This window comes from Neoarius graeffei, chromosome 27, assembly GCF_027579695.1.
Source record: "Neoarius graeffei isolate fNeoGra1 chromosome 27, fNeoGra1.pri, whole genome shotgun sequence".
Lineage (NCBI taxonomy): Eukaryota > Metazoa > Chordata > Actinopteri > Siluriformes > Ariidae > Neoarius > Neoarius graeffei.
Window position 1 is genome coordinate 10,085,253 of NC_083595.1, and position 576,716 is coordinate 10,661,968.

Here is a 576,716-nt window from a genome sequence, read left to right on the forward strand (position 1 = left end):
TCTTCTCTCAGAGAGAAACTTCCAGAACCAATTGTGACAGCAGCACAATGCATCAAATCATGCAGAAACAAATCAGGAGCTTCAGTTAATGTTCACAATGTTCAAACAGAATGGGGAAAATTGTGATCTCAGAGTGTGACTTTCACTGTGACATGGGTGTTGGTTTGAGCCAGATGGACTGGTTTGAGTATTTCAGAAACTGATAATCTTCTGGGGAGGTGGCACGGTGGTGTAGTGGTTAGCGCTGTCGCCTCACAGCAAGAAGGTCCGGGTTCGAGCCCCGTGGCCGGCAAGGGCCTTTCTGTGCGGAGTTTGCATGTTCTCCTCATGTCCGTGTGGGTTTCCTCCGGGTGCTCCGGTTTCCCCCACAGTCCAAAGACATGCAGGTTAGGTTAACTGGTGACTCTAAATTGACCGTAGGTGTGAATGTGAGTGTGAATGGTTGTCTGTGTTTATGTGTCCGCCCTGTGATGACCTGGCGGCTTGTCCAGGGTGTACCCCGCCTTTCGCCCGTAGTCAGCTGGGATAGGCTCCAGCTTGCCTGCGACCCTGTAGAACAGGATAAAGCGGCTAGAGATAATGAGATGAGATGAGATGATCTTCTGGGGTTTTCACACACAACAGTCTCTAGAGTTTACACAGAATGGTGCGAAAAACAAAAAATCAAATGAGGGGCGGCACAGTGGTGTAGTGGTTAGCACTGTCACCTCACAGCAAGAAGGTCCTGGGTTCGAGCCCAGCGGCCAACGAGGGCTTTTCTGTGTGGAGTTTGCATGTTCTCCCCGTGTCTGCGTGGGTTTCCTCCGGGTGCTCCGGTTTCCCCCACAGTCCAAAGGCATGCAGGTTAGGCTAATTGGTGGCTCTAAATTGACCATAGGTGTGAGTGTGAATGGTTGTTTGTCTCTATGTATCAGCCCTGCGATGACCTGGCAACTTGTCCAGGGCGTACCCCGCCTCTCACCTGTAGTCAGCTGGGATGGGCTCCAGCTTGCCTACAACCCTGTAGGACAGGATAAGCAGCTACAGATAATGGATGGATAATCAAATGAGTGGGTGACAGTTCTGTGGGTGGAAACAAATGCCTTGTTGATGAGAAGTCAGAGGAAAATGGCCAGATTGGTTTGAGCTGCCAGGAAGGATATAGTAACTCATATAATCACTCTTTACAACCATGGTAAGTAGAAAAGCATCTTAGCATGGAACAGCAGAAGACCACATTGGATTCCACTCCTGCAAAGAACAGGAATCTTAGACTCAAGAACAGGTTCCTATTAAAGTGGCCAATGAATGCAAGTGTAAAGGTGTATGTAGAAACAGCGCTCTGAGGTCATATAATGCAGAATAAAATGATTGAGCTGAATGTTTGTTTCTGCATGGATAAAACATCTGTAAGTTATTCTAGACAGGCACTTTCCTTGATGGGCCACTGTAGATCCTGCGGGAGGAGCTTCATGGACATGGACGGGAACCTAATACCTCATGTTGCTAGTTTCTTCATCTCAGGTCTGCCCTTTTTCCCTAAAAAGGAACTCAGAGGGTGTACATAGTTTGAAAAGAGTGGACAGAGTCAATTCGGGGTCAGTATTTTCATTGCAATTGAAATTCACCTTACAAGCAACAGAGTGCACCTTTAACCTGGTGCCTTCAGATAAACGAGATTGCAAATAATATCCATAAAACAAAGCAGACTACTTTTTAAGAGATTAATCTCAGACCAAACACGCTGTTTAGGAAAATTATTCAAGCAGTTTCTCGAACCGAATTGCTATATGTTGTAATTTATGACATTTAGTGTCAAACTATGTATGAATTTTTATGTTGGTAACAAGATATACCAAAAACATGATATTTACATTCTGATTATTTCATATCGTGTGAGACATGACAGGCCTCTCAGTGGGAGGGCGGGAGGCCGCTAAATCAAAGGAATGAGCGCTTATGAATCTGTTTATGAATTTATTCATGCATGACTGGAAGCAGTGTGTAACACAGGGGAGACACAGAAAGCAAATCGCCTTCATTATGGCTGTGGCAAAAATAGCCAGAGACCAAAGGATCATGGGAGTTGGACTCCCTTGAGATTTGACACTGCCAAAAAGAATGAAGCACAGAACACAACCGCAACAAGCACAACTGTGGGAAAGGACACACACACACACACACACACACACACACACACACGAGACTAACACTAGCCAAACATGCCAAGCTCCTTTGGGGTTTGTGCCAAAACTGAAATTTTTTGCTCTCCTTCCCATCATGCTGAGCATGAGAATATCATACTGCACTCATTTACTCGCTCACTCATTCATTCTTCGACAATGTCCACTCATTTGCTCAATTACTCTCACTCGTACTCACTTTTTCACCAACACACACTCAATCCTTCGCGCTTATACATGTGCTCACTGGCTCATTCACCCTCTTACACACACACATACTATATATATATATATATATATATATATATATATATATATATATATATATATATATATATTTACTCTCACACAAGATCTCTTGGGGTTTTCACACACAAAAGTCTCTAGGGTTTACACAGATTGGTGCGAAATACAAAAAACATCAGTGAGCAAGCGGCAGTTCTCTCTTACTCTTAGTAAATAACCACTCTTTATAACTACGCTGAGCTGAAAAGCATCTCAGAATGTACAACATGTAAACACTTGGGTTGGGTTGGGTTGGGTTGGGATGGGATGGGATGGGATGGGATGGGGTGCAATAGCAGGAGACAACGTTGGGTTCTTCTCCTATCAGCCAAGAACAAGAATCTGGATAATGAGCAGGTGTACAGGTGTTCCTATTAAAGTGTCCATGAGCGTATACTTTTGTTCACTCATTCAGTCTTCCAGACATATATTTATATATATATTCACTCATTCACTCACAAAATCATGAACTATTTCGCTGTTTCTCAATATCTACACACCCACCCACACCCACGCACAGAACAACAGTAACATCCAAATATGGCCATGTTTAATGAAGCATACAGCTTCACGGTGGTTTATTTGGGTCTTCGCCAAATAACTCATCCATTACCAGCAGTTTTGCTCTGTGTTAGCTCAGAAAGAGATTTAGGATACAACTCGGAGGATAGAGTCATAAAACACCTGTCTCACTTTCCGTGTTTCAGTTTATGCCTAGCTATTGTGTTGAGGAAAAATGAGGAAGTTGTAAGGCAGTACTCAGAGTATGTGCATCTGAAAATTTCGCTCCTAATCGTTTTCCATGTGGGATGTTTAGTTCCTGTGTGATGTATTATGGGAATAGTGAGCAGTGAGATCCTGACTGAAAAAAAAGAGCTACTTAATCCAAATCACAAGCTGTTTCATGCTGGCCAAGTGCGACTCTGGGGCAAGTTCCTGTTGTCTGGGAAGAAATGATGGCCAACACCTGTCACAAGACTTCCATGTGTCATAAGTTCCTCACAAAAAACATGCAAGAAAAGTTGGCCACTTAAGAGTACCTCTTTTCCTCATACCTTATAACCATAAACTGAACAATTACACCATCAAGCAGTGATCTGTGGGGTCCAAGCACCTTTCACAAATAGCAACCCCAACGACTTATTCTTGCCAAGTGACACAGAATACTTCTGAGATGGTTCATGAACATCCTGTTCAAGTTTCTTGGCTCGGTGTTAACCCTGCAAAATGCCTGTTGAAAGCTGATTGGCTGATGGTGGCCATGTCTTTACAGTAACCCAGTTATCATTAGAAATCTACAGACTTGAATGAGCAATGATACAGTACACCAAATTGCAGCTTGATCAGACTTACAGCGAGTTGAAACTAAACCCACAGACGAGAGTTTTTGCACACAGCTTCACAATCTTGTTTTGAACATACCTTTCGAGTCAAATTAATCAAAGTCCACCCCACAAGAGGCGATTGGCATACAGCAACCATACTGTTTCCAGATCTCAAAATGTTTTGATAATTATTGAGGTTATGACTCTGTTGAGTAGTACGTCACAGAATTTGTGAAGATATGCCAAAAATGCTCTGACTAGTTTGCAAAAGTAGGTTTCACACATTATGCAAATTAGCTCAAAAGTGAGTGGAGCTATCTCGTCCAAAAATATCACAAAATTTGTTTGCAATAAGCCAGAAACAAGTATGTCTCTTCGACAGATCTTGAAATATGGGTTAAAATGTGAAATGCTTAAAGATGATTGAATTGCAGATATTATAACGTTTGAAAGATTACAAAAGCGCACTAATATTTCTGCTGTTTGTTAAAGCTTAGTGAGTTAACATCATTATTTGAAATCCACACCTAACTGTGGACAGATTATGCCTCAGGCAGTGTGCATGTCAAGCACTGATGGGAAAATCACTGCATTTAACATGGGACGTTTCTTCATTGAGAACTACAAATGACTTTTTGGGACCAAGCCAGGATTTCTGGCAAAAAGCACAGTGCTACTGCTTCAGAAGCCAAAACCTACACACACACACACACATACACACACACACACACACACACACACACACACATTCCCTTTGTGGCCTCATGGGGACGGATGCTCCCAGTCTATGTCATTTCAGTGGAAATTCCCAAATTTTGATTATTTGGATGCAGCCTGAGGCCTTGTTTAGATAGAGACCTTTCTCATCACTACTGAGTACTGTACATTTCTTGGTGTGTGTATGTGTGTGTGATGGTGGTCGTCTGGAAGCCTGCGGGCTCTGATATACTTATGAGACCCTGTGATGTGTGTATACATGTGCGTGAGAGACATTTGAAGCTGAGACCACACGCAAACAGAGACACAGAGAAAAAGACAAGTGTGTTAGGGAGGAGGATAAGAGTGTGGTAGTGTGTGTGTGTGTGCGCGCTCTTAGGTCACGGGGCCATCCCAGCTCATCTTCAAAGCACCAGATAAGCATTTTTTATCCATCTTTTCCATCCTAGACAATAATTACAACCAGAAAAGTGGATATTAGAGCTTTAAAACTGCTTTCTTGGCCACAGACCAAAAGCCATTATGCTTTATAGCTGGAGAATTTGGACACTGGCCATCCAAATCCTTATCCTGGATTATATTCCAACAAGGTTATATATGGCACGGTTTATTCATAGGTCCAGTGTATGTCTCTCTGTGTGTGTGTGTGTGTGTGTGTGTGTGTGTGTGTGTGTGTGTATGGGGGGGAGAGATCAGGATATATCCTATTACAGATGATACAGCTGTAGTGTCAGAGTGGATCCGTGGTCTGTTGACTTCAGGTTCAGCTTTCCCATGTCTTTAATGAGCTATAACTCACAGACACACACATGCTTTGCATTTTTATGCGTAGAGTCATTAAATCTTATTTAGATATACATTCTCACACTCATTTCTGGTGGACAGTCACTGACCCATCTCATGAACTTTTGCTTTAAGCTGTATTGGGATTTCAGTTTGGCCAAAAATTTTCCCCCTTCATCTGAAACCCAGCCCAACAGCCCATAAGTGTTTAGTGCACGAAAGCAACAAGGTTAAAAAGTAATACAAGCTTAGAGCTACCAATTTAGCATCGCACAAAGCCTCGCATGGCTAAATCATCACACAGTTGCCTCAAACTGTGTTAAGTTGTCGAGTATCGCAAATAGATATGTTTAGGTCGTTTCTGACACTTTATACTACAGCAATGTTAAACCTGACCCGAGCAGTTACAATGAAGGAGGTGTGGTTTGGTCCTAGTGAAAAAACATGGCTTCTGTGCCTGTCAGTCCCAGTGTGGAAGGCGTGGCCTCTGTGCCTGTCAGTTACAATGAAGATGGCATGGCTTCTGTGCCTGTCAGTTACAATGAAGGAGGCATGGCCTCTGTGTTTGTCAGTTACAATGAAGGAGGCGTGGCCTCTGTGCCTGTCAGTTGCGATGGAGGTGTGGCCTCTGTGCCTGTCAGTTGCGATGAAGAAGGTGTGCCCTCTGTGCTTGTCAGTCCCAGTGTACAAGGTGTTGCCTCTGAGCCTGTCAGTTACAATGAAGAAGGTGTGGCCTCTGTGCCTGTCAGTTACAATGAAAGAGGCATGGCCTCTGTGTCTGTCAGTCCCAATGTAGAAGGTGTTGCCTCTGAGCCTGTCAATTACAATGAAGGAGGTGTGGACTCTGTGCCTGTGAATTACAATGAAGGTGTGGCCTCTGTGCCTGTCAGTTACAATAAAGAAGGTGTGGCCTCTATGCCTGTCAGTTACAATGAAAGAGGCGTGACCTCTGTGCCTGTGAGTTACAATGAAGGTGTGGCCTCTGTGCCTGTTAATTACTATGAAAGAGGTGTGGCCTCTGTGCCTCTCAGTTACAATAAAGAAGGCACGGCCTCTGTGCCTGTCAGTTACAGTGAAGGTGTGGCCTCTGTGCCTGTCAGTTGCGATGAAGGCATGGCCTCTGTGCCTGTCAGTTACAATGAAGGGGTGGCCTCTGTGCCTGTCACTTACAATGAAGGAGGCATGGCCTCTGTGCCTGTCAGTCCCAGTGTAGAAGGTGTTGCCTCTGTGCCTGTCAGTTACAATAAAGAAGGCATGGCCTCTGTGCCTGTCAGTTACAATGAAGGTCTGGCCTCTGTGCCTGTCAATTACAATGAAAGAGGTGTGGCCTCTGTGCCTCTCAGTTACAATAAAGAAGGCATGGCCTCTGTGCCTGTCAGTTATAATGAAGGTGTGGCCTCTGTGCCTGTCAATTACAATGAAGGAGGCATGGTTGTCAGTTACAATAAAGAAGGCACGGCCTCTGTGCCTGTCAGTTACAATAAACACGTGGCCTCTGTGCCTGTCAGTTACAATGAAGGGGTGGCCTCTGTGCCTGTCACTTACAATGAAGGAGGCATGGCCTCTGTGCCTGTCAGTCCCAGTGTAGAAGGTGTTGCCTCTGTGCCTGTCAGTTACAATAAAGAAGGCATGGCCTCTGTGCCTGTCAGTTACAATAAAGAAGGTATGGCCTTTGTGCCTGTCAGTTACAATGAAGGTCTGGCCTCTGTGCCTGTCAATTACAATGAAAGAGGTGTGGCCTCTGTGCCTCTCAGTTACAATAAAGAAGGCATGGCCTCTGTCCCTGTCAGTTATAATGAAGGTGTGGCCTCTGTGCCTGTCAATTACAATGAAAGAGGCATGGCCTCTGTGCCTGTCAATTACAATGAAGGAGGCATGGTTGTCAGTTACAATAAAGAAGGCACGGCCTCTGTGCCTGTCAGTTACAATAAACATGTGGCCTCTGTGCCTGTCAGTTGTGATGAAGGAGGTGTGGCCTCTGTACTTGTCAGTTACAATAAAGAAGGCACGGCCTCTGTGCCTGTCAGTTACAATGAAGGTATGGCCTCTGTGTCTAACAGTTACAATGAAGGTGTAGCCTCTGAGCCTGTCAGTTACACTGAAAGAGGCGTGGCTTCTGTACCTTAGTCCCAATGAAAAAACATGGCTTCTGTGCCCGTTAGTTACACTGAAGGAGGCATGGCCTCTGTGCCTATCAGTTACAATGAAGCAGACATGGCCTCTGTTCCTGAGGCTTTTTTTTTTTACATACCATTTGTTTGAGAACTGGAGCTAATCTCATCTCATTATCTCTAGCCGCTTTATCCTGTTCTACAGGGTCGCAGGCAAGCTGGAGCCTATCCCAGCTGACTACGGGCAAAAGGCGGGGTACACCCTGGACAAGTCGCCAGGTCATCACAGGGCTGACACATAGACACAGACAACCATTCACACTCACACCTACGGTCAATTTAGAGTCACTAGTTAACCTAACCTGCATGTCTTTGGACTGTGGGGGAAACCGGAGCACCCGGAGGAAACCCACGCGGACACGGGGAGAACATGCAAACTCTGCACAGAAAGGCCCTCGCCGGCCACGGGGCTCGAACCCGGACCTTCTTGCTGTGAGGCGACAGTGCTAACCACTACACCACCGTGCCGCCCAGAACTGGAGCTCTACAGCCCAAATTACTCAGAAACATGTAGTGTGTGAAAAATCTGTGTGTATCCAGTTTACTCTCATGTGTCTTTGTCACACAGAAATGCTTTGCCAGTGGAGTGCAGCGATATGGAGAACAGTGTATTCCATGGTATCACTTTACCAAGTCTAAACTCCCGACAGAGAAGGAGAGTGGGAATGGATGAGGAAGAGACGCCAAAGAGACGATGGGAGAGAGAAAAAGAGAGATGGGCATGCCCTTTTGACCTCTTCCACAGTCAGAGCAGAGATACACGTTTATCATTCTGCGGTGGGTGATTCAGGCCCCTGTTCGAAGTTTAACCAACACTACAAAACAAAATATATTTAATTTGTTCTCCTACCAGTCTCGAGCTATGTTAGCCACAACAATTAGCCAAACTTTCTCTCTCTATCACACACACACACACACACACACACACACCTTGAGAAAAGCAACTCAGTTTGAATTGTCATTGTACACAATGCTCTGTCAGCCTTTTGTTAGCCTCTAGGTTGTTTGCTAATGTCTGGGCAAACAGCCCATCAGTTTGTCAGCTTACTGCTATGCTAACAAAGTTCAGGGTGTAGCTGTGCTAACATGTGAAGTCACTGCAAGTGTCCCAGTGTTCCAGTAAATCGAGACTACTCCCTTTCACAGTGCAAATAATGTATATTTGGAACTACGCTATCAATATAACTTTGCTATATTTGGAATTAGCAGTTGAGAGTGCTATCACTTTGATTTTACTTTAATAAAATACTGTGAGTACTGACAGGAACATTTCGATACGATTTGTTATTGTACACCAGTCTTTGGTAAGCTATCGGATTGTTTGCTCAGGTCTGGGTAAATAGTCAATCAGGTAGCCGTTAGCATGATATGCTGGCAAAGGTGAGTATGTTGTTTGCTGCCGTGATTTTTGAGTGTTTGAGCACTTCAGTAAAATTCACTTTTTTTTTGCTAGCGTTTTGTAGACTTGTGGAATGTTGAGACAAAAAACATCAAGCCTCCTGCTCCTTAAAAACTACATAAGTCCTTAATGCTAAGTTAAAAAAACAACAACAAAAAACGTGATTCATATTTTCACAAGGGTGGTGTAGTGGTTAGCGCTGTCGCCTCACAGCAAGAAGGTCCGGGTTCGAGCCCTGTGGTCGGCGAGGGCCTTTCTGTGTGGAGTTTGCATGTTCTCCCCGTGTCCGCGTGGGTTTCCTCCGGGTGCTCCGGTTTCCCCCACAGTCCAAAGACATGCAGGTTAGGTTAACTGGTGACTCTAAATTGACCGTAGGTGTGAATGTGAGTGTGAATGGTTGTCTGTGTCTATGTGTCAGCCCTGTGATGACCTGGCGACTTGTCCAGGGTGTACCCCGCCTTTCGCCCGTAGTCAGCTGGGATAGGCTCCAGCTTGCCTGCGACCCTGTAAGGCGGCTAGAGATAATGAGATGAGATGAGATATTTTCACAACAAAAACATATGAAAAGTAATTCATCTCCAGCATTAATTTGATGATTTTAGCCATCAGAAAAATATTCTTCCTATTTTTAAAGTCTAAAATACATACAAAATACAGATTTTACAGCTAACACACAAATATGTATGTGTAAAATACTGTAAAATGTGTAAAATACTGTAGCAGCTGTTGGCTAACAGTTAAGAATGAGCTAGCAACTAGCATGTTAGTAGCTAGTTTCTCCATGTCCTTTTTGGGACTGAGGGAAATTTTTTTCCAGTATTACTGAATAATTCAGAGAAAATCCATCACTTTTTGGGTCATTTTCTAATGTCTTTGACAAAAAAAAAAAAAAGAAAAGGAAAAAAAAGCAACTAGCCACATTGCTAACATCTCATCTCATCTCATTATCTCTAGCCGCTTTATCCTTCTACAGGGTCGCAGGCAAGCTGGAGCCTATCCCAGCTGACTACGGGCGAAAGGCGGGGTACACCCTGGACAAGTCGCCAGGTCATCACAGAGCTGACACATAGACACAGACAACCATTCACACTCACATTCACACCTACGGTCAATTTAGAGTCACCAGTTAACCTAACCTGCATGTCTTTGGACTGTGGGGGAAACCGGAGCACCCGGAGGAAACCCACGCGGACACGGGGAGAACATGCAAACTCCGCACAGAAAGGCCCTTGCCGGCCCCGGGGCTCGAACCCAGGACCTTCTTGCTGTGAGGCGACAGCGCTAACCACTACACCACCGTGCCGCCCCCATTGCTAACATTTTACATGCAAATGTAAGTTAGCACTAGTTCATTTCTTAGATTTTAGGTCCATTTCTAAACTAAATGTTATACTTTTGGACGATGCAGTCAAACCTGCAGTCCAGCACATGTACCAGATGAAGACGAAGGACAAAACAACAGTAAATTTAGAAATAGCATATATGCTATGGCACATTCCAAATATAGCATCGAAGCGTAGACCCAGAGTCAGCAGGTGTCTCACACACTTATCTCATCAATCTCACAGAGAAAAACAAACAGATAAAGAATGGTGGTGCTTTCCTGCCCCTCCATCTGTTCTCTAAAGGTTAAGACAAAAGACCCCTCCAATCTTCATCTCTTTATCTCCACTGTTCCATCACAGCGTCGAAATTTGGAGCGAAGCCATTAGGAAGAGTCATAGTAGCAACCATGTTACAACACTGACATTTGAAGCTTTAAGGGTGCAAGTTGGAGAGCGAGAAACATGGGATGTGAGAAAGAGGGATTAGTGTTTTCTGTGGTATTGTCTGCTGTACGACAGAGCAGATGTGTGGAGAATGGCTGACACTGCTAAGTCTGACGGAAGTGTGTGTGTGTGTGTGTGTGTGTGTGTGTGTGTGTGTGTGTGTGTGTCTACACCCAGGTGCCAGATGTGACAGGAAGTGGAAACACTCACTCAAGCTATATTTAGATTCTGTAGACTCGACTAAGCAGTGTCATGGGGCATCATAATGGCATTCCTGTGTGTGCATGTGTGTGTACTATATGTTAGTACATTGAGTCCAAATAACTAGAACGAGCTCACTGGGATTTCCTATTTCTATCCTTCGTGTTGTTTTTGTGCCATGTATGACTCGTGTGTTGCATATTAACACATTTTTGTGTGAGTCAGAATTTTGTTCTATGACACACAGCTAGTCAAATTAAACTGACTGTCTAGCCAGTGTTAACTACACAGGTGACATTGTGGTCCTTTTTTTAAAACAAGGCGTGGTCAAAAATAATAAACCAAGGCAGTGAGTAAATTCTATTTCGACACCCCAAAGAAAAGTAACTTGAGCTCATGACTTACTGTACTGTCGGAACATCATACTTACACACAACATGTGGCCTTCGGTTAATATTTTAACAGCTTAAAGTCCATTCGCTTTGACAATTCGCTTAAGGTGACGAGGGCTAATGGTACACTTCAGTATGTCTCGATGAATCATTCAAAGATTCAAACAACACATGCAATAGTTTTAGTATTATTAAACCCGCACTTGGTTCATATATTTCAATTCTTGTACCACTTTTCCACCAACAGGGAACTGGCGCCGTTCTGGTTCATGCATCAAATTATGAACCGTTTGGAGCATTTCGCCCAAAAATTAATTGGTTCATAACCTGAAAACTTGGTACCCAGCTGAAACCAAAACATACCTGGTTTTTCCAGTGCAAACTGTGATGACATCAGTGGGTGTGTTATTAGTTTGGAGAGGAAGCAAAGGAGAACACAACAGAAAAGGAAACATATTCAGAAAAAATTTTATTGATATCTGCAATAACAGAACAAAAGCGAAAAAAAAAATCAATGCGCTCTGCCATCTTGTTCCGACTGTTTACTCCTGTTGTGAATTGTGTAACGCCCTCCGTTCATGACGTATCCTTGATTACAACAGATCCACTCGAAACTGGTGAAAACATGGGCTGGTTCACTACCTGGCACCAAAATTCAAAGAATGGAACTGGTTCAAGAACCCATTCCCTGTTGGTTGAAAAGGGGCATCAGTGGGGAAAATGTGTTAGCTGGTGTTCTTTTCAAATCCTGCCACCTGCTGCACTACACACAATGACCAAAGATGTGGTCAAGTTGTTGGCAGAAGCTATTTTTTCCTAGGCATATTTAAAGCTTGAACAAATGAAAGATGTTATTTTCAGAATCGGGAATACGAACGAACAGTGACGAAACTGGGCAACTATGATGAAACTGGGCAACTATGATGAAACTGGGCAACCATGTCAATGTGGCTTTTCTTCATCCCTCATTCCTGTCTGAATGAAAGTAAGAACCTCCAGCAACTTTTACACAGCAGTATCCTACCAATCAGAGGGGATTCTGGGGTCTACAGGATCCTCAAGATTATGGTTTCATTGGATTATGCTTTAATATTATTTTAACACGGTGGCACGGTGGTGTAGTGGTTAGCGCTGTCACCTCACAGCAAGAAGGTCCTGGGTTCGAGCCCCGGGGCCGGCGAGGGCCTTTCTGTGTGGGGTTTGCATGTTCTCCCTGTGTCCGCGTGGGTTTCCTCCGGGTGCTCCGGTTTCCCCCACAGTCCAAAGACATCTAAGCCCATGTTTACATTAGACCGTATCAGCGGATCATCAGATTAATGTTTTTAAAACGATTAGTGTGCACACAGCAACACCAATACACGATTTGCGTGCACGTAGCAACGCCAATACACAGATACGCTTGGCTCCGCAGGCATCCTGCGCTCCAAATCACTCCGCCCTGAACAGCGAGTGCCCTCTGGAGGGTGCGCACTCTGGCCCTGCGCAGCTCACACAGCGCGCGAGTGAAGTGCACAAGCCACGATTCGGGACTGAGCCGCTGTGTGTGTGATCCCAGCGCATATCACTTACTACTTGCAAGTGGAAGGATGGCAAGCCTAAAGACAATCATAACTACACAATGGGCAGTATTTGCATCAGTATTTTCATACTTTTATACTCTTTAATGAAAAGTGATACAAGGCGGAAGTCCGCGCCGTTTTTCAGCAGTCACGTCACAGGACCAACGCCAGCGAATCAGGAAGGTGGATGTCACAGTGACGTTGTCCAATGAGACGCCAGCTAGAGCTCAGCACAGCGTATCCGCATATTCTCAATGTTTACACAGCACCGGACCAGACACGATCTGGATTGAATACGTGGACGCTGGCGGATTCCCGTTTCCCGGCGTTTCCAGGCGGTTTAATGTAAACGGACAGTGCATCCGCGAAGAAAACGAGACAGATACGGTCTAATGTAAACGTAGCCTAGATTGACCGTAGGTGTGAATGTGAGTGTGAATGGTTGTCTGTGTCTATGTGTCAGCCCTGTGATGACCTGGCGACTTGTGCAGGGTGTACGCCGCCTTTCGCCCGTAGTCAGCTGGGATAGGCTCCAGCTTGCCTGCGACCCTGTAGAAGGATAAAGCGGCTAGAGATAATGAGATGAGATTATTTTAACACCATCATTTGGGCTACAACTCAACACCTTTCATCAAAGCTTGGCTTTTATACTGTGTGTCTACTTTAAAAGACCAAGCCAACAAGAATTAATCTGCTTTAAAGGAGTAGAAAACTTAATTCATTAGTTTGGGTTTGCAGAAAGATTATGTACTTATAAACACTCTCAGGAAGTGAAGTTGTCCAAATGTGTCAAATATACAGTGGTGCTTGAAAATTTGTGAACCCTTTAGAATTTTCTATATTTCTGCATAAATATAACCTAAAACATCATCAGATTTTCACACAAGTCCTAAGAGTAGATAAGGAGAACCCAGTTAAACAAATTAGACAAAAACATTACATTTTGGTCATTTACTTATTGAAGAAAATTATCCAATATTACATATCTGTGAGTGGCAAAAGTATGTGAACCTCTAGGATTAGCAGTTACTTTGAAGGTGAAATTAGAGTCAGGTGTTTTCAATCAATGGGATGACAATCAGGTGTGAGTGGGCACCCTGTTTTATTTAAAGAACAGGAATCTATCAAAGTCTGATCTTCACAACACAAGTTTGTGGAAGTGTATCATGGAACGAACAAAGGAGATTTCTGAGGACCTCAAAAAAAGAGAGTTGTTGATGCTCATCAGGCTGGAAAAGGTTACAAAACCATCTCTAAAGAGTTTGGACTCCACCAATCCACAGTCAGACAGATTAGTGTACAAATGGAGGAAATTCAAGACCATTGTTACCCTCCCCAGGAGTGGTCAACCAACAAAGATCACTCCAAGAGCAAGGCGTGTAATAGTCGGCGAGGTCACAAAGGACCCCAGGGTAACTTCTAAGCAACCGAAGGCCTCTCTCACATTGGCTAATGTTAATGTTCATGAGTCCACAATCAGGAGAACACTGAATAACAATGGTGTACATGGCAGGGTTGCAAGGAGAAAGCCACTGCTCTCCAAAAAGAACATTGCTGCTCGTCTGCAGTTTGCTAAAGATCACGTGGACAAGCCAGAAGGCTATTGGAAAAATGTTTTGTGGATGGATGAGACCAAAATAGAACTTTTTGGCTTAAATGAGAAGCGTTATGTTTGGAGTAAGGAAAACACTGCATTCCAGCATAAGAACCTTATCCCATCTGCGAAACATCGTGGTGGTAGTATCATGGTTTGGGCCTGTTTTGCTACATCTGGGCCAAGACGGTTTGGCATCATTGATGGAACAATGAACTCTGAATTATACCAGCGAATTCTAAAGGAAAATGTCAGGACATCTGTCCATGAACTAAATCTCAAGAGAAGGTGGGTCATGCAGCAAGACAACGACCCTAAGCACACAAGTCATTCTACCAAAGAATGGTTAAAGAAGAATAAAGTTAATGTTTTGGAATGGCCAAGTCAAAGTCTTGACCTTAATCCAATCGAAATGTTGTGGATGGACCTGAAGTGAGCAGTTCATGTGAGGAAACCCACCAACATCCCAGAGTTGAAGCTGTTCTGTATGGAGGAATGGGCTAAAATTCCTCCAAGCCGGTGTGCAGGACTGATCAACCGGAAACGTTTAGTTGCAGTTATTGCTGCACAAAGGGGTCACACCAGATACTGAAAGCAAAGGTTCACATACTTTTGCCACTCATAGATATGTAATATTGGATCATTTTCCTCAATAAATAAATGACCAAGTATAATATTTTTGTCTCGTTTGTTTAACTGGGTTCTCTTTATCTACTTTTAGGACTTGTGTGAAAATCTGATGATGTTTTAGGTCATATTTATGCAAAAATATAGAAAATTCTAAAGGGTTCACAAACTTTCAAGCACCACTGTAGCATAATTTCAAATAATAATCATAAGCATTTTTGGCAGTGTAATGTCACTGGAATCCATTCAAAAAAAGAAGGCTCTGGATTATTCTTTTGTTAAAGGCTCACAGTGACATCACACTGCCAAATACACATCATTATTATTCGAAATTATGCTACATTTGACACTTATTAACAAAGTCTCTTCATGAATGTTTATAAGTACATAATCTTTCTGCAAACTTAAATGTATGAATTAAGTTTTCTTTTCCTTTAAATATGTTTTAATCTTAATCTAGTCCATTTAATAAAGTGCCAAAGTTTAAACTTTATAATATGCAGTTGCCTTACTTTTCTTTTCAGTGTATCTTAGTTATACATATATTATGGTAATTGCATCAGAAACATTCTAAATCATTACCGTTATAGTAATACAGCAACTTATTTTAAGGTGGCAGTTCTTAGTTCAGATCCCTTTGTGATCAACAGGAGGTCATGATGATCGATTCTCTTCATTGGATTGCATAAGATGGAGCAAACCACTGTTCATATTTTCATGCACATTTTTGTTACAACACTACTTGATCATAGATAATTAAGGGATCCCTGTAGATTTTCAATCGATCATATACCTAAGTAATCTATAACAAAACAGTTTAACTTGCATGTTGAACTTTAGGGTGAAATTTACCATAGGTCAGAAATCATTGAAACACTGGTAAAATCTATCCTATAATCATGTATCTAAAACCTCTCAGAGACCCTGGAAATGCACCTGTGATCATCTATTTTCAAAAAATTTTCTGGGGGGGCATGCCCCCCCCAGGACACCCCTAGTTTCACTTTGCGCCGTTGGCACTCAATTGTCTTTGTATTATCATGCCAGAATTTAGGGCTTTAATTTTTTTTCTGGGGAAAACATTCATTATATATATATATATATATAAAACTTATACACATGGAATTTTTCTTGTTACCTTGAATTCAGATGCATACATATCTTACATTTCACACTACATTACAAGATGAATAATCCAATTCCCCAGAGCAACGTAAACATTTAGACACCCTACAAAAGTAGTGAAGTAAGGAGGTTGATTTGGGACACGCCCCAATGCCTTAAAACCCAAAATTCTTCTTTGGTTAGTAAAAGGAGAGATTAGAGTAATTAGCAAAGCACTGTTGAACAGGAGCATTGTCATGTCACTTAGCTGCAGGGTCTCACATCTAGAGAGAGAGAGTACAAGAGAAAGAGAGAGAATGTCTTAGCTGGGGGTTAAATGAGGTCATTATTACTTGAGCCAAACCTTTAAGGATGATGGGCGGGGGGTGGAACTGCATTGTTCCTGAGTGAGTGTGAGGTGTGAGGCATGTATGATGTCATGTATTTAGATCTTTGTGGGGACCAAGGTCACAAATACCTGGCAATTTTGATCATGTGAGAATATTTGGCTGGTCCCCACAAGGAAACTACTGCTTCTTCTTCTTTTTTTTTTAACAAAAGCTAAAAGAACCAAAAGGTTAAGGTTAGGGTTAAATGTTGTACAGTATTAATTATCTGCAGGAATAATTATTTCAATGGAACGTACTCACAAGCACAGAAAGATAAACGTGTGTGTGTGTGTGTGTGCGCGTGTGTGATTCCTCACAAGCACAGTGCAATGACATCATTCCCAGTGTGTTGAAAACCCCTCATTACTCACTCCATTAATGGCAGTTTAAATCTTCGACAGCAGTGGCACACACAAACACACATTCACAATGACCTCCTGACCCTCCCCAAACACACACACACATACTTACACACTCACTCACTCACACACACGCAAACACACCTGCACAGGTGGAAAGAACACACTCGTTTGAAGTGCACTTCAGTGGAAACTCCCTGCTGCGATAATGGATCAAAAGCCACTCTGTACACCTTAAAGCTGTAGAAAAGTCAAACACACACATACACACACACCTAATAACTGTTGTATATAGTCTGTTTTGTAAGCAGCATTTTGTGAACCTCAGATTCCTTTTGAAACATGACAGTGTGTGATTGAGTAATGTGTGTGTGGGTATACGTGCAATGGGGCAATTGCGTGTGAGAGTGAGAAAAGTGTGTTAGCATGATAGTATGAGAGGAATAAATGGGATATGATTGCAGATGAGGGTTCTTCTTGTTCTCTCTCTCTCTCTCTCTCTCTCTCTCTCTCTCTGTGCACATGCAGGTGGATGTGGGTGCTGGCAAGCACAGCAGGAACACTGCCAAATTAAGTGGAAAAAGCTTGCAGCGGCTTTTCAATCGACTGGAAAATAGTTGTCCCCTGCACCCACACTGACACGCGCACACACACACACACACACACACACACACACACACACACACACACACACACAGAAGTATAATTGTTGTGTTTTTTGACATTGCCAATGTCAAACCCATCTTAACATAAGCTTATCTTAAAATAAAGTGGTATCAGGGATGAAGTGTGCGAGCATAAGCCAGTTTTTTGTTCTTTGTGGGGAGCAAATGTCCTCATAATGAAAGAAATACACAAACACTGCATTATTTTTTGGTGTTATTGTTGAAAAGTGAACAGACAAGGGCCCGGTTTCCTAAAAGCTTTGTAAAGTTAAGGTCCTATTAACTGAGAGAGAGAAATCTACGTCAAGCTCAGTTTAACATTTAAAGATGATTTACTGACCTTTTTGGTGACACACACACACACTATTTTATATATATATATATATATATATATATATACACACTACTGTTCAAAAGTTTGGGGTCACCCAGACAATTTTGCGTTTTCCATGAAAAGTCACACTTTTATTTACCACCATAAGTTGTAAAATGAATAGAAAATATAGTCAAGACATTTTTCCGGCCATTTTGAGCATTTAATCGACCCCACAAATGTGATGCTCCAGAAACTCAATCTGCTCAAAGGAAGGTCAGTTTTATAGCTTCTCTAAAGAGCTAAACTGTTTTCAGCTGTGCTAACATGATTGTACAAGGGTGTAACGGTTCTAATGAAGGGCGGAGCACAGAGGACGGCAGGACGGAGATCAGGTTCGTAAACTGGGGGTTTTATTGCCACACTTTTCAGTGAACAACTTGTAACTAACACAGACAGACACACATAACCGGCGTCTGGTTCGGGGATGATCTCCTCTGCTCTCGCTCTCCCTCCTTAAGTAGGGCGTGGTCACTGGGAAGACACACAAACACAGGTTAATTGACATCAGGTGTAGTGATTCTGCCACTTACCTTCCCTGACTCCGCCCTCCTGTCACAGACCGGCGCTTGACCATGCCCCTGCTGCCACAAAGGGTTTTCTAATCATCCATTAGCCTTCTGAGGCAATGAGCAAACACATTGTACCATTAGAACACTGGAGTGATACAGTAGTTGCTGGAAATGGGCCTCTATGTAGATATTAAGTGGACCTATGTAGGACCTATGTAGATATTGCACCAAAAACCAGACATTTGCAGCTAGAATAGTAATTTACCACATTAGCAATGTATAGAGTGTATTTCTGATTAGTTTAAAGTGATCTTCATTGAAAAGAACAGTGCTTTTCTTTCAAAAATAAGGAAATTTCAAAGTGACCCCAAACTTTTGAATGGTAGTATATATATATATATATATATATATATATATATATATATATATATATATATATCCATCATCTGTAATCATTTATCCTGTACAGGGTCACAGACAAGCTGGAGCCTATCCCAGCTGACTATGGGTGAGACGCAGGGTACACCCTGCACAAGTCACCAGATCATCACAAGGCTGACGCATACAGACAAACAACCATTCACACTCACACCTACAGTCAATTTAGAGCCACCAATTAGCCTAACCTGCATATCTTTGGGGGAAACCAGAGCACCCAGAGGAAAGACATGGGGAGAACATGCAAATTCCACACAGAAAGGCCCTCGTCAGCCGCTGGGCTCGAACCCAGGACCTTCTTGCTGTGAGGTGACAGTGCTAACCACTACACCATCGTGCACCGCCCTTATATATATATATATATATATATATATATATATATATATATATAAATCGTCTCGTCTTCATCCGCTTATCCGGGGCCGGGTCACGGAGGCAGCATTTGAGCATGGAAGCCCAAACTTCCCTCTCTCCAGACACCTTGGCCAGCTCCTTGGGAAGAACACTGAGGCGTTCCCAGGCCAGCCAAGAGACATAGTCCCTCCAGCGTGTCCTGGGTCTTGCCCGGGGCCTCCTCCCGGGGGGACATGCCTGGAACACCTCCCCAGGGAGGCGTCCAGGAGGCATCCGAAAGAGATGCCCAAGTCACCTCAGCTGATTCCTCTCGATGTGGAGGAGCAGCGGCTCTACTCCGAGCTCCTCCCGAGTGACTGTGCTTCTCACCCCATCTCTAAGGGAGCGCCCAGCCACCCTGCGAAGGAAATTCATTTCGGCTGCTTGTATCTGCGATCTTGTTCTTTCGGTCATTACCCAAAGCTCATGACCATAGGTGAGAGTCGGAACGTAGATCGACTGGTAAATCGAGCGTTTCGCCTTTTGGCTCAGCTCCTTCTTCACCACGATGGACCGGTAAAGCGACCGCGTCACTATGGAGGCTGCACCGATCCGCCTGTCGATCTCATGCTCTATCCTTCCCTCACCCGTGAACAAGATTCCAAGATACTTAAACTCCTCCACTTGAGGCAGGACTTCTCCACCAACCTGGAGATGGTAAGCCACCCTTTTCCGGTCGAGAACCATGGCCTCAGACTTGGAGGTGCTGATTCTCATCCCAGCCGTTTCACACTCGACTGCAAACCACCCCAGTGCATGCTGAAGGTCCTGGTTTGAAGAAGCCAACAGGACAACATCATCCGCAAAAAGCTGAGATGAAATCCTGTGGTTCCTAAACAGGATTCCTTCTGGCCTCTGGCTGTGCCTAGAAATTCTGTCCATAAAAATTATGAACAGAACCGGTGACAAACGGCAGCCCTGCCGGAGTCCAACATGCACTGGGAACAGGTCTGACTTACTGCTGGCAATGCGAACGAGACTCCTGCTCCATTCGTACAGGGACTGGACAGCCCTTAGCCAAGAGCCCCGAACCCCATACTCCCGAAGCACCCCCCACAGAATACTACAAGGGACACGGTCGAATGCCTTCTCCAGATCCACAAAGCACATGTGGACTGGTTGGGCAAACTCCCATGAACCCTCGAGCACCCTATGAAGGGTATAGAGCTGGTCCAGTGTTCCATGACCAGGACAAAAACCGCACTGTTCCTCCTGGATCCGAGGTTCGACTATTGGCCGAATTCTCCTCTCCAGTACCCTGGAGTAAACCTTCCCGAGGAGGCTGAGAAGTGTGATTCCCCTATAATTGGAGCACACTCTCTGGTCCCCTTTCTTAAAAACAGGGACCACCACCCTGGTCTGCCACTCCAGAGGCACTGTCCCTGACCGCCACACGATGCTGCAGAGGCGTGTCAGCCAAGACAGCCCCACAACATCCAGAGACTTGAGATACTCAGGGCGGATCTCATCCACCCCCGGTGCCTTGCCACAGAGGAGCTTGCAAACCACCTCAGTGACTTTGGCTTGGGTAATGGACGAGTCCACCTCTGAGTCATCAGCCTCCGCTTCCTCAGTGGAAGACGTGATGGTGGGATTGAGGATATATATATATATATATATATATATATATATATATATATATGCAAGGATCTCATCTCATTTCATCTCATTATCTCTAGCCGCTTTATCCTTCTACAGGGTCGCAGGCAAGCTGGAGCCTATCCCAACTGACTACGGGCGAAAGGCGGGGTACACCCTGGACAAGTCGCCAGGTCATCACAGGGCTAACACATATGGCCCTTTTCCACTACCCTTTTTCAGCTCACTTCAGCTCGCGTTTCGACTACCAAAAAACAGCACGACTCGGCTCGCTTCAGCCCTGCTTAGCCCCTAAAACTCGCACCGTTTTGGAGTGGGGCTGAAGCGAGCCAAAGCGAGCCGAGTGAGGCTGGGGTCGTGAGCAGACACTCCCCTGTGCACTGATTGGTGAGGAGGAGTGTCCTCACATGCCCACACATGCCCCGCGAGCACGCTGGGATCTGTAAACACCGTAAACCCGGAAGAATTACGAATTACGAGAATTTCTGAAGCCTTATGCACCTCGCCTTATCTATACACTCTTGCCAGTATCTGTTGGCGTTGTCGGTAACAACAAGCCACAGAACCAAGACCAGCAACACTAACGACTCCATGTCCTCCATGTTTATTGTTTACTATCCGGGTAGTGAGACTACCGCTTAAAAGCTCACTGATGTCACTGTTTGCGCTGCTTAACGACATCACGTGACGTCCACCCACTTTCGCTAACTCCACCCAATGTGTCCACCCACTTCCAGCCAGCACGGTTCAGCGCGGTTGTAATCGAAATGCAACCCCAACAGCCCTGCTCAGCTCGGCACGGCTCAGCCACGTTTGTAGTGGAAAAGCGGCAATAGACACAGACAACCATTCACACTCACATTCACACCTACAGTCAATTTAGAGTCACCAGTTAACCTAACCTGCATGTCTTTGGACTGTGGGGGAAACCGGAGCACCCGGAGGAAACCCACGCGGACAACATGCAAACTCCGCACAGAAAGGCCCTCGCCGGCCCCGGGGCTCGAACCCAGGACCTTCTTGCTGTGAGGCGACAGCGCTAACCACTACACCACCGTGCCGCCCTATGCAAGGATCTTGTAGTATAAAAATATTATATGACTTTAAAAATCTTCCTCTATTTCTCCCTTCTTGATGATGATCCATGAAGGCATTGTTTCACATTTCCTCTTCATATGTCTCTGAAGGTTTAGCACCTACGGTTCATTTCCTCTTCATGTTATGGCTGAGTAGTGAGCACCAAGGTCTCTTGCACACACACTCACTCACACTCACACACATGCACAGCGCTGCATAGTAATACAATGTGTATGAAAAACGTGTGTATGTCTCATTGTGCTGCACCTGCACTAGTATTCACTCGTTATGGGAATTCTGGCTCTTCTCAGTGAATCACATCGTTTGACTTAGCTAAACAACAAGAGCCGACTTCCAAATGACTCACTGTCGTTTTTAAAAAATAACCCAGACAAAATGTTTTGACTTTTTTTTTCAAATCAGAGATTGTTCATTTTTTCATTCATTCATCTTCCGTAACCACTTTATTCTCAGGATCGTTGTGGATCCAAAGCCCATCCTGGGAACGTTGGATGCCAAACAGGACTACATGCCAGATGTAACACTAGTTCATCGTAAAGGCACAATGTACTCACTGACTCACTCGCTCATACTGGCATGTTTTTGAGAGGTTAGAAGAAACCGGAGAACCTGGAGGAAACCCACTCGCCTTGCACAGAGTGTAACCCGAGATCAGGATGGTTCCGGGGACCCTGGAGCTGTGATTGTTTCATAAAACCCTATTTTAACCTTCTATTTGACAAACATAGCAAAATACACAAAAAAAGCAAAGACATTGCTTACACCTATTTTTTAAAAAAAGACAAACTGTCTTGTATATGTGAGTCGGTTCTTAACGTTCACCTAAAAGATCTGATTCAAAGAGTCGACTCGCAAAAGAACATTATTATTATTATTATTATTATTATTATTATTATTATTATTATTTCCTGTATATGTAAGCAATTTCTCCTGTATAATTTGATCTGATTAACCTGGCGTTTGTTGCAGACTGAAGTAGTGTGTGTAGTCGAGTGTATTAGGGAAGAATGGGGCTTAAATTTGCGAGTCGGTTCCAGCGTTCACCGCAAGGAGCCGATTCAAAGAACCGACTCGTTCGCGAGTGATACGTCATAATACAGTAATTAGATTTCTTTCTTTCAACAAAACCCTATTCAGGTGTTAATTTGTGTGCAAGTATTGGTGTAGATGTTGTATTTCATCGCTTTATATCAGTGACAAAACTCATAGTTGGTGTTGTCCAGTGTTACTTTTCAGAAATATGGCTAAATTTTCTCTGCACAAGTTTGCTAGCTATGTTAGCATGTCAGGTCAGGATAATTTCATCTCATCTCATCTCATCTCATTATCTCTAGCCGCTTTATCCTGTTCTACAGGGTCGCAGGCAAGCTGGAGCCTATCCCAGCTGACTACGGGCGAAAGGCGGGGTACACCCTGGACAAGTCGCCAGGTCATCACAGGGCTGACACATAGACACAGACAACCATTCACACTCACATTCACACCTACGGTCAATTTAGAGTCACCAGTTAACCTAACCTACATGTCTTTGGACTGTGGGGGAAACCGGAGCACCCGGAGGAAACCCACGCGGACACGTGGAGAACATGCAAACTCCGCACAGAAAGGCCCTCGCTGGCCACGAGGCTCGAACCCGGACCTTCTTGCTGTGAGGCGACAGCGCTAACCACTACACCACCGTGCCGTGTCAGGATAATTTATTAAGTTAATTAAAGCAGTAAAGACGTTTGGTGTAGAGTTTTTCAACGTTTTTTTAAAAGTTTTTATTTTAATGGGGGAAAATCATAAGAAATATCAGCTAACTTAAGCTAGCCAGCTAGCTCGTTGCCTAGCTAACTTTCATGAGCTAATTGAGGCGAGTTAATCAACAAAGTTCAGTGGAGTAATTGACAGGGTGACCAGACGTCCCGGTTTTACCGGGACAGTCCCGATTTGGGGTTGTGTGTCCCGAGTCCCGACAAAAGTCTGTCGGGACACGGATATGTCCCGGTTTTCACCACTCGCAACGTTTGCGACTGAGCAGCATGGGAATCATTAGTGGAGAAATGTCTGCATTTACTATTTTGATGAATTGACAGGAATCGTAAACTTTCCTGGTTACTGCCCCCTGGCCCTATGGCATGGGTGTTTATTTAGCCACATTATTCCAGACAACAGAACGTGTTGTCATGCAACAATAAAATAAACATTAACTGGCGCAAATGTTCTGTGTCTAGCAGCTAGCAGCAGTAATGCCGCAGCAATTATGCCGAAAAGAAAATGTACCTTTTCCAAAGATTTACAGGGCATCTACCCCTTCCTCCGAGAGGTGCAGAACAATGCGCACGAAGCCTACTGCACACACTGTAAGTGTTCCTTCTCCGTAGCCCACGGTGGTAACACCGATATACAGGATCACATTAAAACTCTTCTTGTAAATATACGTAGGCTAATGCATTTTGTTTAGGGTGGGTGGATTGACAGTCGCCTTAGCTTTGTTCCTGTGTTTTGTTCTTGTACTGAGTTGGGTAGCCTATGTTGCAAATGATGTGCGCTCCTGTGGGGGCTTTCCTCAGGCTGTCGCCCCTCTCCTCCTTTATTGCTGTTTTGTTTGAGTATATATTCTCAAATCACTTGTCTCTTTTTTGTTTCTGTTTAACATACCATTCTGACAGTTTGGCCATATTGCTGTGCTGAACAGCTTGTTGCACCTTCCATTAAAGTGTTCACTTTTGTACACATCTTCTTGCTTTATTCATTCAGTTGTGGGGAATGGTTAGTAAGGTTGATTCTGACCTAGGCTATGTTGAGGTCACATATCTACTTTTTAAGTTCATGCTATAGTGCATACAATTTTAGAGATATAGCCTACATGTGCATATGCATTCTTCTTGGTGTTCTCACAAACAGGTGGAATAAATCAGTTTAAATTTGGCCTATGGACATAGCCTGGCCTATTCTCAGCCATTACAAAATCTGTTGTCTGACCATAATTTAACTGATCTGTATACCACTATGCTACTAGATAACAAAATGCCTGTTTGTTTTATTTCATGTGAGATGTTGATAAATGTGAGCTTCAACAAAATGATAAGAGCACCTCTCTGAGTGTCACGTTTATGTAAAAAAAAGGTGTGCGTGCACAAGCATGGTCGCACGCAAAAGTGTCCCAGTTTCAGACTAGGGAAATCTGGTCACCCTAGTAATTGAGACAATTAATTTTTTTTTACAAAACACACAAACTAGTAGCGAAGTCTACCTAGATTAAGGCTGTATGGTTTTATTTTATTTAACTTTGAAAAAAAAATAATATTATAGCATAATTAAATTAGCCATTTTTATTCTGCACACATTAGCTAATTAAGTTAGCTTGTTAGGATATTTAGCCAAAGAAAGCAGGAAAGTCGTCTGTTATTAAACTATTATTAAAGAAAAATAATAATAATTGAAGAGCATTTGACAAATTATCTAGTTCATGAAGTTGTTCAGCAAATTATGATGAACCAAAAGTAAGGCGACTGGGTCAAATTGGGGGAAGAGAAAGGAAAAAAACAGCCAAAATGGATTTATATACACACTGACATTGACATAACCACTCTGTACAATTGTGGTGAGCAGAAAAGCAGCTCAGAATGCACAAAATGTTGAACCTTGCGGCAGATGGGCCACTCCAGTGAAAGACCACGTTACGTATCATTTCTGTCAGCCAAGAACAGAAAGCTGAGGCTGAACTGGGCACATACTCACCAAAACTGGACAGTTGAAGACTGAAAAAAAAAAAACGTAGCCACGTCTTGATTAATCTAGATTTCTGTCCAGGACCTACCCACAGATGGTAGGGTCAGAATGTGGTGCCAACAGTGTGAATCCATGGACTAAACATGCCTTATGTCAACAGTCCAGCCTGGTGGAGGTGATGTAATGGTGTGGGGAATGTTAAATGTTTCTTGGCACACTATGGGTTTGTTAATATCAATCAATTGTTGTTTGAGTGCCACAGCCTTTGAGTATTTTTGCTGGCCATGTGCATTCCTTCATGGCCACAATGTACAAAGTCGTCTCAAACTGGTTTCATGAACATGATGAGTTCACTGTTCTTCCATGGCTTTCCCAGTCACGAGCTCTGACTGGGATCATGTCAACATGGACTGGACTCACAAAGGAACGTTTCCAACATCTTATGGAGTCCATGCCATGAAGAATCGAGGCTGTTTTGAGAGCAAACGGAGGGCTTACACTGTATAAGTACAGTGTTCTTAGTAAAGTCATCAGTGAGTACGTGTACTCATAAAATTACAAGACGGGGTTTGTTAAGTCATTAAACTCAAATATTTTCTCGCTTGGCATTTTTTCATAGCTTACATTAGCTAGTTGCAAGGTTTGGATTAGGTCTGTTCAGCAACTCTTACACTTGCAGCATTTTCCAAACAGAAGACCACAATAGATCCCCCCATGACAGGAATATTTTCCTGTAACAGCATGCCATTTTTTATTATTATTAGTTAAAGAACAGCAAATGTAAAACAATGTTTTATCTGTTTAAAGTTGTGGAATGCCTGCAAAACAAGTTAGTTCCTATTATCGCCTATTACAGCAGCTGTGAAAGTTCACAAGACATAGTCGCACTTTCAGTCATGTGCGCACGGTCACCTAGCTAGAGCTGTAATATGTGTATCTGTATTAGCAGTAACACAAACCACATTAATCTGGAATTATTTCGAAGTTAAACTCAGACTAAAAGCTCCACAATGTACCAACCTTGGAGGAAACGTTTGTGCCAAATTGATTTTGATTAAATCTCTCCCTCTACTGGTCATCTCAGGAAACTACACCATGAAACCATGGGGTTTTGTCCATACCAGGCCATTATTTGTCACACGAACACTCAAGCACAGACTTCAGCGTACGATGAAATTTAACCCTTCTGAAGCAGTGAACACTCACATGCACACACAAGTGAGCAATGAGCACACACATACCCAGAGCAGTGGGCAGCTATGCGACAGCGCCCGGGGAGCAGTTGTGGGTTAGATGCCTTGCTCAAGGGCACTTCAGCCCAACCTCAGGCCATGGCTGCCCCATGTTAACCTAACCGCATGTCTTTGGACTGTCGGGGAAAACCGGAGCACCCGAAGGAAACCCACGCAGATATAGGGAGAACATGCAAACTTCACACAGAAAGGCCCCCGTTGGCCACTGGGCTCGAACCTAGAACCTTCTTGCTGTGAGGCGATGGTACCCATGGCATACCGTCAGCTTCACAATTCTTGTGATATTAATTTAACTTGTATAGCATGACATGAGGTAGTTTACTGTGATGAGCTGTTAAATTTTACATTAATGGGATAAGTCTAGTGTCAGGACTTTAACAGAGGTAAAAATGTAGCTTTAAAACTAGACAGCATTTCAATTTCATAAAATCGGTGAAATTTAGTTCCCTCTGAAATTTGGTCAGTGTGATATCTGTTTATTTCTGCAATAGCTCACAAAAACAGGCCATTCTGTGGCTGCAAAGTTATTTAATTTGAGGGGATTCCCAAGCAAATAATGTACATGAAATCGCTCGCTTTGTGCAGTCAAGCAGACAGAGGAAGTCTGTGTGCGCATGCACAGGTTTACTTTCTTCTTCTTTTGGGTTTTACGGCAGCTGGCATCCATAATGTTGCATTACTGCCATCTGCAGGTTTACCCTTGACCGTGCACTGACAGTTCCATCATTCTGTCACTAAATGAACAGCTGATCACACCGAGGTGTTCACTAATGCCGCTTTTCCACTACCAACGCGGCTGAGTTGGGCTGAGCCGTGCCGTGCTGAGTTGGGCTGAGTCGGGCTGAGCGGGGCTGTTGGAGTTGCATTTTGACTACAACCACGCTGAACCGTGCTGGCTGGAAGTGAGTGGACACATTGGGTGGAGTTAGCGAAAGTGGGTGGACATCACGTGATGTCGTTAGGTGGCGCAAACAGTGACAGCAGTGACCTTTTAAGCGGTAGTCTCATGACCCGGATAGTAAACAATAAACATGGAGGACATGGAGTCGTTAGTGTTGCTGGTCTTGGTGCTGTGGCTTGTTGTCACCGACAACGCCAACAGATACTGGCAAGAGTGTATAGATGAGGCGAGGCGCATAAGGCTTCAGAAATTCTCGTAATTCGTAATTCTTCTTCTTCCGGGTTTACGGTGTTTACAGATCCCAGTGTGCTCGCGGGGCGTGTGTGGGCATGTGAGGATACTCCTCCTCACCAATCAGTGCACAGGGGAGTGTCTCCTCACGCCCCTAGCCCCACTTGGCTCGGTTTGGCTCGCTTCAGCCCCACTCCAAAACCGTGCGAGTTTTGGGTGCTGAGCAGGGCTGAAGCAAGCTGAGTCGTGCTGCTCTGAGGTAGTCGAAACGAGAGCCGTGTCGGGCTGAAGTGAGCTGAAAAAGGGTAGTGGAAAAGGGTCATAACTGCCGATATTTATTAGTTTGGTCCTCCGTTTCCTTCGCAAATAACATCTTTTCTTCTCACTTTCCGTTACTGTAGTCAGACTTTCACGTTTCGTTCGCACACTCATGTCCTCCATTTTTCTTTCCTGTTTCAAATTTGTATCCCACAATGCCTTGCGCGAATGGGGAAAGCCCACCATGTGATGCATGACGTAGTATCTTGAATTGGGTCATGGTGAAGCAGGAAAAAACAGCGGAGAATTTAGGGCCATGTGGCCCTAAATTCATTAATTGTTCTATTTAAAAAAAAACTAACAGAATTGGAAGTCTGTGATTCAACTTCAGTAGCTTTCGGTCCACTAAACAAAAATAATTGGGTGTCAGGGAAAATTCTTTTTATGACCTAAACTTGAAAAATCTGAAAGGCAGTCTCGCTTTAAGTAACCACGTTTCTTGGTAACATGACAAGCTACAAGCTGTTAATAACTTCATGTGAAAATGATGGAATGGCTGTTTCTAGCTGTGATAACAGGAGTTGAGAAATTGTGAATGATTTATAACATTAAATGGAACTATAAATGGATTCAAATGTATGACATGGTACTTGTTATTTGTTCACAGATTCATGTCATACAAGAGGAATAAAACACTTCAGGACATGCTGTTAGATAGAAATCAACATTGTGCTAGGAGTAACTCTATATCATCACACCATCCCACCGTTGATTATATTCCTTGAATCCATGGACCGACCCTGCCTTGTGTCAACAGTCCAGCCTGGCGGAGGTGGTGTAATGCTGTGGGGAAAGTTACAAAGTTGTTATTCCGAAGCATTCCATTTGACCTTTGACACACTACAGTCAAAAAACAAACTCAATTTCATTACAAATTATAGTCATTTTGGGTGGATTTAGCTTAGGTGTTTTGCTTTGACATTATTTTTAAACCTGTTTTCATTCTAAATGCTTGTGTGTCATGCATTCAACATTATAGATCAAGATCACATGACCATTGTCTCTGCCGGATCTTCTTCTTCTCTCTCTTTTTTTTAATCATTAAAGATGGCAAACAGTTCACAAGCTAAATATTAATAGCCTGCTCGATTGTAGTGACATCGGAGATTAAATAATTCTAGCTGGATTGTGGGACTCAAAGTTTCAAATCAGCTCTTGTGGAAATGCGATGCCTTACTAAAAAAGTTCCTGTGTTAGAAACATTCCTTCTCTTGACCCGAGACAAGTCAGGCAGCGGATCCAAGATGGCTGTTCATCACAAATAGATCAAGGGAAGACACAGAGTCTGGGTTGTGTTCTCAATGGACCTGGCTAATGTCAACACACTGTCCATGAGTACACAGCGCACCCTCACTAATCTTTAACGTGTTTAAAGAGCAGAATAGAGAGTGACACAGGAGAGTGGCTTTGATTTCAAGTCAGAAAGAACAGGCAGATAAAGATCACTGTTCATGTAAAGCTTTATTTAGATGTGTGAGCCTTGTGTATTGGAAACGTTTGACTATGATACAGGATTTGGATGGAAAAAATAGACACTTAAAAATTGCACCAGTGCTTTATGATATACAGCATATTTGTGATTGTGTGCATATGTGAAGGGAGTGAATACAGATAAGTGTGTGTGTGGGGGGGTGTTCTCAGGTCTGGCAGCCCTTGTCCCTCAATTCTGATGTAAACTTCTCCAGCTCTGTGCATTGGTCTCGTGCTGCAGCGTTACACTCAGCTGATGACGGCCAGCGCTCCACCCACGTACCCTTCCCCAGAATGTATGTGTAGCTGGAGGTAAGAGAGAGAAATGAGCTTCAGCCAAATGTGTGCTAAATACCACAAAATTCAGAAAGCATACAGCTTTTCAATTCAGCAATTCAGCTAAATACCACAAAATTTAGAAAGCACGACTGATTAACATACATTTCAAATGGATTTGTATTAGGGATGTTAACCGATGACCGTTTGACCGATGGTTGACCGAATCAACGTCAACCGGTTAATTTTTTTTTTGGTTGTCGGTTAAAAAAAAATCAATCGTATTGAAGCTGCCGATTTTGGAGCGGAGAACCTGGAATTCTGTGTTGTAAACGCTTGGGGCATGCCATGCGGTGTAAGGACGACAGCTGACAAATCAGAAACACTCATTCAGTCATGTCCCGCCCTCCCGTCCCAGTTGAAGACAGCTGCCACTCGGCGAAAGAAAAGTCTCAGTGTTGGATTACATTTTACTACGATGTTAACCAGGTACGTAACATCAAGGAAATTCTTGACTATCAAAGAAACAAGAACACAGCGCATGAATGAAGTCGATGATTGATTAGTCTGGTGAATATTAATGTCAACATAATAATAATAATAATAATAATAATTAAAGCCGCAAGCGGCCTTGACGGGCCCTCGCGCCAGCGGCCAGGGGGGGCGGGGGCATGCGTCCCCGCGAAATACCGTAAAGAGTCTGCTTGCCAAGTTTGACCAATCAGAAGCTGCAATATCATTTGTGCCATAACCAGCACCCCCAGGGGTGAAAGTGCACAAAATTTGGCGGATATGTCAGGAGAGCTATGAAGAGTTTGCGTATGAAGTTTGATGACAATTGAGTAAATAGAAGATGAGAGATAGATTTTTGAAGAATAAATTTTTTGGTTTTTCCCATGTCAGAAGGTGGCGCTATGCTGTACATGAGCGATTATGAGTTGGAGAAATAAGTGTCTACAACAGCAACGCACTATCACAAGGTAGTGGTGTGAAGGAAAAGCATTATGGAGTTATTTACCAAAAACCCGTTTTGGAGAAATTGCGTCGGCCAAAAACAGCGCCCCCCATGGACGAAAATTCCCAAAATGTGGTATACATGACATGGGCGGTAGTAAGAGGGTGGCCGTGAAGTTTGACCAAATTTGAGGAAAGATTGGATTGTTTGCCCAAAAATAGCGCCCCCAGTGGCGAAATATCACAGAAAATGGGGAACATGTCAGAAGCCCAATGAGGGATTTGCGTGTGAAGTATGAGCAGTTTTGAGCAATTAGAAGATTTGTTATGAATTTTTAAGCATGTAAAATTTTGCATTAAAAATTGATTGACGTATAACTTCTGAGCGGTTTAAGCTACGTGAAACTTATTTAGTAACTTTTGTCAGCCATGTCTGTAGAAGATGTGTATCAATTTTGGTGACATTCCTATGAACAGTCTAGGAGGAGTTGCGCCGTCTTCGTGGCCATGCATTTCGCACAAAAGTGAAATTACCTCACTTCCTGTTGGGCGTGGCTAATGCATTGGCATTACATTTTTGTCCGGCTTAGTGAGATACATATGCGTACCAAATGGCATGCCACTCCTACAAACTACATGGCAACCAGGCACCTTAAAGCGGGAGGCCAAAATCACAACGAGGTAGGGGGCGCTATAGAGGCCCTGAGGCCCGGCTGGACCTGGGCTTTTGGTTCTCAGTAGCGGTGGCAGTCTAAGAAAAAGGAGCCAAATTTCGTGCGTTGTCGACCATGGCAAGCGCCCCAATAAGGGTCTTGAAAAGAGTTTGCTTGCCAAGTTTGACAAATCAGAAGCTGCAATATCATTTCCGCCATAACCAGCACCCCCAGGGGCGAAAGTGCACAAAATTTGGCGGACATGTCAGGTGAGCTATGAAGAGTTTGCGTATGAAGTTTGATGACAATTGAGTAAATAGAAGATGAGATATAGATTTTTGAAAAATAAATTTTTTGGTTTTTCCCATGTCAGAAGGTGGCGCTATGCTGTACATGAGCGATTATGAGTTGGAAAAATAAGTGTCCACAACAGGAACGCACTATCACAAGGTAGTGGTGTGAAGGAAAAGCATTATGGAATTATTTACCAAAAACCCGTTTTGGAGCAATTGCGTCGGCCAAAAACAGCGCCCCCCATGGACGAAAATTCCCAAAATGCGGTATACATGACATGGGAGGTAGTAAGAGGGTGGCCGTGAAGTTTGACCAAATTTGAGGAAAGATTGGAATTTTTGCCCAAAAATAGCGCCCCCAGTGGCGAAATATCACAGAAATTGGGTAACATGTCAGAAGCCCAATGAGTGATTTGCGTGTGAAGTATGAGCAGTTTTGAGCAATTAGAAGATTTGTTATGAATTTTTTAGCATGTAAAATTTTGAAGTGAAAATTGATTGACGTATAACTTCTGAACGTTTTATCCTACGTGAAACGTATTTAGTAACTTTTGTCAGCCATGTCTGTAGATGATGTGTATCAATTTTGGTGACATTCCCATGAACGGTCTAGGAGGAGTTGCGCCGTCTTCGTGGCCATGCATTTCGCACAAAAGTAAAATTACCTCACTTCCTGTTGGGCGTGGCTATGCATTCATAGAACTTTTTTTGTTCGTCTCAGTAAGATACATATGTGAACCAAATTTCGTTCCTCTACGACAAACTATATGGCAACCAGGAGCCTTCGAAAAAAGGCAAAATTTTCAAGGCGTTAGGGGGCGCTATAGAGGCCCAGAGCCCCGCCCAGATCTGGGGTTTTGGATCTGAGTAGCGTAGGGGATGCCGATAAAATGATCCAAAATATGCGCGTTTTCGTCCACAGATTGGGTAACATGTCAGAAGCCCAATGAGTGATTTGCGTGTGAAGTATGAGCAGTTTTGAGCAATTAGAAGATTTGTTATGAATTTTTTAGCATGTAAAATTTTGAAGTGAAAATTGATTGACGTATAACTTCTGAACGTTTTATCCTACGTGAAACGTATTTAGTAACTTTTGTCAGCCATGTCTGTAGATGATGTGTATCAATTTTGGTGACATTCCCATGAACGGTCTAGGAGGAGTTGCGCCGTCTTCGTGGCCATGCATTTCGCACAAAAGTAAAATTACCTCACTTCCTGTTGGGCGTGGCTATGCATTCATAGAACTTTTTTTGTTCGTCTCAGTAAGATACATATGTGAACCAAATTTCGTTCCTCTACGACAAACTATATGGCAACCAGGAGCCTTCGAAAAAAGGCAAAATTTTCAAGGCGTTAGGGGGCGCTATAGAGGCCCAGAGCCCCGCCCAGATCTGGGGTTTTGGATCTGAGTAGCGTAGGGGATGCCGATAAAATGATCCAAAATATGCGCGTTTTCGTCCACAGGAAGTGCCCCAAAAAAGGCCGAACAGCGACCGCGACTAAGGAATAATAATAATAATAATAATAATAATAAGAATAATAATAATTAAAGCCGCAAGCGGCCTTGACGGGCCCTCGCGCCAGCGGCCAGTGGGGGCGGGGGCATGCGTCCCCGCGAAATACCGTAAAGAGTCTGCTTGCCAAGTTTGACCAATCAGAAGCTGCAATATCATTTGTGCCATAACCAGCACCCCCAGGGGTGAAAGTGCACAAAATTTGGCGGATATGTCAGGAGAGCTATGAAGAGTTTGCGTATGAAGTTTGATGACAATTGAGTAAATAGAAGATGAGAGATAGATTTTTGAAGAATAAATTTTTTGGTTTTTCCCATGTCAGAAGGTGGCGCTATGCTGTACATGAGCGATTATGAGTTGGAGAAATAAGTGTCTACAACAGCAACGCACTATCACAAGGTAGTGGTGTGAAGGAAAAGCATTATGGAATTATTTACCAAAAACCCGTTTTGGAGAAATTGCGTCGGCCAAAAACAGCGCCCCCCATGGACGAAAATTCCCAAAATGTGGTATACATGACATGGGAGGTAGTAAGAGGGTGGCCGTGAAGTTTGACCAAATTTGAGGAAAGATTGGATTGTTTGCCCAAAAATAGCGCCCCCAGTGGCGAAATATCACAGAAAATGGGGAACATGTCAGAAGCCCAATGAGGGATTTGCGTGTGAAGTATGAGCAGTTTTGAGCAATTAGAAGATTTGTTATGAATTTTTAAGCATGTAAAATTTTGCATTAAAAATTGATTGACGTATAACTTCTGAGCGGTTCAAGCTACGTGAAACTTATTTAGTAACTTTTGTCAGCCATGTCTGTAGAAGATGTGTATCAATTTTGGTGACATTCCTATGAACAGTCTAGGAGGAGTTGCGCCGTCTTCGTGGCCATGCATTTCGCACAAAAGTGAAATTACCTCACTTCCTGTTGGGCGTGGCTAATGCATTGGCATTACATTTTTGTCCGGCTTAGTGAGATACATATGCGTACCAAATGGCACGCCACTCCTACAAACTACATGGCAACCAGGCACCTTAAAGCGGGAGGCCAAAATCACAACGAGTTAGGGGGCGCTATAGAGGCCCTGAGGCCCGGCTGGATCTGGGCTTTTGGTTCTCAGTAGCGGTGGCAGTCTAAGAAAAAGGAGCCAAATTTCGTGCGTTGTCGACCATGGCAAGCGCCCCAACAAGGGTCTTGAAAAGAGTTTGCTTGCCAAGTTTGACAAATCAGAAGCTGCAATATCATTTCCGCCATAACCAGCACCCCCAGGGGCGAAAGTGCACAAAATTTGGCGGACATGTCAGGTGAGCTATGAAGAGTTTGCGTATGAAGTTTGATGACAATTGAGTAAATAGAAGATGAGATATAGATTTTTGAAGAATAAATTTTTTGGTTTTTCCCATGTCAGAAGGTGGCGCTATGCTGTACATGAGCGATTATGAGTTGGAAAAATAAGTGTCCACAACAGGAACGCACTATCACAAGGTAGTGGTGTGAAGGAAAAGCATTATGGAATTATTTACCAAAAACCCGTTTTGGAGCAATTGCGTCGGCCAAAAACAGCGCCCCCCATGGACGAAAATTCCCAAAATGCGGTGTACATGACATGGGAGGTAGTAAGAGGGTGGCCGTGAAGTTTGACCAAATTTGAGGAAAGATTGGAATTTTTGCCCAAAAATAGCGCCCCCAGTGGCGAAATATCACAGAAATTGGGTAACATGTCAGAAGCCCAATGAGTTATTTGCGTGTGAAGTATGAGCAGTTTTGAGCAATTAGAAGATTTGTTATGAATTTTTTAGCATGTAAAATTTTGAAGTGAAAATTGATTGACGTATAACTTCTGAACGTTTTATCCTACGTGAAACGTATTTAGTAACTTTTGTCAGCCATGTCTGTAGATGATGTGTATCAATTTTGGTGACATTCCCATGAACGGTCTAGGAGGAGTTGCGCCGTCTTCGTGGCCATGCATTTCGCACAAAAGTAAAATTACCTCACTTCCTGTTGGGCGTGGCTATGCATTCATAGAACGGTTTTTGTTCGTCTCAGTAAGATACATATGTGAACCAAATTTCGTTCCTCTACGACAAACTATATGGCAACCAGGAGCCTTCGAAAAAAGGCAAAATTTTCAAGGCGTTAGGGGGCGCTATAGAGGCCCAGAGCCCCGCCCAGATCTGGGGTTTTGGATCTGAGTAGCGTAGGGGATGCCGATAAAATGATCCAAAATATGCGCGTTTTCGTCCACAGGAAGTGCCCCAAAAAAGGCCGAACAGCGACCGCGACTAAGGAATAATAATAATAAGAATAATAATAATAATAATAATAATAATAATAATAAAAAACCGAACAAGATCAATAGGGCCTTCGCCCTATAGGGCTCGGGCCCTAATAATAATAATAATAATAATAAAAAACCGAACAAGATCAATAGGGCCTTCGCCCTATAGGGCTCGGGCCCTAATAATACACAAGATCTGAACTAAAACCTGGTTACTCACTGATGTTACTTAGCATCAGACAGTTGCTATATTAGCTTAGCGGCTAAGCTCCAGCTATCCCATTCCCAATGGCTGTGCACAATTAGCAGCCATGTAACCATAATATCAGCAGCTGGAAAACAATTGCAATATGAGGTCTCTGTGGCTCACTTCGAAGAAAAGTGCCTAGTCCGTAGCAGTATGCAATATCAACACACAGCCTGCTGCAGTTAACTGTAAACACCAGGGGCCGTATCGCTAAAACATCCTATCTTCAATGAAAAGTTAAGATGGGACAAGTGTATGATAGGATTGTTTTCAATAGGCTACTCAATGCAAGCACCTGTAGTGACTGAGCTAAAGCTTGCCGCTTAGAAAATGACGGCAATTTATTGAGAACATGTTCACACTGATATTTTTAATGCCAAGTTGCAACTTAACAAAAGTGCGTGCCCCTTGCTGACATGGCCGCAGACAGACCCGGGTGGAGAAGGACAAGGAGGAGGGGTCGAGGGGGGATTTCACGCTTCTCACGATGTCTCTAAGCTGGAGCCATTTGTCCACCGCTCCAATACAAACCCCTCGACATCAGTGCCGCGTTTGACTAAATGTTTCGCGCTGTAGAAAAGGTAATGTGAGTGGAGGGCAGCGACTGGGACTGAAGGTGCGGATGCTCACGGTTAGATTTAGAATAGATTCTAATAATTCCAGTTCTAGAATTTTAACTCATAGGTTAACCGACTTTAACCAGCTAATGAGGCTCGGTGGTCGGTCAAGATTTTTTTTAGTTTTCGCCATCCCTAATTTGTATGCATGTTTTTTTGTTTTTTTGGTGTGTGTGTGGGGGGGGTAAATCAGCAGGATCACCTATTTAAGATGTGAAAGTCAGAAAGGACAGTGTTTCATCTTTGTTGTTAAAAAAAGACACAAACAACAACAACAACAAAAAGAGCAATCCTGTATGGACTTTATAGATGCATTGTAGCCAAAGTGCCCCCTCTGCTGGACATCTGATTGCACAAATACCCACAAGAGCAATCCGAGCAGCCAGAAAGTGTGTTTGGAAAGTGCTGACTTTCGCTACGTTCACACTGCAAGGCTTAATGCTCAATTCCGATTTTTTTGTGAAATCCGATTTTTTTGTGAGGTCGTTCACATTAACAAATATATGCGACTTGTATGTGATCCTCAGTATGAATGAAAAGCGATCTAAAAGTGTTCTGCATGCGCATTGCAGGATACGACGACGTCACACGCAGTGAGCACGGCCAGTGTTTACGGAAGTAAAACCGCCCGGTTGCAGCATGACCCATCCAATCTAGCTTGAATAGCTGTATCCCCCCAAATGGAAATCAGCTCCCTAACCTCTGCGTCCTTCCATTGAGAAGATTCAGAACCTTCACAGCCCGAAGCGTCCCTCACATTGATGTCATGCGCAGGGGCGCAGATACGTTTTTTGAACTGGGGGGGACAAAAAACTGGGGGGGGGACAAAGCTGCCAGCAAACCAACCCCGATATGCCTGTCAAACTTGTTGTGGGTTACCATAGCAACCAAGCTCGAGCTCGCAACCTGTGCAGTCTGCGCAGCTCAACCAACCGAATATCAGTCTTTCTTTTGTTTTATGCGAGTTGTTGCAACTATGTATACACTGCTGTGCACCTCAATAAACCGAATGGTAATTAGTCTTTTGATTTTTCCGTGAGGTTTGCCTTATGCAAAGAATGACAGCATAGACGTTTTTTCCTTCCTATAAGTGGGGGGGACCGAGCGAGGTGAATTTAAATCTGGGTGGGACGAATCCCACCCGTCCCCCCCTCTATCTGCGCCCGTGATTATGCGCCATGTTGTTGTAACTTTTTTTGAGAGACCCGCCGCCTACTTCAGCGCAGAATAGTGACGTTTGTGGCTTGTTGATGGCGTGTAAGTCGGATGAATGCGACCTGGCGGTTCAGACTGGAGTCGCATATGAAAAGATCGGATAGGAATCGGAATTAGGACCACATATCCAAACGGCCTGGGTCGGATTTGAAAAAATCGGATCTGTGTCGTTCATATTGTCAATAAAAGATCGGATACAGGTCACATATGGGCGAAAAGATCGGATTTGAGTCACTTCAGCCTGCAGTGTGAACGTAGCCTTCGAGGAGTTTACAAGAAAGAATGTAGTAGCACAGAGATGGGAAGGTTTCTGAAAGACATATCGCTGAATGTGAGTGTATAATATTAGGTAGAAGACCCCATACACTTGTCTACTCAGATTATAGTTGCCAACTCTATACATTAGATTCATGAAAGCTATATATTAAGCAAACTAACACTTATGCCCAAATCTTGTCCCAAACTCACATGAAAACCCCACCTAAAGACCATGTTAAAGACTGTTTTTCCCTTCTGCACCTTCCTAACACCATTTTGTGTCATCTTTTTGTTATTGACTCCTCAGTTCCCCCCAGTATTTGTAATGCTGGGTTAACGCATACAGGACATTGTCAGATCTGTTTTCTGTCTCAGTAAGGTACAAGGAGGTGCTGAGTGCTGTGAACAGCTTCCGCTGAGAGCACCAGACCCAGTCCTGTGTATATCTTTGTTTTTATGAAGATACAGAGGGTTGTGTTTCGTGTTACCCATTCTTGTCACTGCCTGCTTGCCAAACGTCAGAGGATGGCCCGATGATGAGGTAGTCCTGTCCTTTAAGTAGATTAAGCCCCACCCTACAGCCAGCGTGAGAGAGAAACACTCGAGTGTCCTTTTCTTTGAGACCAACCTCAGAGCCTGTGCGCGCACACACACACCATTTAAGGTAACAGACAGAATGCGACACAGTGTTACAAACAGTATCTTGAAGTCTTCAGGCTTAAGGGAAAAAACAAATTGCACACCTTCTTTTATGACCTTCAGAATCTCCAGCTCATATCTGTCATACTGGCTCAGACTGACACTCAACACTCTGGCCTTGTACGCTGGAAAGCAGATCATGCACATGAGCAACAATGGCTGCTAATTTCAGAGGAACTCAGTGAGCATAACAGTAATCTGTAATGGTTACCATGGTGGATTCCACTGCACGCAGCCTTCAACCTCGCTGTGTTTGTCTGAGCAGCTGTCTTCAGAATGCAGCAGTCACCTGCACAATTGGTTGAATTGGTCACAACATAAGTGTGATGTTTCATTACTTTTTTTTTTTAACCTGTCCTTGTCAGCTTGCCCTCACAACTTGATCCCATGACCCCAAGTCACCAAGTTGCTTTACAACCCCAATTCCAAAAAAGTTGGGATGCTGTGTAAAACATAAATAGAAATGGAATGGGAAGATTTGCAAATCATGGAAACCCTATATTTCATTGAAAATAGTACAAAGACAACATATCAAATGTTGAAACAGAAATTTTATTGTTTTTTGAAAAACATCTGCTCATTTTGAATTTGATGTCAGCAACACGTTTCAGAAAAGATGGGACAGGGGCAACAAAAGACTGAAAAAGTTGTGTAATGCTAAAAAAAACCAAAAAACTAATTAGGTTAATTGGCAACAGGTCAGTAACATGATTGGGTATAAAAAAAGAGCATCCCAGACATAGACATATAAACATAGACGCCGCCCTCTGCGTAGAATCATACGTCATCCTCGCCGCCATATTGGATGTGGCAAAGTGGAGATTCTTCAACCGTCTCTGGTATAGACCCCTTCGCATGTTTGTAAACAAACCGACCGTTGCCAGGATGCGCGCGCAGCCTGGACCCAGAAACAATGGCGCTGCCCATAGACCGGCATTATGAGCTGTCAGATTATGCAAAACAATTGTCGTTACAAGATCGAGAATGCTACATAAATAAGTTAACTCTAACAAGTGGACATCGCCTACCGGATCCGTATTTAATTAAAGAGTGGACGGACGATGTTAGTAAGTTCCCTGGTATACAATGGCCAGATATATACTCGTACCTTATTGACAAGACTTCAGTGTGCAGGAGGTAATGGCATGAAAGGAATGATAGTGTAAAGAGTGCAGCTAAGAGAAATCAGAGCTGCGTAAAAAGCGAGAGGCAGAGAGCAGAAATGAAACTGAACGGGGCGGGAGCTAGGCTAGAGCAGTCAACGCAAGTTGGCATTTAGAGTGAGGGCACACAATTTTACCTTTCCATCCTTGCTTTAAAATTGTGATTTTCAGCATACACAAATAATGATGGCATAAAATCTGGACTGCTTGAGTCAAGCGAGACCTCTCCTACAAACAAAATTGCATGCAAAGCTAAGTTAACATGCTAACAATATTCATTACATTGTGTAACTATGACCCAGCTAATCAGACAAACGTTACCAAAGTATTTTGCTACATCAATAAACGAAGACTAGAAAGAATAAAAAAGAAAGATTTAATAAATAGCCTGATCTTACCTGTGATGAAGTGGGCGCTGCAAACCCGCGCATTTTTGATGGTGCTTTCATCCCAGTCTACATGTTTGATGGCTTGTAGCCATAGACGGCGGCGATTTTTTTGGAATGGGTGAGATCCTGCTGGAATTCTGAACATTTTAACCCCATCACTGCTACGATTCTGACACCCGACAACACAACAACTAGGCATCGCTGAGTCTTTTTTGGGTCCAGGCTGCGCGCGCAATTTCCGTTTACGTATGAATGACGTTTACTGCGAAGGGGTCTATAGCGTCTAGACAGTAGCCGAGAATAAAGATGCCTCATTCATGTGCTGCGTTTAACTGTACCAACAGGTTTACTGTCCAAACGAGATCACATGGGATTACCTTTCACAGGTGAGACTGGAAAAATACTTTTCATTGTATTTGGTCATTAAAACGTAATTTTATGAACAGATTTTTCTGACTTTGTGGCTAATATGAAGTCTTGCGCATAATAGCTGCTCGGCGAAACCTGTCTCGAAACAACGAAGTATTTCCTTCGTAACTACGCTGACTGTTGTTAGTTGCTTAGCTAACTTTTCACATACTATGTAGGTTTCCCAAAAATAAAGACATGAAAAAGCAGTGGGAGACAGCTGTGTGATGGGAAGGGTTTTCTGCTACTCCGTCATCCATGCTCTGCAGTGAACACTTCAGAACGGAGGATTTGGACAGAACAGGTCAGACAGTCAGGATCAGAGAGGGATCGCAGACTATTTATAACCATCACATTAAAAGTTATATGTGTTGTTTTGATGCCTGTTTGTTTCCCACATATATACGTGTGTGTCTTAATGGGTGAATAAAAGGTATTGAGTTATATATTATTGTAGAAAGGGGCTTTATGAAGTTCAGTCCATTTACTTGCATTGGTTTACGGGGAAGATTTGCCACATCCAATATGGCAGACACTCTGACGTATCCCAGCAACGGGCCACCCAGCTCAATGCGGCGTCTATGTTTATATGTCTATGATCCCAGAGAAGTGGAGTCTCTCAGAAGTAAAGAGGGGGAGGGGTTCACCGCTCTGTAAAAGACTACGTGGGCAAACAGTGCAACAGTCGAAGAATAACGTTCCTCAATGTGAAATTGCAAATAATTTGGGGATCACATCATCAATGGTACATATCATTAAAAGATTCAGAGAATCTGGAGCAATCTCTGTATGCAAGAGACAAGGCTGAAAACTGAAATTGGATGCCTGTGATCTTCAGGCCCTCAGGTGGCACTGCATTAAAATCAGACACGTGTCTGTAGTGAAAATCACTGTATGGGCTCAGGAACACTTCAGAAAACCATCATCTATGAAAACAGTTTATTACTGCATCCACAAATGCAAGTTAAAACCATATTGTAGCAATTCCTGATGTGGGTGGAGCACAGAAGCACGGTAGGCGAGAGTTGACAGTCACACAAAAACTCTTTATTCCACTTATTTTAGCTTTTCAGCATTCTTTCACTCCCTCACTCACTCAACACGTACACATGTGTAGGTTGAATTGGGATTAATTAAATTATAAATTATGTGATAATTGATAATTAAATTAATCAATTTATAAATAAAGATCAGTCTCATAAAATCTTAAATTATTAATCTTAATACTCACCGTGAATGGTTACACTCAAGATTAATGGTAGCTCTGTATTAGATGGGAAACCCAGTTGTATACAAAAGCTAAATTCTGAAGGAAAAAGGAGTTCTAAATAGTTGACCTTGTGAATAAACAACAGGAACAAGTAAAATGCAATTCAATTTTATTAGCTTTTATTTGTCTACTACTCACTAATAATAATAAACTCAAAATACATTCAATGTCAGCAAAGGTAATAACAAGACAAAACAATGGAACAATTACACCTGGACTATAAATTTGAGGGAAAGAGAGAGAGAAAGAGATAGAAGGAAAAAAAAAAAAGAAAAGAATCCCTTGTGTGTGCGTGTGTGTGAGGCTAGGGCAAGCCGATGCGTGTGTGTGTGTGTGTGTGTGTGTGACCTAGCTTGTCGTTAGCTAAAACAAAGGAATGTTAGCTAAAACAAAGGAATGTTAGCTAAATAGAACAAAGGATTAGCTCTGTGGCTAATGTGTGCTTTGTGTAGGTATCTGTGGGCAGATGCTAATGCTAGCCACTCTGGCAATGCTTAAACAAAATGGCGGTCAGTGCCTAGGTGTCGTATCACAGGTAACTCAATGAGGAAGGTATCAAAATGGCGTCGGAAAAATGGCGCCTGCAGGCCTAGTCGAGAACACAAGCCTACCAGCTAGCAATAAGTTGCTAAGGAGAATCTGACCACGCTACAGCTGGATCCAAACACTGCACTTAACAACAATTTCCAACAGACTATCTAGGCAAAGAACTCAACGCGAGAGAGAGAGAAAGAGTGTGAGAGAGTGTGTATATGTGTTGGATGGAGAGAACTAGGCCTTGTAGCGGTCTAGCCTCGGAGCTTAAAATAACAAACTTGTCGCTGCGCTGCTAATCAGATAGGGAAGCTAGCAATGGAGTTAAGGAAAGATATCATGCAAGATACCCTGTCTAACAAGTTCAAAGAAAAAAAACAGAACAGAACCAAAACAAACAATAAAAACAAACAAAAACAATAAAAACAAACAAACAAACAATAAAAACAAACAAACACCTTCCGTGTCTGAGCGGGTATGCTAAATAGCTCAAAGCTTAAACATGACCCTAACAACCATCTGAATAAGCTACAAATTAAAAATTTGCCCAAGTGCCTACTCAATGCGATGGAAGTTCTTTCTCCGATGTCCGCGCTGAGGGTCGCAGTCCGAGGAGAGGAGGTTAGCGGCGCGTTGCGTCCAACCGCGGCTAACGAAGCAGGGAGATGAAGGCCTAGCTGGCCCACAGTGCTTCAGGAGAAACCTCCGGTGATGCGTCGACGAGAAAAAGGCTGAGAGGAGCGAAGCTGTCCGCAAATGCCTCTTAGCGTGGAAAACTACTTAACTGTAGTTAAACTTTGCAAAGGTTTAGAATCGAAACCACTATATCGCTGAAACTTAGCGGGTCGTTCAAAAGTTCGGCCGAAACTAATTTGAACAGGCTGTTCTCAGACAATAGCGGTTAGTCTCAACACTGTAGGCGAGCGTGCCTACAGTCCGTCCGACCACTCCAGTAGTCAGAACATGAGAGAGCGAATCGAGGCGCTCTCGATACAGTTAAAGCAGTTCCACTTCACGTCACATCCGGGTGGAGCGCGCAAGGAAATTGTGGGATCGTTATAGGGGGCGCTGGCGAGTTACCAACATTCCCCCCTTGGCCATAGGCGCTGAAAGGAGTGATACCCTATGGGCACATGGTGTTTAGTCTGCGACCCACGGTCCCTAGTAATCCACAATGAGGTAGTTCCAAGGGTCCTTTCTGTGAAAAGTCTTTCAGACACAGTTCAACAGTTCAATTCATTTCATACAGTCCATAAGATGCATAGGCACTTGGGCATGAAAGCATAGGCACTTGGACATGAAAACAATTACACTATGGCTACTTAACTACCTTCTACATACAATATTTCACACAGCAAACAAAAATAATCAAAACTCCATAAAGGAAAATGGAAAAGAGGGGTTAGTTAGCGTGTTAGCAAGCCTACTCTTCAAGAAAGTTAGTGGAGGCCTTAGGCCTGATGGAGAATCGGACAATGCCACGATCTAATTTCTCAGGTGCGTAGATCGTTTTGTCCAGTTTGCGGTGTAGTGTCAGTATGTACCTGTGTAGAGTGATGGCTATGAAGACTGTGATAACCCAACCGCTAGCTAGAAATCCCAGCGCAATTCGGCTTATTAAAGATCCTTGATCGGACGAAGGGTTTGCGCGGTTATTCAAGAAAGTGGTAGCGATGCCAGTGGGCTTAAGATCGAATTGCACGGTTTTGGTCCCTTCCAGCAGTAGTTGTGCTTGGAGGGTGGAGTTTATCTCAAGTTCGTGACCTGGGAAGGCATCGGGCATTTCTATCTCGGTCTCATACTGGTCAGCGCTAAGGTGATGGAGGGTGATGTCACCCACGTGAACAGTGGCTCCTAGTGGGACACTTAGGAGAGAGGTTTCGTTAGGGATCTTCATTCTAGTGGCAGTGTTATGTTGATCATATGATACCAGAATCTCAGTTTGGGGAGTGTTGATTAGCCACCGATTACCAGCTCTTTCTACTCTAGTTCCTATTCCTTCATCTTTAATAGACAATTTGCCTGCACACTTCTGCTCGGGGACTTTTGTCAATCCACAGAGACGGTCTGTGGTGTCTCGGATAAAGGGATTGCTGGGGCAGACCCAGTGGATATCTTTGGTAGAGATGCACATGTCTAAGTTAGGGACGAGGTAGATAGAGGGGTTGTCATCGTGATAGGCTATGGTGGGAGGTGTCTGCAAACGTACGTGTACGTCGTTGTTCCAGAAACCTACATTAAGGACAGATTTGATTCTGTATATGTTTTGCCGTTCAATAACGGGGAGATTGAGGATGAAGCCTATTTCTAGGTTTTGAGGGTTCACAAAAATGGGGATAGCACTGCCAAGACTATAAGCCAGATGAATCTGTGATGAGTAAACGTTAGTCGTGGTAGTAGATCGGAGTATGCTGTCAACCATGCTGAGGGGTATCAAATATGGTGGGATTTTACCTCCACTCAGGGTGCTGAGAGAGCTACTTACTTCTCTCATCAGGTCCTGCATTAGGTCTCGGATTACTCGGACGTACTTGACTTCGCTTCTCATGATTGTCGCTAGCCTGTCTACGGCATGTACTGTGTTCTTGATTAATGTAGAATGCATGTTAACGGTTAGTATGGTTCCCTGCAGGGTTTTGCCTAGGCCCTGCAGCTCCTCCTGTTGAGTTAGTAGTCTACCCTGGATTTCTGGCATTTCTTCCTTAAGAATGTTCATTTCTCGTTTGACCGCGGTTAGGCTAACGGTGTTAACGGCAGAGAGGCCCATTGAGAACAGAGAGCCAATGGCGGATGCAGCAGTAAGTAGTCCTCCGAGGAACCGTTTAGGGCGTGTTTTGCCGCTGAGTTCCTCCTCAGTGACTATGAACTTCTGTAACTGTTCGAGCATGTGAACTGTGGTACGCTTGGCGTGTTCGATGTTGGACCCAATCTCGGAGTCAGGCCCGGTTTCGAGGTTTGTTTGTGTGGGCGATCTAAAATGCTTACGGTACACGTCCCAAGGATCGAGGCGGGTGTACACGCGCTGGGTATGGACGCGGCAATTGGTGAGGAGCAGTCCTGGGGCATCTTGGAGAACAATGCCACTCGGCGGACCTGGTTCCACTATGTTACCGGCCAATGTGGTCTGCAGGACTAGGAAGATGCCGAGGATCCAGAGAGGGGCCATTCTGCAACATACAGGAGTTTGTTATTCCGATTTGAGTGGTAACGAGGGTGGTTACTTATAGATGCACGCTTATGGATTGAGAGGCATGCAACTAAGTTGGGCAGGCTATAACTTATTGTTTGTCCACCCCCCTATGGAGTGTGGACTGCTCAAAAAGCTTTATTTGGTTGCTATGGACCCATCTATACGAAGGCGCCTGGCTGGGCTTCGAAGTTTTGATGCGGTAGGCGACGGGGGACAGTTTACCGACGATTTCGAAAGGGCCGGACCAACGGGGTAAGAATTTTCTGGCTACTCCTACCGGTTTGGTGAAATTGAAGTATAGGACTCTGTCGCCTACTTCGTACTCACGGTGTGTCGCCTTTCTGTCGTAGTAAGCTTTCTGTCCTTTTGCACTCTTTTCGAGGTGTTCCTGGGCCCACGCAAATGTGGCCTGCAAGTGGCGTTGCAAGTCGGTGACGTACTGGTGTGCGGTGTACGCAGTGGCAACGCTTAGGTCCTCTGGTCGGTAGAGGAGGTGTAAGGGAAGAACCATTTCACGGCCAGTCATCATTTCGAACGGGGTGACTCCGGTGGTGCGGTGAGGAGTGGACCGAATGGCCATCAGCACCAGAGGGAGTTTGATGTCCCAATCTTTGCCATGGTGACTCACATACTTGCGAAGCATGCTCACGATGGTTTGGTTGGCGCGTTCGACCTGACCGGAAGACTGAGGATGATACGCGATGTGGAATTTTGCCTCGACTCCGAGCATCTCCCACAACACTCTCATGACCTCTGCGGTGAAATGAGTACCTCGGTCGGAATCAATGGATAGGGGCAAGCCCCAACGGCTGAACACATGGTTCATAAGAAGGAGAGCGGTGGTCTCTGCGGTTTCGTTTGGGGCGGGCAAGCATTCCACCCACTTCGTGAACGCGCAAGTGACGGTCAGGAGGTACTTATTACCTCGAGCTGATTTCGGCACCGGTCCGACCCAGTCTATCTGGAGATTAGACCAGGGGAATGAGATGCCTTTGCTTTGCAGTGGGGCGCGGTTCAACGGTTGGGCTGGTCGGAATTGGCAGCAAATCAAGCACCCTTTAACATACTCGGTAACGTCCTGAATCATGAAGGGCCAATAGACAATCTGTTGGAGTGTCTGGTAGGTCGCCTGAGCGTTCCTATGGCCCCCGCACGGGCTGTCGTGAGCGTACTGCAACATGACCCCCCTATGATCTGTGGGCACGACCCACCGGGGAGGTCCCTGGTTGCGTGGTGTGTACACCAGGAGTCCTTTCTCGAGTTTTAAGCCGTTTTTGAGATTGTGAAGGTGATTTAAGTCTCGGGACTGTTGCAACTCTTGTGGGGAAATTGGGGACGCCACGGGGTCCGCCAGGAACTTACGGATTTGGTGGATCACGGGGTCCCTTTCCTGCATAGACACCAGGTCGGCATCCTGGGGCAGTCGGCCGAGTTGCACTGTTCCTGCTTGGGGTACTGCGTCAGTTTGACCTGCTCTAGCCTGTCGGCGAGTAATCGCGGTTACGTCATGGCGTGGCGTCTCGGGAAGCCATGGCGGCTGGAATTCCCAAAGGGGGCCGTCTACGGCTCCCGCTTTGGCGAGGCCATCTGCCTCATCGTTACCGACTTTGTCAGGTCCTGGGACTTGAGAATGTCCCTTCACCTTCTTCCAATAGACGCACATTCCCTGTTCGGTTACGAGTCGATCGCATGCTAGGAAGAGTTCGGAGTGTTTCACTTCCTTGCCCCTTGCATTTTTCATGTCCTGCACCTTCCACGAGGGAAAGTGTGAGACGAAGCTATGCCTGGCATAATTTGAATCAGAGCAGAGGACTAACCGCTTGATGTTCTCACGGGCAGCTTGTTGCAGGACGATGAGCACGGCTGCTACCTCCGCATATTGGCTAGTCTTAGCCCCAAGTCGGTGTTGGTATTTCCCTTGTATAGGGCCGTTCGCCCATACGATACCGACACCGGCTTGGACTTTGCGTTCATGATGGAATGAGCATCCATCTATGTAAGCGGTGGGGAGGTCTTTGCAGACGTTCTCGTCATAGTAGTGGTGGTCGGAGGGGAGAGCAGGTACGGTTGTTAGTTCGGTTTGATCCGGACTATTCTCGCAGTCGCAATGCTGGCATTCCGCCAGGCCTCGGCCAAGCGCCATCTTGTGGTTCTGGGCGTACTTCACCTCGACGTCGTAGCCCTGTAGTGCCATCATCCAAGCTGCGATGCGACTGTTCGAAACTCTTCCCTCTCTCAGCCTCTGGCTGTTCAAGAACGAGACCGGTTGATGATTGGTCTCTATCACCGCCTTCTGGCCACCAATGTAACTGCGAAAGTGTTCAACGGCCCAGACCGTGGCCAGCAGGGCTTTTTCGCAGTCTGAAAATTTAAACTCCACAGCACTGAGGGGCCGACTGGCGTATGCTACGACACGGCGATCTTTGTCATGCTGCTGTGACAGTGCAGCGCTCAGGCAGTGGGTGGAGAAACTAGCCTCCAAGAAGAACGGTTTGTCTTTGTCGGGATACGCGAGGCAGGGAGCGGAGCAGAGCTTCTGCTTCATGCTCTTGAACGCGAGTTCTTGAGGGTCACTCCACTGGAAGGGTTTATCCTTCCGGAGGAGCTCGGTGAGCGGTCGTGCTATGTCCGCGTAGTCCTCAATGAACTGTCGGGAGTAGTTGCAGACCCCTAAGAAGCTCCTGAGTTCGGGTACGTTGGATGGGGCTTTGATGTCTTGGATAGCCCGCACCCTCCCTGACTGGGGTTCAATGCCATCTGGCCCGACGCACAGTCCAACGTATTCAACTTTGGTGCGACACCACTGCCCTTTGGTGACAGAGAGCTTCGCTCCTGCTCTGGACAGCTGAGACAGAACATGGCGTATCTCTTCGAGGTGTGCATCAAAAGTCTGTGACCTAATGAGGATGTCATCGACATAGATCAAGTTGCCACGAGCTGCGGCATCGCTCATTGCCTTATGCAAGAAGATGTTGAATTCAGCGGGGGAGTTCGCGTAGCCGAACGGACATCGGTTGAAAGTTAGCTGGCGGTTCCCAAAGGAAAAGGCCAGCTTGTGCTGGTCAGCTGGATCCACGCGCATGGTCCAGAATCCACTCGCCACGTCGGCGGTGGAGAAGAACTTTGCACCCTTCACCTTGGCAAGTTCTTGATCCAGATGGATCATGGGCCATCTTGACAAGGGCACTTGCTTGTTCAGCTGCCTATAGTCAATGGTGAGACGCCACTTGCCGTTCGGTTTCAGCACTGGCCATAAGGGGGAGTTGTAAGTCGAGTTACACTCACGAATGATCTGCTTTTCCAGCAGAGTGTCCAGTGTTTCTTGTATTGAGTCGTATGCGGCTAACGGGATTTTGTATTGCCGCACGAACGTCGGTGGAGCGTTCGGATCTGTTGGGATTCGGACGGTGTGGATGTCCGTGACTCCGCAGTCATTGGAATCTCGCGCCCAGATCGCCTTGAAGTCGTAGAACAGTTCACGGAGCTGTCGTCTCTGGGTGTCCGTGGTCAGGCTGTCAGCTTTCACCAGCTGTTGTTGAACTTCTCGTTCGAAGCCTGGGTACGGTTCACCTAGAGCTGAATCGACGACCTCAGTTGCAGGGGTGTCGTTGCTCGATTGCGTGGCAAGAGCGTACACCAGCATGTGTTTCGGGGTGTCAGTTCTGGTCATGACTATGCGCTCGTCGCGAAGCATGTCGTGAGGTTCGACGTGGATCATGTGGAAAGGAAGAGTGATCCAGGGAGGTTCCACTGGATCGGAATGAGTGTCCGGCGTTGGCAGCTCACCGATGACTGGAATGGTGAGTTCAAAGTCATGGAATGCCTGGTCTATCAGAAGGCCTAAAGGCCGACGGGCGGGGATCGTGATGGCGTCCCGCGTGGAGTTTTGAACCAGGAGGTAAGCGGAACGATGACTCACTTCAAGCAGCGGAGTCCCACACACGGCTAAATCGAGCTCCATGAAGAATCTGAGAGGCTGGAAGAACGCCTGGGGGCTACGAAACTGTTGGTCTTTCATGATGACCAGCTTAAGAGGGGAACCAGCAGTCCTAGCGGGAATGACAATGTCAAATTCGCTAGTGACATGGCAGGCTTGGGGAATCGTTTGTCCTGACCGCATTTGTTCCGGGTCAGCTTGGAACGGGTGCTTAGCAGCGTCGGCTTGGGTCCAGATGACCCGGTTGACTAGGTCCAGTTGGGCTCCCAGTCTGACCAAGATGTCTGCCCCAATGACCAGTGGGTCAGGAAGTCCGGGGACGACACTCAAGAAATGAAGGAATTCTCTCTGACCGATGGCGAGCGACACGGCGCAGACGCCTGTGGCTTTGATGGGGCTCTGGGGTTGTTCGGCTGACAGTAGCCGGTGGCTCTTCTGCACAAAGACAGCGGAAGGAGTGCTCTGACGCACTATGTCGAACCACGTTTGGCTGATGGCTGACTTCTCTGACCAAAGCGCTAACCTGACGGCAGGTGCCGTGACGCCGTTGACAGCAATGTTGCCAGATATCCAGGGGTAGTACCTGGTTGGGGCAGATTCGCCAAGAAAGCAAAGGAAAGACGGGTGGCCATCAAGCGCGTTGCGGTTGAGAGGAGTGTCGGTTGAGTTTGGTGCGTCTTGACTCGGCTCAGGGTGGAGCGGAGTGGTCTCGAGGTTCTCGGGGACCTGCCCTGACTCAGCTATCGGTGGAGTAGCCTCCACCCTAACTTCATCGCAACAGGCTCGATCGTGACGACGAGGATCTGGGGTCTGTGGGGACGCGACCTGGGCCCACAGTTGCCCACGACGACAGTCAATGAGGGGCGCTAGCCTATCTAGTAGGTCTTGGCCAATGAGGAACGGTTCTACACCAACAGAGCAGATGTAAGTGGGGTGAGTGATGGACATGCCCTGGAAGGTGAGTTCTAACCATGCAATGGTTGTTACTGGGGCTTGATTCTGGGTGAAGCTAACCAAGTTGACGTCACAACGTTCAGTTCTGATGGGTCTACCTTGCGCGCGCCGCGCATCAGAAACCTCTGCGAAGACTTTGGAACACATCAGGGTGATTTCTGACCCGGTATCTAAGACAGCTTGGAGGGAAACGTTGCCTTCTACCACAACTGGGGTATAGATACGCTTGGCGTTGCCTTTCCTAACCAAATCTCCAAGAAACTGCGTCAGGGGTGCATCCTGCGGGTCAGGCTTCACTAACGGAGGGGGTGGTTTCAACTCATCGCTGCCTATTGGGCAGGGATCCTTTCCCCACCCCACGAGGTAGACACGCGGTGGTGGTGGGGATGGGTCCCGGCCTAGTCATGCTGACGGTTCGTCCCTGTCCTTGCTCGGCTTACCCTTCCTGTTCTTATTGCTCAGCAGTTGTTTAACTCGTGCTAATTCGGTCCTCAGTTCTGCCATCCCAAGCAGCTCTTGGTTGGCTTGTTTAATCCGTGCTAATTCAGCCCTCAGTTCTGCCATCCCAAGTGGCTCTTGGTTGGCTTGTTTAGCGGTAGCTAGCTTAGGGCTCCGCTCCCTTCGAGAGGAGTTGCGATGGGGCCTTGACTGTCCGCTATTCTGAGATTTAGGGCCGTGACTGCCAGGTTTGCGGTTACCTTGTCCTTTGGCGTTGGAGCCCTGTTCCCCCTTGGCTCCAGCTTGTCGAACTTTCCAGTTACCTTTGGGTTGACTCGACGTCTGGTGGCCGGGGTTTGGGTTCGCCCAAGGGGGCCCGCGGTTTGGGGCTTCACCCCCTTCTAGGCCTAAGGACTGATCTTCCTGCTCATATAGGCTGAGGACTCTGGGATCGTCCTCGTGGCGGTCTGTGGGTCGGACGAACGTCTCCCACGTTAGTTGTGCGGTGCGACGCATTTCTCTCATAGTATGGGGGCGCTGGCGACACGCGAGTGTTACTTGGTTACGGATGCACGGGTGAAGGTTATGGAGGAAGAGAGACTTGAAGTTGCGATCTTCCTCTAGCCCGGGCTCGCTTCTGCCCTGAAAGTACGCTGCGCGGAGCCGACGGTAGTACTCGCGAGGGTGTTCGCTTCGTTTCTGTCTGATCAGAATAGCACCCATCGTCGCAGCAGTCTCGTCCTCGTACAACGAGTATTCCTCTTTCAAGTACTTACGTATTTTCTTGTAGTTGTCGAGGACTGACTGCGGTAGGGTCTCAACGAATGCTCGTACGCCGCTACCTAAAGTTTTCCAGACTAGTCTGGCCTTTTCATGCGACGTAGCCTCTGGCAGGTCCAGGAGGCTACGCTCGATTTCCCGGAAATAATCATTAACGCTTCGGTGTCTATGATTTTCCGGCTCAAAACGCTCTATGTCTTTCGCAAGGACGTCGATTTGGCGGATCCTAGTTTTGCGTTCTGCGACGAGGCGTTTTGATTTTGACCCGTAGGGGTCCTCGCTGTCTTCGCTATTTGAGCTGCTCTCATATCGCCTATGTCTGCGTTTCGGCTTGTAGGCGGCCTCTCCGTCAGAGGAGTCTGAGGGTACGTAGCGCGGCGTTTTCTGCGGGCTAGAGGCTGCAGCGATATTGAAGCGTGAGGGGGTGTAGTGGGGAGTAAAGTAAAAACTCCCAGCGCCACGAGGTGGCGATCGCGCGACTTTCACGCGAGTTGAGCTTGAGTGCGGTGTCTGATCTACCGTTCTAAGCTCAGGTTCTTCCTCCTCCAGAGCGGAACTCTGTTCTTGGGAGGGTTTGGCCGATCCCTCATCTGAGCGACGTGCTTGCGTCACTTCTTCTCTGAGGTATTCTATTTCGCGCTTTAGTTCATCTTGTGTGGCTCTCAGGCCCACGAGGCTACTCTCCGCGCTTTCTGCTCTCCTTTGAGCTTCGGCCAGTTGTCGTTTTAGTGTTCTTTTCTCTTGTTCGAGGGTCATACACACATGTTCCATTTCCTTATAGTAGATCATGAACAATTTGGGTAGCCCTTCTGGAAGAGTCATAGTACGCTCCTTAAGTTCCCTAACGGCTATGTGTATTTCATCAAAGCGAGCCTTTTGGTCCAGATCACAGAAGTAATTTCTCCTATCCTCCGGGACTTGGCCTAAATCGCCTACAACGTCGAAGAGAGAGAGGAGGGGCCCTTCTGACTCCCTTGATGGGGAACGCGACATTTTGTTCGAAATGTATTAATTAACTTAAAGGAAATTAATACTAGGGGTTGATTAGGTTAGAATTTAATTTAATCCAAGTTGCTAAATAATTGATGTGGTTTCTTAGCTACTTTGTTTTCACTAATGTTTCACTTGTATTAATTAGCTCAATTAATAATTAGTTAACAATAATGATTATTATTATTAATAATATTAATTAAGTACTTGGATTAGATATTACTCTAATGTACTAATCAATTAAACCAGTTTATCAGCTAACTGTGGTTGGCAGCTGAATTTCAGTTCTGTGATTAACACACTGTTAATGATTCACCATTAAAGTCATCTGTGTTATACCTTGGCAGTTGATTTTGGGTATACAGCAGTTTACAAGTTATTGTTGAGAAATTCACAAGGTCATTAAACTATGCCTCACACGGGGCACCACTTTAATGTAGGTTGAATTGGGATTAATTAAATTATAAATTATGTGATAATTGATAATTAAATTAATCAATTTATAAATAAAGATCAGTCTCATAAAATCTTAAATTATTAATCTTAATACTCACCGTGAATGGTTACACTCAAGATTAATGGTAGCTCTGTATTAGATGGGAAACCCAGTTGTATACAAAAGCTAAATTCTGAAGGAAAAAGGAGTTCTAAATAGTTGACCTTGTGAATAAACAACAGGAACAAGTAAAATGCAATTCAATTTTATTAGCTTTTATTTGTCTACTACTCACTAATAATAATAAACTCAAAATACATTCAATGTCAGCAAAGGTAATAACAAGACAAAACAATGGAACAATTACACCTGGACTATAAATTTGAGGGAAAGAGAGAGAGAAAGAGATAGAAGGAAAAAAAAAAAAGAAAAGAATCCCTTGTGTGTGCGTGTGTGTGAGGCTAGGGCAAGCCGATGCGTGTGTGTGTGTGTGTGTGTGTGTGTGTGTGTGTGACCTAGCTTGTCGTTAGCTAAAACAAAGGAATGTTAGCTAAAACAAAGGAATGTTAGCTAAATAGAACAAAGGATTAGCTCTGTGGCTAATGTGTGCTTTGTGTAGGTATCTGTGGGCAGATGCTAATGCTAGCCACTCTGGCAATGCTTAAACAAAATGGCGGTCAGTGCCTAGGTGTCGTATCACAGGTAACTCAATGAGGAAGGTATCAAAATGGCGTCGGAAAAATGGCGCCTGCAGGCCTAGTCGAGAACACAAGCCTACCAGCTAGCAATAAGTTGCTAAGGAGAATCTGACCACGCTACAGCTGGATCCAAACACTGCACTTAACAACAATTTCCAACAGACTATCTAGGCAAAGAACTCAACGCGAGAGAGAGAGAGAGAGAAAGAGTGTGAGAGAGTGTGTATATGTGTTGGATGGAGAGAACTAGGCCTTGTAGCGGTCTAGCCTCGGAGCTTAAAATAACAAACTTGTCGCTGCGCTGCTAATCAGATAGGGAAGCTAGCAATGGAGTTAAGGAAAGATATCATGCAAGATACCCTGTCTAACAAGTTCAAAGAAAAAAAACAGAACAGAACCAAAACAAACAATAAAAACAAACAAAAACAATAAAAACAAACAAACAAACAATAAAAACAAACAAACACCTTCCGTGTCTGAGCGGGTATGCTAAATAGCTCAAAGCTTAAACATGACCCTAACAACCATCTGAATAAGCTACAAATTAAAAATTTGCCCAAGTGCCTACTCAATGCGATGGAAGTTCTTTCTCCGATGTCCGCGCTGAGGGTCGCAGTCCGAGGAGAGGAGGTTAGCGGCGCGTTGCGTCCAACCGCGGCTAACGAAGCAGGGAGATGAAGGCCTAGCTGGCCCACAGTGCTTCAGGAGAAACCTCCGGTGATGCGTCGACGAGAAAAAGGCTGAGAGGAGCGAAGCTGTCCGCAAATGCCTCTTAGCGTGGAAAACTACTTAACTGTAGTTAAACTTTGCAAAGGTTTAGAATCGAAACCACTATATCGCTGAAACTTAGCGGGTCGTTCAAAAGTTCGGCCGAAACTAATTTGAACAGGCTGTTCTCAGACAATAGCGGTTAGTCTCAACACTGTAGGCGAGCGTGCCTACAGTCCGTCCGACCACTCCAGTAGTCAGAACATGAGAGAGCGAATCGAGGCGCTCTCGATACAGTTAAAGCAGTTCCACTTCACGTCACATCCGGGTGGAGCGCGCAAGGAAATTGTGGGATCGTTATAGGGGGCGCTGGCGAGTTACCAACACATGCGTTGTGGTCAGGAGAGAGCCCCTTTTCTCTGCTGTCCCCCTCCTTTTATGCTCCGTCCCTGTAACAAACACACACACTCCTCTCCTCTCTCTCTCTCTCTCTCCCCCCTTCTGTTCCTCGCCCTCGCCCCATTCCCCCACCGCAGAGGCGGGGTCCGGCTCCACCCCAGCCGGCCCGTCACACCTGCGGTGTCCTTCCGTTTCCTACTTCCATGTCTGTATCTTTACCCCCTCAGGTGAGTGATCTCCGGAACACCGGTGCAAAGATGCTGGCGCTGCGGGGAACCGGGGCACCTCCAGCATCAGTGCTCGGCGATGGAGGTGGGCGCGGTGGTCCGGATCCCCGACGCGCCAGAGACCACCCTCGATCGGGCCGGAGCGTATCGCATACCGGTGAGTATCCAAGGGGATACGTATCAGGCTTTGGTGGACTCCGGCTGTAATCAGACCTCAATCCACCAAAGCCTAGTGCAAGACGAGGCATTGGGAAGAGCACAGTTGGTGAAGGTGTTGTGTGTGCACGGGGATGTTCACAACTACCCTTTAGTGTCGGTCCTAAGGGATGGGTGAACGCCATTCCGAAGGGCGGGGAGATGGCCTCCGTCGCCCCCAGCCGATCGAAAGGGCGCAGTCACTGGGGAAGACACACAAACACAGGTTAATCCCCATCAGGTGCAATGATTCCACCACTTACCTTCCCTGACTCCACCCTCCATTCACAGACCGACGCTTGGCCACGCCCCCACTGCCACAGTCTCATTTCCACATTGATTGTACAGGATCCCTCAGGATTCTTGACTTGTCAATTGCAAGCAAAAGCAAAAATGTTTACCTCCAATCTTCTCCTTTTTGCTTGAGCGTTGCTGGTTCGGCTCTGTGACAGCTTCTCCAGTCAACGCCACACCGGGATCTTCCCGTGACCTACTAGTGCAGGACCCACTATGTGGGAAATATTCCTTCAGCTTTTTAAACCCTGGCCAATCAGTACCCAAAATCAATGAGTGGGTGAGACGAGGACTAACCGCCACCTTTACTCTATGCATTTGGCCCCGGAATAGAATACAGACAGACACTAAAGGATAATTGTGAACATCCCCATGCACACACAACACTTTCAATGCTTGTACTCTCCCCAATGCCTCACCTTGCACCAGGCGTTGGTGAATTGAGGTCTGATTACAACCGGAATCCACCAAAGCGTGATATGTATTCCCTTGAACACTTACCGGTGTTCTGTAAAGTTATCCTACCTCTTGGATTTGCCCTACCAAGCCTCCTGCGCATGCGCAGAACACATGACGTCATATCTTGGAATTGAGACCGAGTTTTGTCCTACTGCTGGGCTGATAGAAAATCGGTGAGTATTTCACCATTTGCCGATTTTTATGTTTTGTGCGTATTGGTCGAGTCTTTGGCCGAGTCAAATAAAACGGTCTGTATGAGAACTTGCTAATTCTGTCACGCAGTGGGCACTGTGCAGTCAAAGTTATGACGGGGCATCGTTTCGTTTGTTTATAAATACTGTATTTTATACGTTTCTGAATTGCAAATATGCCTACATTGTAATTATTGAATATAGCTTATTTGGTTGAGTAAATCAAACAATTTGAATGTAATATTAAAAATATTGTTAATTTTCCTGACATGCAGCACGGCTCGGCAGACGAGTCTGTTGAATTTTCCTACCCTCCTGGATTTCGCGCATGCGCAGGAGGTTTGGTAGGACAAATCCAAGAGGTAGGATAACTTTACAGAACACCGGTATGCGATACATTCTGGCCCAATCGGGGGCAGTTTCTGGTGTGTCAAGGATCCGGATCACAGCTCCCACCTCCCTTGCAGAGCTCTGACTCTGGAGCTGCTCCGACTCCCCACCGAGCCGGCACACCGGCCCAGGCTTTCCCTCTGCACTGGCGTTATGGGTGTCACTCACCTGAAGAGGAGACAACACAGAGACGGAAGAGGAAGATGGGAGGACACCATGGGTGCGACGGGCCGGCTGGGGAGGAGCCGGCCGCTGCCTCTGCAGCAGGGGAACAGGATAGGGAGGAGAATGAGAGACGGGGGGGAAGAGAGAGAGAGAAGAGAAGTGAGGGGAGATGCCTCATCTGCCTGCTGTCAGAGCCGCCTCCAGATGGTCCTCTGCCAGCTCGATGGCTCATTCCAGTGACACCGGATGATGACACTGGACCCATTCCGCTGTTCCTTACAGAAGTCAAGAGATAAACTGTTCCAGTGCCACCAGATCAATGATCTCGTTGGCATTGCGGTCTTCCACCCTCAGCCACCGCCGGCAGGCGTCTCGGAGTTGCTGGCTGAATGCAAACAGCCGGCCGACCTCCTCCAATGCCAGCATCCGGAAGTGCTGGCAATATTGTTGCGGGGAGCGACTGACCCGCTGCAGGATGGCTTTCCTCAGGTCAGCATACACCAGTCAGCTGTCAGCGCTGCGATCTGCGCCTCGCCAGTCAGGAGCGGGAGGAGGTGCGCCGCGCGCTGCTCCAGCAGCCACCCCCACGCCTCGGGTGCTTGCTCAAAGAGGGCGAGAAACGCTTCTGGATCGTCCTGCGGGCCCATCTTCGTAAGGGTGCCGGCTGCGGTGATGGTCGATGCCCCTGCTGATGCGAGCAGATGCTGGAACGCCTGGCAATCTTCCTGCTGGGCTAGCATCAAGGCTTCGAAGCATTGCTCTTATTCCTTTCGGAGGGCAATCAGCGCTTGATGCTGGTTCTGCTGGGCAGTAGCGAGGGCAAGGATGAGCTCTTCGAATGGGGAGGACTCCATGGGGTGGTTCCCTTCTGTGCGCTCCGGGTCACGGCACCACTGTAGCAATTCCTGATGTGGGTGGAGCACAGAAGCATGGCAGGCGAGAGTTGACGGTCACACACAAACTCTTTATTCCACTTATTTTAGCCTTTCAGCGTTCTTTCACTCACTCACTCACCCACTCTACACGCACACATGCGTTGTGGTCAGGAGAGAGACCCTTTTCTCTGTTCTCCCCCTCCTTTTATGCTCCATCCCTGTAACAAACACACACCCACCCACACACATTAATTGACAGCAGGTGGAATGACTTAGCCACTTACGGTACCTTCCCCGCCCCTGCCCTCCATTCACAGACTGCTGCTTGGCCACGCCCCTGCTGCCACACATATATAAACAATATCCAGAAACACTGCCACCTTCTCTGGGCCCGAGCTTGTTTATGATAGACTGAGGCGGAGTGGAAATTTGTCCTGAGGTCTGACGAATCAAAAGTAGAAATTCTTTTTAGAAATCATGGACACCACGTCCTCCAGGCTAAAGAGGAGAGGGACCATCCAGCTTGTTATCAGTGCACAGTTCAAAAGCCAGCATCTGTGATGGTATGAGGGGACATTAGTGCACATGACATGGGTAGCTTGTACATCTGGGAAGGCAACATTAATGCTGAATGATATATACACATTTCAGAGCAATATGCTGCCATCTGGACAAAATTTTTTTCAGGGAAGGCCTTCTTTCTTTCAGCAGGACAGTGTCAAACCACTTTCTGGACATATTAAAACTGCATGGCTCTGTAGTAAAAGAGTCTTGATGCTAAACTGGCCTGCCTGCAGTCCAGACCTGTCCCCCATTTAAAACTTTTGGTGCATTATGAAGCACAAAATATGACAAAGGACACCCCGAACTGTTGAGCAACTGAAATTGTATATCAGGCAAGAATGGGACAACATTTCTCTTTCAAAACTACAGCAGTTGGTCTCATCAGTTCCCAAACATTTACAGAGCGTTGTTAAAAGTAGAGGTGATGCAACACAGTGGTAAATACGCCCTGTCCCAAGTTTTTTGAAACGTGTAAACAATAAAATTTCTCAGTTTCAACATCTGATATGTTGTCTTTGTACTATTTTCAATTAAATATAGGATTTCAATGATTTGCAAATTATCACATTCTGTTTTTATTTACAGTTTACACAGCGTCCCAACTTTTTTGGAATTGGGATTGTACTTCACATTTGCATAAAAAAAACCCCACCTTCACTCAACATTAGTGCCTACAGTCAGAAAAAAAAAATCTCCAGCTGTGTGTGTGTGTGTGTGTGTGTGTGTGTGTGTGTGTGTGTGTGTGTGTGTGTGTGTGTGTATTTTACCCTGTGTACAGCGGCAAATGTTGCCTTTGCAGATCTGACTGAGCTGCTCTTTGTCGTCTGATGGAGTGTAAAACCTGCTGCAGCGTTTATCTAAAAACATACGCACTCACAATTGACTCCATTTTTCATCATTTACCAGAATGACATTGATGTATATTATACTAAACCATGATTTGATATACACTACATTTATTTAACCAGAAAAGGCAGACAACAGAAGGATGTCGTGTGTACCTGTGTTGTAATACTGGTACACAGTAACTGTAGACGGTTGCAGGAGGCCCACTTTAAACTTTTGGTTCAGCCTGAATGAGATGATGTCTGCCTCTTTGTTGGATACCTGAACACACATAACATGTGCACATAGTACGTTAATAATACAGTATTGTACTTAAAGGAGACGAGTCTCAGCAGTCCTCCATGTTACCTTGAACAGATGAATGATGAGAGATCCTCGATCACTCAGATTATCTACAACTTGGAAATTGTTGATATATCGATCCACAGAGTTGGTCAGCTGTAGATCAAAGACCACAAAACAAGTTGACTTGAGTAGCAGCAGATTGAGATTTTAATTAAAGAGATAAGCACATTTCCACTGACAGCAGTTAAAAGAAGAAATGAAGATCCCATTCTGCATCTCTGAAAAACCTTCTGGATCTGACTACATGATAAAAACTACTGAAGCATTTCTGAGATCTTTCTGTTATCTGGCCAGTTCTAGGACTGTCATTGTGACAAAATGTAATGGGGGGGAGGTGGTTTCTCACCAGCTCAAGATCCGAGGTTTCTGGTTCAAAGCCTGTCGGCAAACTGATGTCAAGAACGGCCATGCGCACTTGATGCTGTGCCAGAGCTCTGATGGGACCAAAAGTTCATGCTAACATGAATACTGCAGTGCTCTTATGATTCATTTACACATTAATGGCTTACCTCACATTGATGATCAGCTTATACACCTTCTCTACATCTGCTGGAGGTTTCTCTGTGACACATTTGAGAGCAGTGAGCATAAACAGTTTACCTCAAATCTACAGTGGTCTCCAGCCTTTATCCTGAAGACCGACAGTGTTCATGAACGCCTATTCTGGAGAACTGAATTCAGGTGTTAGACTGGTTGGGAGAACCAGTCCTTCTCCTGGAGATCTGAAGTAATCAAGAAGTCTATACTAGCCATAAAACCTATAACGGACTTTTCACCATCCCTTGGGAGAGCGCCAGTGGTCAACATCCTTCTTCTGGAGATCTACCAAGGTCACCAACCCCTTCCTAGATATGTGCCATGGTTACAGCTCTTGCTTCAGGAACCCTTCTGATGGAAGTATTGCATAGTCCTGAGCCCTTATGGGAATATGCACTAGTTATGCACCTTTGAGACCTGCCATGGTCACCAACCATTTTCAGAAAACTATTATGCTGACACAACCTTTGTCAAAGAGAGCTACTTGGATGATTCTTCTCCTGGAGATCTAAAATGTGTCTTATGGTTCAACTTTCCTACAAAGTTTAGTTCCAACTCTAAGGTGCAAACTACCTTCTACAATCCTGATCCTGCCTTCAGATATTTTTTGAATTGCCCTCCTCCATTGAATGATGGATGGTAAATTGTTCACAGTTGGCTCACACTGCTTGGAATCAACATGACTAAACCTATCCAACATAATTAACATTGACCACAAGATGCAGTAGTGGGCTGGATGTAGAAATTGAGTGGAAGGATAATAGAATAAAGATATACCGTTGCTTTCCTTAATGTTCACATTCAAATCGAAGCCATTACAGGAGCTTTTCTCATGCTCATCAGGTAACTCATTGTAAACTGTTACCACCTGCAGAAGAAGGAGAGACAGAAAGATAAACTTCAAACCTGCCCTAATGCAGCTGAGAACTGGGGTTTTGGGACGCAGGAATCTTGGGTGTGTTTTTGCAGTTTATACCTCCAGGATTCCTTGGCCATTTCCTGAGGCAAGCACTGTAAAGTCCTGATCCAGAGGGACCTGTGTAACAGTATCAAGTGTGACAATGAGTGAGAGGCTTGCTGTATCCTTTATACACACAGACTTGTAGAAAGTGTAGAAGAGTTTCAGGTTCAGATACAAACTAAAAGCTCTTTGAATGCACAAGTTTGACCATATAAACAGGTAAACAGCTGCGAGTTCAGAGGAGGTCCCCATTAGGGTCCAACCAATCAAGGATTTCTGACAGCAATACTATTTATGATTAAAAAAAAGGTTTGCGATTTCCAATAACTGATATCAGCCGATACCTACCTCTCGAAAAAAAAAATTCATTCAAAGAGAAATGTATTAAAATATTATGAATCTCATCTCATCTCATTATCTCTAGCCACTTTATCCTTCTACAGGGTCGCAGGCAAGCTGGAGCCTATCCCAGCTGACTACGGGTGAAAGGCGGGGTACACCCTGGACAAGTCGCCAGGTCATCACAGGGCTGACACATAGACACAGACAACCATTCACACTCACATTCACACCTACGCTCAATTTAGAGTCACCAGTTAACCTAACCTGCATGTCTTTGGACTGTGGGGGAAACCGGAGCACCCGGAGGAAACCCACGCGGACACGGGGAGAACATGCAAACTCCACACAGAAAGGCCCTCACCGGCCCCGGGGCTCGAACCCAGGACCTTCTTGCTGTGAGGCGACAGCGCTAACCACTACACCACCATGCCGCCCAATATTATGAATAGTACAAAAATACTTTAGTGTACATGGGGGGAAAAATTAACTCTGCACACAACAGAATTACTTAAATTAGACCTATATACATAACTATTCTCACATACTTAAATACTTTTAATGGCAATGCCCTAACAAAATAAAATGATTAAAACAATGAAATGCAAAAATACTCTAGATATTCTTATTGAACAAACTCCACCAGAGAGAGAGCATGTGAGTGTGATATAGCTGGCAGAGTTTACAAGATATGGACACACGGACATGCTGTGGAGCTTGGATTTGACGGAGCGAAAGCTGCTAGTCCGGGACAGAGACATTTCTGTTGAGTTTTTGAAAATACGCTGAAAAGCGCAGACTGAATAAAACCCCGCATGCCTCCCGAGTCTGCCTCCACACCCTCAAACACTGGGGTCTACAATGCTTACGTAGGCTCGCTAATAAATGTCACTGTTGAACTTTGGTTTTCCAAGATCAACTTGCATCTTCGTTTGATTGCAGCTAACTCAGCATGCTACTTCAAATGATGCCTAGCTTGCTCTCTCAGTTGTTGAATTTGTGCTGGAGGACTTGTATTGTGCTAAGGGCAGAATATCTGCACATGTGAACTCATAATTTCCTCATGAACATTTTCTATTGTGCCATAAATATGACAAATCTGATGTCATAGGATGCCATGTAGCTTCCTAACTTCCCAAAGTCTTTAGTACACATATGCAAGTAATGTGTTTGCTTTATACACTTTTTGTGCTTATCTTATATAACTTGTCACCTTTATCAATAAATAAAACAGCATTTACCTTCACTTGAGGCTCACAAACATGCTGGTGGATGTGGTGTGTTTCTGCTCACTGCTCATCAAAGCCGTGCATAGTGAATTTTCCAGCAATTGACCTTATCGGCCCTTGCTCAACCTCATTTCGGCCGAAACTGATAAGGTTATTAAGCACCAATATCGGCCAATCTTATCGTTATTTTGATGTATTGGTCAGGCGCTAGTTGTCATAATAGAAGGTGCTGACTATGAGTTATTGAATTAAGAGCTAGCAGCTAGTTAGCAGGAAACGAGAATTAGATAAAGAACAGGCAGTGAAAAGGACAGTGAAAGATGATTAATGAGCAAACAGGAAAGGCAAATGAAGTGTGACTGACCCGACTGGAACGTGCCACATGGGCTAGTTGAGGGGTGAAGGCCCAGCGTATATCTGAGCGACCAGGAACACTGAGGTCTACCCGCAGGCTCATGTCAGACGGAGGGGGTTTCTTCACCAGGTACTCCGACAGAGCCTGCAGGACCACCATGGTGGACTAAGAGAGAAAGACAGGGATTCAGCATCTTGTACAGGATAACACAGGCATCCATACACGGTCAAAACTAGTTTGTGAAACATTTGCTTAAAATTGGACACATGGAATAAAATCAGGAGGAGGATGTGGAGCATCATTATGCTACGAGGCTTGGTTTATTTATAGCACTCCAACATCATAGCGGTATGTAGTGCTTATATCAAATTATAATTATGTAATAAACATCTAACAAAATTTTAAAAAAATGTTTGAGGGACATTGTCATCCTATTTTTCTTACAAGTTTAGCCACTAGCTGCTTCCGAATACACATACGTCCATACTATTAGTACGCAAAAAGCAGTATGTTGTGTTCTTGATTACTCAGTAGGCATTTAGTCAAATGGTAACCGGATGATCTACTACATACATAGCATGCAAATCTTATATAACTACGCTACACTATAATATGCCATAATTGAACCGGAGCCTCTTAATAACTGAAGAAGAATTCCTCCAAGGAAAAGAGAAAGAAGCTGGTTGTCCAGAGCGAAGTATTTCTGTCAGTTTTTATGACAAACATAAACAAAAAATAAACATGACTTTTCTGGAGTACTGGTTCTCAAATTTGTGACTTTTTTTCTTGCAAATTTTTTCTTGCTGACTTTACAATCTCAGAGAATATCTGTGTTTTTTCTCGTAAATTTATGGCTTTAATCTTGGAAACCTGGGCCCTGTACTACAAACGGAGGTCAACCTACCCAGAAGTAACCCAGGGTTCCCCCGCTAAACCGGGGTTGACAAAACCTGGTTATCTTGTTTGGGGTTAAATGGTACTACGACGCCAGTTATGAAGTTGATTTGTTGAACCTGTGTTAACCTAATCAGGGTTAATGCGCGTTCACGTTAAAGGGGAGGTTATCAGCGCAAATCACCACTGTTCACAATGGCACGGTCGCCGTACTTCACGGAGGAAGAATGCGCTGTCATAATGCAAAGCTACGAGGAGTTCAAAACAACATTAAGAGCAAAATCTAACACAGCGGCTGCCAATAAGGAGCGGCAAGCATGTTGGCAATGAATTGCCGATCGGGTAAATGCGCAAGTACATTCTCCCTTCTACATGTTCCAGAACAGAAGTATAGGATGAGAGAAAGCTTCATGATCAATCACAAGTCACAGAAAATGGTCCTTCGACGTGGCCCCAGTCATATATAGCTTGTTTAATGTCCGAAAAATCCTGAATAAAATTTGGTATGGTAAATTCATGGAGTAGCCTACTTAAGCTGATATGTGCACAGAGTCACATGAATTAGGATGACTGACTGTTCAGTCCCTTTGACTAAGTTGGTGTATGTCCTGTGAACATTTCAGAGGCAACAGCAGTGCCAAACGCACCTGGCAACAGGTGAAAATGAAATATAAAAACATCATTCATAATGGTGTGTGTGTGTGCACGTGTGCAAGCAAGCATTCATTTGCCTTTTATTTATTCAAGTTTTATCTGTTTGCCTAATAGTTCAAATTGTTTTGTATATAGTTTATAATGTTGATGTGTGATATTAATGATAATATTGTGGGAAAACTACTTTGCACGGACGTTCATTTAATTTATTCTATCGTCATTTTGTTTTGTTTCCCCTCCTAGAACTGCCACCTTATTGTGGTGGAGGGGTTTGTGTGCTTGAATGATCCTAGGAGCTATGTTGTCGGGGGCATTATGCCCCTGTTAGGGTTTCCCAAGGCAGACAGGTCCTAGGTGACAGGCCAGACCAAGAGCAGTTCACCAAAAAAAAAAAAACCCTATGGAGAAAAAATCCAGGACCGTGACGTCGCCCGGTAGGACGCAGCCGGGGCCCCACCCTGGAGCCAGGCCCGGGGTTGGGGCTCGTATGCGAGCGCTTGGTGGCCGGGCCTTTGCCCATGGGGCCCGGCCGGGCTTAGCCCGAAGAGGTGACGTGGGCCCGACCTCCTGTGGGTTCACCACCCACAGAGGTAGCAGTAGGGGTTTGGTACAGTGTGGATTGGGTGGCAGTCGAAGGCAGGGGCCTCGATGACCTGATCCCCGGACACAGCGGCTGGTTGTTGGGACATGGAATGTCACTTCGCTGGGGGGGAAGGAGCCTGAGCTTGTGCGGGAGGTTGAGAGGTACCGGCTAGAGATAGTCGGGCTCACCTCCACGCACAGCTTGGGCTCTGGAACCCAGCTCCTCGAGAGGGGCTGGACTTTCCACTTCTCTGGAGTCGCCCGTGGTGAGCGGCAGCGGGCTGGTGTGGGCTTGCTTATAGCTCCCCAGCTCAGCCGCCATGTGTTGGAGTTTACCCCAGTGAACGAGAGGGTCGCCTCTCTGCGCCTTCGGATTGGGGAGAGGGCTCTTGCTGTTGTTTGTGCCTACGGGCCAAATAGCAGTATAGAGTATCCGGCCTTCTTGGAGTCCCTGGGAGAGGTACTGAGGGGTGCTCAGACTGGGGACTCCATTGTGCTACTGGGGGACTTCAATGCTCACGTGGGCGATGACAGTGACACCTGGAGGGGCGTGGTTGGGAGGAACGGCCTCCCCGATCTGAACCCGAGTGGTGTTTTGTTATTGGACTTCTGTGCTAGTCACGGTTTGTCCATAACGAACACCATGTTCGAGCATAGGGGTGTCCATAAGTGCACGTGGCACCAGGACACCTTAGGTCGGAGGTCAATGATCGACTTTGTAGTCGTGTCATCTGATCTCCGACCCTATGTCTTGGACACTCGGGTGAAGAGAGGGGCTGAGTTGTCAACTGATCACCACCTGGTGGTGAGTTGGATCCGCTGGCAGAGGAGGAAGCTGGACAGACCTGGCAGGCCCAAACGTATGGTGAGGGTCTGCTGGGAACGCCTGGCCGAGCACTCTGTTGGGGAGGTCTTTAACTCCCACCTCCGGGAGAACTTTTCCCAGCTTCCGAGGGAGGCGGGGGACATTGAGTCTGAGTGGACCATGTTCTCTACCTCCATTGTGGACGCAGCTGTTCGGAGCTGTGGCCGCAAGGTCTCCGGTGCCTCTCGTGGCGGCAATCCCCGAACCCGGTGGTGGACACCGGAAGTAAGGGATGCCGTCAAGCTGAAGAAGGAGTCCTATCGGGCCATGTTGACCTCCGGGACTCCTGAGGCAGCCGATGGGTATCGGCAGGCCAGGCGTGCTGCAGCTCGGGCAGTTGCGGAGGCAAAAACTCGGAACTGGGAGGAGTTCGGGGAGGCCATGGAGAAGGACTATCGGTCGGCCTCGAAGAAATTCTGGCAAACCGTCCGGCGCCTCAGGAGGGGGAAGCAGTACTCTGCCAACACTGTTTACAGTGCGGGTGGGGAGCTGTTGACCTCGACTGGGGACATTGTCGGGCGGTGGAAGGAATACTTTGAGGATCTCCTCAATCCCACCGTCATGTCTTCCACTGAGGAGACTGAGGCTGATGACTCAGAGGTGGACTCGTCCATTACCCAAGCCGAAGTCACTGAGGTGGTTTGCAAGCTCCTCGGTGGCAAGGCACCGGGGGTGGATGAGATCCGCCCTGAGTATCTCAAGTCTCTGGATGTTGTGGGGCTGTCTTGGTTGACACGCCTCTGCAACATCACGTGGCGGTCGGGGACAGTGCCTCTGGAGTGGCAGACTGGGGTGGTGGTCCCTCTTTTTAAAAAAGGGGACCGGAGAGTGTGCTCCAATTACAGGGGAATCACACTTCTCAGCCTCCCAGGGAAAGTTTACTCCAGGGTACTGGAGAGGAGAATTCGACCAATAGTCGAACCTCGGATCCAGGAGGAACAATGCGGTTTTCGTCCTGGTCGTGGAACACTGGACCAGCTCTATACCCTTCATAGGGTGCTCGAGGGTTCATGGGAGTTTGCCCAACCAGTCCACATGTGCTTTGTGGATCTGGAGAAGGCATTCGACCGTGTCCCCCGTGGTATTCTGTGGGGGGTGCTTCGGGAGTATGGGGTTCGGGGCTCTTTGCTAAGGGCTGTCCGGTCCCTGTATGAACGGAGCAGGAGTCTGGTTCGCATTGCCGGCAGTAAGTCAGACCTGTTCCCAGTGCATGTTGGACTCCGGCAGGGCTGCCCTTTGTCACCGGTTCTGTTCATAATTTTTATGGACAGAATTTCTAGGCGCAGCCAGGGGCCGGAAGGAATCCTGTTTGGGAACCACAGGATTTCATCTCTGCTTTTTGCGGATGATGTTGTCCTGTTGGCTTCTTCAAACCAGGACCTTCAGCATGCACTGGGGCGGTTTGCAGTCGAGTGTGAAGCGGCTGGGATGAGAATCAGCACCTCCAAGTCCGAGGCCATGGTTCTCGACCGGAAAAGGGTGGCTTGCCCTCTCCAGGTTGGTGGAGAAGTCCTGCCTCAAGTGGAGGAGTTTAAGTATCTCGGGATCTTGTTCACGAGTGAGGGAAGGATGGAGCGTGAGATCGACAGGCGGATCGGTGCAGCCTCCGCAGTGATGCGATCGCTTTACCGGTCTGTCGTGGTGAAGAAGGAGCTGAGCCAAAAGGCGAAGCTCTCAATTTACCGGTCGATCTACGTTCCGACTCTCACCTATGGTCATGAGCTTTGGGTAATGACAGAAAGAACAAGATCGCGGATACAAGCGGCTGAAATGAGTTTCCTTCGCAGGGTGGCTGGGCGCTCCCTTAGAGATAGGGTGAGAAGCACAGTCACTCGGGAGGAGCTCGGAGTAGAGCCGCTGCTCCTCCACATCGAGAGGAACCAGCTGAGGTGGCTCGGGCATCTTTTTCGGATGCCTCCTGGATGCCTCCCTGGGGAGGTGTTCCAGGCATGTCCCCCCGGGAGGAGGCCCCGGGGAAGACCCAGGACACGCTGGAGGGACTATGTCTCTCGGCTGGCCTGGGAACGCCTCGGTGTTCTTCCCGAGGAGCTGGCCGAGGTGTCTGGGGAAAGGGAAGTTTGGGCTTCCATGCTTAGACTGCTGCCTCCGCGACCCGGTCCTGGATAAGCAGAAGAAGACGAGACGAGACGAGTCATTTTGTTTGTTCTATTTTTGTGTATTTTATTTATTTATCTGTTTGTCTAGTTGTATCTATTTTTCTAATAATAATATATTTTTTGCATTAATAGTTTGTTTTTTCCTATTAAAATAATCTTGTGTTCTTGTTATAACTATCTATTTATCTGACTGTTTAGTTGTATCTATTTTTGTTACAATTTCAATATTTTTAATATAGAAAGTTTGTTTTTTTCTATTAAAATGTTCTTGTGTGATAACTAGTTCTTGTGTTATATTTATTGTAGTTGTATCTATTTTGTATCTCAGACTTAAATATTTTTGTAAAACAAGTGTTTTTCTATAAAATATTCTTGCGTTCTTGATAACCATGTTCTTGAGTGGGTTCTTTTTTTTTTTTTTTACAGAAAAGCCGTTCTGCATGGACATTCATTGAAGCCCTCATTGTTTTTTAATGGTTATTTATGAGCGTTTAAGGGTTACAATAATGTAAGTCTAGGTTGCTTTATATAAAAGGTATGTCCAGAAATATTGATGTCACTGTCTAAGCAGAGGGATCTGGCTTCTTTAGACGCTGTCTTCTTTAAACTGAATAAATATTTAAAAAGAGCCAAATGAGCCAGTCTTTTGAACGGCTCTTTTCAAAGAATGGATCACAAAGATGCGGATCCCATCAAAGAGCCATAAATCCCATCTCTAATCTGCGCTCCAATATCGCACGGGTCATCCAGGTACGCTGGCATTGTCTCTAGAGGAAATGTCGGTGGAGAGGTGGTGTTTAAAAAGGGTGTGGTTAATCGGAAACCTCGGGTTAACCAAGAACATAACCTGAGACGAGCAGGTTTGAGATGCAGCGTAAATTGCCATGGCAGCATACCTCGGTTTGAACATAGCCAACTTTCGTAGTATGGGTTAATCGGGAAGTTACGCTGCACGTGATCAAGTTACTCTCGAAGTTACCCTGGTAAGCCAGAAAACCCGCTTCGTAGTACAGGGCCCTGGAGTTTTTCCTTCATAATATTACTATTAATCCGCCCCACCCTAACACACATACCACCTCCTTAATGAATACTTTAAAAAAAAAAACTACAATGGCCTGAATACGCCATCACAGTTAAAGAACATGTCGTGGCAAAGAAATGTCCAAGATAATTACAAAAGTTAATTATATCCAGTACCTGTGTGGATCCGTATCCTCCTCCAACCCGTCGCTGCTGATTGAGCCACTTGAACGGAGCGGCCGCCTCCTTGACATGGCCACCTTTAAGCAGGGCAAGCAGTGCATAACCTGTTGCCTCCAGCGTGAAGAAGGAATTGTGTGCATCTGGCCAGTGTGTGTGGTCTGAAATCAAAAGACAAAGAAAGATCAACGTCTTGAAAAACATGATCATAATGTGTAATAAATCTTATGAGATTTTATCTCAGTCAAGGAAAGTGATTTGGCAGTTGGGCACACTGATCCAAGCACTGAAAGATCATCTGTTTGCAAATCTTCATTCTTGCTCACAGGGTTCTTTCTGTCCCCTCTCATACCTCCAAACACTATTTATGCATTTCGGACTTTCATTATGTGGTCATCACCGCCTTACTTACCTTTATGCATGTCAGATTACTGTTAATGCTACAACATAATTGAGAAAGGTGTGGCCGAGAGTACCTGGTGATGCCGATTTCAGCAACACGCTCTTTGAGCAGCCCTGATCGCTCACAGCCAGGGCATAACACGCAATTGCGACGGAGTATGGCCTGCGCAACCGTTGGTATTGTTGCCTTAAATATTGTCCTGCTCTTCTGAACCTCAGCTGTACAAGAAGAGAAAGAATCCAAAAGCTTGAGTTATTAAAGGAAAACAGAATGAAGGCAGCATTAGAGATTGTTAACAAGTGAGTGTGTTTTCCCAAAATGAAGACAATGAAATAAATACATAAGGAATTCAGTGTGTGTGTGTGTGCACATTACGTTGGTGTTTATTTCTGGATCACTGCATGTAACGGCACTCTGAGCTTCAGCCAATGCAATCAGTACAAATGCAGTCAGAGTTTCCCTGGATTCAGCACCTTGAAGACCTCCCTACACACACACACACACACACACACACACACACACACACACACACACACAGCGTCTCAGGAGAAGTCAAGTCACCTGACTACTAATCCATCCACAGATCCAACTATACTAGCTCTTCTCACACACTGCACAGGATTTTCCCATGTGACTAACTCATTAAGCAACTTGTCCAAGTCTTCATCGTGTCTGTTTTCTCACCGTCATGGAGGTGGTATAGACCGGGTTGTCCTCCTTGAACGCTCCAGATGAGAACTGCTTGTGCTTGAGCAGGTAGAGCAGCGGGCCGCATATGTGCTGATCATCCACAGTGATGAACTGATAAGCCATGGAGAACACCTTCACCACAAACGCTGTGATCCTATGACAGAGAGAGGAGGAAGATTACTTTAAGGGGGTATAGCTCGACTGACAAGACGAAATATATCACACGCCTCATAGAAATTGTGTGAATACCAGGTGCTGGTTCCTTCATTGCGATACGGTGGATACGAGCCATCCGTTTTGCGATAATGAAGTTGGTTCTCATAGCCTAAGACAGAAGCACAGAGACAGAATTCATCAAATCAACATAATATACACTACCGTTCAAAAGTTTGGGGTCACCCAGACAATTTTGTGTTTTCCATGAAAAGTCACACTTTTATTTACCACCATAAGTTGTAAAATGAATAGAAAATATAGTCAAGACATTTTTCTGGCCATTTTGAGCATTTAATCGACCCCACAAATGTGATGCTCCAGAAACTCAATCTGCTCAAAGGAAGGTCAGTTTTATAGCTTCTCTAAAGAGCTCAACTGTTTTCAGCTGTGCTAACATGATTGTACAAGGGTTTTCTAATCATCCATTAGCCTTCTGAGGCAATGAGCAAACACATTGTACCATTAGAACACTGGAGTGAGAGTTGCTGGAAATGGGCCTCTATACACCTATGGAGATATTGCACCAAAAACCAGACATTTGCAGCTAGAATAGTCATTTACCACATTAGCAATGTATAGAGTGGATTTCTGATTAGTTTAAAGTGACCTTCATTGAAAAGAACAGTGCTTTTCTTTCAAAAATAATAAAATTTCAAAGTGACCCCAAACTTTTGAACGGTAGTGTATATAGTGTGTTGTTTTGCCTGGATTTTACCTGTAATTGAAAGAGCAATGAAATGATATAAAATGCAATACACAAACACTTGATTATTAAAGGATTAACAGTGACTGCAGAAGAAACAATGAGCCAGTTGTGTTTGATTTTTAAAAAGAAACTTGCGTGTGTGTGAGTAAGAGAGAGAGAGAGAAACCTTTCCTACAAAGTGAGTAATTTCGTTTCATTTCTTAAACAGCCAGCAAGAACTGAACACTTTCTATCGCTAGCATTTAAATGATCCTTCTTATAAATCAAGCATTAAAGGTAGATTGACTTTCAAATTTTTCAGGTTCAGGTCATAGAAAGAATTTTCCCCGACACCCAGTTATTTTTGTTTAGTGGACTGAAAGCTGCTGAATTTGAATCACAGACATATATGTTATTTACCAGCTGGGAAGTCCGTATTGTGAAATACCGTGACCGAGGTCTTGAAAGTACTGAGTGAGGCCCAGAGTCAGTATTCAAGGTCGAGGACACGGTATTTCACCATACGGACTGAACTCATCTCATCTCATTATCTCTAGCCGCTTTATCCTTCTACAGGGTCGCAGGCAAGCTGGAGCCTATCCCAGCTGACTACGGGCGAAAGGCGGGGTACACCCTGGACAAGTCGCCAGGTCATCACAGGGCTGACACATAGACACAGACAACCATTCACACTCACATTCACACCTACGGTCAATTTAGAGTCACCAGTTAACCTAACCTGCATGTCTTTGGACTGTGGGGGAAACCGGAGCACCCGGAGGAAACCTACGCGGACACGGGGAAAACATGCAAACTCCGCACAGAAAGGCCCTCGCCGGCCACGGGGCTCGAACCCGGACCTTCTTGCTGTGAGGCGACAGCGCTAACCACTACACCACCGTGCCACCCCTACGGACTGAACTTAAGCTGGTAAATAATATATTTATTTTTTTCTTTACCAAATTCTAACAGAAAACGAGAGCACCCGAAAGGGAAAACCGAGCCGAGGCGAGCCACCATTTTGAATCCTCATTTACGGCTGTAATGCAAATTGCTTCCTCCTCAGTATACAAGTGCACTTCCATGGCAGGAAAAAAAACTACATTTTGCCGCCGATGTAGTCCCCTATTTATACAAAATTGAGTCATTCAGGATTCAGCCATGTTTTTGCTCGGCGTTAGCAAGTTACAGGTTTTTAGCTTTCTCCTGAAACGTTTTCTTTTATTTCTCCTTCCTCAGGGTAGTAAAACTCGCTTTCGCTGTGAACACTGTCGTTATCACTATCCATGATGTAAAATTAATGCTATTATGCTGAGAAATGCTGGCAAAAATTTATAAGATTTTTGATAAAAATCTTATAAATAAATCTTATAAAAAATATAAATGTTGACAAAAATTGCTACTATGTTTGTTGTTGTTGTGAACGAGCGAGTCGCCAGAGATCCGTAACCGGAGTCCGTAACTGGGGTCCGTGCTGTAGAATACGGACCCGCTCGCCAGCCAATCAGAGCGCAGGATTTGATGAAAACCGCACCGCGAAAAAAATCATTCCAATTATTATTGTTTTGGTTTTTTTAAATAGAACAATTAATGAATTTAGGGCCATGTGGTCCTAAATTCTCCACTATTATTTCTTGCTTCACTGTGACGCAAGACAAGAGACCACGTCATGCATCACATGGTAGGTTTTGTGGGATACAATTTTGAAACCAGAAAGAAAAATGGAGGATACCAATGAAACGTGGAAGACTCACTACAGTAACAGAAAGCGAGAAGAAAAACCGTTATGTTGTGAAGGAAAGGAAACGCAGGACCAAGCTAATAAATCAGTGAGCACCTCAGTGTGATCAGCTGTTCGTTTAGTGACAGAATGATGTAACTGTCAGTGCACGGTCAAGGTAAACCTGTACATGGCAGTAATGCAACACTGGATGCCAGCTGCCGTAAAACCCAAGAGAAGACAATACCAAAATGTAAACCTGTACATGTGCACACGGACTTCCTCTGTCTGCTTGACTGCGCAAAACGAGTGATTTCATGCATATTATTTGCTCAGGAATCCCCTCAAATTAAATAACTTCCCAGCCACAGAATGGCCTGTTTTTTTGTGGGTTTTTTTTAGATATTACAGAAATAAACGTATATCACAATGACCAAATTTCAGAGGGAACTAAATTTCACCGGTTTTATGAAATCGAAAGGCAGTCTACTTTTAAGCTCCAGCTCATATGGAGCAAGAGTTATACTGACCCCTCAGTAAGTTGTGAATTAGCTCAGGGTCTTTGCTGGGTTTGACTTCATCTTACCTTTCTTGATGTAGGAGATGGCCTCTTGTCTGCGCTGCAAACCAACACTGTCCCACTGTGAGCTGCTGTCCAGATAGTGAGTGGCGATGAGCGGTAGTGTGATGCTAGCCAGGTTCTGCTCCACACAGCCTCCAGGCATCCGGATCAGCGCCGCCAGCGAGTCTTTATTGATGGAGTTATCAATGCTGTCAGCCAGCAAGCTACCTAAACATACATGGAAATGAAGTATTCAGTAAAATAAGTCAAGCTGGGAAGTAAGTAATGAGTATGCGGATTAAAATTTTACCTCTGACGTTGACAAATGTTTCTGGATGTGAGTTGGGAACCACTGAACTCAGTTTAACTTTATCCACCCGAATCAGCTGATTTCCTTCTAAAGACCAAACACACACAAAACTAAACTATATGTGGGTCATTCTAGAATTCGGGGTACATTTCGCATCTCTGAGATAAACCTTTTGTTAGTTTTCATAAAAGAAATCTTTATTGAGTCTGTTTTGAACAATAATGCAAATTATGATAAACTTTCACCTAGCAATACTTGATGTACATTTTAGACCCAATTTATCCATTAACTAAATTACTCCCACCCCACCCTGCCACATTATTGGCTGTCTTCGATTCCTGATTCATCCATTCAACGTGAATAAAGATGAAGTGATTCAGTCTAGGCGGCACAGTGGTGTAGTGGTTAGCGCTGTCACCTCACAGCAAGAAGGTCCGGGTTCGAGCCCCGTGGCCAGCGAGGGCCTTTCTGTGCGGAGTTTCCATGTTGTCTGCGTGGGTTTCCTCTGGGTGCTCCGGTTTCCCCCACAGTCCAAAGACATGCAGGTTAGGTTAACTGGTGACTCTAAATTGACCGTAGGTGTGAATGTGACTGTGAATGGTTGTCTGTGTCTATGTGTCAGCCCTGTGATGACCTGGTGACTTGTCCAGGGTGTACCCCGCCTTTCACCCGTAGTCAGCTGGGATAGGCTCCAGCTTGCCTGCGACCCTGTAGAACAGGATAAAGCGGCTCGAGATAATGAGATGAGATGATTCAGTCTAACAATCAGTTTTTTGGGGCTTTTTCTATTAACTGTTATAAAATCAATTGCGGGTGGTGTAGTGGTTAGCGCTGTCGCCTCACAGCAAGAAGGTCCTGGGTTCGAGCCCCGGGGCCGGCGAGGGCCTTTCTGTGTGGAGTTTGCATGTTCTCCCCGTGTCCGCATGGGTTTCCTCCAGGTGCTCCGGTTTCCCCCACAGTCCAAAGACATGCAGGTTAGGTTAACTGGTGACTCTAAATTGACCGTAGGTGTGAATGTGAGTGTGAATGGTTGTCTGTGTCTATGTGTCAGCCCTGTGATGACCTGGCGACTTGTCCAGGGTGTACCCCCCCTTTCGCCCATAGTCAGCTGGGATAGGCTCCAGCTTGCCTGCGGCCCTGTAGAACAGGATAAAGCGGCTAGAGATAATGAGATGAGATGAAAATCAATTGCCCAGAAAGTCTATTTTCTGTATGATGTGAAATTTCAGTCATTAAAAAAAATATACTTTTTATTCATCCCAGTGTTCTTGTCGACTCTGTTAACTCTGTTATAAAACTGCATAAAATCCACAAAGACTTTTAATAATACGCATGACGCCTGCACCGAGAGATGTCACTTCCTCAGATGGGAAACTTCAGAAAGGCAGCGAGGTATGTTCTGTTTCTTCTGTCATTAATTTGAACAAAATATTGAGGATACACCAACAGTCGATTAATTATTTGTCAAATCTGTTATTGTGATATTGGAGTGAATCTCTCACTCATTTTTACAAAACCATAATATGATTAAAATTCTGTTTTTATCCATGCCATGTGGTAGTTAGTTTGAGGTTAGCATGTGGAGTTAAGGCACACAATAGTGGAAAATTTCAATTCTGTTATCATCAATTCTGTTAATGGACTGACCAGTTTAATGATAACAGAGTTGATGATGACTAACAGAGTCAACACTTGAAATGTACCAACAATTATAGAATGGGTCAGATATATGGGCTTTATTTTTCAAACTGGACTGTTAATATGAAATTTGGTATTGATGAAAATCCTGATTCGTGATCATCATGGTTTAGCACACTTTGCAATTAGGGGGCACTCTTTAACCATTTTGAAGCTCTCTGTGAGCTTTGCCCTTTCTAGAGTTTTGTGGCCATGGCTAAATATCGACTAGCTCTCCTGTGAAATGCCTGAAATATACAGCAAACGGACATTTATAACATGCATACGGTATGTGAGTACAAAGAAAACTTGGGTAAGTTTGGCAGGAATTTCAGCTCAGTTTGGTCTTCAAACACATTCTCACACAATTTTATTAAGAGATTGATAAATGAGGCTTAATGAGTCCACATTAATTCGAACGACTCATTAAATTAAGACAACAGGAAGTGGTCTCACCACTGTCTCCTTTCTCAGCAGGATTCAACACAAAACTCCTCACATCCAGCTTCTGAATGCCCTCCACCTGCAGCCACACACCAAGCACAGTTTTGTGCATTTTAACAACCCACACATAATATTGACTACAAATCAATGCCATTTCTCAAATACAGACTAACTTGAGTAATAAAATTCCCAAATCAAGCTTTACCACCACACGGAGGTTTTTGCGGATCGCGTCCTGTCCAATGAAGCTCCGTGACACAGCAGTGACCTGCAGGTGGAGATCTCCTGCTTGGAGTGGGATGATAGTGTAGGGGATGAGGATGGAGGAACGAGCTCGCACCAACACCTCCTGCTTATGATCCTCAGTAAATGCCACACTGCACACATCCACTGTCTTTGCCAGGACCACCAGCACCTGCATGCATACACATACATAAACAACGTTAATGTTCAAAACACCTGTGTAAAGATGAAGTTTGGTGGCACAAAAGCTAAGTGTACAGTATGAATGAATCTGAGTGGAGATGATACTCCTCGAATGATGGAGAGGTCTGTACTGGAATGTCCTCTGTGTACAAATAGAGTTAGTGTGAATATAATCTGTAACCCTCAGTGGGATCTGAGTACAGAAATCAACCATGTTGAATAAAGAGATGTGAGGACACGTGACGAAGTGACCTTAATGTTCTCGTTCATGTAGTTGTGCAGCACGGCCTTGACTTCCACATGCTCGTTTCTGGCTGCGGTGCGAGGAAGACGAAGGTCAATAAAGAAACGCTTCCAGGCTCGGATGTTGAACGGCTCGGCGACACAGAAACCTGCAGCAGCGCAAAACCGGATTTCAAAATGGAAATGCAATAGCCGAATGAATGTTCATTACAGATGGAAGGAGATCATATTTGTTGGCCACATCAAGTTAAGTTTTGTGCTGTGCCTCCTAATGTACATACATCTGGCCCTTTACTGCTAATACAAAAAAGTCAGACCACTAGATGAACAATGCAAGAGAGCCTGACATGTACAGGACAGAGAAAGAGAGATGCAGATGGAAATGGAGTCCAAGAAAATGACCTGTCTTGGATGACGCACTAACACCCAGAATCCCCCACTGAGTGATACTATCAGGGAGAACAGACTCCACCGGCAAAACAGCCAACCTGAAAAAAGACAAGCATGTTTGAATATTTAAGTAGTGTTTCTGTACAACCAGTGTTCTCTACCTGACCAGAAATGAAAAAAAAAAAAAAAATCCAAATAAATATTATTATAATAACTATTGTAGATATGTATTTCCTGAAGGAGATGTACAGTGCTTGAAAAGAGCTGAAAAAGGCTGAAAGAAACAGAAAATTAAAAAAAAGGTTAAAAAAGAGCAGCTGCGACCCTGTAGAACAGGATAAGCGGCTACAGATAATGGATGGATGGATGGATGGATGGATGGATGGATGGATAAAAAGAGCAGTGCCATGGTGTTCCGGGTCACTGCTAGGGTTTGAAGCAAATAGAGGTCATGGGGTATTTATTTCAAATTAACAAGCAGGGTGAAACTAATATTTGGGTTTAAAGCAATTCGGGCTCAAAAAAAAAAAAAAGAATAAATAGCATTGCTGTGGTATTCCAGGTCATTACTGAAATTAGTAGTCATTGTTGTCTTTGTATTTGGGCTTAGCACAATTAGACGTCATGGGGTATTTACTGATGGATGATGGGGAAATTAGCAGGCAGGATGATACGAATATTTGTGTCTAAGGCAATTAGAACTCACTGGGTATTGGGGGGGGCAGCTGGAAGTCATGGTGACATGTTTAGGACAATTAGCAGCTTTAAAAAGGTAAAAATAAAGAACATTTTAAAAAGGTTTTAGATATACATATATTTAAAAAAAAGAACAGCGCCATGATGTTCCAGGTCACTACTAGGGTTTGAGTGAATAAAAGGTCATGGGGGAATTTATTTTTGTGTTGGGGAAATTAACAGGTTGGTGATATTGATATTTGGGTCTAAGGCAATTTGAGGTCATGGAGTATGTATGTACAGTATGTATGTACAGTATGTATGTACAGTATGTATGTATGTATGTATGTATGTATCTATCTATCTATCTATCTATCTATCTATCTATCTATCTATCTATCTATCTATCTATCTAATTTATTTAGGGGTAATTAGCAGTCAGGGGGCATTTATAATTGGGATTTGATACAATTAAAGGTCAGGAATGACCTGTAAGTGGTCTGGGCTGGATTCATCACAGAAAATTAAAGTATTAATCCCTCTGTGGCTCAGAGGGAAAAAAAAATGTGTATATATTTAATTTTAAGATTAAATAATTTCAAAGAAATAAAAATAAATCTTTGTAACACAAGATTTGGGTGTTGAGTCTGACCCGTCTGCCTTGGGTTCTTCAGGAAGTTTGACATCAGTCCACAGCCAGGATTCCAGAAACTTGGTGCGAACATAAATGTCATCCAGCTCATAATCTTCATCATTGTACTCCTCCTCCCCCTCCTCTATTTCGACTCTTGATGATGTGACGAAACGCCCGAAATTGACGGAAGGAATATAAGCTTTAACAGGTGTATGCAGACGAGGGCCCCGACTCCAAATCTCATCATCTGAAAGATTATAAACGCAACCAAATCCAGTTCAGAATCACAGACAACTGGATGAACAGTGCTCTGGTGTAATTCACTATATTATACACCTCAAGACTTTCTCAACACGATGGTTCACAAATGTAAATACAACTATAAACAAATAAAGACTGCACTGTTTGGTTTAAAATTGTGGTATCTGAAGGAATAAAACATTTCATGGGGTGCTGTTCAAGTTATGTGCTCATGTCTGTCAGGTTATATGCTGTTTGCTGTCTTGAGAAAATTTGAAAATGAAAGCAGATTACTCAGTCTCCCTCGAGCCACTGCATCTATGGGAGAAAACAGTATCCCGCTTTCAAAGAACATGGTTGGCACTGGCATGAAGGTGGTCATTGGCATGGTAGTTGGCACTGGCGTAGTTGTCTCTGGCGTGGTTGGTGGTGGTGGTGTGATAACGCCCAGCTCTTCGCCCCTGTACTTTGAGCAGCACTCGAGAAAAGCCAGTACACAGCTCCAGCTCTCAGTGATGTAAAGAGCACGACGGCGGCATGAATACGGCATGGGAATCTCTCTCAAGCCATCAGAGCAGCAGCGCTGGAGAAACTTGTCAGAATAGTTTTTCTCTAATCAAACACACACACACAAACACAGAAATAAGTCAACATTATTTGGTTAATTATTGTCATCCTCAGTCTTTACTTCATCATCATAGTGTAAACTCCATGTTCTCAGTGCTTGCTTGACTCCTGTTATTTCTTTACATCAAATTTCTTCTTTGAAGGGTTAGGCTACTTTTAGAGCAAGGCTTGAAGTTTCAGTAGTGATTGATTGATACACTAGCCTTGGGATATGATAAAAGCCATTACTTACTAAGCTCATCTCTGAGACGCAGTTGTTCAGCAGAACGCTTCGTCCTGGACTTCCAGTGACATGGTTTGCCTAATCAGAAAACATACAAAACACAAGAGTCTTTAATCCACTCATATAAATCATCAGTGATCGCTAGTGGTACCTGATTGGGTCAGTATTTTAACATTATCTGCTTAATTATTTAATTAGCAAAAGATTCATGCAAATAGATAAAACCATAAGATTTACCAGGAGAAAAAATTTTAAACAAAAATACCATAATTGGGCTAATGCTTTGCTGTAGAAGTCACAGCACCAGCCAGAGGACGGGGGAAAAGATCTTGCCCTTCAAAACCTGGGCAGTAGTTATCAACTGCAAAAAAAAATAAAAAATACAACCCAGATTCCAAAAAAGTTGGGACAAAGTACAAATTGTAAATAAAAACGGAATGCAATGATGTGGAAGTTTCAAAATTCCATATTTTATTCAGAATAGAACATAGATGACATATCAAATGTTTAAACTGAGGAAATGTATCATTTACAGAGAAAAATTATGTGATTTTAAATTTCATGACAACAACACATCTCAAAAAAGTTGGGACAAGGCCATGATTACCACTGTGAGACATCCCCTTTTCTCTTTACAACAGTCTGTAAACGTCTGGGTACTGAGGAGACAAGTTGCTCAAGTTTAGGGATAGGAATGTTCACCCATTCTTGTCTAATGTAGGATTCTAGTTGCTCAACTGTCTTAGGTCCTTTTTGTCGTATCGTCCGTTTTATGATGCGTCAAATGTTTCCTATGAGTGAAAGATCTGGACTGCAGGCTGGCCAGTTCAGTACCCGGACCCTTCTTCTACACAGCCATGATGCTGTAATTGATGCAGTATGTGGTTTGGCATTGTCATGTTGGAAAATGCAAGGTCTTCCCTGAAAGAGACGTTGTCTGGATGGGAGCATATGCTGCTCTAGAACCTGGATATACCTTTCAGCATTGATGGTGTCTTTCCAGATGTGTAAGCTGCCCATGCCACACGCACTAATGCAACCCCATACCATCAGAGATGCAGGCTTCTGAACTGAGCGCCAATAACAACTTGGGTCGTCCTTCTCCTCTTTAGTCCGAATGACACGGTGTCCCTGATTTCCATAAAGAACTTCAAATTTTGATTTGGCTGACCACAGAACAGTTTTCCACTTTGCCACAGTCCATTTTAAATGAGCCTTGGCCCAGAGAAGACTTCTGCGCTTCTGGATCATGTTTAGATACGGCTTCTTCTTTGAACTATAGAGTTTTAGCTGGCAACGGCGGATGGCACGGTGAATTGTGTTCACAGATAATGTTCTCTGGAAATATTCCTGAGCCCATTTTGTGATTTCCAATACAGAAGCATGCCTGTATGTGATGCAGTGCCGTCTAAGGGCCCGAAGATCACGGGCACCCAGTATGGTTTTCCGGCCTTGACCCTTACGCACAGAGATTCTTCCAGATTCTCTGAATCTTTTGATGATAATATGCACTGTAGATGATGATTTGTTCAAACTCTTTGCAATTTTACACTGTCGAACTCCTTTCTGATATTGCTCCACTATTTGTCGGCGCAGAATTAGGGGGATTGGTGATCCTCTTCCCATCTTTACTTCTGAGAGCTGCTGCCACTCCAAGATGCTCTTTTTATACCCAGTCATGTTAATGACCTATTGCCAATTGACCTAATGAGTTGCAATTTGGTCCTCCAGCTGTTCCTTTTTTGTACCTTTAACTTTTCCAGCCTCTTATTGCCCCTGTCCCAACTTTTTTGAGATGTGTTGCTGTCATGAAATTTCAAATGAGCCAATATTTGGCATGAAATTTCAAAATGTCTCACTTTCAACATTTGATATGTTGTCTATGTTCTATTGTGAATATAATATCAGTTTTTGAGATTTGTAAATTATTGCATTCCGTTTTTATTTACAATTTGTACTTTGTCCCAACTTTTTTGGAATTGGGGTTGTAATAATAATTTACCTTGTCTTTCATTGCTTGCTACACCGAAGCTGGACTGAAAATTCAGGCCTGCATCCAGGAATACACCCATGCTGTTCTTGCCTCCACCTGGAGAGCAGCCCAAATCACCCTGTCCGAGTGTGTCCCAAATCTGGAGGGACGCAAGTGGATGAGTTGGAGACTCATGATCGAGTGATTTCAACAGCATGTCAAATGAATATACTTGTGACATCACCTTCTTCTGCGTCAGGCGGTTCTTACTCAACAGGAAAATGGCATTGTCAACGGCAACCAGGCTGACCTTTGCCCCGGGGTCACCTCGAACTTGAAAGTTAAAGCTGTCAGCTGGTGAATACGAGTCCGTCACTTCACCCCTCAGTGGTTCAACCTTGAGCTACAACATTCATCACGTTAACAAGCTGTCCATTAATCCAGTTAAAGAGCAAACATCAAATACAAACTGACTCACTGATCCCACACAACCGCTCTCCACGTCCACTGAAACAGAATCAGCCACCACCTCCACTCTAGAGAGCCACGGCAACACGTAGTACGCCACGAAGCGGAACGCAGGCAGCATCTCTGAAGTCACCAGCAGGGGAACGTTTGTCACTTCTTGCCCTACGATGCTAGCCCTGCCAGCGCGGATTATTCTCCCCTTATTCAACACCTAGAGTGCACAGGGAACAGTGAGCGAGGAAATGAAATTTATTGATTATAAATAATTTATTGATTCAATTGACAATGTGTGTGACTTACAATGTAGGAAACATGCTGGAGGTGGGTTCTTTCTTTCGCTGAGAAGGTACTCAGGTGCAGTTTGATGTTTAAAGTCTGTCCGACTTTCGCTGTTTTCCTGTCTAGTATGATGTAAAGCTGATTCAGCCGTGCAAAATCAAAAGGTAAGTATGGCTCCACGAACCAATCAGCCTTTGTCTGCTGTTCCTGCTTCAAATTTGGGATGACCGTCTCTGCCTGAGAAGACCATTTACAAAATACAGTTGCGTCTGGCTCAAAGGTAAGTCTGTCTCGACTATTGGTTCTGTTTTATATGATGATATTCAGCACACATAAGATTGTTTAATATGTACTAGCTTAGTGGTTAAGGTTCTTTACAAATTGTTGATTTTAAAATTCCTAATTCATGTTCAAGGATTCCCAGAGAACAACTTCTCAGCTCTTAACTGTCAGCTCTTTGGACTGAATTCTTCCTTTGTAGAGTTAATATAAAAACACAGAACTTCTGTACCATTTGAGAGGAAGTTGGAAAGGTAGATACAAATTAACAAGAGGTAGTAAATTGTTGATTCATTGCCCATAAGTACAGCTCTGGGAGTCGTGTCGGCCGTCATGTGTATGATCAAAGAGTGTATGATTTTTATAAATGGATTTAAAACTTGCATAATTGTTGATATGGTAAAGTTCTGTGTGTGGAGATGTTTATTTCACATTTATGGAAGGAGTCCCCAGTGTCAGGTCTTTGTAACTCTCAAAGCTAAATCTGTAACTAATCTGACACGGGAAGCAGGGCTTTTGAATTTGTCTGAAGCATGACAAATTAGAATTCTGATTCAAATTTGTTGGATAAATACTGGAAATTTTTTTTAAATCTTCTTGTATATAATAATATGGCCAGTCAAATCATAACCATGAACATGGCACGACAGAAGAGATGACGATAAATTGAAAATTGTGTTTGGACCCCTAAAACAATAGGCGTTTGTAAATCTGAAAGTAGAATGTCACTGTATTGGCTGTCCTGCTCACTCCATACACACCAGGACAGGAGGATCATGACATGGACTTCTAAAGCCATTGGGGTCTATACATATCACTGATATTGGTATGAATTGAGATAAAATACAATTACTGCAAATTCAAAAGTGACTGGGTCAGGGATATTCTGAAAATATAATGTGTGTGTGTGTGTGTGTGTGTTTGACTCACTGTTAACGTTATAGGTCTGCTGCCAGAAGGCATGTTAAGAGACACTTTGATGGTGCCACTGTGTGCTGTGATTGGAGTGGACAGTAAGGTGATTTTAACAGGAATGTTTGGAGCTGGGGAGCCATCATGGTGGCTAACCGTAACCTGAATCCCAAAATGCAAACATTTCAGTGAATTCGTAACACAAATCTAATTCACTGTTTATTTAGTACTATTTATGTACATTACCGTCAATTCAAATGGTAAACCCGATTTAAAAAACCTTGGTGTATCCTTGATGGCAAGCACATATGGTGCTTGGACGATTTTGATGCCCGTCTTCTCTGCATCCACTAGGTCACTTCCTGTGGATGACAATGCATCAACATACCGTAACAACATAAGTGCAATGCCAACCGAACCAACATAAAAGAAGTCAAGTGTATTAATATCGGGCTAATAGAGAATTTTAAACAAGAAAACAGCCACAAGATTAACAGTGAATGTAGACAGATTTACACTGGCCAGTCACAAATGCTCAAGCTTCAAAGCTACAAAAGACAGAAATAGAAACTGGATTTCTCTGGATACCAAATCTGTCTGAAATTTCACCCAAGAGCTTGATAGCTATTCTGTGAAGCCTAAAGCTACAGTTAAGGACCTTTGAGTAATTCTAGACGTTGCTTTGTTAACCATTTCATTTCAACGTTAAAATCGTAATCAGGATAGCGATCTGCAACAAAGATGTCCTACCTGAGCTGGTCAATACAGAAGCTTTGATATATATGGACGAGCCCACGATGCTGTTGATATCAGGGTATGCATTTTTAAGCTCGGCTATGGTCAGTGTAGCGATCCCACCATCCAGCTACAACCAGCCAAGAGTAGAAGTGTTAGATAGACAGTGAAGGCCTGGATCCTTTATCAAAAACAGTTTTGAGTGCAACATCTTTGGAAAATTGAATTCAATTACACAAAATTCCCGTTGTTTGAGAATCTTCTTGTATATTTTGTTGTAAAATCTGTCTAAAATTGTTCCGAAATTGTATTTCATTCAAGACAAAAAGCACCGTACTCTCTTATCACTCTAAAATAATGTCATCTTTTAATGACTAACACCTGATATTCATGCATTCAATCATTTTCAGCCAGAATTATATCATGGTCTCATTAGGGTTTGACAGATTGATTGATTGATTGATTCCGAACAGTAAAGAAGATATAAAAACAAAAAAAAACAACAAAAAATAAAAAATACAATCATCAAAACATTGTCATAAACAAACAGAATAGCGTAGCCACAAGGCAATAACATAATAATGTTCGGAAAGGATAATATCGACCAAATCAAATCATATATACAAATACTTATGTTATGCATACAATACATATATACAGTACATACATATACACATACCTATAACTATACACATCCATAAGTACACAGACACCCATATCATAATTATGCATATTATGCTTATATATTATATACAATTACACACACACACACACACACACACACACACACACACACACAAATACTCACTTTTTATATAATACATCCATATGTACCCATACCCACATATATACACTTATATTATCAATAGCATGTTATTGTAATTCCTCCTCCCTATACCTCATAAAGATCTGTTCCTTATACCTTTTTTTGAACTGGTTTATAGGTGTACATTTCATGAGCTCCACATTCAAACTGTTCCATAGCTTTACTCCACAAATAGAAATACTGAACATTTTTAACGTTGTCCTAGCACTGCGAATTTTAAATTTCAATTTCCCCCTAAAATTATAGCCCCCCTCTCTATCCGGGAACATTATTTGGATATTCCTTGGTACTTTATAATTCCTTACTTTGTACATTCCTAAGGCAGTTTTATATTCTATAATATCCCTGAATTTTAAACATTTTGAATTTAAGAATACTGAATTAGTATGATCTCGGTAACCAGCACTATGAATTATTCTTATAGCTCTTTTTTGAAGTATAGTTATTGCATGAAGTAAACATTTATACGTATTTCCCCACACCACTGAACAGTAATTTAAGTACGGTAAAACCAGGGAACAGTAAAGAATGCGGAGTGAATTATAGTCCAGGACGTGCTTAGCTTTACTCAACACAGATATGCTTCTTGATAGTTTCATTAGTATGTATTTTATATGTGATTTCCAATTAATTCTATCATCTATTATTACCTCAAGAAATTTATTATTAGAAACTCTTTCAATATCACCACCATCTACCTGTACATTTATTCTCATCTCATCTCATTATCTCTAGCCGCTTTATCCTTCTACAGGGTCGCAGGCAAGCTGGAGCCTATCCCAGCTGACTATGGGCGAAAGGCGGGGTACACCCTGGACAAGTCGCCAGGTCATCACAGGGCTGACACATAGACACAGACAACCATTCATACTCACATTCACACCTACGGTCAATTTAGAGTCACCAGTTAACCTAACCTGCATGTCTTTGGACTGTGGGGGAAACCGGAGCACCCGGAGGAAACCCACGCAGACATGGGGAGAACATGCAAACTCCACACAGAAAGGCCCTCGCCGGCCCCGGGGCTCGAACCCGGACCTTCTTGCTGTGAGGCGACAGCGCTAACCACTACACCACCATGCCGCCCCTGTACATTTATTGCCCTATTTATTTTATAATTATTAAATAACATGATTTTTGTTTTAGACAGATTTTATGATAATTTATTTCGATCAAACCAACTTTTTAACTGGTACAATTCTGAAGAGATTATGTTTTCTAACTCATGTAAATTTGTTCCAGAACAAAACATATTTGTGTCATCTGCAAATAATACCATCTTAAATATCTTTGATACATTGCACATATCATTTATATAAAGAATAAACAGTTTAGGACCCAATACTGACCCCTGAGTGACCCCAAAATCAATATTCAAACGAGTTGAGACAGAGTCACCCAACTTCACAAATTGTGTCCTGTTGCTCAAATAACTTTTTATCCAATTTAATACAACTCCCCTTATCCCATATTGTTCCATTCCATCTTATTAATTAATATATCATGATTAATAGTATCAAAAGCTTTTTGAAGATCAATAAATATCTCAGCGACATATTTCTTATCATCTATAGTTACTGATTTATTCAATTGATTCCATTAGTGCCATCTCTGTTGATCTATTTGCTCTAAATCCATATTGACCATCACTGAGTAGTTTCAGCATGGGAGTGCTGAACACGTGGCAGGAACACTTGCTTTTAACTCCTATGTCCATGGTATTTTATGTCCCCTTCATTGTGCCATACACAGGATCTTTATATTTCACTCACATTTGTTACTTGTTTCATGGACGGGAGTCGCACTTTGTCTCCATTTCTCTCTACTCCGAATACCACATATGCGACACCTTCCACTTTCTCACCGTACAAATATCTGAGAAAAGATTATACAGTGCAGTGATATTATTGACAGAGTAACACTGAATGAACCTGCTGTAATCTGTGTGTATATGGTAACTAAGCAACATTAGATCCAACTGATAGACACAATCACTGTCAGTAATAAAGAGTAAGATGTCACTGACCTGGCATACACTTCCACTTTCAACTCCTGATCTTCCAAACTGAAGTAGGTCTTTTTTGGGATTAGCGTGACATTGAATGCTGGTAGCACTAGAATTGATAATAAAATACACTAAGAATGCTGGTTCAATACACAAACTCCTGAAATACATTACTTTGAACAAGTATGAAGGCTTGAAATGGACTCAACTGAGATTATCAGTCACAAATCTACCCAAAATTAGCTTGTAATATTAAAGTGTTCAACAATTTAGCTCTCCTGAGTTTTCCAGGATGTATAAGACCTTTCCTGGGCTAGCAATCAGACAATGTCCTCCTATGATAGTTTGGGGTGCTCTCATCATTAGATGCCTGTGAGCATTGACAGTCATGGTAGAAGCTGAAGTTGTAGCATGGGCTTGAACATCATCATCATGTTTTCAAGTTGCTAGATAATACCAGTGTGTCACAAATACTTCTGGGATTTTCTCTTTGGGTTTACTCTCATAGATCCATTGCATTCTGTGAAACCAGGGGCGCCACTAAGTGGTACTGCAGACGGTCTTCACCAAGTCTTTATCCAAAATCTGAGCAGCCCCATTTTCCAGAGTAACTAAAATTTAAGTCTTCAAAGCGTCAGCAGAGCCTATACTCCTATACAGCTTGGAATCTTGGTTGTTGACCAAAACCAAGGAAAAGTAGGGTAGAAGTACCAAGGAAGATTTTACTTCTACCCATATGCTGCATAGAATCCTAAATGTGTCATGGCACAATCATTGGTCAAATGACTGACTGTATGGAAATCTACCCCAACTTTCATGTGTGATAAGGAAGAGGAGTCTAGCACTGTGTAGCCACGTGATGCGGCATGATCAACCCACTGCCAGAGTTCTACTCTGAGAGGCCAAGGTGAAACGGAAGGTTGGTTGGCTGGCTGGCCAGCCTCACACGACCCTCAGACCTGTCCTTGAAAGGGACACCGGCCTACCAGGAGATCACCTTAAGACAGCCATGCTTGACTGGTAGGTCTGGCAGAAGGTATCAAATCAAGTCACCAGCCTCCTGGACGACAAGTGAATAAGTGTTCACCTCCATTGCTGTGAAACCCCTAAATTATTTCTGATACAACCAGATAGCATCACAAGACAAGACAAATCATTAGTTGAATGGAGTCCACCTGTGTACAATTAAAGTGTCACATGATCTCAAGAGAAACACGCTTATTGCTGGAATCCATCAGAGTTTGTTTGTATACCCCAACAAACAGCATCATGGGAACCTGAGACAATGTTCTGGCATCAATCAAGGTTTGGTGGTTAAAAATATAATCGCAAAATTACCAAACATCCAGTGGAGCACTGGTAAATCCATTATTAAAAATGGCAAAGTGGAGATTAGTCAGAGAAGCGACCAAGAGGATAGAGAACATGGTCTGTCATGGCTTTGTCTTGATAGCTCCTTGGTCTCAGTTGAGTGCATTTGTTTTTGGCTACTGGAGCTTCGGATAACTTCTAGAGCAGGCCAAGTTTTCTGCGTTTTGCCAATTGCTTTTTGAGATTGGAATACTGTGGGTTTTTCTGCTGCTTGTACCTGTTGAATAGTCTGCTTATCTGCTGCTTGTTAGGTGCATGCTACTCCTTGTGTTTACATCTGTTTTGCTAATAGACGGGATTTGCCCATCAGTCTTGACTGTGTGAGCAATGAGCTGTTTTTTATTTGCTAATTAGCTGGGCTTTTAGTGTGGTTTCAAGCGCTCCTTCCCAAAATCTCTCCCCCTCTCCTACATCTCTCCTAACCTGTTCAACATGTCTCGACACCATACCGATTTTTTTTCTCTCATCCACAAGAGGCACTTCCATCATTATGGCCCCTTGCAAGGATGATGCTTCTCCAACCTCATCTAACCTTCAGCTACAGTACTTCCACTGACACCTTCTGGATCACTGCTGGACTATGGAACTGCCAGTCTGTCACACAGAAGACTGACTTTATTTCTGCCCATGCCTCCCTTCTGTCCCTCTACATCCTTGCATGGACAGAGACCTGGATTTCACCTGACAACACAACACCTGCAGCCCTCTCCACCTCCTTCTCCTTTTCTCATACTCCTCACCCATCTGGTCATGGTGGTGGCAGCACTGATTTGTTGATTTCTCAGTCGTGGAAGTTCTCACCTCTTCCACTCTCCCATCTCTTCCTTTGAATTTCAGTCCATTTCAGTCTCTTCTCCTGTTAACCTTTTTGTCATTGTTGTTTATCACCCTCCTGGCCCCGTGGGATGTTTCTTTGATGAACTGGACATCCTACTCAGCTCCTTCCCAGAAGATGGCATCCCACTGATGATCCTGGGAGACTTCAGCCTCCACTTACAAGCCTCCCACTCTGCTGCCTTCCTTCCTCTACTCCACTCCTTTGATCTTTCCCTGCTGAACTCTCCTCCAACCCATAAAGCTGGCAACTTTCTAGACCTGGTCTTCCTCAGAAACTGTTCTGCCTCAGATCCCACAGTTACCCCTCTTCATATATCTGACCATCACTTCATTTCATTCTTCCTCCCTCTTCCTCTCCACCCATCATCCCCCTCCTACCCCCAACTGTTACAGTCCATCAACACCTCCGCTCCCTCTCTCCCTCCTTTCTTGCCTCCTCTGTCACTGCCTCCCTTCCCCCACTTGAGTCCTTTGCCAGTCTCCCTGCTGAATCTGTTGCATCCTCCTTGCTCTCCTCATCACTGGACACATTATCTCCTCTTGTCTCCAAACCAGAAAGATCTTCCCCTCCTAGTCCCTGTATGTTCAGAACACTTTACTTCTACAGAATCAATCTACATGCAGCAGAGAGGAAGTGGAGAAAATCCAGGGTCCCTGCCAACCTGTCCCACTACCAGTCCCTTCTTGCTGAATTCACAGCCTCACTCAAATCAGCCAAGATCAAGTTTTATTACTCCAAAATTCATACCTCCATCTCCAACCCTCATCAACTGTTTTCTGTTTTCTCTCCTCAACTCTCCACCAGCTGCACCTCAGTCCTCCATTACTGCAGAGGACTTTGCGGTCTTTTTTGAGAAGATCATAGCAACCAACAACTCATTCACCATGCCTGCCCCACTCTCCCTGTCTCTTCCCCCTTGCTCTCTGCTTTTTCCCCTCTTTCCACTTCAGATGTCTCCCAGCTCCTGCTCTCTCACCATCAGACCACCTCAACCCTTGACCATATCCCCTCATCTCTCCTCCAGACCATCACCCCTGACATCCTCCCATTTATCATCTCCCTCATCAACTCCTCCTTGTCCTCCAGATACTTTCCCTCCAGCTTCAAATGGGCCCAAATCACCACTCTGCTGAAAAACCCCACCTTAGACCCCTCTGTCATCCAGAATTACCGCTCCATTTCTCTTCATCCCTTCCTGTGAAAGATGCTTGAACATCCTGTTGTGAACTAACTCTCCTCCTTTCTCTCATGGGACAACCTCCTGGATCCTCACCAGTCTGGCTTTCAAGCCGGACACTCAACCGAGACTGTGATTCTCTCTGTCAGTGAGGCACTTCATGCAGCATGTGCTGGCTCCCTCTCATCAGTCCTAATTCTCCTTGATCTTTCTGCTGCATTTGACACTGGTGATCACTCCATTCTCCTGTCATTGTCATGCTCCGCCCCAGACATCCACTCCGGAGATTACGGATCTCTCATGCCAGCACCGATCCGGACCCGGGACAGGAATTCCTTCTCCCCTGAACTCACTTCCTGGTTTTCACTGCTACTTATTTAAAGGCCATTCTCAGACTCTGTTTTTGCCAGAACATCTCATTTGCTTCTCTAGCCATTTCTGTGCCTCTCTTGCTCCTCATGGTTTTTCTCTCTAGCGATTTTCTCTTGTCCATGGTTTTTGCACTAGCGTTTTTCTGGTTCTTGTTTTTTTGCACTAAAGGTTATTTCTGGTTAATGGTTTCTTGCACTAAGGGTCTTTTCTTGTTTATGGTTTTTTGCGCTAGAGTTTTTGTCTTTGCCTATCTCGTGTTTTTGTCAAGTTGTTTGTTCTCATTTTGCCCGGACTATTTTTGCTATTTGTTTTTCATCCTGTTTTTTTTTTTATCTTTTGCCACACCCTTTCTTTCCTGTATTAAATCATCTTATTTACTGGATTACTGTCTGTGTTCTGTTTTTGGATCCTAACTTCACCATACCTCCACCAGCCCTAACAGTACATTCTGGCCAACATGGATTCAGCGGAACTCACCCATCTGAGAACGGCCATCCAGCAGCAAGGGACTCTCCTTGGAACACACCAACAAGACCTACAACAAATTACCCAGAACCTCACCACCCTGTCCAATGCACTCAACCTTCTCATCATGCAGATGTAGTGCTGTCAAGCTATGCCTACCCCTGTCTCCTACTTCAGCTCCTGCCACTGCCTTTCTCCATGAACCGAGACTTCCAGCACCTCAGCCCTACAATGGAGAACCAGGTACTTCCAGATCGGTTTTGTCTCAATGTTCATTGATCCTAGAATCGCAACCTCTGGCCTTCCCCACAAAACGCTCCTGGGTAGCATATACAATAACGCTCCTCACCGGCAAGGCCAGAGAGTGGGGAACCTCTGGGATGCCAATGCACCCTTTTGTTCCAGTTTCAAGGATTTCTCTGAGGAGATGAGGCAAACTTTTGACCGTTCTCTGTCTGGCCAGGAGGCAGCCAGAGAGCTCATGGAGCTGCGGCGGGGTCCCGGTCTACCTCGGATTACGCCATCGATTTCCGGATGTTGGCGGCTTCATGCGGTTGGAACGAGAACGCCCAGATTGACGCATTCCCGCACGGCTTGTCTGACGCCATCAAGGACAAGTTGGTATCGCGGGAACTGCCATCAGACCTCTCCAGCCTCATGGACCTCGCCAACTGCGTCGATGCTCAGATCCAGCAATGGAGGAGAGAGAAGAACCACCCCAGATTCACCTCCTCTCCACCTCTCACCGCATCCGTCGAACCCATGCAGGTAGACCAGGTTTGGGTGTCAGCGGAGGAACGACATCGCCGGCAGAGCATGGGGGCCTGCTTCTACTGCGGTCAGCTGGGACACATCTGCCGAGCCTACCTGCTAAAAGGACGAGCCCACCAGTGAATCAAGGGGCCCTGGTGGGCAACGCTCAGAACCAGTCCCCCGCTAATCATCCGTTACTTCCTGTCATCATTATCCATGACAACCAGCATCACCACCTCCAGGCCCTCGTCGACTCAGGGGTCGAGTGGTTTTTTTTTTTTTTTTAGATTATGTATTTTTATATTTATTTTTAATACCAAGGATGGCGCCTAACATGGGACTTGTTTCCCGTTCACACCAGTCTGTTTGGTTAAACTTTGTTTTTTTGTTTGTTTTTTGTTTTGTTTTGTATTTAATGTAATTTGTGTATTTAAGTTGCCCAATAAAGCTGTTAAAGTAAAGTAAAGGACAGGAAACTGATCTGCTCCGCCAGTGCCAAGCGTCTGGGAATCCCGCTACTTGCTCTTGACATCCCTCTCACAGTCCTGACACTTAATGGCACTGACTTGACCAGCATCACCCACCTTACTGCCCCGCTCACCCTAAGGACTTCCGGTAACCACTCAGAAACCATCCAGCTTCACGTCATGAACAACCCCCACGTACCCATCATCCTAGGATTACCATGGTTAATGCAACCCCCACCATAACTGGGCTGACAACACCATTCTAGGCTGGAGCCAGTCCTGCCTAGCTTCCTGTCTGAACTCCGCTGTGCCTCCTGCCAAACCACCACAGCCTTCAGCCAGTGAGTTCCCCAACCTCTCTCATGTGCCTTTGGAATATCTGGATCTCAAAGTTATTTTCAGCAAGACCTGAGCAGTGTCCCTCCTTCCTCACAGACCATATGACTGTGGAATCGACCTCCTACCCAGGACAGTGCCACCCAAAGGACGACTCTACTTTCTCTCTCTTCTGTCGAAAGGCAAGCCATGGAGAAGTACATCTCCGAATCTTTGGCAGCTGGGATCATCCATCCTTCCTCTTCCCCAGCAGGGGCAGGATTCCTCTTCGTGGAAAAGGACAAGTCGCTCCGCCCCTGCATTGACTATCAGGGTCTCAACGCCATCACAGTCAAGAACCACTACCCATTACCACTCATGACCACGGCCTTTGAACTACTCCAGGAAGCCAAGGTATTCACCAAGCTAGATCTACGCAATGCATACCATCTCATCAGGATCAGGGAAGGGGACGAGTGGAAGACGGCTTTTAACACCATCATTGGTCACTATGAGTACCTCGTGGTCCCTTTTGGCCTGACCAATGCGCCCGCAGTCTTCCAGGCACTCGTTAACGACATCTTAAGGGACTTCCTAAACATCTTCATTTTCGTGTACCTGGATGACATCCTGATCTTCTCCTGATCTCTGAAGGAACATCGGGGTCATGTCCAACAGCTTCTCCAGTGCCTGCTAGAGAACAAGTTGTTCGTCAAGGCGGAAAAGAGCTAATTTCACCAGAGCTCTGTCTCATTTCTGGGGTTCATCATCTCCCTGGCAAGGATCCAGATGGACCCCCTCAAGCTCGAGGCAGTTGCCCCATCTTTGAGACAAGATCTCCAGCGCTTCCTAGGATTCGCTAACTTCTACAGGCGCTTCATTCGCAATTTCAGCATGGTGGCTGGACCTCTCTCAGCCCTGACCTCGACCAAGACCCAATTCAAGTGAGGGGAGGAAGCAGAGAAAGCCTTTTCCACGCTCAAGCACAGGTTTACCACAGCACCCATTCTCACCATACCTGATCCTACCAAGCAGTTTATTGTTGAGGTCGATGCTTCCAAGTCAGGGGTCGGAGCTATACTATCCCAGAGGGCCAGTGACGACAAGGTCCACCCATGCTCCTTCTTCTCCTGCTGGCTATCCCCAGCCGAACGGAATTACAACGTCGGCGACCGAGAGCTACTGGCTGTTAAACTAGCCTTGGAGGAGTGGAGGCACTGGCTTGAGGGGTCGGAGCTCTCCTTCCTAGTCTGGACCGACCATAAGAATCTGGAGTATCTCAAGTCTGCCAAACACCTTAATTCCCATCAAGAAGGTCTCTCTTCTTCTCCCAGTTCAACTTCACGCTCCCCTACCACCCAGGCTCCAAGAACGGCAAACCCAACACCCTGTCCAGGATGTTTTCTTCCCACCAAGAGGAGTCTAAGCCACCCAAGACTATTGGCCCTTTTCCACTACCCTTTTTCAGCTCACTTCAGCTCGCTTCAGCTCACTTCAGCCCGACACGGCTCGTGTTTCGACTACCTTAGAGCAGCACGACTCAGCTCGCTTCAGCCCTGCTTAGCACCCAAAACTCGCACGGTTTTGGAGTAGGGCTGAAGCGAGCCAAACCAAGCCGAGTGGGGCTAGGGGCGTGAGGAGACACTCCCCTGTGTACTGATTGGTGAGGAGGAGTGTCCTCACATGCCCACACACGCCCCGCGAGCACGCTGGGATCTGTAAACACCGTAAACCCGGAAGAAGAAGAATTACGAATTACGAGAATTTCTGAAGCCTTATGCACCTCACTTCATCTATACGCTCTTGCCAGTATCTGTTGGCGTTGTCGGCGACAACAAGCCACAGCACCAAGACCAGCAACACTAATGACTCCATGTTTATTGTTTACTATCCGGGTCGTGAGACTACCGCTTAAAAGATCACTGATGTCACTGTTTGCGCCGCCTAACGACATTACGTGACGTCCACCCACTTTCGCTAACTCCACCCAATGTGTCCACCCACTTCCAGCCAGCACGGTTCAGCGCGGTTGTAGTCGAAATGCAACTCCAACAGCCCCACTCAGCTTGACTCAGCCCAACTCAGCACGGCACGGCTCAGCCCAACTCAGCCGCATTGGTAGTGGAAAAGCGGCATATCCTTCCTCCACACTGCCTGGTGGGAGCTGCCATTCTAGAGGTTGAGACGCTTGTGCAGAAGGCCCTGGAGCAGGACCCCAGTGAAGGTAACCCCAACAACATTCCTCCTAACCATCTGTTTGTTTCCTGTCCTGTGTGAACCCAGGTGCTGCAGTGAGGTCATGGCTCCAAGCTGGCCTATCATCTGGGAGTCACCTGAACCCTGACACTCATCCAGCAGTGCTTTTGGTGGCTATCCATCAAGGAGGATGTCCAGGAGTTCGTGGCAGCCTGCGACACATGCCCCCGGAACAAGACAACCAATCGACCCCCTGCCGGCTTGCTAAGACCCCTCCCAATTCCACATCAACCTTGGTCTCACATTGCCCTGGACTTCGTCACAGGACTCCCCAACTCGGGTGGCAACACATGCATCCTCACCGTCACTGACCGTTTCTCCAAGACCGTCCATTTCATTCCTCTGCCCAAGCTCCCCTCAGCCAAAGAAACCGCAGAATTACTCATCCACCATGTCTTCTGCCTACATGGACTACCCACCGACCTCGTTTCTGACTGGGGCCCTCAGTTCACTGCACAGTTCTGGAGGGCCTTCTGCAAACTCATCGGGGCCACCTGTAGTCTCACCTCAGGCTTCTACCCACAAACCAACGGCCAGGCAGAACGGGTGAACTAGGCTTTAGAGGTTGCACTCGGTTGCATGGCGTCCAGGGATGCCAGTTCTTGGAGTAAGTACCTACCCTGGATCGAGTACGCTCATAACACTCTTCCTTCATCTGCCACAGGTCTCTCACCCTTCCAGTGCTCCCTAGGTTACCAACCACCATTCTTCCCCAACCAAGAGGAGGAGGTCGCCGTACCCTCAGCCCAGACCTTCATACGCCGCTGCAGGAGGATGTAGGCATTGGCCCAGAGAAAACTTATTCGCTCCGCCCTTGCATCCAAGAGGCAGGCCGACAAACACCGCTCTAAGGCACCCACTTACCGGGTGGGGCAACGAGTCATGATCTCCACATGCCATCTGCCACTCAGAACCATCTCCCGCAAGCTGTCTCCCAGGTACCTAGGACCCTTCCTCATCAAAAAGGTAATCAAGCCATGTTCTGTCAGACTGGCACTACCACTCACCATGTGACGCATCCACCCCATGTTCCACGTGTCACAGCTTAAATCTCTGGTCTCTAGTTCTTTGCTTTAGTACTATTACTCCTAATAAAAATAATAAATTGATGGGATAATACAGATTGGATTTTAAAAGCATATTTTTAAACAAAACTATCAAATGTATGCACCATTTTTGTCTGGCATTAAAAAGTCTTGAATATTTCAGTTTATGAAAAAAAAAACACCTCACAAGCCCAGACAATGTTAAACAAATATAAATACATACCATACTTTTTCACCTCAAAATCAGCACTAAATGTATTCTCTTTCCAGTGGTCAAATTTGGCAACAACCTTCCACTTGCCCTCTCTGTAAAAATAGTAAAAGTATAAGGGTGAGTAATTGGAAATCCTAAAAAGAAAAAAAAAAAAAAAACATGGATATCTAACAACTGCATACATACTTGACGATCTCTGAAAGTCCGTAAAAGTTGGAGTGAACGCCGTTTTGTGCTTTGCTCCTCGGGGTGGTATAGACTGTAATTCCATCAGGATTCTGAAACAATGACGATTAGTGACACCAAATTATGGCTTCAAAACACTAACATACAAGATTTAAATACTATATTTTAAAAACATAAGGAACTCTACCCCCAAATTAATTCATTCTTGGAAAGCACTATCTGCCCTCTTCCACATACATGAGCTTTCAGATGCCCATGATTGGTTAATGTCACTGTGATTGACAGTGCAGCGAGTATGACGCCCCTCCCACCCAGGGAACAGCCACATTTGCTCTCTTGACTCCCAGCTGTGGATGGCTGTGGCATCTTCAATATTTGAACTCACGATCTTTACCACTTGGGAACTTTTCTGTCTGGCAACTTGTTTCTGTTAGACACTTAGTGTAATGGTATTATTTCTTGCAAAAACCTTTTGTTGCATATGTTAACCTTCTGGCAGAAAAGCTGATGATTGATACATGCATTTTAATTCCAATGTCCAAATTATATACACCCTCTGGTGTGTGTGAGCATTTTGTGTGTACATGAGCTGGAAAACTATGATGTTTCATTTTGCTGTTGGCCAAGTATGCTCTGATTGTGAGCCAAGTAAATAAAATGTTCAAGTTCAAAGCTCACTCTGGGTCTGCTGTGACAAAATCGATAGACCAGGGCATGGATTTCTCCACGACTATGCAATAAGCAAAATTTTTCAGAAAATGTGTGGTACGTCCCGATCAAATATTGTCTATAATTAAACTAACATTAAAAAAGGTTGCCCCCCCCCTTGGTCCTGTTACACACAAACTCTGCAAAACAACCTTACTGTCAGTAACAGTGCTGAAAACCTGAGCTCAGAGCAACCTCCAAACATGGCCGCTCCAGACTACAACTCCCAAGCGCCACAGTGCCCCTCATCTCCAGAATACTAACGAGTGCACCTGTCTCTAATTATTAATCAGTAGTCACTCCCTTATAAGTGCTGCAGTCACAAACACACATTGCGAAGTATCGTTCTGTCTCTCCGTACCTGATCATACAAAGCCTTCTGATTTCCTGACTGACTGCTTGTGCTTAGACTCTGTTTGTTTTATTTCCTGACTCCGTTTCCTCGCCTGCTCTCTGATATCCCGCTAGTTGATCAAACGACCTTTGCACGTCCCTGATTATGACTTCAGCTTACCGAGTTGGATTTGTTGACAGTTTGCCACACATGCTTTTCCCTACGCTTGCATCTAAGTGCCTGCACCATGACACTTACTAAGTATCTAATCACACACTTCAAACGGTGTAGATTTTCACAAATAAACATACTTGTAACATTAAGCCCTTTCTGTTGATTGAATATAAGAAAAAATTTTTTGGATTTTTGTGGAAACGAGTACAACAGCACAACCAACACTCACAAGAAAAATGAGCCCCAGAATGGTATGAAGAAGCATCGCAGGGGCTGATTTCTTTCTAGCCCAGACTGTAGACTCATGCAGCCCATGACTGACAATCATGTCATGTGATTATACAGAGTGAAAAGCTTACTAGATTTAATCTGCATTTTTCAGACACATCCTCAGCACAACATCAGCAGTGAATGAAAAGACGCTTGTGAAATGTGTTCAGAATATGAGAAAGGTGGATTATATTTTTCAATCATGCTTCCCCTTCCCAAAATGCCTTTGGACAAGAAACTAAAAGTAGATAGACTAAGCACCAATGTTACAGGTTTCAATGAAAATTTTTCTGTTTAACATGTTTGGAATTTGAAGGAAACACAACAGGAACCCAGACTCATCGTTTCATTGTCAAGCTATAGATAAATATTCAGTTTTAGAAGAAGAGCTGAACAGGCTTTACCTGGATTTCAACGGAAATGGTGCCATTGAAAGCCTGAAAGTCTGTGTTGGAAATAAAAGCTCGGCACCGCACTGTACAAGAGGGGGAGAAAAAGACAGTATCCACAATTCAACAACAGTGTTGTGTGTTAATATCATAAAATAAAAGTAATGAAGCTCAACCAGGTGGAATGTCCTTCCTCTTTCTGGCTCAGAAGCATTTCCGCTTGACATGACATTTTGGAAATGAGTGAACATGAAAACATGAGTGAAAGTCTGAGACAAGGTTTAACCGTGTGACAGTTGTTACCTGTGTCTCCTGGGTTATAGACGGGCTTGTCAGTCTGGATGAAGATATAACCAGACAGAAAGGACACTTTACTGACATGGTTAATCTCCTGGAAGTGTCCGAATTGGGCGGCTAGCTGGATATACTTGGTCCCTTTCTCTTCTGGTTGCAGGAGGTGTGGATTAATCTGTGTAGAAGGTTTGGCTTCATCAGTTAAAACTGTTAAAATATATTTAACAGGTCTGATCTAAAATCTCAGAAATCTCTATTACTGAAACTTGCCAGTAATAACAGCTGTGTAAAGTTCAAATCCCAGACAGACACTGGGGGGGAACAATCCAGGTGGGATAAGATTTATGAAAATGGGTTTGTTAAGCTGGAGGATGTGTGGCGTAATACGTTTTGTGCAGACTTATTGGCTTTTGTACTTGAATATATCTCAGTCTTGGGCATTGCTGTTGCTAAATATGGTCTTATTCTTGAAGTTAAACTAAAGGCTTGGCCTCAAAAAGGATTTGATTGGTTCTCAGTCTTGATCTTGATTCCTGGTCTTGGAATTGACAATGGGGGTCTTGACTCCAGCCGCAATAGTAAGTAAGATCAATTTGCATGAGATAAGTGATCTCTGTGTAAAGATAGGTGGCCATGTCTTCATGATGTATGGATGCTTGTCAGATTAAAAAATTCAATGAGTACTACATACACATCATTTAAACTCAAACTGACTGTTCTGACCTGGATTCTGGCCTGTGGCCAAGCAAGTTGTACTTAATCAACAGTCGATCACATGGAACAAACATGGAACAAATTTAATTTACCTCAATATCTTGGAGGAAGCTGTAGTTATTATCTGAGTTGAGAGTGATGGTTCCGTGCCACAGCTGCCTTGCCTTGCTTGGGAAATCGTATACTGAGAGAGAAACAGTGACAGGCTCAGAAAGTCCAAATGCCTCCAGCAGAATGTTTTCTTTACTTTCCACTCTCAGGACTGCTGGAGTCACCAGCACAAACCTACAGAACAAAAGCAGACACAGTACTCTCTCTCAGTTTCCCTCAACATCTTGTTCATGACCAGTTCTGTTTGGCCTTGTGCTAGCTTAAATCTTCCACAACACAATAGTAATTTCAGCTAAAAGTGAATATCTAGAGTTCTGCAATAAAAATATAATTCAAGAACGAGAAGCTGATGAGACAGCGACTGTCAGGAACTAACTCATTTCCCAGCTGTCCCTCAGCATTAAATGGATCTATAAATGAATAAAAATGTATGATTACTTTTTTTACATTTTGAAATCCAACCCAGATTTTTGAGTATGAGTGAGAGAGAGAGAGAGAGAGAGAGAGATCATTTCCTCACTTTGGTGCCAGGTCGAAGTTCGGCTCCTTTCTGCAAACACAGAGAATACACTCTCACTGTCAAACAATTGTACTGAATATAAAACCAAAGCAATTATATCCTTGATGTAATTACAAATTATGACAATGTCCTTCTGATGCAGTTTGCTAATTAGTAGAGCAAACACTTTTTGAGAAACTGGTAGCTCACGGTACGTATAAATCATACAAAAAAGGATGATCGTATCGATCAAGGAAAACAATCAGTGTTAATTTCCACGTTTTCTATTCATTCTGAATAGCAGCACACACATTTAATAAACTCTGACACATACCTCCAACGATTAAGCCAGGGCCTGGAAGAGAATTATACAGGCAAAGATCAAGCATGAATGAATGAGTAAAACAAATTGGTGAAAACACACACACAGTGCCTTATCTTACACTAATACACACTTGTAGTGTAGACATTTGTGGCCAACAGTACAGTCTAATCCAACCTTGTGCTTAATGTCCAGTTTAATGTATAAAAGCTGGAATGTTTTGGCAGAGAAAAAACAAAATAAAATAACTTACCGTCTGTAGCTTCTACCGGTATCTTCAAAAATTTGAGCATTTAATTTGTTACACATAGACAAAATGCATAACAGCAGCGTTAAAGACCGCATCCTGACAGATGATCTGCTCCACAAAGTAGAACTACAAAGCTAATGGCAAATATGTTCTCTTCCCTTTTAGCCGGCCCACTATTTCACAATTTTCAATCGATTATAGATGCCAGGAAATGTTACGACAAGTCCGTGCAGCCTGGAAAAATACTTCCCATGGTGAAATTTGGACATTTCCAATGATGTATTCTGACTTTCCTAAACTGACATTGATGTCCTATTTGCACATCTCTTCATGACAAATACAATTCCAACATTTTCAATTGTGGTTACTCCCAAAAGTGAAAAAAAAAAAAACAACTTTCAATTCCACTGAAAGATGCCTCATCCACCTGATTATCAGGATCATCCACACCCGGCTGTGTCTCAGCACCTGAGGTAAAAGTCAACATTCATATAGGTAATCGTATGGGGTCGAGTAAAATTAAGGATTAATTTCACGAGTGATTTCGAAGTTTTGCGACTCGGGCAATTTCAAAACTTCGAAATCACGAGTGAAATTGATCCTTAATTTTACGAGGAACCATATGATTACTTGTTTATAATACATAGGGCCAAATTACTTAATTCTGACACGACACGAGGACCGCATTTCCACAGAATATCTTCTTGTTTCATCAGGCTTTTGGACTTGTTTGGCTTTTTACCCATTCCAACGAACTAGCCAATAGCATTTCAAAAATACTGCCCCATGTTAAGGAAAAAAGCCCTCCTTGATTGACCAATCAGAATTGAGTAACTTGGCCCTATGTATTATAACTGAACCAATCAGGGCGCAAGACTATCTTGCACATTTGAATCAGTTTCTAAAGCGTCTTTCATCTCTCTCAGGATCCCTCGTAATCGAGTAGGCTTGTCTAATCAAGTTCACTTATGCACCCGCTGGTGGCTTACAAGCCCTATTCTGGAGGCGCACATTTTGCCGCATGTGGAGCAGGTGTTAAGAGCAGACTGTGGCCGACAAGGGGCACGTTCATCATGCTCTTTGCGGCGCTGGTGCTTTGCTTCCACCTTGCGACGGCGCTCCTGCTCAAAGAGCGCCACGCCCTCCGTAACTGAGGCTCGCCAACCATCTCTGTTGCGTGCCAGGTCTTCCCAGGCCGGCAGACTGATGTTACACACCTTGATTTGCTTTGAGATTGTCCTTGAAACGCTTTTGTTGTCACCCTTGTGATCTAGTGCCTGATCTCAGCTCCCCATAGAAAATCTGTTTTGGGAGGTGTGAGTCGTCTAGTCTGACCACATGCCCAGTCCAATGTAGTTGATTTTTCATTATTAAGGCCTCAATGCTGGTACAGTGCGCTTCATCAAGAATGCTGTTATTGGTCCGTCGATCCTGCCAGGTCACACCCAGGATTCGGCGCAGACAGCGCTGATGATATTTTTCGAGGCAGTTGAGGTGTCTCCTATAGGTTGTCCAAGACTCCGAGCTGTATAAACGGGAGGGTAGCACAACAGCCTTGTAAACAAGGCATTTAGTGTCTTTCTTTAGCTCCCTCTCTTCAAACACTCTCTCACGCAGCCTACCGAAGGCATAGCTTGCGGCTCTTAGATGGTGTGTGATTTCAGCATCGATGTCAGCTTTTGTTGATAGAACACTACCTAGGTAGGAGAAGCTCTGAACGTTCTTGAGCATGGACCCGCTGATACTCAGGAAAGAGGGTTTGGACGGCTGACCAGGAGCAGGTTGGTAAAGGACCTCCATCTTCACGTTTACAGAGAGGCCGAGGCTCTCATACGCGTGCGTGAAAGCACCCAGAATGGCTTGGAGTTGACCTTCTGATGTGGTGCAAACGCAATTATCATCTGCGCACTGTAGCTCTATGAGTGAGGTTATAGCAGTCTTAGTTCTTGCCTTCAGCCTTCGAAGATTAAACAGCCCCCCGTCCATTCTATAGACGACCTCTACATCAGCCTCTCTCAACTGAGGTGCCGTCTGGCTTTGTTAGGGGTGCTGTCAAAAAATTATATATTCTAACATTGAAATAAATAAAAGGAATTAAAATTCCAAAAAATGATAGTTACACTAATGCAGATCATTGCCGCCTCATGCATCATCAAAATTTGTCTCACGGCCCCCTTTCCCATGTCACAACGTCACTGCTGGGGTCAGCGTGACTGTGTATATTTTATATGGGGGTGCCTTGAGAATTTGCATACTTCTGAAGGGTGCCATGACTGAAAAAAGGTTGAGAAATGCTGCTCTACGCCATCGGGCAGTCGGTCTTGTATTAGATGGAAAATGGCTGATATGAAGATGGAGAAAAGAGTAGGTGGGATTACGCAGCCTTGTTGTACGCCAGTTCGTACTTCGAAGGCCTCACTGTCACCTTGGCTGCTGAGAACTCTGGCGGACATGCCATCATGAAGGAGTCTAAGGATAGTGATGAACTTTTCAGGGCAGCCATATTTAGCCAGAATTCGCCACAGAGCTACTTGGTTGATGGAGTCAAATGCCTTTGTCAGATCTATAAAGGCCATATAAAGTGATTGACGCTGCTCCCGACATTTCTCTTGCAACTGCTGGGTAGTGAAGATCATGTCTGTTGTTCCTCTCTAAGGATGGAATCCACATTGAGACTCTGGTAGAAAGCCTTCAGCATGAGGGATTAGACGATTGGCGAGGATTCTGGTGATAATCTTTCCAGCAATGGCAAGGAGGGAAATGCCACGGTAGTTCCCACAGTTGGATTTATCTCCTTTCTTGAAAATCTTAACTATGTCTGCGTCCTGAAGGTCTGATGTTATTTCCTCCATCTGCCAGATAAGAAGAATGAGTTGGTGAAGACGCTGAGCAAGTTCATTGCCTCCGTGCTTAAAAATCTCTGCAGGTATGCCATCAACACCCGGGGCCTTGCCGTTTTTCATTTGACTGATCGACGATTTTATCTCACCCAGACTGGGTTCTGCCCCTAGCTCAGCATTCATTGGCGACTGCGGGATCTTATCAAAGACGGATTCGTCCACTGAGGAGTCACGGTTCAGAAGATCCTGGAAGTGATGTTTCCAGCGCTGATAGATGCTCTCTGTATCTTCCAAAAGGCTTCCATATTTGTCTTTACTGGGCATCTCGTCACATGTGCTAGGTCCAAAAATGGTTCTGGTAGCACTGAAAAAGCCACGAGTATCCCCTCTGTCGGCAAGATCTTGAAGCTGCTTTGCCTTGGCGGCCCACCACTGATCTTTCATATGGCGAATCCGCCTTTGGACCTCAGCCCATATGTTGTGATAGGCAATGCGTTTAGCTTCATTAGTAGGATCATTTTGCCAGGTGCAAAAGGCCTTCCTCTTCCCGGATATAAGTTCTTCAATAGCGTGATCGTTTTCGTCAAACCAGTCCAGACGTTTCCTAGTTCTGTAGCCGATAGAGGCTTCACTGCTTGACAGAATGACTGCTTTCAAAGTCTCCCAGTATTCCTCACCACTATCGCCATGGACGGACGAGAGGGACTGGTTTAGAGCAAGCTGCAGTTTTTCACACAGCACAGGGTCTTTTAACCTTTCAACATCCAGTCGCCTTTTCAGTTGTTTTGCTGTATGCCGTCTCCTTCGGTGAAGCTTTAGAACGATGATTGAGCATACAAGTTGGTGGTTAGTCCAGCAGTTGTCTGCACTAATGATTGATTTGGTGACTTTGACATCTTTCAGATCGAGTGCTCAAACAATGACAGTCAATCAGATGCCAGTGCATGGATCTTGAGTGTTGCCAAGTAGTTTTAAATTTGTTCTTTTGGCAGAACAGGGTATTGGTGATTACAAGCTGGTGTTCCGCACACAGGGTGAGCAAGAGAACTCCATTAGAGTTGCATTTCCCCACTCCTTCCTTGCCAATTATCCCTTTCCAGAGTTCACATTTGAATCAGTTTCTAAAGCGTCTTTCATCATCACACAGTGACACAACACGAGGATTTTGGACAGGATTTTAACATCTTTCAGGATTGATCCCGGATATTTCTCTTGTCTCGGATGCCGATCCAATGCTGCCTGCATTACTTTAAGAGAGTCTGGTTCGTTGTTTTCCCCATTTTCTTTCCTTACTTCTGCAAACTGCGATAGCACCTTGTCTAACTCACAGCATTCATACCGTATGCCACTAGAGTGTCATTTATTTGTCTTTCTGTGGCCCATTTCTTAAACACGGAAAGCCAAAAATTTATACTTTTTTAATATTTTCATTTTCACTTGCAGTTTTCAATTGGTTTATCATTTCTTCGTCAAATATAGCAAAACGCGGCATTGCTGAGTCAGCAGAGTTAGCCATTTTGTTGACAAAATTTGCTAATATTTGTAACGATAACCAAGCAACAAACTAGCCAGTAGCATTTCAGAAACATGGCCCTGTATTAAGGAAAAAAGCCCTCCTTGATTGGTCAGTCAGAATTGAGTAATTTGGCCCCATGTATTATAAGCAAATAAACACAAGCTCGAATGATCTCCATTCCCGCTATAGTTGGAGGAGAAATAATTACCGATTAATTCAGAGAAAGTCTTGCTGGATTAAAAATAGGGATTTTAAACATTATTGTGCTTAGTTTACTGCTACTGCTGCATTTGTTAAACTAACTCATGACACAACATCTTTACATGCAGACACCAAGACACGAAGCAGTCTAAATAAAAACAACAAGAAAAATTCTTTCATAGACTCAGTGTTGGCCTGTCCATGCAGTTTTAATACTGGGGCTGCTTATACTGTATGCTCTATGGCTTTTTAATACATTTGAGCCTTAATTACTTTCTCCTGATACAGACGGTCCAACATGGACAGCATAAAGAGAAAGATTTGCACTTCCTGTAAATGGTACGTGCCTGAAATAAATACCTTCCCACAGTGAAATGTCCCCAAACCAAAAAATAAATGCCTCGCTCACTGCTGAATTCCCCCTGATCCAGAATAAATAAATCCCATCTCATTATATCTTCAATTAAATACAAATTAAATCAATGAATATGCCTTGGTGTTTCTCAGTATAGCTGTAATGAAATCTTTCAGTGTGATTTTTTTTTTTCCAATTTAATCCGAATTTAAAATCTGAGAGTTGTTTTCTTTTTTCTTTTTTTTCTGAGAGGAAAGAAGGTGGTGTTTGCGCTTCTCTGATGGTCCCAAGGTCAGAAAACACGCATACTTTAAGATCTCTGTAAACACAGATAACAGATCTTAAACATGGGAATTAGTGATTTGTGATTGGTCAGGCATTTAAACAGAGGAGTTTTCATTACCCAAGTTGTCCCACAACACTCTTGTAGTCTTTGCCATCTCTTCTAGAAAACTTAGAAAACTTCACGACTCAGCAGCAAAGGCTGGTTCGGTTGAAAATCAGACATTATTAGACATAAACAACAAGGGATTCTGACACAGTTGAAATGAAAACGTACTTTCATCACAGTTGTACTGAAGCACTTTTCCAAAATGAAGCAAAACCCACTCTTCACCACAGCAATGGTCATCAATCCAAGTAAACAAATGCAGCTAGGTAATGCACTTCATTTAAAATTAACTAGCTAACATTATAAACAAAGATTCTAGTAGCTTAAGAGCATGAACATTGCATGTGTATGGTTTCCATGGCCACTATTTAACCAGAGTAATATAAATAGAACTAAATAAAATGTTCTGTGATGAATATTAAGTAGGTCACTCATTTCAGTTTTGTTTATGGCTGCATCCCCAAAGATGAATGTTTCCACCAAACTCTGGGAGATTTATGCCCTTTATTTTAACTGTTTCTTGTTAATAATTAAACAACTGTTTAGTCCAATGTAATACTATGACGAAAGAAGAAAGACTTCAGAAGTGATACAGGTTTAGCTTTTATTTTTTGATAAGCAGGTAAGGTGTTAATTTGTTCTCTAATTTGGTGGCGAGGTAGTGAATGGTGGATGACAATCAGCCAGTTTATCCTTGTGAAATTTATCATCATTACCCAGGTATTTTAGTGAAAAGATAAGACAGTTATTGGCTGAGCAGTTGTATTTCCGGATTTTTTTTTTTTTATTTTAACCCCAGTCATTTTGGACAAGAGCAAGTCAATCAAGGCTTCTGCTCACACTAGGTGGTCTCATCTCTCATCTCATTATCTCTAGCTGCTACAGGGTCACAGGCAAGCTGGAGCCTATACCAGCTGACTACGGGTGAAAGGCAGGGTACACCCTGGACAAGTCGCCAGGTCATCACAGGGCTACACTAGGTGGTGTGTATTTCGTTCACTTTAAACTGTTACCTGTTAAGTGCCATTTGGAACAGTCAGTTCTTGAAGTTGATGTGTTGGAAGCAGGAAAAATGGGCAAGTGTAAGGATCTGAGCAACTTTGACAAGGGCCTAATTGTGATGGCTAGATGACTGGGTTTGAACATCTTCAAAATGGCACATCTTGCGGGGTGTTCCCAATATGCAGTGGTTAGTACCTACCAAAAGTGGTCCAAGGAAGGACAAACCCTGAACCGGTGACAGGGTCATGGGCAGTTAAGGCTCAGGGATCTGCATGGGGCATGAAAGCTAGCCCATATGGTCCAGTTCCACATAAGAGCTACTGTAGCACAAACTGCTGAAAAAGTTACTGCTAACACCTTTCTGTTTTTGCCAGCATTAACTTTTTCAGCAGGTTGTGCTACAATAGCTCTTCTGTGGCAGTTTTTGTTTGCTGTGTGTTGCTAGGAGTGAACATGTTGTACTGAGTTTTATGCTGAAGATGTGCTTATGATCACACAGTCTCACACCTTAGATGTTGGTATCAGAGCATTGGATCATTACTTGATACCATTATCTGGATCTCATCTCATTATCTCTAGCTGCTTTATCCTGTTCTACAGGGTCGCAGGCAAGCTGGAGCCTATCCCAGCTGACTATGGGCGAAAGGCGGGGTACACCCTGGACAAGTCGCCAGGTCATCACAGGGCTGACACATAGACACAGACAACCATTCACACTCACATTCACACCTACGGTCAATTTAGAGTCACCAGTTAACCTAACCTGCATGTCTTTGGACTGTGGGGGAAACCGGAGCACCCGGAGGAAACCCACGCGGACACGGGGAGAACATGCAAACTCCACACAGAAAGGCCCTCGCCGGCCACGGGGCTCGAACCCGGACCTTCTTGCTGTAAGGCGACAGTGCTAACCACTACACCACTGTGCTGCCATTATCTGGATCTATGTAACCTAATCATTATATCAACATTCTAGCATTTTATCCTTGTTAGATACGTCTGCACTCAGGTCAGTTTTGCAGCTGCTGCATGTAGAAAGCAAATGAAGGTCTAATTAAGTGGAGCTGCACCATTGCTCTCGCTAATAGAAACATTCCACTCAAATCCGTTACAGGAGCTATTCTCGTGTACATCAGGCAACTCATTGTACACTGTTACCACCTGCAGAAGGAGACAAAGAAAGAAATATCAAACAAAGCTAATAATTGGGTTTTATATGTGATGTACAACATACCTCCAGTATCCCTTGACCACTTCCTGAGGCCACCACTGTGAAGTTTTTTTTTAAAGATTTTTTTGGGGGCTTTTTTTCACCTTTATTGGATAGGACAGTGTAGAGACAGGACAGGAAACAAGCAGGAGAGAGACGGGGAGGGATCGGGAAACGACCTCGGGTCGGAATCGAACCCGGGCCCTCGGATTTATGGTATGACGCCTTAGCCACCTGAGCCACGACGCCCCCAACCATTGTGAAGTTTTGATCAATAGGCACCTGTTTGGGGGGGGATTATGAGACGTATACAAACTCGCTTTACCTGCAGACTGCCAAATTCATAAAGGACAAATGGTTCAGGAAGAACACGTTCAGCTGAAAGCTATTCGGTTTACTGAAAAACATTACAGCTCTTAGAAAGAATTTTGAAAGAGGTCAGCAAAGATTTTCCATTCCTCCTAGCTACAACCCCAATTCCAAAAAAGTTGGGACACTGTGTAAACTGTAAATAAAAACAGAATGCGATAATCTGCAAATCATGGAAACCCTATATTTCATTGAAAAGACAACATGTTAAAACTGAGAATTTTTTTTTTTTGAAAAATATATGCTCATTTTGAATTTGATGTCAGCAACATGTTTCAGAAAAGTTAGGACAGGGGCATGTTTACTACTGTGTTGCATCGCCTCTACTTTTAACAACACTCTGTAAACGTTTGGGAACTGAGAAGACCAGTTGCTGTAGTTCTGAAAGAGAAATGTTGTCCCATTCTTGCCTGATATACAATTTCAGCTGCTCAACAGTTTGGGGTCTCCTTTGTCGTATTTTGCGCTTCATAATGCGCCAAAAGTTTTAAATGGGAGACAGGTCTGGACTGCAGGCAGGACAGTTTAGCACCTGGACTCTTTTACTACGGAACTATGCAGCTTTAATATGTCCTGAAAATGGTTTGGCATTGTCTTGCTGAAAACAGGAAGGCCTTCCCTGAAAAAGATTTTGTCTGGATGGCAGCATATTGCTCTGAAACATGTATATATCATTCAGCATTAATGTTGCCTTCCCAGATGTACAAGCTACCCATGTCATGTGCACTAATGCCCTCTCATATCATCACAGATGCTGGCTTTTGAACTATGCACTGATAACAAGCCAGATGGTCCTTCTCCTCTTTAGCCTGGAGGACGTGGTGTCCATGATTAAGAATTTCGACTTTTGATTCATCAGACCCTGGGACAATTTTCCACTTCACCTCAGTCCATCATAAAAGAGCTCAGGCCCAGAGAAGGTGGTGGTGTTTCTGGATATTGTTTATATCTGGTTTTAACTTGTATTTGTGGATGCAGTAATTAACTGTTTTCACAGATGATGGTTTTCTGAAGTGTTACTGAGCCCATACAGTGATTTCCACAACAAACACATGTCTGCTTTTAATGTAGTGTCACCTGAGGGCCTGAAGGTCACAGGCATCCAATGTCAGTTTTCAGTCTTGTCTCTTGCATACAGAGATTTCTCCAGATTCTCTGAATCTTTTAATGATATTATGTACCATAGATGATGTGATCCCCAAATTCTTTGCAATTTCACATTGAGGACCGTTATTCTTAAATTGTTGTACTGTTTGCTCTGTCTTTCACAGAGTGGTGAACCCCGCCCCCTCTTTACTTCTGAGAGACTCCGCCTCTCTGGGATGCTCTTTTTTTATACCCAATCATATTACTTACTTGTTGACAATTAACCAAATTAGTTTTTTTTAACATTACACTACTTTTTAAGTCTTTCATTGCCCCTGTCCCAATTTATCTGAAATGTATTGCTGACATCAAATTCAAAATGAGCATAATTTTTTCAAAAAACAATAAAATTGCTCAGTTTCAGCATTTGATATGTTGTCTTTGTACTATTTCCAATTAAATATAGGGTTTCCATGATTTGCAAATCTTCACATCCTGTTTTTATTTACAGTTTACACAGCATCCCAACTTTTTTGGAATTGGGGTTGTATTTCATTAGCAGATTGTGAGTTATCATAATAATAAAAAGTAACATTAAAATTAAAATCAGTTAACCTCTGTATTTCTGAGACAGAAGAAGGCAGAGGAAAAACAATGAAACACTGACCTTAGAAGAACGTTCCACATAAGCTAGTTTTCTGGTGAAGGCCCAGTAAGTATCTGAGTGACTGGGAACGCTGAGCGCCACCTTCAGGTTCATGTCCACTGGAGGGGGTTTCTTTACCAGGTACTTTGACAGAGTCTGCAGTACCATCATGGTGAACTAAGAGAGAAGGAAGGAAACATATTGCAAGGTTCTCGTCTTTCCATGAAAAGGATCCTACCACCACCACGTTTCACTACATGTGACCACTTCTACAGATCAAAGTTTCTGGAGCAAAGAAAAAAAACTAGCTGCTGGAAAACTCATGAGAATCAGTCAGTCAGGTCAGGTAGGTACCTAGGTAGTGTTCTTGCTGTATGTGCACAGCTAATTCTATATTTTAATTAAAAAAAAGTACTTAATTCAGATGTCACAACAAAATTCATTAGTAACCGATGCCTGTATGGATCCGTATCCTACCCCGATCCGTCACTGCTGATTGAGCCACTTGAATGGAACGGCCGCCTCCTGAACATGGCCACCTTTAAGCAGGGCGAGCAGTGTGTAACCTGTTGCCTCCAGTGTGATGAATGGGTTGTCTGCGTCCAGCCAGTGTGTGTGGTCTGAAATCAAAGGGGAGACAAAGAAAATGTTCAGATAAAGCTCGTTATGTGTGATGGACAAAACATCTGTATGTAACCAGGCATGGCTGAGAATACTTGGTGATGCCGATTTCAGCAGCACACTCTTCGAGCAGCCCTGATTACTCACAGCCAGAGCATAACACACAGCCGCGACAGAGTACGGCCTGCGTAATTGTTGGTACCGTGCTTTCAGATAGATCTCTGCTCTTTTGAAACTCAGCTGCAAAGAACAGTTCTACATGCACTACCAAGAACATCAGTTATGAGAGCAGAACAGAATGAAAGCAGTGTTTATATTATTATGATTTGGAAGCATTAAGGGGTGCCGGGTGTGTGGGCCTGTTTTTGTATCTTGATTGGAGAATGAATAGCTCCATAAAGATAGGAATATCTGACAGTTTTGTCCTTTTGGGGACAGTGACAAAGAAAGCTTTTTTTAAAAAAAAATACTGCAGCTTTTATTTGAAAACCTAAAAGGTTTCCTTTCGGTGACTGAGGATAAGGTTATAGCATTAATTAGCAATACTGATGTCAATGTAATGTGTTTACAAGGATAGTAAGACATGTGCGTGCGTGTGTGTGTGTGTGTGTGTGTGTGTGTGTGTGTGTGTGTGTGTGTGTGTGTCCTACTGAATGGTCCACTTCTTGACTAATGCAAGTAATGACACTCTGAGCTTCAGCCAATGCTATCAGGACAAACACAGTTAGTTTCCTTGGATTCAGTACCCTGAAGACCTCCCTACACACACACACACACACACACACACACACAAGCCATACGTGTTTCTTTCTATTAATTCAACACCTACCTCCACTTCGAATCCTGTAAATTCATCAGTCACATACATTTTGGCACCTGTCTCTACACTTATAATTAAAGCCTGCCTTCATTTAATCTAATATCCCAAATCAATCCATAATTTAAATTCATTCAAACAAAAACACTGAATGCTGATAGTGTGTCGCAATAATTTGATAAGTGCATTGAAGATAACATCGACATACTTGTTTGACATGTAGTCGTTAGACAGCTAAAGATATGGAACTCAAATATACTTCAAAGAATTTCTGTTCATAATGGAATTGTCTCGGAGCGATATAACAACATGTGCAACAGGTACTGTGAATTGCGCATACACTCTGACATTCAAAAGTGTGGCACACTGACACTGTCGCATGTGAGAGCACTTCAGTTCTGCGAGCACTGTGCACCAAGACATGAGCTTTGGGTATGCAGGTCAAACATTAATAACTAGAGTCAGAATTAGTCAACTTGTCTATGGCTTCATGATGTCTGTTGTCTCACCGTCATGGAGGTGGTATAGACCAGGTTGTCCTCCTTGAACGCTCCAGATGAGAGCTGCTTGTGGTTGAGCAGGTAGAGCAGCAGGCCGCATATGTGCCGATCATCCACAGTGATGAACGGATAAGCCATGGAGAAAACCTTCACCAGAAATGCTGTGATCCTACAACAGAGAGAGGAGGAAGATTACTTTAAGGAAGTATAGATCGACTGACAAGACCAAATATATTACACGCCTTGTAGAAATTGTGTAAATAAAAGGTTCTGGTTCCTTCATTGAGATATGGTGGATACAAGCCGTCTGTTTTGCGATAATGAAGCTGGTTCTCATAGCCTGAGACAGAAGCACAGGTACAGTGGTGCTTGAAAGTTTGTGAACCCTTTAGAATTTTCTATATTTCTGCATAAATATGACCGAAAACATCAACAGATTTTCACACAAGTCCTAAAAGTAGATAAGGAGAACCCAGTTAAACAAATGAGACAAAAATATTATACTTGGTCATTTATTTATTGAGGAAAATGATCCAATATTACATATCTGTGAGTGGCAAAAGTATGTGAACTTCTAGGATTAGCAGTTAATTTGAAGGTGAAATTAGAGTCAGCTGTTTTCAATCAATGGGATGACAATCAGGTGTGAGTGGGCACCCTGTTTTATTTAAAGAACAGGGATCTATCAAAGTCTGATCTTCACAACACGTTTGTGGAAGTGTATCATGACACAAACAAAGGAGATTTCTGAGGGCCTCAGAAAAAGTGTTGTTGATGCTCATCAGGCTGGAAAAGGTTACAAAACCATCTCTAAAGAGTTTGGACTCCACCAATTCACAGTCAGACAGATTGTGGACAAATGGAGGAAATTCAAGACCATTGTTACCCTCCCCAGGAGTGGTCAACCAACAAAGATCACTCCAAGAGCAAGGTGTGTAATAGTCGGCGAGGTCACAAACGACCCCAGGGTAACTTCTAAGCAACTGAAGGCCTCTCTCACATTGGTTAATATTAATGTTCATGAGTCCACCATCAGGAGAACACTGAACAACAATGGTGTGCATGGCAGGGTTGCAAGGAGAAAGCCACTGCTCTCCAAAAAGAACATTGCTGCTCGTCTGCAGTTTGCTAAAGATCACGTGGACAAGCCAGAAGACTATTGGAAAAATGTTTTGTGGACGGATGAGACCAAAATAGAACTTTTTGGTTTAAATGAGAAGCGTTATGTTTGGAGAAAGGAAAACACTGCATTCCAGCATAAGAACCTTATCCCATCTGTGAAATATGGTGGTGGTAGTATCATGGTTTGGGCCTGTTTTGCTGCATCTGGGCCAGGATGGCTTGCCATCATTGATGGAACAATGAACTCTGAATTATACCAGCGAATTCTAAAGGAAAATGTCAGGACATCTGTCCATGAATTGAATCTCAAGAGAAGGTGGGTCACACAGCAAGACAATGACCCTAAGCACACAAGTTGTTCTACCAAAGAATGGTTAAAGAAGAATAAAGTTAATGTTTTGGAATGGCCAAGTCAAAGTCTTGACCTTAATCCAATCGAAATGTTGTGGAAGGACCTGAAGCGAGCAGTTCATGTGAGGAAACCCACCAACATCCCAGAGTTGAAGCTGTTCTGTATGGAGGAATGGGCTAAAATTCCTCCAAGCCGGTGTGCAGGACTGACCAACAGTTACCGGAAATGTTTAGTTGCAGTTATTGCTGCCTCACCAACACGTGGAGTTTTTTACGGATTGCATCCCATCCAGAAAAGCTTCGCGACAAGGCAGTGACCTACAGGGGGAGCTCTCCTGCTGGGAGCAAGATTACAGTGTAGGGCTTGGGTGGCCAACCCGCAGCTCGCGAGCCACATGCGACTCTTTGCCCGGTGTCATGCGGCTCTTACGTTCATATCGAAGTTTGTGTTTGTGTTTTTTTTTTTATGTGCGTGTGTGCTTTGCTTGAGTTCAGTATGGTATTTTCGTCAAATGCATCTTCGCTTTGCTTGGGTATATTACGGTATTTTCAGGTCATGTCAAATGCGCATGTGCGTGAGATAATCGCTAAGTTTTTGGGCAAGGTGTATCTTGTGTCAAGTAGCCTCTCAAAATGGCAATGAAAAAATGCACAGCAAAACGAAAATATGAAGACGAACATAGGACATTTTTAACAGAGTGGGAGAGTTTATACTTTTTTGTTGAACGTAATGGCAAGCCATTCTGCCTTATATGTCAGTCGTCATTAGCTCATTTCAAAGCTTCCAGTCTTCAGCGCCACTTCAGCTCACTTCATGCTAACGTTGACCAGGAATTTCCAAAAGGGACTGAACTTCACAAGAACAAGTTGGCCACTTTAAAGAGTCAGGCAGAAAAACAGGTACAGATTTTCCAAAAATTTACGAAGCACTCAGAGACAGTAACGCTTGCATTGTATCAACTGGCTTGGAACATTGCACGGGCTAAAAAGCCATACAACGAAGGGGAGTTTGTTAAGAAATGCCTCAGTGACGCTGTTGAAATCTTGTCTCCTGAAAATGACAAACTAAAATGCATGGTATCAGACATCCAACTGTCCCGCCACACTGTTGAACACAGGATATCAGACATTAACACAGCTATTGAATCACAGTTGCACTCCAACCTTCAAGCCTGTGCATATTTTAGTGTCGCTTTGGATGAGAGTTGTGACATAGAAGACAAGCCTCAATTAGCAATATTCGCACGCTGTGTCAAACGATTGTGTGATCAAAGAAGAACTCCTTGATATTGTGCCATTGAAAGACAGAACCCGTGGTATAGATGTGAAAGAAACAATGATGTCTGCATTTGAAAAGGCAAATTTGCCCATACGTAAACTAACTGCGATAGCCACGGATGGAGCGCCAGCCATGATCGGATCCATGAACGGGCTTGTCGGGCTGTGCAAAGCTGACGAAACATTTCCCGAGTTTTGGAATTTCCACTGCATCATCCACAGGGAGCAACTCGTGTCTAAATCATTGAATTTAGACAACGTCATGAAACCTGTGATGGAAATCGTCAACTACATCCGCACACATGCTCTTAACCACAGGCAATTCAAGAATCTCATCGCTGAGCTTGACCAAGGGCTTCCAGGTGATCTGCCACTGCACTGCACTGTGAGGTGGCTGTCAAAAGGCAAGGTACTCTCTCGCTTCTTTGAACTTTTGGATGCCGTGAAACTGTTCATGGAAGAGAAGGACAAGGACTATCCGGAGCTCTCGGACCTCAAGTGGATTATGGATCTGGCCTTTTTGGTCGACATGTTGTGCCACTTGGACAGACTGAACCTTACCCTGCAGGGTAAATTAAAAGTGCTGCCTGACCTGGTGCAAAGTGTGTTTGCGTTTGTCAACAAACTGAAGCTGTTCAAGGTGCACAATCAAAAGGGAGATTTAACGCATTTTCCCACTCTGCTAAAAGCCAGCGGGCAAGTCACCACCGCCTCCCTGAATAAGCAAGGAGCCAGATATGCAACACTAATTGAAAACCTGCACGAAAGCTTTGTAACCCGGTTCCGTGATATACAACTGAAAAGGGCACAGATTACGTTCCTCGTCGACCCATTCAATGTGGAGACGGACTGTTTGAAAGCCCCGCTAGTCACAGATGAGGCTGCGGCTGAGTTGGAGATGATCGATCTTCATGAGGAAGACCAACTGAAACCTGTTTTGAGGGAAGGCACCACTGAGTTTTGGAAAAGTGTGCCATTGGAAAAATACCCGAATGTGAAACGGGCTGCGCTTAAGATACTGTCAATGTTTGGGCCAACATACATCTGCGAGTCTGTGTTCTCTACCATGAAACACGTGAAGTCAAAGCATCGTTCTGTTCTGACTGACACCCATGTGAAAGAACTGCTTCGAGTGGCAACGACGGAATACAAGGCAGATTTGAAGAGGATTGTTCAAGGCAAGGAATGTCAGAAGTCCCACTAAGCAGCATGCATAGTAAGTGCACACAATATTGATTGCTGTAAATGACTGGCCTGTGGTATTAGTACTGACTGAAGGAGTAAATTTCTCTCATGTTGGCCTGTGACATTTACTATTAATCTGGCTGAATCACTGGCGGCTCGTTAATAGGGGCGATTTGGGCGACGCACTCCCAAACAGGGAGGGAGATTTTTTTTTTCTTTTTTTATCTACTCCTACTACCAACAGTAATGTCATTGTCCAATCAGGTTAAAGTCACGCCTGGTGTAGCCACGCCCTTTTGGGGCGATTTCTGTCAGGTTCAGATTTGCCCCAAAATCTCCCATTGACACTAATGGTACGTACTTTTTTTTCGAAAATCATGCTCCCAATGCATTTTCTATTAGGTTTTATGTGCTCACACAAGCAGCGTGCTTACGTCATACGCCTGTTGCGCCGCGCAAGTGTTGCCAGATTGGTTTTAAGTGCATTTTGGTGGGTTTTGAACATAATTTTGGGCTGGAAAATGCAACTTGCACGGGAAATGTGTGAACATTCTATGAAGATGGCGGCGAGTGTTGAGTGCAACAATACGATAGCGTCTCTGAAAGAAGTTCTCTTTAGTCGTCGTACCAATGAGGAGAAAACGCAATCAAACAGCGAGGGCCTCCTAGACCGAATTTAAACATCAAGCAAGTGTCTACGAAGGGGGAGAAGACCTACTCAAGAGGTTTTAACAAGAACTGGTGCCACCGGAGAACTTGGCTAGCTGGCTGTGATGTAGTCAGTGCTCTTTTTTGCTACCCTTGCGTTCTCTTCCACCCTGGAAGTAGCACAGCAGACGGTACAGTGATATCTGATATTTGAATTTACTAGGCAAAAGTTGTTTTTGTGTGTGTGTGTTTTACCAATGGCAGTTTAACATTGCCATGCTTGGAATATTTCAGTAGCCTCAAGTTCTCTCTGACTTGGTGTAAATTAAGCATATTTTCAGTTTTTATATATTGTACAGTATGTTTGTTCATTGGAGCCAGCAGCACCTTACCTTTTTTCCAACTTGTTAAGCCAAGTTGCACTGACTACAAAACCTTGTGTAACCTTGTGTGTATATAGCTAAATAACTAAAGCCTTTTGTGTTCATTGACATGCTTGTAATACTTTAAATTTTCTCTTAAGGCATGGCTTTCTGGAGGAATTCTTGGGGGAAAAAACTGCAGAATTTATTTAGAATTATTTGTTGTTAAAATGGTGCAATTCCATATTAAAAAAAACACATAAGCTGCACATGTTTGTTTGATGGTTATGCTTTTCTTCATCTTTTTCAAAACTTAAATAAACACTTGTTTTGGATTTATGTCCTGCCACTTTAATTGCATTCTTTAGAATTGAAGAAATTAGAATATGTTTTATAATTAAGAATTTGTGTCTACTTATTATAGAATACTGGAATAATATGAGAAAATAAATGAGTAATGTAATATTAATTGATTGTGATGCCAAATGTTTTGCTTTGAAGGCTTCACAATGAATTTTCCTTAGTTTTAGCCTGGCAAGCCAGATTAAATGTGAATATTTGCCACTCGTAGGCAAAAATATTTTTGGCCGCTAGGCGGGTGGGTCTAGTTTACTAGGCTACCTTAGTTTGCCACCTTTAACTTGTTTAGTGTTGCCACCTAGTGGAAAGAAGAGATATTGTCTATATTGATATCTGAATTTACCAGGCAAAAACAAGTTCAGCCAATTGATTTGCTACCTAGGTCAATTTACTTCAGTCCTGTGGACATTTACGGTCCATGTAGACATAACGGGGGAAAATTGCCCCCCCTGAAAAAAAATTCAGGAGCCGCCACTGGGCTGAACAGAGGTGTGTCTGTGAGGGAGAGAGAGAGCGAGGGGGGGGGGGGGGGGGGGGGCATTGTTCATGTGCGGTCATGTGTATGGTGTGGCTTTTTTTTGGTAATGCCATGAGTCCCACTAAGCAGCATGCATAGTAAGTGCACACAATGTTCATTGTTAAAAATGACTGGCCTCAGCCTGTGGTCTTAGTACTGTAGGAGTAAATATGTTGGTGTGTGACATTTACTATTAATCTGGCTGAGCAGAGGTGTGTGTGTGTGTGTGTGTGTGTGTGTGTGTGTGTGTGTGTGTGTGTGTGTGTGTGTGTGTGAGAGAGAGAGAGAGAGAGAGAGAGAGAGAGAGAGAGAGAGAGGAAGGGATGGGTGATGTTCGTGTGCCCATGTGTATGATGTGGCTCTTTGCGGTAACACAGTAAAAAATGTGGCTCTTGGTCTCCAACTGGTTGGCCACCCCTGGTGTAGGGGATGAGCACGGAGGAATGAGCTTGCACCAACACCTCCTGCTTATGAGCCTCAGTAAATGCCACACTGCACACATCCACTGTCTTTGCCAGGACCACCAGCACCCACACACACGATGACCAGTGTTAAATATGTGGTCGCTTTTTCCATATCATAATATGAATAATATTTCTGATAATATAATAAACCATGGTAAACACACTGCACACTGAAGTTACCTTCAGGTCTTTACTCAAGTAGTTGTGCAGCACAGCCTTGACCTCAACCTGTTTGTTTCTGGCTGCGGCGCGAGGAAGACATAGGTTGATGAAAAATGGCTTCCATGCTCGGATGTTGAATGGCTCAGCAACACAGAAACCTTCAGAAGTGCAAACCTCAATTTTAACATCAAACCACTGCTGCTAAATGATGCGTGAAATATAAAAAGATGCAAAAAACAGGAACATATAGAAAAACTTAACAGAGACAGACTGGAAGAGATGGAGGAATTGATTTGAAAATGATTACCTGTACTAGATGATGCACTAATGCCCAAAATCCTCCACTGAGTGATGCTGTCGGGGAGAACAGACTCCACTGGTGCAACAGCCAATCTGAAAAGGTAAATATGGTGCACTCCTATGCAGGGTATTTACATGCTTTTATATAAAATTTTAAATATTGGCAATACAGTAAATAAGTTAAATATCTTAGTTAAATACATTAGTAAAAAGAATAAAAGGTGCTCATTTGATCTTGATAATCTTGTTGCTTGTGCTTTTTTGTCCACTTATGATCATGATTATATACCAAAACTAGCAGCAATTTTTACATGACTTAACCCATTAGAATTAAATGAGATGATAAACGTTTACAGCAAAGAACTAAATGTACAGTGTGTATCAACGGTTCTACAACTACATGGAATGTTGCTGTCAGAGCTAGGTCTTTGCTGCATCAAGTTCCTTCTCTGGTTATTCTTGTCAATCTGAGTGACTAAGGTGGCCCTGATGGTATATTTTATGTGATATCGTTATCCCCTGCCTGTCTTTAGTAGACTTAAGGAAAAATAAATACAAGAAAATGTTCTCTTTAAACGAGGAGAGAGAAACAGTGATTTAAGGGCATATACAATTATTAAAAGTACGATATTCAAAAAAAGATCACACTTACCCATCTAGCCCTGGTGCTCCAGGAAGTTGGACATCTGTCCATAGCCAGGACTCAAAGAACTGGTGCATACATAAATGCACATAAATGTTGTCTAGCTTGTACCAAGTCCAGTTCCAGGAACAGCACCAAGTCCAGCACCAAGAGCAAGTGTGGGAACACCACCGACAGCACCAACACCACTGACGGCACCAGGACAAAAACGAATATCAGGAGGGCCAGCCACACCAAAAGCAGGAATAGGTCCAGGTCTCACTGGAACAACATGAAAATTGAAAGGAAGGATGCCAGGCATGACACCAGTGGCTGAAAGATTAGAAAAGCTGTTGATTAACAAGTGACCAAACTTCTTAAAAACTGGGAGTGTGTCCTGATAAGATGGTTCATCATGATAATGTAAAATGGTTATAACATCAATAACTGAAATAGTTACTCTGTTAAAATTGATGCTATCTTGAAATAGACAACAAAATTACAAAGTGATTTGTTACTCACATCATGCCATAATGTAGCACCATTTTTTAAATCTCATTTTCTCCTAATTTGGTCATTTGTCAGTTCTACCCACTTTCCAGTTCTCCCCTCACATGACAGCGACCAGTCAGGGAGGATGAAGGCTAGCAAGTGATTCCTGCCAGACATATGAAGTTAGCTACCATATCCTTTTGAACTGCTGCTCATGCTGTGTCATAGGGCAGGTAGCCTTACACTCAAAGGAAAGCGCTATCTATCCTCTTCCACATACATGACCTTGCAGATGCACATGATTGGCTGTTGCTTTGATTCACAGGGTGGATTCTTACCCTGAAGTAGATTATTTCCTCCAGATTTTAACAATTTGTTCAACAAATTAACAATTTGCAGATTGTTGCAGTTATTCAAATTGTCCCCTTGACAAATGAATGAATACTCGTCTCGTCTCGTCTCGTCTTCTTCCGCTTTATCCGGGACCGGGTCGCGGAGGCAGCAGTCTAAGCAGGGAAGCCCAAACTTCCCTTTCCCCAGACACCTCGGCCAGCTCCTCGGGAAGAACACCGAGGCGTTCCCAGGCCAGCCGAGAGACATAGTCCCTCCAGCGTGTCCTGGGTCTTCCCCGGGGCCTCCTCCCGGGGGGACATGCCTGGAACACCTCCCCAGGGAGGCGTCCAGGAGGCATCCGAAAAAGATGCCCGAGCCACCTCAGCTGATTCCTCTCGATGTGGAGCAGCAGCGGCTCTACTCCGAGCTCCTCCCGAGTGACTGTGCTTCTCACCCTATCTCTAAGGGAGCGCCCAGCCACCCTGCGAAGGAAACTCATTTCGGCCGCTTGTATCCGCGATCTTGTCCTTTCGGTCATTACCCAAAGCTCATGACCATAGGTCATGATGTTGTCCTGTTGGCTTCTTCAAACCAGGACCTTCAGCATGCACTGGGGCGGTTTGCAGTCGAGTGTGAAGCGGCTGGGATGAGAATCAGCACCTCCAAGTCCGAGGCCATGGAACAAGATCCCGAGATACTTAAACTCCTCCACTTGAGGCAGAACTTCTCCACCAACCTGGAGAGGGCAAGCCACCCTTTTCCGGTCGAGAACCATGGCCTCGGACTTGGAGGTGCTGATTCTCATCCCAGCCGCTTCACACTCGACTGCAAACCGCCCCAGTGCATGCTGAAGGTCCTGGTTTGAAGAAGCCAACAGGACAACATCATCCGCAAAAAGCAGAGATGAAATCCTGTGGTTCCCAAACAGGATTCCTTCTGGCCCCTGGCTGCGCCTAGAAATTCTGTCCATAAAAATTATGAACAGAACCGGTGACAAAGGGCAGCCCTGCCGGAGTCCAACATGCACTGGGAACAGGTCTGACTTACTGCCGGCAATGCGAACCAGACTCCTGCTCCGTTCGTACAGGGACCGGACAGCCCTTAGCAAAGAGCCCCGAACCCCATACTCCCGAAGCACCCCCCACAGAATACTACGGGGGACACGGTCGAATGCCTTCTCCAGATCCACAAAGCACATGTGGACTGGTTGGGCAAACTCCCATGAACCCTCGAGCACCCTATGAAGGGTATAGAGCTGGTCCAGTGTTCCGCGACCAGGACGAAAACCGCATTGTTCCTCCTGGATCCGAGGTTTGACTATTGGTCGAATTCTCCTCTCCAGTACCCTGGAGTAAACCTTCCCTGGGAGGCTGAGAAGTGTGATTCCCCTATAATTGGGGCACACTCTCCGGTCCCCTTTCTTAAAAAGAGGGACCACCACCCCAGTCTGCCACTCCAGAGGCACTGTCCCTGACCGCCACGCGATGTTGCAGAGGCGTGTCAACCAAGACAGCCCCACAACATCCAGAGACTTGAGATACTCAGGGCGGATCTCATCCACCCCCGGTGCCTTGCCACCGAGGAGCTTGCAAACCACCTCAGTGACTTCGGCTTGGGTAATGGACGAGTCCACCTCTGAGTCATCAGCCTCAGTCTCCTCAGTGGAAGACATGACGGTGGGATTGAGGAGATCCTCAAAGTATTCCTTCCACCGCCCGACAATGTCCCCAGTCGAGGTCAACAGCTCCCCACCCGCACTGTAAACAGTGTTGGCAGAGTACTGCTTCCCCCCCCTGAGGCGCCGGACGGTTTGCCAGAATTTCTTCGAGGCCGACCGATAGTCCTTCTCCATGGCCTCCCCGAACTCCTCCCAGTTCCGAGTTTTTGCCTCCGCAACTGCCCGAGCTGCAGCACGCCTGGCCTGCCGATACCCGTCAGCTGCCTCGGGAGTCCTGGAGGTTAACATGGCCCGATAGGACTCCTTCTTCAGCTTGACGGCATCCCTTACTTCTGGTGTCCACCACCGGGTTCGGGGATTGCCGCCACGACAGGCACCGGAGACCTTGCGGCCACAGCTCTGAACAGCTGCGTCCACAATGGAGGTAGAGAACATGGTCCACTCAGACTCAATGTCCCCCGCCTCCCTCGGAAGCTGGGAAAAGCTCTCCCGGAGGTGGGAGTTGAAGACCTCCCCGACAGAGTGCTCGGCCAGACGTTCCCAGCAGACCCTCACCATACGTTTGGGCCTGCCAGGTCTGTCCAGCTTCCTCCTCCGCCAGCGGATCCAACTCACCACCAGGTGGTGATCAGTTGACAGCTCAGCCCCTCTCTTCACCCGAGTGTCCAAGACATAGGGCCGGAGATCAGATGAAACGACTACAAAGTCGATCATCGACCTCCGACCTAAGGTGTCCTGGTGCCACGTGCACTTATGGACACCCCTATGCTCGAACATGGTGTTCGTTATGGACAAACCGTGACTAGCACAGAAGTCCAATAACAAAACACCACTCGGGTTCAGATCGGGGAGGCCGTTCCTCCCAACCACGCCCCTCCAGGTGTCACTGTCATCTCCCACGTGAGCATTGAAGTCCCCCAGTAACACAATGGAGTCCCCAGTCTGAGCACTCCTCAGTACCTCTCCCAGGGACTCCAAGAAGGCCGGATACTCTATACTGCTATTTGGGCCATAGGCACAAACAACAGCAAGAGCCCTCTCCCCAATCCGAAGGCGCAGCGAGGCGACCCTCTCGTTCACTGGGGTAAACTCCAACACATGGCGGCTGAGCTGGGGAGCTATAAGCAAGCCCACACCAGCCCGCCGCCGCTCACCACGGGCGACTCCAGAGAAGTGGAGAGTCCAGCCCCTCTCGAGGAGCTGGGTTCCAGAGCCCAAGCTGTGCGTGGAGGTGAGCCCGACTATCTCTAGCCGGTACCTCTCAACCTCCCGCACAAGCTCAGGCTCTTTCCCCCCCAGCGAAGTGACATTCCATGTCCCAACAGCCAGCCGCTGTGTCCGGGGATCAGGTCGTCGAGGCCCCTGCCTTCGACTGCCACCCAATCCACATTGCACCAGTCCCCTACTGCTACCTCTGTGGGTGGTGAACCCACAGGAGGTCGGGCCCACGTCAGCTCTTCGGGCTGAGCCCGGCCGGGCCCCATGGGCAAAGGCCCGGCCACCAAGCGCTCGCATACGAGCCCCAACCCCGGGCCTGGCTCCAGGGTGGGGCCCCGGCTGCGTCATCCCGGGCGACGTCACGGTCCTCGGATTTCTCTCCATAGGGGTTTTGGTGAACTGCTCTTAGTCTGGCCTGTCACCTAGGACCTGTCTGCCTTGGGAAACCCTGACAGGGGCATAATGCCCCCGACAACATAGCTCCTAGGATCATTCAAGCACACAAACCCCTCCACCACAATAAGGTGGCAGTTCAAGGAGGGGATGAATGAATACATTAATATCAAACCTATGATTTGAATTACAGCTGAAACTGTAGCTGAAGAATGTAATAGAACATTCTTATAGACCAATCAGATTAGAGAATTTAACAATGCTCTGGGATTAAAGACAACTTAAAATGAAATTTGAAACTGTGAAGATGGGAACTAATACCATAAGCATGTGTAGCAATGTTGTATTGAGGTTGGCTAGGATCCAATGTGGGCAAGGGCTCGGGAGTGGTGGGTGATGGTGGTGTGATGATGCCCAGCTCTTCACCCCTGTACTGGGTGCAACACTGCAGAAAAGCCATCACGCAGCTCCATTCCTCAGCAATGGAAAGAGCACGACGGCAGCATCAGTAAAGCATGGGAATCTCCCTCATGCCATCAGAGCAGTAGCGCTGTAGAATAAGATTTCTCTGATCAGACACACACAAAAACACAGACACACAAAGTCCATCACCACTGTGTAGGGCCACAAACCTTCCTGAAATGAGTAGTATTGATTTTAGAGAAGAAAACAAAACAAAAACACACTCACCAAGCTGGTCTCAGAGATGAAGTTTTTCAATAGAGTGCCTACTCCTGAGCTTCCAGTAACATGGTAGGATGAATCAAAGGTACATTTTATTTGAATCCATCTAACACTCCTGTAACAAATCTGTAATTGAGATCAATTATGAACTGGAATGATGTAGCTTCATCAGTGCTATTTTTCCACCAAGCAATGCAACAGCACTGATAAACATCTCATCTCATCATCTCTAGCTGCTTTATCCTGTTCTACAGGGTCGCAGGCAAGCTGGAGCCTATCCCAGCTGACTACGGGTGAAAGGCGGGGTACACCCTGGACAAGTCGCCAGGTCATCACAGGGCTGACACATAAACACAGACAACCATTCACATTCACACCTACAGCCAATTTAGAGTCACCAATTAACCTAACCTGCATGTCTTTGGACTGTGGAGGAAACCGGAGCACCCGGAGGAAACCCACGCAGACATGGGGAGAACATGCAAACTCCACACAGAAAGGCCCTCGACGGCCACGGGGCTCGAACCCGGACCTTCTTGCTGTGAGGCGACAGTGCTAACCACTACACCACTGTGCCACCACTGATAAACATTTCTTTAATTTTTCAATCCATCAAGTGCGTGACTGTTGTTTGGAAATATACAGAGCAATTTTGTAAATCAAAGAATCTCTTTCCATAATTGAGAACAAACTACACCAGAGCTGGAGAAGCCTGCTTGGTCAGTGTATCGGCATAAAATTTAGTATATTCCAGGTCTGTAAGAAAGCATGCTATTTTCCAAAGAGGTAATGTTCACAAGTAATTTAACATTTCCTCATTTGGTTTATAAGGTACATCAATTTATCCCATCACTGACACTAACAGAATGCAAGTTTCCAGATGGAGATGGGATGTTTCACACCAAGTTAACTGTAGTGTGCCTGACTGTTACCTCCCTAACAAATGCTAACAGGCGTCGCAGTACCTGCCATATGTGGGAAACATGGTAAGTCATCCACCACATGCATTACAACATACAACTTTGATTCCAAAGAAAAGTTGGGATGCTGTGAAAATGTAAAAAAAAAAAAAAAAAAAACCTGAATGCAAGGAGTTGAAAATCCTTTTTGACCTATATTCAACTGAATACAATACAAATATACACTCATTCTGAATTTGATGCCTGCAAAACATTCCAAAAAAGTTGGAACAGCAGCAACAAAAGACTGGGAAAATTGTGGAATGCTCAAAAAACACTTGTTTGGAACATTCTACAGGTAAACAACTTAATTGCTAATTAGAAAGGCTCAGTCATTCACAAGCAAGGATGGGTAAGTAGTCCAACAGTTTCAGAACAGTGTTTCTCAATGTACAGTTGCAAGGAATTTAGGAATTTCACTATTAACAATCCATAATATCATCAAAAGGCTCAGAGTCTCCAAAGAAATCTCTGCACATAAGGAGCAAAGCTGAAAACCAATGCCTGTGACCTCTGATCCCTCAGGTGGCACCGCATTAAATACCTACATGATTGTATAAAGGACATTACAACATGGACTTGGAAACACTTCAGAAAACCATAGCTGGTAAACCTAGTTCACCACTGCATCTACAGGTACCATGCAATGTGAAAACCATATAGTATATCAACAACATCCAGAAACACCGCCAAATCTTCTGGGCCTGAGCACATCTGAGATGGACCGACACAAAGTGGAAAAGTGTGCTGTGGTCTGATGAGTCCACATTTTGAATTGTTTTTTGCAAATCATGGATGTCATGTACTCCAGGCTAAAGAGGAAACGGACCATCCAGATTGTTGCCAGTACAAAGTTCAAGACAGCATTTGTGATGTGTTAATGCCCATGGTATGGGTAACTTGCACATCTGTGAATACTCCATTCATGCTGAAAAGTACAGTACACTGAAAAAAATGTTTTGTTGAACCAACTTAAAAAAATTACTCTAATTTGTTACATCTAAATTTATTGGTTTTAGGACGGGAAGGAGCAGTAGCCTAGCCTAGCCTAACAATAAGCAATACCGGACAATGTGCAATATAATGTGCAATATAAAGTGCAATATCTCTCCTGCCGCTGCCCCCCCCCTCCTTTTTTTTATTATTTTTCCTCCTCCCCCTCTCCCCTTCCTCTCTTCCCTATATCTTATTCTTTTTATATTTGTATATGTAAATACTTAATTTATTTTAATTTATCTAGAAGTTTTCCTCTATTTCTTTTCTCTGTTTATCTGTAATGATGCTGCTGGAATCTTAATTTCCCTGAGGGAACCCTCCCAAAAGATCAATAAAGTTTTATCTAATCTAATCTAATCTAATCTAATCTAATCTAATCTAATCTAATCTAATCTAATCTAATCTAATCTAGTATAATTTTTACTTTGGAGGAAACTTATTAAAATACTCTAATTTTGTTACAAGTGTTTTATTAACTTTTCCAAGTTAAACTTCTGATTCAGTACAAACTAAAATTTTTACTTAAACCTAATCAATATTTTATTTGATCATAAGCCAGGGGCGGCACGGTGGTGTAGTGGTTAGCACTGTCGCCTCACAGCAAGAGGGTCCTGGGTTCGAGCCCGGGGCCGGCGAGGGCCCTCCTGTGCGGAGTTTGCATGTTCTCCCCGTGTCCGCGTGGGTTTCCTCCGGGTGCTCCGGTTTCCCCCACAGTCCAAAGACATGCAGGTTAGGTTAACTGGTGACTCTAAATTGACCGTAGGTGTGAATGTGAGTGTGAATGGTTGTCTGTGTCTATGTGTCAGCCCTGTGATGACCTGGCGACTTGTCCAGGGTGTACCCCGCCTTTCGCCCGTAGTCAGCTGGGATAGGCTCCAGCTTGCCTGCGACCCTGTAGAAGGATAAAGCGGCTAGAGATAATGAGATGAGATGAGATGAGATCATAAGCCAAAACATTACTTAATATAATAGTATTTTTTGCATTTTTATAACTTAAATTTTTTACCTACAACATAAGCTAGATGTACTTTAATACAATAGTAGAATTTTCACTTAGGATAAAACTAAAAAACATTTTGCTACGGTCCATGTTGTTTACTTTGAAGTAAAGACAGGAATATTCTTTTCAAAAAGACCTTTTATTGTGATGTCCTTTCAAAATATGCATCATCTTTTATGTATGTTAACAAACCTGTATTTATTGCAATCAGTAAAGCAGTGAGTTTTACACATCAGTAGGGAAAAAAATATTATGGTCTTTTCCATGTTGTTTTTTTCTTAATCTATTTTTACCTGGGCCTTATTTTCCCGGGGTTTTGGGTGTAAATAGGGTGACTGACAGGGACAAGAATCTTTTCAGTCAGTCCACTATTGAGGAGGAATGGTACCTGGCAACCACTGAACAACTGCTGCAGTGTAATCAAATGGGGCAGTTGTGCACGTCAAAGTATGTCCATTAAAGTATTTGTTTGTTTTTGACACTGCAGGTTCAGATTGTTATTATCGGTGCCTGACAACATAGGATTCCTACAGATATACATTTTGTTAAAGAGTAAGATCCATTTTGTTTAACCAGAAATAACCGTTATATTGCTGTGTTCAAAGTCATCAGACCCCACTGACAAAAACAGTAGTTTTAGAAGAACAGAACAGAACACAGGAGCGCTTAGTCTACAGCTGCCTTGACTGGTTAATTCGTGTTACCATGTGACTTTCAGTGGTTGTAGATCAGAGCTGTGATATAAATAAAAGTACTACACAATAACACAAACTGCACTGATCAAGGCAGCAGTAGACCAACAACTCCTGTGTTCTGTGAGGTAAAATTGCACACACTGATATAACCGCTGTTTCTGGTTAAACAATGATCTCACTTTTCTATCTATAAGATCTTAATATTCTACTATAGTACTATTCTAATACAATAGTAAAGTCTATCTCCATAGAATTCCTATCCATAAGGTTGTGGATAGTGGACCAATTGAAAAGATTTTTGTCCAATCAATCATTTACCCCCAAAAAACATAGTTACCCTTTAACCACATAACTCTTAACACTTAAAACTTGTTTGTAAATTTCTTCTTTAAAACTTGAAACATGTAATCTCATCTCATCATCTCTAGCCGCTTTATCCTGTTCTACAGGGTTGCAGGCAAGCTGGAGCCTATCCCAGCTGACTACGGGTGAAAGGTGGGGTACACCCTGGACAAGTCGCCAGGTCATCACAGGGCTGACACATAGACACAGACAACCATTCACACTCACATTCACACCTACGGTCAATTTAGAGTCACCAGTTAACCTAACCTGCATGTCTTTGGACTGTGGGGGAAACTGGAGCACCCGGAGGAAACCCACACGGACACGGGGAGAACATGCAAACTCCGCACAGAAAGGCCCTCGCCGGCCACGGGGCTCGAACCCGGACCTTCTTGCTGTGAGGCAACGGTGCTAACCACTACACCACCGTGCCACCCGAAACATGTAATAGCCATTAAAATGTATAAAAACACTGCCATTGTACATCTCTTGAGCTCTGTTTCTGCTTGAGCCCTCTGAACAACCTGATAAAGGACAAGCCATTTATTAGAGAGTCATTTTGATGAAACCAGTGTCTGATGTAACAATATAAAAAATTATCCAATATAAAAAGTGATCAGCACAAACAATTCTCCCAATTACATATGCATAAAAACCTTAAAATTAGTGTTATAATGATGTCAAAATATTATGACTTACAAAGTCCAGCAGATATCTCCTCAGAGGATTTTCTAAATATTTATCATAACATTTGACTTTATCGCAAGTAAAATATTGATACAAGTACTGATAATAGCTATCATGTATCCTATATAACTACAACCCCGATTCCAAAAAAGTTGGGACAAAGAACAAATTGTAAATAAAAACAGAATGCTATGATGTGGAAGTTTCAAAATTCCATATTTTATTCAGAATAGAACATAGATGACATATCAAATGTTTAAACTGAGAAAATGTATCATTTAAAGAGAAAAATTAGGTGATTTTAAATTTCATGACAACAACACATCTCAAAAAAGTTGGGACAAGGCCATGTTTCCCACTGTGAGACATCCCCTTTTCTCTTTACAACAGTCTGCAAACGTCTGGGGACTGAGGAGACAAGTTGCTCAAGTTTAGGGATAGGAATGTTAACCCATTCTTGTCTAATGTAGGATTCTAGTTGCTCAACTGTCTTAGGTCTTTTTTATCATATCTTCCGTTTTATGATGCTCCAAATGTTTTCTATGGGTGAAAGATCTGGACTGCAGGCTGGCCAGTTCAGTACCCGGACCCTTCTTCTACGCAGCCATGATGCTGTAATTGATGCAGTATGTGGTTTGGCATTGTCATGTTGGAAAATACAAGGTCTTCCCTGAAAGAGACGTCGTCTGGATGGGAGCATATGTTGCTCTAGAACCTGGATATACCTTTCAGCATTGATGGTGTCTTTCCAGATGTGTAAGCTGCCCATGCCACACGCACTAATGCAACCCCATACCATCAGAGATGCAGGCTTCTGAACTGAGCGCTGATAACAACTTGGGTCGTCCTTCTCCTCTTTATTCTGAATGACACGGTGTCCCTGATTTCCATAAAGAACTTCAAATTTTGATTCGTCTGACCACAGAACAGTTTTCCACTTTGCCACAGTCCATTTTAAATGAGCCTTGGCCCAGAGAAGACGTCTGCGCTTCTGGATCATGTTTAGATACGGCTTCTTCTTTGAACTATAGAGTTTTAGCTGGCAACGGCGGATGGCACGGTGAATTGTGTTCACAGATAATGTTCTCTGGAAATATTCCTGAGCCCATTTTGTGATTTCCAATACAGAAGCATGCCTGTATGTGATGCAGTGCCGTCTAAGGGCCCGAAGATCACGGGCACCCAGTATGGTTTTCCGGCCTTGACCCTTATGCACAGAGATTCTTCCAGATTCTCTGAATCTTTTGATGATATTATGCACTGTAGATGATGATATGTTCAAACTCTTTGCAATTTTACACTGTCGAACTCCTTTCTGATATTGCTCCACTATTTGTCGGTGCAGAATTAGGGGGATTGGTGATCCTCTTCCCATCTTTACTTCTGAGAGCCGCTGACACTCCAAGATGCTCTTTTTATACCCAGTCATGTTAATGACTTATTGCCAATTGATCTAATGAGTTGCAATTTGGTCCTCCAGCTGTTCCTTTTTTGTACCTTTAACTTTTCCAGCCGGGGCGGCACGGTGGTGTAGTGGTTAGCGCTGTCGCCTCACAGCAAGAAGGTCCTGGGTTCGAGCCCCAGGGCCGGCGAGGGCCTTTCTGTGTGGAGTTTGCATGTTCTCCCCGTGTCCGCGTGGGTTTCCTCCGGGTGCTCCGGTTTCCCCCACAGTCCAAAGACATGCAGGTTAGGTTAACTGGTGACTCTAAATTGACCGTAGGTGTGAATGTGAGTGTGAATGGTTGTCTGTGTCTATGTGTCAGCCCTGTGATGACCTGGCGACTTGTCCAGGGTGTACCCCGCCTTTCGCCCGTAGTCAGCTGGGATAGGCTCCAGCTTGCCTGCGACCCTGTAGAAGGATAAAGCGGCTAGAGATAATGAGATGAGATGAACTTTTCCAGCCTCTTATTGCCCCTGTCCCAACTTTTTTGAGATGTGTTGCTGTCATGAAATTTCAAATGAGCCAATATTTGGCATGAAATTTCAAAATGTCTCACTTTCGACATTTGATATGTTGTCTATGTTCTATTGTGAATACAATATCAGTTTTTGAGATTTGTAAATTATTGCATTCCGTTTTTATTTACAATTTGTACTTTGTCCCAACTTTTTTGGAATCGGGGTTGTATATGATTGTGTGACTTCAGTGTTTTAAAGGGTTAGTTTGGATCTAAACTAAGTCACAAACAAACTAACCGATCAGGCAGTAGTAGATCAGCAACTCCCGTGACAAATACTGTAGGTACTATTTGTACGTATTAGTCATTTAGACACCAAAAAATATTTTAAAAATAGGGCTTAAGTTTAAAAATACCAGATTAAGAGATTAATGCAAAACTACTTACCAGATACTCCTTGATGAGTTTGTCCACATCTTCCCCAAGGTACACAATAAGACACTTCAGCAGACACTATCTCTAAGTTCATGTCAAGGGTCTAGGTAGAGTGCAAACACACATAAAAAAATTGTGCTGTTCAGTTTTGCAACTTGACTGAAGATGCAAACACTACACAATGCACAAATGGGCAGTGAGCATGGAAGTTACACTAACTAATTTACAAATGGTATGAGGAAACTTGTTAAAAGGCCTGTCAAACTCAAAACATAAGCGTAGTACATAGTTTGAGTTTGAAATCTAACTCCATAATCAAATGCGTTTACAAAATTAACATTGAACAACTCCTATTTACAATGTGACTATTTATATGAAATAAGGCGAACTATGATCTAGCAGTGTTTCCATTTTATTTTCACTACATCTTCCAGCAGCATGCCACCACTGCAAAGTGAAGCAGAGTGAAGGAGAATAGATTGGAGGAGTGGAGGCTTTAAGTAAAGTGAAGGAGTCCTTAGTGCTGAAAAAAATCCTAGAGGAAACACTGTGTATTGAGCAAGTACATACTTGATCCAGAACTTTGAGTATATTCTGGGTCTTCTCTCTAATAGCTCCTCCCTTGTTTCTGATGATCTTGATCAGCTTGCTGTGGTGCTTATCCAAGGACGCCAGGAATCGTGGTTGAAGTGGAACAGTTGTGATTCTCATAAATTCAGCATTGATCTTTAAAAAAAACAAATTAGACCAATTACAATTATATTGGTATTACAATATAATAATATTATTACACTGCAAATGTTCAACAAGATCTTATTTTTGACTTAAAGGGCCAAAACATGCATTTTGCAGGTCTCTTATGATAACAGATAACATTCACTTTACAGGCCAGCAATGACCTATTGCCATTGATTAAAAAAGGTTACTTACTTCATCCACTGTGAACAGTGCAGGCCATCTCTCTTTTAACTCTTCCACTCCTGATTCCTTTTCCACAATTTCTTGTCTTTGCAGTGAAAGTCTTGTCCATTTTGGCCTTTATCACTGCACAATTGTTTCGCTTCTTCACTTCACTTAGAAGTAACTGTCTCTCATTTGCTAGTTGGTCTGCGGTCTCTCCTATTGGAATGTCAGGTATATAGTTGGCCTCTCCTCTCTTAGGTCTCTTTACTTTTTTTGCTGGCAATGCATCCTCTGGAGATTTGCATTTGAGTGAATTTGCAAGTAATTCAGAACACCCGATGCCCTTTAGCTGAGTTCGGTAGTTGCCCATTTTTGTCTTCAGCCTCTGCTTCCACCCATAGCAACCATTGTAAGAAGTAGGTTCAGAGAGGCATGGATGCTTCTTGGTAAGTGCTTCGGCAACATCACCGAAGTCAGCATCTGTTGGGTAAGCCTTGTACTTGAATATCTCTTCAGCTACACTCAAAAAAAATAACTTGCTCAGTGAACATAATAAAATTATGGAAAGTATTTCCACCCAAGTAAAACGCATTAACTTAGCCAGAAACAATTTTGTTGAGTGACCTAAATGTCAACCGTTACATGTTAGACTTAGGTTCATGTAACAGACACCTATGTTGGTTTTTTTGAGTGTACCTTTTCCATAATATCTGACTTTGTTTTTGAACTCAGAAGTCTGTAGTCTTGTGATTAAAGGTTAAGGGGACATTATTAGAAAATAGGGTGCATTGTCTGAGAATTCAAAAGACCTTAATTGGTAAAAAATAAGCAAGTTCAAACCTTGTCATGCTTGACCTATATGCAGCATTTCCCTTTTCTAGCTGCAGTTCAGTGGAAAATGTTGGTATCAGAAACTCTCTTGGCCACATCTGAGTTCTTGTAGAGATGGAGCTGGAGGGTTGGGACAGGAGCTCCGTGTCATCTGAGTGGGTAGATGCGGACTCACCCCAGACAGTGAGATTAGGTACCTGGCTGCAATCATCAGTTATTGGGATGACCTTGACAGTTGCCAAATCCTCAAGTTCTGCAGTAGATGTCAAGTTCACTAGTGGATCTCCAAAGTCTCTGTCTTGGTACTGCAATCTTAACATCCCGTTTAATCCACACACTTTCCTGACTTCATCCATAAGCTCCTCCATTGTCTCTGGAATTCCATCATGCAGAATTAGCTTCCTGGTGTCATCAGGATTCAGAATAACTCACAGCTTAGCTGGCCTTTTCCCTGCCATGTCAGCCCATCCAAAAGAATCTAGTAAAAACAAGAATAAAAACTGTAATGTTAGTTGTAGTACAAAATTGGCAATAACTTACATCTAATCTATATCCATATATTAATTGATTCACATTCATGTAGTCTTGTGATTAAAGGTTAAGGGGACATTATTAGAAAATAGGGTGCATTGTCTGAGAATTCAAAAGACCTTAATTAGTAAAAAATAAGCAAGTTCAAATAATTGTAATTTTTTCAGACACACGCCCATACGTATACAACCTTATGCATGTGTAATGGACAGTACCTATGTCCGCTAGTAAAGGAAAGTAATGCCTTCTAGAGGGTTGAAAGGAAACAGATTTAAGTCCGTGACCCCCCAAGCCTACTAACTCGAACCTAGTTTACTAACCACAAAAGGGTATATTATAAAGGCTTTAGTGATTTTAAATTAAATGTTTCAGTGATAACCTAAAGGATAGTGAACAAAATTCAGTGTCTGTATATGTGAGAGACTTACCCTGCACGGCCCCAAACCACAATGCCCTGGCAGTATCGGATGACACACCCCCTACTCCAGAGAAGTTATACACACACAATAATTACACCACTTGGGCAATACTGAGATTCAAAATGGATATTTAATAAGCAGAACTGTCTAATTAAGGTAGAGAAAGAGAGAGATAGAAAAAAATTTTAGAAAACAATATAATAAACTCCCCTTTATCTGTTTGAATTTACTTTGTACTCACTGTTAACCCTAACCTGAGCGCTCAGTTATAACTAACATTATCTATCTAAATATTCAACCATTAAGTTTAGTACAAAATGCATACAAAACTCAAAGGAAACTTACACAAGGAAGTTAGGAAGCTATAATGACAAACTTAAAGGACATGGGACATGGATTTTTTTCTGGGTATAATTATGTATAAAGGACATAAGAAATGCCATCTAAATCACTGCAGGGCGTCAAAAATGTGAAAATCATCACATTATTCAACTTTTTTATACATCAGCGTAAAACAATGATTCGTTAATTAGCTAGGTGGTCACGTGACCCGTGACATCACAAAAACTTTCCAAGGAGCCAGCGCTTGGGAATCTAATGTAAACAGGTTACCGAAATGGACACCATCGACAGTGACATTCCCGATGTTTCACAGAGATGTGAAGTTAGACCCTATCAATTCGAACCGATAGCTGGAAATTCACATGAACATGGATCTTGTCTTTATTCTGACGGGTCAGATGATTCTGAGAGTGAGAGTTCATTCAATCCCCATGAAACTGAAAGCGGTCGGCTCGATAACACTTCCTGGTAAGTTAAAAACAATTCTGCTCAAAGGCTAATGATCTGTTGAAAGAAGTATTATTTTTGTATCATACATTGAAAGTTCATCATAGATCTAGCTAAAGTCCGTTGCAAGCTAGTTTTTTTTTTGCTGATATTTTTCGAGATTGATTGAGATACAATGCTTCCAGAGTCCGAGATGAAAACATTCAAAATGGCGAAACGCCATCACACAGCCAACAACACTATGCCATTTGGCGAAAGAGATGAAAATTAAGAAAAGTTAAAAAACTTACCAACATAACTTAAAGGAACAGTCCACCGTACTTCCATAATGAAATATGCTCTTATCTGAATTGACACGAGCTGCTCCGTACCTCTCCGAGCTTTGCACGACCTCCCAGTCAGTCAGATGCACTGTCACTCCTGTTAGCAATGTAGCTAGGCTCAGCATGGCCAATGGTATTTTTTGGGGCTGTAGTTAGATGCGACCAAACTCTTCCGCGTTTTTCCTGTTTACATAGGTTTATATGACCAGTGACATGAAACAAGTTCAGTTACACAAATTGAAACGTAGCGATTTTCTATGCTATGGAAAGTCCGTACTATAATGACAGGCGTACTAACACCTTCTGCACGCTTCGACAGCGCATTGATACGGAGCTCAGTATCAATATACTACGTTTATTGAATCAAATCCGTATAAAATACGGACATTCCGTATAGGTTGGCATGTATGCTGTATGCCCCTGCTTGATCAGGAGAAGCCTGTAGTGCATCAGAAACATGAATCAGTAGCCCTGCCTCCTTGCAGAAGCACTGATTCTCCGCCTTCCCTCCATGCCTACAGACCTGCCAGACCTGTCTGAAAGACACACAGAGACACAAGATAACAGGCAGCCAGTAATTAGACACAGGTGCACCTCATCACATGTTACCTGCTGGTTCAACCTGCCTCCTCACCGTTCACAGCCAACATTCAACCACACCCCCACTGCCACAGTATTGAATTTCATTTTTGCTTTGAGAAGGCCACTCCTACCAATTCTCTTTCATGGTGTCTAACACGCCAAGGGGTTTGTGCACATACAGCAATTCAAATAGGGAAAACCTGGTGGAGGATTGCATGACCTTATGCACTGCAAACAACAGAGGATCTAGCCACCTATCCCATTTTTTAGTGTCCCTGTTGAAGAACTAACAAATCATGTTTTTGTTTGGTTAAATCGTTTGATCAGTCCATCCATTTGCGGATGATAAACACTCGCATGAATCGATTTAATGCCCCATAATTCATACAATTCGCATAGTGTGTGTGACATAAATGTAGTACCTTGATCAGTCAGGATTTCTTTTGGAATCCTGACTCAAGAGATAATGCGGAAGAGCACCTCCACAACAATGTGTGCTGAAATATTATGAAGAGGCCATGGCTTCCAGGTATCACATTGCATAATTCACTATGACTAACACAAAGCACCCTGTGATAACCTGGCAACTTGTCCAGGGTGTACTCCGCCTTTCACCCATAGTCAGCTGGGATAGGCTCCAGCTTGCCTGCGACCCTGTAGAACAGGATAAAGCGGCTAGAGATAATGACATGAGAGATGAGATGAGACTAACACAAAGTGATACCTGCATGTAGATCTAATGGCCTGACAAGCTCCATACCAAGTCTTTCAAAGGGGATCTCAATTAATGGTAATGGGTGCAATGCCGCTTTTGGTGTGGCTGCTGGATTCACCAGCTGGCATTTGTGACATGCTGCACTCCACCTGTGGACATTGGTGCAAATCCCTGGCCAATAGAAATGAGCCATGAGAGTATTTACTGTTTTATCCTAACCCAAGTGCCCAGCCATAGGATTATGATGAGCTGCATGGAGTAAAAGTTCCCTATGGCTCTTCAGGACCAACAACTGTGTCATCTTTTCTTTAGTTTGAGTGTCCTGTGTCACTTGGTATAGCCTATCCTTAATAATACAAAATATGGAAAGGAAAGCACACCATTAGTTTGGAGGGGTTGGCCATCAATTACTTTCACTTGGTCAAAAGTGTGCCACAGAGACTCATCACGCATCTGTTCCAATGGGAAATCCCCTAATGGATTCTCCAGAGAGAGAAGAGGGCCCTCCCCACTCTCTGTGTCATCATGATGTGGAGCTGACACGGACCGCCCTGGAACTGCCTCCCCAGCTAACATTGTGGTGGGATTCCCCAGTGATGTAATACTGCAGGACCCACCCACTACTAACTGTTTCATTCATGTTTTTAAACCCCAGCAAATCTGTTCCCAGGATAAGTGGATGGGTGAGGCTTGGACTATGCCGCCTCCACACTATGCTTTTCTCCCCAGAATTGAAAAGTGACAGGCATTAGCAGATATTTGTAGATGTCACCATGTACACATTTGACCTGTGCATTTCCCAGTGCCCCAAACTGAATCAAGCTTTGATGCATGGAGGTCTGATTACAACCAGAATCCACCAAAGCCTGATGTGTACCCCCTTGAATACTCATAGAGACTCTGTATGTTCCTGTTCGATCAGGAGAAGCCTGCAGTGCATCAGGAATGCGAATCAGTAGCCCCACCTCCTTGCAAAAGTGCAAGAGATGAAGAGAAGCTGTGGGAGCACCTGCTCCTGGAAACACCATCAGGTGGTCCTGAGCCAACTGGACCGCCTCCTCCCACGACGCCACTTGGTGACACCAGATCCATGTTGATGTCTCGCTCAGCCATTGGGCAACGAACTGCTCTTGTGTCACTCAATTGATGATGGTCTAGATATTGCACTCGCCTGCTAGTAGCCACTGTCGGCAGGTGCCCTGGAGCTGTTGCACGAATGCAAACGGCCAGCCAACTTCACCGTATGCCAGCGAGCAGAAGCAAAGAATCCTTGGGTCGGAAACGGAGCCAACATTAAACTCCAAAAATTCGCTAAAATTTATTTCAGACTGGGCTTTGAAAGCTTCATTTCGCAGTAAAGAAGAATTGAAGTGCCACCTAGGGGTTTTAGTGGGAGATGGACAAACCGTGACTGAACAGAATATTGGTTTGTGATCAGACCAGGTAACTGGAATATAATGCACATATTGAATATTTTGAAATAGATCTTTTGAGTAAAAGATAAAATCTAGCCTCGAAAAGGATTTATGTCTCCCTGAATAAAATGAAAAGTCTTTTAAAGAAGGGTTTAACATGCGCCAAATGTCGACCATGCCTGTGTCGGTTGCCCACTGGCGCAACGCTTCAGACGCAAAATGTTGGTCCCTAGTCTCAGTGCCACCTGTTCTGTCCATGCTGCTGTTTCCACACTGCATTGAAGTCTGCTCCTACAACTAGATGAAATCCTGTGAGATCAAGCAAAGATTTGGTTAATAGTTTAAACTGCTTATTTCATGTTTACCTGCTATACCTCAAGTGCCCTTGACTGTTTGGTTATTTGAACCAATTTATGTGTGTGTGTGTGTGTGTGTGTGTGTGTATACACTACCATTCAAAAGTTTGGGGTCACTTTGAAATTTCCTTATTTTTTAAAGAAAAGCACTGTTCTTTTCAATGAAGATCACTTTAAACTAATCAGAAATACACTCTATACATTGCTAATGTGGTAAATGACTATTCTAGCTGCAAATGTCTGGTTTTTGGTGCAATATCTCCATAGGTGTATAGAGGCCCATTTCCAGCAACTCTCACTCCAGTGTTCTAATGGTACAATGTGTTTGCTCATTGCCTCAGAAGGCTAATGGATGATTAGAAAACCCTTGTACAATCATGTTAGCACAGCTGAAAACAGTTGAGCTCTTTAGAGAAGCTATAAAACTGACCTTCCTTTGAGCAGATTGAGTTTCTGGAGCATCACATTTGTGGGGTCGATTAAATGCTCAAAATGGCCAGAAAAATGTCTTGACTATATTTTCTATTCATTTTACAACTTATGGTGGTAAATAAAAGTGTGACTTTTCATGGAAAACACAAAATTGTCTGGGTGACCCCAAACTTTTGAACGGTAGTGTATATGTATGTATATATGAGTGTTTAGTCTACGTCTAGTTCATATCTAGAGTGTTTATACTGTTTATATTGTCTGAGTGTTTAGTCTATGTCTTGTTCTTATCTAGTGTTTATACTGTTTATTTATACTGTTTATATTGTTTGTCTGAGTGTTTAGTCTATGTCTAGTTCCTATCTAGAGTGTTTATACTGTTTATATTGTTTTCTCATCTCATCATCTCTAGCCGCTTTATCCTTCTACAGGGTCGCAGGCAAGCTGGAGCCTATCCCAGCTGACTACGGGCGAAAGGTGGGGTACACCCTGGACAAGTCGCCACGTCATCACAGGGCTGAACACGTAGACACAGACAACCATTCACACTCACATTCACACCTACGGTCAATTTAGAGTCACCAGTTAACCTAACCTGCATGTCTTTGGACTGTGGGGGAAACCGGAGCACCCGGAGGAAACCCACGCGGACACGGGGAGAACATGCAAACTCCACACAGAAAGGCCCTTGCCGGCCCTGGGGCTCGAACCCAGGACCTTCTTGCTGTGAGGCGACAGCGCTAACCACTACACCTATATTGTTTTTTTTTTTAATTATTCTATTTTTATTTATTGCATTGCCTGTTTGCACCGTGGGTCAGAGAGGACTGATCTGTGCTGTATGTCGAGCATGTATAGCATATTTGACAATAAACTTGACTTGACTTAAAAAATGTGGTATCAAACACATTAGGAGCATAGGCAGAAATAAGTGCAATGTTTATCCCATCCATGCGAATCTTGGCAATAGCTATCCGACCTGCATTATCCGCCCAAGTGTCAATCAGATCAAATTTTAGTTTGCATTTACACAGTACCATTACCCCTTTACACTTAGAAGCAGCAGACGAAGTTGCAATAATAGGGTGATAAAACTTGTTGGCTAAACGACCCACATCTTTGTGCAATAAATGTGATTCCTGAATCATAGCAAAATCTATATTTTTCTTGCAGAGGAATTCTAGAACAGTGGTTCTTTTGTGTGGAATGTTAAGCCCCCTGGCATTAACTGAAATTAAATTGAGAGTTGTCATATGTTAGAAAAAATCGTAGAATAAAAAGTAGAGTTGCCCCAACAACAGTCTGGATCCAAAAAAGAAAAACACCCCAAAGCAAGAAAAAATAAAACACATTGAAAATACCCAAAAGGACAAAAAAAGGCAAGGAAGGTGAGAAAACAGCAACCTGTCAAACCTTCCTGATAAATCCACAACTGGATTACTAACTTAAGAAACTCAGAGTGTCCGGCCACTCTGGTGTGGCAGAGACACCACCAATCATCGAAAGGCGAAATAGCAGCAGTGTGAATATTTTCTTCAACATTAACATCCCCTTTATAGCAGCATGGTACCCGATTAACTGTCCATGGCACCTCTGGACACGCCACCCACCCCACACACCCACCCAACAAATAACACATGACTTGCAACCTGGGCAAAAATAATAATGCCTACCTGTTAAACGTGCACGCATGGTCTACAAGTTATAAAAAAAAGCATGAGCCTATAATAACAACAATAGAGACAATAACAATTCTCAGAGAAAAGAAAAAGAAGTGAAATCTGGTAGAATAAAATGTCAAAGTAAGAAATAGGCGAAACAACAGGTGAACTGAGAAACCTTTGTGACTTATTTTATTGGAAAATCACATTGTGTGAAAGGTTGATGTGGTTCTCTCTATTTAACCATACCGCAGGGAGCTAAATATCATCAATTCATAAAAAAACATTTTATGGTCTACATAGACCAGAGCTGCTTTACCTTATATCTAAACCCAATTAACTCTCATCTCATCTCATTATCTCTAGCCGCTTTATCCTTCTACAGGGTCGCAGGCAAGCTGGAGCCTATCCCAGCTGACTATGGGCGAAAGGCGGGGTACACCCTGGACAAGTCGCCAGGTCATCACAGGGCTGACACATAGACACAGACAACCATTCACACTCACACCTACGGTCAATTTAGAGTCACCAGTTAACCTAACCTGCATGTCTTTGGACTGTGGGGGAAACCGGAGCACCCGGAGGAAACCCACGCAGACACGGGGAGAACATGCAAACTCCACACAGAAAGGCCCTCACCGGCCCCGGGGCTCGAACCCAGGACCTTCTTGCTGTGAGGCGACAGCGCTAACCACTACACCTATATTGTTTTTTTTTAAATTATTCTATTTTTATTTATTGCATTGCCTGATTGCACCGTGGGTCAGAGAGGACTGATCTGTGCTGTATGTCGAGCATGTATAGCATATTTGACAATAAACGTGACTTAAAAAATGTGGTATCAAACACATTAGGAGCATAGGCAGAAATAAGTGCAATGTTTATCCCATCCATGCGAATCTTGGCAATAGCTATCCGACCTGCATTATCCGCCCAAGTGTCAATCAGATCAAATTTTAGTTTGCATTTACACAGTACCATTACCCCTTTACACTTAGAAGCAGCAGACGAAGTTGCAATAATAGGGTGATAAAACTTGTTAGCTAAACGACCCACATCTCTGTGCAATAAATGTGATTCCTGAATCATAGCAAAATCTATATTTTTCTTGCAGAGGAATTCTAGAACAGTGGTTCTTTTGTGTGGAATGTTAAGCCCCCTGGCATTAACTGAAATTAAATTGAGAGTTGTCATATGTTAGAAAAAAATCGTAGAATAAAAAGTAGAGTTGCCCCAACAACAGTCTGGATTCAAAAAATTAAAACACCCCAAAACAAGAAAAAATAAAACACATTGAAAATACCCAAAAGGACAAAAAAGGCAAGGAAGGTGAGAAAACAGCAACCTGTCAAACCTTCCTGATAAATCCACAACTGGATTACTAACTTAAGAAACTCAGAGTGTCCGGCCACTCTGGTGTGGCAGAGACACCACCAATCATCGAAAGGTGAAATAGCAGCAGTGTGAGCATTTTCTTCAACATTAACATCTCCTTTATAGCAGCATGGTACCCGATTAACTGTCCATGGCACCTCTGGACACGCCACCCACCCCACACACCCACCCAACAAATAACACATGACTTGCAACCTGGGCAAAAATAATAATGCCTACCTGTTAAACGTGCACGCATGGTCTACAAGTTATAAAAAAGCATGAGCCTATAATAACAACAATAGAGACAATAACAATTCTCAGAGAAAAGAAAAAGAAGTGAAATCTGGTAGAATAAAATGTCAAAGTAAGAAATAGGCGAAACAACAGGTGAACTGAGAAACCTTTGTGACTTATTTTATTGGAAAATCACATTGTGTGAAAGGTTGATGTGGTTCTCTCTATTTAACCATACCGCAGGGAGCTAAATATCATCAATTCATAAAAAAACATTTTATGGTCTACATAGACCAGAGCTGCTTTACCTTATATCTAAACCCAATTAACTCTCTAAAGCACAAATTAAATCTCCAAGCTACGATGACGAGCCCACTCAGGTTATCCATCTTGTTGTTTTTTTTTTTGCAGACAGATCCAAGGTTCAGCATCTCTGTGTAAACATCGAGAAAACATTTACTGGAAGATCTCAAAAAAAAAAGCTATTTATTTATTACTCCACTCCCTTATATAACAATTGAGAGATTGGGCATGTTTCATCACCTTACGTCAATTCACACAAGAAGTTTCTCCAGATATGAATAAGTATAATGTATATTTTACACAATGAAGGGTGCTAATGAATGTCCAACAGACTGCACAATAGTTATGCATCATGTAAAGGTGGGCGATGCGAATTTTAATGATGACAAACTTTCCGAGACCACCATGAGGATCCAATTTGTATTATTCTGACCAAGCCTGCATTATCAGCATTTCCCAAAAGTTTATAATTTATTTATTTTTTATGAGATGGTCTACGGTGTGTACAACTTCGATTTCAGTCTTCACTAATCTGAATCTGAGTCACTGTAGTCTGGTACTAGTGACGATGCAGAGCAGGTCTGAGTGCTACTGTGTCCTTCTGTCTCACAATGCACCTCTGGAAATGGCTTTCCAGCCCTCTCCTCTGTGCTTGGTCTACATGTCTCATGTCTGTCCTCTAAGCACTGTATAGAGGACGAATCAGTGTTTTTTGAGTCCAAAGTGGCAATGTTTGGGCATGAAACAGACTCCTGGGTGGAACATGCTGTCAGGCTGGCATCATCAATAATGGCACCACCACCACCACCGTCTGACCTCCTGCGGACAAGGGAACTGCCTGGAGTGGTTTTCAGAGCTTTGGCAGCAGTGGCGCCTCTGCCCTTCTGGCCCAGTTTGTTCAGGAGTCTTCCCACAGCACTACCTGTTGGAGTGGAGGAAGATGGAGAAAACCAGGAGCGAGAGGAGATCTGCTGCCTCTTTGTATGCTGTCTGTCCTCATATGCTGTAGCACAAAAAAAATAATAATAATAAAAAAGGATTAAATAAGAGAGAGAATGACTCACAATGGTTTATAATCACTGAGCATTCATCATCGACATTTGGTCACCGTTTCCTCTTGGTGGAATCACATGACTGAATCAAAAAGTATATAAAGTGCTGAAGCTAGGCATGAATAAGCTCTCAGACTTTAAATGGTGAATGTTTCTTTAACAAACTTTGATAAAGGTTTAATAGTTATCAATCAATTCATCATGACATCAATCGTCTCTTACAGTCAGGGCTCTGGAAGGTGAGTAGCGAAGCGAGCTTTTTGTCCTCGTTCTTTTCTGGCACCAAAGGTATAGACAGACACATCCTCTTCCTCACGGTGTTGTCTTTCTCCTCCTCTTCACGTTTGGCCTTCTTCTCTTCCTACATGACAAACATATGCATGAGAATACATGTGATCATGTTGAAGCTTCTGTGAGTGAGATCTACTCCGGCATGAACGTACCCTAAACTTCTTGCGAAGGCAGCAGTGGAGATCAAAGTCGTCTTTCCATCTAGCCTGGCGCTGTTGAATCTCAGTAAGAGATGGAATGGCAGCACGCAGCTTCTCTCGGTCTTTCCCGCCGTGCTCCAGCTTGTACATGGGATCAGTCTCGAGCTTTTCCTTCTCACTGTGTTCTAAGAGACAGACACACAGAACAGGGGTGTAGGAAACAACCAACTATCACTACAGCAGCGTTAGAAACATCAGGGTGTGTGTGCGCGCACTGTACCAGTGGTGAGTATTTGTTCATTTTCAGTCATGTTCCATCTCTCCTCTTTGCGACTTGCGCCGCTCACGATGACGTAATCGCATGTGGCTGGATCTGTCTGCATCTCAATGTAGTTCACACACAGGTGGCACTTCATTCGGAACCTAGAGTTCAGTAAAAACAGTAGAACGTTGAGAATGTTAAACAAGAGTGCTCTGAGAGCACAATATCCCCCGCTGGAAACTATGCCATAACTCTGGTGAAATGCGACTGAATTGAACGAAATTGCAAGATGCATATTACTGACATACAACAAAGAATCCTGTCAAGTTTCGTGAAATTCCTCCAATAACTGTGAGAGGAGTTGATTTCAGAAGGTGAGTACCCTTCCTGGGACGGATGGCCAGACATCGCTACGAGATAATCCCTCTTTAGGCCTTTCAGCCAGTGGGGGATAAAAATTGTGAGGGAAGTTGATTTCAGAAAGCAAGCACACCTTGATGAACTTGCCAAAGTACAAGTTTGTTAATAATCAAGGGCATAACTCTGGGAAAATCTGCCCAAATTAAACAATTTCAATATGCGTATAACTGTCATATAACAAAGCCTTTTGCCAAATTTGGTGAAATTCTTCCACAAATTGTGAGAGAAGTTGATTTCAGAAGAACATACACCCTTATGAAATTGTCAAAGTACAAGTTATTTAATCAAGGGTCAAAACTCTGGGAAAATTTTCACAAACGAAATTAAATCGCAATATGCGTATTACCGTCATATAACAAGGCCTTTTGCCAAGGTTCGACAAATTCATCCAAAAATTGAGAGAGGAGTTGATGTCAGAATGCGAGCACACCTTCATGAAATTGTGAAAGTACAAGGTTGTTAATCGAGGACTGGAACTCTGGTAAAATGTGACCAAATTGAACAAAATAACAATATGCGTACTACCGACATATAATGATGCCTTTTGCCAAGTTCTGTGAAATTCCTCCAAAAATTGTGAGAGGAGTTGATTTCAGAAGGAAAACACACTCTCATGAAATTGTCAAAGTATAATTTTGTTAATCAAAGGCTAAAACTCTGATAAAATGTGACCAAATTTAATGAAATTGCAATATATGCGTGCTACCAATATATAACAAAGAATCCTGCCATGTTTTGTGAAATTCCTCCAAAAATTGTGAGGAGTTGATTTCAGAAGGTGAGCACCCTTCCGAGGACGGACAGATGGAAATCGCCATGACATAATCCCCCTTCAGGCCTTTCAGCCAGCGGGGGATAAAAATTATTTTGGGTATATACATAATCTTCCAAGCCCAGCTGGTAGACTCTCTACCCAATCACAGGCAGCTGTGAGATCATGTATGTGGAAGAGGGTAGAGCGTGCACTTAATCTGAAAAGATGTCGTGGGTAGCTGTGGTATCATAACAGAGAGCTGGTGGGTGGGTGGGTGGAAATCAGCCAAGACAAAATCAGAAAGAAAATGGAGGAAGGGGGGAAAAATTAATTGAACAGAACTCAACAAACAAAACCGCAGCAGTGAACGATCAGGCTTTAAAATAAATAACGCAAACAAACAAAATCCCTCTACATTATGATACAAGACTATCACCATCCATGATCTGATATTTTTAGGTCTGATTATCAGAAAAAGCATTCAGAAAAATAGTAACGCCTTATTTTTATTAAAACTAATGGTGTTGAATAATAGATTCTTGTTACGGTGTGCATCAGTCATTTAGACTGAGAGTCAGTCCAATCCCAAATGAATTTATATACGATGTCAAAGGCATCCAAGTTACCTGTATATCGGCGTAGTGTAGTAATTGCCCACTTTCTTCTTTTCTGCATTGTATCGAACCCCTAAAAAGTAAAGCAACAGCCTGAGGTTAAAAACAGATGTACAGGTTCTGCATGCGAGAATGAGGTTCTATCAACGGGAAGTCGGAAACTGTTGTGTTTTTAATGTTAATACTTTTTTAAAAAGGAATATTTGGATCAAAAAAAAAAAAAAAAATCCCACAATTTATGTCTTACCCCAGCATGAACTGCAATTTCAGTGATAGCACCAAGCGAGTGCACGACAAGTGACATCTGAAATTAAATTAGTTACGATGTGTCTCAGTGACAAATCCAAACGTGCATGATCGCGCACATGGGCCAACATTTCTTCAGTTCCCCATTCGGAACTTCAGCACTTTTCGCTAGCTCCCTTTAACTCAAAAACATCAGGAAAACTTATTATAACTCCTCTTATCCTCTCAAATCGACCTCTCATTAAATGTGTAGAGACATTATGAAGAAATAATCTGCTAACAAACAACCAGTTTTCACATTAGGGATGTTAACCAATGACCGTTTGACCGATGGTTGACCGAATCAACGTCAACCGGTTAATTTTTTTTTTGGTTGTCGGTTAAAAAAAAAAAATCAATCGTTTTGAAGCTGCCGATTTTGGAGCGGAGAACCTGGAATTCTGTGTTGTAAACGCTTGGGGCATGCCATGCGGTGTAAGAACGATAGCTGACGAATCAGAAACACCCATTCAGTCATGTCCCGCCCTCCCGCCCCAGTTGAAGACAGCTGCCACTCGGCGAAAGAAAAGTCTCAGTGTTGGATTACATTTTACTACGATGTTAACCAGGTACGTAACATCAAGGAAATTCTTGACTATCAAAGAAACAAGAACACGGCGCATGAATGAAGTCGATGGTTGATTAGTCTGGTGAATATTAAATGTCAACGTAATAATAATAATAATAATAATACACAAGATCTGAACTAAAACCTGGTTACTCACTGATGTTACTTAGCGTCAGACAGTTGCTATATTAGCTTAGCAGCTAATCAGCTCAGCTCCAGCTATCCCATTCCCAATGGCTGTGCACAATTAGCAGCCATGTAACCGTAATATCAGTAGCTGGAAAACAACTGCAGTATGAGGTCTCTGTGGCTCACTTCGAAGAAAAGTACCTAGTCCGTAGCAGTATGCTTCAGAGCAACTTCAATACCATGCAGTAACGGCGTTATAACAATTGTAGCTAATTAATTAGATTACCCGGCGTTATAACAGCCTTTATTTTAACGCCGTTATTCCCATCACTGAACGTTATGTACTTCTTCTAGCACTTGACTTTATTTTCAACGCCATCATGGCCAACTGAAACTGTCTCTAAGCTGGAGCCATTTGTCCACTGCTCCAATACAAACCCCTCGACATCAGTGCCGCGTTTGACTAAATGTTTCGCGCTGTAGAAAAGGTAATGTGAGTGGAGGGCAGCGACTGGGACTGAATGTGCGGATGCTCGCGGTTAGATTTAGAATAGATTCTAATAATTCCAATTCTAGAATTTTAAACTCCTAGGTTAACCGACTTTAACCGGCTAATGAGGCTCGGTGGTCGGTCAAGATTTTTTTTTAGTTTTCGCCATCCCTATTTCACACTGATTAGTGCATCATTTAATTTCTCTCTTAACAGTAGGCTATAGAGGACTTTCACTGACGTCACAGATTCTTGTTTTTCACACAGCATCCACCATATTGCTGGACAAAGACAGTTAATAATGAAAATCAAGATAACTGCAGTCAATTCAATCGCTCTGAAACAATTTAAAATTTATTTTATACCAGCAGATCACGTTACATCCAAAAGCTGAAACATGCAGGCATCACAGATCCATATAATTTACCCACAAATGTATTTAGTATTTATTCTGCACACCTCTCTCTTTCTGTGTGTGTGCATGCGCGATGGGTTAAATGCAGAGGAGGAATTTTGCTGTGCTTGAGTTTACATGTGACAAAAATAAAGGCTGCTTCTTAAATTTACCCACCAATGTATTTATTCCACTTGAAGTGTACGGCAAACCAGCTACCTGATTCGGAACACAACCACACCCTGAACTACTTAGTATTTAGGACTTCTAAATACACCAGAGATGCCAAAGGCTTAGAAAAGTACAGATGCCTGCCGATATTTCGAGGCAGGTTTCGTGCATGCCAGAATGTTATGGGAAATTCCCAATAAGGAAAAATACCTTATTATGACAAAGGTAAGCTCAAACAAGGACCATGATAGTAACAGTAATGAACAACCCAGAGCCGAGATCAAGCGTTTAGCCTCGTCTACATTATCAGTACATAAACATGCTGCTAGTCTCACCAAGCATTAGGTCTAATCAAATGTATTCTACCAAATCATGACGTACATCTGGGTTAACATGAGATGCGTACGCACCACTGCGGATCAGTGCACATATCCGAAAGCTGTGGGAAGGACGCATGGTTTTTGGAAGCCAAGTTAAAGCGTTTACAACTGCAGGTGGTAAGTTTCTTTTCTTTTTTTTACCTGAAACTTTAATACCGGCAAGCCTATTGGCATTATTTGCCGACAACCAGAGATGCGACGCGTTACACTCAGGTCAAACAAGCAAATTTTTAGTGTTTGAAGGTTTTCGCTTTAAAGCCAGCCACAAGATTGCAAGACGTGTCCTGAATCTTCGTACAAGAGGCATAACGCGTTTATACCGCACAAGTTTCAGATTTTTGGTCCGATTGTTAGTATTCGCAACGAGTTTGTGAAATACCAGAGTTTATTTCAACTCTTGAACGAACGTGGTGTGACAAGTCCGACATTTTGAATATTTTTTAAATATTCAAGATTACCTTAAAGGAACTTTCTCTGAAACTAGTTATGTCGATTGCCTTAACTACAGTACAAAGCTGTCAGACGTTGACATTCGTGGACATTTCAGAGGAGTATATGCAAAAGAATGCAGACTGTTATAGTTTTGCTTTAACATATGTTAAACAGGATCGTCCCAGCAAGGTGTGTGGAGTTGTTCGGCTTTATAAATATAGTGAAAAGGAACTGTGCGTCTATGAGACTACTGCACACTACACTGAAACCATGAAAACACTCAGGAATTCTTCAAAACTGGTGGTCTCTTACATGAAACCACACAATGAAGTGTCTGCAAGTACAACCCCGATTCCAAAAAAGTTGGGACAAAGTACAAATCGTAAATAAAATGGAATGCAATAATTTACAAATCTCAAAAACTGATATTGTATTCACAATAGAACATAGACAACATATCAAATGTCGAAAGTGAGACATTTTGAAATTTCATGACAGCAACACATATCAAAAAAGTTGGGACAGGGGCAATAAGAGGCTGGAAAAGTTAAAGGTACAAAAAAGGAACAGCTGGAGGACCAAATTGCAACTCATTAGGTCAATTGGCAATAGGTCATTAACATGACTGGGTATAAAAAGAGCATCTTGGAGTGGCAGCGGCTCTCAGAAGTAAAGATGGGAAGAGGATCACCAATCCCCCTAATTCTGCGCCAACAAATAGTGGAGCAATATCAGAAAGGAGTTTGACAGTGTAAAATTGCAAAGAGTTTGAACATATCATCATCTACAGTGCATAATATCATCAAAAGATTCAGAGAATCTGGAAGAATCTCTGTGCGTAAGGGTCAAGGCCGGAAAACCATACTGGGTGCCCGTGATCTTCGGGCCCTTAGACGGCACTGCATCACATACAGGCATGCTTCTGTATTGGAAATCACAAAATGGGCTCAGGAATATTTCCAGAGAACATTATCTGTGAACACAATTCACCGCGCCATCCACCGTTGCCAGCTAAAACTCTATAGTTCAAAGAAGAAGCCGTATCTAAACATGATCCAGAAGCGCAGATGTCTTCTCTGGGCCAAGGCTCATTTAAAATGGACTGTGGCAAAGTGGAAAACTGTTCTGTGGTCAGACAAATCAAAATTTGAAGTTCTTTATGGAAATCAGGGACGCCGTGTCATTCGGACTAAAGAGGAGAAGGACGACCCAAGTTGTTATCAGCGCTCAGTTCAGAAGCCTGCAGCTCTGATGGTATGGGGTTGCATTAGTGCGTGTGGCGTGGGCAGCTTACACATCTGGAAAGACACCATCAATGCTGAAAGGTATATCCAGGTTCTAGAGCAACATATGCTCCCATCCAGACGACGTCTCTTTCAGGGAAGACCTTGCATTTTCCAACATGACAATGCCAAACCACATACTGCATTAATTACAGCATCATGGCTGCGTAGAAGAAGGGTCCGGGTACTGAACTGGGCAGCCTGCAGTCTAGATCTTTCACCCACAGAAAACATTTGGCGCATCATAAAACGGAAGATATGACAAAAAAGACCTAAGACAGTTGAGCAACTAGAATCCTACATTAGACAAGAATGGGTTAACATTCCTATCCCTAAACTTGAGCAACTTGTCTCCTCAGTCCCCAGACGTTTACAGACTGTTGTAAAGAGAAAAGGGGATGTCTCACAGTGGTAAACATGGCCTTGTCCCAACTTTTTTGAGCTGTGTTGTTGTCATGAAATTTAAAAATCACCTAATTTTTCTCTTTAAATGATACATTTTCTCAGTTTAAACATTTGATATGTCATCTATGTTCTATTCTGAATAAAATATGGAATTTTGAAACTTCCACATCATTGCATTCTGTTTTTATTTACAATCTGTACTTTGTCCCAACTTTTTTGGAATCGGGGTTGTACCATTGGACGTTGGATTAAAGCAGGACTATCCCAGTCTGGGATTGATACGTCTGTGTGTACAGCCCATAGTACTAGAAGTGCATCAACTAGCAAAGCGTTATTGTCAATGTCCACGGACATTTTACTTAAGACGGCTGGTTGGGCTGAAGTATCCATGTTACGCAAGTTCTATAAGAAGCCAGTAGCAATTATGGATCAACTGAGCAAAGCTGTACTTGAATAAACAGAAGTGTGAGAATAAATATTGTTTGGCACTATATCTGATGTCATGGTGACATTTTGCGCTCACAGCTTTGAAATCTCACATTAACCCGGATGTACGCTACCGTTCAAAAGTTTGGGGTCACTTTGAAATTTCCTTATTTTTGAAAGAAAAGCGCTGTTCTTTTCAATGAAGATCACTTTAAACTAATCAGAAATACACTCTATACATTGCTAATGTGGTAAGACTATGTTCAGACTGCATCCTGAAACGACCCATATCCGATTTTTTTGCCCATATGCGACCTGTATCCGATTTGTTATTGATAATCTGAACGACACAGATCCGATTTTTTCACATGCGACCCAGGCCGCTTGGGTATGTGGTCCTAATTCCGATGCATATCCGTTATTTTCACATGCGACTGCAGTCTGACCGGACAGGTCGCATTCATGCGACCTACACGTCATCAACAAGAGACAAACGTCACTATTCTGCGTTGGCTAATCCCGCCTCTTTGGTGGAAAACAACAACATTTGTACAGTTTTCAGAATTTAAATAGACTTTTATAGAATTGATCAAGCTAATGGTGGATTTGGTAGGGACCTGGATGTTAAACCATCCTGTATTACAAGATTATAAGATTGTTCTGGAAATTTCCAGGAATTTGACACCTTCGGTCTCATTAGTCTGCTGCCCACATTAATCAAATTATTGTGTGAGTTCCGCTGCCACCACAAAAAACACATCGCCAGGTCTCGCCTCATCTCCATGCTTTACTTGCAAACTTGAAGAGTGCGCTTTTTTTTTGTTAACGTATTACGTAGATGTGCTTATTACGTGTCAATTTGCGCATGCGGGACACTTTTGGGTTGTTTTCCGTTCCTATTGGAGATCGCATACAAGTCTCATATAATTGGTAATGTGAACGCCCTAACAAAAAAATCGGATTTCACAACAAATTGGATATGGGTCGTTTCAGGTTGCAGTCTGAACGTAGTGTAACGTAGACTATTCTAGCTGCAAATGTCTGGTTTTTGGTGCAATATCTCCATAGGTGTATAGAGGCCCATTTCCAGCAACTCTCACTCCAGTGTTCTAATGGTACAATGTGTTTGCTCATTGCCTCAGAAGGCTAATGGATGATTAGAAAACCCTTGTACAATCATGTTAGCACAGCTGAAAACAGTTGAGCTCTTTAGAGAAGCTATAAAACTGACCTTCCTTTGAGCAGATTGAGTTTCTGGAGCATCACATTTGTGGGGTCGAGTAAATGCTCAAAATGGCCAGAAAAATGTCTTGACTATATTTTCTATTCATTTTACAACTTATGGTGGTAAATAAAAGTGTGACTTTTCATGGAAAAAACAAAATTGTCTGGGTGACCCCAAACTTTTGAACGGTAGTGTACGTAATGATTTGGTAGAATTGAAAATTAAATGAGGCTTACCTGGTAAGTTGAAGTTTGATGGTAATTCTGACAAATCATTAGTAGTACAGAAGGGTTAACATGCCCTTATCCTCACTTACCTTTACCCACCCTGATGATCATCCAGGTTTCTCAGAGTGACCACAAAATGGCTTTGAATACTGATCCGTGGTGGTGCATGTGCATCTCATGTTAACCCTTCTGTACTACTAATGATTTGACAGAATTACCATCAAACTTCAACTTACCAGGTAAGCCTCGTTTAAGTTTCAATTCTATCCACATTCACCGGATATGAGCAATCACGTGCTCCGATTGGCTACTCTACTACCAGGCTATCAGCTCATATTCTGCGAGTAGAAATAAACAAAACGGCGGAGCATGTTGCTGAACCAACCGAGGACGAAATAAAAACTCGACTCGGAAACAGAACCACAAAAAAAATACAAAAAAGCATGCAACAAAATATGAAATAAAAGTGCTTGATGGTAAGAATGCATCTTTTTTTTATTTTTCAAGAATTATTATTGTAGCATTTTTCACAAATTGCTGTCATTTCGCTGGTTTGTTTTAATACATTCTTCATTTTTAAGCATTAAAATTAGTTGAATTTCTTGAGACTGGTTCAAAAGCTCAAAGAAGCTTGAAAATTACATCACTGATATGTCCAAGGAGGAATTAAGTAAATGTCTAAAGCTATTCTATACCTTGGCATGACAGCAAGATGGCATTTTCTATTTATTAAAAAAAAAAACCCACACAACACTCAAGTCAATTCATGCAGCCATCGCTAGATTTTTAAGAAATCCGCCTGAGCAGAAATGATTTTGTTGGACGTTTTATAAAGTTTTTATTAATCACATTTGCAAAAAATAAAAATGCTCTGTTTCTCAAAAAGTGAATGTGGATAGAATAAAACAGTTATTCCACCTAATCTCGTCGAGAAATTCTGTGTAATCCAACCTGCTATGATTCTCGCAGTTTGAGGTGAGCACATGATGTTTTTGAGCAAAAATATGTCACGGCTGAAGGGAAAGCAATCTACGCTGAATTTTTACGGTTTGAACTTTAACCGTAACATTCAATACTGACATTCTCCTCGAAAAGGCACAGCTGTCTTGTTGGGATACTCGTGTAGTCCTTAAATAATATTGGCTGGATTTGAGGGGCATATCAGATATATTCCATTCAGCGAGCATGATACTAAAGGAGTCAAAGATGAGTTCAATATCATGTTAGCTGAATGGAATATATCTGATATACCATGAAGAAAAGCCATTATTGTTATTATTATTATTTATACACATTCGATTGAACCATTTCGCTAGCACAGAAGTTTTATATCTAATACGCATCTTATGGTATTTTCAGTTCACTGCAACAGTTTACTGCAGGCACCGCTGGCGAACAAAGAAATATTTCTATGCATACACAGCAGAAAACTCTCTCACTGAGTATTCACATCAGCGCCGACGTGTGACATGTTTTGACAACCATGCGATATCGTAAACCGTATTGCACGCTCATTCTCCATTGGGTACAGTAATAATAATAAGTTCAATTTATATAGCGTCTTTCACAACCCCAAGGACGCTTTACACAGGCATAATACACGTAGGATAAGCAATATGCTAACAATACTGCACGCTATCAAACCCACTAGAAGACGGTTTTATTCCATTAAAAAAAAGCATCCTGTATGGATAAGAGATTGTGTGTTCAAGCATACTTGGGGTTCGAGAGGAAGCTGTTTCACTTACAAACCTCAGGAAACTTACCCATGCCTATGTGATTCTTGCAGCCATCACACCAGATATTGTAGGGCATCTCAAACCTGCCACACACACATTAGCATATCGGTTTCTCTTTTATTGAGCAGCATTTTGACTTCAAGTGTGAGTAAAAAAAAAAAACAACAGCTAGAACACTGACAACCACTGTTTCAGCTCCACTCAATACAGTGGGTGATACAATCTTTCTCTAAAGGCTGAGTGCAAACATTGAAAAAGAGAGAGTTACCTGATAATGAGGATGCCCTGTGAGAGCTTCCTGGCTCTCTCACGCAGTGGATGAGTTTTCCAGTAGCCATTGATGGAGCGATGCTGCAGACCAAGAGAGACATGGGGGCAAGGTTTCAGCACGTGCGACAGTTTGACATCACAAATTTGTTTTCCTTACAAATGGTACTGAGAAACATGTCATTTAATACCAGCACATGCAACAAAATATACAATTTGTCACCCACTTAAGTATTTCCATTTGGGGTGGAATACTACTGGTCGGGTAGGTTGCTCATCCAGATTTTAAAACATTAGGTGGATTGAATGTGCTGAGCCACTGAGGTGCACAAGTCAGTGCATTCTTAGTGCCGGTCCCAAGCCCAGATAAATGAGGAGGGTTGCGATAGGAAGGGCATTCGGCGTAAAATTCATGCCAAATCAACTATGTGGATGATGAAGAGGACTTTCATACCAGATTGGTCAAGGCCCGGGTCATCAACAACCACTACTGGAACGGTTTCCCAGCAGGGTACCAGTAGAAACTAGGCTACTGGTGGGAAAAGGGAGGAGAAGGAGAGGTGGAAGGCAAATTCGGAAGAAATGTGAGAAGAGAAAAGGCAGGAGGACTGGAATTGAAAGTTGGAACTTGAAATGTTGGCACTATGACTGGTAATGATGGAGAGGAGAAAGATTGACATCCTGTGTGTACAAGAAACAAAGTGGAAGGGAAGTAAGGCCAAGAACATCTGAGGTGGTTTCAAGCTTTTCTATCATGGTGTGGATGGGAAGAGAAATGGTGTAGGGGGTAATCCTGAATGAAGAGCATGTTAAGAGTGTGTCGGAGGTGAAGAGAGTGAGTGACAGAGTGAGGAGTGTGAAGCTGGAAATCGAAGGGGGGGGGGGGGGGGGGTGATGAACACTGTCAGCACACATGCCCCTCAAGTGGGGTGCGAGATGGAGGAGAAAGAAGAATTCTGGAGTGAGTTGGATGAAGGGGTTGAAAGTGTACCAAAAAAAAAAAGGAAAGAGTGGTAAGTGAAGCAGACCTAAATGGGCCTGTTGGAGAAGGGAACAGAAGTGATGAGGGGTGATGGGTAGGTATGGAGTGAAGCAAAGAAATGTGGAAGGGCAGATGGTGGTGGATTTCACAAAGAGGACAGAAATGGCTGTGGTGAATACATACTTTAAGAAGAAGGAAGAGCATAAAGTAATGCAAGAGTGGAGGAAGGTGTTCTCAGGTGGACTATATTTTATGTCAGAGATGCAAGCTGAAGGAGATTGGAGACTGCAAAGTGATAGCAGGTGAGAGTGTAGCTAAGCAGCAGCAGATGGTGGTTGGGAGGATGACCTTAGAAGTTTATAAAAAAGGGAAGAAAGAGAAAGCTAAACCAAACAATCTTCCACCATCTGATTTTAAGTCAGAATTTAGGGATATGGTAAGAGACATTGGGTGAAGAGGCATTAGATGATTGGGCAACTATGGCAGGAGTGGTGAAGGAGACCGCTTGGAAGGTACTGGGAGTGACATCAGAACAAAGAAGAAGACAAGGAGACTTGGTGGTGGTATGAGGAAGTCCAGGAGAGTATAAAGAGGAAAAAGTTGGCAAAGAAAAAAATGGGATATAAAGAGAGATGAAGAGAGCAGACAAGAATAAAAGGAGATGTGAGGGAGGGCAAAAAGAGCAGTGGCAAATGTGAAGAAAAAGGTGCATGATGAACGATATGAAAGGTTAGAAACTGAGGATGGAGAAAATGACCTGTACTAATGAGCAAGATGAGATCAAGCTGGGAAGGATGTGCAGCAGGTTAGGCTGATAAAGGATGCAGATGGAAATGTGCAGACAAGTGAAGAGTGTGTGCTGAGAAGGTGGATGGAGTATACCAGATGATATGCCAGTGGAGGCATGGAGATGCAACGGAGAGATGGCAGTTGACTTTTTGACTAGATTGTTTAACAAGATCTTGGAAAGTGAGAGGATGCTGGAGTAGAAGAGTAGTAGTACACTGGGACCAATATTCAAGAACAAGGACGATGTTCAGTGCTGCAGTAACTATAGAGGTATAAAGTTGACCAGCCACAGCATGAAGTTATGGGAAAGAGTAGTGGAAGCTCAGCTAAGAGGAGAGGTGGAGATACATGAGGAGCCATATGGTTTCATGCCAGGAAAGAGTCCTACAGATGCAATATTTAATTTGAGAATATTGATGGAAAAGTATAGAGAAGGTCAAAAGGAGCTGCACTGTGCGTTTGTGAACATAGAGAAGGCATATTACAGGGCGCCGAGAGAGGAGTGGTGGTGAAGTATGTGAGATTGGTGCAGGATATGTCAGAGGACAGTATGACAGCAGTGAGATGTGCAGTGGGAAGGACCGAGGCATTTAAAGTGGATGTTGGATTGCACCAGGGCTCGGCTCTAAGCCCTCTGCTGTTTGCAACGATCATGGACAGGTTGACAGACGACATCAGGCAAGAGGCCCCATGGACAATCATGTCTACAGATGATCTTGTGATCTGTAGTGAGAACAGGGAGCAAGTGGAAGAAAACTTGGAGATATGGAGGTACGCACTACAGAGAAGGGGAATGAAAGTCAGGAGGCGCGAGATGGAGGATGTGTGTGTGAATGAGGGTGAGGACAGTGGAATGGTACAGCTGCAAGGAATAGAAGCGGTCAAAGCAGATGAGTTCAAATACCTGCAGTCAACTGTACAAAGTAATGGCAAGTGTGGAAGAGAAGTGAAGGAGAGTGCAAGCAGGTTGGAATAGATGGAGGAGAGTGTCCAGAGTGATTTGGGACAGAAGGGTACCAGCAAGAGTGAAAGGGAAAGTGTACAAGACGGTACTAAGAGCAGTCGTATGGTTTGGAAACAGTGGTACTGACAAAAAGACGGGACGCTGAACTGGAGGTAGCAGAGTTGAAGATGTTGAGATTCTCATTGGGAGTGACAAAGGTGGACAAGATGAGAATATTTGAGGGACTGCACATGTAGGACAACTTGGAGAAAAAAGTGAGAGAGGCGAGATTGAGATGGTTGGGCCACGTACAGAGGAGAGATCCAGGGTATATTGGGAAAAGAATGCTGGAGATAGAGTTGCCAGGTAGAAGGAAAAGAGGAAGACCAAAGATGAGATGTATGGATGTGGTGAAGGAGGACATGAGGACGGTTGGTGCTACAGAACAAGACACGGAGGACAGGAGGAGATGGAGGGTACAGCCCTGCACTCCCGCGGGAGTCCCGCGGGACCCGCCGCAAAGCAGTGCGGCGCGGGACAAATTTTGAAAGCTCATTGCGGGCGCGGGTGGGAGCGAGAGTGCACATATGCAGGCGCGGGCGGGAGCGGTGATAAGCTGCAGTCCCGCTAACTAAAAACGTGTTTTAAACAGGTTACACAGTGACGGCAGGCTTGACTCAATGCTATCCCAGAAATCCTTCCTGTAATATGCAAATTTGGCTGTCCAATCAGAGGCGGCCAAATTTGCATATTACAGGAAGGATTTCTGGGATAGCAGTGAGTCAAGCCTACCGTCACTGTGTAACCTGTCTCTCTGATTAGAGTTGTAGACTAACTCAAGTAGTAAATCACTTCATGGTTCTCTTGCTAGCTCTGCTTTGCAATAAAAAAAAAATAAAAAATACACATTGGTACAAAGCAAGGCCATTCACTTTTTTATGCTGATCAGAGAATTACAATGGTTTCTCATGTGACAAAAATGTGCGATTTGCGATTAAATATTTTAATCGCTTGACAGCACTAATTATTATTATTAGAGACACTACATGCTGAATTCAGAAACAAGGTAAATAATAAACGTGAACGTGAGCTGTAGATATTTATTCTCAAATCCACTCAAAGTAGGGGGCGGGGCACCATCACGCTGTGTCAAGACAAGAACTTTCCTGAGAAATAACGCGAGCGTCTGCATCATGCAGGATTTGCGGGCGGGAGCGGGACAAAATATGGCAGGCGCGGGCGGGAGCGGGACTGAAAATCATAATTCTTTGTGGGCGCAGGCGGGAGCGGGACTGAAAAATCAATTCTTTGCGGGCGCGGGCGGGACTGCACAATGCGGGCGCGACTGAAAAATCCGACCCGCGCAGACCTCTAATGGAGGGACATTATCCGCTGTGGCGACCCCTAACAGGAACAGCCGAAAGAAGAAGAAGGTGGACTGGTTGTGTTAAACTGCCCCCGAGGTGTGGATGAGTGTACGCGTGCACATGATGTCCTGTTGTCTTATCCAGGGTGTATCCAAGGCAGTGTCTTGATCCACTGGAATCCCGACCAGGATAAACCGAGTGCTAAAGATGAACAAACGAACACAAGGAAAATCCCACTCACCTTAGCAGGGTCAAAATCAGGAGGGTAATATTTGTTCACTCCTTTTCTCTCTCCCTAAAGAAGACACCAGTATTCAGTACAAACAAACAAAAAGCAAAATGTTAACATTATATCACACATTGTACTTTGAGTGCTAGAGTGTCCAAAGTCACCAACCATGATGGCAGCTCAGTGTCAGTCAACTCAGTCCAGAAGACCTGAGCTAGAGAGACAGAAAGAAAAGAGATCTGATCAGGAATATACCCTAATGAAGCGCTTCACACGTCCTCGTTATTTGCCGAGTAAATGCTTAAACGTCATTATTCCCCATTAGTGACTAAATACTTTTAGCAAAATTTTCGGCTGAAAGATCTTTATCACGCGCGAACCAAATACAAAAGTTAGCATTAGCTACATGCTAGCATCAATATTTTTGCTTTTCCTGTCAGCACTTCCACAAATCCCGCCTCCTCTGCTACGATTGGTTAAGAGTAACCACACCAAGTGTGCTATCCAATCAGCGGCCTCTTTCACGGGTCCAGTATCTCATCATGACGCAGTAAACAGAAAGACTCATATAGTAGCAAGCAAGTTAACAACTTATATTGTACCGTCGGCTTAAATGTTATTCCAATGCAACTTTGGTGTCCGTTTGTGTTTCATTTGAAAAGCCACAGTTTAAAAAGCAATATTTACCACGTCTAGAATGCTGAAGCTACTCACTATCGTTAGCCAAACAGCTAGAAGCGACAGGCTTCTTCTTCTTCTTCAAATTAAGGAAGTTGCCATCAAGCGTTATGGCTCATTTGCGCCACCTACTGGACTGGAGTGTGCTGTCCAGCTGTCAAGATTTGTCCGGGCGGGTCTCCAGTTTTTCATTCTGTATCCCTTAAAAATTAAACACTGCTGTGCCAGTCCCTAAAGATTCAATACCCATTTCTCACAAACTATATTTCAATCAATCATTCAATCTCTCTCTCTCAGTGGTTGCAGTCTTCAGCAACACCTTACTTCAATACACTTCACGCCACATCCACCTCATCTCATCTCATTATCTCTAGCAGCTTTATCCTGTTCTACAGGGTCGCAGGCAAGCTGGAGCCTATCCCAGCTGACTACGGGCGAAAGGCGGGGTACACCCTGGACAAGTCGCCAGGTCATCGCAGGGCTGACACATAGACACAGACAACCATTCACACTCACATTCACACCTACGGTCAATTTAGAGTCACCAGTTAACCTAACCTGCATGTCTTTGGACTGTGGGGGAAACCGGAGCACCCGGAGGAAACCCACGCGGACACTGGGAAAACATGCAAACTCCGCACAGAAAGGCCCTCGCCGGCCACGGGGCTCGAACCCGGACCTTCTTACTGTGAGGCGACAGCGCTGACCACTACACCACCGTGCCGCCCTTTCACCAAATTATAACTTAGAATTTTACACCTACATCATAGCAGTGGTTTTTAAAACAGGGGAAGCCCATTTTACGCATTCATCGTAAAACCTGTAGGCCGGATATCAAAGCATAGAAAGGTGTGCCCCATTAGCATAGTGAACTAGACAACCCTACCTAGTGGCAGAAAGTATTTTTGCTTGTACATTTCATGTTATAGTCTGGCTTGCCAGGCTAGTGCCTCATATCCTTAATCAAAAATATCAAACATCCAAAAATCACTGGCTATTCAACAAAGAGCCTTGAACATCATACCCTGATATGCAACACAGAGTCTTTAACACAACACCCAGCTGTGCAACACATCCTTGAACATCTTCTGCAATACAGTCTGGAAATTCATAACCAGGTAGGCTATGCAACACACAGAACCTTGAATATTATACCCAGGTATAACCTATAACACAGAGCCCACCATTCTCTTAACATTACTGAATATACACACTTCAGATTCATGAACATTATATGATGCACACTATTTATACACAAATTCTGCCCTCCGCTCCTTTTCCAGAAAATGGTCTGTGACCCTGTCATACTAGCTGGTTGTGCTTTCCAGAGACTTCACCAATTTCTGTTAGCAGCTAGCACTGCAGATCCCAATAAGGCTCAAGCTAGCCTACAACCAGATTGAACTACAAATGAAATAAACGAGTGAATTCACGAATGATCAAACTGATAGAATGGATGAAAGTTAACGGAGCACAACGAGTAATATTTACATTTATTTACAGAGTAATGTACAGAGACATCAATGAGAAGAAACGTTTATATGAAAAGAAAGTCGGACAGCACTTTGGCACACGACTACACTTTCTCGACATCCGCTAAGGACTGACTGATCATACTTCCGTGTTCCTCGCCGACGCGGAAGTACAGAGCCCGCCCTCCTCATGTCTTTCAAACACTACCTCCAATAATCCTTCATCAGCCCGGCTTCTTGTCCCTCCCACTGTCTCGTTTAGTCCCAGAGAAGCCCGGCTTCCCTGGAAGTGACGATTTTGTTGATTTTAACCAATAACAACTAGCCGAAATTGGCTGTTCAGAGCCCTCTCATAGACTGCAACGGATACCTGGCTGCCAGTCCATAGAGCCCATTAAAATAAGAAAGGTTACAGCCAGTTTTGCCAGATTGGGCGGTTTTAAGTGCATTTTGGCGGGTTTTGAACATATTTTGGCTGGAAAACGTCAGCAGTATCTGGCAACGCTGGTTACAGCCTGGCAGCAAAGGTGATTGTCATAGCGAACTGCAAGTTCATCAGACATCACTCAAATAAGTTACAGGATAGTTATGAATGTAAATACAATCTTGGGCATATATTATGTTATGCAAGTTATTGTTTTAATGAGAATTCAACGTCATAGATGCCGCAGTTTGGGGAGAGAATTTTAGGGGAAGCTCGGCTTCCCTTGTTGTCTCTGAGAAATCGCCCCTGCATCATAGTACAGGTTTCCCCTATGTTTCCCCCAAGGGCCAAATTATGCATGCCAAGCCAAGGCCCGAATGTCCAGGGTTAGAACACTGAAACACCCATCAACACTGAAAAATAAATATCCTGGCATGCACACATCTTTTTTTTTTTTTTTATATCTGACTAAAAAAAATTACTGCACCTCTAATAGCAAAAAAAAACAATGACTAACAACAGCACTACAGTAAGTGGCACACAACAGGAAAGGACTGAGTATCCTGAGCAAAGATATCTGTGTCAACTTTTCAACAAAGCCCTGACACACTGTTTGTCTGAATACGAACAGTGACATTAGTGCTGAGTGTTAAACAGTGCAAACATCTGCAACATGTCCAAACAGCTTTCTACATCGACAGCAGCATCTCTAGAATCACATCACATTCATAAGAAGAGTCAGGTCAGACTGGAGGATATAATTACACACACACACACACTGAGAAAGAGAGAGAGATTCAGTTTGCCACTTTTAAAATTTGAGAGTAAATACCATAATAACACCAAAATGTAATTATTGATTTGACACTTTTAAAACATTTGCTGACCAAATGATTCAAGCTATATTATTTGTTTTTCTTTTGATAAACAATATAATTTGCTTTTACACAGACTGCTATGGTCTCAGTGCATATCAAGCATGTCTGTTTATCATTGGCGTGGTCTGGTCAAATAAAATAGATCTGAACTGGAGGGTTTCCAGGCCAACTTTGCGCTTTTTCTTGCAGGCCGTGTTGTTCTTGGTTTAGGACAGTGAATGATTATCTGCTACTTACTGGTAATAACAAGTGGATTTAGCCAGGTATTTGAGGACCATAGAAAGTGTGCACGTCTTCTTATTTCTACGTCTGCTTTACGACGTAGGTCAGAGGTTAAGTACATGGTGTGGAATGAGGTCAAAATATAATAGAGTAGTGCACACTTTAGTTCACATCTTGCATACTTTATTTAATGTGTTATGATGGGTGGATTAGTGCCAATGCGACGATTTACACTTTCACTGTCAATAAAACTCCTCAGTAATTCTGCTGAACAACCAAGTGAACAATGCTGCTATATAGAGAGTAAAAAGAGCTTGTATATCCAAATCAAAAATTGATTACTTTGTATTTTGGGAGGAGGATTTCTTGAAGTATATGGTAGTATATGGTTAGCCATGCTATATGATCACATGAAATGGACCTGTTGCAGAAATACAGTGTCTGTAACAGCACATACAAAGGGGACCCAGGTAGCAAACTGAGGTTGGCCCAACGTCAGCCATTCTGGTGGGCCAATGTTGGGCGTCAATGTCATTTTGACCATTGGACAAACTTTGGGCCACCAGATTTTAGCCACCTTTAAATCCACCTTGACACTGTTGAGCCAAGATTGGGTACCAGGGTTGGCCCCGCATAACCCCTTTGGACACAAGGAAAAATGCTATGGAACTTCATGCCATGGAACTTCATGTGTACAGTTATATACATTATGTCCGAAGGGGATACTTTTGTCCGTAGGCCACCAGGGCTGGCAGACTTTCAGTCACCTTTAAATCCACCTTGCCAATGTTTTGCCCAATGTTAGCAGGGGATGAAATGTGCTCCTTTGACAAGGTTGGGCAGGATTGCGATAGAAACTTGCTTCTTTGCAAACTTTATGCCAGTGTTAGTTCACCATTGGCAGGGTTGTTATTAAAATTGCTCCTTTGCCAACAGTGGCTCAATGCAAGCAGCTTAAGTGTCTGTGGATGTTACACTTTAGACATCTGATCAAACTTATGTTCTGCTGGTGCTGGATTAGGCTTGGAACCAGCTGATTGTTGCACCAGCAGAACATAAGTTTGATTGTTCAATGATAATCATAACTAGGGCAGGAAAAACAGAAAAAATGTGCAGGACAGGGGGTACTCCAGGTTCAGGGTTACATACATGTCAACCTTTGGTTAATCAAACCTGTATAACCAACCTCCAAAATCCATATTTCCCTTATAAAATCCGTATAAGATGCAAATTAAAATAATTTACCTAAAATTTGAATGATAATTAACAATGATATATCCAAGTTACTTTTTATTCAATATTAATAACAATAAACCTTCAGAATGAATACAAAGCTCCAATGTTCGACAAAAACACAAAGTGTCACTCTAATGTTCTGAATTGTACTCCATGACAGCTTTTTTTTTAGCAGTCTGCACCAATACTCACTAGGCTGCATGTCACAGCAAGTGTCTGTGTTGATCTTGCCGGAGTGCCCATTCAGAATCTTTTCAGTCGCAATTGAAAGTCGCTCAGGTGGAAATACACGTTTCAAACAAAACGTTACTTCCCAGTTGGCGGGATTCTCGCAATGTGGTGTGCGCATGATCAAAAGTGGAACGAAGTCTCGCTACCACAAGATAACGCGCGATTTCATAAGACTCTTTACTGGCTGTTTGTGCTTTCTGTGGTGTACAGTACGTTTGTAAATGTTATGCGCTCTTTTATCATCGTGGGAATTGATTATAGCTCTAAATAAATATTGAAGTTTTTTTAAAGAATCCATATAACTTTATTTGTACGCCTGTATACTACGTTTATTGAATCAAATCCATATAAAATACAGACATTCCGTATAGGTTGACATGTATGGGGTTAGGAACCTGAACTAAGCTCCTGCTGCTGCCTCAGGGGATTTAGTGGATACACTGGATATTCTCCACTATACTTCCAAAAATGGTTACATAGCCAGTGACTCAGCTCTTTAGACAGTGAGGAAGTTCATTCCACCACCTGAGTGCTGGACAGACAACTCTTGATGTACACTTACCAATCCTTAATAGGAATGCATGATAAGATAAGATAAGATAAGATAAGATAAGATAAGATAAGATAAGATAAGATAAGATAAGATAAGATAAGATAAGATAAGATGAACTTTATTCATCCCTCTGTGGGGAAATTTACATGTTCCAGTAGCTCACAGACAGAAAGAGTCAAGAATGGACAGTAACAAAAAAATAGAGTGCAATAAAAGTATAAAAATAATAAAATAAATAAAAAAGTAAAAACACGGGCCATGTCTGTAATGTACACAACAAAATAAGAATGGAAGTTAAGTAGCAATATTGCACTAATAAAATACTGGCAACTGAAATAGAAATAGAAATATTGCACCAGGTAGTGAATGTTATTGCACAGCATAACATAACTAACGAGAATGGAATATGTATTAAAAAATGACAAAAAAAAACACAGGCTGTGGGCATAATTGTACACAACAATTATGAGAATGATACATGATAAGAAAATACTTGTAAATGAAAAGGATATTGTACCAAATCGTAATATTGCTGCACAGCATAAGTAGATAATTCAGATTCAGAAAACTTTATTTGTCCCATCAATGGGCAATTTAGTTTGTCAGTCCTAGTCTCCATCAATCAACAAAACAATAAATAGCATAAATAAAAAGTAAAAAAATAAGAATACAATAAATAGGAAGAAAGTAAGACATACATCCAATACACACACATTCAACCAAACATCACAACCTGTCCTGTCAGTGCTGAACAACCCTTAGTGGAACCAGTCCTCACTGGTGTGCTCTCTGGTGTACTCTACAGCTACCATTTTATTTAATAATCTAATGCACGGGCGATTGCTCTAAGACAACGAGGGAGGCTCAGCCTCCTCTAAAAATGATGAACATCGAATCATAGAAATATATGTGCTCAACCCAACTACAGTGCGAAATCATTCCGCTGTAACTTTCCCCAGTTCACCTAATGTGTGCGTGAGTTTCTCCCCCTCGTGACAGCGTGATGCAGCCCAGCCTCAGTGCACTTCAATGGCATTGTGAGCTCTGCGCTTTCAATCTCAAAATGCAAGACAGTTATTAGACAAATACTGTGAAAATGCCCGCCCACGGACTCCCACGGACTCCCAGCCTCCGTGGACTTCAATGGCATTTGGGAGCTATGCACTTTTCAATCTCAAAATGCAAGACGGTTATTGGACAAATACTGCGAAAATGCCCACCTACAGACTCCGAGCCTCACATGGGAGGGACGTGGCAGTTTCCGCAAGGAGACTGGTGATTGGTGAAAGCGGCCGGATATTTTCTTTGATTGACAGCTCGTTTCAAGTATAGACAGGCAGCGGTGAATCTCAGTTCAGTCCCATGCGGATTCGCAAGTGCTGTGGTGTATTGTAAGAGATCAGCTTACATTTCGATTTCATTCATTACATACGGTTTCTACCAGCTTTTTTAGTTTGTATATATTTTCATTGTAAATAAAGTGTAAATATAGTGTTGTCAAGTTTGCTATCTTAGTTCCAGAAATGTCGTTTATTTGAGTGACTGAACTTGAACTTGAGGGGGCTAGTCAGCTAGCAAGAAAGCTGCGCACGGAGGCCAAGCATTGCTGATTTAATTTTGGCGAAGCCATTTGCCAGTCTTCCTTTCGAGGAAAAAATTTAAATTAAAGAGCAGGGTAGACCAACGCCTCAAACTGACTTGGTGAAAAAGGTAGGGAATAATACTCGTTCCTTTCAGCTCTCCTGGTACGAGAAAGTGAATTGGCTAACAGCAAGTGACCCACATCAACAACAGTAAATAGGCTACTTTAGTAATATGTCATGGATGGACCAAAAATATAGAATCTATTTAAAATGTTTATGCTGAGTATATTATATTGGAATATATATATTTTTCTGGATATGAATTAAACACAGCTACAATTTGGAAAACATTTTTAAACAAAAACACAGCCGAGAACATTTCACACTACAGACCTGGATTAAAAGTGAAGGGTTATCAAAATTGTCAAAACATTTCTCAGTCAAAATAAGTAAAATATAGGGAAAGTGTCATTGAATGCTGAGGTTCCTGACAAAGAGCTGCTTTCAATAATGATCACTTTTTAAACAACATGCCACAATTTTAAAATATAAAATGTTAAAATATACCCCCCCCCCCAACACCACCATCATGTATATTGGACAGTAGGCTATTGGGCCAAAAGAACCTGTTATTTCATAGTTTGTGACCCTGCCAACAATCAGCCAGATCAGAGGCAAGAGTATGGGCAAAACTGATGTTTTTTCTTTTTTCTTGTAAAATCTGGAAATATCATAACCCACCAGCCTCCCCTGTTTGAAAGACTACCAGCCGCCACTGATCTAATGGTTGCAGGGATAAAGGAGTTAGAGTACCTCTTTGTTTTTGTCATGACAGAATAATAGCGCCTCCCTGAGGGCATTAAGGAAAACTCTCCACCTAAGACATGATCAGGCTGACTGATAATACTTCTGGCTTTATGGACCACCTGTTTATTAAACAGACCACTCAGACTGTTTAGTTGGATTCCAGTAATCTTTGAGCAAGTGTTAACAATGCTACTGAGACTGTTCTTGTCTTTGACTGATAGACTGTTGAACCAACATAAAAAAGAAAAAGTTAATAGACTTTCAATAAAAGACTGATAAAAGTTACGCAAAATAGTTTTAGAAACACTGAAAGAGTTTAGCATTCTCAGTAGGTGAATTCTCTGTTGTCCCTTTTTAACAATTGTCTCTGTGTTTATGTGAAATTTCAGCTCACTGTCAAATATTGTACCTAGGTATTTGTATGTGTCGACGATTTCCACATCCTCCCCATGTATGACACTGGCCTTTGGCTCTGCCTTAGCCCTCCTAAAATCTATTATGAGCTCTTTTGTTTTATCAACATTTAGATTTAAAAAAAGTTGTTGTCGCACCACTCCACAAATGATGTTAATGCTAGCCCATGACTGGAATGCGGACCTTGGAACAATGATAGCAGCGCAGTGTCATCTGAAAACTTAACCAAGTAGCTTCCTTGTTGGAAAGACCTGCAGCTGTCTGTATACAAAATAAATTACAAAGGAGAGAGTACACATCCTTGCGGCGAGCCAGTATTTGAAGTAATAGCTTGGGACAGGTGACCATTTACTAAGACTCTCTGTGTTCTATCTGTTAAAAAATTTAAAAGCAGCAACAGTAGTTGATTTGGTAATTGGAAAACATGAGCTACAGTGGTGCTTGAAAGTTTGTGAACCCTTTAGAATTTTCTATATTTCTGCATAAATATGACCGAAAACATCATCAGATTTTCACACAAGTCCTAAAAGTAGATCAAGAGAACCCAGTTAAACAAATGAGACAAAAATATTATACTTGGTCATTTATTTATTGAGGAAAATGATCCAATATTACATATCTGTGAGTGGCAAAAGTATGTGAGCCTCTAGGATTAGCAGTTAATTTGAAGGTGAAATTAGAGTCAGGTGTTTTCAAATCAATGGGATGACAATCAGGTGTGAGTGGGCACCCTGTTTTATTTAAAGAACAGGGATTTATCAAAGTCTGATCTTCACAACACGTTTGTGGAAGTGTATCATGGAACGAACAAAGGAGATTTCTGAGGACCTCAGAAAAAGTGTTGTTGATGCTCTTCAGGCTGGAAAAGGTTACAAAACCATCTCTTAAGAGTTTGGACTCCACCAATCCACAGTCAGACAGATTGTGTACAAATGGAGGAAATTCAAGACCATTGTTACCCTCCCCAGGAGTGGTCAACCAATAAAGATCACTCCAAGAGCAAGGCGTGTAATAGTTGGCGAGGTCACAAAGGACCCCAGGGTAACTTCTAAGCAACTGAAGGCCTCTCTCATATTGGTTAATGTTAATGTTCATGAGTCCACCATCAGGAGAACACTGAACAACAATGGTGTGCATGGTAGGGTTGCAAGGAGAAAGCCATTGCTCTCCAAAAAGAACACTGCTGCTCATCTGCAGTTTGCTAAAGATCATGTGGACAAGCCAGAAGGCTATTGGAAAAATGTTTTGTGGATGGATGAGACCAAAATAGAACTTTTTGGTTTAAATGAGAAGCGTTATGTTTGGAGAAAGGAAAACACTGCATTCCAGCATAAGAACCTTATCCCATCTGTGAAACATGGTGGTGGTAGTATCATGGTTTGGGCCTGTTTTGATGCATCTGGGCCAGGACGGCTTGCCATCATTGATGGAACAATGAATTCTGAATTATACCAGTGAATTCTAAAGGAAAATGTCAGGACATCTGTCCATGAACTGAATCTCAAGAGAACGTGGGTCATGCAGCAAGACAACGACCCTAAGCACACAAGTCGTTCTACCAAAGAATGGTTAAAGAAGAATAAAGTTAATGTTTTGGAATGGCCAAGTCAAAGTCCTGACCTTAATCCGATCGAAATGTTGTGGAAGGACCTGAAGCGAGCAGTTCATGTGAGGAAACCCACCAGCATCCCAGAGTTGAAGCTGTTCTGTATGGAGGAATTGGCTAAAATTCCTCCCAGCCGGTGTGCAGGACTGATCAACAGTTACTGGAAACATTTAGTTTCAGTTATTGCTGCACAAGGGGGTCACACCAGATACTGAAAGCAAAGGTTCACATACTTTTGCCATTCACAGATATGTAATATTGGATCATTTTCCTCAATAAAAAAAATGGCCAAGTATAATATTTTTGTCTCATTTGTTTAACTGGGTTCTCTTTATCTACTTTTAGGACTTGTGTGAAAATCTGATGATGTTTTAGGTCATATTTATGCAGAAATATAGAAAATTCTAAAGGGTTCACAAACTTTCAAGCACCACTGTAGTCTTTCAATCAAGATATGCGGCTGCATTTTATTAAAAGCAGAAGAAAAATCTGCAAATAAAAGTCTAACATGGGAGCCAGGCTTCTCCAGGTGTTTATGTATTGTATCTAAAATAAAAAGTTTCGCATCATCTACACTTCAACCAGTTTGATAAGCAAACTGTAATGGATCCAGCTTATCAGTGACCAAAGACATAATTTCAGCCTTAAGGATTTTTTCAAAATTCTTCATCACTAGAGATGTAAGAGCTACCGGTCTAAAATCTTTTAGCTCCTTGGGTTTATTTAATTTAGCTAATGGTATTATGGTGGAGCTCTTCCATATTTGGGGAACCTGGCCTTGTTTTGCACACATATTGAAGAGGGAGGTGAATACTCCACTTAGCTGGTCTGCACAATAGCGTAGTGTGCGGCCACAAACAGCATCAGGTCCAGCGGCTTTCCTAATATTGACCTTCTTAAACAGAGATGTTACTTGCTCCTGAGATATCATTAGGTCATTATTAGGAATCAGAGTGTTTCTCCACATAGAAATATTGTCAAGAAAGTCAGAGGACTCAAAACGTGAATAAAATACATTGAAAGCATTTGGAAGATCACATGACTCAACACCATTAACAGTAATAGGCATTCTACATTCAGTATGTTGATTTAAAGATGCCATTGACTTTATTCCTCGCCAGGCTGCTCTAAAATCCCCTTCACTGTATTGTTCTTCCACTTTCCTTCTATATTTCATTTTAGCCTTCCTAATCTCATTTTTTACTTCTTTGGACACAGCTTTAATCTCCCAAATGTCCCCAGTGTAAAAAGTCCTCTTTTTCTTGTTAATCACAGACTTAAGTTCCTTCGTCACCCATGGTTTATTGTTCGGAAAAGTGACAATCTTCTTAGTTAGGATGACCATGTCCACACAGAATGTGATGTATGATGATATAGTGTCTGCTAGTTCATAAATGTTCTCAGACCCCTCCTGAAAGCACTCCCAGTCAGTACACTCGAAATGGCGATGAGATGCGAATAAAGTGACAAAAAGGTGATAGTGACATTGAGAAACAGTGCTTCATTACGCCAGGCTGTCATTGAAAAGTCTGGCAACAGTTGAGATGAAAGACCTGCGGTAGCGTTCCTTCTTGCATCGTGGGTGCAGCAGTCTACTGCTGAAGGAGCTGCTCAGAGCGCCAATAGTTTCATGTAGGGGGTGAGAGGTGTTGTCCATGATTGATATTAGCTTAGTTAACATCCTCCTCTCACACACCTCCTCAATGGATTTCAGAGGGCAGTCCAGGACAGAGCTGGTCCTTTTCACCAGCTTGTTAAGCCTTTTTCTGTCCCTCTCAGTGCTTCCACATCCCCAACAAACCACGGCAAAGAAGATAGCAGATGCTACCGCATAATGCGTAAAATCATTCACATGCAGATCAAGAGTTTCAGTTCATATTTACATCAAACATCAGAATGGGGAAAATATGATCTCAGCGACTTTGGCCATGGCACAGTTGTTGATTCAAGATGGGCGAGTTTGAGTATTTCAGAAACTGCTGATTTTCTAGATTTTTCACACACAAGAGTCTCTGGGGTTTATACAGAATGGTGCGAGTAAAACAAAACAAAAACATCCAGTGAGCAGCAGATCTATAAATAGAAATGCCTTGTCCATGAGACAGGTCAGAAGAGAATGGCCAGTTTGGTTCAAGCCAAGAAGAAGGCTAAAGTAACTCAAAGAGCCACTCTTTACAACCATGCTGATCAGAAAAGCATCTCAGAATGAACAGTCCTTTAAACCCTGTAGTGTATGGGCTACAGCTGCAGAAAACCACACCAGCTTCCCTTCCTGTCAGCTAAGAATCACCTGTATGGCTATATTACAAATATTTATCTACTTCGTTCAGTCTACTTTGGACATCTGTACCTTTTTCATTCATTCTTCGATCTTAATCGTGTTATCTTAATCAAAATAGTGTGCTATAAAATTGTCCTCCCATATGTAGTAGGATGACACTTAATTTGGGCAAACAGGGGGATGTAGCACAAGTTCATTCATCAGCACAGTCTCCTTTAAGAGCGCAGGTGTTGGAGGTTGTTTGATTGCTTGTAGCTCCCGGAGTCGGCAGACGGGCAAACTGGTTTTTGTTTCTCTGCATGTCGACTGTTGAGATTGCACCAGGAGTTCATTAAGACCTTCAGACATGTAAAATGGAGCTATGCTGATAAGATTAAAAACAGCCTTTCAGCAAACGATCCGACGTCGGTGTGGAGAGGCCTGCAGAACATTACTGACTATAGGAGACCATCCCCCAACACTGCAGTGAACCATCAACTGGCTGACAAGCTGAATGTGTTTTACTGCAGATTCGACACATTCACACCTCTCCCCCCTTCAGTCATTAAAGACCCATTTAGTCCATTTAGACCCTGCCATTCTGCCACCTCCCGCCTCTGACCCCCCACCAGCACTCAAGATCTGTGAAGAGGATGTCTGTCAGCTTTTCCACAGATAGAAGATCAGGAAGGCACCTGGCTCAGATGGTGTGTCACCCTCTTGTTTGAAGGTCTGTGCTGACCAGCTGGCTCCCATCTTCACCCAGATCTTTAATAGATCCCTGGAGCTATGTGAAGTCCTGTCATGCTTCAAACACTCCACAATAATCCTGGTTCCTAAGAAAACCAATATCATAGGACTGAATGACTACAGGCCTGTTGCCCTCACATCTGTAGTCATGAAGTCCTTTGAGAGACTGGTGTTGTCATACCTGAAGGACATCACAGACCCCCTGCTGGACCCCCTGCAGTTTGCCTACCGGGCAAACAGGTCAGTGGATGATGCAATAAATATGGGTCTACACTACATCCTGCAACACCTTGACACTGCAGGGACGTATGCCAGGATCCTATTCATGAACTTCAGTTCGGCATTCAACACCATTGTTCCAGACATCCTCCACACCAAGCTCACCCAGCTCACTGTGCCCTCCTCCACCTGTCAGTGGATTACAAACTTCCTGACTGACAGGAAGCAGCAGGTGAGGATGGGGAGCATCATATCCCGCACTCGGACTATCAGCACTGGCACCCCCCAAGGGTGTGTGCTCTCCCCACTGCTCTTCTCCCTTTATACCAGTGACTGCACCTCAAGAGACCCATCTGTTAAACTCCTGAAATTTGCGGACGATACGATGGTCATCGGCCTCATCCGAGATGGTGATGAGTCTGCATACAGACGGGAGGTTGAACGGCTGGTCTGTTGGTGTGGTCAGAACAATCTGGAGCTGAACATGCTCAAAACTGTGGAGATGACAGTGGACTTTAGGAGGAGTCCCCCCACTCTGCTGCCCATCTTCCATCACCAACAACATTGTGACTGCTGTTGAAAGCTTCAGGTTTTTGGGTTCCACAATCTCTCGAGACTTGAAGTGGGAGACCAACACAGTCACTATCATCAAAAAGGCTCAGCAGAGGTTGTACTTTCTGCGCCAGCTCAGGAAGCTCAATCTGCCTAAGGAGCTGCTGACACAATTCTACTCTGCCATCATTCAGTCTGTTCTTTGCTCTTCCATCACTGTTTGGTTTGGATCGGTCACCAAACAGGAGAAGAACAGACTGCAATGGACAATAAGGTCTGCAGAGAAAATTATTGGTGTCAACCTGCCTTCCATCCAAGACCTGTACCTGTCCAGAGTCAGGAAACGGGCAGGTAACATCTCTGCGAACCCATCACACCCTGGTCACAAACTGTTTAAACTTCTCCCCTCAGGGAAGCGATATAGATCACTGTATGCAAAAGCAACCAGACACAAGTGTAGGTATCATACCGCCATCTTGTGTCAGAACTACAATTCCCAGTCCACTTCCGTGTGACCTACGTCACGCGTGGGCGGGATCATCTACGTCATCATACAAGGAAACATAAAACAATGGGACAACGCTTCCATCTTTGCTCTCTCACGTCTGGCTTCCGATGGATCTGGATGTATAAAGAGGCGCGCTCTCCACCCCAAAAAGATGTCTTCTTTCTTGCAAGATCCATCACTCAGCGCGATTTTCCTTCTTACCCTTGGCAAAGGTAAACTCTAGAGTCGCGCGAGCTTTAAACTCAACCTGAGTTACAACCGGTTTACTTGCATTAGAAGTGACGTCACGACTGCAGCCCAGGCAGTTAAAAGTTAAGAAGCGATTGAATCCTTTTTAACTCAAAGCGCTGTGCATCTTATTCTGATCAGAGACTTTTCCTCACGAACGCTGAGGTTCGGACCAAGAACCCTCTGCTTTCCACGGGAACCACCCAAGTGCTCCGTTCGACCCGAAAGTTTCTCCGCCTCCATCACGAGCGGCTCACGTGCTCCCACGGCGAGGCCCGAGACTACACCGGCGAATAGTTCTTCATATCTTGCTAAAGGCAGGATTAAGTAAGATTTTGGCATTTGGGCATAATTAGGATAGTCTTAGGAATTTGCTTTTATTTGAAATAGTGTGAATTTAAACCCAGGTTTATTGTTACACTGTTGAACACGCAGCGTGTTGATTTATTTTGGTTCTATGTTCTCTCAATTGTTTAATAGATAGGCTGCGCATGCTTCTCTCTTTTATTCTTTACTACTAACATATAGTTCTCATTATTATACATCTTGATGTCATTAAGATTTCAGTGGATTCAGTATGGTTATGAGCTAGTGGGTTAGCTACAGCTTCGCTTTTGTCTGCTTAGCAACACAAAGCTAATCAAGGCCTACCATGTGCTCAGCAAGCCATCAGGCCTAACAAACACACTTTAGCTAGGCTATAGGGCCTTTCACAAACACATACTAGCAACACAAGGCTAATCTAGGCCTCCACCACGTGTAGTTAGCTACACGAGGCTAAACACAGAGCTAATCCTTTGTTCTGTTTAGATAACATTCTTTTGTTTAGCTACCAACAAGCTAGGCCTCCACCACGTGTAGTTAGCTACACGAGGCTAAACACATGGTCAAGTCCTTCACACTCCCTCTCTCTCTCTCTCTCACACACACACACACACACACACACCTCACTGCTTGTATATATTGATTTATCTTTTTATCTTTGTATAATAAATTCATTTATTAAACAAACTGTGTTTATTTGTGTGAACAACAATATCTGAAGTCCCCAATTTTCTCAAAGAATTCAAAAAGGGTGCAAATGTTATATAATATGGTAAGTGATCTTAATAATTTGGAAATGTACCATAATTTAGCTGTTTGGTAATTTATTATTAAGCACCAGGATTAATGGTATGATTCACTAAATGATTCCCTAAATGATTCATTGAACGATTCCCTAAATGATTCATTGAACAATTCCCTAAACGATTCACTAAATGATTCATTGAACGATTCACTGAACGATTCACTTCAAATGAGAGTGATTCTATGGTATGATTCAATTCAAACGAGTCAAATTAAATGATTCAATGGGATTGATTCATTTTAATTATTGACCTTCAAAATTTAATGAGACTGATTTAACGAGATTGATCACTTAATATCAATAATTAACTGATTGCACCCACACAAGAATAGTTTCTTCCCTCAGGCTGTCTGTGATGAACAGCTAAAATCCGGATTCATATATCCGTAATATCACTTGCAAAATATCTGCACACTCATACTGTCATTCTGTGCTCACTGTTACTTATATTATATTTATACTTATTTATATTTACTATTTCATCTTTGCACTATGCACCATATTAAACCAAAAGGGAAAATCCTTTCTGTGATGAACAGCTAAAATCCAGATTCATATATCAATAATATCACTTGTAAAATATCTGCACACTCATACCATCATTCTGTGCACACTGTATACTTTATTTATCTATTTCATACTTGACTTACCTGGATTAGTTTGCACTATGCACCTACTGCACCTTTTGTTTGTTTGCTTTGTGTATACGCTTTTTATCTGTTTTTGTACTATGAGAGCTAAGTGAAACCGGAGTCAGATTCCTCGTGTGTGTCCACATACCTGGCAATAAAAGTGTTTCTGTTTCTGATTTCTGTTTCTGATGTAAAATGGGCCTATGGTTTGTTGAGAAAGTTCGTTAAGGGCTTCTGACATGAAAAGTGGACTGGTGATTTGTGCAGCCTGTAACACGCTCGTATGTGAGGCAGGTGAGTGTATTTGGAGATAATTTAGGGTGAATCGGGTGTAATGAATGTGCTAATGTTAAGCCATTATTTGATGTGGTATAGGTCGAGATGCAGTGGATGGCTGTAATGTTTCCTGAATTGTAAGTTCAAAAATGCATTGTCTCAAGTTTGCCATTCAGACATTTTGTTTTGCCACTATGGGTAGGTAATTGGTCCGTCAATATTATAGGGTGTAATTCTAATTTTTGCCTGCAGAACCTTGTTGGCTGCTGCTTTGCTGCTGTGCTTCGTTGGCTGTTGCGACCATCTTGCTGGGTTGCTTCACTGCTAGCTGCTTGCTTCTAGCTCTTAACTCCTTTTTTTGGCTAACACTGTTTTTTAACCATGCTACATCTGCACCACTGCGTGACACTTTCCCTGTGTGTTGTTTGTTGTTCATGTGTGTTGGCGGAGTGTATGTCACGTTTGTGTGAGTTGAATGGTGTCTAGTGGGTGTGTATGAATGGCATGCTACCAATTGTTTTCATGTTTTGTTGTTTAATTTTTTTTGAAAGACATGCAGTTAGGTTAACATGGGGTGGCCTTGGGCTGAAGTGTCCTTGAGCAAGGTACTTAACCCCTAACTGCTCCTTGGGCGCTGTAGTATTGCTGCCCACTGCTCTGGGAGTGTGTGCGTGTGTTCACTGCTTCAGATGGGTTAAATGCACAGGATAAATTTCACTGTGCTTGAGTGTGCATGTGACAAATAAAGGTTTCTTCTTCTTCTTCTTCTTAGTTTTCTATTAATTTTAGATTACTTTTTATCTCGTCTCGTCTTCTTCCGCTTATCCGGGGCCGGGTCGCAGAGGCAGCAGTCTGAGCATGGAAGCCCAAACTTCCCTTTCCCACCCAAACTCCACCACCCCAGTCTGCCACTCCAGAGGCACTGTCCCCGACCGCCACGCGATGTTGCAGAGGCGTGTCAGCCAAGACAGACCCACAACATCCAGAGATTTGAGATACTCGGGGCGGATCTCATCCACCCCTGGTGCCTTGCCACCGAGGAGCTTGCTAACCACCTCAGTGACTTCGGCTTGGGTAATGGACGAGTCCACCTCTGAGTCATCAGCCTCCATTTCCTCAATGGAAGATGTGACGGTGGGATTGACCATCCGGCACCTCAGGAGGGGGAAGCAGTACTCTGCCAACACTGTTTACAGTGCGGGTGGGGAGCTGTTGACCTCGACTGGGGACATTGTCGGGCGGTGGAAGGAATACTTCGAGGATCTCCTTAATCCCACCGTCACGTCTTACTTTTTATTAACCTTCTAATAGCACTATAGACTCTCTGTATTGGTTTGGGGCAGAGGCAAATGCATGGGGTTTACTTTGTGCTCTTATCTTTTTCTTTTGGTTGTGTTTCTGTTCAGGTTTGCTTTGAGTGTTGCATTTGATTTGATTTATGTTATGTTTGTGTGGTACCACAATGAACTGAAAGTAGTTTGTTTATGATTGGGATGTCATGATCCAGTCCGGAACTTCCAGATCCTGATCTGTGCCTTTGCGCTCTGCTCTGCATTTCCCCCCATTCTCCCTGCGCTGCGTTAACACACTTGCTACATGTTTGTCATTAGCCACTCTATATAAACACACTGAGGAGATTCACCCAGCACAGATAAATACTTGCCATAAGTTTTGTCTAGCTTACGTTCACGTTCATGCTCACACGCTGTTCCTCAATTTTGTTTATGTTTTTTGGATTATGACTTTGCCTGCCATTTTTGGGACCTCTCGCTATGACTTTGGCTCAGGGCTTTGTTAACATTTTGGATTACGAGTTTGCCTGCTGTTTTTGGGACCTGTTGCTGTGACTTTGGCTCAGGACTTTATTTACGTTTTGGATTACAACTTTGCCTGCCATTTTCTGGATTTGTTGCCGTCTTCCTGGATTTCACTAAGTGGGTTTTGGACTCTGCTGCTGCACCTGTCACCTGCCTGCCCTCCTCATGAACCAACTCCTCAGGTATGCTTCTGCTCATTTCCTGTAGTTGCACATTGGGTCCTATCAGTTTTCATGGCCTTTGGGTTGTGACAGAATTTATCTGCCACACCATGGACCCAGCAGACTAGGAGGCACTCAGATCAGTGTTGGCTAAGCAGGGCTCTGTTCTGGGATCTCATCAACAAGAGATCATAGCTGTCTTCCATCACCGATACCCTACAAAGACTCTCCTCACAGATGGAGAGCCTCCAGGCTTCAATTGTGGGCTGAGCAGCATCAGCTCTAACTAGTCAACCCGTTGCTTCGATCTTACACACACACCCCTCCCATGAACCTCAACTACTCACTCCATAGCTGTACGATGGTGCCCCCGGAACATGCCGTTCATTCCTCTCGCAGTGCTCCTTGGCCATGGAACTTCAGGTATCTGCTTTCCCATCTGAGAGCTCCCAAGTAGCTTATGTCATCATGTTGTTAACAAGAAAGGCACGGGAGTGGGGAACAGCTGTCTGGGATGCCAGGGCACCCTGCTGCTCGAGTTTCAAGGAGTTCTCAGAAGGTTTTTTTCTGCAGAAAGTTTTTGACCATTCCCCAAGGGCAAGGAGGCAGCAAGACAGCTGATGGGGCTGAAGCAAGGTGCCCGCTCTGTTCATGATTATGCCATCGAGTTCCAGACTCTTGCAACAGCAGTTGACTGGAGCACCAGCGCCTTGTACGATGCCTTCTTTCATGGACTAAATCATGCCATCATGGATGAGATTGTGCCTCATGATCTTCCTGACACCCTGGATGGCTTGGTTGACCTGGCCAGTTGGGTGGACGTGTGTCTTCTGCTGTGCAACCAGAGAAGGACCAGAAATGGAGCCAAAGGACTGAACCCGGTACCGTCACCCCTCCATCAGAAGGTGCAGCCCTGGTAAAGTTGGAGCCCATGCAATTAGGCAGAAACCGGGTAACTCCCGAGGAAAGAAAACACCATCGAGAAACTAATTCCTGTTTTTATTGTGGACAGTCTGGACATTTAATTTCCCACTGCCCAATAAAAGGTTCTGCCCACCAGTAGATGTGGCGAAATGGGTGGGCATGTCTACACACACTTCCCCTGCTGTTAGGTCAATACTGACTGTTGAGATTTCATTCCAGAACAAGGTCTGGTCTGTTCAAGGCCTCATTAATTCCGGTGCAGACCAGAGCTTTATCAAGACTTCCTGAGTGGAAGAAATGGGCATCCCTTTGCATCAGTTAGATTGCCCCCTCGTCACCTAAACTCTGAATGGGGCTGAACTCAGCCCCATTTTCTGTGTCTCTGACCCTGTTACTTTGAAGGTTTCTGGTAATCAAGTTAAATCAATTTTTTTCTATGCCATGAATGACTCCATAGAGTTTATTGGCCTGGATCTTCCCTGGTTACACCTCCACAACCTCCACATTAACTGGAGCGATGGGACCATTCTCTCTTGGAGTACTCATTGCCTGGCCTCCTGCCTATCATCTGCTCAGATCCCTCTGGCCCCTCTTGTCACCAGTCCTGACAAGACTCTTGATCTTTTGAATGTGCCTCCTGAATACCTGGATCTTCACGTGGTGTTCATTAAGGCTCATGCCACCTCCCTTCCTCCATACCAACCCTACGATTATGCCATAGAACTGTTACCTGGAACCACACCTCCCAGGGGTTGTATCTACCCTCTTTCCCCCTTGGAGCGGGAGGCCATGGACAAATACATCTTGGAGTCTCTAGTGGCTGGCATCATTCTCCCATCATCCTCTCCAGCTGGAGCAGGGTTCTTCTTTGTTGAAAAGAAAGACAAGTCTCTCAGGCCTGCATTGACTATCAGGGACTTAATGCTATCACTGTCAGGAACCACTATCCCCTACCACTCATGTCCACTGTCTTCAAATTACTTCAGGGGGCTGAGTTTTTCAGCAAGCTAGACCTCCACAACGCTTACCACCTGGTACAAATAAGAGAAGGAGATGAATGGAAGGGCGGCACGGTGGTGTAGTGGTTAGCGCTGTCGCCTCACAGCAAGAAGGTCCTGGGTTCGAGCCCCGGGGCCGGCGAGGGCCTTTCTGTGTGGAGTTTGCATGTTCTCCCCGTGTCCGCGTGGGTTTCCTCCGGGTGCTCCGGTTTCCCCCACAGTCCAAAGACATGCAGGTTAGGTTAAGTGGTGACTCTAAATTGACCGTAGGTGTGAATGTGAGTGTGAATGGTTGTCTGTGTCTATGTGTCAGCCCTGTGATGACCTGGCGACTTGTCCAGGGTGTACCCCGCCTTTCGCCCGTAGTCAGCTGGGATAGGCTCCAGCTTGCCTGCGACCCTGTAGAAGGATAAAGCGGCTAGAGATAATGAGATGAGATGAGATGAATGGAAGATGGTGTTGAACATGCCTGTGGGCCACTACGAATATCTGGTTCTTCCCTTTGGGCTCACTAACACCCCCGCTGTCTTTCAAGCCCTGATCAATGATGTCTTGTGAGATTTCATTAATCAGTTCAATTTGTTTACCTTGATGATATCCTCATCTCCCCACATTGGAGATCCATCGGTCCCACGTCAGACAGGTCCTGCAATGACTTTTAGAGAACCAATTCTTCGCCAAAGCAGAAAAGTGCGAGTTTCACAAGCAGCTTTGTGATTTCCCCTGGGGTGGTCCAAATGGACCCCGACAAGGTCAAGGCAGTCCTCAAATGGCCTGTTCCCTCTTCCCATAAAGAACTGCAGCGCTTTTGGGGATTTGCTTTTATCAAAGGTTCATCAAAAACTATAGTACCATTGCAGCTCCTCGACCAAACTCACATCCTCCAAGCACCCCTTCTCTTGGACCAACCATGCTGAGAAAGCTTTCTCTTCTCTTAAGAGCAGATTCACCACAGTGCCAGTTCTTATCATCCCAGACCCTGCCATTCAGTTCATTCTCAAAATGGATGCACCTGACACTGGTGTTGGGGCTGTTCTGTCCCAGAGGTCAGCCAGGGATAACAAGGTACACCCCTGTGCATTCTTTTCTCATCGCATGACCCCAGCCGAATGCAACTATGGCATTGGGGATCACGAATTGCTAGCTATCAAGCTGGCCTTAGAAGAATGGAGACATTGGTTGGAGGGGACTGAAATTCCATTTATCATTTGGACAGACCATAAAAATCACGAGTACTTCAGGACTGCCAAACATCTCAATGCACACCAAGCCAGATGGGCACTGTTTTTCTCCTGCTTCAACTTTGTGCACTCCTTTAGACCTGGCTCTAAGAACATCAAGCCAAATGTTCTTTCCAGGCAGTTTTCTCTGGACTCTCAGCAAGACACCACTGAGCCCATCCTCCCTGTCCATTGTCTCATGGCTGCTGCCTGAATTGACATAAAAACTACTGTCCAAAATGCCCTGTCCAGTGATCCAGGAGTAGGCAATGGTCCACCCAACTGTCTGTATGTGCCCCCTTGCATGTGCTCCCAAGTACTCTGGTGGGGGCACAGCTCCCTCCTAGCCTGTCACCCTGGGGCAGCCCGGACCTTTGCCATCCTCAGGCAATGCTTCTGGTGGTCGACCATGCGGTGAGACGTTAGGACCTTTGTGGCAGCCTGTGACATCTGCTCCAGGAACAAGACTAGCAAAACCTACTGCCGGACTATTAAGACTCCTACCTGTACCGTGCTGTCCTTGGTCCCACATTGTGGTGGATTTCGTCACTGACCTCCCCAGCTCCAAGGGCATTACTGGCATCATGATGATCATCAATCACTTCTCTAAGGTGGCTTACTTCGTTCCCCTCCCTAAGCTGCCTTCAGCTAAAGAGATGGCAGAACTGTTTATCTACCATGTGTTTCAGATTCATGGTCTGCCTACAGACATTGTGTCCAACAGAGGCCCCCAGGTCTCCGCTCATTTCTGGAAAGAGTTCTGCAAGCTCACTGGGACCACTCCCAGCCTCTCCTCTGGTTACCACCCCCAGATTAATAGGCAGACAGAGCACATCAATCAGAAGCTGGAGGTTGCTTCATGGTGCCTAACATCTGGTGATTCATCTTCCTGGAGCCAGGCGCTCCCTTGGATTGAATACACCCACAACAGCCTTCCCTCATCATCCATTGGGCTGATGCCCTTCCAGTGTTGCCTCAGTTACCAGCCCCCACTTTTCCCTGAACAGGAGGAGGAGGCATCTGTTCCTTCAACCCAAGCCTTTATCAAATGCTGCCGCAGAGTTTGGGCATGTGCCAGATGTCACCTATTGCACGCCAGTCACGTATACAAAAGCATGGCAGATTGACATCACAGGCCGGCTTCTGTCTATCACCCAGGACAAAAGGTCATGCTGTCCACAGCCAATCTCCCTCTCAGGGTCCCCTCATGCAATCTGGCCCCCAGATTTGTTGGCCCCTTCCCCATTTCTAAGGTCATTAACCCCACAACTGTTACAACCCCGATTCCAAAAAAGTTGGGACAAAGTACAAATTGTAAATAAAAACGGAATGCAATGATGTGGAAGTTTCAAAATTCCATATTTTATTCAGAATAGAACATAGATGACATATCAAATGTTTAAACTGAGAAAATGTATCATTTAAAGAGAAAAATTAGGTGATTTTAAATTTCATGGCAACAACACATCTCAAAAAAGTTGGGACAAGGCCATGTTTACCACTGTGAGACATCCCCTTTTCTCTTTACAACAGTCTGTAAACGTCTGGGGACTGAGGAGACAAGCTGCTCAAGTTTAGGGATAGGAATGTTAACTCATTCTTGTCTAATGTAGGCAGGGACGTGCACAGGATTATAGAGGGGCAGAGGCTCAAAGTCAGAAAAAGGGCAGCAAGTGCATGATTTTTTTTTCCCGGTCCTTTCCAAAATATGGAAATGTAGAATTAAAATTAACGTACTAATAGGAAGGTAAACGACGATATATGATACTTGCATGTACACCAAAGCACGGCCGAGGCAATCGATTGTGAACAGTAACAGGTCAGGTCACGTCAGTTAACAAGCAGATTATTAAACTACAGAGACTTAAATTACTCGCACAAATGTCAGTAGCCCTACAAATGCCCAAATGTCATGTACATACAGTTTGAAAGGGCTAACTGTTAGACCATAACTCACATGTTCAAGATGCCTCACTGTCACGTCTCCTCTGTTATCATTGTGGCAGCGCAGCGGCTTCTTCCCTCTCACTCACATCCGCGCGCCCCCTCTCTCTGGCCACACTCGAATGGAGCAGCAATGGACAGAGAAGTGGCAGGCTCAACGCACACAATGACCCCATATTACAAGAAAATTGGTAGATTGCCGTGGAGTTTTTGTACCGCCGTTGTTTTAAACTTTTAACAGGACTGTATTATTTATTATTAGGATTATTATTATTATTATTATTTTAAAAGGGCAACATTTAATTCGAGGCAAAAAGGGCAGGGGCTCAAGCACCCCTAAAGCCCTATGTGTGCACATGCCTGAATGTAGGATTCTAGTTGCTCAACTGTCTTAGGTCTTTTTTGTCGTATCTTCCGTTTTATGATGTGCCAAATGTTTTCTATGGGTGAAAGATCTGGACTGCAGGCTGGCCAGTTCAGTACCCGGACCCTTCTTCTACGCAGCCATGATGCTGTAATTGATGCAGTATGTGGTTTGGCATTGTCATGTTGGAAAATGTAAGGTCTTCCCTGAAAGAGACGTCGTCTGGATGGGAACATATGTTGCTCTAGAACCTGGATATACCTTTCAGCATTGATGGTGTCTTTCCAGATGTGTAAGCTGCCCATGCCACATGCACTAATGCAACCCCATACCATCAGAGCTGCAGGCTTCTGAACTGAGCGCTGATAACAACTTGGGTCGTCCTTCTCCTCTTTAGTCCGAATGACACGGCGTCCCTGATTTCCATAAAGAACTTCAAATTTTGATTTGTCTGACCACAGAACAGTTTTCCACTTTGCCACAGTCCATTTTAAATGAGCCCTGGCCCAGAGAAGACATCTGCGCTTCTGGATCATGTTTAGATACGGCTTCTTCTTTGAACTATAGAGTTTTAGCTGGCAACGGCGGATGGCACGGTGAATTGTGTTCATAGATAATGTTCTCTGGAAATATTCCGAGCCCATTTTGTGATTTCCAATACAGAAGCATGCCTGTATGTGATGCAGTGCCATCTAAGGGCCCAAAGATCACGGGCACCCAGTATGGTTTTCCGGCCTTGACCCTAACGCACAGAGATTCTTCCAGATTCTCTGAATCTTTTGATGATATTATGCACTGTAGATGATGATATGTTCAAACTCTTTGCAATTTTACACTGTCGAACTCCTTTCTGATATTGCTCCACTATTTGTTGGTGCAGAATTAGGGGGATTGGTGATCCTCTTCCCATCTTTACTTCTGAGAGCCGCTGCCACTCCAAGATGCTCTTTTTATACCCAGTCATGTTAATGGCCTATTGCCAATTGACCTAATGAGTTGCAATTTGGTCCTCCAGCTGTTCCTTTTTTGTACCTTTAACTTTTCCAGCCTCTTATTGCCCCTGTCCCAACTTTTTTGAGATGTGTTGCTGTCATGAAATTTCAAATGAGCCAATATTTGGCATGAAATTTCAAAATGTCTCACTTTCGACATTTGATATGTTGTCTATGTTCTATTGTGAATGCAATATCAGTTTTTGAGATTTGTAAATTATTGCATTCTGTTTTTATTTACAATTTGTACTTTGTTCCAACTTTTTTGGAATCGGGGCTGTAGATTGGCATTGCCCAGGTCCATGTGGCAGCTCCACCCATCTTTACATATCTCCGAACTGAGACTCCTGGACTCCAGCCCTTTCTCCCCCCTTCCAAGACCCCTCACCCTCCCAGGATCGTTGATGGAGGGGAGGCCTACACAGTCAGGAAACTACAAAAGGTCCGTCAAAGAGGTCAGGGAGTACAGTATCTGGTCGACTGGGAGGGCTATGGCCCAGAGGAGAGATGTCGGGTGCCGGTGCATTTCATCCTCGACCCTGTGCTCATCAGGCTACCATAAGAACCCAGGAGCCCTGTCTGGGATGCCCTGAGGCGTCCATGGGGGGGGGTTACTGTCACGATCCAGACCGGAACTTCCAGATCCTGATCTGTGCCTTTGCGCGCCATTCTGCATTTTTCCCCATTCTCCCTGCACTGTGTTAGCACACCTGCAACATGTTTGTCATCAGCCACTCTATATAAACACACCAAGGAGATTCACCCACTTACTCGCCGTAAGTTTTGTCTAGCTCACGTTCACATTCCAGCTCACACTCTGTTCCTCGACTTTACATTTTTTGGATTACAATTTTGCTTGCCATTTTTGGGACCTCTTGCTGTGACTTTGACTTGGAACTTTATTAACATTTTGGATTACGAGTTTGCCTGCCGTTTTTGGGACCTGTCACTGTGACTTTGGCTCAGCACTTTGTTAGCAATTTGGATTACAACTTTGCCTGCCATTTTTGGGATTTGCCGCTGTCTTCCTGGATTTCACTAAGTGGGTTTTGGACTGTGCTGCTGCGCCTGTCACCTGCCTGCCCTCCTCATGAACCAACTCCTCAGGTACATTTCTGCTCATTTCCTGTAGTTGCACATTGGGTCTTATCTGTTTCCATGGCCTTTGGGTCATGACATGGGAAAATTTGTTTGTTTTTTTCTTTTCTGGTGGGATGAAAACTGTGTTGAGGCCATTGTTGTGCTGTCGCTTCTCAAGACCTACAGTGTCTTGCAAAAGTATTTATCCCCCTTTGTGTTTGTCCTGTTTTGTTGCATTTGTGGAATTAAAGTGGATTTTTGTGGGGTGAGCATCATTTGGTTTACGCAACATGCCTACAGCTTTAAAGGTAAAAATTGTTGTTTTAGTGTGACACAACCAATAATTAAGATGAAAAAAAACAGAAATCTGGAGTATGCATAGGTATTTCCCCCAGTCAATACTTTGTAGAGCCACCTTTTGCTGTAATTACAGCTGCTAGTCTCTTGGGGTATGTCTCTATTAGCTTAGCATATCTAGCCACTGGGATTTTTGCCCATTTCTCAAGGCAAAACTGTTCCAACTCCTTCAAGTTAGATGGACTGCATTGGTGTACAGCAATCTTCAAGTTATGCCACAGATTCTCAATTGAATTGAGGTCTGGGCTTTGATTAGGCCATTCCAAGACATGTAAATGTTTCCATTTAAACCATGCCAGTGTAGCTTTAGCAGTATGTTTAGGATCATTGTCCTGTTAGAACGTGAACCTTTGTCGCAGTCTCAAACCTCTGGCCGACTCAAACAGGTTTTCCTCCAGAATTGCCCTGTATTTAGTGCCATCCATCTTTCCTTCAGTCCTGACCAGCTTTCCTGTCCCTGAAGATGAAAAATATCCCCACAGCATGATGCTGCCACCACCATGCTTCACTGTAGGAATGGTGTTCTCAGAGTGTTGAGTTTGTGCCACACGTGGCATTTCCCATGAAGACCAAAAAGATCAATTTTAGTCTCATCTGACCAGATAATCTTCTTCCATGTGTTTGGGGAGTCTGCCACATGCTGTTGGGCAAACTCCAAACGTGTTTTCTGGCCAGTCTTCCATAAAGCCCCACTTTGTGGAGTGTATGGCTTAATGTGGTCCTTTGGACAGATACTCCCATCTCCGCTGTGGTTCTTTGCAGCTCCTTCAGTGTTATCTTTGGTGTCTTTGTTGTGTCTTTGATTAATGCCCTTCTTGCCTGGTCTGTGAGTTTTGGTGGGCGGCCTTCTCATCAGGTTTGTGATGGTGACATATTCTTTCCATTTTGCTATAATGGATTTAATGGTGCTCCCTCGGATATTCAAAGTTTGGGATATTTTTTATAACCCAACCCTGATCAATACTTCTTCAAAACTTTGTCTCTGACCTGTTAGGAGTGCTTCTTGGTTTTCATGTTGCTTGCTGTTACAGGTCATATGACACTTTGATTGCACACAGGTGGATCTTAATCAATTAATTATGTGACTTAGGAAGTGAATTGGTTGGACCAGCTCTTATTTAGGGGCTTCATATGCAGGGGGGTGAATACCTATGCATGCTCCAGATTTCTGTTTTTTTTTTCATCTTAATTATTATTTGTGTCACAATAAAACAACAATTTACACCTTTAAAGTTATAGGCATGTTCAAATCAATCAAACGGCACTACTGTAACTCTCCAAAAATACAGTTTAATTCCATCTTGTAATGCAACAAAACAGGACAAACACAAAGAGGGATGAATACTTTTGCAAGACACTGTATTTGTTAACACCATCATACTGGAGTCTTTGTGATCTCTTAAGGGTGGCACGGTGGTGTAATGGTTAGCACGATCACCTCACAGCAAGAAGGTTCTGGGTTCGAGCCCAGTGGCTCACGGCAGCCATGAGAAAGACACCTAACCCCCAACTGCTCCCTGGGTGTTGTAGCATAGCTGTCCACTGCTGTGTGTGTGTGCGCGCACGTGCGCTCATTGCTCACTTGTGTGTATGCGCACATGTGTGTGTTCACTGCTTCAGATGGGTTAAATGCAGAAGAGACATTTCACTGTGCTTGAGTGTGCATGTGACAAAGGCTTCTTCTTGTTTTTACCTTTCATGACTACAGTGAACTCAATAAATTATATGCACTTGAGGAAGCTTGCATCTTTGTCTCATTCATTTGATTGAATGGCCTGAATTGGGGTGACAATTCATAGCATGGTTTGAAGTGGGGTTATTCTGAGTTTTTGGTAGGTCTAACCATTGATGGTGGTAGCTAACCACTGGGTCCTGCCACACATCAACGCTGATGTGGCAGTTCTGCACCAGGGGAACCCCTCTAGAAAACAAGATCAGAGCTTGGTATGCAGGTTAGACATAAAATCATCAATCATTCTTCTTCTGGCACATCTCCACTTACAGCAGGTGTGCCATGTCCAACAATTGCAAAGCAAATATATTCCCATTTTCTTTCTGTCCAGCAGTTGGTGATGAAAAGGGTCTGGAATTTATCTCTTGAGATCATGCCAGGTGATCAGACTGAGCCTTTTTCCTTGTTTTACCATGATACACAGGACAGGGAGCATTCCAATACATTCTTTTTTGGTGTACTTTCATATATGGCAGGCTTTAATCCTTTTCTTTATTAGAGATGTTTTTACAGCGTACGTCAGTTCACATCACCAGTCATCTTCCTTCAAAATACAATGGCTTCATTTAGTCAAATGTTATTCTGTGCAAAGTAACCATACTGCAAAAACTCCTGAAATAGACAGGAATGTCATATCATCCAATTTATGCAGTTGGCATGTATTTGCCCAATACAGACATTATGTGATGTTTAGCTTAGTTTTTGCCTGTGCATTGCACAACCTTCTCTGCCTAGATAAACCCTACTAATACAGTAGTTCTCAGAGTTTTTATTTATTTTTGCTACAGTGGTAGAAATAACAATGGACGATATCAAACTTTGCCTATTTTAAAATGAACAAATTAAAGAAAACTCAAGATATCCTACAGTGCCCTCCACAATTACTGGCACCCCTTGTAAAGATTAGTTAAAAAGCATTAGGGGAAAAAAATCCACCTTTTGGTGAAGTCGCTTCGTCTCCTACTGAAAAAACGAGAATCCAACCTTTAATTGAAATAAACTTATTCAGAGAAAAACAAATCCCTTATCAAAAAATAATTATTCTCACCAAAAACATCTGCCACTATTATTAGCACCCCTGCATTTAATACTTTGTACAACCTCCCTTTGCCAGTAAAACAGCACCAAGTCTTCTTCTATAACATTTTATAAGGTTGGAGATACAGAGCACGGCATCTGAGACCATTCCTCTTCACACAATCTCTCCAGATCATCCAGGGTCCTCGGCCCTCTCTTGTGTTTTCTCCTCTTCAGCTCACCCCACCAGGTTTCACTGGAGTTCAGGAAAGGGGACTGAAATGACCATGGCAGAAGCTTGATTCTGTGCTCAGTTAACCATTTTTGTGTTAATTTGGACATATGCTTCAGATCATTGTCCTGCTGGAAGATCCAATGATGACCCAGTTTTAGTTTCCTGGCAAAGGCAGCCAGATTTTGATTTAAAATGTCCTGGTATTTCATGGAGTCCATGATGCCATGGACCCTAACAAGGTTTCCAGGGCCTTTGGAGAAAAAACAGCTTCAAAACATCACAGAACTTCCACCATATTTTACAGTTGCGATCAGGTTCTTTTCATTACAGCTATCCTTTTTACACCAAACCAACCTTGAGTGTTTATTGCCAAAAAGCTCCATTTTTGTTATATCAGGCCATAGAACACAGTTCCAGTCAAAGTTGTTGTAGCATTTCGCAAACTTCAGATGCTTACATTTGTAGTTAACTGAGAGAAAAGGCTTTTTTTCTGACACCTTCCAAATAATCTGATGGTATGGAGGTGGCGTCTGATGGTGGTTTTGGAGACTTGGAAAGCACAATATTTTTTTTCCTTGTAATTCACCAACATTGATCCTTTTTTGCCTCTCTTACCCTCCTTCTCACTGTATGTGGGGGCAAAATAAACTTTTGTCCTCTTCTAGGCAAGTTTGTAATGGTTCCAGTTGGTGTCCACTTTTTTATTATTGCTCTAACAGTAGAAATGGATGGTTTCAGGGAAATAATTATTTTTTTTATAAATATTCTCTGACTTATGAAGGTTAACACACTTCTCCCTCATTTGGTTTGTGTGTTCTTTTATCTTTCCCACATTGATGGATGACTAAGGGAATTTGGCCTCTGTGTGACCTTATATTTGTCCCCCAGTTAATCAGGAAGTCATGGATTACAACTTGAAAGTTCCTACACACTCCAATCAACTCAAATGTACTATTTAAATGGGAAAAATGCTTCAGTTGCATTGCGGTCACTATAATTTCAAGGGGTGCCAATAATAGTGATGTGTTTTTGTTGAAAATAATTGTCTTGGTGAGGGATTTGTTTTTCTCTGAATAAACTTATTTTAATTAAAGGCTGGATTTTTCTCTTTTTTCAGTGTGAGATGAAGCGACTTCACCAAATGGTGGACTTTTTCTAAATCTTTTTACTCATCTTTACCAGGGGGAAGCAATAATTATGGAGGGCACCATATATGTAAAATGTGGAAGACAAAGGAGTCAGTGAAAACTGATAGAGCACTGGTAAAGTGTAGTTATGAAGTAATGTAATGACTGAAAATGGACTGAAATGGTTCTCTGAGAGTTCCTCAGTATAGTTCTGAGAGTTTTGACATGACCATTTGTGCACAAACGTTGCCACAAGGTTGTAGGTTCAAACCTCGGAACATGAATTAAATCAGATTTATAAACTTGCGGAAAATGCACAATATGCAATGCAGGATTATGGGATTTAAAGATGTTGCAGAAATAAAGTAATAAAAGAGGAGAAACCGTAGTTTTGCTAAAGCTGAGCTCCTGCAATGCGAACTATCAGACAAATCTGAGCCTGGAATCGAGAACCAGTCTCACCCTCTTCCAAAAGTCCATTCGAGCCACTGTAGACAAGTGATGCTGGATGGAGTGATGGAACGGAGAGACAGAGGAGGGAGTTGGTGGAGGAGGCCCGGCCGCTGTTCGCCGCCTCAGGTTTGCTGGGTCAAATTTACAGCGTAAACAGCAGGCGCACAGCGAGCTTCAGATTCCGAACTAATTCCCCAAAAATGCTTCACATTACGGCCCCAGCATTCCTGCCCAAAGCAGACAAACCCTATATGGACCAAAGAAGAGACCTGCGCCTTCTTGAATCAACCAGCCACCACTTCAGCACTGCATCTATACACATATACCCTTTACAAAGGGTACACAAAGGAAATGCATGTTGACTCACAAATTCTTTTGCTGTCTTTTTGAAAATTCAGTGGACATTTGTAAAATGTTTGGATGGAATTTTTTAAATCCCGCTACTGCATGCAAATTTAATTGTTTGTCAAAGAGGTTCTTCAAGCATTCTTAATAGACACAATTAAAAGAGAGCACTCGGCACAATGCAGGAATAGATCCTAGATGGGACAGCCATCGATAAAAGGGCATCATGCACACAACCTGGCAACTTGGGGCAAGCTGCCGTCGCCAAGCCACCTACTGGCATGGGTTTGGGAGGTGGGAGGAAACTCACACAAAGACTTGGACAGTAACTTGAGCACAGGATTGAACCAATGACCCTGGAGCTGTGTGGAAGTGACCTGCTGCCCCACAGATTTGTAAATGTGATAAAACCAAATGCAATGCAGGACATAGTTATGGGAGTTAAAGACCTTTGGGACAGAGTTCAAAGGATATTTTAGCTTCAAATAGATTCCATTAGAGGTCCTGTATGTTTGGAGTCCTGCACAGTTTGGTGATTTCTTACAACGACACTAATCTGGTCATTAACTGATGAGCTGAACCGAATATGTTCAAGCAGTCATATACTTCCAGACCAATTCCACTGTCTATCGTGAATAGTTTAATAACACTAAGAAGGTCCAAAGACCTATGGCTGACAATCACCAGCTGTGGTACAAGATAAATTAAAGACATCGGGACTTTTTTTTTAAACAGCTTCAGGGTGGGAACAATAACTGTCCGTGTTGGGCTGCATCGCACCACCACCGTTTTGTCAGCTATCTTCCTTTAACAGCACAGCGTGTTTTCTTCCTTGCATAATCCAGTTACGTCTTTAGATTGTGGCACACTCATCTAGAAGACCAAAGCAATGTAGAGATTGATGTTTTCATGTTTTTCATTTGATTCCATTGCAAAAGGATGCATAATTAGTCACCAAGGCTTTGATGATGAACAGAGCTTATTAGGAAAATCAGGAAACATCTTCACAGACTCCAGCTCTGGAAAAATGTTTTCCCTTTACAACATTAAGAGGTATGAATACATGAAAGTGTCCATGTTCCGGTACATGCTTGGCTTTCCCCATACAGAACAGAGAAAGACAAAAGGCCAGACAGATGGACAGCTAACACAAGGAAAGAGAGGTGGAATAGCCATTCATCTTTTCTAAATCTTTCCCTGGAGAGGGGGAGATGAAGGGGAAGAAAACATTCCTTCCGTGAGTTCCCGCAAGAAGCAAAGCCATGAGGAGGAGTACAGTGGAAGATACAGCAAGCCTTTTGGCATACCCTTATACAGACGCTGTGGAATCTTGGCCTGTCTCAGTGCAGAATGGCAGGAATCCCATATTAGTGTCATACAATGAAAAAAATAGCTCACCCTCACACTATAAAACATGCAGTTAACAGAAAAGAGAGGAGTGGACTTAATATACAGCAGTGCGATGAAGAAAAACTAGATTCCTTTCACTTTGTCGACACGCACACCAAAAGATCCTTGGCCCCCTGAGTTTTCCAAAAGTTAATTGATTGGTTTTTAATGTTTGGATTGAACTAAGCCAGATTTCATGATTTAATCAAATACAGAAGCGAAAATCCAATTGGGCAATTGGTGTCAAAGTTTTCCACACACTGTCAAAAAGGAACATTCTCTCTCCCCAAATGTTCTTCTCTGATTTACTATTTCCATCAGGTCATCAAAGATAAGACCTGTTGGAAGACATATGGCTGGAGGAGATGAAAACAGACCTATGTGCATTAGGTATGTATGTAAACCCCGTCTTTAGTTCAGTTCAATTAACCAAGTCAGACAAGACGGGTGACACTGGGGTCATGCTGCCACCTCACTCTGGGAAATGTATTTATCCTAAAAAATTTGTGACTTGGATTGTTAGACACACAGTTGAAACTTCCAACAGGTTCTGCCCTACTTGATACACTATATGGCCAAAAGAATGTGGGCCCATGACCATCACACCTACATATGCTTTTTGAACATCCCATTCCAGATTGAGTCCCCCACTTTGTTATTATAATAACCTCCACTCTTGTGGGAAGGCTTTCCACTAGATTTCGGGGCATGGCTATGGGGATTTGTGGTCATTCAGCCAGAAGAGCATTCATGAGGTCAGGCACTGATGTTGGGTGAGGAGGTCTGGTGTGCATTCTGTGTTCTAATTCATCCCAAAGGTGTTCAGTGGGGTTGAGGTCAGGACTCTGTGCAAAACGATTGAGTTCTTCCAGTCCAACCTTAGCATATGTCTTCATGAAGCATGCTTTGTGCACAGGGGCATCATCATGCTGGAACAGGTTTGAGCTTTTTAGTTTCAGTGAAAGGAAAATGTAATGCTACAGCATGCAAAGACATTCTAGACAATTGTGTACTTTGTGGCCACATTTTAGGAATGTAAACCATATACACGTAGGTGTGATGGTCAGGTGACTCAGAACTTTTGGCCAAACAGTGTAGGACCATTTCTAAGTTCCCTGTACTGCATCAGTGCTTTTGTGACAGTCCCTGAGGCTTCAAAGGCCTGTCATAGTTTCTTAAAAATCCCAATCTCTTTGTCACATACAACCCCGATTCCAAAAAAGTTGGGACAAAGTACAAATTGTAAATAAAAACGGAATGCAATGATGTGGAAGTTTCAAAATTCCATATTTTATTCAGAATAGAACATAGATGACATATCAACTGTTTAAACTGAGGAAATGTATCATTTAAAGAGAAAAATTAGGTGATTTTAAATTTCATGACAACAACACATCTCAAAAAAGTTGGGACAAGGCCATGTTTACCACTGTGAGACATCCCCTTTTCTCTTTACAACAGTCTGTAAACGTCTGGGGACTGAGGAGACAAGTTGCTCAAGTTTAGGGATAGGAATGTTAACCCATTCTTGTCTAATGTAGGATTCTAGTTGCTCAACTGTCTTAGGTCTTTTTTGTCGTATCTTCCATTTTATGATGCACCAAATGTTTTCTATGGGTGAAAGATCCAAACTGCAGGCTGGCCATTTCAGTACCTGGAACGTTCTTCTACGCAGCCATGATGCTGTAATTGATGCAGTATGTGGTTTGGCATTGTCATGTTGGAAAATGCAAGGTCTTCCCTGAAAGAGACGTCGTCTGGATGGGAGCATATGTTGCTCTAGAACCTGGATATACCTTTCAGCATTGATGGTGTCTTTCCAGATGTGTAAGCTGCCCATGCAACATGCACTAATGCAACCCCATACCATCAGAGATGCAGGCTTCTGAACTGAGCACTGATAACAACTTGGGTCATCCTTCTCCTCTTTAGTCCGAATGACACGGCGTCCCTGATTTCCATAAAGAACTTCAAATTTTGATTCGTCTGACCACAGAACAGTTTTCCACTTTGCCACAGTCCATTTTAAATGAGCCTTGGCCCAGAGAAGATGTCTGCGCTTCTGGATCATCTTTAGATACAGCTTCTTCTTTGAACTATAGAGTTTTAGCTGGCAATGGTGGATGGCGCGGTGAATTGTGTTCACAGATAATGTTCTCTGGAAATATTCCTGAGCCCATTTTGTGATTTCCAATACAGAAGCATGCCTGTATGTGACGCAGTGCCGTCTAAGGGCCCGAAGATCACGGGCACCCAGTATGGTTTTCCGGCCTTGACCCTTACGCGCAGAGATTCTTCCAGATTCTCTGAATCTTTTGATGAAGTTATGCACTGTAGATGATGATATGTTCAAACTCTTTGCAATTTTACACTGTTGAACTCATCTCATTATCTCTAGCTGCTTTATCCTTCTACAGGGTCGCAGGCAAGCTGGAGCCTATCCCAGCTGACTACGGGCGAAAGGCGGGGTACACCCTGGACAAGTCGCCAGGTCATCACAGGGCTGACACATAGACACAGACAACCATTCACACCTACGGTCAATTTAGAGCCACCAGTTAACCTAACCTGCATGTCTTTGGACTGTGGGGGAAACCGGAGCACCCAGAGGAAACCCACGCGGACACGGGGAGAACATGCAAACTCCGCACAGAAAGGCCCTCGCCGGCCACGGGGCTCGAACCCGGACCTTCTTGCTGTGAGGCGACAGCGCTAACCACTACACCACCGTGCCACCCCCACTGTTGAACTCCTTTCTGATATTGCTCCACTATTTGTCGGCGCAGAATTAGGGGGATTGGTGATCCTCTTCCCATCTTTACTTCTGAGAGCCGCTGCCACTCCAAGATGCTCTTTTTATACCCAGTCATATTAATGACCTATTGCCAACTGACCTAATGAGTTGCAATTTGGTCCTCCAGCTGTTCCTTTTTTGTACCTTTAACTTTTCCAGCCTCTTATTGCCCCTGTCCCAACTTTTTTGAGATGTGTTGCTGTCATGAAATTTCAAATGAGCCAATATTTGGCATGAAATTTCAAAATGTCTCACTTTCGACATCTGATATGTTGTCTATGTTCTATTGTGAATACAATATCAGTTTTTGAGATTTGTAAATTATTGCATTCCGTTTTTATTTACAATTTGTACTTTGTCCCAACTTTTTTGGAATCGGGGTTGTACAATCAGAGTCACTGTAATAGAGTAGTAGCGGTGTTTTGGGCAATGGTATAGGTTACACAATTATTCCTTGCTGTGAGATGACCTCTTTGCAAGTAAATGGTTCAAGAATTGCTTTAATGCATAGTGCCAAGCCTGGACACTTTATGAAAGAGTGCCAAACTATATGGAATCATGTTGGAAGGCATTTTGAAGAATCAGCAAAATTTAAAATGTAACATTTGGAAGAAACCCAACACTCCTCATCAACCTGATAACACTATCCATGCAGTGAAGCATGGGGGTGGAATCACATCATACTGAGAGTACAATCTTGTGTAGCTCTATGGCATACAGGATAACAAAAGTTAAAGGGAGTGAATACATACGCAAGACACCAAAGGGCGTGAACAGGGACTCATTCTCTTTTATGTGAATGTATCTTTGCGGAAATTTGATCACAGTGCTTTGTGATACTGACATGACTTTATGGAATGGTGCCGTATTAAAAACCCTCTGAGCTTTCTGGAGCATCCCACAGCTAAAAATGTCTTGTCATTAACACCTGCTTCAGCAATGCAACACATATAGCTTCAACAGTTGAATCCACTTATAAGGGATGTCTCCAGATGGTTTTGGACATTAATAAGCAGATCGTTTTTTCTTCTAATGGAAAAGAATTTCATGTTCAAAACTTCAACAATTAGTGTCTTCAGTTCCCAAACACTTACTGAGTATTGTTAAAAGAAAAGGTGATTGAACACAGTGTAAAACATGCCCCTGACCCTCCTTTTTGGAACGTGTTGCAGGCATCAATTTCAGGATGAGTGTATTATATTTACAGAAAATACAATAAAGTTGATCAGTTTGAACATGAAATATCTGGTCTTCATCATGTATTGAATTGAATATAGGTTAAAAAGGATTTGCAAATCATTACATTCTGTTTTTATTTATGTTTTACACATTGTCCCAAATTCATTTGGAATTAGGCTTGTAAAACACTAACTTCTTCAGAACACAGACTGTGTGTTAGCTGCTGTGTCGTGCCGTAGTCCAGACAAGGCGCAGCAGGCAGGTGAACTGTGAGCTCGCTCTGGGCCAACATCAGGACAACAGCAGTGGAAAGTAATTCTGACTCTAATCCAGTGGATGATGGATGGCTTTCCATGGGGTTGTGTTCTGCGTGAAAGTTCCTTTAAAGCTCAGGTTTTATCATGTAAGAAAACCCTTAGCCTATAAAATAATAATCCATACTAACATGTTAGGCAAACATATTTAAAGCAATTACTAATTATTTCCCACCACAAATTTGCTCTTTATACTGTAAAATAAAGAATTTACTGTTAGCACGTAACACTTCCTGGTCTACGGTGCAGTGGAACAATCTGTTTCGATCGAAACGTGTGACTGAAACACAACACACGAAAATGGACAAATTTAAATCCTAATGTTGCTAGTTTGCTGTTTTCACAACAAAATAAAAACACAGATGGACAAGATGCACATTCATGTGAAAACAACAAACTAGTGGCATCGCTACAGCAAGTGTCGGCCTTCATTATTTCAATGTTCCTACTGTTAGTGCGAATGCAAAACAAAAAAAAAGCCCTTGACGGTATGTAGCTCTCAGGGGAGCTCCCCAGGGGATAGTTCCTCTCATTAATTCCCTCAAAATGTTTGGTCCGAAAGTGCCTATGGTTCCTCTTGTGCTGGGAGAGTACCTACCCTGAAGTAGGAGCTAAAAATTCCCTCAAAACAGCGTTTGAATATCCTGAAATGTGGACACACAAAAAGGGTGAACTTCCTCCAACAGTTCTAAGAACTATTAAAAGTACTCTGGTTTGAAAGAGCCAATGACCCTAACCCATAACTACGTCATCGCTTGTTTAACACAATGCATTATGGGCGATACCCGGGGTCAGCTCCGCCGTATTGTTTACTTTCGCCTTTGTTAAACACTGCATTGTTCTGTCTAACTGTTTTTAACCGTGCCTAAAGTGAATTGTTGTGTGCCTTACTGTGTCTCCACAACAAAGAGAACACCTAATTTGAGCTTTTATCAGCAGCCAGTCAAGAAGAAAGAAATGGATAAGATTAATCTGCAACGAAAACCTTCGAACTGAATCGAATGGACAAGCGTTTGTAGCTTACATTTCTCTGGTGGGAAAAAGATGGACTTAAACTGTGACTCAGCAATATTTCCATTGTCTGCGGAACGGCCTTCGGTTATAGAAGATCATGAACAATCAACACTGTTCATCGTCTGAAACTAGCAATATTCCAAATCCTGTAAAACAAAGAAGCATTCTTCGGCCTTTGCCTCTCGACGTGCCAAAGCACTCGGCAGCCGAACGAGCCTGTCAGACTGATAAAACTCCCAAACCACGAAGGGTTCTCTTTCAGGTATGTATAATGTTCAGTGTACCTCACTAGCAGCATTTATTGAAGAAAATGCATTTATACTGAACATGACACAGCAGATCAGCAGGTTTCCAAAGTTTTTTTTTCTGTAATGTTTCCTGATATCAAGTTTTATTTAACTAATCACTCATTTATCACTCAGACCGTTATTCGCCCACGAATCCCCCACGAGAGCGTTGCTCCGCGCCAATTCCCGATATTCAGATAGAATCGTTTTCTCTATAAAGTTAATCTGGTGCAATATACGTCCTCAGAAATAAGACATTCTGAGATTTGATGTTGTTGTTGTACAGTGTGATAGACTCGGTCTAGACTCTTACCTTATCACCAAGCTTGATTTAGGTTCAGATTTTCCTGCTGTAAACCCTCAACATGTTATCCACCTCTTTAAATCACCAATTTCATCGTCTTCCATCACAGAGCATGGCAAAATCGCTCCTCTCACAAAGCTCTCACGTAAAATTAATCTGACATCCGTTATATAGCTCAACTACCAACCCCAGCTATCCCCTACAATGCATTGCGGTAAACAAGTGATGACATAGTTATGCTTGGGGGCAATTGTGGACTTCAGGAGATCCACGAAAACCACCCAACCCCCTCTCCACATAAATGGTGAGGAGGTAGAGACTTCAACCTCAAATGACCTCAAATTTCTGAAAGTCCAAATATGAAAGGAGCTGTCATAGTCCCTTATCACTTCCCACAAGGTGAAGAAATCTCAGAGCCTTTTCTTCCTCAAGAAACCCAAACAGGCCAAACTATTGAACTTGTACCAGACCATGACAGAGAGCATCCCGTGCCATGATGTGGTATAGACCCTTTTCACGTGACGTCACGACAAACGCGGCCGCCATTTTGGACATGAACTACCAGTAGTCTACCACAGCCAACAACGAGGAACGACGACGAAGCATCGAAAGGAATATAGCCATCAAAGAAAGTTTTTACTTTCAGCAAGACTTCCATCATGCCATTATATTGTTGTGCACCTGGATGTAGTAACCATCAACACACAAGGCAAGATTTATCATTTTATCGGATCCCAACAGATGCTGACCGACGGAGAAGATGGATGGTCTCTAAAATATTGGCAAAATGATGTTTATTGACATAGCAATCGTGTGTAACGGGAAGCATTTGCAAATCCAAAGTGTTGTGTTTACATCAAAGATAAAATAAACCGATATGACAATGACTGCTGCTGCCAGGTTGGGGACACAAACTAGTAGAAAGGAAGTGTGCCAACAGACTTCCTTTGTGGTCGATTCTGCTTTAAGGTAAGATGCATTTAATTATTCATCTGCTGTGGGTTTGGAATCGGTAGCCTGACCGATTCGTTCATGTTTGTGGTGCCATTTGTTTGTTGACGCGTGTTGAAATGGAAGATTGGTTGTTGACATGATTTCCAGTGATGCTTTGGTGCTGCTGTGGATCAGATGTGTTGAATAGCCTGACTGTTTTTTTTTTCTTGCGTGTGGTATCATTGTTGACGCGAGGTTGTTTTTTGAACATGCCAATGCGGACACAATTTCCCCTGATGAGTTATGACTTCAGACGCGATGCGTGTGTGGAGGTGTGGAGTCCGCGTGATGTGTGCATAAGATAGGCTTCTCATGTGTTTGGAGATCCACGCTCTGAGACAAGCGCAAGTGCAACCCCCCCCCCCCCCCCCCCCCCCCCCCCAAGGGAAAAAAAGGGACCCCCCCCCCGAAAATATCGGCATAGTTCGAACACTGGGTTGGAGAAAGTAATGGCAAATAGTGAGTGCACAAACCATAGAAGGTAAACTGTACACAGCGCCAGGGCAGTGTGATGGTATGTCTACTTTTAGATTGTGTTAGCTTATCAATGAACACACTCGTCACTCGACGAGTTTCACGTCTTTACGACGGATACTTAAATGTGTGTTAGGTATTATTGTTGCAGTCTAAGCAGTCATTGTAGCAGCTAGATGAGCGAGAACCGAAAGGGTCTGTGCCATAAACCGTTATTTCTTCATGTCCAAAATGGCGGTCGCGTTTACAAAGGTCACGTGAGTGAAAAGGGTCTATACCGGCTGAAAAGCTGAGAACCAAAAAGATCTGGCATGAGGATCACAGGAACTGAGCTCCCAAGTCTGGACACTGTATATACTAGCTGTCTACACAAGAAGGCAAGCAACATGAGCAAGGACCCAACAAACCCAGGACACAGACTGTTTGTTCTCCTGCTGTCAAGGAAGAGATACAGAGCCATAAAAGCCCACATCACCAGACTGAAGAACAGCTTCTATCTGTGCTGTAGCTTCCATCACTCCCCTTCCTCCCACACCTGTTGAGAACAGAGAACTGCAAGTCTACCTCAATGCTGCTAATTCACTCCGACACTTGACCTAATTTTTGCACATTATATCTGCAATATAGACATACCACATCACATTGTATGAATGTAACGAAGTAATTTGTGATTTTAATTCACTGTGCAATCCCAGTTTACTGTACATATTTACTTTTCTACAGTATGATCTCTTCTTGCTATATATATTATTTTATGTTGTTTTGACATGCTGTGGTGCAAATGAGCGACGCCAACGAGAAATTCGTTGTATGTCTCAACTCTATCTTATCGAGGCAGACTCTAGGCTGTGGCATATTTTCTGTGAAGGAAGATGATCTTCTATGACTTGTCACAAGAAAGTGACAACCTTATATGTGGACACCATCCCTCTCCTTACCAAAACAGAGTCCAGATTAATTCTGAGAAGGTCTGAGATAAAGCTCAGAAGTCACCATGTTTCCTTGGTGGAACCTAATTCTGTTGCATGTGTATCACTGTTGGCCCTTTAAAATAAGTAACTGCCACATAAAGAAATGCAAATACCGGAGGAAGATGCCAAAGCCTTTTTTGATGTTAATAAAATATTGGGGCCCCTAGAAATGACCACCAGTCTTGTAGTTAGTCCAGAACTCCTCAGGTCAAAACAAGCGTTTATTCTGTGTACCAGTGAACAAAGATTGGTAAGTGCCTGAGGTCAGCAGGTCAACACTCTCGAGTTATCACAGGAGGATAAGAACACAAAGAACGGCCATCTCCACACTTTTTCAGCGTCTTCCCCTGAGCATAACCTTATAAAGCGCAAGGAACATATGACCGTGCTGCAATCCTTCTGCCAGTCAGACACATTCCACGATTCCTTCAGCATTAGTCTCCTCCAAGCTACCTTAGGAATGTTGCAAGTAGGGGGAAAAGGCACATTTCTGATAAAATCCCTAAATTTATGTTCGGATTTCAGAAGTCAGTCATCGTTCTCGGAAATTTTCCAGGAAGATATCTAGCCGTGATCTGCTGTGTTCTTTTTTAATTATTATCCTTCGGTCTGGCTCGTCTTCGTGGATTTAACCCACTTCCTCGTCCTCAATCTTTGATCCAACCGGTCACGTGTGCTCGATTGAGCACTGGTCCAGAATATGAACCGTCCCGGTCAGATCAAGCCCTGGACTGTGATTGGCTGACGGATTAAGATGGCAGACACCTTGCCCTGCTCTTCTACGAACAGCTTTAAATGATTTAGCTTCAAAATGCTTTAAATGATTTATTCTCGCCTCCCATGTGCTCGGGGCATCGGAAAACACCTGCGAATCGATATTTATGCCATTTCAGTATATATTTTTTTCTGAGATCAGCTTTGTCCTGAGCACAGGTGAGAAGGGGCGTGGCTAAGCCAAGCCCCCATCTTCCTGAGACAAGCATATATGAAGCAGGCTCTGGTACACATCAGCATCGTCCACTTTTTCGCCTTGATTGCGACGCAGGGAAGAGATACAGAGGACGAGAGAGAAACAGAAAAGAGAAAAAGAAAGATGTGTTCTCTTCTGAAGCTCACCATGCTGCTGTTCTGCGTTCAAATCGGAGAGGGACACTGGCTGCACACGCTACTGGGTAAGCCTTATAAAAAGGTCATGACCTTACAGAGAAGGCAGCAGAGTGAAATTTAGTTATTTTTACAATTTAGTAGAATATTTTAATGTATTCTAATGAAACTGCATTTTAACTTTGCATTGTGTATACTTTGTGTTCTACATCTGTACTCATTTTATTTCTATAAATTATTCCACTTTTTTCTATTTTGCTATTTTTTTATTTTAAACCTTAATGTTTTTACACTGATACAATGAAACTTTATTTTCAGCCATGTTCATACACTTTTTTTTTTTTTGCCTTGTTTTTAGGTATTTAGACTGCATACACCTAAATAGTATCCAACACACGTTAGTCATTGTTTTGTCACTTTAAAAAAAAAATAATTGAGCAGGCGACATGGTGGTGTAGTGGTTACCACGGTCACCTCACAGCAAGAAGGCTCTGGGTTCGAACCCAGCGGCCGGCAAGGGCCTTTCTGTGTGGAGTTTGCATGTGCTCCCCATGTCTGCGTGGGTTTCCTCGAGGTGCTCCGGTTTCTCCCACAGTCCAAAGACATGCAGTTAGGTTAACGTGGGGCGGCCTTGAGCTGAGGTGCCCTTGAACAAGATACCTAACCCCTGACTGCTCCCCAGGCGCTCTAATGTGGCTGCCCACTGCTCTGGGTGTGTGTGTGCGTGCGCGTGTGTTCACTGCTTCAGATGGGTTAAATGCAGAGGATGAATTTCACTGTGCTTGAAGTGTGCATGTGACAAATAAAGGTTTAAATAATAAAAAAAAGCAGTATTGTCACAGGATCAGATCTTAGATTATCTCTGGACTGAGAAACCTCTGTGTTTTCATATCAGATATCCAAGAACAAACCACATCCTCTGAATCGGGCCTCTCAGATGAGACGAGGAGTGAAGGAAGAGAAGATGACCAAGAGGAGCAGGACGGATCAGGGGGACACTGGGGAGGAAGTGTGCTGCGTTCACGCCGTAGTGCAGAGGGCCCATGTGGACTGCACTCGATTCTGTTGCAGGTTCGAGAGACATCACATATCAGATCACATGTCGATTGAAAAATGTTTTACAAAGTTTACCAGAAACCACAGTCCTTTAAAAAAATAAAAATCACAGGTACAGGTATTACAGGTTAAAAAAATTTCACAATATCCCTGTTCCACAGTATTTATAATTAAAAACACACAAGCTAAAGGTAACAAAGGAGAAATTTATTACAAACCTTTGTACAGAACTCTCATATCATTGTTTATGTAACAAAATAGTAAATTCCCCTAATTATTGTTCCGGTACATACGATAACGTTAGGAACACACTCGGATCAGCAGCAGATGAAAATACACTTTAATTTGTATACTGGAAAAATCAGCAGTGAGGCATCTGTCCAATCATACACCGTGACTGTGACATACTAACAGCATTAATACAGATGTTAACAATTCCCTGAATCTGCATGTTCGTGTTGCAGGTGAGAGACCTTGGCCTTGGCTATGACTCGGATGAAATGGTGCTGTTTAAGTACTGCAGTGGTGTGTGTCCGCGTGTGCTCTCCAACCATGAGCTGACCCTCACCAATCTGCGCTTGAGCGGCGCTCTGCCCCCCACCGAGACCTGGCACCACACGCCATGCTGCCGCCCAACACACCACGAGGACATGGCCTTCCTCGACAATGCCCACCGCTGGCACAAGGTCGAGAAGCTCTCCGCCTCTGCCTGCTCCTGCGTCGACTGAAAAAAAAAACGAAACAATATGGATATTTATATTTGGTGGGGAAGGGAAAAATTTTTTTGCTCAGGCTGTAAATAAAATTTGTGTTTGGGAACAGCAAGTAACATAACGCTGAGCGCCTTTCCAAACCTGCTGCGTATCAAATGTGCCTCTTGCTTTCTCTTGATACTGACGTGGCTTCTTTCGCTAGTGATGCTGAAAACTTCGGCTTGAGTTTTGAGAGGGCGGTGAGACACAGCTGAGGGATTGCATGGTCCAAACAGTTATCGGTTGAAAGCAAACTAATAATATATTTATGTACTGTAAATTATTTATTTATTTTTTTTATATTTATTGTGAGTCTCTGATGTTCCTCTGTGCTGTGTACATAGTGTGTACAGTTCCAATAAAGATTTTACATTTGTCTTTATTACCCACATGAAAACCATTATTGTTTTGGACGTTTAATGAAAAATTATAAAAGCCATTTTCAAAATATAGTACTTCAATACAATTATCAATTTCCAAAAATCATTTGCTTCCTGTGTTCCTCACGCCGAGTGTTAACGAACAGAGGCTAAAACCAAAACAGCTCGTGTTTGCAGTAATAATTTTATCTCAGGTGAGATTCAAAAGCTCTCAATAATATCATGGAAGAATTTTATTTTGTGCTGCTAGAATTTTGCAATAAAATGAGCGTTCTCTTGTCGTGGTTCACTCGGTCGTTGCTATAATTTTAACACGTGCATTACCATTTCGCTTCTAGGAACACCAGCAAAATTATACGATAGAAACAATCCAGACTGGGCACCCACTCAGAACATGGGCTATGTTTTGTCTGAGGTCAGACTTGATTCTTCGGCAGCCAAACCAGATAGAACGCGATATCTGGGTACTCGATGATCGGTAGAAGCGTCTTATCTTCAGAAGAGTCTGACTTTTTAAAAATAATATGGGTCAAAACCACACATATCCATCTTCTCTTTGTATCGAATCTTCGCTCAACCGTTCAAATCGTGGTAATACTGAGAAAATTCAGCATTGCTTACAGACACGCTTTCAGCGGCTGCCATCCTAGTTGCTTTGTATATCCACCATCATGGCCGACGCTCATGATGTAGCACATTTTGATCACGTGGTTGCAAGTCATCTATAGAGACAAGCCCAGTCACATAACATGGCAGTTTACTTAAAAATACTATGGTGTTAATGCAGTATTCCTTTGTGGTACTTTACAGTACTGAAAAGGTTTTAAAGTAATACTGACAACTAAATAATTTCATTCTTCTCTATGACTCCATGAAAATAAAGCAATCTGGCAGACAGATGGCGCACTCTATTGTACACATACAGTGCCTTGAAAAAGTATTCATACCCCTTGAACTTTTTCACATTTTCCACTTTACAACCACGAACTTAAAAGTTTTTTATTGAGATTTTATGTGATAGACCAACACAGAGTAGCACATAATTGTGAAGTGAAACGAAAATGATAAATGGTCTTCAAAATTTTAAACAAATAAATGTGGTGTACATTAGTATTCAGCCCCCCTGCGTCAATACTTTGTAGAGCCACCTTTTGCTGCAATTACAGCTGCAAGTCTTTTGTGGTATGTCTCTACCAGCTTTGCACATCTAAACACTGAAATTTTTGCCCATTCTTCTTTGCAAAATAGCTCAAGCTCAGCCAGATTGGATGGAGAGCGTCTGTGAACAGCAACTTTCAAGTCTTGCCACAGATGCTCAATGGGATTTAGGTCTGGACTTTGACTGGGCCATTCTAACACATGAATATTCTTTGATCTAAACCATTCCATTGTAGCTCTGGCTGTATGTTTAGGGTCATTGTCTTGCTGGAAGGTGAATCTCCTTCCCAGTCTCAAGTCTTTTGCAGCCTCCAACAGGTTTTCTTCCAGGATTGCCCTGTATTTAGCTCCATCCATCTTCCCATCAACTCTGACCAGCTTCCCTGTCCCTGCTGAAGAAAAGCATCCCCATAGCATGATGCTGCCACCACCATGTTTCACAGTGGGGATGGTGTGTGCAGGGTGATGAGCAGTGTTAGTTTTCCGCCACACATAGCGCTTTGCATTTAGGCCAAAAAGTTCAACTTTGGTCTCATCTGACCAAAGCACCTTCTTCCACATGTTTGCTGTGTCCCCTACATGGCTTCTGGCAAACTGCAAACGGGACTTCTTATGCCTGTCTTTCAACAATGGGTTTCTTTTTGCCACTCTTCCAAAAAGGCCAGATTTGTGGAGTGTACGACTTATAGTTGTCCTGTGCACAGATTCTCCCACCTGAGCTGTGGATTTCTGCAGCTCCTCCAGAGTGATCATGGGCCTCTTGGCTGCTTCTCTGACCAGTGCTCTCCTTGCTCGCTCTGTCAGTTTAGGTGGACAGCCATGTCTTGGTAGGTTTGCAGTTGTGCCATACTTTTTCCGTTTTTGAATGATGGATTGAACAGTGCTTCTTGAGATGTTCAGAGCTTGGGATATTTTTTTATAACCTAACCCTGCTTTAAACTTCTCCAGAACTTTATCCCTGACCTGTCTGGTGAGTTCTTTGGTCTTCATGATGCTGTTTGTTCTTCAGTGTTCTCTAACAAACCACTGAGGCCTTCACAGAACAAGTGTATTTATGCTGAGAGTAAATTACAAACAGTAGGACTCCATTAACTAATTAGATGACTTCTGAAGGCAATTGATTGCACTGGATTCTATTTAGAGGTATCAGAGTACAGGGGGCTGAATACTAATGCACATCACACTTTTCAGATTTTTATTTGTTTAAAATTTTGAAGACCATTTATCATTTTCATTTCACTTCACAATTATGTGCTACTCTGTGTTGGTCTATCACATAAAATCTCAATAAAAAACTTTTAAGTTCGTGGTTGTAAGGTGGAAAAATGTGAAAAAGTTCAAGGGGTATGAATACTTTTTCAGGGCACTGTACTCCATTACTCCAGGCTAGTGTTGAAAGTGCTTGAAAACAATGACACAAACAGGCTTGACCAGTGGGCAGGTACTCTTGGGTAGCTGGGAAAATATTTTATTTTAGCCTTCAGGTGATAAAATAAGTACAGTAGATCTACACTAGCACTGTTCTGGTACACTGGCTGCAGTCTAGTGATTACTTTCCACCACAGTTGTCTCCACTAAGCGACATCTCTCTGTGCCACACTGTGTTTTTGGGAGGTCGACATTCTCCCTCTCCGCCTCTTCCCCAACTAACTCCTCTTCATCCAAAATCACTCACTACTCACTATATAGTGGACGATACAGGGTTAGTCAAAATTATGTTAACACTTAATTCAAAAAACATACATCATATGTACAAGATGATTTACAGGAAGGTCTCAACCTGTTCGCCATATAGTGTTCAACACACAAAAACCAGCGAGCAACAGTACCATTTAATCTGTCACCCATGGCGTACGTCTATCTGCAGGAGAAAAAATAATCCATTAGTGTTAGTCAAAATTATGTTAACCCTGTATAGTGAGTTCACCATTTTGTAGTGCTGTCTGAATGTATAGTGAGAATTATTATGAAAGAGAGGAGCACCCGGTGCAACGAGAGAATATTTAATTGAAAATGGTAAGAGAATAGAAAATAAGCTAAAACAGAATGAGACATGGGCGGCACGGTGGTGTAGTGGTTAGCGCTGTCGCCTCACAGCAAGAAGGTCCGGGTTCGAGCCCCATGGCCAGCGAGGGCCTTTCTGTGCGGAGTTTGCATGTTCTCCCCGTGTCCACGTGGGTTTCCTCCGGGTGCTCCGGTTTCCCCCACAGTCCAAAGACATGCAGGTTAGGTTAACTGGTGACTCTAAATTGACCGTAGGTGTGAATGTGAGTGTGAATGGTTGTCTGTGTCTATGTGTCAGCCCTGTGATGACCTGGTGACTTGTCCAGGGTGTACCCCGCCTTTCACCCATAGTCAGCTGGGATAGGCGCCAGCTTGCCTGCGACCCTGTAGAACAGGATAAAGCGGCTAGAGATAATGAGATGAGATGAGAATAAGACATAAAATACAAGAATAAAACTTACAGTGCAGAGCGAGGAATTAAACACCACAAACTTGAGTTAATAAAAGGCAGCAGAAAAGAAAGTGTTCAACCTTGATTTAAAAGAACTGAAAAGATACAGCAAAGTCCTTTGTATTTATTAATGTGGGAAATACACTCAGTATAACATGCACCACAAAAACACATGCATGTATTTATTATTTTGAAAACCCACCAGCCGACTAATCTGACACATTTTAAGTGTGCGTCAGTAATGACGTAAATAACAGCGCAGCAAAGTAGTGTCTGAAAGTGTTATTTTTTTCCATTTTACCAATGAACTCACTATATAGTCCTCTATATAGAATTCCCTAGATAGTGAGTAGAGAGGAGTGAATGAGAATGATTTCGGACACAGCTCATAACTCACAGCTCATGTTCTATCATGAAAACGTGTTCTGTCAGCACGCCTTCCAGGCAGGAGTTCACTGATCTACTAGTGCATCTCAAAAAATTAGAATACCATGAAAAAGTTCCTTTTTTTACATAATTTAATTCAAAAAGCTAAACTTTCATATATTCTATATTCATTACATGTAAAGTGAAATATTTAAAGCCTTTTTTTGTTTTAATTTTGATGATTATGGCTTATAGCTCATGAAAATCAGAAATCCAGTATCTCAAATTATTAGAATATTCCCTAAGATCAATCAAAAAAAGGATTTACAATACAGAAATGTCCAACTTCTGAAAAGTATATTCATTTATACACTCAGTACTTGGTTGGGGCTCCTTTACCATGAATTACTGTATCAATGCGGTGTGGCATGGAGGTGATCAGTCTGTGGCACTGCTGAGGTGTTACTGAAGCCCAGGTTGCTTTGATAGTGGCCTTCAGCATATCTGTATTTTTGGGTCGGGTGTTTCTCATCTTCCTCTTGACAATACCCCATAGATTCTCTCTGGGGTTCAGGTCAGGCAAGTTGGCTGGCCAATCAAACACAGTAATATCATGGTCAGCAAACCATTTGGTAGTAGTTTTGGCACTGTGGGTAGGTGCTAAGTCCTGCTGGAAAAGGAAATCAGCATCTCCAAAAAGCTCGTCAGCAGATGGAAGCATGAAGTGCTCTAAAATCTCCTGGTAGATGGCTGTGTTGACTTTAGACTTGATAAAATACAGTGGACCAACACCAGCAGATGACATGGCACCCCAAATCATCACAGACTGTGGAAACTTCACACTAGGCTTCAAACACCTTGGATTCTGTGCCTCTCCACTCTTCCTCCAGACTCTAGAACCGTCATTTCCAAATTAAATGCAAAATGTACTTTCATCTGAAAAGAGGACTTTGGACCACTGAGCAACAGTCCATTTCTTTCTCTCCTTAGCCCAGATTAGACACTTTTGACATTGTCTCTGGCTCAGAAGTAGCTTGATATTAGGAATGCGAAAGTTGTATCCCCTTTCTTGAAGATGTCTGTTCGTGATGGGTCTTGATACACTGACACCAGCCTCAGTCCACTCCTTGTGAAGCTCTCCCAAGTTCTTGAATCAACTTTTCTTGACAATCCTCTCAAGACTGCGGCCATCCCTGTTGCTTGTGCACCTTTTCCAGCCACCCTTTTCAGCAATGACCTTTTGTGGCTTACCCTCCTTGTGAAGGGCATCAGTGATCATCTTCTGGACAACAGTCAAGTCATCAGTCTTCCCCATGATTGTGTGTACTGAACTAGACTGAGAGATACACTGTGTTCATACTGTTTTACTCAAACTCGAAATGAAATATTCTAATATTTTGAGATGGGTTTTTTTTTTATGTTTTTGTATTGTATGCCATAATGATTAAAATAGAAAAATGCTTGAAACATTTTAGTTTATGTGTAATGAGTCTATAATATATAACATTTTCACTTTCTTAAATAACTGATGGAAATATTGAACTTTTTCCACAATATTCTAATTTTTTGAGATGCACTAGTACATCGTTTCCGGTTTGTGCCATTTATTTCAGGCATTGCTTCGTGACGGGAGGTTTAAAAGGTTTCATTTTGTTGAATTTTCATCTCCACATCTTGTGATTACATCAAAAATGGAAAGTTTGCGTTAAAATCTATAAAATGACACTGAGGAGACCCGTTTGTGTCAGTATCACTTTAATAAATAAATTTTGTAAAACAAGCTAAACATGAAACAAGTCAGGTTTATTAAATGATCTCTGTACATATAAATGTTGAAGAACAAAAGGCACTAAAATTTTAAAACTCCGATGTTCTGGTGAAATAAGTCCAGGCCACGTGAAGGTTCTCACTGTGCCTTACTCAGCCGTGTCCATTTCATCTGGCTCCACCCCCCAGATCTGGACATGCCCCTCCATGGCTGTCAGTAAGCAAGGCTCTGTGGGGTGAAAGGAAAGCGACTGGACAACAGCTTTCCCAACAGGCAGCTTCAGTGTTAACGACCCCTAATGAAGAGACACAAAACACACTGATTAATCCATGGAGGGGGTGCCGAGGTATTGTGTGTGTATTGCTGGGTTTCAGTCGCGTGACTTTTCTTAGTGGAAAGTTTTACCGGAAGTGAAATAGCTGGTGGTCTAAACGGCTGCCGTAGTGCAAACAACTAGTGATAACTTAGAGTATGCTCGTAATCTAGAAGCCACTGCTGGCTTTAGATACAGTATATTCAGAAGATTGCTATGTGCAATGGAATTGACCCCTACAGTCTGGGAAAGAAGGATTTATCATACGATCTCAAAAACTACCTTTCAGTCGAGTTCCCCGACATCTCGAACTATCTGGTGTTGCAGACGTCCTTCTACACCGCAAAACAGATGAAAGCGTGGAAGAGTATGGATGCTTGTGACTGGGTAAAGGACCTCGGTATCAAGTTGCTGCCAAATAAATCCTGTATTGTTTTTGCCCGTGTAAGTATTGGGTTTTTTTTTTGTTTGTTTTTAAGCTTTTTGTTTGCGTCTTTACAACGACGCGCTGCAAGTTGAAGTGAAAAACAGTTGGCTTGATTCTCACTTGTGTTGGTTCTTATCTCTCAGGTAAATCATTCACAAAGATCATCAGAAACCCCTTTAAAGACCTGGATCTTAGTTAAACAAGACGGAGAAGTGATCACGGCGCATTGTAACTCACGGTAAGAATTCTGTCGTGACCTTCATGCATATGGACTTTGTAAAGAGTAAAGAAAGAAACAGCTGGAGACTTTAGCACGTCGTGACTAAAAAAAAAAAAAAAAAGTACCGTAGAATAACAACATATAACAAGAAAAGTACTTGGAAAACACCAACAACATAGCTGAGAGGGAAATACAAAACCTTTCATGAAGTGATCACTGCAAACTCAAGCATGCTTAGACTCGGCTCCCTTCGATTTCAGTCAGAGGTTCAAAAGCCGCCTTTCGTGAAATCCTGTGTTCGTTCACCCTTTATTAGTTCATGGGGAACCCTGAAGAAACTTATCAGTTTCACGGTTTGATTGACTCGAACAACCTAAAACGACGCAAGTGTAAGGCATTTTTCATGCGAGCAATGCACCTTCTCCGTACAAACGGTTTGTCAACTGACCACCAGCTAAAGTTTTGAATAACTAATGACGCAGCTGTGACGTCACGTGAAACCCAGCAATTCTGGGGGTTTAATGTCCCTCACACACCTCCACCAGGTCCCAGCAGTACACGTTACCATCCTCAGAGCAGCACAGGATGTGAGTGTCTTTCTCAGACAGGCAGCAGTCCAGCTTGTAGTCTTTATTCTGGTGTCCTGTGTATCTGTGCGCAAATACAACACACATCAAGCTTCTTGAAGAATCCCAGGAACACGACTGTCCCCGATACACTCATAGAAGAGTAATGCATAGTAAGTGCACTCAGGACATAATAAAAGTGACCAGTGACTATAGATGCATAATGAATACCTAATAAACTAGATTTTTTTTTCCTCAGTGATGCTGTGCACACGAGTGTGTGCGCTTTTATGACTCACTCTCCAAGCAGCTCTCCTGTGTTCTTGTCTAACAGACGCACACAGGCATCCAGACTGGAGCTCAAGGTGCACTGACCATCCTGACTGAAACACACACACGTGATCGGACCTGCAATTCGCACACACACACACACCAACAAGTCAAAGACCGTCCTTGATACACTTGTGTTCAAAATAATAGCAGTCCAACACGACTAACCAGATCAATCACTGTTTTTGGTGGAAATTACAGTGGTGCTTGAAAGTTTGTGAACCCTTTAGAATTTTCTATATTTCTGCATAAATATGACCTAAAACATCATCAGATTTCACACAAGTCCTAAAAGTAGATAAAGAGAACCCAGTTAAACAAATGAGACAAAAATATTATACTTGGTCATTTATTTATTGAGGAAAATGATCCGATATTACATATCTGTGAGTGGCAAAAGTATGTGAACCTCTAGGATTAGCAGTTAATTTGAAGGTGAAATTAGAGTCAGGTGTTTTCAATCAATGGGATGACAATCAGGTGTGAGTGAGCACCCTGTTTTATTTAAAGAACAGGGATCTATCAAAGTCTGATCTTCACAACACATGTTTGTGGAAGTGTATCATGGCATGAACAAAGGAGATTTCTGAGGACCTCAGAAAAAGCATTGTTGATGCTCATCAGGCTGGAAAAGGTTACAAAACCATCTCTAAAGAGTTTGGACTCCACCAATCCACAGTCAGACAGATTGTGTACAAATGGAGGAAATTCAAGTCCATTGTTACCCTCCCCAGGAGTGGTCGACCAACAAAGATCACTCCAAGAGCAAGGCATATAATAGTCGGCGAGGTCACAAAGGACCCCGGGGTAACTTCTAAGCAACTGAAGGCCTCTCTCACATTGACTAATGTTCATGTTCATGAGTCCACCACCAGGAGAACACTGAACAACAATGGTGTGCATGACAGAGTTGCAAGGAGAAAGCCACTGCTCTCCAAAAAGAACATTGCTGCTCATCTGCAGTTTGCTAAAGAGCACGTGGACAAGCCAGAAGGCTATTGGAACAATGTTTTGTGGACAGAGGAGACCAAAATAGAACTTTTGGTTTAAATGAGAAGCATTATGTTTGGAGAAAGGAAAACACTGTATTCCAGCATAAGAACCTTATCCCATCTGTGAAACATGGTGGTGGTAGTATCATGGTTTGAGCGTGTTTTGCTGCATCTGGGCCAGGACGGCTTGCCATCATTGATGGAACAATGAACTCTGAATTATACCAGCGAATTCTAAAGGAAAATGTCAGGACATCTGTCCATGAACTGAATCTCAAGAGAAGGTGGGCCATGCAGCAAGACAACGACCCTAAGCACACAAGTTGTTCTACCAAAGAATGGTTAAAGAAGAATAAAGTTAATGTTTTGGAATGGCCAAGTCGAAGTCCTGACCTTAATCCAATGGAAATGTTGTGGAAGGACCTGAAGCGATCAGTTCATATGAGGAAACCCACCAACATCCCAGAGTTGAAGCTGTTCTGTACGGAGGAATGGGCTAAAATTCCTCCAAGCCAGTGTGCAGGACTGATCAACAGTTACCACAAACGTTTAGTTGCAGTTATTGCTGCACAAGGGGGTCACACCAGATACTGAAAGCAAAGGTTCACATACTTTTGCCACTCACAGATATGTAATATCGGATCATTTTCCTCAATAAATAAATGACCAAGTATAATATTTTTCTCTCATTTGTTTAACTGGGTTCTCTTTATCTACTTTTAGGACTTGTGTGAAAATCTGATGATGTTTTAGGTCATATTTATGCAGAAATATAGAAAATTCTAAAGGGTTCACAAACTTTCAAGCACCACTGTATATTACTACATGGCAAATAATTTACCAGTAGGTGTAGTAGAGTCATAGAAAACCAACAGACCCAACATTCATGATATGCATGCTTCTGAGTCTGTGTAATCGAATAATTACGTGAAAGGGACGTGTTCAAAATAATAGCAGTGTGGAGTTTAATTAGTGAGATCATTCATTCTGTGCAAAAACAGAGGTCAGTCAGGTGGCCCTAATTTAAGGATGAAGCCAGCACATGTTGTACATCCATTTCTCTCTGAAAACCTGAGAAACATGGGTCGTTCCAGACATTGTTCAGAAGAACAGCGTGCTTTGATTAAAACGTTGATTGGAGAGGTAAAACGTATACTGTAAAGAAGTGCAGAAAATGATGGGCTGCTCAGCTAAAATGATCTCCAGTGCTTTAAAATGGACAGCAAAGCTAGAGAGACGTGGAAGAAAACAGAAGACTACCATTCGAATGAATCAAAGAATAGCCAGAATGGCAAAGACTCAGCCAATGATCAGCTCCAGGGTGATCAAAGACGGTCTGAAGTTACCTGCGAGTACTGTGACAATTAGAAGACGCCTGTGCGAAGCTAATCTATCGGCAAGAAGCTCCCGCAAAGTTCCACTGTTAAAAAAAAAGACGTGCTGAAGAGGATACAGTTTGCCAAAGAACACATCGACTGGCCTAAAGAGAAATGGAAAAACATTTTGTGGACTGATGAAAGTAAAATTGTTCTTTTTGGGTCCAAGAGCCGCAGACAGTTTTTCAGACGACCCCCAAACACTGAATTCAAGCCACAGTACACTCTGAAGACAGTGAAGCATGGTGGTGCAAGCATCATGATATGGGGATGTTTCTCTTACTGTGGTGTCGGGCCCATTTATCGCATACCAGGGATCATGGATCAGTTTGCATATATCAAAATACTTGAAGAGGTCATGTTGCCTTATGCTGAAGAGGAAATGCCCTTGAAATGGGTGTTTCAACAAGACAACGACCCCAAACACACCAGTAAGCGAGCAGCATCAGGGTTCAAGACCAACAAAATGAAAGCTATGGAGTGGCCATAGTGCTTTAAAATGGACAGCAAAGCCAGAGAGACGTGGAAGAAAACAGAAGACTACCATTCGAATGGATCGAAGAATAGCCAGAATGGCAAAGACTCAGCCAATGATCAGCTCCAGGGTGATCAAAGACGGTCTGAAGTTACCTGCGAGTACTGTGACAATTAGAAGACGCCTGTGCGAAGCTAATCTATCGGCAAGAAGCTCCCGCAAAGTTCCACTGTTAAAAAAAAAGACGTGCTGAAGAGGATACAATTTGCCAAAGAACACATCGACTGGCCTAAAGAGAAATGGAAAAACATTTTGTGGACTGATGAAAGTAAAATTGTTCTTTTTGGGTCCAAGAGCCGCAGACAGTTTTTCAGACAACCCCCAAACACTGAATTCAAACCACAGTACACTCTGAAGACAGTGAAGCATGGTGGTGCAAGCATCATGATATGGGGATGTTTCTCTTACTATGATGTTGGGCCCATTTATCACATACCAGGGATCATGGATCAGTTTGCATATATCAAAATACTTGAAGAGGTCATGTTGCCTTATGCTGAAGAGGAAATGCCCTTGAAATGGGTGTTTCAACAAGACAACGACCCCAAACACACCAGTAAGCGAGCAGCATCAGGGTTCAAGACCAACAAAATGAAAGTTATGGAGTGGCCAGCCCAATCCCCGGACCTTAATCCGATAGAAAACTTGTGGGGTGACATCAAAAATGCTGTTTCTGAGGCAAAACCAAGAAATGCAGAGGAACTGTGGAATGTTGTCAAATCATCCTGGGCTGGAATACCTGTTCACAGGTGCCAGAAGTTCTCAAAAACCGTGGTTATACAACTAAATATTAGTTTAGTGATTCACAGGAATACTAAATCCTTAAGATTTTTTCAGTTTATACAGTAAATATTTGGAGTTTGTAATGACACTGCTATTTTTTTGAACAGCCCAATGTTCGTTTTTCTTCATTTTCTGTAAAGTAATTAAAATATTAATACATTTTTCTTCATGTTTTGATGTAGAATATAATGTGCAGTGTTCCCAATGCATGGAAATAAAAACTATTATAAGGATTTTGAGCTTTACTCACGTTTTTAAACACACTGCTATTATTTTGAACACAACTGTACCTTCCCAAACCTGCCAAATAGTTTCAACACTCACTGCCAAGGTAGTCCGCGTGCAGTTGGCCCATCCGCAGATCGTAGCGCCTCACCTGGCCGTCCACAGAACTGACATGCACAGGGCAATACATTTTCATAAGTTTAACACACCTACGCAACTGTCAATCATTCATTCAAGATTCACGTATCGACTGGATCATCTGCCATTTTTGCAGCGAGGGGAAAAATAAAGACGACTGTTTGTTCAGCATACTCCGATGTCTACACAGAGTGCCTGCTGTACGTTACTATAGAAACGATGAGTCCATTAGCAATAAGTTTGGTCCTTACCCAGTCAGCACCTCGTGTTGAAGCACTTTCAGGCTGCTGATGCCATCTCGCGCTTCATCCAGAGTCTGAATCGGCTCCATCTTTCTGGACCGAGTGTCCCAGCAGCGCACTGTGCCATCTATAGAGCCTGAAATGTACAGAGTCTCGTTTAATATTAACCATGAGGCGATTAGAACAGGATACACTGGCTGAACACTCCAGCTTCATGAACTCACCTGAGAGCATTACAGTGGCCTCGTCATTGAATCTCACGCAGTTCACCCTCTACACAAAAGACACATCCAGAGAACAGAAGTAAGGAATTGAATACGATTCAGTGTAGCAGTTTACAGATTTGGATGTAGCCACAGCCACAATGCTGTTTTAAAAAAACGAGGCCAAGCTCATACCCCTGCGTGGCCGCGAAGTTTGCGGGTCACCTGCCCAGTCGCCACGTCCCACAGGATCACCGTCTTGTCTGCGCTGCATGAACACAGCTGGCTGTTATCATAAGAGCTGTGAAGATATATAAAAAAAAAATCATTTTTGACATAAAAGAACAAATGAAACCTTTAGAAGCTACCCCACTGAATAACTGTAACCTCCAGCGTGCTGTCTCGTCACGCGTTTGTGGCCGATGTGAGATGTGAAGCTCTCACCCATCCGCGTCCAGCACCTCATAGCCATGTCCGCTGTATGTCTTGAGCAAGACCCCTTGGCTCACGCTCCACAGCTTCAGGCTTTTATCACCGCCACACGTCATCAAGTAGTTCCCATCAGCTGGAAAACATTTTGCACCTTTTATTTGGACATGGAGTATTGAAAGACTCACAGCTTATTACTGATGACTGAACTCTACCAGAATGTTCAGGACTCCTTTCACATTTGCAGTCAAATGGACAATTGAGTTGATTTTTTTTTTTAACCAAACGCTTCCTTATTTAGATGATTACTCTGTTCCACATCATTGGACATTTTTATTTATGAGCTCATAGTTTATTGTACTTTTTCTGGTGAAATTTCAAGCCCACAATCATCATGATTTTTATTTTTTTTTTAAACTTCACTGATTTTCCCGAAGTTTATCCTTAATGCTATTTTTTTTTAAAGTTGTTAAATGGATGGTAATAAAGAATAAAACATTTTGATAACAGATTTTCTAAATTTTTATACTTTGGTAACAAAAGATCACCTTGTCTCAGACTTTTAATTAATTAATAAACAAACAGTGCATTTTGCATTTCAAAATGCACTATTTGTTTATTAATGCGTTACATACACATTAAAAAAAAAAAACCACACACACACACACACGTGTTCTCCCCAGAGCGCTTTTGCGTGTCGGGGCCAACACGCTTTAATTTCATGCCAACGCTTTTTTTTTTTTTTTTAGATCCGACACTCACTGAAAAGTGCCATGTGTAGGGGCGCCACATTGTTCATAATTCACAGCCAGCTATTAGGTGTTCAATTGAAATGATTGTTTCTGTCACGTCCTGCATTACCTGTTGAGTCGTTGTTTTGCTCTTTACTGTGTCGCGTCTAGATTTGATATAAAAAAATTGACTTGCAGTAAGTTTTGAGTGGATTAAAGTTTTCCCCGAGTTCGGGCTTTTAAACCTATCCGCTGTGTCTGTGTCTCCCCACTGTGTCAACACCTTTACACCTGCCAACTCTCACGATTCTGTCGTGAGACTCACGATTTTTTGCACTGAATCACGCTCCCGCTATCAAATTCTCATGATTTTTCAGAAAAAAAGAGTGTATTTTTATATGTTTATTTATACATACATACACACTGTATATTTTCATAGAAAACTAAGCATCATCAATGCACCAGTGCATGCAATGTCTGCTATGTACACGATATCGTGTTTCCAGAAGAAAGCCCTTTTGAAAAAGAGCATTCAGGATTGGTTAACTGCAGGAAGTCAACCAATGAAATCGCGTCTTACTTTGTCTTCATCATTTCCACGTTACCGCCAGGAAAGATGCACCTGGTGAAAATGAGTGACAGAGATTCTGGATCAGAGGGCCCTCCAAGTTCTAAAAACCAGAAAATTTCCAAGTGTCAAGGTGCCGCTAAGCATGATCTCATCTCATCTCATTATCTCTAGCCGCTTTATCCTTCTACAGGGTCGCAGGCAAGCTGGAGCCTATCCCAGCTGACTACGGGCGAAAGGCGGGGTACACCCTGGACAAGTCGCCAGGTCATCACAGGGCTGACACATAGACACAGACAACCATTCACACTCACATTCACACCTACGCTCAATTTAGAGTCACCAGTTAACCTAACCTGCATGTCTTTGGACTGTGGGGGAAACCGGAGCACCCGGAGGAAACCCACGCGGACACGGGGAGAACATGCAAACTCCACACAGAAAGGCCCTCGCCGGCCCCGGGGCTCGAACCCAGGACCTTCTTGCTGTGAGGCGACAGCGCTAACCACTACACCACCGTGCCGCCCGCTAAGCATGATATGAAGTTTAATTCCAACCGGACCAAAAGCTATCCATTCATTATTGTCGATTCAGCGAGCAAGTACCATTAACGATGCACTGTTTGCAACAGAAGTATCAGCTGTAAACAGTACCCAATACGCACACTACGCACGTTGCGTAGGGCCCCGCAAACTCATAGAGGCCCCGTGGGGGGAAAAAAAAAAACATGACGATGTGACCGTCCGTCGCGCTGCTCGCACATGTCAGATTCCCAGTGCATGTGCATCAACCTAGCAAGATGAAGCGGGGTTATCCCTCGGGGAGTGAAAAAAGGAAAAAGAAACTGCATGAAAATGAACAGCGGGAAAAGCAGTCAGGTAACTCTCCTCTCCGGGTGGGAGGGACGGGGCTAGTCGGTGTTTGACCTACATAACGGGGCGGTGAGCCCTGGGTGAACCCCGGATGGTCTCCGTGTGCGTCTTGCTGGCTTCTACAATTTAAGTGTTAGGCCTATATCAATCGTTCTGAGTGTAGTTACAACTGCACTTGTACAAAATGGAAAGTAATGGATAAATATTTACTAAGATTGAATTTTGTTTGCTTGGATAGCCCACAGGCAAATATAGATGCAGATATATTAGTGAATAAATAAAACTCGTGAAATATTATGACAATGGTGCTAAATAGGCTAAATAATAATCTAAATCACCTACATTTTAAGTAGAATATCCTGGGATGTAGTGGTGCGTAAACGCACATAAACGCCGTTTACCCACCTCCAGATTTTAGGAAATAGCGTTTATGAACCTCTAAATATAGTTTACGCACGTCCAAGCATAGTTTACCCACCTCTAAATACAGTTTACGCACGTATGTCTCTTGTTTTATACAGATATTAAAACAGCTTTTCCGTTATTTTTCAATTGCCTACACCTAGTAGATCCTGCACAAGTTCTTGTGGGTTATATCAACACTGCGTAGCCTACGCGTAGTAATTGTCTGTCTACCGCTCGCCCTCTTGCGGGAGCCAGCAGACTGCGAGATTCATTAGTCACTGATTACGTGTGTGAAGAAATGGTGAAGAAATGGATATTAGGCGATTTCTGAAGCGTCGGAGCATCACCCTTCCAGCTGATACCAGCAAAACGTCTCGACACAGTGAGTCCAAAAAGAATCCTGAACTTCACGTTTTTAGGATAAACTCCCCATCGTTTTGGTTTGTGAACCATGCCACTAACTAACGTTAGGTTGTTAACTTGTGCCAATAAATTAGCCTACCTTTCTGGCAGACAAATGACGTTGTTAGTGCAGTCTAAAGTTTTTGGTAATTATTATATCAACATAAATTCAGTATTTGTAGCGCATTGTAAGACAAATAGTTGTCATTTCATGTTAATCTCGAAGTCATGATGACAGCATGCTAGCTTCATGTCACGGACATAATATAGAGAACTTAGCCTAAAGTAACGTTAGGCAAGTCACTCCTCCCCGCCCTTCTCGGTGTGTGGGTGTGTGTGTTTATTTTTTAAAGAAGACTATAGCATTCAGATTGGGCAGAAATACTTGTCCACATGATTGGTGTACTTAGCCGTTTTAATTTAATTTTACAGATAGTGGTGGAGAGACAGACAGTGTTGCGGGGCCAGGAGAAACAGCAGGAGGAGAGAGTGAGAGGAGGAAAATAGGGCAAAGAGAGGATGAAACAGGATCAACTACAAGAGGAGGAAAATAGGGCAAAGAGAGGATGAAACAGGATCAACTACAAGAGGAGAAAAGGGAGGAAAAGAGAGAAGGCAAATGGATGGAGAATCAGATAGGCCTTTAAGAGAAACTTTGATAGAGGAAACTGAGGGAGAAACAGAGTGAGGAGAAAATGAGGGAAGAAAAACAGAAATAGACGGAACAGAAGGAAGAGAAAATGAGGGAGGAGAATCAGACAGAGAAGATGCAGAGACAGACGAAATGGAGGCAGAGGAAACTGAGACAGTATCAGAAAGCATCAGATGGCATCCACACATCTGGACTGAAAGTATGTGTAATTTGCCATTCTTACACACAGTCTTTATTTTTCTCTCTTTATTGATTATTTAGATTTCATAAACACCACTCTACTTGGTGTCACACACACACACACACACACACACACACACACACACACAAATGCTTGGACTCACTCACACATGCACACAAGTAAACACACATGCACATTCACACTCACACACACACACAAACACTTTCATACACACACATACAAAAGTTAACATTCTTCTAGTGCAAGGTCTACTGCTGTGATATATCTGTCAGCTTATGGATTTCATATGGCCTACTGTTGGTATGTGTAATTTGCCATTCTTTTACACTGACATTATATTTCTCTTTATTAAGATTTAATAAACCTCAAACATACTTATTGTGTATCTTGTTTTATGAATGATATAGAGTAGAGACCTCAGGGAACCCTTGTCACACACATACATACATGCACTCACACACACAAGTACACACACATGCACATTCACAAACACTCTGTCATATACACACACACACACACACATGCACTGTCATGCGCACACACACACACACTCCTATGTGTCAGAAAAGTTGTTTCATACAATACGCATCGTAGCATCCTTGCGTCATGCTTGCGTCGACTATGAATTGGCCCTTACAACGTCGTGGTCCCCCGATCCCAAAATTTATAGTTTACCCACCTCTTTTTTTACCACTACACCCCTGACAATATCTGAAGGTAAAACAAGTGCAGCCAATTTGATGGAGCTGAATTAATAGTAGCCTTATCTATATTTTACAGGTGCTATGCTTAAGTTTCTAACAAGCAGCGCAGAGTCCAGCCAGTCAGCCAGTGGAGGGACAGAACCAGATAGGACAGGCACAGATGAGCCACCTTCAACCAGCACAGATGAGTCATATGCAGCTGCCTCAGCCAGTACAAGCAGCAGCACAGGTCCAGTACAGCCACAGGGGAAGAACAGGCTGCCTCGGTCACGATTCACACAACCACGTGTGCACAGCAAGCATCAGAAGCTAGCTCAGACCCTAAAGCAACAGTCTCTGCTCCACCAAATGATCCAGCAGACTGGCCCCCAGTCTTAACGGACTGTATGCGGACTGAGTTAGTGCGCAGAGGTCCATTCAAGCCAGGAGTAGATTTTTCTTACCCCAAAGACAAGTCCAGACGAGGGTTCCATCCAGGATTATTACAGAGACAGCTGTCAAATGGTGAAATTTATTTATTTCTGTATAATTTATAAATTTATTTCTGTGTTTATCTGGAGTTAGGCCATTATTAAAAAATGTTCTGTTTCCGGTCCACCGGCCGGGTGAGTGCCGTTTGTGCGGTTGAATTTTTTTTTTTAACGCCGGTTTTTCGACATTTTTTTCGGGTTCGTAAATCTAAAATCGAACTTGACATTTCCGCATTCCCAGGGCTTTCCACTAAGGCTCATACTAGCCAGCCATGACAAATAGGTAGCTGGGGGGGGGGGGGGGGGGGGGGGAGTAAACACAAAATAAACTCCTGTGCACGCAGTTCCAAGGATTAAATGTATTTTCCACAGACCATTTATTTATTCACTTTACTCAAATACAAAGTAAAATGGCAGTAAATCTTCTTTCTTTTCTTGCGTATTGCATCATGAGGCGTTCCTGGCTTGTAAATCTCTTATTTTCGGTGCATGACACATTCACGCAGCTGAGCATGCTATGAATTAACAACGACAACGGTCTGCAGTGGGGCTACACAATTACACACTCAGCCAACATTTCTCCATTTGTGTATGAAAATACAGTGGTGCTTGAAAGTTTGTGAACCCTTTAGAATTTTCTATTTTTCTGCATAAATATGACCTAAAACATCATCAGATTTTCACACAAGTCCTAAAAGTAGATCAAGAGAACCCAATTAAACAAATGAGACAAAATATTATACTTGGTTATTTATGTATTGAGGAAAATGATCCAATATTACATATCTGTGAGTGGCAAAAGTATGTGAACCTCTAGGATTAGCAGTTAATTTGAAGGTGAAATTAGAATCAGGTGTTTTCAATCAATGGGATGACAATCAGGTGTGAGTGGGCACCCTGTTTTATTGAAAGAACAGGGATCTATCAAAGTCTGATCTTCACAACACATGTTTGTGGAAGTGTATCATGGCACGAACAAAGGAGATTTCTGAGGACCTCAGAAAAAGCGTTGTTGATGCTCATCAGGCTAGAAAAGGTTACAAAACCATCTCTAAAGAGTTTGGACTCCACCAATCCACAGTCAGACAGATTGTGTACAAATGGAGGAAATTCAAGACCATTGTTACCCTCCCCAGGAGTGGTCCACCAACAAAGATCACTCCAAGAGCAAGGCGTGTAATAGTCGGCGAGGTCACAAAGGACCCCAGGGTAACTTCTAAGCAACTGAAGGCCTCTCTCACATTGGCTAATGTTACTGTTCATGAGCCTACCATCAGGAGAACACTGAACAACAATGGTGTGCATGGCAGGGTTGCAAGGAGAAAGCCACTGCTGTCCAAAAAGAACATTGCTGCTCGTCTGCAGTTTGCTAAAGATCACGTGGACAAGCCAGAAGGCTATTGGAAAAATGTTTTGTGGATGGATGAGACTAAAATAGAATTTTTGGTTTAAATGAGAAGCGTGATGTTTGGAGAAAGGAAAACACTGCATTCCAGCATAAGAACCTTATCCCATCTGTGAAACATGGTGGTGGTAGTATCATGGTTTGGGCCTGTTTTGCTGCATCTGGGCCAGGACGGCTTGCCATCATTGATGGAACAATGAATTCTGAATTATACCAGCAAATTCTAAAGGAAAATGTCAGGACATCTGTCCATGAACTGAATCTCAAGAGAAGGTGGGTCATGCAGCAAGACAACGACCCTAAGCACACAAGTCGTTCTACCAAAGAATGGTTAAAGAAGAATAAAGTTAATGTTTTGGAATGGCCAAGTCAAAGTCCTGACCTTAATCCAATGGAAATGTTGTGGAAGGACCTGAAGCGAGCAGTTCATGTGAGGAAACCCACCAACATCCCAGAGTTGAAGCTGTTCTGTATGGAGGAATGGGCTAAAATTCCTCCAAGCCGGTGTGCAGGACTGATCAACAGTTACCGCAAATGTTTAGTTGCAGTTATTGCTGCACAAGGGGGTCACACCAGATACTGAAAGCAAAGGTTCACATACTTTTGCCACTCACAGATATGTAATATTGGATCATTTTCCACAATAAATAAATGACTAAGTATCATATTTTTGTCTCATTTGTTTAACTGGGTTCTCTTTATCTACTTTTAGGACTTGTGTGAAAATCTGATGTTGTTTTAGGTCATATTTATGCAGAAATATAGAAAATTCTAAAGGGTTCACAAACTTTCAAGCACCACTGTACACTCCAACCACTCAGTTTGGGTTCATTTACAACCAACGGTGTCTTTTGATGGCAGCACGTAATTGAATGAGAGAAGACGGGTTTACCGGAGACAAAATAAGCGTCATCTCTGCTTCTGTTCCCTCCGACACACTACTGCCTCCGCCGAGTGCGTGCACACTCTGAACTGAATCAGCTCTGCGCATGCGCCGTGCGGCACAAAAAAATGGCAGCCACCATGAAGGAAGGAGATCCGGAGTTTTCAAACATTTGCTTAAGTGTGAAATCGCAAAATGGTATTCTAGCGAATAACAAAATAGTAAAGATTCAGAAAAACAAATCATTCACTGATCATTTTAATAGTGTAATTTCATCCGAACTCGGCCTAACGCTCGATTTAGAACTACAAAAAGTCCGTGTGTCGGACATTTTAAGTACCTTTGTAAAAGTTTTGCAAATGTTGCAGTCAGCATTTAAAATGCTAACTTAAAGTTTTCGTACAAGTTTCAGTTGATTAAACTGTCATATTTTATTAAATGTGTCTGCTTTTTTAATAAAAAAGTACTGAAAGAAAAAGCAAACACAGCATTGCGATGAGTGGAAGCACTGGGTGTCAGGTGCGACTGTTGAACATTTTGGGGTTCAGTTAAGAGGGCTCCATGGAGGTCTGAACCGGCTCTGGCTGTAAACACCAAGGCTTTCAAGATGTTGAACTTTACATGCAAAGAAAGTCTCACTTCTTTTTTCATTCTGGGGTTGCCAGCTATTTTCAACCATGCTAACAGTAAAAAGTGATAGTGTCGGTACCACCATAAAATGCTCCTAAAAGTCACCAGATGCCACCAAATGGGCTCCCTTTTTTTAATCCTGAGGAGAACACACACACACACACACCTTGGAATCATGGCTCCATGTTATTTTTAACCAAATACGAAGGTTTCAAAAAACATTTTTTTGATTTCTATTAGTGCTGTCAAAAATGTCGCGTTATTAACGCGTTAACTTGACTCAATTTTAACGGCGATAATTTTTTTAATCGCAAGATTAATGCTCTGTGACATGTAGGTTTTTCATAAGCTTTTGAAACTGCCAGGAAATTGGAACAGAGACTTTGCTTAGAAAAACGATAGCAGCTAGACTGTAATGCCACGCCCCGCACAGCCAGAGTCCTCTGCCCTCCTTCCCCCCCCCCAAAGAATCAGCGCGGGCAGGGCACGCTAGTAGAGATGGGATTTATGGCTCTTTGATGGGATCCGCATCTTTGTGATCCGTTCTTTGAAAAGAGCCGTTCAAAAGACTCTCATTTGGCTCTTTTTAAATATTTATTCAGTTTTAAGAAGACAGCGTCTAAAGAAGCCAGATCCCTCTGAACTGTAAACTCAATGCTATCCCAGAAATCCTTCCTGTAATATGCAAATTTGGCCACCTCTGATTGGACAGCACGATGCATCAACAGGCAGAAAGTGTAAAAGTACAAAATGTGTTAAGTGAGCTGAAACAGTAAAGATCAGATTCAATGCAATATTTATCAACGAACAACAAAGTTAATATAATAGTGTACTTTATATTATAATCAAGCACGTCAAGCCTACCGGCACTGTGTAACCTGTCTCTCTGATTAGAGCTGTAGACTAACTCAAGCAGTAGATCACTTCACTCATGGTTCTTTTGCTAGCCCCGCCCCGGTGCTCGGCTTAGGTTTCACTTTGCAGTGGCTGTGTCAAGACGTGTTATGCTTTGCAATAAAAAAAAAAACATTGGTACAAAGCAAGCCCATTCACATTTTTATGCTGATAAGAGAATTACAATGGTTTTTCATGTGACAAAAATGTGCAATTAAATTGCGATTAATCGCGAGTTAACTATGACAGTCGTGACATTAATCGCGATTAAATATTTTAATCGCTTGACAGCACTAATTTCTATATTCTGATTATTCTCCCAAACTTCAATAATAATACATTTGCAATTACATATTAAACACTATTAACAACGCACAATTTACAAATCAACGAAATAACCATAAAATGAAAAGTTCCTTAGGATCAAAATCATACATTATATTTCATGGGGGAAAAAAAACCCAAGCACGTTTAATAGTAATGTGAGAATTTTTTTTTTACAAAATGTAAATAAGGCCTCTATTATAATTTATGTTTTATTTGCGTTTTTAAATATATTTATTTACCGTTAAAGCGCACAGCTCTGACAGCGCCCTGTTGACAGTCCACAGTCCGGAGAAGGTGCTGCGGGAGCCGGCCATGCTGCTGCCGGGGCTCGGGGAACGCCATCGCTCTCTCAGCCTCTCTGGGCTTTAGCTTCGCGCTAAACTACACGTAAACTCACACGGGGTTCATTCAAAACAGCCTTTTCCCCCCGTAACGCTGCTTACTTTTTTTTGTGTTAATATAAAAAAGCGGCACTTTCCACACCAACACAAAAACTTAAAAAAAAAAAAAATCAAGAGCTAACAAACGCTTTAAAACGCTCTGGCAGTACAGTCAGCTTCTCCCGCCGGGTTTTTTAGCTTATGGTTACGTCCGAAATCAATTAATACCCGACTACGTAGCATGCCTAAATACCACAAGAGCTTTGATGCACTTAGTGCACTACTTAGTACAAAATAATGCAGTTTCACACACAGCCTCTAATTCCTCTGTTACTTTCTCTGAGTAAAATCAACTTTATGAACTTCAGCGCCCCTACTGACTTGGAGTATATAGAAAATAATGCACGCCTCTCTCAAAACCCAAGGTCGCTTCACAATAATAGGCAGAAAAAATGTTTTGTTTTGTTTTTTATTTTAAAGTCACAGTTTGCAGCCATTTTAAGGAAACATGTTCGGCTTCTTTAGGAGCCGCAGAACGCTTAACTTCTACACGTGTGGGAACAAATTAGCAACAAATTTACTTAACGCTAATAAAAGCTTCCTTAAAAATGGCTTGACAAAAATGTACAATTTCAATAAAAATCTCTCCCCATCTGTTATTACATCCAAAAGAACTACAAGCCTCTGATATTGTTCTTTTAGATGTAACTTCTACAAGTTCATCTGTAGATATTTACTGAATTGGGCTTACAAACCCTCCCGTACACTTCTACCAGTCACCTGCGAACGCAAAGCTTACCAGGCAACATGGCCACTTAAGCACATTCGCAGTTGCAATGACTTAACATGAAAGCAACCATGATGTTGAGACCTTTTCGTTATGTTCACTTCTGCTTGCTTTGTTAAACAATCTGACATTTACCAAGGCAATCAGGGAAAAATCTTCAAGGGATGCATGAAAATTCTGAAGATGCACTTTCGTGAATAAAAAAAACAAACCAAACTATCTCTCTCTATATATATTTAATATATATATATATATATATATATATATATATATATATATATATATATATATATATATATATATATATATATGATCCCTGGTTACTATACGTCATCGTTTTTGAAAACACCATCACAAGTATATCTTGGCTTAATTTACTGCGTATATGCTTTTGAAATCAAGAAGCATTTGATCAGAATGGTTACTTCAGACACAATTACATCTACATTATAATTTAATTATAAATCATCCCTGTAGTGCCAAATTCTCATCTCATTATCTCTAGCCGCTTTTATCCTTCTACAGGGTCGCAGGCAAGCTGGAGCCTATCCCAGCTGACTATGGGCGAAAGGCGGGGTACACCCTGGACAAGTCGCCAGGTCATCACAGGGCTGACACATAGACACAGACAACCATTCACACCTACGGTCAATTTAGAGTCACCAGTTAACCTAACCTGCATGTCTTTGGACTGTGGGGGAAACCGGAGCACCCGGAGGAAACCCACGCGGACACGGGGAGAACATGCAAACTCCACACAGAAAGGCCCTCGCCAGCCCCGGGGCTCGAACCCAGGACCTTCTTGCTGTGAGGCGACAGCGCTAACCACTACACCACCGTGCCACCCTAGTGCCAAATTTGAGAACCAAAATTTGGACCCAAAAAAAAAAACCAACTTGAGCAAAATCTTGTCATTTTTACTGTAAAACTTCACAGTATTACAAATAACAGACAAAATACATACAGGTGTAGTTTAACAGCCAAATCAAACAGATTTTAAATAAAAAAAAAACCACACACACACACACACACACACACATCACAAAATCTATAGGAACCATTCCATTTTGAAGTTATTTCCCTTAAAACATTCAAATGACTCTTGGCTGAAATTATAAAGTGAATTCTGGCAATGCTGTATCAAGATAAAGGCACCCAATTGCTTTTGCAAAGCATCCTTTCCATTCATAATGTGAACAAGATGGCAGTGATTTTACCCCATAAAGGGAATAGATTTAAAAAAAAAAAAATCCTGATTATTTTTTCTTCTTGCATTTGCTGGGTTTAGGGAAGAGTGCCGGGTTGATCTGATCAACACTCAGTCCTCTGACGGAGTAGAGGCGAGCAGCTCGCTCTTGCAGTGTCCCTCCACACTTCAACCCTCGCTTCGTCAGCTCAGCCTTCAGCCGCTCCAGACCCAGAGCCTCCAGCTCCTCCACACTGCTCACAGACAGCAGGTCGAATGCAGTGTCCGCTTCCTGATAGAGCAAGAGAGATATGGTACAGAACCAGAACATTAAGGACTTAGTTGCTCGACCGGCTTGCCATCAAAATAACCATGACTACCAAAATGAACAGAACTGAAATGCGACAACCAACCTCCACGACAAATTGTTTACAACCGGGGGGGAATATTACAAGATCCACCCAAAACAATCAAAACTGAGTTCACATGAGATACAATTCTAGTCAGAAGAAAATTTCAGTTGACCTAATTACTAAATTTGTTGGCGAAAATGACAATACAATGACCAACTTTTGTGCAGAAAAGTCTAGCTCTTTCAAATAAAGCAATCAGAACTGAAATCCACTGAGAATTGAGGGAGGAGATAATGATTTAACTGATAATAAAACAAAGTTGCGAACAAATTGTTGATTTTCTTGTTGGAAACAAACCACCAAGTTTTGTTCCTCATGGGAAGATGTAACCAAACCAACCATCGATCAGAGCCGGAATCGGAGGAGAAATGAGAGATTTAAAAAAAAAAAGCTTGGAAAATTTAACTTGGCTTTATGACTAACCCGTTAGCAAAAAAATCTGACAAAACAACGACCAAGTTTTGTGTGGCAGAGTGATGAGTTCTTTCAAACAAAAACTCGGAACAGAAATCTGTGGAGGAGAACATACGATTTACCGTATTTTCTGGACTATAAGCCGCTACTTTTTTCCTAGGTTTTGAACCATGCGGCTTATACAAAAGATGTGGCTTCTGTGGATTTTTCTTCCACCGCTAGGGGCGCTCTAACCGGAAGTAGAATCAAAAATAAAGAGACGAAAAATCAATGCAAAGAAGAATTAGCAGATCTTTAGCAGATAGAACACGCACGACAAATTACTAACTGGTAATTATTTTCAAATCCAGCGAAGATGATTAAAGTGACTTGTGGTTTCAAACACAGGAGAAATGAAGGTAAATAAATACCGGTTATTTTCTCTTGGTTCTGTTCCGTTTTAATCAGCAAAGTTGCTGCCGTGTTAAAAGGCACTGTTCGGAAAGAATCTGTTCAGGTACATACATGTACATTTACAGTACAAAATCGTTCTGTACATGCAGTAAATATCTAATTTTTCAACATAGATATCTGCGGCTTATAGCCCGGTGCGGCTTGTATATCTTTTTTTTATTATTTTTTTTTTAAAATAGAGCGGATGCGGCTTATATACAGGTGCGCTCTATAGTCCAGAAAATACGGTAACTAAATTGTGGACGACAGATGCCTTACTATGGCAATAGCTCATGAGCTTTATGGCCAGATGAACAAATGTCCTGGAGTGACATGTGACCTTTTTTTGCCTGTGAAGAAAAAAAAACTGCAAAAGCACGTGCGCAAAAAAAAAAAAAAAAAAACACACACACACCATACTCCTCACCTCTGGCTGTGTCTCTGTGCAATCTTTCACCTCGACAGTTCCTTCCTTCTCAGTTTCCTGTTGATCGCTGACATTTTGCTTGTTCTCTTCCTTTTCATTGGGCTCCAAGCGTCCATGTTCCTCTGTCTCTTCTACTTCCTCCTGGCTGGGAGACGGGGAGCAGGGCACTGACCCGGCACTGAAACTGCTGCTTTGGTCCCGAGACTCCGCTTTCTCCTGCTCTCTAGTTGCTGTCGTTGGTACTGTGGTTGACTGAGAGCTGCATGAAGGACCAGCGCCTGAAGAGGAGGAGGAGGAGGAGGAAGCTTCAGCTTCGCTCTCATCACTATCTTCATCCGAACCAAGCTGCTCTCTTAATTTCTCGATGCCGAGCCTGGGGAAATCAGATGTGTCAATGTGTTAAAGTGCCTCAGATACAACCCCTCCCCCACCATATTCTTATTCAGGGTGTTGAAATGACCATCTGTAACAGCATGCACCCGAGTGGAACATCATAACTTGTGTTAAATTTCATCATCATCTTTCAGACTGCTGGATTTCTCACCATAAGTGTTTCTTTTTTGAAGGGGCGTTTCCATATTCCGTAGCTGGACGTTTACGGTGCGGCTTTTCATCTGCCTGAACCTTGCTGGCCTGGAGGCCTGAAAGGAGGGAAGGGAAAGGAGGAAGAGAAAAAAAAAACTGCTTCAATTCTGACCAAAGAAAAAGGCTTAAGATGAGCATAAACCAAAACCTTGTTAACCAGAATAAAAATAAGTGAAACAGCAATTCTGTAAAAACACAAACACACCTTGACGCACAGCCGCCTCCATCATCTTGGACCTCTCCTCACACTCCTGCTCATATTCAGCGAAATTTAACTCGTGTTTGGGCTCGGCCAGTTTCCTCCGAATCCGCTCTAAGCGTCGCTGCTCCTTGTCCGCATCACGGTCGGCCTGCTTCTTCAGCCACTCCGCCATTCTGCACGCACACAAACGTTGCATTGTTACTCTCACATCAACAATTTATAGTGCACCCTTTCCCACTCAGTTCCAACAAGACATGCAGCACTCCGTGTCTGAACTCGAGGAGACTGTGGCTGAGCCTTACTCTTTTTCATGATTGACATCTCGGAGTCTCCGCCCACTCAGATCTCTGCAGGCTTCTCGATTGGTGGTTTTCTCAATCTGTGCACCAAGAGCTCGCAGCATGGAACCAAAACCTGTCATGCAAACATTAACCATGGTTAGAAAATGAGAAGAAAGATACATTGTTCATTCAGAGAATCCAGAAAGCAAATGGAGTGTAGTTCAGAAATAATTGAGATTTTGATTGAACTGGAATTTTCAGAGTCAACATCAGTTGAACCAAAAAAAAAAAAAAAATTACACCAACCTCCTTTGCCACCACATAAGCGAGGCTCGAGGCGATAAACCGCTCCAGCTTGCAGTCTCTCGTCACCGCCTGATATTCGGCCATTCTTCTTCACGTAGAAATCCACACACGAGATGCCCTAAATAGTAAAGTTGATTATGGAAAGAAAACATGCTGTTATAAGAAAATAATTAACAGAACGGTGTGATGCGAACCCACACAAAGCACAACTACTATTCTCAACATAATAGTTGACCATTTTCCAATTTACAGATCAAGAAGTGTTTTATTCCCCGTTTTACTTATGTTTCGTTCCTAATTTTTCAACAACCAACTTGAATTTTTTCACTCTGCATTAATGTTTTTGGTTTTCCTTCTCAAGGTTCCCACTGGTGCTCATCATTGACGAAAGTAATCCATCAGGCCAAAAAAAAAAAAAAGTGTTTTTTTCGGTTACCCGACCGACCCTAATCTGTACTGCCCGACCCTAAACTTTTTTTTCGTTTTTTTTCCCCCCAGTCGCGACTTTTACATATAACCCAACCGCGTGAACCGGAAGTTTTTGTCACTCACTGGGAAAATCAGGGCTTTCCACAAGCGCCGGCTGCCGGCCATACAGCCGACTACATAATTAAGTCCAGCCCGCTACTTTAATGACTTATTTTTGTAGCCCACAGGCTCTAAATATTAATTTTCGATTTTAATAAAATTAAATGTTTATCTAACGGACTGACAATGTCAAACTGAGCCGCACTCTTAAGTTGTGATTCGCGCTGTTTGTACCGATAATAACCACAAATTCCCCGCCGACTTCGTTGATCAGAGGAGAGTAACTCATCCGCGACCCCGACATGCAGTGTGCGTGGGCACTCGGCGGAGGCAGTAGTGTGTCGGAGGGAACAGAAGCAGAGATAGACAAAATAAGTGTTTTCACCTAGAGACATGATTCAAACTTTAAAACGGAGACAAAATTCTCCTGTGTGGATCTGGCATTCAACTTTTTTGCTAGGTTCTATACTTTTTGATCAGTCACAGATCACACACCATGAGCAAATCTGGAGAAATTCAGGCTTTATAATGGGTGTCTATTGCGTTACACACCAGTGGCACTCAGGAGTTTAGAGTGTAGGCAGCTTGAAAAAAAAAAAAAAGCTCTAACTTTCTCATTTAAACTGTTTTCTCAGCCACAATTTTCACTCTACACACACAATTTTCTCAAAAGTTGTAGTCACACATTGTGTGAATCAAGACAAGTGTCTCCCTGAGTGATAGGATTTGCAGTTTTTGAATGAGAAGCCTGAAAGTAAGGAGAGGACAGCCGCGCTCTCCTATAGACTCTCAAACGTGGCAGCGCTTTTACTGCAAAATCAGAAAAGTCACTTGTTTTTAACTCGCTCTAGTGTCCACATTTTTTACACTAGGGACAAAAATTACATTAATGTGTTCATGGGAGCCTTGTAGCACTCAATGTGAAAGAATTTTGTGAATAGCTCTTTTCGTTTCCATGTAAATCGGCGTTGTTCGAGGAGAGGGAACTCTGAGAAAAAGCGCTCTTTGCTTGTTATATTGTGTCTTTTCCCTGCACCGTTACCAAGGCGACAAGCTCCACTCAGGAGGCAGAGAGGGGCGGGGCTGCTCTCTCTCTCTCTCTCTCATGGTGTATTGAGCTGTTATATTTAAAGAAAAATTCATGTTAAAAGGTATCTCATGCTGCATCAGATTCATCAGAAGGTGGTAACTCCGGTGACCTGCAAAGAAATTCATTATATTTTGTGAAATTATTCCTGTCTAAATATAGGTTATGGCAGCCATCTTGAAAAAAAAAATTCAAAAAAAAAAAAAAGCCTGCCTACCGACCCTAGCTTTGAAATCTATGTAACCGGAAACACACTTTTTTTTTTTGGCCTCAGTGACAGAGAAAATTAGTAGCAGTTATCACAGTGAAATGTATTCATCATAAAAATCATCTTTTCTACAAATCCCTCCGCACCAGTGTAGAAACAGTGGGAAGCCAGAGTGTAAACAATGAGCACATGCTTGTGACCACCACTCACCATGCAGTATTTGCACAGTGGACAATATTACACTATTACTTAGACTACGTTCAGACTGCACCCTGAAACGACCCATATCCGATTTTTTTGCCCATATGTGACCTGTATCCGATTTGTTATTGACAATTGGAACGACACAGATCTGATTTTTTCACATGCGACGCAGGCCGCTTGGATATGTGGTCCTAATTCCGATGCATATCCGTTATTTTCACATGCGACTGCAGTCTGACCGGACAGGTCGCATTCATGCGACCTACACGTCATCAACAAGAGACAAACGTCACTATTCTGCGTTGGCTAATACCGCCTCTTTGGTGGAAAACAACATTTGTACAGTTTTCAGAATTTAAAAAGACTTTTATAGAATTGATCAAGCTAATGGTGGATTTGGTAGGGACCTGGATGTTAAATCATCCTGTATTACAAAATAAGATTGTTCTGGAAATTTCCAGTAATTTGACACCTTCGGTCTCATTAGTCTGCTGCCCACATTAATCAGATTATTGTGCGAGTTCCGCCGCCGCCACAAAAACCACATCGCCAGGTCTCGCCTCATCTCCATGCTTTACTTGCAAACTTGAAGAGTGCGCTTTTTTTGTTTACGTATTACGTAGATGTGCTTATTACGTGTCAATTTGCGCATGCGGGACACTTGAGTCGTTTTCCGTTCATATTGGAGATCGCATACAAGTCTCATAATTGGTAATGTGAACGGCCTAACAAAAAAAAAATCGGATTTCACAACAAATCGGATATGGGTCGTTTCAGGTTGCAGTCTGAACGTAGTGTTAGTGGTTACAATGTCTCACACACACGGTTTACAGTTATTCATTCCTTTTTCATACACCACTTCAATTTCTCATGCCATCAGACTCCTCAACTCCGACTGATTCTCACAGACCACTCACGCTGCAGTCTCTGCACAGTGAACAGAAATGCACTATTGCCTTACAATGTTTACAAAGTCTCTCACATGCACAAAGCTTACATTCATTTATTTACTTCCATATACTACAGCAATATGCACAACTCTGCACCTTTTGCTGCTTGTGTCGTTTATTGTCCGTTATTGTCTATTGCGTCATTTCAGGGCTTTCCACAAGCGCCGGCTGCCGGCCATACAGCCGACTACACAATTAAGTCCAGCCGGCTACTTTAATGACTTATTTTTGTAGCCCACAGGTTCTAAATATTAATTTTCGATTTTAATAAAATTAAATGTTTATCTAATGGACTGACAATGTCAAACTGAACCGCACTCATTTCGCGCCGTTTGTACCGATAACCACAAATTCCCCGCCGACTTCGTTGATCAAGGGAGAGTAACTCATCCACGGCCCCGACATGCGGTGTGTGCGCGCACTCGGCGGAGGCAGTAGTGTGTCGGGGCCGTCGGAGGGAACAGAAGCAGAGATAACGCTTATTTTGTCTCCGGTAAACCAGTCTTCTCTCGTTCAATTACGTGCTGGCATCAAAAGACACCGTTGGTTGTAAACAAAACCAAACTGAGTCGTTGGAGTGTATTTTCATACACAAATGGAGAAATGTTTGCTGAGTGTTTAATTGTGTAGCCGCCACTGCAGACCACTGTTGTTAATTCATAGCATGCTCAGCTGCGTGAATGTGTCATGCACCGAAAATAAGAGATTTACAAGCCAGGAACGCCTCATGATGCAATACGCAAGAAAAGAAAGAAGATTTACTGCCATTTTACTTTGTATTTGAGTAAAGTGAATAAATAAATGGTCTGTGGAAAATCCATTTAACCCTGGGAACTGCGTGCACAGGAGTTTGTGTGTTTACTCCCCCCCCCGGCTGGCTACTTATTTGTCATGGCTGGCTAGTATGAGCCTTAGTGGAAAGCCCTGGTCATTTACTGTCTGCAGTGTTGCACTGTATGTTATATGTAGACTTGTTGTCCTATGATGTGCAATGTAGCACCACGGTCCTGGAGAAACGTAGGTTTCGTTTTATCTGTGTACCCTACCAACTGTATATGGTTGAAAACGACATAAGAGCTTGACCAATTTAAACTCCCACCCTCGTACATGGACTGTACGGGGGCAAGTGAAAAAAGTTCTAAGACAGATGTTATAATTTCAAAAGGAATTCTCTGATAGAAACACCACTTGCAGAAGTGTTTAGACTTAGAGGATATGTAGCTTTGTTATTGTCAAAGATTTTTTTCCAATCTGTCTTAGAACTTTTTGATTTACCCTCATATCAGTCCAGTGGCATGTGGGAAGAAATTGTTACAGAGCCTGGCTGTGAAGGCCCGAATCTTTCGGTACCTTCTTCCAGATGGCAGGAGGATGAAGAGATTTTGTGAGGGGTGTGTGGAGCCAGCCACAATGCTGATAGCTTTCCAGATGCAGTGCGTGTTGTAAAATGTCCATGACGGAGGGAAGAGAGACTCTTCTCAGCTGTCCTCAGTATCCACGATATGGTCTTGAGAGCCAAGATGGTGCAATTCCCAAACCAGACTGTGATGCAGCTGCTCAGAAGTCCCTTTGTAGAACATAGTGAGGATGGGTGATGGGTTTTCCTCAGCCTTCGTAAGAAGCAGAGATGCTGCTGGGCTTTCTTGGCTATGCAGCTGGTGTTGAGGGATCAGGTGAGGTTCTCTGCCAGATGAACAAGAAATGTGGTGCTCTTGACATTCTCCATGAGTGAGCCATTGCTGTACAGTGGAGCATGGTCACTCAGTGTTGTTCTTAAGTCAACAACCAGCTCTTGTTTGGTCCACGTTCAGATAGGTTGTTGACTGCACCAGTCCAACAGTCGTTGCACCTCCTCTCTGTATGCCGACTCATCGTTCTTACTGATGAGACCCACCAGTTATCAGCAAACTTGATATGATTTGAACTGTGAATTGTTGTACAGTCACAAGTCAGCAGAGTGAACAGCAGTGGACTGAGCACACAGCCCTGGAAGGCCCCAGAGTTCAGTATGGTGGTGCTGGAAGTTCTGCTCCCAATCCAGACTGACTGAGGTCTCTCAGTCAGGAAGTCCAGGATCCAGTTGCAGAGGGAGGTGTTCAGGCCCAGCTGCTGAGGAATGATTGTGTTGAATGCTGAAGTCTATGAACAGCATCCTTTTTGTCCAGGTAACTAAGGTGGGGTTTACATTAGACCGTATCAGCGGATCATCAGATTAACGGTTTTTAAAACGATTAGTGTGCACACAGCAACGCCAATACACAATTCGCGTGCACACAGCAACACCAATACACGGATATGCTCGGCTCCGCAGGCATCTTGCGCTCCAAATCACTCCGCCCTGAACAGCGAGTGCGCACTCCGGCCCTGCGCAGCTCAGAGAGCGCGCGAGTATAGCGCACGAGCAGTGATTTGGGACTGAGCCGCTGTGTGTGTGATCTCAGTGCATGTCGGGCATGCGCGTCACTTACCACTTGCAAGTGGAAGGATGGCAAGCCTAAAGACAATCATAACTACACAATGGGCAGTATTTGCATCAGTATTTGCAGTATTTTCATACTTTTATACTCTTTAATGAAAGGTGATACAAGGCGGAAGTCCGCGCCGTTTTTCAGCAGTCGCGTCACATGACCAACGCCAGCAAATCAGGAAGGTGGATGTCACAGTGACGTCGTCCAATGACGACGCCAGCTAGAGCTCAGCACAGCGTATCCGCGCATTCTCAATGTTTACACAGCACCGGACCAGACACGATTTGGATTGAATACGTGGACCCTGGCGGATTCCCGTTTCCCGGCGTTTCCAGGCATTTTAATGTAAACGGACAGTGCATCCGCGAAGAAAACGAGACAGATACGGTCTAATGTAAACTTGGCCTAAGGGCCAGATGGTGGCTATGGCGTCATCTGTTGACCAGTTACAGTGATATGCGAACTGCAGGGGGTCTAGCGAGAGAGGCAGCAGGGTCTTTATGCACCTCATGACGAGCCTCTCGAAGCACTTCATAATGATGGTTGGGAGTGCAATGGGATGGTAGTCATTGAGACAGGACACTGAAGACTTCAGAATAGGGACAGCAGTAGTAGCCTCGAAGCACTTTGGAACTATGGCATTGTTCAGGGAGATGATGTCTGTGAGAACATCTGCCAGCTGGTCAACACATCCTCTGAGCATTTTATCAGGGATGTTGTCTGGTCCAGCAGACTTCCATGGGTTGACATTGCATAGCGTTTCTTACATCGGCTGTGGTCAGACAGCACCTGGTCGTTGGGAGAAGGGACGGTCTTCCTCATTGCCACATCATTCTGCGCCTCAAATTGTGCATAGAAGCTGTTCAGTGCATCTGGAAGAGAGGCATCATTGTCACAGGTAGGTGGCGTTATCCTGTAGCTCGTGATGGCCTGGATGCCCTGTCACACATGCAGTCTTGCTGCCGCCCTGGAAGTTGCTGTGGATTCTCTGGGTGGGTGCGTGCTTTGCTGCTCTGGTGGCCCAAGACGATTTGGTCCTCGCTACTCTTTGGACCACCCCGTCACCTGCTCTGAAGGCAGCATCTCAGATAGTCAGTAATGCACGTACCTCTGCAGTAATCCACAGCTTCTGGTTGGGGCGAGTGGTGATCTTAGAGACAGTAACATCAATGCGCTTGATGTAGCTAGTCACTGATGCTGTGTACTACTCCGAGTTGGTACAGGTCACCATTGGTTACAGCCTCCCTGAACATGTCCCAGTCAGGTCTCTCAAAACAGTCCTGGAGAGCAGAGATGGCTCCTTCTGGTCAGATTTTCACCTGTCTTCGAACTGGTCTGGAGCATCTGACAGTCAGTATGCTGGAATTAGCATAACAGATGTAGTTTGAGTAACAGAGGTACTCAACGGGAATGTTTCTGTAAACAAGATGTCTGAAGGTTCTTGGCCATCCAGGTCATAGTAAACCGTAGGTGCTAAAGAAGGCAACTGGATGAGAGGTGAAACGTCTTCAAGAATTTCAAGCAAGTCCAGTTGCCTTCTTTAGCACTTACTGTAAACAAGATCCAATGTGTTCACCCCTCTCGTTGTAAAGTCCACATACTAATGGAACTTAGGGAGCACTGACCAGAGATTCACATGGTTGAAATCTCCAGCGACAATAAACACAGTCCATCTGGATGTACATTCTGCAGTTCACTGGTAGCACAGTACAATACACAGAGCTCTTCCTTGGCATTAGCACCGGGGGGGAATGGAAACGGAAACTCCGGTTATGAATGCAGAAATGAATTCCCGTGGTAAATAAACTCTCTCTATCCAAGTCACAAACTCCACTAGTGATGAACAATAACTAGATCTTTTGGCTGCTCCCAATTAGGGGTCGCCACAGCGGATCTTTCGTCTCCACTGCTCCCTGTCTTCTGCAGTCTTCTCTACCACTTTCATGTCCTCTCTCACCACATCCATGTATCTCCTCTTTGGCCTTCCTCATTTTCGTTTGCCTGGCAGCTCCATCCTCAACATTCTCCTTCCCACATGCTCTGCATCTCTTCTCAGGATGTGCCCAGACCATCTCAGTCTCATCTCTCTTAGCTTCATTCCCAAGCTCTCCACGTGCTGTCCCTCTGATGTGCTCGTTCCTTATCCTGTCCAACCTCCCATTGCAAACCTTAACATCCTCAACTCCGCCACCAACACTGGGGGTTAGGGTGCCACTCAAAAATGAAGTTTCTAATTTTCATTGTCCCACCCCTAAATGTGTTCATAATGTGAAAAGAAAAAAATGTGACAAAGTGTGGATGTATTATAATAATAATAATAATAATAATAATAATAATAATATTTACTGGTAGTTCAACAGTTCCGAAGGTATACAATATGTGTAATTTTCCGAAAAATTCTGATATGTTAAATTTAACATAAAAACAGAATACTGCAGAAATCATGAAAATCAAACAGTTACTAGCAGTTACTTCAAAAGTCAACAAATGATTTCTGAACACAAACAGATTAACAGAAACAGTGACCAAAATGTCACAATGTAAATTAGTTGTCCGCAATTTAGTTGTCAACAGCAGCTGCAGTGAGTGCAGTCAAGGTGGATTTGTTACTGTTTGGAAAGTCATGGCGGTGTTTCTCCACGACTTGCAACAAGAACTGTTTTTGTTCTTCTTGATTGGTCAGGACTCCATTGGACGCCTGAATCAAGGCCACCCCTCGCTCAGCTGCATCGTTGATGACTTTCAGACTTCTCACTTTCTGTTGGCCAACAACGTAATCATCGTCACTGCTCCATGTATCTGGACTGCTCATGAGGAATTTCTGTGGCATGTTAAAGGCTGTGAAAAGCTGCTTGGTGTGTTGTGATACAAAGTCAAACAACTGCTTCTGAGGTACTGTGGGGTTGAAGGCGATGCGTCGAGGATGATATGTTGTTTTCTTGTCAAGGGCTTTCACCATGGCGGACTTCACCTCAGCTGACACTGCAGAGTCAAAGAATGCTAAACCGACCAGGATTTCACTTAAGTATTACCACAAGTGTCCAGAGAATGATTTTATTGCAGCTTTAGCAACAGCTTCATGTTGTTTCTTGTAGCTCTCCAGTTCACACAGCAACTGCAAATCATTCTGCGGAGCAGATGATGCACATGCGCATGTGAACCAGGCTTTTAGGTAGACCTTTATCACAAACGTGTTGAATAAGAGTGTTAATACACGCATGCAACAGCTACTGAATAGTTACTCTATGAAGACATTTCAGCCCATCGAGCTACCAAAAAATATGCATACATTTATATGAAACTTGGAGTAATTACTATGCTTCATAAAGGGAAGCAAATGAGAGGGTGGGACCTGGAAAACATTGAAAAAAATTTTTTTGGCCATTAGACTCAGTGGCACCCTACTGGGGGTGCATAAGCCTACTCCTGGTGCCGGTCCCAAGCCCGGATAAATTGGAGAGGGTTGGGAAGGGCATCCGGCGTAAAACTGTGCCAAATCTAACATGATGAACAATAACTAGATACTAGCATCAAATTCCTGCACCACTGTGTGTTGATGCAAATACACAAGCCACCTCAGCGAGTCTTACCGCACAGAGCTGCATTTCTGTCAGCTCGGAATGAAGCGAGCCCGTCCAGCTGAATGGCAGGGTCCGGAACTCGGTCGGTGAGCCATGTCTCCGTGAAAACAAGGACACAGCAGTCTCTAAACTCACGTTTGATAGCCCGTTGGAGTCGAATATAGTCTAGTTTATTTTCCAGGAAGCAGGCATTTGAGAGTAGAATGGATGGGAGAGCCGGTCGGCTAGGGTCAGTTGTTAGCCTGACACCCCCACGCTTGCCGCCTCCTCTCACACCGCCTCCGATGAGTCCTCCCTGTGTCACCGACTTCAGGCGAGGCCGAGGACTGGAGGCCTGTTCCTCGCAGCAGGCCGAGGTCACGTAGTTTCTCCAGCAGATAATCTTTTATGATATTTTCTACATGGTATCGGTATTGAAGGAGTGTCTGGCAATGGTAGGCACGAACACCAGTTGATCCGATGTCCATTTGGTGTTCAGGGTCGAGCAAAAGAACAAAACGACCAAAAAAAGGCACTATTTTGGATGCGGAGAAGCCTCTACGCAGTGCCGTATTAAGCCAATGCGGTGCCCCTGGGCACTATATCTCAAGTGCCCCCACCACCCTGCGTGCAAGCGTTCAGTAACCTCCTGCACACACTCACAAACCTTGCCCTTTGCTGTCAAAAATAGTAGCATATACATAAACAATAGTACACATAAACAAGGTCATTCTTCCTCATTGAAAATTTATTAAGTAGGCTACATCAGCCCATCAAATTCACTGAAACCAACCAACGATATGCATGCATGTCTTATTCAAAAATGAGCAGCATATATTTGTATGTCTCAGTAAAAACCTTCAAAGCATCCATACTCTATTCTATCCATATTAAAATGTCTCAATTCAAAATGTGTATCAATTCAAACAGCATCAGCAATTTAAACAGCATCCATCTATATACAATACAGCATATTCAAATGTGTCAATTCAAAATGTGCATCAATTAAAATAGCATCGATCTAGGCAACATATTCAAATGTCTCAATTCGACATACAAATTCAAATAACATCCAGTGCTAGCAGGGCCATCTCCCTCACTAGCATCGCTGATTTCACTAGCTTCGGCTTCAGCGCTGGTAGTGACAGTAGTTGTCGATGTTTTTATAAAAAAACGATTTAACACTGGAACATTTTTAATTGCAGCTACACGCCTGGAGTCTCTTTTTTCTCTTCGCACAACCACTCAATTGATGTCTGTCCATTCTTCATTTCTACCGCGGTTTTTAAAAAATTGATGCATTTCACCGTAGGTGGACTGGCTCAACTGACAGGTTGAGGAAAGGGGGGTTAATGGTCACATAGGCCACTCTTGCTCAGAATTATGATTATTGTTCTTATGAAATCAGTGTTCATAATGAATTATATATGACTATTTAACAATGTCAAGTGTATAACCATTTTAAGTATACAAACATTCACGAAAAATATTTTTCAAGTTTCTGTCATGTGGTGCCCCCCCCCACTGGCTGTGAGTGGTTCGTGCCCCTGGGCACTGTGCCGCAGGCCCATATTACTGCCGCGCCGCCATCTTGGACCAAATAGGAGTTGTACTAGCTTGGTTGGTATAAACCTGTATTAAGTCCACTTTTGATAAGTCAGTAACGAAGGAAAAAAAAATAAAGAAAACGTAAAGAATACGCCTTTTGTTCCATTTTTCCAAGGAAAAAAAAAGTGGATTTTTTTTCCAGAACCCAGCGGGAACCCTACCTTCTCATACAATATTGTCTCAGACTTACCCAACTTTTTTTTTTTACGTTATATCTCTCCTTTGTATATATCTAAAAATACCTGTACTTTACTGTTAACGCCATTTCTGTAACTTACATAATCGGTTGTATCATGTTAGCTAATACACACATACCAGTCAGTTAGCACGCTCATTACTAAATAAAATAAACCCTATTAAACGTACCTCTCCGGGGTTGAGCAGACCTATCAAGTCACTAACAGTCGACTCGTGTGGAACGGCAACGTTAATAAATCTTAAAAACGGAGAAACGACGAAAATCTCCATCTCAAATACGTCTCCTGTTTCAACACCGTCGCGTTTTAATGTCGTCAGGCACACTGCAGACGAGAAATGACCGCGCATGCGCACTACACGTAGACGGGTTGCTTCTTCTTCTTCTTTCGGTTTTATGGCGGTTGGCAACTAGCTTCAATAGTGCATTACCGCCACCAGCTGGACTGGGGTGTGATACTTGAGTTTAATAAAAAAAAAAAAAACTAAATTCTTTTAATTAAACCTCATCTCATCTCATCTCATTATCTCTAGCCGCTTTATCCTTCTACAGGGTCGCAGGCAAGCTGGAGCCTATCCCAGCTGACTATGGGCGAAAGGCAGGGTACACCCTGGACAAGTCGCCAGGTCATCACAGGGCTGACACACAGACACAGACAACCACTCACACTCACATTCACACCTACGGTCAATTTAGAGTCACCAGTTAACCTAACCTGCATGTCTTTGGACTGTGGAGGAAACCGGAGCACCCGGAGGAAACCCACGCGGACACGGGGAGAACATGCAAACTCCGCACAGAAAGGCCCTCGTTGGCCACGGGGCTCGAACCCAGGACCTTCTTGCTGTGAGGCGACAGCGCTAACCACTACACCACCGTGCCGCCCTTAATTAAACCTGTGTTCCTTAAGAAACTAAATACATATTTGAAGCAGATTTCACCTGTACTTCTTTGCAGAATGTCCTCCAAGTTTAACACTAATTGTTTCCCTCGCAACTGTAAAATTAATCTTTATCTTTCTTCCTGATATTTAGGACATTGCAAAATAACATGCTCTGTAGACTCTGGGCTGCCACAGAAATCACATTTTCCATCTGCATGCTTTTTTATCATCACCAAAGAACTATTTAATCTTGTGTTAGACGGGTTGCTTGATGGGTCTATTATTATTATTAGGGCCCGAGCACCGGTCGGTGTGAATACCCTATTATTTTTCAAAGGATTTTTTTTTTCTGTCGCGCTTGGCTTTTTTTTTTTTGAGGCATTTCCCATGCACGAAAACCCATGAGATTTGATAAACACATCAGTCATTGTAACCGCTTCTCAGCCACAGGCGTTTGGCCCCGGGCATGGCCCAGGGACTTCATAGCGCCCCCTATGCATTAGCCACGCCCAACAGGGCGTGAGGTAATTGGGCTTATATGCGTTTGGACACATGGTCATTTTTAACGTAATCCTCCTAGACGGTTCATCAGATTCATGTCAAACTTGGCAAACATGATGCCAAGATATTGCTGATGTTGAATTGCGAAGGGATTTTTGATATGTTGTAATATGTTGAAATGGCAATATTATGAATTTTAATACTCGCCACATAAACAGGAAATGTGTCATGAAGTCATAATACGTTTAATGATTTGGCTGAAACCTTTCAGGTTATTAGATAATGTGATTATTATGACATCTAGACACCCAATATGCCTGTCTGCTATAGCGCCACCAGCTGGCCAAGGAAAGAATAGGGTTTTGAATATGTGTGTTTTGACACATGATGAATTTTAACATACTCCTCCTAGACAGTTCATAAGATTCATGTGAAATTCCTTATACGTGATGCCAAGATGTCGCTGATATTAAATTGCGAAGGGATTTTTGATATCTTGTAATATGATTCTGATTCCGATACTCTTTAGCCGTTGTGGCATTTTTATTAACAATCACGATCTTACACTTTCTCTAGTCGCGGTGGGGAGAACTCCGAACTCTTTTCATCTTTTTACAAACATAACACGCCTGGGCATGTCCGAAATAAAATGTGGTGTTACAACACGAGTTTCAGACTTGTGACTTGTAACCCACTGTGGTGAAAACAGAACAATACAGTACACCTCATTAAACTGCATTACAATCACATATAACTTTACAAAATATTGGATATCGTGAGTCTGATGATATAACATATACAATTCTGTGCACACTCATACACACACAGTCATATGCATATTTATGCATACACATACGCTCTCTCACAAGTATGCACTCACATGCACACGCAACATCTATGAGCACACTCTCTTTCACACACACACTCTCTCTCTCTCTCTCTCTCTCTCTCCCTTTGACAAACACACACACACACACACACACAATAATACTGACCTGCCATCATTGTGCATTTTGTTGCAGACATATGAAAACTCTGCATGTATACACACACACACACACACACACACACACACACTGCAGACACAGGAAAGCTAAGATGACTTAAGATTACAGCGTGAGATAGAGATAAGGAGGAGACACATGTATAGTTTTGTACATATATAAATGTACATTTTCACACCACAGAAACACACACACACACACGCACACACCATCTTTGTCTGTCTATCTCTCATCCGTCAAGCAATCATGGCATTTGCAACATGCACATCACCTTTGAACATTTGATGAATATATGAAATGTGACTGTTTTGTTGGGTGCTGGGATGTCCTGGGTTGCAGAACCACACGTGCGAGGGCCCGTCAAGGCCGCTAGTGGCTTTAATTATTATTATTACTGAAAACCAAGAACATACAAACATGGCACTTGTTTCACACAGAAGGCAAGAATACAGAGGTTGAGTGAGGAAAGGAAAAAGAAAAAATGGGTAAACAGTACAGGAGCTTAGCTTAAATAAAAAAAAAAAGCCAGATAGTAAAGAGAATAAACGAAGGGCTCTGTTATCTTTTAAATATTGTAGAGATTTGTGCAAGATCTTAAATTCCTTCAGCCGATGAACCATACACAGAACAGTTTTAAAGTATCTACATTTGTGAATGAAACATTTCCCGAATAAAATTAAAATATTGAAAATAAAAGTCAAATTCTCTCCATAGCAGAAGCCAAAATTAATTTATTTCCAAGTTAAATGGGGTGTGTCAATCTTCTTGGACTGAGCCAGCTCCACAACTCATTCCAAAAGGACTGCACTGGTTCACAACGGGAAAACAAATGTTCCAAATTTTCTATCTCATTTTCACGAAATACACAATTGTTTGCTTCAACATTAAATTTCAATCTTAAAAACTCGTTTGTTGGGTAATACTCATTTGGTATTTTAAAATGGACCTCTTTGATTTTAGGAGGGAGAGGTAAAGATAACACTTTCTTCTTATCTTAACCTCCTCACCCTCAAACTCCTTCAGAATATAATTCCTTTTAATAGCATTGGGGAAAAATTCCTTTAACAAAATAATAGTTCTATTTGTACAAATATCATCAAACAGGTCGATTCCTGCTATGTGGAGCTGCCTCAGCTCAGGTGATTTCTCAGAATACAAAATATCGTCTTTCACCATTGCTTTTAAAGGGGCTGGATGGCTCTAAGCATATTATTGTAACTCTTAGCAGTGCAGCCAAGTTTAAATTTATTTGAGAACTCCATGTGCTGTAATATATTTCCATTCTCATCCATGAAATGGGCTATGGCCCAAACCCCTTTGGATCTCCATTCATCAAGATACACACATTTTTTTTTTTTTTACAAAGTCTAACGTATCGGTTGCGTCATAAGCACTCTGCTCTACGGCAGCGAGTCCTGGACCACTTATGCACGGCACGAAAAGAAATTTCATGTTTTTCACATGAGATGTCTGCGTAGGCTTCTCGGCATCACTTGGAAAGACAAAGTAACCAACAACGAAATGCTAGCTAAAGCAGACATACCGAGCATGTACACCTTGCTTCGCAAGTGACGTCTTCGCTGGTTGGGCCACATTCACAGGATGGACGACGGGCGAATCCCCAAAGACCTGTTATATGGGGAATTGTCAAGTGGTAAGCGCAAGGCAGGCCGGCCCTTCCTTCGCTTCTTAGACGTCTGCAAACGCGACATGAAGGCGTGTGGCATCGACACCAACAACTGGGAGACCCGTGCGACAGACAGGTCAGTCTGGAGGTCTCTGGTGCGCCACGGATTGACCGAAAGTGAGGGGAACGTGAGAGCCAAGGCAGAGGAACAACGCCAAAGAAGAAAGGACAGGCAATTCCAACAGCAGCCCATCAACAATGCAACATTCATATGTCCTCGCTGCAATCGACAGTGCCGATCAAGGATCAGCCTCTACAGCCACAGTAGAGGTTGTACCTCCAAAGCGCAACCCCATAGTCATCACTGACTGATGGATGCCAACAACAACAATGTATCGGTTATTCCACACAGGTGTATTGCGTGATGTGAAATTATGTTTGTAAATTAACTTCTAGTATAGCAGGAAATATGATGGAAAGCATAAAGTTTGACTGGTAATGAATTACATTCAGAATCACAACATAACAAAACATCTATTCCACCCATTCTTTCAAAAAGAACATTGGGAACCATAAACCAGAAAGAGTGTCTGTTATTAATAAAGGATTTTACCCGTTTCAGTTTCAGGACACCATTCATAACATCAAAATCAAATGCATTTGCACCTCCCTCTTCATAGTTTTTAACCATATCACTTATTTCTCCATATGAACTTAAAAGTAATATTGTTAATAGCGTTAATAATTTTTTGTGAAATGGATAAGGAGAAGGCGGGGTAGATTAGTCTAGAGTCTAGACTTTGAAAGGATTTTGTTATCCAAGATGGATAGTCTGTCTAGACTCTCGACAGACTATCCATCTTGGATAACAAAATCCTTTCAAAGATGGTGATATCCCTCTGCAGCCATCTATTAAGAATTAACTTGCACTTGTCTCAATTATTTCCAATATTCTTATTTTCTGTTATCGTTCTATCTTTGGAAATAACTATTCCTAAATATTTCACTTCATTTTTAATCACTATATTACATATCAACTGCAGGGGGTACTCATGCAGTGGAATTATTTCACATTTATTTAAATTTAACTGTAAGCCTGATGCTTTGGAGAACTGACTGATACTTTGTAAGGCTAAAGGAAATTGATGTTCGTCTTTTAAAAACAAAATTGTGTCATCAACTAGCTGACTTACTATTATTTGTTTATCCATCACTTTTAAACCCTCAGTAGAGCTATTTTTATGTAAATAGCCAACAGCTCCCATTATGAACAAAAGTGGTGAGCAATTACATCCCCGACATATTCCTGTTAATTTCAAATCTTGAGCAAGTGCCATGTCTGAAAGAAACAGAGCTATTGATTCCACTGTACAAACATCCTCACAGCATTTATAAACTTCTCTCCAAACCCAAAGCATTTCAACGTTTTCAGTATGAAATTATGTTCGACAGAATCAAAAGCTTTGTAAAAATCTAAAAAATAAAATCTACCTGCTCTCGCGAATTACATCACTATAGTTAAGAAGATCTAATCCAAGCCTAATATTATTACTGACTGACCTTCCCTTCAAAAACACTGACTGAATCTTCTTCACTCTTGCCGCAACAGCCCCTGACAGTATCTTGTAATCTGTGTTTAATAAAGTTATTGGTCTTAAATTCTCTATGAGTCTTTTATCTTTACCAGACTTTGGGGTGAGGGTAATTAACCCTTGTTTCATGCTTGACATCAGTTCTTTCCCCCCTATGCATTCTCTTACGGCTCTAAACAATAAGCATCTTAGATCTTTCCAAAAGAACTGATAAAAATTAGCAGTGAGCCTGTCCGTTCCTGGAGATTCATTTGCAGCCATCTTCATGATAACTACATCCTTTAACATCTGCAGGAAACTCTTGTGGATGTTCTATCAGTCCGTGGTCGCCAGTGTCCTGTTTTACACCGTGGTGTGCTGCGGGGGCAGCACATCCAAGAAGGACACATCCAGGCTGGACAAACTGATCGGGCGGGCCGGCTCTGTGGTCGGCATGAAGCTGAACTCTCTGGTGACGGTGGCAGAGAAGAGAACGATGGATAAATTACTGAACATCATGGGCGATGCCAGTCACCCTCTGCACACCGTCATCAGCAACCAGAGGAGCCTGTTCAGTGACAGAATGCTCCTTCCCAAGTGCAGGACTAACAGACTTAAAAACTCCCTCACGCCATCAGACTGTACAACTCCTCTCTGGGGGGAGGAGGGGTAACAGGAGGACAGAGGACGGGAAGGAGCAGCAGTAGCCTAGCCTGACAAAAAGCAACACTGGACAATGTGCAATATAAACGTGCAATACCTCTCCTGCTGGACTCCCCCCCCCCCCCATCTTATTCTTCTTTATATCTTATTTTTTTTAATATTTGTATATGTAAATACTTAATTTAATTTATCTAGAAGTTTTTCTCTATTTTCTATTCTCTGTTTATCCTGTAATGATGCTGCTGGAATTTTAATTTCCCTGAGGGAAATTAAAGGGATCAATAAAGTTCTATCTAATCTAATCTAATCTAATCTAATCTAATCTAATCTAATCTAATCTAATCTAATCTAATCTAATTCCTCAATTTTAATTTCTGCCTCACACACATGGGATAACACTCCACATTTTATCCAAGAAAATATCCGCTTCTCCTGAGGAATAATCCGAGGAGTACAATGTGAACACTTCTTTTTCAATACTCCTTACATCTTTAGATTCAACCCCATTTATCATAAGACTTGTGATTGAGTTCCTCTGCTGTCTGTCTTTCTCCAAGTTACTGAAATATGAGGAATTCTTTTCTCCTGCCTCAATCCATTTCGCTCGTGATCTTATAAAAACATCTTGGGCTCTCTCAAGGTACAGACCGTCTAAAGCCTCACTCACAACCCGCCGTAAGTGTTTTGGACATGCACGGGTCACAGGGTTTGGTAGCTTGCAGCCGTGCCACAAGTTTGGGGGAGGAGTTCGGGGCAAAGTACTTATCAAGTACAGGTTGCACACCTGACTTCCTCGAGGTGTGGGGAAAAACTGTGCCATTAGCCCGTGGAAAGCATATGTCTGACACACGTGATCAGTGCGTGTTCAGTGAGTGTGGAGTGTGCATGACTTGCATTTTACCAGTTTCCTGCGCTATGAGTATGGGCCGCACTTGTGAAGTATGTGTGACGCATGTGATTAGCACGTTACAATCACTCATAACTTGTGTGTGATGCAAGCCAGGAGTGGGTATAAAACCAGCGTGTCTGCAGCATTCTGCATCTGTCTAACGACTGAAGAACACTGGATATTTTGTGGGAAAATTTTTCAGTTTAAAGTTTAGAAAATGGGACCCAAGAAGAAGCGAGCAAAAGTGAAGTAACCCAACCTGAAACAGCAGAGGAGGAGGAGGAGGAGGAGGAAGAATTTGATGATGATGGTAGCATCATCATCAGGCAAGCCCTGCACGGACAGGGAGGAGTATGCCTTCAAGCCGGCAGAAGGCACAGCACCCCGCCAGAGGGATTTTCACAGGTGCTTTAAACATTCATTTCAGTATCGATGTGCTTATGTAATTAATATTATATATGCTGATTTTCATGTATGTTTCGGCTAACGACACCCAGAAGTGAGGACATTGCAATCCCATCATTGCTGTCAGGCCATTGTGCCATGCTCAGTGATGAAGACAAGGACATCCCGACACGCCGTCCCACCACTCAGCAGGAATAGGAGCAGGACAGCAGCTCGGAGTCAGAGTGTGTTTCAGTGCCCAAGCTGTTGGGCTATTTAGTTGGGATTTTTTTTACAATATAATAAAATGCGTTATTCCCTTATACTCATGTTTTATTATTTGATGTTTGCATGGTAAATTAACATATACTCAAATAAAAACAGCAAATAAGGTGGTTTTTGGTGGCACAGTGGTGTAGTGGTTAGCGCTGTCGCCTCACAGCAAGAAGGTCCGGGTTCGAGCCCCGTGGCCGGCGAGGGCCTTTCTGTGTGGAGTTTGCATGTTCTCCCTGTGTCCGCGTGGGTTTCCTCCGGGTGCTCCGGTTTCCCCCACAGTCCAAAGACATGCAGGTTAGGTTAACTGGTGACTCTAAATTGACCGTAGGTGTGAATGTGAGTGTGAATGGTTGTCTGTGTCTATGTGTCAGCCCTGTGATGACCTGGCGATTTGTCCAGGGTGTACCCCGCCTTTCGCCCATAGTCAGCTGGGATAGGCTCCAGCTTGCCTGCGACCCTGTAGAACAGGATAAAGCAGCTAGAGATAATGAGATGAGATGAGGTGGTCTTTTTCCCTTCTGCAATCCTTGGTTCCTCCCCAATATATATACCCAGAGTCTTGGCCCTCAGGTCGCGTGCACTGCGTGCATGCCACACATAGGGGTAGAAAGTGAGATGTACTTCTGTCTTGCGGGCTGCACAAATAGCAAGTGTGGAATATTTGTGTAGTACTTCTGAGGCACGTCACTCGTACAATGACCGTGCGTCACTCATGCGTCGCAAAAAGCCCCTACTAGCCGTGCTGCTGACTTGGTTCAAGTGTACAAAAGGAGTACGGGTCCAGTACATAGTGTATGCGTTCTTGATTTGTCGCAAGACCTGTAGAATTTGCATGTGCAGGACCAAAAGTCTCCACGGGCAGTCTGCGACCTTCTACGGCGCTGAACACACACAAGTGCCGCGCAAGTCTCATGCACGGTTTTGCCAAATTTTTTACCATAGACCACCCGTAGCAGCCCGTACAACGGATTGTGAGTGAGGCTTTACAAAGATGACAATTACAAACAGACACTGCTTTATCATAACTGTGAAAGTTGAACACCAAATCAGTTCAAAACAAAACGATGATTTTTACCATGTATTCATTTCCTGGGTTCCAGAAAATGGCCGGAACAGCTGCTGCTCTTCTTCATGCTCTATGCACTGACTGACTGGTCGATAGGTTCGGGATGAAGCTTGCTCACTTGCTCTAGATTCCATGAGATTGTATGTAATCTGCGGGCATCAGGGAGCCGCTATCAATATGCAGGAGACTCCCGGAACTTCTAGGAGACTTGGGATCATATTCCCTGCTCTCACTCCTGTTACTTCCATCGTCCTCCATCACATCTTCTCTATCTACAAGGACAGATCCCTCTACAAGCATGAATCATATGATTGATATTTGTCTCTTACCCTAATTATAGCCAAACATACAATAAAACACACTACATGATGTTAGTGTTGCGAAACACTTTGTCAGAATTGCTAAAAATGGTTTGCTTTCATTTTGAGCTGTACCGTATAAGCTCACCTTGTCTCAAGTCCAGAGTATAATCGGAGGATGATGAGGGGTCTGCTGCTGCTCCACTCTCTGTGAGAGTTTCTGAAACTGAGGGCCATGTGTTTCACAAGTCAAGTTTTGCTCCCAAGTAAATCTCATCTCATCTCATCTCATCTCATCTCATCTCATCTCATCTCATCTCATCTCATCTCATTATCTCTAGCCGCTTTATCCTTCTACAGGGTCGCAGGCAAGCTGGAGCCTATCCCAGCCGACTATGGGCGAAAGGCGGGGTACACCCTGGACAAGTCCCTAAGTAAATCTGATATCTATTATGTTATGTGACGTAGGCTACCTATGACATTTTTTAAGCCCATTATTATTAATCATATTATAGAATAAGGGGCGGCATGGTGGTGTAGTGGTTAGCACGGCCGCCTCACAGCAAGAAGGTCCTGGGTTCGAGCCCAGCGGCCGACGAGGGCCTTTCTGTATGGAGTTTGCATGTTCTCCCCGTGTCCATGTGGGTTTCCTCCGGGTGCTCCGGTTTCCCCCACAGTCCAAAGACATGCAGGTTAGGTTAACTGGTGACTCTAAATTGACCGTAGGTGTGAATGTGAGTGTGAATGGTTGTCTGTGTCTATGTGTCAGTCCTGTGATGACCTGGCGACTTGTCCAGGGTGTACCCCGCCTTTCACCCGTAGTCAGCTGGGATAGGCTCCAGCTTGCCTGCGACCCTGTAGGACAGGATAAAGCGGCTAGAGATAATGGATGGATGGATGTTTCAAATTAGTAATGTTACAATGGTGTGGTGTATGCAAATAACAGTTTATCTAGTCTTGACCTCAGATTACAGATGTAACCAAGGAATCATGTGAAAGTGTCTCAGGTTGTTTTTACCTCGCAGAAGTATTCAAGCAGTTTAGAACTATGGGATTTCATGTCTCATCTGTTTTCACGTGTGCTCACTTTTCGTTGGAAAGAAGTTTGTCAACAGTTGTTTTCCCTCATTTTGCTTTCTCTCTCTTTCCTGATACCCTGATTTAGTCTTCTTGGAGAAAGACACATTACATTAACAGCACTAGGCAACAATTTGTGCTCCAGCAGCAATGATGCTCAACAAAATGTGTTTAGTTATGAATCCTGGTGCAGGTGGAATGGACTAAACCAGGGCTTTTCAAAGTGTGGGGCGCCAGAGCTCTTCAGGGTGGGCGCAACATGAGAAAAAATAAACCAGAATAAGTTACTATTGCGGACATTTAGCAAACTTCAGCTAGCCTTTACCAGAGACAAAATGGATAGATTTTTAGTACCTAAAGCTACAGTGAGTGAGGAGACAGAGTCTGGGCCAAGCAAAAAACCAGACCCTCCAGGATTTCGCGATGTTGAGATTTGCAACGTCAACGCAAATTCAACCAATCCCCGCGAATTCAGGGTGGTGTTGCAATTATATCCAATCACCGCAACTTTCCCGCAAATTTGACCAATCGTTGGTGTCGTCTTGAGGTGACGTCGACAAACTACCTTCCGCCTTACTTCCGTGTATACGTTCAAGAGAAGCAGCATGTGTGCAGTGTTGCCAGATTGGGCGGTTTCAAGTGCATTTTGGCGGGTTTTGAACATATTTTGGTTGGGAAAACGTCAGCAGTATCTGGCAACACTGCATGTGCGAGTCAGTGTTTATATAGGCTTAAATTCTGTTACTGAAAGTGTGTTATGTTTACAGTGAAGGACTGTGTGCACTTTACATTATTTTTTTACTTAATACAAGAAATTAATGGATGCCAACATTTTTGCCAAAATGGTATTTTATTTTCCATTGTTTAGGCAGCTTCAGCATCATACTGTGAGATTCTGTTCAAATTGTTTTTTTTTTTGTTCTATGAAGCCTGAGCCATATTTTATTAGTTTATAATTATTGTTTAATTTAGTCTTCAGGAGAGACTGCCTGCACACAGTACTAGTATTAATAGTTTTTTTTTCTTACATGAAAGCTGAGGCATTTATATTATATTTTAAGGTAACTTCATGTTGTGCTGTGAGGTTCTATGCACTTTAACTTTTGAACCAACAGGTGCATTTGGATAAGTAAAGCCTATTTTTCTGCATTTTTGTAGTCCTGGTAATCTTTTATATTGGTAAAGATGTTTATAGGACCATTTCTTAGTGTCTTTGTTTTTTTAATCAATAGTTTTTCAGTAATAACTTTAATATTTAACATATCACTCAATTTTAATCACAAAAAGAGAAAATCGCAACAATTTCTCACAACTTTCACTTCCTCCCACAATGTAATCGCAACAAAAACCTAAAAAACACCGCAACTTTCATTGCAATTTTTTGGAAACCCCCCTGCAACATCAGACATTTTAGCCTGCAACAATCACAAAAAAGGCCTGCGGAATCCTCGGGGACTGAAAAAAGAAGGAAGTATGACCACGATTATTTAAAGTTTGGATTTTCATGGACTGGATCTGAAGATGCTCCACTGCCACAGTGTGTTGTCTGCCAAGAGGTGCTAGCTAACGATGCTATGAGATGTTTAAAATGTGTAAAAAAAAAAAAAAAAGATGTTTTAAAAAGCACAGATGTTTAAAATGTGTAAAAGAAAAAAATTAAAATGTGTACAACAACCATTTTTTTAAAAAATACGAATGGAACATTAAGTATAAACCCCTGGACTAAACCATTTTGTGCTCAGTAGCCTCATACAGTCTTCACTATTTTTAGGAGATAAAATTCAGTCAGTCATTCATTCAACCAATTTATTCAGACAGTACACTAAATTTACATTGAGTCTGACATTCATTAAACTAAAATATTCAAACAAAAGAAAATATAGTTGCAGACTTTTCAAGGGCCCTAGGAAGTCCAATTCCAAAAAAATTGGGACACTGTAAAACTTCAATAAAAACAGAATGTGAAGATTTGCAAATCATGGAGACCCTATATTTCATTGAAAATAGTACAAAGACAACATAGATGTTGAAACAGATTTAAAAAAAAAAAAAATATATATATATATATATATATATATATATATATATATATATATATATATATGCTCATTTGAATTTGATGTCAGAAACACGTTTCAAAAAAGTTGGGACGGGGCAACAAAAGACTGAAAAAGTTGTGCAATGCTGAAAAAAACTCTAATTTAGTTAATTGCCAACAGGTCAGTAACATGATTGAGTATAAAAAGAGCATCCCAGAGAGTCTGAGTCTCTCAAAATTAAAGATGGGCAGAGGTTCACCACTCTGTGAATGACCGAGTGGGCAAACAATACAACAATTTAAGAATAACATTCCTCAATGTAAAATTGCAGGGAGGAGATGCTGTGTGCAGTCGAGTGACATCAGACAAAGTAAAGACAGAGGTAGGTTTGCCCTCCTCTTTCACTGTCCTACAAAGTCTTGCACAACTTTCAGTGAATCCTGGCTCACTGTCAGCGCAGTGCATCAGTCACACGATACACTGTGCTGAACAAATCTGAACAAGTACTGTAATTCCATGTTGTTATGCTACCCACGGTGATGAGATCATCAAAACATTATTCCCAGTTGCTCCCACGTTTTCCCCTTAATTGATTTAACGGTCATCTTGCTGAAATGTTTACAATCCATTCCAAGTTTAACAATCTTGTAATCGGAAATACGAGATAAATTTGATGTAAAATTTTTTGGACGTAAAAATTCTTTTTTTTTTAAAGCAAGATATAAAAAGGGCAAGGATAAATTCTCTGAGAAGTCATGCGGTAGAAACTTTTATGCTGAAAATGGGACCTGTCTTCTTCTGGGTGACACCGGACAGCATGATTATAAATCATTACTCGTCTACATTTGTGCTAAAGGATGTTCAAGATGAGCAGATTGTGAAGTCGTGAGCTGAGCAAAGGACAGTCTTTATCATTACAGCAACAGGCGAGAATATCCAAGTATGCTACATATTATACATGAGCATAAACTCTTTGGGAAATGCAAATATGTAGGATGTCCATCTACAGCAGGGGTCATCAAACTACGGCCCGCGGGCCAACTCCGGCCCGCCACCCCCCTTTGACCGGCCCCCCAGCCCCTCTGCCCCCCACCACTTGAACCGGCCCTATGAGGCAATCCCCAAAAGTGGTCATGGCCTATTTTTTTAAATTGCTTTTTGGCAAATAATAACATGTCTGCATCTTGTATTTTGTTGATTTTATTAATTAAAATTAATATTTAGTTATAAAATGAACTATTCATATTTTCCGAATTTTCGCCATATGCTCGCGATCAAGCAGTGACAGGCAGCGCATGCGCAGAGAACTGTCAGTGTTCAGGACAGCAAAATGGCTAGCGGTCAACGAAAAGTTGACAGAGAGTGCAGAGTTTTTAAAGAACAGTGGACCACCGATTATTTTTCGTTCAGTGTAAGGACCGTGCAGTTTGTCTTGTATGTAAAGAAAGTGTGTCGGTTTTCAAAGAATATAATCTGTGCCTTCACTACGAAACCCGCCACAAAGAGTATGCTAGTTTGCGAGGGTAAACAAGAGAAGACAGGATTTGGAGGATGAAATGCGGACTGGCTGCACAACAGAATGCATTCCTTCGCCAAACCCAGATCAACCAGGCTGCTGTCCGAGCTAGCTATAAGGTAGCTCACCTACTAGCTACCCATAGAAAGCTGTTTACTGATGGGGACTTTGTTAAAGTATGCATGCTTGCTGTGGCCGAGGAGGCGTGTCCCGACAAGGAGGATGTGCTCAATGCAGTGAGTCTCTCTGCACCTACTATGACCAGGCGAACCGAAGATTTGGGGGACAACGTGTATGACCAGCTGAATGAGAAAGCATCAGAATTCAAGCTTTTTGCTTTGGCCATGGATGAGAGCAATGACGTGCAGGACACAGCACAACTGCTGTGATCTATTGATCATATTATTATAATTTCACTGTTTTTTTTAAATGTATTTATTTTATAGGCCTATTTATTTGACCTTTATTAAGTGCTGCACACAATTATTATTAATATTATTAATAATATCAACAGGCCTACCTATAATTTTCCACTCACCTTTGCCAGTGTCAATCACCTCAACTAGGCAGATGTTTCTTACCTTGACAGCTTTGTTATTTTTATTAGAAAATAAATAAATGGAATACCTGTGGTATTTCAAATTAAAACAAAGTGTGAAGACTCGATTACTACTTTTGCAAACCACTAGTAAAGATAAACAAATATGTGCCAGGAATCAAGTGTGGATATAGTAGTGTGGATATAGTAGTGGGGATGGCCGTGCCAGGCTAGTAATCTCTACTACACAATGAGGCCTGCTGGGGGTCATATTTGTCTGGGTCATACAATTCTATGTTATATAGCTGACCCGACCCCGGCCCCCCATCACAGTCAGGAACGACAATGTGGCCCCCAGAGAAAAAAGTTTGGTGACCCCTGATCTACAGCAATAAAATATCAGAAAACTAGAAAAGCACTCTGAGAGCGCAGACCTCCGCCAAGAATCCTTTAAAAAATTCCGGGATCCAGACGGTGATCCGGATCACCGCCAAAATTTAATGGATTGTTACTTGTGCCCAGTCACACCTCTGGAAAAATTTCAGAGCAATCCGTTCATAACTTTTTCCGTAATGTTGCTAACAGACAAACCAACCAACAAACCAACGCTACTGAAAACATGACCTTCTTGGCGGAGGTAACAAAAAATAGTGCAGAAGCTTGAAGCAGAATGTACAATCACCTTTTATTAAAAAAAAAATATATATTCAGTACTAAGAATTGGGACCGGAACACAGATCTTGCATGCGAATACTCGATGCAAATTGTTTTGGAAGAAGAACCTTGTTCAGGGTCTGTTTACACAGAAGGCCAATTTGATTTCTTTATTCAGTTGAGCGACCAAATACGTTGCTTGCGTAAAGTGGTGAGGAAAAGTTGGCTATTTCAAGGAAAATGTTTTTGAACCAATGAACAATAAAACAAGACATTGTTTCAAGTGAAAACCAGTAGAATAAAATATTGAAGTAAGAACTAGGTGAAACAACAGGTGACCTGAGAAACCTTTGTGACTTTATGTTTTATGATATATCAACATTAGTTCATAAAAACCATGGATGTGTAATCTCTATAGAGACCCGACCTCCTTTGCCCTATATCTAAACCCAACTGACTCTCTGAAGCATAAATTAAATCTCCAAGCTACGATGATGAGCCCACTTGGGTCATCTACTGGTATCTTTTTTTTTTTTGCGGACAGATCCAAGGTTCAGCATCTCTGTGTAAACACAGAGAAAACGTTTACTGGAAGATCTCGAAAAACACTGCTATTGATTTATTACTCCACTCTAACAGTAACAATTGAGAGATTGGGCATGTTTCATCGTCTTACATCAATTCACACGAGAAGTTTCTCCAGATATGAATAATTACACTACCGTTCAAAAGTTTGGGATCACCCAGACAATTTTGTGTTTTCCATGAAAAGTCACACTTTTATTTACCACCATAAGTTGTAAAATGAATAGAAAATATAGTCAAGACATTTTTCTGGCCATTTTGAGCATTTAATCGACCCCACAAATGTGATGCTCCAGAAACTCAATCTGCTCAAAGGAAGGTCAGTTTTATAATAATAATACTTTCGTTTTATATAGCGCCTTTCAAAACACCCAAGGTCGCTTAGGGCCCTGTCACACTATAGCGTTTTGTTCGACGTTTGGTTGCGTTTTTAAAAATTTGAGAAACGCCGGGGAACGTCGACGTTCTTCAAATTAAGTTTCTAGGTCAACGATGTTGTAACGTTCTTGTAACGCTTGGGTAACGCTCAGCCAACGTTCCCTCAGTGTCAGGCGACGTTTGTGGTCCAAAATAGCAGCAAAACCTAGCGTTCTCATAGCGTCCACAGCGCTTTGATAGCGTTATCATAGCATTTGGGTAGCGTCTGCCTTGCGTCCAGGTAATGTTCTGGACGTTACACAGACGCTGGAAAAATTCAGAACGCTGACAGACGTTAGAAAGATGTTGAAAGAGCGTTACATGAGCGTTAAGAACGCTCGGCGAACGCTGACGAACGCTGAAAAACGTTGGCGACACGCTGGACAGACGTTCGATGGACGTTACACAGGCGTTAGGCAAGCGTTACCCAAGCGCTAGGCACGCGCTGGACACTCGACCCTGATGGGCCGGCGTCCGCCTAGCGTCCAGGGAACGTCCTGACTTTCGAGTAACGTTCGAGTAACGCCCGCAAACTTTCGTGTAACGTTCCTCTAACGTGTAAGTAGCGTTTTGATAGAACGTCCTGAATTTTTGTGCACACCCAAAACTATTTTTCACCCTCAGCGTTCGCCGACGTCCCTCGACGTTCCCCAACGTTTGCCGACGCTCGTCTAACTTTCTTGTAACTTTTTTCTAACGTTCTCGACGTTCCTCTGCGTTTCGCAACACGTTACTCGAACACTGGTGAGAACGTCGTAGTGTGACAGGGCCCTTAACAAGGTATCTGTGTAGGTGTGTGTAGGTGCGTATGTAGGTGTATGTGCTTGTGGAAACTAGCAGCCAAAGGCCTCCAAGAAAAGATGTGTTTTGAGATGTTGCTTAAACACTGCCAGTGAAGGGGCATGCTGAATGGTGTTGGGTAGTTTGTTCCACAGAAATGGAGCAGCTACATGAAATGCTCTGTCACTGGTGGCCTTAAGTCTGGAACGAGGAATGACCAGCTGGCCCTTGGATGAGGACCGCAGGGATCTTGAGGGAGTATAGGGGTGGAGGAGCTCAGAGAGGTAATGGGGGGCCAGGCCATGAAGGGACTTGAAAGTGAGGAGGAGGACTTTGTAGATGATGCGAGATTTGATGGGGAGCCAGTGAAGCTGTTTGAGAATGGGGGTGATGTGCTGCCAGGGCCTAGTACCTGTAAGGATCCTGGCAGCAGAGTTCTGGACATATTGCAGTCTGTCTATGGCCTTGTTGGGTAGACCAAGCAGAATAGCATTGCAATAGTCTAGACGGGAGGAGATAAAGGCATGAGTGAGAGTTTCTGTAACTGTGTTTGAAAGTAAGGGCCTGAGTCTGGAGATGTTTCGGAGATGGAAGAAAGCAGATTTACTGACTTTTTTGATATGAGACTGGAATGATGTTATAGCTTCTCTAAACAGCTAAACTGTTTTCAGCTGTGCTAACATGATTGTACAAGGGTTTTCTAATCATCCATTAGCCTTCTGAGGCAATGAGCAAACACATTGTACCATTAGAACACTGGAGTGAGAGTTGCTGGAAATGGGCCTCTATACACCTATGGAGATATTGCACCAAAAACCAGACATTTAGTAGAATTTAGCTAGAATAGTCATTTACCACATTAGCAATGTATAGAGTGTATTTCTGATTAGTTTAAAGTGATCTTCATTGAAAAGACCAGTGCTTTTCTTTCAAAAATAAGGACATTTCAAAGTGACCCCAAACTTTTGAACGGTAGCGTAAGTGTAATGTATATTTTAAACAATGAAGGGTGCTAATAATTGTCCAACAGACTGTACAACAGTTATGTAGCATCTAAAGGTAGGTGATGTGAATTTTAATGACGAACTTTCCGAGACCACCATGAGGATCCAATTTGTATATCATTCTGACCAAGCCTGGTCAGAATGATATACAAATGATTCAGGGTTTCCCAAAACGTTATGATTTATTTCTTTTTGATCAGCTGGCCTACGATGTGTACAACTTCAATTTCAGTCTTCACTGAGCCAAATCGGAGTCTGAGTCACTGTAATCTGGCACTAGTGACGATGCAGAGCAGGTCTGAGTGCTACTGTGTCCTTCTGTCTCACAATGCACCTCTGGAAATGACTTTCCAGCCCTCTCCTCTGTGCTTGGTCTACATGTCTCACGTCTGTCCTCTAAGCACTGTATAGAGGACGAATCAGTGATTTTTGAGTCCGAAGTGGCAATGTTTGGGCATGAAACAGACTCCTGGGTGGAACATGCTGTCAGGCTGGCATCATCAACAATGGCACAACCGTCTGACCTCTTGCGGACAAGGGAACTGCCTGGAGTGGTTTTCAGAGCTTTGGCAGCAGTGGCGCCTCTGCCCTTCTGGCCCAGTTTGTTGAGGAGTCTTCCCACAGCAGTCCTTGTTGGAGTGGAGGAAGATGGAGAAAACCAGGAGCAAGAGGAGATCTGCTGCCTCTTTGCACGCTGTCCATCCTCGTATGCTGTAGCACAAAAAAAAATTAAAATAAAAGAAAAGAAAGAGAATGACTCACAATGGTTTATAATCACTGAGCATTCATCATTGATATTTGGTCACTGTTTCCTCTTGGTGGAATCACATGACTGAATCAAAAAGTGCTGAAGCTAGGCATGAATAAGTTCTCAGACTTTAAGTGGCAAATGTTTCTTTAACAAACTGTGATAAAGGTTTAATAGTTATCAATCAATTCATCATGACATCAATCGTTTCTTACAGTCAGGGCTCTGGAAGGTGAGTAGCGAAGCGAGCTTTTTGTCCTCGTTCTTTTCAGGCACCAAAGGTATAGACAGACACATCCTCTTCCTCACGGTGTTGTCTTTCTCCTCCTCTTCACATTTGACCATCTTCTCTTCCTACATGACAAACATATGCATGAGAATACATGTGATCATGTGAAGCTTCTGCAAGTGAGATCTACTCTGGCATTAACGTACCCTAAACTTCTTGCGAAGGCAGCAGTGGAGATCAAAGTCGTCTTTCCATCTAGCCTGGCGCTGTTGAATCTCAGTAAGAGATGGAATGGCAGCACGCAGCTTCTCTCTGTCTTTCCCACCGTGCTCCAGCTTGTACATGGGATCAGTCTCGAGCTTTTCCTTCTCACTGTGTTCTAAGAGACAGACACACAGAACAGGGGTGTAGGAAACAACCAACTATCACTACAGCAGCGTTAGAAACATCAGGGTGTGTGTGCGCGCACTGTACCAGTGGTGAGTATTTGTTCATTTTCAGTCATGTTCCATCTCTCCTCTTTGCGACTTGCGCCGCTCACGATGACGTAATCGCATGTGGCTGGATCTGTCTGTATCTCAATGTAGTTCACACACAGGTGGCACTTCATTCGGAACCTAGAGTTCAGTAAAAACAGTAGAACGTTGAGAATGTTAAACAAGAGTGCTCTGAGAGCACAATATCCCCCGCTGGAAACTATGCCATAACTCTGGTGAAATGCGACTGAATTGAACGAAATTGCAAGATGCATATTACTGACATACAACAAAGAATCCTGTCAAGTTTCGTGAAATTCCTCCAATAACTGTGAGAGGAGTTGATTTCAGAAGGTGAGTACCCTTCCTGGGACGGATGGCCAGACATCGCCATGAGATAATCCCTCTTTAGGCCTTTCAGCCAGCGGGGGATAAAAATTGTGAGGGAAGTTGATTTCAGAAAGCAAGCACACCTTGATGAACTTGCCAAAGTACAAGTTTGTTAATAATCAAGGGCATAACTCTGGGAAAATCTGCCCAAATTAAACGAAATTTCAATATGCGTATAACTGTCATATACAGCCCCGATTCCAAAAAAGTTGGGACAAAGTACAAATTGTAAATAAAAATGGAATGCAATGATGTGGAAGTTTCAAAATTCCATATTTTATTCAGAATAGAACATAGATGACATATCAAATGTTTAAACTGAGAAAATGTATCATTTAAAGAGAAAAATTAGGTGATTTTAAATTTCATGACAACAACACATCTCAAAAAAGTTGGGACAAGGCCATGTTTCCCACTGTGAGACATCCCCTTTTCTCTTTACAACAGTCTGTAAACGTCTGGGGACTGAGGAGACAAGTTGCTCAAGTTTAGGGATAGGAATGTTCACCCATTCTTGTCTAATGTAGGATTCTAGTTGCTCAACTGTCTTAGGTCTTTTTTGTCGTATCTTCTGTTTTATGATGCACCAAATGTTTTCTATGGGTGAAACATCTGGACTGCAGGCTGGCCAGTTCAGTACCCGGACCCTTCTTCTACGCAGCCATGATGCTGTAATTGATGCAGTATGTGGTTTGGCATTGTCATGTTGGAAAATGCAAGGTCTTCCCTGAAAGAGACGTCGTCTGGATGGGAGCATATGTTGCTCTAGAACCTGGATATACCTTTCAGCACTGATGGTGTCTTTCCAGATGTGTAAGCTGCCCATGCCACACGCACTAATGCAACCCCATACCATCAGAGATGCAGGCTTCTGAACTGAGCGCTGATAACAACTTGGGTCGTCCTTCTCCTCTTTAGTCCGAATGACACGGCGTCCCTGATTTCCATAAAGAACTTCAAATTTTGATTCGTCTGACCACAGAACAGTTTTCCACTTTGCCACAGTCCATTTTAAATGAGCCTTGGCCCAGAGAAGACGTCTGCGCTTCTGGATCATGTTTAGATACGGCTTCTTCTTTGAACTATAGAGTTTTAGCTGGCAACGGCGGATGGCACGGTGAATTGTGTTCACAGATAATGTTCTCTGGAAATGTTCCTGAGCCCATTTTGTGATTTCCAATACAGAAGCATGCCTGTATGTGATGCAGTGGCGTCTAAGGGTCCGAAGATCACGGCACCCAGTATGGTTTTCCAGCCTTGACCCGTACGCACAGAGATTCTTCCAGATTCTCTAAATCTTTTGATGATATTATGCACTGTAGATGATGATATGTTCAAACTCTTTGCAATTTTACACTGTCGAACTCCTTTCTGATATTGCTCCACTATTTGTCGGCGCAGAATTAGGGGGATTGGTGATCCTCTTCCCATCTTTACTTCTGAGAGCCGCTGCCACTTCAAGATGCTCTTTTTATACCCAGTCATGTTAATGACCTATTGCCAATTGACCTAATGAGTTGCAATTTGGTCCTCCAGCTCTTCCTTTTTTGTACCTTTAACTTTTCCAGCCTCTTATTGCCCCGTCCCAACTTTTTTGAGATGTGTTGCTGTCATGACATTTCAAATGAGCCAATATTTGGCATAAAATTTCAAAATGTCTCACTTTCGACATTTGATATGTTGTCTATGTTCTACTGTGAATACAATATCAGTTTTTGAGATTTGTAAATTATTGCATTCCGTTTTTATTTACAATTTGTACTTTGTCCCAACTTTTTTGGAATCGGGGTTGTAACAAAGCCTTTTGCCAAATTTGGTGAAATTCTTCCACAAATTGTGAGAGAAGTTGATTTCAGAAGAACATACACCCTCATGAAATTGTCAAAGTACAAGTTATTGAATCAAGAGTCAAAACTCTGGGAAAATTTTCACAAACGAAATTAAATCGCAATATGCGTATTACCGTCATATAACAAGGCCTTTTGCCAAGCTTCGACAAATTCATCCAAAAATTGTGAGAGGAGTTGATGTCAGAATGCGAGCACACCTCCAGGAAATTGTGAAAGTACAAGGTTGTTAATCGAGGGCTGTAACTCTGGTAAAATGTGACCAAATTGAACAAAATAACAATATACGTACTACCGACATACCTGTATAACGATGCCTTTTGCCAAGTTCTGTGAAATTCCTCCAAAAATTGTGAGAGGAATTGATTTCAGAAGGAAAACACACTCTCATGAAATTGTCAAAGTATAATTTTGTTAATCAAGGGCTAAAACTCTGATAAAATGTGACCAAATTTAACGAAATTGCAATATGCATGCTACCAATATATAACAAAGAATCCTGCCATGTTTCGTGAAATTCCTCCAAAAATTGTGAGGAGTTGATTTCAGAAGGTGAGCACCCTTCCCAGGACGGACAGATGGAAATCGCCACGACATAATCCCCCTTCAGGCCTTTCAGCCAGCGGGGGATAAAAATTATTTTGGGTATATACATAATCTTCCAAGCCCAGCTGGTAGACTCTCTACCCAATCACAGGCAGCTGTGAGATCATGTATGTGGAAGAGGGTAGAGCGTGCACTTAATCTGAAAAGATGTCGTGGGTAGCTGTGGTATCATAACAGAGAGCTGGTTGGTGGGTGGAAATCAGCCAAGACAAAATCAGAAAGAAAATGGAGGAAGGGGGGAAATTAACTGAACAGAACTCAACATAGCCAAAACTGTCGCAGTGAATGATTTGGTTAAAAAAAAAAATCTACATTATGATACAAGACTATCACTATCCATATGATATGATATTTTGGTCTGATTATCATAAATGTATTCAGAAAAATAGTAACACCTTATTTTTGTTAAACTAATGGTGTTGAATAATACTAGAATTATAGATTCGTGTTACGGTGTGCATCAGTCGTTTAGACTGAGAGTCAGTCCAATCCCAAATGAATTTATATACGATGGCAAAGGCATCCAAGTTACCTGTATATCGGCGTAGTGTAGTAATTGCCCACTTTCTTCTTTTCTGCATTGTATCGAACCCCTAAAAAGTAAAGCAACAGTCTGAGGTTAAAAACAGATGTACAGGTTCTGCATGCGAGAATGAGGTTCTATCAACGGGAAGTCGGAAACTGTTGTGTTTTTAATGTTAGTAAATTACTTTTTTAAAGGAATATTTGGATCAAAATAAAATCCCACAATTTACGTCTTACCCCTGCATGAGCTATGATTTCAGTGATAGCACCAAGCGAGTGCACGACAATCGACATCTGAAATTAAATTAGTTACGATGCAACTCAAAGTGACGACAAACCCAAATGTGAACGGTAATGCAAGTGGTCCGACGTTTCTTCAGTTCCCCATTCGCAACGTCAGCACCTTCAGTTAGTTCCCTTTAACTCAAAAACATCAGGAAAACTTACTATAACTGTCAATTTATCCTCTCAAATTGACCTCTCCTTAAATGTGTTACGAAGAAATAATCTGCTAACAAACAAGCAGTTTTCACACTGACTAGCGCATCATTAACGGTAGGCTATAGAGGACTTTCACTAACGTCACAGATTTTTGTTTTTCATCCAGCATCCGCCATATTGCCTGGTAAACAAATTAACAGCTGCGACAGTTAATAATAAAAATTGAGAACTGCAGTCAGTACAATCTCTCTGAAACGATTAAAAATTTATTTTACCAGCAGATCACGTTACATCTAAAAGCTGAAACATGCAGGCATCACAGAGCCAGATCATTTACCCACAAATGTATTTATTTATAATTTATTCTGCACACTTCTCTCTCTCTCTGTATGCGTGTGTTAAATGCAGAGAAGGAATTTCACTGTGCTTGAGTTACATGTGACAAAAATAAAGGCTGCTGCTTAATTTACCCACAAGTGTATTTATTGCACTTGAAAAGTGTTCAGGAAACCAGCTACCAGATTTGGGACATAACGATGTCCTGAACTATTTAGTTAGTTAGTAAGTAAGTAAGTAAGTAAGTAATGCCGCTTTTCCACTACCAACGCGGCTGAGTTGGGCTGAGCCGTGCTGAGTTGGGCTGAGTCGAGCTGAGCGGGGCTGTTGGAGTTGCATTTTGACTACAACCGCGCTGAACCGTGCTGGCTGGAAGTGGGTGGACACATCGGGTGGAGTTAGTGAAAGTGGGTGGACGTCACGTGATGTCGTTAGGCGGCGCAAACAGTGACATCAGTGACCTTTTAAGCGGTAGTCTCACGACCCGGATAGTAAACAATAAACATGGAGGACATGGAGTCGTTAGTGTTGCTGGTCTTGGTGCTGTGGCTTGTTGTCACCGACAACGCCAACAGATACTGGCAAGAGCGTATAGATGAGGCGAGGCACATGAGGCTTCAGAAATTCTCGTAATTCTTCTTCTTCCGGGTTTATGGTGTTTACAGATCCCAGCGTGCTCGCGGGGCATGTGTGGGCGTGTGAGGGCACTCCTCCTCACCAATCAGTGCACAGGGGAGTGTCTGCTCACGCCCCCAGCCTCACTCGGCTCGGTTTGGCTCGCTTCAGCCCCACTCCAAAACCGTGCAAGTTTTGGGTGCTGAGTAGGGCTGAAGCGAGCTGAGTCATGCTGCTCTGAGGTAGTCGAAACGCGAGCCGTGTCGGGCTGAAGTGAGCTGAAAAGGGCAACAAGAAAGAAAGAAAGAAAGAAAGAAAGAAAGAAAGAAAGAAAGAAAGAAAGAAAGAAAAGCACAACTTTATTCATCACACACTTGTGAAATTTCCTCTCTGCATTTAACCCATCTGAAGCAGTGAACACACACATGCACACAAGTGAGCAATGAGCACACACACACACATACCCAGAGCAGTGGGCAGCCATGCTAACACCGCCCGGGGAGCAGTTGGGAGTTCGGTGCCTCACTCAAGGGCACCTCAGCCCAAGGCCGTCCCGTATTAACCTAACCGCATGTCTTTGGACTGTAGGGGAAACCGGAGCACCCGGAGGAAACCCACGCAGACACAGGGAGAACATGCAAACTCCACACAAAAAGGCCCTCGCCAGCTGCTGGGTTCGAACCCAGGACCTTCTTGCTGTGAGGCGACCGTGCTAACCACTACACCGTGCCGAATATTTAGTATTCGGACTTCTAACTACACCGGAGATGCTAAAGGCAGGCAAAAGTACAGATGCCTCCCAATATGCCGAAATGTGATGAGAAATTCTCATTCTCATTATCTCTAGCCGCTTTATCCTTCTACAGGGTCGCAGGCAAGCTGGAGCCTATCCCAGCTGACTACGGGCGAAAGGCGGGGTACACCCTGGACAAGTCGCCAGGTCATCACAGGGCTGACACATAGACACAGACAACCATTCACACTCACATTCACACCTACGCTCAATTTAGAGTCACCAGTTAACCTAACCTGCATGTCTTTGGACTGTGGGGGAAACCGGAGCACCCGGAGGAAACCCACGCAGACACGGGGAGAACATGAAAACTCCACACAGAAAAGCCCTCGCCGGTCACGGGGCTCGAACCCGGACCCTCTTGCTGTGAGGCGACAGCGCTAACCACTACACCACCGTGCCGCCCTGATGAGAAATTTCTGAGAAAAATATTTTATGATGACAAAGGTAAGCTCGAAAACAAAACCCCCAAAAAGTACAAAAAAAACCAAAACAACAAAACATGGAATAAAATTATTTGATGGTAAGAAGGATTTTTTTTTCATTTTTCAAGAATCATCATCATCATCATCATCATCGCATTTTTCACAAACTGCTTCTGTCATTTTGCTGGTTTGTTTACATTCTTCATCTTACAGCATTAAAATTTGTTGAATTTTTTTCGACTGATTCAAAAGCTCAAAGCAGCTTTAAAATTACATCACTGAAATGTCCAAGGAAGAATTAAATAAATGTCTAAATCTATCCTATACCTCGGCACAACAGCAAGACGGCAGTTTCTACAAAAAACAAAACAAAAGTCATGCAGCCATCGATAGGTTTTTAAGAAGTCTGCCTCAGCGGAAATTATTTTGTTGGACATTTTGTATAAAGTTTTTATTCATCGAATTTGCAAAAAAATAATAATACTCCGTTTCACAAAATCCAGTCAATGTAGATAGAATAAAACAATTATTTCACTCGCTGTACATGGCTAATAGCCAACTCAGTGCTATGCGCTTCATCAGCTATCAGCTCGTGTACGACTCGATTTCATGGAATAATTGTTAAATAGCACGTCCAAAGCCCGTATCCATGTCAACATTTTAACGTTGCACAGAGCTTTCACATTAACCTGATATAAAATGTTCTCCACACACGGGGATGTTTTTATTCCTGTTTAACCGCAGCTTGCTATTTTTCTCGTCTTTCGGGGTTCTTCGGGAAGCGGTGAAAAGTTAAACCAGTTTTACCTCCATGTCTGTTATTACATCCAAAAGCACTACATGTCTCTGACGTTATTTTAGATGTAACTTCTGCAAGTTTTTCTGCAGATGTTTACTGAACTGGGCTTACAATCCTTTGCGGACACTTGTGCCAGTCGCTGGCAAAACACAAAGCTCATCAGGCAACATGGCCGCGTAAACAAATCCGCAGTTGCAATGATGTCACATGAAAGTCCTCATACATTTTGACTCCTATACCCAAAAAGCAATAACCTGAAGCCACACCCTCATCTGCATCTATTTGCACCAACCCATTTGCTGAAGAATCTGTCCCTGTTACAGAGTTGTACAGTTTGAGAAATCCTGTGCAATCTAATATGCTATGATTCTTGCAGTTTGAGGTGAGCATGTGATGATTTTCGCTCACAATCATCAAGAATATGTCGCGGCTGAAGGGAAAGCAATCTACGCTGAATTTTTACGTTTTGAACTTTAACCTTAACATTTAATACTGACATTCTCCTCGAAAAGGCAAAGTTGTCTTCTTGGGATACTCGTGTAGTCCTTAAATAATATTGGCTGGCTTTGAGGGGCATATCAGATATATTCCATTCAGCGAGCATGATACTAAAGGAGTCAAAGACGAGTTCAATATCATGTTAGCTGAATGGAATATACAGTATCTGATATACCATGAAAAAAGCTAATATATTATTATAATAATATAATTGCTTTTTTCATGGTATATCAGATATACCATGAAAAAAGCAATTATTATTATAATTATTTAAAAAAACCTTATTCATACACATTCAATTGAACCATTTCGCTAGCGCAGAAGTTTTATGTGTAATACGTATCTTATAGCATTTTCAATTCACTGCAACAGTTTACTGCAGGCACCGCCGGCAATAAAGAAATGTTTCTGTACATACACAGCAGAAAACTCTCTCACTGAGTATTCACATCAGCTCCGACGTGTGACATGTCTTGACAACCATGCAATATCGTAAACCGTATTGCACGCTCATTCTCTATTAGGTACAGTGGTGTAATACACGTAGGATAAGCAATATGCTAACAATACTGCACGCTATCAAACCCACTAGAAGGGAATAGAAGACGTTTTTATTCCATCAAAAAAGTGTCCTGTATGGATAATAAGAAATTGTGTGTTCAAGCATACTTGGGGTTCGAGAGGAAGTTCAAAAGAGCTGTTTCACTTACAAACCTCAGGAAACTTACCCATGCCTATGTGATTCTTGCAGCCATCACACCAGATATTGTAGGGCATCTCAAACCTGCCACACACACATTAGCATATCGGTTTCTCTTTTATTGAGCAGCATTTTGACTTCAAGTGTGAGTAAAAAAAAAAAACCAGCTAGAATACCAACAACCACTGTTTCAGCTCCACTCAATACAGTGGGTGATACATGGATCTCTAAAGGCTGAGTGCAAACATTGAGAGAGAGAGAGAGAGAGAGAGAGAGAGAGAGAGAGAGAGAGAGAGAGAGAGAGAGAGAGTTACCTGATAATGAGGATGCCCTGTGAGAGCTTCCTGGCTCTCTCACGCAGTGGATGAGTTTTCCAGTAGCCATTGATGGAGCGATGCTGCAGACCAAGAGAGACATGGGGGCAAGGTTTCAGCACGTGCGACAGTTTGACATCACAAATTTGTTTTCCTTACAAATGGTACTGAGAAACATGTCATTTAATACAAGCACATGCAACAAGATATACAATTTGTCACCCACTTAAGTATTTCCATTTGGGGTGGAACACTACTGGTCGGGTAGGTTGCTCATCCAGATTTTAAAACATTAGGTGGATTGAATGTGCTGAGCCACTGAGGTGCACAAGTCAGTGCATTCTTAGTGCCGGTCCCAAGCCCATATAAATGAGGAGGGTTGCATCAGGAAGGGCATTCGGCGTAAAATTCATGCCAAATCAACTACGGTATGTGGATGATGAAGAGGACTTTCATACCAGATTGGTTGAGGCCCAGTTCATCAATAACCACCACTGGAACGGCTTCCCAGCAGGGTACCAGTGGTAACTATGCCACTGGTGGGAAAAGGAGGAGAAGGAGAGGTGGAAGATGAATTCAGAAGAAATGTGAGAAGAGAAAAGGCAGGACGACTGGAATTGAAAGTTGGAACTTGAAATGTTGGCACGATGACTGGTAATGATGGAGAGGAGAAAGACTGACATCCTTTGTGTACAAGAAACAAAGTGGAAGGCAAGTAAGGCCAAGAACATCTGAGGTGGTTTCAAGCTTATCTATCATGGTGTGGATGGGAAGAGAAATGGTGTAGGGGGTAATCCTGAATGAAGAGCATGTTAAGAGTGTGTTGGAGGTAAAGAGAGTGAGTGACAGAGTGAGGAGTGTGAAGCTGGAAATCGAAGGGTGGGTGGGTGGTGATGAACATTGTTAGCGCACATGCCCCTCAAGTGGGGTGCGAGATGGAGGAGAAAGAAGAATTCTGGAGTGAGTTGGATGAAGTGTTTGAAAGTGTACCAAAAAAGGAAAGAGTGGTAACTGAAGCAGACCTAAATGGGCCTGTTGGAGAAGGGAACAGAAGTGATGAGGGGGTGATGGGTAGGTATGGAGTGAAGCAGAGAAACGTGAAAGGGCAAATGGTGGTGGATTTCGCAAAGAGGACAGAAATGGCTGTGGTGAATACATACTTTAAGAAGAAAGAACAGCATAAAGTAACACAAGAGTGGAGGAAGGTGTTCTCAGGTGGACTATACAGTGGTGCTTGAAAGTCTGTGAACCCTTTAGAATTTTCTATATTTCTGCATAAATATGACCTAAAACATCATCAGATTTTCGCACAAGTCCAAAAAGTAGATAAAGAGAACCCAGTTAAACAAATGAAACAAAAATATTATACTTGGTCATTTATTTATTGAGGAAAATGATCCAATATTACATATCTGTGAGTGGCAAAAGTATGTGAACCTCTAGAATTAGCAGTTAATTTGAAGGTGAAATTAGAGTCAGGTGTTTTCAATCAGTGGGATGACAATCAGGTGTGAGTGGGCACCCTGTTTTATTTAAAGAACAGGGATCTATCAAAGTCTGATCTTCACAACACATGTTTGTGGAAGTGTATCATGGCACGAACAAAGGAGATTTCTGAGGACCTCAGAAAAAGCGTTGTTGATGCTCATCAGGCTGGAAAAGGTTACAAAATAATCTCTAAAGAGTTTGGACTCCACCAATCCACAGTCAGACAGATTGTGTACAAATGGAGGAAATTCAAGACCATTGTTACCCTCCCCAGGAGTGGTCGACCAACAAAGATCACTCCAAGAACAAGGCGTGTAATAGTTGGCGAGGCCACAAAGGACCCCAGGGTAACTTCTAAGCAACTGAAGGCCTCTCTCACATTGGTTAATATTAATGTTCATGAGTCCACCATCAGGAGAACACTGAATAACAATGGTGTGCATGGCAAGGTTGCAAGGAGAAAGCCACTGCTCCCCAAAAAGAACATTGCTGCTCATCTGCAGTTTGCCAAAGATCATGTGGACAAGCCAGAAGGCAATTGGAAAAATGTTTTGTGGACAGGTGAGACCAAAATAGAACTTTTTGGTTTAAATGAGAAGCGTTATGTTTGGAGAAAGGAAAACACCGCATTCCAGCATAAGACCCTTATCCCATCTGTGAAACATGGTGGTGGTAATATCATGGTTTGGGCCTGTTTTGCTGCATCTGGGCCAGGACGGCTTGCCATCATTGATGGAACAATAAATTCTGAATTATACCAGCGAATTCTAAAGGAAAATGTCAGGACATCTGTCCATGAACTGAATCTCAAGAGAAGGTGGGTCATGCAGCAAGACAACGACCCTAAGTGCACAAGTCATTCTACCAAAGAATGGCTAAAGAAGAGTAAAGTTAATGTTTTGGAATGGCCAAGTCAAAGTCCTGACCTTAATCCAATCGAAATGTTGTGGAAGGACCTGAAGCGAGCAGTTCATGTGAGGAAACCCACCAATATCCCAGAGTTGAAGCTGTTCTGTACGGAGGAATGGGCTAAAATTCCTCCAAGCCGGTGTGCAGGACTGATCAACAGTTACCAGAAACGTTTATTTGCAGTTATTGCTGCACAAGGGGGTCACACCAGATACTGAAAGCAAAGGTTCACATACTTTTGCCACTCACAGATATGTAATATTGGATAATTTTCCTCAATAAATAAATGAGCAAGTATAATATTTTTGTCTCATTTGTTTAACTGGGTTTTCTGTATCTACTTTTAGGACTTGTGTGAAAATCTGATGTAGAAAATTCTAAAGGGTTCACAAACTTTCAATCACCACTGTATTTTATGTCAGAGATGCAAGCTGAAGGAGATTGGAGACTGCAAAGTAATAGCAGGGGAGAGTGTAGCTAAGCAACATCTCTGCTGGTGGTTGGGAAGATGACCTAAGAGGTTAAAAAAAAGAGGAAGAAAGAGAAAGCTAAACCAAAAATCAGATGGTGGAAGTTGAAGGAGGAAGATTGTAAGTCAGAATTTAGGGATATGGTAAGACAGACATTGGGTGAAGAGGCATTAGATGATTGGACAACTATGGCAGGAGTGGTGAAGGAGACAGCTTGGAAGGTACTGGGAGTGACACCAGAACAAAGAAAGGAAGACAAGGAGACTTGGTGGTGGAATGAGGAAGTCCAGGAGAGTATAAGGAGGAAAAAGTTGGCAAAGCAAAACTGGGATAAAAAGAGAGATGAAGAGAGCAGACAAGAATAAAAGGAGATGTGAGGGGGGGGGCAAAAAGAGCAGTGGCAAATGTGAAGGAAAAGGTGCATGATGAACGATATGAAAGGTTAGAAACTGAGGATGGAGAAAATGACCTGTACTAATGAGCAAGATAAGATCAAGCTGGGAAGGATGTGCAGCAGGTTAGGCTGATAAAGAATGCAGATGGAAATGTGCTGACAAGTGAAGAGTGTGTGCTGAGAAGGTGGATGGAGTATACCAGATGATATACCAGTGGAGGCATGGAGATGCAACAGAGAGATGGCAATTGACTTTTTGACTAGATTGTTTAACAAGATCTTGGAAAGTGAGAGGATGCTGGAGGAGTAGAGAAGTAGTATACTGGTACCAATATTCAAGAACAAGGACGATGTCCAGTGCTGCATTAACTATAGAGATATAAAGTTGACCAGCCACAGCATGAAGTTATGGGAAAGAGTATTGGAAGCTCAACTAAGAGGAGAGGTGGAGATATGTGATCAGCCATATGGTTTCATGCCAGGAAAGAGTTCTACAGACGCAATATTTAATTTGAGAATATTGATGGAAAAGTACCTAGAAGGTCAAAAGGAGCTGCACTGTTTGTTTGTGAATGTAGAGGACAGCATGACAGCAGTGAGATGTGCAGTGGGAAGGACCGAGGCATTTAAAGCGGATGTTGGATTGCACCAGGGCTCGGCTGTAAGCCCTCTTCTGTTTGCAACGATCATGGACAGGTTGACAGACGACATCAGGCAAGAGGCCCCATGGACAATGATGTCTGCAGATGATCTTGTGATCTGTAATGAGAACAGGGAGCAAGTGGAGGAAAACTTGGAGATATGGAGGTACGCACTAGAGAGAAGGGGAACGAAAGTCAGGAGGGAAACAGAGTATGTGTGTGAATGAGGGTGAGGACAGTGGAATGGTACAGCTGCAAGGAATAGAAGTGGTCAAAGCAGATGAGTTCAAATACCTGGGGTCAACTGTACAAAGTAATGGCGAGTGTGGAAGAGAAGTGAAGGAGAGTGCAAGCAGGTTGGAATAGATGGAGGAGAGTGTCCAGAGTGATTTGGGACAGAAGGGTACCAGCAAGAGTGAAAGGGAAAATGTACAAGACGGTACTAAGAGCAGTCGTATGGTTTGGAAACAGTGGTACTGACAAAAAGACGGGACGCTGAACTGGAGGTAGCAGAGTTGAAGATGTTGAGATTCTCATTGGGAGTGACAAAGGTGGACAAGATGAGAACATTAGAGGGACTGCACATGTAGGACGACTTGGAGACAAAGTGAGAGAGGCAAGATTGAGATGGTTGGGCCACGTACAGAGGAAAGATCCAGGGTATATTGGGAAAAGAATGCTGGAGATAGAGTTGCCAGGTAGAAGGAAAAGAGGAAGACCAAAGATGAGATATATTGATGTGGTGAAGGAGGACATGAGGATGGTTGGTGCTACAGAAAAAGACACGGAGGACAGGAGGAGATGGAGGGACGTTATCCGCTGTGGTGACCCCTAACAGGAACAGCCGAAAGAAGAAGAAGGTGGATTGGTTGTGCTAAACTGCTCCCGCCGAGGTGTGGAAGAGTGTGCGCGTGCGCATGATGTCCTGTTGTCTGATCCACTGGGATCCCGACCAGGATAAACCGAGTGCTAAAGATGAACAAACGAACACAAGGAAAATCCCACTCACCTTAGCAGGGTCAAAATCAGGAGGGTAATATTTGTTCACTCCTTTTCTCTCTCCCTAAAGAAGACACCAGTATTCAGTACAAACAAACAAAAAGCAAAATGTTAACATTATATCACACATTGTACTTTGAGTGCTAGAGTGTCCAAAGTCACCAACCATGATGGCAGCTCAGTGTCAGTCAACTCAGTCCAGAAGACCTGAGCTAGAGAGACAGAAAGAAAAGAGATCTGATCAGGAATATACCCTAATGAAGCGCTTCACACGTCCTCGTTATTTATTGAGAAAATCTTTAAATATCATTATTCCAGATTCGTGACTAGATACCTTGATCAAAATTTATTTCACGGCCTCTTTCACGAAACCAGTATCCAATCTTGACACAGTGAACAGAACAGTTCATCGGAACTGGAATCGGAATCGAGTTTATTGCCAAGTTCGTTCTCATACACAAGGAATTTGCTTCGGTGATTGGTGCTTGAACAGTTAAAATACATGCCCTCGGTATTTGCTGAGTAAATCTTTAAACGTCATTATTCCCCATTCGGGACTAAACATTTCATACATGTCACCCCCTACGGATTTCCCGTATTCCCTACGGACTTTGGCATTTTAAAAATGGTACGGGCGTAGTGGTATTCAACTACGGATTTTTCTACATTTTCACCTTAAAATTATTTTGATTTATTACCATCAAAAAATCGTCATGAAATACGAAAATGCATGGGAGCCGCCATTTTCTACATTTAGAATTACTCAACCGGTACTTCCGCTAGTACCAACAACACTGCAAAAAATGATTTCTTGTTGAGAGAAAATATCTTTAATATGGGTGAATTTATCTATTATTTCTTGTTAGAAGTTTACTAGAACTCAAATGTAAGATTATTTAGCTTACTTTGAGACACTTTTACTAATTTCAAGCCTTAAATTTTCTTATTCCATTGGCAGATAATTTTGCTCATTTTAAGCATTCAATTCTAGAAAGAAGCAAAATTATCTGCCAATAGAATAAGAAAATTTAAGGCTTGAAATTAGTAAAAGTGTCTCAAAGTAAGCTAAATAATCTTATATTTGAGTTCTAGTAAACTTCTAATAAGAAATAATAGATAAATTCACCCATATTAAAGATATTTTCTCTCAACAAGAAATCATTTTTTGCAGTGAAGCCATTCCAAATGTCTGAGCATGCGCAATTGTGATTTTCCTGCACACCGAGCGGGAAATAACAACACATGTATAGAATCGATTTTGTGCCAAAATGTTCATACAATACTTTTGAAATATCAAACAAAAACGATAAATTAAAAAAAAAAGTCATTTTTTTTTTAGACTGGCAAACAAATTATTCGTGTAATCGTGCAAAATATCAGTCTATTACTCTTCAGAAACCTTTTATTTTTGTTCCGCGTCTTTCTCAGTTTTGTTTGACGTAATTTATTTTGGTTGCGATTCCAGCTTTCTCGTTTGCGCTCGCTGACTTTTTGCTCGCAGTTTTGGCACAAACTTCACGTGTGGGTGGGCTGTCCAGGAATGCATTCCCATTGTCTAACTTGTGTTTGACTGACAGCTACACTCAGCCATTCCCCCGGAGGCAGTTGCGGCCATAGACATAAACAGACGCCGCATTCTGCGTAGAATCATACGTCATCCTCGCCGCCATATTGGATGTGGCAAAGTGAAGATTCTTCAACCAGTCCGTCTCTGGTATCGTAGACAGTAGCCGAGAATAAAGATGCCTCATTCATGTGCTGCGTTTAACTGTACCAACAGGTTTACCGTCCAAACGAGATCACATGGGATTACCTTTCACAGCTGAGACTGGAAAAATACTTTTCATTGTATTTGGTCATTATAACGTAATTTTACGAACAGATTTTTCTGACTTTGTGGCTAATATGAAGGATTTTGACAGAACAGGTCAGACAGTGAGGATCAGAGAGGGAGCTGTTCCTTCAGTCTCCCAGCTCATCTCCACCGGGTAGTTATAAGCAGTGAGAATTAGAGAATACAGTGCCACACTATGATGAACGTTTTTGAACGTATGATGAATGTTTTTAACCTTTCTGAATGTGAAGGAATCAGTGATGTATTTTGTTTTGGTATGACGTTAGAACCTGGCCGAACTCAGTTTGGCGGTCATTCAGCTCACTTTATTCAACGAGAGTAGGTCTGTGTGGTGACTCAATAAATAAAACAGTAAATTTTTATTTTCATTCACTATTTCCAGTTTTTCCACTATTTCCATCATTTATCATATTCAGTCTTGTAGGTTGGTTATTTTGGCCTCAGGTTTTGGTAGCTTGCTGCGGTATGCTGACTGATTAGCTTACCTGAGCTATTTATCACTAGTTTGCAGTGTACAGGGTATTTCGCACACTATTTATAACCATCACATTAAAAGTTGTGTTGTTTTGATGCCTGTTTTGTTTCCCAAATATATACGTGTGTCTTAATGGGTGAATAAAAGGCATCGAGTTAAATATTATTGTAGAAAGGGGCTTTATGAAGTTCAGTCCATTTACTTGCATTGGTTTACGGGGAAGATTTGCCACATCAGATATGGCGGACACTCTGACTTATCCCAGCAATGGGCCACCAGCTCAATGCGGCGTCTATGTTTATATGTCTATGGTTGCGGCCATTCCCTACTCGGATTCTGGCGGACTGTTTGACGAGTCACCGATCCATTAACGGTAAACAAGGATCGAGTGGACTTCAGTGGCGACTATGATATTAAATTAATTCAACAAAGTGTAAGTACGGGACAAATGTGCTGTATGTGTTGCAGTAGTACACATTATGCAGGTGTTTCGTGGCAAGTCAAATGTTAGCCTTAGCTCCACTACCCAATATAATAGCTGTCTTGCTAACGTTAAACACGCCTGCATAATGTGTACTACTGCAACACATTTGTCCCGTACTTACACTTTGTTGAATTAATTCAATATCATAGTCGCCACTGAAGTCCACTCGATCCTTGTTTACCGTCAATGGATCGGTCACTCGTCAAACAGTCCGCCAGAATCCGAGTAGGAAATGGCCGCAACAGCTTCCGGGGGAATCGCTGAGCGTAGCTGTCAGTCAAACACAAGTTAGCCAATGGGAATGCATTCCTGGACAGCCCACCCACACGTGAAGTTTGTGCCAAAACTGCAAGCAAAAAGTCAGGGAGCGCAAACGAGAAAGCTGGAATCGCAACCAAAATAAATTACGGCAAACAAAACTGAGAAAGACGCGGAACAAAAATAAAAGGTTTCTGAAGAGTAATAGACTGATATTTTGCACGAGTACACGAATAATTTGTTTGCCAGTCTAAAAAAAATTGACTTTTTTATTTTGATTTATCGTTTTTGTTTGATATTTCAAAATTATTGTATTAATATTTTGGCACAAAATTGATTCCATACACATGTAGTGTAACAATAGACAGGTCAAGACGTCGGCACCACCAAAGAAAAAACTCAAAACATCTAAAACTGGAGGTTGCTTTCTTCCCGAATGGACAGAAACATTCAATGGAATAATTATCGCTTCCAAAATGGGTGCTGAGTATGTCAACTGCACAATTTGTTGTCGAGACGTGAAAGTGTTTGCCTCTGGAATTCTCAAATGCATGTGAAGAATGGAAACCAGAAAAAGAGACAGCCGTCAATTAATTTCTTCACGCAAAAGCCAACAAAGGTTGTACAGAAATAAACCAGTGCATATATTAGGTAAGATCTGGTATTTTTATTATGCATGAAATATTACTATGGATTTGGTATGGAAATTATGGATTTCTTTACCAGGGAGTACAGGTGAGCGCCCTGAGGGGTTGACATGTATGCCTTTTTATCAAAAATTTCTGCTGAAAGATATTTATCATGTGCGGACCAAATTCTGCACATACATAAATTAGCATACAACATGCTAGCGTTAATGCGTTGCATTTCCTGTCAGCATTTCGACAAACCCAGCCTCCTCTGCTACGATTGGTTAAGCGTAACCAAACTAAGTATGCTATCCAATCAGCAGCCTCTTCTATGGGTCCAGTAACCAATCATGACGCAATAAACAAAGACCCTTAACTCATAGTAGCAAGCAAGTTAAACAGCTTATGTTGTACCGTTGACTTAAATATTATTCCAATATAATTTTTGGTGTCCGTTTGTGTTTCATTTGAAAAGCAATATTGACCACATCTAAAATCCTGACGCTTAGTCAGTATCGTTAGCCAAACAACTAGAAGCGATCTTCAAATTAATGAAGCTGGTGTCAAACGTTATAGCTTGTTTGCGCCACCTACTGGACTGGAGTGTGCAGTACAGCAGTCAAGGTTTGTGGTTTTTAGTATGCGGTCACGCGTCGTCCGTCCACAATTTACAAAAATTGCTTCTCCTCTTACAGGATTGATCAAACTCACAATGTTCCCCAGGTGGGTGTGCGTAAAAGTTGTCAAGTCGGTGGCACTACCTGTCATTAAACATTTTATGGGCGTTTGAAAATGGTGGGTGACTCGTCACACCAAACGCTACTGTTCGTAAACTGCTATGACATGTTCACCCAGAAGACTCTAAAGACATGTTGCAACAAGAATTGTTCACCAGGTGGCACCACCTGCTATGGATGCGGCCCCACAGGGGTCATATGCAATTTCACAAAAATCGCTACTCCTACAGGACTGATCGGATTTCAAACTCATACACAATAACAGTGGCTGGTATGAGCTCCAACCTCCATCCATCCATTATCTGTAGACGTTTATCCTGTCCTACAGGGTCACAGGAAAGCTGGAGCCTATCCCAGCTGACGACAGGCGAAAGGCAGGGTACACCCTGGACAAGTCGCCAGGTCATCGCAGGGCTAACACATGGACACCAGACAACCATTCACACTCACATTCACACCTACGGTCAATTTAGAGCCACCAATTAGCCTAACCTGCATGCCTTGGGAAACCAGAGCACCCGGAGGAAACCCGCACAGGGAGAGCGTGCAAACTCCACACAGAAAGGCCCTTGCCGGCTGCTGGGCTCGAACCCAGGACCTTCTTGATGTGAGGCGACAGTGCTAACCACTGTGCCACCCCGAGCTCCAACCTCATTGAGGCTATTTTTCCAGTTTCCCATTCTGTATCCCTTAAAAGTTAAACACTGCTGTGCCTATCTCTAAAGATTCAATATCCATTTCTCACAAACTATATTTTAATCAATCAATCAATCAATATATCTCTCTCTCTCTCTCTCTCTCTCTCTCTCTCTCTCTCTCTCAGTGGTTGTAGTCTTCAGAAACAACTGAGTTCAATACACTTCACATATCCACGTTTTCACCAAGTTATAACTTTGAACTTTACACCTACACCCTAGTACAGGTTTCCCCCAAGGGCCAAATTATGCATGTCAAGCCAAGGGCCAGAACGTCCAGGGTCAAAACACTGACACACCCATCAACACTGAAAAATAAACATCCTGGCATGCACACACTTTTTTTTTTTTATATCTGACTCATATATAATATGAGAGAGAGATAAAAAAAAACAATGACAGCACTAGTGGTACACAGCAGGAAAGGACTGAGTATCCTGAGCAAAGGTATGTGTGTCAACTTTTCGACAATGCCCTGACACACTGCATGTCTGAATACCAACAGTGACATTAGTGCTGACTGTTAAACAGTGCGCACATCTGCAGCATGTCCAAACAGCTTTCTGTATCGATGGCAGCATCTCTACAATCACATTCACAAGAAGAGTCAAGAGAGACTGTGAGCAAAGCGTCAGGTCAGACTGCAGGACATAATTACTTACACACACACAGAGTTTAAGTCTGTCACTTTTAAAATTTGAGGTTAAATACCACAATAACACGTCGTTGTCATCAGGTTCCATCCTCAGGTCGAGGGTTGGATGCAATAGTTCTCCAGCCACTTCTGTTGTCCTGAGCCATTTGCACTGCTTTGGTGTAACTGAGGCCTGTCCACCTACAGATGTTGGATGTCCATAAAATTATTGGCCTTGCTCTTTTCCATTAATTTTTCCCTATAAATGTGTGCAATGAAAAATATTGTGGTAGATAATATGCCCAAAATACTTGAGTTTCTTAACCTTCATCCTACCAAGTGGGGTCCATCTGGACCCCGCACCTATATGTTTGTTTGCCATTTTAAAAATATGTGACATACTGCCTCACCGTTTTATGAATTTGTCGGAATTTATGTCTTAATTAAAACACTAAAGCACCGGAAGATCAGCTTTTTGCATTGTGAAGGTATAATTAATTTGTTACTGGGGTCCAACCGGACCCCAGAGTAAAGTTTATCTGTCTTTCATTTTATAATTGAATAGCACACTGAAAGTTAACTTCTTTTATTTCTTTTATGTTCCATAATGAAACTACCAAGGCATTCCTTCTTGGGGTCCGTGTGGACCCCACTGCTGCAATAAGCACAGGCTGTAAAACAAAAGCCCTAAATTATTTTACAATTACTTTTTTGTTTTAAATTCTGTAAGAAAAGACCTAAGTTGTAATCCAGAATGTTTTACAGCTGCATGAGCTGCAAAAATCATGTATATAATGCCAATTTTTTTTGTGGCGCTATAATTTGCTACATGTATGCTAGTTATTGCAATATTATTGCAATGTTATTGCATTTATAATACATCACTGATATTCAGCCATAGTGGATTTTGTTCTTCAATAAAGTTATGTCTGTTTGCTGCATTGAATTGGTTCTTACTACATTGATTTCAAGGTATTCCCTCCTGGGGTCCATACGGACCCCGCCTGGTAGTTTGTGTATGTAAAATTGGCTGGTAGGATGAAGGTTAAGTGTGTTCTTTACGCCTTGGGCCCTTTAGTGTATTGCTGTTATTAATACAAGATGTTCTGAACAAAACTTATCTGGTGATTTTGTCTTTATAAGCTTTAATTTTAAAGAAAAGTATTGGGGTCCAAACGGACCCCACATGGTAAGATTAAGGTGTAAAATAGCATGGTAGGATGAGGGTTAATATATATATAATGTTCATGAGATGTTCTTCGATGTTAATCCTCTCTAATACCTCCTTGTTGGTGATTTTTGCTGTCCAGGATATTTGTAACATTCTCCGATATGCCCACATTTCAAATGCAGCCAGGCGTTTGCTCATTACAGGAGTGATTGTCCAGGTTTCAGACCCATATCTCAGAGTTGACCAAACATCACACTGGAGAATTCACTTTCTTGTGGTCAGTGATATTTTGTGAGATTGTAATATCTTTTGCATTTCAGAGAAGGATATTTTAGCAATCGCAATTCTCCTCTTGATCTCATCACATCTGCCATCATGTGTTATCTTGTGTCCTAGGTAGATGAAGTATCTCACTTGTTCAATCAGTGTACCATCTATGGTGATGTTGATATTTGGTTTTTCAGTTCTTTTGCTTTTTACCATAGCTTTTGTTTTCTTAGCATTCATCTTCATATTGAAGAGTTTCCCAACTTCATTCATGTGGTCAACCAATGCCTGTAAATCTTCCAGCTAGCAGTACAGTGTCATCTGCATAGTGAAGATTGTTGATCTGAATGCCTCCCATGTTCACTCCTTTGTCATTTCTGATGGATCTGAAGATACATTCTGTATAAAGGTTGAAAAGGCATGGTGAAAGCACACATCCCTGGCGGACTCCTCTTTTGATTTCTTTCTTGTCAGAGATGCTTTGATCGAGTTGAACTGCTGCTCTCTACATCCAGTAGAGGTTCAGTATAAGCCTGAGGTCTTTATCATCCACTCCAATGTCTTCCAAGCATTTAATCATTCTTTCATGGTTGACTGTCAAATGCTTTTTCATAATCAATGAAGCTTTCATACACATGCTTATCTATTTCAATGTATCTCTCACAAATCATCTGCATGTTGAAAATACCTTCTCAAGTTCCCTTTCCAGCCATGAAACCACTTTGCATCTCACTAATTTCCTTCTCAGTTTTCTTCCTGTTTCTCATAAGTATTACCCTTAAGGTCATTTTCAGTAGATGGCTCATCAGACTCAGAGTCCTGTATTCAGTGCACATTGCTGCCTTTGGTTTCTTGGGAAGTCTTACAGTGGTGCTTGAAAGTTTGTGGACGCTTGAGAACTTTCTGTATTTCTGCATAAATATGACCTAAAACATCATCAGATTTTCACACAAGTCCAAAAAGTAGATAAAGAGAACCCAGTTAAACAAATGAGACAAAAATATTATACAACCCCGATTCCAAAAAAGTTGGGACAAAGTACAAATTGTAAATAAAAACCGAATGCAATGATGTGGAAGTTTCAAAATTCCATATTTTATTCAGAATAGAACATAGATGACATATCAAATGTTTAAACTGAGAAAATGTATCATTTAAAGAGAATAATTAGGTGATTTTAAATTTCATGACAACAACACATCTCAAAGTTGGGACAAGGCCATGTTTCCCACTGTGAGACATCCCCTTTTCTCTTTACAACAGTCTGTAAACGTCTGGGGACTGAGGAGACAAGTTGCTCAAGTTTAGGGATAGGAATGTTAACCCATTCTTGTCTAATCTAGGATTCTAGTTGCTCAACTGTCTTAGGCCTTTTTTTGTCATATCTTCCGTTTTATGATGCGCCAAATGTTTTCTATGGGTGAAAGATCTGGACTGCAGGCTGGCCAGTTCAGTACCTGGACCCTTCTTCTACGCAGCCATGATGCTGTAATTGATGCAGTATGTGGTTTGGCATTGTCATGTTGGAAAATGCAAGGTCTTCCCTGAAAGAGACGTCGTCTGGATAGGAGCATATGTTGCTCTAGAACCTGGATATACCTTTCAGCATTGATGGTGTCTTTCCAGATGTGTAAGCTGCCCATGCCACACGCACTAATGCAACCCCATACCATCAAAGATGCAGGCTTCTGAACTGAGCGCTGATAACAACTTGGGTCGTCCTTCTCCTCTTTAGTCCGAATGACATGGCGTCCCTGATTTCCATAAAGAACTTCAAATTTTGATTCGTCTGACCACAGAACAGTTTTCCACTTTGCCAGAGTCCATTTTAAATGAGCCTTGGCCCAGAGAAGATGGCTGCACTTCTGGATCATGTTTAGATATGGCTTCTTCTTTGAACTATAGAGTTTTAGCTGGCAACGGCGGATGGCACGGTGAATTGTGTTCACAGATAATGTTCTCTGGAAATGTTCCTGAGCCCATTTTGTGATTTCCAATACAGAAGCATGCCTGTATGTGATGCAGTGCCGTCTAAGGGCCTGAAGATCACGGGCACCCAGTATGGTTTTCCGGCCTTGACCCTTATGCACAGAGATTCTTCCAGATTCTCTGAATCTTTTGATGATATTATGCACTGATGATGATGATATGTTCAAACTCTTTGCAGTTTTACACTGTCGAGCTCCTTTCTGATATTGCTCCACTATTTGTCGGCACAGAATTAGGGGGATTGGTGATCCTCTTCCCATCTTTACTTCTGAGAGCCGCTGACACTCCAAGATGCTCTTTTTATACCCAGTCATGTTAATGACCTATTGCCAATTGACCTAATGAGTTGCAATTTGGTCCTCCAGCTGTTCCTTTTTTGTACCTTTAACTTTTCCAGCCTCTTATTGCCCCTGTCCCAACTTTTTTGAGATGTGTTGCTGTCATGAAATTTCAAATGAGCCAATATTTGGCATGAAATTTCAAAATGTCTCACTTTCGACATTTGATATGTTGTCTATGTTCTATTGTGAATACAATATCAGTTTTTGAGATTTGTAAATTATTGCATTCCGTTTTTATTTATAATTTGTACTTTGTCCCAACTTTTTTGGAATTGGGGTTGTACTTGGTCCTGTCCTGGCCCAGATGCAGCAAAACTGGCCCAAACCATGATACTACCACCACCATGTTTCACAGATGGGATAAGGTTCTTATGCTGGAATGCAGTGTTTTCCTTTCTCCAAACATAACGCTTCTCATTTAAACCAAAAAGTTCTATTTTGGTCTCATCTGTCCACAAAACATTTTTCCAATAGCCTTCTGGCTTGTCCACATGATCTTTAGCAAACTGCAGACGAGCAGCAATGTTCTTTTTGGAGAGCAGTGGCTTTCTCCTTGCAACCCTGCCATGCACACCATTGTTGTTCAGTGTTCTCCTGATGGTGGACTCATGAACATTAACATCAGCCAATGTGACAGAGGCCTTCAGTTGCTTAGAAGTTGCCCTGGGGTCGTTTGTGACCTCGCAGACTATTACATGTCTTGCTCTTGGAGTGATCTTTGTTGGTTGACCACTCCTAGGGAGGGTAACAATGGTCTTGAATTTCCTCCATTTGTACACAATCTGTCTGACTGTAGATTGGTGGAGTCCAAGCTCTTTAGAGATGGTTTTGTAACCTTTTCCAGCCTAATGAGCATCAACAACGCTTTTTCTGAGGTCCTCAGAAATCTTCTTTGCTCATGCCATGATACACTTCCACAAACATGTGTTGTGAAGATCAGACTTTGATAGATCCCTGTTCTTTAAGGCCAAGTTTACATTAGACCGTATCTGTCTCATTTTCTTCGCGGATGCACTGTCCGTTTACATTAAACCGCCTGGAAACGCCGGGAAACGGGAATCCGCCAGGGTCCACGTATTCAATCCAGATCGTGTCAGCTCCGGTGCTGTGTAAACATTGAGAATACGCGGATACGCTGTGCTGAGCTCTAGCTGGCGTCGTCATTGGACAATGTCACTGTGACATCCACCTTCCTGATTCGCTGGCGTTGGTCATGTGACGCGACTGCTGAAAAACGGCGCGGACTTCCGCCTTGTATCACCTTTCATTAAAGAGTATAAAAGTATGAAAATACTGCAAATACTGCCCATTGTGTAGTTATGATTGTCTTTAGGCTTGCCATCCTTCCACTTGCAAGTGGTAAGTGATATGCGCTGGGATCACACACACAGCGGCTCAGTCCCGAATCACTGATTGTGCACTACACTCGCGCGCTCTGTGAGCTGCGCAGGGCTGGAGTGCGCACCCTCCAGAGGGCACTCGCTGTTCAGGGCGGAGTGATTTGGAGCGCAGGATGCCTGCGGAGCCGAGCATATCCGTGTATTGGTGTTGCTGTGCGCAGGCGAATCGTGTATTGGTGTTGCTGTGTGCACACTAATCGTTTTAAAAACGTTAATCTGATGATCCGCTGATACGGTCTAATGTAAACCCCACCTAAATAAAACAGGGTGCCCACTCACACCTGATTGTCATCCCATTGATTGAAAACACCTGACTCTAATTTCACCTTCAAATTAACTGCTAATCCTAGAGGTTCACATACTTTTGCCACTCACAGATATGTAATATTGGATCATTTTCCTCAATAAATAAATGACCAAGTATAATATTTTTGTCTCATTTGTTTAACTGGGTTCTCTTTATCTACTTTTAGGACTTGTGTGAAAATCTGATGTTGTTTTAGGTTATATTTATGCAGAAATATAGAAAATTCTAAAGGGTTCACAAACTTTCAAGCACCACTGTATAAATATTGACTCATTCATGTCAGCTGGTATGAACCCTGTCTTGTCGATCTTATTCACTAGACTATGGACAATCTTTACTCCATTTTCATCTAATGGTTTTAACATCTGAGTTGTGAATTTGTCACTACCTGGTGCCTTTATAATCTTCAGCTCTTTGATGGCTTTCTCTACCTCAGACAGCAGAATATCCTCACCTTCATCTCCTTTTATTGTTGGTTGATTTCCCCTCTTGCCATCACACAGTTCCTTCACATATTGCCCCCATCTGGCTTTGATTTCATTCACCTCAAAAAGCATTCGACCATCCTTATCTTTTATGCAGTCGGTTCCTTTTTGTTGTCTCTTCATGCCAGTTGTTTCCTTCACCTTCTTGTGCAGTTTTCTAGATTGGTGAGTTGCATCAAGGAATTCAATTATACTGCATTCTTAACTCCACCATTCATCTTTAGCTTTGTTACAGGTCTTATCAACTTCACACAATAACACACCAAAACATACACTACCGTTCAAAAGTTTGGGGTCACTTTGAAATGTCCTTATTTTTGAAAGAAAAGCACTGTTCTTTTCAATGAAGATCACTTTAAACTAATCAGAAATCCACTCTATACATTGCTAATGTGGTAAATGACTATTCTAGCTGCAAATGTCTGGTTTTTGGTGCAATATCTCCATAGGTGTATAGAGGCCCATTTCCAGCAACTCTCACTCCAGTGTTCTAATGGTACAATGTGTTTGCTCATTGCCTCAGAAGGCTAATGGATGATTAGAAAACCCTTGTACAATCATGTTAGCACAGCTGAAAACAGTTGAGCTCTTTAGAGAAGCTATAAAACTGACCTTCCTTTGAGCAGATTGAGTTTCTGGAGCATCACATTTGTGGGGTCGATTAAATGCTCAAAATGGCCAGAAAAATGTCTTGACTATATTTTCTGTTCATTTTACAACTTATGGTGGTAAATAAAAGTGACTTTTCATGGAAAACACAAAATTGTCTGGGTGACCCCAAACTTTTGAATGGTAGTGTAATTATTAATTTCACACTTTTAAAACATTTGCTTACCAAATGATTTAAGCTATAAATACCAAAATGTATTATTTGTTTTTCTTTTGGCAAACAGTGTAATTTGCTTTTAAACAGATCACTACAGTCTCGATGCATATCAAGCATGTCTGTTTATCATTGGCATGGCAATAAAACAAAACTGATCAGTCCGGGACGGCACAGTGGTGTAGTGGTTAGCGCTGTTGCCTCACAGCAAGAAGGTCCGGGTTCGAGCCCCGTGGCCGGCGAGGGTCTTTCTGTGCGGAGTTTGCACGTTCTCCCCGTGTCCGCGTGGGTTTCTTCCGGGTGCTCCGGTTTCCCCCACAGTCCAAAGACATGCAGGTTAGGTTAACTGGTGAACCTAAATTGACCGTAGGTGTGAATGGTTGTCTGTGTCTATGTGTCAGCCCTGTGATGACCTGGCGACTTGTCCAGGGTGTACCCCGCCTTTCGCCCGTAGTCGGCTGGGATAGGCTCCAGCTTGCCTGCGACCCTGTAGAACAGGATAAAGCGGCTAGAGATAATGAGATGATCAGTCCAGTTAGATCTGAAAGTTTCCTGAAAATTTCATGAAGCTTGATCCAGCCGTTTTCCTGTAATACCGTTTACAAAAAAACAAAGAAACATGACCAAAAAAAAAAATACTTCGCCCCCTGGTGGACTCCGTCCTGGGGCAAGGTAATAAATGTTGGTGTAAACGACTCACACAGCAACAGCAATAAACGTGCTGTAAATCTGCTCAAATAATCAGCTCTAAAATTCCACCTTGGGCGGCACGGCGGTGTAGTGTCGCCTCACAGCAAGAAGGTCCTGGGTTCGAGACAGTGGCTGACGAGGGCCTTTCTGTGTGGAGTTTGCATGTTCTCCCCGTGTCTGCATGGGTTTCCTCCGGGTGCTCCGGTTTCCTCCACGGTCTAAAGACATGCAGGTTAGGTTAATTGGTGGTTCTAAATTGACCGTAGGTGTGAATGTGAATGTTTGTGTCTATGTGTCAGCTCTGCGATGACCTGCTGACTTATCCAGGTTGATTGATTGATTGATTGATTGATTGATTGATTGATTGATTCCGAACAGTAAAGAAGATATAAAAACAAACAAACAACAAAAAATAAAAAATGCAATCATCAAAGCATCATCATAAACAAACAGAATAGCGTAGCCACAAGGCAATAACGTAATAATGTTCGGAAAGGATTAGGAAGAAGTAAATAACTTATCCTAACCCTCTATACCACCGTTAATCAAACGTCACTTTCCACCATAATAAACTGTATATACAAAAGAAAGCAAAATCAACAACAACAAAAAAAAAAACATACCAACATACCAAGACATACCAACATGGTATAATATCGACCAAAATCAAATCATATATACAAATACTTGTTATGCATATATACACACATACAATACATATATACAGTACATACATATACACCTACCTATAACTATACACATCCATAGATACACAGACACCCATATCCATATGTACCCATACCCACATATATATACACTTTTATATTATCGATAGCATGTTATTGTAATTCCTCCTCCCTATACCTCATAAAGATTTGTTCCTTATACCTTTTTTTGAACTGGTTTATAGTTGTATATTTCATGAGCTCCACATTCAAACTATTCCATAGCTTTACTCCACAAATAGAAATACTGAACATTTTTAACATCCTAGCACTGGGAATTTTAAATTTCAATTTCCCCCTAAAATTATAGCCCCCCTCTCTATCCGGGAACATTATTTGGATATTCCTTGGTACTTTAATTCATTACTTTGTACATTACTAAGGCAGTTTTATATTCTATAATATCCCTGAATTTTAAACATTTTGAATTTAAAGGAACAGTCCACCGTACTTCCATAATGAAATATGCTCTTATCTGAATTGAGACGAGCTGCTCCGTACCTCTCCGAGCTTTGTGCGACCTCCCAGTCAGTCAGACGCGCTGTCACTCCTGTTAGCAATGTAGCTAGGCTCAGCATGGCCAATGGTATTTTTTGGGGCTGTAGTTAGATGCGACCAAACACTTCCACGTTTTTCCTGATTACATAGGCAACATGATGCAAGAGAATTTTGTGTTGAGATGGTCAACACCAAAAGGTAAGTTGGCTGAACTCAAATTTAAACTCAGAAATCCTTGTTAGGTCAACAGCAATTGAGACAGGTTGAGTAAACTAGAATTTTCTAGGCAACATGATGCAAGAGAATTTTGAGTTGAGATGGTCAACAACAAATAGTACGTTGGTTGAACTCAAATTTCAACTCAGAAATCCTTGTTGACTTAAGAAGGATTTTCGTGTTTAAATTTGAGTTCAACCAACTTACCTTTTGTTGTTGACCATCTCAACACAAAATTCTCTTGCATCATGTTGCCTAGAAAATTTAAGTTGAGATGGTCACTTTTTTTTTTACAGTGTAGAACTTTTTTTCCAATAGGCCTTGGGTACTAAAGTTCTACAGGATTTCCATTAAGTTTTCTATAGGATTCCTTTAGAACTTGTTCTATAGGAATTCTATAGAATATTTTGACCAGTGACATGAAACAAGTTCAGTTACACAAATTGAAACGTGGCGATTTTCTATGCTATGGAAAGTCCGCACTATAATGACAGGCGTACTAACACCTTCTGCGCGCTTCGACAGCGCATTGATGTCTGAGCTCCGTATCAATGCGCTGCCGAAGCACGCAGAAGGTGTTAGTACGCCTGTCATTATAGTGCGGACTTTCCATAGCATAGAAAATCACCACGTTTCAATTTGTGTAACTGAACTTGTTTCATGTCACTGGTCATATAAACCTATGTAAACACGAAAAACGCGGAAGAGTTTGGTCGCATCTAACTACAGCCCCAAAAAATACCATTGGCCATGCTGAGCCTAGCTACATTGCTAACAGGAGTGACAGCGCGTCTGACTGCATCTGACTGACTGGGAGGTCGCGCAAAGCTCAGAGAGGTACGGAGCAGCTCGTCTCAATTCAGATAAGAGCATATTTCATTATGGAAGTACGGTGGACTGTTCCTTTAAGAATAGTGAATTAGTATGATCTCGGTAACCAGCACTATGAATTATTCTTATAGCTCTTTTTTGAAGTATAGTTATTGCATGAAGTGAACATTTATACGTATTTCCCCACACCACTGAGCAGTAATTTAAGTACGGTAAAACCAGGGAACAGTAAAGAATGCGGAGTGAATTATAGTTCAGGACATGCTTAGCTTTACTCAACACAGATACACTGTAAAAAATTTTACGGGCGGGTGTTGATTTGTTGATTGAACATAGATTTTACATATCATTTGACTCAGAAATGTAATTTTCACTTACAACCAACTAAACCAGGTCGGCCTAATACACTTTCTCTCATTGTGATATCATGTTGAGCTATCAAGAATTTTAACATCCAAATATCAAAGATATCCTTGTTGATAGAACTAGCTGCAACCTGTTGCAACGCTGCATGTTGGTATCCTTGTTGGTAGAACCAATGACGCATATATACATGCGCTGTATCACTGTAAAAAAAAAAGTGACCATCTCAACTTAAATTTTCTAGGCAACATGATGCAAGAGAATTTTGTGTTGAGATGGTCAACACCAAAAGGTAAGTTGGCTGAACTCAAATTTAAACTCAGAAATCCTTGTTAGGTCAACAGCAATTGAGACAGGTTGAGTAAACTAGAATTTTCTAGGCAACATGATGCAAGAGAATTTTGAGTTGAGATGGTCAACAACAAATAGTACGTTGGTTGAACTCAAATTTCAACTCAGAAATCCTTGTTGACTTAAGAAGGATTTTCGTGTTTAAATTTGAGTTCAACCAACTTACCTTTTGTTGTTGACCATCTCAACACAAAATTCTCTTGCATCATGTTGCCTAGAAAATTTAAGTTGAGATGGTCACTTTTTTTTTTACAGTGTAGAACTTTTTTTCCAATAGGCCTTGGGTACTAAAGTTCTACAGGATTTCCATTAAGTTTTCTATAGGATTCCTTTAGAACTTGTTCTATAGGAATTCTATAGAATATTTTTAGCAGGGACAACATACAAAGATGGTCAACAGTTGTGAGCTTAACACTTTGTGGCAACAGTTTGGAGAAGAACCACATATGGCTGTGATGGTCAGGTGTCCACATACTTTTGGTCATATTGTGTACATATAATCTGGTTGAACTAGACAGATAATAATAATAATAATAATAATAATATGATTACCCGAGGCGGCACGGTGGTGTAGTGGTTAGCGCTGTCGCCTCACAGCAAGAAGGTCCGGGTTCGAGCCCCGTGGACGGCGAGGGCCTTTCTGTGCGGAGTTTGCATGTTCTCCCCGTGTCCGTGTGGGTTTCCTCCAGGTGCTCCGGTTTCCCCCACAGTCCAAAGACATGCAGGTTAGGTTAACTGGTGACTCTAAGTTGACCGTAGGTGTGAATGTGATTGACCGTAGGTGTGAATGTGAGTGTGAATGGTTGTCTGTGTCTATGTGCACTGTAAAAAAAAAAGTGACCATCTCAACTTAAATTTTCTAGGCAACATGATGCAAGAGAATTTTGTGTTGAGATGGTCAACAACAAAAGGTAAGTTGGTTGAACTCAAATTTAAACACGAAAATCCTTCTTAAGTCAACAAGGATTTCTGAGTTGAAATTTGAGTTCAACCAACGTACTATTTGTTGTTGACCATCTCAACTCAAAATTCTCTTGCATCATGTTGCCTAGAAAATTCTAGTTTACTCAACCTGTCTCAATTGCTGTTGACCTAACAAGGATTTCTGAGTTTAAATTTGAGTTCAGCCAACTTACCTTTTGGTGTTGACCATCTCAACACAAAATTCTCTTGCATCATGTTACCTAGAAAATTTAAGTTGAGATGGTCACTTTTTTTTTTACAGTGTATGCTTCTTGATAGTTTCATTAGTATGTATTTTATATCTCATCTCATCTCATTATCTCTAGCCGCTTTATCCTTCTACAGGGTCGCAGGCAAGCTGGAGCCTATCCCAGCTGACTACGGGCGAAAGGCGGGGTACACCCTGAACAAGTCGCCAGGTCATCACAGGGCTGACACATAGACACAGACAACCATTCACACCTACGGTCAATTTAGAGTCACCAGTTAACCTAACCTGCATGTCTTTGGACTGTGGGGGAAACCGGAGCACCCGGAGGAAACCCACGCGGACACGGGGAGAACATGCAAACTCCACACAGAAAGGCCCTCGCCGGCCCCGGGGCTCGAACCCAGGACCTTCTTGCTGTGAGGCGACAGCGCTAACCACTACACCACCGTGCCGCCTTGTATTTTATATGTGATTTCCAATTAATTATATCATCTATTATTACCCTAAGAAATTTATTATTAGAAACTCTTTCAATACACCATCTATCTGTACATTTATTGCCCTATTTATTTTATAATTATTAAATAACATGATTTTTGTTTTAGACAGATTTTATGATTTATTTCGATCAAACCAACTTTTTAACCTGCACAATTCTGAAGAGATTGTTTTCTAACCCATGTAAATTTGTTCCAGAACAAAACATTTGTGTCATCTGCAAATAATACCATCTTAAATATCTTTGATACATTGCACATATCATTTATATAAAGAATAAACAGTTTAGGACCCAATACTGACCCCTGAGAGACCCCAAAATCAATATTCAAATGAGTTGAGACAGAGTCACCCAACTTCACAAATTGTGTCCTGTTGCTCAAATAACTTTTTATCCAATTTAATACAACTCCCCTTATCCCATATTGTTCCATCTTATTAATTAATATATCATGATTAATAGTATCAAAAGCTTTTTGAAGATCAATAAATATCCCAGTGAAATATTTCTTATCTATAGAGTTACTGATTTCTTCAATTGATTCCATTAGTGCCATCTCTGTTGATCTATTTGCTCTAAATCCATATTGACTATCACTGAGTAGTTTGTATTTTTTAATGAATTTATCTAATCTGTTATTGAATAGTTTTTCAAGAATTTTGGAGAATTGAGGAAGTAAAGAAACAGGTCTATAGTTTGTGAAGTTGTGTTTGTCCCTGGATTTATACAATGGAATTACTTTTGCTATTTTCATATTGCTTGGAAATGTCTCATCTCATCTCATTATCTCTAGCCGCTTTATCCTTCTACAGGGTCGCAGGCAAGCTGGAGCCTATCCCAGCTGACTACGGGCGAAAGGCGGGGTACACCCTGGACAAGTCGCCAGGTCATCACAGGGCTGACACATAGACACAGACAACCATTCACACTCACATTCACACCTACGGTCAATTTAGAGTCACCAGTTAACCTAACCTGCATGTCTTTGGACTGTGGGGGAAACCGGAGCACCCGGAGGAAACCCACGCGGACACGGGGAGAACATGCAAACTCCGCACAGAAAGGCCCTCGCCGGCCACGGGGCTCGAACCCAGGACCTTCTTGCTGTGAGGCGACAGCGCTAACCACTACACCACCGTGCCGCCTGCTTGGAAATGTACCGGTTTGAAATGAAAAGTTACAGATGTATGTTAATGGTTTAGAAATCCCCCCCAATAATAGTTTTCACTAGTTTCATATCAATATCATTACAATCTGTGGATATTTTATTACTACATTTATTAACTATATCAATAATTTCCTTCTCATCTACTGGTGTAAGAAACATAGAACAAGAATTCCTCTTTATAATATTATCTATACAATCATCATTTGTTACCGGATCAGAAATATTTTGATCTAATCTTGGTGCAACATTAACAAAAAAATTATTAAAACTATTAGCAACTACGTCCATGTTATAATTTTCAGTACCTTTGTCATTAAAGTATTTAGGGTAATGTATTTGTCCAGAACCATCTTTAATAATACTATTTAATATATTCCATATTCCTTTAATATTATTTTTATTATAGATTAATTTACCATCATAATCCTTCCTACATCTCCTTATGATACTCGTTAACTTGTTTTTATATTTTTTATATTTATTTTGTTGTACCCCGCCTTTTGCCCGTAGTCAGCTGGGATAGGCTCCAGCTTGCCTGCGACCCTGTAGAACAGGATAAAGCGGCTAGAGATAATGAGATGAGATAATAATCCTTCCTACATCTCCTTATGATACTCGTTAACTTGTTTTTATATTTTTTATATTTATTTTGTTGTACCCCACCTTTCGCCCATAGTCAGCTGGGATAGGCTCCAGCTTGCCAGTGGCTCTGTACAGAATAAGTGGCTATAAATAATGGATGAATGGATATTCTAGGTCATCAAAGGCTATGAAATAAGATTAGTGACATGCACTTAGGCATGGTGTGAGATTTGTTCACTCTTAATGCAGCTGTGTAGTGTATGGAATGCAATGCAAATCATGTAGTTTTAGATGGCGAAGCTCTGTATGTTGCATAGTTGATAACGTACGAAGGTTTCTGAGGTGGGTCTAGTTAGCATTGAAGTGGTTAAGGCAGCCAGACCTGTGCTGACAGTTTTCTCAGCATTTTCATGGACGTCACCATTTTCTTGATGCAGCTCGGTTCAGGAAACTCAGCTGCACATGGTCAGGTACAGCCACTGTGACCGAGACAGACAAACATTTTTAATAATAATTAAAAAAAATACTATAGTGGCATATACACATACACAGTGTCCATCAAGCAAAACTTTCTCTACATTCTCACACTTTCTCGAGAAAAGTACTCTATTCCTCAAACACGATCACGCAATCTGGACCCACCTCAGAGATGTTCAGCTCAATGACCCTGGAGCCGTCCTTATCCATCTCCTTAAAGACTCCTGTTTGGACAGAGATATAGTAGTACATTAACTGCAAAATATTTAAAAAAAACAGATTATGTATTTGTAAGGAGGTGTTTATTACACATTTATGGACGGAGTCTCCAGTGTCAGCACTTTGAAACAGTAAGTTTAAGTTTTAGGGGCAGAGGTATTTGCATTTTGTGGTTTCTTAGCACCATAGTGTAAATTTTCTTTATTTCTTACACAGGAAGGTAAAAGTGAACGACTTCTGTATCAGAGTTGCTACTATAACTAGTTTGTTTTTGAGACGTGAAGTTGATTATTTTCCTCAAACAGCATGCCGGACCATCATTTTACATCGATCCTTCCATAGATCATAAAATAATGCCAATCACCATCACTGAAATGCTTCTAGTCAGTGATCGATGGAGTAAAACAGGGCTGAGAAACTGAACGTACAAATTCACCCATACTAATAAACCTAATAACCTGGCAACTCGATGCCGATGTTTTCAAAATCACACTACTATACTACAACCCCAATTCCAAAAAAGTTGGGATGCTGTGTAAACTGTAAATAAAAACAGAATGTGATAATCTGCAAATCACAGAAACCCTATATTTAATTTAAAATTGAAAATAGTACAAAGAAAACATAGCAAATGCTGAAACTGAGAAATTTTTTTTTTTGAAATTTTTTTGTAATTTTTTGTAATATACACCTTTCACTACAACCCAGACACATCATCAGTGATGTAACCTGGGGCCATTGGGTGTTTCGGGTCTTTCAACATCATCCACCCTCGCCCAGGTGACCCAGCCAGGGGTGATCATTTCCCGGACTTGTATCTGGGTAGCTTGTGTAGTCCATGGATCACCCTGTTTGATCTACAGCCATCTGGATGCTTTCTCCACAGTATCTGTGATGTTCTTGATGGGTTTCTTGTTATGCAGTCCTCTGATCCCCAACAGCTTCAGGGCTCTGGAGAGTGACTGGCCGGTGAATCCACAGCAGCTGACCTCAGTGGGGTAGCAGTAGGTTCTCCATCCCTTGTTCCGGCATTTGGCTGCAAGCTCCTGGTATTTGGCCCTCTTCCTCTCAAAGGCCTCTACCATCTGATCTTTCCAGGGCACAGTCAGTTCTAGCAGGACCACCTGCTTTGATGCTTCAGACATAAGAACAATGTCCGGCCTGAGTGTGGTCACAGCAATCGTGTCGGAAAACTTGAGGTGTCTCCCCAGGTCGACCTTAAGTTGCCAGTCTGTCGCCAAGAGCTCCCCTGCTGGATTCTTGTGCTGTTGGGGCTTCTCTCTGGCCTTGACAAAGGCAATACCATACTTGGCTGGTTCTTGATGTCTGCTCGAAGAGATCCCTGTGCTGATGGTCTCTGCTATTGCCCTCAACACCTGGTCATGCCACCAGTGATAACGGCCCTCTCCCAGGGCTTTTGGGCAACTGCTGAGTATGTGCTCCAAAGATCCCCTTCCATGGCATAGCGGGCATGCTGGGTTTTCTGCCAGGTCTCAGGAAAGGAAGTTGGTTGGGCTGGAGAGGGCATCATAGACCACTGCAAGCCAAGTCCCCAGCTCTCAGCCAGTTTCTTGAAGAGCTGCTGTATCCCTCAGTGTACTGTTCAAGGTCTTTCCTAGACTCTTAACTGGTTTCTTGAGGATTGATGGAATCTGGACTCCTCCTAGGTAAAACCGGAACTTGTCTGTTACCTTCCCCTTCTTCACCACTAAGGATCAGGACTTGGCTGGCTTGAAATCCATCTGGGCCCAGCTGATGAGGTGTTCAAGGCCTGGAAGGATCCATCTGCAGCTCGGAACTGATGTTGTGGTCACCCTCGGGTCATCCATAAATGCTCTAATGGGGGGCTGCCACACACCTGACTTGGTGAGTGGACCTCTGCACTCCACCTCTGCTGACTTGACAAGCATGTTCATGGCCAAGGAAAACAAGATCACTGAGATAGTGCACCCAGTGATAATACCCTTTCTCCAGCTGATGAAATGCAGATGTTACTGTTCCAGAGGTGACTTTCAAACGGAAACAGCTGTAATAGTCCAGAATGAGGTCTCTGATCTTGTCTGGAACATGGTGTCACACAAGCGAGGTCTCCACCAGCTTGTGTGGGATTGACCCATAGGCATTGGCAAGGTTGAGCCACAGAATTGCCAGGTCACTGTTGCCTTCTCAAGCCTCTTGGATGAGCTGAGTGACTACTCCTGTGTGCTCGAGTTCTCCTCCTTTGGGATCCAGATGCCCTCTGCATGCCTCCACTGCTGTGCCACTTTTCCCATCCTCCAAATGACCTTGATGATTTTCCATAGCCGCTGCAGGAGTCTGGGGCACCTCTTATAGACAGCATATGGTACTTCACTTGGATCTGGAGCTGAGTTAGTCCTAGCTGCTTTGAAAACCTCCTCAACTTCTCTCAGGGTTGGCTCTTTAAAGGAGATACGCAGAGCCTTTATTTTTAAATAAATTTCTGAGTGGATAGTATCTCCATCCTTGACTCTTGTATGCTGCATAAATGGGAATAAAAATTATATATATATATATATATATATATATATATATATATATATATATATATATATATATATATTTTTTTTTTTTTTGAGAGTTAAAATCGACCACAAAATTGGCATTCGAGCTGCTGCGCTGAGCCAGCCATGCCTGAGTGCGTGACATCACAGCAGGAACCGGTTTTAAGGCCGAGGCCTTTTACAGCTATAGACCAAAGTCATATAAATAAAAATTTATGGTGAAAGTAAGAAATACCATTACCAACTTGCTCAACTTGGACTGATTTGACTTCATTGATTGTGGGTTGACTCTCATTAAAACAGGATAGGTGTTATAACTTATGCAATATACATGTACATGCATGCATTTTCACTGATAAAATGTAAAAGGCTAATTAAATAATCAGATGAACTGAGACAATCACATTCTGGAGCAAATTAAATAATCTTATACCGGTAACTTAAACTCCTCCTAGAACTGCCACCTTATTGTGGTGGAGGGGTTTATGTGCTTGAATGATCCTAGGAGCTATGTTGTCGGGGGCATTACGCCCCTGTTAGGGTCTTCCAAGGCAGACAGGTCCTAGGTGACAGGCCAGACCAAGAGCAGTTCACCAAAACCCCTTATGGATAACACTCAATCAAGGACCGTGATGTCGCCCAGTATGGCGCAGCCGGGGCCCCACCCTGGAGCCAGGCCTGGGGTTGGGGCTTGTATCTGAGTGCTTGGTGGCCGGGCCTTTGCCCACGGGGCCCGGCCGGGCTCAGCCCGCAGCGGTGATGTGGGCCCGACCTCCTGTGGGTTCACCACCTACAGAGGTAGCCGTAGGGGGCCGGTGCAGTGTGGATTGGGCGGCAGTCGAAGGCAGGGGCCTCGACGACCTGATCCCCGAAGACAGCGGCTAGCTGTTGGGACATGGAATGTCACTTCGCTGGGGGGTAAAGAGCCTGAGCTTGTGCGGGAGGTTGAGAGGTACCGGCTAGAGATAATCGGGCTCACCTCCATGCACAGCTTGGGCTCCGGAACCCAGCTCCTCGAGAGGGGCTGGACTCTCCACTTCTCTGGAGTCGCCCATGGTGAGCGGCGGCGGGCTGGTGTGGGCTTGCTTATAGCTCCCCAGCTCAGCCGCCATGTGTTGGAGTTTACCCCAGTGAACGAGAGGGTCACCTCTCTGCGCCTTCGGATCGGAGAGAGGGCTCTTGCTGTTGTTTGTGCCTATGGGCCAAATAGCAGTATAGAGTATTCGGCTTTCTTGGAGTCCCTGGGAGAGGTACTGAGAGGTGCTCAGACTGGGGACTCCATTGTTCTACTGGGGGACTTCAACGCTCACGTGGGCGACGACAGTGACACCTGGAGGGGAGTGATTGGGAGGAACGGCCTCCCCAATCTGAACCCGAGTGGTGTTTTGTTATTGGACTTCTGTGCTAGTCACGGTTTGTCCATAACGAACACCATGTTCGAGCATAGGGGTGTCCATAAGTGCACGTGGCACCAGGACACCTTAGGTCGGAGGTTGATGATTGACTTTGTTGTCGTTTCATCGGACCTCCGGCCCTATGTCTTGGACACTCGGGTGAAGAGAGGGGCTGAGCTGTCAACTGATCACCACCTGGTGGTGAGTTGGATCCGCTGGTGGAGGATGAAGCTGGACAGACCTGGCAGGCCCAAACGTATGGTGAGGGTCTGCTGGGAACGTCTGGCCGAGCACTCTGTTGGGGAGGTCTTTAACTTCCACCTCCGGGAGAGCTTCTCCCAGCTTCCGAGGGAGGCGGGGGACATTGAGTCTGAGTGGATCATGTTCTCTGCCTCCATTGTCGACGCGGCTGTTCGGAGCTGTGGCCGCAAGGTCTCCGGTGCCTGTCGTGGCGGCAATCCCCGAACCCGGTGGTGGACACCGGAAGTAAGGGATGCCGTCAAACTGAAGGAGTCCTATCGGGCCATGTTGGCCTCCGGGACTCCTGAGGCAGCTGACGGGCATCGGCAGGCCAGGCGTGCCACAGCTCGGGCAGTTGCGGAGACAAAAACTCGGAACTGGGAGGAGTTTGGTGAGGCCATGGAGGAGGACTATCGGTCGGCCTCAAAGAAATTCTGGCAAACCGCCCGGCGCCTCAGGAGGGGGAAGCAGTACTCTGCCAACACTGTTTACAGTGCGGGTGGAGAGCTGTTGACCTCGACTGGGGACATTGTCGGGCGGTGGAAGGAATACTCCGAGGTAGCCTGGGCCCGCCCATCCTAAGTGTGATGCAACACGGGGGGCTGTTGCGAACTTAGTCTGGCAAGGCAAGCTATCTCCAGCTCTTCCAAGCTCCCAAAAAATTGGGAGCCAATCAACTTTGAGCATCTCCAACGGCCCTGGGTAGAGGCGTGTTCAAGGCAGTGACGTAGTAGAACTGCAACCGGAAGCCATAGATTGTTTACAGAATCTATGCCGGAAGCGCTTCATTCACTAGAAACATTACGAACATGGAGCAGCGGCAAGCCTTTGACACAGCGGTAGATGCTGTATTGAAAGCATTCAACGGGAAGTTCTCATTGAAAACGGAGCAAAGAGCAGCCCTGGAGGTATTTATTGAAAGGAAGGACGTTTTCGCCTTGCTCCCGACCGGCTTCGGTAAGAGTTTAATCTACCAGGTAGCCCCGCTGGTAGCCAAATCAATGGGGCTCAGTGAGAATCCTATCATTGTGGTTGTCTCACCTTTGATCGCACTATTATCATCCTCTTCCTCTTCAGCTCCTCCTTCTTCTTCTTCCTGTTACTCAGGCAGTTTCCGTCGCGTCACATACGTCAGAGGAAAGAGTGATGTGATTGGTTTAAGCTTCGTCACAGCCTTTTCTGGCTTTGACCAGTAGCAAACTGAGGCATTTCAGGGAGGCGGGTCAACCACGCACTTTGGGAAACGGTTGGGCTTAATATCTATGCCAGACCAATGCTTGCAGAGCTTTGAAGTTGCGTTAGCCAGACTAACTTCGAGGAGCTCCTCAATCCCACTGTCATGTCTTCCATTGAGGAAGCGGAGGCTGATGACTCAGAGGTGGACTCGTCCATTACCCAAGCCGAAGTCACTGAGGTGGTTTGCAAGCTCCTCGATAGCAAGGCACTGGGGGTGGATGAGATCTGCCCTGAGTATCTCAAGTCTCTGGATGTTGTGGGGCTGTCTTGGCTGACACGCCTCTGCAACATCGCGTGGTGGTCGGGGACAGTGCCTCTGGAGTGGCAGACTGGGGTGGTGGTCCCTCTTTTTAAGAAAGGGGACCGGAGAGTGTGCTCAAATTATAGGGGAATCACACGTCTCAGCCTCCCCGGGAAGGTTTACTCCAGGGTACTGGAGAGGAGAATTCGGCCAATAGTCGAACCTTGGTTCCAGGAGGAACAATGCGGTTTTCGTCCAGGTCGCGAAACACTGGACCAGCTCTATACCCTTCATAGGGTGCTCGAGGGTTCATGGGAGTTTGCCCAACCAGTCCACATGTGCTTTGTGGATCTGGAGAAGGCATTCGACCATGTCCCTCGTGGTATCCTGTGGGGGGTGTTTCGAGAGTATGGGGTTCGGAGCTCTTTGCTAAGGGCTGTCCGGTCCCTGTACGAATGGAGCAGGAGTCTGGTTCGCATTGCCGGCAGTAAGTCAGACCTGTTCCCAGTGCATGTTGGACTCCGGCAGGGCTGCCCTTTGTCACCGGTTCTGTTCATAATCTTTATGGACAGAATTTCTAGGCGTAGCCAGGGGCCGGAAGGAATCCTGTTTGGGAACCACAGGATTTCATCTCTGCTTTTTGCAGATGATGTTGTCCTGTTGGCTTCTTCAAACCAGGACCTTCAGCATGCACTGGGGCAGTTTGCAGTCGAGTGTGAAGCGGCTGGGATGAGAATCAGCACCTCCAAGTCCGAGGCCATGGTTCTCGACCGGAAAAGGGTGGCTTGCCCTCTCCATGTTGGTGGAGAAGTCCTCCCTCAAGTGGAGGAGTTTAAGTATCTCGGGATCTTGTTCACGACTGAAGGAAGGATAGAACGTGAGATTGACAGGCAGATCAGTGCAGCCTCCGCAGTGATGCAGTCGCTTTACTGGTCCATCGTGGTGAAGGAGCTGAGCCAAAAGGCGAAGCTCTCGATTTTACCGGTCGATCTACGTTCCGACTCTCACCTATGGTCATGAGCTTTGGGTAATGACCAAAAGAACAAGATCGCGGATACAAGCAGCCGAAATGAGTTTCCTTCGCAGGGTGGCTGGGCGCTCCCTTAGAGATGGGGTGAGAAGCACAGTCACTCGGGAGGAGCTCGGAGTAGAGCTGCTGCTCCTCCACATCGAGAGGAATCAGCTGAGGTGGCTCGGGCATCTCTTTCAGATGCCTCCTGGATGCCTCTCTGGGGAGGTATTCCAGGCATGTCCCCCCGGGAGGAGGCCCCGGGGAAGACCCAGGACATGCTGGAGGGACTATGTCTCTCGGCTGGCCTGGGAACGCCTCGGTGTTCTTCCCGAGGAGCTGGCTGAGGTTTCTGGGGAAAGGGAAGTTTGGGCTTCCATGCTCAGACTGCTGCCTCCGCGACCCGGCCCCGGATAAGTGGATGAAGACGAGACGAGACATAAATGTCGTCTTGGATATGAATGTCTTGGCAATATTTGGGCTTTCAGTAATTACTTTGAACTGTTCTTTTTCTGTGGCAGAATGTACAGCATACAGCTTTAATTTAAAAAAAACACTCAAATTTGGTGCACAAGTTTTAATTTTTTTGGGTTTTCTGAAATCAACATAGGGTCAAAATTATACATACAGGGTCAAAAATATATATACAGTACACCTTATATTTGGGTAAAATGTCTCTTTGCAAGATTCACCTTGACCAAACATTTTTATTTACCATGAAAAAACTTCTGGCAGAATTCTAGTTGGATATTTCACGACTCTTCATGGTAGCATTGGTAGAGTTCAATTAAACTTTTTTTTTTCTTGGCATGGACTCGACTCATAAGCACGGTCCATATATTTTCAATAGGGTTGAAGTCAGGACTTGTTTTAAGCTTAATGTTGGCCTGCTTTATCCTCCACAACCAGCTCTGATGCGTGTTTGGGTTCATTGTCCTGTTGTAACTCCCAAGTCCCAAATCATGTTCACGTTTCTGATGGTTTATGCTGAAGAATTCTGAGGTAGTCGTCCTTCTTCATCATTCCATCCACTCCTGTGCAATTAACCAGTTCCACTGGCAGCAAAACAGCCCCAGAGCATGATGATCCTACCACCACTACCAGTTGGTACAGTGTCCCTCTGTACATGGTGGACATTGTGGCCAAACAAGTCAATCTTTCCTCCAGAAGACTTTTTTCTTTGTCTGTGTGATCTGTTTCAGACTTTAGTTAAGCTTGAAGGTGTCAATTTTGGAGCAGGGGGTTATTTCTTGGATAGCAGCCTCTTAGTCCATGATGATGTAAAACTCACTGAACTGTGGACAGTGATCCATCAGCTTCCAGTTCATGGCAGGGCTGTGCCATGGTGGTTTCCAGGTTGTTCCTGACCATCCAAACCAATTTCCTTTTAGTTGAGGGTGACGGTTTGGGTTTTCTTGAAGCAAAGTGGCTTGGCAAAGTGACTACACCTCAGAATAACTTGCATACAATTGTTTGAACTGATCTTGGAATTTGCAGTTGTTTAGAAATGGCTCCAAGAGACATTCCGAAGTTGTGTACATCTGCGATCCTCTTTCTCAGATCTGCACTGAGCTCCTTGGACTTTCCCATTGTATTGTGTGTTCAGATGCAGACTTACCATTAGGCAAACCAAGGCGGTTGCCTAGGGCCCCCAAAATTTGGGGGCCCCTAACAGTCAGCCCCGTCACGGTAAACACCAAACAATATATATGTAATCTTAATTTGTCTCTGCTATTAAGTAGTCAATGATATAAATGGAAAAACACACCAAAATAGCATCAGAATATCAAATTCATGTGTATATAGTATTTGTCCCAGCGCACGCACACACACACCCTGGTTGTTTTACATTGGACTAGTCCATGATCTGACGACGTAGACAGGTGCACGACGGAAATTCAAACCAAAGCAGAGGGAACTGTAAACAAAATGAAGCGCAGTTATGAGCGTGGTTGCGCTAAATGAAAAAAAGGGCACAAAGCAAAAAGAATGCAGCTGCACTTCTGAAACTAACTACATTTTTCAAATTACATTTTTATGTATAATCTGGAATATCAAGAGTAGTAGCTGAAGTAGCCTGTTTATTTATTTATTCAAATCAATCTATTATAGCTGTCAGTCAAATATGCAACCTTTTCCAAGAAGCAACTTTAAAGCAATCTTTTTATTGTTGCAAGTTGGAGCATAAGTGGATATTGATTAAAATTGTGACTGAGGGGGAAAAAGGTATCAGTCATAGCTTGACGGTTTTAGTTGCAGCGGCATCGTGGCAGCAGTTGACTTTCTACCACTTTTACACTCTCTCTTTTCTGGAGACCAGAAAGACAATAACAATAGGATTATATAGATGATGAAGGCCAGGAGAAGTACATGGAGAAGAGACAAGCAAAAAAGGCACAAAGGAGAGAGGGAGACCTGAAACATAAAGGCAAAACAGACACACAGATGAAGAAAAACAGGGGTACAGACAAAGAAATGGAAGACAGGGACAAAGAGAAGGTATTCATTTTAACAATACATTTTGGGTATTTATTTCTACTGTTCCATGATTGATTTGCTGTTGTCTTGTGTCACAGTAGTGAAAGATAATAAGAGACAAGACGGATGGACAACACCAACTTCTGCCAGTGAGCCCTTGCTGAACAAGGTATGTGATTTGACAAAGGATTACTTGTGTTCATAGATCATATCATCAAAGAAAAAAGTGTATCGAGTTGTTTTGTTACAATGCTGTGTTGTTTATTGTAGTTTGGGCTCCATACCTCTGCACACCACCTTTCTATGAAGACTTTGGAGAAGCCAGCAACAAGTAGGACTTTCTTTCTCATATGATTATGATGAACAATGGACATTTGGAGATTAAGAACTTTTCAGTAATGTACTGGCTGCAACCTTTAAAAACTCATACCTCTCTCTTTCTCTACCCCCCCCCCCCCCCCCCCCCCCCGCACACACGCAAACACTCTCACTCACTCACTCACTCACACACACACACACACACCCCATTATGGAATGGTGATGGAATACATGAACAATGGAATTTTGAAGATTAAGGACATTTCAATAATGTACTGGCTGCATCCTTTACAAACTCACAATCCCTCTGTATCTGTCTCTCAACCACTGTATTAAAAGTTAAGTTAAAGTCCTTCCCGCGCCTACAGTACCTGGTATTCCTAGGCAGTCTCCCACTCAAGTACTAACCAGGCCCAACTCTGATGGTGACACATCGGGCGGCGCCGATCGCCATTTCCATAGCCCTCGGCCTCTCGCCTATTACATAGCTAGGTTTACAGTGGGGGGCTAGTCCTCTGGTAACCACGAGAGTTTAACTCCCCATGCACATCTGTATTGCAGCGTGCCTTACCAGATGATAGTAGGTACCATTTTTATAATGGTCTTTGGTATGACCCGACCGTGAATAGAACTCACGATCTCTCGATCGAGAGGTGGACACGCTACCACTAGGCCACAACCACTGTATTGCCTGTCACTAAATGACTCACTCACTCCCTCCCTCACTCACTCACTCTCTCTCTCTCTCACTCACACACACACACACACACACACACACACACACACACACAAACACTCTCTCTCTCTCTCTCTCTCTCTCTCTCGTACATTTATCTTGGCATCAGTCTTATCCCATTGAAATGTAGAGGTTTTGATAGAGTAATATCCATTTGTGTTGTAGTTCTGATAGCAGTAAGATCATTTTGTATCTCTGGTAATGTGTATCTGGTAATATGTATCCATTTGTGTTCTACTTCTGATAAGAATAAGATAATTTTATATATTGGTAATATGTATCTGTGGAGTAAAAATAATAATTGGATTTCAGATATCCTTGTTTTATTAAAATATGGAGATTGACTCTTAAAATTGGCTATCTCTCTCTACTGTCTCTCTTCTTCTGTTGTTTGCCTTGTCGCTCTCTGTCTTTCTGGTTTGATCTGAGCAATAAACACTGTCAGAATTTTGGCAAATGCTGGAGTAATCTCAAACCTGTTTCACTGTGGAGCTTATTTGGGGCACATTGTTAGTGGCAGTTTGCTATCTTTTTTTTTTTTCTGAATTTACAGCAAGGAGATATGGCATGTGCCAAGTAGGGATGACCATTATTCTGTATGTGTGTTTCAAGACTGACTTTTGAGGGCCCCATGTCTGTATTTCGCCTAGGGCCCCAAAATGGCTAGAACCGCCCCGTGTGTGTTAGTCAGTTCAATGAGTGCTGTAAACAAACCGTTTTTATGAAGGCACAGAGAAGCTACCAGCTGTAGTCAATCATGATCACTAACAGGAAGTTAAGAGACCTCAGCCTTGGCAAGATAAAAGACATTTTGGAAGTTTCAGCACCTCTGAATTAATAATCTAAGTGAGCGTATGTAAATGTTTGACCCTGTATCTATAATTTTGACCCTGTGTTGATTTCAGAAAACCCAAAGAAAATTAAAACTTGTGCACCAAATTCTAGTGTTTCTTTTTTTTATTAAAGATGTATGCTGTACATTCTGCCACAGAAAAAGAACAGTTCAAAGAAATTACTGAAAGCCCAAATATTGTCATGACCTTCAAATCCAAGATGACATTCATGTCATTGTATGTAAACTTTTGACCACAACTGTATAATTTTAGTTGCTCAACAGTTCGGGGTCTCCTTTGTTGTATTTTGTGCTTCATAATGTGTCAAATATTTTAAATGGGAGACAGGTTTGGACTGCAGGTGGGACAGTTTAGCACTCTGACTCTTTTACTACTGAGCCATGCAGTTTTAATATGTGCTGAAAGTGGTTTGGCATTGCCTTGCTGAAAGAAGGAAGGCCTTCCCTGAAAAAGATTTTGTCTGGATGGCAGCATATTACTCTGAAACGTGTATATATCATTCAGCATTAATGATGCATTCCCAGATGTACAAGCTACCTATGTCATGTGCACTAATGCACCCTTGTACCATCACAGATGCTGGCTTTTGAACTGTGCACTGATAACAATCCGGATGGTCCCTCTCCTCTTTAGCTTGGAGGATGTGGTGTTCATGATTTCTAAAAAGAATTTCTACTTTTGATTCATCAGACCTCAGAACAATTTTCCACTTCACCTCAGTCCACCGTAAAACAGCTTGGGCCCAGAGAAGGTGGTGGTGTTTCTGGATATTGTTTATATCTGGTTTTAACTTGCATTTGTGGATGCAGCAATGAACTGTTTTCACATACGATGGTTTGCTGAAGTGTTCCTGAGCCCATGCAGTAATTTCCATGACAGACACATGTCTGCTTTTAATGCAGTGTCACCTGAGGGCCTGAAAATCAGACATCCAGTGTCAGTTTTCAGCCTTGTTGTCAGTAACAGTGCTGAAAACCTAAGTTTGGAGCAGCCTCCAAACGTGGCCACTCCAGACTACAACTCCCAAGAGCCACAGCGCCCCTCATCTCCGGAATACTAACTAGGGCACCAGTTTCTAATTAGTTAAGCACCACTTCCCTATAAGCTCATCAGTCACAAGCACACCTCGCAAAGCATCGTTCTGCGTCTCCGTACTTGATCATACCAAGCCTTCTGATTTCCTGACTGACTTCTAGTGCTTAGACTTTTGTTTACTTTTGTTTCCCTAATTTGTTGATCACCCAAATCTTGCATGTCCCTGACTATGACTTCTGCCTGCCGATTTGGATTTGTTTACAGTTTGCGATGCACCCACTTTCCTCTGCACTTGCATCAGTAAGGGCCTGCACCCTGACAGGATACTTTGCCCTCGATGGATGCAGCAGAGGAAGTGAAGCAAACTGCGCTCATTGCACAGGGGTGGCTGTTTGGATTGCATCAGCAGATGATCAGCAATATCAGCACCTGAATGTCACAACTCACTGTTGTTGCATCGCAGGCCATCCTGACACGCCCCTCATCTTCTGCCAGTGCTGCCCCCATGATTCCACGGCCCAAAAAGTATTCAGGGGAAGTGTTTGACTGCAAGGGATTTCTTCTCCAATGCTCCCTGTACTTCTCCGCTCTCATGGGAATAACTGAAGATCAGAAAATCGTCCAATTCCTCAATCTCCTCACAAGCCAAGCTTTGCAGTGGTCTAGTGTTGTTTGGGAACGTGATGGTGAACACACCACCTCCTATGGCAGATTAATTGAACTGTTTAAGCAAGTTTTTGATCATCAACCTGAGGGAATCAAGGTCAGCGAAATTTACTGACCATCAAACGGGGAGACAGGAGAGTAGCGGAGTACGCATTGGAATTTCGTATGTTAGCCGCTGGCAGCGGCTGGAACGAGCCTGCACTTAAAGCCACTTTCTGTCAAGGCCTGTGCCCAGAAATACTCACTGAACTGGCATGCACCAATGAACATCTCTCATTAGGCTCCCTAATCGACCTCACTATTCATTTAGACCACCTTCTGAGGAGCAGACTCTCATTGAAGCCTTCCCCAATGCCCTCTACTACAACAGCTTCCCCAAATTTTTCGGGGAATTGTTTCGCACACTCTTCTCCAATGCTCCGAAAGAGACAGAAGGCGCCATGAGGGGTGTGTTTTCTACTGTGGTGAATCTGGCCATCTAATATCCCAGTGCTCAGTTTGTCCACCTAACCCAAGGAGAGAAAGTCGGACCCATTCAGAAACCAGTCCATCAAATTCAGTGAGTCATGAAATGGTGATCAAATCACACTCACTTAAGATGCCTGTTCTGTTAAGACTGCCAGACTCAACCCATGTTCTCTCTGCCTTAGTAGACTCTGGGGCAGAGGGGAACTTAAGCAGTAGCATGATCATCCAGAAGTACCACATACCCACAGAAGAACTTCAGCGACCAATTAAGATCAAAGACATAGACAGGGGTCCTATTGGTGACAAGCTGGTAGCCACATGCACATCACCCTTTGAAATTCAGGTGGGAGCACTTCATTCAGAACACATTACCCTGTTAGTCACCCATACCACCAATCATGATCTCATCTTGGGGTTCCTGTGGCTTCAGATACATGACCCTCTTATCTCATGGCAGAATAGAGAGATACTTCAATGGTCTCAATCATGTTTCCAGAACTGCCTGAAACTTTCACAGATCTCAGTATCCTCCACCTCAGTGGAGAGTCTGTTGCCCGACTCCTTAGACTACATTCCTTTATGTTATCTCAACTTCAAGGAAGTGTTTAGTAAAGGGAAAGTGAGTGGCTTGCCTCCTCACTGAACCTACGATTACACCATCGACCTACTTCCAGGAACAACTACTCCTCACAGCTGCATTTACCCTTTGTCCATCACTGAGCAAGCAGCCATGGAGAAGTATGTTCAGGAAGCTTTGAAACAGGGTTACATTAGACCTTCGAGATCCCTAGCGTCAGCTGGCTTCTTTTTTGTGGAGAAAAGGCCCCATGCATTGATTTATAGAAGGTTGAACCAAATCATGGTAAAATATCCCTATCCACTTCTTTTGGTGCCATCTGCATTAGAGCAGCTCAGAACAGCAATAATTTTCTCTAAGCTTAAGCTACGAAGTGCATATAACCTGGTCAGGATTCGAAAAGGCGATGAATGAAAGACTGCATTTAGTACCACATCTGGGCATGTTAAATATTTAGTCATGCCATACGGCCTTTCTTGCACTTCAAGTGTATTCCAGTTCCTCATAAGTTACATACTCAGGGACATACTGGGGAAGTTCGTAATTGATGACATCCTGATCTATTACCCTGATGAAGCTTCCCATCACAACCATGTAAGGTCAGTACTAATCTAATTATTGGAGAATCACTTGTATGTCAAGGCTGAGAAATACGAGTTCCATGTTAACCAGATTTCCTTCTTAGGCTATATCATTAGCACAGAGGGTGTAAGAATGGACCAGAGTAAAGTCTCAGCAGTCACATCCTGGCCCACTCCAACCTCCATGAAGGAGCTACAATGCTCCCTGGGGTTTGCAATTTTTTTTATTGTTGCTTCATTCATAGGTTCAGCTCAATCACTGCTCCTCTCACCACCTTGCTTAAGAAGGGACTGTGCCATCTCCAATGGAACACAGCAGCCGAGGAGACCTTCAGTCGGCTCCCATCCTTCAGCATCCAGACCCTATGAAACCATTAGAGTACAAAAACAGTAGAGGTCGATGCTTCAGAGACAGGAGTGGGAGGAGTCCATTCACAGAGGTTAGGGGAGAAACCTAAATTGCACCTAATAGCCTTTTATTCTAAGAAGCTTACCCTTACTGAGCAAAATTATGACATTGGCAATAGAGAACTCCTGGCCATCAAGCTGGCATTAGATGAGTGGAGACACTGGTTAGAGGGCACCACACACCCATTCATTTTACTCACGGACCATAAGAACCTAGAGTACCTGAAGACTGCAAAACACCTGAACCCCCGCCAAGCCAGATGGGCTTTCACACATTTTAGATTTACGAGCTCCTACCATCCTGGCTGTAGGAACACCAAAGCTGATGCACTTTCCAGAATTCACACCACTTCAAACCATCCTTCTGAACCCACTCCCATCTTGCCCTCTGAGTGTTTTGCTCACCAGGCAACATGAACAAATCCACAGTTGCAATGTTGTCACGTGAAAGCGACCATGACATTGTGTACTTTTCATTCTTTTCACTTTGTTGAACAACATAATCTGACAGATTTGCCAAAGGCAAGCAGGAAAAATTCTTCAAGGAGGAACACTGTGCCCTGGGATGCATTAAAATTCTGAACATGCATGTTTGTGCATAAAGTTGCATGATTTCTGCATTAACGTGGTCCTTGGTTACCATATACCAGCTTTGCAAAACACCCAGACAACTATATTTAGAATTCATTTACTGAGTATATACTTTTGAATCAAGTGTATGATGGTTTTAGGATACACTTAAGCAGACTGGTTACTTCAGAGGTATGTAACATCTACATTATAATTTAATTATATATTATCCCTGTAGTGCCAAATTTGGACAATATATAAAAAGACACTTGAGAGAAGAGCAAAATCTTGTAATTTATTTTTTTTTTAACCGTAAAACTTTTCATTGTATGACAAATTACAGACAAAATACATACTAGTGCAGATTAATAGCCAAATCAAATAGACATTAAAATACAACACAAAATGAATAAAATCCATAGGAACCATTCCATTTTAAATTATTTCACTGAAACATTCAAATGACTCTTGCATGAAATTATAAAGTGAATTCTGACAATGCTGTATTGGCATAAAGGCACCTAATTGCATTATCAAACTGAAAGCATCCTTTCCATTTGTAACGTGAACAAGATGGCAGTGACTTTACGTTTTACCCCATAAAAAAGGGAATAAAAAAAAAATCTGTGCATCTTGGTGTTTTTCTTTCCTCTTGCGTTTGCAGGGTTTGGGTAAGAGCTTCGGGTTGATCTGATCAGTGCTCAGTCCTCTGACGGAGTAGAGGTTAGCAGCTCGCTCTTGCAGCGTCCCTCCACACTTCAACCCTTGCTTCATCAGCTAGGCCTTCAGCCGCATCAGACCCAGAGCCTCCAGCTCCTCCACACTGCTCACAGACAGCAGGTCGAATGCAGCATCCGCTTTCTGATAGAGGGAGAAAGAATTACAGTATACAACGAGTCCTGGAGTTAAATGTGACCTTTTTTTTGCCTGTGAAGAAAAAAAACGCAAAAAAACACACAAACTCCTCACCTCTGGCTGAACTGGCTGTGTGTTGGTGCAATCTTTCACCTCGACAGTTACTTCCTTCTCAGCTTCCTGTTGATTGCTGATGTTTTGCTTGTTCTCTTCTTTATCATTGAGCTCCAAGTGTCCATATTCCTCTGTCTCTTCTACTTCCTCCTGGCTGGGAGACGGGGAGCAGGGCACTGAAACTGCTGCTTTGGTCCTGAGACTCCGCTTTCTCCTGCTCTCTAGTTGCTGTTGTTGGTACTGCAGTTGACTGAGAGCTGCATGAAGGACCAGCGCCTGAAGAGGAGGAGGAAGCTTCACCTTCGCTCTCATCACTATCTTCACCCGAACCAAGCTGCTCTCTTAATTTCTCCAGGCCGTACCTGGGAAAATCAGATGTGGCAATGTGGCAAAGTGTCTGAGATACAGCTCCCCCACCCCCCACGTTCTTATATTCTTATTCGGGGTGTTTAAATGGCTCTCTGTCTAACAGCATGCACCCAAGTGGAATGTTCTATGTTAAATTTCCTCATCTTTCAAACTGCTGGATTTCTCACCAAAAGTATCTTCCATAGATTGCAGGTGGACATTTAAGCTGTTGCTTCCTTTCTGCCTCAGCCTGCAGGCCTGAAAGGAGGGGAAAAATGTATTTGCTTCAATTCTGACCAAAAAAAAAAAAAAGGGCTCAATTAAGATGAACCGGGGGGGGACAAAACCCCCGCTCAACCTTTACACACAGCCGTCTCCATCCTTTTGGACCTCTCCTCACACTCCCGCTCATATTCAGCGAAATCGAACTCGTGTTTGGGCTCGGCCAGTTGCTTCCGAATCCGCTTCAAACGTCGCTGCCCCTTCTCTGCTTTACGGTCGGCCTGCTTCTTCAGCCACTCCGCCATTCTGCACGCACACAAACATTGCATTGTTACTCTCACATCAACAATTTATAGTGCACCCTTTCCCACTCAGTTCCAACATGACATGCAGCACTCGGCGTTTGAACTCGAGGAGACTGTGGCTGACCCTTACTCTTTTTCACAATTGACATCTCAGAGTCTCCGCCCACTCAGATCTCTGCAGGATTCTTGACTGGTGGTTTTCTTAAAGGTCTGAACATGACTATGCAATTTCTTAAATAAACTATACAACATGGCAAACATGTTAGATTTCTGTTATAATTACGTGAAAAGAAGCTGTTGTTACGCGAATATCCAACTTTTAATTGCACAGCGCAAGAAAACTGGGTCCGTGGCTTGTGGCCATGTTGTGACGTCAGCGGAAGAACACGCTGCGGTTCACTGGCTGTTCTACTCAATGGAAATGGCGCATGAAAACGCCGGTGAACTCTCTAGTGCTAGCTCTTCCTCTTTTGGGAGTCTAGAATTGATCTCTTCCGAATAGAATCTATGATAGCCTACCCTCTTTACCCTTTGCCTCTCGTTGCCAGGCAGCAGTTACATGAAAGCCGCAAGCTTTCACAAGCAAATACATGACTGATATCACGCCGACTTTATGATTACATTTATGATTATCATGTAGAACCTATAGCTCTACGTACCTTTATCTTATGTCGTTTCACAACACATGTTCTGACAGGAGGACTGTCTTTGGATCCGGCATAGCTACTAGTAGACCCCCTCCGGAATACTGGCAGTGTTGCCAGATTGGGAGGTTTCCCGCCCAGTTGGGCAGTTTCAAGTGCATTTTGGTGGGTTTTGAACATATTTTGGGCTGTAAAACTTCAGCAGTATCTGGCAACAGATACTGCTGACATTTTCCAGCCCAAAATATGTTCAAAACCCACCAAAATGCACTAAGAACCGCCCAACTGGGCAGGAAACCTCCCAATCTGGCAACACTGTGTAGGCACTGCTGATGGTAGTAACACGTTTGTGCTGAACTGAACACCCAAGAGATTCTTTTAAGCTGGGAAGGGTGTCAAAACAATCCAAATCGAAGTGTTCAGAGCACAGGACGGATGTTGGTGAGGGCTCCCACTTGTCACGAGTGCGCCTGACTTGCTTCACCCACTTCGCATGCAGCTCGGGATCTCTGGGAAACTTGAATAAACTTACCCCGTCCTTGTGGGTTTTGGAGGAAAAGCCGGCAACACAACGCGAAGGCATTAATATATATATATATATATATATAAAATGTATAATAAAAATACTAATAATGATAAACTGAACACCTGCCGCATCAACAACAAACTGGTAAGTTAGGAGGAAGGTTCTTTCGCTGACATCATATAGCTCCTCCTCCTCTTTCGTCTCCTGGGTGCTGCAGCCCCATCAAATTTGCCCAAATAGCCGCGTTTATCATAACTTGTAAAATAGGCGCCTTCGTGAATTAATATATGGATCATTGGGAATTACTTTTTATGTTATAAAACATCGCCAAAGATGTCAAAAACGTGTCATCAGCACTTTAATCCGAGCACCAACATTTCACAGCATGGAACCAAAACCTGTCATACAAACAAACATGGTTAGAAAATGAGAAGATGGTTAGCACCGTTCATTCAGAGAATCCAGAAAGCAACTGGAGTGTAGTTCAGAAATATTTGAGATTTTGATTGAACTGGGATTTTCAGTCAACAACATCAATTGAGCAAATAAATAACCAACCAACCTCCTTTGCCACCACATAAGCGAGGCTCGAGGCGATAAACTGCTCCAGCTTGCAGTCTCTCGTCACCACCTGATATTCGGCCATTCTTCTTCACATAGAAATCCACGCAAGAGATGCCCTAAATAGTAAAGTTGATTATGGAAAGAATAAAACATGCTGTTATAAGAAAACAATTAACAGAGTGGCATGATGTGAACCCACACAAAGCACTATTAATATTCTCAGCATAACAGTTAATGATTTTCCAATTAACAGAAAATGAAGTGTTTTATTCCCTTAGCAGGGCCTTGCCCAGGGAAAAAAATAAAATATCAGAGCGGTGCTACTGACTCAGAGCCCAGCCCAGAAGGCCCCAAAGGCTGCTGGGGGGTCCAGGGTCCTGCTCCCCCAGAAAATTTTGAATTTAGAGACTTCAAATGGTGCATTCTGGTGGCATCTAGGGCTGATTTAGGCACAATTCAACATGATTAAATTTGCTGTTTGCAATTTGCTGTCAAATATGCAAGGGGCAAAATTAAACTTGAAATGAAAAACACTGGAAACAGTCAAGTGAGAGAAATATTTAAAATAATATTGGCTGGCTTTTTTTCGTGGTCTATCAGATATATTCCATTCGGCTAGCATGATATTGAACTCATCTTCGACTTGTTCAGTATCATGCTAGGCCAATGTGAGCTTACCCACGACTTGGTGCTGTTTGTGCGGCAATCCAGTTAGCTTCCAGCCGGCGTGGCAGTAGCGTTACAAAGGCCAACGCGAGCTTGCCCCCGACTCGGTGCTGTTGACATGGCAACCCAGGTAGCTTCCAGCTGGCGTAGCAGTAGCGTTAGCGAAGGCCAACGCAAGCTTACCCACGACTTGGTGCTATTAGAGCCTTAGTCCAGTTACATTCTAACTGATGTAGTGTTAGTGAAGGCCAGTGCTCGCACAGGCCAATGCTAGCGCAGTCAAGACAAATATCATTTTCCCTGTATAATTTACTTGATTACTATTAAAATCAACATCGACAATTACACACACTGGAGCGACCTGGCAGCCAAAATTCTCTCAAAATCTTCCGCTTTTAACGAAGCAAACCTCGCGGCCATGTTTGTTTACAAACTGTCACAGTCACGCTCTAGCGCGGACGTTTTACATCTCCAATGTGTTTATTTTCCAGTTTTTCGATGTCTGTTTTTCTCTTCTAAACGTGTGTGAAGAATATAGAATGAAGTTTTGGGAGCCTTTCGGGTGTTCAGCACGTCTTTAATGTCAGTTTATTTATTTAGTGCTTAAACCTAGCACCGGATTAGCCTCATCATCTCTCTCTCCTAACTGACAAAGAAATGATTGTGTGCAGCTGAAAAGTTGTCCTTGGGTCTTCACAAGAGCTCTGATGCGTGATGTGTTTTCTTGACAACGTGCAATATCATAACAATATTGCATGCTCATTCTCCATTGGGGAGTGTGGCGTAATACATGGAGGATAAGCGATGCGATATCATCGTGTGCCATCAATAAACCCACTAGAAGGGAATAGAATACATGTTTTTATCTCATGGAAGAAGTGGCCCGTATGTATAATAATTAATTTTGTCACACAACAAAAAATGCATAATACTGAACAATACAGTAGCTGGAATTAGAATATTACCAATACGGCTGTTAACTACAGATCTGCAATAGAACAGGCAAATCACACACGAAAGCCTGCAGTACAGTGGTGCCATGATCAGAATCGAGGTCAAATCAGGCAACAGCGCCATCTAGCGACCATCGCCCAAATTTTATATGTAATAGAGACGCCTAGCTGTCTCTGTACAAATGAGTTGTGCCAGTTTGGTTGGTATAAATGTGTAAGTCCACTTTGATAAGCAAGTTTAAAAAAAAAAAAAAGTTAAGAATACTCATCTGACTTGTTTTTTCAAGAAAAAAAGTGGAGAATATTTTTCAGAAACCACCGGGAATCCTGTCTTCTCATACAACACTAATGTCTCAGACTTGCCCAACTTTTTTTTTTTACGTTATATATACACACCTCCTTTTGTGTATATATTTAAAAAACAACAACCCTGTACTAGTTGACCTCACTGTCAACGCAATTTCTGAAACCTTTCTCTTCAGTTCTATCATGTTAGCTAATGTCTACATACAGTGGTGCTTGAAAGTTTGTGGTGCTTTAGAATTTTCTATATTTCTGCACAAATATGACCTAAAACATCATCAGATTTTCACACAAGTCCTAAAAGTAGATAAAGAGAACCCAGTTAAAGAAATGAGACAAAAATAGGAAATTCAAGACCATTGTTATCCTCCCCAGGAATGGTCAACCAACAAAGATCATTCCAAGAGCAAGGTGTGTAATAGTTGGCGAGGTCACAAAGGACCCCAGGGTAACTTCTAAGCAACTGAAGGCCTCTCTCACATTGGCTGATGTTAATGTTCATGAGTCCACCATCAGGAGAACACTGAACAACAATGGTGTGCATGGTAGGATTGCAAGGAGAAAGCCACTGCTGTCTAAAAAGAACATTGCTGCTCATCTGCAGTTTGCTAAAGATCACGTGGACAAGCCAGAAGGCTATTGGGAAAATGTTTTGTGGACGGATGAGACCAAAATAGAACTTTTTGGTTTAAATGAGAAGCGTTATGTTTGGAGAAAGGAAAACACTGCATTCCAGCATAAGAACCTTATCCCATCTGTGAAACATGGTGGTGGTAGTATCATAGTTTGGGCCTGTTTTGCTGCATCTGGTCCAGGATGGATTGCCGTCATTGATAGAACAATGAATTCTGAATTACACTAACGAATTCTAAAGGAAAATGTCAGGACATCTGTCCATGAACTGAATCTCAAGAGAAGGTGGGTCATGCAGCAAGACAACGACCCTAAGCACACAAGTCATTCTACCAAAGAATGGTTAAAGAAGTTAATGTTTTGGAATGGCCAAGTCAAAGTCCTGACCTTAATCCAATCGAAATGTTGTGGAAGGACCTGAAGCGAGCAGTTCATGTGAGGAAACCCACCAACATCCCAGAGTTGAAGCTGTTCTGTACGGAGGAACGGGCTAAAATTCCTCCAAGCCGGTGTGCAGGACTGATCAACAGTTTCAGGAAATGTTGAGTTGCAGTTATTGCTGCACAAGGGGGTCACACCAGATACTGAAAGCAAAGGTTCACATACTTTTGCCACTCACAGATATGTAATATTGGATCATTTTCCTCAATAAATAAATGACCCAGTATAATATTTTTGTTTCATTTGCTTAACTGGGTTCTCTTTATCTACTTTTAGGACTTGTGTGAAAATCTGATGATGTTTTAGGTCATATTTATGCAGAAATATAGAACACTCTAAAGGGTTCACAAACTTTCAAGCACCACTGTACCAGTCAGCTCGTGCACTGATTACTAAATAAAATAAACCCTATTAAACATACCTCTTCAGGGTTGAGCAGCCCTATCAAGTCGCTAACAATCGACTCGTGTGGAACAGCAAAGTTAATAAAACTTAAAAACGGAGAAACGACAAAAACCTCCATCTCTACTGAGTCTTCTACTCGTATTTTGATTCGAACACCGTCGCGTTTTAATGTCGTCATGCATCTCGCGAAAGAGAAATGTCCGCGCATGCGCGCTAGACGTAGCTCGTGTGCGCCATTTGAAGTTTTCTTTTTCTTGTTCTTTCATTCTGCCGTGTTTTTATCTCCAGAGATTAAAAAAAATTGCACGGCTACCTTGTTGGTTTCCCTCTCTTTCCTTCGTAACTTTATTTACAGTTGTCGACTATTATAGCCCTTTTAAACAGCACTTCAACAAATTTTATTCGATATACAGTATTTTACATTAACTCAATTTTTATCTTGCTTAACTTTTATTTGCCTTGAAATGTGCTATATAAATGCCTCTTGCCTAATTAACACAGATGAATTTAAATGCGTTCGATTTACATGGATATTTATTTGCTGTATTTTATTAGTTTCCAGTCTTGAATCACTCAATATTAATAAATGGGTTGATAACAATGTAATGTATTTTTGTAATATTTCGAAATCATTTTAACAGCTTTTTAATTTTTGGGTTTTTTATTTCTTGTGTTGGCCATTTTTCTCTCCATACTTTATTACTAATTTTCAAATAATAAAACGGGCAATATCTCTTTTACATAAACTCAGCAAATTCTAAGCAGCATATGTTGTAATAATAATAATAATAATAATAATAATAATATACAAGTTAAATTCCAGTAACTTGGTACTCTTTCATTCTTGTGAAGAACTTAAAGAAATCTTGCAAATCATTCTTAAATGCGCCAAAACTTGGAGCAACCTTAAAAAATTTATACATTTGTGTATATAAAAATTTGCCCATAATGTATTATTACACAATGCTTTACTGTTTGTTTAAAAAAAAAAAAAAAGTACCGCAAATATACGTCACTACGGAAGCCGAGCCACACCATACTTCGTTCGATGAAAACGCGTTGTTAAACTTTTGTTAAAAAGAAATTTGAACCCCTTATTTTACAACCAAGCAGTTTTTGTTTATATATTCATAAACGGGAGTTTGTTTTTATCTCAACAGCTGAACTACAAAATCTCCACGCGTTCCTCACACTGACATGCTCAGGCTAGAGCCCAAACCGCGTTTTCGGCTAACTGCGCTACATAGTGCATAAGCTAACGGTGTTTCCACCCTATGTAGGGGACTAGATGTCGAATATTTTGCGGTTTGAGAGTGGTTCCGTTCCAAAATGGCGTCTCTGTACAAGGTTGTAAGCAGCGCGAGATGCAGAGGAACGTGTTTATTAACAAAAGCTGAGGTTTTCCCAGGGAGCAGATTTTGCAGCAGTGGTGATGGAGGGATTTCTGCAGGAGGAGGAGAAGAGAAACAGAAAAGTGGCTTTGCTGCTGCTTATGAGCTTCACTCTGAGCTAAAACAGCAGCAGGACAGCACCAAGGTCTGACCAGCAATCTGATAGTGTAAACATGTTATAAAGTCACTTTTACTATAGTGAGGTGTTTTATTCCTCTTATACCACAGAAACTTGCTTTTAATTACGTTTTGAATGTAATAAACCTGTCTTATTTTTTAAAAATCCAGTTAGTTGTATTTAAATCCTGTTTTCACTTGCCCTTTAGCAGCTCTGAAGTCATCTCTTCACCACCCTCTTTTTCATAATAATAATAAAAGTTGATGGAGCGACTGTTTATGGGCACATAACAGAACTTGTTTTGTAGATGTTAAATGTAACTATAAATGGATAGTGTTCAAATGTGGTATTGCTTAGTTTGTAAACTTGTAATTATTAGTAAGCTCCTCCCAGATTCAGCTAGCTGTGGCTAGTATTTTGTTATTCTCAAGTTTTACTGTCAACATTTGTTTTCTGTCATTTTTTTCCCCCTCTCAGAGCCACAAGGTGCACAAGAGCTCCTCTGACCACACCCAGACCTTTGCGTCACTGTTGCATCACTCGCCATTGATCCAGATGGGTCCGGCTAAGGACAAAATAGTCATCGGGAAAGTTTTCCACGTGGTTCAGGACGACCTGTACATTGATTTTGGTGGCAAGTTCCACTGCGTGTGCAAGCAACCCAAGACGGACGGTGATAAATATCGGCGTGGGAGCCTTGTCCGGCTCAGGCTGGAGGACCTCGAGCTGACCTCGCGCTTCCTTGGTGCAACCACTGACTCTACGCTGCTCGAGGCTGACGCTACCCTCCTTGGACTGCTCGAAGGGAAAGAGGCCAAAGAGAAGGAGTAACTACAGTATTATATGAGACTGTTAAATGTTTGCTGCTGTTCTGTGAACAGAGATCAATAAATTGTCTGAATTTTTCAAGTCTGATGGAATGATTTGGGGAAAGTTTATTAAGTTTATATTGTTCTAATACGTTATTGTTGCTGTAGCAACAACTTGCACAGCAGATATATTTAACAGAATGCCTTTGTCACTGCACAAATGTACAACGAAATTTAGTTCGTCATAGGAGAGCAAAGCCGCTACATACGTGTGCGCCGCCACTCTTGGGCACTTCAGCCCAAGGCCATCCCATAAACCTAACTGCATGTCTTTGGACTGGGGGAAACCGGAGCACCCGGAGGAAACCCACACAGACATGGGAGAACATGCAACCTCAACACAGAAAGGACCCTGTTGGCCACTGGGCTCGAACCCAGAACCTTCTTGCTGTGAGGCGACACACCACCGTACTACCATTATGTCACTCTGAGGCAGTAGCCACAAAAATGAAGTGTAATCCAAAAATGAACAATTTAAAAGTCACAGAAGTAAAATATACCAAATGTCTGTACTTGATATTCTACTCTTACAGTTTTCAAAACTGAAACCTCCGAACTGAGGCTGACATACACATGCTGTTGCTATGACCGAAACTCTTATTTCCCAGAAATGGCCCGGTGCTGGAGCTCAGTGCAACGCACTTTCCTCCTGTAACAGTGGTCTCAAAGTTTAGGGGAATAAAAGGGTACGAGGCAGAGAATAGGAGGGTACAATTAAAAAGGCTGAAGCCCTTCACTGTGAACCGTGGATGAGAAAAATGAAACTGTGTCTCGGATAAACCCAGTTTTCCAAGTCTTTTGGGGAGGAGTTTCCAATTTGTCAACAGCAAAATAGTCCATTTCTATTTGAGCTATTGAACAGACTGGGGGCTCGGTCCAGTTTTCCTGAGGCCTTTTTTTTTTTTTTTTATAAAGGAAGATTGGCATAGATAGATAGATGGGCAAGGTTATATCTAACTACAAGAAATATATCCTCACCCACACCCCACACGTCCGCAACCGGGGTCCATACCGTAGGATACAGACCCGCTCGCCAGCCAATCAGAGCGCAGGATTTGGACCGCGAAAAAAATCATTTTATTTTACCGACCCCTGTATTACTGACACTGTCCGATGTGCTCGGGGACGGTCGGGGCTCTGAGTGCGCCTCCCCTGAACCTGTTTCGACCCTTAAATCATCTTCAGCATTTGAAGAAGCGCGCTCAAAGAATAAATAAATCCCCAGTTTAGTCTCCGCCACTGTCTGGGTCACGCAGGGATGATTACGTCACCACGCCAGGCTGATTAAGACGCACTGTGATTGGTCAAAAGTTTGGCGCTCGTGTGGTCATTACTTGTCGTCGATTTTTATTGGTCACAAGCACGCGCTCATTGTTTACATTCTGGCTTCCCAAATTCTCTTCACTGGGGTTGGATTTCGGTAAACGCAGGGATTTCTATAAAAGATGATTTATGAGAATCACACACATTCGTCACCGTGACGACTGCTAGTAATTTTCTCTTCGTCACTGACGGATTATATTCGTCAGTGACGGATTATATTCGTCAGTGACAAGTGTGACGAGCGCCAGCAGGAACCCTGGCCATTATAGCGGAGCTCGGCCTGCGCGAGCGGAGCCCCATAGGAATAGAGTGTAGATACATTTTTCCTCATGTTACTACTGTTTCTCTTTTCTTTTGTCCCTGTCTTCCTGTCCTGTTCCCCCTCTGTAAGGACAGGTTGATGGTCAATTTCACTGGTAACAGTGAAAATAAAGGGTTCATTCATTCATAAAGAAACCCATTAATTTGTTTTCTGATGGTTTCGGTCATATACGTGCCTCCACCATACCAGTGTTAGTAATTGCCAGTCATACACACCGCCTAGTGGCCAGTGTTAGTAATTGCCAGTCATACACACCGCCTAGTGGCCAGTGTTAGTAATTGCCAGTCATACACACCGCCTAGTGGCCAGTGTTAGTAATTGCCAGTCATACACACCGCCTAGTGGCCAGTGTTAGTAATTACCAGTCACACACACCGCCTAGTGGCCAGTGTTAGTAATTGCCAGTCATACACCGCCTCGTGGCCAGTGTTAGTAATTGCCAGTCATACACCGCCTCGTGGCCAGTGTTAGTAATTGCCAGTCATACACACCGCCTAGTGGCCAGTGTTAGTAATTGCCAGTCATACACACCGCCTAGTGGCCAGTGTTAGTAATTGCCAGTCAGACACACCACCTTGTGGCCAGTGTTAGTAATTGCCAGGCACACACACCGCCTAGTGGCCAGTGTTAGTAATTGCCAGTCATACACCGCCTCGTGGCCAGTGTTAGTAATTGCCAGTCACACACCGCCTAGTGGCCAGTGTTAGTAATTGCCAGTCACACACACCGCCTAGTGGCCAGTGTTAGCCGGTAAAGAAATAAAAGAGGCTGGCTATAAGAAAATTCTTCAACCCAGAAACAGATGGGAGCTCCACTTTTAGGCAGTGCCTAAATCTATACATTTTAGTTGAATGGTGGAGGTTCTATTTGAGACCAATGCCCATCTATTCTGAAAGTTTCAGATGATTGGTGCAGCTGTTTTCCCGTAACGTTGCTAACAAAAAAAAGGAAAAACAAAACCCCGACCGAAAACAATACCAATAAAAAAATAAACAAAATGAAATAATAATAAAAAAAAGTGTCACATGTCCCGTCATTCTTTAACTAAATATTAAGTGTTGACAAACTGCTGTGGTCCAAGATGAAGAAAACATTTCAGAAATAAAACAGGTGGCAATTTTGGAATTGACAGACATTTGCTCTTAATTTACACTCACTGGCCACTTTATTAGGTACACCCATCCACCTGCTGTTTGATGCAGTTCTCTCGTCAGCCAATCCCTTGACAGCAGCACAAGGCATAAAATCATGCAGATACAAATCAAGAGCTTCAGTTAATGTTTACTTCAAACATCAGAATGGGAAGAATTGTGATCTTAAAGTGTGACCTTCACTGTGGCATGGGTGTCGGTTTGAGCCAGATGGACTGGTCATCTGAGTATTTCAGAAACTGCTTTTCTCCTGGGGTTTTCACACACGATAGTCTCGAGAGTTTACACAGAATGGTGCAAAAAACAAAAACTGAGTGAGCGACAGTTCTGTGGGTAGAAACAAATGGCTTGTTGATGAGACAGCCAGATTGGTTCGAGCTGCCAGGAAGGATATAGCAACTTAGAATCACTCTTTACAACTGTGGTGAGCAGAAAAGCATCTCAGCATGCAACAGCAGAACACCACATCGGGTTCCACTCCTGCAGCCAAGAACACGGATCTTGGAATCAACAGCAAGTTTCTAATAATGTGGTCAGTGAGCGTATTTCAGCAGGTCATTTTGAATTTTGTTTCTTTATAAGCACATACGTGATGCATATAAGCTGCTGTGCTAAAATAAAGAGAAAACACACTTTTTCCCTCCTAATGACTTTATTGTTAAGCAGCAGTTTGAGAAAACAACCTACAATGAAATAATACTATAAAATAATCTTCATTAAGGCTAAATTGACAGAGTGGAAAGCAGAGATTGATGTGGTTTTTGCATTGCATATGTGGTCAGGTACAAAGGTGCCAATGTCAAGTTTTATCATCGAACAAAGGATTATTCCTGGTTTCCGATATTATATTTTCAGAAAATTTAAAGGAGATTACTTCTTTTAGCTGCAGCACAAACTTTAAACAGAGCTCACGTTTCTTTCCTTCTGAGTTTGGATAAATGAAAACTTTGATAACACTGATATCATCATGCATGCTGGACATTATGATGCACCGTCTAACCAGTTACTGGGACACGCTGACTTGTATACTGGATTATTTCATAGATATGTAGTGGTCTACTTTTAACAAAATTCAAAGTTCCACAACTCCAAATAAGAGGAAATATATTCCAAGTCATCAAAGGCCGTGAAATAAGATTAGTGACATGCACTTGGGCACAGTGCGAGATTTGTTCACTCTTAATATGCATGCAGCTGTGTAGTGTATGGAGTGCAACGCAAATCATGTAGTTTTAGGTGGCGAAGCTCTGTATGTTGCATAGTTGATAACGTAATAAGGTTTCTGAGGTGGGTCTAGTTAGCATTGAAGTGGTTAAGGCAGCCAGAACTGTGCTGACTGTTTTCTCGGCATCTTCGTGGACGTCCCAATTTTCTCGACGCAGCTCGGTTCAGGAAACTCAGCCGCACGTGGTCAGGTACAGCCACTGTGACCGAGACAGACAAGCATTTTTAATTTAAAACAAACAAACTCTATAGTGTCATATACACACAGTGTCCATCAAGCAAAACTTTCTCGAGAAAAGTAGTCCATTCCTCAAAACACGATCACACAATCTAAACCCACCTCGGAGATGTTCAGCTCAGCAACTCCAGAGCCGTCCTTATCCAGCTCCTTAAAGACTCCTGTTTGGACAGAGATATAGTAGTATACTATTGGCAAAATATAAATAAATAACCAGATTATATATCTGTAAGGAGGTGTTTATTAAACTTTCCATAAAACGTTTAAGTTTTAGTGGCAGAGGTCTTTGCATCTGCGGTTTCACAGCACCAAAAGTGTACATTTTCTCTATTTCTTTCACAGCAAGTTAAAGTGAACGACTTCTATATCAGAGTTGCTACTAGAACTAGTTTGTTTCTGAGATGTGAAGTTGATCATTTTCCTCTAACAGCATACCGGATCATCATTTTACCTCGATCTTTCCATAGATCATAAAATAATGCCAGTCACAATCACTGATGCGCTTCTAGTCAGTGGTTGATTGAGTAAAACAGGGCTGAAAAAACTGAACCTACAAATTTCACCCATACAAATAAACCTAATAGCCTGCCACCTTGATGCCAATGTTTTCAAAATCACACTACTATACTACAACCCCAATTCCAGAAAACTGTCAGTAAAAACAATGTGAAGATTTGCAAAATCATGGAAACCTGATTTTTCATTGAAAACAGTACAAAGACAACCTATCAAATGTTAAAACTGAGAAATTTTATTGGTTTTTGAAAAATATATGCTCATTTTGAATTTGATGTCAGTAATACATTTCAAACAAGAGTGCTCGGAGAGCACAATATCCCCCCCTTGGAATCTATGCCATAACTCTGGTAAAATGCAACTGAATTGAATGAAATTGCAATATGTGTATTACTGACAATAACAAAGAATCCTGTCAAGTTTCATGAAATTCCTCCAAAAATTGAGAGAGGAGTTGATTTCAGAAGGTGAGTACCCTTCCTGGGACAGATGGACGGGCATCGCCACGACATAATCCCCCTTTGCGCCTTTCGGCCAGCGGGGGACAAAAACTGTGAGGGAAGTTGATTTCAGAAAGCAAGCACATCTTGATGAAACTGCCAAAGTACAAGTTTGTTAATAATCAAGGGCATAACTCTGGGGAAAATAAACAAAATTTCAATTTGCGTATAACTGTCATATAACAAAGCTTTTTGCCAAGTTTCGTGAAATTCCTCCACAAATTGAGAGAGGAGTTGATTTTATAAGGATATCACACTCATGAAATTGTAAAAAAGTATAATTTTGTTAATTAAGGACTCTGGTAAAATGTGACCGAATTTAACAAAATTACAATATGCGTAGTACCGACAAAGAATCCTGTCAAGTTTCATGAAATTCCTCCAAAAATTGTGAGGGGAGTTGATTTCAGAAGGTGAGCACACTTCCTGGGACAGATGGACATCACCACAACATAATCCTCCTTCTGGCCAGCGGGGAATAAAAATAAAAAAAAGTTGGGACAGGGGCGTGTTTACCACCATGTTGCTTCACCTCTACTTTTAACACCACTGTAAATGTCTGGGAACTGATGAGACCAATTGCTGTAGTTTTGAAGGAGAAATGCTGCCCCATTCTTGCCCAATATACACTTTCAGTTGCTCAACAGTTCAGGGTCTCCTTTGTCATATTTTACGCTTCATAATACACCAAATGTTTTAAATGAGAGACAGGTCTGGACTGCAAGCAGGCCAGTTTAGCACCTGGACTCGTTTACTATGGAGCCAGGCAGTTTTAATACATGCAGAAAGCGGTCTGGCATTGCCTTGCTGAAAGAAGGAAGGCCTTCCCTGGAAAAGATTTTGTCTGGATGGCAGTATATTGCTCTGAAACTTGTATATATATATCATTCAGCATTAATGATGCCTTCCCAGATGTACAAGCTACCCATGTCATGTGCACTAATGCACCCTCGTACCATCACAGATGCTGCTTTTGAACTGTGCACTGATAACAAGCCAGATGGTCTCCTCTCCTCTTTAGCCTGGAGGACATGGTGTCCATGATTTCTAAAAAGAATTTCTACTTTTGATTCGTCAGACCGTGGGACAGTTTTCCACTTGGCCTCAAGTCCATCGTAAAAGAGCTCAGGCCCAGAGAAGGTGGCGGGGTTTCTGGATATTGTTTATATCTAGTTTTAACTTGCATTTGTAGATGCGGTATTGAACTGTTTTCACAGATGATGGTTTTCTGAAGTGTTCCTGAGCCCATGCAGTGATTTCCACTACAGACACATGTCTGCTTTTAATACAGTGTCTCCTGAGGGCCTGAAGATCACAGGCACCCGATGTCAGTGTTCAGCCTTGTCTCTTGCATACAGAGATTTCTCCAGATTCTCTGAATCTTTTAATATTATGTACCACAGATGATGGGATTCCCAAATTCTTTGCAATTTTACATTGAGGACCGTCATTCTTAAATTGTTGCAGTGTTTGCCCATGCAGTCTTTCACAGAGTCTTTCACAGTAAGATGCTGACTTCTTCTGCTCCTCGGACTTGCCTGATCCATCCTGATGCCCTACGTCTGGCTGGAGTCTCATCACACTGCCCAGTGGAGGATGGCCTCATATGGACAGTCGAAAATCGCACTTGGAAGATGCTCTGGACACTTACAGTAATGCATTTATGTCTGAGGACTACAGCTGACTTGCTAACTTTAAGACTGCAGCTGTCATGAACAGTTTTGCACTCAAGTTTCCAGCAACGAACAGTTTATAACTTCAACAAAACAGACTTCATGTTAAAACTATAATGAATTTCCTGGTTTCGCAGTTATACTTTGTGACGAAATAGGACACAGTTACAGAAGTGACTTCTTTATAATCATGCTATCTGTCATCACCCAAATGAGGATGGGTTCCCTTTTGAGTCTGGTTCCTCTCGAGGTTTTTTTTCCTTGTGTTGTCTGAGGGAGTTTTTCCTTGCCACCGTCGCCACAGGCTTGCTCATTGGGAAAAATTCAGGGATAAAATTAGCTCTTGTTTAAAGTCTTTAACTTTCTGTCAAGCTGCTTTGCGACAATGTCTGCTGTTAAAAGCGCTATACAAATAAACTTGACTTGACAGAGCGGTGAACCCCTCTCCATCTTTACTTCTGAGAGACTCCACCTCTCTGGGATGCTCTTTTTATACCCAATCATGTTCCTGACCTGTTGCCAATTAACCTAATTAGTTCCCCCAGTCTTTTGTTGCCCCGTCCCAACTTTTCTGAAACGTGTTGCTGACATCAAATTCAAAATGAGCAAATTAAAAACACAATAAAAATTTCTCAGTTAACACGTTTAATATGCTGTCTTTGTACTATTTTCAATGAAAAATCCGGTTACCATGATTTGCAAATCTTCCCATTCTGTTTCTATTTATGTTTCACACGGCGTCCCAAGTTTTTTGGAATTGGGGTTGTAAATGATGAGAGCAGCTACTTACTAAACATGGCCTCTAGTTTGACGAGGCAACAGATGAAGTTATCAAAGTCGATCATGTCTTGGTCAGCGTAACGCGCCACCAGCACCTGGTTCAGCTTGTTGTTGAGCTTAAAACCTGGAATCAGAGAAAACAGAATGGTTTGAAAGCAACGATGACTGACAGCGGAGTCATGATAAACTAAAAACAAAACGTGCTTTTAAGAAACGGGCAACGCGTGTCATATTACATATTCGGGACATACGAATTCTTAACACGCGCTCGTATGGACGGGGTATCGGCTCAGCTGAAACTGAGCATTCGCAGCAAGGAAGCTCATGTCCATCAACATTGAGGGAGGGAAGGGGGATACACACATTTACAGCAACACCTGGGAGCTTTTTCCTCTCTTTCACACAGCGCTGGTCAAGGATATGACTTCAAATGTTATTCAGCTTTGGCATGCAGGACTGGTCAGAAATAGTTCAGGAATGGGCAGGAGTGGATTTTTTTTTTCATAAAGGCCCACACACACACACACACCTCTCCCTCAACCAGGGGTTTTCAAAGTGTGGGAGAGTCAGCCCCCCCTCAGAGAGCAAATAAATAACAGCACCCTCCTTACAATTTTTGTTGTTGCTATACTTAATGTTCCATTCGTATTTAAAAAAATGGTTGTTGTACACATTTTTATTTTTTCTTTTACACGTTTTAAACATCTGTGCTTTTTAAAACCTTTTTTTTTTTACACATTTTAAACATCTGTGCTTTTTTAAAAACCTCTTTTACACATTTTAAACATCTGTGCTTTTTAAAACCTTTTTTTACACATTTTAAACATCTGTGCTTTTTTAAAAACCTCTTACACATTTTAAACATCTGTGCTTTTTAAAACCTCTTTTTTACACATTTTAAACATCTGTGCTTTTTTAAAAACCTCTTTTACACATTTTAAACATCTGCTTTTTAAAACCTCTTTTTTACACATTTTAAACATCTGTGCTTTTTAAAACCTCTTTTTTACACATTTTAAACATCTGTGCTTTTTAAAACCTTTTTTTTTACACATTTTAAACATCTGTGCTTTTTTAAAAACCTCTTTTACACATTTTCAACATCTGTGCTTTTTAAAACCTCTTTTTTTTTTTCAAAACCACATTTTAAAACATCTGTGCTTTTTTAAAACATTTTTTACACATTTTAAACATCTCATAGCATCGTTAGCTAGCACCTCTTGGCAGACAACACACTGTGGCAGTGGAGCATCTTCAGATCCAGTCCATGAAGATCCAAACTTTAAATAAACGTGGTCATACTTCCTTCTTTTTTTTGCTTGGCCCAGACTCTGTCTCCTCACTCACTGTAGCTTTAGGTACTAAGGCCAAGTTTACATTAGACCGTATCTGTCTCGTTTTCTTCGCGGATGCACTGTCCGTTTACATTAAACCGCCTGGAAACGGGAATCCGCCAGGGTCCATGTATTCAATCTAGATCGTGTCAGCTCCGGTGCTGTGTAAACATTGAGATACGCGGATACGCTGTGCTGAGCTCTAGCTGCCGTTGTCATTGGACAACATCACTGTGACATCCACCTTCCTGATTCGCTGGCATTGGTCATGTGACGCGACTGCTGAAAAATGGCGCGGACTTCCGCCTTGTATCACCTTTCATTAAAGAGTATAAAAGTATGAAAATACTGCAAATACTGATGCAAATACTGCCCATTGTGTAGTTATGATTGTCTTTAGGCTTGCCATCCTTCCACTTGCAAGTGGTAAGTGATATGCGCTGGGATCTCACACACAGCAGCTCAGTCCCGAAAACACTGCTTGTGCACTTCACTCGCGCGCTCTGTGAGCTGCGCAGGGCCGGAGTGCGCACCCTCCAGAGGGCACTCGCTGTTCACGGCGGAGTGATTTGGAGCGCAGGATGCCTGCGGAGCCGAGCGTATCCGTGTATTGGTGTTGCTGTGTGCACACTAATCGTTTTAAAAACGTTAATCTGATGATCCGCTGATACGGTCTAATGTAAACATGGGCTAAAAATCGATCCATTTTGTTTCTGGTAAAGGCTAGCTGAAGTTCGCTAAATGTCTGCAATAGTAGCTTATTCTGTATGTAGTGGAAGTTCATTATGTCTAACTATTAAAGCTATTTTAAGTTCGTTTCTTAAGACAAGGATTTTTTAAGATGTTACCTTGTTGACAGTTTCGGCGAGAATCTTCCGCCTTCTTCAAAACAGTCACCAGATGTCGAGTGGTGACGTGCCTTATCAGCTGATGTTACGCTACGGAGGCGTGACCGTCCCGCCCAATTTGACAGGTAGTTCACGCCTCCGTAGCGTAACATCAGCTGATAAGGCACGTCACCACTCGACATCTAATTTAAACTCCATAGACAATACAGGTAAAATCAAATTCACACACGAAGAGGAAATGGACAAGACAACAGCTTTTTTGGACCTAAAAATACACCACATAGAAGAAGGTAACATTAGAATTACAATATACAGAAAACCTACACACACTGACCAATATCTTCTCTGGACATCTGAACATCCCATCGCACACAAAATGTCAGTAATCAGAACACTTAACGACCGAACACAGAACATCACGGAGGAGAAAGACAGACAGGAGGAGGAACAACACATCCAACAGGCATTAAAAAACTGCCAATATCCATGTGGGCAATCCGAAAAGGGAAACTACAGACACAAACAAAGGAAAAAAACAAACAAACAAACAAGAAAAAACACCGAAAAAACAAACCGGGGCTTTGTCACACTACCATACATAAAAGGAGTTACAGAACGCATCCAACGATCCATGAGGAAATACCATATCAACACCCCGGTCAAACCATACAAGAACCTCCGACAGCTGCTAGTTCACCCCAAAGACAAAATACAACTGGACAATAAATGCAACGTCATCTATGAAATCCCTTGCCGGTCATGCAATAAAGTCTATATTGGTGAAACGGGCAGATGCTTCCATACTCGTAGGAAAGAACACCAAATAGAATGTGAAAAAGAAACAACAAAAAGACTCACAAGATCCGAAAAAGAAAACGCAAACCAAGAAAACTTAAAATCAGCCATTTCAGACCACTGCAAACGGCATAATCATATAATGAATTGGGAAGAGGCCAGAGTCATTCGCGCTGAAGAGAATAAATACCAGCGTTGGATTTTAGAGGCAGTGGAGATACGCAAGCGGGCGCAGAGGACGATGAACCGGGATGAGGGAGCGTACGCGCTGTCACACACCAGGAGCGCCGTCCTGGGGGAGCGACCTGACAGCAGGAGGCATGAACTACCTGTCAAATTGGGCGGGACGTTCACGCCTCCGTAGCGTAACATCAGCTGATAAGGCACGTCACCACTTGACATCTGGTGACTGTTTTGAAGAAGGCGGAAGATTCTCGCCGAAACTGTCAACAAGGGAACATCTTAAAAAATCCTTGTCTTAAGAAACGAACTTAAAATAGCTATAGTAGCTTATTCTGGTTTATTTTTCCTCACGTTGCGCCCCCCCCCCTGAAGAATTATGGCGCCCCCTAGGGGAGGCGCGCCCCACACTTTGAAAAGCCCTGCCCTAGACCATACAAGTCTGTATAAAAACAAACAAACAATCTTATAATAGACTTTTTGCGAAAGGAAAACGCTTAACACTGATCTCAACAATACATTTCATGATACTGTCCCAAAGACTACCTATAAAAGTCTCTAAGGATTTGCAGACTTAAAATCAGGAAACAATATGAGCTCAGTGGCTCCTTTTCAACCATTTCAAAAGCAATAATAATACTTGTATGCCTTACCAACAGACTCCAAGGCCAACCGCATCTCATACGAGCTCATGGTTCCCGATTTGTCCAGGTCAAATTCCCGGAAAACGCCCTGCAGAGATGGTGGAGAGAAAGAAAAACACGGTCTCACGCTTCTGCGTTAAAAAGCTTAAGCTTTTTAACAAAAAGACCTCAAAGTATAGACATCCTTCTGTCTCACCAGCCACTTCCTGATCTTATTCCACAGGATCTGGAACTCCACAATTCCCAGACGAGCACTTCCGTCTTTCTGAGTCACCTCAGTCAAGGTACTGCGTCTTTATTTTAATGCAGTCAGAGCACCAGTTCACATTCACATCAAAACACCAGAATCAGGGTAGAAGTGAACTTTCAGCATGCTGGCTTTCCGAAGCTACAGAGGGCACAGGTTCAGCGTCTACTTTTGTCCCACTATAGACCCTTTTCAGTCACGTGACCTTTGTAAACGCGACCGCCATTTTGGACATGTAGTGGACTTCGGCTCGAATCAGTTTGAATGCGAGGAAGGCGACAAACGAAAAACATAAAAGAAAAAGGAGCGAGATGCAGAAAACATCTTCACTATCCAGCAACGTAGGGCATTTACAGGGCGAGCAGAGGGAGAGGTATTTGCAAAAATTGAGGTTAGCAGGCTTAGAGAACGACGTTTACCTGCTTCCACCAGGATTGTTCACTGACGTACGGAAGTACACGAAGCCCTCGTCTTTACCTGACTTCGGCCCACATGATCTGTATACCTATGTCGTTAAAAACCCATTGCCATACACATACATGCCAACGTCCGAGGTTCCGGAGCGCGCTCCGGCTTGCTCCAGGAGTGCTCCGGCCGGGGTTCCGGAGCGCGCTCCGGCTTGCTCCCCCTCAAATTAAGCAGCGTGCTCCGGCTTGCTCCGGAGCAAGCCGGAGCGCGCTGCTTAATTTGAGGGGAACCTTGGCCAGAGCACTCCGGGAGCAAGCTGGAGCGCACTGCTTAATTTGAGGGGAACCTTGGCCGGAGCACTCCGGGAGCAAGCCGGAGCGCACTGCTTAATTTGAGGGGAACCTCGGCCGGAGCACTCCAGGAGCAAGCCGGCGCGCGCTGCTTAATTTGAGGGGGAGCAAGCCGGAGCGCGCTCCGGAACCTCGGACGTTGGCTCCGGCAACTATTTACACTGGATCCGGTGTAAATAGCTGCCGGATCATAATTACAGTAAACTAGTGAATACAGTAAAGGAAAAACTTGAGACTGAAAGGTTTTAACAGTCATCCAAATGACTGAACGTAAACATTGCTACAGTAACATACCAGCTACTTGTTGACATTAGCTAGTCAATAGCTACTACAGAAGAACAAAGAGGTTACAATGGGTTATTTTAACCTATTTGGTTACACACTCGCCGCCACAGAATGTTAACAGCAATGTAATGCCTTTTCTGGCTAGTTTTATTCGTCTTACCTCCAACAAAGTGGTCACTACACAAGCGTTGGTATGCCGAGGGCTGCCAATCTTTCCTGTTAATGGCCGCTATCCATCTTCTCCGTCGGGATCCGATAAAATGATAAACCTTGCCTTGTTTGCTGATGGTTACTACATGCAGGTGCACAACAATATAGTGGCATGATGGAAGTCTTGCTGAAAGTAAAAACTTTCTTTGCTGCCGTTCCTCAATGTTGGCTGTGGTAAACTACTGGTAGTACACGTCCAAAATGACGGCCGCATTTGTCGTGACGTCACGTGAAAAGGGTCCATAGATGACTTGCAACCATGTGATCAAAATGTGCTACGTCATGAGCGGCTGCCATGATGGTGGATATACAAAGCAACTAGGATGGCAGTCGCTGAAAGCGTGTCTGTAAACAATGCTGAATTTTCTCAGTATTACCACAATTTGAACGCTTGAGCAAAGATTCGATACAAAGAGAAAATAGATGCGGTGGTTTTGACCCATATTATTTAAAAAAAAAAGTCAGACTTTTTTAGAGATAAGACGCTTCTACTGACCATTGATTACCCAGATATCGCGTTCTATCTAGTTTGGCTGCCGAAGACTGGATTGTTTCTATCGTATAATTTTGCTGGCGCACCAAGAAGCGAAATGGTAATACACGTGTTAAAATTATAATGACCGAGTGAACCACGACAAGAGAACGCTCATTTTGTAGCAAAATCCTAGCAACACGAATTCTAAAAAATCGGAACGTGCCATAGTCACAAGTACTGTTGTGATCACAACCATATACAGCACAAAGATATGGCAGAGCTAAAAGAACGCTTAAAGCAGTGGAAAAACAGAGAGAGAGAGAGAGAGAGAGAGAGAGAGAGGCGCACGCGTGACTACGTTTTGTAAGGAATGTCGCTTGACGCCGCATTTGTATCTCCACCAACATGGCTGACATCCGGGTTTCTATTTTGCGTTGATGTCACTTGCAAGTCAAGGATAGCCTCGGATTCCTTTTTTGCTGATGAGAGTGGAATTCAACGTGACGATCTGCTCTTGTGGTCTAAGCATTGTGTATCCTGAGATGCTTTTCAGCTCACCACAGTTGTAAAGAGTAGTTATTTGAGTTACACGTGTCAGTGTCAACAATAAAAACATGACGCAACAGTGATGTACACTTAAAGGGGAACTGAAGTCATTTTTAAATTAGCTTTATTTCTTAATTAACGTGTTCTTCAATTACGTTTTCGGTTTTAGTAACCTTATATCGTAACTCATATTGGCAACTAATTGCAATTAAATATTATACTTATCGACCTATTCGGTTTTTAGCCATGTTGAATTTAGTCCGTTGGGTCCACGGCAGGCGTCGCTTATCCGCGCGATCTTCACAAGACTTGTGCGAGACTTCAAAACGTGAAGTGTCAGCCAGGTGTCAGCGCCACCATTTTGAAAACTGTTTTCCAAACGAAACATGGCACAAAAACGAGTTTAAAATGACGATTACTGCCTACTTTTTTCAAACTTTCCTGATTGCTATCAAAACAAACAAAACTTCCGGCTTGATTACATCAGCGTTCGAAAGAGGGTGTGCGCGTCTTTTGACAACCCCTGTCCGAAATCGCTCCCTACTCACTATATAGGGCACTATATAGTGAGGACGCCATTTTGTAGTGCTGTCCGAAACCTTAGTGAGGATTATTTACACCCTATATAGTGCACTCAAAGTATCCCACAATGCATCACGAAAAAAAGTGTACAACCGATGGTCACTAATCAAAGAAATACATCCCATCATGCATTGCGGTCGCGCTGAAAGAAATCAAATTAAAAGCCTCAAATTTGATTTAACAAAAGGCAGCGGCAAAGAAGAAAGGATTCAGCCTTGATTAAAAACAAAACAAAACTGAAAGATGCAGGTACTTTGTATTGATTAATGTGGGAAATGTGCTCGGTATAATATGGATTTATCACTAAAATACATACATGTATTTATTATTTTGAAACCCACCAGCCGACTGATCTGGCACGTTTTAATTGTGCGACAGTAATGACGTAAATACCAGTGCGACGGACTAGTGTCCGAAAGGGTTTTTTCATTTTACCAATGAGCTCACTATATAGTCCTCTATATAGTAATTCCCTATATAGGCAGTAAGGAGTAGTGAACGAGTGAGCGATTTCAGACACAGGGAACGTTGGCAGATGTCGGTCACTTTGATTTCCGCTGTACGTTTTACTTCCGTCCTACGATGCCTCGCGCAGATCTCAATGAATCTCGTTTACGGCCATTGCTTTGACATATGGACTGATGTATTACTTAGCATATTTCAAAACACTCATAACTTGCTATAGCAGTGACGAAATAGCGATCAAAAATGCATTCCGATATTTAATAAAATGAGAAATAGAATTTTGATAAAAATTTGCCTTCAGTTCTCCTTTAACCTACGTGGAAAAAAAAAAAACTTGCATTCAGCCTGGAATTTCTGACATCACGGCATCGTGAAGCGAAGGCTCCGTGTGTGCATGTATATATACACACACGATCAGTGATTTTGTAGGTTTTTCAATGGAAGAATGCAAATAATTACAGAGTAAGTGGAAGTTTTAAGGTTTATAAAAATATGCTGAAGATCAGATCCCCTATTTTCAAACACAGTACTCTGATCAAGTTTATTAATAAGTGAGTGTTGGATACATCCATGAGAGCCACCATCGACCTGCACGCCTCCATACTGAACCCGTCCGTCTTTAGGTCCCGATCTGTTGGGGGGAGCACAACACCTCCACATGTTAACACTCATTCTCTCCCTCACACACACACGCCTACAAATAGCATTAATGCAAGCTTACGTTTGGACACTACTCTGTTCAGGATGGTCCTCAGCTCATGGACTGAGATCTCCATATCCTACACACACAGAGAGAGAGAAAGAAAATGTGTGTTCCATAACTGCGATAACACACTAAGCCTGGGGTTAAACTCATCTGTGTACATTTTGTCCATCTGGATAAATAACAGCGATATCGATTCAAGAGTTCGGACGTTTTGGTTGCACCAAATCTCTCACACACACCTACCTCACCAGCAAGCTGAGCAAACAGGTTCTGGAATGAGGAATCAATATCTTCACCAGAGATCTCTTCCTAAACGTAAAACACACACAAATGTTAGTTTATATCTTCATGTTTTTTATTTTTAGTAGCCATATTCATTCGGCTAATTCTGTATGATGGGGTAAATGATTAGTCATGTTCACAAGAATCCTGAAATTAGTGTCAATTCACGAGATCTATTGCATCACGGCCTTTACCTCTTCATCCGGCGTGAACGACACCTCATCATCCATCTCTCTAAAAGAGAGAAATATCAGACAGACCAGTGAGACATGTAACGACAATTATTATATACTCGTAAAAGTGCTAATACTTTTATCATGTTGCTCTTTTCCAATTATTTCTCTCCTGTATAGTCAGAGAAATTAAATTTAACTGCATTTACATTCATTATGAATAATTAAATGTTTCTGGGAAAAAAAATAAACACAAAAGTATGGCCAATGATTCCTGATTGAGAAAGCATATATAGATTTCAAATGAAAAAATAGGTCACTAAACAAACAAACGTCACTCACTCGGTCTCAGACTGTTTCTCGGTAAACACGCGGAGGACAAAGTCGGCTTCTTTCCCGGGTTCGAACGTCGAGGGCACGACGAGGTACTCACCCGGAGGCAGCCGGAGTCGCGTGCTCACCTCCCGCAGGTTGATGAAGGTCTCAGAGCGAGCACAGGAAGAGTTGCGGAGGAAGAACTCCTTCTTCAAATGAACGCTCTGGGAACCTCGGAACTAAGGAAAAAAAAATTAATAATAAATCAAAATCATTCATTCACATGGTGGGCAGTTTTACTTGAGCTAGCTACAGAGGTGCCACCCTAGCACAACAAACAGTGGACGAGCAGTGAGGTGGACAATCAGTCTGGTGAAATTGCTACTTAATAACGAGCAGCGCCTCCATTTTTCTATCGATCAAACAGATCGCAGTCCCGCCCACTTTTTTTTTTCTTCTACAAAATTATTTTTTTCATTTGCATTTGTCCACTGCCTTCTATGAAAAATCAATAAAGTGTAATATTCAGGTGGGTCCCATACTGTTGCACTAAAGAGTCAAAAATCCTAAATGCTGGCACCTTAATAAATATCAACAGTACTTTCAGCTTTGAAGAAAACACCACTTGAAAATGCCTTCATAAACCGCTCTGGTATTGAAGTGCGAATGAACTAACAAGCTCCATACGCTGACCCAGGACCATAATGAAACCAATGACCCCAACCCATAATTATGTCATCGCTTGTTTACCGCAATGCATTATGGGCGATACCTGGGGTCAGCTCTGCTGTACTGTTTACTTTGGCCTTTGTTAAACACTGCATTGTTCTGTCTAACCGGTTTTAACCATGCCGCCTGAAGTGAACTGCTGTGTGTCTTACAACAAAGAGAACACCTAATTTGAGCTTTTATCAGCTGCCAGTCGAGAAGAAAGAAATGGATAAGTTTAATCTGCAATGAAAACCTTCGAACGGAATATAAATGGACAAGTGTTTGTAGCTTATGGTTCTCCGGTGGGAAAAAGACGGACTTAAACTGACTCAGCAATATTTCCATGGTCTGCGGAACGACCTTTGGTTATAAAAGATTATAACAATCGACACGGTTCATTGTCAAACTAGCAATATTCCAAAGCCTGTAAAACAAAGACGCATTCTTTGGCTTTTGCCTCTTGATGTACTCGGCAGCCGAACGAGCCTGTCGGACCAATAAAACTCCCAAACCATGAAGGGTTCTCTTTCAGGTCTGTATAATGTTCAGTGTACCTCACTAGCAGCATTTATTAAAGAAAACACATTTATACTTTTCCAAAAGATTTTTTTTTCCTGTAATGTTTCCTGATATCAAGTTTTATTTAACTAATCACTCGTTTATAAATGTTTTGATAAGACATTCAGAGATTTGATGTTGTCGTACAGTGTGGTAGACTCGGTCTAGACTCTTACCTTCTCACCAAGCTTGATTTGGATTCAGATTTTCCTGCTGTAAACCCTCGACATGTTATCCACCTCTTGAAATCACCAATTTCATTGTCTTCCATGACAGAGCACAGCATAAAATTAATCTGACATCCGCTATATTGCACGGCTCCCGACCCCGGCTATTCCCCATTAACGCACTGCGATAATCAAATGATGACGTAGTTATGCTTGGGGGCCATTTACATCAAATTCGCATTTCGTGTTGTCGTGTGTGTTCCAACCAAATGTACTTGGAATCCAATACAGCAGAGTTGTTTACCTCATCTGGGACCTGCAAAAGGAAGAAAAAAAACCCCAACATCATTACAATTTCATCGTCCTTACAAACGGCAATATCCAAGCGATATACAACCCCGATTCCAAAAAAGTTGGGACAAAGTACAAATTGTAAATAAAAACGGAATGTAATAATTTACAAATCTCAAAAACTGATATTGTATTCACAATAGAACATAGACAACATTTCAAATGTCGAAAGTGAGACATTTTGAAATTTCATGCCAAATATTGGCTCATTTGAAATTTCATGACAGCAACACATCTCAAAAAAGTTGGGACAGGGGCAATAAGAGACTGGAAAAGTTAAAGGTACAAAAAAGGAACAGCTGGAGGACCAAATTGCAACTCGTTAGGTCAATTGGCAATAGGTCATTAACATGACTGGGTATAAAAAGAGCATCTTGGAGTGGCAGCGGCTCTCAGAAGTAAAGATGGGAAGAGGATCACCAATCCCCCTAATTCTGCGCCGACAAATAGTGGAGCAATATCAGAAAGGAGTTCGACAGTGTAAAATTACAAAGAGTTTGAACATATCATCATCTACAGTGCATAATATCATCAAAAGATTGAGAGAATCTGGAAGAATCTCTGTGCGTAAGGGTCAAGGCCGGAAAACCATACTGGGTGCCCGTGATCTTCGGGCCCTTAGACGGCACTGCATCACATACAGGCATGCTTCTGTATTGGAAATCACAAAATGGGCTCAGGAATATTTCCAGAGAACATTATCTGTGAACACAATTCACTGTGCCATCTGCCGTTGCCAGCTAAAACGAGGGTTATGTATATAACCGCGGTTCTATGAGTTTCGGATGACCGCCAGAGGCGGTGCTTTCAGCACATGGATATCCATCACACGAACGTGCAGGTCGAGTAATAGTAACAACAAAGTCACGTGTGACCTGGGTGACGTCACCCCGTGACCCCGGCATAAAAGACCGGTAAACCCAGGAAGTGACCTCTTGGCAAATCTTCTCGTGTACACTCCGAGTGACTGCCAAGCTCTGGCGGTCATCCGAAACTCATAGAACCGCGGTTATATACATAACCCTCGTTCTATTTCGTTTCTACTGACCGCCAGAGGCGGTGCTTTCAGCACATGGATGACTAATACCAACCAGGTCATGAGGAGTGCCTACCCGTACCCAGTGCTGCTGCGACGGGCCTGGAATGACAGCCGTCGCCACAGGATTATGTGGGACGACATTAAGACGGTAAAACCTGGTGAAGGTGCAGCTGGAAGCCCAGGAGGCTGCGCTGCATATGTCTGAAAGGGGCACGCCCTTCAGTGATGCCCATGAGGCTACCACGCCCCGTGCAGAGTGCGCCCTGGCAGCCGGAGGAATCGGGAAGCCACTGTGCCTGTAGGCATGTAATATGGCCTCGACTATCCACTTGGATAGCCTCTGCTTAGAGAGCGCCAGACCCCTCGACGGTCCTGTGTGGCACAGAAACAGGGCGTCACTCCTACGGAAGCCCTCTGTACGCGACACGTACACCCTGAGGGCGCGAACTGGGCACAAAAGTTCCGACCTCTCACCATGGCCCGCCTCGAACGCCGCAAGGCTAAGGGGCTGGTTGACGAAGGTAGCAGAGAGGGTCTTTGGGAGGAAAGAGGGGTTAGGCCACAGGGTGACCCCACTGTCGCCGGAGTGCCACTGCAGGCACTCCCCACTGACTGACAGCGCGTGTAGTTCCCCGACGCGCCTCGTCGATGTAATAGCCAGAAGAAAAGCAGTCTTCAGGGAGAGCCATGAAATGTCTGCCGTGAGCAGGGGCTCAGAACGGTGCGTCGCAGAGAGCCTGCAGCACCAATGAAGGTCCCATGTGGGTACCCGGCTCCGTCGGGGGGGGGTCTCAACCGGAGAGCACCCTTCAAGAAACGTGCCACCAAGGCGTGGGACCCCACGGTCCTTCCCCCAACTCTGGCATGCTGAGCAGAGATGGCAGCTGCATAGACCTTGATGGTGGCAGGGGTAAGACCCTTATCAAAAGCAGAGACTGGCGGAACAGTCAAATGGTCGGCAGGGGGCAGCATGTAGGCTCCTCCCCCCGAGTTAAGCACCAGTTGGAGAAAAGCCTCCATCTGTTGGCATAGAGGGCATTGGTGGGGGGTGCCCGAGAGCTTGCAATGGTATTGACCACTGCCGGCTCACAAGGACCTCGCAGGGGGTCCGGCCCTTCAGCGGCCATACCCAGAGCTGCAGACGGGCTGGATCCGGGTGCCAGATCTGCCCTCCCAGCTGTGATAGCAGGTCAGTCCTCACTGGCAGGCACCAGGGGTCGCCGTTCAGAAGTTGCAGCAACTTGGGAACCACACTCTGCCCGGCCACCGGGGGGGCGACAAGCAGCAGCCCGTGGTGGTCCATCGCAACCCTGTGTAGGGTTGGCATGATCAGCAGCAGAGGGGGGGAGGCATACAGCAGTTGCCTCGGCCAAGCATGCGCCAGCGCATCCTGGCCCAGGGGACTGGGCCGTGGAGGCTGAACCACAGAGGGCAGTGTGTCGACTCCCGGCAGGCAAAGAGGTCCACCTCTGCCCTGCCAAAATGTTCCCAGATGGCGAGAACCACCGCTGGGTTGAGTCTCCATTCCCCGGGATCGGGGTCCTGGCGGGACAGCAGATCTGCTGCCCTGTTGGCAGTGCCTGGCAAGTACATGGCACGCAGGCTCAAGAGATGTCGATGGGCCCACCGCAGAAGTTGGCCAGCCACTTCCAAGCACTGGAGGGACTTTGTGCCTCCCTGGTGGTTGATGTAGTACACTACCGTAGCGCTGTCCGTCCGCACCAGAACGTGTCTGCCGGTCAGACCTAGGAGGAAGTGCTGTAGGCCGAGGAACACAGCCCGTAGCTCCAGCACGTTGATGTGCTGCGCCCGTGCAGCACCGGGTGGAGGTGGAGACCGTTGAACCACCTCTGAAGCGGCACAAGTCCAGAAGTCCCAGCGGGACCAGAGAGGAGGCTGCCGTAAGCATGCCCAGCAGGCGCTGAAAGGTCTTCAGGGCGAGTGACCTACCCCGTCCGAAGCGGCCAAGCAGTAGGCGGATGTTGTGGATCCTTGTCTGGGAGGGAGTTACCATCAACGACCTCGAATCCAGGTGCACGCCCAAGAAAGTCGTCCCCGGCTGGGCACCAGCGAGCTCTTCTTGTAATTCACCCTGAGCCCCAGCTCTACGACATGCGAGAGCATAGTCGCGATGTTGGTGCGGGCCTGAGCTGCTGACCGTGAACAGACAAGCCAGTCGTCCAGGTAGGGCAGGACACGCAAACCCCTTGCCTGAAGTAGTGCCGATGCCGCTGCCGCACACCCGGTGAACACACGGGGTGCCAGCGATATCCCAAAGGGCAGAACATTGAACTCGAAAGCCTGGCCCTCGAAGGCAAACCGCAGGAACTGCCTGTGGTGTGGCACAATGGGAACATGGAAGTAGGCGTCTTTCAGGCCAAGGTGACAACCAGTCGCCCGCCTGGATGTGGTGTAAGACATCCACTGTACGCAGCATGCGGAATCTCATGGTCCTCAAGTGGGAATTGAGGGACCTCAGGTCGAGGATCGGGCGGATACCGCCGTCCTTCGGAACCAGAAAATACCTGGAGTAGAACCCACCTTGCTGTCTCTGCCTGTCGACGGGAGAGACTGCTCCTTTCTCCAGGAGGGTGGCGATTTCCTGCCGGGGGACGAGGGACTTCCCCGGATGGCTCACGGTGGTGTTTGACCCCATGAAACGTGGTGGACGGCGGCAGAACTGGATGCGGTAACCCTCGGTGAGGGTCACCAGCACCCAGGGGTCAACGCTCTCCAGCTTTGGAGCTGTTCGCTGGAAAAGCGGCCGACCGCCGGCGCGCTGATGTCAGCGCCGTCCAGAGCGCCCCCGTCGGTCACCATGGGGGCGACAAGGAGTGGACTGGGTGTAGGGGGCGGCACCGCGGGTCCGGGAGGTGGTGGGGTGGCGAAAGTCATCAACCCGTCTGGTCTCCTGGCGGGTGCGTGGCCGAGACAGAGTCGGTGTGGGCCCCCTGAAGGACTGGGCAGCATTGCCATGGTGGTGGGCCTGGCGGGGGCCAGCGAACTGCTGTTACGCCTAGATGACCTGGGCACTCCGATCCAGGGCTTGCTGAGTGGCTTCGCCAAACGGCTCCCCGGGGACAACAGGGAGAGAGTGCAGCACACGCCGGTCGGGCTCGGCCAGAGGGGACTGTGCCCGCCATATCTGCTGGCGGCCGAGGGTGAGATACGACATCAGCCGGCCCAGTTCCCGCGACGAGTAGGCAAAGGCCTGGAGCCGCGTCACACAGCTCCCGTGATGCCACGCTCGTCCCCTCCAGCGTCTGGGGGTCTATGACACCTGGCTGGCAGAAGGGAACTTAAATAGGGCGAGAACGCTCCAAGTAAGTAGCCCAAAATAAACTATCAGGCGGAAATAAAAAATAAACGACCGGGCGAACACACCCGTGGTCGGGAATATTAACAAGGATGGCGCCGTGCGCTACAGAACTGATAAACAGCGGCGAGAAACACCGCTTTAATTTAAATGAATGAAGACCGCTTACCTGAGCGACAACAAACCGGCCTCCAGCAGCGAGGACACGCCTCGGAGGGCTAGTCAGCTAACTCCACCGAGCGAGAGCGCTCAGCTTAACGGAGTAACAATATGAATACAACCCACAAGACCGCCGGCCTGTGAGCAGGCCGGAGACAAGGCTACACAAAATAAGGCGGTTAATAATATTAACAAAGATAGGCGCAGTGCGCCACAGAACTGATAAACAGCGGCGAGGAACACCGCTTTAAATTAAATAAATGAAAACCGCTTACCTGAATGAGGACAAGCCGGCCTCCAGCGGCGAGGACACCGCCCCGGAGGACTAATCAGCTAACTCCACCGAGCGAGAGCACTCAGCTTAACGGAGTAACAAACAATACAACACAAGACCGCCGGCCTGTGAGCAGGCCGGAGACAAGGCTACACAAAATAAGGCGGTTAATAATATTAACAAAGATAGGCGCAGTGCGCCACAGAACTGATAAACAGCGGCGAGAACCACCGCTTAAAATTAAATGAAATGAAAACCGCTTACCTGAATGAAGACAAGCCAGCCTCCAGCGGTGAGGACACCGCCCCGGAGGACTAATCAGCTAACTCCACCGAGCGAGAGCGCTCAGCTTAACGGAGTAATAAATCAATACGAATACAACACACAAGACAGCCGGCCTGTGAACAGGCCGGCGGCGAGGCTACACAAAACAAGGTGGTTAATAATATTAACAAGGACTGATAAACAGCGGCGAGAGGAACGCCGCTTTAATTTAAATAATGAAACCCGCTTACCTGAAGCGAAAACAAGCCGGCCTCCAGCGGTGAGGACACCGCCCCGGAGGGCTAATCAGCTAACTCCACCGAGCGAGAGCGCTCAGCTTACGGAGTAATAAATCAATATAACGACAAGAAGAAAAGAGTTGGTGGACTTAGCGCAGTTTCTTGGAGGGTGCATAAGCACAGCCCCAACCCTACGGGTAACGAAACTACCACAGCGCTTTGTCCAAATTTCAATCCAACTCGCAACCTGCAAACGCGAGAAGATGTAAGAGGTCACTTCCTGGGTTTACCGGTCTTTTATGCCGGGGTCACGGGGTGACGTCACCCAGGTCACACGTGACTTTGTTGTTACTATTACTCGACCTGCACGTTCGTGTGATGGATATCCATGTGCTGAAAGCACCGCCTCTGGCGGTCAGTAGAAACGAAATAGAACTCTATAGTTCAAAGAAGAAGCCGTATCTAAATATGATCCAGAAGCGCAGACGTCTTCTCTGGGACAAGGCTTATTTAAAATGGACTGTGGCAAAGTGGAAAACTGTTCTGTGGTCAGACGAATCAAAATTTGAAGTTCTTTATGGAAATCAGGGACGCCGTGTCATTCAGAATAAAGAGGAGAAGGACGACCCAAGTTGTTATCAGCGCTCAGTTCAGAAGCCTGCATCTCTGATGGTATGGGGTTGCATTAGTGCGTGTGGCATGGCAGCTTACACATCTGGAAAGACACCATCAATGCTGAAAGGTATATCCAGGTTCTAGAGCAACATATGCTCCCATCCAGACGGCGTCTCTTTCAGGGAAGATCTTGCATTTTCCAACATGACAATGCCAAACCACATACTGCATCAATTACAGCATCATGGCTGCGTAGAAGAAGGGTCCGGGTACTGAACTGGCCAGCCTGCAGTCCAGATCTTTCACCCATAGAAAACATTTGGCGCATCATAAAACGGAAGATACGACAAAAAAGACCTAAGACAGTTGAGCAACTAGAATCCTACATTAGACAAGAATGGGTTAACATTCCTATCCCTAAACTTGAGCAACTTGTCTCCTCAGTCCCCAGACGTTTACAGACTGTTGTAAAGAGCAAAGGGGATGTCTCACAGTGGTAAACATGGCCTTGTCCCAACTTTTTTGAGATGTGTTGTTGTCATGAAATTTAAAATCACCTAATTTTTCTCTTTAAATGATACATTTTCTCAGTTTAAACGTTTGATATGTCATCTGTGTTCTATTCTGAATAAAATATGGAATTTTGAAACTTCCACATCATTGCATTCCGTTTTTATTTACAATTTGTACCTTGCCCCAACTTTTTTGGAATCGGGGTTGTATATCGCAGAATATTTTGCTCGCGGACGCCTGACCTCATAGATGGCAAAGCCGATGGTGTGCATGTCCTGGCCCTGCTTACGGTAGCGTCGTCGGTCCTTCTGCATCAGCGCCACCAGGAAGCTGCAGGCCACCTCGGGATCGTCGGGATCGTCGTCCTCTTCCAGAAGCGTGATCTTGTACTGCGGGTTTATCCAGAATGTGTCTGATGGGTACGGAAGAATGAGAGAAATGAACAACATACAAACGGACTCCGTATATTTGGGACGCTTAGCGAACAGTCAGCACAGTGGAAATGCGTAGCTGTGTGTGGAATGGTGCGACTGCAAAATGACAACATATATAATGTTCACCAGATCGTTAGTAGCCTACAGAATGTTATACAAGTGTGTGTTGCGTACTGGGATGATTCCTGCAGCCTCCTGCTGTGCTTCCTCTCCTCCAGCTGCCGTCGAACTTGATGGTGTTCCAGAAACTCAGACTGTCATCGCTTAGTGCATCAGGTGTCAGGTTACAGATCTCCAAGCGCGAGAACTGGCGCTTAAACTCCTGAAACGGCATCCTAACACAAAGAAACAAGAAACGTTCTGCATGAGCAACAAGATGACAAGCTCAAACACCGATGTAGATTTCAGAAGCTACATGCTAAATCCATAGCACGTGAAAAAACTGAGCCAGTGTGGGACATCTTTACATATTTAGGGGCATGCTAGTATAATAAATAGTATGCCAAAACAGTATCGTAGTAAACCTGCTTCTACATCAGGATAGTATTCGTAGCTCCGCTTTTAAAGTTCTGTGCTACTAATTTTGGACTTGGGTCGCTTTAGATAAAACAATCTATCTGCCAAACAAGTAAATGTATACAGTACCAGGGTTCTCCACGGATTGAAAATATAGGGGGGTGGGGGTCAATCAGATGACCTTGAAACAAATTTGCATAAATTTACATATGTAATTTGCATAAAATACTCTCAAATAGTAATCATTTAGAATAGAGGAATCAATTGGACTGGTACAAAACACATCATACATCAAACATTACAGACTTACACATCATATTCAGACACATTGTTTGAAATGGAACTGGAAAAAATATTTTTTTTTATTTAGCAAACTACAAAAAAAAGAACAGAAAAGTACAGAAAAGTTTTTGTATTAACTATATTCACACTGCTCCACAAAAGCTGACATTGTTTGAAATGGAAATATAATTGCAGGCACCACTGGAAAAAATAATTTTTTTTAAAGAGTAAAGTACATTGAAAAGATGTTGTTTTAACTATATTTACACTGCTCCATGGCTATATTTACACTGCTCCATCCATGTTCACCAGTTAACAGTCTAAGAAGATAAAAAAGAAAAATGACATTGTAATTTAAACTCATTCATACAGACTCAAGCAAAATGCATTGTAATAGTTACACAGCCTAACATGATCTCTAAAATATGGTTGCACAAAATGCTTTGATATTTGAAAGAAACTAACTCAAAATTACCTGCTTTCCTCTTTTCCTAAACATCCACTTCGAAGGTGATCTTCCTGTTCCTAATGCCTGCCCATAGTTTTGCAGCTTTGTGAATATCAAACTCTCGAACTTGGTGTCGATTCACACGTTATTACTAGAGACAATTCCTCCGGGGCGGCACGGTGGTGTAGTGGTTAGCGCTGTCGCCTCACAGCAAGAAGGTCCGGGTTCGAGCCCCGGGGCTGGCAAGGGCCTTTCTGTGCGGAGTTTGCATGTTCTCCCCGTGCCCGCGTGGGTTTCCTCCGGGTGCTCCGGTTTCCCCCACAGTCCAAAGACATGCAGGTTAGGTTAACTGGTGACTCTAAATTGACTGTAGGTGTGAGTGTGAATGGTTGTCTGTGTCTATGTGTCAGCCCTGTGATGACCTGGCGACTTGTCCAGGGTGTACCCCGCCTTTCGCCCGTAGTCAGCTGGGATAGGCTCCAGCTTGCCTGCGACCCTGTAGAACAGGATAAAGTGGCTAGAGATAATGAGATGAGACAATTCCCCCGGTGGGAAATTGTGAGAGTGATGCAGTGCACGTGGCAGTCACAGTTGCTGAAGCTGAGCTGTACTGTGTTAATGTGTGACCTGCCATGAAGCTACAAGCCTGAGTCTCTCTGAGAGGGAGCAGCCCCTCCCGTGTGTGTGTGCGCGCGCGCATGCGTGCGCGTGTGTGTGTGAGAGAGCGAGCAGCCCCTCCCCCACCCGCACGCTGAGTGCAGAGACTAGAGATGGGATTTATGGCTCTTTGATGGGATCCGCATCTTTGTGATCCGTTCTTTGAAAAGAGCCGTTCAAAAGACTGGCTCATTTGGCTCTTTTTAAATATTTATTCAGTTTAAAGAAGACAGCGTCTAAAGAAGCCAGATCCCTCTGCTTAGACAGTGACATCAATATTTCTGGACATACCTTTTATATAAAGCAACCTAGACTTACATTGTTGTAACCCCTAAACGCTCATAAATAACCATTAAAAAACAAATGAGGGCTTCAATGAATGTCCATGCAGAATGGCTTTTCTGTGTAAAAAAAAAAAAAAAAAACCCACTCAAGAACATAGTTATCAAGAACGCAAGAATATTGTATAGAAAAACACTTGTTTTACAAAAATATTTAAGTCTGAGATACAAAATAGATACAACTACAATAAATATAACACAAGAACTAGTTATCACACAAGAACATTTTAATAGAAAAAAAACAAACTTTCTATATTAAAAATATTGATGTGGAGGCAGAAGTAGCTGTACCTGATGTGGAGGCAGAAGAAGCACTGGTGGTGGAGGCCTCATCGTCACTGTTGCTGGTTGTTTCAGTTGGCTCTGTGCGCACCTCTGTGACTTGCACAGTTGGGTGCTGTGTTTTTAAATGCCTGTGCAGATTGTTTGTTGACCCCGACTTGAAAGAAATGCTTTTCTGGCAAATGTTGCATTTTGCTTTATTGTTCGGTTCACGGGTGAAGTGCGCCCACACGCTGCTCCTTTTCCTCTGGCTCATTTCCAAATCCACGTCTGTTCTCCTCCTCACTCCGACTGCAACTGAACTGACGGTCTCTCCCACTGGCTCTCACATGTTTTTTTTGGGGTACACGTGAAGACAGCGTGCACAACTGGCGCCATCCCTCCCCCAACTCCCCAACCCTCCAATTCTCCAATTAACTACTCTGAAACAGAGCCACACAGGGTTTTTTTTCTTTCTGGAGAGCGCACGTGCAAGCAGCATGACCACAACGGGCTGCGCTCTGACAACCACCTCCCACTCCCCGATGTCACATCGGTGCCTATTTGTCTGATAGCTACATTTGGATATCAGACAAATAGGCACCACTGTGCCCTCACCGTAACCTTTCCCTAATTCAGTGAAGGGAGGAGGAGTAAAGGAGGAGCTTTTTCATTTGAAACACAGTACAGAAAAAGAACAACAGAAAGAACAGCTCCCCCAGCTCGAGACTCGGTTCTCATCATTCATGCCTAGGAGCCGTTCAAAAGAATCGGTTCGTTCGTGAACGTCGCAACACTACCAGAGACACAGAGAAGCCCAGAAAGTGCAGGATTCTCTCAGAGTGCTCCCTCCAAGCAATGGGGATTTACACGAAAACGGAAGGAGATATTCACAAAATTCTTTCACACTGAGTGCCACAAGGCTCTCCTGAACACATTGATGTAAATTTTTTTGTCTCTAGTGTAAAAAATGAGGTCACTAGAGCAAGTTAAAAACGAGTGACTTTTCTGCCAGGTTTATAATGGGAGTCTATTGGGCAGCACGCCTGTCCTCTCCTTACTTTCAGGCTTCTCATTCAAAAACTGTAAATCCTATTGGTTCTCCCGGCGCAAGAACAATGTGTCAAAAACGCAGAAGTGTGAAACGCTTTTCTTAGACTATAATCATCAGACTGACTAAACTAATTGCTGGTAAATGAGTTTCACACTCGGGTGTTGTCGCGTTGTCAGTACTCCAACAGAGAAAGGCTATCTGTCACAAAGAAAACAAAGGGACGTCTCTTCCTTTTGTAAAGGGGCGGCAGAAATTAAACGGGGGCGGCCCGCACCCCTCTAAAACCCCTCCTGGAGAACCCTGCAGTACATAAACAAAAACCAAGAACTCACCAGAACTCTCCGTCCTCTTTTTTGCAGTTCATCTCCTCTCTATCAGACGGATCAATATGGTTCCATTCGGATGAACTGTGGAAGAAGCACGGTGATGTCAGCACGCATTTCATAATCCAACACTGTTCATATAAAGTCGTTTTCATCCCCGGAACAGGACTTCTGTTTGTCCGAGACCACCAATTGCACCCCTTTAGATCTGAAATGACCCGTTGCATTTTTCTGCTTGTCTAAATTTCTCAGTAAACATCAAAATCCATTTATAACAGCGATACTGTGTTTAATAAAAAAAAAAAAAAAGTGTGTAAATATGCTATTAAAAGTATGATGCTAGTGGCTGGAATGTTCTAAATCGGATATACTCTGTACTTTAAAAGTAGACGGCCTTTCAATTTCATAAAACCTGTGAAACGTAGTTCCCTCTGAAATTTGGTCATTGTGATATAGGTTTATTCCTGTAATATCTTAAAACAGGCCATTCCGTGGCTGGGAAGTTCTTTAATTTAAGGGGATTAAAGAAAATCACGTGCATGAAATCACTCACTTCGTGCAGTCAATCAGACAGAGGAAGTCCGTTTGCGCACGTGCAGGTTTACCTGCTTCTTTTGGGTTTTACGGCAGCTGGCATCCCCAGTGTTGCATTACTGCCATCTGCAGGTTTACCTTTGAACGTGCACTGACAGTTCCATCGTTCTGTCGCTAAACGAACAGCTGATCACACCGAGGTGCTCGCTGAGCGCCGATATTTATTAGTTTGGTCCTGCGTTTCCTTTCCTTCGTATAGAACATAACGTCTTTTCTTCTCGCTTTCCGTTACTGTAGTCGGTCTTTCACGTTTCATTCGCATCCTCCATTTTTCTCTCCTGTTTCAAATTTGGATCCCACAATGCCTTGTGCGAACGGGGAAAGCCCACCACATGTGACGCATGATGCAGTATGTTGAATTGGGTCATGTTGAAGCAGGAAAAAATAGCAGAGAATTTAGGGCCACGTGGCTCTAAATTCATTAACTGCTCTATTAAAAAAAAAAAAAAAAACCTAATAAAATTGGAAGTCTGTGATTCAAATTCAGTAGCTTTCAGTCCACTAAACAAAAATAACTGGGTGTCGGGGAAAGTTCTTTTTATGACCTAAACTTGAAAAATCTGAAAGGCAGTTCACCTTTAAAAGATGATTTAAACAGCCGCTTCATAGTCATTTGCCAAACGTTGCGAAACGAAAGTGACTGACTGTGAGACTTGTTCTGATTGGCTGACTCACTCGTCACTCCACGCCCCTGTCCATTCGACCTGCCCCCACGGGTTCCGGATACGGATCAGCCTCTCTCTGTTACCACGGAAATCCACCTAGAGAGAGACACACACACAAAATGTATCAAATCTCCCCCCCTTTTAATCCTTCCAATTATTTTCTATATCTTACTTTATTACTTCCTTCCCCTTAAAATCAAATCCTTCCAATTCATCCCCTCTAATTTAGATTTCTGAGCGCAATTTCATTTCCAAATGATCTTTTTCCACTGAGCATTTTATCAGTAATCAGTCTGACTTGTGTGTGTTTTCATGAATGCCACCATCGAGATCATAGACTGGTACCAAAATCCAGCATTGTGACACCCAAAGGCATTTTTGAGACAAAGTCGGCAAACAGTCTTATTTTGTCAATTTGGGTGTGCCGAATTCAAATCTGCAATATGCCGAGCTCTATCTGACCTCTGTTGACCTCTAGAGGTCATTGAACTTTGGGCCTGTAAACGTCTCAGCTGAACCCAGTTTCTCAGCTTTCTAAGGAATGAAATGTACTAAAATGATTAATGAAGTTAGCAAATGGCCTTGTTTGTTAAATGTCTGGGTGCTGAATTCATTTTTCATTTGTAAAACGACATATGACCTCTGATAACCTCAAGGTCATTAAACTTGGCCTATAGGCCTATGCATTTAACGGCATTTTTAAACTGACTTTACTCCCCCAAAAAGAATATGAACAGACAAAAAACAAATAGAAAGGAACAAATACAACATTAAATGCCAGTCCATGTACATGTGACTTACTTTTCACAATGAGAATGCCTAGGCGATCACCTTACATAACGTTGCATTACATTTAGCGGTTATTGTTTATACAAAGCTACTGAAAAAAGGACAGATTCAGCAGCATACAAAATGTGGGGGCATCCAGGGTATACAGGTTAATCAGGGTGAGTATATATGAGAGTTTTTTTCTTTGTTTTTTGTTTTGTTTTAAACGGGGTAAAGCCTTTACAAAAAACAAACAACAAAAAAAACCTCTCATATGTACTAACCCTGATTAACCTGTATACCCTGTATGCCCGGGCGGCATGGTGGTGTAGTGGTTAGCGCTGTCGCCTCACAGCAAGAAGGTCCTGGGTTCGAACCCCGGGTCCGGCAAGGGCCTTTCTGTGTGGAGTTTGCATGTTCTCCCCGTGTTCGCGTGGGTTTCCTCCGGGTGCTCCGGTTTCCCCCACAGTCCAAAGACATGCAGGTTAGGTTAACTGGTGACTCTAAATTGACCGTGAGTGTGAATGGTTGTCTGTGTCTATGTGTCAGCCCTGTGATGACCTGGCGACTTGTCCAGGGTGTACCCCGCCTTTCGCCCGTAGTCAGCTGGGATAGGCTCCAGCTTGCCTGCGACCCTGTAGAAGGATAAAGCGGCTAGAGATAATGAGATGAGACCCTGTATGCCCCCACATTTTGTATGCTGCTGAATCTGTCCTTTTTTCAGTAGCTTTGTATAAACAATAACCGCTAAATGTAATGCAACGTTATGTAAGGTGATCGCCGAGGCATTCTCATTGTGAAAAGTAAGTCACATGTACATGGACTGGCATTTAATGTTGTATTTGTTCCTTTCTATTTGTTTTTTGTCTGTTCATATTCTTTTTGGGGGAGTAAAGTCAGTTTAAAAATGCCGTTAAATGCATAGGCCTATTGAGGTATTTCACCCACGTGACCAAGTCATGTGATGCTGCCATTTTGGACGGCACGGCTCGAATCAGTTTGAATGCGAGGAAGGCGACAAACGAAAAACATAAAAGAAAAAGGAGCGAGATGCAGAAAACACCTTCACTATCCAGCGACGTAGGGCATTTACAGGGCGAGCAGAGGGAGAGGTATTTGCAAAAATTGAGGTTAGCAGGCTTAGAGAACGATGTTTACCTGCTTCCACCAGGATTGTTCACTGACGTACGGAAGTACACGAAGCCCTCGTCTTTACCTGACTTCGGCACACATGATCTGTATACCTGTGTCGTTAAAAACCCATCGCCATACACAGGTATTGATCTGAAAGCGTATAGGAGTTTGGATGCCTAAAAATATTTTGTGTCAGGCTGGGTAACATGCCTACATCAGCGGGTCGTCCCTGGAGCCGGTGGTCGCCATCTTATTACAGCTAAGGTTTGTTCACATTTTCATTTACTTTCGGTCCTCAGGATAAACAAAATGTTATTAAATGTCATTGAAATAACTTCTTAGTCTGTTGAGACATGGCCCGTTATAAATTTGCTGTTACCAGGCAATGACCAAGAACTGTATTATTAGGGTCGGTGTAGTTGTAGCAGTGTATTAGCAACTAGCTGTTAGCACTAGCTAATGTCAACAACATCATAGCTGGTATGTTACTGTAGCAATGTTTACGTTCAGTCATTTGGATGACTGTTAAAACCTTTCAGTCTCAAGTTTTTCCTTTACTGGATTTATTAGCTCCCCGGCGGCCGGCGCGCGCTAGCTCCCCGGCGGCCGGCGCGCGCTAGCTCCCCGGCGGCCGGCGCGCGCTAGCTCAGTAAACTAGTAAATCCAGTAAAGGAAAAACTTGAGACTGAAAGGTTTTAACAGTCATCCAAATGACTGAACGTAAACATTGCTACAGTAACATACTAGCTACTGTTGTTGACATGAGCTAGCTCGACGTTCAAAATGGTGGACACCGGGGCGTCACGTGACCCTGTGACGTCAGGTGAAATACCTCAATAGGCCAAGTTTAATGACCTTGAGGTTATCAGAGGTCATATGTCGTTTTACAAATGAAAAATGAATTCAGCACCCAAACATTTAACAAACAAGGCCATTTGCTAACTTCATTAATCATTTTAGTACATTTCATTCCTTAGAAAGCTGAGAAACTGGGTTCAGCTGAGACGTTTACAGGCCCAAAGTTCAATGACCTCTAGAGGTCAACAGAGGTCAGATAGAGCTCGGCATATTGCAGATTTGAATTCGGCACACCCAAATTGACAAAATAAGACTGTTTGTTTGCCGACTTTGTCTCAAAAATGCCTTTAACTCCTTAAATAAGCACTTTTTTTGAATTTTGGTACCAGTCTATCAGTTTTCTGGAATTCCTCTATTCCACTTCTCCATTGTCTCTTATTTTCCTCACTCCTTCTTCAAGAGCAGCTGTACTTGTTACATGGCTAAAGCTTTCGATAAATACAGATGCAGTGCTAATGACCCACCTCTCGGAGTCCTGTCACAGAGTAGGCATGACCTTTCACCAGCTTCTTGAAGGTCACCGCTTCCATGTCAAAGGCACTAGTGATCTGTAAAAGTTTAAAGACGTACAGACAGACACTTACTTGACAAAACAAAAACAAAAATAAACCCAATGTCATGCTTTTTTGTAAAAAAAAAAAAAAAAGTTTTGTAATGGCTCCAATTGCTCCCCAGGAACCCCATTATTGCCTTTGCCCATATCCCGTGTCCTTAGTGTATAAATTAATAGGTTGTTCACACAAATCAAATTCATCAGGTCTCACCACAGGGAGGGAAAAGAAAGAACAAACAAGTTCAGATTCATAGTTTGTTTTCAGTTCTCAGGAACCTCCAGCATAAACACAGACTACCTGGAAGTGTTGGACTAAATAAGGGCTTCCTCAGAGCAGCACATTCGTTCTTTCTTTTTTCCCTTTATTTAACCAGGAATAATCCCATTGAGATTCAGAATCTCTTTTGCAAGGGGATCCTGGCCAAGAGAGCAGCACAGTAGATCCACATAAAATACACAATTGGGGAAAACAAAACAAAACAAAAAAAACTTAAAACAAATTGGCAAATCACATCATTACATTATAAATCATTAGCTGCGTTCAGTAAGAGGACATGTGCATTCAGTAGTCAAATAGTCCTTGATCCTAGCTTTAAAATCTTCCATACTTGGGAGGTAATCCAATTTAAGATGACTCTGTAATTTATACCAAGACGAGGGTGCGAATGCTTTAAAGTGCTGATGACACGTTTTTGACATCTTTGGCGATGTTTTAGAACATAAAAAGTAATTCCCGATGATCCATATATTAATTCACGAAGGCGCCTATTTTACAAGCTATGATAAAAAACGCGGCTATTTGGGCAAATTTGACGGGGCTGCAGCACCCAGGAGACGAAAGAGGAGCAGGAGCTATATGACGTCAGCGAAAGAACCTTCCTCCTAACTTACCAGTTTGTTGTTGATGCGGCAGGTGTTCAGTTTATCATTATTAGTATTTTTATTATACATTATTTTTTTTTTTTATATATATATATATATATATATATATATATATATATATATATATATATGGGGCGGCACGGTGGTGTAGTGGTTAGCGCTGTCGCCTCACAGCAAGAAGGTCCGGGTTCGAGCCCCGGGGCCGGCGAGGGCCTTTCTGTGCGGAGTTTGCATGTTCTCCCCGTGTCCGCGTGGGTTTCCTCCGGGTGCTCCGGTTTCCCCCACAGTCCAAAGACATGCAGGTTAGGTTAACTGGTGACTCTAAATTGACCGTAGGTGTGAATGTGAATGGTTGTCTGTGTCTATGTGTCAGCCCTGTGATGACCTGGCGACTTGTCCAGGGTGTACCCCGCCTTTCGCCCGTAGTCAGCTGGGATAGGCTCCAGCTTGCCTGCGACCCTGTAGAAGGATAAAGCGGCTAGAGATAATGAGATGAGATGAAATAAATATATATATATATATATATATATATATATATATATATATATATATATATATATATATTTTAGTTAGTATGCCTTCGCGTTGTGTTGCCGGCTTTTGCTCCAAAACCCACGAGGATGGGGTAAGTTTATTCAAGTTTCCCAGAGATCCCGAGCTGCATGCGAAGTGGGTGAGGCAAGTCAGGCGCACTCGTGACAAGTGGGAGCCCTCACCAACATCCGTCCTGTGCTCTGAACACCGATTTGGATTGTTTTGACACCCTTCCCAGCTTAAAAGAATCTCTTGGGTGTTCAGTTCAGCACAAACATGTGTTACTACCATCAGCAGTGCCTACAGTATTCCGGAGGGGGTCTACTAGTAGCTATGCCGGATCCAGCAGTCGCCTGGGACAAGCCGACTCCTCCAAAGACAGTCCTCCTGTCAGAACATGTGTTGAGAAACGACATAAGATAAAGGTACGTAGAGCTATAGAGTGCTCCGACATGATGCTAAAAATAGTAACACTGCGGTCTGCGCGGCCATCTTGGAAGTGACTCGCTCCAGAGCGCTCATAGAGTACACATCATAGAGTACACATTCATGATAATCATAAATGTAATCATAAAGTCGGCGTGATAGTCACGTATTTGCTTGTGAAAGCTTGCGGCTTTCATGTAACTGCCGCCTAGCAATGAGAGGCAAAGGGTAAAGAGGGTAGGCTATCATAGATTCTATTCGGAAGAGATCAATACATGATTGCTTAAAAATTAGGTATTTTAACAATTTGCATCTGTTTTGTGATTATCGTGACACTTGTGTGTTATATAGAACTGTATGTCTTATCAGCACATCGAGGATCTTCCACCGGAGGCTTTAGCAACACTACACTTTACCCTTTGCCATGCGTTGTTAGGGAACGGTAGCAAGTACCCCGATGACCGACTTCAAGAATATGTAGAAAAAATTTAGAAATTATACTTTCCAAAAGCAGTGTTGGGCACGTTACTTTCAAAAAGTAATTAGTTATAGTTACTAGTTACTTTTACCAAAAAGTAACTGAGTTAGTAACGGAGTTACTTTGTCATAAAAGTAACTAATTACCAGGGAAAGTAATTATTCCGTTACATTTTGTTCCCCCTCAAAAAAAATCAAATTCAATTAGTGTAATCATAATAAAAGTGAATGTTAAATGTGTTTAATGACTGAAATGGACACTTAACAGAACCAATTAGTAATGTTATCTACACTATATTAATATTTTTGTGGGACAATGTGAGATAAGACATCTATCAAATGTAATATATTTTTGCAGTTATTAAAATTATGTTACTAATTACTGGCCACTGACGAGGACAAACGCTTTGTTCCTCGACATAATGTGCATTGCACGTAAACACTCTTGCCTTTTATTTCAAGTAATGTCTGTATTTCCAGTGTGAAAGCGCAGTGCTGGGCTGACCGCTCGCCATCGCTGTGTCTTCCGATTGAAAGAGCGCGCAGTAGTGCAGTAGGCGTGGCCTACCTACATATGTTGTCCAAATCTACTCTAATTGGCTTACTGTGCCGTTGTCTCGCGTCTCCCCGCCCCACACTAAAGCAGAGTAAAGAAAGGCTGAACGAGCAGCGTGCCAGATAAGAACAGCTTTAATAAAGTAACGCATAGTATTTTATTGTAAGTAACGGGAACGGCGTTATAACGATGTAAAAAGTAATTAGTTAGATTACTCGTTACTAAAAAAAGTAATGCCGTTAGTAACGCCGTTTATTCTAACGCCGTTATTCCCATCACTGTCCAAAAGTCATCTGAGCTTAGTGTATTGCATTTCCATTTATACTGTAGGTTCTTGCTGATGTTTTTGCGGAGTATGACGCAGCTGCTGAATCAGAAGCTGCAGAGTTTGTATGTACTAGTTGTGAACATTCACATTATTATCAATCTCATTTATTTAAAATCAGATAAAATCATGCCATCATGATCACTGCTTAAAAGTACCAGTATTTGGTTGTTGAAGAGCTAGCACTAGAGAGTTCACCGGCGTTTTCATGCGCCATTTCCATTGAGTAGAACAGCCAGTGAACCGCAGCGTGTTCTTCCGCTGACGTCACAACATGGCCGCGAGCCACGGACCCAGTTTTCTTGCGCTGTGCAATTAAAAGTTGGATATTCGCATAACAGCTTCTTTTCACATAATTATAACAGAAATCTAACATGTTTGCCATGTTGTATAGTTTATTTAAGAAATTGCATAGAGTCATGTTTGTGTCATCAGCCCTTTAAAGGCACTTTCACCAAAGACAGTCCACGTACGAGGAATGCCGTACATTATCAATCTATCAAGCCAGAGACTACAGCTTTTGGTGGTGACTAAGAGTCAAAAAAGAACATAAATAAGGAGGCAAGTCACACAGGATGGCCTTATAAAGAAAACTGTACCAGTGTTCCCATCTACGATTGTGCAGAGGCGGCCAACCACACCCTCATATAGGCTGCAGTGATGAGTATGAAAACCCGAATCCGTTACAAACCTTAATGCTGCATGATACACTGAATCCAGCATTTTCAGAGAGGAGAGATTTGCATGCATGTATAAGATGTCACCGTAGTCAAGTATCGATAAAAAAAAAAAGCCTGTACATGAAGATCAAACCAAAATAAAATGAACACAGACATTTGGCATCCAAAAACAAAACAAGATCAACTGTGTAGTACTGCTCACTTACGTATCCCCCCCGCTCTCACTTATATCAGAATGTAGGCGATCAAAGGAATAGGACACTTATTATGAATGCTGACTTCAACAAATAATTCACCCTGTAACAAGTAAGTAAAGAGCAGTGTCTCTCCCCAGGGATTTCAAATAGCATCCTGGTCAACTGTCATTTTGAAATAGCATCAAAATCCACCCTATATGTTTCATAAATACATTCAGTCGGTAAACAGGAAGTCGATGTGCGACAGACCTGAAAACGGTATACACGGTATAGAACCCCAAGGTGAAGTTCGGTACCAAATATCAAGCAGTTGTGATTTGTAGTTGCTGAGAAAAGTGTTCAGAAAATTTTGTAAATCCACGCTATATGTTTCGTAAATACATTCAGTTGGTAAACAAGAAGTTGGTGTGACAGACCTGAAAATGGTATACATGGTATAGAACCCCAAGCTGAAGTTTGGTACCAAGTAGCTATGGTTTGTGGTTGCGGAGAAAAAGGGTGTTTCGGACAGACGGAAAGACAGACAGACAGAGGTAAACCAGTATACCCAACCTGCTTTGGAGCAGGGGTATAATAAAGTATGGACTCTTCTTGTTTGTCTCTGTGTCAGCCCTGCGATAACCTGGCGACTTGTCTAGGGTGTACCCCGCCTCTTGCCCATAGTCAGCTGGGATAGACTCCAGCTTGCCTGCGACCCTGTAGAACAGGATAAAGCGGCTACAGATAATGGATGGATGGATGGATGGATGGATGGATGGACGGACGGACTTCCAACAAAGCCACCAAACCCTACTTGGTGGATCATGAGGAATTCCACTGCCAGGATAATATTCCAGCCCAAAACCTGGTTACCTCTGCCAGGAGGTTAAAATATCCTACGAGCAGTGATGGGAATAACGGCGTTAGAAATAAACGGCGTTACTAACGGCGTTACTTTTTTTAGTAACGAGTAATCTAACTAATTACTTTTTACATCGTTATAACGCCGTTCCCGTTACTTACAATAAAATACTATGCGTTACTTTATTAAAGCTGTTCTCATCTGGCACGCTGCTCGTTCAGCCTTTCTTTCCTCTGCTTTAGTGTGGGGCGGGGAGACACGAGACAACGGCACAGTAAGCCAATCAGAGTAGATTTGGACAACATACGTAGGTAGGCCACGCCTACTGCACTACTGCGCGCTCTTTCAATCGGAAGACCCAGCGATGGCGAGCGGTCAGCCCAGCACTGCGCTTTCACATTGGAAATACAGACATTACTTGAAATAAAAGGCAAGAGTGTTTACGTGCAATGCACATTATGTCGAGGAACAAAGCGTTTGTCCTCGTCAGTGGCCAGTAATTAGTAACATAATTTTAATAACTACAAAAATATATTAAATTTGATAATGCCTTATCTCACATTGTCCCACAAACATATTAATATAGTGTAGATAACATTACTAATTGGTTCTGTTAAGTGTCCATTTCAGTCATTAAACACATTTAACATTCACTTTTATTATGATTACACTAATTTAATTTGATTTTTTTTTTGAGGGGGAACAAAATGTAACGGAATAATTACTTTCCCTGGTAATTAGTTACTTTTATGACAAAGTAACTCCGTTACTAACTCAGTTACTTTTTGGGAAAAGTAACTAGTAACTATAACTAATAACTTTTTGAAAGTAACGTGCCCAACACTGCCTACGAGTATTGATAAAAAGTAGGACTTTGGAGGGATCTTTGGTATCCACCCTGATGTTGCTCCTCCAGGTCATGTGGTGGCGCCGTGTGGACTCACGTCTATAGAGCAGCCGAGCAGCGATCCTCGTTCCAGGGCCTTTGTGATGATGCGGGGCAAATCTCTGGGCGCTGACCTCAGCTCGTACATCTCAGACACGCCACCTGTGAAATCCTCAAAGCCCTCCGTGGTGGAGCCTCCAGACAGAGCCTCGTACGAGCCGTTCAACCTGGAACACAAACAGGACTGATAAACCGGCCAGGCCTGCACGAATACTTTATATAAAATCACTCAAGATCATTACTTAGCATAGGCTTTCTCCAGCAGGGCGCTCCAAAACTCGGACCCTTCTGCCGAGTGCACAAAAACGAGCTCTCCATCCTTTACAGGCAGACGGTCGTCGATGACTATGTCCACCCAGTCGCCGAACTGCCAGAACTATACGAGCAACAAGCAAGAAGTGTTTTCAAAATGCCAAACAAATTTCTTAAAAAAGTTTCACTGCTTTGGGTGTACAACGAAATAATAACCTGATCTCCTGACTATTCTACAGCGCTATGCTGCAGTGCGGCATACAATCCCAGTCCTTTCATTCCAATTAGAGAAATGTTATTCTTTTAAAATCGCATTCACTGAACAAAAAAGGTTGAGAACTCATGCTGTATTGCATCTTCTGTTTATCCATATACAGTCCTGCGCAAAAGCCTTAGGCACTCCCCCCCCCCATACAAACGGTTATAGATTTCGGTTTTATGACTTCTAGATTATCAAGTCAGTACAAAAACATTTTAGGGAGTTCCAAATGTTTTTTTTTCCCCCCCGCAGCACAAAATGAAATGTTACAGGAAAAAAAAAAAGGAGTTTGTATCTGAGCAGCATAATACACAAGAGAGCACTTTTCAGATTTAAAAATAAATAAATAAATAAATAAATAAATAACTGAAGGCTACTGGTTTTTGGTGAAAAATTAAGATGCGAGTGTGACAGTCAGTGTCCAGAAGAACTGTGGCTGGTTCTGCAAGATGCTCAGTAAAACCTACAGCTCATTTCCTTATAAAACTGCACTCATTGGACCTGAGACTACTATTCTCATCTCATCTCATTATCTCTAGCCGCTTTATCCTTCTACAGGGTCGGAGGCAAGCTGGAGCCTATCCCAGCTGACTACGGGCAAAAGGCGGGGTACACCCTGGACAAGTCGCCAGGTCATCACAGGGCTGACACATAGACACAGACAACCATTCACACTCACATTCACACCTACGGTCAATTTAGAGTCACCAGTTAACCTAACCTGCATGTCTTTGGACCGTGGGGGAAACCGGAGCACCCGGAGGAAACCCACGCGGACACGGGGAGAACATGCAAACTCCACACAGAAAGGCCCTCGCCGGCCACGGGGCTCGAACCCGGACCTTCTTGCTGTGAGGCGACAGCGCTAACCACTACACCACCGTGCCGCCCGAGACTACTATTATTTTTTTTTTTTTTAAAGCAAAGGGTCGTCTCATACCAAATATTGACTTTGTTTTATCATGCCTTACTGCTGTTTATAGTATTTTTTTTTTATGTTGAAAAGTTTAATTTCTTTTTTTTTTATATAAAGTAGACAGCCTTTTGATTTCATAAAACTGGTAAAATTTGGTTCCCTCTGAAATTTGGTCATTGTGCAGCCTTGGGCCTAAAGGGTTGCCGGTTTGATTCCCAGGACCAGCAGGAGAAAAAAAAAAAATGGGGGGGGGGGGGGAAAGAGTTGAGTGAATGAGCAACACTTTTCCCTCCCTCTGTATCATGGCTGAAGTGCCCTTGAGCAAGGCATCTAACCGCCCACTGCTCTGGGTGTGTGCACGCTCATTACTCACTTGTGTGTGCATGTAGGTTAAACCGGTGTTTCTCAATCTATGGGCCGTGGACCGGTACCGGTCCGTGAGAAGATTACCGTCGGTCCGCAAGCCTGCCTCTGCACTAGTAGTCAGTATTATAATTTAAAACTACTGGTCACTGTCAATCAGATTATGTAGAAGAGCGATTGGCTGGCTCTGCTCTCAGTGCTTTTGTCACTGTGTGCCACGTAGCGCAAGTCCCGCCCCCCCCATTCTAGAATGTTAAGCGTTCCCGCCTGCGCGAGGTTGCACAATTGCACTTATTCATTCAGTCCCAAGTCCAGTCATTCGCACACACACGCTTTAGAGAGCAATATCATGGCATGTTCAAAGCAAGCTATTCTTGACTCTTTCTTTGGAAAGCACCCATCTGACAGTGCAGATACACAACATGAGCCAACGGCAAAAAAAATCCCTCATTAACTCGCAATTACGACCCTTCATACATACAATTCGGCTTTATTTCGAGTGATGGTTGATCCCCGAAACCAATCTGTGTTATCTGCCAAACCATGCTAAGCAACGAAGCTATGACGCCATCCAAATTACGCCGGCATTTGGAAACTAAACATTCGCATCTCAAGGATAAATCAGAGGATTTTTTCAGAAGAAAGCGTGATGAATTGGCCACCCAAACTAAAGTGTTGAAAAGTAATTTGACCGAGAATGAAGAGCTAACAAAGGCATCATACGTGATTTCACACCACATTTCCAAATGTCAGGCACCCTTCACAATTGGGGAGAAGCTAATTATGCCTTTGATTGTTACTGCTTGTAGTGAGGTGTTGGGTCCGGCTGCTGCAGCCAAAGTAAAAAAGAGATTCCTCTGTCAAATGACACGGTCTGTCGTCGAATTGACGATATGGCGGCAGACATCGAAATGCAAATTTTAGAAAGGGCGAAGTCATCTGACTGGTTTGCCATTCAATTGGATGAGACCACGGATCTCTCCAACTTGGCTATGCTTCTGGTCTACATCAGATATGCTCATGAGGGCCGGTTTCATGAGGATTTTTTGCTTTGTAAGGTGCTTCCAGGGACCACAACCGCTGGAGAAATATTCCGCATGCTTGATGGGTACATCTCTGGGCATGGGTTGATATGGGGGCATTGCGTCGGTGTCTGCACAGATGGGGCAGCGGCTATGACCGGCAGGCACAACGGAGTTGTTGCTCGGGTAAAAGCCGTTTCACCATCAGTGCAGGCAACGCACTGTGTTATTCATCGAGAGGTACTTGCCTCTAAACGTCGTATGGAGTATGTACGTGTCACGTCCTTGCATGCTTTGATTCAGTACATTTAGATGCTGGAAAATGTCTGACATGTAAGCAAGTTTGCGGATCCAGGTTGCATCGGTGAACCGATCTGCCAGCTGATGCTTTTCAGATGAGAGGAACTCTGCAACCTCCCTCCGCAACTCATAGACACGGTTCAAAACTGCGCCCCGTGACAGCCAGCGCACGTTCGAGTGAAGCAGCAGCCCCTCAAAACGAGCGCCCATCTCATTACAAAGCAGGGTAAACAGTCTGTGTTTCATGGGACGGGCTTTAATCAAATTCACTACTTGTATAACGTCCTGTAGTACCTGATTCAACTCGTTATCCATCCTTTTAGTGACCAGTGCCTCGCAGAGCTGTTGGTTTGTTCCTTCGGTCTCTTCTTCAAAAACCTGTCCATTTTGCACTAGCAATACGCTAGCTTGAGGAGCAAAGCAGCTTGATAAATGGTGCAAACTGCAACATCACAGGCAATCGGAGAGATGAGCATGGCAAACAACGTTTCGATATGATGTATTGTTATTAATAATTATATTTTATAATAATGATTAAAAAACTAATTACAATATATTTAATAATAATTATTTAAAAAATATATTTTTTTCGCAATTTTTTCTTATTGTCCCTCCAACTTTGAGGCCCCCCAGCACTCCCTGGCGGCCCCCCAGGGGGCCGCGGCCCCCACTTTGAGAACCACTGCACTAAACAAAAACAATTGAGTGTCACAGAAAATTCTTTTTGTGACCTACACTTGAAAAATCTGGAAGGCAGTCTACCTTTAAGCCATTTGTGGTCTGCAGCATTTCTTTACATGTTCTTAAGACTTTTGCACAGGACTGTACAGTATCAACTTTTCTAAATGTGAAAAATTCTCTTTTGCGAATGTTGATCTTTCGCAGAAAAAATGGTCGATGCCTCAACTAGTGTGAAGTTTGTCACAATCGGGCATTTATACTGAAAATATCTTCAAAATATGAAATGTTTGTGACAGACAAACTAAAATAGTCTTTTTTTTTTTAATGATCCAGTCATTCATTATTGTTATGTGGCTGGAATAATTTCTTGGCGCTCTACGAATTGTTGTGTCCTATTTTCCGCTTGGTTGAAACATCCAAAAACGCCCACCAACATGATAAACACAATGGCAAAACAGGACCAACACCTCATGTAATTTCAGACGCGGTTTTGGATGTAGCCTGGTGCTGTTTTGATCTCATCTTCATGCTAGTGTTTAGAATAGTAGCCTAATACAACGTCAAGGACACATTTGTACTTTGTTGTTGCTGGTTTTATGGAAAAACACCCACACTAATTACCCACATGGCTACCCCATGACCATCCAACAACCATGTACAACCCTGACCACATGCTAAAAATCTTGCCAAAAAGAACAAAGCTTTCTGCTAGGAGTCTGTATTTTGGAACTTGGGAGCTGCTGTGACTCATGTGTGCGGTAAATGTCTGAAATACACTACCGTTCAAAAGTTTGGGGTCACTTTGAAATGTCCTTATTTTTGAAAGAAAAGCACTGTTCTTTTCAACGAAGATCACTTTAAACTAATCAGAAATCCACTCTATACATTGCTAATGTGGTAAATGACTATTCTAGCTGCAAATGTCTGGTTTTTGGTGCAATATCTCCATAGGTGTATAGAGGCCCATTTCCAGCAACTCTCACTCCAGTGTTCTAATGGTACAATGTGTTTGCTCATTGCCTCAGAAGGCTAATGGATGATTAGAAAACCCTTGTACAATCATGTTAGCACAGCTGAAAACAGTTGAGCTCTTTAGAGAAGCTATAAAACTGGCCTTCCTTTGAGCAGATTGAGGCTACATCCACACGACAACGGCAACGCGATTTTTTTTTTTAAATATCGCGTCCACATGGGCAACGGATCAGTAAAATATCAGGTTCATATGGCAACGCAACGCTTGCTGAAAACAATGCAATACACATGCCACACCGCTACGTGTGCTGTAAGACAGTCCCATCGGAGACACCAGAACAATAGAAGAAGTAGTAGGACGCATGCGCATGTAACGAGTTTATGTTTTTCCACTTGCCATTGTGTGTCGTGGTGGGGAAATTCTGCGCTGGCCCTTTAAGAGCGCAGGTAAAACAACAACAAGTAGAAGATGGCTGCGACTACGCGAGGAAATCGTGCCTTCTGTGTGTACAAATTAGTTTTATTAGTGTGCATAGTTTTATATAACTTAATTTTCTTATTGTGTGTGAACATTTTGAAAAGCATTTTTATATAAAACTTTTTATATTGTGTGTGAACATTTTGAAAAGCAGTCTTATCCAATAAAAAAAAGAAATTCAAGAAATGGTTCAGTTACTTGTTTATTTAAAAGAAAAGCTGTATACAAAAGTGAATGCAATGCAGTGGTTCATACAAAACAGTCTGTTGAAGGGTCTTCTGACCCTTTTCCCCTCTGCCTCCATAGTTAGGTAACTGTTGCTTTGTGTGGAAGGCTGGACTTTCTGTTCATCAAAGCAGGTGTAAATTGTCTGTCTGGCAGGTCAGTCAGGTTAATGTGTAAACAATTTCAATTTCTGTTGTTATGAATGATGCGCGCGAGAGTGCTGCTTGTTCTAGTCATGTGGTTGTGACGTCATCGTAAACAAATCCGTTCTACTCATCCAGACAACTTCGCAACGGCGCCGTTGCCAGATATTTTCACTCTGGAACCCGTTCTCAAAAGATTGCGTTTTGGGGCACCCAAAACGCCGGTGCCGTGTGGACGCCGGGCCGAAACGATAAACAATTTTATCAGATTCACCTGAATCCGTTGCCGTGTGGACAGGGCCTGAGTTTCTGGAGCATCACATTTGTGGGGTCGATTAAATGCTCAAAATGGCCAGAAAAATGTCTTGACTATATTTTCTATTCATTTTACAACTTATGGTGGTAAATAAAAGTGTGACTTTTCATGGAAAACACAAAATTGTCTGGGTGACCCCAAACTTTTGAACGGTAGTGTATGACCAAAGCCAAGGTTATGACCTAAATTATTAGAAACAAAAAAACCTAAGATGCTTCCTGTTTGAGTCCATTCAGTGAAATATTCGACTCGTGTTAACGATTTTACCTGAAAGTGGAAAATTCCGGCGTAATCATCCGTGAAGCTCTGGCCGTGAGGAACCACCCTATGCAAGAGCTTGTCGTTGAGAGTGAGGGATGCGATCGCAGCTAACAGCCAGCAGTCACCTGAGAAAGAAAGCGAAACAATTGTTGAAAATTTTTAAACACTTTCTTTAAATAATTCTAAAATTGTCCTCAATGACGCACAGCTATCCTCACAGCGAAATTGGTCACAATGCGAGAGATAAAATGCCTCTCCGTCACAACCTCCTTCAACAACCAGTAGAGTAAAGATGTGGGTGTTGAACATCCTGCCAACCCTCATTACCTCACTCGATATCGGTTGCAGTTTCTGAAGACCTGGAGCGTTTAGCGAGCAAATGCACCCAATTTACAGAATAACGGCAACTCCTCAGTCCACTAAGTTTACACATGTAGCTTTGAACCATCCCTACTCACATTCTTTGTGTTGAAATCCAATTCAATTTAAATTAACTTGTTTGGACCCACCCAGAAAGCTCAGTCGTGTTTCCATTTCCTTTTTCGCTGGTCCTAAAGCGGTCTCGGCTTCCGATGATCTGTCCGTGGGATATGACGCGTTTTGTACAACTTTCTGGCTCCAGACTTCAGAACGCTGATGCCGACACAATGAGTAAATACTAGAGCGGCAGCTACAATTAGACACCTTAATGATCTTTTAGCAATTGCAAAAGTAGAAAAGACTTTCAATATGTAAATTGTGCATGAATAGTTACTCAAACTTCCACTTGGGGGGGGGGGGGGGATTAGTTGAGTCTCAAATACTTCGCGTATCAGAGCATGCATTTTTTTTCCTAAAATTTTTAAATAAATAAATAAATAAATAAGTATGTGGTATTAATGAAATAGTTTTTATTGAAAATTTGTTTTCCATAGACTTATATTTAGTACAAAATATATTTTACATAAAGATCGATGTATGTGCTTATGTAAATGAGTAAGTAATTCGAATGTTTGTAAACAAATGAACTGATAATGTTTACCCTGTGTCAGAAAATCTGTGTTCCACTTTCGAAGCATTTCCGTAGATCACATTTTGTTAATCATTCGTTGTTTGTATCAATTCTTACAATAAACTAATTTACTGTAGTTTACCAATAAATGTTAACAGGCAACTGACATTGTAACCGCATGAAAACCCAGGTCAAAGGTCACGTGTCATTCCTTGAACCAAAGTATAAATTGTCTACTGATATTGTAATATGTGGAAGATATTTACTACAAACTGGAAATTTTTTTTTCTTTTCCTTTTCGGAATGGAATAGAAAAATCTGAATATTTCAAGTGAGTAATTTTTTTTTTTTAAATATGCTAGGAACTGAATTCTGGTCCAATTCTATTTATTGCAATCGGATTCCAAATACTCTATATAAACATTCCATTCTGTTATGAATCAGAAAAAAAAATATATTATAAATATCATAGCACTTAATTTTTTCTTTTTTAAAAAGTACTTCATCTACTTCAACAATGTTACACGAAGATCGATCCATAACAGTTGTAAAATGTCCCTTAATTCCACAGCGTGTTGATAATGGTGGACACTGGTGAACGTGATCACTATTATCGACACCTCAAGTGACTTCTCAAACGCGCGTTTAGATACAAAATGGCAGCTGTCAAATGAAAGAGTAAGAAACAAAAGTAGGTTGACAAGATCATGAAATACCGGTGAATTTGATCAGTAAAAACACGTCCATGATCTTTCCACCATGCTTACCTGCGATGACGACGTCCGGGTTTTCCTCAAATTGCTGAAAAAAAAAAAAATTCCATCTCACGTAATGAGCTGTGTCATCAGACAACAAGATCAAAGGGAGAGGGGGGCTCCTTCTGGTTGATTAATTAAGCAATAACTGTTGTAACTGAAACGCACCTTTGTAAAAAAGTTTTTTATTAATTGAAAGGGTTCCCCCAGCTGGAACGGTCAACTTCTCGAGACCAATGCCCTCGTGCCACCTGCAGAATTCTGGGGCGAAAAAACACCGTGAAAAAACAGAGAACCAGAGATCGGTTTCACTGCTGTTTATTCACAGTTTTCTCGCCAAAGATGAAATATTACAAACAACCTTTTATAACAAATTATAATCTCTCTAAACGGCAGCTGTGTTTATGTATTGTCTATCGAATATGTGTGTGTGTGTGTGTGTGTGTGTGTGTGTGTGTGTGTGAGAGAAAAGGGTGTGTGTAAAATGTGTGTGTTTGTGTGTGGCCTTGGCTATGTACGTGCGTGCAGAGGGGTGGGTGTAGGATGTGTGTGTGTGTGTGTGTGTGTGTGTGTGTGTGTGTGTGTGTGTGTGTGTGTGAGAAAAGGATATCTTGTGCCAAGTCAGCAATCATGGAGTTCCTTAATTCCATTAATATGTGTGTGTGTGTGTGTGTGTGTGTGTGTAAATGAAACCTTCAATCATAAGCAAAATAATGCCGCTTTTCCACTACAAACGCGGCTGAGTTGGGCTGAGTCGGGCTGAGCGGGGCTGTTGGAGTTGCATTTCGACTACAACCGCGCTGAACCGTGCTGGCTGGAAGTGGGTGGACACATTGGGTGGAGTTAGCGAAAGTGGGTGGACGTCACGTGATGTCGTTAAGCAGCGCAAACAGTGACATCAGTGAGCTTTTAAGCGGTAGTCTCATGACCCGGAGAGTAAACAATAAACATGGAGGACATGGAGTCGTTAGTGTTGCTGGTCTTGGTGCTGTGGCTTGTTGTCACCGACAACGCCAACAGATACTGGCAAGAGCGTATAGATGAGGTGAGGCGCATAAGGCTTCAGAAATTCTCGTAATTCTTCTTCTTCCGGGTTTACGGTGTTTACAGATCCCAGCGTGCTCGCGGGGCGTGTGTGGGCGTGTGAGGACACTCCTCCTCACCAATCAGTGCACAGGGGAGTGTCTGCTCACGCCCCCAGCCTCACTCGGCACGGTTTGGCTCGCTTCAGCCCCACTCCAAAACGGTGCGAGTTTTAGGGGCTAAGCAGGGCTGAAGCGAGCTGAGTCGTGCTGGTTTTTGGTAGTCGAAACGCGAGCCGTGTCGGGCTGAAGTGAGCTGAAAAAGGGTAGTGGAAAAGGGCCATAATATTTCACATCAACGGATGTTTCAGCAATTTCAGCATTTATGCACGTCAAAGCGCGAAATGTTTTTACGACAATTCTACTATGTTTAGTCGTAGCAAAGAAGTGTGTGTCTTCTCCACTGGAGGAAGGTCAGGTTACACAGGGATAGTTTAAAATCACTGCTATAATAAAGGATCTTAAAAAGCTCTAAAATATTAAATCATAAAGTCTTAACAATCCTAAATCACATGTAGCTATAAAACTAACTTAAATCATGGCTTTAAATCTAACACTGGTAAATCTGAAAAGGTGTCAATAATTATGGACTATCGATAATTGTAGCCGCTGCTCTATGGGGGGGGCCTGAACTCATCTATTATTTTCAAAGCAGGCACTTTTTATGGCCGTGTTTATTCACAAAATATACCAGACTCTCGAGCAAGTCTCTAGTCTCTTGCAAGACTAGTCTAGACGGAATTTAGCTCACTATTTTTCAAAAACGAGCGAGCAAGCAAGCAGAGTTACTTGAATCTTCCATACACTAGAGGGCAGCAACTAAACACCTCAAAACAGAAGCGTTCCAAGGAGGTTCTTACAGACTCTTGGATGAGCAAATAGCATGACGATGACAATAAGAGTTATATTTTAAAACGTAAAAACATGACTGACCGATTCCCGGCTATGAAAAAAAACGTTTTGCTTTTTTTTTTTTTACAATGGTGCTTCAGATTAGCAATTTTGATGAGCGTCATGAGCCATCAATGAAAATGTTTTAAACACTCTGCTTTTGACTTTTTTTTTTTTTAACAAGTTATCAGTTCTCTAATCCGATCAGAGAAAGTAAATAAAATAAAAAACATCTACGAAAGTATGTGAAAATTCTTTCCTCTCTGTGATCTGCCTTTAACTAGATAATTTACATAAATGTACGATTGGCCCTCATAGAGGATCTGCTACAGAAGGCGTGTTTGTTCGTGGTTTCCCCCACAGTATTTTTCCATGTGCTCAGTTCGAGATGCTGAAACACTCTGTTGGACAGTGATTTGCCCCCCCCTTGCTTCCTTGCTAAGGCACACAAACAGAGACCGTGAGAACGCAAGTGTGCTATTTGGGATATGGTCTTGTACTGAGGGGCATGGGTAAGAAAGAGAAAGAAAAAGAAAGAGACACATTCAGACACTAAACCACAAAGAGGCGCAGAGCAAATGAATGACTAAACACAAGAGTGAGGATGGATGGAAAAGCTCGAAAGCTCTAATGATCAGCTTTCTGCCAGCAACACAACATAAACAAGGCCTCCACCCGTCCTCAGCATTATGTTCACCCAAGCACAATGTTTAAAGCTAGACTGCCTTTCAGATTTTTCAAGTGTAGGTCATGAAAAGAATTTTCCCGACACCCAATTATTTTTGTTTAATGGACCGAAAGCTACTGAATTTGAATCACAGACTTCCAATTTTATTCATTTTTTTTTAAAATAGAACAATTAATGAATTTAAGGCCATGTGGCCCTAAATTCTCCACTATTTTTTCCTGCTTCACCATGACCCAATTCAAGCTACTACATCATGCATCACGTGGTGGGCTTTCCCCGTTTGTGCAAGGCATTGTGGGATACAAATCTGAAATCGGAGAGAAAAATGGAAGACATGAATGTGCGAATGAAAGGTGGAAGACCGACTACAGTAACGGAAAACAAGAAAAAAAAAAGACGTTATGTTATATACGAAGGAAAGGAAACGCAGGACCAAGCTAATAAATCTCGGCGCTCAGCGAGCACCTCGGTGTGATCAGCTGTTCGTTTAGCGACAGAATGATGGAATTGTCAGTGCACGCTCAAAGGTAAACCTGTAGATGGCAGTAATGCAACACTGGGGATGCCAGCTGCCGTAAAACCCAAAAGAAGAAGGAAAAGAAGGTAAACCTGCGCATGCACACATGGACTTCCTCTGTCTGCTTGACTGCATGAAGCGAGTGATTTCATGCACATTATTTGCAAAGGAATCCCCTCAAATTAAAAAAAACTTCCCAGCCACAGAATGGCCTTTTTTTAAAAAGATATCACAGAAATAGACGTATCACAATGACCAAAATTTCATAGAGAGCTCTTCACACATTTTATGAAATCAAAAGGCCATCTAGCTTTAAAGGAACAGTCCACCGTACTTCCATAATGAAATACGTTGTTCTCTGAATTGAGACGAGCTGATCCGTACCTCTCCGAGCTTTACGCGACCGACCAGTCAGTCAGACGCGCTGTCACTCCTGTTAGCAATGTAGCTAGGCTCAGCATGGCCAATGGTATTTTTTGGGGCTGTAGTTAGATGCGACCAAACTCTTCCACGTTTTTCCTGTTTATATAGGTTTATATGACCAGTGACATGAAACAAAGTTCAGTTACACAAATTGAAACGTGGCGATTTTCTATGCTATGGAAAGTCCGCACTATAATGACAGGCGTACTAACACCTTCTGCGCGCTTCGACAGCGCATTGATACCTTCACTCGGAGTTGTACCATTTTTTTTTTTTAGACAGGGCGGACGGACCAGGGCATTCGCCCACCTGGCCGTGCCCGAAGAGGAGTGAAGGTATCAATGCGCTGTCGAAGCGCGCAGAAGGTGTTAGTACGCCTGTCATTATAGTGCGGACTTTCCATAGCATAGAAAATCGCCACGTTTCAATTTGTGTAACTGAACTTTGTTTCATGTCACTGGTCATATAAACCTATGTAAACAGGAAAAACGCAGAAGAGTTTGGTCGCATCTAACTACAGCCCCAAAAAATACCATTGGCCATGCTGAGCCTAGCTACATTGCTAACAGGAGTAACAGCGCGTCTGACTGCATCTGACTGACTGGGAGGTCGCGCAAAGCTCAGAGAGGTACGGATCAGCTCGTCTCAATTCAGAGAAGAACATATTTCATTATGAAAGTACGGTGGACTGTTCCTTTAAGAGACACAAACTTTAGGCACCACAGTAAAAATCAACGACAATAATAAATAAATATTTAGTATTCTTATTAAAAAATTAGCAATTTTCGGAAGCATGATTTAAAAAAATTAAAAATTTGATAATGGTGGAAGATGCAAATTCCCCAAAGCTGAACCTGGGGTTTTGCAGGTCTGGGATTTGAAACTCTTTGACGAAATGTGACTGGGCATCGATCATCTACGCCCCTCGTTTCTGAAGCAGTTTACCAACAGTTATTAGACACGCCTCCTTCATTTCCTTGTTATTTTATTTCCTGTACCATTGTATTCAATGTGCAGCATTTTGGTCAATGTCTTAAATGTGCCTTGGAAATGAATCTTATGTAACTTACTCGTTAAATAAATTCACTGATCACTGTCAAAGTTTAATGGGTAAATCATCATCATGGCTTTAAATCTTCAAATCTACTGACGCAGATTAAACTTGACTTCAAAGGTTTGCATCGTATCGTCTCAGATGGTCACATATACACAGCTGAGGGTCTTGTCGCATTATAGTCAGGCAATTTAACTGAAAATAAACATGATGTCTTCAGATCAGAGATTCTCTGGAAATCTCTCTCACTTTTCTGAAGAACCTTCTATAGAAGTACATGGTACTGTATGCTTGGAAAGTCACCGATTTGAATTCTTGCCCAAACGGAAAAACCTTTATTTATGTCACATGTACACTCAAGCATACTGTTTAACCTACATACACACACAAGTGAGTAATGAGCGCACACCCACCCAGAGCAGTGGGCAGCAATGCTGCAGTGCCCCAGGAGCAGTGGGCGGTTAGATGCCTCGCTCAAGGGCACTTCAGCCATGATACAGAGGGAGGGGAAAGTGTTGCTCGTTCACTCAACTCCCCCCATTTTTTTTTCCTGCTGGTCCCGGGAATCAAAACCCACGACCCTTTGGGCCCAAGGCTGCTTCTCGATCATTCAGGTTGCCCCCAAATGTAATCAGACAAATGAAATCATGTCTCGTACATCACCTTTTTTCCTCACATGTACACCAGGGGCTAAAAGTCTGCCGAGTTTGCTACCAAGTAAGCTTGTGAATTATTAATTTTTACCTTGATCGCAATTTACCATTTAAAAAAAAGTTTCCGGAGAGTAAAATGTTAAATATCAACTGTATGGTCAGGACCTGCTTGCTGGCAGTGCCAACTGCCAAAACTCAGCTGGATGGTAAATTATTAAACCGTAATCAACAAAGTGACTCTGATTAACCCCAAATACAGATCAGCCGTTCCTGTCGGACTTTCTTACATCTTCATACTTTCATCTGACTGCTGAAGCCATGGTTTGCAAAGAACTTCTAGCATGTATGCTGGCATCTCATCATCAAACACTACTGATCAAGAGAGAGGCCATTGATAAGTGAAGAAAATGGGGCACCATGGTGACATCAAGAACAGGACGCCCCTCCAAGAGCCCTACAACAAGGTGAAAGGAGCTGGAAGAATATCTGGCAAGTGGTGGCATAAGAGCTTGAGCGATAAAGCCGCATGCTGATGAGCTATCAGCAAACATGAGCTAATTGCTGACAAATCAGTATCGGCGTTTATAACGGCTGATAAATGAAAATTAAAAAAAAAAAAAAAAAAAGGGAAACAGAGACAGAACATGGGTCCTCAAGCAAACTGAATCAAACGCAACTGGACTTGGTTTTAAGTTTTTGAAGATGTTTTGCCTCTCATCCAAGAGGCTTCTTCAGTTCACTTCATCAGCTTGTCTGACTGGACTAGGCTAGTCTGGCCAGCTGGTTTGAGTACCCAGTAGGGGTGTAACGATTCGTTTTAACAACGATTCGATTCGAATCACGATTCGTGGTTGCCGATACGATTCAAGGACGATTTTGGTTCATTTAGAACGATACGATCCGAAACGATTCAGTGACTTGAAATCGATTCAGTAACTTTTTAGCTAAAAATTAAACCAGTGTGACTGAAATAAATACCTGGACACTGGACAGTGCAGGTGAAGTTTTCTAGATTCCTGTTGTTTCTTGTAAGGGAATCAGGTATAATTATGGATATAAAAAAAACAAGTAAACAACAATTAGTGGTAAATGCATTGACATTTTATTTGATTTAAGTGCAACCAACACTTTAGGTTGAAATAATAATAATAATAAACAACAACACCAATTCCAAAAAAGTTGGGACAAAGTACAAATTGTAAATAAAAACGGAATGCAATGATGTGGAAGTTTCAAAATTCCATATTTTATTCAGAATAGAACACAGATGACATATCAAATGTTTAAACTGAGAAAATGTATCATTTAAAGAGAAAAATTAGGTGATTTTAAATTTCATGACAACAACACATCTCAAAAAAGTTGGGACAAGGCCATGTTTACCACTGTGAGACATCCCCTTTTCTCTTTACAACAGTCTGTAAACGTCTGGGGACTGAGGAGACAAGTTGCTCAAGTTTAGGGATAGGAATGTTAACCCATTCTTGTCTAATGTAGGATTCTAGTTGCTCAACTGTCTTAGGTCTTTTTTGTCGTATCTTCCGTTTTATGATGCGCCAAATGTTTTCTATGGGTGAAAGATCTGGACTGCAGGCTGGCCAGTTCAGTACCCGGACCCTTCTTCTACGCAGCCATGATGCTGTAATTGATGCAGCATGTGATTTGGCATTGTCATGTTGGAAAATGCAAGGTCTTCCCTGAAAGAGACGTTGTCTGGATGGGAGCATATGTTGCTCTAGAACCTGGATATACCTTTCAGCATTGATGGTGTCTTTCCAGATGTGTAAGCTGCCCATGCCACACGCACTAATGCAACCCCATACCATCAGAGATGCAGGCTTCTGAACTGAGCGCTGATAACAACTTGGGTCGTCCTTCTCCTCTTTAGTCCGAATGACACGGCGTCCCTGATTTCCATAAAGAACTTCAAATTTTGATTTGTCTGACCACAGAACAGTTTTCCACTTTGCCATGGTCCATTTTAAATGAGCCTTGGCCCAGAGAAGACGTCTGCGCTTCTGGATCATGTTTAGATACGGCTTCTTCTTTGAACTATAGAGTTTTAGCTGGCAACGGCGGATGGCACGGTGAATTGTGTTCACAGATAATGTTCTCTGGAAATATTCCTGAGCCCATTTTGTGATTTCCAATACAGAAGCATGCCTGTATGTGATGCAGTGCCGTCTAAGGGCCCGAAGATCACGGGCACCCAGTATGGTTTTCCAGCCTTGACCCTTACGCACAGAGATTCTTCCAGATTCTCTGAATCTTTTGATGATATTATGCACTGTAGATGATGATATGTTCAAACTCTTTGCAATTTTACACTGTCAAACTCCTTTCTGATATTGCTCCACTATTTGTCGACGCAGAATTAGGGGGATTGGTGATCCTCTTCCCGTCTTTACTTCTGAGAGCCGCTGCCACTCCAAGATGCTCTTTTTATACCCAGTCATGTTAATGGCCTATTGCCAATTGACCTAATGAGTTGCACTTTGGTCCTCCAGCTGTTCCTTTTTCGTACCTTTAACTTTTCCAGCCTCTTATTGCTCCTGTCCCAACTTTGAGATGTGTTGCTGTCATGAAATTTCAAATGAGCCAATATTTGGCATAAAATTTCAAAATGTCTCACTTTCGACATTTGATATGTTGTCTATGTTCTACTGTGAATACAATATCAGTTTGAGATTTGTAAATTATTGCATTCCGTTTTTATTTACAATTTGTACTTTGTCCCAACTTTTTTGGAATTGGGGTTGTACTTCTAAAACTTCTGCTTTTGTTTTTCCAACACACACAGTGGGGCAAAAAAAGTATTTAGTCAGTCACCAATTGTGCAAGTTCTCCCACTTAAAAAGATGAGAGAGGCCTGTAATTTTCATCATACCTCAACTATGAGAGACAAAATGCGAAAAAAAAATCCAGAAAATCACATTGTCTGATTTTTAAAGAATTTATTTGCAAATTATGGTGGAAAATAAGTATTTGGTCAATAACAAAAGTTCATCTCAATACTTTGTTATATACCCTTTGTTGGCAATGACAGAGGTCAAATGTTTTCTGTAAGTCTTCACAAGGTTTTCACACACACTTGCTGGTACCCTAGATGGCCAATGTATAGAGAAAGTCTCAGTATACAAATACTTAGGTTTGTGGATTGATGAGATCACTTTTAAAGTTCACATAGAGAAACCGGCCCAGAAACTGAAAATTAAGCTTGGATTTTATTTTAGAAACAAAGCACGTTTTACTCTTCAAGCTAGAAAGAAACTGATAAATGCCACCTTTCTTCCTGTACTGGACTATGGAGACATCTTATACATGAATGCTGCCTCTACTACCCTACACGCCCTCGATACAGTTTACCATGGTGCACTACGTTTTATTACGAATGCCAAACCACACACTCATCATTGCACTCTCTATGAGTTGACTGGTTTCAGCTCTCTCTCACTGCGCAGATGGATCCATTGGCATATTTTTATCTATAAAGGTATTATTGGCAAACTGCCTTCATATCTTTCCAATTTACTGTCCCAAATGCACTCATCTTATAGTTTGCGTTCAAATAACATTATACTCTTAGACACACCACGAACACAGACTGAGTTAGGTAAGACAGCTTTTAACTTCGCAGCTCCCTGGTGCTGGAATCCCCTTCAAAAAGATCTTAAGTTATCTGTTGCTATTCCTCTCAACCATTTTAAAAAGCTACTCAAACACCTTAGATCCGACAGTTGTAAATGCTTTCACTAACTAACTATTCAGTTATTTTTGTGTTGTGCGGTATCTGTCTTGATTTGCTTACTTGTTTTTGTATTTTAATCTCTCCAGTGTTATACATGTTTTGTTGAACCTGTTTATGTGCTCCGTTTCTATGTTTCGTCATACTTTGTGCAATGTCTATACGTTTGTATGCCAGGGCTCCCTTGTAAAAGAGGCTGAATGTCTCAATGGGACTTACCCTGGTAAAATAAAAGGTCAAATAAAAAAATAAAATAAATTTTGGCCCATTCCTCCATGCAGATCTCCTCTAGAGCAGTGATGTTTTGGGGCTGTCGCTGGGCAACACGGACTTTCAACTCCCTCCAAAGATTTTCTATGGGGTTGAGATCTGGAGACTGGCTAGGCCACTCCAGGACTTTGAAATGCTTCTTACAAAGCCACTCTTTCGTTGCCCGGGTGGTGTGTTTGGGATCATTGTCATGCTGAAAGACCCAGCCACGTTTCATCTTCAATGCCCTTGCTGATGGAAGGAGGTTTTCACTCAAAATCTCACGATACATGGCCCCATTCCTTCTTTCCTTTACACGGATCAGTCGTCCTGGTCCCTTTGCAGAAAAACAGCCCCAAAGCATGATGTTTCCACCCCCATGCTTCACAGTAGGTATGGTGTTCTTTGGATGCAACTCAGCATTCTTTCTCCTCCAAACACAAGTTGAGTTTTTACCAAAAAGTTCTATTTTGGTTTCATCTGACCATATGACATTCTCCCAATCCTCTTCTGGATCATCCAAATGCTCTCTAGCAAACTTCAGAGGGGCCTGGACATGTACTGGCTTAAGCAGGGGGACATGTCTGACACTGCAGGATTTGAGTCCCTGGCGGCGTAGTGTGTTACTGATGGTAGCCTTTGTTACTTTGGTCCCAGCTCTCTGCAGGTCATTCACTAGGTCCCCCCGTGTGGTTCTGGGATTTTTGCTGACCGTTCTTGTGATCATTTTGACCCCACGGGGTGAGATCTTGCGTGGAGCCCCAGATCGAGGGAGATTATCAGTGGTCTTGTATGTCTTCCATTTTCTAATAATTGCTCCCACAGTTGATTTCTTCACACCAAGCTGCTTACCTATTGCAGATTCAGTCTTCCCAGCCTGGTGCAGGTCTACAATTTTGTTTCTGGTGTCCTTTGAGAGCTCTTTGGTCTTGGCTATAGACCCTTCCCATGTGACGTCACGACAAACGCGGCCGCCATTTTGGACATGAACTACCAGTAGTCTACCACAGCCAACAACGAGGAACGACGGCGAAGCATCGAAAGGAATATAGCCATCAAAGAAAGTTTTTACTTTCAGCAAGACTTCCATCATGCCATTATATTGTTGTGCACCTGGATGTAGTAACCATCAACACACAAGGCAAGATTTATCATTTTATCGGATCCCGACAGATGCTGACCGACGGAGAAGATGGATGGTCTCTAAAATATTGGCAAAATGATGTTTATTGACATAGCAATCGTGTGTAACGGGAAGCATTTGCATATCCGAAGTGTTGTGTTTACATCAAAGATAAAATAAACCGATATGACAACGACTGCTGCTGCCAGGTTGGGGACACAAACTAGTAGAAAGGAAGTGTGCCAACAGACTTCCTTTGTGGTCGATTCTGCTTTAAGGTAAGATGCATTTAATTATTCGTCTGCTGTGGGTTTGGAATTGGTAGCCTGACCGATTCGTTCATGTTTGTGGTGCCATTTGTTTGTTGACGCGTGTTGAAATGGAAGATTGGTTGTTGACATGATTTCCAGTGATGCTTTGGTGCTGCTGTGGATCAGATGTGTTGAGTAGCCTGACTGTTTTTTTTTTCTTGCGTGTGGTATCATTGTTGACGTGAGGTTGTTTTTTGAACATGCCAATGCGGACACGATTTCCCCTGATGAGTTATGACTTCAGGCGCGATGCGTGTGTGGAGTCCGCGTGATATGTGCGTAAGATAGGCTTCTCATGTGTTTAGAGATCCGCGCTCCGAGACAAGCGCAAGCACCCCAAGGGAAAAAAAAGGGACCCCCCGAAAATATCGGCATAGTTCGAACACTGGGTTGGAGAAAGTAATGGCAAATAGTGAGTGCACAAACCATAGAAGGTAAACTGTACACAGCGCTAGGGCAGTGTGATGGTATGCCTACTTTTAGATTGTGTTAGCTTATCAATGAACACACTCGTCACTCGACGAGTTTCACGTCTTTACGACGGATACTTAAATGTGTGTTAGGTATTATTGTTGCAGTCTAAGCAGTCATTGTAGCAGCTAGATGAGCGAGAACCAAAAGGGTCTGTGCCATAAACCGTTATTTCTTCATGTCCAAAATGGCAGTCGCGTTTACGAAGGTCACGTGAGTGAAAAGGGTATATAGTGGAGTTTGGAGTGTGACTGTTTGAGGTTGTGGACAGGTGTCTTTTGTACTGATAACGAGTTCAAACTGGTGCCATTAATACAGGTAACGAGTGGAGGACAGAGGAGCCTCTTAAAGAAGAAGTTACAGGTGTGTGAAAGCCAGAAATCTTGCTTGTTTGTAGGTGACCAAATACTTATTTTACCGAGGAATTTACCAATTAATTCATTAAAAATCCTACAATGTGATTTCCTGGATTCTTTCCCCCCATTCTGTCTCTCATAGTTGAAGTGTACCTATGATGAAAATTACAGGCCTCTCTCATCTTTTTAAGTGGGAGAACTTGCACAATTGGTGGCTGACTAGTGCAACCAATTTAACCACTTACTGGACCGTAATGCTCGTTTGAAAATTTCCCGCTCGCCGGCTTCTCCTCTGCTATCCGCCATCATGCTATGTTTTGATTTCTGCTGCTGGCGCGTGACGATGACGTCACAGACAGGCAGACTGAATCAGGTAACGTTTAACGCCTTTATCATTGAAAGTGCTAAAAAACCACACCAATATAAAGTCTGATGTGTTTAAATCCAATGCGTTATTTCCTAATATCGATTAGGGGTCGACCGATAATCGGCCTGGCCGATATATCGGGCCGATATTCTGCATTTTTAGGGTTATCGGTATCGGCCATAATTTCCACCGATATGCCGATAACATGCCTTTTTGCAGCCATTTCGTTCCTAATGCGACTGTCACTGGACGTCCTTTCCTGCACTCGCCTCTCTGAGTTCAAGAACACAGTCCCACCCACCACAACATCTGATTTGTTTGGCACAAGCGATATAGCCAATCAACACGTGTAGCTAACCGCTGTGAACTGTTTCAAGCCGCCCCCTCACTCCGACTTCCGTTCTCTGAACAGACTCTTAAAGGAGCAGCTGCTCCTTTTAACATGCAGAGCAACTGTGCTTCCTTCACTACAATATAATCCTAAATTGGGAATATTAGGCTTGGGCATTAAAAGCATTAGAATGTAGATGGTTACTTGTTAAGTCGTTACATAATAGGGAGTGATAGCCGACTTTGTTTGATTTTACTTTTTAAAAAATGCTGCAGGCAGCTCCCTACACTTGATTTGTTATTTAAAAACTACTTGAAGTTGGTAAGTCTTACTTAGTTCTTAGTGTAAAAGAATCCAGAGTGTATTTTCATTTATTTTCCACTGAAAATGGTGAGCTGTAATATAGTAGAGAGTGATTTTTTTTATTGGTGAATATTTATTTTATTATTTTATTTCTCATTTTATTCTAACTAATGTTTGACTTTATTGTACAAATGCTGCTGGCATCTCCCTGCACAAAATTTCATGTTCAATTTTACAATTAAACATACATTTCATGGATATGAAGGTCTGTGTCAGTGTGTGCTATGTTTAATTTCATGTGAATTATAATGTTTACATTTATTGGTTGCACATATCGGTTATCGGCATCCCAATTCCATAATAATCGGTATCGGTCCTGAAAAAAACATATCGGTCGATCCCTAATATCGATACAATCGATTGATTACCTTTTAAAACGATATTAGATCAATGTATGTCATCCGGAAGGCCAACTTGGCGAGCACAGATCATTGTAGTTGGATCGTAGGAAAATAAATCGATTCATCAATGTAGTGGATGAATCGTTACACCCCTAGTACCCAGGTAATCAATCAATCAATCAATCAGTGGATTCGTTATCAAGGCCACTGAGGTCATCGTTTCTTTAGTGCTCCAGGGTGTGATAAAGTCTTTGGAGTCAACTTTGTTCATGCTCCATTCTGCTGTAACGACAGTCATTTGGGGTTGTTAGAGTTGCTGGAGTCACACAAGGCCATTTGGAATGACCGTTGTTCTTGGAGGCCAAGGTGTGAACTCTGCTGGGTAGGGATGAAAGGACAGCATTGTAAGGCTACATTTACATTACGTCGAATCAGCGGATCATCAGATTAACGTTCTTAAAACGATTCGCGTTTGCACTAAAACCGTTAGCCGTGCACACAGCAACACCAATACACGGATACGCTCGGCTCCGCAGGCATCCTGCGCTCCAAATCACTCCGCCCTGAACAGCGAGTGCCCTCTGGAGGGTGCGCACTCCGGCCCTGCGCAGCTCACACAGCGCGCGAGTGAAGTGCACAAGCCACGATTCGGTACTGAGCTGCTGTGTGTGTGAGATCCCAGCGCATATCACTTACTACTTGCAAGTGGAAGGATGGCAAGCCTAAAGACAATCATAACTACACAATGGGCAGTATTTGCATCAGTATTTGCAGTATTTTCATACTTTTATACTCTTTAATGAAAGGTGATACAAGGCGGAAGTCCGCGCCGTTTTTCAGCAGTCGCGTCACATGACCAACGCCAGCGAATCAGGAAGGTGGATGTCACAGTGACGTTGTCCAATGAGGACGCCAGCTAGAGCTCAGCACAGCGTATTCGCGTATCTCAATGTTTACACAGCACCGGACCAGATACGATCTAGATTGAATACATGGACGCTGGCGGATTCCCGTTTCCCGGCTTTTCCAGGTGGTTTAATGTAAACGGACAGTGCATCCGCGAAGAAAACGAGACAGATACGGTCTAATGTAAACGTAGCCTAAGTGGGAGATAGGTGGTGTTGCAGATCTTCTCCTCTGTTGAGGGATGTTTTTTCCAATTTCGCATAAATGGCTTCCTTTACTACCCTTTCAAACCATCGGTCTTCCCTGTCCAAAATGTGTACATTGCTATCCTCAAAGGAGTGTGCCTTTTCCTTTGGGTGTAAACAGACAGAACAGTCTTGGCTTGAAGAGTTGGCCCTCCTGTGTTGGGCCACATGTTTGTTTAGTTCCATCAACATACAGGTCCGAGCATTCCTCGCTGCATTGGACAGCATACACCAGGTTGCTTTTTTGGGTGTATGGTGTACAGTCTTTGGGGTGTACTAGTCTTTGACTGAGTGTACTAGCGAGTTTGAAAAACACAGGGATGCGGTGCTTGTTAAAGACCCTCCTGAGTTTCTTAGGTGGGGTTTACATTAGACCGTATCAGCGGATCATCAGATTAACGTTTTTAAAACGATTAGCGTGCACACAGCAACGCCAATACACGGATACGCTCGGCTCCGCAGGCATCCTGCGCTCCAAATCACTCCGCCCTGAACAGCGAGTGCCCTCTGGAGGGTGCGCACTCCGGCCCTGCGCAGCTCACAGAGCGCGCGAGTGAAGTGCACGAGCAGTGATTCGGGACTGAGCCGCTGTGTGTGTGATCCGAGTGCATATCGGGCATGTGCGTCACTTACCACTTGCAAGTGGAAGGATGGCAAGCCTAAAGACAATCATAACTACACAATGGGCAGTATTTGCATCAGTATTTGCAGTATTTTCATACTTTTATACTCTTTAATGAAAGGTGATACAAGGCGGAAGTCCGCGCCGTTTTTCAGCAGTCGCGTCACATGACCAACGCCAGCGAATCAGGAAGGTGGATGTCACAGTGACGTTGTCCAATGACGACGCCAGCTAGAGCTCAGCACAGCGTATCCGCGTATCTCAATGTTTACACAGCACCGGACCAGACACGATCTGGATTGAATACGTGGACCCTGGCGGATTCCCGTTTCCCGGCGTTTCCAGGCGTTTTAATGTAAACGGACAGTGCATCCGCGAAGAAAACGAGACAGATACGGTCTAATGTAAACTTGGCCTTAGATACCTCAGACACATACAGGACAACAATGCTCTTGCTTTTCTCCTTATCCACAGTGTTGGTGTTCTTTCTGGAACGTGTCGCCATTTTCACAAAGGTCCAACTGGGGTAACCACAGGTTTTAAAGGGCATATTCTGGACCAATTTCGTTTTTTTGTTTTTATATGAAAGTATGTCCCTTTACACACTCATCCGGACAGGTAATTTTGCACAAGGCCATCTGTCTACAGCAAAATAAATAAATAAATAAATAAATCGCGTCTGGAAAAATCCCAAAGGGAGTCTGGAGCCAGATTCGTGATGTTACCTGCGGAAGCGCCAGCAGGCTGCGTGAGCTTGCACGGTTTCAGTGCATAGCCTGCGCAGACGAAGCGCTCCCATTTCTCAAGTTTTATTTGTATAGCGTTTTTAACAATAAACATTATCGCAAAGCAGCTTTACAGAATTTGAACGACTTAAAATACGAGCTAATTTTATCCCTAATCTATCCCCAACGAGCACGCCTGTGGCGACAGTGGCAAGGAAAAACTCCCCCAGACGACACAAGGAAGAAACCCAGAGAGTAACCAGACTCAAAAGGGAACCCATCCCCATCTGGGCAACAACAGACAACATGACTATAACATTAACAGTCCTAACAAAGTCAGCTTCGTTGATGCTGTAAACCCCCCACCGATGGAAACCCAAGCACCAAACCGTTCACAACAACCACAGTCCCAAAGTCAGCAAGTCAACTGCAGTCCTAAAGTCAGCAAGTCAACTGCAGTCCCCAGCCACAAAAGCACCACTGCAAGAGTCCAGAGCGTCCTCCAGGCGCGACCCCCAACTGTCCACATGGGGCCGCCCTCCACAGGAGCTCACGGTCATCTCTCTCATTGTCCGGTCTTTTGGAAAACGATGAGTACTAATCCCATCAAGATTGGTGTTGCTACACCCTCCTACGATACATCTGTTAACCATTTTAACAATTACGTGATAACGTTGAAGAAATTTGCAGAAAACCACCAGGTCGTTTTCTCATAAACAAACCAGTGCTGACATAGGATTCAGAAGGAGGCGTCCCGCAGATGAGGTCACGAAAATCAATGTTTGCCGGGAAATTCAAATGCAAAGTTTTTTCAGAGGCGGACCAATTCGCCTCGAATGGCTTGATTTCAACTGTATTTTTCTGGTATTGCGCAAGGTAAAAAAAAAATTGCAGAGAATGCAGAATGTTACAGATATTTGACCAAAGTTTAATATAAAATAGGAGAATTACATTGATCTTGCTCCTGAATTTACCCATGATATGCCCTTTAAGGGCCTCCCTCAGGTGTTTGTGCTCATGTGATGGCCTCATGTGACTCCAACAACGCCAAACGACTGTCGTTACAGCAGAATGGAGCACGAACAAAGGCTACATCCACACGACAACGGCAACGAGATGTTATTTAAAAACATATCGCGTCCAAATGGGCAACGATCAGTAAAATATCAGGTCCATATGGCAACGCAACGCTTGCTGAAAACGATGCAATACACATGCCACACCTCTAGGGGCGCTGTAAGACGGTCCCTTCGGAGACACCAGAACAATAGAAGTAGTAAGGACGCATGTGCATAAACTATTATGCGCGAGACTTCATATTAGCCACAAAGTCAGGAAAATCTGTTCGTAAAATTACATTATAATGACCAAATACAATGAAAAGTATTTTTCCAGTCTCGCCTGTGAAAGGTAATCCCATGTGATCTCGTTTGGACGGCAAACCTGTTGGTACAGTTAAACGCAGCTAATCTTTATTCTCCGCTTTGACCTATCCAATATGGCGGCGAGGATGACGTATGATTCTACGCGGAAGGCGGCGTCTTTAATGGTCCGGAATAAATTGAATGCTACACGTTGATGGATTAATTTGTTGTTTCTCACCTGTGAAAAGTAATCCCATGTGATCTCGTTTGGACAGTAAACCTGTTGGTACAGTTAAACGCAGCACATGAATCTTTATTCTCCGCTTTGACCTATCCAATATGGCGACGAGGATGACGCATGATTCTACGCGGAAGGCGGCGTCTTTAATGGTCCGGAATAAATTGAATGCTACACGTTGATGGATTAATTTGCTCTTCTACACCCTTTTTGAGGAATGTATTGTAGGACTTAAACCAACATCTGAAGAGGTGAGATCGCTCCTTTTTTCCCTATTTTTGCTGGCGGGATTGACTCTGCCCTAACGGCAGAGTCTCTCTCTCTCTCTCTCTCACTTTGCACCATTACACAATAAATATTCACAGTGAAAATATTTTGTAAGCGCGTTTCATGAACCAAGTTATAGGATTTGTTGACAACTCGCATAGAGTTCGTTACACTTCTACCCGGCGTGAAGCACTCACAGTCATGTGGTTGTGACGTCATCGTAAACAAATCCGTTCTACTCATCCAGACGACTTCACAACGGCAACGTTGCCAGATCTTTCCACTCTGGAACCCGTTCTCAAAAAGATTGTGTTTTGGGCACCCAAAACGCCGGTGCCGTGTGGACGCCAGGCCTAAACGATAAGCAATTGTATCGGAGTCACCTGAATCCGTTGCCGTGTGGACAGGGCCAAAGTTGACTCCAAAGACTATAAAACACCCTGGAGCACTAAAGAAACGATGACATCAGTGGCCTTGATGACGACTCCACAGAGGTTCAATAGACAGCGTGCACGTGACATCACGTGATATTTGTTTATCTGCCATCTTGGACGGCATGGCCGCGCATAGAACTTAGACGAACCCGTTCTAATTATCAAGTGTGTGGGAGTAGATCTTTCGAGAATGGTTATATCTTGTTCAGCATTTGGTTGTACCAATAGACAGGGCCAAAAGGAGGGCCTGTCATTTTATAGATTCCCCGCAGACGCGGAGAGATGCGCAAAATGGGTGTCCGCTGTGCGAAGAGAAAACTGGTACCCCAGTTCTACCAGCCGAATTTGTAGTGAACACTTCATATCAGGTAGGTGTAATCTTCTAATTCAATACTCCTAGTACATCTGTTAAGTTGATTTTCGGATTGAATGATAACTGCATAGTCGGTGATTTGTGATTTTTTTTTTCAGACAAAAACATACATATTTACAACCCTGTCATTATCTGGAACTGAGTTTAGATTTCGAACATTCTTACGATAAAACGTCCTGCATAGTCTCTTTATGATAAATGCCTTAAATGCCACTTACCCGTGAGGTTATCAAGTAGACATTCTTCTTCGGAACCTTCCAGAGGTATAATTGGGATACCCATCCCGCAACAAAATATTTATAAGCTTCCAGGCTCTTGTAAGCTTTGAGGGCTTTGCCAGTGTAACACGATTCATGATTAACAAGAAAATTGTAAATGTCGTGGTAGGCCAGATCGGGCAAATCGCCGGCACCGCAGCTTCGAATTTCCCTGAACAAGGATTGCGGCAAGTTGTACGGATCTGCAATCCCCAACCTGGAACACTTTTCCACGTAACGCTGCCTCACGTCACCTTCAAGATGCTGAACAAACTTAGACAAGTTATCGCGCGATGTAGATGGGGTATTTTCCGAATTTTCTTGGGGATTACTCCCTGGATCCATTACGCTCGCGCAAGGTAAACAATCCTGAAGCCGTCCAATATGGCGGAGTACACACGGACTGGTCACGTGACTGCACATCCTCTATAGACCCTTTTCAGTCACGTGACCTTCGTAAACGCGACCACCATTTTGGACATGTAGCGGACTTCGGCTCGAATTGGTTTGAATGCGAGGAAGGCGACAAACGGAGAACATACAAGAAAAAGGAGCGAGATGCAGAAAACACCTTCGCTATCCAGCGAAGTAGGGCATTTACAGGGTGAGCAGAGGGAGAAATAACAACAGTAACGACACATTAGCAACGCCGTACAGAAATAACGGTTTATGGCACAGACCCTTTCGGTTCTCGCTCATCTAGCTGCTACAATGACTGCTTAGACTGCAACAATAATACCTAACACGCATTTAAGTATCCGTCGTAAAGACGTGAAACTCGTCGAGTGACGAGTGTGTTCATTGATAAGCTAACACAATCTAAAAGTAGACATACCATCACACTGCCCTGGCGCTGTGTACAGTTTACCTTCTATGGTTTGTGCACTCACTATTTGCCATTACTTTCTCCAACCGTTGTTACAGATTACAGGGAACGGCCTGGATTTAAGAGACAAATACATGCTCCTCTTGTTTTGAACACTTATTTGTAGGCAGTGCTTAATTTGTAAAGTGGGAGGTCCCGGAGCACAGAGGATAAGCGGCTCCGGTGCGGAAAAAAAGAGGGGGGGAGGGGGGCGCGGCGCTGCGCTTCTGGGCATGTTTTGTAATAACACTGCAAATTAAGTTCATCTGCAGATATTTTGTGGATGTCGTTTCATGAGAGAAATCACCAACAAGACAGATATCAAAATCAGACATTAACACTAAATAAACTTGCATTTTTTAATTTAATTATTTGTTTGTTTGTTTTTTGTTACATAGTCAAAAGAGGTGTCGGATCACCGGATCCAGTGTAAATAGCTGCCGGAGCCAACGCCCGAGGTTCCGGAGCGCGCTCCGGCTTGCTCCCCCTCAAATTAAGCGCTGTTTGTAGGACACTGCCTCTGATCTGTCCTACAGTCTACCAACAGCAAAGGAACACAACGCTAGCTAATGTCGTTAGCTAATAGCTACTACAGAACAACAAAGAGGTTACAATGGGTTATTTTAACCTATTTGGTTACACACTCGCCGCCACAGAATGTTAACAGCAATGTAATGCCTTTTCTGGCTAATTTTATTCGTCTTACCTCCAACAAAGTGGTCACTACACAAGCGTTGGTATGCCGCTATCCATCTTCTCCGTCGGTCAGCATCTACCGGGATCCGATAAAATGATAACCCTTGCCTTGTTTGTTGATGGTTACTACATCCAGGTGCACAACAATATAGTGGCATGATGGAAGTCTTGCTGAAAATAAACACTTTCTTTGCTGCCGTTCCTCAATGCTGGCTGTGGTAAACTACTGGTAGTACATGTCCAAAATGGCGGCCGCGTTTGTCGTGACGTCACGTGAAAAGGGTCCATACCTGGGTACTCGCACCAGCTGGCCAGACTAGCCCAGTCTAGACAGACAAGCTGATGAAGTGAACTGAAGAAGCCTCTTGGATGAGGGGCGGAACGTCTTCAAAGACTTAAAGGACATGGGACATGGATTTTTTTTCTGGGTATAATTATGTATAAAGGACATAAGAAATGCCATCTAAATCACTGCAGGGCGTCAAAAATGTGAAAATCATCACATTATTCAACTTTATACATCAGCGTAAAACAAGGATTCGTTAATTAGCTAGGTGGTCACGTGACCCGTGACGTCACAAAAACTTTCCAAGGAGCCAGCGCTTGGGAATCTAATGTAAACAGGTTACCGAAATGGACACCATCGACAGTGATATTCCCGATGTTTCACAGAGATGTGAAGTTAGACCCTATCAATTCGAACCGATAGCTGGAAATTCACATGAACATGGATCTTGTCTTTACTCTGACGGGTCAGATGATTCTGAGAGTGAGAGTTCATTCAATCCCCATGAAACTGAAAGCGGTCGGCTCGATAACACTTCCTGGTAAGTTAAAAACAATTCTGCTCAAAGGCTAATGATCTGTTGAAAGAAGTATTATTTTTGTATCATACACTGAAAGTTCATCATAGATCTAGCTAAAGTCCGTTGCAAGCTAGGTTTTTTTTTGCTGATATTTTTCGAGATTGATTGAGATACAATGCTTCCAGAGTCCGAGATGAAAACATTCAAAATGGCGAAACGCCATCACACAGCCAACAACACTACGCCGTTTGGCGAAAGAGATGAAAATTAAGAAAAGTTAAACAAACTTACCAACATAACTTAACATTTATTTAAATGCCCATTAATGTTACAGGATTTCTTGACTGTCTCTACAGTTGTAGGAATGTTAGGCCCTGTATATTATGGCGCCATCACTGCCTCCATGAACCCGGCTATACGGCCTCTTAAATTTGGCTTGGCAATTAATATCGCTCAGTGCCTGAGTATTAATGTTGAAAGAATCCTCAGTGAAATGGTCCGAACACAGTTTGTGGGAAACAGTAGGTGCAAAGTTTTTTCTACGGCAGTAGTGAGCCCACACTTTCCTCAGCTTCGGGTCCTTGGGGAATGTAAAAAAACTTACTCCAGGGCATTTCCCATTGGAATTATTGCAACCATAAGCAGCACAATACACCATGATGTTCAATGTACGTTAAAGACTATAAAAACAATTTTCTTGTCATTCACTTCTCCATTCATCTACCCGCTTGTGCTGTGCCCGAAAGTTTTTGTGACGTATGATCACGTGACGGCGGCTTTTCCGGTTGTAAAATATGCATATCGGAGCTCGAGCAGAAATGCCATATGACGCGGTACGCGGTGGTCCGGACTACCGTTGTGGTCCGGACCACGCCGTTTTCAGGTGTGGTCCGGACCACCAAGTTCAGAAGACAAATAAATTTTAAATTTTCAGCTACTTCTTCCCCTAATTTAGAATAAATTCTTTCCTTTGCCCTTTCTTCTGTTGCTTTGTAGTCTCTAGCACATTTTTTCTTATTCCTTAGAAGCTGTTCATAACCACCCTGAGACATAATGACGAAAGTTGGTAAAATTATTTTTCACTTCCCTCGTGGCAGCTCCCGCTTTTTTACATGCGTTAGAACTGGTATCTTTTATTGCGCGTGTGTTTTACGCATGCATTTCTCTTCCGGTTTGAGAAAAAATAACAAATGATGTACGACTTTGTAAAAAAACTCGTATTAAATGACAAACACAGTATGATTTTGGTAAGTTTTTATTTATATCGTAATATAATACAGCATACGGTGAACCGGACCACAATCCAGGAAAAATAATTAATTAATGCCCTCGTTTTGTATGGAAAATACGGTGATCCGGACCACCGCGTACCGCGTCATATAATCATCACGAATATAACGATTTTGCTGAATTTAATAGATGATTTTGTATTTGTTGATGCAATTAATTCATATTTTTAATGGAAAGAAACTGATATAGCGTGCATTTATGTTTCATGTCCCTTAAAACCAAGTCCAGTTGCGTTCGATTCAATTTTCTTGACTTTGACCTGGATGAATGAGAATATTTCACAGAACATGGATCCTTTAACCATGTTATGAGCGTTGTCATTGCGTAGTTTGTGCAAAACGCGACAGGCCCTTGTTTGGCAGCTGAAGATGAATTCTACTGAAATCCTATGGAACGAAGAGGGCTGTGTGAACATGTGCACACGGATCCAGCCAGGGTATTGCAAGTGCTTTTTCTGCTCAATTTGTTTTCCACTTGAATGCTGCTAGTTGCTGTATTAAATTCCAGGTAGAAAAAGCTCTGACTTGATTTATCATTTTTACATCACAAAACCTGCCAGTTTATCGGGGGGTGGGGTGGAGGGGTGTTTTATATCCACTGTACGTAGTTACTTGGGGTCACAACATAAGTATCGTTTATGATGCCATTTGAGACAGAAAACTGTTGAGAGCGAGCCTGCAGTTACTCCAAGTACCAGTTGGGACAGCGAGACCGAGAGAGAGAGAGAGGGGCGTAGGCGAACAATGCCTGGCAAAGTCCAATCCCATTTTCCACACTACTATCCTGTTTCCTTTCATAACACTCCCATGAAGCGCACACACACTCCCATACACACATTGTTATATCACATGAATTTCACTGGTTGTCTATCAATCATCGGGTGTTGTGACTATAAACCATGTTATAACGCAACAAAATCATTCTCCACCCTGTTCGGCAAACCCAAACCGTCTAAGCTCTCTGATCTCTCTCTCTCTCTCACACACACACACATACACACACTGGAAGCGATGGCTCGCAGCCAAACCTAAGCGCTCTTGTCTGCTAAACCACTCTGTCTGACTCATAGCTCAGGCAGCAAGCTCTGCACCCCCTACGCCCAGGAAATGAACACACACACACAACCCTCTCAAGAATTTACAATTTTTTTTCCCCCCCTTTTGTACAGCAGCCTGCAGATCAAAATATGATCCCTGGGTGTTGGATTTGTTTGACTTGTACATCTGCTTTGCAATACCCGACTCACACAATACCCAACAGTTTTATTGTTTTCTCTGGCCATTGGCACACCACCTCCATTAGATTTTACCCTACGACGTTCAGCCGAACGCCGAGTTGTGCAATTACGATGCTGTCGAAACAGCACGAGCACCGACTACCTGAATCACCGGCTGTGGAATTTACTAGAATAATCCCTTCTGTAGCTAGCAAGTCCAACTTGCAATACTCGACTAATACATTCAGCACGCAATGTTTCCCCGAGGCGTCCTTCACAAACTTGAAGGTGGAACCGTCGGTCTTGTGAGCCAATAGCAAACAAGCGGGCGGGACCACAAGGCCCCGATTAGTCGGTCCTGAAGAGCTGCTTTTGCTAAAGCCTCATGACTCGAACGTTCAACTCACCCAGAGCTCCTTGGCAGATATCGGTCCGAGTGGCTCCTCCAACGATGAACTGTGGATCATCCGTCAGCTCCTGGAACACAATGAGAACACAAACTCCAACGGTGAACACATGGAGACGCCTGTAAACATCACATCAATGTCTTCTTACAGGAAACGAGTCACCATATCAATGATTACACCTTTTTCTTTGCTAAATAACACCCCTCCCCTACCAAATTCATTTAATCTTCGACTTCGGTTTTTCCGGAGCAAGTCCGTGTTGCTATAGAGACAATACATTTGCCTGCGATGGTGGAAATGCACATCATGGAAACAAATCACATTTCTGCACGAGTTGCATTGTGACGGGATTATACCAGAACTACCCCTGGCGAATAACACAAACTTAACGCATCATTTATTTAATTCATAAAAGTCAAGCTTTCAAGTGCAGCCTGAAGAGTTGGTTATTAAATACACAGTGATCATGTGGATCTGTAAGCAAGGGCTTAATTGCATCCACACCCCTAATTTTCATGTGCTCGCACGTATTTAAATTGTGTGTGTGTGTTTGAGAGAGAGACAGAGAAACTAGGACACAACCAGAAACTTCCCACTCTAAAGCAGACGAACCAACCAGCGTTTCATAACGGCTCAAAATCTTTCCTCCTTCACTTCCCCATATGAGTCACAAGTGTGCATCATCTACGCTGCTGAAAAACAATGGAAAGAAACACACCCGCTCTTCAGAGCAAGTCTCTGGTCGATTTACACTCAAAGTCATGCAAAGTCACTTAGGGCCCATTTACACGAGGACGCTGTCGGGTAAAAACGACTAAATCTTTTATCGGAAGTGCCTTTCGTCTATACGGGGACGGCGTTTCTGAGGCTGAAAAACGGAAAAAATTGAAAACGCCTTCCAGAGTGGATAAGTTAAAAACAGCCCCCGTTGCATATCCGTCTAAACTACCCATCTCATCTCATTATCTCTAGCCGCTTTATCCTTCTACAGGGTCGCAGGCAAGCTGGAGCCTATCCCAGCTGACTACGGGCGAAAGGCGGGGTACACCCTGGACAAGTCGCCAGGTCATCACAGGGCTGACACATAGACACAGACAACCATTCACACTCACATTCACACCTACGGTCAATTTAGAGTCACCAGTCAACCTAACCTGCATGTCTTTGGACTGTGGGGGAAACCGGAGCACCCGGAGGAAACCCACGCGGACACAGGGAGAACATGCAAGCTCCACACAGAAAGGCCCTCGCCGGCCCCGGGGCTCGAACCCAGGACCTTCTTGCTGTGAGGCGACAGTGCTAACCACTACACCACCATGCCGCCCTCGTCTAAACTACCCAATACGCGAAACTCTGCTCGGATCTGCTCACGTCGGGTACGCGTTTACGTCATACGCATGTCATATACTGTACATGCCAGCCCGGGAAGTAAGAAAGTAAGAGCATGTCTGATTACATCGATCCAACGGACCTTCAAGCTGCTCTGTCAGCTTTAATAAACGTCCAGGAGTCCTTCGAACATCTCTACCGAATCTGCACATATACCGTTAATGAACAGAGGCGGGTATGCAATTACCTTTATGAATTTTTGGATACACCGATTCGTCGGAGGAAGTTTTTCTTAACCTCACGAGTAGCCATAGCCAGAGTAGTCAAAGTTTTCGCGGCGCAGATATGCAGATCAGACAAGACGGAAGACGTTGCGCATGCGTGCAGGCATAGCGGAGGTCTTTCACAGCACCACCTAGCCGCCTGGCATGCACATCCAATTGAATTCCACACATTTATGCGTCACCGTATAGACGCAGATTTCCTCCTTGAAAACGGTCGTGTAGACGCGGAAAAAAAGTGAGAACGAAAACAGACTTTTGCGTTTTTGTTTCAGACCGTCCCCGTGTAAAGTGTGCCTCAATTACTGTCCTGTCGAGTGCAAAAGTTTACAACCTGCTTCCAAAAATTCTTCAAGATGTCAAAAAAAAAAAAAAAAAGGGGGGGGGGGGGGGGGGGGGGGGGATGTGTCCTAAACCCTAACAATCATCCATAAAATCAAGTGATGAACGTTTTAACTAGAACTGTGAGTAAACTCACAATAGAATACCCCCTGCTTACAAGCTGGTCATCATATAATTGCCATATGTAATGGAATTAGTTGAATTATCTGCCCTTTGATACATCGGACCGGGATTACTTTCCTTCATGCACATCTTCAAGTGGTCTAGCGTAAAGTTTCATCAAAATCCATGACACCGTCTAGGAGGAGCTGCGCTTACAAGACACATGGACGGACGGACAGGGAGATTCCTATATATCCCTCCACCAAACTTTCTTTGTGGGGGAATTTAATAATAAATGAACACGGTAGAACCTTGTTGCAGAGAGATACAGGTGGAATATGTGGACGTGGCTAAATATTACAACTCGAAAAATGTTCAGAAGACGCAAGAGTTGTCTGGAGATGGTTATAAAAAAAAAAAAAAACCACAAAAAAAAAAAACAATTAAGAACGTTTATCAAATTTAAAAAAAAAAAAAACAGCAATAGGAATTTTCCGTGACTCAGATCACTTGGCTCAGCTCATGAATAAGAGTCGACTCCCAAATGACTCACTTTAAAAACAAACAAAAAAAAGGTTTGGTGGTGTTCTTTGTTCTGGCTGAAATGGTTCCATGAAATCTCTCTCTACCCTCTAACTCACAAAATAACTGCATTCAGGGCATATTTAACAAGCTACACACATACAGTAGCCTACATGAGGCTAACAGACGAGAGTCGGCTGTCACACGCATTTCTCACGCAAACTTCAAGTGTACGTACCGTAATGCCTCTAAACCCCACTTTTTTTTCCCTTGTACAAAGCAACAATGTTGATTGACCATGCGTTTTCGCACTATAGCTCATCCAAAAGGCCATAAATTATTCATTCATTCATTCATTCATTCATCTCTAGCCGCTTTATCCTTCTACAGGGTCGCAGGCAAGCTGGAGCCTATCCCAGCTGACTACGGGCGAAAGGCGGGGTACACCCTGGACAAGTCGCCAGGTCATCACAGGGCTGACACATAGACACAGACAACCATTCACATTCACACCTACGGTCAATTTAGAGTCACCAGTTAACCTAACCTGCATGTCTTTGGACTGTGGGGGAAACCGGAGCACCCGGAGGAAACCCACGCGGACACGGGGAGAACATGCAAACTCCGCACAGAAAGGCCCTCGCCGGCCCCGGGGCTCGAACCCAGGACCTTCTTGCTGTGAGGCGACAGCGCTAACCACTACACCACCGTGCCGCCCGGCCATAAATTAATGGAAAAAAAAAATCAATAAGATAAGCCGATTTTTACAGAATCTGCCGAGACTAAACTGGAAGATCCCGAAGAGGTGCGTGACGTCACACGTGTAACAATCCAGGTAACAATTTTGTTTGCGTGCGCAGCAGGTGGTTAGACCGGTCTCGATACGGAGTCAGGTTTCAGAGAGAATTCTGATCGTGATTCTTATATATCTCGGATGAAGCGGCAGATGATTATCAAGGATATTCCGGAATAAACATTTCTCTTTTTGAGCCCCCAGGATGAGAAACAGTTGCTGGTTCACTCAGGTCACGACAGTCTTCCTCTGTAGCACATGCGAGATGGATGGATGGATGGATGGATGGATGGATATGTGCAGAACGCGGTGGTTACTAGGGCTGTAACGATATGCGTATCGAAATTGAAATCGCGATACGCAGAGCCACGATCCGTATCGCGATACAAGAAGGCAGAATCGCGGTACACCCTTTCAAACTTCTCAGCCCAAAAACAGAGGCGCTTCCAAACTTCAATTTATGAATACTTTACTTTTTATTTAAATTACATTTTAAACTTACTTAAATTACTTTTATTTTTTTTATATCTATTAGTAAGTCGTTTTTTCGCCGACCTGCGACAATCTTCTGCGAGTCACGCAACGTCCACACTCGCCACTGGCAGAGCATTCATTTCCTTTAAGCGGTCGCCATTCTGGTTGCGACGCGGGGAGCGAATCTGTAAACAAGCAGCTCATTGGCTGGCTAGGTGTGCCACAAGCCAATCACAATCACTTGACCGGAAAGGCATGCAGTGTTGCCAGATTGGGCGGGTTTAGGTGCTTTTTGGCTGGTTTTGAACATATTTTGGGGTGGAAAACGTTAGCAATATCTGGCAACACTGAAGGCATGTCTGCTTGGGCGGAAGCCTTCTGCGGCAGTTACATTTTGACACGCGAGCAATGTTTCACCATAAAAATTCCATAATTTCCATCTGTTTTCCGCGATCACAGAAAATCATTGGCCCTATGAGAGTGAGACAGTGAGAGAGCCCCCCCCCCCCCCCCCCAAAAAAAATCTTAACGGATTTACACGATTTGGAAAAATGACTTTTTCAGAACCGAAAAAAACAGAGCTTCCGGCTCAACAGTATTATTTTGAGAAGTAAAACAATCTTTGGATATACATTTGTTCATTTTTGCATACATATTACTCATTCTCTGCAGTGGTCTGAATTATTTGTTATTAAATAGTTAATGTAAGTAAGTAAATGTTAATAAGTCAAATTTACTACTTTAAAAAAACATAAAAAAAAAAATCATGGGCGTATCGAATCGTGGGTCAAAAATCGCGATACGAATCGAATCGTGAGTTGGGTGTATCGTTACAGCCCTACTACCAACACTATTATATTTGAGTGGATAAAATTTAATATCAATTAATTTTTATAATCAATAGGAAGGCATATGAACACAGACACCCTGATTTTATTTAAAGGCCTGGTCTCAGAATACTTGTTAAGTGAGGTGACACCAATTTGCAACTATAGTGGAGAACCACCCGTACGAGATGGATGGATGGATGGATGGAGTGCAGAACACGGTGGTTACCCTTCATGTTTTCCTGAACAAAACTAAAAACAAATCGAGAGTTTTGCAATTTGAGAGCATTTGGCATGTTTCAGTTAATAGATGATGATTGCGTGTGCATTTTTCTTCCTGTGAAAGTGCATCAGATATGATAAGATCAGATGTTGCGAATATGTAAACGTTGCTCATAATCTTGCATCTGGTACAGTGTGTGTGTGTCATAATAGGGAAATCGATGAACTGTCCAAATGTCAGCTCAAGCGTTATTTATTAAACAAACGGGTTTGTTTTTTGCTCCAGTAATTCCCATGCGGTCATTCTGGTGGTGGTGAACACTTGATGAATCAGATTTATTATTAGTAGGAGACACTAAATCTGCCTGCTTCGTTTGCACAAACCTCACCCACTGTCGCTTTAGATTAGTGCAAGTCGGAAATTCGTGAACTGCATGCCCTGTTGTATATGGATTTGAACATCCAAACACAACGCAGCGCTTTCCCATTGTTATAAGATTCCAATAACAATATCCAATTTCAGCGAGTAAACAAGCACGGCGTCAGATGAACCGAAATGACCCAGATAACCGGGGTTCCACACGTTGACATTATGCGAGATTAGCCCTGAGGCAAGGCTGCTGCGATTTAATCAATAGTTTTGTGCTTGATAATAAAATAACATAATTAATATTAGTTTTCCCCCTGCTTTATTCATTCATTTTGGTCGTTATTAATGATATTCATTTTAAAGCATCACAATGCATTACATCTGTGGTTGGTTGAAGAGAGCAACTGGACTTGCTTGAAGATTCTTGAAAACGTTTCGCTTCTCATCCTAAAGGCTTCCTCAGTTCTGTCTGACTAATAGGGAGTATCCAGTATTTATCCTCTCATGGATCATCATAGAATCCGAATCAGAATGCTGATGGCTGCATTGTACTGTAGGTGGCTGATAAAAGATGTCATAGACACCCACCTCTGTTCAATGATGGTCGTTCCAGGTTGACAAAAATGAATGATCCTCTCTGGCTAAGTTTTCTGGAAGTCCTCTCATACTCCCGCACCAGTCGAAGGGATCTCATCCCAAAGTGCGTAGAAACGTATCGTTTTCAAGAACCTTCAAGCAAGTCCAGTTGCCCTCTTCAACCAACCACAGGTTACTATGTACCTGGATGACTGAGATTCATCACAGATATGTTTCTACGCACTTTGGGATGAGATCCCTTCGACTAGTGTGGGAGTATGAGAGGACTTCCAGAAAACTGGCAGACAGCTTAGCCAGAGAGGATCATTCATTTTTGTCAACCTGGAACGACCATCATTGAACAGAGGTGGGTGTCTATGACATCTTTTATCAGCCACCTACAGTACAATGCAGCCATCAGCATCCTGATTCGGATTCTATGATGATCCATGAGAGGATAAATACTGGATACTCCCTATTAGTCAGACAGAACTGAGGATGCCTTTAGGATGAGAGGCGAAACGTTTTCAAGAATCTTCAAGCAAGTCCAGTTGCTCTCTTCAACCAACCACAGATCACTATGTACCTGGATGACTGAGATTCGTCACAGATATAAATGCATTACATCCACTTTAATATCTTAACACTGTGTCAATCATGCATCATGAAGCCAAAATCTCATCTCATCTCATTATCTCTAGCCGCTTTATCCTTCTACAGGGTCGCAGACAAGCTGGAGCCTATCCCAGCTGACTACGGGTGAAAGGCAGGGTACACCCTGGACAAGTCGCCAGGTCATCACAGGGCTGACACATAGACACAGACAACCATTCGCACTCACATTCACACCTACGGTCAATTTAGAGTCACCAGTTAACCTAACCTGCATGTCTTTGGACTGTGGGGGAAACCGGAGCACCCGGAGGAAACCCACGCGGACACAGGGAGAACATGCAAACTCCACACAGAAAGGCCCTCGCCGGCCCCAGGGCTCGAACCCAGGACCTTCTTGCTGTGAGGCGACAGCGCTAACCACTACACCACCGTGCCGCCCTGAAGCCAAAATCATTGTTAGAAATTTCTGTATTTTGTCCCAAAGCTCATCTTCGGTAACTCCATCAGCTGTTGCATGTGAATTATACCTGGATCCATAAAACCCAAAGCAAATCAAACAAACATATCAATTGAGAAACACTATGGAGGTGGAACTCTACATCTGACAATTTTCTTTAACTCCTCTAGCTCGCCGGTTTATGATTATGCATGTGAAAGTTATGGCGTACGTTAGGTACAATTTGTACCTAAAATAATAGCTTCAAAGGGTGGCACGGTGGTGTAGTGGTTAGCGCTGTCGCCTCACAGCAAGAAGGTCCCGGGTTCGAGCCCAGCGACCAGCGAGGGCCTTTCTGTGTGGAGTTTGCATGTTCTCCCCGTGTCTGTGTGGGTTTCCTCCAGGTGCTCTGGTTTCCTCCACAGCCCAAAGACATGCAGGTTAGGTTAATTGGTGGCTGTAAATCGACCGTAGGTGTGAATGCAAGTGTGAATAGTTGCTTGTCTGTATGGGTCAGCCCTGCGATAACCTGGTGACTTGTCCAGGGTGACCCCGCCTCTCGCCCATAGTCAGTTTTAGGTAGGCTCCAGCTTGCCTGCGACCTGGATGGATGGATGGATGGATAGATGGATGGAATAACAGCTTCAAAATCTCGATGGTACCTTGACTTGTAAGATGGAGAATACTTTGTCTTCGATGAAGAGTCTGACATTTTTAGCACTATGTAACTCTGGCAGGACGTTCCTGGGACCTCTCACGAGAACTGCGTAACGCTTTACGGCACCTCGTCCGGCTTCCAAAATCAGGAAGCCGAGGACAGACATCATGATAGTCGAGGTGAAGCTTGTTGGAGGAAGCCAGGACGAGCAAAAGAGAGGCTGACTGAGCGAGAGTAAATCTTGGACTGGCTTTTACTTGTCGGCGAGAGCGCAGAGCGAAGGCTGTAAAACAGACACCAGGCTTGTTTTTTTTTTTTCTCTTGAAATAGTAAATAATATTACATTTGCTGGCTTGTTATGGGTCATGTTTCACTTGCATGGTGTTTGGAAAGTTGCCAAATTACTAGTTTTGTTCATAAACAGAGGTTTAGCCGCTAACTCCATCTCGAAGCGATGTTAGTAAACTTGCTAATACTCAACCAGCTTAAAAGATGTCAGTGTTAGCATGGTTCTGGTTACATTAGCTTAGCATGCGACTACTCCAATGCAATGTAGGTTGCAACCTTATCATGGTTTCCCTGTCTCACGGAAATTTGTAGCTTTTCTAGATGACAAGTCATTTAACCTCAGTCCCGTCTCAGGCTAGCATGCAAATAAATTAATTTCTCACCCCATAACGTTTGGTCAGTCTGTAGAGATGAAAGTGGAGCAAAGAAAAAAAAATCCTGAACTTTTGAAAGTCAAACTAAGATTGGGGGGCAACGTCCCACGAAAAAATTTTAATAGCATGCAAAACCCTGCATTCTACTACTTATTCTCATTAAAACAAGTTATAACTTTTAAGCCTTTTTCTTTCATGTACACTACCGTTCAAAAGTTTGGGGTCACCCAGACAATTTTGTGTTTTCCATGAAAAGTCACACTTTTATTTACCACCATAAGTTGTAAAATGAATAGAAAATATAGCCAAGACATTTTTCTGGCCATTTTGAGCATTTAATCGACCCCACAAATGTGATGCTCCAGAAATTCAATCTGCTCAAAGGAAGGTCAGTTTTATAGCTTCTCTAAAGAGCTAAACTGTTTTCAGCTGTGCTAACATGATTGTACAAGGGTTTTCTAATCATCCATTAGCCTTCTGAGGCAATGAGCAAACACATTGTACCATTAGAACACTGGAGTGAGAGTTGCTGGAAATGGGCCTCTATACACCTATGGAGATATTGCACCAAAAACCAGACATTTGCAGCTAGAATAGTCATTTACCACATTAGCAATGTATAGAGTGGATTTCTGATTAGTTTAAAGTGATCTTCATTGAAAAGAACAGTGCTTTTCTTTCAAAAATAAGGACATTTCAAATGCCGCTTTTCCACTACAAACGCGGCTGAGCCGTGCCGTGCTGAGTCGAGCTGAACGGGGCTATTGGAGTTGCATTTCGACTACAACCGCGCTGAACCGTGCTGGCTGGAAGTGGGTGGACACATTGGGTGGAGTTAGTGAAAGTGGGTGGACGTCACGTGATGTCGTTAAGCAGCGCAAACAGTGACATCAGTGAGCTTTTAAGCGGTAGTCTCACGACCCGGATAGTAAACAATAAACATGGAGGACATGGAGTCGTTAGTGTTGCTGGTCTTGGTGTCACCGACAACACCAACAGATACTGGTAAGCGCGTATAGATGAGGCGAGGCGCATAAGGCTTCAAAAATTCTCGTAATTCGTAATTATTCTTCTTCCGGGTTTGTGGTGTTTACAGATCCCAGCGTGCTTGCGGGGCGTGTGAGGACACCACTCCTCACCAATCAGTGCACAGGGGAGTGTCTGCTCACGCCCCCAGCCTCACTCGGCTCGCTTCAGCCCCACTCCAAAACGGTGCGAGTTTTAGGGGCTAAGCAGGGCTGAAGCGAGCCGAGTCGTGCTGGTTTTTGGTAGTCGAAACGCGAGCCGTGTCGGGCTGAAGTGAGCTGAAGCGAGCTGAAAAAGGGTAGTGGAAAAGGGCCAAAAGTGACCCCAAACTTTTGAACGGTAGTGTACATTAATGATTAACATGTCAAATATCAAATTTAATTCCCCTAGTTAATGAGTAACTTTCAGGAGTGCATTTAGAAAACGCGGTGATTTTCCTGCTACACAGTTAATTACTTTGAAAAAAATCAGACAGTTGAAGGTAAACTCAGCAAAATCCCAAAACAATACTGTTAAAAAGTAAAGGTCTGTTAGAGTTTCTAACGCTACATCCACACGACAACGGCAACGAGATTTTTTTTTTTTTTTTTTTAAATATCGCGTCCACATGGGCAACGGATCAGTAAAATATCAGGTTCATATGGCAACACAACGCTTGCTGAAAACGATGCAATACACATGCCACACCACTACGTGCGCTGTAAGACGGTCCCCTTGGAGACACCAGAACAATAGAAGTAGACGCATGCGCATAACTGCGCATGCGCACAGTGACTATCCCTGTCACTGTCACACGCACACACACCTTCTCACTCCCTATCCTATGGATATAGTCCCTTTAAATCACGTGCTCGTTTTTTGAATGGAGACGCGGAAAGAGGAATGAACGGGGGTAGATGGAAGCCGGTACGCCAACATTCTGATATCCTCCAGAATTCTTTAATGGTCCGGAATAAACATCTGAAGAGGTGAGATCGCTCCTTTTTTTCCCCTATTTTTGCTGGCGGGATTGACTCTGCCCTAAGGGCTATTCTCTCTCTCTCTCTCTCACTTTGCACCATTACACAATAAATATTCACAGTGAAAATATTTTGTAAGCACGTTTCATGAACCAAGTTATAGGATTTGTTGACAACTCGCATCGAGTTCGTTACACTTCTACCCGGCGTGAAGCACATGTGGTTGTGGCGTCATCGTAAACGAATCCGTTCTACTCATCCAGACGACTTCACAACGGCTCCGTTGCCAGATTTTTTTCACTCTGGAACCCGTTCTCAAAAGATTTCGTTTTGGGGCACCCAAAACGCCGGTGCCGTGTGGACGCCAAGCCGAAACGATAAACAACTTTAGCAGATTCACCTGAATCCGTTGCCATGTGGACAGGGCCTAAAGCTTTCAGGTTTCAATGTTGGGGACACTGAGCCTCGTTTATCAATCTTTTAGTAGAGTTGTGCGTTTGCAGAAGCTAAAGTGAACTAAACATTTCCAATTCATATTTATGTGAGTTGAAGCCAATTGTTTACATTAGTTCGTATTGTCTGTAAATTTAAACTCACCAATGAAGACCAAATTTCTCATGTAAATCAGGGGTGTAGCTAGGATTTTTCAGGGCATGTGTGTGTGTGTGTGTGTGTGTGTGTGTGTGTGTGTGTGTGTGTGTGTGTCACACACTGACTGGCAGCCTGAGTGCATTATGCAACAAAAAATAAATTACCATTGCGAGTTTTAGGCAGTTTAGAAACCGGCTCTTCCATTACTGCTGTTTCTTCCACGTTTTCTTGATGATATGTTCTAGAAACGGCACTAAAACTTAGCTTCGAAGCTACAAAATGCAACTTTGATGGAAAAAGATATATAATAAATTGCTTACCTCTCTTCACGTCAAAAGGAGGAGGAAAGTTTTGCTTGTTTTGACATGGCCAGTTATTAACACAAGGAAATGCTTGTAATTCGCAACTAAAAAGACTGCAGCTACACTGGCAGCTTGACCATGCTTTCTAGTGCGATTGTGTTGCGCTTGCGCAGAACGGTGTCAGTCCTGCGCGCCTTAGCACGTGCACCTGAAGGCGCGCCTAACGAGCTCCGGCACGCGCGCCGTTAACAAAGAACACCTGTCTTTAATCAATGAACTATGTTTGGGCTATTTAAGGACTGCGCCCATGCAAGGACGATGCGAAGTATTACGCCGCGTCTAGGAACGCGAAAAATCCGAAAAATACATTTCTCCGTTCGGGAAACCGGAGATTTTCAAGAGTTTTGTCAAGTATCCGGATTTCCAGGTAAATCCGGAAGACTTTCATCTACAAGTGTGCCATTCTTATGCTAAGTAACCCTTGAAAGCTTGCAACTTTGCAAAGCTAGCTCAGCTAACTTGTAATAATTTACACTGCCCCATGTACATCATGTGCAATATTTGGCTGCATCATGTCGATTACACACAAACTCCACATTCAAGTGCTGAGCAAACAACGTGCACAGTCTGAAAATGCAAACACTGTATTTCAGCCTTTGGTAGGTTCGTGTTCCAACATTCAGAAACCGGTTGGAGAAAAATAATGCCGCTTTTCCACTACAAACGTGGCTGAGTCGGGCTGAGCCGTGCCGTGCTGAGTCGAGCTGAGCGGGGCTGTTGGAGTTGCATTTCGATTACAACCGCGCTGAACCGTGCTGGCTGGAAGTGGGTGGATACATTGGGTGGAGTTAGCGAAAGTGGGTGGACGTCACGTGATGTCGTTAAGCAGCGCAAACAGTGACATCAGTGAGCTTTTAAGCGGTAGTCTCACGACCCGAATAGTAAACAATAAACATGGAGGACATGGAGTCGTTAGTGTTGCTGGTCTTGGTGCTGTGGCTTGTTGTCACCGACAACGCCAACAGATACTGGCAAGAGCGTATAGATGAGGCGAGGCGCATAAGGCTTCATAATTCTCGTAATTCGTAATTCTCCTTCTTCCGGGTTTGCGGTGTTTACAGATCCCAGCGCGCTCGTGGGGCGTGTGTGGGCATGTGAGGACACTCCTCCTCACCAATCAGTGCACAGGGGAGTGTCTGCTCACGCCCCCAGCCTCACTCGGCATGGTTTGGCTCGCTTCAGCCCCACTCCAAAACGGTGCGAGTTTTAGGGGCTGAGCAGGGCTGAAGCGAGCTGAAAAAGGGTAGTGGAAAAGGGCCATAAGTACACTCTATAATTTAGTAACATACAGTGTTCAGCGTAAATGAGTGCACCCCCTTTGAAAAGTAACATTTTAAACAATATCTCAATGAACACAAACAATTTCCAAAATGTTGAAAAGACAAAGTTTAATATAACATCTGTTTAACTTATAACGTGAAAGTAAGGTTAATAATATAAACTTAGATTACACATTTTTCAGTTTTACTCAAATTAGGGTGGTGCAAAAATGAGTACACCCCACAGCAAAAACTACTATATCTAGCACTTTGTATGGCCTCCATGATTTTTAAAGTGCTGATGACACGTTTTTGACATCTTTGGCGATGTTTTATAACATAAAAAGTAATTCCCGATGATCCATATATTAATTCACGAAGGCGCCTATTTTACAAGTTATGATAAAAAACGCAGCTATTTGGGCAAATTTGACAGGGCTGCAGCACCCAGGAGACGAAAGAGGAGGAGGAGCTATATGACATCAGCGAAAGAACCTTCCTCCTAACTTACCAGTTTGTTGTTGATGCGACAGGTGTTCAGTTTGTCATTATTAGTATTATTATTATACATACACACATATATATATATATATATATATATATATATATTAGTTATTATGCCTTCGCGTTGTGTTGCCGGCTTTTGCTCCAAAACCTACAAGGATGGGGTAAGTTTATTCAAGTTTCCCAGAGATCCCGAGCTGCATGCGAAGTGGGTGAAGCAAGTCAGGCGTACTCATGACAAGTGGGAGCCCTCACCAACATCCGTCCTGTGCTCTGAACACTTCGATTTGGATTGTTTTGACACCCTTCCCAGCTTAAAAGAATCTCTTGGGTGTTCAGTTCAGCACAAACGTGTGTTACTACCATCAGCAGTGCCTACACAGTGTTGCCAGATTGGGAGGTTGCCCGCCCAGGTGAGCGGTTTCAAGTGCATTTTGGTGGGTTTTGAACATATTTTGGGCTGGAAAACGTCAGCAGTATCTGTTGCCAGATACTGCTGACATTTTTCAGCCCAAAATATGTTCAAAACCCACCAAAATGCACTTGAAACCGCCCAACTGGCCGGGAAACCTCCCAATCTGGCAACACTGCCAGTATTCCGGAGGGGGTCTACTAGTAGCTATGCCGGATCCAAAAGACAGTCCTCCTGTCAGAACATGTGTTGTGAAACGACATAAGATAAAGGTATGTAGAGCTATAGATTCTACATGATAATCATAAATGTAATCATAAAGTCGGCGTGATATCAGTCATGTATTTGCTTGTGAAAGCTTGCGGCTTTCATGTAACTGCTGCCTAGCAACGAGAGGCAAAGGGTAAAGAGGGTAGGCTATCATAGATTCTATTCGGAAGAGATCAACACAATTCTAGACTCCCAGAAGAGGAAGAGCTAGCACTAGAGAGTTCACCGGCGTTTTCATGCGCCATTTCCATTGAGTAGAACCAGAGTAGAACAGCCAGTGAACCGCAGCGTGTTCTCCCGCTGACGTCACAACATGGCCGTGAGCCACGGACCCAGTTTTCTTGCGCTGTGCAATTAAAAGTTGGATATTTGCGTAACAACAGCTTCTTTTCACGTAATTATAACAGAAATCTAACATGTTTGCCATGTTGTATAGTTTATTTAAGAAATTGCATAGAGTCATGTTCGTGTCATCAGACCTTTAATGACAGCACCAAGTCTTCTAGGCATGGAATGAACAAGTTGGTGACATTTTGCAACATCAATCTTTTTCCCTTCAACAATGACCTCTTTTAGTGACTGGATACTGGATGGAGAGTGAGGCTCAACTTGTCTCTTCAGAATTCCCCATAGGTGTTCAATTGGGTTCAGATCAGGAGACATACTTGGCCACTGAATCACTTTCACCCTGTTTTTCTTCTTCAGAAATCCAACAGTGGCCTTAGATGTGTGTTTAGGATCATTGTCATGTCCCAGTAGTCTTCATCTTTGTCAGCATGGGCCCTGGCAAACTCTAGGTGGACTTTTTTGTGCCTGGGCTTTAGGAGAGGCTTCTTTCGTGGACGGCATCCATGCATGCCATTCCTCTGCAGTGTACACCGTATTGTGTCACGGGAAACAGTCACCCCAGTTTGGCTTTCTACTTCTTTAGATAACTGCAGTGAACTTGCATGCCGATTTTCTTCAACCCTTCTCATCAGAAGACGCTCCTGTCCAGGTGTTAACTTCCGTGGACGACCTGGACGTCTCTGTGAGATGGTTGCAGTTCCATCTTTCTTAAATTTTTGTACCACTTTTGCTACAGTATTCTGACTGATAAGTAAAGCTTTGCTGATCTTCTTGTAGCCTTCACCTTCATGGTGTAAAGACATCATTTTCTTTGGGGAATTCTGAAGAAACAAGTTGAGCATCACTCTCCATCCAGTCACTAAAAGAGGTCATTGTTGAAGAATGGAAAAAGATTGATGTTGCAAAATGTCGCCAACTTGTTCATTCCATGCCTAGAAGACTTGGTGCTGTCATTAAAAATCATGGAGGCCATACAAAGTACTAGATGTAGTAGTTTTTGTTGTGGGGTGTACTCCTTTTTGCACCACCCTAATTTGAGTAAAACTGAAAAATGCATAATCTAAGTTTATATTATTAACCTTACTTTCACGTTATAAGTTAAACAGATGTTATATTAAACTTTGTCTTGAAAACATTTTGGAAATTGTATTCACTGAGATACTGTTTAAAGTGTTACTTTTCAAAGGGGGTGGACTCATTTACACTGAGCTCTGTACACACACACACCTTGAAACTACACTTATTGAACATTGAATGGGTGGCACGGTGGTGTAGTGGTTAGCACTGTCGCCTCCCAGCAAGAAGGTTCTGGGTTTGAGGCCAGCGGCTGACGGGGGCCTTTCTGTGTGGAGTTTGCATGTTCTCGCAGTGTCTGCGTGGGTTTCCATTACAGTCCAAAGACTTGCAGATTAGGCTAATCGGTGGCTCTAAATTGACCGCAAGTGTGAATGGTTGTTTATTTCTATGCGTCAGCCCTGCGATGATCTGGAGACTTGTCCAGGGTGTGCCCTGCCTCTCACTCAATCAGCTGGGATAGGCTCCAGCTTGCCTGCGACCCTGCAAAGGGTAAGCAGCTACGGATAATGGATGGATGGACCACTGAATGGAGAACCATCACATATTCTATGACTTCTATATGGTTTGGAAGACATTTCGAGAGAGAGAACTGTGCAAAATTCTTAGGCACCCTATTTTTTTTTTTTCCATATAAACTTTGTTATAGATTTCTATTTTATGACTTTTACATTATCAAGTCGGCAGGCTTTCGTCTAAACGGGGGAACAGGGGCGCTGCGCCCTCTTACTCTCGGCGTGCGCCCCCTTACCGACTCCGTGAAAACATCCCAGCAACACTACGTGACAATGTGTCTGATCATCAAATACGTTATAATTGCTCCAAAAATATTCCAATCATAGTAGATACACCGCCAGACGGTGCAAAAACAATCCGAATTGGCGTTTTCCAGACTGAGGCGCCATGTTGTTTAGTTGTTTACTTGTCGCGACTGCTCTCGCGAGATTTGACATGGGTTACATACAAGGTCAGCTGACTTGTAGAGCGAGATTTCTCGAGACTGAATGACCTTTCACCCACCAGCGCGGGAGCTTTTGACAGAAGTGGTTCGCGAGTTGTTTTTGTTGACACTTGGGCATTTAAAGATGTCATCCCGCGGCACGAAGCGGAAGAAAGCCAAAGACTGTCCGGGGCAGAAGAAGATTACTTCTTTCTTTTTCAATGTTGACAGACAATTTGTTACAATTTCCCTCTCAGATAGCCTCAGAATGTCCCATTGGAGCATTTTTCAAAGGCTTTGCACGGCGGGGGGGGACAACCGGCACCATCCCCCCCCCCCCGCTTCGCTCCCTCATACTAAATTTTTCTAGAAAAAACCCTGAAGTCGGTAGAAAAACATTTTAGAGTGCAATCGCTCGTTTTCCAGCACAAAATTAAATGTTACAGGGGGGAAAAAAAAAAAGTTTGTATCTGAGCAGCATATTACATAAGAGAGCACTTTTCAGATTAAAAAAAACAAAACATATATTAAAGGGGAACTGAAGTAATTTTTAAACTTGCTTTATTTCTTAATTAACGTGTTATTCAATTACGTTTTCGGTTTTATTAACCTTATATCACGACTCGTATTGGCATATTATCTTACACTTATCGGCCTTTTCGTTTTTTAGCCACATTGAATGTAGTTCATATGGTCCACGACAGGCGTCGCTTATCCGCGCGATCTTCACGAGACTCGTGTGAGACTTCAAAGGTGAAGTGTCAGCGCCTCCATTTTGAAAACTGTTTACATGGCAGCCAGATCGCCATATCATTCCGATTTAGATTAATTCCGAGATTTGCCAGCTTCATGAGTGATGGAGATTATTCAATACGACTTCGAACCAACGTGGAGTAGAGAAGAGTTGGAAAGACGACAGGATAAGGACTAGTCCGTCGTGCTGGTATTTACATCATTACTGTCGCAGAATTAAAACGTGCCAGATCAGGCGGCTGGTGGGTTTTCAAAATAATAAAATACATGCATTTTTTTTCGCGGTCCAAATCCTGCGCTCTGATTGGCTGGCAAGCAGGTCTGTATCCTACGATACGGACCCCGGTCACGGACCTCTGACGACTCGCTCGTTCACAACAACAAACATAGTAGCATGTTTTGTCAACATTTCTCTTTTTTTTAATAAGCTTTATTTCTAAGATTATCAAAAATCTTATAAAATTTTGCCAGAATTTCTCAGGAGAATAGCATTAATTTTACAGCATGGATAGCGATAACGACAGTCTTCACAGCGAAAGCGAGTTTTACTACCCTGAGGAAGAAGAAATAAAACATTTCAGGAGAAAGCTAAAACCTGTAATTTGCTAACGCCGAGCAAAAACATGGCTGAATCCTGAATGACTCCTATTTGTATAAATAGGGGAGTACATAGGCGGTAAAATGTAGTTTTTTTCCTGCCATGGAAGTGCACTTGTATACCGAGGAGGAAGCAATTTGCATTACAGCCGTGAATGAGGATTCAAAATGGCGGCTCGGCTCAGTTTTCCCTTTCAGGCGCTCTCATTTTCTGTTAGAATTTGGTAAAGAAAAAAATAAATATATTATTTACCAGCTTAAGGTCGGTCCGTATGGTGAAATACCGTGACCTCGGCCTTGAATACTGACCTCGGCCCAGAGGGCCTCAGTCAGTACTTTCAAAATCTTGGTCACGGTATTTCACGATACAGACCTCCCAGCTGGTAAATAACGTATATGTATTTTTGTGATAAATACATATTATACGGAGCGCATTTCCCACATAATCCTCACTAAGGGTTCGGACAGCACTACAAAATGGCGTCCCCACTATACAGTGAGTAGGGAGCGATTTCAGACACAGGGAAAACTTGCGGCTTGATTACGTCAGCATTTGAAGGAGGGCGTGTGCGTCTTCTGACAATGTTGGCAGATGTCGGTCACTTTGATTTCCGCCGTACGTTTTACTTCCGTCCTACGAAGTCTCGCACAGGTCTCAGGCAATGTCGTATACGGCCATTGCTTTGACATATGGACTGATATATTACAGAGCATATTTCAAAACACTCATAACTTGCTATAGCAGTGACAAAATAGCGATCAGAAATCCATTCCTACATTTTATAAAATGAGATAAATAGAATTTTGATAAGAAAGTATGTGTCTTCAGTTCTCCTTTAAGAAGCGAGTGTGACGGTCAAAGTGTCCAAAAGAACTGTGGCTGATTCTGCAAGACGCTCAGTAAAACCTACAGCTCATTTCCGCATAAAATTGCACTCATTGGACTGGAGACTTTTTTTTTTAAAGCAAAGGGTTGTCTCACACCAAATATGGACTGCGTTTCATTTTTTATGGCTTACTGCTGTTTATAGTAGTTTTTTTTTTTATGCTGAAACATTTCATTTCATTATTTTTAAGCCATTTTTGGTCGACTTTACATACACCCAATACTTTTGCACAGTAGGCTACTGTATGTATGAAAACACTGGATCTCTGTCTCTAAAGACATGAGCTTTCGACTCGACTTTCTCCGAATGAACTACTCGAGGAAGCAGACCTCATGTCGTCAGAAAGATGTGAAAAACTAGCATGAGCTGCATGTATTAGCACTGACCACAAGAGAAAAACCCTCCTGTGGGCCTCTTGCACTCGACAAGCCTGAAACGATGGTTACAGCCAAAGGATATCCCCACCCCACCCCCTACACATACACACATGACTGTATGCCATTATGCTCACAGCACTCATTTATATGAATCCATCTATTCAACGATCCAACTACTCAAATATTTGATGGCTGAGGCAAATATTTACCACATCCAACTCGAGCGTTTAACTCCTGAACCTTTTCACAGAATCTAAACCAGTTCCAGTGTGTCAAAACATTTGTATAGCTTATTACAGCATTTGTTTTCCCCTTTAAGATTTTTAACTGCAGTTGGAATTATTTAAAAAAAGGTCATGAGAAAAGGAAAGTACACCCTCCTTTAATTCTGTCTTCTTATTTATCGGGGCCTAAATAACAAATGCTTAACCGCGAGCTGGCCTAGTGGTTAGCGTGTCCGCCTCTCGATCGGGAGTTGTACTCGCGGTCGGGTCATACCAAAGACCACCATGAAAAATCTAAAAAACAAAAAGTACCTACTGCCTTCTGGCAAGGCATGCGGCAATACAGATGCGAGCAGGGAGTCAAACTCTCCCGGTTACCAGAGGACTAGCCCCTTACTGTAACCCTAGCTACGTAATAGGCAAGAGGCCACGGGCTACAGAAACGGAGATCGGCGGCGCCCTACAGCGCAGGAAGGACTTTCGACTTTCGAAATAACTAATGCTTAGTCCTCACTAACTTGTATACAAAACCTCAGGCGATGATGACAAAAAAAAAAAAAAGTTAATATGTAGTCAGTCATTTTCCCCCGAAATAAAAAAAAATTCAGAAAAATAAGTATCCTAAAAATTCAACAACACGTAGAACCACCTTTAGCAACAATAACTTGAAATAAACGTTTTCCGAAGAATCAGTACCTCACATTGTTTTTGAGAAATTTTGCCCAAACAGCATTGCTTCAGTTTATTGACGTCGGAATCATAGACTACGTTCAGACTGCACCCTGAAACGACCCATATCCGATTTTTTTGCCCATATGCGACCTGTATCCGATTTGTTATTGACAATCTGAACGACACAGATCCGATTTTTTCGCATGCGACCCAGGCCGCTTGGATATGCGGTCCTAAATCCGATGCATATCCGATATTTTCACATGCGACTGCAGTCTGACCGGACAGGTCGCATTCATGCGACCTACACGTCATCAACAAGAGACAAACGTCACTATTCTGCGTTGGCTAATCCCGCCTCTTTGGTGGAAAACAACATTTGTACAGTTTTCAGAATTTAAATAGACTTTTATAGAATTGATCAAGCTAATCAGGGCTTAATTTGAGGGGGAGCAAGCCGGAGCGCGCTCCGGAACCTCAGACGTTGGCTCCGGCAGCTACTTACACTGGATCCAGTGATCCGCCACCTCTCTTGACTATGTAACAAAATAAAAAAAAAAAAAAAAAACACAAATAATTAAATAAATGCAAGTTTATTTAGTGTTAAAGGAACAGTCCACCGTACTTCCATAATGAAATATGCTCTTATCTGAATTGAGACGAGCTGCTCCGTACCTCTCCGAGCTTTGCGCGACCTCCCAGTCAGTCAGACGCAGTCAGACGCACTGTCACTCCTGTTAGCAATGTAGCTAGGCTCAGTATGGCCAGTGGTATTTTTTGGGGCTGTAGTTAGATGCGACCAAACTCTTCCGCATTTTTCCTGTTTACATAGGTTTATATGACCAGTGATATGAAACAAGTTCAGTTACACAAACTGAAACGTGGCGATTTTCTATGCTATGGAAAGTCCGCACTATAATGACAGGCGTACTAACACGGAGCTCAGATATCTCAGATACGGAGCTCAGTATCAATGCGCTGCCGAAGCGCGCAGAAGGTGTTAGTACGCCTGTCATTATAGTGCGGACTTTCCATAGCATAGAAAATCGCTACGTTTCAATTTGTGTAACTGAACTTGTTTCATATCACTGGTCATATAAACCTATGTTAACAGGAAAAACGCGGAAGAGTTTGGTCGCATCTAACTACAGCCCCAAAAAATACCACTGGCCATGCTGAGCCTAGCTACATTGCTAACAGGAGTGACCGCGCGTCTGACTGCGTCTGACTGACTGGGAGGTCGCGCAAAGCTCGGAGAGGTACGGAGCAGCTCGTCTCAATTCAGATAAGAGCATATTTCATTATGGAAGTACGGTGGACTGTTCCTTTAATGTCTGATTTTGATATCTGTCTTGTTGGTGATTTCTCTCATGAAACGACATCCACAAAATATCTGTTTGCATATTACGGAAAAGGAGGGTGTACACTTCTGTGGCCGCGGGAGGAAGACGCGCTGTTCGGGGAAAAAGAAGTGGAAGCGCTCTGCCAGCAGTTTTGCATCAATGCCCCACGACATGTCATCAGGGCATTCAGGGAAAGTAATGGAGAATTCATCCCAGATGAACTGAAGGGCCTCTTGGCCGCGATCAACACTGTCCCTATCTCAAGTGCAGAGTGTGAGCGGGGTTTTTCGCAGATGAACTTAATTTGCAGTGTTATTACAATACATGCCCAGAAGCGCCCCCCTTCTTTTTTTTCACACCGGAGCCACTCATCCTCTGCACTCCGGGACCTCCCACTTTACAAATTAAGCACTGAAGCCAATGGTGGATTTGGTAGGGACCTGGATGTTAAACCATCCTGTATTATAAGATTATTCTGGAAATTTCCAGTAATTTGACACCTTCGGTCTCATTAGTCTGCTGCCCACATTAATCAGATTATTGTGCGAGTTCCGCCGCCGCCACAAAAACCACATCGCCAGGTCTCGCCTCATCTCCATGCTTTACTTGCAAACTTGAAGAGTGCGCTTTTTTTTGTTTACGTATTACGTAGATGTGCTTATTACGTGTCAATTTGCGCATGCGGGACACTTTTGGGTCGTTTTCCGTTCATATTGGAGATCACATACAAGTCTCATATAATTGGTAATGTGAACGGACTAACAAAAAAAAACGGATTTCACAACAAATCGGATATGGGTCATTTCAGGTTGCAGTCTGAACGTAGTGATATTCTTTTTAGGGAGAAGGGCTTTTTCCTAGCCTGGTTCTTATTCTGACTGTGCCATCATGAACAAACATTTAACGTGCTTACAGAGGCCTGTAAGTCACATGATGCCACTCTTGGATTTTACTTCATATCTCTGAGCATTAAACAGCCTGCCCTTGGATTAAATTTGCCAGGATGCCCACTCCTGAGAAGACTTGTAACTGTTTTGAAGACTCTCCGTTTGTAAACAGTCCTGGCCACTGTAGAACTGTGAATTATAAAATTGTTCGGAGATGGCCTTATAACCCTTCCCAGATCGATGAGCAGCAACAGTTGCCTCTTGAGGTCATGGTTGATGTCTATTCTTCCTGACATGATGTAGACGCACACCGGAGTGCTCCAGAAACCCAAACTGCCAAAAGTTCTGCTTTCATAGAACTAGTCACACTTATTGGTTAAATAATTTTGTACAATCAGTAACACCTAGCCACTTAAAGGAGAACTGAAGGCAAATTTTCTCATTATCAAAATTCTCTCTCATTTTATTAAATATCGGAATGCATTTTTGATCGCTAGTTTGTCACTGCTATAGCAAGTTATGAGCGTTTGAAATATGCTCTGTAATATATCAGTCCATATGTCAAAGCAATGGCCGTAAACGAGATCCGTTAAGACCTGTGCGAGACGTCGTAGGACGGAAGTAAAACGTACAGCGGAAATCAAAGTGACCGACATCTGCCAACGTTGTCAAAAGCCGCGCGCGCCCTCTTTCGAATGCTGATGTAATCAAGCCGGAAGTTTTGTTTGTTCTGATAGCAATCAGAAAAGTTTGAAGAAAAAAAAAGTAGGCAGTAATCGTTATTTAAACTCGTTTTTGTGCAATATTTCGTTTGGAAAACAGTTTTCAAAACGGTGGCACTGACACCTGGGTGACACTTCACGTTTCGAAGTCTCGTGCAAGTCTTGTGAAGATCGCGCGGATAACCGACGCCTGCCGTGGACCAAACGAACTAAATTCAACATGGCTAAAAACCGAACAGGCCGATAAGTATAATATTTAATTGCAATTAGTTGCCAATACGAGTCACGATATAAGGTTAATAAAACCGAAAACGTAATTGAAGAACACGTTAATTAAGAAATAAAGCAAGTTTAAAAGACTTCAGTTCTCCTTTAATAATGATGGTGGAAATAAGAAGGGTGTATTTATTTATTTTTCCCCATCTGGTTTCTGAATGTAGGGCTACGTTTTTGTCGTACGTCCCCTGAGGTTACTTGTTGGTTTATCAAAGTAAGCAAGGACCACACAATTGTTACTTAGGCCCTGATGAACAAAAACATAAAACTGAAGGAGTTTCCTATTAAATTCGCTCCTCAGCTTGATAGAAGACAAACACCAACTTAATTACGTATCAATCTACAGTTACTTTTTTTACGTTCACACTTATGCGACAGCATCTTATAAACAGTTGTTCTCTCTTAGATGGTTCTTTGGAATTACTATAAAGAAACATTGAAAGGGGTGTGTCAGAGTTGATATATAGGTTCGAAGACACACCCACTTTTCCTGCATCTTTGTCAGCGATGGTGATTGAAGTTCGTTTTGTGAACTAGCTAGCTTGTGTATAGATGCTGTGACTCACGGTGGGCCGCTTCCACTCGACTCCACGCGTTTTAGATGAGTAAGGCGCGAGCTCCTTGAATCCGAGTGAATGTGGCTGTGCAGGGAAACATGGGTCCTCGAAGAGACTGCCGCTTTCCAAACACTCCTGTTTCAGTGCCTCGTAGTCCTGGTTGAGGAAGGGCAGTGCTTGCTCGTTGGTGCCTGCGCCCTCGGCCCGCAGGCGATCATATTTAATTCTCTCCGACATCCCTCCAATCACGTACATGCTACAGGGGGCACAGGAGAAACATGAAAATGAGTGTGCGCACACATGTGAGAGAGAGGGAGTGAGAGAAATGGCAGTAAGCGTGTCTCTCAGAAAGGCTGTCAGTGTCTACAGGCCTGTTAACACCAAAACACAACTCAAATCAATAAAGAGCAAAAAATAAATAATGGCGCCCATCAGAAACAAAACTGAGAAAACAATGGTTATATAAAAATCAATAACACACGCAATAAGTGGTATTTTGAACTTAAACGTATCGGGATGCTCGACAATTCTATTTTAACCTTTTCGTTTATAGTGCCCTTTGTCTGAAGAACACTTGTTTTAAAATTATTAGCACCCTATAATTATTATAAGCATAACAGCACTGATCATCATCCTGTAACGTCAAATAAGTTCAAAAGGACTTCTCTGGATGGATCAAATGGAATATCTAATTACTTTAAGTATAAGGGGTCCCCGTCCCTACAAATTGTCATCCTGGCCAAAAAGTATAATAATTGTTTCATCGGACAGCACACGATTCAAGCTGGAGTTCCAAAGCTGCGTTGCATGCGATGCTTTCAGGAAGAGCTACGCTTCCAAACAGCAGCTTGTTAAATTAATTAAAAAAAAAAAAAAAATCATGTTTAACAACTCATTTGTTTATCCAAGTAGCCAATCACGTGACTCTCACTCACTTTCGTGCGAGTCAACTGTGACTGGAACCTGATACCATACGGTCTCCTGTGGTTGTAGCTCAATCGTTTGGCGTGTTGGGCATTCTGAGATGCTTTTCTGCTCGCCACGGTTGTAAAGAGTGTTTATCTGGGTTAGAGCTCCGTGACTGGCTGAGTGGATAATTGCATGAACGATCAGAGGAAGTAAACAAGCAAAGTTTATAAATTTTTTTTCATAAAGGGTGCCAATAATTCACTAGGATGACTATAAGGTTGGCGGCACGGTGGTGTAGTGGTTAGCGCTGTCGCCTCACAGCAAGAAGGTCCTGGGTTCGAGCCCCGGGGCCGGCGAGGGCCTTTCTGTGTGGAGTTTGCATGTTCTCCCTGTGTCCGCGTGGGTTTCCTCCGGGTGCTCCGGTTTCCCCCACAGTCCAAAGACATGCAGGTTAGGTTAACTGGTGACTCAAAATTGACCGTAGGTGTGAATGTGAGTGTGAATGGTTGTCTGTGTCTATGTGTCAGCCCTGTGATGACCTGGCGACTTGTCCAGGGTGTACCCCGCCTTTCGCCTGTAGTCAGCTGGGATAGGCTCCAGCTTGCCTGCGACCCTGTAGAAGGATAAAGCGGCTAGAGATAATGAGATGAGATGAGACTATAAGGTTCAAAATGAACCTTTTTTTAAGGCATGCTTGTAGCAGTTGTAGTGGTGCTGTGAGCTCGCCTAGTTTGTTTTGGAGCTATAGTGAAACCACATGTTGCACAGTCTGGGCTCCTGAATGAAAAACGAGAACTTTCTATGATGCTATTTATTATTATTTTTTTTAAAATATAAAGAGACATTGGTTATGCCCAAGTTTTTAATAGCAGACCGTCTCATTTGCTTACAAGAAGGATGACATACGTTGACCTGCAAGTGCAAAACACACTAAAAACATGTTCGTATTGAATTTTCTGCTCGTGTTTTTGCTTCGTTAACATGCCGCGTACATATGGGCAACCACAATGATGTTAAGTATAGAGGTCTGACTGAAAAAATACTTGATGAATATCGTAGGTCTTACTTTTGTGATGTTTTGCTGTGTTGTTTTCTGGTGTGAACAGGCCTGAAGTTCAGTGTGTGTTACTAAGATGTGTGCATGTGAGCGAAAGATATCGCATGATTTGTAGATAGTGAGACACAGAAACAGAGTCAGTGTGTGTGTCAGAGAGACAAATGGAAAGATGTGTGCAGGGAGAGACCTGCAGCATTAAACATAAAATTGTGTGGATGTGACAAAGAAACAGACTGGGGGACTGACACAGACAGCTTTTTAGAGCGCGTGCGTGTGTGGACTGCTATTACCGGCATTCAGCACAGACACAGCTGTAAGCATGCAAGCAGAGTGTCTATATTCCTACACACACGCTCTAAAATGGCAGATAGCTTTTACACACACACACAGCATTCGAAACACATGAAGCAGGGAAAGTGGAACATGAACATAAAGGACAGAGAAGCCGGCAATACACTACCGTTCAAAAGTTTGGGGTCACTTTGAAATTTCCTTATTTTTGAAAGAAAAGCACTGTTCTTTTCAACGAAGATCACTTTAAACTAATCAGAAATCCACTCTATACATTGCTAATGTGGTAAATGACTATTCTAGCTGCAAATGTCTGGTTTTTGGTGCAATATCTCCATAGGTGTATAGAGGCCCATTTCCAGCAACTCTCACTCCAGTGTTCTAATGGTACAATGTGTTTGCTCATTGCCTCAGAAGGCTAATGGATGATTAGAAAACCCTTGTACAATCATGTTAGCACAGCTGAAAACAGTTGAGCTCTTTAGAGAAGCTATAAAACTGATCTTCCTTTGAGCAGATTGAATTTCTGGAGCATCACATTTGTGGGGTCGATTAAATGCTCAAAATGGCCAGAAAAAATGTCTTGACTATATTTTCTATTCATTTTACAACTTATGGTGGTAAATAAAAGTGTGACTTTTCATGGAAAACGCAAAATTGTCTGGGTGACCCCAAACTTTTGAACGGCAGTGTATATCGTGATACAGGAGTAGCCATAAGACAGTATACAACAGCCTCACAGCATGAGGTTACTGCATTGGATTACGTTGATCCTGTTGTGGGAGACGACCCACAACACCCATGTGCTCTGGACTCCGTGATGTCCAGTATCATTGACATCACATCACTGTTTCTACTGCAATCGCAATTCCCTTTACAGGCAGCAGAGGGCGCAAAAATAGCAAACGGCTCCTTTAAAGAGCTCGATTTTAATTTTTTTGCATGTTTAGTTTCAGAAAAGCCTACATTCTCATCTCATCTCATTATCTCTAGCCGCTTTATCCTTCTACAGGGTCGCAGGCAAGCTGGAGCCTATCCCAGCTGACTACGGGCGAAAGGCGGGGTACACCCTGGACAAGTCGCCAGGTCATCACAGGGCTGACACATAGACACAGACAACCATTCACACTCACATTCACACCTACGGTCAATTTAGAGTCACCAGTTAACCTAACCTGCATGTCTTTGGACTGTGGGGGAAACCGGAGCACCCGGAGGAAACCCACGCGGACACGGGGAGAACATGCAAACTCCGCACAGAAAGGCCCTCGCCAGCCACGGGGCTTGAACCCGGACCTTCTTGCTGTGAGGCGACAGCGCTAACCACTACACCACCGTGCCGCCCATGCCTACATTCTAATAATTTAAAAAAAAAAAAAAAATGTTCATGCAGAAATAAAATGATACTGTACTCAATGATGGTAAAACGAAATGATGAAATGTCATGCATGAATGTGCGTTAAAGCTACTCTCTCTGTTTGAAACCTGTATAGCCGTGATGACACATCGGTATTACAGAAAATACAGAGTACTTACAATCGGGTTCAGAAGTATTTGGACAGCGATGCAGTTTTCGTCATTTTGCTCCCACACACCGCCACAATGGATTCAAAATGAAGCCGATAAGACGGGATTGAAGTGCAGACTTCTGTCATAAATTCAAGCACTTTAACAAAAATCCTGCATCAATCATTTAGGAATTACAACCATTTTTACAGGCTCAAAAGTAATTGGACAAACTAACTCATATATAAGCATTATTTTAATACTTGGATGCAAATCCTTTACAGTTAATGACCACCTGAAGTCATCACCAAATGTTGAGTTTCCTCTGACAATCCTTTAAAAAAAAAAAAAGCAAAACAGCTACCTTTAGTTGCTACTTCTTGAAGGATCCATTTGCCTTAAGTAAATGAAAAAAAAAGCATGCTCAACTGGGTTGACTGACTCTGCCATTTAAGAACATTCCATTTCTTTGCCTTAAGAAGCTCTTGGATTGTGTTCATGGTATGTTTTGGGTCCTAGTACACCTGTACTGTGACACGCCATGCTATCAGTTTTGCAGCATCTGACTGAACCTGAGCAGAAAGTATAACTCTATGTACTTCAGAATTCATCCTGCTACTTCTATCAGCAGTCACATCATCAATAAACACCAGTTACGTCATATGGCTGCCAGTGGAACAGGGTCTGCTGGTGTCCACATCAGTAAACGCCAGCAGACCCTGTTCCATTGGCCGCTATATGACCATGTCCACCATGTTTGACAGATAACGTGGTATGCTTTGGATCATGAACCCGTCCTTTCCTTCTCCATACTCTTTTCTTCCCAACATTTTGGTACAAGTTAATTTTGGTTTTCATCTGTCCAAACAATCTTGCTCCAGAACTGGGCAGGCTTTGAAGCAAAGTCTAATCTGGCCTTTCTGTTCGAGAGTGTTACCAGTGATTTGTATCTTGAGGTAAACCCTCTGTATTTACATTCACGAAGGCGTCTCTTGATTGTAGACTTTGACAATGATACGCCTACCTCCTCGAGAGTGTTCTTGACTTGGCTAGATTTTGTGAAGGGATTTTTCTTCACCAAGAAAAGAACTCCAAGATCATCCACTTTAGTTTTCTTCTGTGGCCTTCCAAGCCTGACGGTGTTGCTGAGCGCAGGAGTACATTCCTTCTTTTTATGAATGTACCAAATTATTGATTTGGCCACTCCTTAAGATAGGAGTCTTTTTTTTTTTTTACCTAAGGCTACATCCACACGACAACAGCAACGAGATTTTTTTTTTTTTAAATATCGCGTCCACATGGGCAACGGATCAGTTAAATTTCGGGTCCATATGGCAACGCAACGCTTGCTGAAAACGATGCAATACACATGCCACACCTCTAGGTGCACTGTAAGACGGTCCCATCGGAGACACCAGAACAATGGAAGAAGTAGTACACGCATGCGCATAAACCCCTTCTTCTGTAGCATTAGCCACATTAGCTTCCGCAGTGTTTGGACTAAAGACTCTGCCCTAAGGGCTATTCTCTCTCTCACTTTGCACCATTACACAATAAATATTCACAGTGAAAATATTTTGTAAGCGCGTTTCAAGAACAAAGTTATAGGATTTGTTGACAACTCGCATCGAGTTCATTACACTTCTACCCGGCGTGAAGCACTGACAGTCATGTGGTTGTGACGTCATCGTAAACAAATCCGTTCTACTCATCCAGACGACTTCGCAACGGTGCCGTTGCCAGATTTTTCCACTCTGGGACCCGTTCTCAAAAGATTTCGTTTTGGGGCACCCAAAACGCCGGTGCCATGTGGACGCCAAGCCGAAACGATAAACAATTTTATCAGATTCACCTGAATCCGTTGCCGTGTGGACAGGGCCTAATAATGGCCTCCTCCACTTCCACTGACAACTCTTTGGACTACATATTGAGAGTTCCCATGAACAACTGACAAATGCAAATTAAGCACTTTCAAACAATCAACTGCAGATCTTTGTCTCCTTAATTTGTTATGAAAGAACAAGGAAACCGGCCACACCTGGCCATGAAACTGCTCATCAGTCAACTGTCTATTTACTTTGAGCCTGTGACAAAGGAAGGGACTGTGTGTTTAATTAACAAAAGGGAGGGTTGCCATTTCTGAAGGGTTCATGCTATAGGTTTCTGTTAAATGCCTTGAATTAAAAGCTTGAAGTGTAGACATTTGGCTTTAAGTCACATCTTAACCGCATCATGGTGGTGTATAGAGGCAAAATTATGAAAATTGTGTCCCTGTTCAAATACTTATGGACCTGACCATATACATCATCGATGTTGGAAGCTTCATCACTTCCGATTTCCGGAAATACGACGCAAGAATTCCATAACCGTGTAGCCCAGTCTATTAAAAATATCATAGCAGTTCCTGAAATTGATTATTTTGCTTTAACAGAAAGTCTTGAAGTGTTTTATTCCTCTTATACCACAGCAAGCTGGCACTGATTACCAAGCGGTGGCCCTGGAAACGCCTTCCGAAAAATCCTACGTCAACGTCATTAGAAGAAGCCTTTACGTCAGAGAAACATTGTAGCGCAGTGAAATTCTTTTATTCACATCCTAACAAGCTGGGAGAAGTTGGGGTCAGAGCGCAGGGTCAGCCATGATACGGACCCTTTTCACGTGACGTCACGACAAACGCGGCCGCCATTTTGGACATGTACTACCAGTAGTTTACCACAGCCAACATTGAGGAATGGCAGCAAAGAAAGTTTTTACTTTCAGCAAGACTTCCATCATGCCACTATATTGTTGTGCACCTGGATGTAGTAACCATCAACAAACAAGGCAAGGTTTATCATTTTATCGGATCCCGACGGAGAAGATGGATAGCGGCAATTAACAGGAAAGATTGGCAGCCCTCGGCATACCAACGCTTGTGTAGTGACCACTTTGTTGGAGGTAAGACGAATAAAATTAGCCAGAAAAGGCATTACATTGCTGTTAACATTCTGTGGCGGCGAGTGTGTAACCAAATAGGCTAAAATAACCCATTGTAATCTCTTTGTTCTTCTGTAGTAGCTATTGTTGACTAGCTAATGTCAACAACATAGCAGCTAGTATGTTACTGTAGCAATGTTTACGTTCAGTCATTTGGATGACTGTTAAAACCTTTCAGTCTCAAGTTTTTCCTTTACTGTATTTGACGCGGTACGCGGTGGTCCGGACTACCGTTGTGGTCCGGACCACGCCGTTTTCAGGTGTGGTCCGGACCACCAAGTTCAGAAGACAAAATTTGGTAAAATTTTTTGGTAAAATAAGTTGGTAAAATTATTTTTCACTTCCCTCGTGGCAGCTCCCGCTTTTTTACATGCGTTAGAACTGGTATCTTTTATTGCGCGTGTGTTTTACGCATGCATTTCTCTTCCGGTTTGAGAAAAAATAACAAATGATGTACGACTTTGTAAAAAAACTCGTATTAAATGACAAACACAGTATGATTTTGGTAAGTTTTTATTTATATCGTAATATAATACAGCATACGGTGAACCGGACCACAATCCAGGAAAAATAATTAATTAATGCCCTCGTTTTGTATGGAAAATACGGTGATCCGGACCACCGCGTACCGCGTCATTTACTAGTTTACTGTAATTATGATCCGGCAGCTATTTACACCGGATCCAGTGTAAATAGCTGCCGGAGCCAACGTCCGAGGCTCCGGAGCGTGCTCCGGCTTGCTCCCCCTCAAATTAAGCAGCGCGCTCCGGCTTGCTCCTGGAGTGCTCCGGCCGAGGTTCCAGAGCGCGCTCCGGCTTGCTCCCCCTCAAATTAAGCAGCGCGCTCCGGCTTGCTCCCCCTCAAATTAAGCAGCACACTCCGGCTTGCTCCCGGAGTGCTCCGGCCGAGGTTCCGGAGCGCGCTGCTTAATTTGAGGGGGAGTAAACCAGAGCGTACGTCAGTGAACAATCCTGGTGGAAGCAGGTAAATGTCGTTCTCCAAGCCTGCTAACCTCAATTTTTGCAAATACCTCTCCCTCTGCTCACCCTGTAAATGCCCTACGTCGCTGGATAGTGAAGGTGTTTTCTGCATCTCGCTCCTTTTTCTTTTATGTTTTTCGTTTGTCACCTTCCTCGCATTCAAACTGATTCGAGCCGAAGTCCACTACATGTCCAAAATGGTGGTCGCGTTTACGAAGGTCACGTGACTGAAAAGGGTCTATAGGGCCCTTGGAGCAGAAAGGGTTAACGGCCGTGCTCAAGGGAGAAACGGTGGTACCGGGGCTTGAACTCCCAACCTTCTGATCATTCAAATCATACCTGCCAAGTCTGGCTTACAAGGAAACTGAATATTCAGAAGAACATACACATGTACCTGCAGTTCCTTGTTGCAGCGGCAGGCTTAGAGGAAACAGAAGTTTAATCCATCATAGAGCAAAAGAGCAATCGAATAAAAACACAACAATAAAACACACACACACAACACAATCATGTATTAAAACGTGAAAGAGGATCATTTAAATTAACCAGCTGAATCATATAAATGATTCACAGTGTGCATGGGTGTTGAGGCACTGAGGAATTCCCCTCGTTTAATTTTAATTCATGTCCCACTTTTAAGGCGTTCATTTGCTGAACCATTGTCCCACATCATACTTTAAAAAATAAAGTTAAAACTTGTGAAATGAGAAGATTTTGTATTTATACATTATTTTACAGCCAACAGTTTCCCTTACTCCAGCCACAGGTCTGAAATCTAACCTTTGCCTATGTAGTTTTGCTGTTAACCTAAGATTGCAAATAAGTCATAGAAGTCCCTCGCACAAACGAGTCATTTATACATTTTGTAGAAGAAAAATATATGCCTCAAACCACATTCAGTTCTTCCACAGCGAGATCACACAGTCTTTCTGTTGCATTTCAAGACAAAGCGTGTGTAAATCCTCACAGGAGAGCTCAATACTGTATTGCTGTGGGGGGCCGCCATCTTGGACAAGTGGAAATTCTGCTTTAGTGCTAATCATTAACTCGTGTTTTATAGCATGTTTGAAGGTGGAACCGGAGCGGAAATCCGGGAATGAGGCTGTTGTAATGTTGGAGCTCCGTTCTGAAATTAAATTTAAAATCATCCATGTTATCACCCCCACAAACTTTATGGTTTCGCCTCTGTTTGTTTGTTTGCCTGTTCCCAACATAACTCAAAAAGTAGTGAACAGATTTGGATGAAATTTTGCAGAAAGGTGGGGCATGGGCCAAGGAACAATTGATGAGGTTTTAAAGGAACAGTCCACCGTACTTCCATAATGAAATATGCTCTTATCTGAATTGAGACGAGCTGCTCCGTACCTGTCCGAGCTTTGCGCGACCTCCCAGTCAGTCAGACGCAGTCAGACGTCTTCTGCACCTTCTGCACGCTTCGGCAGCGCATTGATACGGAGCTCAGATATCAATGCGCTGCCGAAGCGCGCAGAAGGTGTTAGTACGCCTGTCATTATAGTGCGCACTTTCCATAGCATAGAAAATCGCTACGTTTCAATTTGTGTAACTGAACTTGTTTCATATCACTGGTCATATAAACCTATGTAAACAGGAAAAACGCGGAAGAGTTTGGTCGCATCTAACTACAGCCCCAAAAAATACCATTGGCCATACTGAGCTTAGCTACATTGCTAACAGGAGTGACAGCGCGTCTGACTGCGTCTGACTGACTGGGAGGTCGCGCAAAGCTCGGACAGGTACGGAGCAGCTCGTCTCAATTCAGATAAGAGCATATTTCATTATGGAAGTACGGTGGACTGTTCCTTTAATGTAAATCTAGATGTCTATGTGGATCCAGGATGTTTTTTTTTTTTTTTTGTCTATTCCCAAAGTAACTCAAAAAGTAGTGAACAGATTTGGATGAAATTTGGTGTAGAACTTTATCATCATCCGAGGTTCAAGTGATTTGATTTTGAAGTTGAGATGTGGCTTGGCAGAGGTACCCACTCTACTGAGTGCCCGTCTCGTTTTCACAGATGCCCCTTTTCCACCAAAGCAGTTCCAGGGCTGGTTCGGGGCCAGTGCTTAGTTTGGAACCGGGTTTTCTGTTTCCACTGACAAAGAACTGGGTCTGGGGCCAGAAAAACCGGTTCCAGGCTAGCACCAACTCTCTGCTGGGCCAGAGGAAAGAACCGCTTACGTCAGTGGGGGGGGGGGGGGGGGGTTGTTAAGACCAACAACAATAGCAAGACCGCGAAAGGTCGCCGTTTTTAAGCGACGAGAAGCAGCAGCTGTACAAACGCGAAGTCATCCATTATTATTATTATTGTTGTTGCTGCTGCTGCTTCTTTCGCGTTGTTTTTGCTTCGATATTCGCGCCAAGGTTTATGCAAACGTAGCGACGTAACTGACGTATACAGCGAAAAACTGACGTGGCTCCCCTTAGCACCACGAGCTATGGAAAAGCAAACTGGTTCTCAGCTGGCTCGCAAGTTGAACGAGTTGTGAACCAGCACCAGCACCGGCCCCGAACCAGCCCTGGAACTGATTTGGTGGAAAAGGGGTAATACTTGACTAAAATGTTAGATTGTTGCTTTAACGAGCAACATGAATTTTTAAGTAGATTGCATGATATGCTCAATAAATCATATCTTGCTACAACCCTTCGACACTTGTAAAAACCACTTAAAAACTCATAGCTTTTTATGACATTTATAATGTTTTATAAGTTTATCAAAGGTATCAGTCACCTGTGCTATTCTTTGCTGATATTTCTAACTTGGTACTGCAATAAAAAAATATTTGAAACAGTGTTTTTGTAGACCATTTTTAAACCCTGAACTCGTAAGCAGATTGTCATGCACCATAAACGCCCTGAGCCCTAATCGATCGGTCTCTGTCTCAGTGAGTGAATCAGCAGGTATATATATTTCATACAAACACAAACATTCTGATACACCATTAATGATAAACTTACAGTGAAAAGAACTGCTTTCTTAGCTTGTTTTTCCGCCAGCTACTGGATCTACCAAACTAAAGAGTTAAAGAAAACCTTTGTGTATAACTTAGCTTCAAAAGAACTCTTGGATAAACTGTTAAACCCGAATGGAGGTGCTTCATCACAATGTATACCTCACCAGGCCAAACGTATCAACCCATTCAAAGTAGGTCTGACGTTTAACTGGTTTCCAGGGTGAAAAGATGACACACAACAACACGCTACTAAAACAGTTCTTATCTGAGGAGTAAAGCACACGCTAGCAATCGGTTATTGTAAAATAATCCACAGCCGGTCACGTGACGAGGCCTGATGTGAAGCAGAGCGCATCCTGAATCATTTCCTTCCATCCATCCATCATCTGTAGCTGTTTATCCTGTCCTACAGGGTTGCAGGCAAGCTGGAGCCTATCCCAGCTGACTATGAGCGAGAGGCGGGGTACACCCTGGACAAGTCGCCAGATCATCGCAGGGCTGAGACATAGACACAGACAACCATTCACGCTCACATTCACACCTACGGTCAATTTAGAGCCACCAATTAGCCTAACCTGCATGCACCTGTGGGGGAAACCGGAGCACCCGGAGGAAGCCCACGCAGACACAGGGAGAGCATGCAAACTCCGCACAGAAAGGCCCTTGTCGGCCGCTGGGCTCGAACCCAGGACCTTCTTGCTGTGAGGTGACAGTGCTAACCACTACACCACTGTGCCACCCCTGAATCATTTCATTCCTCTTATTCCACAATGATCTAGCAACGATGATTCTTCTTCTTCTGGCTGCTCCTGATTAGGGGTCGCCACAGCGGATCTTTCGTCTCCATTGCTCCCTGTCTTCCGCATCCTTCTCTACCATACCTGCCACTTTCATGCCCTCTCTCACCACACCCATGCATCTCCTCTTTGGCCTTCCTCGTTTTCGTTTGCCTGGCAGCTCCATCCTCAACATTCTCCTTCCCACATGCTCTGCATCTCTTCTCAGGATGTGCCCATACCATCTCAGTCTCATCTCTCTTAGCTTAATTCCCAAGCTCTCCACATGTGCTGTCCCTCTGATGTGCTCGTTCCTTATCCTGTCCAACCTCGTCACTCCCATCGCAAACCTTAACATCCTCAACTCCGCCACCTCCAACTTTGCCTCCTGTCTCTTCGTTAAGGGTACGGTCTCCAATCCATACATTACAGCTGGTCTCACTACGGTCTTATACATCTTACCTTTCACTTTTGCTGGGACTTTCCTATCACAAATGACTCCCGAAATCCTTCTCCAACTGCTCCACCCTGCCTGCACTCTCTTTCTCACCTCACTATCACAGCCCCCATTTTCCTGCACAGTTGAACCCAGGTACTTGAATTCACCAACTTTCTTTACGTCTACTCCTTGCACCTTCACTACACTCTCATCCCCATTCTCATTGATGCACATGTATTCTGTTTTGCTACTGCTCACCTTCATTCCAATGCATCCCTTCATCTCTCCTGATCTGGCAACGATGACGAGTTTAAATTCATTCGTGAGCTTGTTCCTGTCATCACTTATGTTATAGCAGATAAAAAAAAAGTTGTTCGCTCACCGGCCTCTCTATTTACATGAGAAACCAGAAAGCGTAACGTCGTCCCGTGCTTAATACTTATTGCTTGTTTTATATTTAAAACTAGATAGAAATCGACGCCAACGGCATCAATGGGGATGCCTCCGCCTGGTAGACCACACGCCTTATTAAGTTGTGATTTGGGGATGGACATTTGACCTCACAGTAATCTTGACCTGGTGAAATAACTTGTATTAGCCTTGGAGATACTGTGTTCACAAGGTTCTCGGACAGACATTTGACCTCACAGTGACCTTGATCTTAGACCTTTTGATCTCAAAATCTAATGAGTTTATCTTTGTCCCCAAATGCACAAATGGTGAAAGTTTAGAGAAATTCCTTTGATTTGCCTTGGAGATATTGTGTTCACAAGGTTCTCGGACAGACATTTGACCTCACAGTGACCTTGACCTTAGACCTTTTGACCTCAAAATCTAAACAGTTCATGTTTGTCCCAAAGCACACAAATGGTGAAAGTTTAGTGAAATTCCTTTCATTAGCCTTTGAGATATTGTGTTCACAAGGTTTCGGGACGGACGGACAACCCAAAAATATAATGCCTCCTGCACCTTACGGTGGCGGAGGCATAAACACTTAAACTGACACTTAAGCCTCGGTCACAACCGGCCGTACATGCTCCTATGGCCGGTCTACGTGCAAGAAACGCACGGAGGGCACGCGTGTGACGTGCTGATTTTTGAGCCGTAGACTGGCCACAGAGGTTCTTTGTCATGTCAAACAAACTCTACGGGCGCTTACATTTTTTTCAAGTTGCAAGACAAACTTACAGCCTCGTGTGTCTTCCGTACGGTCGACGTGCGTCTTTCGTACGATTTGCTGGTGTCAGGTTTGGGCAAAATGTCAATTTTTTTCGTACATCGCACTTGCGGACTCCGTATGTGTGTCGTACACCCCACATACATAATTAGTGCGGCCAACGCATGTTCAGATATTTCGTACGTCATCCATGCGTGTCGAGTAAGTCGGCCGTGCATTGGCCGTACGGCGAGAGGGCGTCAACCGCACGAAAACTCGGGTATATAAAGCTGCAGGGGTGCCTACGGCCATTTGTACACATAGGCTTTAATTGAGAGAAAATCCAATTTCATTTCATTGCATTGCTTCAATATGCCGAAGGCAAAAGGGAAGAGGAGGATAGAAAAGGTGTCGGAGACGGAGGAGAGAGAGGGGGCGACAGAGAGGGAGGAGAGAGAGAGGACAAGGAGCAGTGAGGAGGAGGATGAAGACCACGACAGTGGCCAGCAGGCCAGGAGTTTGTCGTACTCTTTCGGCGTAGCAGACGAGGAGAGGTTGGTAGATTTTTTTCCATGCCAACCCTTGTTTCTACGACAAGACTTTGGACCTGTACAGCAACGCCATCCACAAACGGAAATTGACACAGGGCATTGCTACTGAACTACACACAACTGGTGAGTACTGACCTGCTAAAAACTAATTATGGTGCTGTTCTGGCATTTTCTTAGTAAAAATCCAACGTTGTTGGTACGCACAACGTACAGATCGTGCGCAGTTCTTGCAACCTTCATACGAAGCCTGCATGGAACGCATGGTCAGTACGATTAGTGCACGTTTGAAGGACATTGGTCTTACAACTACGTGCGTCAGCTGTACGAATGAAGCGACAGCCGTACATCCGAGCAGCCTCAGATTTCGTGCGTGGTACGCACGTTCGACTTCCAGGTTGTACGTTGGGTGTGCGGTGATCTTACTCCTTCATGGTCACCACAACTACGTTCTCCACGAACAAAAAAAAAAAAAAAAAAAAAAACGCAGCGATTTGGGAAACGCCAAAAATTGCACAGCCAAAAAATCGTACATCCGGTTGTGATCGAGGCTTTAAGACTCCTTCCATAAACGTGAAGTTACAGACAGCTTCACAAAATCGAAGACCTGAACATACATGTCAAACAGGGCTTTGAACCGGTTCAAGGAACGAAAACCGGGAACTTTTTCTATTTCACATGGAACAGAAACGAAACCAGAAACTTTATTATTTTTTATGTTCCAGAACAGAAACGCTTATTAAAAATAATGGTAACCAGTTAATACCGGTTTTTATTTCGTTCCTCAAAGTTTCCGTAGCCTACAAATGAAGTCATTCTTCTCCTGCCCAAGTTTCTGTGACCCGCTGGGGTTCACTTCCTGTGTGACGTTCGCTGACTGAATGGAGAGAGCGGGAGGGTGGACTACTATCATGTCTCCACATCTTAAATAAGAGGTAAATATTGCAGTTTATCGTTATTCAAAAATGTCAATTTCAAACACGATATCAATATATTTGTCCACGTTAATGAGAGGCCCGCGAACATTAAATGACGTTAACCTCTGTTAGCCCATCAATGCATAGGGCCTGACTAGCCTTTGGTAACACACTAAACGAATTATCTTTCATTTTTGGCACTTTTTCTGTTTGTGTAGATGGGAAGACATACTGAGAATCCAAATCGCCAACATTTGAAATAATAATTGTTTTGAATTATCTCATCTCATCTCATTATCTGTAGCCGCTTTATCCTGTTCTACAGGGTCGCAGGCAAGCTGGAGCCTATCCCAGCTGACTACGGGCGAAAGGCGGGGTACACCCTGGACAAGTTGCCAGGTCATCACAGGGCTGACACATAGACACAGACAACCATTCACGCTCACATTCACACCTACGCTCAATTTAGAGTCACCAGTTAACCTAACCTGCATGTCTTTGGACTGTGGGGGAAACCGGAGCACCCGGAGGAAACCCACGCGGACACGGGGAGAACATGCAAACTCCACACAGAAAGGCCCTCGCCGGCCCCGGGGCTCGAACCCAGGACCTTCTTGCTGTGAGGCGACAGCGCTAACCACTACACCACCGTGCCGCCTGTTTTGAATTATTTCTTGTCTTATTTTATGAAGGTTGTAATAGAATTAGCCTACATTTGGCTTGAGCTGGATGAGACAGACATAATTTTATCGCCATTTGTTAAACAGCTGACAGGGAACGTAATTAGCCGTTCCGGGAATGAAATTTTTTTGTTCTAACCGGTTCGGGAACGTCTATTTAATGGTGGAACCCAAAACCGGAAACGTTAAAATTCCGTTTCTGTTCGGAACGAACCAATAGGAAAAAAATTCTGGTTCAAAGCCCTGATGTCAAATAACGGTTTGTTAGTCATAGATTTCTGATTTGTCCGCTGTACTGTATATATTGCAACTATGAACGAGCGTATTAATATAAACCTGTGATTTGCCTTGCAGCCGGATCTACTTTTAGAGCTGTGGATATTAGCAACACGTTCCGGCCAATCAGATTCGAGGATTCAACAGACGCGTTATAAACGTAAACTGTGCTGTTTACATGAAAAAGGAGTTGAATATTAGATTATTGTTTCGTTTGTTGCCGCGAAACAGAGTTTTTTTCCCCCCTCCAGACCAAAGTACACACTTCAGGCCGCATTTTTCCCCCCATTACTCTACTGGCGTCAGTGTTTATGTAGCGGGTGTAAATAGTGTATCCCTGCGCTCACATTTGTCTTAGCCCTACTTTTTTTTTAGCAGTGATTTATTTGGGTGTTGGATTCAAGTTCGATGACGAAAACAAGGCATATTCGGTCAAAATATTCGGCAGCATTAGTCATCAGGTCCAAAAGTGAATGTCATGCCACTTGAGGGATTTGTTCAGCCATATGGAAATAAAAAAATAATATTATATAAAGTACATGTTCAGTACACGCACATCCGGGATACCCCCCATAGTCATGTCAAAGTTATTTATATACATATTAAAAAATAATAATACCGGAAGCATGCAGACTTACCACTATTTGGCTCTCCGATCTGCCTGAGGAGACCAGCACCCAGCTGGTTATAAATTTTAAATGAAAAAAGGATGTGATGAGATCATCCCTCTCATAAACACAGCAGAATCTCAGTGTGCTGCAGTGCGCAGCCCTACCCTTGGGGGCGTGGCCTCATAGTGACCCATATTAAGGGCGTGTCCTAAATCGTCCCTGTTCCCTATGTAGTGGCCTAAGAGTAGAGACGTGGACAAGCCTGTGTTTGTTTGGTTTTTTTTTTCTTCTTGTCCTGCACACAATCTGTGAAATCCAAAATGCAGCTGCCACAAATAACACACACAAATCCAGACTTCTCTTCCGACTATACATTATAATCTATGAAGAAAGCATGATATTTTTAGTTTTGCTTAGTTCATGTTCAAAAAACAAACAGATTTCTTCCTTCCAGTCTGCATTCTCTACTCATTTGAAATAAAATCTCATGTGCGTACATTTGATAGCATGGGTGTCTTTAACACAGGTTTGTGTACAGTCGTGGCCAAAAGTTTCGAGACGGACACAAATTTTGGTTTTCATTTCATAAGTTTCAAATGGGGCGGCACGGTGGTGTAGTGGTTAGCGCTGGCGCCTCACAGCAAGAAGGTCCGGGTTCGAGCCCCGGGGCCGGCGAGGGCCTTTCTGTGTGGAGTTTGCATGTTCTCCCCGTGTCCGCGTGGGTTTCCTCCGGGTGCTCTGGTTTCCCCCACAGTCCAAAGACATGCAGGTTAGGCTAACTGGTGGCTCTAAATTGACCGTAGGTGTGAATGTGAGTGTGAATGGTTGTCTGTGTCTATGTGTCAGCCCTGTGATGACCTGGCGACTTGTCCAGGGTGTACCCCGCCTTTCGCCCGTAGTCAGCTGGGATAGGCTCCAGCTTGCCTGCGAGCCTGTAGAAGGATAAAGCGGCTAGAGATAATGAGATGAGATGAGAAGTTTCAAATGCGGGCGGCACGGTGGTGCAAGGCCGGATTAACTATAATGGGCCTGCGGCACAGTGCCCAGGGACACCAACCACTCGTAGCCAGTGGGGGGGCACCACATGACATAAACTTTAAAAATATTTTTCGTGAATGTTTGTATACTTAAAATGGTTATACACTTGACATTGTTAAATAGTCATATATAATTCATTATGAACACTGATTTATTAAGAACAATAATCATAATTCTGAGCAAGAGTGCCCTATGTGACCATTAACCCCCCTTTCCTCAACCTGTCAGTTGAGCCAGTCCACCTACGGTGAAATGTATCAATTTTTTAAAAACCGCGGTAGAAATGAAAAATGGACAGACATCAATTGAGTGGTTGTGCGAAGAGAAAATTAAAAAAAGAGAAAGACTCCAGGCGTGTAGCTGCAATTAAAAATGTTCCAGTGTTAGATCGTTTTTTTATAAAAACATCGACAATTGCTGTCACTACCAGCGCTGAAGCCGAAGCTAGTGAAATCAGCGATGCTAGTGAGGGAGATGGCCCTGCTAGCACTAGCCGGGGAGATGCTACAACCACAGCCAGTGTTAGCCGAGGGGTCGGCGACTGAATATGCCGTACTGGATGTTATTTTGAATTTATATTTCGAATTGAGACATTTGAATATGTTGCCTAGATCGATGCTATTTTAATTGATACACATTTTGAATTGACACATTTGAATATGCTGTATTGTATATAGATGGATGCTGTTTAAATTGCTGATGCTGTTTGAATTGATACACATTTTGAATTGAGACATTTTAATATGGATAGAATAGAGTATGGATGCTTTGAAGGTTTTCATTGAGACATACAAATATATGCTGCTCATTTTTGAATAAGACATTTCAATATGCCTACATGCATATCGTTGGTTGTTTTCAGTGAATTTGATGGGCTGATGTAGCCTACTTAATAAATTTTCAATGAGGAAGAATGACCTTGTTTATGTGTACTATTGTTTATGTATATGCTACTATTTTTGACCGCAAAGGGCAAGGTTTATGAGTGTGTGCAGGAGGTTACTGAACGCGTGCGCGCAGGGTGGTGGTGGTGGGGCACTTGAGGTATAGTGCCCAGGGGCACCGCATTGGCTTAATACGGCACTGCGGTGGTGTAGTGGTTAGCGCTGTCGCCTCACAGCAAGAAGGTCGGGGTTCGAGCCCCGTGGCCGGCGAAGGCCTTTCTGTGCGGAGTTTGCATGTTCTCCCCGTGTCCGCGTGGGTTTCCTCCGGGTGCTCCGGTTTCCCCCACAGTCCAAAGACATGCAGGTTAGGTTAACTGGTGACTCTAAATTGACCGTAGGTGTGAATGTGAGTGTGAATGGTTGTCTGTGTCTATGTGTCAGCCCTGTAATGACCTGGCGACTTGTCCAGGGTGTACCCCGCCTTTCGCCCGTAGTCAGCTGAGATAGGCTCCAGCTTGCCTGCGACCCTGTAGAACAGGATAAAGCGGCTAGAGATAATGAGATGAGATGAAGTTTCAAATGCTTCTATTGACAAATACATCAAGTTTATGCAAAGAGTCAATATTTACAGTGTTGACCCTTCTTTTTCAAGACTCCTGCAATTCTCCCTGGCATGCTGGATATCAGCTTCTGGGCCAAATCCTGACTGATGGCAACCCATTCTTGCATAATCAGTGCTTGGAGTTTATCACAATTTTTGGGTTTTTGTTTGTCCACCCGCTATTTGAGGATTGACCACAGGTTCTCGATGGGATTAAGACCTGGGGAGTTTCCTGGCCATGGACCCAAAATTTCAATGTTTTAGATTAGATTAGATTAGATTAGATTAGATTAGATTAGATTAGATTAGATTAGATTAGATTAGATTCACTTTATTCATCCCACATCGGGGAAATTCACGTGTTACAGTAGCAAGAAAAAGTCAAACAGATAACAAATAAAACTGAAATAAAAATTAGACAAACGAAGGATTAAATACAGAGGGCTATTTGCATCATCTACCGTGAAAAAGTATATATATATATAAAAAAAAAAAAAACCTCGTGTTCCCCGAGCCACGAGTTATCACTTTTGCCTTGTCACATGGTGCTCAAGAACTTCAAGGAGAGCGGTTCAATTGCTATGAAGAAGGTTTCAGAGTGGCAAAGAAAGTCCAGCAAGTGCCAGGACCGTCTCCTAAAGAGGATTCAGCTATGGGATCGGGTCACCACCAGTGCAGAGCTTGCTCAGGAATGGCAGCAGGCAGGTATGAGTGCATCTGCACGCACAGTGAGGCAAAGACTTTGAGGACGGCCTGGTGTTAAGAACGGCCGCAAAGAAGCCACTTCTCTCCAAGAAAAACATCAAGGACAGACTGAGATTCTGCAGGAAGTACAGGGATTGGACTGCAGAGGACTGGGGTAAAGTTATTTTCTCTGATGAAGCCCCCTTCAGACTGTTTGGGACATCTGGAAAAATGATTGTCTGGAGAAGAAAAAGTGGGCGCTACCATGAGTCCTGTGTCACGCCAACAGTAGAGCATCCTGAGACTATTCATGTGTGGGGTTGCTTCTCATCCAAGGGAGTGGGCTCACTCACAATTTTGCCTAAGAACACTGCCATGAATAAAGAATGGTATCAAAGCAACGTCCAAGAGGAACTTCTCCCAACGATCCAGGAGCAATTTCGTGATGAGCAATGCTTTTTCCAGCATGATTGAGCACCATGTCACAAGGCAAAAGTGATAACTAAGTGGCTCGGGGAACAAAACATTGAAATGTTGGGTCCATGGCCAGGAAACTCCTCAGATCTTAATTCCATCGAGAACCTGTGGTCAATCTTCAAAAAGCGGGTGGACAAACAAAAACCCAAAAATTGTGATAAACTCCAAGCACTGATTATGCAAGAATGGGTTGCCATCATTCAGGATTTGGCCCAGAAGCTGATATCCAGCATGCCAGGGCGAATTGCAGGAGTCTTGAAAAAGAAGGGTCAACACTGTAAATATTGACTCTTTGCATAAACTTGATGTATTTGTCAATAAAAGCCTTTGAAACATATGAAATGCTTATAATTGTACTTCAGTATACCATAGAAACATCTGACAAAAAGATCTAAAAACACTGAAGCAGCAAACTTTGTGAAAACCAAAATTTGTGTCAGTCTCAAAACTTTTGGCCACAACTGTATTCCTCCGACACCCCCCCATCTCTGTTCCAGGGTGTGTCAGGGTAGACACTGTAGTAGATTAACTTGCACTAGATTAAACTATATTAAGCAGAAATTCAGCCATTTTAAGCCATCAAAAACATTACATGCAATAACATATAATGGATGAATCTAGGAAAGTGTTACTACCGCTTTCCCCTCCAACCCACTTCCTCCTGAGTCAACTGTGGTCAATTTCAGAGGCATCTTGCACAATAAAAATGACTAAAGGTTTGTTTCTTGAAGCTACAAAGATGTTTAATGGTAAAGAAAAGCCAAAATACATTTGTCAGTACATTGTGAAATAGTTACGGACACCACCACTGAGGAAAAAACTAAACAACAACAACAACACTCGACCAAACACCCACCAAAACACAAGCTCACAATGAAATCAGGTGATTAAAGTACCCCTGTAGGTGTCCTTTTAAATCAGAAACGTATTTTTCAATGGCAAAAAAGACCTAAAAGTCACAGACCGACACCTTTCTCTTCAAATAATGCAACAATCTACGAATACAAATTGAAAATGGATAAAACTCCACCCCTTGAGCAACACGGCGAAACGTGACACTGTATGTGTACACCAACCTGCGCTCGATTAGCATGGTCCTACTAGAAGTGATTTATCGAAAATACAATACCAACCATGATTCATTCACTCCAAACACGTCTTCTTTCTAGCTAAACTTTCCCAGTTACCTTCTAATCATTTGCATATTTTAGCATACTAGTCTGTGATAGGTTCAAGCCCTTGTGTCTGTTTTGTGACATCATAAAATGAGCTCATACATGATGCTCTCTGAATCATCTGTCTTTCAGTTAAGACTTCAGGGGTACTTTAAACACTAAACCATAGAGAAAAGGAATGTCAGATAGAGCACATCATAATAAATTTCAACACAAGCATGTCAGATTTAAGAGTAGCATAGTGTTTTTTAAACTTAGACCTCATTTTTCCCCTCACCCTTATCCCTTAAACTTCAACCAAATAAAACGAAAGGCAGATTTTGAATTATACAATGATGTAACGATTGGATATCATGCTATGTAAAACATGATACATCAGCCTATGGCTGTTCCAAGGCAACACAGTCTTTACTTTTGTGATGGCTCGATTGTCACAAAAATGTAAAATCATGAAGAAATTCAAATTTTGGTAAACATCTATCAAAAAAGTATCCAAAAAGTGAACAATATAATAGTTTTTTTAAAATATATATATATATAGCCTATAATAAACACAAGTCTTTACTTTGCATAGTTTTATGATTTATGCACAATTTGCAATCCCATAACATCATGCTATTTCCCTGTATATGGTATTATAGCACCCTTTTAACTTTCCGAATAAATCTATTGTAGAGAAAAAAAAATTTTTTTGCAAGTCCTGATGTAAACTGCCTGCCTTAAGAATCATGTTGAAGCAATGGAGAATTTTTAGGATTGGACTCTTATCTTGTCTGCTGTGCTCAGGCTGGAGCTGCTTAAATCATAGTTAAGTACAGCCACTGTGGAGACAGAAAAAATGGTGTTAATTAATACATCCATCCATTATCTGTTGCCGCTTATCCTGTTCTACAGGGTTGCAGGCAAGCTGGAGCCTATCCCAGCTGACTATGGGCGAGAGGCGGGATACACCCTGGACAAGTCGCCAGGTCACCGCAGTAAATAATACATACACATTTCATATTCTATAAATATATATATAAAACAGGAGGTCAACTAACGTTTTCAAAATCCAACTCTAAGAAACCTGTTTCCTTGGGATCCATCTTCCTGAAAACTCCTAAACAGGAAAGAGAAATGCAAGATGTGGTCATGGTTGCTTTCCCAAATATTTAATTTGAAAAACTAAAAGAACACCGTGATTAGGAGAAGAAAGGTAGATACTGTGCCACAAAAAGGCTCGCTAGATATTAGAGTCATAACTGCACTATTGTGGCAGCGTTATGTAGTCGCAGTTTGCTAGTGTTTTTGCGAGTTAGCAATTAACACACAGAAAAACAGAAAGTCTGTGCTAATTGCTCAATATATCCAGCAAAGTCAGTCAGTGATGTCCCTTTTCCACCAAAGCAGTTCCAGGGCTGGTTCGGGGCCAGTGCTTAGTTTGGAACCGGGTTTTCTGTTTCCACTGACAAAGAACTGGCTCTGGGGCCAGAAAAACCGGTTCCAGGCTAGCACCAACTCTCTGCTGGGCCAGAGGAAAGAACCGCTTACGTCAGCGGGGGGGGGGAGCGGAGTTGTTAAGACCAACAACAATAACAAGACCGCGAAAGATCGCCATTTTTAAGCGACGAGAAGCAGCAGCTGTACAAACGCGAAGTCATCCATTATTATTATTATTGTTGTTGTTGCTGCTGCTTCTTCCGTGTTGTTTTTGCTTCGATATTCACGCCAAGGTTTATGCAAACGTAGCGACGTAACTGACGTATACAGCGACGTAATGACGTGGCTTCCCTTAGCACCGCGAGCTATGGAAAAGCAAACTGGTTCTCAGCTGGCTCGCAAGTTGAACGAGTTGTAAACCAGCACCAGCACTGGCCCCGAACCAGCCCTGGAACTAATTTGGTGGAAAAGGGGTATCAGTTGATCCGTGTAGGCAAGTGGACTCAAGCTAGTGTAACAAGATAATAGCATTTGGAAAACTTCCCAGACTTGTTATTCCTGCAGTTGTGGTTACTATTCAGTCATGTGTTTATGGTTGGCGTGGTGTCCGAGGAGAATTGGCACGTTAACCATTCATTAGGATTTTACCAGGAGACGTTTGGTAGTTTGGCCATTCTGTCATTTTTTTTTATGGGTGACATGCTTTTCTGTCAATTATGGTATTCATTTTTTACAGTAGAACTGTTGTTCCTGTAGTTATGGTAGTTTGCTCATGACAGTATTTTTATGGGTGGCATGTTATTCTAGCAGTTACAGTAATTTCACTCCTCATTAGCGTTTTTACACTACAGTACATGTGCTAGTCCTGGTTATGGTCGTTTGATCATTCATTAGCGTTCACACCTTTGGAATGGAGTAATGTACACTATATTGCCAAAAGTATATGAACATCTGACCATCATTCTCATACGTGCATGCTGAACATCCCATTCCAGTCATGCTGGAACACACTTGCGCCCCTTCATTCCAATGAAGAGAAATCTTAAATGCTACAGCACACAAAGTCATTAAAACTTTGCAGCAAAGTTTTGGGAAAGGCGTACATTTGAGCGTGGCGGTCGGGTGTCCACATATTTTTGGCCTTTGAGTGTGTATTGTTATGGTCCCCCCCACCCATGCAGAACTGAGGACTACACTTACTGAACATCAGCTCCAATCGCATAAGGCAGCCCACAAAGTCATCAAAGTCAATGTTGAGGTCAGGATCAGCGTTGCGGGCCACCAAAATCTGGAAGATGGTATCATCCAGGGTGAAGCCTATCAAAAACAAAAGACAGATTCAGAGACCTTAAAGGCAATTTTCCTCCTGATTCCCAGAAACGTGAATAAATTAAACCACAGGCAAACATTAAAGCATTAAAACATTTATTCTATGCACAATTTTCTACAAAAAGATAACGACTCACAACACTGTAGGAAGCAGGAGACAGAAAGGAGTTGTGAGTTTGTATCAGAGGGGTGTGTGAATAGAGGTCTTGTGACTGATGTAGGACGAGGCCTGACTTACCAGCTCTCGACAGTGCACCACGAAGCTCTGTTGTGCTTATGTTCCCAGAACCATCCCTGTCGTTTTCCTTATAGATGTCCTACAACAACCATAAGAAAATACATTAGTATAATAAGTTAATCACAACCACAAACACGCGCTGTGAAATCTGGAATTATGCATTCAAAAAAGAATGCAATGATTTGCAAATCCTTTTCAAAGTAAAAGGATGAAATTAAATACAATCCAAAAACAAGCTATTTAATGTTCAAACTTTGTTTTTTTGTAAATATATACTCGCTCATTTGGAATATGATATCTGAAACACATTCCAAAAAAAGCTAGGACAGGGGCATGTTTACCACTGTGTTACATCACCTTTTCTTTTCAGTAAGCATCTGGCAACTGAGGACAAAAATTGTTGAAGTTTTGAAAGTGAAGTTCATTCCCAATTCTTGCTTGATATCCGACTTCAGTTGCTCAGCAGTCCAGGTTCTCAGTTGTCATATTTTGCGCTTCATAATGCACCACACATTTTCAATGGGATGCAGGCAGGCCAGTTTAGCACCTGCACTCTTTTACTATGAAGCTACGCTGTTGTAACACATGCAAAATGTGACTTGTCATTTCTTGCTGGAATAAACAGGGACATCCATGAAAAAGACATTGCCTATATGGCAGCATATTTTGCTCCAAAACACACATGTACTTTTCAGTATTAATGGAGCATTCACAGATGTGCAAGTTACCCATGCCACAGGCACTAACACACCGCCATACCATCACAGATGCTGGCTTTTGAACTTTGTGCTAGTAACAATCTGGTTGATCCTTTATCTTTTTAGCCCGGAGGACACAATGTCCATGATCTCATCTCATCTCATTATCTCTAGCCGCTTTATCCTGTTCTACAGGGTCGCAGGCAAGCTGGAGCCTATCCCAGCTGACTACGGGCGAAAGGCGGGGTACACCCTGGACAAGTCGCCAGGTCATCACAGGGCTGACACATAGACACAGACAACCATTCACACTCACATTCACACTTACGGTCAATTTAGAGTCACCAGTTAACCTAACCTGCATGTCTTTGGACTGTGGGGGAAACCGGAGCACCCGGAGGAAACCCACGCGGACACGGGGAGAACATGCAAACTCCGCACAGAAAGGCCCTCGCCGGCCACGGGGCTCGAACCTGGACCTTCTTGCTGTGAGGCGACAGCGCTAACCACTACACCACTATGCCGCCACAATGTCCATGATTTCCAAAAAAAAATTGAAATGAGGACTTGTCAGACCACAGCACACTTTTCCACTTTGCTTCAGTCCATCTCAGATGAGCTCAGGCTCTGAGAATTCAGTGGCGTTTCTGGAAGTTGTTGATATACCGTTTTCACTTTGCATGGTAGATGCAGCGATGAACTGTGTTTACCAACAGCGGTTTTCCGAACTGTTCACGAGCCCATGTAGTAATGTCCTTTTCAATGAAATCATGTCACTTTTTAATGCAGTGTCACCTAAAGGATCGAAAGTCATACTCGTAGGTATTCAAATGTTGGTATTCGACCGTGCCCTTTACGTGCAGAGATTTCTCCGGATTCTCTGAATCTTTTGATGATATTATGGATTGTTGATGGTGAAATCCCGAAATTCCATTCAATTGGACATTGAGAAACAAATGTTCTTAAACTGTTGGGCTATTTTCCCATGCAGTTTTCACAAAAGTGGTGAACCTTGCCCCATCCTTGTTTGTGAATGACAGACTTTTGAGGATGCCACTTTTACCTGTTTATTCCATTTTTATTTATGTTTTACATGCGTCCCAACTTTTTTAGAATTGGGGTGGTAGTATTTCTATTCATTATGGTAGTTTGATCATTCATTTGATGTGTTTTTCCTTGCCGTTTGGTATTTTGACCATTCATTATGATTATTTTTTTTCAGTAGGCATGGTATTCCCATAGTTATGATAGCATTTTTAGAGTATGCAAGATTTTTGATAGTTTGACCAACTGTCCATGCTTGTTTAATGTAGCAGTCATGGTAGTTTGATTATCCTTGACTGTATTTTCTTGAAGAGGTATAGACATGCTACCGTACACCAGCAGTTCTGATAGTCTGATCATTTGTTAGGGTTTTACCATAGTTAGTTTGCTCATTGAGTACTCATTCTGTAATAAGGAGTTACTCATTCAGTCGTGCTAATGGTAGGCATGCTATGCTAGCAGAAGTGGTAATCTGATAGTCCGTCATACTTTTCCTCAAAATGTGTTATTGTAGCAAGTATGTTTGATTGACTATTTGTTAAAGTTTTGTTGGTGGTGATTGCACTATGCATGCTACTCCAAAAGTTGTCATAGGGTGTTTAGTAGACCGACACCTCCCTAAAAACACCTATATATTGAAGCAATACATGTTGAATTGTATTGACTATTATTATTCATTATTGTCCGTAAAATGTGGTAAATGTTATAATGTATTGTTAAGGGAAGGTAGTCTGGTTACTACTTTTAAAAAAAAAGTCCCTCCCACACCAGAATTTGGTCTTCCCAGGCAGTCCCAGTACTAACCAGCTCCTGAGGTGCTGGTCTCCATTTCAGTCGCACTTGGCCTCTTACCAATTATATAGCTAGAGTTACAGTGGGGGGCTAGCCCTCTGGTAACCACAAGAGTTTGACTCCCTACTCACATCTATCTTACAGCATGCCTTGCTGGATGGCAGTAGGTACCATTTTTATGATGGTCTTTGGTATGACCCGACTGCAAGTATAACTCATGATCTCCTGGTCAAGAGGCGGACATGCTAACCACTAGGCCAGCTTGCAATCTGATTACTATAACACTTATATTTGGACGCTGGGCCCATATTAATAGAAAATATTGGTTGCCATTAACTAAATGTTAAAAAAAAGTATATATAAAATCAATCTCACTCTGTTCAGGTTCTTATGAGACTAAAATAATCCATGAACATTGATCTTATGTTCCTACCATGTATTTCTGCACTTTCTTCCACAACGTGGCAAACTCGCCCAAGCCAAGCTTCCCATTGCCGGTGTCCTGAGCATTAGTCAAGGGAAATATTCAAAATGGTGGCTGCAAAAGAAACTAAATTTGCTTGGAGGACCTGGAGAATCTGGAAGTTGCCTATAAACGCTGACAATGACCTTGGGTGATTACTTCAGACAAGCTCATTATCAAGGTGTATGACAACACTGGGTGTCGTCACAACACTACTTCGGATATTAGCATAATACCGAGTGCGTTAACAAGAGGATACATCCATGAGGTTGACAAAGGTGCGACATGTGGTCATGGAGAAGCCGTCCGTCTTAATGTCAGTTCCTTGAAAATCAAAACACAATCAAGTAAGACAAAGTCTGCCTTTATTATGATTAGCTGAACAGGACCATTAAAGCATACGTACGTTTTGCGACAACTTTGTTCATGATTTTTCCGAGCTCTGCAGCAGAGATCTCCATGTCCTGAGAAAAGATGGGTGATTTCAGCACAAAGCACAGTTGGCTATGACTAAAAGATGGCACAGTGCATATTTGAGAAATAGCTGAAGATATGATCTGTACGTACATTTCCTGCCAGTTTCAAGAACAGGTTCCTGAAGCCTTCTTCGACTTCACTGTCGGACACGGTTTCCTGAAAAGGAAGGTTCAGACGGTCAGTATTCATAGCCGTGAAAAGAATTCCTGTCACATGTTGCGACAGCATCAATACTCTCACTTATATACACAGTAGTTTTCATGAAGGCTACTGCAATTAAAAAAACAAAAACAGACTTTTAATTTAAAAAAAAAAAATTCTAAAACCAAACTTACATCCTTTAACTGAGCATCAATAGGATCATCACAGCGCCTGTGAGGGGAAAAGAAATCCTGTTACTCAAGAACTCTCTGTACACGACATCAATGATTATTCCTGAATAATAAGAACTCCTGAATTCATTCATTCATTTGTCCTTTGATTTTTTTTTTAATTCTTCAGGTCTCTCATTCATTCAGTCATCAATTCATTGTTTCTTTTATTCAAGCACCTATTCACTTTTGCATCCTGTCTTTCGTTCTTCTTTTCATGCTTTCATTCATGCTCTCTTTTTGCCACTTTCATTTCAATTCTTTCTGAATCAATCATTCTTTCTGATAGAAATATATGTCTAGCATGCTTGAGACTGGTGCACGCTGTTCTGATTGCTACTCGTTTTGGTTCGTTAAATCCTTGAGATTTATCTTCACTCGCACATTCTGCTCTCTGCTTAATGAAGACCAGTAATGTCTTTCTTCTTTCATAAGACTATGATCCTGATGGGGCATGTAATGGTACATTAGGTCTCTCTTCTTTCATACAGTAGTGTAGTCTAATCCAGTGATGTTATGCTTCATCACCCATTTACGTTACCTTGTCATACATAAATAACTTAACTTCATCATCATCATCATCATCCAGTTACATATCTACAACACACTCTTGAATGTGATTATATGCTCATGTTTGTCCTACAATAAACTGAGAAACATCTCTAACCAGTCGCGTCCATGTTGGTGACTGTTTGCTCCCGGATCAATCCATGAGGCAGAATCTCTTAGGCGGCAGAGCTCTATATTCCTTGATCATACTTTGTCAATTCAACCTTAATCATACTTTGTCAATGCTTTCATTCAGTCTTTTTTCATTTCTTTCTCATTCGTTCATTCATTCTTACTTAATCAACAATTCACCGTTTGATCCTTTTATTATTTCAGTCTTTCTTCCATTCATGCTTCCATTTATTCTGTCATTTTATTTTTTCCTTTCATTTCAGTTCATTCTCATTCATTTATCCCTTTACTCATTCATGCACTCAATCATTTTCATCCATTAATTATTCAATTAGGGCGGCACGGTGGTGTAGTGGTTAGCGCTGTCGCCTCACAGCAAGAAAGTCCTGGGTTCGAGCCCCGGGGCCGGCGAGGGCCTTTCTGTGTGGAGTTTGCATGTTCTCCCCGTGTCCGCGTGGGTTTCCTCCGGGTGCTCCGGTTTCCCCCACAGTCCAAAGACATGCAGGTTAGGTTAACTGGTGACTCTAAATTGACCGTAGGTGTGAATGTGAGTGTGAATGGTTGTCTGTGTCTATGTGTCAGCCCTGTGATGACCTGGCGACTTGTCCAGGGTGTACCCCGCCTTTTGCCCGTAGTCAGCTGGGATAGGCTCCAGCTTGCCTGCGACCCTGTAGAAGGATAAAGCGGCTAGAGATAATGAGATGAGATGAGATGAATTATTCAATTAATTTTTCATGTTCGTTCTTTCACTGGTTTCATTCATTCATTCATGTTTCTACCATTCTTTCTTTCCTTCCTTACATCTGTTCATATAAATTCATCATGTCTTATCGTCTCCACAGTAACAGTATTATGGCCTTGTACACACTTTTTGCCTTTCATGCCGTGTCCAAAATCGCTCCCTACTCACTATATAGGGCACTGTATAGTGGGGACGCCATTTTGTAGTGCTGTCTGAAACCTTAGTGAGAATTATTTACACCCTATATAGTGCACTCAAAGTATCCCACAATGCATCACGAAAAGTAGTGTACAACCGATGGTCACCAACCAAAGAAATATATCCCATCATGCATGGCGGTCGCGCTGAAAGAAATCAAATTAAAAGTCTCAAATTTGATTTAATAAAAAGCGGCGGCAAAGAAGAAAGTATTCAGCCTTGATTTAAAAGAACTGAAAGATGCAGGTACTTTATTTCTTAATGTGGGAAATATGCTCAGTATAATATGGATTTATCACAAAAATACATATATGTTATTTACCAGCTGGGAGGTCCATATTGTGAAATACCATGACCGAGGCCTTGAAAGTACTGACCGAGGCCCTCTGGGCCGAGGTCAGTATTCAAGGCCGAGGTCACGGTATTTCACCATACGGACCGACCTTAAGCTGGTAAATAATATATTTATTTTTTTCTTTACCAAATTCTAACAGAAAACGAGAACGCCCGAAAGGGAAAACCGAGCCGAGGCGAGGCCCCATTTTGAATCCTCGTTCACGGCTGTAATGCAAATGGATTCCTCCTCAGTATACAAGTGCACTTCCATGGCAGGAAAAAATTACATTTTGCCGCCTATGTAGTCCCCTATTTATACAAAATTGAGTCATTCAGGATTCAGCCATTTTTTTGCTTGGTGTTTTTGCTCGACCAAAGTTATACAGTATTATGACCTTTATATTGCATAAATAAAGCCATTTGGTGAAACTTTGAAGAAGAGATTGTACTGGTTTAAAGTTTTTACCTAACGTAATATTATGTATTAGGATAACATGGTCCAAAATGGGCCTCATTAACTAATGAGATCAAACTGTTAGCAAGTTAGAGGATTTTAGCTTTCTCCTGAAATGTTTTCCTTTATTTCTTCTTCCTCAGGGTAGTAAAACTCCCTTTCGCTGTGAACATTGTCGTTATCGCTATCCATGCTGTAAAATTAATGCTATTTTGAATCCTCATTCACGGCTGTAAAGCAAATGGCTTCCTCCTCGGTATACAAGTGCACTTCCATGGCAGGGAAAAAAAACTACATTTTGCCGCCTATGTAGTTCCCTATTTATACAAATAGGAGTCATTCAGGATTCAGCCATGTTTTTGTTTGGTGTTAGCAAATTACAGGTTTTAGCTTTCTCCTAAAATGTTTTCTTTTATTTCTTCTTCCTCAGGGTAGTAAAACTCGCTTTTGCTGTGAAGACTGTCGTTATCGCTATCCATTAAAATTAATGCTATTCTCCTGAGAAATGCTCACAAAAATTTACAAGATTTTGGATAATCTTATAAATAAATCTTATAAAAAAAGATAAATGTTGACAAAAAATGCTACTATGTTTGTTGTTGTTGTGAACGAGCGAGCCGCCAAAGGTCCATAACCGGGGTCCGTACCATAGGATACGGACCCGCTCGCCAGCCAATCAGAGCGCAGGATTTGGACAGCGAAAAAAAAAATTGCACGCATTTATTATTTTGAAAACCCACCAGCCGGCTGATCTGGCACGTTTTAACTGTGCGACAATAATGACATAAATACCAGCGTGACAGACTAGTGCCCGAAAGTTTTTTTTTAAATTTTACTAATCAGCTCACTATATAGTCCTCTATGTAGTACAACGTTGTAATAACCTATATAGGGAGTAGGGAACGAGCGAGTGATTTCGGACACAGGGTTGGCATTTGGTGGGTGTGGCTCTTATATGTAAATCAGCTGTGCTAGAAGATTTGCAGCTGACTGGCAGATCAACATGAATGCAAAGAAAATCAGCATTACTGAGTTCTGTTAATCTGGTGGGATTTTTTTTTTTAATTTTTAGATCTTGTCAAGTCAAATATTATTATTATTATTATTCATCTCATCTCATCTCATTATCTCTAGCCGCTTTATCCTTCTACAGGGTCGCAGGCAAGCTGGAGCCTATCCCAGCTGACTACGGGCGAAAGGCGGGGTACACCCTGGACAAGTCGCCAGGTCATCACAGGGCTGACACAGACAACCATTCACACTCACATTCACACCTACGCTCAATTTAGAGTCACCAGTTAACCTAACCTGCATGTCTTTGGACTGTGGGGGAAACCGGAGCACCCGGAGGAAACCCACGCGGACACGGGGAGAACATGCAAACTCCACACAGAAAGGCCCTCGCCGGCCCCGGGGCTCGAACCCAGGACCTTCTTGCTGTGAGGCGACAGCGCTAACCACTACACCACCGTGCCGCCCCATTATTATTATTATTATTATTATTATTATTATAAATGAATCACAGTATACAAATTCCAATGGGGATCAAAATAACATGAGAATAATGTTCGGTCATGAAAATAATGTTTTGAAAATGTTGAAATCTGTACCAGTATAGACACTGTCTGAACTTGACAGTTTGTCATCCAGCTGATTATCAGCCATAAATAAGATGCTAATCTGTGAAAGAAGATTTAAAAATAGTTACTCTGTCTTGGTCTGCTTCTCAGAGAAGACACGCAGGCAGAAGTCACCATCCTTGTTGGGCTCGAAGGTGGAAGGCACAATGAGGTATTCGCCAGGAGGCAGACTGAACCGTGTGCTGACCTCGCGCAGGTTGATGAAGGTCTCAGAGCGAGCTTTTTGCGCGTGCCTCAAGAAAAAATTCTTGTCCAGGTGCAGGTTCCTCTGGCCTTCAAACTGGTGGAAGGACAGATTCAATCAGAAGGACAAAAAATAACCGGCACTGCGTATGAAAGGTGCGACATAAATAAGAGACAGTTATTAATTTATGAGTGCTCTTACCTCTGAAGGCACCTGTGGAAATGCAGAAAATAAAAAAACATGTCAGATTAACATGAACATGTCAAATGTTACATACACAAATGTTACAACATTGATTCACATGGGGCATGAAGGCTAGCCCATATGGTCCAATCCCACAGAAGAGCTACTGTAGCATAAACTGCTGAAAAAGTTCATACTGACACCTTTCTGTTTTAACCAGCATTAATTTTTCATGTCCCTGTCGCTGATTTACCGGTTGTCCTTCCTCTGACTACTTTTGGTAGGTACTAATCACTGTATACTGGGGACACCCCACAAGATGTACCATTTTGGAGATGCTCGGACCCAGTCATCTTGCCATCACAATCTGGCCCTTACCAGAGTCACTCAGATCCTTACGCTTGCCCATTTTTCCTGCTTTCAACATATCAACTTTGAGAACTGACTGTTCTCTTGCTGCCTAATGTATCCCACCCCTTGACAGGCGCCATTGTAATGAGATAATCAATGTTATTCTATCCACATTCATTGGATATGAGCAATCACATACTCTGATTGGCTACTCTACTACTAGGCTATCAGCTTACGGTATATACCATGAGTAGAGAAAAACAAAAATGACAGAGTGTGTTGCTGAACCAACTGAGGATGAAATAAAAATTCTACTCGAAAACAAAACCCCAAAAACTTTTAAAAAAGCAACAAAATATGGAATAAAAGTATTTGATGGTAAGAACATATATTTTTTTATTTTTTATTTTTCAAGAATTATTATTATAGCATTTTTCTCAAATTGCTATGGTCATTTTGCCGGTTTGTTTACATTCTATGCGGAAATGATTTTGTCGGACGTTTTGTATAAAGTTTTTATTTATCAACTTTGCAAAAAAGAAAAAGAAAAATGTTGCATGAATGTGGATAGAATAAAACAGTTATTCCACTCGATCTCGTTGTACATGGCTTATAGCTGATGAGGCGCATATCGGTTCATGTACAACTCGATTTCATGGAATAACGGTTACATATTCACTTCACCTGTCAGTGTTTTTAGTTTTATGGTTGATCATACACACACACACACACACACACACACACACACACACACACACACACAGTTGTGGTCACAAGTTTACATACAGTGAGATGAATGTCTTCTTGGATATGAATGTCATGGCAATGTTTGGGCTTTCAGTAATTTTTTTGAACTGTTCTTTTTCTGTGGCAGAATGACTGTTGATTGTACAGCATACATCTTTAACTACAAAAAAAAAACCACTAGAATTTGGTGCACAAGTATTAATTTTCTTTGGGTTTTTTTTAATCAACAAAGGGTCAAAATTATACATACAGGGTCAAAAATTTACATACGCTCACTTAGATTATTAATTCAGAGGTGCTGAAACTTCCAAAATGTCTCTTATCTTGCCAAGGCCGAGGTCTCTTAACCTCCTGTTAGTGATCATGATTGACTACAGCTGGTAGCTTCTCTGTGCCTTCATAAAAAGGGTTTGTTTACAGCACTCATTGGATTGACCAACACGCAATACAATGGGAAAGTCCAAGGAGCTCAGTGCAGATCTGAGAAAGAGGATCACAGATGTACACAACTCCAGAATGTCTCTTGGAACCATTTCCAAACAACTGCAAATTTCAAGATCAGTTCAAACAATTGTATGCAAGTTATTGTGAGGTGTAGTCACTTTGCCAAGCCACTTTGCTTCAAGAAAACCCAAACTGTCACCCTCAGCTGAAAGGAAATTGATTTGGATGGTCAGGAACAACCTGGGAACCACCATGGCACAGCCCTGCCATGAATTGGAAGCTGATGGATCACTGTCTACAGTTCAGATCACCATGGACTAAGAGGCTGCGATCCAAGAAATAACCCCCTGCTCCAAAATTGACACCTTCAAGCTTAACTAAAGTTTGAAGCTGACCACACGGACAAAGAAAAAGGCCTTCTGGGGAAAGCTGTATGGTCAGATGAGACAAAGATTCAGTTGTTTGGCCATAATGTCCACCATGTACAGAAGGACACTGTACCAGCTGGTGGTGGTGGTGGTAGGATCATCATGCTCTGGGGCTGTTTTGCTGCCAGTGGAACTGGCTCATTGCACAAAGTGGATGGAATAATGAAGAAGGACGACTACCTCAGAATTCTTCAACATAAACCATTAGAAATGTGAACATGACTTGGGAGTTACAACAGGACAATGAACCCAAACATGCATCAGAGCTGGTTGTGGAGGATAAAGCAGGCTAACATTAAGCTTAAAACAAGTCCTGACTTCAACCCTATTGAAAATATATGGACCGTGCTTATGAATCGAGTCCATGCCAAGAAAAAAAAATAATTAATTTAACTCTACCAATTTTACCATAAAGAGTCGTGAAATATCCAACCAGAATTCTGCCAGAAGCTTGTTCATGGTAAACAAAAATGTTTGGTCAAGGTGAATCTTGCAGAGAAACATTTTACCCAAATATAAGGTGTGCTGTATGTATATTTTTGACCCTGTATGTATAATTTCGACCCTGTGTTGATTTCAGAAAACCCAAAGAAAATTAAAACTTGTGCACCAAATTCTAGTGTTTTTTTTTATTAAAGATGTATGCTATACATTTTACCAAAAAAAAGGAACAGTTCAAAGAAATTAGTTGAAAGCCCAAATATTGGCATGACATTCATATCCAAGATGACATTCATGTCACTGTATGTAAACTTCTGACCACAGCTGTGTATTTTATATATACATACACTGATTTCCAATGTTCATATCCATTTATTTGCCCCATATTTGATGCCAATTTACAAATATGTCCAAAATTTTTCCAAAAACTCAGAATGATGTACACAAAAGACACATCCTTAGCCATCATCGCAACACACACACACACACACACACACACACACACACACACACAGCAAGGTCACTCCAAACCCTGGAAATATTCCTGTTCGGAAAACGTGCTTCATAATTTGATGTATGCTTTCCTTTTCTCCAAGAATATCACAACGTTGTTTTGTCACAATAAACCAAGCCTCTTTCCTCAGTCTCAAAACCACACATCCTCCACCCTACTTCCTCATTTCCTCCATTCAGCTCTTCAGCCGTTTTTCTCACCTCCATTATTTTCTCTTCCTACTTCATTTTCATACAATGGTGTTGTTCAGACTCAAGGCCAAACCACACCTGATTCAGTGCTCATCATGATATACAACACAACCAGGGGTCTTCACCAGAAAAGAATCAGAATATATATTATATATTATTTATGATGCTAAAACTGAAAATTTTTAAGGGCTTGTCACACAGCTGTTTTTGGGACAGAAACATATCTAGAAAGTTTGTTTTCATCTTCCATCCCTATAATCTCGTATATAGTCCAGGAAGAGGATTTAAAAGAGACACATCAAAACTGTGCCTCTTTCTTCTTCTGACCTCGTAGATGGCGTAGCCAATGGTGTGCATATCTTGTCCCTCTTTTCTTAAACGGCGCCGGTTCTTCTGGATCAGACCCACTACAAGGCTGCAGCCCGGGTCTTCATCCTCATCCTCCACCTTGATAACGAACTGCGGGTTCATCCAGAATGTATCTGTGAAAGTGAACAGAAGAAGTTAAATTCACATTATCTTATTTTAAAGGAGATATGTATTACACCTATTATTATTTTAGATTATTTCCCTGAGATTCTTTTCTCTATTTTGGGAGTTTTTTTAATTGAACAAAATGCCTTTTTTTTTCTCATGTCGTTTTCGCATGATATAAAAACCCCTCAGGATAAAACAGGCTGATTTTGGGTGCAGACTTTACATTTAAATATGTAAATACCTTTGCTCTGATTGGCTAACGGAATCCATGGAGTTGAAAGTTAGCCAAAGTGAATATTTAAACATTTGTCAATGCACACCCCCAAACGAAACTGGTACGTGTTTGTGTGCATCTGTGTTTTCTGCAAAAAAGAGCTAAATCCTCGTCATGGACAGTATTTCTGATGAAAAAGGCGAAGATTATAAGGACTTTACTGACGATTAATAAAATTAAATTTTTTTTTTTTCAAATGGTCCCACAAATCATACACTGGCGGATTCAGGGTGAGGACCAAAAACTTGCTTTGCATTTACTTCAAATTAAACTCCACCCAACCTTTACAGATCACTTTCCCCGCCCACGTCATTGTACCCCTGTAAAATGACACCATAAAACAAATACCTTTCTGCCACTTTGTGCTGGTGGTGTGAACACAGAATAAAAGACTTTTCAGTGACTCTTAATTAAAAGGTTATTTCATGTCCTACCCATCTTTCAATTCTTCCCAACCAAGACACGCCCAAATCCTGTCAAACAGGTTGGCCTAAAACAATCAAACCCAACCTGAGATTCATAATTACTTCAATTTAAAAAAAAAATCCACTCCATGTTTGTCATGCTCCGCCCCGGACATCCACTCCGGAGATTACGGATCTCTCACGCCAGTCCCAATCCGGATCCGGGACAGGAATTCCTTCTCCCTTGAACTCACTTCCTGGTTTTCACTGCTGCTTATTTAAAGGACATTCTCAAACTCTGTTTTTGCCAGAACATTTCGTTTGCTACTCTAGCTGTTTTTGTGCCGCTCTTGCTTCTCATGGTTTTTCTTTCTAGTAACTTTTCTTGTTCATGGTTTTTGCATGAAGCGATTTTTCTGGTTCATGGTTTTTGCACTAAGGTTTTTTTTCTGGTTCGTGGTTTTTCACACTAGCGATTTTGTCTTTGCCTGTCATGTTTTTGTCTAGTTGTTTTGTCTCTTTTTGCCCAGACTATTTTTGCCATTTGTTTTTTGTCCTGTCTGTTTACCTATTTGCCACGCCCTTTCTTCCCTGTATTAAATCGTCTTATTTATTGGATTACTGTCTGTGTTCTGTTTTTGGATCCTAACTTCACCATACCTCCACCAGCATTAACAGTACGTTCTGGCCAACATGGATCCAGCGGAACTCGCCCATCTGAGAACGGCCATCCAGCAGCAAGGGACTCTCCTCGGGACCCACCAACAAGACCTACAACAAATTACCCAGAACCTTGCCACACTGTCCGACCAGCTAGTGGCCTAGTGGTAGCGTGTCCGCCTCTCGATTGGGAGATCGTGAGTTCTATTCACGGTCGGGTCATACCAAAGACCATGATAAAAATGGTACCTACTGCCATCTGGCAAAGCACGCTGCAATACAGATGTGAGTGGGGAATTAAACTCTCGTGGTTACCAGAGGACTAGCCCCCCACTGTAACCCTAGCTATGTAATAGGCGAGAGGCTGAGGGCTGCGGAAACGGAGATCGTCGCCGCCCGATGTACCACACAGCGCAGGAAGGACTTTAACTTAGCTCGCCACCCTGTCCAACGCACTCAACCTTCTCACCACGCAGATGCAGTGCTGTCAAGCTATGCCTACCCCTGCTCAGCCATCTCCTACTTCAGCTCCTGCCACCGCATTTCTCCACGAACTGAGACTTCCAGCACCTCAGCCCTACAATGGAGAACAAGGTACTTGCAGATCGTTTTTGTCTCAATGTTCGTTGATTCTAGAACTGCAACCTCTGGCCTTCCCCACAGAACGCTCCCAGGTAGCATATACAATAACACTCCTCACCGGCAAGACCAGAGAGTGGAAAACTGCAGTCTGGGATGCCAATACACCCTTTTGTTCCAGTTTCAAGGATTTCTCAGAGGAGATGAGGCAAACTTTCAACCGCTCTCTGTCTGGCCGGGAGGCAGCCAGAGAGCTCATGGAGTTGCGGCAGGGGTCCCGGTCTACCTCAGATTACGCCATCGAGTTCCGGACATTGGTGGCTTCATGTGGTTGGAATGAGAACACCCAGATCAATGCGTTCCTGCACGGCTTGTCCGACGCCATCGAGGATGAGTTGGTATCGCGGGAACTGCCGTCAGACCTCTCCAGCCTCATGGACCTCGCCAACCGCATCGACGCTTGGATCCAGCAATGGAGGAGAGAGAAGAACCGCCCCAGATTCACCTCCTTTCCACCTCCTGCCACGTCCGTCGAGCCCATGCAGGTAGACCGGGTTCAGGAATGACATCGCCGGCAGAGCACGGGGGCCTGCTTCTACTGCGGTCAGCTGGGACACATCTGCCGAGCTTGCCTGCTAAAAGGACGAGCCCACCAGTGAATCAAGGGGCCCTGGTGGGCAATGCTCGGAACCAGTCCCCCGCTAATCATCTGTTACTTCCAGTCATCATTATCCATGACAACCAGCATCACCACCTCCAGGCCCTCGTTGACTCGGGGGCGGACAGGAACCTGATCTGCTCCGCCACTGCCAAGCATCTGGGAATCCTGTTACTTGCTCTTGACGTCCCTCTCACTGTCCTGACATTCAATGGCACCGGCTTGACCCGCATCACCCACCTTACCGCTCTGCTCACCTTAAGGATTTCCGGTAACCACTCAAATGATCCAGCTTCACGTCATGAACAACCCCCACGTACCCATTGTCCTAGGATTACCATGGTTAATGCAGCACAACCCCCACCTTAACTGGGCTGACAACACCATCCCAGGCTGGAGCCAGTCCTGCCTAGCTTCCTGTCTGAACTCTGCTCTGCCTCCTGCCAAACCACCGCAGCCTTCAGCCAGTGAGTTCCCTGACCTCTCTCATGTGCCTTTGGAATATCTGGATCACAAACTTGTTTTCAGCAAGACCAGAGCAATGTCCCTCCCTCTTCGCAGACCCTATGACTGTGGTATCGACCTCCTACCTGGGACAGCGCTACCCAAAGGACGACTCTACTCTCTCCCATCGAAAGGCAAGCTATGGAGAAGTACATCTCCGAATCTTTGGCAGCTGGGATCATCCATCCTTCCTCTTCCCCAGCAGGGGCGGGATTCTTCATGGAAAAAAGGACAAGTCGCTCCACCCCTGCATTGACTATCGGGGTCTCAACGCCATCACTGGCAAGAACCACTACTCACTACTGCTCATGACCACAGCCTTTGAACTACTCCAGGGAGCCAAGGTATTCACCAAGTTAGATCTATGCAATGCATACCATCTCGTCAGGATCAGGGAGGGGGATGAGTGGAAGACGGCCTTTAACACCACCACTGGTCACTATGAGTACCTCGTGGTCCCTTTCGGCCTGACCAACATGCCTGAAGTCTTCCAGGCACTCGTTAGCGACATCTTAAGGGACTTCCTAAACAGCTTCATTTTCGTGTACCTGGAGGACATCCTCATCTTCTCCTGCTCCCTGGAGGAACATCGGGGTCATGTCCGGCAGGTCCTCCAGCGCCTACTAGAGAACAAGTTGTTTGTCAAGGTGGAAAAGAACGAATTTCACCAGAGCTCTGTTTCATTTCTGGGATTCATCATCTCCCCGGCAAGGATCCAGATGGACCCCTCAAGCTCGAGGTAGTTGCCGATTGGCTGACCCCACCTTCAAGACGAGCGCTCCACGGCTTCCTAGGATTCGCCAACTTCTACAGGCGCTTCATTCGCAACTTCAGCACGGTGGCCAGACCTCTTTCAGCCCTGACCTCGACCAAGACCCAATTCAAGTGGGGGGAGGAAGCAGAGAAAGCCTTTTCCATGCTCAAGCACAGATTTACCACAGCACCCATTCTCACCATACCCGATCCTACCAAGCTGTTTATTGTCAAGGTCGACACTTCAGAGTCAGGGGTCGGAGCTATACTATCCCAGAGGACCAGTGACAACAAGGTCCACCCATGCTCCTTCTCCCGCCAGCTATCCCCAACCGAACAGAATTATGACATCGGCGACCAAGAACTACTGGCTGTTAAACAAGCCTTGGAGGAGTGGAGGCACTGGCTCAAGGGGTCAGAGCTCCCCTTCCTAGTCTGGACCGACCATAAGAATCTGGAATACCTCAAGTCCGCCAAACGCCTGAATTCCCGTCAAGCCTGTTGGTCTCTCTTCTTCTCCCAGTTCAACTTCATGCTCTCCTACCGCCCAGGCGCCAAGAACGGCAAACCCGACGCCCTGTCCAGGATGTTCTCTTCCCACCAAGAGGAGTCCAAGCTGCCCGAGACCATCCTTCCTCCACGCTGCCTGGTGGGAGCTGCCATTCTGGAGGTTGAGATGCTTGTGCAGAAAGCCCTGGAGCAGGGCCACGGTGAAGGTAACCCCAACAACACTCTTCCTAACCATCTGTTTGCTCCCTGTCCTATGTGAACCCAGGTGCTGCAGTGGGGTCATGGCTCCAAGCTGGCCTGTCATCTGGGAGCCACCCGAACCCTGGCACTCATCCAGCAGCACTTTTTTGGTGGCCATCCATAAAGGAGAATGTCCAGGAGTTTGTGGCAGCCTGCGACACATGTGCCTGTAACAAGACAGCCAATCGACCCCCTGCCGGCTTGCTAAGACCCCTCCCGACTCCACATCGACCTTGGACTCACATCGCCCTAGACTTCGTCACAGGACTCCCCAACTCAGGTGGCAACACATGCATCCTCACTGTCATTGACCGTTTCTCCAAGACCATCCATTTCATTCCTCTGCCCAAGCTCCCCTCAGCCAAAGAAACCACAGAATTACTCGTCCATCACGTCTTCCGCCTACATGGACTACCCACCGACATCGTTTCTGACCGGGGCCCTCAGTTCACTGCACAGTTCTGGAGGGCCTTCTGCAAACTCATCGGGGCCACCTGTAGTCTCACCTCAGGCTTCCACCCACAGACCAATGGCCAGGCAGAATGGGCGAACCAGGCTTTGGAGGTTGCACTCAGGTGCATGGTGTCCAGGGATGCCAGTTCTTGGAGTAAGTAGCTACCCTGGATCGAGTACGCTTATAACACTCTTCCTTCATCTGCCACAGGTCTCTCACCCTTCCAGTGCTCCCTAGGTTACCAACCACCACTCTTCCCCAAACAAGAGGAGGTGGTCACCATACCCTCAGTCCAGACCTTCATACGCCGCTGCAGGAAGACGTGGGCATTGGCCCGGAGAACTCATTCGCTCCACCCTAGCATCCAAGAGGCAGGCTGACAAACGCTGCTCTAAGGCGCCCACTTACCGGGTGGGGCAACGAGTCATGCTCTCCACACGCCATCTGCCACTCAGAACTGTCTCCTGCAAGCTGGCTCCCAGGTACCTAGGACACTTCCTCGTCAAAAAGGTAATCAACCCATGTTCCATCAGACTGGCACTACCACTCACCACGTGACGCATCCACCCCACATTCCACGTGTCACAACTTAAACCTCTGGTCTCTAGTTCTTTGCTAGAGCGCCTCTAGTTCTAGTTAGTTGTTTGTCTCTTTTTGCCTGGACTATTTTTGCCATTTGTTTTTTGTCCTGTCTGTTTACCTATTTGCCATGCCCTTTCTTCCCTGTATTACAAGTAAATTATTTATTGGATTACTGTCTGTGTTCTGTTTTTGGATCCTAACTTCATCATGCCTCCACCAGCCCTAACTGTCATTTCAGTCTCTTCGATCTGCTAAGCTGATTTACCATGCCCAAGCTGAAGGTGTACTCACAAGGATGATTCCTGCACCCTCCGGCTGTGGAGCCCTTCCTCCAGGTTCCGTGAAAGTTGGTCACGCCCCACGGCTTTACCTTGTCGCTTGTGATGGCGTCTGGCGTCAGGGTGCAGATCTCAACACGCGAGTACTGCTGCAGGAATTCCGAAAACGACATCCTGCACACAAACATGACACGACTCAGACTTGCTTGCACTCGAACGGAAAGCATCACCACACTGGATAAAGCTTTGATTTGTTTTATAATATCATGACCTGCTATAGTTACATTGATACGACAAACAACTGGGATATGACCATTTTATTTTAATTATTTTGTGTTATATATTGATGGCTGACATTTTTTTTTTTTTAAATGTTTTTAAATTTGAAGATTATAGGATTAACTTATTTCAAATCTATTCATCTGGTTCTTTTATATTTTTAGATTTTTTTTTTTAAGTTACATTTTTGGATAGTTTTTTTTTCTTTAATTTACCTTTTTTAAAATTGTATATCAAATATTGCATAGCAAATTATTATACATATGGGCCACTTTTTCCATGGAATAAAAACATGTATTCTATTAGGGAATAGAATACATGTTTTTATTCCATGGAAAAAGTGCACCTAGTGGGTTTATTGATGGCATGTAATATTATCATAATCGCTTATCCTACATGTATTACATCGCTCTCCCCAATGGAGAATGAGCATGCAATATTGTTATAATATTATATGTAGTCAAGACAACACAACGTCACACATCAAAGCTCATGTGAAGATCCAATGACACAACTTTTCTGCTGCGCATGCGCACAATCGCTTCTTTGTTTGCCGTGAGACAGAGAGAAGACGAGGCTAATCCAGTGCTAAGTTTAAGCACTAAATAAATAAACACAAAACTGAAACTAAAGACATGCTGAACATCCAAAAAGGTACCAAAACTTCAATATTCTTCATGCATATTTACAAGAGAAAAACATACCAATGGACATCGAAAAAACGGAAAAGAGACACGTTTGAGATGTAAAACTTCCGCGCTAGTGAGCAACTGTGACAGTTCGTAAACAAACATGGCCGCCAGGTTTGCTTCATTAAAAGTGGAAGATTTAAAGAGAAAGATGCGCTGAACACCCGAAAGGCTACCAAAACTTCACTGAATATTCTTCACGCATATTTACAAGAGAGAAACATACGAATGGACATTGAAAAACTGGAAAAGAGAGCCATAGCAGAAATACTGTCAAAGTTCTACTTGGAGGTGAGGAAAAGTGACGAAGACGTTTACAAGAGGACTTCACTCGTGGACTTCACTCAGCAAAGCCCTTTTGTTTTGAACAACTGCAATGTAACAATTAACTCAGACCAAAAGTAACTGAATTTGAACTGTAAACCTGTATATAGCTTGTATACAAGTTGGGTTGTTCAGGCTTTTTGGATTTGTACCATTTTTATTGTTAGAATTTTGACTTTGTACAGTACATTGAATTGACAATTACATTCGAACAGAATCAGCATTCAATATTGGTGTTACCCCCCCGTTCTTAACTTTTTGTAAAATTTATAATTGTTCCATCAAATGTGTATGCATAATAATAGCTGTTCTTTTTTGTGGTCGATCAGATATATTCCATTCAGCTACTCGTCTTTGACTCGTTCAATATCATGCTAGCTGAATGGAATATATCTGATATACCACTCAAAGCCAGACAATATTATTTAATTATTAGTCAGAGCACCCAAAATTTTTTCACACATAGTTTTTTTTTTTGTTGTCCCCCGATTTGATTTTTCACATAAGAAGATTTTGAATGAATGAACCCTTTATTATCACTGTTACCAGTGAAATTGACCATCAACCTGTCCTTACAGAGGGGGAACAGGACAGGAAGACAGGGATAAAAGAAAAAGAAACACAGTAATAACATGAGGAAAAAAGAACACCCCCCCACTATGCTCCTATCAGGAGTACAGTGTGGGAGCATTTAAAAACCTCTGCACAAGCACACAATAACACAAGTACACTTTAAAACATGGGACTTAAGGCCAATTTATGCTGACAACCCAGTTCTCGCAGACGGCGCCGCAGATAGCGTCTGCATAGCCCCCCCACCTTCGCAGACGCTCTGCACGCACCTCCCAAAAACTGTGACCACCGCAGAAGCCTCGCCGACAGCGTCGCAGACAAGAGGGCTCTGATTGGTCCACCCTACATCCGCTGTACACGCACTTCCGCTTCCCTACTTTCCCGGTTTGGTTTGTTTTCACGACTGCCATTTTTAAAAACACGAGCGAAGATGGAGCAGCACGAAGAGCGGTTGATCGAGGAAGTACGTACATCTATACGACTCCAGTTCTAGTCATTATAAGGACAGTCGCCATTGTTGTTGGTGTTGAATGACCTGTTGCTCAGTAACCGGAGGATAAACACTCCACTAACCACACCCACCAACTACTCCTAGCGATTTTGCGACTTCGCGCCCCCTTGCGTTGTGGCGGTGAATAACATAGCGCACGCCTATTACTCCCCGCTCAACGATAAATTACAACTGTCTGTGAAAAGCTATCTGCGAAAGCCTTGTCGCAAGAGCATGCAGAAGCCTTAAAGGGGGGAAAGGAGGGGGCAATCAGGGGTGGGGGGTAAGGGGGTAGGAGGGGAGGGGAGGAGGTAGAGGTAACCCAGCGCAAGCAAGCAGCCATCCGCTCCTGCAGCCATGAGGGCACTGGTCACGCACCCGCTTGTCACACTGGGGGTGAAAAACAGCGACCGCGGAAAATTGGGGAAGGAATGCGAAGAATGTGATAGTGTCTCCCAGTAGTGACCTTCTGGGGGAAATGTTGCCCCAGCAACGGCCTTGATCGAGGCCAGTGCTGTTCAGGGAGCCGAATGTCGATAAGATAGAGATTGTTTGGTCTTTCGAACAGATGCAGTCTTTACACGTCCACACCACTCGTCCATATCTGTCCATTTTGTCCATTCTGTTCAATTCAATTCCATTTGGTCTCCGAAATACTTATTCCTTGCAAAGCCGAAAGCGTCTCCAAGATGACAACCATGTTGTGGTTCAAGCTCTGCCACAGTCTGAGTGCCGACAGCTTTGCCCACCGCTTCAATCATATTGGGCAGCTTTGTGGGGCTTTGAACAGCTGTAACCATTGTCTGATTTCCTCGATATACCAGGGCAATGCCTAATCCAATCAGCAAAAGTCCGGTAATCATGGTTCCGAATAGGTAGATATCTTCAATGTCCTCCACAGACGTTCTGGCAGGACGGGTGGGTTCCCCCGAACCCAGGCTTCTCATCGAGAAAACTGTGTCAATTTCGTTAGGAGACCAGTTTATCAAACCCATGCTTTTTTAGTTTAGAAATTCAATGCGGAGAGAGTCTCTTAAAAAAAAAGTATAGGCAGACGAGACGAAACAAAGAGCACAAGCAGGAAAAAAAGGAGAGGAGAGGAGAGGAGAGGAGAGGAGAGGAGAGGAGAGGAGAGAAATGCGACCACCTTCCGTGAGAGCACGGAATTTTGTGAAGCATTACCAAAACTCCCCATCTTCAATGCTGGCGTTCGGCCGCTCCGAAGGATCCACAGAGTCCCACTCATGCGAGCTGCAATATCAAGTATAAAGCATTCATATAAAAAATGTTAGATTTTATTACAACATCCTGTCAAATGCCTATGTGTATGAGCCGTAAGTAGACTTCAGAAAGTAGGTTTGCAAAAGGGTTGTGAAGATAATGTTATACTCCAGGCTCAGGGAGTTAGATTAGAGGATACTGTATATTTTATGTACTGTATAATATTGAAAAGTTATAATGTACAATATAGATGACTATGTATTTATAACATGATGTACATTACACCCATATATGTAATACAAATATTACTGCATGTTTGTAAGCAGTAATAAAGCAGACGAAAGTGTGTGTGTTTGTGTGTTACCCATCACTCCAGGCTCCAGTCCACTCCACCTGACCCCATGGGTTCCTCATGCGCACCAGCTTCGTCAAACCACCACGGTAATTGACCTTAATACACAACACACAAGGTAATGTTTTACACACATACAGATACAGATATTATATATATAAAATTTATTTTGTTTGTACCTCAACAGCCCCTGTCAGCGAGTAGGCGTGTCCCTTCACCAATTTCTGCCGTGTGATGGCCTCTGAATCAGCAGCACTCGTGATCTACACACACACACACACACACACACACACATGAATAGTTCATTTCAACCAGGCCTGGTCATTTAAAAAAAAAAAAAGAGAGAGCGTCTATGAACAGTGCTCACGTCTATGGAGCAGCCGAGTAGTGCTCCAGACGCCAGCGCTTTCTGGATGATCTGGAACATGTCATCTGGTGCTCTCCTCAGTTCATACTGCTCAGCAATCCCACCGGTGAAATCCTCAAAGCCCTCAGTGGTGGAGCCTCCAGATAGAGCCTCATATGAGCCGTTTACCCTGCAGGAAGTTTTGAAAAAAATAAAAATCAAGATAAATAAACAGTAAATGACATAGCTAGGATATTTAACAAAATGTTTACACAAGCAAACTTCTTCCCCCCTCTTCTGTGCCTTCCCCCTTTAGCTTAGCTATCTCCGTTTTTATCACGTTGCTTGAAATGGCAGATAATGGCCTGAGAGAGTTGGCATGAGCGTATACGTTTTTTATTATGAATATAAAATTCCATTATTTTATTTCATAAGAAAATTTAATATTTTTAGAAAAGTGCACACAATCTTGAATGAGCCATTAAAGACACTGTATAATAAAATGTTCTAACTCACGTGCGTTCAGAAGGACAACATTAACATGAACGTTTGCGTATTCTCTATTCATGATCGTGAGTTGGTGAGGTTTTAAGAGCAATTTTGAAAAACTGTATCCATTATTCGCGTATCCTTTCTTCTTTGTGTTTTTGCTTGTCAAACCTGACAGGGAAAAAAAATACAGCACATCATCTTACTAAAGCGGGCGGCACGGTGGTGTAGTGGTTAGCGCTGTCGCCTCACAGCAAGAAGGTCCTGGGTTCGAGCCCCGGGGCCGGCGAGGGCCTTTCTGTGCGGAGTTTGCATGTTCTCCCCGTGTCCGCGTGGGTTTCCTCCGGGTGCTCCGGTTTCCCCCACAGTCCAAAGACATGCAGGTTAGGTTAACTGGTGACTCTAAATTGACCGTAGGTGTGAATGTGAGTGTGAATGGTTGTCTGTGTCTATGTGTCAGCCCTGTGATGACCTGGCGACTTGTCCAGGGTGTACCCCGCCTTTCGCCCGTAGTCAGCTGGGATAGGCTCCAGCTTGCCTGCGACCCTGTAGAAGGATAAAGCGGCTAGAGATAATGTGATGTGATGTGTGATCTTACTAAAGCGTTCTTGCTCTGTACCTGGACTGAGTTTAGCAGCTTCCATTTAAAAAAAAAAAAAAGCCATGGAAATCATGGCCTACTGGTTAGAGAAGCAGCTTAGAGACCAAAAGGTTGCTGGTTTAATTCCCTAGACCAGCAGGAATGGCTGAAGTGTCCTTGGGCAAGGCACCTAACCCCTTAACTGCTTCCTGGGCTGCTTTGAGTATGTTGTATGTTGTTCTGGATAAGAGTGTCTGCTAAATGTCTGTAATGTAATGCCAACCCCAAATCTACACCATGTGTGGATCAATTCCTGGAGTTGGCTTCAAGTAAGGCTGCTATCAACTTTTTAAATATCTTTAACAGTTTTGGATCTTGAGCTGCTGCCACTATCTAACTAGAAATCACTGTAGATTGGTCACATGGTGGACCTTAAGGAAGGATGTTAACATTGCTAGCAAGAAAATCTTAGCAGGCAGAGAAAAAAAATCTGAATTTTCACACACACACACACACACACACACACACACACACACACACAAAGTAGGTTATTTTGATGGAGGAGGCAAAGAAGAACCTAAAGAACCTTAATTTTTTGATCAAATACTCCACAGCCACTTCCTTGCTATTGGCTCACAAGATCAAGGCTTGTGAGGTCAGTGGTAATCTAGACAGAGCTGACATAAAGTAAAAGTAACTGTTACCAGAAGAAAACAAATGTATTTCACATAATGTGTCCTTTCCCCTTCAGTAAATTGACTTTTCTGTCTGCAAGCTTCTTTGACTGTTTGGTCTAACCATTGCTTTATCTGAAGAGGCAAAAAAAGCATGAATCTTTTATCTTTTAGTGATTGTAGGAATAAGATTGCGATTAAGATACAGGTGGCGGAAATGAGGTTTCTCCCCAGAGTTGCTGGAGTTCCTCTCTTTGACAGTACAGCTGAATCGAGACAAGCCAGTGGAGATGATTGGGGCACCTTATCAGGCAAATCCCAGGCGTTCTTCTTCAACTCACTGATTACTATGATTCTAAGGGTGAATTCTGGTAAGGAAGACACAAAGCCATCCGGCAAAAAAAAAAAAATCGAAAGTGGTGCTCAGAAGCAAAGATGCACTTACTTAGCGTACGCCTTTTCCAGTAGGGCGCTCCAAAACTCACTGCCTTCCTCCGAGTGGACAAACAGCAGCTCGCCATTCCTCACGGGTAGCCGATCATCAATGACAACGTCCACCCAGTCACCGAACTGCCAGAACTAAAGACAGCAGAAGTGTGGAAGGACTTAAAAAAAAATTTAAAATCTGAGCCCTTCAAGATAAAGTCAAAACACTGCTATTAAGAGGAAAACTTCTCTATAATCTCTGCATCTTTATCTATAAATTCCATCCACCCATTTTCTCATTGAGGACAACAGGACGTCTCAGTCAGAGATTATGGGATGTCTAGGTTTTGGAGTTAAATACATTGATGGTATAGGAAACATAAGCATTGTTGTCATATGCAAAATATTTACTGGACCAAAATGAGATTGGTATACATGGACACCTGAAAGTGGAATATTCCGGCATAGTTAGACTCGAAATCCTGGTTGCTGGGGACCACCCTGGCCATCACATCTTCGTTCAACGTGAGAGATGCAATGGCTGCCAACAGCCAACAATCGCCTGAGAGACAGAAACAGAAATCCTCAATTCAAGTGGTTCAAACTGCATGTTAGATAGGTGCTGATTATCATTTATAGTATATATGTTGCAACATACAGCACATGTGACACGATACTATATTAATCACTGACCCATGTCCAATTTACTAAGCAGCCTAAGGACATCTGTCTTATGAGGGTCTGCATTTTTGGACTAGGGAGAATGACAAGTATTTGGGAAAGGAAATCCTATAATTTCCAGGTAAACAAGTTTTAATGCTTGAGCAAAAAGAAGAAATAAAGCTGCAAGAGTGATCTATGGCAGGGGTTCTCAACCTTTTCTGCTTCGATGCCCACCTATTCAAACTTGTAACGAGTCGGGGTCCATTAAAAAAAGATCCCCATTTATTTTGACTCATCTATTCTATTAGAATCTAATAATCTCTTGTAAAGTGTATAATGGGATGCAACATCACTCCCTGTTACAGATGGGAGCCCAGGAATAAAATAAATGCAATAAAAACAAATAGTTTTTAATCGTAGGTATTGTATTTAAAGCTGTGTGGATGTGCCAGAAGCCAAAGCCATGCATGCAGGGCATTCTCAGTCAAAAGGGATTAATGATCCAAAAGTTGAGTCTGGTTGATTAACTCAAGAACTTATTGCCATGCTTGTGTTCTGAAAACAAGCAAGTTATTAAAATCAAGAAGTACACTCAAAAGAAGTGGATAGAGAAACCACTTGGTGGGATTAGATCCTTACACGCTAACAAAGAAGGATTTTTCCTAAGAAAGAAAAATTTACCAGCTAACCTTGACATTAATAGAATAAATTTTGATCCTATTGTAGCTGGAAGTAAATACAAAGACAATAGCTATGCATACTATTAATTAACTTAATGTGAAGATAATTAACAGGCAACCAACAGATTTGAAGTTTTTTTTAAGATTGTGCATATTTTTAGTCTTTTGTATTTGTAATTATTTCTATCTGTATATGCATGACCCCACCAGCTCTGCTGATTGACTTATCGTGTTTAAATAAAGTTATTAATTCATCCATTATGAGCTGGAAAAGTATCCGTCCGTTGAGTTCCCCGACATCTCAAACTACCTGCTGCTGCAGACATCATTCTACACAGATGAAAACCTGGAAGAGCATGGAGGAGAACAACTTTTTATATGTGGCTGGGTTAAAGATCTGGGGCTCAGGACACTACAAGATAAATCCTGTATCGTTTTTGCCTGGATATGGAGGAATTTCTGGGCTTTGTACGCATCTTTGAGAAGGTTGCTAGAACACTAGAAGTTTTAGTATCGGGTGTAAACAAACCACAGCTGCTCGATTCTCAATCCTCCCTGCACTTCTCTTCCAACAGGCATCACAGATCCATATAATTTACCCACAAACGGATTTATTTATTGTGTCCACTGTGTGTGCATGCTGTGTGTGTGCGTGCGTACACACAGGTTAAATGCAAAGGAGGAACGTGACAATAATAAACACCTGTTCTTCTTCGTGTACTCACAAATGTATTTATTCCACTTGAAAGGTGGACATCAAACCAGCTACAGTACCAGATTTGGGACACGACATCCCGAACTATTTAGTATTTGGCTTCAAACTTGAAAAAAATTTGTGGCCCACTAGATGGCGCTTCTCAGTGGTTGAGAAACAGTGATCTATGGGGTCCAAGCACCCTTTGCAAATCAAGCCCCCAGTGGACAGGTCTTACCAAGTGTGGCAGCAGGGGTGTGGTCAAGCGTCGGTCTGTGACCGGAGGGTGGAGTCAGGGAAGGTAAGTGGCAGAATCACTGCACCTGATGTTGGTTAAACTGTGTTTGTGTGTCTTCCCCAGTGACCGCGCCCTACGTATCTAAGGAGAGAGAGAGCAGAGGAAGAGAGCTCTCCCGACCGGAACACGTGTGTGTGTATCTATATGAGTGAATATAAAAGCTGAAAAGCTAAAATAAAACAGAGTTATTGAGAATTCAGTTCTGGCCTGCCGTGCTTTCTGTGCTCCACCCATACGAACTGCGACACCAAGTTACACAGAGCTCAAACGTACCATAGTAGTTTTGTGATGGCAACTCAGTGCTAACCTTATGAAATGCCTGGCCAAATCCGATTGGATGATGGTGGCCATGTTTTGTAAACAATTCAGCCATCATTAGGAATCCTATCGCAGATTAACATAACGATCTAGTGCAACAGATTTCAACTCCATCAGACCTTCCAGAGCTATTTGAACTCAACTCCGCCCCCTATGAATGACCTCAAATTTGTCGATGGTCTCTGACTCTTCTGCTGAAAGATAATCTTTCAATCTGTGCAATCAATTATGAGCGCAGGCAACTGTTTGCTCCACCCAGCAAGGATTGGTTGGCGTGTGGTGGCCCTATTGTTTATACATCACGATTCAAATTAGAGATCTGATTCGATTTTGACACCAATTTTGCGTAGAATGTAGTTTTCATATATTATGTAAATTAGATCAGAATTGAAGTAGGTGGAGCTAAATTCCAAATTTGTTCCCAGTAAGTTAAGGAATGAAAAATTGTCATTCCTCTCGAGATCTGGGCCATAACAAAAGTACATATTAGTCTTAGATTATGTGGAGCATGTGCCATAGAAGTCCCTGTGAATGAGCTGTTACTATAAAAACGCTAATGTATTAGAACAAGCATGTCAGTACAAACATGTGATCTGAATTACTCCTGGCACTATTGTCAGAGCGGGCGGCATGGTGGTGTAGTGGTTAGCGCTGTCACCTCACAGCAAGAAGGTCTAGGTTCGAGCCCCGTGGCCGGCAAGGGCCTTTCTGTGTGGAGTTTGCATGTTCTCCCCGTGTCCGTGTGGGTTTCCTCCGGGTGCTCCAGTTTCCCCCAAAGACATGCAGGTTAGGTTAACTGGTGACTCTAAATTGACCGTAGGTGTGAATGTGAGTGTGAATGGTTGTCTGTGTCTATGTGTCAGCCCTGTGATGACCTGGCGACTTGTCCAGGGTGTACCCCGCCTTTCGCCCGTAGTCAGCTGGGATAGGCTCCAGCTTGCCTGCAGCCCTGTAGAACAGGATAAAGCTGCTAGAGATAATGAGATAAGATGAGACTACTGTCAGAGCAGATTGTTTTTACAGTAGGATTTCGTAGTCCTCATTTCCTCTCTACCATAAGATAGCGATGCAGTGGAACTTTTATCTGTGAATCTGTTCAATTCTCTTGCCTCCTTATCTGTATACTCCGATCAAACACTTTAATAGGCACTTTAATGCCATCGCTTCAACAACTCATCAATCAAAGGTAAGCCGAACATTGTCTTTGCTTTAAACACTTTCTGCGACTTTGAGTCCAACATTTCATGCCTCCATTGCTTCCATAACTATGATGCAAAACGGTCATCGAGAAAGTTACTTCTTTTTTCGAGGAACTACAAATGAAACCTAATCATTACAATGCTCATGGTAATATTAACCAATATCCACCAAACCAAGCCACCAACTTTTCACAGTAATAACGGAATATATTATAACACCATCCAACAAGAGTGCTCTGAGAGCACAATATCCCCCGCTGGAAACTATGCCATAACTCTGGTAAAATGCGACTGAATCGAACTAAATTGCAATAGGCGTAGTACCGACATATAACAAAGAATCCTGTCAAGTTTCATGAAATTTCTCCAAAAACTGTGAGAGGAGTTGATTTCAGAAGCTGAGTACCCTTCACGGGACGGTCGGACAGACGGACGGACATCGCCACGACATAATCCCCCTTCGGGCCTTTCGGCCAGCGAGGGATAAGAGGGAAGTTGATTTCAGAAAGCAAGCACACCTTGACGAAATTGCCAAAGTACAAGTTTGTTAATAATCAAGGGCATAACTCTGGTAAAATTTGCCCAAATTAAACGAAATTTCAATATGCGTATAACTGTCATATAACAAAGCCTTTTGCCAAGTTTGGTAAAATTCCTCCACAAATTGTGAGAGGAGTTGATTTCAGAAGAATGTACACCCTCATGAAATTGGACAAGTTATTTAATCAAGGGTCAAACCTCTGGTAAAAGTTTCACAAACGAAATTAAATCACAATATGCATATTACCGTCATATAACAAGGCCTTTTGCCAAGCTTTGAGAAATTCGCCCAATAATTGTGAGAGGAGTTGATGTCAGAAGGCAAGCACACCTTCATGAAATTGTGAAAGTACAAGGTTGTTAATCGAGGGCTGTAACTCTGGTAAAATGCGACCAAACTGAACAAATTAACAATATGCCTACTACCGACATATAACGATGCCTTTTGCTAAGTTTCGTGAAATTCCTCCAAAAATTTTGAGAGGAGTTGATTTCAGAAGGAAAACACAGTCTCATGAAATTGTCAAAGTATAATTTTGTTAATCAAGGGCCACAACTCTGGTAAAATGTGGGCGAATTTAACGACATTAGAATATGCATAGTACCAATGTATAACAAAGAATCCTGACAAGTTTTGAGAAATTCCTCCAAAAATTGTGAGAGGAACTGATTTCAGAAGGTGAGCACCCTTCCCAGGACGGACAGACGTCACCACGACATAATCCCCCTTCAGGCTTTTCAGCCAGCAGGGGACAACAAAGTACCACCAGAATCACTAAATATGTAACGATTATTTCAGTATGAATAACTCTATTATGTTTCTTTATACAAGCCTTATTTCTTAATTTTTGACCTTCTGCTCAGATCAGCTCTTTCCGTGGATGTGCTGGTTTTTAAGACACATTCGTGAAGCACTTTTGAACTTAGAAATGTGCAATTATTCATGTGCGTGAGGGAACATCAACAACAACAACAAAAAATGTCTGTTGCGCATGTGAAAGTGGTTCAAAATGTATAATTGCCACCTGAACCACTTTAACCATGTAAACACAACCGAAGCAATCCAAGAAGAAAAGTCAATTTGTTTATGAGAACTAATATATCTGGAATTTTCCTCTGTTGCCAAAGGCAAAAAAACCCAAAAAACAAAACCCCACCCCAAACCAGAAAACGTATTCCTGAGAACCACCCTGAGTGCTCACGTCTCGCTGAGTTTACTAGCGTTGACTTGTGTGCTCGTAGGCTCAGTAGTTTAATCAATGAAAAAGTGAGTCAATGTATAAATGATATGAGAACACCAGGAAACAAAGCACCATGGATTAAAAACATGCAAATCGTCCTGTATGCCTGCACAGCCGGTTGTGGTCACGGAGTCATGCAGGAGAAAGAAAAGCTAAACCTGATCCTGTTGCTTAGAGCTCTATGACCATGCTGAGGATTGTGGACTGTAGGCGTTTTCTCCCGTAACATGGATCATATTTCAGTTGTACCTTTGGTAGAAATGAAACAAGATCACAAGCAGAAAAATGCAAAGAAATGTCAGTACTCTGTACTGCAAAGTGACCTGTTTAGACGCTCTGCAAGGGTGTTTTTGCATTTGTGTAATGCAACGTGTACAGCATTAATTTCCTGAGACAGACGCTTAAGCCGAGCCAATATATATATTGAAGTGTCCTAACACTGCTAAGACGTTCTGCTTAACGCTGACATGACCAATTTGTAAATGTATGAATGCACAAAAAGTTCAATTTGCTTTAAGATGACATATTTCACGGCGGCACGGTGGTGTAGTGGTTAGCGCTGTCGCCTCACAGCAAGAACGTCCTGGGTTCGAGCCCCATGGCCGGCGAGGGCCTTTCTGTGCGGAGTTTGCATGTTCTCCCCGTGTCCGCGTGGGTTTCCTCCGGGTGCTCCGGTTTCCCCCACAGTCCAAAGACATGCAGGTTAGGTTAACTGGTGACTCTAAATTGACCGTAGGTGTGAATGTGAGTGTGAATGGTTGTCTGTGTCTATGTGTCAGCCCTGTGATGACCTGGCGACTTGTCCAGGGTGTACCCCGCCTTTCGCCCGTAGTCAGCTGGGATAGGCTCCAGCTTGCCTGCGACCCTGTAGAAGGATAAAGCGGCTAGAGATAATGAGATGAGATGAGATGACATATTTCACGATGTGTGCAAGCGCTCTGTGTTTCAGCACGACAAGTTAGCTTTTGATTAATGGATAATATTCTGATCACTTTCAAGTCAAGATTATATCCATATGAATCACATCCTTTCCCAGGTATAGCGCTCATCTCATTCAGGCCTTTCTTGTTTTTTTTTAAAAACATATTTATTCTGCGTTTCAAACACACACACACACACTTTTTTTGTACCACCCTGAATCTTCAGCCACAGAACAAGTTTCTATCGTGAGTCATATCCCAGTCACTCAAAAAAAGTGCCTGAGGAATATTTTCCAAACGCTGACATGGCAAATTTGTTCCAGGAATGCTCAATAAAAGTTTTCCTGACAGAAAACTTCACCGTACCAGCAACATTGTGTCCAGGAGGACAATCTCAACAGCTTTTCTCATGACCCACAAGAACTGATCGTGTGTGTGGATTCAGCAACATGTCCAGTTCACCCTCCAGGCAGGTGATCCTTTGTTTTCATCGTTTGTCCTTGAAATGTTGACGGATTTAAGGTTGAAGCGCGTGTGAATATCGAAGTTTATATTTTGACACTGCTTGGCTTTTCAGACGCAGCATAAAGTTGACAGTTTATTTCCTGGTGTACAAGACAAAGGATGCTTGAAATACCAGATTTTCATGGTTTTAATTATTTACAAAGCTGCTTCATATATATATATATATATATATATATATATATATATATATATATATATATATATGTATGTGTGTGTGTGTGTACACATAAATATATACGTTGAACTGGTTCTGGGAGTTAACCAGTGTGGTTTAAGGAGGGTAGCAAATACCGGCTTATTTGTTTTAATGAGTCTGAGTGCACTTGTATGTGTGTGTGTGTGTGTGTGTCATCACTTCCTGATTCAGCCATGTTATGAACCAAAACACTACCATAGGCAACAGCACCTACAATCATTTCAACCTCAGCTGCCATGTGTCTTACCCAAAGCTCCTTGACAGATATCGGTCCGTGTTGCTCCTCCGGTGATGAACTGGGGACTGGAGCACAACTCCTGTTCCAAAAAAAAAAAAGAAAGAAAGAAAGAAAGTTGTAGACACACCCGGTGTAACTATCCTGCCTTACAATAACACTGGTACCGGTAGAAGGTGACACCCATCTTGAATGACCTGTTTGTTTATAAGGATCATAAGGATTCGTGTGCATTAAAACAGTGATGTCGGAGACGTTTTGGGATTTCAAGACCGGCCCAAATCAGCAAGTTATATAATATAAATAAATAAATAAATAAATGCATAGTTATCCAGATTTGCTCTGTAGTACATCATCTCTAACATGGCCTGACTTTCATTTTGAGGTCCAAAAAAAAAAAAAAAAACAGTGATGGAAAACAATCCAGCTGAAAAGTAAAAAGATAATAATAAATACAAGCATTTTACAGCAACAAGTTACAACAGGTAAGAAAAATCTGCCATCCCTATTCCTGAAATCTTCTTTTGCACACTCTCGGATTTCCCCTTCAGCCATTCCATTTTCTCAACAAGTATTTTCCCAATCTGGCTTCAGCACGGTCCTTCTAAAAACAAATATTTTGCATGGAATACTTTCCAAACCCCTCCAAGAAACAGAAAGCTCTTGTGTTAGTTGTTTCCCGAGCATCAGCCACACTCTTGCAATGCGCGTCAAATGTATTCAGCACCACTTACTCCAGGTCTTTGCCATTGCACTCCTCTAGTCTTGGAGGAATGGGGTCCGAGTTCCCGGAATCCCAGAGACTCAGGCGCAGCTGGGAAATAAGGATCACAGAACAGCTGCCCCTGACTCAGGCACTGACTCCGGAGCGCCTCGAAGTCCTGGTTCAGGTATTTGTTGGCGTTCTGGTTGGTGCCGAAACCTGCAGCCCGAGCTCGCTTCTGGGCCAGAGTGGATGCCATTCCCGACATGGTTGCGCAGTTTCTCTGGAGGATCCGAATAAAGTGCGCACGGAACGAGTGACTGCAGAAGTGAGTTTAAGGAAGTTTTGGGTTCTCCTCCTTTGGGCGTGGTTCATCTGTCATGCAACCTCGGGGGACTGAATGCACACTGAACAGTGCGTCAGAAAGAGTCTTAAACTACATACTATAATTATTATATGGTTTTTTTCCATGATATGATATGATATATGATATCTGATGGAAGTAGATTGTTTTCATAATATCATTTCTATCTTGCAGAAGACGGACAAACAAGAAGCAGGAAGATGGGGCTGGCTGAATAGCAATCTTTTTTTTCTTTTCTTTCTGCATAAAGTGCACTAGGTCGAGTTAACTCTGATCTCATCCCCTTCGTAGTGCACCTATATACTGAACACGAGCACATTTTCACTACAACTCTGCATGAAAAGCACAGCTGTTCAGTGTTTTTTCTCCCCCCCCCCCGCCCTTTTTGATCCCCAGACGCTATGACGCGTCACACATCTCCCCTCACGCATGCGACTGCGTCGTGAGATCTGATTGGCTGAGGCTCCAAATATCAAATTAAAGTATATAAAAGCAAATTCTCATCTCATCTCATTATCTCTAGCTGCTTTATCCTGTTCTACAGGGTCACAGGCAAGCTGGAGCCTATCCCAGCTGACTATGGGTGAAAGGCGGGGTACACCCTGGACAAGTCGCCAGGTCATCACAGGGCTGACACATAGACACAGACAACCATTCATACTCACATTCACACCTACGCTCAATTTAGAGTCACCAGTTAACCTAACCTGCATATCTTTGGACTGTGGGGGAAACCGGAGCACCCGGAGGAAACCCACGCGGACACGGGGAGAACATGCAAACTCTGCACAGAAAGGCCCTCGCCGGCCACGGGGCTCGAACCCGGACCTTCTTGCTGTGAGGCGACAGCGCTAACCACTACACCACTGTGCCGCCTTAAAAGCAAATTGTTTCACTTATTAAAGTAATACTGGTATCCCCGCCTTTCCTTTTTCTGACATATACATCATTGCACATCATGAACATAGGAGGTTGCTGACTTTTGTTTGTTTGTTTGTTTGTTTGTTTGTTTGTTTGTTACAGTAGTGACAATCACAAGCCTTATCAAATGTTATTACATTTAGGGGTCCAAGCACAAAAGTGAAGTCTGACCTAATGTGTTATGTTGGTGGAAACTGTAGGAATAGAAAGCTGTTTTGGGTTTATAAAATATTACTTGGGAAAATATAGTGTATAACATAATTTACAAGGTCAAATTGAGTATTGAACATCCCGGTATTGAACCATAGGATTTTGAACATGGGCGGCCCGGTGGTGTAGTGGTTAGCACTGTCGCCTCACAGCAAGAAGGTCCTGGGTTCGATCCTAGCGGCCGGCGAGGGCCTTTCTGCGTGGAGTTTGCATGCTCTCTGGGTGCTCCGGCTTCCCCCAAAGGCATGCAGGTTAGGCTAATTGGTGGCTCTAAATTGACCGTGAGTGTGAATGGTTGTCTATGTGTTAGCCCTGCGATGACTTGATGTACCCCGCCTCTCGCCCATAGTCAGCTGGGATAGGTTCCAGCTTGCCTGCGACCCTGTAGGACAGGATAAGCGGCTACAGATGATGGATGGATTTTGAACACCCCAATACTGAGCCATAGTAGGACACCATGGCCTAATGGTTAGAGAAGCAGCTTTGCGACCAAGAGGTTGCTGGTTCAATTCCCTGGAATAGCTGAAGTGCCCTTGAGCAAGGCTCCTCACCCCAGGCTGCTCTGGGTATTTTGTACGTTGCTCTGGATAAGCGCATCTGCTAAATGCCTTTAGTGTATTTCCCATCAATAAATTGCTGCATTGTCTTGTGACAGTGATACCAATAACGAGATACACATCACAGTTATGAATACATCCTTTCTTTGACACCGCATGCCATGCACTGGAAGCAACACCATTTGTTATGGTGTGACTCTGCTGGGTGCCTGGTGGACAGCAGTGAACCAGCGCTTTCACTTTACATCATCACTACATACAGGAGTTATGATCAAATATTTTTGGACATAAGAACTAATCAATATTGCTCCATGGTCATTGTAGATGATCTATAACTAAGGAAAGATCCTCATAATTGCTATTGAACTATACAATGTTTTTATGTTTACATGAGTGTTCAGAGTAAGAAATCATTCAGATAAAAAAAAAAAGTATAAGCTGCAAAGCTACGTTGCTGGCTATGAAAAAACTTTGGGGAACCCCCCCTGTTTCCTCCTTTTTAGACAAAGATGAGCATGACTTCATAGATTGTGAGTCCGCAGATGGCTGATAAGGCCAATCCGGGCCTTATGATGTATGATGACAATATGGATAGACATGTAATGTATCTAGAGCAGTAGGGAGTTGGAGTAGTTGCTTCTCTTTGCGTATTTGACGTTTTTGGATAACAATGCTTATTCTTTCTTTCTCACAATGTGTGACACGCTAAGCAGTCAAGGGCTAGTTGTTCCCAAGTGTCAGGGTTTATGTGGCAGCGCTTGAGAGAAACTTTAAGGGAGTCTTTGAAACATTTCTTCTGGCCTCCAACTGAACGTTTACCAGTGGTCAGCTCTCCATTGAAGAATCTCTTTGGGAGCCGTTCATCAGGCATGCGGACAACATGCCCGGCCCAGTGGAGCTGCAATCTCATCAGCATAGAATGTATACTGTCCATGCCAGATCTCTGCAGAATTTCTGTGTCTGGGATATACTCCTCCCAGCTTAGGTGGAGAAGTTTTCTCAGACAACGCAGGTGGAAGGAGTTAAGCTGTTTAGCATGGCGAGAGTACACAGTCCAGGTCGCAGATGCATACAGGAGTGAAGGCAAAACAACCGCACAGTAAACCTCTAGCTTAGTTTTCAGGCTTAAGCCTTGCGGCGACCACACATTTTTTTGCAAAGCTACATTGCCGGCCATGAAAAAACTTTGGGAAAAAACCTACTGGAAAACATATGCCTGGACTGAATGCAGCATATGAGCTCCAAGGCTTAGAACTGCAGCCTTGATATTTCAAACTTGATACTGTATGTCAAACGGTTGTTTGGTTACAATTGTCCAACAAACTAGTGGGCTAATGAAACAGTTTTAACTAGTTTTATATGAAACTGTCACAAATATTTTCTGTAAAATGTGTTCGTAAATAATCTATCGTTATTTTTTTCAAAAGTAAATTAAAAATAAGCACTGGATAAAAACCCATCTGTCTTATATAAATAAAAATACAAATTTCATTGTCTGGTGGTCAAGTGTTTATGAGAGACGTTGCCTTGCACTTACGATTGGGTTTCCTGTGGTGGTACATGGACATCGTTCAAACATGCATACGTCATACGGTCACAAAAGCCATAAAAAATCAGGTCGCTTCATTACCATATTCTTTTAAGTATTGAACTTTGCTATAAAAAACACAAATATGGGCATACATATTGAGTTATTCTTCCTTTTACTACTGTAACATCCTCCACTCTTCTGGGATGGCTTTCCACTCAGCTCTTAAACTGATAGAGATATCTGTTTAGCATGCTTGCATGCTTGGTTCTAGCTGGTTTGATTACTACTTGTTTTGGCTAGTTCTAATTAAATCCTTTGCTCGAACATCTGCTATCTGTTTCCATAAGGTTATCCTGACCAGTAATATAATGCTTCATCGCCCATTGACATTACCCTGTCATACACAGATAACTCGGCTTCGTAAATCACATCTTCCAATCATTTAGCGACACCACACTCTTGAATGTGGATATATGGTATGTACACTCATGTTTGTCTTTCAATAAATTGAGAAACATCTCTGAACAGCTGTGTCTGCGTCAATGAAAGTTGCTCCTGGATCGATACGTGAGGCAGAATCTTCTAGGTGGTAGAGGTCTACATTCCTTTGTCAATTCAACTTTCTTCAGTACAGACAGATCAAAACCTTTCAAAAACGTGACTGTAGGGATTTGTGTCCATTCAGCCACAAGAACAACAGTTAAGACAGGCAGTGATGTTGAACGAGAAGGACACTCAAGTTCTTCCACTCCAACCTTGGCAAACCATGGTGCTTGCTTTGTGCATGGCGGTGTTGTCATGCTGGAACAGGTTTGGGCCTTGTCATTCCAGTGAAGAGAAAATGTATTTCTACAGCATACAAAGACATTCTAGACAACTGTATGCTTCTAATTTTGTAGTAACAGTTCAGAGAAGAACCAAATATCAGGTGTCCACATACTTTTGGTCATATAGTGTATATAGGGACAATTAGTCTTTATTTTCTGGGTTGATACATTCAAAGTCAAATTTTATGTCACACAGCTCTTGCAGTAGAACTTCTTTACAGAAATAACATTTTTAAACTGATGTGATGTCATAAACGTGGGTGTGGTCAACATCAAACCATAAGCTGACTCCAGCAGGCAGACTCGAGGGCAGGAAAATGACATGTCCGGCTATTTTATTTTATATGACTAATATATTTCACATATTTATGACATTATATTAGTTATTAAACAGAGATGTAGGACAGAGATCAGTGTTCATCTTTATTATAAAATAATAAAAGTTGCAGTAGTGACAGTGGTGAAAGTCAATATTTTAGTGAATCAAATGATCTAATAAATGATCTCACTGCAGTATTACACCGTTTGTTCATTTAACTCAACCTGCTTTGGCTGGACAGTGCAGTCTGTGTGAAAATTTCCTTTGACACAGCATCTATAGAAGTCCAATGGCACAAGGCATCAGCGAACACACACACACACACACACACACACACACACACACACACACACACACACACATATATCTACCATAACAGGCAACTTTGCAAGTATTCAAAGAGACAGTCATATCGAATCTGACTGTTCTTCAGGAGTTCTTAAGATTTTTATCAGATCGAAGATTTTGAGGACTTGACAGGTCTCTCGGTGAGTGCCTGAGGGTACAATAAGCACACTTTATGCTTCGCTGACTTTGCAAAGTGTCTCCCTGCCTGTAGAAAGACAGCAGCTTTGATTTGCATCTTATAGTGTATGTTTAAATCTTGAGAAAATTTGAGAATTTTAAATATTCAGAGATCATACTTATATGACAGGCATACAGCAATTGATCTGAATTGTTCATATTACATTGACATGAAGTGCAATAGGCTATAGTTAAGATTTCTAAAAAAAAAAACGGTATGAAAGACACTGGAATGAATTGTATACTTTACAAATAGTTTCATAATTAATTTTATAATCTGATTGTGTATACACACAAACAAAAAAAATAATCTTGACATAGAGATCGCATGATTGTGATTAACTGTGAAACAATTGAACTACACCAATCATGGTACAGTGGTGCAGTGTTTAATACTGACGCCTCACAGCAAGAAGGTTCTGGGTTTGAACCACATAGCCGACAGGGGCCTGTCTGTGTGGAGTTTGCATGTTCTCCCCGTGTCTGTGTGGGTTTCCTCTGAGTGCTCTGGTTTCCCCCACAGTTCAAAGACATGCAGGTTAGGTACAATGGGGCCAGTGTAATTGGTGCAAGTTGGTGTGGTTTCCCAGTCATAATGTATGTACATATATATCTTAATTTGGCAAAGCTAAATAAATTGAATTTAAAAAATAAATTAAGATCAGTCATAACATAACATTATGACCACTGACAGGTGAAGTGAATAGCACTGATTATCTCATTACAATGGCACTTGTCATTGTCAAGGGGTGGGATATATGAGGCAGCAAGAGAACAGTCAGTTCTTGAAGTTGATGTGTTGGAAGCAGGAAAAATGGGCAAGCTTAAGGATCTGACCGACTTTGACAAGGGCCAAATTGTGATGGTGAGATGACTGGGTCTGAGCATCTCCAAAATAGTACATGTACATGTGGGATGTTCCCGGTATGTAGTGGCTAGTACCTACCAAAAGTGGTCCAAGGATCCGAAGGACAACTGGTAAATTGGCAACAGGGTCATGCATATCGAAGGCACATTGATTCGCATGAGGCACGAAGGCTAGCCCATATGGTCCAATCCCACAGAAGCACAAACTGCTGAAAAGGTTAATGCTGGCTACAACAGAAAGGTGTCAGCATTAACTTTTTCAGCAGTTTGTGCTACTGAAGAAGAGCTACCAATGACAGTAGCTCTTCTGTGGGATTGGACCATATGGGCTAGCTTTTGTGCCTCATTGTAATGAGATAATAATCAGTGTTTATTCACTTCACTTGTCAGTGATTTTAACGTTATGGCTGATCGGTGTAGGGGTTAAGAATAAACTAAGAGCCACCTCAGCCTCATCACTGGTGTTATTATTATTATTATTATTATTATTATTATTATTATTATTAATAAAATTGGTGTCTTGCGCCCTCTGGTGGAACAGTGCAGTATAGCTAATTGAAACATGTTCTTGATGAAGAATACACTTAAATGTCAAATCAGAGCATTTAAAAGTATTTATTTTTCTTTGCTCACAACATTAATTTTCCATATTAAATCTGACATTTGTATAAAATTGCCCAAAGTAAATACAGAAACTGGATTGAAAATAATCTTGTCTTAATCTTGACCTCAATAAGGTGAAGAAGAACATGATAATGCTCCAGAATAAAATTAGGAAAATATTAGCAATACAGTCATTGGACAAGGAAAGTACACCCTCCTTAAGTTTGAGGTTTTTATTTATTAGGCCCTAAGGGACACTTTTGTAGTCCTACCTGATGTTTATCAACAAACATATTCTCTCAAGTTACAACAAAATAACCCATCAGATTTCAATATTTTCAATTTTTGCAAAACCTAAACCAATATTCAGAAACCAGGTGGGAAAAATGAAGTATACACTATAATTCAGTACCGTGTAGAAACATGTTAGAACTTGTGGTACTCCACAAAATTGTATGTTAAACCCCATCATGTACTCTCTTTTAACCTGTGACTGCATTGTAAACCAACAACCACCATCATAAAGTACACAAAAGACAACACTGTGAAAGGGCAGCAATGAATCAGCCAACAGGGAGGAGGTGGAGCACCTGGTTAAGTAGTGTTTAGAGAACTATTTGGCTCTCAATACGATCAAAGGCCTCATCACTGACTTCAGGAGTGGCAGTGAAGCACCTGTTTCAATATTGGACATCGGTGGATAAATGGTACAGAGTCTTCAAGTTCTTAGGCATTCACATGCCAAAGGACCTGTAAGAGACAACACTGGTCAAGAAGGCAAAGCAGAAACTAAACTTCAACAAAGACCTGCTTTGCTTTTATGACTTATGGCCATTTGCAGCTCAAAAGAATAAGGGTAGCTACACTACCGTTCAAAAGTTTGGGGTCACTTTGAAATGTCCTTATTTTTGAAAGAAAAGCACTGTTCTTTTCAGTGAAGATCACTTTAAACTAATCAGAAATACACTCTATACATTGCTAATGTGGTAAATGACTATTCTAGCCGCAAATGTCTGGTTTTTGGTGCAATATCTCCATAGGTGTATAGAGGCCCATTTCCAGCAACTCTCACTCCAGTGTTCTAATGGTACAATGTGTTTGCTCATTGCTTCAGAAGGCTAATGGATGATTAGAAAACCCTTGTACAATCATGTTAGCACAGCTGAAAACAGTTGAGCTCTTTAGAGAAGCTATAAAACTGACCTTCCTTTGAGCAGATTGAGTTTCTGGAGCATCACATTTGTGGGGTCGATTAAATGCTCAAAATGGCCAGAAAAATGTCTTGACTATGTTTTCTATTCATTTTACAACTTATGGTGGTAAATAAAAGTGTGACTTTTCATGGAAAACACAAAATTGTCTGGGTGACCCCAAACTTCTGAATGGTAGTGTATATATAACTAAATATTTATATACTATAGAGCACCTTGCTCCTGTAGCATACAACAAATCAGATGTAAATTACAGTAATATGAGTAAATTTGAAATGTATTAGATGGCTGTTCAATGAAAAGAACCCGATCCCAACTGTAAAATATGGTGGTTGATGTTTTGGGGGAGTTCTTCCTCCAAAGGCTCTGGAAAATCTTGTTAGGGTACATGGAATCATGGACTCTATGAAATACCAGGACATTTTAAATCAGAATCTGGCTGCCTCTGTCAGGAAACTAAAACTGGGTCATCAGTGGATCTTCCAGCAGGACAATGATCCAAAGCATATATCCAAATCAAGACAAAAATGGTTCACTGAATCAAGCTTCTGCCCTGGCCATCTCAGTCGTCTGACCTGAATCCCAGTGAAAACCGGCAGAATGAGCTGAAGAGGAGATTGTACAAGAGAGGGCCAAGGACGCTGGATGATCTGGAGAGATTGTGTGAAGAGGAATGGTCTCGGATGTCCTGCTCTGTATCTCCAAACTTCCCCTGACTCAGGCCCTGACTCCGGAGGTCCTCGTAGTCCTGATTCAGATACTTTTTCGCATTGGTGTCACTGTTTGATTGGGGTCACTTGTCTGCCAAATTGTACTCCAGTGCCAACGTGTTCCAGTGTTTTGAGGAGACATGTGTGAATAAATGTTATTGTTGAAGTGAGGTGATGTAGTGTTTGGTTCTCCTCCTCCTTGGGGGTGTGGTTTAATGAGCAATTTGGAGATAATTCTAGAGACAATAATCTGCTTCTCATTGTGTCTCGAATAGATTATTGCTTGAATAAAATGGCAAAAAAACCCCATAAAATCCATTTTCCAATTTTATTTCTTATGTAATTTATAAAATAATATTTGAAAAAAAAATCGTCTTCCACAAAATTAAGTCTGTAAACAGTAAACTTTGGTTGCTCAGCAACATAACAGACAAACATTTGGACAATCTATGACAATGGACAATGGATTAAATGGATTAAAAGTGTCACAATGGATTAAAAGTGTCACATTTTTATTTGTTTCAAACTTGAAGCATTGATGCAGAATTAAATTATAATGCAGTCACAGGTCTGAGTATATCAATAATTTTACAGTGGCTCAGCCAATCACCAATCAGATAGAACCAAAACTATCCGTTTTATGGACTATTTTCAAAATCAGCTAATTTGAAAAAAAAATTTATCAAAACATTCTGTTTTTATGACATGCTACATTTAGTGACTTTCAGAGATGATTGTAGAGACAAAAACGCAACAAATAAAAAACAATACCTTAACACTATGACAGAGTACTACATTAAAATATATACACACATAAAACTACTAATGACTGTAGCAAGTGTTTAGGTGGGTGGAGCACAGAAGCACGGCAGGCCAGTACTGAGTTCTCTCTAACTCTTTTTATTTGCACTTTTCAGTCGCAAACACACTCTCCCAGCCACACGCATACACGCACACAAGTCATCTGGTCGGGAGAGAGCCCGCTCTGCTCTCGCTCTTTTCCTTAAATAGGGCATGGCTCCTGGGAAGACACACAAACAGGTTAATTCACCTCAGGTGTAGTGATTCTGCCACTTACCTTCCCTGACTCCGCCCTCTGGTCACAGACTGATGCTTGACCACGCCCCCCCGCCACATACCCCCCACCGCCCGACTCAGGCCGGGCAGCCCCAGCCTGTGGACCACCTTGAAGTTAAAGGGTTGGAGTGCCAGATACCAACGGGTGATCCGCGCGTTGGCATCCTTCATGCAGTGGAGCCACTGGAGGGGCATGTGGTCCGAACAGAGGGTGAAAGGGCATCCCAGCAGGTAGTAACGGAGGGCGAGGACCACCCACTTGATGGCCAGGCACTCCTTCTCTATGGTGCTGTAGCGCCCCTCACGCACTGACAGCTTCCGACTTATGTACAGCACTGGACGATCCTCCCCCTCCACCTCCTGAGACAAAACAGCCCCCAGCCCTCTGTCCGACGTGTCCGTCTGCAATATAAAAGGGAGAGAAAAGTCAGGGGAGTGTAACAGTGGCCCCCCACACAGTGAAGCCTTTACCTCAGAAAAAGCCCGCTGGCACTGCTCTGTCCACTGGACCGGATTTGGTGCCCCCTTTTTAGTGAGATCAGTCAGCGGGCTGGTGACGTCTGAATAATTAGGTATAAACCTACGATAATAGCCAGCCAGCCCCAGGAACTGTCTCACCCCCTTTTTGGTCTTGGGCCTCAGGCAGGCCGCAATTGCTGCTGTCTTGTTAATTTGGGGATGCACCTGCCCGTTGCCCAAGTGGAAGCCCAGATACCGTACTTCCACCCGCCCAATCGCACACTTCTTCGGGTTGGCTGTGAGGCCCGCCCACCTCAGCGACCTAAGGACGGCCCTCAGATGTTGGAGGTGCCTCGGCCAGTCATTACTATAGATAATTATATTGTTGAGATAGGCGGCCGCATAGGCGACGTGGGGGCGAAGGACCCTATCCATCAGCCGCTGAAACGTAGTGGGTGCCCCAAACAGCCCAAAAGGAAGTGTGACAAATTGGTGTAAGCCGAACGGTGTGGAAAAGGCCATTTTTTCTTGGGATAATGGAGTCAAGGGGATCTGCCAATAACCCTTTGTTAAATCCAGTGACAAGTAAAAGCGAGCCGTGCCTAGTCGATCGAGCAACTCATCAATATGAGGCATTGGGTATGTGTCGAATTTAGACACCGCGTTGACCTTCCTATAGTCGACACAGAACCGGACCGACCCGCCGGGCTGCTCCAGTCGCTGTGGGACTCCTCGACGATGCCCATTTCGAGCATGGTCTCGAGTTCTTCCCGAACCACCTTTTTCTTGTGCTCTGGCAGTCTGTAAGGGCGGCTGCGCACTACCACCCCTGGGGGCGTCTCAATGTGGTGTTCTATGAGGTGGGTGCGGCCGGGCAGGGGCGAGAACACGTCAGAAAATTCTGTTTGCAACCGGGCGACCTCTGCGAGCTAGGTCGGTGAGAGGTGGGCTCCACAGGGGACCGGAGCGGTGGGTGATGCCAATTTTCCCCTTTGAACCTCCGGCCCCAGCTCCACCTTCTCAGGAACCACCGACACCAGCGCCACGGGGACCTCCTCGCTCCAACGTTTTAACAGATTGAGGTGGTATACCTGTAACGCCCCACCCCTGTCTGTTCGCCTCACCTCATAGTCGACGTCCCCGACTCGCCGTGTGACCTCAAAGGGTCCTTGCCACCTGGTGATTAATTTAGAGCTCGATGTGGGCAACAGTACGAGTACTTTATCTCCCGGTGCAAACTCCCTGAGGTGCGTACCCTTGTTGTACAAGTGGGTTTGTCGTTCTTGGGCCTGCCGCAAATTCTCCTGGGTTAGGTGGGCGAGTGTGTGGAGTTTTGCGCGCAGGTCAATAATGTATTGGATTTCATTTTTACTTTGTGAAGGTCCCTCCTCCCAATTTTCCTGCAGCACATCTAGAATGCCGCGCGGCTTACGCCTGTATAACAATTCAAATGGGGAGAACCCCGTGGAGGCTTGTGGGACCTCTCGTACTGAAAACAACAAGGGTTCGAGCCACTTATTCCAATTACGTGCGTCCTCACTTATGAATTTTTAAATTATATTTTTGAGGGTGCGATTGAACCGTTCAACCGTCTGTTTGTGGGTGATAAACGCTGGTGCGGATCGGCTTAATACCCAACAACTTATACAGTTCCTTTAGTGTTCGTGACATAAACACGGTGCCTTGATCAGTCAGAATCTCTTTCGGGATTCCAACTTGGGAGATGACGCGGAAGAGCGCCTCCGCAATACTGCGTGCTGAGATATTGCGAAGAGGCACTGCTTCCGGGTATCGCGTTGCATAGTCCACTAGAACTAATATAAAGCGGTACCCTCGTGCTGACCGATCTAATGGCCCGACGAGATCCATCCCAATTCTTTCGAACGGGATCTCGATTAATAGTAGAGGGCGCAAAGGCACTTTTGGAACGGCCGCTGGATTTACTAACTGGCATTCGCGGCACGCCGTACACCACCTACGGACATCGCCGCGAATCCCCGGCCAATAGAATCGGGCCATTATTCGGGCTAGTGTTTTATCCTGCCCCAAGTGTCCAGCCATGGGATTAAAGTGAGCTGCCTGGAATACCAATTCCCGGCGGCTCTTCGGAATCAAAAGCTGCGTGACTCGCTCCTTAGTCTGAGTGTCCTGCATCACTCGGTATAATCTATCCTTCATAATTGCGAAGTAGGGGAAGGACGGGGAGGCGCTTGGCTGGAGCATTTGACCATCGATTACTCTCACTTGGTCAAACGCATGCCGCAGAGTCTCGTCTCGCGACTGCTCTAACGGGAAATCTGCGAGGGATTCCCCGAGAGAGAGAGGAGGGGCCGGCGGCTCCTCACTCTGACGCAGAGCTGACGTAGACAGCTTTGTGACAGCTGCTCCTGCCAATGCCACACCGGGACCTTCCCTTATTAAACTGCTGCAGGACCCACTCTTTACTAAATGAGTCATTAAATCCCGAAATCCCGGCCAATCCGTCCCCAAAATTATAGAGTGGGTGAGGCGAGGATTAACCACCGCCTTTACTATAAATTTCTCCTCTCGAAACAGAATGTGAACTGACACTAAAGGGTAGCGGGCGGCACGGTGGTGTAGTGGTTAGCGCTGTCGCCTCACAGCAAGAAGGTCCTGGGTTCGAGCCCCGGGGCCGGCGAGGGCCTTTCTGTGTGGAGTTTGCATGTTCTCCCCGTGTCCGCGTGGGTTTCCTCCGGGTGCTCCGGTTTCCCCCACAGTCCAAAGACATGCAGGTTAGGTTAACTGGTGACTCTAAATTGACCGTAGGTGTGAATGTGAGTGTGAATGGTTGTCTGTGTCTATGTGTCAGCCCTGTGATGACCTGGCGACTTGTCCAGGGTGTACCCTGCCTTTCGCCCATAGTCAGCTGGGATAGGCTCCGGCTTGCCTGCGACCCTGTAGAAGGATAAAGCGGCTAGAGATAATGAGATGAGATGAGACTAAAGGGTAGCTGTGAACATCCCCATGCACACACAACACCTTCACCAATTGTGCTCCCCCCAATGCCTCATCTTGCACCAGGCTTTGGTGGATTGAGGTCTGATTACAGCCGAAATCCACCAAAGCCTGATACGTATCCCCTTGGATACTCACCGGTATGCGATACGCTCCGGCCCGATCGAGGGTGGCTCCTGGCGTGTCGGGGATCCGGACCACCGCGCCCGCCTCCATCGCCGAGCACTGATGCTGGAGGTGCCCCGGCTCCCTGCAGCGCCAGGACACCGGCCCGGGCTCTCTCTCTCTGCACCGGTGTTCCAGATATCACTCACCTGGGGGGGGAAGACACAGACACGGAAGTAGGAAAAGATAGGACACCGTGGGTGCAGGGAGCCGGCTGGGGTGGAGCCGGCCCCCACCTCCGTGGTGGGGGAATGGGGTGAGGGAGAGGAACAGAAGGAGAGAGAGAAAGAGAGGGGAGGGGAGAAGGGGAGACATGCTGTCCTGCCGTTGGAACGGCCGCCATATGGTCCTCCGCCAGCTCAATGGCCTGATCCAGCGACGCCGGGTGATGGCACTGGACCCACTCCGCGGTTCCCTCTGGAAGTCGAGCGATGAACTGCTCCAGTGCCACCAGATCGATGATCTCCTCGGTGTCGCGGTTGTCGGCCCTCAGCCACCGGCAGCAGGCGTCCCGGAGTTGCTGGCCAAACACGAACGGCCGGCCGACCTCCTCCAGGCACAGCGCGCGGAAGCGCTGCAGCTGCTGCTCCGGAGTGCGACCCACGCGCTGGAGGACGGCCCTGCGGAGGTCCGCGTAGACCAGCCGGCTGTTGGCAGGGAGCTGTAGCGTGGCCAGCTGCGCCTTGCCCATGAGGAGGGGGAGGAGGCACGCCGCGTGCTGTTCCACCGGCCAACCCCACGCCTCTGCTGCCTGCTCAAAGAGAACGAGGAAGGCCTCGGGGTCGTCGTGCGGACCCATCTTCGTCAGGGTGAGGTGGGAAGGGCCCGCGGCGGTGGAGGTGGTGGACCCCGCCGACGCGAGTAGGTGCCGGAACGCCCGGCGATCTTCCTGCTGCGCTGGCACCAGGGCCTTGAACCTTCGATCCTGTTCTTCCCGGAGCGCGACCAGCGCCTGGTGCTGGCTCTGTTGTGCCGTGGCGAGGGCATGGGCCAGGTCCTTGAATGGGGAGGACTCCATGGAGCTGTTTTCTCCTGCGCTCTGATCCTGGATTTCGGCACTACTGTAGCAAGTGTTTAGGTGGGTGGAGCACAGAAGCATGGCAGGCCAGTACTGAGTTCTCTCTAACTCTTTTTATTTGCACTTTTCAGTCGCAAACACACTCTCCCAGCCACACGCATACACACACACATAATGGCCCTTTTCCACTACCCTTTTTCAGCTCACTTCAGCTCGCTTCAGCTCACTTCAGCCCGACACGGCTCGCGTTTCGACTACCAAAAACCAGCACGACTCAGCTCGTTTCAGCCCTGCTTAGCCCCTAAAACTCGCACCATTTTGGAGTGGGGCTGAAGCGAGCCAAGCCGTGCCGAGTGAGGTTGGGGGCGTGAGCAGACACTCCCCTGTGCACTGATTGGTGAGGAGGAGTGTCCTCACATGCCCACACACGCCCCGCGAGCGCGCTGGAATCTGTAAACACCGCAAACCCGGAAGAAGAATAATTACGAATTACGAGGATTTCTGAAGCCTTATGCGCCTCGCCTCATCTATACGCTCTTGCCAGTATCTGTCCGCGTTGTCGGTGACAAAAAGCCACAGCACCAAGACCAGCAACACTAACGACTCCATGTCCTCCATGTTTATTGTTTACTATTCGGGTCGTGAGACTACCGCTTAAAAGCTCACTGAATCAGTGACATACAGAGCATCGTGGACGAGTTCGCGGAGCGCAAGGCTCGTCGTATGCCCTTCAAATAATGCGCGCAGTAGGCTATTGATGTTTTATTATGAGCCATGTACAGCATGTCGCCTAATGTTTTTTGTTTCTGAGTTACATGTTCGTTTGAAGGACTTAATGTACAAAATAACATAGTTGCACCCCGTAGTGTTGAAATTGGTAAACACAGTGCATTCAGTGAGGTTTGCACCGCCCTCCTTTTATTTCTGACTCTTCCTGTCACTGCTGCAACCTCTGAGCGCTCATTCGTATGCCCTTCAAATAATGTGCGCAGTATAGGCTATTGATGTTTTATTATGAGCCATGTACAGTATCCTAATGTTTTTTGTTTCTGAGTTACATGTTCGTTTGAAGGACTTGATGTACTAAATAACATAGTTGCACCCGGTAGTGTTGAAATTGGTAAACACCGCAGTTGCGGACATTTTGTAGCCTAAAATGATGTTATGATAAGCTTTAATAAAGGGCCCGGTCATTTGCCCCGCCCCCGGCCCGGCTCTGACTTGTTCCGCTGATGTCACTGATGTCACTGTTTGCGCTGCTTAACGACATCACGTGACGTCCACCCACTTTCGCTAACTCCACCCAATATGTCCACCCACTTCCAGCCAGCACGGCTGTAGTCGAAATGCAACTCCAACAGCCCCGCTCAGCTCGACTCGACTCAGCACGGCACGGCTCAGCCGCGTTTGTAGTGGAAAAGCGGCATAAGTCATCTGGTCGGGAGAGAGCCCGCTCTGCTCTCGCTCTCTTCCTTAAATAGGGCGCGGCTCCTGGGAAGACACACAAACAGGTTAATTCACCTCAGGTGTAGTGATTCTGCCACTTACCTTCCCTGACTCCGCCCTCCGGTCACAGACCGATGCTTGACCACGCGCCCTCCCCCCATGACGTTTCTAGATTAATTTACCCCTAGTCACTTGTTAAGGAGGTGTAGATAAAGACTTTTCTGGTAAAACAAAGGCCTTTTCTAATCCACACTAATCCATACTGTAGCTCTGTATGTAATACTAACCAGTGTCAGCTTGGTATACTGCAACTATGTCAGTTACATTACACTGGCTCACAGCTAGCATTTAACTGGAATGGTGTTGCAGAACAGTGCATGAAGTTTCAAAGGAAGCAGAATGTTTTTGGACAAAACTCTTTGTCTGTTCAAGTGCACGAAGCAGAAAGTGAAACAGTACTTACTCATGATATCAGAGTAATCTAATGATTCATTTCAATGTATTGCTGTCTTTTTTTAACTTTAAATCCAATTTTTCTCTTTTTGGCCCTTTTCAACCAGTTGCGATACTTTAAAAACAAAAGGAAATCAAATCAAAAGGCTGTATGAAGGGTTTTCCCAGGCCGCCACACATATTAAGGAAATACGTAAATAAAGTGAGAAACATAATGAATGAAGATGCTTCCCTGGCAGATCACAAAATAAATGAAGATGTACTGGAAGATTCAGATGATTCAGTTTTGTTTATTATCAGGGTGTGGATGGCAAGAACTTCAGTCACAAACAAGGCTTGTGTTTTAGTTGAAAGAGTAACTACAGTGATATCTGCATTTAAATCCGTAGGAAAGGCATCAGGTTGGATCACTGATGATTATGTAACAACTTTAGTTTTCGAGACTCTTTTGCAAGTTACTGAACAGACTTAAGCAACCAAACTAGACTTAAATAAGACCACTATAAGGCCACGAGTCAAGTGTTCTCCTTAACTTGTGGCAACTATTATATTTGGTTGGAATGGTGGTGCTGTGGGTTCCATTGCCACCTCACAACTCCAGGGTCCCTGCTTCGATCCAAAGCTCAGGTTATCAATGATGCAGTTTCTTATGTTCCCTCCAGTGTTTACATGCAAGTAGGTGGATTGCCTGTGCTAATACACCTTTAGGTGTGGATGTGCATACATGATGGACTAGTGTCACATTCAGGCTGAAATCTCACATTTTGCACCAGAGTTATCAGGAGTGGCCCCAAAAAAAACCTGAATTACAATGAAACCATTGTTTCTGCATGGAGATGATGGCTATAAAATGTTTTACTTTAGTACTGGAATAACATACTATGAAAATACATACCAAGTTGCTATCAACCTGTGTCACTTTAAGTAAATTCTTGAATTAAATGGAAAGAAGGAACCCCCCCCACTCACTCACTCACTCGGGTTTGTTGACAGTGGAATGGTCGGCTGCTTTATGTCCCGGGGCGCCCTCATGTCTGTGTTACTTTCTGGTTCTCCCCTTTTAGTTATACTGTCATAGTTAGTTTTGCCAGAGTCCCTACTTGCACTCAGTGTAAAATGTGTCCTGTTCTTACTCATAAGGTGACATTGGGCATACCTAACAACCTGTGTTTTCTCTCTGTCCCCCCCCCCGTCTGTCCCTCTGAGTTACATGTTAATCCTGAGATTGAGATGCTGACTTCTTCTGCTTCTCAGACTCACCTGATCCATCCTGATGCCCTACGTCTGGCTGGAGTCTCATCACATCGCTCCTGTGGAGGACAGCCCCATACGGACAGCCGAAAGTCGTACTTGGAAGATGGCTCTGGATGCTTACAGTAATGCTTTTATGTCTGAGGAATACAGTTGACTTGCTACCTTTAGGACTGCAGTTGTCATGAAAAGTTTTGCTCTCAAGTTTCCATCAATGAACAGTTTATAACTTCAACAAAACAGATTTCATGTTAAAACTATAATGAATTTTCTGGTTTCGCAGTTATACTTTGTGACTGTATAGGACACAGTTAAAGAAGTGAGTTATTTATAATCACGTTATCTGTTATCACCCAGATGAGGATGGGTTCCCTTTTGAGTCTGGTTCCTCTTGAGGTTTCTTCCTCATGTCATCTGAGGGCATTTTTCCTTGCCACTGTTCCTATAGGCTTGATCATTGGGGATAAATTAGGGATAAAATCAACTCATGTTTAAAGTCTTTACATTTCTGTAAAGCCGCTTTGCGACAATGTCTATTGTTAAAAGTGCTATGAAAATAAACTTGACTTGATATTTTATGGCACTTCTGATGAATTTTGATAAATTAATATACTGCAGCCACAAATATCTCATGGCTATGAGCTTTTACGTTGTGGCCACAAATTGTGTAATTGGATCCATAGACTATGAACATCATCCTTTATTCCTGGCCTCCAGTTAATTACTTGTCATGTTTACTTCATTACACTTGACCTCAATCCTGGAATATTATTACATCAGTAACATGTAGCCACAGTGATCTAATGCGAATGATTTCTCTGCGTCATTCATTTAAAAATACAATAGTTGTAAGATAAGGGCTGCATGGTGGTGTAGTGGTTAGCACTGTCACCTCACAGCAAGAAGCTTCTGGGTTCGAGCCCAGTTAGGCTAATTGTTGGCTCCGAATTGACCGCAGGTGTGAATGTGAGTATGAATGGTTGCTTGTCTCTATGTGTCAGCCCTGTGATGACCTGGTGACTTGTCCAGGGTGTACCCTGCCTCTCACCCATAGTCAGCTGGGATAGGCTCCAGCTTGCCTGTGACCCTGTACAGGATAAGTGGCTACAGATAATGGATGGATAATTGTAAGATGAGTTTTAAAACGTTGGCTCCCTCTGGTGTTCACAGTGGGTTGTGCTCAGAATTGAGTCAGACATGCATTTGTGAGAGACTGGTTTGTTAGAAATTAATAATTTTTGTACAATAAAACGATTAAAACATTCATGTATTTATAAGCCAGTATATCAGTGTGACAATATTCATGATGTTTATTTTGGAACGCTTATTCAGCTCTAACACAATGGTGCATGGTGTTATAGGAAAATCATCAACAAATGGGCGTGACAGAATGTTGTTACTGTTAGCTTGAAGTTGATAATATTCCTATAGCAGCACATCCCAGTGATTGCAATTTTTAATTCATTAATGAATGAGTCATCATACTTTTAACTGTTTAATTTAATGTTGGATTATCCATTTGGGCGGCACGGTGGTGTAAGTGGTTAGCACGGTCGCCTCACAGCAAGAAGGTTCTGGGTTCGAGCCCAGTGGCCGGCAGGGGCCTTTCTGTGTGGAGTTTGCATGGTGTCTGCGTGGGGCTGGGCGATTATACAATCACGATTACTGATCGTGATTAAATTCAGTTCGATCATGGTAATCAGTTGTGGGCATATTTACTCGATCACGTGCATTACATGCGGCGGAAAGGTGCACGACAACTGCCAATCACAATCCACCTTCCCTGCACCGCTGCGAGCTAACATGACCTTACCATAGAAGGTAGGCTAAAACTAGAAGACAGCAGAATGGCCGAAGGTGGAACTGAGAGCAGTGAAAGTGATGTTGGACATGACTTGGAGTTATCCTCCGAAGCTGAGGTCACTGTTGACAAAAAAGGTTATATGACGTCAGTGGTGTGGCGATGGTTTGGTTATGGCCAAAGCGACAAGCAGCAGATGAAGCTGGTATGTAAGATATGTCGGCGACTGGTGCCTTCTAAGACTGGCAATACAACAAACCTTTTTAACCACTTGAAAAAATACCATCCAAGTGATTACTCAGATAGCACGAGAATGCTAGCTCAGCCTGTACGTTCAGCACGTAAAAGTAGGCCTGTTACCAGCAGTGTAGCCACAGGACCAAAACCACAACAACAGTCAATTGTGTCATCTTTTGCGGCCATTACGCCTTATGAAAAGCATTCGAAAAGGAACAAAGCCATTACCTACGCTGTGTCTTTTTGTATAGCGAAAGACATGATGCCTCTGTCAACAGTTGAGCTAATTGGATTTAAGTACTTACTAAACGTGATGGACCAGAGGTACGAAATCCCTGGCAGAAAATACTTTTCACAAACTGCCATTCCACAGTTTTATGATAAATGCCGTACGAAGTTGAAAACTCAGCTCCAAGATATCAAGTACTTTGCAACTACCTCTGACCTTTGGTCCAGTCGCACATCCGAGCCATATTTGAGTCTCACGATCCATTACATTGACTAGGAGTGGGCTCTTCAAAGCACATGCTTGCAGACGGTGTATTTTCCGGAGGACCATACAACCGAAATAATTTGTCAGGGACTGGAGGATATGCTGGAATCTTGGGGCCTTAGTGAAGACCGGCAGGTGTGCATCACTACAGACAACGGAGCAAACATTGTCAAGGCTGTTGCTCTTAAAGGCTGGACTCGCCTATAGTGCTTCGGTCACCAGCTAAACACAGCTATTGGTAAGTAGCCTAAATGAACACATCTCAGAAAAGCTGTCTTTTTTTTCTTTAAAATATTGTGTTTTTATTTTTATATTCTTTCTGATACTATATCACAGTGTTTGGCTGTCACTTAAAACAGTTGCTGTTGTAAGCAAAATGATTATTAGGCCCATGTTAAACAAGTAGGTTAGTTTTGCATATTGTTATGCTGACCTTCAAACATGGAGAACAGTAACATTACAAGCATCAAATGTATATTCTTATTGTTTGCAAAAAGTAATGACAATATTTCAATTTATTATATTGAGGGCTTCTAAACTCATTGATTGATTGATTTCTTTTTTTTATCTTTAAAGGGCAGTATGAATGACCGGAAAATTGACAGGGCTGTCAGTGTGTGCAAGAAAGTGGTCAGTGCTTTTTCTTACTCATGGAAAAAGAGAAGAGCACTAGCAACTGCTCAAGATGACCTCAAGCTCCCTAAACATAGGTTGATCACAGAATCTCCTACCAGGTGGGGGTCCCATCATGCCATGATAGCATGAGTACTGGAGCAGGAGAAGGCTATTGCGAAGGTGTTATCTGCTGACAGAAAAAGCAGGCACCTCACTCCCACATGGCAGGATATTGAGGTATTGGAGTCTGTCCACAAGGCCCTAAATCCACTTGCGGACTTCACTGACACCGTTTCTGGCGAAGCATACGTCAGTGTCTCTTGTGTGAAACCTGTCCTCCAGCTCTTCAATGAGGAAGTCTTAAGGCCAGAAGATGATGACACAGAGCTTACCAAGGCTATCAAGACTGCTGTCATTACCTATTTGAATGAGAAATTCAATGATGCTGCCACTGATGACCTCCTGAGCATGGCGACCCTCGTTGATCCTCGCTTCAAGACCCACTACATCCAGGCTGACAAAATAGAGGCTGTGGGGGCCAACTCTGTCTCTCAGATACTGGATGAATGGAGGACCTCACAGTCTAGCCCTACTACTCCATCAGAAGCATCAACTTCAACTGCACCAGTCATAATGCAGAAAAAGACACTTGGCAGCTTTTTCAAAAGGCCAGTTGCTACTTCTAGTCTAATAGACCAGCAGGCTGTTGAGGCTGAATTGAACAGTTACCTGCAAGCTCCAAATGCAGACAGTGAAACCAATCCCCTGGAATGGTGGAAGACCCACTGCACAGCATATCCCAGAGTGAGCCTTCTGGCAAAGCGGTACCTTTGCATCCCTGCCACCAGCTCGCCCTCAGAGAGAGCTTTTAGCACAGGTGGCAATATTGTTACCTGCCACAGGGCAGCTTTAAAGCCAGATACTGTGGACAGACTTGTCTTTCTGGCAAAAAAACACCTAACAATAGATCCTGAATGATGTGCACTTGATTCAGCATAGGCCTCGCATGGTACTGACTGATTTATGTTAATACGTTTGCACTTTTTTCAATTGGTACAACTGTTGGTTTACATTTTTGAATACTGACCATGGAGATTTGCTGTCTGCTAAAACAATTTGATGTGAACTGTCAGAGCTGTTTTTTTGTTTGAATACCTATGTTAAACATATACACAGTGATTGGTATTTACAGATTAGTCATAATTTGCAAGTAGAAAATATGTGGCATTACAATTTTTTCATGTTTATTACATTTGTTACATACTGAGCAGTTTAAACCAGTCCATTGGTTTTGAGTTGTTTGCTTGGTCTTCTGTGCACTGTATTAGTTCACAGTTGTGCAGATATTACATTTCACTTCCTTGCACTTTTTTCAGGTGGTACAACTGTTGGTTTACATTTTTGAATACTGACCATGGAGATTTGCTGTCTGCTAAAACAATCTGATGTGAGCTGTCAGAGCTGTTTTTTTGTTTGAATACCTATGTTAAACATATACACAGCCATTGGTATTTACAGATTATTAATATTTGCTAGTAGAACATATGTGGACAGCCTATGTAGGATTACAATTTTTTCATGATAATTACATTTGTATACTGAGCAATTTAAACCAGTCCATTGGTTTTGAGATGTTTGCTTGGTCTTCTGTGAGCTGTATTAGTTCACAGTTGTGCAGATTTTACATTTCACTCCCTTGCACTTTTTTCAGTTGGTACAACTGTTGGTTTACATTTTAAAATATTGACCATGGAGATTTTGCTGTCTGCTAAAACCACTTGATGTGAGGTTTGTTCTGATATTTTCTAAATCACTCTTGTTAAAGCAAGTCATTTGCTTTATATGTTAATAAAATGTTAAACTAATCTCTGGTTTCTTCCGGTTTCAATCCAGATGCTTTCAAACTGGCAGTGCTGGGGGTTGTGATAAAAATCGTGATAAAAATCGATATCGTTCAATATGGGAAAATAAATAGTGATAACTTTTTTTGCCATATCGCCCAGCCCTATGTCTGCGTGGGTTTCCTCCGGGTGCTCCAGTTTCCCCCACAGTCCAAAGACATGTGGTTAGGTTAATATGGGACGGCCGTGGGCTGAGGTGCCCTTGAGCGAGGCACCTAACTCCTAACTGCTCCCCGGGCGGTGTTAGCATGGCTGCCCACTGTTCTGGGTATGTGTGTGTGCTCATTGCTCGTGTGTGTGCGTGTGTGTTCACTGCTTCAGATGAGTTAAATGCAGAGAGGAATTTCACAAGTGTGTGATGACTAAAGCAGTAAACAGTTGCTCCCTCACCAGCCTTACCTTTTTTTTTTTTGCTTTTTTCTGAAATCCTGTCAAAGCTGCTGTTCTAGAAAATTAATCAACATCTTCTGACCAATCAGATTCGAGCATTCAACAACGCTGTGGTATAAATCCCAAGAATCAAAAGTGTTTAGAACTGAGTGTCAAAACTATGCCATAGAAAGCTTGAAAGAGAGCTTTCTGAAATTTTCACAAGTTCCCAAGTGCCCATTTTGATTAATTGTCTTGGACTTGCTTTAATTCCTTGGATTTACCTTTATTTATCGACTCACAACTTAGCATTTCTCATTTACCTGGTGTCTACCGAGCAGGAGTCTTTATGATGATTTAAAATGCTTGGTTCAACAGGTCTTCATTATCGAGAAGTTACTGTTGCAATCAAGACCACCTAAACTGAGACCAAGTCATGACCAAGACAAAAGTGTTTCAAGACGTTGAGATCAAGTCAAGACCAAGACTAGACCAGTGTGTGTGTGGGTAGGGTGGGGGGAGGAGTGACAGCCATTAACAGTAAGAAAATTTCAAATTAGCAATGACAATGCACAGGCAATTTAGTGAAATCCCCACAGCTGTGGTCTTGACTGGTCGTGAAACAAAATCCTGAGTCCTCCATGTCTGAAACTAAGACAAGACTGAGTAAAAATGTAGTCAATTCCAAGATGAGACCTTCAAAAGTGCTCTTGAGACTGGTCTCGAGTACTACAACACTATTATAAGCAAAATTAGTCCAGTGGTCAAACAAGTAACATCTGGAGCTCTGCTCTAAATTCAGTGTCTTACAGAGATCCAATATCTGACCTCAAACTACATACCTGCTTTTACAAAATTATTCTTTATTCTATCTTTAAATGTGTGTTGTATGAAATGTTAGAGGACTGCCCTACTCCAGCCCTGATGGGCCAGAACAGTTTGCTTGAACTGTTCTGCTGGAGATTCAGAAGAAGAACTGTTCTGCTGGAGATTCAGGAGACACTTGCTGGAGATTCAGAAGAAGAAGCCTTTGTCACATATACATTCTAGGAAAGTAAAATTATTTTGTCCTCACATATCCCAGCTTGTTAGAAAGTCGGGGTCATAGTCATGATACTGTGCCCCTGTAGCAGAGAGGGTTACGGGCCTTGCTAAAAGGCTCAACAGTGGCAGTTTGGCAGTACTGAAGCTTAAACCCCTGACCTTCTGGGTTGGGTTTCCCAAAAGCCTCTTAATGCTAAGAGCATCTTAACTAGGAGTGAGAATGTTCATTGTGATGCGCGCTCTTCCATTTAACGATGATCTTTGTGCTACGATGCTTTTTGGAAACCCACCCCTGATCAGTAACCTGTAACTTGAACCAGTGTGACTTTGAGCTTAAATTTAGGCACCTGACAACAAATAGTTTCATCCTTGACTTGCATGCCAGCAGAACTTCAGGTGTGCTGATCGTGTCATATTGAGTCACTTCATCCACCAGATGGCAGACGACCTGCAGACAGGTAAATAATTACCTGTCACGCCCTTTTCCCCATCATCCACACTCCACCCATCAACACCTCAACATAAGCTCTGTCAAGCTGCACCGTCAAGCAAACATTCTTTACCACACTCTTTTAAGACTAACACTTGAGAGCAAGTTTGTGTCAAGATGTCCAACATCGCCCATGTGCTGGCCAAGAGGAAGGACAAAGAGGAAGGACTGGGAGGCAATGACAATGCCATTCCTTTCAATAACCAGGATTTTCAGAAGCTGCGACGTGAGTGCTTGGAGAGTGGCAAACTTTTCTGCGACCCCACCTTCCCTGCTGAATTCCGCTCTTTAGGATACAACCAGCTAAGCCGATATTCCTCCAAGACCATAGGAGTGGAATGGAAAAGGCCATCGGTAAGACTTCTGTCAGTGTGTGATGAATAATTTGTATAATTGCAAATCCAGATACACTTCAGTTACAGTACTTCCTCTCTTTACTTTCTCTTTAATGTGCATCAGTAGTAAGTTGTCTGTGTTAGCCAGTATCAGTATAATACAAGTACTAGGAAACACACTGCATATTGATCCTGTGTGTTTTGCTTAGAAATATAATTACAAATCTATCAATTAATTATTAATAACAGGGCAATGACAAACATCATATATGGAGACAAGCACTAATGTAGGTTATGCTATGCTGTTCTAATTAAAATAATTAACAGCCAGGTGGTGTAATGGTTGCTGTCACAACCTCACAACAGTGACGTTTAATATTTTCCTCTAACAGCATGTCTTGAAGTGTTTTATTGCTCTTATACGACATCAATTTGCCAACAATTACAATTTCTTATTTATTAAAAAAAATACACATTGTCCATTTATAGTTGCACTTCATGTTAGTTCCTGTTATCATGTTATAACAACGATAAACAATTGTTCCTGCACCAGCCTTTCTTTTTTCTCTCTTTCTTGATGCTAATAAAAAAAAAATGCATATTTTTTTTGTATAACTGACAAACCACAAATCACAGCCTCTTCTATCCTGATAGTTTTACCGTAACCCTTTCAGACACAAGGAAAAATGCTATGGAACTTCATGCTATGGAACTTCATGTGTACAATTGTACACCTTTTATCCGAAGGGGTTAAAGAGCTGATACTGTTTTAATGCCTTTTTCCTAAACGTAAATAATAATAATAATAATAATAATAATAATGGGGCGGCACGGTGGTGTAGTGGTTAGCGCTGTCGCCTCACAGCAAGAAGGTCCGGGTTCGAGCCCCGTGGCCAGCAAGGGCCTTTCTGTGCGGAGTTTGCATGTTCTCCCCGTGTCCACGTGGGTTTCCTCCGGGTGCTCCGGTTTCCCCCACAGTCCAAAGACATGTAGATTAGGTTAACTGGTGACTCTAAATTGACCGTAGGTGTGAATGTGAGTGTGAATGGTTGTCTGTGTCTATGTGTCAGCCCTGTGATGACCTGGCGACTTGTCCAGGGTGTACCCCGCCTTTCGCCCATAGTCAGCTGGGATAGGCTCCAGCTTGCCTGCGACCCTGTAGAGCAGGATAAAGCGGCTAGAGATAATGAGATGAGATAATAATAATAATAATAATAATAATAATAATAATAATAATAATAAAAAAACCATCTCCTTACAGAAAACTTCACCAAAGCAATATCTGTTCATTTTCTGTTGTTAAATAACTCTTTATTAACTGGGGAGTGTCCACTGTACAAATCCTTATGAATAAGTTGATACTACTGAAACTATAACTTATTACTACAGAATAATGAGCACATTATAGTAATGTTATAGTTTATTACATTAATACAAACCTAGAATGTGTCTGTCAGCCAGAACCATTATCCAACCTGTTCTTATAGAAAATTAAACACCTTCTGACAAGAATTCAGAATTCACAGATGATAATTATTTTTTAAAATCATGCTTTCTGATGTTTTCAGGAGGTTTGCCCAGACCCTAAGTTCATTTGTGATGGTGCTACAAGGACTGACATCTGCCAGGGAACTCTAGGTGAGCAGAGAACCTTTAAAACTGAAACTCTTCACCCTGAACGTCAGTTAATAAATATTTCAGAACTGTTTGAGTGCCGGTGCCACACCTGAATGTAATATATACTGTCATCAGTCAAACAGTCTCATGCATGATGTATCATTTTTTTACTCTGTGGGTGTCAAACAGGTGATAGGTGATTGTGCAGGGTTAAATTTCTGACTTGCTCTGCTCATCAGCATGACAAAAATTTAAGACGTGGCACAACACACTTACACACCATGGCTGGTAATGTAGTGTAAGCCGAATGTTGTAACTCATCCACATTACATCAAAACACAATTTATCAGTCAGGAAAAGCTTACTTCACAGTGACACCTCCATCTAAGGAAACCGAGCATTCCAACAAAAATAAATAAATGCCCTTCACGGTATAACAGGACACCATTTTGTATCCTGATGCAAACAATACTTCCTTTTGAAAGGTGCTGTTTAATTAATTCCATATGGTACAAATACAAAGACAAATGAAAAATATAATTATATACAACAGCCTTGGTACCCTTGATACCCTTTTTAAAAGTAGACAATATTCACATTATCAGGCATAAGATACACTCAGTGCTTCAGAATGCTTTCAAAATATATTTTCAAATGCTGGAAGTGAATTCAGGCAATATTTAAATAATATTGGCTGGCACTGGGCGGCACGGTGGTGTAGTGGTTAGCACTGTCGCCTCACAGCAAGAAGGTTCTGGGTTTGACCCCAGTGGCCGATGGGAGCCTTTCTGTGTGGAGTTTGCATGTTCTCCCCGTATATGTGTGGGTTTCCTCTGGGTGCTCCAGTTTCCCCCACAGTCCAAAGACATGCAGGTTAAGCTAATTGGTGGCACTAAATTGACCGTAGGTGTGAATGTGAGCGTGAATGTCTGTTTGTCTCTATGTGTCAGCCCTGCGATGATCTGGCGACTTGTCCAGGGTGTACCCCACCTCTCGCCCATAGTCAGCTGAGATAGGCTCCAGCTTACCCATGACCCTGCACAGGATAAGTGGTTGCGGATAATGGATGGATGGATGGCTTTTTTCGTGGTATATCAGATATATTCCATTTAGCTAGCATGATACTGAACTCGTCTTCGACTCATTCAATATCATGCTAGCTGAATGGAATATATCTGATATACCACGAAAAAAGTCAGCCAATATTATTATTATCTCATCTCATCTCATTATCTCTAGCCGCTTTATCCTTCTACAGGGTCGCAGGCAAGCTGGAGCCTATCCCAGCTGACTACGGGCGAAAGGCGGGGTACACCCTGGACAAGTCGCCAGGTCATCACAGGGCTGACACATAGACACAGACAACCATTCACACTCACATTCACACCTACAGTCAATTTAGAGTCACCAGTTAACCTAACCTGCATGTCTTTGGACTGTGGGGGAAACCGGAGCACCCGGAGGAAACCCACGCGGACACGGGGAGAACATGCAAACTCCACACAGAAAGGCCCTCGCCGGCCCCGGGGCTCGAACCCAGGACCTTCTTGTTGTGAGGCGACAGCGCTAACCACTACACCACCGTGCCGCCCTATTATTATTATTATTATTATTATTATTTTACATACACATTCCTTTCAGGTGTTCAGTGCGTCTTTCTCTTTCAAAATTCTCTCAAAATTTTCCGTATTTAATGAAGCAAACCTGGCGGTCATGTTTGTTTACAAATTGTCACAGTTGCTTGCTAGGGCGGAAGTTTTACATCTCCGATGTGTCTTTTTTTCCAGTTTTTTAATGTCTGTTGGTATGTTTTTCTCTTGTAAATATGTATGAAGAATATCCAATGAAGTTTTGGTAGCCTTTCAGGTGTTCAATGTGTCTTTGTGTTTCCCAATGAGCAAAGAAATGCTTCTGGCATGCGCAGCAGAAAACTTTCTCATTGGATATTCGTATCAGCTCTGACGTGTGACATCATGTTGTCTTGACAACCATGTAATATTGTAAACCATACTCAATGCTCATTCTCCATTGGGTAGAGTGATGTAATACATGTAGGATAAGTGATATGCTAACAATATTGCATGCTATCAAACCAAATGAATGAAACCAGCTAGAAGGGAATAGAATACATGTTTTTATTCCATTGAAAAAGTGTCCTGTATGTATAATAATTTCACATATTATAATTATATTTTGGAATCTGCACTATACATGCCTAAAATCCCAAGATGAAGATGTGCAGTTAAGAACCCTACTTTATGACCTTTGACTCCTTCAGGTGACTGTTGGCTCCTGGCAGCCATCGCCTCTTTGACTCTGGACACTCAGATTCTAGGACGGGTTGTTCCTGCTGACCAGAGTTTCACTGAACAGTATGCTGGCATCTTTCATTTCCAGGTGGGATTAATAAGCTGATAGGGTTTAATAAGGGTTTAAAGAATGAGTGTGTTTACCTGTACATATTCTCATTGGATTTTTTTTAAACCCACACTCACTCACTCCACTTTCAACCCAGACATACTATCTCAGCTTAGGAATAGCATCAAAGAGCTAATTAGCAGGCTATACGTACTAGTTGCATAAGCTAATTAGCGATCTAGATAAAGACCTGAAATTCTGTAGAGATTTTTGACAATGGCTATACAAATACAACTTTATTTTATGAATTAAACTTTCAAATGAGACCTTATCCTTGTATATTGCTCAAGTATCCAACACATCACTGGCAGTCTTGGGAATTGAACTCATAACTTTCCAGTCACTGATTGACCACTGCCCCATTTTGCCACATTTGAGACACTTCCCCCCCATTTAACCTTCTTTGGCTACAAACCAGCACAAGTAATCTAATTTGTGTAATGACTGAGAGATTGTCTTTTAGCTTCTAATTATCCATGAAAGCAAATAACCACCAGATATGTTGATGATTAAGTTCTTAGACATAATCCTAGCCACATTTTTTTATGGCTTAGTCCAAGATAAGCCTTATTTTTTTCCCTTTGACTAGGATGTAGAAAATTTCATGCTACTCTTATAGATTTACTAACCACCTCCAATCTAATCATTTGCTTAAACCTGTCTATCCACAGCTTTGGCAGTATGGTGAGTGGGTGGATGTTGTCATTGATGACCGGCTGCCCACAAGAAATGGGGAGCTCCTGTTTGTTCACTCAGCCAAAGGGAATGAGTTCTGGAGTGCCCTGCTGGAGAAGGCTTATGCTAAGTGAGTGTGCGATTGCATGTGCAAATAACACATGCTTTTGTGTGTTGTCTCAGGAGCAGTGCAAGATAAAAGGCGGTGTTTAACATGAGCCTGAGTCATAGTCTACAAACACTGCTTGCCATATCCAGCCACAGCCCAAAATACACACATTGTCCACCTAGGTCCTACTGTGCCTAATTCCTGGCCAGTTTCCTTCAGAATGAGTGGAGCACCATTATGCTCATTCCCTTGTTGGGTACCAGCAGAAACGTCACCTTAAGCTTGTGACCCTATGTATTTTCATTATCATTATCTCTAGCCGCTTTATCCTGTTCTAGGCAGGCAAGCTGGAGCCTATCCCAGCTGACTATGGGCGAAAGGCGGGGTACACCCTGGAGAAGTCACCAGGTCATCACAGGGCCGACACATAGACACAGACAACCATTCACACTCCTATGTGTTTTAGACTATAAAATTTTCCCCAGTACATCTCACATACTATAGGTTTTGGAAATATTTATTACAGTCCTCTAATGTGGCATTGCCTCTGTAAGCAGATATAGCTGCAGAGCCACTGCCAAGAACAGGATCAGAAAGATGTGAAAATAGAAGACTTGGCTAATCAGTCCCTTAAAAGAGGAACAGCGATTGTCTTTTCTGTGTTGGAACAGAGTAAAGGAGCTGGCAGAAGGCATGGACCAAATAGCAACACAGACACAACACTGACCAAGCAAGGCAGAGACGGCACTGAAGTGCAAACCATTTGAAGTGTTAATGCAGAAGAGAACGCAAGTTGGCTTACTCAAACACCATTGCCAGAAGCCTGGTACCTAGTACCTGCCACTAGTAGCCTTCCTGGCAGGTCTTTGCTTTATGGGCAAGGGAGGTGCTGAAGGGTTGCCTCCTTCTGGCCAAAACACAAACTGCATATTTTAAGGCAATATACTCCCTTTAGAGACCCTTGTCTGCCATCACTAAAGTGTTCAATTCTTGAGTCTGTTCAATGAATCAAGTTAATTGAGGCCACTCAGTTAAATATTCTATTGAATGGTTTGCCCAAATTGGGACACACACACACACACACACACACACACACACACACACACACACACACACACACACACACACACACACACAACCTAAAAAAACTTAGCAATTCCTAAACAAAATACAGTCAGTGCACTCCTCCTTCAAAGCTGGATTTAAAAAAAAAATGCAACAGCAGATGGATGGAGCTATGCAGGATAGCATAGCATGTGGTGACAGTGGCACCCCAATGTAAACCCCAACAATAATAATAATAATAATAATAATAATAATAATAATAAAAAGCTAGATCAGACCCGATCAGAGAATGAGCAAGCTTCAAGACCATAAAATAAACTGCATAGGCATTTTATCTGAAAATACATAGTCACTTACATAGTCAATATTAGTTCATTGATGACCACTGCCAAGCACAGTGGTCTGCCCAACAAGGCACAAGGTCCACACCAACTGGCTCTACTGATGGACAGTGAAGTACAATCATTACTAGGCCATGGAGATAGTATGCGGACCAGGTTGAAGAGAACATCTGGATGTGATCTCTTCATGGTAATTTCTGATTAAAAAAAGGTCAAAGCCACCCATCACCATAGATTTGAAGGATGCATTCAATTGCTGTGGGATACAGGTGGCTTGATGTACTTTTCACTTTCTGGTAGTTACCTCGCCCGTGACGGAGTGTAGCGCCCCCATGCTTACATTACTGGCATGACATCCAAAAACATCTAAATCAACCTTCCAACTTTGGGGCGCCCTGAGTTCTTATCATTTATGGTGATAAAACAGCAGTAGTTTTTATCGGATTGGTTATGAGTATTGTTACCTATTACCTTGTAAATACACTGTAAATATACCTTTTAGAATGATTTAAACCAGTAAAATGTCACCATGAAATAATGAAATTCAAATGACATGTCTTTTTACCTTTTACTAAAAAATAGATTATTTACAATCAAACTACAAATGAATAAAGCATGAAATGAAACTCCCTTGTTGTTGTTTGTTAATAAACTGAAAAGACACACTCTCTCAGAGCTAGTTACCACTTAAAAGTAAACTTAGAATTGCTCTTATAACAAATAAGACAGTAATATTGTCACCTTATCACAATAACCTTCAAAGGAAAAAGTTCTCCTTTAGATTTCACAGTTCCCCTTTAAAATGAAAAGTTACCCTTTAAACTCAAAGTCCTTAGAGTCAAAGTCACTCTTTCAAATGCAATAGGAAATGAAATAGGAAACCCAAGGAAATGCAATTGAAATGCAAACGTCTCAGTCACATGTAAATGCCCTAAACTATGCCGGCTTTAAAATAACTAAAGGGACTCAAAATATACCTAGTTGCAGGCCTGAACATCGCTTGGGTGCGTTGGGGCCTGGAAAATAAACACTGGCCGCTTCACTCAGCGAGCTAAATAAAATGAAAATGATCTGTACCTGATCGTTGAGAAGAAAAGTAGAAGAAGCAGTTGCGAGTGTTCACTTGCTCACTGCGTGTAGCGCAGCTGAAGCATGGACCCAGTCGTGGCATGTTCCTAGCTGATCACATGCCTCCCGCATGGATAACAGCAGCGTTGAATGTCCCGTCTCCCCACCGCGTTTGCTGGTTTTGACCGTCTTGTTTAAACGAATCCCAACTCCTCCGGTTTACCGGACAATTCTAGCACTTAGTAGTTTCCCAAACACAGCCAACGGGTAGCACAATAACGTTGAAGCAACCCTTCTAACTGTAACTGAAACTAGCGTGCGTTTGCTCTGGTCACTAACGGCTTTACACGACAGTCGGTCATTAAAACTCACATAGAACCTCAAAAGGAAAGTGTCCCGTCTCACACAGCAAAGCCCCCTGCTTCATTAATGCTCTAGCCGAACACTTGGCAGCAGAATTCTTCCCCAAAGCCTGGGAAAGTTCAGACTTTAGCATAGCTAACAGGAGGAGACAAACTACCCGACTGTCCCCTTCACTATCCTCCGACGAACTGAATATGTTGTGTTGCGCCCTCTACTTCCTACTCTGCAACAGTTCAGGGATCACAATTCTTGACCAATCAGAAGTTAGGAAAATAATTCGTCACATTATTAGAAACAGAAATGAAATACAAATTCTTAGAAACAAAAACATATTGGCATAGGACATTTACAAGTTTCAGCACTTCCACTTCCAAACGTTCTTTTTTCTCATTTTACATTTTAACCCTTTAATAACTCCCATGAATTTAAACCTTCCAATGAACTGAATCTAAACATAGCACAGGGCTACACTCTCCCCCACTTAAATGGTTTACATGCCCCCATGAAACCTAGTTCCCATGAAACATGAATGAAACACAAAATCAAATGAAACAAGAGATTAAATGAAAAATTCCTTCTAGCCAATCTTTATGACCACACCCCTATGCACTATGGTCAAAGGCTGGTCTTTAGGCTTCCCTGCCTCTTCATATGTTAGTCTGAAAACTGGCTTAATAGCCCTCTTTTCACGTCTAGGGGAAGTTCTCTGGGGTTGGACTTCCTTGTCCACTCGTATGGGAGAATGTCTTGCAGGTTCTGCTCTACACATTGGTTCAATGGGTGTTTCTACCTCATCGGCAGCATCAGCCTCTTCATCACTAGTGTCTGCAATGATATCTGACATCACATCACAATCATTCTCTTCATCATGATCAGACACACTGTCCTGCTCATCAGCAGTGTTCTGTACTTCTATCTCCTGATCTCTCTCAGAGATAGGATCTTCAAGATCGTCAGGTTCTGATCTCCATCTTAGCATAGGCTGGTAGTCAGACTCAGAGTCACTAGATTCTTCACCCAGCAAATAACCTGCATTGTCTTGAGACCTCTTGACATGTGATTGACGTGTCCCTGACTTCCTCTGACTCCTAGTCATAGGTCTTGTGATTCGTTCTTGAACATCTGACTCCTCGGAGATTCTCACCAAACTCCCAATTGGCAAAATGTTGTCCCTGTGAATAGTCCTCAGCTTCCCCATCCCCGTCTCAGGCTTCACCCTGTATACAGGCAAATCAGGGAGCTTTTCCACTATCACGTAGGGTAAAGAGTTCCGCCTACTCTGCAGTTTATGTTTCCCCTTCAACCCCAAGTTCTTCAAGAGCACTCGATCACCCTTGGCTAAGACTTGGTTGCGTAGAACTCGCTCATAGTTCTTCTTGTTTCTCAAGTGAACTTGAGTTGCAGACTTGGTAGCTAACTCGTAAGCGCTCTTTAAGTCTCTTTTTAGATCTTCCACATAACGTGAATGAGTGATTGGTTCATGCTCATCAGTACCAAAGCACACATCAATAGGCAATCTTGCTTCTCTGCCAAACATGATGTAGTAGGGCAAAAACCCTGTGGCATCGTTCTTGGTACTATTGTAAGCGTGTACTAACTGACTCACATAACGACTCCACTGGCGCTTGTGGGTATCTCTCAAAGTTCCCAACATAGATAACAGTGTTCTGTTAAAGCGCTCAGGTTGAGGGTCTCCTTGAGGGTGGTAGGGTGTCGTCCGTGACTTACGGATTCCCAAAGTCTTCAGTAGTTCCTGGATCAACCGGCTTTCGAAATCATGACCTTGGTCTGAGTGAATTCGAGCTGGTAGACCATAGTGAACAAAGAACTTCTCGACCAATACCTTGGCGACAGTGACTGTTCGTTGATATTTAGAAGGGTAGGCTTGCGCATAGTGACTGAAATGATCGGTCACCACAAGAATATTGGCAAATCCACTTGAGTCGGGCTCTAGAGAAAGAAAATCAATACACACAAGCTCCATAGGTCCTGTGGAGGTGGTCTGATGTAACGGAGCGGCTCGTGGACATGGACTTTTCCACGTGACACACTTCCCACAGTTGCCTATGTATGTCTTGACAGTCTGACTCATTTTCGGCCAGTAGAACCTTTCCCTTATCAGTTCTATAGTCCTCTCCACTCCCAAGTGTCCCATATCATCATGCAAAGCACGACACACCTGCATTCTTAACTCCTTGGGTAGTAGTAACTGGCGGTGTTCTTTACCAGAATCTTTGGTTCTCACTCGGTAAAGTAATCCATTCTCAAGTCTCAATTTTGCACTCTCGCATTTCAGCAAAGATACATCTCCGTCAGTAGCGTTGGAAGGCCAGTGGCCGGTGTTCAAGGCCTCTGCAACTACTTTCAGAGTTGTGTCCCTGAGCTGAGCTCTCTGCAGGTCTTCTTGGGAAAACTGCTCTAGCTGCCCAACATTCAGATGAGTTGCAAGAGAATAGAGCTCAGGAATGCCCTCTGCAGGAACTCCTAGTCTTTCAGCCATACACACATCTTGCGCGCTCACCTGACTACAGAGCGTTTTCACATCAGCCTGACACAGCTTCTTCCAAGGCTCTGCATCAACATCAGACCAGTTGCGAGAGAGTAAATCAGCGTCAATATTCACCTTCCCAGGGTGATATTTGACTTCAAAGTCATACGTGGCCAGTGCAGCAAGCCATCGGTGACCTGTTGCGTTGAGTTTCCCGGTGGTCAGCACATATGTGAGCGGATTATTGTCGGTCATCACCGTGAATCTCACACCATATAGGTAATCGTGGAATTTGTCTACCACTGCCCACTTGAGTGCTAGAAACTCGAGCTGATGGATGTGATACTTTTGTTCCGCAGCAGTCAATCCTCTGCTGGCGAATGCAACGGGACAGAGACCTTCAGGATGAACCTGGTTTAAGACTGCTCCCAAACCTTTTAGACTTGCATCGATGTGCAGCACGTAGCGCTTGTTTGGATCGGCGAACGCTAACACAGGCGCGTTGGTAAGGCGTCTGATGATCTCACGGAATGCTTTTGTGCATGCATCAGTCCAGCGTGAGCCAAAAGGTTCAGCCTCCTTGAAGTATTGCTGATCTTTTGGGACAGTAGGCTTCTTGCCTTTCCTCACAGGGGGATACCCTTTAGTTAGGTCTGTTAACGGCTTGACAATGGAGGAGTAGTTTGCGACAAATCTGCGGTAATAACCACAGAAGCCGAGGAATGACCTCAATGACTTAAGGTCAGTAGGCTGTGGCCACTGTGTTACAGCTTCGACCTTAGCTGGGTCTGTCGCAATCCCGTCAGCAGAGACGATATAGCCAACATAATTGACTCTGGGCTGACAGAACTGGCATTTGTCCAAAGACACTTTTAGGCCTACTTCCTGGAGACAATCCAAGACTTTCATTAGTCTCTCCTCGTGTTCTTCCAACGTAGCACCAAACACTATTAAATCATCAAGATAAACGAGGACTTGTAGCAAATTCATGTCCCCAACGGCCTTCTCCAACAAACGTTGAAACGTCGCAGGGGCTCCCATCACTCCCTGAGGCATCCGTTCAAATTGGTAGAAGCCAAGTGGACAAATGAATGCGGTCTTGTCTTTGTCTTCTTCCGCCATCGCTATTTGGTAGTAACCACTATGGAGGTCTAAGACAGAGAACCAGCGACTTCCTGCTAAACAGTCCAATGCATCGTCGATGCGTGGGGTGGTGTACTGATCGGGTATTGTCTTGCTATTCAGAGTCCTGTAGTCTATGCACATACACACGTTGCTATTCTTCTTTCGTGCTACCACGATAGGTGATGCGTACGGACTCCTAGACTCCTTTATCACTCCAGCGTCTAACAGCTCTTGGAGATGTTTATGCACATCCTCGATGTCCGCAGGCGCTAAACGTCTGGACCTCTCACGAAACGGACGGGGATCGGTAAGACGAATGTTGTGCTCAATGCCTTTAGCTAAGCCAACCTCCCACTCGTGGAGTGAGAACACGTTGCGTCGATGACATAGCTTTCTCCTGAGTCTCTCTTTCCATTCATTAGGAATAGGTGAATCTCCAAAGTCAATCAAACTTGGATCTATTCCTTCAGCTTTCTGGCTTTTCACGACCGAACTGACCAATTCAGCTGACTGAACCATACCCAGGGGTGTACCTCGGGGGATTGTAACTTCCTTCTTTGTCTCGTTCTGAATCAACAGATTGAAGCAATTAGGATCAATGGCAGAAGCAGGAGCGACAACAGGCTGGAACATAACACCATGTGGTAAGGGCACAGCGTCACTCGTCTCCACCACGATTATGCCTTTAGGTACTGGCTGGCAGAAGTCCAGTTGACATGGAACACAACGACTCTCCTCAGGGGTAAGGATGAACTCGTCAGGGCCCGTAAACTTCACTATGCCCAGACAATTACCAGTGCTGTCATCAGCGACATTAGGCCGCACCAGATCTCTCTTAGGTCCAGCATCACTGACTTTCATGGCACGTGCTAGAGCCTTACTCTTCGGATTTCCACACAGGTCAGCGAGTCGGTGGAACAAGTTAGCGTTAGTGCCTAAAATCACCGGGACCTGATCTGGTGTGTTAGGCCCAGGGCAAATCAATGCCAACACTGACAGTGTCTCTGACTTCCCAGTTAGCTCCTTTGGAAACTGCATGTCAACTACAACGTATCCTGAGTAGGGATAACTTGTATCACTTAGTCCCCAAATGGCTAATCCAGACACTGGTTGGATGGGTACATCTGACAAGTGTTTCTCATAAAACTTCTCAAAGATGATGGTTACTTGGGACCCACTATCCAATATGGCTGTACATGGGTTACCGTTCACTTTCACCTGCACTGTAGAAGGTGGACCAATGAGACCTTTAGGAAGAGGAGCATTTGTATTGTTGCTTACTTCCTGTTTATTGGAGGAACAGTTAGTGACCTCACTGTTTTGTTTTCCCTCATTAGCCTGCCTGCCTTTAGCTTTGTTAAGAGAAGCTATGAGTCTCTTGATCACCCTTTTCTCATTTTCAGCAGATGAACACTTGGTGGTGATATGGCCATCCTCTCCGCATCTATAGCAGAAGCGTTCACCACCTCCCGAACCTTGTGGTTGCCTAGAACCTTGACCTTGGTTCCTGGTCCCGACAGCAGCTATGGTAGCTGAAGGCTCAGGTGCATTGCCTCCTTTGGACTTCAACTTCTTGCTTAATCTCTTAACTTTCTTTCGCAAAGCAGCAGTTTCTGACTTGTCATTGTCTAAGTGACTCGGATTAGGCATAGCTGTATGAGCACTAGCTCCTTCGCCAGCAGAACTCTTACGCAACTCAAACACTTGAGTTTTCAAAGCTTTAAAATCAGCTTTTAGCACTTCTATGTCTACGTCTTCATCAACTGAGTCATCACAAACAGCGACATTCTGAATACGGGCATTCACTTTCTTCCGTGTTTGTTGGTATTCCTCCTCTGTTCTGATTTCAGACAGTAAGTCAAGAAAGTTGGGGGGATTCCTACATCTTTCTTTCAAGCACAGCTGTAGAAGCATTAAGTCCGAGTCAATTGCGCCACGAAGCAACTGTTCTACTCTCACTCTGTCTTTATCGCTTGCCGAGACACCTCCTTTCTTCACCACTTTAGCCAGAAAAGGTTCAATTCTCCGAACATAATCTGACAGCTTCTCACCAGACTTCTGCTGAATGAGACGGAAAGAGAAGTACAGGTCTTCAGCCGACTCAGCAGAACCAAATGCACTGTCCAGCGCATCAAGAAACTCTTGGGCGGTGGCTCCTTGTTTACTGAGGTGTAGTGACTTGACAATTTCAAGGGCTGGGCCTCTCAAGCACTCCAGGATTCGTCGTCTCTTCTCTTGTTCAGTGAGCTCACTCTCTTGAACCATTAACATTGCCTGTTCTAGCCAATATTCTAGAGACTCCTCCCCAGCAGGGGTGGGAGTGATTCCTGAAAAGATTCGCAGGCAGCGATATCCATGGCTCTCAGCTTGACTTTTAGTAGTGCGGCTGACTACATCTACCATGGCACGTAAGACTGACTCATCAGTGGTAGACAAGGTTTGAATATCGGCCAATGTTTTTCCCTCTGACATAAGAAAGCGTTGCAACTTAGCTGAAAAGTCATCAGACGGAACAGGAGGAGTGGGTTGTTGGGCAGTAATGATCTTCCAAACAGCGCCATCGGTAGTTCGGACTTCAGGAGATACTACAAGTGGATTGATGACTTCTTTGCATTCACACAGAACTAATAAACCATTACTATCATCATAAGGCTTGGTCCCCCTTACTCTCACTCGACCCCAGCATCGTACTGTACGCAGCTCTTCTTCAATTTTAGCCACTTCAAGACCTTCGCCCACCCCCACTACTAATATGGCATGAGTAACATCAACAGTAGCACTGTCACACCACTCAATAAGCTCTTTCTGTAGCTTACTATCTGCCATGATAGAAAATGAAAATTTCAAAATCCGGCAAAAATGTTCAAAACACACTAGTACAAAAGAAAAGCGTTACAAATTTATCATAACAATCCCAGCGGTGCCTCCATTTTGTGTAGCGCCCCCATGCCTACATTACTGGCATGACATCCAAAAACATCTAAATCAACCTTCCAACTTTGGGGCGCCCTGAGTTCTTATCATTTATGGTGATAAAACAGCAGTAGTTTTTATCGGATTGGTTATGAGTATTGTTACCTATTACCTTGTAAATAAACTGTAAATATACCTTTTAGAATGATTTAAACCAGTAAAATGTCACCATGAAATAATGAAATTCAAATGACATGTCTTTTTACCTTTTACTAAAAAATAGATTATTTACAATCAAACTACAAATGAATAAAGCATGAAATGAAACTCCCTTGTTGTTGTTTGTTAATAAACTGAAAAGACACACTCTCTCAGAGCTAGTTACCACTTAAAAGTAAACTTAGAATTGCTCTTATAACAAATAAGACACAGTAATATTGTCACCTTATCACAATAACCTTCAAAGGAAAAAGTTCTCCTTTAGATTTCACAGTTCCCCTTTAAAATGAAAAGTTACCCTTTAAACTCAAAGTCCTTAGAGTCAAAGTCACTCTTTCAAATGCAATAGGAAATGAAATAGGAAACCCAAGGAAATGCAATTGAAATGCAAACGTCTCAGTCACATGTAAATGCCCTAAACTATGCCGGCTTTAAAATAACTAAAGGGACTCAAAATATACCCAGTTGCAGGCCTGAACGTCGCTTGGGTGCGTTGGGGCCTGGAAAATAAACACTGGCCGCTTCACTCGGCGAGCTAAATAAAATGAAAATGATCTGTACCTGATCGTTGAGAAGAAAAGTAGAAGAAGCAGTTGCGAGTGTTCACTTGCTCACTGCGTGTAGCGCAGCTGAAGTATGGACCCAGTCGTGGCGTGTTCCTAGCTGATCACGTGCCTCCCGCATGGATAACAGCAGCGTTGAATGTCCCGTCTCCCCACCGCGTTTGCTGGTTTTGACCGTCTTGTTTAAACGAATCCCAACTCCTCCGGTTTACCGGACAATTCTAGCACTTAGTAGTTTCCCAAACACAGCCAACGGGTAGCACAATAACGTTGAAGCAACCCTTCTAACTGTAACTGAAACTAGCGTGCGTTTGCTCTGGTCACTAACGGCTTTACACGACAGCCGGTCATTAAAACTCACATAGAACCTCAAAAGGAAAGTGTCCCGTCTCACACAGCAAAGCCCCCTGCTTCATTAATGCTCTAGCCGAACACTTGGCAGCAGAATTCTTCCCCAAAGCCTGGGAAAGTTCAGACTTTAGCATAGCTAACAGGAGGAGACAAACTACCCGACTGTCCCCTTCACTATCCTCCGACGAACTGAATATGTTGTGTTGCGCCCTCTACTTCCTACTCTGCAACAGTTCAGGGATCACAATTCTTGACCAATCAGAAGTTAGGAAAATAATTTGTCACAGTATTAGAAACAGAAATGAAATACAAATTCTTAGAAACAAAAACATATTGGCATAGGACATTTACAAGTTTCAGCACTTCCACTTCCAAACGTTCTTTTTTCTCATTTTACATTTTAACCCTTTAATAACTCCCATGAATTTAAACCTTCCAATGAACTGAATCTAAACATAGCACAGGGCTACAGGAGTAAGCGGGGCGAGGTATTGTAATCAGTGTGGTTTGTTGGTTTGTTTGTGTGTGTGTCTGGCTGTTAACAATCTAGTGTCTAGATGGTTGCACTGATTGACTTCAAATTTTCAGGGTACGTGGCCAATGGTCCGTAGATTACCTGATTAAATTTTGGGGGTAATCAGGTCAAGGTGAAGGTGAAGGTCACCTGAAAGGTCAACCTTTCAGTCAAAATAACATTTTCCATTATAACTCAAACGGTTGTCGATAGACAGATGTTTACTATTATGAGCATACAGGAACTCCCATATGGCCTTTCATTTGGCACCATGATCTTTGACCTTGAATGAACTTGAAAGGTCAAACTCAAGGTCATGGATTTTCAGAGGGCTGTAACTTGAAAATGGTTGCTGGTAGACAGATATTTGCCATTATTAACTTATAGGAAGTGCCATATGGGCTTTCATTTGGCACCATGATCTTTGACCTTGAGTGACCCTGAAAGTTTTCAAAGGGCTATAAGTTTTAAATGGTTCATGATAGCCAGATGTTTCCCATTATCAACATATAAGAAGTCCCATATTGGCTTTCAGTTGCTGTCATGACCTTTGACCTTGAATGACTGAAATGTCAAGCTCAACGTCATGGATTTTCATAGGACTATAACTTGACAGCTGATGATTGAGAAATATTACCGTTATCAACATATAGGTATAAAATAAGTGCTGCCAGCCAAGGTTTGTTTTGCCTGGCAGCACTTGTTTCACATGATTCCACATAATTTGCAACTCCAGTAGTGAACATGGTGCATACTGTTTCAATGTTTTTAGCTGAATGCTTACTATTTAGCAGCCATATCACAAAGGCAGATGTCAATAGTATTGTGCGCACACCCTAAAGTCTTAGTCCATCAAAGAGGGAAGTTGAAGTTCTCCATCCAAAGAGGGAAGTTGAAATGGCTGGATGCCAAGGTGGGAGCAAGCCTAGAGGGGCATGTGATAAAAGAATGGTGGAAAAATAGGTCTCAAAACTCACATTAATATCTTCTGAATGAAAACTGTGGCTAGTGCTGCAATTTTTTTTTTTCAGATGAACACTTTGAACAAATGAACACTCTTAAGAGTTGGCTACCAATTAATGTAATTCAACAAAACACACTGCCTCTGAGCAGCTCTGTGCCATGAGAATTGGCAAATGTAGTTCAACTAATGTGGAACACCTACAGAAGAGTGGAAGTTGTCCTGTTTGTGAACAGACAGAAAACTCCTTGTCCAGTGTACTTCATGAACAAGGCATAGACAAACACTTTGGGGATGTGATTCATTGGCACACAACTAGCCAAACCTACAGCTGTATGAATTTCCATCACTACCATTGCTGTGGATTACATTGAAGCTCATCCAACAGACTATGTACGCAAAGTCTTCATAGTTCCTTACTCACCAAACAGACCATCATTCCTCCTGTTATCAATATTACTGACAAGACCTCTATGCCTGCTTTCCATCAGACCAGTTCATCAGACCAGACCACAATAATGGGAGTCTACCATCTAAAGTCAGATTATCCCACTGGGTAAAAGAAGTGATTGCACAAACATACCTGAATGCACTTTAAAAGACATCATCTTCTGCTGATTTTAGCATATACTGTACTACTATGGCTGGCGGCATGGTAGTGCAGTGGTTCGCAATGTCACAGCAAGAAGGTTCTGGGTTCGAACCTCATGGCCAATGGGATACTTTCTGTGTGGAGTTTGCATGTTCTCCCTGTGTCTGTGTGGGTTTCCTCTGGGTGCTCCGGTTTCCTCCCACAGTTCAAAGACATGCAAATTATGTAAAAATACCCAGCCACTGGGGTTGCACAAGCCAGTGCATACTTAGTGCCAGTCCCAAGCCTGGATAGATTGGGGAGGGTTGCATCAGAAAGGGCATCTGGTGTACAAAACCTATATCAAATCAAATATAGGGCTCAGGATCTGCTGTAGCGAGCCCTAACAGGAGGAGCCGAAATAAGAATAAGATTGTATTACTATGGTTACCTCATGGATGGCACTATGAGGACTCTCACATTTGGATATTCGTGAAACGGTAGCATGGATCTCACCACCTACCGGTACCTTTGCCAGATTTTGCAGGTTGAATGTTGCTTCATCTCAGCCCATGTCCTCTGTGTTGAGTTTAAGTGATTCTCTTCCCAAATAAAGAGCAGTATCAGCAGTTGAGTGATTCTCATTCACAATAATGTAAGATATTGGCACTATTTCCAAGTCTTGCAAACCAACTTGATGAATTGCATCCTCTATTACTGAAGGAAACCAGAATGAAAGCAAGTAGAATGAAAGGTTACATATTTGATGGCCATGCCACATAGGATATTGTCACTTGAGATGAGATGGGCTGATGAGAATGACCATGAGGTTGACAGTGATGTGCCGGTAGCATGGACCATTTGGATGTTACCCACTTTAGATTACAATGATGACGTGGAGAATTTGCTATGGGTACTTGCCAGGAAAATGAGTAAAAATACTGCAGTACTTCTGCAGGAAACCATCCTGGCACTCCTCCACTCAGACATAACCATCTGTTCTAATGGCATAATTATAATAATATTTATGGATTACATTCAACATGACAGAAAGGGTTGCACTTCTTCACAGGTTTATTTCCAGAATCAAATGGAATCTGTTTGTATTATCATTGTGAAACAAAAATGTTAATCACTTTTATTATTTATATTTTTTATTTCCTAAGTTTCTGTCATCTATATGTCATCTATATTTCTATATGTTGTTTATATTTGTCGTCTATATGACCACTCAACTGATTTTATATTTTCTTTAAAGCAATACAATAAGTATGCAAAGAGAAGACTTTACACATTATCAAGCTGAATGAGTAATTTTAAGATCTGCTCAAGTAAACTGCATGTTTATCCAGCTTATTCAGGGCTTCAGAGTCAGTATGACTAGACTATTCTGTTGCAAGTCCAAGTTCTGTTTTTCTTTCCAGGGTGAACAGCTCTTATGAAGCTCTTTCTGGAGGCTCCACCACTGAGGGCTTTGAGGATTTTACTGGTGGAATTTCCGAGAGTTATGAACTGCTAAAAGCTCCCCCGACTCTGTTCAAAATCATCAGGAAGGCACTGGATCGTGGATCTCTGCTTGGCTCCTCCATAGATGTGAGTATATTGCAAGGTACTCTCTATTTTATATCTGCATCATTATTTTCACAAATGACAAAACACATGGGGACGGGCCCTGTGATGACCTGGCGACTTGTCCAGGGTGTACCCCGCCTTTCGCCCGTAGTCAGCTGGGATAGGCTCCAGCTTGCCTGCGACCCTGTAGAAGGATGGAGCGGCTAGAGATGATGAGATGAGATGAGACATGGGGACGGCACGGTGGTGTAGTGGTTAGCGCTGTCGCCTCACAGCAAGAAGGTCCGGGTTCGAGCTCCGTGGCCGGCGAGGGCCTTTCTGTGCGGAGTTTGCATGTTCTCCCTGTGTCCGCGTGGGTTTCCTCCGGGTGCTCCGGTTTCCCCCACAGTCCAAAGACATGCAGGTTAGGTTAACTGGTGGCTCTAAATTGACCATAGGTGTGAATGTGAGTGTGAATGGTTGTCTGTGTCTATGTGTCAGCCCTGTGATGACCTGGCGACTTGTCCAGGGTGTACCCCGCCTTTCGCCTGTAGTCAGCTGGGATAGGCTCCAGCTTGCCTGCGACCCTGTAGAAGGATAAAGCGGCTAGAGATAATGAGATGAGATGAGATGAGATGAGACTTCTACATTATCGAGTCAGTATGTAGTAATCCCCTGATGTGGGTGGAGTACTGAAGCATAGCAGGCAGGAGATGATGTTCACACACAACTTTATTTCTTCTACTTTTGTTGCTTTTCAGCTTCACTCGCTCATTTGCTGCTCACACACACACACACACACACACACACACACACACACACACACACACACACACACACACACACACACACACACACACACACACACGTGTTCTGGTCAGGAGAGATTCCCTCTCTTTGCTCTCTCCCTCCTTTTCTATCCTCCATCATCACTGCAAGAAACATACGCACACAACAGTAATCTACAACAGGTGTATTGACTTTGCCACTCACCTTCTCCAGCCCTGCCCTCCATTCACAAACCGATGCTTGCCACACAGTACAAAAACATTTTAGAATTCCAAACATTCATTTTCTAGCACCAAATTAAACGTTACAGAAAAAAAATGTATTTGAGCAGCATATTACATAAGATACCACTTTTCAGATTAAAAAATAAAACATAATGAAGGCTACTGGGTTTTGCTGCAAAATTAAGAAGCAAGTGTGACAGTCAAAGTGTCCAGAAGAACTGTAGCTGGTTCTGCAAGATGCTCAGTAAAGCTTACAGCTTATTTTCTTATAAAACTGCACTCATTGTACCCGAGACTACTGTTTTTTTTTTTTTTAAAGCAAATGGTCATCTCACACCAGATATTGACATTGTTTAATTTATTATGACTTACTGCTGCTTATATTAATTTTAAATGTGAAACATTTAATTTAATTATTTTTTAAGCCATTCTAGACAAGCACCTGATTGAAACACATAGAGATTGGTGGGGCTACACATTATACTGTAGCCAGCCAGCAGGGGTCAAGCACCCCTGCTGGCTGGCTGCAGTATAATGTGTAGCCCCACCAATCTCTATGTGTTTCAATCAGGTGCTTGTCTAGAATATATTGAGGTCAGGTGCTTTGCCCACATGTTATCTATGTACATTCCCACACCAAGACTCTGTTCAATCTTCGCATCCCCTTTCCTTTGCAACCTCATTGAGAAATGAAAGGCAGTCATATACTGTCATGTGAAGAAAATAAGTACATCCCATGGAAATTGTAGACCTTTCTCAACATATTTAAACAAGCAATCATTTCATGCTTTTCATTCTTTTGATACAGTACTGTCAGATACAGTTGATATACCTGAACAAAACAATGGGGAAAATTAGCTCTTTCAATCATTTATTCAACAAAAATATCAATAGATGTAATATTTTTCTGTGGACATGTCAGACATGCAAGGAAGGCAGACGTAAGTGCAGAAGTAATCAGTTTAATAACAACAGTGAATACACACACACACACACACACACACACACACACACACACACACACACACACACACACACACACAAGTGTGCAAAACACACACAGGCAAACAATGCAAATCAGCAGGCAGAATCCAAACATGTGAAACAGGAAAAGGGTTGGGCTGGGCACAAACAGGATATCAGAGGCAAAGCAAGAACGAGAACAAGAAACAGGCACAAGAATCAGGAAACAGGAAATCAGAAACATGGGAAGAAAGGCTTGGTAATGCATACTGATGTATTGTAATACACTGATGTATTGTAATACATTGTGCATCAGCACAGTCCTTAAGTAGGTGCGCATACAGTTCCTTAATAGAGTTCAGGTGTGCATCGTTAACGGTGCTGGAATCCACTTGATGTGTGCGCAGCCTGAGGCATGCCTTCAGGTGCACGTGCCACAGTGTGCAGGACTGACAGAACTCCCTCCCAAAGAGCTCCCACTGGGAGTGAAAATCCATCATACTTGGCTCCGGTGGGGGTTTGGGCTCAGGCCAAGACTTGAATTCTTGACTAGGAGTGGGCTTGAGCTTGGGACTTGACTTGGGCTCTGGGTGGGAATCATGCTTAGACACTGGACTTGATTTGGGTCTTGGACTTGGCTCGGATCCAGGACTGAAGGTGAACTCAAGCTCCAAGCTGGATTTGAGCTCTGGAGACAACTTGAGCTCTGGTGACAACTTGAGCTCTGGGGTGGACTCTAGCTCCAGCTCAGGAGATGACTCAGGCTTGAGCTCTGGATCTGGCTTGGACTCAGGGCTAGACTCGAGCTCTGGAGATGACTTGAGATCGGGGTTGGACTCTGGCTCCAGCTCAGGAGATGACTCAAGGTTTTGTCCTGACACCAGCAGTTGCAAGAGTTACCTGCAGATCCACTGATGAAATTTTGGGGTTCTTGGAGACTTCTTTTAGTCTCAAACAGACTCTTGGGCTGAATTTGCTGGGGTTGCCAGTCCTGGACAAATTGGCAGTTGTTTGAAATCTATACCACTTGTAGGTGATTTTCCTTACAGTGGAATAATTTATTTCTCATAATTTAGAGATCTTTTTAAATCCCTTGTCAGATTCACAGGCATCCACAATCTTTTTTCTGAGGTCCTTAGAGAGCTCTTTAGATCTTGGTATGATGCCACCACACACTTCAATAGCAAACAGAATGCCAGACTCTGGATGTCAGGTTTAAATAAGATGGGTTCCACCTGCACCTCCATCTGCAGGAGGTTCTAATCAATGATACCTACTCTGGAACACCTGATTCTAATTTTATGGATTTGAAAGTGTGATAAATGTAAGGGTATCCTTTACTGATTCTTTTATTTAAATTATGAAAATGACCACAAAATATCAATTGTGTGTGTAATTTGTTAGAGTATATTACCTTTATCAGTTGCCATTGTATCAAAGAGTGAAATGTTTGCTTGTTTAAAAATGTTGAGAAAAACACCATCTTCATTGTCTAATTCAAACATTTATGTAGAAGCTGCCTGGATGTGGGTGGAGCACAGAAGTACGGCAGGCTGTTGTTAGCATTCAGATTTGTTTTTTATTTGGCTTTCCAGCACAATACTTTCTCACTTGGGACACACACAGACGCTCAGACACACACACACACACACACACACACACACACACCGTCGTGCTCTGGTCCCAATCTCTCGTCCTCTGCTCTCTTACTTCTTTTATGGAGTGCCGTCACTGCAAGAGACACACAAACACACATTAACTGATAACAGGTGTAGTGATTTGACCACTCACATTCCCTGACTCCGCCCTCCATTCACAAACTGATGCTTGGCCACACCCCTGCTGCCACATAACCCCACCGCCCAACTCAGGCTGGGGAGCCATCCGGCCTGCAGCGGACTCCCCCCAACGGGACAGGAAGTCCGCCACCACCATCTGTGCCCCCGGCCTGTGGACCACCTCGAATTTCAATGGCTGGAGGGTGAGATACCAACGGGTGATCCATGCATTGGCATCCTTCATGCGGTGGAGTCACTGGAGGGGCGCATGGTCTGAACAGAGGGTGAAAGGGCATCCCAGTAGGTAGTACCGGAGGGTGAGGACCACCCACTTGATGGCCAGGCACTCTTTCTCTATTGTGCTGTACTTGCTTTCACGCACTGACAACTTTTGGCTAATGTACAGTACAGGACTTTTTAGTGAGATCAGTCAGCGGGCTGGTGACGTCCAAATGGTGGTTATGGTGGACTGAGTCATCACAGACAACGAATCTCATTCTCCCAGTCATTTAGTGATGATGGCTGAGGAGTCCAATGTGTAAAGCGCACACGTGTTAGATTAGATTAGATAAAACTTTATTGATCCCTTTGGGCAGGTTCCCTCAGGGAAATTAAAAACAGTCATGTTGGCAGTCATTGCAGATGAAGTGATGGTGTGGGGGTGATGGGTTGAGGGGCAGCAGCGGGGGCAGCAGCAGCATGATGCCTTTGCAGGCGTTTCTCTATCAGCCTGGTAGTCCTCTTTTCTTCAAAAGATTTTGTAGCCATCTTGGCAGATCTTGTGCCACTGGGCACGGCCTTGGGCCTTCCTCTCCCAAGATGAAGGATCGATGTTGTAGGCCTTCAGGGTGGCTTTCAGGACATCTTTATAGCGCTTGCATTGTCCACCTTGGGATCGGCTGCCTGATGCCAGTTCCTCAAACATAAGGGCCTTTGGAATTCGCTCCTCTCCCATGCACGTGATGTGTCTTGACCATTGCAGTTGGGCTTGGGTGATGAAGGCCTCCACGCTTCTGATGTTGCAACACTCTAAAATGGTGGTGTTTGGGACCTTCTCCTTCCATGTCAAGTTGCAGATCTTGCGAAGGTAGCACTGGTGAAATTGCTCCAGCCTCTTTATGTGGCATCAGTATTGTGTCCATGTTTTGCAGCCGTATAGTAATGTGCTTAGAACCACTGTCCTGTACACTTGAATTTTTGTGCTCAGTCGTTAGCTGCAATCTGACCGAAGGCGGTGCTCAAGACGACCATAAGAAGAGCTAGCTTTGCTGATGCGTGTGGTGATCTCATCATCTATCTTTGCATTCTGTGCTAGGATTCCTCCAAGGTAGCAAAATTTCTCCACGGACTTCAGTGGTTCTCCATTCACAGTGATGGTTTGAGTAGAAGGAGGTGATCCAGGTCCTAGTTGGTGCAGCACTTTGGTCTTGTTAATGCTGACTGTAAGTCCAAATCAGGTGCAAGCTCTTGAGAAGGCATCAGCAATGTGCTGAGCATCTTCAAAGGAATTAGCAATCAGAGCACAATCGTCCGCATACAGTAATTCATGGAGCAGCATGGAAGAGGTTCTGGTTTTTGCCTTGAGTCTCCTTAAGTTGAAGATGCTTCCATCACTTCTGAAGTGGATCATCACTCCTGTGTCACACTCGCTGAAAGCAATGTGCAGCATGGCAGAGAAGACAATGCTGAACAGCAAGGGAGCCATGACGCATCCTTGTTTGGTGCCATTGCTGACTTCAAAGGGAGCTGAGATCAAGCCGTTATTGATTACATGACCAACCATGGCTTTGTGGAAGGATCGAATGATATTGGTGACTCGTGCTGGACATCCAGATTTGGTGAGAACTTTCCAGAGGCCTTCTCAGCTGACAGAGTTGAAGGCTTTTGTCAGGTCTTCAAAAACCATGAACAGTTCTCTGTTTTGTTCTACACACTTTTCTTGCACTTGTCTGGCTGAGAAGAGCATGTCTGTTGTGCCTTGCAAGGTGCAAAACCCACATTGGCTCTCTGGGATGACTTCATTGGCGATGGAGTTGGTGAGGCGATTGATGATGATTTTCACAAGTATCTTACCAGCTATGGAGAGGGGTGATATGCCTCTGTCGTTGTCACAGCTGTGTCTGTTTCCCTTATTCTTGTAGAGGTGCACGATAAGTGCATCCTTGAAGTTTTGTGGGACAGACTCTTCCTCCCAGAATGAACCGAACAGGTCACACAGCTTAGTTGCTAAGAGGTCCTCCAATCTTGTAGATTTCCACTGGTATCCCATCAGTGCTGGCTGCTTTTCCTTTAGAGAGCTGTTCGATGGCCTTGATGGTTTCAGCTACTGTGGGAGGGTTGTTGAGTTCTTGATGCATGGGTCTCTGGGGAAGTTGTGAGATGGCATCATCTGAGATGGTTGACACATGATTCAAGACTCCACTGAAGTGTTCAGCCCATCGAGAAAGTATACCAGCTTGGTCTTTGATGAGGGTTTGTCCATCAGCTGTGTATAGTGGTGTGCTACCATGGGAGGTAGGTCCATACACAGCTTTCAGTCCATTGTAAAAGGCCTTAGTGTCTTTCCTGTCAGAGGCTGCTTGTAGATCAGTAGTTCAGTCTTGCCATCAACGATCTTTCATCTTTCTCAGTACAGTTTGTGCTTGTCTTTTCAGTCTGAGGTATGTGTCTTTCTTTGTTTGTGATGTCTTCTCTATGATGTAGTTGATGTTAGCTTGGTGAAGACGATCCAGGAGGTTGCAAATGGTGGTGTCATTTTCATCAAACCAGTCATGGTGTGAGCATTTTGCAAAACCCAGTACTTCCTCTGAAGACTGATAAATAGCGTCTCTTAGTGTCCTCCAAAATTCCTCCACTGATAGTCCTTCAGTGCTGATGTTGTTGAGTGTGTTTTCAGTCTTCTCATGAAGTTGGAAGGACACTGATGGGGAAAAGAGTTTGCGAACGTCCAGTTTCTTGGCTGGTGCTGAGTGGACCCTGTGTTGTGGTGGCTTGAAGGAGAAGGCTACACAGGTGTGGAGGAGGCGATGGTCAGAGAGGCAGGTCAAGCCCATCATGGCTCTGTTGAGGTGAACTTCTCTGACATCCCTCTGGCAGACTATGGCGAGGTCAATTTGGTGCCAATGGCCTGAGCGAGGGTGCATCCAGGTAGTCTTTTTCGCAGTGCGCTGTTGGAACAGTGTGTTGGTGATATTCAATTGGCATTGTGAGCAAATGGTTAGGAGGAGTGTGCCGTTGGAGTTTTCTTTGCCGGTGCCATGGTGACCAATGACTTTGTCCCAGGCTATGTGGTCTCTGCCGACACGGGCATTGAAATCTCCAAGTAGGACAAGCTTGTCAGAGTGATGGGTGGCTTGGATGAGATTGTTTAGCTCCTCGTAGAACTGCTCCTTCGTCTCATCGGTGTGAGCCATGGTGGGTGCATAGACGCTGATTATGGTAACATAACCACTATCAAGGTTTTGGCGAAGTGTCATCAGCCGCTCGTTCAATCCATGTGGTACTGAGTCCAAGAGCTTGGGATAGCAATTCTTGATGGTGTAGCCAATTCCAGCTTGCCTTGGTTCATTTTCAGGTCTTCCAGAGCAAAAGAAGGTGTATCCAGCTCCGTGTTCAGTGAGTTGTGAGCTTCCTGGTAGACAAGTTTCACTCAAAGCAGCAATGGCTATGTTGTAGTGCAGAAGTTCTTGTGCCACGATGGTCATTTTTCATTCCAGGCTGTTTGCATTGTCTTGCAGCGTACAGACATTCCATGCTGCCAGACTGATTGTCATGCTTCTGTTTCTACCGCAGGAATGGATGACCAGACCGCCATGGTCAATGGCCAAGTCGAGGTGGAACAAGCTTTGTTTGGGGGCTTTTTTATACCCCCCTCTTTAAAGGGTGAGGACTCCATGGGGGGGGGTTCCCTTCTGCACGCCCGGGCTTTGGCACCACTGTAGAAGCTGCCCAGATGTGGGTGGAGCACAGAAGTACGGCAGGCTGTTGTTAGCATTCAGATTTGTTTTTTATTTGGCATTTCAGCACAATACTTTCTCACTTGGGACACACACAGACACTCAGACACACACACACACACACACACACACACACACACACACACAGACACACCATCGTGCTCTGGTCCCAATCTCTTGTCCTCTGCTCTCTTACTCCTTTTATGGAGTGCCGTCACTGCAAGAGACACACAAACACACATTAATTGACAACAGGTGTAGTGATTTGACCAATCACCTTCCCCGACTCCGCCCTCCATTCACAAACTGACGCCCAGCCACGCCCCCGCTGCCACAATTTAGTTTTACCAATGCTGTTATCTGCATATTTTTCTATTTTCCCCCAGAAATGAGTTTTTAAAATGTTATTCGACTATATCATAAAATGATATGGATACACTTGGGAATTAAATGATTGACAGACTTGGTCACACCCTACACCTTGGTATTGGGTGAAGGGGCAGGTCTTCCAAATGAGTAGGCGTGTCTGACATTGACTCTCATCTCTACCACACAGATTCTGGCTCCAGATTTAACAACAAGGCAGAGGAATTTTAGCTTCATTTCTATCAAACAGAAAGGCATGGAACCACGCTGTCCATGCTTTTTACAGTCATTGTTCATGAATAATAAATATTGACCAAGGAAAACATTAGTGTATTCATTTTTGCATAATCATTAATGTTAATAATTAATGTCCGAATGAAGTGGGACAGAAATGGATATGTGAATGATATCAATATTCTGCTCCTGAACAGATCAGCAGTGCAGCTGAGACAGAAGCAATAACCAGACAGAAGCTGGTGAAGGGACATGCCTACTCTGTCACGGGAGCAGAAGTGGTGAGGCTTGTGTGCTCTCTCTCTCTCTCTCTCTCTCTCTCTCTCTCTCTCTCCTAGTTAGTGGCACATACATGAAGTCAAACAGTCATTTTGAAATGTATGTAAACATTAAGAAACTTTCTTAATCTTTCTCAGTGTGCAAATATTTAAAGATGAGCTCATCTTTGTTCATCTCAGACAGTTCCAGGTAAATATGAAATGTTCATTAGGTTTGTCAATTTGTGAAGTAAAATAAGAATCAAATATCTTAGTTTAACACAGTCATCTCAAAAACAAAAAGTGCATTCTGATCATATAATTATAAATACAAAAGCAGTCATATTAGAATATAGTCTTTGGAATATAAGTGTGATTAACACACACAAATATACATACATGGGAATGAATATATATATATATATATATATATATATATATATATATATATATATATATATATATATATATATATATATATATATATTTCTAGTGGGGTGGGCTCATCACACCCCTTTGGGAGTGGCTCATCCTCTATTGGTCCCCACTGGCACCCAGGTCTCACCTATGGGTCCTAGAAGGTGCTTGTATGTGGCAGCGCCCACCCCCGGCCAACGGCTTTGACAAGTCAGCTAAACTAGGTGAGTGTAGCCAACAGGTCTGAAACTTGGTGAGTTAGTGATATATCTACCCTAGCATGCTAAGATGGCTCCGGCAGACTGGGCAGATGAGATCAATAGTGAGATCCAATGGCCAGGAAGGTGGTGCTGCAGGGCTCTGTGGAGAGCTCAGGGTGTGGCCAGGGACTCAAGATGTCATGGCCATCCACTGCAGCCAAGGAAGTCTCCAGTTGTGATGGTTCTTTGTCCTACTGGACCTCGATTTCTGAGGCTAAGAGAGTGAATCTGCCCTAGTGCAATGGCCTTTCCACTTTAAAAGCTTTGCCACACAGGTCCTTTGCACAAACTCATCTCATTTTCTACAAGCCCTATGGTGATGGGGGAGGGGCAAAGTGACAGGTGGAGGTAACCATTAGGAGTCACAACACCAAACCTGCACAAAGGTGGCCTGTGGACCAGTGGTCGCTCATCTCTGACCTAGGACAACAGAGATGTTTGGCAGCCTCCCGGGGGACTGAACAGCCCTCTTCTGGGACAGCACCACTCACCACTGCATGAAGGAGGGGACTAGAAAAGGTGTCCTAAACATTGCTTATCCTAACAGAACTGGCTGGCATACCACGGCTGGCAGTTTACCCCTACAGCGGTTGAAAAACAGTAAAAAGAAAGATGATTTTTGGAGTATGGAATGTTCGAACACTCATGGACAGAGAGAGCTCCATGAGACCAGAGAGGAGAACAGCCCTCATTGCAAGAGAACTGGCTCGCTATCACAGCGACATAGCTGCCCTGACTGAAACCCGGCTTGCAGGAGAAGGATCAATAGCTGAACTCAAGGGAGGCTACACCTTTTTCTGGAAAGGCAAGGCAGAGAATGAAGACAGAATCCATGGAGTCAGCTTTGCCATCAGATCTGGCCCCTTGCATCAATTCCCAGACCTTCCTATTTGCATCAGCAAGCGTCTGATTAAACTCCGCTTTCCCCTCAACCTCCACCGCCATGCCACTGTCATCTGTGCCTGTGCGCCCACCCTGATGAGCAGTGATGAAGTGAAGGATAGCTTCTACAGCAACCTAGATCGCCTTGTGAATGCCACTCCCCTAAACGACAAGCTTCTCCTGCTGGGTGATTTCAATGCCAGAGTTGGCAATGACCACAGGAACTGGAAAGGGGTATTGAAACATCACAGCATTGGCAAAATGAGCTCCAATGGCCTAAGGCTTTTGAGTCTGTATGCAGAGAATGACTTGACGATCACCAACACACTCTTCAGGTAGGTGGACAACTACAAATCAACATGGATGCATCCCAGATCCAAGTAGTGGCATCTGATTAACTTTGCCATCTGTAACAGGAGAGACTGTGATGTGAAGATCACCAAGGCCATGTGTGGAGCAGAGTGCTGGACTGACCACCATTTGGTCAGGTCCATCCTGTCACTGCACATTGCCCCGACACACCATAAGAAGCTGAAAGACATCCAACTAGCCTTCAATGTTGCAAAGCTGAAGCAAATGAGGTGATGTCAGGAGTTCACTGATGACCTGGATGACAGGCTGACCTCTCATGGACCACTGACTGGAAGTACAACACAAACTGGGAACAGTTTAAAACTCTGGTGAAGGAGTCAGCAAAGTCCACCAGTGGACCAAAAAAACAAGTCCACCAGGAATGGTTTGATGAGAATAATGAGAACATTAGACACCTTCTGGAGAAAAAGCAGAAGGCCTACCTTGAGTGGCAGAATTATAGCTCCTCCACTTCTAAGCATGATCGCTTGAAGCATCTCCAGAGACAGGCACAGACCGCACTGCGCAGAATGCAGGATGAATGGTAGGAGAGAAAGGCTGATGAAGTCCAGAGGCACTCAGACACTAAGAACTCAAAGATGTTCTTCAGTGCTATCAAGGAAGTCTATGGACCAGGGACCTATGCCACACACCACTCCTGTTGGCAGACAGTTCTACATTGCTGAAGGAGAAGAGGAGTATCAACTTGAGGTGGAGAGAACAGCTCAACAACCTACTCAACAGGCCCTCCACTGTTGTTCCTGCTGCTCTGGACCAGATCCCCCAACAACCCAGACTCAACAGCCTTGACCTTCCTCCCACAATGGATGAGGTCATGAAGGCAATTAAGCAGACTAGCTTAGGTAAAGCCCCTGGGATGGATGGAATTCCTGCAGAGATCTTCAAGTCTGTCAGTCTGGTGGCTCTCGAAGCCTTCCACACCCTCCTCACCAGCATCTGGGAGGAGGAAGACATGCCCAAGGACTTTAGGGACACTATGGTTGTCTTGCTGTTCAAGCATAAGGGCAGCAAAGCTGACTGTGGCAACTACTGGGGTGTCTCCCTCCTGTCAATTGCTGGGAAGATTTTGACTCGGGTCATTCTCAACTGCCTGATCACCAACATATTAAAGAAAAACCTGCCAGAGGCACAGGGTGGATTCCGTCCAAGTTGCAGCACCACTGACATGATATTCACAGTCCGTCAGGTTCAAGAGAAATGTATTGAGCAGAACATGGACTTCTACACTGTCTTCATAGACTTAACCAAGGTGTTCAATTCTGTCAATAGGGAGGCCCTCTGGACAATCCTGTCAAAGTTTGGATGTCCAAACAGGTTTGTCAACCTCATCCATCTGTTCCATCATGACATGACTGGACTAGTACTCTCTGGTGGAGAAGTGTCAGAGCCGTTCAGCATCACAGATGGCATCAAGCAAGGATGTGTTCTGGCTCCCGTTCTTTTCAATCTCTTCTTCACCTGTGTGTTCAACCATGCTGTCAGGGACCTTGACCTCGGGGCGGGGGGGTGGGGGGGGGTGGTACCTGAGGTATAGATTCGACGGATCTCTTTGATTTTTGTCATTTGAGTGCCAAAACCAAGATAATGGAGAGGATCATTTTGGAAGCACTCTTTGCTGATGACTACACCCTTATGGTACATAAGGAGTCTGACCTCCAGCTCATCATCAACAAGTTTGCTGAAGCCTCCAGTCTCTTTGGTCTCACCATCAGCCTTGGCAAGACAGAGGTCCTGCTACAACCTGCCCCCACTTCCACTGCTCATCCCCCTTCTATTTCCATCAAAGGGACAGAGCTGAAGACAGAAGAATTCAAGTACCTTGGCAGCATCATTTCCAGAGATGAAACCCTGGACAGAGAAGTCAATGCTAGGATCTGCAAAGCTAGCCAAGCTCTTAGTTGTCTGAGAAGATGTGTCCTGATCCAGCACAACGTCAGGAAGTGCACGAAGCTCAAGGCGTACAAGGCCATCATTCTCACCAGTCTCCTATATGGATGTGAGACATGGATTCTGTACAGAAGACACCTGAAACAGCTGGAACAGTTCCACATGCAGAGCCTGAGGTCAATACTCGATATCCGCTGGCAGGACCAAATCACAAACTTGGAGGTCCTTGACAGAGCTGAGACAACCAGCACTGAAGCCATGATTTTGAAAACCCAGCTTCAATGGGTGGGGCACATCATTTGAATGGAAAACTCCAGGATGCCTAAGCAGCTGCTGTATGGCAAGCTTTGTTCAGGCAAGCAGTACCAAGGCAGGCCACCCAAGAGGTTCAAAGACTGTGTGAAGGCCAACGCAGTCCTTGCCAGGACTGCCCCAAAGCAGCTTGAGCATTGTGCGCAGGATAGGCTTGGCTGGTGAGGTCTTTCAAGGCAGGTCCATGACAGCTTCGAAGAAGGATGCCATGCAAGCCTAACGGAGGCCTGTGAGAGGAGGAAGTTAGCAGCAACTGTGCCAGCTAAACCAGGACAGTTCCACTGCCCCATCTGCAAATGACTACGCCGTTCAAGAATTGGACTCCACAGCCACCTGCGAGTCCACAACAAATAAGCTGTGCAAGCTGTCATCATCAAAACCAATGGACTACCAAGAGAGGCTAGGGTATTAGGCAGAAAAAGAAATTTACCAGTCAAAAATAATATTTTATATAATCCTGATAAGCGCCGCAGGTGCGAAGACGAGCGCCGCAGGCGCGAAGTCCCTCTAGGGGGGTCTGGGGGCATGCCCCCCCAGAAAATTTTTGAAATTTAGACTTCATTTCCTGCATTCTAGGACATTTTCAGGGTGAAATGGCGTGTAATTTTTGATCAGAAATATTGCATATTTTTACTTTGTATTTTTTTCAGTTTCACTCCTGAATGTATCAGATGTATGTATGGTGTTTGATTTGGTAACAAAAGTGAAAAGAAAATAAACAACAATGAATTGTATATAATCTTTTGATCTAGTTACAGTATTTAATAAAAAAAAAAAACCAACAGTATTCTATTTTACCATACCCCAATGAAACCCCCTTGTTAATCAATGTATCACACATACCTTTTCTGTCTTTTTGTGGAAAAACGAATCAGTTTTTGTCACATTCAATTTGGGGCGTTTGTTGGGATTCATCTTGATCCAGAAGAGTGAGTCAGCAAAAAAAAATGCGGTTCTCCCGCCAAGAAAGAGGAAACTACAACGCAGGGTGTTTGGCAATTTTCGACCAATCAGAATTCGCGATTTATTCAGTCCGCATGTTACAAGATTCAGTGCGGGCCAAAATGGCGGAAACGATGAAATATTCTGATTTTTCATTTCAAGTTTTCAGTATTTTTCGTATTAAACTGTGTTTCTTACGATTTGTAAATGATGGCGGAACCACACACGGACTGGCCATCGGGAGTAGCGGGAGTTTTCCCAGTGGGCCGGTGGTTCAGTGTGGGCCAGCGGAGAAAAAAAAAAAAACAGTTGCGCGCTGGCCTTTAATATGATAAGCAATGTTAACAGTTTCTTTAACAAACTGTTAACATTGCTTATCATAGTAAAGGCCAGCGCGCAACTGTAATAAGCAATGTTAACAGTTTCTTAAAGAAACTGTTAACATTGCTTATCATATTAAAGGCCAGCGCGCAACTGTTTTTTTTTTTTTTTTTCTCCGCCGGCCCACGCTGAACCACCAGCCCACCGGGAAAACTCCCGCTACTCCCGATGGCCAGTCCGTGTGTGGGCGGAACATAACTGGATTTATCGGATGACATGTGGGAGTATTCATGTGCGAAAATTTTCGGCATTATCGTCCGTTTCAGTATCCGTCTGTGTGTATACTTGCCCGTTGAAATCGGCAATTGCCCGTCAAATTTACGGGTGGACGGGTCTCTGCCTAATACCTTAAGAGAGGCTATATATATCATCTCATCTCATTATCTCTAGCCGCTTTATCCTGTTCTACAGGGTCGCAGGCAAGCTGGAGCCTATCCCAGGTGACTAGAGGCAAAAGGTGGGGTACACCCTGGACAAGTTGCCAGGTCATCACAGGGCTGACACATAGACACAGACAACCATTCACACCTATGGTCAATTTAGAGTCACCAGTTAACCTAACCTGCATGTCTTTGGGGGAAACCGAAGCACCCAGAGGAAACCCACGCAGACACGGGGAGAACATGCAAACTCCACACTGAAAGGCCCTCGCCAGCCACGGGGCTCAAACCCGGACCTTCTTGCTGTGAGGCGACAGCGCTAACCATTACACCATCGTGCCGTATATATATATATATATATATATATATATATATATATATATATTTTTTTTTTTTGTGATGTTTTGGACTGGAATGCTATGGGACTGTAGTGAGCTGCTATTTGAAGGCATTATTACTTTCACAGAGGTAAATTATACTGTATGTAATTGATTACTTATATGGTTTCTGTCAAGTCTCCAACATTTTATTTTCTTTTTCGCTCTGAAGAGACAGCATGTTGATTCGAGACATAATTTATTGGGGATTGAATTTTTATGAATAAATTTATGAACCATAGGCACAGTTTCTTAAAAGGAGAATACAAAAAGATTGGCAATGTTTTATTAATGTGGTGATTAAAAATTAGCTACTTAAAAGTATGATAAAATAACTTACACTGTGAAAGAGAGAGGGGCTATATAGAGTTTAGACACAAAGAAATTGTGATTGGGAAGTTGATGAAGATATTAAGATAGACAAAAAAGAAATGAATCGATAGATAGATAGTGAGTGAGAGAGAGAGAAATGAAATAGATGGGGAAGTTGGATATTAACATAGAAAGAAAGCGACAGACAGACAGATAGATGAGAGAGAGAGAGAGAGAGAGAGAGAGAGAGAATGAAATACATTGATAGGGATAGATACAGTGGTGCTTGAAAGTTTGTGAACCCTTTAGAATTTCTATATTTCTGCATAAATGACCTAAAACATCAGATTTTCACACAAGTCCTAAAAGTAGACAAAGAAAACCCAGTTAAACAAATGCGACAAAAATATTATACTTGGTTATTTATTTATTTATTTATTGAGGAAAATTATCCAATATTACATATCTGTGAGTGGCAAAAGTATGTGAACCTCTAGGATTAACAGTTAATTTGAAGGTGAAATTAGAGTCAGGTGTTTTCAATCAAAGGGATGACAATCAGGTGTGAGTGGGTACCCTGTTTTATTTAAAGAACGGGGATCTTTGAAAGTCTGATCTTCACAACACATGTTTGTGGAAGTGTATCATGGCATGAACAAAGGAAATTTCTGAGGACCTCAGAAAAAGCATTGTTGATGCTCATCAGGCTGGAAAAGGTTACAAAACCATCTCTAAAGAGTTTGGACTCCACCAATCCACAGTCAGACAGATTGTGTACAAATGGAGGAAATTCAAGATCATAGTTACCCTCCCCAGGGGTGGTCGACCAACAAAGATCACTCCAAGAGCAAGGCGTGTAATAGTTGGCGAGGCCACAAAGGACCCCAGGGTAACTTCTAAGCAACTGAAGGCCTCTCACATTGGCTAATGTTAATGTTCATGAGTCCACCATCAGGAGAACACTGAACAACAATGGTGTGCATGGCAGGGTTGCAAGGAGAAAGCCACTGCTCTCTAAAAAGAACATTGCTGCTCACCTGCAGTTTGCTAAAGATCACGTGAACAAGCCAGAAGGCTATTGGAAAAATGTTTTGTGGACGGATGAGACCAAAATAGAACTTTTTGGTTTAAATGAGAAGCATTATGTTTGGAGAAAGGAAAACAATGCATTCCAGCATAAGAACCTTATTCCATCTGTGAAACATGGTGGTGGTAGTATAATGGTTTGGGCCTGTTTTGCTGCATCTGGGCCAGGATGGCTTGCCATCATTGATGGAACAATGAATTGTGAATTATACCAGCGAATTCTAAAGGAAAATGTCAGGACATCTGTCCATGAACTGAATCTCAAGAGAAGGTGGGTCATGCAGCAAGACAACGACCCTAAGCACACAAGTCGTTCTACCAAAGAATGGTTAAAGAAGAATAAACTTAATGTTTTGGAATGGCCAAGTCAAAGTTCTGACCTTAATCCAATCGAAATGTTGTGGAAGGACCTGAAGCGAGCCGTTCATGTGAAGAAACCCACCAACATCCCAGAGTTGAAGCTGTTCTGTATGGAGGAATGGGCTAAAATTCCTCCAAGCCAGTATGCAGGACTGATCAACAGTTACCGGAAACATTTAGTTGCAGTTATTGCTGCACAAGGGGGTCACACCAGATACTGAAAGCAAAGGTTTACATACTTTTGCCGCTCACAGATATGTAATATTGGATCATTTTCCTCAATAAATAAATGACCAAGTATAATATTTTTGTCTCATTTGTTTAACTGGGTTCTCTTTATCTACTTTTAGGACTTGTGTGAAAATCTGATGATGTTTTAGGTCATGTTTATGCAGAAATATAGGAAATTCTAAAGGGTTACAAACTTTTAAGATAGATAGATAGATAGATAGATAGATAGATAGATAGATAGATAGATAGATAGATAGATAGATAGATAGATGAGTGAGTGAGTGTGAGAGAAATGAAATAGATGGGGAGTTGGATATTGACATAGAAGGAGAAAGAGAAAGACAGACAAGACATAAAGAGAGAGAAAGAATGAAATAGATGGGGAAGTTGGACATTAAGATAGATAGATGGATGGATGGATGGATGTTGTTGTTCATCCCTTGTCGTCAAGGATGACCATAGACTCCTGGATTCACTGATGGGGCTGGTAGGTTCGCAGATGGCTAACAAGTCCAATGTGGGCCCAGAAAACTCTCACACATGTTGTCCACAGGTGGGTGGCTGTGGTGTTCTGCGAAGTGTTATCTCTCATTTTCCGGGCTGTATGCTTGTTCTCTGCAGTAGTGTTTTTTTTTGTTTGTTTGTTTTCAGGATTGTGTACACCGGTATGGATTAGGCTGCACCACTTTGATTGACTTTGGGCAAGTAGTTTGCAGGTATTGACATTAATGTTAAGGTCCTTTAATGATGATTTGAGATAGTCTTTGAACCTCTTCTTTTGTCCTCCAACTGAGTACTTGCCTCTGCTGAGCTCACCATAGAGCAGTTGCTTTGGGATGCGGTGGTCAGGAATGCGGCTGACATGCCCAGCCCATCTCACCTGCGCCTTTTACAAGAGGGTGAAGAGGCTTGGGATGTTGGCCTGCTGGAGCACTTCAGTATCCAGGATCTTTTCTTGCCATCGGATGCGCATGATGCTATGGAGGCATCTCATGTGGAAGTGATTGAGTTGTCTCGCATGTCTCTGGTAGACAGTACAGGACTCGCAGGCATATAGTAGGGTTGTGAGAACAACTCCCCAGTAAACCTTCAGCTTGGTGGTAAGGCTAATACCCCTGTGATCCCATATGTTCTTCCATATTTTGCCAAAGGCAGTGCTGGCTTTGGAGATTCTGCTGTTGACCTCTTCGTCGATGTTAACTGCTCTTGAAAGTGTACTGCCAAGGTAGGTGAACTTGTCGACAGTAGTGTTGTGAGGTTTGCGAACGAACTGATTCTTTTGAACTGCTCCTAGGCATGAACGATGAGAACCGAGTCTCGAGCTGGGGGAGCCGTTCTTTCTGTCGTTCTTTTTCTGTACTGTGTTTCAGATGAAAAAGCTCCTCCTTTACTCCTCCTCCCTTCACTGAGTTAGGGAAAGGTTACGGTGAGGGCACAGTGGTGCCTATTTGTCTGATATGCAAATGTAGCTATCAGACAAATAGGCACCGATGTGACATCGGGTAGTGGGAGGTGGTCGTCAGAGCGCAGCCCGTTGTGGTCATGCTGCTTGCACGTGCGCTCTCCAGAAAGAAAAAAAAAGTAGGCTAAACAGCATTTGCCTTTTATTTATTCAAGTTTTATCTGTTTGCCTAATAGTTCAAATTGTTTTGTATATAGTTTATAATGTTGTTGTGTGATATTAATGATAATATTGTGGGAAAACTACTTTGCACGGACGTTCATTTAATTTATTCTATCGTCATTTTGTTTGTTCTATTTTTGTGTATTTTATTTATTTATCTGTTTGTCTAGTTGTATCTATTTTTCTAATAATATATTTTTTGCATTAATAGTTTGTTTTTTCCTATTAAAATAATCTTGTGTTCTTGATAACTATGTTCTTGAGTGGGTTCTTTTTTTTTTTAAAGGTCTAGGTTGCTTTATATAAAAGGTATGTCCAGAAATATTGATGTCACTGTCTAAGCAGAGGGATCTGGCTTCTTTAGATGCTGTCTTCTTAAAACTGAATAAATATTTAAAAAGAGCCAAATGAGCCAGTCTTTTGAACGGCTCTTTTCAAAGAACGGATCACAAAGATGCGGATCCCATCAAAGAGCCATAAATCCCATCTCTAGTCGACAGTCTGCAGGATTTGTCCGTTGACAGTGACTTGAGGTTGCCTGTATAGTCTTCTGGGGGCAGGCTGATGCACGACCTCTGTCTTCTTTGTACTGATTGTCAGATTGTTACATGCTGCTGAGATCTGGTCCATCTACTAGATGCTTGTTTCCAGCATTGAGAGAGCAGTCATCTGTAAAGAGGAAGTCCCTGAGAACAGTTTCCTTGAGTTTAGTTACAGCTTGAAGATAGCAGGGATTGAACAGTTTGCCGTCAATGTGGTACTTGATGTGGCTTTCCAGACTGCTGCTGTCGTCAAAGGCATCCACTAGTACTGCTGTGAACATCATGCTGAAAAGCATGGGGGCCAGTACGCAGCCTTGTTTGACATCAGTTGTTACTAGGAAGGCATCAGACATCTCTCCATTGTCAATAACACGAACTGTGGGTGCAATCAGTTAATTATTGATATTAAGTGATCAATCTCGTTAAATCAGTCTCATTAAATTTGAAGGTTAGTAATTAAAATGAATCAATCCCATTGAATCATTTACTTTGACTCACTTGAAGTGAATCATACCATAGAATCAGTCTCATTTGAAGTGAATCATTCAGTGAATCGTTCAATGAATCATTTAGTGAATAATTCAATGAATCGTTTAGTGAATCATACAATGAATCATTTAGTGAATCATTTAGTGAATCATACCATTAATCCTGGTGCTTAATAATAAATTACCAAACAGCTAAATTATGGTATATTTCCAAATTATTACGATCACTTACCATATTACATAACTTTTATATGCACCCTTTTGAATTCTTTGAGAAGATTGGGGACTTCACATATTGTTCACCAACAAGATGAATACACACAGCTTTGATAATAAATGGATTTATTATAACAAAGACAAAAATGGATAATCAATATATACAAATATGAGGTGTGTATACATGTGTGTGTTTATGTGTGGTGTGTGTATGGCCTAGCTTGTTGCTAGCTAAAACAAAGGAATGTTATCCAAGTAGAACAATAGGTTAGCTCTGTTGCTAATCTTTGCTTGTGTGTGTGTGTGTGTGTGTGTGAGACTTGACCATGTGTTTAGCCTCGTGTAGCTAACTACACGTGGTGGAGGCCTAGATTAGCCTTGTTTTGCTAGTGTGTTTGTGAAAGGCCCTATGGCCTAGCTAAAGTGTGTTTGTTAGGCCTGGTGAGGCCTACTGAGCACGTGTTGCTAAAGACAAAGGGAAGCTATCTAAAGTGTATCAGGCCTGGTCAGGCCTGTTGAGCACGTGTTTTCTCAGTAACAAAATATTCCACACGCACAACATTACCAAACTCACTGAAGCCTTGATAAGGTCAAAATGTATGATAAGGAAATTAAAGTGTTAGTCAGAATAAGAGAGGGAGAAGGAGCATGTACAGCCTATCTATTAAACAATTGAGAGAACATAGAACCAAAATAAATCAAGACGCTGCGTATCTAACAGTGTAACAGATAAACCTGGGTTTAAATTCACACTATTCCAATAAAAGCAAATTCCTAAGACTATCTTAATTATGCCCAAATGCCAAAATCTTACTTAATCCTGCCTTTAGCAAGATATGAAGAACTATTCGCCGGTGTAGTTTCGGGCCTCGCCGTGGGAGCACGTGAGCCGCTCGTGATGGAGGCATAGAAAACTTTCGGGTCCAGCGGAGCACTTGGGTGGTTCCCGTGGAAAGCAGAGGATTCTTGGTCCGAACCTCAGCGTTCGTGAGGAAAAGTCTCTGATCAGAATAAGATGCACAACGCTTTTGAGTTAAAAAGGATTCAATCGCTTCTTAACTTTTAACTGCCTGGGCTGCAGTCGTGACGTCACTTCTAATACAAGTAAACCGGTTGTAACTCAGGTTGAGTTTAAAGATCGCGCGACTCTAGAGTTTACCTTTGCCAAGGGTAAGTAAGAAAATCGCGCTGAGTGATGGATCTTACAAGAAAGAAGACGTCTTTTTGGTGGAGAGCGCATCTCTTTATGCGTCTAGATTCATCGGAAGCCAGATGCGAGAGACAAAGATGGCGGAGCTTCCGCTTGAATTTATGCGTGCATGGCGGACTGACATAGATGATCCCGCCCACGCGTGACGTAGATCACGCGGAAGGTGCCTGGGAATTGTAGTTCTGACACAAGATGGCGGCATGATGCCTACATGAGCCATCATGCCATCATGAAACTGTTGCACTCTGGTGATGAACTTGCCGGGGCAGCCAAATTTCTCCATGATTTGCCACAGGCATTCCCTGCTGACTGTGTCAAAAGTCTTTGTTAGATTGAAAAAAGTTGTATAAAGGTCTTGGTGTTGCTCCTGGAATTTTTCCTGTAGTTGGCAAGCAGCTAAGATCATATCCACAATTCCATGGCCTGCACAGAAGCCGCATTGGCTCTCCGGTAGCAAGCCTTGTTCTAAGTGTCCCAGCAGACGGTTAAGCTGGATGCAGGCCAGTATCTTGCTGGCAATGGACAGGAGAGAGATTCCTCTGTGGTTGTCACAAAGCTGATGATTGCGTTTCCTTTTGTAGATGTGGACAATGTTGGCATCTTTGAAATCTTGGGGAATTTTTCCTTCATTCCATATGGTCTGGAAGAGGTTGGTCAGCTGTAAGAGGGTGGATGGTCCAGCTGCTTTGAACACTTCAGCAGGGATTGCGTCTGGGCCCAGGGCTTTGCCACTGGACATCTGAGAGATGGCCTTCTTTACTTCTGAAAAAGTAGGTAGGGAGTTGAGCTCATGGTTTATCTCTACCTGAAGCAGTTGAGCAATGGCTCCACTGTTGATCGAGGATGGCCAGTTCAGTACACTATGAAAGTGTTCTGCTCATCTCTCCAGTATCTGTTGTTTCTCTTTAATTAGTGTTTGGCCATCAGTGCTGTAAAGGGGGGATGATCCAGAGGACTGTGGACCATAGACAACCTTCAGTGCATCATAGAATCAATTCAGGTCCTGCCTATCCGCGTAACTCTGAATCTCGTCTGCCTTTGCACTCAGCCAGAAGTCCTGCATTTCTCTAAGCCTTGCTTGTACTGTATGGCAGATCTGAGTGAGGGATGCCTTCTTGCTAGATGATGGTGGGTCACTCAGGTAGGATTGTAGTAGCTGATTTTTCTGGGCAAGTTGAGCCTGGATTTCTACATCATTTTCATCAAACCAGTCCTGTGCAGTGCCACGTGGAGGCACTGCATAGGACTTGCTGTGGAGAGGTTATGTACTGGCAGGAGAGACTTATGCATTCGGCTCTCTTTTCGCAGTGCTGCGCAGCAGCTCTGCTAGCCAGCGGTGAGGGCTGAAAGCGAGAGGTGGCAAGATACTGGCAAGAGCGTATAGATGAGGCAAGGCGCATAAGGCTTCAGAAATTCTCGTAATTCTTCTTCCGGGTTCACGGTGTTTACAGATCCCAGCGTGCTCGCGGGCCATGTGTGGGCATGTGAGGACATTCCTCCTCACCAATCAGTGCACAGGGGAGTGTCTCCTCACGCCCCTAGTCCCACTCGGCTTGGTTTGGCTCGCTTCAGCCATACTCCAAAACCGTGCGAGTTTTGGGTGCTGAGTCGGGCTGAAGCAAGCTGAGTCGTGCTGCTCTGAGGTAGTCAAAACGCGAGCCGTGTCGGGCTGAAGTGAGCTGAAGCGAGCTGAAGTGAGCTGAAAAAGGGTAGTGGAAAAGGGCCATAATGCTACACCTACACACTAGACACATCACACAGCCATTTACAGATGGATTTCTATGTTAATGTCCAACTTCCCAAATGGGGAAGTTGGATATTAACAGAGATAGATAGATAGATAGATAGATAGATAGATAGATAGATAGATAGATAGATAGATAGATAGATAGATAGATAGGTGTAGAGACTGCAGCAGTGACAGTTGACAGTTATAGAATGTTAGGCACAAAGGTTTTCTTTAATAGCTTAAAAAGTATAAAGTGTAGATAAATTAAACTAACAGCTTAATTGTCAGGTACAAGACCTAAGCAACAAAGTTTGAATAAAGTTTCTACATTAAGTGGTTCTTGAGGAATTGTTTACAGAAAATCGATTTGAAAAAAGCATATCATGAAAATCCTAGGTGGAACAATGTAGTGCTTTGCAAGCACAATAATGAATATGTTGCAGTCGTTTAGGGTGGGTGGAGCACAGAAGCACGGCAGGCCAGAACTGAGTTCTCAAACTCTTTATTATAGCTTTTCAGCTTAAACTATTCACATACACACATGCACACACAAGCCTCCTGGTTGGAGAGAGTCTCCTTCCTCTGCTGTCTCTCTCCTTTTTATAGGGCGTGGTCACTGGGGAAGACACAGAAACACAGGTTAACTAACATCAGGTGTAGTGATTCTGCCACTTACCTTCCCTGACTCCGCCCTCCGTTCACAGACCTACGCTTGACCATGCCCCCGCTGCCACAGAGTATTTTTTTGTGCCATGTTGAGTCACTTGGTAGTATATAAGGTTTGCGCTTTGTCACTGTACATCTAGTTCATTGTTTCAAATAATACAATGTGCTGGATCAAGTGCTATTTTAACATTTCTGAACAATGAAGGTCCAAGCCATATTGTCAAATTTTAACAAGTTTGCTGCATTTAATGTGAAAATTACTACTAGGACGATTCATGCAGCAATATATTAGCAGTGTACTAAACTCCTATGAGGTGTTTATTTCAGTCCAATGACAGGGGTATGAAATATACATTGGTGATTTTAATACCAACTAAATAAATGAACCACCCAAAAAATAAAAACTTAATCATGTGTGTAATCCGACTCTGAATCCAGAACACTTTCCCAGTGTAAATGTTGACATACAACTTTGGAACTTTATTCACTGACTCTGAATACAGCCCTTGTGTGATGCTCGTAGGTTCATGTGCATGGCAGCCCAGTTCAGCTGGTGCGTCTGAGGAATCCATGGGGTCAAGTGGAATGGACCGGGGCTTGGAGTGATGGGTATGTTTCATTCTGCCAATTTTATCATCTATTTATCATCCATGTGAAAATAGATGTGAAAATAGTATGAAAACTGATGACTAATGTTATCATCCTCAGATCTAAAGAGTGGGACCGAGTGCTGCCAGAAGAGAAGGCCAAACTCAATTACTCAGCAGAAGATGGAGAGTTCTGGTATTGGTTGATTGACTGATTCCTTCCTTCCCTCCTTCTTTTGTCTCTCACTTCATAGATTTGCATTGAAAAATTTTCTAAGCGTTTCTATGAAGTATTTGTATTTTGACATTAATATTTTGCATGGAAAAGTATGATTTTAGATAAGGATGTAGACCAAACCCTAACATCAGGCTTCAATCCAAAAGTCTGATTTACAGCTTCTGTTGATCTATTCTGCACTTTTCCACATTTTCTCTGTGTTAATTTAAGTTTATGGTGCCAGCTTTTCTTATAAGCAAGTTGAACATTTTTAATAAAAGCACACACATGCGATCTCTCTCTCTCTTTTTTCTCTCATGGCCTTCTTTCAGGATGGCTTATTCAGATTTTGTGAAGCAGTACTCCAAGTTGGAAATATGTAACTTAACGCCTGATACACTGATGAGCAAAGGGGTTGCCCGCTGGAGCTATCATCAATTTGAGGGAACTTGGAAGGTTGGCTGTACTGCTGGTGGCTGCAGAAACAACTCAGGTTCTTATTCTGATCATTATATAGCTTGAGTGAGGAGAATGGAGAAGTTTTTCCATACCACATGGCATTTCTATTAAAATTGATGATGTTCTTTATAGGCTACTTGTTTTTCAGTTCCTCAGCTTTGTATAAACCCCAGTCGATTCATGTGACCAGTGAAATAGGTTATTAACTAAATAAATCAATAAATATTTTAACTTTGATGATGGTGGATTATCGTTTCCACCACTGCATAAGAATATAAAAAGTAGTAGACCTCCTGGTTATGTTTCACGAACCCCACATTATTTTAAGAACTGCTGAATCCCAAAGCCTGGAGCTGAGCCTGCAAATGCATCCATCTGCCATTCATCAATGTTTTTGTTCAGACCTTATCTTACCTCATCCAAATTTCATTCATATGAAATGGAACCACATGTCACCATTAGTCATTAGAATGTCTACAATTCTTTGCATGAAGTTCATAACATCTGCTTTTTAGACCCTTTAGTTGTTTGATAGTCTGTGAACAACCTGTGCATTTACATTAACGTCCCCTCTTTGACACATAAGATAAAAAAAAAGATGCCCAAGTAGACCATTATCTGTTTCTACTCAAAAACGTGTGCCTGTAACACATGGGACTGAGAAGGAGCGTTCATGTGCAAACTGAGGCAGATGCAGTCAAAGCACAGTCCAAAACCCAAACATGTTAAAGCAGTCAGAAAGTTAAAACAGGATCAGAAAAAGTAAAGAAAGCAAAAGGGAAATCCAAAAAAGAAACTAAATTAAATGTAGCAAAGCAGTCAGAAATAACAAAGGCTCCTAACTTACACAAATGCTACCGTAGGAATGGCAAGACATAGCAAAGATGAAGATTACATGAGCTGTTTCCATACTGTTCAACCAGGAAGTAACCAGAAAGTCATTATAAGTGCTTGCATTAAAGTTCAGGTAATTGCAGGTGATTACTAGTGGCACAGGTACATGTCCTGAGCTCTCATTAATGTCCCCATGAGCTCAAGTGGCATCCGGATTCTAACCCGAGTTCACACACAGCACAGCACAGCAAGAATCAAAATACAATACACATAGCCCCAAAATAAAAGCCTGCTTTTGATCATCAGCTGAGACTAGGAATGGATGTTTGTATGCCCTTTCATTCTTCCGAAGCTAACCTGACCACCAGCAATTTTCTGCTAACCAGTGCTACAGCTCTAGCTGGAAGCTGAACTAAAACGAAAGCATAATGGTAAAGCTTGCATGGAATGTTGAGACTGCACAGCTCCAAACACAACATTTGAGATCGCCAGTTGTTCTTTAAAAAGGAAGAGTCGGGTCAGAATGATAATGCAAGATAATGGAAGATGTGAAGCATTGCTTTAAGACATTAAACAGTTGAAGGTTCCTTGGTGGGGCGGCACGGTGGTGTAGTGGTTAGCGCTGTCGCCTCACAGCAAGAAGGTCCTGGGTTCGAGCCCCGGGGCTGGCGAGGGCCTTTCTGTGTGGAGTTTGCATGTTCTCCCCGTGTCCGCGTGGGTTTCCACCGGGTGCTCCGGTTTCCCCCACAGTCCAAAGACATGCAGGTTAGGTTAACTGGTGACTCTAAATTGACCGTAGGTGTGAGTGTGAATGGTTGTCTGTGTCTATGTGTCAGCCCTGTGATGACCTGGCGACTTGTCCAGGGTGTACCCCGCCTTTCGCCCGTAGTCAGCTGGGATGGGCTCCAGCTTGCCTGCGACCCTGTAGAAGGATGGAGCGGCTAGAGATAATGAGATGAGATGAGGTTCCTTGGTACCTTGGTACTGCAGTTATGGAGTAAAGCCGAACAAAACTGCATGTAAAAATTAAACCTCATTAAAAAAACAAAAAACAAAGGAACCATACACCACAACAGCTTCAAGGAAATTGGAGGAGGGTGATCCCTGACAGACCGTAGGTACTAAAGAAGGCAACTGGACTTGCTTGAAATTCTTGAAGATGTTTCACCTCTCATCTGAAAGGCTTCTTCGGTTCTGACTGACTAGTGGGGAGTTGCAGGTAGGTATTTATCCTCTAGTGGACGAAAAGCAAACCTAAGGAGAGTGGTTGAGGTCACATGGGTCGTTGATACTCAGTCATCCTGTAGGTGAGAGTGTCAATGACCCATGTGACCTCAACAACTCTCCTTAGGTTTGCTTTTGGTCCACAAGAGGATAAATACCTGGAACTCCCCACTAGTCAGTCAGAACTGAAGAAACCTTTCGGATGAGAGGTGAAACATCTTCAAGAATTTCAAGCAAGTCCAATTGCCTTCTTTAGCACCTATGGTTTACGATGACCTGAATGACTGAGAACCTTCACAGACATAACCCTGATAGACATAATGACAATATTGCATGTTGTACAAAATGGGTGGGTCAACACCATATGTTATGTAAACACTTGGGGATGACTGTTATTGGAAAATAATCACTAGCTGGATCATGTGATGCGATGCATCATGACATGAAGGTACCACCCTAAAGTTGCTTATTTTCTTTTATAAAGATTTTTTTGGGCTTTTTTTTTCACCTTTATTGGATAGGACAGTGTAGAGACAGGAAATGAGCAGGAGAGAGAGAGACAGGGAGGGATTGGGAAATGACCTCAGGTCAGACTTGAACCCAGGTCCCCGGATTTATGGTATGGTGCCTTATCCACGACGCCCCCAAGTTGCTTATTTTCTAATAACAGGTCTGTCCCAAACTGTGTTATATTCTTCAAAGTTTTGGATGGTCAAACACATTATTCTAATTGTCTGAAATTGTATTCTGTCCAGCAACCTTTTGCTCAAACCCCCAGTACATGATAAAGCTGGATGAGACCGATGATGACCCCCACGACGGAATAGATGGCTGCTCGTTTTTGGTTGGCCTGATGCAGAAAGACATGCGCCAAGAGAGGCAATTTGGACGAGACCTCAACACAATTGGCTTTGCTATCTACAAGGTAATGACCTAGCACACAGTCCATGGTCTTGTATATGTATTATATTAAATCTTCAAAGAAGAGTATTTATAGATATTCTCTTGTGTGGGTTTGTATTTCAGGTTCCTGATGAGGTGTGTATGGCGTAATACATTTTCTCTCAAAGAGTCAACATCAGGTGTTAGGTGTTAAAAGACAACAATTAGCACCATGTGCTACCTACTGTAATAGATTTATGAATATTAATCATCAAATGAATACAATTTTGCAATAGTTTTTGATGAAATATAAACAGTCAAAATCCAAATTGATTTCTTTTCCTTCTAATGTGATAACTCAGTATATGGTTGTTATGCATGTATTGTCCTGCAGTATCAAGGTCGCAATAACATTCACCTCGGCCCAAACGTCTTGCTGCGTCAGAGAGCTGTGGCCATGAGTGACACCTTCATAAACCTGCGTGAGGTGTGCTGCCGTTTCAAACTGCCACCCGGTGAATATGTCATTATTCCATCTACGTTCGAGCCACACCGCAAGGGTTCCTTTATACTTCGTGTTTTTGCTGAGAAACACGCCAATGCCAGGTATGATTGCTGTACACACAGATTCAAGTGAAAACACCTTACTGTCCTAAATCATAGCTACAAAGGGCTGTAGTCAGATTTGGCAACTTAAGTCCAAAAGTTGGTCAATATATGGGGAAAGTTCCTTGTATTCAGAGTTGGCTCACGGAGCTTCTTTTCTGGGCTCTTTGTTCATATTATGCAAATATGACTGTGTGTAGTTCCTGCCTCTCAGGTTGCCAGATATATCATGAGTAGAAACATCTGAGATGGCGATTTTTCACTTGGGTTCAGACCACCACCTATAAACACACAAGGAATTGCTTTGAACCCTGGACAGAAAATGCAGACCAAAGAAGTGTTTTGAAATATGTAGCATCTCGGGTCTGATGTGATGTTAAATCCTGAAATCAACTCTGAATATGGCCCTTTAATCCCCCTTTTTGATTAACAGGGAACGGGTTCCGTTCTGGTTCGTGCACCAAATTTTGAACTGCTCAGAGCATTTCGACCAAAAATAAATTGGTTTAAAACCTGAAAAGTTGGTTCCCAGGTAGAACCAAAATGTAATTGTTTTTTTGTGCAACACCCTCTGTTCGTGACCCATCCTTGATTACAACAGTTCCGCTCAAAATTGGTGAAAACATGGGCTGGTTCGCTACCTGGCATCAAGGCTCAAAGAATCCTGAATGGTCCCATTTCAAGAACCCATTCCCTGTTGGTTGAAAAGGAGTATTAGAGTAGTTGGTAATTGGTTCATTTTAGGCCAAGGAGCACTATTATGAGAACGCAATGATTTACAAAAGATGTATGCAGTACAAAACAATGCTAAAACAGATTTCTAATTTAATTGAATCATGTTAATAATAATGATATCCAACATTTGTTCCTATTGTGGAAGCTTAATCAGTTGAATTACTTTGATGTTTTCTGACTAATCTCATCCTGCACTTCTAGCCCAATGGAGACGGACATCAGTGCTAATATTAAAGAGGTAAACAAGCTAAAATAATCCGAATGGCATCTGAATTGTGTGGGTTTTTTCACTCAATAAGATCTTCCATAACCATGTTCTGTCTGATAGGATAAGATCTCTGAGAAAGATGTGGACCCACATTTCCAACACCTCTTTAAGCAAGTTGCTGGAAATGTAAGTAAATATGTCAAATTATTATGTAGCTCTGTTAATCTACTTCCTGGAGCAGCTCTAATCATGTCGTCTCCTCCGCAGGATTCTGAAATTTCAGCGTTAGAGCTGCAGAACATTCTGGACAGAGTTGTATCTCAGCGTAAGAGTTTGTTCGTTCTCATGCATCTTTCCTGTTATTCCTTGTTTTTCCACATTGTAGCTTGTGCTTTGATTTTCTTTTGGTTTGTAGGAACTGACCTGAAAACTGATGGCTTCTCAATGGAGACCTGCCGTCATATTGTCAGCCTACTGGATGTATCCTTTTATTAAAGAGACCCCTTCCTTCAGAAGAGTCAATCAATTATTCAGACATACACTGATCAGCTATAACATTATGACCACTGACAGGAGAAGGGAATTACATTGATTATGTTGTTACAATGGCACCTGTCAAGGGGTGAGATATATTAGACAGCAAGAGAACAGTCAGTTCTTGAAGTTGATATGTTGGAAACAGGAAAAATGGGCAAGTGTAAGGAGCTGAGCGACTTTGACAAGGGCCAAATTGAGATGGCGAGATAACTGGGTCTGAGCATCTCCAAAATGGCACATCTTGTGGGGTGTTCCTGGTATGCAGTGGTTAGTACCTACCAAAAGTGGTCCAAGGAAGGACAGCCGGTGAACTGGCGACAGGGCCATGGGTGGCCAAGGCTCATTGATTCACATGGGGCACAAAGGCTAGGCCATATGCTCCAATCCCACAGAAGAGCTACTGTAATACAAATTGCTGAAAATGTTAATGCTGACACCTTTCTGTTTTAGCCAGCAGTAACTTTTTCAGCAATTTGTACTACAGTAGCCCTTCTGTGGGATTGGACTATATGGGCTAGCCTTCATGCCCCATGTGATTCAGTGAGCTTTCGACACCCATGACCCTATCTCCGGTTCACCGGTTGTCCTTCTTTGGACCACTTTTGGTTTTAATGTTATGGCTGATCAGTGTATTATACTTGGGGCTAGGTAGACTGACTAGATCACTGTTAATTTGCCAAGACAACATCTACTTTATCAAGTTTTAACCTTGACAGGATTCAGAGAGATGGCAGTGGGAAACTCGGGCTGGTGGAGTTTCACATAGTCTGGATGAAGCTACAGAAATATATGGTACATGACACATGCTTTTAAACACACACATTTATCTTACTATCCCAGCAAGAACCTTTTATTGAAATAATTATTAATACTGCTAATTCATGCTTTGCCTACAACTAAACCTAATCATAACCTCTGTCAGGGTTCCTAACAGAGAAACAGAAACATGTATGATCCAGAGATTGCGAGTTCGAATCCCGATGATGTGGATAGTGCTTTCCTCCAAGTGTGTTATGTCACCCCTAACATTGTATGGGAGCACTTTGAAAACATGCCATCAACTAGTGTCATTTGCTTTGTAGAAAGCAAGGGCGCAGATGGCACTGGGGACGGGGGGGACATGTCCCCCCCAGATTTATAGTGACCCCTATCTGTCCCCCCCACCCACCATCCCTACGTAAGACGCCAAACATAGGTAGAAAAAGTAAGGATTAACGTTCCGTTAGTTAGGCTAACTTACATTGCAGCACAAAGTTGAAATGGCAGCAGCAGTAGCCTTGTCAGTGATCAATCCACATTACACTGATTCAAGAAGGGGAAAGGCTGGAGCAGATCCTTGCAGAGTTGGGAAAGCAAGGTGTTCAATTTTCCACGTAATTCTCGGTTAACAACACTGCACAGCTCATCCATTTGATAGCAACGGTGTTTCTGCTACGACTAATGGTGCGTTCAGTTGTACTCATAAGTTGGAAGTTTGAAGTCGGAAAAGCATTTAAATCCAGCATCTACCAGCATAAACGTTGGGGTTTTCGTTTCATTTCATTAACTGTCCATTTTTTTCGAATTCCATGTTGTCCCAGTTTTTAAACTGGGAAGCGGCGGAGAGATGTTTTAGGACCTATTGACAGTCCCCCCAGGATTTCACAGGCCTTTTTTGTGATTGTTGTGGGCTAAAATGTCTGTTGCGGGGGGGTTTCCAAAAAATTGCGATGAAAGTTCCGGTGTTTTTTAGGTTTTTGTTGCGATTACATTGCGGGAGGAAGTGAAAGTTGCGAGAAATTGCTGCGATTTTCTCTTTTTGTGATTAAAATTGAGTGATATGTTAAATACTAAGTTATTACTGAAAAACTATTGATTAAAAAAACAAAGACACTGAGAAATGGTCCTATAAACATCTTTACCAATATAAAAGATTACCAGGACTACAAAAATGCAGAAAAATAGGCTTTACTTATCCAAATGCACCTGTTGGTTCAAAAGTTAAAGTGCACAGAACCTCACAGCACAACATGAAGTTACCTTAAAATATTATATAAATGCCTCAGCTTTCATGTAAGAAAAAAAACTATTAATACTAGTACTGTGTGCAGGCAGTCTCTCCTGAAGACTAAATTAAACAATAATTATAAACTAATAAAATAAATGGCTCAGGCTTCATAGAAGAAGAAAAAAACAATTTGAACAGAATCTCACAGTATGATGCTGAAGCTGCCTAAACAATGGAAAATAAAATACCATTTTGGCAAAAATGTTGGCATCCATTAATTTCTTGTATTAAGTAAAAAAATAATGTAAAGCGCACACAATGTTGCCAGATACTGCTGACGTTTTCCAGCCCATATGTTCAAAACCCGCCAAAATGCACTCAAAACCGCCCATTTGGGAGGTAAACCGCCCAATCTGGCAACACTGCTCGCTAGTTTGTCAACGTCACCTCAAGACGACGCCAACGATTGGTCAAATTTGCGGGAAAGTTGTGGTGATTGGATATAATTGCAACACCGCCCTGAATTCGCGGGGATTGGTTGAATTTGCGTTGAAGTTGCAAATCGCAACATCGCGAAATCCTGGAGGGTCTGATTGAGTCTGCTTCTAGACGGTAAATTTGTTTGGCTGCAGAGGGAATTTTTTTTCTATCTATTTTGTTTATTGGGAAAAATACTTTTTATTTTTATTTGTGTGAATCTTGTTCAAGTGTTTATACTTCTGTTTTCATACACATTTTATGTTTCTAATCATTTACATGAAGGCATGAGTGTGAATCATTTCAATTTTATTTTGTTATTAATTTTTGGACATTCCCTTTTTGTTAGAAGTTACAGTTAAAGTTTATGTGATGAGATTCTTCATCCTGCTGAGATCAGCAAATGTTTAAATAAAACATGCAGAAGACATGAAGTTTTGGAGCATGATTAACATACCAGACAAATAACAATTTGATCATGTATGGCTAGTGTTGACCAGGTAGGCCTTTATCTACCAATGTTCATTCAGTTAGAAAACTCACAATTCTAATGTATATTGAAGCTTCAGTACATACATACATGGAATCATTTGCTGACAGCTCAGTCCCCCCCAGTTCAAAAATCCTATCTGCGCCCCTGGTAGAAAGCATGTGATGGCTTTTGCCGTCCTTGGTTGGTACCTAGGAGACCTGGTGGGTGCTATGACTAAAGTAGTGAGAAAACTGGAGAACTGTTTGGGCTCTTTTAGTTGTTTAAGGGTGCATTAGGTAAGATTAGTCTTTTTACCCCGAGATTAAGTATCTGGGCAGCACGGTGGTGTAGTGGTTAGCGCTGTCGCCTCACAGCAAGAAGGTCTGGGTTCGAGCCCCGTGGCCAGTGAGGGCCTTCTGTGCGGAGTTTGCATGTTCTCCCCGTGTCCGCGTGGGTTTCCTCCGGGTGCTCCGGTTTCCCCCACAGTCCAAAGACATGCAGGTTAGGTTAACTGGTGACTCTAAATTGACCGTAGGTGTGAATGTGAGTGTGAATGGTTGTCTGTGTCTATGTGTCAGCCCTGTGATGACCTGGCGACTTGTCCAGGGTGTACCCCGCCTTTCGCCCGTAGTCAGCTGGGATAGGCTCCAGCTTGCCTGCGACCCTGTAGAACAGGATAAAGCGGCTAGAGATAATGAGAGATGAGATGAGGTTCCATGAAGCTCCACCCTGAGGATCTACAGTGGCCTGTAGAATCTCTGTAAAGTCATTGAATCAGGCATCAAAACACAAACAAGCATTCTGGACCAGAAGTCAATTTTCTGGAGAGGGTTTCTCTGCAAATTAATACACTTTTGCTCAGGTCATGGCTTAATCCATTGTTTTGTTTTCTTTTTCATCATATTCTACATGTCCTCCAGGTTATTTGCAGGTTATAAGTAAGAAATTATTTTTTAGAAATCAATTATTTCACCTTTAAATTAAAGATGTAGGCTTTTCATATTAAAAAAAGAAGGCAATTTTCTTCATGACAAGGCAAATGCCCCAACTCACAATTTTTCATTACTTTATCAGGAGATCTTCAAGATCCATGACACAGACAACTCGGGCACCATGAGCTCCCATGAGATCAGAGAAGCTCTCAGCGACGCAGGTAATGCTTGTTAGTCTAAGATACTGAACATGCATTTACTATTTTTCTGTCCATATGCTAACATGGACACACAGCAAGTCAAAGACTTGGTCTACCTGATGCCATTGTTTTCATTAACTTGAACTGAATTGATGGCTGTTGTCAATTTTATTATGTGAACTAAAAAATAATTAATTCTTAGGCTTCCAGCTGAACACACCCATCCTGGAGGTGATTGTTATGCACTACGCTGATAAGCAAAGCGCCATCGACTTTGATGCCTTCGTAGGCTGCATAATCCGTCTGGAGCTGCTTTTCCGTGAGTGGATCAAACCTCATACCAAAATTAGGATGACTGAACAGTTTTGTGTTAAACATGGGTTGTCAAGTCATGTTAAAACAAGAATAACAAAAATCTCAAAGTGCTTTAAGATTAGAGAAAATATTTATAGTAAGGTCTATGAATAAAACAGTGGCGGCTGGTAGTCTTTCAAACAGGGGAGGCTGGTCGGTTACAATATTTCCAGATTTTAAAAGAAAAAACACATCAATTTTGCCCATACTCTTGCCTCTGATCTGGCTGATTGTTGGCAGGGTCACAAACTGTGAAATAACAGGTTCTTTTGGCCCATTAGCCTACTGTCCAATATACACGATGGTGGTGTTGGGGGGGGGGGGGGGTATATTTTAACATTTTATATTTTAAAATTGTGGCATGTTGTTTAAAAATTGATCATTATTGAAAGCAGCTCTTTGTCAGGAACCTCAGCAGTAACAGCAGAGTGTTCTGGAATAGGCACAAGCACTGACCTTGGGGAGCCAAACATAGAGCTGGGTGCCACACATTTCATTCAATGACACTTTCCCTATATTTTACTTATTTTGACTGAGAAATGTTTTATTGACAATTTTGATAACCCTTCACTTTTAATCCAAGTCTGTAGTGTGAAATGTTCTCGGCTGTGTTTTTGTTTAAAAATGTTTTCCAAATTGTAGCTGTGTTTAATTCATCTCATCTCATCTCATTATCTCTAGCCGCTTTATCCTTCTACAGGGTCGCAGGCAAGCTGGAGCCTATCCCAGCTGACTACGGGCGAATGGCGGGGTACACCCTGGACAAGTCGCCAGGTCATCACAGGGCTGACACATAGACACAGACAACCATTCACACTCACATTCACACCTACGGTCAATTTAGAGTCACCAGTTAACCTAACCTGCATGTCTTTGGGCTGTGGGGGAAACCGGAGCACCCGGAGGAAACCCACGCGGACACGGGGAGAACATGCAAACTCCACACAGAAAGGCCCTCGCCGGCCCCGGGGCTCGAACCCAGGACCTTCTTGCTGTGAGGCAACAGCGCTAACCACTACACCACCGTGCCGCCTGTTTAATTCATATCCAGAAAAATATATATTCCAATATAATATACTCAGCATAAACATTTTAAATAGATTCTATATTTTTGGTCCATCCATGACATATTACTAAAGTAGCCTATTTACTGTTGTTGATGTGGGTCACTTGCTGTTAGCCAATTCACTTTCTCGTACCAGGAAAGCTGAAAGGAACGAGTATTATTTCCTACCTTTTTCACCAAGTCAGTTTGAGGCGTTGGTCTACCCTGCTCTTTAATTTTAATTTTTTCCTTGAAAGGAAGACTGGCAAATAGCTTCGCCAAAATTAAATCAGCAATGCTTGGCATCCGTGTGCAGCTTTCTTGCTAGCTGACTAGCCCCCTCAAGTTCAAGTTCAGTCACTCAAATAAACGACATTTCTGGAACTAAGATAGCAAACTTGACAACACTATATTTACACTTTATTTACAATGAAAATATATACAAACTAAAAAAGCTGGTAGAAACCGTATGTAATAAATGAAATCGAAATGTAAGCTGATCTCTTACAATACACCACAGCACTTGCGAATCCACATGGGACTGAACTGAAATTCACCGCTGCCTGTCTATAGTTGAAACGAGCTGTCAATCAAAGAAAATATCCGGCCGCTTTCACCAATCACCAGTCTCCTCGCGGAAAGCTTTGCCATGTCCCTCCCACTGTGAGGCTGGGAGTCCGTGGGTGGGCATTTTCGCAGTATTTGTCCAATAACCGTCTTGCATTTTGAGATTGACAAGCTCATAGCTCCCAAATGCCATTGAAGTCCACTGAGGCTGGGAGTCCATGGGACTCCGTGGGCGGGCGTTTTCGCAGTATTTGTCCAATAATCGTCTTGCATTTTGAGATTGAAAAGCGCATAGCTCCCAAATGCCATTGAAGTCCACTGAGGCTGGGCTGCATCGCGTTGTCACGAGGGGGAAAAACTCACGCACACATTAGGCGAACTGGGGAAAGTTATAACGGAATGATTTCGCACTGTAGTTGGGTTGAGCACATATATTTCTATGATTCTGGATCTGATATAGCAATGTTATAAGGTCGGCTATAACATAAGCCTAGCGCAATTCATCCTACACGATGTTCGTCATTTTTAGAGGAGGCTGAGCCTCCCTCGTTGTCTTAGAGCAATCGCCCGTGGAATAAAATCACTCCAGTCATTGTCGTCATCATCATTATCATCCAGCTAACTGTGCAATGCAATGTTGTGAAATACTCTTATGGTAACATTGTGGGTTTTGTTTGTTGTTGTGTTCAGATATATTCAAAAAGTTCGACAAGAACAATACTGGGAAGATTGAGCTGGATCTTCTGCAGGTAAACATCTTTATTTATGGTTATGTGTCATGTTAGAACTTATCCCACGGTATTAGGGGTGTAAGGCAATGCCACTGTTTGTATTTGTCCCCATTTAGTGTATCAAGTATCTGTATTCGGATTTAAACCTCCAGTGGGTGTGGCTTTAAACAGAATTTGTTCAATTCAATATGAAACCTAATTTTACATGGACAGTTCCTCAACCTCAGCTACATCACTCCACTTCATAATCAATATCAACTACAGATGGATAGTATTGTGTTGTTGTTGTTGTTTTTAATTCCGCTCACTCAATTATTAATGTTTGTACCTGACCAAGATATTTTCTAAAGTCTTTTATTTGGCTCTAGTATTTTCCAAAATATAATCAAACCGGTTGCCTGATTGAAACCGGTTGCCTGATTGAAACCACTGTAACCCTGACCAGGCAGTTACTAAGGATAATCTTAAACCTCCCATTCTTACGGTATAAGCATTTTTTTCTCTTGCATCCCGTGTGATCCCAGATCCGATGCACAGCTCTAGTGTTAAGTTTTCATAATCTTTCTTCAAAATAAAATCCTATTTGTATCTCTATTTATTCCAAATAATGTATGTGTATTCAGTTACATACCTATATAGTATACCAAATCATATAATTGATTAATAGTCTATATTTCTGTATTTTATTCATTCTTATGTTATTGTTACTAGAGCAGGGGTTCCCAAACTTTTCCATGCCAATGCCCCCCAAACAGCATTAGCTCCTGGCCGGGGACCCCCTTTGCAAACCCACAGACAATGCTACAAAATATGTAAAGAAACATCAACTTTTAGAATGTTTTCTCTTCCTTTTATTCAATATTCAATAATTGTTATATTTGTTTAGCATAAGAATATTAACTAACATGTTTTCAACACAAATATTTTTGCACTGAACAATAAACTTTTCAACAAACTGTTGATAAGAACAGCACAAAATAACTCAATTGTGTGTGTGTGTGTGTGTGTGTGAGTGACAGATGGTTTACACTAGTGGGAGGGATGGGCTTGGTGGCTCCTACATAGTTTGTCAACCCTGGGCTTAATCTCCGTCAGTGCCATACGCATGTCATTGTCCACATGTAGATGTGCTTTATGTTTGGTTTTGAGTACCTTTAAAGTTGAAAAGCCAGATTCACACAAGTAGGTTGTTGCAAAAGGGAGAAGGCATTTCAATGCCCTGTCAGCCAAGCTGGGATCGTCCTTTCTTACATGTAGCCAGTAGTTAGACAGGGGAAGAGCCTCAAAGTCCATTTTTAAATCCCCTGAGTTTGTCATCTCAATCAGCTCCTCCTGTGACTTTAAGTCCAGACTAGAACTGACACCGGGGGCAAAGGGGTTCCTAACCCAGTTTAAATGTGTGTTTTCGAGGTCAGGGAAATAGTCTTTGAAATATCCTTGGAGGTGCTCCAGCTGGGACTGGATCAATGGAGAGACAGAGCCCAAATCATCACATGACAGCAGCTCAGGGGCGTCACTAGACCCAAGACCATACTGGGGCACAAAAGGGGCACAGGAAATGTATGCGAGCGCGCGAAGCGCGCGAGCTAAAAATTTTGCACTATATTTATATTTATATTTTTTATATAATATATATTACATTTTATGTAATATATATTATATTTTATGTAATATATATTTATATATTGATATTTATATTTAGAAACGGCCTGCTTAAAACTAGTCACTAGAGCTGTAAAACTCAAAATGATTACGAGGACACTGAATCCAGGTCAATCATTTAATAATAACAGTATGAATATTTGCAACATTTGTGATAATAGCAATGTAATACTTATACTGTTGGTAATATTGTAAAAGAACATATTAACATACAATACAACACCGCCGAGTTTTTAAACTCAACCAAGAGTACTTAATGGCCAACAGTATTCACACTTGATACCTTTTAAATCACCAAACATATCTTTGTAAGCACACGCATTTTCAGCATTGAACATCTCTAAACACAATCCAAAAGCCTCTAAAAGCACCACTGTGTGTGTGTGTGTGTGTGTGTGTGTGTGTGTGTGTGTGTGTTACAAAAATGACAGTGGAATTACTGTCTACTAACCTGTAAACAGTTGAAAAACACGGAGAGATGGTTTCCCCTGCTCTGAATTTCATTGCATCTGAGGGCTGCTGGAGTCTGCGGTCCCCATAGCAACCAAGATGTTACTCATGTCACGCGCACACTTTTTTCACATTGCTTAGTGTGCGCGAGGCCAGCCAAAACTACCAATGTAAAAGCATTGTAGATGGTCTTCTTCGCGCATCGGTTAGCCTACCCCACGTTATGAATTAATTAAATTGCAGCTATTCCCAAGTTTAAAATTCAGAGCGTTTCGTCACTGGATTTTTTTTACTGGGGCACTACAGATCTATACTGGGGCACGTGCCCCAGTAAAATACCCCTGGCGACGCCGATGCAGCAGCTCCTGGTGAAGTAGTGGGAACATTTCTGTAACTCCCTCCTGGAGCTTGTTTGACCACAGCATGATCTTTTTGGAAAAAGCATGCACTTTGTCTTGCACCTGGAGTATGTACATGTCACGTCCTTGCATGCTTTGATTCAGTACATTTAGATGCTGGAAAATGTCTGACATGTAAGCAAGTTTGCGGATCCAGGTTGCATCGGTGAACCGATCTGCCAGCTGATACTTTTCAGATGAGAGGAACTCTGCAACCTCCCTCCGCAGCTCATAGACACGGTTCAAAACTGCGCCCCGTGACAGCCAGCACACGTTCGAGTGAAGTAGCAGCCCCTCAAAACGAGCGCCCATCTCATTACAAAGCAGGGTAAACAGTCTGTGTTTCATGGGACGGGCTTTAATAAAATTCACTACTTGTATAACCTCCTGTAGTACCTGATTCAACTTATCCATCCTTTTAGCGACCAGTGCCGCGCGATGGAGCATGCAGTGTGTGGCCACTACATGCGGGGCCTTCTGCTTAATGAGCAGGGTCACTCCACTGATCTTCCCGGTCATTGCTGCGGCTCCGTCCGAACACACCCCACACAATGGGTTCAGTCCAGTCCGTTAGACTCGATGTATAGTAATCGTCCAAAACTTGAAAAATGTCTTTCCCAGTAGTTCTTCTTTCAAGTGCTTTACAAAATAGTATTTCCTCCACAATACGCTAGTTTAAGGAGCAAAGCAGCTTGATAAATGGCGCAAACCGCAACGTCACAGGCAATCGGAGAGATGAGCATGGCAAACAACGTTTCGATATGATGTATTGTTATTAATAATTATATTTTATAATAATGATTAAAAAACTAATTACAATATATTTAATAATCTCATCTCATCTCATCTCATTATCTCTAGCCGCTTTATCCTTCTACAGGGTCGCAGGCAAGCTGGAGCCTATCCCAGCTGACTACGGGCGAAAGGCGGGGTACACCCTGGACAAGTCGCCAGGTCATCACAGGGCTGACACATAGACACAGACAACCATTCACACTCACATTCACACCTACGGTCAATTTAGAGTCACCAGTTAACCTAACCTGCATGTCTTTGGACTGTGGGGGAAACCGGAGCACCCGGAGGAAACCCACGCGGACACGGGGAGAACATGCAAACTCCACACAGAAAGGCCCTCGCCGGCCCCGGGGCTCGAACCCAGGACCTTCTTGCTGTGAGGCGACAGCGCTAACCACTACACCACTGTGCCGCCATATTTAATAATTATTTTTAAAAACATTTTTTCGCAATTTTTTTGTTATTGTCCCTCCAACTTTTTGAGGCCCCCCTAGCGCCCCCTGGTGGCCCCAGCCCCCACTTTGAAAACCACTGGGGTAAACAGTCTGTGTTTCATGGGACGGGCTTTAATCAAATTCACTACTTGTATAACCTCCTGTAGTACCTGATTCAACTTATCCATTCTTTTAGCGACCAGTGCCTCGCAATGGAGCATGCAGTGTGTGGCCACTACATGTGGGGCCTTCTGCTTAATGAGAGCGGTCACTCCACTGATCTTCCTGGTCATTGCCGCGGCTCCGTCTGAACACACCCCCACACAACGGGTCCAGTCCAGTCCGTTAGACTCGATGTAATCGTCCAAAACTTGAAAAAATGTCTTTCCCAGTAGTTCTTCTTTCAAGTGCTTTACAAAATAGTATTTCCTCCACAATACGCTAGTTTAAGGAGCAAAGCAACTTGATAAATGGCGCAAACCGCAACGTCACAGGCAATCGGAGAGACGAGCATGGCAAACAACATTGATATGATGTATTATTATTAATAATTATATTTTATAATAATGATTAAAAAACTAATTACAATATATTTAATAATTATTTAAAAAATAATTTTTTTCGCGGGCGGCACGGTGGTGTAGTGGTTAGCGCTGTCGCCTCACAGCAAGAAGGTCCTGGGTTTGAGCCCCGTGGCCGGCGAGGACCTTTCTGTGCGGAGTTTGCATGTTCTCCCCGTGTCCGCGTGGGTTTCCTCCGGGTGCTCCGGTTTCCCCCACAGTCCAAAGACGTGCAGGTTAGGTTAACTGGTGACTCTAAATTGACCGTAGGTGTGAATGTGAGTGTGAATGGTTGTCTGTGTCTATGTGTCAGCCCTGTGATGACCTGGCGACTTGTCCAGGGTGTACCCCGCCTTTCGCCCATAGTCAGCTGGGATAAGCTCCAGCTTGCCTGCGACCCTGTAGAAGGATAAAGCGGCTAGAGATAATGAGATGAGATGAGAATTTTTTTCGCAATTTTTTTGTTATCGTCCCTCCAACTTTCTGAGGCTCCCCTAGCGCCCCCTGGCGGCCCCCCAGGGGGCTGTGGCCTCCACTTTGAAAACCACTGTACTAGAGCAACAACTTACATTGGGACATGTATCGAATCTGCATCAAATTAAATCTTTATGTTTACATGTGGACACTCCATATAAACAGATTAAAAAAAAAGTCTAACCCTTGACATTGATAAGTTTTATTATCCTTCGATGAGGTTATTTTTTTATTTTCATTTTTTTAGCATTTCTGGAAGGAGTCTCCAGTGTCAGCTCTTTATAACAGTCAGAGATAAACATATAATTTAGATTTTCCAACATGTAAAAGTACAATGTTTCCTTTAATAACTAAAACATGATTACTATAAAAAGGCAATGGCAAATGTATGTAGTATAAGAAGAATAAAACATTTTTCACAATGTGCTTTTATAGGAAAATATTTAAGTTTGTGTTGGTAAGAGCACGCCTTTCCTTTTGTACTCCTTACATAATGATTAACATTTTAATATAATGTGTGTTTGTGTTTCAGTGGCTGTGCTTGGCCCTAAGCTGAATTCCCACAGACCCGTGTTCTGCGGTGTACTGCGGAGCCGACAACACCACGTTGATTTGTTCCACACTGATTGTGTTCTTTACAAAAATGGTGAAAATCGTTCACTGTAGTTTGAGTTTACATATTTCTTTCTCGATGGATGCTAATTGAACCCTATATCCCAATCCTAGGCTGATCTTTTGGTGCTTTCTAATGGTTAATACACTATTTGTCTTGCAAAAACAACAAAAAACAAACAAAAAAAACCCCGACAACAACAAAACCCAAAAACAGAATCTGGAAACAATTTACAAATCTTCACTAGATTTCTTACCTTAGTGGTGTACTAACTGTACTCTTTTCTAACATTAATAAATTAACACTAATCATTAACTCAACCCAGAGCCTCGTCTAATGCCTCTCAACCACATCCTGCTTCATGAATGGGTTAATTATTTTCTATCATTTGATATTAAAGATATATATCATGATAAGCATGTGTTTCATTGGTACACAATGTGTTATTAAAGATTATGCATTTTCAACATCATTCAGGGAGCATTTAAGATAAGGTTGAGAATAAAGTTGCATAGTCATTGTCTAAAGTAGGGCAATATGACTATGCAATACTGCACTATTGTCGTTGAATGTTACATCTGAAACACACACACACACACACACACACACACACCCCAGGTGAAATCTGGTCCAAATGAAAACAGTGAACTTGGTGATCTTGGGATCCACTCCTGGGACCAACTTCATATTTCAGAGTTCTTAATAGTGTGGAAAAGCATGTTGCAGTCAACAGATTAAAGAAAGCACTGTTAAATAACCCACCCAAGTGGCTATTAAATAACTGAAACAAAACACACTTACGAACAACGACAGGATTTGTATTCCCACCTTACACACAGTGTTCCCATGACAATAATTCCAATTTGCCTACCATTAAAGTTCAATGAAATTTTTTTAATTTTTTTGACATTTGTTCATTTTGGTTTCTCTGGCATCATTTATAAATTAAAAATCCAATAGAAAGTTGATTCTCTCTGTGACTTAAACATATTAGGGAGAATATATATATATATATATATATATATATATATATATATATATATATATATATATATATATATACTGTAGACTTGCATTTATAACAATGAGCATTTTAATCACGTGTGTAATACATCAAGATTAGCTGTTATGTCTTTGCTTGAAAATTAATTCCAAAAGCCTTCTAAAATGTATCCAAGTGTTGGTGAGTTAAATTGGTGACTTACTTTCTCAAATTATATCAATATTTACACGTGGAAACCACCTGATATTCAGACTCTGCTTATGCAAGTACTTAACTTGAAATTATGATAATTTAAATGCACAGTGATTAGCTACAAGCTGATAAAATCACAGCTGATAGCATATCCAATTTTTTGACTCGTATTGTACCTTAAGCAGCAAGCATGCAGTAAAAAAAAGAGAATTAACTACTATTCTTTTTTTTTTAAATCATTTTGTGCACCATAACAGTAAATTGTACGGATGCCTTTATGTCAAAACAAGATTCAAACTGAGGTCATGGGTGTCTGTTGAACTTTGTTTTTTTTATGCTTTCGTAGCAGTATGTTGTATTTACAATGAATCATGATTTGTGACTCATTTTTGTGTATATTTACACTCCAACACAAGGTGAATTACTGTGGATACAGTGGATTGTCAGCATGGCACAAAATAGCGACAGCTGAGGTCTGAACACTGATAGGTGCGATTGCAATGAACTTCTGACAACATACACTAAACTCAATGCTGAGGTCTGCAATTATGTTGCCTCCAGTGATTGGGCCCAGCTTTGAGGGCTCATCTAGCACTTCTGCTTAAGCTGGCGGAGGTATTATAATGTCTCTTGAAGAAGCAACAAGAACACGCTTGAGGAAATGTGTTAAAAACAGCAATGGAATCTCCAGACTCAGGGTTTGGCTGCTGATACCCAAAGTGCACTGTTTAAAACAAAAAACAAAACCCACCTGTCTCAAGCTTATTAAGAAAGCACACACTCTTGTACAGTGGATATAAAAAGTTTACACACCTCATTAAAATGATACATTTTTCTAATGTAAAAAAAATGAGACCACGATAAATAATTTCAAACCTTTTCCCACCTTTAATGTGACCTATAACCTGTACAGTTCAATTGCAAAACAAACTCTCCTCGTGTCTGTGTGGGTTTCCTCCGGATGCTCCGTTTTCCCCCACAATCCAAAGACATGCAGTTAGGTTGACATGGGGCGGCCTTGGGCTGCGGTGCCCTTGAGCAAGGTACCTGACCCCTGACTGCTCCCCGGGCGCTCTGGTGTGGCTGCCCACTGTGTGTTCACTGCTTCAGATGGGTTAAATGCATGGGATGAATTTCACTGTGCTTGAAGTGTGCATGTGACGAATAAAGGTTTCTTCTTCTTCTTCTTCAAATCTGTTCGGGGGAAAAACATAAAAAATAAAAATGTTTAAAAAATCATTTTAATGGGGTGGGGGCGGCACAGTGGTGTCGTGGTTAGCGCTGTCGCATCACAGCAAGAAGGTCCGAGTTCGAGCCCCATGGCCGGCGAGGGCCTTTCTGTGCGGAGTTTGCATGTTCTCCCCGTGTCCGCGTGGGTTTCCTCCGGGTGCTCCGGTTTCCCCCACAGTCCAAAGACATGCAGGTTAGGTTAACTGGTGACTCTAAATTGACCGTAGGTGTGAATGGTTGTCTGTGTCTATGTGTCAGCCCTGTGATGACCTGGCGACTTGTCCAGGGTGTACCCCGCCTTTTGCCCGTAGTCAGCTGGGATAGGCTCCAGCTTGCCTGCAACCCTGTAGAACAGGATAAAGCAGCTAGAGATAATGAGATGAGATTTTAACGGGGTGTGTACACTTTTTATATCCACTGTACATACAGTCATACTTGAAGCTCTCTCTGGGACTGTTATTAAGGTGTGTTATTGGAAATATCTATCTATCTATCTATCTATCTATCTATCTATCTATCTATCTATCTATCTATCTATCTAGAGTGGAAGGAGTATTTGGTTAAATTATTTTAAATGGTGCAATGACTCCCTCTAGTGGTAGCCAGGTACAGTGTCGTGGGAGATCGCATGAAATTGCTCAAAGCAATTCAGGACAGGGCGGCACGGTGGTGTAGTGGTTAGCGCTGTCGCCTCACAGCAAGAAGGTCCGGGTTCGAGCCCCGGGGCCGGCGAGGGCCTTTCTGTGCGGAGTTTGCATGTTCTCCCCATGTCCGCGTGGGTTTCCTCCGGGTGCTCCAGTTTCCCCCACAGTCCAAAGACATGCAGGTTAGGTTAACTGGTGACTCTAAATTGACCGTAGGTGTGAATGTGAGTGTGAATGGTTGTCTGTGTCTATGTGTCAGCCCTGTGATGACCTGGCGACTTGTCCAGGGTGTACCCTGCCTTTCGCCCGTAGTCAGCTGGGATAGGCTCCAGCTTGCCTGCGACCCTGTAGAAGGATAAAGCGGCTAGAGATAATGAGATGAGAATTCAGGACACTGAATAGATTTTTGTTTGGTTATCCTCGTAATTGGTTTACGGTAAGATTTTGTTTGGTTATCCTTGTAATTGGTTTATGGTAAGATTTTGTTTGGTTATCCTCGTAATTGCTTTACGGGAAGATTTTGTTTGGTTATCCTTGTAATTGCTTTATGGGAAGATTTTGTTTGGTTATCCTCGTAATTGCTTTACGGGAAGATTTTGTCTGTATGAGTTAACACAGAATATTTAATCTCGAGACTGTCCTTTCGTGTCACCAATGGGAGGGGAAATTGTGTTAAAGTACCCAGACCCCGAGGAAAACCCACGGGATTGGATGAATTGTTGTGGTTTAGCATTCTACACAAATTCTAGACAATTTGGCCAGAGTTTCTCTAAGCTCCGGTGAGGTGGGACGAGGGCTGATAGGGCATGCCCGCCCTCTGAGCACCAATACACGTCAAGAAGAGCAAGGATTAACTCAAGCATACATCTCTTAATATTGTTAATATTCTACTCCATTCTATTATACTATTTCAGCGAGAAGGCTAGAATTCTTCTGTGACCTTGTGTCTCACTGTGTACTGTACTGTTGTGATAACACATTGCTCGAGACATAATATTGATATCTTTTTGAACATTCTATCAGGACGTGACCTGCTCAAGGTCTGACTACAGGCTCAGTTTTGATTTATTCTCATGCAGGCATTTGCAACGATTAATATCCCTTGAGATCACACCTCAGCCCGGTAGATGGCGGTAATACACATCGATTGTTAACCGCCAATAAATCGACAGAAGAATAAGAAGGACACTGAATGGGTAGGTCACGTTTTTGAGAGGTCTGGGATAAGCTATGTTCTACTAGATTATAAGTACACAGAAGCCATGATTTATCATGCAGTTTGGTTAATGATTTAGGCTTACTGTTTTGAGATGATTCCATGATGTGTATATCAGTAGTTTTAGGTTTATTTACTTGTTTGACTAGCATGCTAATTGCCTTCTACCCACATTGTCTAGAGAGTTATCCAGACTGATCTGTAGGCTAACTCCCACGAGTCCACTGTACCTTAAATGTCTCATCTCATCTCATTATCTCTAGCTGCTTTATCCTGTTCTACAGGGTCGCAGGCAAGCTGGAGCCTATCCCAGCTGACTACGGGTGAAAGGCGGGGTACACCCTGGACAAGTCGCCAGGTTATCACAGGGCTGACACATAGACAACCATTCACACTCACATTCACACCTACGGTCAATTTAGAGCCACCAGTTAACCTAACCTGCATGTCTTTGGACTGTGGGGGAAACCGGAGCACCCGGAGGAAACCCACGCGGACAACATGCAAACTCCACACAGAAAGGCCCTCGCCGGCCACGGGGCTCGAACTCGGACCTTCTTGCTGTGAGGCGACAGCGCTAACCACTACACCACCGTGCCACCCCTCACTGTTCATGTGGGATCACTTTACTTATCCCTGTGCAACAGATAAGGTGGCTTAATGCAGATATTAAGAGTTTTAAGTACATCAGATATAAGCGTCCAGTACTTTTTGTATCACTATACGATCACAAATGTAAGAGGCCTTTTCTTTCAGTTTGTTTTTGTTTATTTGTTCCTTTTATTACATTTACACATAAGTATTTACATTTACACACACACACAAAGCAATTCAGGACACTGAATGGAGAGTTATCCAGACCAATCTGTAGGCTAACTCCCATGACTCCACTGTACCTTAAATGTATTTCAGCAAATAAAAGGGAGCTTGTGATCCACCTGGCTGTCCAAGTGTCTGATGGTGTGTGTGTGTGTGTGTGTGTGGAACCAGCAGAGTGGTGCTGCGGAGGTGAACCCGTCACATTGCAGCTGTGACCCGTTATATATATATATATATATATATATATATATATCATCTCATTATCTCTAGCCGCTTTATCCTTCTACAGGGTCGCAGGCAAGCTGGAGCCTATCCCAGCTGACTACGGGCGAAAGGCGGGGTACACCCTGGACATGTCGCCAGGTCATCACAGGGCTGACACATAGACACAGACAACCATTCACACTCACATTCACACCTACGGTCAATTTAGAGTCACCAGTTAACCTAACCTGCATGTCTTTGGACTGTGGGGGAAACCGGAGCACCCGGAGGAAACCCACGCGGACACGGGGAGAACATGCAAACTCCACACAGAAAGGCCCTCGCCGGCCCCGGGGCTCGAACCCAGGACCTTCTTGCTGTGAGGCGACAGCGCTAACCACTACACCACCATGCCACCCAAAGTGAAGTTCATCCAATCAAAAATAGCAAAAACTTTTACATTCAGACCTGAAGGGTGCACTGTTTTTGGTTTCCAGATCCAATCTCTTTCTGCCTCCAGTAGATCCTGAGTTTTGGAACACACCTGTACAATGGTGAAGGACAAATTAGATTGAGAATGTCCATACGTAACACAATGTTCATACAACTCCATACAATCATTACCCGAATTTACCCTAGTGTTTCTAATAGCACTTCTATGATTATTCACACAAAGTCTAAACGTTTTCGTCTGGCCAACATACTGGACCTTACACAGGGTACAAGTGATAACGTAGATACAGTTGGTAGAGGTGCAGTTGGCCCCACTACTGACGAGGGCAAAACTAGCCAAAGTAGTTGTACTAGTGATTGAAGTTTGTGAAGGAAGAATACTACAAATCTGACAATGCGACTTTCCACAAGGCCCACAAGAACCTTGTGTAACTGAATTAGTGTCTGGGTTGGGCAACTTCGCCCGTACCAGCAAATTACGTAAATTAAGGGGACGTCCGAAGCAGACCAAAGGCTTCTCAGGTGCACACTCTTTTATTCTACTGGAGCAGTGGAGAATAGGGAGGTAGCATGACAAAATACCATTAACGTCTGGAAGGCCAGGGTGATAGTTGAAAATGCACGGTACACGAGTCTCACTTTTCTTCATTTTAGGAGAATCATCTGAGAAAAATGTTATTATAGCACGCTTAATCTGAGTTTTAACTTTGCATTTGCGATACCCACGTCTACAAAAAGACTGCTCAAGTTCGCAGAGACAATCTAACGCGGTATTGGCATTTGAGCATATGCGTAAAATACGAAGAGCCTGGCTGTACGGTAGACTACGCTTGACATGACCAGGGTGACAAGATGACGCCAGGAGAAATTGTCGGGTATCAGTAGGTTTGATGAACAGATCAGTATGGAAAATACCTTCACTATCAAGTTTAACATAAATATCCAGAAAATTAACTCAAACAGGAGAATAATCCGCAGTAAACCTGATAGACAGGTGGATCTAGTTTACAAAATCAAGGAAGGCTAAAAGGGCCTCCTCACCATGGGTCCAAACACAAAAGGTGTCGTCAATAAAACGCCACCAAATGAACGGGGAAACAGGATTCTGGAGAATAAGTGTCTCAACTGCATGCATAAAGATAATAGCATAGGAGGGTGCCATCCTCATACCAATGGCAGTGCCTGAAATCTGTAAAAAAAATAACTGATTGTTAAACTCAAAAAAATTATTAGTAAGAACAAAACGAGCAAGTTCTACAACTTAGACAACTCAGCGGGTCTAGTATCAGAAAAACCGTGCGTATTTAAAACGTCAGACAGAGCTTGTAAGCCATCCTCATGTGGGATGCTAGGGTATAGAGCTATAACATCTAAAGTGACGAGATGTGAGCCGGGTGGTACAGAATCTAAATCTCTCAGCTTAATCAAAAATTCTAAGGAGTCTTTCAGGTAAGAAGTAACACAAGGCATCAGGGGTTTCAAAAACCAGTCCACAAGCTGGGAAGCTTTCTCTGTAAGCAAGCCACAGCCAGAAATCACTGGATGACCTGGAACTCCGGCTTTGTGGACTTTTGGCAGAAGATAGAAGTGAGCTGGATGTGGATCTTCTGGGAGAGCGAACGTGTACATATCTTTCATAATGGTGTCATTTTCATGAAGCCTGTGGAGTAGGAACGCAAGTTGTATTGCGAGTTCTTGCGTCGGGTCAGAGTCTAGTGGGCGATATGTAGAAGTGTCTGACAGTTGACAGAGTCCTTCAGCAATATAGCGAGCCGTATCCATGACTACTACGCCCGAACCTTTATCTGCATCCTTGATAATCTCATCTCATCTCATTATCTCTAGCCGCTTTATCCTGTTCTACAGGGTCGCAGGCAAGCTGGAGCCTATCCCAGCTGACTACGGGTGAAAGGCGGGGTACACCCTGGACAAGTCGCCAGGTTATCACAGGGCTGACACATAGACACAGACAACCATTCACACTCACATTCACACCTATGGTCAATTTAGAGTCACCAGTTAACCTAACCTGCATGTCTTTGGACTGTGGGGGAAACCGGAGCACCCGGAGGAAACCCACGCGGACACGGGGAGAACATGCAAACTCCGCACAGAAAGGCCCTCGCCAGCCACGGGGCTCGAACCCGGACCTTCTTGCTGTGAGGCGACAGCGCTAACCACTACACCACCGTGCCGCCATCCTTGATAATGATATCCAAATTAGATTTTAGTTCACGTAGAGCTACCGATTCTGACCTAGACAGGTTACAATGGAACTTTGTGACCGACCTCACCTGTTCCAGAACCTCATTTTCAACAACGCTGATAAAGGACTCCAAATATTTGTCTAGGTTAACTGGTGGCATGAATGTAGATTTCGGTTTAAAAACTGTATCCTCTTGTGTAGCATCTGCCAGAGTATGTGTGTGTGTGTGTGTGTGTGTGTGTGTATAATATATGAATTCAGCCACTGGGGGTGCATAAGCGTACTCTTGGTGATGGTCCCAAGCCTGGATAAATGGAGAGGGTTGCGTCAGGAAGGGCATCCAGCATAAAAGTGTGCCAAATCTAACATGCGGCTTGAAAAGCAAAATACCATACTGGATTGGTCGGGCCCGAGTTAACAATGGCTGCCTCTGGTACTGTTGGTCAACAGAGTGCCGGTGGAAAGTATGCTACTGTTGTGCCAAAACGGAGAAGGAGAAAGAGAGGGGGGAGGCGTGGTGGGAGAGAGCGTGAAAGATGGAAGGGAAGGAGCTTAGAATCGAGGGTAGGAACACTGAATGTGGGAACACTGACTGGCAGAGCGAGAGAGTTAGCAGGTATGATGGAAAGAAGGAAGTTGGACATTTTGTGCGTGCAGGAGACGAGGTGGAAGGGAAGCAAGGCCAAGAACATTGAAGGTGGATGCAAGTTGTTTTATTATGGAGTTGATGGAAAGAGAAATGATGTTGGTAAATTGTTTTGAGGGGAGAGTTGGTCAACATTGTGATTGATGTGAAGAGGGTGTCAGATAGAGTGATAAGCATGAAGTTGGAGATTCAAGGAGTGGTAATCAATGTTGTGTGTGCGTATGCCCCACAAGTTGGATGTGAGAATGAAGAGAAAGAGTTTTTCTGGGAAAAGATGGATGAAGTGGTAGAAAGTTGCGGCAGCGGGGGTGTGGCCAAGCGGCGGTCTGTGAATGGAGGGCGGAGTCAGGGAAGGTGAGTGGTCATGTCACTACACCTGTTGTCAATTAACGTGTGTTTGTGTGTCTCCTCCAGTGACCACGCCCTATAAAAGGAGAGTGCAAAGGGGAGGTCGGGGCCGAGGGCTTACTACTAGCCTGTGTGTGTATATGTGTGTGTCTGTGAGAGAGAGTCTGAGTTGTGTGCTGAAAAGCAGCAATAAAGGAAATACATTTCGCAAACAACTGCCTGCCATGGTTCTGTGCTCCACTCACATCAGAGTCTTGCTACAAAAGTATACCGAGGGAGGAGCGCATGCTGATAGGAGCAGATTTCAATGGACATGTTGGCGAGGGAAACAGAGCAGATGAGGATGTGATGGGCAGATATGGTGTAAGAGAGAGAAATGTGGAAGGGCAAATGGTGACTGATTTTTCAAGGAAGATGAATTTAGCAATAGTCAGTACATACTTTGAGAAGAAAGAGGAGCACAGATTGACGTTGAAGAGTGGAGGAAGATCTACACAGGTGGACTACATACTCTGCAGAAGGGGTAACCTGAAGGAGACTGGAGACTGTAAAGTGATGGCAGGGGAGAGTGTAGCTAGACAACATTGAGTGGTCGTGTGCAGGATGAGCGTGAAATAGTGGAGCCGAAGATTAAGTGGTGGAAACTAAAAGAGGTTGAACATCAGAAGGAGTTTAGGGAAGAAATGAGACGAGCATTGAGTGGTAATGAAAGTCTGCCAGAAGATTGGGATACTACTGCTATACAGGTAGTCTTCGACTTGTGACCTATGCGACTTATGACCGATCGACTTTACGACCGTCTGGTTATGACTGTCAAGTGTTTCCCAGCTGAGCTATCTGAGCGTACGACAATTTCCTCCCCAGCTCCTGGCAGCGCCTCTCGCCACGTACAACAGTTTCCGCCCCAGCTCCAGGCACATGTGCAGTCTCTCTCGCGCTCCCTCGCGCACTCCATCATACAGTTTCCGCCCCAGCTCCTGGTTTATGAAACGAGCAAATGCTCCCGCCAGCCCGAGCGCTGCAACAGCTGATGATGATGTAGACGACCCACAGCCAAGCAGTGAAATGTAGTGTAGTGAAGATGCAAGGAGTAGACATAAAGAAAGTTGGTGAATTCAAGTACCTGGGGTCAACTGTGCAGGAAAATGGGGGCTGCAATAGTGGGGTGAGAAAGAGAGTGCAGGCAGGGTGGAGCAGTTGGAGAAGGATTTCGGGAGTCATTTGTGATAGGAAAGTCCCAGCAAAAGTGAAAGATGTATTAGACAGTAGTGAGACCAGCTGTGATGTATGGATTGGAGACAGTACCCTTAACGAAGAGACAGGAGGCAAAATTGGAGGTAGCGGAGTTGAGGATGTTAAGGTTTGCGATGGGAGTGACGAGGTTAGACAGGATAAGGAACGAGCACATCAGAGGGACAGCACATGTGGAGAGCTTGGGAATTAAGCTAAGAGAGATGAGACCGAGATGGTATGGGCACATCCTGAGAAGAGATGCAGAGCATGTTGGAAGGAGAATGTTGAGGATGGAGCTGCCAGGCACACGAAAACGAGGAAGGCCAAAGAGGAGATACACGGATGTGGTGAGAGAGGACATGAAAGTGGCAGGTGTGGTAGAGAAGGATGCAAAAGACAGGGAGCAATGGGGACGAAAGATCCGCTGTGGCGACCCCTAATCGGGAACAGCCAAAAGAAGAAGATATATATTTAGATACATAATCTCATATTAAGAAATATTCAATAAATTTGCCAATTTTCGAGATATTTTCACTTGTTAAGGTATTAAACAAAGCGTTTGTTTATATGATCAACAGTGGAGACTAACCCTGTGCCCGAAATCGCTCACTTGTTCACTACTCCCTACTCACTATAGGGAATTACTATAAGACTATATAGTGAGCTCATTGGTAAAATGAAAAAACACTTTCGGACACTACTCCGTCACGCTGTTATTTACGTCATTACTGTCGCGGCGACCTGCCGCAAGGAGTGTCTGAACGCAGGCTCACATGATTGACAGCTGCCTCCGCCACTCCCTGCTACCCTGAATCGCAGTGCTACGCTGCCAGCGCACGGCTTGACAGCACGCTGCGTTGAACAGGTGAAGCCAATCAGAATGCTAATTAGCAGGGCAGCGGTCGTTCTAGAACGATAGGCAGAATTGACATTCAGTTTGTAATGAAGCAGCAGCACAGCAGTTGCAAAGAGAATTCGCTACTAACACAAACTTTACAGCACATCGGGGAAAAAAGGACGAAAAAGGCTACTGGTAAGCCTACTGAACTATATGCAAACGCTGCACTCGCAGTAATCCGTGGGCACGAGAAATGTTTGTTTCTTATAGCTTGCTGGTAGTTGCTAACGTGTCCTTCGTTTCATTACATTAGTTTAATTTCATCAGTTTCCTTTCTCAGTGGCGTGCAGTAAAATATCTTCAGTTAAAGTGCACAAACTGCCTGTTAAAGGGCTAATGGTTAAAGGGTCAATGACGTGACGCTACTTTTTTTGCGTTCCTGTGATTTGTCTTAGGAGAAAAGGGTTAAAATGTGAAAATCGTCTCACAATATAGTTAAGTACATTATCTGTTTGGTAACCTACCATAAATTATTTGGAATTAATCAATTTTGATAAAATAATGATGGTATAATGGTAAAAATGTCTATGTGGTGCAACGTTAAAATCTTTAAACTACAAATTTCAACCTGCTCAAAACAGGTGAAATCCTAAATAAAACATGTTATAATCTAGTTTGGCATAATCTTACATTTGTCTTCTTTAACAATGACTAAAAGAAACTGAATATTATTTTCATACATTTTGTCAGTAATTTGGGTATTTTACCCTGTCACTTTTGTTCCTCAATTGTCAATGTTGAGCAACAAACATTTGAGGAGCCATTTTGTTCAGTTGTGTCATAAGACCATGTGACAGGAAGTTATATCACACAGAAGGATCCCTGATGAACATATCTGAAACATGACAAGGTTTGTAACTTTTCTTGAAATCTGCTTAATTTGACATTTTCTGAGCATGATCAGGTTTGTTTATAGTTGCATGTCAAATACTACAACGTTAGTAAAACATGTAAAATTCAAAATTCCAGTCAAAAATAGGTATTCATTTTAAAAACATGTTTGAAATGTCAGCATCAAGCTAATGAACTTTCATAGGCGTCCATCAGCAGGCCTGTAAAGTGGGATTTAAATTTTGTCCTGTCAATCACTACAACATTGTGTAATCTGACAGTTCATTATACCATTACACTTCCTCTGTTTGGATGCTGACTGCTGACATAAAAATGTAATGTGACCCAATTGCTATGTTGGCCAGTGTTTGAGTGTTAAGGGTGACCATTGTTTTACTCTTCTTATATCTTTTTTTCATCCATACATGTTTAGATAAAGTCATTATATTGCTTGTCTGAGGCTGTCCATAGTATTGACATGAGTTTGTTCAGACTAAGCTTGTATGAGCTCAGAATCTAGCTAGCATAAAAAAAACAATATTTATACATATCATTTACTGTATTTTATTTTTATAATGTACCGGTATGTCATTTCAAACTGTAGCAGCTTTGAAATGAGTTGAAACTCCAATAATGTGATAGGTGTAAGAAGATCTGTGGATTGCAGAGGATTCAATTGTAAACTATGATGAATTAGTTCCAACAAGTGTTCCAGCCATTAAAGGTATGCTGAAAATCCATCAAGTGACATGTGAAGAACAATATGTGATTCACTGGAGGGAAATATCTTGTTTCTGTGCAAGACCTGAGATCTGCAAGTGCTATGCACCAAATGTAGCAGATTTCCGACACCTTGTAGATGAGCTCCCTTCAACATCTGGCAACTGTCAGCAAAGTTTGACTGGCAGGTTTGTCTTAGTCAGATATGACAATAAACCTTATGTAGGGCAGGTTATCCAGGTGGTGGGTGAAGAAGTGGAAGTGAGCTGCATGCAACAGCTAGGTAAAAAGAATGTCTTCACCTGGCCTCATCCACCTGACAAAATATTCTTCTTTAAGTCTGATGTGCTGCAAAAAGTCTCTGAGCCAGAACCTTTGAATTCACGTCATTCAAAACTCATCCCAGATGACTGGAAAAGCTTTCAAACATGCACCACCTGAAAGTTTAGAAAACACATATTTGTCATTGTTTCTGTTCATCAATTGAAAATAATTTAAAAAAAAGCAAGTTCAATGAGCCTTGTTGACTGTTATGCTTGATGTTTGTGCCAGTTAAACAACATTTGTCTGATGGAAAGTGCTGGTTGTACCAATTGACTCATGCATGTGTCAGTTGGCGTAACCCACATTTCTCATTAAAATGATAAAATTCACATGTAAATTCATGGGAACCAAGATGTCATATGCAATGTGATGTCCAATTGCAATGCACTGACACTTGTTCTAACAATTTATGCATCAATTGTCCAAAGTTATTTAGAAAATGGCAAGAGTTTTCAGCAATTCTACTGCTTTACATTGAAAAACCTTTAATATTTTCATTTCAAAATTAATTCATTTGATCTAATTCAAAGGGACATATTCACATTCAGTAGCTGATTTGATATGTACATTTACATACATTAAATCTGTGAATAAAAATTTCATATTTCTCCTTTTCTTGTCGTTGTGCGACTTGACATTTTAAAGGGGAATCTGTCTTTGTTTTTGTGAAAAAATATAGAAATACTATTTGAATTTCCACTAAACTAACATAGACACAAACTAGACACTTGTGAAAACCTGGTGCAAGCATTTAAAATACTTTATGAAGACATATTTTTTAATTTTGCTCATTACAAACCCTATTTTGTCACTGACCCTAAAAGTAAATGATTCTTAGTTTAGAACTGGTTTTCTGTTCATTTATGTTTGTTCAGCAACATATTACCTGAACAATTAAAAATGGTTAAGATATACTTACCTTATACATAAATATTTATATATTGTTGCCTAATTAACTTGGGCTTTGTTGAAGAAAAACAGGCATTTATTCATACATGCTTTGTTGTAGAAAAATAGGCATTTATTCATACATTTTTGTTTGTATGTGGTTTTTCACCTTCTACTTCTGATTCTACTTCTACCTCTGGTTCTATTTCTACCTCTTCTTCTGGAAAAACCCTATTATATACAATTCTACTACAACGTCAACTCCACTGAAAATCAATAAAACACAAGACGAGTGGAATCCTGTGTCCGAGTCCTTCCCTTTCAAGTGTGGGAAACCCATGATGCTTATATACACTTGACAATTACTGTTGCACAATTAAAACATAGAACTGCCACCTTATTGTGGTGGAGGGGTTTGTGTGCTTGAATGATCCTAGGAGCTATGTTGTCGGGGGCATTATGCCCCTGTCAGGGTTTCCCAAGGCAGACAGGTCCTAGGTGACAGGCCAGACCAAGAGCAGTTCACCAAAAACCCCTATGGAGAAAAAAAGCAAGGACCGTGACGTCGCCCGGTATGACGCAGCCGGGGCCCCACCCTGGAGCCAGGCCCGGGGTTGGGGCTCGTATGCGAGGGCTTGGTGGCCGGGCCTTTGCCCATGGGGCCCGGCCGGGCTCAGCCCGAAGAGGTGACATGGGCCCGACCTCCTGTGGGTTCACCACCCACAGAGGTAGCAGTAGGGGATTGGTGCAGTGTGGATTGGGTGGCAGTCGAAGGCAGGGGCCTCGACGACCTGATCCCCGGACACAGCGGCTGGCTGTTGGGACATGGAATGTCAGTTCGCTGGGGGGGAAAGAGCCTGAGGTTGTGCGGGAGGTTGAGAGGTACCGGCTAGAGATAGTCAGGCTCACCTCCATGCACAGCTTGGGCTCTGGAACCCAGCTCCTCGAGAGGGGCTGGACTTTCCACTTCTCTGGAGTCTCCCGTGGTGAGCGGCGACGGGCTGGTGTGGGCTTGCTTATAGCTCCCCAGCTCAGCCGCCATGTGTTGGAGTTTACCCCAGTGAACGAGAGGGTTGCCTCTCTGCGCCTTCGGATTGGGGAGAGGGCTCTTGCTGTTGTTTGTGCCTACGGGCCAAATAGCAGTATAGAGTATCCGGCCTTCTTGGAGTCCCTGGGAGAGGTACTGAGGGGTGCTCAGATTGGGGACTCCATTGTGCTACTGGGGGACTTCAATGCTCACGTGGACGACGACAGTGACACCTGGAGGGGCGTGGTTGGGAGGAATGGCCTCCCCGATCTGAACCCGAGTGGTGTTTTGTTATTGGACTTCTGTGCTAGTCACAGTTTGTCCATAACGAACACCATGTTCGAGCATAGGGGTGTCCATAAGTACACGTGGCACCAGGACACCTTAGGTCGGAGGTCGATGATCGACTTTGTAGTCGTTTCATCTGATCTCCGGCCCTATGTCTTGGACACTCGGGTGAAGAGAGGGGCTGAGCTGTCAACTGATCACCACCTGGTGGTGAGTTGGATCCGCTGGCGGAGGAGGAAGCTGGACAGACCTGGCAGGCCCAAACGTATGGCGAGGGTCTGCTGGGAACGTCTGGCCGAGCACTCTGTTGGGGAGGTCTTTAACTCCCACCTCCGGGAGAGCTTTAACTCCCACCTCCGGGAGAGCTTTAACTCCCACTTCCGGGAGAGCTTTAACTCCCACCTCCGGGAGAGCTTTAACTCCCACCTCCGGGAGAGCTTTTCCCAGCTTCCGAGGGAGGCAGGGGACATTGAGTCTGAGTGGACCATGTTCTCTACCTCCATTGTTGACGCAGCTGTTCGGAGCTGTGGCCGCAAGGTCTCCGGTGCCTGTCGTGGCGGCAATCCCCGAACCCGGTGGTGGACACCGGAAGTAAGGGATGCCGTCAAGCTGAAGGAGTCCTATCGGGCCATGTTGACCTCCGGGACTCCTGAGGCAGCTGACGGGTATCGGCAGGCCAGGCGTGCTGCAGCTCGGGCAGTTGCGGAGGCAAAAACTCAGAACTGGGAGGAGTTCGGGGAGGCCATGGAGAAGGACTATCGGTCGGCCTCGAAGAAATTCTGGCAAACTGTCCGGCGCCTCAGGAGGGGGAAGCAGTACTCTGCCAACACTGTTTACAGTGCGGGTGGGGAGCTGTTGACCTCAACTGGGGACATTGTCGGGCGGTGGAAGGAATACTTTGAGGATCTCCTCAATCCCACCATCATGTCTTCCACTGAGGAGACTGAGGCTGATGACTCAGAGGTGGACTCGTCCATTACCCAAGCCGAAGTCACTGAGGTGGTTTGCAAGCTCCTCGGTGGCAAGGCACCGGGGGTGGATGAGATCTGCCCTGAGTATCTCAAGTCTCTGGATGTTGTGGGGCTGTCTTGGTTGACACGCCTCTGCAACATCGCGTGGTGGTCGGGGACAGTGCCTCTGGAGTGGCAGACTGGGGTGGTGGTCCCTCTTTTCAAGAAAGGGGACCGGAGAGTGTGCTCCAATTATAGGGGAATCACACCTCTCAGCCTCCCAGGGAAAGTTTATTCCAGGGTACTGGAGAGGAGAATTCGACCAATAGTTGAACCTCGGATCCAGGAGGAACAATGCGGTTTTCATCCTGGTCGCGGAACACTGGACCAGCTCTATACCCTTCATAGGGTGCTCGAGGGTTCATGGGAGTTTGCCCAACCAGTCCACATGTGCTTTGTGGATCTGGAGAAGGCATTCGACCGTGTCCCCCGTGGTATTCTGTGGGGGGTGCTTCGGGAGTATGGGGTTCAGGGCTCTTTGCTAAGGGCTGTCCGGTCCCTGTACGAACGGAGCAGGAGTCTGGTTCACATTGCCGGCAGTAAGTCAGACCTGTTCCCAGTGCATGTTGGACTCCGGCAGGGCTGCCCTTTGTCATCGGTTCTGTTCATAATTTTTATGGACAGAATTTCTAGGCGCAGCCAGGGCCCGGAAGGAATCCTGTTTGGGAACCACAGGATTTCATCTCTGCTTTTTGCAGATGATGTCCTGTTGGCTTCTTCAAACCAGGACCTTCAGCATGCACTGGGGCGGTTTGCAGTCGAGTGTGAAGCGGCTGGGATGAGAATCAGCACCTCCAAGTCCGAGGCCATGGTTCTCGACCGGAAAAGGGTGGCTTGCCCTCTCCAGGTTGGTGGAGAAGTCCTGCCTCAAGTGGAGGAGTTTAAGTATCTCGGGATCTTGTTCACGAGTGAGGGAAGGATGGAGCGTGAGATCGACAGGCGGATCGGTGCAGCCTCCGCAGCGATGCGGTCGCTTTACCGGTCCGTTGTGGTGAAGAAGGAGCTGAGCCAAAAGGCGAAGCTCTCAATTTACCGGTCGATCTACGTTCCGACTCTCACCTATGGTCATGAGCTTTGGGTAGTGACAAAGAACAAGATCGCGGATACAAGCGGCCGAAATGAGTTTCCTTCGCAGGGTGGCTGGGCGCTCCCTTAGAGATATAGGGTGAGAAGCACAGTCACTCGGGAGGAGCTCGGAGTAGAGCCGCTGCTCCTCCACATCGAGAGGAATCAGCTGAGGTGGCTCGGGCATCTTTTTCGGATGCCTCCTGGACGCCTCCCTGGGGAGGTGTTCCAGGCATGTCCCCCCGGGAGGAGGCCCCGGGGAAGACCCAGGACACACTGGAGGGACTATGTCTCTCGGCTGGCCTGGGAACGCCTCGGTGTTTTTCCCGAGGAGCTGGCCGAGGTGTCTGGGGAAAGGGAAGTTTGGGCTTCCATGCTTAGACTGCTGCCTCCGCGACCCGGTCCTGGATAAGCGGAAGAAAACGAGACGAGACAATTAAAACGTGCCAGATCAGTCGGCTGGTGGGTTTTCAAAATAATAAATACATGCACGTGTTTATTGTGATAAATACATATTATATGAAGCGTATTTCTCACATTCATAAATACAAAGTACTTTGTGTCTGCTGCATCTTTAAATCAAGGCTGAATACTTTCTTTTCTGCTGCCTTTTATTAAATCAAATTTGAGGCTTTTGATTAATTTCTCGCTCTGCACTGTAACATTTATTCTTTTATTTTATCCGTGTTATTCTATTTGAGCTTTTTTTTTCTATTCTCTTACTATTTTTAATTGTACTTGAATGTCTGTTTATGGCGGCACGGTGCTGTAGTGGTTAGCACTGTCACCTCACAGCAAGAAGGTCCTGGGTTTGAGCTCAGCGCCCAACGAGGGCCTTTCCGTATGGAGTTTGCATGTTCTCCCCATGTCTGCGTGGGTTTCCTCCAGGTGCTCCGGTTTCCCTCACAGTTTAAAGACATGCAGGCTAGGCTAATTGGTGGCTCTAAATTGACCGTAGGTATGAATGTGAGTGTGAATGGTTGTTTGTCTCTATACGGTATGTCAGCCCTGCGATGATCTAGCAACTTGTCCAGGGTGTACCCCGCCTTTCGCCCGTAGTCAGCTGGGATAGGCTCCAGCTTGCCTGCGACCCTGTAGAAGGATAAAGCGGCTAGAGATAATGAGATGAATGAGTGTGACTGCAATGAATAATGGTATATATTGCTTGGTTAGTGACCATAGGTTGTACATTATTTTTCATAATGCATTGTGGGATACTTTGAGCACACTATATAGGATGTAATAATTCTCACTATACATTCGGACAGCCCTACAAAATGGCGAACTCACTATATAGTCCACTATATAGTGAGTAGTGAGCGATTTTGGACACAGGGTAAGTCTACACAGTAGAGCTTGAGTCACAAAGTACCTTGTAAAAGTGGGCAAAACATTGTGAATCTCAATCTGGCTGGTCACCACAGGGATGATTCCTTACTTTGAAATCAATTAAATTTTATTTCTATAGTGCTTTCATTAAGAAAAAAAATACTGTCGCAGAGATTACTGCAAAAAGAATACAAAAAATAGATTACCTAATTTCTGACTGTATTTAATATATATATATATATATATATATATATATATATATATATATATATATATACAATCAGCTGGATAGTACAGTGGTAATGCTCACTGACTACGACGCAGGAGATCGGGGTTTGAATCCCGGTCGGGGCAAAACATCATCCAGTAAGGGTCCTTAGGCAAAACCCCTCATGATATATCAGCCTACCTCAGGAATGAGTGAAAACATAACTGATAGAGTCATACCGGCTCAGACGTCGCCCGGGTCAACAAGGTCTGTGTCAGTTGCTAGGGAACCAGGGCAAACTGATGAGAAATGGGCTACTGGAACAAGACATCAATGGACAAGGACAGAAAATACGGATTTGCTGGAATGCTACTATACAAGCAATCCCAGAGAGAGGGGATACATGCAGAGAATGTGGGACCATTGGATACTTCGAAACCCACAATCAAGGCTAACAAAGAAACAGCTATTAGCCCAGTGTTCCAACATCCATAATCAAAATCTGCTATCACAACTAGAGATTAATGAAATACAACAACGATGCTACGGCAAGGGGGAGCCAGGAAGACAGGTCAGCGGGGAGATGTCATCATCCCCACAACCAGAGATTGGGTACCAAGCCCCAACAGCTAACAGCCTCAACACAAGAGCTGCTGACCTGAGAAGGAAGATCATGACCCAACTGGAAACCTGGAGCCCCCGACAAATACCGAAGCTGAGTTGCCAAGTACCTTCAGAAGATCTACTAGTAGATGTGAATGCTGCTCTGAAGACAATCTCCACAAGAACCATCACTGAGACCAACAAGCTGATACACAGTACAGCAACAGTAATCATGGAGATGCTTGGACACAAGGTGGGCTCGGGACATAAACAGTATCCACCATGGAAGAGACAATTAGAGGCCAAGATAAAGGCAGCAAGGAGAGAAGTTAGCCAGCTAGCTGAACTACAGAAAGGGAACATGGTGAATAAAGGGGCGCCCAGGAAGTACAACTCACTCTCCATACCAGAGGCACTCGAAACTGCCAAACAGCGACTAACAGCTCTGGCCACCCGGTTGAGGAGATACACCAAGGAAGGAGAGGCCAGGAGAATAAACAAGCTGTTCTCCACTGAACCAGCCAAGGTGTACTCTCAATGGCAGGGGAACAACAACCGGTCAGACCCACCAAGAGCTGAGGTGGAAAAATACTGGAAAGACATATGGGAAAGAAAGGCATCACACAACACCGATGCCCAATGGTTAGTGGACCTAAGAGCTGACCACAGCAACCTCCCAGAACAAGAACCAGTAACCATCTCAATGGCAGACGTCCAAGAAAGAGTGTCAAAGATGAAGAGCTGGACAGCACCAGGCCCTGATATGATCCATACGTACTGGCTGAAGAAGCTAACTGCACTCCATGAACGCCTAGCAGCACAGATGAACCAGCTGCTGAGGGATGGAACCCACCCAGAATGGCTAACCCAAGGCAGGACAGTCCTAATCATGAAGGACCCCAGAAGGGACCCATCCCATCCAACTACCGGCCAATTACCTGTCTCTGCACAACATGGAAGGCCCTGTCAGGCATCATTGCGGCAAAAATGAGTAAGCATGTGGCTCAATACATGAGCGAGGCACAGAAAGGAATTGGCAGTAACACCAGAGGAGCCAAGCACCAGCTACTGGCCGATAGAACAGTCGCCCGAGACTGTAAGAAGAGACAGACCAACCTGTGCACTGCCTGGATTGACTACAAGAAAGCCTACGACTCAATGCCACACACATGGATACTGGAATGTCTGGAACTGTATAAGATCAACAGGAACCTAAGGACCTTCATACAGAACTCAATGGAAATGTGGAAGACAACCCTAGAGGCCAACTCAAAACCCATTGCCCAAGTCAACATCAAGTGCGGCATATACCAAGGAGATGCGCCATCACCACTGCTGTTCTGCATAGGCCTGAACCCCCTCAGTCAGATCATCACGAAGAGCGGCTACGGGTACCAATTCCGTAGTGGGGCAACAATCAGCCACCTGCTCTACATGGATGACATCAAGCTGTATGCCAGGAACGAGCGAGAAATAGACTCGCTGATCCACACCACCCGGATCTACAGCGATGACATAGGGATGTCATTCGGATTGGACAAGTGTGGCCGGATGGTCTCAAAGAGAGGCAAGATGATCCGGACTGAAGGGATTGACATACCAGAGGGCAACATAGGTGATATCCAAGACAGCTACAAGTACCTTGGCATCCCACAGGCTAATGGAAACCATGAAGAGGCCACAAGGAAGTCAACCACAGCCAAATACCTCCAGAGAGTAAGGCAGGTCCTGAAAAGTCAGCTGAATGGTAAAAACAAGGTCCGAGCCATCAACATGTATGCACTACCAGTCATCAGATACCCCGCTGGTATCATAAACTGGCCAAAGGAGGAGATAGAAGCCACAGATATCAAGACTAGAAAGCTCCTCACCATGCATGGAGGGTTCCACCCCAAGTCCAGCACCCTGAGACTATACACTAAGCGGAAAGAGGGAGGCCGAGGGCTAGTGAGCGTCAAGACCACGGTCCAGGATGAAACATCGAAAATCCGAGAATACATCAGAAAGATGGCCCCAAAGGATGAACTGCTAAGTGAATGTCTCAGGCAGCAGAACCCTGAAGAGAGTGCAGAGGAGGAGGAGGAACAGACAACCTGGAGAGACAAACCCCTACATGGCATGTACCACCATCAGATAGAGGAAGTGGCTGATATCAAGAAATCCTACCAGTGGCTGGATAATGCAGGACTGACAGACAGCACAGAGGCACTAATCATGGCAGCACAAGAACAGGCCATAAGCACAAGAGCCATAGAGGCCAGGATCTACCAGAGTAGATCAGACCCAAGATGCAGACTGTGCAAAGAAGCCCCTGAAATAGTCCAGCACATAGTAGCAGGGTGTAAGATGCTAGCTGGATCAGCGTACATGGAGAGGCACAACCAAGTGGCTGGGATAGTATACAGGAACATCTGCAACCAGTATGGAATAGAAATACCCAAGTCCCAATGGGCCATACCACAGAAGGTGGCTGAGAACAACAGGGCCAAGATTCTGTGGGACTTCAGCTTCCAGACTGACAAACAGATCCTGGCTAACCAACCGGACATAGTGGTGGTGGACAAAGAGCAGAAGAGGGTGGTGGTGATAGATGTGGCGATCCCAGCTGACGCCAACATCAGGAAGAAGGAACATGAGAAACTTGAGAAGTATCAAGGGTTGAAAGAGCAGCTGGAACGGATGTGGAAGGTCAAGGGTTGCGTGGTCCCCGTGGTAGTGGGGGCACTTGGGGCAGTAACCCCCAAACTGGGAGAGTGGCTCCAGCAAATCCCAGGAACAACATCTGAAGCCTCAGTCCAGAAGAGCGCAGTCCTAGGAACATCGAAGATACTGCGCAGAACCCTCAAACTCCCAGGCCTCTGGTAGAGGACCCGAGCTTGAGGATGACATGGATACCACCCCCCCCGCCGGGGGTGAGAAGGAGATTTTTTATATATATATATATATATATATATATATATATATATATATCTCAGAGATTTTTATTATATTAAAAAATACTTATAAAATGGGATATCAAGGCTGAATAAACTTA

At 43.2% G+C, this 576,716-nt stretch overlaps 10 protein-coding genes and 1 long non-coding RNA gene across 16 annotated transcripts; 3 read left to right on the forward strand and 8 right to left on the reverse strand.

The window, feature by feature from the left end:
* Positions 1 to 29,799: 29,799 nt before the first annotated feature.
* Positions 29,800 to 103,182, reverse strand: LOC132874802 (complement C3-like). Its single transcript, XM_060911208.1, has 44 exons — positions 102,972 to 103,182; positions 101,808 to 102,420; positions 101,513 to 101,749; positions 99,996 to 100,025; positions 99,457 to 99,649; positions 98,660 to 98,825; positions 98,372 to 98,442; positions 96,482 to 96,573; positions 96,305 to 96,387; positions 87,043 to 87,130; positions 86,789 to 86,891; positions 84,206 to 84,320; positions 83,702 to 83,817; positions 83,474 to 83,617; positions 82,286 to 82,501; positions 81,996 to 82,196; positions 81,762 to 81,920; positions 81,548 to 81,677; positions 79,555 to 79,623; positions 78,990 to 79,307; positions 78,474 to 78,702; positions 77,159 to 77,244; positions 76,766 to 76,905; positions 76,293 to 76,502; positions 76,100 to 76,166; positions 73,967 to 74,053; positions 73,681 to 73,884; positions 70,723 to 70,798; positions 70,468 to 70,627; positions 70,159 to 70,269; positions 69,857 to 70,001; positions 69,378 to 69,541; positions 63,078 to 63,233; positions 61,161 to 61,220; positions 60,962 to 61,052; positions 60,157 to 60,208; positions 59,994 to 60,081; positions 59,651 to 59,740; positions 59,458 to 59,563; positions 59,224 to 59,313; positions 39,014 to 39,091; positions 38,847 to 38,927; positions 38,592 to 38,739; positions 29,800 to 30,110 (listed from the first exon to the last, which is right to left on the reverse strand). Exons 1-44 carry the CDS (start codon positions 103,180 to 103,182, stop codon positions 29,972 to 29,974), a joined length of 6,213 nt encoding a protein of 2,070 aa, XP_060767191.1. The 3' UTR covers positions 29,800 to 29,971.
* A 38,821-nt stretch (positions 103,183 to 142,003) lies between these two features.
* On the reverse strand, positions 142,004 to 159,186 carry LOC132874894 (probable splicing factor YJU2B). Of its 3 annotated transcripts, none has more exons than XM_060911377.1 (10): positions 159,131 to 159,186; positions 158,585 to 158,630; positions 158,429 to 158,482; positions 154,108 to 154,190; positions 153,867 to 153,922; positions 145,698 to 145,758; positions 143,916 to 144,058; positions 143,648 to 143,820; positions 143,427 to 143,565; positions 142,004 to 143,155 (listed from the first exon to the last, which is right to left on the reverse strand). In XM_060911377.1, exons 2-10 carry the CDS (start codon positions 158,585 to 158,587, stop codon positions 142,680 to 142,682), a joined length of 1,188 nt encoding a protein of 395 aa, XP_060767360.1. In that variant the 5' UTR covers positions 158,588 to 158,630; positions 159,131 to 159,186; the 3' UTR covers positions 142,004 to 142,679. The 3 variants fall into 3 exon arrangements, with proteins under 3 accessions (XP_060767360.1, XP_060767359.1, XP_060767362.1); XM_060911376.1 differs by having other exon boundaries at positions 159,104 to 159,178; XM_060911379.1 differs by lacking the exon at positions 159,131 to 159,186 and adding an exon at positions 159,019 to 159,057.
* A 49,382-nt stretch (positions 159,187 to 208,568) lies between these two features.
* wdr83 (WD repeat domain containing 83) lies at positions 208,569 to 225,120 on the reverse strand. Its single transcript, XM_060911388.1, has 9 exons — positions 224,762 to 225,120; positions 215,393 to 215,513; positions 215,144 to 215,249; positions 214,970 to 215,018; positions 214,755 to 214,881; positions 214,465 to 214,532; positions 210,424 to 210,532; positions 210,095 to 210,209; positions 208,569 to 208,893 (listed from the first exon to the last, which is right to left on the reverse strand). The coding sequence occupies exons 1-9, from the start codon at positions 224,862 to 224,864 to the stop codon at positions 208,747 to 208,749; spliced, it is 945 nt and encodes a 314-aa protein (XP_060767371.1). The 5' UTR covers positions 224,865 to 225,120; the 3' UTR covers positions 208,569 to 208,746.
* Positions 225,121 to 226,585: 1,465 nt separating this feature from the next.
* sde2 (SDE2 telomere maintenance homolog (S. pombe)) lies at positions 226,586 to 241,087 on the reverse strand. The gene is made up of 7 exons (XM_060911375.1): positions 240,915 to 241,087; positions 229,936 to 230,053; positions 229,651 to 229,762; positions 229,352 to 229,521; positions 229,106 to 229,202; positions 228,562 to 228,934; positions 226,586 to 227,167 (listed from the first exon to the last, which is right to left on the reverse strand). Exons 1-7 carry the CDS (start codon positions 241,014 to 241,016, stop codon positions 226,946 to 226,948), a joined length of 1,194 nt encoding a protein of 397 aa, XP_060767358.1. The 5' UTR covers positions 241,017 to 241,087; the 3' UTR covers positions 226,586 to 226,945.
* A 16,269-nt stretch (positions 241,088 to 257,356) lies between these two features.
* LOC132874895 (probable splicing factor YJU2B) lies at positions 257,357 to 273,431 on the reverse strand. Its single transcript, XM_060911380.1, has 9 exons — positions 273,327 to 273,431; positions 273,171 to 273,224; positions 268,260 to 268,342; positions 267,974 to 268,029; positions 263,346 to 263,406; positions 259,969 to 260,111; positions 259,701 to 259,873; positions 259,481 to 259,619; positions 257,357 to 259,228 (listed from the first exon to the last, which is right to left on the reverse strand). Exons 1-9 carry the CDS (start codon positions 273,327 to 273,329, stop codon positions 258,753 to 258,755), a joined length of 1,188 nt encoding a protein of 395 aa, XP_060767363.1. The 5' UTR covers positions 273,330 to 273,431; the 3' UTR covers positions 257,357 to 258,752.
* A 2,908-nt stretch (positions 273,432 to 276,339) lies between these two features.
* Positions 276,340 to 304,580, forward strand: LOC132874916 (uncharacterized). Of its 3 annotated transcripts, XR_009651724.1 has the most exons (4): positions 276,340 to 276,883; positions 302,722 to 302,792; positions 302,894 to 302,954; positions 303,194 to 304,580. It is a non-coding gene; the product is annotated as an uncharacterized LOC132874916 (long non-coding RNA). The 3 variants fall into 3 exon arrangements; XR_009651722.1 differs by lacking the exon at positions 303,194 to 304,580 and having other exon boundaries at positions 302,894 to 303,051; XR_009651723.1 differs by lacking the exons at positions 276,340 to 276,883; positions 303,194 to 304,580 and adding an exon at positions 302,532 to 302,644 and having other exon boundaries at positions 302,894 to 303,051.
* Positions 304,581 to 309,256: 4,676 nt separating this feature from the next.
* On the reverse strand, positions 309,257 to 315,674 carry LOC132874903 (splicing regulator SDE2-like). Its single transcript, XM_060911390.1, is given in 7 exon segments — positions 309,257 to 309,697; positions 309,806 to 309,986; positions 309,988 to 310,167; positions 310,342 to 310,411; positions 310,512 to 310,681; positions 312,413 to 312,530; positions 313,093 to 315,674. Coding segments are annotated over 6 exon segments (894 nt in total). The 5' UTR covers positions 312,430 to 312,530; positions 313,093 to 315,674; the 3' UTR covers positions 309,257 to 309,421.
* Positions 315,675 to 317,107: 1,433 nt separating this feature from the next.
* On the forward strand, positions 317,108 to 318,233 carry mrps28 (mitochondrial ribosomal protein S28). Its single transcript, XM_060911403.1, has 2 exons — positions 317,108 to 317,351; positions 317,802 to 318,233. Exons 1-2 carry the CDS (start codon positions 317,145 to 317,147, stop codon positions 318,153 to 318,155), a joined length of 561 nt encoding a protein of 186 aa, XP_060767386.1. The 5' UTR covers positions 317,108 to 317,144; the 3' UTR covers positions 318,156 to 318,233.
* Positions 318,234 to 321,622: 3,389 nt separating this feature from the next.
* Positions 321,623 to 428,979, reverse strand: capn1b (calpain 1, (mu/I) large subunit b). 2 transcript variants are annotated; one of them, XM_060911358.1, is made up of 22 exons: positions 428,702 to 428,979; positions 412,592 to 412,838; positions 389,334 to 389,403; positions 363,918 to 364,036; positions 357,966 to 358,099; positions 357,722 to 357,890; positions 351,771 to 351,854; positions 348,557 to 348,642; positions 347,297 to 347,371; positions 343,580 to 343,740; positions 343,214 to 343,383; positions 336,506 to 336,517; positions 334,793 to 335,004; positions 334,472 to 334,511; positions 334,239 to 334,304; positions 334,011 to 334,068; positions 333,856 to 333,920; positions 329,918 to 329,986; positions 329,731 to 329,809; positions 325,931 to 326,044; positions 322,554 to 322,612; positions 321,623 to 322,413 (listed from the first exon to the last, which is right to left on the reverse strand). In XM_060911358.1, exons 2-22 carry the CDS (start codon positions 412,835 to 412,837, stop codon positions 322,387 to 322,389), a joined length of 2,115 nt encoding a protein of 704 aa, XP_060767341.1. In that variant the 5' UTR covers position 412,838; positions 428,702 to 428,979; the 3' UTR covers positions 321,623 to 322,386. The 2 variants fall into 2 exon arrangements, with proteins under 2 accessions (XP_060767341.1, XP_060767342.1); XM_060911359.1 differs by lacking the exons at positions 412,592 to 412,838; positions 428,702 to 428,979 and adding an exon at positions 389,546 to 389,615.
* Positions 428,980 to 433,075: 4,096 nt separating this feature from the next.
* On the reverse strand, positions 433,076 to 469,311 carry LOC132874912 (calpain-2 catalytic subunit-like). Its single transcript, XM_060911407.1, has 21 exons — positions 468,958 to 469,311; positions 468,236 to 468,305; positions 461,158 to 461,276; positions 460,734 to 460,867; positions 458,567 to 458,735; positions 458,379 to 458,462; positions 458,212 to 458,297; positions 457,809 to 457,877; positions 454,285 to 454,445; positions 448,226 to 448,380; positions 444,801 to 444,812; positions 444,484 to 444,695; positions 440,329 to 440,365; positions 440,084 to 440,149; positions 439,923 to 439,980; positions 439,776 to 439,840; positions 439,487 to 439,555; positions 436,520 to 436,598; positions 436,153 to 436,269; positions 434,574 to 434,632; positions 433,076 to 434,354 (listed from the first exon to the last, which is right to left on the reverse strand). Exons 1-21 carry the CDS (start codon positions 469,192 to 469,194, stop codon positions 434,331 to 434,333), a joined length of 2,082 nt encoding a protein of 693 aa, XP_060767390.1. The 5' UTR covers positions 469,195 to 469,311; the 3' UTR covers positions 433,076 to 434,330.
* A 24,076-nt stretch (positions 469,312 to 493,387) lies between these two features.
* On the forward strand, positions 493,388 to 555,263 carry capn8 (calpain 8). The gene is made up of 21 exons (XM_060911406.1): positions 493,388 to 493,720; positions 495,270 to 495,339; positions 497,597 to 497,715; positions 498,408 to 498,541; positions 512,487 to 512,655; positions 521,121 to 521,204; positions 536,378 to 536,463; positions 536,563 to 536,637; positions 536,991 to 537,151; positions 539,931 to 540,100; positions 540,202 to 540,213; positions 540,452 to 540,663; positions 541,600 to 541,636; positions 541,727 to 541,792; positions 541,874 to 541,931; positions 542,022 to 542,086; positions 542,867 to 542,935; positions 546,154 to 546,232; positions 546,414 to 546,530; positions 548,868 to 548,926; positions 554,217 to 555,263. Exons 1-21 carry the CDS (start codon positions 493,484 to 493,486, stop codon positions 554,238 to 554,240), a joined length of 2,103 nt encoding a protein of 700 aa, XP_060767389.1. The 5' UTR covers positions 493,388 to 493,483; the 3' UTR covers positions 554,241 to 555,263.
* Positions 555,264 to 576,716: the final 21,453 nt, after the last annotated feature.

Bases quoted from the DNA above. Each gene is read 5' to 3' on its own strand.
- LOC132874802 (XM_060911208.1), bottom strand. From the start codon at position 103,182: ATGATCTTCACTACCCAGCAGTTGCAAGAGAAATGTCGGGAGCAGCGT. The intron at 100,026-101,512 runs GTGAACTTGATT...CTGTGTTTGCAG, and splicing joins AGCCACCAGCGGGTGCATAA to AAAGGAGCCGAACTTCGACC. The intron at 74,054-76,099 runs GTGAGACCACTT...TTTGGTCTTTAG, and splicing joins TGCTGAGAAAGGAGACAGTG to AAGGAAATCAGCTGATTCGG.
- LOC132874894 (XM_060911377.1), bottom strand. The intron at 154,191-158,428 runs GTGAGTGGGATT...CTTGGTCTGCAG, and splicing joins CTGATTTTGACCCTGCTAAG to CATCGCTCCATCAATGGCTA. The intron at 153,923-154,107 runs GTAACTCTCTCT...TGTGTGTGGCAG, and splicing joins CAGGGCATCCTCATTATCAG to GTTTGAGATGCCCTACAATA.
- wdr83 (XM_060911388.1), bottom strand. From the start codon at position 224,864: ATGGCGTTCCCCGAGCCCCGGCAGCAGCATGGCCGGCTCCCGCAGCAC. The intron at 215,019-215,143 runs GTATGAGCTTGG...TCTTTTGTGTAG, and splicing joins AACTTCGCGGCCACGCAGGG to AGGGTGAACTGCGTGAGATT. The intron at 210,210-210,423 runs GTGAGTCATAAA...ATTTGCGCACAG, and splicing joins ACAGGAGAGCTGCTTGGAGA to ATACACAGGACACCAGAATA.
- sde2 (XM_060911375.1), bottom strand. From the start codon at position 241,016: ATGGAGATTTTCGTCGTTTCTCCGTTTTTAAGATTTATTAACGTTGCC. The intron at 229,522-229,650 runs GTAAGGCTCAGC...GTGTGCGTGCAG, and splicing joins GATGTCAATCATGAAAAAGA to AATGGCGGAGTGGCTGAAGA. The intron at 227,168-228,561 runs GTGAGGAGTATG...TTGCTCTATCAG, and splicing joins GCACAGAGACACAGCCAGAG to GAAGCGGACACTGCATTCGA.
- LOC132874895 (XM_060911380.1), bottom strand. The intron at 268,030-268,259 runs GTAACTCTCTCT...TGTGTGTGGCAG, and splicing joins CAGGGCATCCTCATTATCAG to GTTTGAGATGCCCTACAATA. The intron at 259,229-259,480 runs GTAAGAAACGAT...TTTGTGCTACAG, and splicing joins CACCTTCCAGAGCCCTGACT to CATACGAGGATGGACAGCGT.
- mrps28 (XM_060911403.1), top strand. From the start codon at position 317,145: ATGGCGTCTCTGTACAAGGTTGTAAGCAGCGCGAGATGCAGAGGAACG. The intron at 317,352-317,801 runs GTCTGACCAGCA...TCCCCCTCTCAG, and splicing joins AGCAGCAGGACAGCACCAAG to AGCCACAAGGTGCACAAGAG.
- capn1b (XM_060911358.1), bottom strand. From the start codon at position 412,837: ATGTACGTGATTGGAGGGATGTCGGAGAGAATTAAATATGATCGCCTG. The intron at 364,037-389,333 runs GTGAGTTGAACG...TTTCTTTCTCAG, and splicing joins TATCTGCCAAGGAGCTCTGG to GTGACTGCTGGCTGTTAGCT. The intron at 334,512-334,792 runs GTGAGTGACGTT...TCTCTCTTTTAG, and splicing joins GAGAAACAGTCTGAGACCGA to AGAGATGGATGATGAGGTGT.
- LOC132874912 (XM_060911407.1), bottom strand. From the start codon at position 469,194: ATGTCGGGAATGGCATCCACTCTGGCCCAGAAGCGAGCTCGGGCTGCA. The intron at 461,277-468,235 runs GTAAGACACATG...TCTGTCTCTCAG, and splicing joins TATCTGTCAAGGAGCTTTGG to GCGATTGTTGGCTGTTGGCA. The intron at 440,366-444,483 runs GTAACTATTTTT...TTCCCCTCACAG, and splicing joins GAGAAGCAGACCAAGACAGA to GCGCTGTGATGATCCTATTG.
- capn8 (XM_060911406.1), top strand. From the start codon at position 493,484: ATGTCCAACATCGCCCATGTGCTGGCCAAGAGGAAGGACAAAGAGGAA. The intron at 497,716-498,407 runs GTGGGATTAATA...GTCTATCCACAG, and splicing joins CTGGCATCTTTCATTTCCAG to CTTTGGCAGTATGGTGAGTG. The intron at 536,638-536,990 runs GTATTGGTTGAT...GCCTTCTTTCAG, and splicing joins GCAGAAGATGGAGAGTTCTG to GATGGCTTATTCAGATTTTG.